Here is a 489,058-nt window from a genome sequence, read left to right as displayed (position 1 = left end):
ATTGTTGAAACAATCAGACTAACTTCTTAAAACACCTTGTAGAATTGGAACCAGAAAATGTGCGTTCATGAAAATTACACAATTGTTTTAGAATCTTGGGTAGATCGATATAGTGAAAACCGTTTTCTTGTCACCAATAGAGATTTCGAGAAAAAAATTGTTGCAACAATCAGACTCACTTTTCAAAACACCTTGTAGAATGGGAACCAGAAAATGTGCGTTCATGAAAATTACACAATATCTGGAATATCTGTCAAAAATAAGCAAAACGTTAACTTTATCCTAGTTGCATAAAATTTGGCATATGGATATGAAATTGCCTTAGACACAACTTTTTCAAGTAACTTTTTGTTAAATTCTATCTAGAAATGCACTTTTTCAATTTTTTTCAAAAAAAAAGTTGAATTTGACAAACACTGAACGTCAGTGGGTCGCAGTTGGCCGCATCATTTTGAGTTAAATTCAAAGCACAAACAAGTGCCAAAGTTAAACTTCATTGAAACTTTTCGAAAAAAAAGTTTCCCATATGGTGCGCACTTTAATGGTGACACTGTATATCTTAATCTGACGAGCTTGAGTATTTCAAAATGGCGAATTTTTTTGCACATTATAGTAATGGCCGCGAGTTTGCGTCAGATCGAAATCGTCAGATTATTGAATGAGAGCTTTTTTTTGTTGCACTCAACACCCCCTTAGAAAATCTGACACGCCCGATTTTTCTTTTCACTTAAAACTCTTACGTACAACCACCCGCATCATGCAAACGATCAGATCAACATACGAACATTATTAAAAATACGTAGGACATTGATGCTATCAATATCTGACGCGCTCGAATATGTCCATGCAACAGTATATTTCTACATATTCAAAATCTATAGCCGCTTCCCCCACCGATGAAAATGTATATATTATATAACATTTCATTCTTCTTATCATCTAAGCTTTGCAACTTAATATGTCTCAATGACGCTCGAGTAAATCCCCATTTTACATCGTGGACACCCCTGCTGAAAAGTTTGTTAAAAATTCTAATTATTTGTTTCACACACATTCTGAGCATCATTTCAAGATAACCTGTTTATGATCGAGAATGGATCTGGTCTGTCCATTCAAGTTTCTTTTGACTGTTACGGTAGACTCATATTTATTGATGTGCTTTACGAATATTATTCTCAATTTTCAACTATTTAGAAACCTTCTCTTCTTCAGAAGTGATCTATGTCCAACATTTCAATAGACAGTGAGATGATTTATTTTAATGGGGACAAGTATGTAGGTGTACATACACCTACACAATATTTTGAGTGGACTAGCGAATTGGTTGGATAATTATTTCTGAACATGTGCTCTCATTGTCCTTTTCTTGGGCTAGGTGTATTCATTCAAGTCGTGCTAGATGTCACTGGAATGATTCAGTTCGCTCATGCAGAAGTTCTAAACCAGTTTCCCACTGGAAATGGAAATATTATTAAATATACAGTGTGTAAAAGCCAATTGGAATAAATTTATTATTTCGGTTACGGTACATATTTTATCAAAATCCCGAAACACGTCAAATTCAAATTATAATTTGACTCACAGTCTATCCATTCCCAATTGGAACGGCAATAAAAATAAGAGCACTACGAGGGGTGTTCATATTCACTGCCCGGCAAATGGGAAATGTATATACTACCAGTGCTTTTATGTTCAAAGCGTCCCTGGTACAGTCATGAACATTTCTGGCCTGTGGCCTCTAGTCGCCCAGACAGTTAGTAAACGTGCTATCAAATGTAGTTGGGTAATGAAGGCTCGGCTAGCTGGACTGGCTGAATACTAATTTTTTGTCCGTTTCACAATATGTCTTTATCAGTGCCGTGTGTTCGTGGGGTTAGGTGAGGTAGTGAGTAGTTTTGCAAACCGATTTTTGAAAACTTTTTCTAGAGATCAATTACCCTAACACCAAAGTGATATTTTTACACTCGACGCGCGTTTCGCTAACAAGGTTAGCATCTTCAGGAGAAGAAAATTGATACTGAATCTAAAGACAAGGGTTAGCTGTTCATATACCTAAAGTTTTTTGGTCCAATGTGGACTGTGTTTGTTAAATGATGATTATCCTAATTGGTTTTTCGGTAATTAACTAGTGGAAACACTACCTGCAAATTAATTTGTCAACAATAGATTAAAAAGCGGACAAATTAATTTGCAGGTAGTGGTTCCACTAGTTAATTACCGAAAAACCAATTAGGATAATCATCATTTAACAAACAAAGTCCACATCGGACCAAAAAACTTTAGGTATATAAACAGCTAACCCTTGTCTTTAGATTCAGTATCAATTTGCTTCTCCTGAAGATTCTAATCTTGTTAGCGAAACGCGCGTCGAGTGCAAAAATATCAGTTTGGTGTTAGGGTAATTAATCTCTAGAAAAAGTTTTCAACTTTCACACCAAAGGTTCCAATCTCATCGTTTAAACCGATGTTTGTGAAAATCTTAGTGTTCTTGGGTACTTTCATCAATATATCTTCCTGGAGACCTTTTGAAAAAAATGATAACATTATATGTGAGGAATCTGTGTCAATCGACAAAGATTCGGAATTCGAAAATAAGGACTTACATGTTCAAGTTCAGCAAGTAATTTCGAATATTCATTAATGCTTGAAGAAGGAAAACTGTCACACTTCACAGAATGCTATTGTGAATAGAATATGTGGGTTAACGAAACTGTCTCGTTCGACAGTTCTTCGAGTCATTGAAATAGGGGATGTCATTGACCATGCAATGAAACGAAAACAAAGGAATAAAAAATTCGCATACGTTGATGGTGCTACAAAAGATGTGATTCGGCGAACAATTTATGGTTTATCCAAAAAAAATGAAGGACCAACCTTGGGAATGATTTGGTATAAATTACTCGACTATCCCGATTACAAATACAAATCTTCAGAAATTTCACGAGGTGTCTTATTGTCTTGTGGTTTCAAATATAAAAAATTGAACCATCGGATTGTCATAATGGAATCGACACGCATTGTTCAACTCCGACAAGAATATTTGAGGCGAATAAAAAGCTACCGAAAATCCAGCAGACATATAATCTACCTCGACGAAACTTGGTTTGACACCCATGATGTTGTCAAATATGGCTGGGTAGACGAAACCAAGTATTGTGCTTTGAACACACCTCAAGGGAAAAACGTGTTATAATTTTGCATACCGGGAATGAAAGTGGTTTTGTACCTAACGCTTTGCTTCTGTCTGCCAAATAAAAGATTCGTCTGCTGATTACCACGAAGATATGACTGCGGCTTTATTCGAAACCTGGTTCAGTTAGCAGCTTCTCCCAAATATTTCTCCAAACTCGGTTATTGTTATGGATAACGCTTCGTATCATTCTCGGTTATTGACTACAATACCAAACAATAACACAGAAAAAGTAGATATTGTTGATTCCATGCGAAATCATGACATGGAAATACCCGAAAAGATTCCAACGAAAAAGGTATTACTGGCGACCATTCAATAACGTAATTTCAAAAAAGAGTATATTATTGATTCGACGTGTGAAACACGTAGTCATATTCTCTTACGTTTACCTCCATACTATTGTGTGTTCAATCCAATTGAAATGGTTTGGGCTAAAAAGAAAGAAAGCTTGCGGAAGTGTAATCAGTCACCGACTTTGAATGCTGTAGTGCTTGACAATATAAGTCGAGTGGTGAATGAATTAGGTAATAGTGATGTGTGGAAGAACTGTGTGGCCCACGTTATAAAAGAAGAGAACAAATATTATGTGCAAAGTTCCATAAATCCGATCGTTATTCAACACAATGATGATTCCACCTCATCCGAAAATAGCGAAGAAGAATTTTGATTTTTCTATCAATTTTGTTGGCCTCTATTTTGTTGTAAATATATGTTTGACGAAAATTCGGTGTGATTATTTGTGTTTTCATTGTATTTTAGAGTTTTCGACTCGGAAATCAACTACCTTAAATCTCGAAGTTTTTCATAATTATCCATGGCGGAGAAATTCAGTTGAGATAACTTTTTAATGGGATGATCAATTGCTATGATTGTAAGAATAAGTAACTGAAAAGCTACCACTGAAAAATAATATGCCGACGCCTATGTCGAGGCGGGAATTCCTTCTCTGTGCTGTTCCAATTGGTATTGGAAATACTATACTTCAACGGAAAAATGCCACCTCTACCTGCAACTCCCGCCGAATGACAAGAACAACCCTCAAGTTTTTGAATGGGAAGTATAGGCTTGTGATATATCGTTTGAAAGGTCTTTTCATTTTTTATGTAAAAATGTTATCGCTTTCAAATTCATTGCAATAATTGAAATAAAATAAATTGAAATCATGTGGTTACCGAAATTCGATAAAATACACTTATTGTGCAATATATTAGTGTTGAAGTATTGACAATAAGAAAGTAAGCAAAAACAATAGCAACGATCTTTTCGGATGGTATCTTTTAAAAACCTGGTAATCATTTTCGGGGCAACGTTAGTTTGAAACGCTTTGTCAACTTGTTTTTTATGTTACAACATTACTTGTTAGTATTTCAATTCAAGTTTGAAGTTCGTTAACTTCAAGTCTGACAAATGGTAAGAATAACGCAAATGCATGAAATAACAGTTCTACAAATGATTGGTTACGGAGATTAAATCCGAACACAACAGGGAGTAACTCGCCTATTCCATGAGAAATTTTGTAATTTACCGTCCATCTCAAGGAACAATAAACGAAATAGAGAAGCAATTTCGCTAGCATGGTCATGTGGGTCAGATGAAAGAAGCAGCTGCCAATGCAATGAGTGATGAACTCAAATTAGATGTGATGCTTGAATTTGAGGAAAACTCACATACATCGGGTAAACAGGCATCCACCACATTCAATGTTAGCCATACATCGATAGCAAACATATTGAAAAACAAACAAAAAGCATCCCTATAAAATAATACCTACTTAGGAGCTCATGAAAGACGATTTTGATAGAAGAACTTTTTTTGGTAAGCAGCTGATAACAATATCATCCAATCAGAAGATGTTATGTTTTCTGATGAGTGTCCTTTGTCTCTTAACGGTCAAGCTAATCGGCAAAATCGCCACTACTGGTTAACGAAAAATTCTCATTGGATGAAAGAAAAACACACGCAATACCCTCAAACGGTTAATGTTTGAGCAGGAATTGTAGAAAACCATATCATCGGCCCTATTTCATTGACGATAATTATTTGGCACTACTTCAAAATGATGTCATTCCAAGTCAAGCAAATTTATATTCTGATCCAGGAAACCCCTCAAGTTCTGGTAAATACGATATGGTTTCAGCAGGATGGAGCACCACTACATTATCAATTTAATGTCCGGCAATATGTCGATAGAACATTTTCCAATCGGTGGATAGGGAGGCGAGGATCAATTGAATGGCCAGCGCGATCACCTGATCTTTCATCATTTGATTTCTTTTCATAGAGATATGTAAAGAGCGATGTGTACAGAACTGAACCTTCAGATTCGAATGAATCAAAAGAACGAATAACGCTTGCGATTAGGTCGGTCCCGTCTGATATATTGAATAATAACAAAATGGTTTAGATTTTCACGGCTGAGGTTTACAGTATTATTGCTTTTCTAGTTTGAAAGCTGTGGATTTTTGGAATTTCTTCCTGACGTTTCGCTAACGCGAGTGGCTAACTTCTTCAGAGGTTTAACCATCATGGCCGATGACTACAGGCAGCAAGATTGTTAATGTTCCAGGTTCAAGTGTAGGTACGAATACAGGTACAAATGCAGAGGTATAAATACAGGTACAAATACAACTGATTACCTGACAAGGCATAAATACGCTTTACGAAGCCTAAAAGGTAGTCATCGGACAGCAAGCCATGATGGTTAAACCTCTGAAGAAGCTAGCCACTTGCGCCAGCGAAACGTCAGGAAAAAAATCCAAAAATCCACGGCTTTCAAACTCGAAAAGCAATGACACTGAATATTAAATGATGTTAGAAAACAGTTTTATTTGAGATTAGGATGTTGCCAAGATGTTCGTGATAAATATTCTGAATATCTACTTCGTTAACATCCATTTCATTACGTTTTGCAATACATTTTAGTTTTTGAGTGTGTTTTATCGAATTTTGGTAACCACATGATTTCAATTTATTTTATCTTAATTGTTGCAGTAAACTTGAAAGCGATAACAATTTCGAATAGAGAATGAAGAGACCTTTGAAACCTATACTTTCTATTTGAAAAATTGGGGGTTATACTTGTCATTCAAAGGTGGCATTGGTGGCATTTTCAAGTTGAAGAATGTCAAATTATACAGGGCTATTCAAATTCGTTTCTGTACATGGGGATCTCATAAATGATAAGAGATAGAGTGCCGGTTGAATTATGGCAAAGTTGTGTATTTTAGAGACCTATTCAATGATGTAAAGAAATCGAATATAGTTCTTTTGCTGGAGATCTACAGGAAAAACAAAAAATTCCCAAATTATCTTTTTGCCTATATCTTCTTTATTCGCAGACATATTGAAAATCAGTTCACATTTTGCTATTGGCACTTGATGTGGGCTCTCAGAATATATCCATGAATCTTTTATACAGGGTGTCATCTGACTTGGGCCACCCCCCCATCTTTGAATTTTTAAATACGGACCTGTATTTTTTGTAGTTTTTGGATCGTAGACGTTCACTTCTTACTAAGAAATTGAATTCAATTTTTTATTTCGGGATTTTTCGGTAATATTCGATTATATGAATTGAACGGGTTATATTTTTAGGAGTGAATAATTTTTTTGATAACATTTTAGGTACATGGTATTTTCAAAAATATATTAAATACTCTTGAATATTCGATTTTTTCTCTTTCCTTTTGATTATTCAAACTTCTTGATGATTTGAAGTCTTGATAATTCGAATTTTTCTTGTAATCCCTTGGATTCCGAATGAAGTGTGTGTATTTTCTATAATGTTATCCAATTTGGTACTGAAGAGCCTTAGGGCAACTGTCTTAAGGCGAAACATCGGTGTATACCAGTGAGGATGACAGTGTTCCATGTAAGTGCAATTTGTTACCATTCATTTAAAGTAGAACTCATATGAATGATATCCCATTTTTATTCCACAACGAATGTTTAAAATACAAACTGAGTAGAGAAAAGTATCTTCTGTATAATTCAGTGTTCATATGGAAGTGTTTGTTTCGAAAGAATTATTTTCTTTCGTGTAATTCAATGTTTATATGAAAGTAGCTGTTTCAGGAGGACTTTCTTTCAGTTTGTGTCTGAAAGTTACTTCTTTGCATGATCTACACATTCATGTATAGAGTTTCAAATTGATCACTTCCTTCCTTTCTTTGGAAGATTCTCTCATCCCTTTTTTTTATCAGATGGAGTTGCAGAAAGCCAAAAACTTTCTTTCTCATTCGATTATAATTGTGTGAATTATTCCTTTTTAAATTACTGCCCTGGAAATTGGTTGACTGAGTTGAATAAAAACACAATAGCAACTTTCACGTCTCCCTATTTACCGTAGAGTTTTTCGAGAGTTTTTTTTCATTTTAGGTACCTATTCATATTTTTTCCATTGCTCTGAGCGTTTTCTACAATGGACTTCGAATAAGAAAACATAATAAGAAATCGACATAGCATAAATAGCGTTGGCTTCGCGATAGTTTCTACTTTAATCTTCATCTTGAAGATGATCACTTGGTGATCGAAATACGTGTCGAAGTGTTAAAAATAGCGATATGGTGTTGGGAAAAAACTCCAGTAATATTCAGTCGTATATTGTTTAGGAAAATGGCCATTGATATTTTCCGATTCCGGAGAGGGAGTCTGAAAATCAGCTACCAAGCCCAAGGCAGCAGACGCGCAAATGTGGGTTATAAATAAGGCAGCAGGCGCGAGAGTTGATTAAAAAAATACTTTTTTCAAATGAAGAAATACATGTAAAGTGAGTTCGAATTATATACAGCGTCATCTGCCGCGAAAAGATCAATCAATAATGTCGATAATTCTATCAAATACAGATCCCGAGCTTGAGAGTTACAAGCAAACAAACACACAAACATACATACATACATACAGGTGAATCTAATAAAAGCGTGTTGAAAAAATACAGTCCAAACTGTGTACTGCAAAGAGGTAACCGACTCCGACGAAAGCAAAAACAATATTTTTGGCTGGGAAAGAGATGACGACTGTTTTTAAGGAAGGTCATGGAGTTATTTCAATAGATTATTTTCAAAAAAAATGTTACAGTAGCATACTATGAATTATTACTTGACAAGCTGAAGGCAGAACTTGCAGAAAAATGGCCATATTTGCAGAAAAGGATGGTCCTGTTTCAACAAGACAACGCACCGTCTCCCTCCTCAGCGGTTGCCATGGCAAAAATCCATGATTTACGGTTTGAACTGCTTGACCATACGCCTCACTCACCAGATCTAGTCCCAAGCGACTGTTTCTGTTTCCTCATCTTAATATGGCGCTCGAAGAACAGAGATTTTCGTCAAATGAAGAGGCAATCACCTTCGTGAACAATTATTTTGGAGAGAAAAACGCTGAGTGTATGTTGAAAAAAAAAACTGAGGAAATGTCTTGTTTTCTCGTACATACGTGTAGTGGTCTTTTCAGACCACTACACGTATGTACACGTATGTACTGGTAGAATGTCGAATTGATAAAAAAGGACTAATGATTATGGCGCGGTGTTCATGATAATGGTAAAGTGAAAAATAGCATCTTCTGAGTTGAATAGTTTTCGAAATATGTATAAGAAACAAACTACGAAAGCGTTGAAGGGCCACACAAAAATATTTTTTTCGATTTGTATAATTCTGACTTTCATCTCAGAATTCTGACTTGTAAGTCAGAATTCTGACTTGTATCTCAGAATTCTGACTTGCAAGTCAAAATTCTGACTTGTATCTCAGAATTCTGACTTGCAAGTCAGAATTCTGACTTGTATTTCAGAATTATGACTTCTATCTCAGAATTCTGACTTTGTAGTCGACTAGCTTTATACCTGTATCGTTGTCCGAGTTGATCTGTTATTCAACAGATAAAACGTCCTACCATAGTGTTTATTGTAGTATATCAGTATTTATTACAGTATGTTGTTCTGGGTAGGATGCCAATCATCACTCTCAAAAAAACATTTTGTTCTGTATTTGAGTTTGAAAGTGTAGGTATAAATTAATATTTTTCATTTATACTGTAAACCATTGAATATCTTATTAACAAATGTGCTTTTCGATTATTGATTTCTTAGTGATGCCGACCTAGAAAGCGATATTTTTTGAAAATGAACCAATAAAACTACAATGGAAAATCCTCAAAACATTACGAGTGGGACATGCTGAATAGCCAGTTGAATTTTCATTTACAAGGTGATCAATGGAAAAGTTAACTGTATTCAATTTTTATCTAAGCTATCTCCTAATTTGAAAAAAATAATACAACGTTCTTTATGTTTCTCCAACACCTCAGTCAAATCTAAGTCATAATAGTCCTATTTATCGACTTTGTCGGATTGCCAGTGAATATCTTGTTACAGCAGTTTTATTTTTTGACGCAATCTCGATATTCAAAGAAGATATAAATGATTATTATACAGGGCGAGTCTCTAACATGGAACAAATTCACTAAATCAAAGGTGTTGTTTCTTTCGGAAATATGCTCGGACACGTCGATTAGTATTTTAAACTGCCCTTATTTTAATGCAACAAAAATTATACAGTGTGTCTCGAATATGAGATATAACGTCATCGATATTTTTTTTTAAATGACAACACTTTTTTTTAATGACTTCAACAAGTTGCACATGCCTGCCAAATTTCATTTTTTTACTCCTTGTCCTTTGAAAGATATTCAACAAACATTATCTATTTCAAAAAATGAATTCAAAATCAATAGTCTTTCGTTAACAAGTGTTCAAAATGTCCATTTACTAACTGACAATACCCTAAACGTAACTGAAACTCGTTTTGAACATTTCTGATTACTTCGCCAGAAATTAGCCTACACTCCTGTCTTATTCCTTCTTTTAAATCCTCAATATTTGCCGGTTTGGTTTTAAAAACTCTGCTCTTCAAGTAACCCCATAAGAAAAAGTCCAAAGGTGTTGAATCCGGAGACCTAGGTGGCCATTCATAAGGTCCTCTTCTGCCAATCCATCTGCCTGGATATACATCAAAATGAGGAGGCGCGCCGTCCTGTTGAAACCAGATGTTTCTATTTGGCACGTCAGCTTCTATAGGAACTAGGTCCATCTGCCAGAATTCTAAATATCTTGCTCCAGTAAGATTTTCTTGGAAGAAAATCGGTCCTATAACTCGATCTCCAACGATCCCTGCCCAAACATTGACTTTTTCTGGATGTTGAGTGTGGCCTTCGCTTATACAGTGTGGGTTTTTGTCTGCCCAATAACGACAATTTTGACGATTTACCACACCATTCAACAAAAAACTTTGATTCGTCAGAAAATATAAGTTTTCTTTATGTACAACATTCCTGTCTAGTAGATCCATCATTTTTTCGCAAAACTGAAGTCTTCTATCTGGATCAGTAAGTTCCTGGACGATTGTTATTTTATATGGATGGCATTTTGCAGCTACAAGAACTCTTGCCACTGAAGACTTGCTAATTTCGAGTTCCCGAGCTATCTGCCTAGTGGGGACATGGGGATTTTCTTCGACAGAGAGAAAAACATTTATTTTGATCTCTTCACTGAGCGCACTCCGACGATGTTCATTTGTTTTTCTTAAATGCCCATTTTTCCAGAATTCTGAGATACACGTCAGAATTCTGAGATACAAGTCAGAATTCTGAGATACAAGTCAGAATTCTGAGATACAAGTCAGAATTCTGAGATACAAGTCAGAATTCTGAGATACAAGTCAGAATTCTGAGATACAAGTCAGAATTCTGAGATACAAGTCAGAATTCTGACTTGCAAGTCAGAATTCTGAGATGAAAGTCAGAACTCCGACTTGCAACTCAGAATTCTGAGATGAAAGTCGGAATTATACAAATCGAAAAAAATATTTTTGTGTGGCCCTTCGACGCTTTCGTAACAAACCGATGCAATATAAAAGCAGAAAACATTTTGGAACCACTGGAAAGGATGTATTAACACATAAACACTAATATCCGGGCCCTCCTAATGTCCATTGTAAAGACCACTTTGCAAACTTCTCAGTGGCTATGTTCTCATCGGGGCTTATTGTGTCTGTTCGTTCAAAAAAGTATTAAGTGACCAGAAGAACTTGAAGACATGACGAAAGCACCAAAAAAGCTTCCTGGGAGGGCTCTCAGCATACAAGATGACTTGCTCACCGTTCAAGCCCAATATTTCCGCAAATTGGATGAGAAGAAGTTGAGCAATAGTGAACGATTTCTCAAATTTATATGGGACCCGAAGACGAAAACATGTTTTGGGAGGACCGCAACAAGTTGGTGTGAGTGTGAACCATTTAATATCAGTAACTAAGAATATCAATAATATTTTTCGTAACAATTATAACAATTAACGTTACCAGTTCAGACATGTTTAGCTGTCGATAAAGAACAGTTGGTCCTGAAACATAATTTTATACAGTGCATTTCTTTAATGCCCCCCCCCCCCATTTAATTTTTTGAACGGGTCAACTAAAAAAATTGAAATTTGGGATGATGAAATTAATGCACGAATACTTTATTTAGAAGTGAAACTGACAGATGAAACTTTCATGATGGCGACTGCGCTACATCTGAGAAAAAAAATTAAATGTAAAGTGGGGTCTTGTGACACATAATTTCGAGGCCCCTGACAAGTACTTCACAACCTCAGAATATGAACTCAATATCTTTAACCACTACAAAATGGCGAAACTTTCAATAATTGCCTACATAATATGAGGTAATGAGCTTGAGGTCAGTTCAGAAGATGCTCGAAATGGTTGCCTTGAACTTTTTGACATATGAACAGCCTATCCGATATTCCACGCTGAACATTTTCGAACACAGTAACGTCAATATCTCAATACAAATGTTAATTATTCTCTGCCGTATATCCAATATTGAAGCAGGTTCACTTACGTACATATTTTGCTTCAAGTAGCCACATAAAAAAAGTCCAAAGGTGTCAAATCTGGCGAATGGGCTGGCCATACTGTAGGACATCGACGACCAATCGAACGACCGGGAAAAGTAGTATCCAAATAGTTTCTTACTTGTCTGGAGTAATGTGGCGATGCTCTATCTTGTTGGAATACAATATCCATATAGAATTCATTAGGATTCGCTTCGACGATTTCAGTGAGAGGGTCAACAGTAGTTTCCAGCATATTCAAATACAGTTCCCCTGTTAGATTTTGATCAATAAATAGAGGTCCTACAATGTGGTTTCCCAATATTGCTATTTAATTTTTTCTTAATATTGGGTATGTGTTTCCCGGAAAACATGAGGGTTGGTGTCACTCCAATAACGGCAATTTTGTCTGTGAACATTGCCGTTTGAAAAAAATGTACATTCGTCACTAAAACAAATATTGTGGAGATAGGTAGGATGCCTTGCAATGGTTTCCGTCATGATTTCGCAGAATTCTGTTTTTCGATCAGGTTCATCTTCAGTTAATTGGTGCACCATTTTAATTTTATATAGATGATACCTATTCCTCTTCAAAAGTTTCCACACAGTAGATGGAGACACCTCACAAACATTTGCGACGGAATAAGTAGACTGTTCAGGATTTACTACCATCTCACCATTTGCACTTACTGTTCTTCCGGATGACATGGGCGCTTTTTGTTATGTACTTTACTGGTAGTTGTGGATTTGGATACAAGTTTCCTCGAATATTTTCTTTAGATAGGACGATTCGGAAAACGTTCATTGAAAATCCTTTCGGTCTCGTGAAAGTTACGCGTCGCACCGTAAATAAAAATCGCTTCAATTTTTCTTCAAATGTACGAGAATTGACCATTTTAGACATTGTTGACGTGGTACCTTTCTACTAGTAAAACCGAAAACTAAATGAGAATATTCATCGTCGTACCGATATTTTTTGTCGTTTTTATGAACAAAAAATAATCTGTATTTGTATCTGTAGAGTAGGGAGGGTGAGTGTAAGCCCACGCACTTAGGCCACATGTGACCCATTGTACATCCTCCCGAGGAGTTGTCCTCCTAGGTCATCGTCCATCCTGTCCTTTCCAGGAAGGTGGACAGGTCGCTGGGAGACATCTCCTTTATATCGGCAGGTGTAGGCCAAGACTCGCCGAACACACACTCTCTTATTGACGATAACTCCGGGCACTCGCACAGGACATGCCTGACAGTATCATCTTCCTGTTCACACATCCTGCATAGAGGTGTGTCCACTAGCCCCATATTATGTAGGTGTTTCCTCAGCTGACAGTGGCCAGTCAGAAATTCTACTGTAAGGCGTATATTTTTCCTGGTCATCGCCAGATATTTCTTCGGCGCCAGCTTCCCAGGGTCGCCCAAGGTGATCCTGGCAAAATTACATCCTTTGATTTCATCCCATCTCTTTAAAGATTGAGCATAGGTGTAACATTTGACTAGTTCCGCAATTGTCGAAGTCATCAGGCCGTGGGTGCCACTTGGTCCTAAAATTCTCAATCCAGCCGCTTCCTTGGCTAAAGAGTCGGCACTGCGATTACCTTTACTCCTGTCGTGCCCTTTAACCCACCTCAGGATAATGTTATTATCTACCGAGGCTTTGGCTGAATCTTGGTGGCACTCTAGTATTAGCGCTGAGGTAACACACTGTCTGTTCAAGGCTAATAGTGCTTGTCTGCTATCAGTGCAGATTGTTATGTTTTTGCCAGAAATTATTTTCTTGGTTATTTCTTTTGTGGCGATTGAGATACCAGCCAGTTCTGTTTGGACCACGCTGGTATTTTTTCCCCTTCCCCATTAATCCTTAGGCTTAGTGATCTGGAGTACACTCCACATCCTGAGCCTTATTTGGTTTTGGAGCAATTGTACATATGCGTATTGCATTTGTAGCATATGACTCAGTGTTCTGTTTTATTTGTATTTTGTAGGGTTTATTAAACACAAACCTGGGTTCAATTGCAACACTGGTTGCCTGCAGCAGAGGTTGCGAAGTAAGCGCTTCTTACTTCAGTCTCAGTCTCGATTGACCCATTACTACTTCGAGGTTTACACTAGCCGTGCACAATCGTAACATGGCCATTAAGGCAAACGCCTTAACGTACAGGTCCAGAGGGTTCAGACCAGTAAATAATTACATTGCCACGGTTGATGTCGTTCTCATGGCTCCTGTGATGTTTAAACAAGCCAGTCGCTGTATTTGATATAATTTTTGAATGGCCGTTGCTTGTAGAACTTTCGGTCTCCATACAATGGCTCCATACGTTAACATAGGTCTTATTATTGCAGTGTAGATCCAGGCGACTACACGGGGTGAAAGACTCCATGCGCGTCCCACTGTCCTTCGACATTGCTCATAAGCCACGTATGCTCTTTTTGCTCTACTCTGTAGATGAGAGTTCCACGTTAGCTTCTTGTCGAGGATAATACCAAGGTATTTCACCTCTTCAGAGAAGTTCAATTTGCTTTTGAAGATTTAGGGAGGTTTTAAACCGGTTAAACTTCTTTTCCTGGTGAAAAGGACCATCTCAGTCTTCTTGGGATTGATCGACAGTGACTGTTCCTTACACCATGTTTCTATTAATTTGAGCCCATCCTGCGCTCTATCGCACAGTGTGTTTACAAATTTGCCGGTCTGCAAAATAACTATGTCATCTGCGTATGCAATTGTGTAGAATCCATTTTTGTTAAGATGATTAATTTGGGTATCCAGAACTATGTTCCAGAGAAGGGGTGACAAGACCCTTCCCTGTGGACATCCCCTCATGACCAGTTCCTTTACTGTGATGTCTTCTACATTAATACTTATTGCTCTGCTAGAAAGCATCTGGAGTATCCAGTCTCCTACTATCAGGGGTACATTTCTGGAGTGTAGTTGCTGGGTAATTGTTGGAAAGGTTGTTTTATCAAACGGTCCCTCCATATCTATGAATATACCCAGGGTGGATTTTTTGTTGTCCAATGATCTCTCGATTCTGCTAACCACATGGTGAAGGGCCGAATCAGTAGACCTTCCCGGAGTATATGCATGCTGATCTGGATGAAGTGGGTTGTTAACAAGTACTTCATCTCTTATATACCGCTCATATAGCCTCTCCATGGTTTTTAAGAAAAACGATGTGAGACTAATTGGTAGGGTGTAGTCCATGCTACCTGGTTTGGGTATAAATACTACTCTTACTCCTCTCCACTTACTGGGAATATACCTCAGAGCTAGAGAGGCTCTGAATATTCCAACCAGGTGTGGCATAAGAGTGAAGGGGGAAAAGCCCGATATAGCCCATCTTATTTTGTCCTCATCAATTACTGTACTAGCATATTGCCAGTCATATTGTGAGGGTGTTATTGGTACATCCGTCCAGTTCGCCGTTCCAGGAAAGACAGAACCTGGGAAGTGAGTTTCCATAAGAATATCAGCACTTTCCTGGAGGTTGGCGGCTTTGTCGCCATTTTCCCTCGTCAGGATGCCGATAGTCTTATGGTTGTCATTTGAGAGTTCCTTCTGTAGCCTAGAAGCTAGTGGAAAGTCTTCGACTGCCTCACAATAGGCTCTCCAGGCTTCTCTTTGTTTTCGTCTGCAGACTTTTTTGAACTCTCTGAGGTTGGCTTGATATATAACCCAGTCCTCTTCGAGTCTTGTACGTTTTGCCTTGTTGAAGGTCGTTCTCGCTGTCTTCCTGAGGTGTTCCAATTCAGGGCACCACCATGTGTTGGTTGTGCCATGCGTTTGAACCATCCTCATTGGACAGGATTCCTTATAGGCAGTGTCTATTTTGTTGTGGATAGATATTGTGTACCTTTCCAGTTCTTCATTGTTGCCAGGAGTCAGGACCTCTGTTTCCCGCAGAGCTCCTCTTAAGAGTCGATTGTAGAGAGCTACATCCGTCCTCTTCGGGTCCAAGACGAGCTGAATCCAACAAAAGTTTTTCGTGGAAGAAGCACAGCGAAGCGAATGGTCGCCTGTTTCTTTGGCCGATTGGGTCGTGTGGCCACTGTTCCGCTTGAGCAACGTATAAAGGTTGATTTTGATAGGTAAACGACCATTTGTTTGTCGGAAGTCTACGGGGAAATCCATAAAACTGTTGCGAAACGTGATTTCCACAGCGCCACTTCGTTATAGAACCCACAATACATTTCTATGTGCTCTAGGCAGGGCTACGATTAGCAGCTCGAGAAGGGTTTTTCAAAGCGAGTTTTTTTAGTTCCACATAAAAACGGCAACGGCTATTTCGATCGTGGTTACTGCAAGGCCATTTAAAAGTCAGGAAAGATCGACACATTGATGAAACTGTTTTCGTGCTTTTGGTTGAATAAAACTCATAATATTATCCTTTTAATATTTGGTTGGTGCCTGCACTATTTTAGGTAGGTAAGGATATAAAATTCAAGTGTAAATCTAAACGTGCACTATTTTAGTTTTGTCAAGTCATCTGAGAATAAAGTCTACCACATTTCTGCTTTTCACTACAAAGAGCCAGGTTTGATTCACTACAATCCTGAGATACCATACTATCCATTACAAAACTAACCACCGAAGACGAATCATGAAAATGTGAGCTCTCATATATCTCGTCAAACAAGTGAATTTTTGAGCAGTTGAAACACCGAATTGATGACTCATCCTTCGTACAGTCCTGATTTGGCACCCAATGAATTCTTCTTTTTCCCGAATATCAAAGGTAAAGTTCGTGGTCAACGATTTACATACACTGAAAAAGCAGTTGAAGCGTTCAAAAACCATGTTTTGAAGTAAAAGTGCATTGATCATTTGGGGAAATATTTCAAAGAAACTGAAGCCATTTTCATTAAAAACCGTTTGTTATTATGAATATAACCAAACCGTTATTTTAACACCTCTCAGGTGGGGTGTTGTTCATTACTACACGAAAGGTTCCAAACAGTGCATTATTATATTTGTTATTCTCGTATATAGAAATCAGTTGAAAACATCCAGACAGCTTTTTTGTTGCAGATTTGTGGATCAGTAACTTAATTCGACTCACTCAATTAACAGCTTTCCAACTACTCTTTCATTCTTTATACTGATAAAAACATTTTCATATGCAATTCTCTACATAACAAGTGGTCCAACGAAAAGTATGCACCTTGCTTTTCTCCTTTTTTTGTAACGCAAAAATGCTCGGACAGGTCAATTTTGCTTTTGAGGGGGACACATTTTAGATGTATTTTTCTAACTGTGCCTTCAACCCCCTAGCGAGGGTGAGTAACAACCCTAAAATTTTAAATGGAAAGTGGGGTCGAGTGATATATCATTTGAAAGCGCACAAAATTCTCTTTCCAATGATACCTAATTTGTTGTATTTACTGGAATAGTTATAAAAAAAGCAAGAACATTTACTCGATATTTTTGGTGGTAATGAAAATGCGTTTTTTGGTTCAAATAACAACAGCAGATAAGTGTACAAAAAGAATTTAGGCAAACGTTCATTGATTCAGTTCGGTTGCTTTTGAAATTATTTCAACTTCACTGTAAAAATGGTTTATTCCATTTCTGAACGAGTTGAAATTGTTAAACTTTATTATCAACATAATAGTTGTGCTAGACTTACTGCTCGCCTCTTTAATAACAGTCATCCCGGGAAAAATGTGAATGATTCGTACGTTGCCAAGTTAGTCCAAAAGTTTATCGATACCGGATCTGTCTGTAATGTGAAACACCAGCCACGGAAACCGATCAGAAATGAAGCAGTGGAAGTCGCTGTTTTGGGACAGGTTGAATTGGATCATACTCAAAGTACCCGTCAGCTTGCTGCAGCCTCAGGTGTCTCCCGTTCGTCCATAATACGGATATTAAAAGCCTATAAATTTCATCCGTACAAAATTAAATTAGTACAGGAACTCAATGAAGATGATCCTGATAGAAGGCTGCAATTTTGTGAATAACTGAGCCAGCTACTAATTGATGATCCGCACCTATCATTCAACACGTGATTTTCCTATGAGAGTACATTTTTTTTGAATGGAGCTGTGAATAGGCATAATTGCCGTTACTAGGATGACAGTAACCCACACTTATTCCGAGAGGTCCATACCCAGTACCCTCAAAAAATCAATGTCTGGTGTGGCATATTAGGTAGTCATATCTTAGGGCCACTTTCAATTCCTGGGAATTTAACTGGTGAGGCTTGAAGATACAATTGATCTTCTCATAACAGAAATAATTGAAAATGACCAAAATCATAATGATGATCGGCTTCATTTCCAGCAAGATGGAGCACCTCCTCATCATGTTGCTCCGGTAAGAGAGTTTTTAGATGACCGGTTTCCTTGACGGTGGATTGGAAGGAGAGGCCTCATCGAATGGCCTGCCAGGTCACCTGATTTATCGCCTTTAGACTTTTTCTTCTGGGGACACTTGAAAAATAAATGTTTTGCTACGCAGCCCGAGTCCATAGAAGATCTTCGCCAACGAATTACAGCAGAGTGCAGAAGTATAACACCTGATATGCTACAGAATTTTAGGAATAGATTTGAACAAAATCTGTTTTATTGTATGTAAGCAAATGGGTCACATTTTCAGCACTTGCTGAAGTAGGATTCTACTAAGTCAATTACTCATTTCAAAGTACTGGGTTGTAGTTGTTTCTCTTCATAATACCTACATGTTTGAGTGAAATACAACAAATTAGGTATCATTGGGAAGATAATTTTGTGCCCTTTCAAATGATATATCACTCGACCCCATTTTCCATTTAAAATCTCAGGGTTATTACTCACCCTCGCTAGGGGGTTGAAGGCACAGGTAGAAAAATACATCTAAAATGTGTCCCCCTCAAAAGCAAAATTGACCTGTCCGAGCATTTTGGCGTTAAGTTACACAAAATTGCATACTATTTTGAACTCAAAATTGAAAATTATTAGTGTCTGCAAAAAAGTTATGCCCTCATGTACTTGCGAGAATTCACCTTTCCCAAGAAAATAATTAGAATGGGTCCAAGACTGAACAAGAAAATGTTTAACGTAACACAATGAAAATTTGTATTTCGATTACTAGAATCACAGTTGAATTATTTTCGGCATCATCGTCATAGAGTTATCAAGTTGTAATATCGTTGAGCTTCTAATATGCTCTCCCATAAAAATATTCAAACAAAACTTTAATGAAGGATGAGATTATTAGAAGTCATCAAGTCATAATATATATGGAAACAAACTATTTTTGTTATGTTAAGAATCATTTTTATGACTATTTTGACATCCCAAAAAGTTTGTGATAAACAATTAACAATTGTCAATGGTAGTTACACAAGGGATTTATTTTGAACCCATATTCTATATCAGTTGAGATATAAACTAATTTTATTGATTCATTGGACAACAAGCTTCTAAAATACAGGGTCTTTCACGACGAGCGTTCGTTAGGAATATATGGAGTACGATTCAAAATAAGAACTTAAATTTTGTAGTAGTGGGTTTTACAGAATGGCCTTCTCAACTGAAATATTTTCAACTTCCGGTCTCTTTCCGTTATACCGGAAGTTGAGGGCAACTTCCGCATTTCAAATGGAACACCCTGTATTTCATTACATTTTTGAATTTCTCAGCACATTTCAGGCTCACCTTGTATAACAATGCCCATACCCAAATCTGTTTTCGAAATATTAATTTTTTTCTGAAAAATTTGACACTTACAGCACCACTCCAAAAAAATCATAACTCATAGACAGTTACAGTTGAAAATATGAAATTTCACAGAATCACACCTTAAGCATCAAGTCATGAACAGGTCTATCGAATTTTCGAAAATAATTTACAGGGTGGTCGAAATTTCCACCTAAAACATAACATCGAGAAAACTGATGAAACACGAGTTTTTCAAATGGAAATCATGCACTATTCTATTATTTTTGGATACTACGAAAAAAAATATATCAAATTCATGAAAAATGTCCCATACTTTAGGTATGACCCCTGTCAAGATATATCCGATTTTGGGAAATATTTGAAATGTAAATCATTCGAAGCAATACCAAACCAAAAAAGCTTTGAAAACAAATGAAGTTACAACAAATATGTCAAAATTTGATGCGACATAATTGACGTGTATTTCGTAGTTTTCTATTCGTGTGCAAAATGTCTCGTTTGGGGTATTCTAATGAAGATTTCCTGAATTTAATAATCACCCAGATAGCACAAATACGTCTTATGGACGTTTGTAAAACGTCCCGCTTGGACATTCAGGACATCCTCAAAACGTCCATTTTACGGACGTGGACGTCTTCGTAACGTCCATTGTTAATAATCAGGATGTCTTTAGAACGTCTATAATAGGATATTACAGGTCTTCAAATGGACATTCACAGGATGTCTTTAGGACGTCCATTTGATAACATTTCATGGACATAATCAGAAGCTCAAAAAGATATTCACAGGATGTTCTATTTGTTTCTGTCATGCGTTTCTGTAGGCTAAAAATTATTTATTTTTTATTTATTAGGTCAGATTGCCTCGAGAAAATTAAGAAAATATTGAACATTTCAAAATCTTTTATTTGAAACATCCATTGAAAATGATAACATAAAATAAATGTTTTCTCCATTTGTGTCCAATTAGTCTCTGTACAATAGGGGCCCTGCATTTGTTAATAATATCGAATCGTAACTTCACTGAGGCCGACGCTGTCCATAAGTGACGACACACACTGCGATACAAACAAAACAAACGACTCTGACCACAGCGTGTCTCAAATACCTTATAGCACAGTATAGAAGCTGTCTACTTATATCCGGTCAATCTAGACATCGAAAGGTACATAAATTTACAACAAGCTGCAAACGCGTGTAATTGTTCGAAACATAGTTAAAAATAATATTTTGAAATTCCGGATGATTGCGATGCCTGAAAGAAAATTTATTCGAGTTCAAAGGTCAAAAATCTCAAAAAAATTGGGTTTTTCGCGATTTTCAAGAAAACGGTGAGTTTTATCATAAAATAACCTCAGATAAAAGTTGTAGATCATGAAATTCTCTACAAAAAATAAATCGATACTTTTTTTCTGAGATGACACCGTTTCTGAGATACGACGAGTCAAAAAGTTGTAAAAGTTGTAATCGTCATTATATGCACATGTTTCCACGCCACCTATGAGGTAATGTACTTAGCGCATTTTTTTAACGTGGTTCCCCCAGTAGGCCTATTCCACATGTCTGTTGTGATTCTGTCAAATTGAAAACTTGCATAATAAAATATATATGAAAGGGTTGAAAACTATAAAAGCGATTGAAATTAAAAAATTGTAAAAATTCATTCATCTGTCATAACCTTCAAATACTTCTTCTTGTCGTTCTTCTTCTTGGTTTTCTTCTTCTTCCTATTGATCTTCTTCTTCTTCTTGATGTTCATCCTGGGTATAGGTAAACTGCGTCAAGAGTTTGTTTGAAGGTGGTTGACAATGTTTCGTGGTGTATTTCATCAGTTCGAACTTCCATTGTCTAATATAATTTAAATTGATTTGATAACCCTGAAAAAATCAAAAAGCTTAACCGAAAATAACAATTTTATTGAACAAAAACTGAAATTACAAAGAAATAACATACAATAACCAAACGAATCAAAATTGAAATATTAATAAGAGCTGAGAAAATTGAAAAAAATAAAAATATCATTAACAAAAAATGAAAAATAAAAAATTGAAAGATTTCAAACCAAGTTTAGTCACAACGTTTCGATTGTTAGTATCCACAATCGTCTTCGGGTGATAACTGGATGATATTTCAATTTTTATTTCTGTGGTTTGGTTGTTGTATGTTATTTCTTTGTAATTTCAGTTTTTTGTTTAATAAAATTATTATTTTCGGTTAATCATTTCGATTTTTCCAGGGTTATCAAATCAATTTATATTATATTAGACAATGGAAGTCCGAACTGATGAAATGTATCAAGAGTGATGTATCGCATGTTTCATCGTTGGTATCAAATGGATCCTCGACTATTGGTGATTCAGCATCAGAACATGACTGGCCTTTACAATGTGTACATGCCAGAGAACACAACAGTCCAACTTTTTTACAACCACATTCAGCGCTGCATCCCTTTTTACAGTTGCAAAAAATTGAGTTCAGCAGTTTTTCCGGCGCAAGTGGGAGTAAAGTCTGAATAGGTTCTAATGCATTGTCGACCAACTTCAGACCCCAGTCTTTTGGGTCTAGTTGATAACCAAGCCACAGTTGAACCTGGTAATATACCCGAGAAAGATGTTGATGAGCAGCAATCGAGGTTGGAGGAAGACAAGCTACTTGCACATGTTTCTTATTTTCACTGTTTTTTACGAAACATGCATATCGATACTTATCTAAGCAGGTAGTTTTTTTCGGAGCTTTGTACATAGAAAGAAGAAGAAACTGAATCTCATTGGTGATAATTTCTTGTTGAGTCGAATTACTTTTTTTGAAAACTTCAGCACATTGAACTAAATCTTGTTTTTCAAACATTTTAAAGACTGTTGCTTTACCCCTCCTATAAAATACAGACGTCGTATCACAGCCAGTTATTGCGTGCAAAGACAGTACATGATTTTGACTCTTTGCAAAAGTAGATACACTTTTTGATGAATATATTTCGATTTGACTTTGAGCTTTTCCTGGCTTTAGAAAGAAAATAGTTTTTTCAGGTGGAGTTCGAGCAGTAAGAAGTACGAGTAAGTCTACATCTTCACCAACAACAATAGTTGTATTTGTCAAATTAAATTGATCTATAGCTGTTTCAATAATCAGTACGTCGGCATTGTTATAAGCCTGTTCAACCAATATATTTTCGCCAATAAACTTATCCTTCAACATTGAAATGAACCGAGATTTGTTGTGCGTATTTGCAAGAAATTTCTGTTGACTGGTAGGAACTGTCATAAGTTCATCAAATAGAATATCGGAAGATGAAGATGTTGCTAAAGTTCGACGACGTGGCATACTTATGCATATAATGACGATTACAACTTTTACAACTTTTTGACTCGTCGTATCTCAGAAACGGTGGCTCTAAGAAAAAAAAGGATTGATACATTTTTTGTAGAGAATTTTATGATCCACAATTTTTATCTGAAGTTATTTTATGATAAAACTCACCGTTTTCCTGAAAATTGCCAAGAACCAATTTTTTTCGAGATTTTTGACCTTTGACCTCGAATACATTTTTTTCCAGGCATCGCAATCATTCGGAATTTCAAAGTCATATTTTCAACTATGTTTTGAACAATTACACGCATTTGCAGCTTGTTGTAAATTTATGTATCTTCACTCTTATTTTTTAGTCTAATTTGACCGGACTATATGTACGGTGCTTATAGTCGTTGGTCGTTAAAATTTACGGAGAATGAATATTACGCGAGGTACGGCAACACGGTCAAGTGAAAGAATCATTGTGCCTCGCCTACCTGGCTAGTCGTTAGTAGTTTACGTTTTAGTGGAGTTATGTTATGATTTGTGAGTTCATTCTTTTGGGTATTTGTGAAAATAAACTACTTATCGACAATGTCCAGTGAATATACGTTCAGTAAGGATGCAAATAAAAGAAGGATTTTTAGTCGGAAAGACAAAACTTTTCTGGGAAGGACAAAAGAGAGTTGGGGTATGTTGATTCATTTGAATTTGAATATAGGAGTAGTTTCACTAATGCAGATTGATGAAATAAGAGTCGAAATGATTTCTTTTATTCCATAGATGAAACAGGAGTGAGAAAATTTTGTTGACAATTAGGAATTCTTTATTGGTGTAGGCAAATTGGATTTAAATTTACCGTATGATTTGGCCGATTTTTCAATCCTACAGAGAAGGTATTACGGTCTCATCGGTTATTTGAATTTTTATTCAAAGGTTATTCAATTTTTCTACGACTACAGAAAAACTGTTCTTTCTGGCGAAGAATATCATCAGAAAATCCTAAACTAGTGTAATAGGTACCTACTTACTTGAAGACTTTTAACCTAATACTTGTAATGAAACCATACAATCACAAACCGTAATTTTTTTATCAATATTTGTGAAGTTGTAGCACTTTTTCTATTTAATGAAAAGGAACAAATGCAGACGGCAGCTCTTCGTCGGTTGGCACTATGGGTTCGTTTACAAACAAAAGTATATAATTATACAGTAATTGACTGGTCAAAAATTGGAGGCGCGCCACTGCAACTTTTAAATTGTCTATGTCAAAGAGTACTTACTTGGAAAGTTGAGCGACTGAGTAATGACTAAATAAGTGTTATACCCAAAACTATAAGAGACTTTACCATATGATGTTATCAAATTGATGAGTGTTAATCAATAAATAAATAAAACATAGTAAAACATACAAACATTTACAAAATAAAACTTCACTTAGATGGTCATGATTTCAAATCCAGAACAACTTTTCTGAATAACATTTCCCGAGATTTCTCAAGATAAGAGTACTTTACTCTTATATCAAAATCAAATATTTGAAGGCTCCTCGTATATTACGTTTGTTTTACTGTATTTCGTTGGTGCATGTTCAGTTTCAGTGGATGCACAAACTTTTATCAAGAATATTATTCTGTAGAAAAACCCTTAATAAATAAGTTTCCCAAATGGTGCATACTTTGGGGATGACACTGTATATCGTTTACTTGAACTATACTAAAGATTATGTGAATCCAAGAATCATTTTTCAGTATGTTATACACCACGATAAAGCTACTGTGACAGCGAAACATATCGTGATATTATTGTAAATGAAGTTTGTGAAGATCAAATCCTTTCCGGTGTAGTTTGTAAAATTATTATTGATCTTCATAAAGTAATGCCCCAGTCAATCGAAAATTTCAAAATCATTTCCGCTTAATGACCCAAAAGACCTTTAACCTTTGACTCTTAATTAGTTGCACTGTCTTCTGAGTGGTCATTAACAAATTGAATAAACCGACGCAGTTAATGACCACAATAGCCAAGGTTTGGGTTAATTTCTATCAATTTCAAATCTGGAATTACATTTTCAGAGATTTCACGTAGGACATATTAAGAAACACAACTTCATATGAAATGTAGTAGCCATCGTTAAATATTTAGATTTATTGTGCAGATGAATGGTCAACAGAAGAGGTCAGAAGGAGTTTTTTTATAATGAAAGTGTTTATTTCGTAGATTCATACTTGTTAATATTCACAATACAGATATTTGGTATTCCACCATCCAATTTCAGTTATATAATCAATATGAAAAAAAAAATCAAAAATTTGAATATTCAATACTGATAATAATAATAATAATAAAATCTTTGACAGCCTGAGCTCAATGAACTGTGCAACCTAATAACCCCGGATGACGTTCGAAGAACCCTTGTGGGTTCCAAGACGGAGAACAGCCGATTCCGGATTGGTTTATCGAGGGGTGGACCGTTATAATCCCCGAAAGCGGAGATTTGTCGATTTCTAATAATTACAGACCGATAACATGCTTGAATTCGTGTTATAAGTTGTTTACAAGCATCTTATTTACATGAATACTCAACGCAGTTGATCGAGTGTTCGAACGGATATATGAGTAGAGAGGGTCGAAGAGAGGAGTCGCTGGATGTTCAGAGGCATTTGATACAACATCGCATGAGCTCATCTTGCATTTGCTCAGATGCCTTGCCGTACACAACAAAATAGTGACATACCTTGAACAACTGATACCACTCTGGCGAACTCGCTTCACCATAATATCTGGTCAAGCCAGAGTCACTTTCAGAAGGGGTGTATTTCAGGGCGATTCCCTCAGTTCCTTTCTCTTCTGCATCTCACTATTGCCATATTATCTGTTGCGCTCAGAAATACTGTGGCACCCATATGGATGATCTTAAACTTTATGCCTCTGGAGAGAAGGATCTCCATAAGTCCTTGAGGGTGGTGGAAAAGTAGACCTGTCGGATATAATCCAACGCCCTTCGTGGTATTAGCCAGGGGAGTAGTTGTTTTCTGATAGGTGTCAGTCCATTAACCTACTGTGTAGGGTGTTGAGACTGGCCTGAACGAATTGTTCTTTTAGATGATTTGATTTATAGCCAGTCTTCAAGTATGCCCACTGACTATACGTGAAAGATTTCTTTCCTTTTACGAGGAATTGGGCAAATTTGGATATACAGTTGGTTAACTCGTTCAAGGCAGATGGAGCAACGACAAACCTGTTGTTTGTTGTAGTCTTCAGCTTAGTTCGAGGAATGATACTCTGACGGAATTCGATTTTCAATTATCGGAAATCATCGACTTCATGTTGATGATATACACTACCTTGCACTGACGAGTGGCCAAACAGCCCGAAACCGGTCTGCAAGTGTGTTCCAATAATTGAAAATCTATTGCGGCAGTTGTATCGCCAACAGCATATGCAGGAATAACTTCAGTGAAGAATCCTGCACTGACACCTGTCGGATATAATCCAACGCCCTTCGTGGTATTAGCCAGGGGAGTAGTTGTTTTCTGATAGGTGTCAGTCCATTAACCTACTGTGTAGGGTGTTGAGACTGGCCTGAACGAATTGTTCTTTTAGATGATTTGATTTATAGCCAGTCTTCAAGTATGCCCACTGACTATACGTGAAAGATTTCTTTCCTTTTACGAGGAATTGGGCAAATTTGGATATGCAGTTGGTTACCTCGTTCACAGGCAGATGGAGCAACGACAAACCTGTTGTTTGTTGTAGTCTTCAGCTTAGTTCGAGGAATGATACTCTGACGGAATTCGATTTTCAATTATAGGAAATCATCGACTTCATGTTGATGATATACACTACCTTGCACTGACGAGTGGCCAAACAGCCCGAAACCGGTCTGCAAGTGTGTTCCAATAATTGAAAATCTATTGCGGCAGTTGTATCGCCAACAGCATATGCAGGAATAACTTCAGTGAAGAATCCTGCACTGACACCTGTCGGATATAATCCAACGCCCTTCGTGGTATTAGCCAGGGGAGTAGTTGTTTTCTGATAGGTGTCAGTCCATTAACCTACTGTGTAGGGTGTTGAGACTGGCCTGAACGAATTGTTCTTTTAGATGATTTGGTTAAACATATCAAACGTAAATATTAAGGAATGAAAAAATTCATGTAATGTTGGGATACATCAATAAACAATAATCCGCAGTCAAAAAAATTTTATCCCAATTTTAACGTTAATTATAAATTTGTTAATTAATAACTTTTTCCGAATTGAAAGTTGATATAAAAATCCCTATAATTATTGAAATAAAACCCTGGCATTTTTTCCTTTGGTGAAGTTATCCTTAATAGGCAAAAAAATAGATTACCGTTTCCAAAATAAAAAAAATATTATTTTCTATTTTTTCATTAACAATTGAAAATTATAATTTTATAAAAAATACATTACAATTTTTTTTTCAGTAATATATTTTTTCAATTTTTTACAGCTATTTTTTTTATTATTATTCTGGCATCGACTGCTGAGGTCATTACCCTTTTTTTAGTATACGATATCTGTTTATATTTTGTTAAAAATATTGCTTTCAGAAAGTTCAAAACATTTCTTATAGCTTTGGTACCGAGGCAAGTTCTGATATTATCCGGTAAGTTATATCGTTGTCGATCGGCTTCATACTGGGGCATTCTAAGAGAAGGTGTTTAACCGTCATCAAAGTTTGTCAATTTTCGCAGGATGGTTGTCTTTGCTATTGTTTTACAGCTATTGTTAATAATTTTATTAAACAAATACATTGTTTGTAAGCACTTCGTAAATTTTTTTTTGCATTATGTTAATTGAAAACAATCAAGATTTTTAGAAAACAAATGGTTTCCTAAACAAAGTTTTTTGTTGCTAAAAATGCGTTCGTTGATTAACAATCGTTTTTTGCAATCAAATATTAAAATGAAGGAACTGTTTTTTTCAATCATAAATTCTATTGTTCTTTAAGGTTTTGAAAAAACTTCTTTTTTATTCTTATTTTAATTGTTTATTAAAAAAAATTGTTATAAACAATTTTTTTTAATTTTATTTCTTTCAATACTTTGTTCTATAATAAAAGTAACTATGTGTTTTTTTTAATTCATTCTATTTTTTATAAAACTTTTAATATTGTGATACCTTGATACTTGTCTTTTTCATTCGCTCCTTCGCTTTCATAATTATATAATTATAATAACTTTTAAACTATTGCAGTTATGACAAATATGCTTTTTTGTTCATTATGAATTCAATAACAATTCAAGCATTTTACTAAAGTTGTAGTCCTATTATTTATTCAATTATTGATCGTTATTTATTAAAAAAAAAATTTCAAGTTTTCAGGGAATCTACTAAATCATTTAATTTTCTTAAACCATACAAATATGACAATAAGTGAATGTTAATGATCCTACAACTACTAAAAGTGCAAGTAATAAAATCCTTATGATTTATTGTTACATGACACGAAGTTTATGTTTTGATATATATACTTCATACGACCCTGCGATAAAAGTTTATAAACATTATTAATTTGTTAATTATGATTTTTTATAACTATTGCAAAATGAAATATCTGAAAATTGTTGATAATTTTTTTTTTCAATTGGTTTTCAGCTATGTCTGTTTTCACATTAAACAATAGCAGTTATTAACATAAGGTATTAACTTTTTACGTAATTTGTTTATCAAATTGTTTTGAACAAATAGAGAAATTCAATATTATTGAAATTTTTTTTTTTGCTATTTTGGTGTCTAGATATGATTAAAAAAAATCCTAATTTTGATTTTTAATTGTTTAAAATCCATTTTTTTATATTCCGATTATTTAAATAATCAGTTAAGAAATAATTTTGCTTTTAAAAATCATAATTTACACTTTCAAATAGTTTGGCGAAAATAAAAAAAAAAATGTATTCATCATTTAATTGTTTATTGGTTCAACAATTTCTTATAAACAAATATTGACCAACATTATATTTGATTTATGAAGCAGAAAAAAATTATAAAAACAACTATGTATAAAAGAGTGCCATAAAGAAATTATATAATCAATCAAATTATACAATTATTGTTCAAATAATAAACTAATCATTTAAACAATCGAAATATATAAAAATCAATTTTGAACAATTAAAAATTGAAATGAAAAAAATAAAAAATAATCATTATTATTTCTAGACAACGAAATAGCAAAAAATTTTTTCAAGAATTTTGAATTTCCCTATTTATTTTAAACAATTTAATGAAAAAATCACGTAAAAAATTCATATCCTATGTTAATAACTGCCATTGTTTAATGTGAAAACAGACAGCTGAATATCAATTGAAAAAAAATTTTCATCAACAATTTTTAGATATTTCATTTTGCAATAGCTATAAAAAATCATAATGAACAAATTAATAAATTTTTATGAACTTTCACCGCAGGATCGTATGAAGTATATATATCAAAAGGGCTCCACGAAGTTTAAAATTTATAGGCCAATTATTTATACATCCCAATATTTATGCCAACGGAGATTGGAAAAATATTTGTTGGTTAACAATTGAATAACTTTTTGAGAAATGGTGATTAAGCTTTTTTTTCTACGGGACACGATTCATTCAAATGTTAAGAAGATAGTAGATTTTTCAAATTTTTAAAATGACATTTTATGTTATAAAAATATTATTTCTTTTGATAAACTCTCTTTCAACGTCAAATCAACGGGACTTTTTCATCGGAAATTTCCTTCTCTTTAACGGTCTTTTTTCAAATTTGCTCAAATATTGATATTTTTTGAGTTATTAACGAAAATCTAAATACCATTTTTTTAAAATCTTATTTTGTCAATAACAATTGCAATTTTTTACCTGCACCAAAATCCTTCAAAAAAATTTTTCTAGAGGTGATTCCGAATCGAATGAGCTATCGCTCATACTTTTACGACCTTTATTTCAATTTTTCATGTTCTTGAACTTGTTGATTAGACTATCATACAGCTTCAAGAGGTTTTCGTTGCGGAGTATTATGGCGTTCCGTAGACGTACTGTTGATTAGATAAACAGCGGTAGAAACAACTCCATCCTGTCAAATAGCATTCTCATAATCGTTCATAAGATGTTTCTATTCATTCACAATCCCGCTTCATTGTGTTGAATGTAAGACTGTCACATATTGTTCAGTTCTTTACAGTCCTTGAAGATTTTCGGTTAGAGAATTGAAGCGAATTTGCACCCCTTTTTCATCGTCCAGACGTAGGATTTTGTTATTGTACAGAACTTACCCTGGTATGCTTATTCAAATTCAACTAATTTATTCAAGTAACAATTATACTCGATTCACTGCCACTGCACCCGAAATAATCTGCGCTCTCATTCAAAACTGTCTCGTATTGGTCGATAGTATAGTATACAGGGTGACCAGATGGTGTAGGATGCTTCCATCTACGAGCTGCACATCCTCTCCGTAGTCCCCGCATCGTCCTCTTTTGAGATGGACCATTGTACGTTTGTCTATCCCGAATTTAATACCGATAGCATGCGTGTACTCTTCCACCACCCTCAAGGACTGATGGAGATCCTTCTCTCCAGAGGCATAAAGTTTAAGATCATCCATATAAAACAGATGGGTGACCTTGTGCCTCCGGTTTCCGGGGGTGCCACAGTTATATCCTCGAGTCTTTCTGAGCGCAACGGATAATGGCAATAGTGAGATGCAGAATAGAAGGGGGCTGAGGGAATCACCCTGAAATACACCCCTTCTGAAAGTGACCCACCCTGTTTGAACTCTTGCTTGACCAGATGTTATGGTGAAGCGAGTTCGCCAAAGTGGTGTCAGTTGTTCAATGCATCTCACTATGTTGTCGGGTACCGCAAGGCATCTGAGCAAATGCAAGATGAGCTGATGCGAAATTGTATCAAATGCCTTACGGTAATCGATCCAGGCCATAGAGAGGTTACGCTTATATTGTATCGAGTCCTGCGTTACACATCTATCGATGAGCAGGTTCTCTTTACATCTAGCGACTCCTCTCTTCGACCCTCTCTGCTCATATATCCGTTCGAACACTCGGTCAACTGCGGTGAGTATTCGTGTGTATAAGATGCTTGTAAACAACCTATAACACGAATTCAAGCATGTTATCGGTCTGTTATTCTTAGGAATCGACAAATCTCCGCTTTTGGGGATTTTTTTTTTCACCGTAGTGTGCGCTGGTCAGGCCCTATCCCCCGAAGCCCCGATACATTCGGGAGGGCGCGCCAGCATAATCAACCAATGACCACTCCCCACACCGTCGGGTAAGTGATCATTGGGTCCGAGAATCATGTGCCCTGAGCAAACGCAGTGAGCCAAGAATGACAGCCTTCTGCATCTGTGCGGCTAAGATTTCTGCCTTAGTGCGGCAAGCCGGTATGATTTTGAGATTCGAGAGTAGAGAAGACATCATTCCACCAAGGACTCCAATAATGAGAACGACCATCTTGACAGAGTGATCTGGATAGAGTCTGCGGAGTTCGAAGAGAAAATCTCGATATTTTATCCGTTTTTCCTCCTCTTTTCTGACGATATTCGTCTCGCCAGGAGCTGAAAACTCCACGACAAATATCGTTTTGGTCTGGTGGTCGAGAAGGACTACATCAGGCTTATTAGCTTGTATGAGCCTGAGGGTGGGGAACGAATAGTTCCAATAAATTCGGCACTTCTCGTTCCCCACAACGGATTCAATTTCCCCCGGAGCGTAGGGCAACACCGGTGTCTCGTCAATACCGTAAGAGTGCCGTAGATGGTAATATAGCACTCTTAGGGCCGCGTTATGTCGATGGATATAGGCCGAGACCGCATATGCTGGACATGCTGATAGCAAGTGCATTAGGGTCTCGTATCGCCTCGCGGCAGGCCCTGCACCTTGTGTCAGGAACCTCTATACCCATCACGCGACTGCGGTAGACTAAGGTGTTGAAGACACCATCCTGGCAAGCCATGATGAACCCCTCAGTTTCCGACTTCAGTCCACTCGACCTGAGAAAAGCGAACGTCAGGCGCTTTGATAAGCCAAGGTCTTCGATGTTATTGAAGAAGACCCCATGCATCGGCTTATCCCTGTGACTCCGCAGAAGTAAGGTGATCTCTGCGGCTTTTATCTGAGCTTTTTGCTGAACGGGTTCCAACTCGGTGACAGAGTTGTAGTCATCTCGTTCAGAGTCGAAAACTATACCGAGTTCATCAGCTGCTCGAGCAGCTGCCCTAAGGAGAAATGCTCCAATTCCTGCTCTCTCATGGTCACGGACCATGCAGAGAAGGGGATCCGAACTCCTGACGACTTTACAGGCTGTATCCAGAACCATTCTGTCATGTAGACACTCCAAACTCAAAAGTCCACGACCTCCCTGTTGTCGGGGGAAGTACAACCGTGGAACGGACGATTTGGGATGCAAACTCCTATAGAGATGCATCATTTTTCGGGTCCTTACGTCGAGTTGATACAGCTCCTCCCGAGTCCACTTCACTACTCCAAAGGAGTAGAGTAAGATTGGAACGGCAAGCATATTTGTTGCAGCTACTTTGTTCTTCCCCGACAGTTCCGATGACTAGATCTGTCGAAGTTTGTGCTGATACTTGCCGCGGAGAGAGTTTTTCACTGCAGTTACCTCTTGTGAGTGGCGTTGTTCCACCCCGAGGTAAGTATACGTCTCTCCGGCATCCAGATGGTGTAGGATGCTTCCATCTACGAGCTGCACATCCTCTCCGTTGTCCCCGCATCGTCCTCTTTTGAGATGAACCATTGCACATTTGTCTATCCCGAATTTCATACCGATAGCATGCGTGTACTCTTCCACCACCCTCAAGGACTGATAGAGATCCTTCTCTCTAGAGGCATAAAGTTTAAGATCATCCATATAAAACAGATGGGTGACCTTGTGCCTCCGGTTTCCGGGTGCCACAGTTATATCCTAGAGTGTTTCTGAGCGAACGGATAATGGCAATAGTGAGATGCAGAATAAAAGGGGACTGAGGGAATCACCCTGAAATAGACCCCTTCTGAAAGTGACCCACCCTGTTTGGACTCTTGCTTGACCAGATGTTATGGTGAAGCGAGTTCGCCAAAGTGGTATCAGTTGTTCAATGCATCTCACTATGTTATCGGGTACCGCAAGGCATCTGAGCAAATGCAAGATCAGCTCATGCGAAATTGTATCAAATGCCTTACGGTAATCGATCCAGGCCATAGAGAGGTTACGCTTATATTGTATTGAGTCCTGCGTTACACATCTATCGATGAGCAGGTTCTCTTTACATCCAGCGACTCCTCTCTTCGACCCTCTCTGCTCATATATCTGTTCGAACACTCGGTCAACTGCGGTGAGTATTCGTGTGTATTAATATTATTATTATTATTATTATAGTCCCTCTAGAAATAAAAATCAACGTGTTCTTTGAAATTTTCGATTACACGTCCGTTTCTGACATACAGGGGGGTTGCGAAATGTCTATTGACATTCGTGGCTGTATATAAATAAATGTATAGTGTTCATTTTACGTAGCGGGGTTTAGCAAAGCACTTTTTTTCCACCCAACCACGTATGAAAAATAAAACATTTTGAAAAGGAGTGTGGTACTTATGAACGCACGTAAGAAGTTATACTTCGTTTTTTTGAAATCATTTCTAGGTTCCAAAATACTTAAATAAATGTTGTGAATACAGTTCCGGTTCTCATGCAAACATACGTTGTCTTTAGTTTTACTGTGATAGTAACTTTTTTTGAAAAACTAAAATAATGACTTGTTGACTTTAGGGACTTCTTCTCCGATCGCTACAGATGATGGTTGTGCCGATAACGACTGTCCTCAAAGATGCCATGTGAAATTGAGAGGACTGGCGGTCCCCTACGCCGGTAATCAGGCAGGATGTCGACGGGTCCGACGAGGTCGTCAGTGCGATAATAGATGTGTTATTTTTTGTGAAATTCATATTGAGAGGATTGGTGTACCAGCCAATGATCTATGATCCCAGTCATATTCCTGTTGCCAAATAACTTGGGGGTTGCTTGGCTGTGGCTACCACATACTTCGATATGATAACACTTTGAAGCTAATGTGACATCTGAATGAAAGTTTAAATGTATAGAGTAAATTAGTGATAATTGGACAGCGTTTATCAACGCTTATTGAAGCTCTTCGATAGCGAAACACGTGTCGCGGTCTTAGTGAAACCCTTTATAGTGAAAATCCTCCAATAAACTGTATTAATGAGTTTTAGTCTAGAATTTATATATTCCAGTCACCATAAAATATTGGGAATTGATGAGAGACTTCAAGAACAGCATGAAGGTGATTTTTGTAGAAAACATACTTCTACAATTACTGCCAAACCACGCGCATTTGTTAAATCATGTCTATCTCTTTGCTTCGCGCTTTATTTTGTATTGGAACTGAAATAGTTTTTCATTTTCAGCCAAAATTGGATTGTTCTACCTCATATTCTATGGAATGCTAGCGGCACTAGTGGCCATCTGCATGTGTGTCTTTTTCCAGACACTAGATCCACGCATTCCCAAGTGGCAGTTAGACAGATCCCTGATAGGAACTAACCCCGGCTTGGGATTCAGGCCAATGCCCACAAATAATGAAGAAAGTACGCTGATCTGGTTCCAAGGATCGAACGTTACTAGCTACAGTTACTGGGTCAATAATATTCTGGAATTCTTGGATAGTAAGATTTTTTAAATTCATTCATTTTTTAATAATCACTAACATCGTTATTATGATAGTAAAATGTCCTGAATTAGACAAATAGGTATAAGGCTTGATAGTTCGTACTGGAAAAATGAATCTATTTTTTTTCATTTGAAAATAGGAAATCCTGATATAAATACAGATCCAAAAAAGTAAAAATAGTATTCAACGAAAGTCATTTTTTGTGGAGGAAAAAATCAGTTTTTTATCGACCTTTTTTTGGGTTATTGTTACCTTCCACAATCTGAAAAAATATAAAAATTATAATGGAGAACTTTATACAAGTGTAGAAGGGCAAACTTTTTAGTTTACCCCGATAAGTTACTGCGTAAAAATCAAAAAAAAATCTTTCATTTCTCAGTAACTTGTCGTATTTAACAATTTTGCCTATCAAAAAAACTATTAAGAAATAATACTTATCGTTTACGTTTCGGAGGCCAAAATCTGCCTCCGTCTTCAGAAATGGATAAAAATCCGAATATATACGTAGTTATTCCTTTTCTGAGAGCTTATTTCTTTACTTCTTCGACAGATGTCAAAGAAGTTTTGAAATATGAAATGATGTCAATGTTGTTGATTTACAACTGAAACATTCGATGTAATACAAGGTACTCTCCGATATCAGTTTGTTGCCATGTCGCCACTATCCAAAGTTTTCTTCAAGATGGGTAGCCAAGTACGGTCTATTTCTAAGGAGCTATTCGAGATACAGTTCTCTCCAGACATGAGAATATACCCTGATTCTTTTAGCTTACGTCTCTTAGAATGAGGCTCATTGGTAATCTTTCTTGTCCTATTCCATTCCACCCGATGTTCATCGTCTGATTTTGAAATGTGTTCTGATAATTTTGATCCTGTCAATTGTCTATTTTTTATATAATCTCGATGTTCATTCTCACGCACTTTCAATGGTCTTGAGGTTTCACCAATGTAACTTTTACCACAAGAACAAGGTATTTTATAAATACAATTTTTTGTTTTTTCTTCAGTGTTGTTGGGTTTTGTATGTGTGAGTATAGATCTCAGTGTATTTTTTGTTTTGAAAGTAGTTCTAACATCATATCTATTTCCAATTCGTCTTATTTTTTTCAGATAGTCTTGGAATGTAAGGTATAACGTTAGTTGTAAAAGGTGTCGTTGGATGTTGAGTCGGTAATTGTTGAGTTGGATGTTGTTGAATTTGTGAAGCTGTTTGTATGTTCGTTTGGTTTTTAATTAACTCTTTATTTTCTATTGAATGTATCGTTGAATTTATGAAAGAATCTGGATAAGCGTTATCTTTCAAAACAGATTTAATTAATGATATTTCTTTATTGAGATTTTCAGTTGAATTGCATATCATTTTAGCTCTTTTGTAAAGGCAATTTATTATACCTTTTTTAACACTCGCATGATGATTTGATGTATAGTGGAGATATCTATTTGTATGTGTTTTCTTTCGATAAACATTTGTATCAAGTTGATCTGATGACTTCTCCAACATTACATCAAGGAAAGGGAGTCGACCATCTTGTTCAATCTCTATTGTGAATTTTATTGTCGGCTCCCGCTCGTTGATATAATTCAAAAAAGTATTCAGGTCATCGTTGTTTCTATTCCAAATAGCAAAAATATCGTCAACGTATCTCCACCAAACTTTGGGACCATTCTGATAAGTTTCAACAAAAGATCCTTCAAAATACTCCATATATATATGTTACTTACGATGGGAGATAAAGGGGAACCCATAGCCATGCCAAATTCTTGTTGATAGAAATAATCTTTATATTGAAAATAGGTTTTGTCTATACATTTTAAAAATTCTATTATAGAATTAACATCCAACTATATATATATATATATATATATATATATATATATATATATATATATATATATATATTCAGCCTATTGGGCATCGTCAGTACCGGGCAGGCGGTCCTCGATTGAAGACAAAATGGGAAAAAACCAAGAAAGTACTTGATACAAATAGCTGCGTAAACGCAAGCGAAACATAAATGGAACCACCTATTGGTGTGACACCCAAGTCAACTTGCCAAGTTGATTTTCATGGAATTATTTTTCAGCAGCTTGACTGCATTAACCTTTCTATTCTATTATATATACTTATATATAAATATATATCAGCCGCCTGCCCGGTACTGACGATGCCTGTATTTGTACTGCATCAGGTAGTCTTCTTTGTGTTAGATCTTCTCTAGGAATGTGTATGGTTTTGCTTAATATATTGAATGTGAGGTCTTGTTGTGTTTTGATTTGTACTTGTTCCTCGATAAGTGATTTATGACTGTTGAATTTATTGATGTTCAAGTTTTCCCAAATGTCCATGCGGTTTCCCTTGTTGACTTGTTTTATGAGTTATATGTTATGTTATGTATATATTATATACGTATTATATATGTATGTATTTTTTCCTTTATCAAGAATATCTACAAAAAGTATGATGCAAACATTATATAGTAATAAAATATTATAAAAGACCCACCAAAGTTAGTTTAAAATATAAATAGGCATATAAATCCAAACATAGAAAAGCCGAAAAGTCAAATGCAAATTTGACGTTGAAATTTTGTCACAGCACCAGAGAAAATGTGATTTTTAAGATATTTGCAAATACAGTGAGATTTTAATGATGTGATATATAATTTTTTATATTGAAATTATTTGTTTAATTTTATTGATCAAAGGTTAAAATATAATTGTAAATTTGACTTCAACTTTGTATTTTTAATATTTTGTTCAAGTTATTATTATTTTTACTTATGTGAATCATTTCCAGAAATACCCTTTTGACTTATTTATTTTCAACTGTTGAAATTTTTGTATTTTCATAATCCATAACATGATCAGAAGAGATAACATGTTCAGCCAGTCCACAAGAACGTTTGTTGAGTCACTTTTATGTGACTGCAGACTCAACATATTCTATATTCTAAAATTGAAACCACTCTCAGCAATGAAGAAAAATCTAATATTATATATAGTATTCCATGTTCTTCTTGTGATTCAACTTACATTGGTGAGACCAGTTGTAGTCTTCCTGAAAGAATCACGAAAAAGGTTAATATGGATACTTACAGTAAATATCAAAAATATATATGAGAACACTGTATAGAATAATTATAGAAAGTTTGTGAAAGATTTTTGTCAAAAGATTGAATTCAAATTGACTCAATAGTTGTCAAAATCGATATAACTTTGTTTAACAATTTTGAAAAAAGAAATACATCATTGGGAATTTTTCATCATGTATTTCTTTTTTCAATTTGTTAAGTCAAACACGAATTTTCTCTGACATTTTGTTGTAAATCAAATATAACTAAATATTTCCATGAACATGAACTATTTGTTTTTCAAAATTGTTAAACAAAGTTATATCAATTTTGACAACTATTAAGTCAATTTAAAATCAATTCAAAATTTTTTACAAACTTTCTACAATTACTTTATACAGTGTTCTCATATATTTTTTTTTTATATTTACTGTAAGTCAATATCAACCTTCTTCTGTTAAAATTAAACCAAATTGTATTTTAGATAGCCCTGAAGAAGCTTTGAAGTGTACTCTTATAACATTACATTTTCAATATTTCGACAATGGATATTGTCATCATCAGGGAGCTGAGATGATAGACTTTGAATTAATACAGAACTTAAGTTAATAAATGAATACTTACAATGTTAGTGAGATTGGTCGCAATTGAGTTAGAGTTAAAATTAAAATATGAACGTTGTAATCATGATGAAAACAAGTAACAACTGTACATATACAAGACATATGAATTAAATGAAAGCTACAATATATATATATATATATATATATATATATATATATATATATATATATATATATATATATATACGTTAAAAAGGAATAATCATAAAATTTTATTTGAGAATAAACGTGGTAATCTTAGGTTAGAAACACATCACTTGTCAGTTCATTAAAATTTTCAAGAAGTAGACTTGGCATTTGCCGCTGGTGCAATTAATCAAAGAGTTACAGTTGCTTTCAGAAGAAAGAGTTTTGTTACATAATTTTTGTTGATAAGTTGATAAATTAATTTAAGTAATGTCAAATGAGTTGTCTTTGAAGGAATTCCAATTTTTGACAATAAAAAGTAAATAGAAATATGTTTCACTTAAATGTTGTAAGTCAGTTTTTTTATTCAGACAATTTTGTGATTGCAAAATGTAAGTCATTTCAAGGAATAATATTTTAGAAACATTCCTCTCTTCAGTCAAGATTTTTACTGAGTTAAAATCCAATACATGTCCATTATTATAAACATGTTCACTAAGGGCACATCTTTCTGGATGAAGTCTACAATCACTTTTGTGTGCAGATATTCTGTCTTTTAATAATCTGGCAGTCTGACCAATGTATTCAGCACTGCAACTTATACAAGGGATACTATAAACCACTTGAGATTGAAATTTTTTTGGGATTTTATCTTTTAAGTTTGAAAAAAGGGAATTAATTGTTAAAATAGGTTTGTGTGCAATTTTTAAATTATCAATATTTTTGAAAATTCGTGTGAGTTTGGGTGTAATATCACTGGTATATGGTAAGGAAGTAAAAAGATAATTATTTATCTGAATGTCATTATTATTATTATTGATAAGATAAGATAAGATAAGATAATAAGATAATATTTATTGACCAAAACGCGATACACTTGGTATATGTGGTAAGTCAGGGTATATATTTAAAATATGACATTATGAGGACCCCAAGTCAAATAATCAAATGAGTACTACATTCAGTGAACTTACATCGCAGTGATAAGGCACACACAAAATAAGCAAAAATATATACATAATAACAATGTTAGACTAGGAATGCCAGACAAAACTTTAAATTAAAATATATTTGAGTTGTTTGGGAGATCGTCGTTCAAGAAGTCCTGATAACTATAATAGCATTTCTGTATTAGAAGGTTTTTAATATTGTTGTGAAATTTTAGGTTACTCTTGACCTTTTTAAATTTATCTGGTATCTTATTGAAGCAGGTGAAAGCATTGTACTGTGGAGATTTTTTGAAAAATGACATACGATGTTGAGGGATTTGCAATAGATGTCCATTTCTGGTATTGTAGTTATGGACAGTGGCGTTCTCTGTGAAGAGATTAGGGTTTTCCCTAGCAAACATTATGCATTTCAAGATAAAGATGCAAGGCGCTGTTAACATTTTTTTCTCAATAAAGATAGCACGGCAACTGTCCCTGTAGTTCATATTGAATATAAGTCTTATAATTCGTTTTTGGGCAACAAAAACTCTCATAAAATCATTTGCCCTCCCCCAGATCATAATATTAAAATTGATATGGGAGTATACCATAGCATAATAAATGCTGAGTAACGCTGATTCTCTTAATGTTGATTTCAGTTGCTTTATTGCATAGTATGCTTTATTTATTTTAGAACATGTATTGTCTACTTGTTTTTCCCAGTTTAGATTAGAATCTAAATAGGTACCAAGAAATTTCGTCACCTGTACGTTTTCAATATCATATGTAACAGGAGCATTTAGAGTATCAGTCCTAAAGTGAAACTTCATCGATACTGATTTGGAGGTATTAAGGATAAGTTTGTTTCTTTGGCACCAAGCACTGAACTGATCAACAATACTTTCAGATTTACAAATAAGTTGCTCAACGTTTTGTCCCGTTAAAGTTATGGTAGTGTCATCCGCAAACATCGTAATGTGTCCATCTTCTATATATTGAGGTAGGTCGTTTGTATATAGGAGAAACAGTAGGGGGCCTACAACCGAGCCCTGGGGCACACCGAGTGTGCAAAGTACCTTCATGTTTCTTTCGGACATGTAAGATTGTATCCAATTAATTATATTAATTGGGAGACCTAAATTGGATAGTTTAGGGAGTAGAAACTCCGGGCACACTGTATCGAAAGCCTTCGATAAATCGAAGAATAAAGAGAGGACATATTTTTTGTTTTCGATCTCAGTGTATATGTAATTCATTAGATGATAAGATGCTGTTTCAACCGATTTTTTTCGTCTAAAGCCATGTTGGGAATCGCATAAAAGATTTTCATTTTCCAAATGGTCCATTATTCTTACCGAAACTACTTTTTCAAAAAGTTTTGATATGGAGGGGAGTAAAAAAATTTGTCTGTAATTTTCAATTTCTTTGCGGCTTCCTTTTTTATGTACGGGAATAATTACCGCTCTTTTTAAAACATTTGGAAAAATACCTTGTATTAGAGATTGGCTCATAAGGTAAGTTAATGGTTTAATAATTGTTGGAATGATTTTCTTGAGAGTGATTATAGAGAGTTCATCATAGCCTGCAGATTTTTTATTTTTCATTTCAGACAGAGCGCTTAGTACCTCGTATTCCGTTAGAGGGTTGGATGAAAAAGGTAATATGGTACCAACCAATTTAGGGGTAGTACAGGGAAGGGATAAATTTTGTCCAAAGTGGTGGAATGCCGCATTTTCTGATCCCATTGAAAAATTATTAGCAAATAATTCAGATACTGCAACAGGCTCCATTATATGTTCATTATCTTGCTGGAGAGAGATCGTTAGTTTCAACCCATTTTTATTTCTCCCGAGTTCATTGTTTATAATGTTCCACTTTTCTTTTATTTTGTTTTCGGACTCACCTATTTTTTTACTAAAGAACTCTTTTTTTGCCATGTTTATTTTTTGTTTATGCTCTATCAATTTTGTTTTATAGCTTTCGAGAAATGTTGGATCAGCTTCATGACAATTGGACAGAAGCCAAAATAGATTCCTCAAGTTCTTTCCTTCCTCAATGATTTCCGGAGATATCCAACATTTATAGTTCTTTTTGCCGCATGCTCTCTTTTTTGGGCATGATATATCAAAATACCATAGAATTGTATTGATGAAATAGTTGAAAGCATCATTTAACGTCATGAGGTAAATTAGAGTCCAGTCTTCACTTAGAAGCTTTGTTCGGAACTCCTCAATATTTTCATTTCGAGTCTGACGTCTCAAAACTGGAGAGGTATTATTAGGTTTTTCAGTAATATTCCTGTGCTGGTATACCAATACATGAGCTAGATGATCGGCTATATTAGGTTGAACTAGTTTACATTCATAACTAGATTGCGGAAGACTGGTCGCCATATAATCAATACAGGTTGAACTCCTATGAGCGTTTCTATTGGTGAATACTCTGGTGGGACCTAAATAATTATTACTGAGTTGATGTGAATTAAAAATATCTAATATAAGCTTAGTATTCATATCATATTTCTGGTAATTTATGTTGAAATCTCCACAGACAATTACTAAATTAGAACGGTCAGTGGCTACATTGAGTGCTTCAGTTAACCTATTTACAAATGTATTTAAATTTCCATTGGGTGGTCTATACACAGATACAATAGCAATTTTGCAATCATTTACTGTATAGATGATAGAGGCTAATTCAATTACACATTCAATTGAAAGTAATCTAATATGACCAAGTTCAGAGAAACTATTATCGGTTTTTGAGAGTATCAAAGTACCCCCATGAATATGGCTTTTTCTAGAAAAAATTGAAGCTATTTTATAGTTACCAAAATGAACATCGTTTATTCCACAATTTTCTTGCATCCAGTGTTCAGACACACACAAAACATCAATATCGTACGTTTTCACAAACAACTCAACTAGGGAATGATTATTTAAAAAACCTTGCACATTTACATGACAAAATTTTACAGGGGAATCCCTGATTGTGCTTAGATTAACGTTTATATCAGCAGATTGATTTGTTCCTGGTTGGATAATAAAAAATCACTATTGGAATTAGTTGCTGTAATATAAGTGTCTGCTACGGTATTCTGTAGTTCTTCAGCAAGTGATATTGGTCGGTCTTCAACAGCATTAGATTTGACTGAGTATTCGGAGGTAAATGATATTTGAGACAATCGGGGGTACAGATGATCGGTTTGTTCATCGCAGGTTGTAGGGGCTGTAGGATATATTTTTTGTGATACTCGGTAACTATCAAGACCCAACTGATCTGATGCAGGATTGTGAAGTGTACTGTAATGAGTACTGATGTGGTTGAGTATAGCCTTACATAAGAACCATTTTCGCCATTACATTCAATAATATTATTTGGTAGTTTCCATTTTTGAAAGTTTATTTTGAGTGCTAAATCGCTATTGTAGATGATGTTGTTGATATTTCTACTATCGTTTCTGTAGAGCTCAGTAATGAAAATTAATTGAGGCAGACTATCATTTCCTACAAATAAGTTAGTTAAGTCTTTAATGTTTGCAGAATAATTTTTCGACCAGAGAATGATTATATCATTTTTACTGCTATTTTTAATTGCCTCGATAGTGGTGCTTATTAGCTCCTTTTCACTGCAGTTAGGTTTGAGGATAGATTGGGTTAAGAACTGGTTTCCAGCTTGTCTATTTAATATATCCGCCATATTTCTACCGTTTTGGCCTGATATTAACAAGATATTCCTTTTGTTGTTTCCCTCTAGTATCTTGGACTGACTATTCTTGAGGATCGCTTCTTTATCCTTAATTTGGGTGTCGTGTTCCTGCATCGTTTGTGTAGATATATGTCCAAGAATATATCCACCTCCACCACTGGAATAATCGTGTGATTTATCAGACGAGGTGGAAGTAGCCTTGTGCTGAGTTTCTTTACTCATTGTTTGTGTGTAAATACTTTTTGTAGGAACTTTATATCTCCCAATGTCTTTTTGTAGTTCCGTTATCTTTCCTTCAAGTTGAGCGATGATAGCTTTTTGCTGCTGTACTAGGCAATTCAATTCATGTTCAGATTTCATTACCTCCTGTAGAAATATATCGTGCTCCTCTTTCAATCTTTTTATGTAATTATCTTTGTCATAGCTATCTTTACTCAGGTCGTGGATTGTTTTTTCCAATGAGCTGATTTCCTCCTGGTCAACATCCGTGTAAGAATCTTCATTACAACAAGCTATGATATTACCGTTTAAATATCGAATTTGATTTTTCTTTTTCATTAAACAACTTTTATGATAGATGCCTGAGCAGGTTTTGCATACGTAATAACTAACTAATTTAGATTTACAACACTTAAAGGACATTTTTGTAGAGGTTTCGAAACTACGTGTTCACTCCGCGAAGTATAGTATATATATCATTGTCCTGACTTGGAGAGATTGAAGGACGAACGTTATGATCTATTTCATTTGGGGACGTGTTAAACAATATCTTGTTCAATAAGGTATTAGGACATGAATTTTGTAAGAAGAGGTTTAACAGGATTTTGAAATTTTTCAAATGAAAGGACGAGTGCCAAATAACTCCAAGGATTTGTTTGTAACTAGTCAGCAAAGACTACCTCTCTCTCTCTCTCTCTCTCTCTCTCTCTTTCTATTTATATATATATATATATATATATATATATATATATATATATATATATATATATATATATATATATATATATATACAGGGTGTCCCTGGACTTCCTCTTTTCCTCTCGGGAATGTATAGACGTAACAGTCTTCGTAACCAAGTTACGGGCCCTCGAAGTTACAAAATGAAAAATGTTTTTCTTTGATAACTTTTCAAGTGAATATTCAAAATCATCCAAATTTTGGTAATTGACTAAACAAATGAATTCCGTCGATGAGCTTTCATGCAGGAGTCAGTTGTTTTGCTACAAAGTCAGGAACGGACTACTCCCGATGGTCCACACCCCAAAACTTTGAAATGACAGATATTTTTCAACAAAATAAGGTTATTTGGACAATTTTATGAATAAAAGTACTCGTGGGAAAGTCGATCGGAGCAACGAGTCTTGATAAAAATGTAGTTTCACTCGACGACATCAAACCCGCTCGTCCACCATTATTTGAAATGAATAATTATCAAAGCAGAAATAATAATGATAACGTTAATTCAGCAACATTTATCCTGAGATGTCTACCATTATTCGAAAATATTAGTTTTTAAGGAAAATGGAAATGATAGGTAAAATGTTCATAACGAATTTTTATAATGCAAACACGAAACTCAAGAGCCTCAAGAGCAAACAGAAATGAAAAATCCGCTACAGAAACTGCTCGATATGACCACCTTCTCTCTCTATACATTTTCTTAGTCTGCGAAGACACCCTCTCTGTACTTGAAATAGCATTCCAGGGTCGTTTCGTATGGCTTCACAATGTAATGTTATTCTATTCAACAATGCATCTCTTGTGTGAATAGGTGTAGCGTAAACAAGGCTTTTTAGATGCCCCCACAGAAAGAAATCCAATGGATTCAAATCCGGAGACCGCGATGGCCATGAATATGGCCCACCTCTACCAATCCATCTATTGTGGAAAATATGGTTCAGATGGTCACGCACAATCAAACTAAAATGAGGAGGAGCGTCATCATGCATAAACCACATATCTCTTCGGGTTTGCAATGGAACATGTTCCAAAAGTCCATTCAAATCGTTCTGAATGAACTCCAAATAACGTTCTCCATTCAATCGGTCCTGTAGAACGAATGGTCCTATAAGATGGTTTCCTATGATACCAGCCCAAACATTCACGTTGAATTTTCGTTGGTGTTTGGTTTGCAATATACCATGGGGATTTTCTTCGGCCCATATATGGAGATTATGAGAGTTGATAACTCCATCTCTACTGAAACCTGCTTCATCAGTGAATGAAACTCAATTAATAAAAGTCATATCCTCTCTTTGCCTATCCATGAACCAATTGGCATATTCCAGTCGTGCTGGAAAATCTTGAGGTGTCATGGCATGTACCTTCTGGATGTGAAATGGGTGGAGCAGTTGTTCCCTAATTATTCTATGAATAGTGGACTTGGATGTATGGAACTGTTCTGATAGATTTCTGATGCTCATTGAAGGATCATCAGCGACGGCTTCCAAAATATTTTCCTCCAATACAACGGTACGTACAGTCCTAGGAGCGCCCTCACCACCTCGTTTTGGCAAAACTGTACCTACAATAATATCGAAATAAAACAACGTGTTCAAATTAATTATCAATTATTACATACCTGTCTCCCTCAAGCTGCGATCGACACGCTCGAATGTTTCTCTTGACGGTACCGTTCGATTGGGAAAATGCTCGGAATACAGACGACGAGCTTCTGCAGCATTACAAAATGCTCGTCCATAAAATACATGCATATCTGCATATTCATTGAATGTAAACTGTTCGGCCATATCAAAAAAATTCAAAATATCCTATAGAATATTGACAATACAATGATAGTCATATGACAACGCACCACTCAACAAAACAAAATCGCATTCCAGTTTTTCATTTTTTATCAAAACTTTCCAAAAGGTTTTTTTGTCAACATCTGTGAAAGAAATATTATTCCCTGGATATTTTTCACCTGATCATGTGCAGCCGTTTTTGTAGTTCATTCGTTTGCTTTTTATTAGTATAGTAAATATTTTTTCCGATGTGCGTTTTTTCAGCTAAATTTAGATTCGTGTTAAAGAATTTCTCCCATAAAATTATAATTATCAGTGAAACTCCTCAACAGTTTAGCTGTGAAGAAGAATTTGAAACATTCGAATGTTGAGTTTCATGAGATTCAGATAACTGATCAACACGAAACGTGATTATTCCACACGTATTATGTACATACAAAATATGGAATAAATTCGATATTTCATAGTAGAGTAGCTTGTTAGTTTAAAAACACCACGAATCTGCAGAACTTGATATTTGCTATCACAATTGTGACTTAAACTTCCATATAGGTACTGTACTTTTTGTTTACGACTTCATTTTAGCATACTTTGTATTATTCCTGTTATAAATGTTGTTGAATTAACGTTATCATTATTATTTCTGCTTTGATAATTATTCATTTCAAATAATGGTGGACGAGCGGGTTTGATGTCGTCGAGTAGAACTACATTTTTATCAAGACTCGTTGCTCCGATCGACTTTCCACACGAGTACTTTTATTTATAAAATGGTCCAAGTAACCTTATTTTGTTGAAAAATATTGAAAAATATCTGTCATTTCAAAGTTTTGGGGTGTGGACCATCGGGGGTAGTCCGTTCCTGACTTTGTAGCAAAACAACTGACTCCTGCATGAAAGCTCATCGACGGAATTCATTTGTTTAGTCAATTACCAAAATTTGGATGATTTTGAATATCCACTTGAAAAGTTATCAAAGAAAAACATTTTTCATTTTGTAACTTCGAGGGCCCGTAACTTGGTTACGAAAACTTTTAGGAAAAAAAATTATATGAAGTACTGGTGATATTTTGACCCCATCTATACATTCCCGAGAGGAAAAGAGGAAGTCCAGGGACACCCTGTATATATATATATATATATATATATATATATATATATATATATATATATATATATATATATATATATATATATATTCCGATTGATGCAACTAATTTTCCTTTATTTTGAGTTTTTCAATATTAAATTCTACAAAAAGGATTTGAAGCTTTATATCTTCTATAAATTATCTGCGAGCGCTTTCGACAGTTGGTAGTATTGTCATCTTCTGGCACTCCTCAAGGAGTGCCAACTGTCGAAAGCGATCGCAGATAATTAATAGAAGATATAAAGCTTCAAATCCTTTTTGTAGAATTTAATATTGAAATATATATATATATATATATATATATATATATATATATATATATATATATATATATATATATATATATATATATATATATATATATATATATATATATATGTGGCATGGTAATTGGTTGAAATCATTCAATCCTCTGAAAAACAACGATTTCATAGATTGCTTTGTTCTTGTCCTGGAAATGTGGAATTGATTGATGGTTCTTGTGTTGTAGTCATGAATTTGATTATTGTACGTAATGAAGGAATCAAAGTATTTTGGTAATAAATTTCTGGTTATTTTATAGATAAATATCATACTTGAGTAATACAGCATGCATTGAATGGAAGTGTATCTATTGAAAACACTTTCCCAAAACCAGAACAAAATTACGGTCTCTCGACGCGCGTTTCGCGTTAGCGTTAGTTGTCATGTACCGGTCTCAACAATTTTAAACATTTCTCACTTATTATGTAGTGTGTAAGAGCCTAATGAAATAAATTCATTATTTCGGTTACTGTACATATCAAAAAAAATCCCGAAACACGCCAAATTGAAATCATAATTTGACATTCTTCAACGTGAAAATGCCAACTCTACTTTTAACCCCCTTCCAATGACAGGTAAAACTCCCAATTTTCAAATGGGAAATATAGGTTTGTGGTATATCGTTTGAAAGGTCTCTTTATTCTCTATTAAAAAATGTCAAGTTTATTGCAACAATTAAGATAAAATAAATTAAAATCACGTGGTTACCGAAATTCGATAAAATACACTCAAAAACTAAAATGTACTGCAAAACGTGATTAAATGTAGAATACGAAAAATAACTATGGATGCTAACGAAGTAGATGTTCAAAATGTTCACCGCGAACGTCTTGGCAACATCCTAATCTCAAATAAAACTGTCTTCTAACATTATTTAACATATCAGGCGTGACCGACCTAATCGCAAGCGTTATTCGTTCTTTCAAGTCATTCAAATCTGAAGGTTTAGTTTTGTACACATTGCTCTTTACATATCACCATAAAAAGAAATCTAATGATGAAAGATCAGGTGATCGCGCTGGTCATTCAATCGATCCTCGCCTCCCGATACACCGATTGGGAAATGTTGTATCGAGGTATTGCCGGACATTCACTTGGTAATGTGGTGGTGCTCCACCCTGCTGAAACTATTTCGTATTCACTCGAACTTGAGGGTTTCCTGGATCAGGATATAAATCTGCTAAATTTGGAATGACATCTCTGCATATAAACTAGGATATCATATTGGTGAATATGACTATAAAATTATATTGGACATTTCCAACTAGAATACTCTGGCTCATAGAAGATCAGAATCATATCTTACACTAATGTATGGCTAACATTGAATGTGGTGGATGCCTGTCTACTCAAAGTATGTGGGTTTTCCCCAAACTCGAGCTGGTTTTTTTATCTGCCCCACATGACCAAGTTCGCGACACTGCTTCTCTGTTTTGCTTATTGTTCCTTGAGATATGGGCGGAAATTTCTCATGGAATAGGCGAGCTACTTCCTGTTGTGTTCGGGTTTTATCTCCGTAATCAATCATTTGTAAAACTGTTATTTTATGCATTTCCGTTAATCTAACCATGTTTCAGATTTGAAGTTAACAAACTTTAAACTTTATTTTAAACACTGACAATTGATGTTGCAACATACAATACAAGTTGGCAAGGCGTTTTAAACTAACGTTGCCACGAAAATTATTAACAGTTTTTCCAAAGGATATCATATGAAAAGAACACTGCTATGGTTTTTACTTACTTTCTTATTTTCAATACCTCAACATGAAATAAGTTTTGAGTATATTGCAATAAGTTTTGAGTGTATTTTATCGAATTTCGGTAACCACATAATTTTAATTTTTCTACACCCGTACTCTAACAATACACTTATATGACCATAATCCGTTTCATAATGATATCCATTATGATACAGATTTTTCATAACGATACAGATTATCAACCAATAGAAACCCATAATTTTTCAATCAAGAATCCTGTTCTTTTGTTTGTCCTAGATTCTAACCTAAGTAACTAATTGCTTTATTTGTCAAAATCAGTTTATTACCTACCTATATTATCAAAATGTCTGAAAACAGCGATATAGAAGGAATACCATCGACTCCAATATTTTTAAAAGATCAGAATAATTACAGTTGTTATATTCAATATAAATATAATTAGAATCTTCATAGTTTTCATATATCCATGATAATACCATTAAGTTGGTGTTTTTTTAAAAAAATATGAGTTAATTACTGTAAATGTGTTCAGTACAAGTATAATATTTATAGTTTTTCATTATTTATCGGGTTTAGAAAAAATAGCGTATGCAACTCTCATTTAATGGTTATTAATATACTCGCATATACCATACAAAACTCGCCTTCGGCTCGTTTCGTATCCCGGTTGATGCTCGTGTCTTAATAACCATCATTACATGATCGTTGCATAATATACTATTATTATACTTTCCATACTTCCCTTTACTTCCCATTTAAAAAATTGGAGGTTGTACCTGTCATTCAAAGGAGATTGATGGGAGGGCTAGCATTTTTACGTTGAAGTATGTCAAATTACAATTTGAATTTGACGTAATTCGGTATTTTGTTAAAATGTGTACCGTAACCGAAATAATGAATTTATTCCATTTGGCTTTCACACACTCGAAATCTAGAACCTTACCGACATTTTCAATAACTTGGGGTGGACCGAACATTCAAAAAATTGTTCATATATACTTTTTTTCTTAAAATTGTCTCAGGAATACGTCACTTGAATATTTTAACGTATTATGTTACAACCTGTATTGCTACAACTTTGAGTGTCGGGGGTTGCTCAGAGTCCTAGGAGGGAAACAGCATGTCGTGTTGGTTATAGTGACATTACATCATCGCTGCTAGCCTAAGGGTAGAGTCCTTGACGTCGTCATTTCGCAACAATATCTCTACTCGTTTTTCCGGTATAACAAGCTTGAAAAACATAATCGATATATTTGAAAATTTCCAATATAAAACTTGTGTGAGATATTACATGGCGAATCGCCTGTATTGCCAAGGTTCATTATTAATGTTTCACAGCTGTAGCTGTTGAGCAGGTGGTGGTAGAATAAGTATACATTCATATAAAAACCATTAATTAGGGTTGAACTAGTATTTTTATGGTTCTGCTATTGTTGAGTACGGAAATTCAATCTTTTGATTAATTTTTTTAATTTGAATTTCAGAGTACTATGTTCCAAGTAAAATTGCCAAAGGTAACGGTCAGATCAAGACTTGTTCTCATTCCGACTACCCTGCGATGGGTGAAGTTTGTGAAGTAGACGTACGAGACTGGGGAGATTGTAACAGAGACCAGTTCTTCAACTACCATAAGAACTCTCCGTGTATATTCCTGAAGTTGAACAAAATTTATGGATGGACCCCCGAGTATTATGACAATGCAGACCAACTCCCTGCTGATATGCCTGAGAAACTGAAGAAACACATTAGGAGCATCAACAATACTAAGGAGGTAAACTGGTACTTGTATGATAGTCTAGTTCAAAAACATGAAAAATAGAGAAAGAGGTCCTAAAAATATGAACGATAGCTCATTCGATACGCAATCACCTCTAGAAAAATGGTTTTGAAGGATTTTGGTGCAGGTTGAAAATTGCAATTGTTATTAACGAAATGAGATTTAAATAAATGTTATTTAGTTTTTCGTTGATAACTCAAAAAATATTAATATTTGAGCAAATTTGAAAAAAGCCCGTTAAAGAGGAGGAAATTTTCGATAAAAAAGTCCCGACTCCCGAAACTCTATCTCCATTATTTATAATTTTAATTTGACGTTGAAAATGGGGTTCCGCGCGGCTGTTACGGCATGCGCGCTGCCGCTAAAGAGAGTTTATCAAATGAAATAATTTTTTTGTAATTTTAAAAATTCAAAAAAATCCAGTATCTTCTTAACACTTGAATGAATCGAGCACCGCAGAAAAAAAGATTTATCACCATTTTTCAAAAAGTTATTCAATTGTTAACCAACAAATTTTTTCCGAATCTCCGTTTGCATAAATAATGGGATAAAAGGTATCAATAATTGGTCTATAAATTTTAAACTTCGTGGAGCCCTTTTGATATATATATATATATATATATACTTCATACGATCCTGCGATAAAAGTTCATAAAAATTTATTAATTCGTTAATTATGATTTTTCATAACTATTGCAAAATGAAATATCTAAAAATTGTTGATAAAATTTTTTTCAATTGATATTTCAATGTTTTCACATTAAACAATGGCAGTTATCAACATAGCATATGAATTTTTTACGTAATTTGTTCATTAAATTGTTTTGAACAAATAGAGAAATTCAGTATTTTTGTTTTTTTTTATATTTTGTTGTCTAGAGATAATTATGATTTTTTTTAAAATTCTTTCAAAATTCAATTTTTAATTGTTTAAAATCGATTCTTTTATGTTTCGATTGTTTGAATAATTAGTTAAGAAATGAGTTTGCTTTTAAAAATCATAATTTACACTTCTAAATAGTTTGGCAAAAAAAAAATTTTATTGTTCATTAGTGTAACAATTTGTTATAAACAAATATTGACCAACGTTATATTTTTTTTCTGAAGCAGAAAAAAAAATTAAAACAGCTAGGTAAAGAAATGCTATAAAAAATTTTCTTATTTATTATAATAAACATTTTTCATGGCACTTTTTTATATATAGCTGTTTTTATAATTTTCTTTGCTTCAGAAAAAAATATAACGTTGGTCAATATTTGTTCATAACAAATTGTTAAACTAATAAACAATTGGATAGTAAATAATTTTTTTCTGACAAACTATTTAAAAGTGCAAATTATGATTTTTAAAAGCAAACTTATATTTTTACTAATTATTTAAATAATCGAAACATGAAAGAATCTATTTCAAACAATTAAAAATTGAAATAAGAAAAAATTTAAAAAAAAATAATTATCTCTAGACAACAAAATATCAAAAAAAAAAATTTTCAAAAATATCGAATTCCTCTATTTGTTCAAAACAATTAAATAAACAAATTACGTGAAAAATTTATATCCCATATTAATAACTGCCATTGTTTAATGTGAAAAAATTATCAACAATTCTTAGACATTTTATTTTGCAATAGTTATAAAATATCATAATCAACAAATTAATAAATTTTTATGAACTTTTATCGCAGGATCGTATGTAGTATATACAGTGTCACCGATAAAGTCCGCATTAAATGGGAAACTTTTTTATTTATCGTTTTATGTGAAATTTGATTTTGGCAGTAGATTTTGCTTAAGAAATGATGTCAAATGGCGTCTTCAAAATAGGTCACGTGATTTCCTTAACCTGTCAAAATTGACATTTAAAAAAAGAAACATCGAAAAATGACATTATTCTTCAAAATATCCAAAAATATCAAAGGATAAAAACATTTTCTTTTGTAATTTTATACCCACACACCAAGTTTCAAACCCATAATAAGTATTTTATATTTTCACTATTTTTCCGCACTCCTGCTTTTCCTACTTATCAAAATTTAAGCACACCTGTACTAAATCATTTATTTTAACTAAACTCGTCACCGAATTTCTTTTTTTGTAATATAATAATATTTTAAGAGCCTCTTTGATGTTAAAAACAAATTTTGAAAAATAAAAGTTGTCAAACTTGATGCAAAGTTCATCTAGTTTCAGCGGGGCTTTCAAAACTATACAGTACTTGAGTTTTTTAATGAGCAAATGGCCTCACAATATGAATTAGAACAAACTAGATGAACTTTGCATCAAGTTTGACAACTTTTATTTTTCAAAATTTGTTTTTAACATCAAAGAGGCTCTTAAAATATTATTATATTACAAAAAAAGAAATTCGGTGACGAGTTTAGTTAAAATAAATGATTTAGTACAGGTGTGCTTAAATTCTGATAAGTAGAAAAAGCAGGAATGCGGAAAAATAGTGAAAATATAAAATATTTATTATGGGTTTGAAACTTGGTGTGTGGGTATAAAATTACAAAAGAAAATGTTTTTATCATTTGATATTTTTGGATATTTTGAAGAATAATGTCATTTTTTGATGTTTCTTTTTTTAAATGTCAATTTTGACAGGTTAAGGAAATCACGTGACCTATTTTGTAGACGCCATTTGACATCATTCATCAAGCAAAATCTACTGCCAAAATCAAATTTCACATAAAACGATAAATAAAAAAGTTGCCCATTTGATGCGGACTTTATCGGTGACACTGTATATATATATATATATATATATATATATATATATATATATATATATATATATATTTATATATATATATATATATATATATATAGATATATATATGTATAAATATATGTATATATTGGCCAATTGTTTGTAACGGCTAGTTTAGCGTTACAACAAAATGAGCATGACTATTCAGGAACACCCTGTACTAGCCATTGAACAAAATGAATTTGTGGTTGTCTACTGACAGTTGAAGATTGTAGGAAGTTCGGCAAGCAAAACATTCTACGCACTCCACAAAAAGTGTTAAATGCCAGGGGATTAAAAAACAACAAACAAAACGAGTTCTCGAAGTTTGAACGATAGAATAAGTCGAAAAAGTAGCGAACGGTTCACGAAGAATTTGAAGTGATTTCTTTTCATCCAAGTTTTGGGATTTTTCTTTGCTGAATCTTATGTTACACTAGTTTTCATGTTTTCTTGTGTAGATACGTTATAAACGTATTCGTGACATTTGGTTGAAAACTAGTACCTTGAGAGGGATTTACATTCGCTGCTTGTTCCTACAAAATCGCAGCACTTTCCAACAAAATCGAGAAGCTGCCGAATTTCATATATGATCGTAGACCCTCATCAAAAGAGGGTCTTACTCAAGGGTCTCACTCTAGGATCGTACTCTTACTCTTAGTATTGAGTCAGTCTCAGACAGTTGAATCCGTGACACAATTCTGATGTACCTCGATGAATTTGAATGAAATACCTTTTGTGCAGTTGGATTGGAGAGTGCAGTAATGCTGTTCACCCGCCGGTTACCAAGTTACATCTGAACCTGAATCCTGAATTATGTGACAGATAAGATGCATGATATTTGTTTGTGACTGTAGAGAAAACATATGTATTTGTGATACTTACATTTATATCTATTATATAATTCTCCATATTCAACTATACGACATCTTACCACTCATTACGAATTAGCCTTAAAGTGTAAGCTTCACGTGCGCACGTTCAGTATATATATATATATATATATATATATATATATATATATATATATATATATATATATATATATATATATATATATGTGTGTGTATATATATGTGTGTATATATATATATGTGTATATATATGTGTATATATATATATGTGTATATATATATATATATATATATTTTTTTTTTTTATAGCTACATCACTAACCCTATTTTGACTGATAGGAATTTCATATGTGGTAAACTCAGAAGTAATCTCGAGTATGATACAATGCTGTAATCAGTATTTACTCGATACTATTAGAAATTAAACTTCTTCACTCAACTCACTCATAAATTAGAACCTTGAAGAATTTCAGTGTACTTATCAATAATATTAATATACCTATTTTTTTGTCATCCAAACATATATCCTTTTTTTAATTTTTTTTTCTTAATAAATAAGTGGTTCAAGGTGAAGCTTGCTATCTGTCTCTCCCGACAAATCATCATAGTCTTTCCAAACCAAATAAGCATAATTGTACTTATATCCAAGTTTTCAAAGTATAGTACAGGACGAAATCCAAAAGAACTGAAGGTTCCCCAGTTTGAACCTGCGAAAATAAACTGGTGGCGCCCCCTAGCATTTTCTTATATTTTATTATTTTTTTTTTAAACCCAGCCTACTCTCCGACTGCGCGCCGTGCATTTTTGGTTTTGCAGCGCGTTAACGCATTTCGTCCTGGGAAAGCTGTTGAAAATTGAGCCGTTTCATGTTTATACCTTTTATCCCATTATTTATGCCAACGGAGATTGTGGAAAAATTTGTTGGTCAACAATTGAATAATTTTTTGAAAAATGGTGATAAAACTTTTTTTTGTACGGGACTCGATTCATTCAAATGAATCTAGCATTTGTGGGTCTGTATACTTTGTGGGTTAGTCTAGCACCACGATGTGGTGCTAGACTAAGGACTAAGGACTAAGGAAATGGCTCCGGTTCTGAATTTTTAAATGGAACACCCTGTATATTGTAACATTTTTGGATTTCTGAGACAATTCTGGATCAGAAACTGACATTTCCGGAAGTTTTTCAGCCTACTTGATTTTTTCAGAGTCACTTTTAAAATTGCATCTAGGTGGCCATGATCGGACGTAAACTAATCTATGGACCTCAGGTGATATCAGAAAATTGCAATAGCGGAGTTTTAGTGACTAGTGTGTTGAATATGAATGAGACAAGTTTACAAAATAACATTTTCGTGTCTAACTATTATTTTTCAAATGGCGACCATTTTTTGACAAGCAATTTCCGAAAAAAGGATTTTTGACGAATCTAACGTTACTAATTTATTTGCGATTGGATCAACAAATTTCACAAATTTAACTAATAATTTCAGCGATGCACTTAGATTTTTGCAATATCCTAAGTTCTTGAAAATTCCACTATAGTAAATTTTCAAAGTGCATCCCTCCTTGTTCAAGGCACATTTCAGCTCGTTCAATTGTTACACGTTTTGTAACATTTGAGGCGATATACTTCTAAATGCCTGTTGAATCCTTTCTTCTAAGATTTCGAGAGTGGCTGGGGCTGTTGCATAGTAGACCCTTTCTTTTACATATCCCCAAATGAAGAAATCTAACACAGTCAGATCCGGTGAGCGGGCAGGCCACCGTACTGGACCGCTGGTTGCAATAACTCTATTATTAAAATGCTCTATTAAAAAATCAAGTACGTCTCTGCTATTATGGGGTGGTGCTCCATCTTGCTGGAAGTAAATTTGCCGTAAAACTTCTAAAGGCATATCATTAAGATGATCCTCGATTTCATTTTGGAGAAAACCCAAGTATCTAACCCCTGTTAACTGACCTTGAAACAATATTGGACCAATTATTCTGTTTCCAACGATACCAGCCCAGACATTGACGCCAAACCTTTCTTGAAAATTGCCCTCTCTCATTGCATGTTGATTTTGTTGGGCCCAGTACCGACAATTCTGCTTATTAAACATGCCATTATTTGTAAACCGTGATTCGTCGGAAAATAGAATGAAGTTGATAAAATTTGGGTTAACTCTATGATTTTGAAGCAACCAATCACAAAATACTACTCTTCTATTGCCGTCGTCAGCATACAAATGTTGATGTAACTGATATTTAAATGCTCGATATCCGTGCTTTTTCAGTATTTTTCTTGCTGATTCGTGACTTATCTGCATTTCTCTACTAATTTCTCTTAAAGAAACCGTTTTGTCAACTTCTACCATAGCAAGAACGTTAATCTCAGTCTCCTCATTTATGACAAACCTCTGTTCTGCGTCTCGATTTCCCTCTTGCCTAAAACGACTCTCAACATAAGGAAAATACTGATGAGATGGGTGTTGGCGATTGGGATATCTCTGAGCATACAACTCATCAGCTTTCCTTGAATTTCTGTGGCATTCTCCAAACAATAACAACATATCCACTTTTTCACTTTGAGTATACATTATTTCGACGAAAAATTAAACTAAAATTAACGAAAATCAAGAGAAACTTCTACTTTCTGCTCATAAAGCTTATATCACTGTCATAACCTAGGTGAGCGTTTTGTTCTCCAAAGTGGACTTGATGGAAATAACCGCAAAATATTATGCATCATTCCTATCCATGGCACCCTTGACAAAAGTAAATGAATTTGTATCGAGTATTTTCCTCAGTAATATTTAATTTATGTTCTTATTTGTAATCCAATCGCAAATAAATTAGTATCGTTAGATATGTCAAAAAATCCTTTTTTCGGAAAGTGCTTGTCAAAAAATGGTCGCTATTTGAAAATTAATAGTTAGACACGAAAATGTTATTTTGTAAACTTGTCTCATTCATATTCAACACACTAGTCACTAAAACTCCGCTATTGCAATTTTCTGATATCACCTGAGGTCCATAGATTAGTTTACGTCCGATCATGGCCACCTAAATGCAATTTTAAAAGTGACTCTGAAAAAATCAAGTAGGCTGAAAAACTTCCGGAAATGTCAGTTTCTGATCCAGAATTGTCTCAGAAATCCAAAAATGTTACAATATACAGGGTGTTCCATTTAAAAATTCAGAACCGGAGCCATTTCCGCTGAAACCGGAAGTGACCGGAAAGTGAAAAATATGTGAAAACTCTCCTCTCCACATACCATTTATCTGTACCAAATCTCGTTTTGATACACCTAATAGTCTAGAAGTTATGACTTGTCTAATAGATTCGTTGACACCCGGTATGCAGTGTCGCCATTAAAGTGCGCACCATATGGGATACTTTTTTTCGAAAAGTTTCAATGAAGTTTAACTTCGGCACTTGTTTGTGCTTTAAATTTAACTTAAAATGATGCGGCCAACTGTGACCCACTGACGTTCAGTGTGTCAAATTCAACTTTTTTTTTTTTTTAATTGAAAAAGTGCATTTCTAGATCGAATTTAACAAAAAGTTACTTGAAAAAGTTGTGTCTACGGCAATTTTATATCCATATGCAAAATTTTATGCAACTAGGATGAAGTTAACGTTTCGCTTATTTTTGACAGATATCCCCTTTATTTCAAAAAACAAGTTTGGTTAATTGTCATCAATTCATGTATACATAACAAACTCATCATGAAGTTCAACTTTTCTGATAAATTTTTACTCATACGGACATTTTTAGAGAGAAATTAAAAATTTGCTATACAAATTTTTACATGACTGGTGCAAAGTTTCAATCACTTGGCTATTTTCTTAAACAAACGTCAGCACCTTCAATTTTGGAAAAGCAGACACAACTCAAAAACTGCAATAAGTATTAATAAAATTACTAGAGTTGAAATTACATTGAAATTTCGATATTCAGTATTTACAGATTATTTATAAACACTAACTAGGGCGGTAAGGATGCTCACGTTGAATAAAATTCTTAAGTAGGTCTTGACAAACAAAATGCATGCTATGGTAGTGTCAAGTTGTTGTTTTACTTGTGAAATTTTCAACAGTTATTGTTGCAATAATGTTGTCTCTTTAGGAGAGAATAGAAATAGTTTTAATATGTGGTGAGAATACACCATACCGGCAAGTAGCTAACATTTTTAATGAACGGCATCCAGGAAAAAATGTTCAACATACTACTGTGTCAAGGATAATGTCGAAATTTAGAGAAACAGGATCCATAGCAAATCAATTTAAGGAAAAGCACACTTCAAGTAAATATGATGAGGAGGCCCAACTTAACATTTGTTTAAAAGTTATTGAACACGGGCAAACGAGCATAACCGCTATTATAAAAAATACCGATTACAAGAGATAAAGTGTTAGAAACATTTTATTAAAGAATGAATTTTGGCCTTACAAGCCATAATTTATTAACACATTAAAAGAACAAGATTTTGTTGTCCGTTTGGGGTTTTCATTCTGGTTTCAAGGAGAGATATAAGGAAATGTAAAGTTTCCGTTTAAAAGTTTATGGACAGACGAGGCAACGTTCTCTTCAAATGGAACGATAAGTTCTCAAAATTGCCGATGGTGGGCCCAGGAAAATCCCAATTTCACAGTTGAATGTGGCTATCAGTATTCCTTTAAAACTAATGTAGGTATGGTGTGGGATACTTAACGACCAAATAATTGGGCCATTTTCCTTTAGGAAAAATTTATCATCCGTCGGTTATCTCAACCTTTAAAATAATGAGGTTAGTGAAGTTTTAGATAATATGCCTTTAAATATTAAATACAACCTATGGTATCAGCTTGATGGCGTACCAATACATCACACGGTTGCTGTAATACAGTCCCTCCAACAAATGTTCAAAGGCGAAGTTATTGGACGTAACTGGGAACATTATTGACCACCTAGATCACCCGACTTGACGCCTTTAGACTTTTTCTTTTGGGATTACCTGGAACAAAAAGTGTACCGAAGTAGACCATTTACTGACATACAACATCTGGAAAATACCATTCGCGAGTACTGTGCGAATATAAATCCCCGATTTATTAAAAATGCAGTTACAGATGTCAGTAGAAGGACCATAATTTGTATTGAACGTGGAGGACGACATACTGAAATGTAGGCTATAAGTGTTTGACAACCTCATTTAGATCAATAAGTAATTTTTTGTACCCATTTGTATTTTCTATAATATTATTGTTGTTAAAAATTTATAATAATAATAATAATAATAGTTCTATCGAAATTTTTATTTTCTCTCTAGAAATGTCCGTATAAGTATCAGAAATGTATCAGAAATGTTGAACTCCATGATGAGTTTGTTATGTATACATGAATTGATGACAATTAACCGAACTTGTAACTTGCAAAATGTTAACTTCATCCTAGTTGCATAAAATTTGGCATATGGATATAAAATTGCCGTAGACATAACTTTTTCAAGTAACTTTCTGTTAAATTCGATCTAGAAATGTCCTTTTTCAATTTTTTTCAAAAAAAAAGTTGAATTTGACAAACACTGAACGTCAGTGGGTCGCAGTTGGCCGCATCATTTTAAGTCAAGTTTAAAGCACAAACAAGTGCCGAACTTAAACTTCATTGAAACTTTTCGAAAAAAAAGTTTCCCATATGGTGCGCACTTTAATGGCGACACTGTATATATGGAAAACTAACTGTTTTGGTCGGTAATTCAAAAATGTATCGAAAATGTATTGTGTGGATTTCATTTTCTATTCAACGGTGTTTCAACATATCGTGGTAATAAGAAAATAATGTTGATATAGGTCTCTTTCCATCGAGTTATAAAAATGTATATATTTTCAAAATGATAGTTGAACATGTTGTCATTACAAAATAAGTTTTTGTCATTCGATTTTTTTTCCAGATGCAGAATGTTTGGTTATCATGTGATGGTGAAAATCCAGCTGATGTTGAATATTTGGGACCCATAAGTTACTACCCGAAAGGTATCCAAGGTTTCCCAGGATATTATTTCCCTTATATGAACTCGGAAGGATACTTAAGTCCTCTGGTAGCTGTCAAATTCGAGAGACCAGTTTGTGAGTTTCAGTTTGATATCGATTCCTAAATGTAAAAATGAAGTAAAACAATATCAGCCTTTTCATCATCAGAACTTTCTGTAAACGCCGTTTTCATTATACTACTATTAATGTCCACTTGCTCTAGCTATATAAACTTCATTCAGTAGAGAAATTATCCAATTTACATCTCATAACAACAACTTGCATTCTAAAAAAGACAATAACATCCCCCCCTACGGAGACATTACTTATGATATCATCGAGAAGCTAGAACCTTGAATAATAATGAAAAGAGATTGCAGAGGCGGCCGGAGACCCCAAAATGAGAATCGCTTCCTACTCGTATTTGTCACACCAATAGGTGGTACCACTTATGTCTCTCTTGCGTTTGCAGTTATCTTTATCAAATACTTTTTTTGGTTATTCACATTCTGTCTTCAATCGAGGACCGCCTGCCCGGTACTGACGATGCCCAATAAGCTGAAACAGTTGTCTACCGTTGGCTCTTACATTGAAATCAATATGTGAGTAGTCATAATAGTACTTATCTATTTATACTGGTCACTGGTCACTTCGTTGTTTGGGACCAATATTTATATTGTTGGACACAACTAACAACAAAATCTCCACTCTGTTAAGAACACCCAAGGACACGATACGCAGAGAAACACAGGGCATATACGAAATACCATGTTCTAACTGTCACAGAACTTACATCGGCCAGACCAATAGAAGAATTTCCAACAGAGCCTACGAACATGAACTAGCTGTTCGCAAATCAGACCAAGCATCATCTCTTTCCAAACACCACCAGGAAATAGACCACACAATGAGTTTCTAAAACACCAAGACCATTGCTACGGATAAAAATCTTCAGGCCAGGATAATTCGTGAAGCAACCGAAATTGAAAAATGCCCCAATTGCCTTAACAAGCAAGATGATTCGCAGAGCATGAAGGTCATTGTTGTCACGCAAGATACCTGAGAATAACTCAGGTACCTACCCGGTCCAGCAGACAAGACACCTGCCACAATATATATACCTGTTCAACAATATAAATATTGTCCCCGAAACAGCGATGTGAAATGTGTGAACTTGGAGCTGAACAAAGCAAGCATAGAGCAGTGATTTCTTTTGATACTTCAATCTGATTCATACTCGTCAAAGTTAATTTCAATAATCATGTCTTCTGCGATTTCTTCTTCGTTTTCTTCCTCATCCTCTTCTTACCGGATGTTCATTAATTGTTCAAATAATGATGTATCAGTTGTCTTTTCATCAGCATCACATGAATCATCCTCTGTTGTACTCAACTCAACATTTGAACAAGAGTGACCTTGGCAATTGGTACGCGCAGGTGAACACTGTAACCCTACTTTTCTACAGCTGCATTTGACACCACAACCTTTCTTGCAATTGCAAAAAATTATGTTAAGGAGTTTCTCAGGAGCAGGGGGGAACAGAGTTTTGATTGGTTCCAGAGTATTATTTATTAATTTCCAACCCCAGTCTTCAGGGTTAAGTTGATTTCCTTGCCATGTCTGAACTTGATAATATACCCGATACAAGACAAGATGGTTGTACTTGCTTCTTGTTTCGGGTATTTTCGACAAAGTTACTTATCAATGTACTTATCAATGCAATCTACTTTTTTTGGAGCTCTGAATATAATATACAGGGTGTAACTGAATAAGTGTAAAACATTTAAGGAGGTGATTCCTCATCGAAAAAAGATAGGTTCTTTCATATAAATAAACTTTATTGGAGCATCCCTTGTTAAGATACAGCCCCTTAAAGGGGGTACATAAAATTTGTATAACAATTTTTTTCACAAGCACTGAAAGTTACAATATTGAAATTGACCTGACGTTTTGTACTACCAAAAAGACACTTAGCCAGTAATTTATTTGGTTTACCTTGTAAGGGGTGGAAAACGCAACCCCTAAAATTAATTTCCAATGTAACTTTTTGTCTTATCATTTGTTTACCATTTAAAAATGTATTTCCGATAGCCTGTTTCATTCTAAACAAAAAATGTGTCTTGGGTTTTTTGCCCAAAATAAACCAGTTCGCAGCAAAAAATTATTTTACGAACAACTACAGAGATATATCGTCATAAATGCGAACTGGATTTATTGTTATTTTGTAGTTAGTACCTGCATTAAACGATTAACAAAACTAATTTATTATTGAAAAAACACAGAACATGTAGAAATCATAGGAAATGTTCAATATGTCTACCTTCAGACATTACGCATGCATCTAGACGTCGGCGCATTGAGTCACGTATTCGCTCAAATATTCCTGTAGTCTCTCTGATTACCCTGCACGCATCGATGATGCGGTTTCTTAAGTCCTCTATATCGCGAACAGGAGTACGATAAACCAAATGCTGTAAATGGCCCCAAATAGAGAAATCGAGAGGATTGAGATCCGGGGATCGAGTGGGCCAGTTCTTTGGTCCTCCTCGACCTATCCACTGATTTGCATATGCTTCATTTAAATGTTGACGTGCTACTTGACTAAAATGGGCGAGAGCCCCATCATGCATGAAAAACATATCCCTTCTGACGCCCAAAGGAACTTCCTCCGGCAGTACTGGATGTACTTCTCTTAAAAATTGAACGTATGCCTCACCATTTAATCGAGGAGGTAGAAAATGAGACCCAATTGAATCATCCCCAATAACTCCGAGCCACACGTTAAGAGAAAACTGTTCTTGATGGTTAGTTTCGACAATATCGTGAGGGTTTGCATCAGCCCATATGTAGTAATTATGAAAATCAATAAGCTTGTCCCGAGAAAAACTACATTCGTCTGTGAATTCTATCGTCTTCAGAAAGTCACAATTTCTTCTAATCATTTCTAACATCCAATTGCAAAATTCAAGACGGTTCGGAAAGTCTCGCGGTAACAGTGCCTGTACTCGTTGCAAATGGTGAAGGTATAAAAGTTGTTCCTTCAAAATTCGAAATACCGTCATATGATCAACATTCAGCTGGAAAGCAATCTGTTTAGTACTGGTAGTAGGTTGTTCTTCAATCAAATTAGGTACTGCTTCCTCAAGCTGTGGTGTTCGTACTTCTCGATGGCGACCACAATCCTGCGTTCTTTTGTCGAATGAACCATATTCTCGTAATCGTTGATGAAGTCGAGCAAATATTCTATGTGAAGGATGCTGCCGTCGAGGATACATTTTAGCAGATCTTTTAGAAGCTTCTAACCCATTCTCCTGCGACAGACCGTGAACGTAATGCATATCAGCCATTTTCTCATTTGTGTATGCCATTTTAATGACAAGTGAATCATTAAAGTGACAAATTAAGAACAGAACAACACACAATTAGTATCAATTCAATTTCGGAAATTCACAAACTGACAGCGTCATACCAATTCAATTGTCACTATCGCTAATAGCGACCTACTAGATATACATATTAGTTTCGTATTTTCACATTCATGACGATGTATCTCTGTAGTTGTTCGTGAAATAATTTTTTGCTGCGAACTTGTTTATTTTGGGCAAAAACCCAAGAGACATTTTTGTTTAGAATGAAACAGGCTATCGAAAATACAGTTTAGAATGGTAACCAAATAATAAGGCAAAATGTTACATTGGAAATAAATTTTAGAGGTTGCGTTTTCCACCCCTTACAATCATGAGGTAAACCAAATAAATTTCTGGCTAAGTGCCTTTTTGGTAGTACAAAACGTCAGGTCAATTTAAATATTGTAACTTTTTTAGTGCTTGTGAAAAAAATTGTTATACAAATTTTATGTACCCCCTTTAAGGGGCTGTATCTTAACAAGGGATGCTCCAATGGAATTTCTTTATATGAAAGATCCTATCTTTTTTTCGACGAGGAATCACCTCCTCAAATGTTTCACACTCATTCAGTTACACCCTGTATAGTATATACATAAAAGAGACACAGTTACCGAATGTGTATACACGTGGCTAATGTGTCCATATATATTCTATGTGTCCATAGAACGTGACTTTTACAATCGCGATATCTCAGGAACGGTGATACTTACAGAAAAATCATAAGGACCATGTTTGTAGAGAATTTTGATATCTACAACTTTGGTCTGAGTTTTTTTTTTTGATAAAACTCACGGTTTTCGAGAAAGACTCAAAAAATCTGAAATTTTCACCTTTGACCCCGGACAACTTTTGAAGCGCTCATGGGACAGATTCAGACTTTCAAATTTCCATTTTCCATGGTAAAATGAAGATATTTACCAAAATTTAGCTCTGTCGCAATTTTCGTTAATTTAATATTGTATAATGACCGGACTATAAACGAACTGTTTCTAAAATGAATCGAGCATACAGTGATAATATTTTGTTTGCTACAAACAAAGGCCTACAAGGATCTCGCCGCCTGGCTCTACAGAGTAAACTAAATGACCTTTTCTGCAGAATAAAAATCGACTCGAGACGAGGTTTCATTACTTACCTCCCCCAGAAAGGGATCCCATATCTTAGATGTGATTCTACTAATGAATAATATATAGTTTTAGCTGTGGTTAGTTCTAGTTCGTTAGAAGTTATTTTCATAGCATAACATCCAGATGAATGTTTTTTGTTAAGTGATAGTATGTAGTCCTCAAACTTCAACTTATTATCAATTTTCTTATTAGTCAATGGTTGAAGACTGGCAGTAAACAAATCTAAAGAAATGAACTTTAAACGTACAAGCCAGCCTCGAATATACCTACACAGTAGGTTGAACTGCTATCAGAAAACAACTACTCCACTGGCTAATACCACGAAGGGCGTTGAATTATTATATCCGACAGGCGTCAGTGCAGGAATCTTCATAGAAAATTTGCTGTATATGCAATTGGCAATACAACTGAAATAGTCGACCTTCAGTTTTGGAACGGGCAAACTTGCAGACCGGTTTCGGGCTCATTAGCCCGATATATACTCAGGTTAATATACTCACAGATCAAACAATCAGAAATCAAGAAATTTTTAACTTTAACATGTTTTTGTAAAAGAAAAGAGTCAATTGCGGAATTTAAAAAAAGGGGGGGTAGTGGCATTCAGGTTATCTAATTTCCTTTTTAATGCCAAAGACAAAGTGGACAAGATGGAAAAATCTAGAGTTTATAAGCTTGAGTTTTCCTATTCAAGACGCATTCGTTCAATACGTGGAAACAGTGGTGTCAGATAAATATTTGAGAATATTCGAACAGATTTTTTGAAACCATAAACAAACATTTTTTTTATGATTTTATTGAAAAATGAAAGAGTATTCAAAATTTCATACAAAAACGATGAGGGATGGTACATTGTTGTGAATCACCAATAAATTTCAATGAAAGGAAACACTGTCTTTTTCTAATTATCATTTTGAATTTTCAGCTGGAATTGTGATTAACGTGGAATGCAGAGCATGGGCAAAGAATATCCATTATTCAAGAGTGGAAAGAACGGGTTCAGTACATTTTGAATTACTGATTGACTAGTTTTCCAGAAGGCATATGAGAAGATCATTCTCAATCATAAACCAGACAACAGTGAGGGACCAAGCGGAGTTTCATATGAATTGATATTTTCTAGGCGTTTATATCCAACATTTTTGCATACCTTCATAAATTGCTTTCATAAATAAGCTGATATGCTTGTACATAAATATTCAAGTATTCAAAAAACTGCCGATAGAATCATAAGTAGGATATAAATACAAAAATACATATTTTCTGATATCCCTCTACAATAAAAGATCTTAGTCACATGTGTTTTCCATATAAATATACCTCGAGCATGTTTTTTGCTTTCGTCATAATAAATGATAATAAAAAATTAGACTGTTGATTCGACTATTTTAGACATTTTTGGGAAAGAAAGTTTTTGGCTTTCTACTACTCCATCTTGATACAAAAAAAAGGATGAGGGAATCTTCCAAAGAAAGGAAGGAAGTAATCAATTTGAAAATAAGTAACTATACATGGATGTGTAGATCATGCAAAGAAGTAACTTTCAGACACAAACTGAAAGAAAGTCCTCCTGAAACAGCTACTTTCATATAAACAATGAATTACACAAAAGAAAAAATTCTTTCGAATGAATGAATGAACTTTGTGTATTTTCTATAATGTTATCCAATTTAGTACTGAAGAGCCTTGTGGCAAGTGTCTTAAGGCGAAACATCGGTGTATACCAGTGAGGATGACTGTGTTCTATGTAAGTGCAATTTGTTACTATTCATTTAAAGTAGAACTCACGTGGATGATATCTGATTTTTATTCCACAACGAATGTTTGAAATACAAACTGAGTAGAGAAAAGTATCTTCTGTATAATTCAGTGTTCATATAGAAGTATTTGTTGTGAAAGAATTTTTACTTTCATGTAATTCAATGTTCATATGAAAGTAGCTGTTTCAGGAGGACTTTCTTTCAGTTTGTGTCTGTAAGTTACTTCTTTGCAAGATCTACACATCCATGTATAGAGTTATTTATTTTAAAATTGATTACTTCCTTTCTTCCCTTGGAAGATTCCCTCATCCTTGTTTTTTGTATCAAGATGGAGTAGTAGAAAGCCAAAAACTTTCTTTCCCAAAAATCAATCACTCCTGAAAATATAACCCCTTCAATTCAAATTTCAGACATTATATGAATATTCATCGAATGTTTTGTTCTAAATTGAAGGAAGAGCTTGAGGGGTACCAAAACCAGCCGATTTATAGTGTGAGTGCACCAGTAATTGACCGGTCAAGAGCTTTCTCTCATAAAATAGGTTATAGTTATCAAAACGTCAACATTTCATAGAAATTAAAAATACATACAAGAAGGACCAAGTTTCAGGCTTGTAAATATGATATACTTCATTTTAGAAAACGTGAGATTTTGAAATGAAATGAAATGAAACACGTTGTTATATTGAATTATTTTCATGGAGAAAGACATATTTGGTTTGAACAAACACTCAAATAGAATTTTTGACATAAAATTTAAAAAATGTTCAAATGACATCTTTGAGAAATTTATATTTGATTCGATTTCCGGTTGTAACAACACTTGGGTATTCTTATCTCTTCACAAGTTGCTTGGCATTTATATCGTTTTCAATGATTTTGAAAACATTCTTGCTTTCTTCTATCGGTGTGAAAGCATGTACTTAAACTTCACCTATGACATAAATATTTCGAACAGAGCATACATACTTATGGTAGGTTTTCTTTCCTGGAAAAGCAACTAGATAAAAGTCACCTACTGCAATATCTTTCTTCACTTTCTTCATTAAAGAGGCTAGTGGTTCATCTTCACCGTCACTGCTGAAATGTTCTGTGATATCATCTAGACTTAATCAACTCTTCTGCCATTCCTTAAATTCACTTTCCGAGCTATCTATTGCTTTATTGACTTTTTTTATATTCTTTATTTCCTTTCTTTTGAGAGGATTCTCCTTCTCGGGTTTCTTCAATTTCTCCTCTTGTTTCTTTTGTCTCAAAAGAGTCGTCTCTTGTTTTTCTCTCTCTTTTTTCATTTTGGTATTTTCTTTCTCTTCATGGTACTGCAACCACTTCAATGAAGTTGTTGCATAAGGAAGTCTTTCTTTTCTTGTGGATTCTTTCTTCTCAGGCCAAAAAATATGATCAACTTTTCTTTTTGTGACTGTGGTAGCGGTACTGGAGTAACAGGTTTCTTTATAAGTATATCACTTAAAATGATTACTTGTTTTTCTTTGTCTGGTGCATTTTCAATCGAAACTTCACATAGATTTGGTTCACATCTGTTCTATCGATCTAAAATATTTTCAGCATTGCGGCGTTGCCACTTCCATCAAAAAGTCCTAGCAACTTTATTTTTTTAAATGGAACACCCCGTATATTGATACATTTTTGGAATCGCTATGGTATTTTAATACTTTTTTGTTAATAATGTCCTATACCTATCTCTATCTGTTTTCGAGATAAAAAATAAATTTTGCTAAATATGGTCCAAAACATAGCCTTAATTCAAATTTAGTACATCAGTACTCTCAATTCGTGAAAAGTTGATATTTTGATGATAGTTTGGACAAACTCGAAATATTCAAATAACACCAAGAAATCGACTCCATATCATACAGGGCGTGCTAAAATTACTATTATTTCCATTGTGCATAAAAGTAGTCAAAAATTCATTTTTTCAAATGAAACCCCCTGTATATTACTCGGTAAATTGAAAGATGGTGGAAAAAGCTTCGAAATTATATATCATGTCCCTATACCTAAATCATCAAGTTTTCTCAATAAAGTCGCTTCTTCTAGAAACATTATTTTTTTTTTTAGAATTTGGATTCATGTAGCAGTGGAATTATCAAGCTTATAGCAGTTCGGTTACTTTTATAAGTAATGTACAAAGAGTTATAGACGGTGTTTCGAATCATCTTCCAAAATGAATGCAAATATCGATTATTCAAACGAAGTTCTTATGAAATTATTTATTATACACATGAACAAAGTGATCAAATCATTGTCAGAACGTGTAAAAAATTCAACCAAATGTACCCCGAATTAACACCAATGAACGAGAGGAAGTTTGTAAGGTTACCAAATAATTTCCTTAACTATGATTTTGTGGGCTGAAACATGTGACAGTACAAACAATAACAGAATAGGATGATTCAAAATAACAGAATTGTAAAGAAAATATCACATTTTCACAATAAATGCTGAAAATGTTGTCCATTACATTCTAAACACTTTTAAAATGTTTTTTTGTAAGCGACTTGTGGTTGCTTTTTCAATTTCCTGGGGATCCCGATCTTCAATACTCCGCACTATTCGCCGTCGCAATTCTTCTTTGGTAGGCACTGGAGTACTATATACCCTTTCTTTTAAAACACCCTATAAAAAAGTCAAGAGGCGTGAGATCGGATGATCTCGGTGGCCAATCCCACGGCCCTAAACGCCTAAACCAACGATCGTCGAAGAGTTTGTCAAGTTTCCTGGAAACTTCCTGGGTGGAATGAGCTGGCGCTCCGTCCAGTTGAAACCACAAATTCCTATCTTCATCTAAAGGCAAATTTTCAAGAAAATCGGTTACAGTCGTCCTTAATATTTGGAGATATCTCTCTGCATTCAGTGTGTCTTTATAAATAAAAAAGTTTATTTTATTGTACTTTAGAATACAGAAAACATTCAGGTAAAATTTTTCTTGAAAAACCATTTCTTTTGTAACATGACGATTGTGATCAGCCCAAAAATGTTTATTCCTTCTATTGAAAATACCATCCCTCGTAAATTTTGATTCGTCGCTCCAAATTATTTTTGACAAAAATTCCCGATCTTCCTGTGTATGAATCAAAGAGGATTCACAAAAATGCATTCTACGTTCGAAGTCTTCTGCTTTTAGAGCTTGAACTTTGGTAAATTTATACGGATGCATTCCGTGATTTTTCAAAATTCGTTGTACTGAAGCATGTGATACACCTAAATCTTTTTCTGCACTGCGAATGGAAGCTTCTGGATGTGCATAAAAATATGCCAAAACGTTAACAGTATTGTCCTCATTGGAAGTAACAGGTTTTGGTAATGTTGAAGGCGCTTTTAACATGGAGCCATAGTTAAGGAAATTATTTTGTAATCTTACAAACTTCCTCTCGTTTATTGGTGTTAATTCAGGATATATTTGGTATTAAATCCCTTTGAAGTTACTGACGATCACGAAGTAGTATTCAGTCCAACTGTAGAAAGTCCTTCATGACTAACCAATAATCCTCCTCAAAATAACGTGAGTTGGCGTATGTAGTTGTAACATATGCCTTGTAATCCAAAGATCGTGTGTTTAAATCCCAGACCCTATAATTTTTTTTATTATCAGTAGTAACGTTATACAAAAAAATTTGTATGATACATTTGTTAAAAGTGATTTTATTTTGCTCGTGAGTGAGCGAATTACGTTATGTGGTGACATCCACAAGAAAAAGGACCAATTAAACAGCAAATGAGGAACTCGCGTTCCCTGGGACTTCAGCACGTATTCTTTCTGCTCAGTCTGGACCAAAGAATCGTCGTACCTCAACTAGCAGTTGTAGTCGACGTAGAAGCCGTTGGTCAGATAGTGTACCTTGTAGGCATCTTTGCCATCGTGGTACATGACGATGAATAGCTGTACTGCTCCTCTCTTGAGAACTGTTTTCGACGATAAAAATGTCGAATCGAACAAGTCAAATATAAGCTCCAATGCCTTGATGATTTTTGTTCAACCGTCATGGCAATACCGGGAAGTTCGCAAAGCATTACTTGCTTCCACGCTTCGACCTGCTCGATAGTTTTTGACGAAATCAGCCCTTCTGATCTGTTCTTGGAGGCGAGTACCTCCAGCGCTTCCTTGACAGTCTTTACTTCCTCAATGTGTCAGTAGTGGCAGCCTGAGGAAAGGCTGGATATCCTCAGTAGTACGGTATCTGGCACAATGTTTACTCAACTTCAGTTGCTCCCCAAAGATGTCGTGATACATATCCTTTATTTATCTATCCTGAATAATGAATTTACTGAAGGTATATTATAAGCGATGGCAAAGGCATCAAATTCAATTCCACTGAGTTGCAGGCTCTGAGACTGGTCGAAAATACCATCTCGGAGCTAAACAGGAACGAAAAAGTTCACTTCGTCTCATTAGACATTTCGAAGGCCTTCTACACAAATTAATCGCGTTCGACCTGCCTCGGGGCCTGATCCGGTGGATTGGGTCTTTTCTGAAAGACAGAATATTTCAGGTTAGAGTAGAGGGCTCTCTGTCTGACGACATGACTCTCCTCTCATCTTCCATGGGTCGGGAGTTCGGGATCGTCTATATGCAACGTGCATTGGGCGACCTCGAGCGCTGGTACTACGAGTGGAAGATCCCAGTGAACCCGGAAAAAACTCAGGAAATAACCATGGGAAGAACAATAGCTTCTCCGGCTATGAAAGTAAGAATCTCTGGAAGGGAGATTAACTGGCAAACGCGGGTCAAGTACCTAGGTCTTCTTATAGACCGTAGGCTCACCTGGAACCCGCACCTGTTAAGCGTGAAGGCAAAGATCCAGGGTCGGGTGGCAAGCCTGTACCCTTTTATCAATAGAAAATCCAAGCTAAGCCTAAAGAATAAAATCAAGATCTATAACACGATGTTCAAGTCTGTCATCATGTACGCTTCAGGCGTTTGGGGACAAGCGGCCCCGACTAACATCTCCATCTTGGAGACCTTACAAAATAAAATTCTACGGATGATTGTGAATGCTCCGTGTTTCGTGCGGAATGAAGCCATCCGCAGAGATTTGAAGCTGCCTTCCATTCAGCAGTCCATCCAGTCGAGGAATCGGCGAGTTTTAGATAATGCTGAAACTCACGAAAATCCGTTAGTCAGGGAAGCTATAGATTACGCTGTAGACGACCCCTCCCGATATAGAAGGCCCCGACACTCTGTCGAATGAGGCCCCTATGTCCTCCGTTAACAGATGAATAATATCTTCATCCATCCCACCCCAGCCAGGTAGGGGTACACCGCGAAGGGCGGTATGAATGTCTGAGGACTTTCATGCCACCATCAAACATCAGTCATGACCCGTTTGCCCTCCTGGCAAACATCAGTTCAAAGGGGAAGGGAGCCAGGCTTCAACCTGACTAAAATCAAGATGGATTTCGGCATCAAATTCAGAGTATGTATAAGAGACATATGTTGCTGGGAAACGAAGTTTGCCAGATAGCATTGGTAATACCCGGTGTTGACTTCTATGTAAATATTTCACAATGATTTTATTATATTCTCAATGAACAATGATCATTTTCGAGTCATTTCATATACCATGGTGCAGCCCAATCTAAGTTAGGTTAGATTAAGTCCGAAGTGAGTGGGTCTATTCGACCCTCCATCGCAACCCGCAAGGGTTCATTGTGGCTCACACCTATTCACACTCGACCAAATAAACCAAATAAACCCAAATAAACAATCAGACCCAGGCCTGTTAGACATCGCAGTTCATCTCTATTGTAGTCCAACAACTGTTTGGAATCAAGCTTCGAAGGATGAATAAACGCCTTGGAGTGAGCCAATCCTGGAAGATTCTGCCATAAGTCCATGAATATTCTTTCCATACAGGTGTTCAATGTTTGTATTGCAAAGCCTAAAGCGATGCCTATGACAGGTTCAGGTCTGATGAAGCTGCTTGCAGCGCCCTTCTTTGCAAGGTAGTCAGCAGCCAAATTGCCTTGCAGGCCAGTATGGAATATAGTCGCATAGGTTCCTAGCAGGTTGATATCTCTGTCCTGGGTCTGTGACTGAAAACGCCTGCACCGGAAGGTGTTTTTTTATCCATCTGTGAACCAACAACTATCTGCTCTTAACATTTCCTTCTCCCGGAGAAGGCAATCCTCTGTATTCGGGAACAGTACTTTTTAAGCCAGTTCGTAGTTCCAGAATGCTGTGACTTCCAGTGTCGACCAACAGTCTGTTGTAGTCTGCATTGAATTGATTTGTGCAATTGCATTTGCAGCCAAGCATTTGCTGCTCTGAAAAGACATTTGACCAGCGCACCGGTCCTGGTATACCCGAAACAGGAGGGCTTGTTTACAGTGGACACGGATGCATCCCAACAAGGAATAGGAGTAGTACTTTTCCAGGTACAAGAGGAACAAGTCGTCATGAGCTATTTTAGTAAGTCCCTGGGAACGTCCGAAAGATATAACTTCGTTACTAGAAAATTACTCCTTGCAGTGGTCAAAGCGGTGGATCACTACCACTCCTTTTTATATGGCCGTAAATTTTTTATCAGGTCAGAACACTCAGCACTTCGATGGCTCTTCAACTTCAGAACACCAGAAGGACAAATAGCTAGGTGTATCGAAAAGTTACAAACTTACGATTTTGAAATTCAACATCGAAAAGGAAAGAGTCACGGAAGCGCAGATAGCCCCTCAAGAAGACCATGTCTGACATCCAGATGCAAATTTTGCCAACGCCAGGAGGACAAGGATACCCAGCTACCAGGGAAGAACTTCTCACCAGACGTGATGAAGTAGCGGGCAGAGACTTCTTTATGAACAGCTCTGATAGGGAGATAAGCTTCTCTACCTCCTGCCGTTTCGGGTTCCCTCTGACCCGGAGGGTAGCAACCTGTAAGGGTCCCTTGTAAAGGGATACGGATAGGCAATTTGAGGAATTACCTGACCATGATGTAGTACGGTCGTTAAGAGTCTCTGAGAGTAACACTATCTTCCTGACGAACCAAGACATCATCGTAGCGCATAAGAGGAGGATCCCGTGTAAGAAAATTTATTGCCAAAGGAGTGACGCAGGAATGGCAAGAGATTTTCAAGCACGACCAGCAGGAAAAGGGTTACTAGTTTCAATAGGACTCCATGAGCATTCACTTGGAAATGAGAAAGCCCGGATGGAAGAACCCACTGGAGGTCATTTCGGAATAAATAGAACTCTATCAAGAGTGCACGAGGGGTACAGGGGTACTATTGGGTCAATTGCCGTCGAGACGTGGAAGAGTGGTGTAAGCGCTGTGACCTGTGCTCTTTGAGAATGGGTCCGAAGACAAGGCAAAGGGGAAAGTTGAAGCAGTACCTGAGTGGGTACTGCTCCTTTCGGGATAATCCCAGTCGACATTTTGGGACCACTCCCTATGACTACATCCGGTAACAACTAACTTATGGTTGTGATGGACTGCTTTTCCAAATGGCCTGAAGTAGTAGCCTTACCCAAGCAAGAGGCTAAAACGGTAGCAGAAGCCCTGTTGCAGAACGTAATTGCCAGACACGGAGTACCCCAAGAACTACACTCGGATCAGGGCGGCAACTTCGAATTGGATTTATGGAAGGAAATGATGACTCTGTTGGCAATAAAGAAGACAAGAACAACTTCTCTTCACCCACAATCCAATGGAATGGTCGAGAGGCATAATCGCACCATCATAACTACCTCTCGATGTTGGTCTCCGAAAACCAAAGAGAATGGGATGAATTGGTTCTAAGTTTTCTGTTGGCATACAGGAGCTCCCAACATGACGCGACAGGTTATACACCATCCATGTTGTTAACTGGTAGGAAACTGAAGCTTCCGGTAGATGTATTGTATGTCAGATCTTTATTATTATATTATATTTATTACATCCTTTAAGATCACAAAAAATGATATAGGATACGTCTTATAGAAAATAAAATATATACATACAAACATAAATATAAATATACATACATATAATTATTAATATAAGTGTAAATGCAACGATAAAGATAATACATACACATAAGTATAAATGAACGCAAATAAACGTACATACATATAGGTATAGATAAACTAGGTGGCAAATAGAACTTAACATAGCATCTATTAATTATTAGTCCTCACATTGACTCAAATATTCTGCAATACTGTAAAAGCAACCGCTAATCATAAACTTTTTAAGTTTGGCTGTGAAGATAATATCGCTTTTTTCACTTCTAATTATGAGAGGTAGATTATTAAAAATTTTGCACCAGCAAAAGACGGGCAGTTTTCAAAAAACGAGGTTGAATGTTGTTGAAGTCTTATCAAATCACCATGTCTCGTTGGGTACGAATGCATTTCAGAATTTCGGTGATGATCATGTATGTATTTCTTAAAAAATAGTATGCACTTGTAGATGTATATACATGGTACACACATAATTCCATTTTCAATAAAATATGTTTTACATGACTCCTGGTAGTCTAATTTGAATATTAAGCGCATAACTCTTTTCTGGAAAACAAATATTTTATGTAGCTTGGTGGAGCAACCCCATACAGCTATATTATAGGAAATGTGGCAATATACCAGGGCAAAATAAACATTGAGCAGCTGTTTTCTGTTAAATAATGATTTTAACTGTCTAATAGCAAAGTAACCCGAATTAACTTTTTTACTCACTTGTGCTATACTTGATTCCCATGCCATATTACTATCTATCAAGGTACCAAGAAATTTGGTTTTATCTGATGACTCAATGTTCTCATTTCCTACCCTAACAACAAATTCTTCAATTTTTCTGGTTGTTCTAGAGTAAAATTGCATCAATACTGTTTTACTTGAATTAACTACTAATGAATTCTTCTTGCACCAATTCGTGAATTCAAATGACAATAAGTTCAGTTTATCTTGAAGTTCCTCGGGACTTTCAGCATTAGTTGCTAGAGTTGTATCATCCGCATATAAGACAATACAATTCGTGCTAACATAGTCTGGCATGTCATTAATGTAAAGTAAAAAAATTAAAGGTCCCAAAATAGATCCTTGAGGAACTCCTAAATCCATGCCATACGATTGAGAATGACAATTATCGATTTTAACATGTATTTTTCTTAGATTCAGGTAGGACTTAAGCCACGATAGAAAATTACCTCTGAAGCCAAGTGAATATAGTTTACTGCAAATAATAGCTGGATCAATAATGTCAAAAGCTTTCGATAAATCAAAGAAAAGGGCACCAACATATTTTCGTTTATCAAGTGAATCATAGACATACTTGAAAAAAGTGTAAAATGGACTTTCCGTTGACCTACCTGGGCAGTAACCATGTTGAAATTTGGAAATAATTCCAAATCTATCTAGAAAAGCCAGCATTTTATTATAGATACACCTTTCGAAAATTTTACACAATACTGTTGGGACTGTTACAGGCCTGTAGTTCTCAATCATAGTTGGATCCCCTTTTTTAAATATCGGCGTAACCGTTCCAATTTTCAATTTGTGAGGAAATATTCCAGTTTCTATTGAAATATTTATCATGTATGCTAGAGGTTCACAAATGCAGTTCATGATATGTTTTATAAGTTTTGTAGAAATGCAATAAATTCCCACAGCATTTGTGTTTTTCAGGCTAGATATTATTTCACAAATGTCTATTGGGTGTACAGGAGTAAAATAAAAAGTTTTAGTTACATGCATTGTTGTGTAGTCATTGAATGTTGTAAATGAAAAATGTTTCCTGATCAAATCCTTTGCTACAGTAGAAAAATACAGACCAAAACTGTTAGCAATTATACTTTTATCGCTTACAATTCTATTATTTACTGACAATTCAAGATTAAATCTCACCTTATTTTTACTTGTTTGATTTTTTACTATATTCCAGATTTTCTTTTGTTTTTCATGGTGACTCTTATTTTCAAGTGAATTCTGATAAAATGAATATTTTGTTTCATTAATTTTTTGTATATATAGTTTTTTTGAGTCTATATAATGTTTGTTAATTCTTGGATCATCTACATTTTTAGTTAACCAGAAAAGATTTTTAGGACTTTTTCCCATGAGAACTATTTCTTCGGTTACCCACTGGTTTTTAAGCGACTGTGTTTCAAGATTAACGGTCTTTTTCACAGTAGCACATGTTATATCAATCCAATATTTCAAAGTATTTACGAAAGCTTCAAAAGCGGACTGAATACAATTGGAGGTTTCATAAACTGAATAAAAGTTTTCCCTTTCCAGACAGAGTCGTAGATTTTCAAGATTTTCATTACAGATGTTCGCGAAATGAATTATTTTTCTATTATCGTATCTTTTGATTTGGGAATTCACAATCTCAAAAGAGAGGCTTAGGTGGTCTGCAAGATTCACATTTATAACTTTTTCATTATATTTTGCCTCTGAAATATTTGTGAGGAAATAATCAATTTTTGAAGTACTAGTGTTTCCATTTGAGTATGTAAAAATTCTGGTCGGTTCAAGGCTTTTGATTCCAAGATTGAAACTGTGTAATAAATCATTCAAAGATGTTTTATCGTTTGAGTCACATAAATAATTGATATTGAAATCTCCGCATATTACGATATTATTGAATTTTTTGTCACAATATTCAAGAGCATTGAACAAACTATCCACAAATATTTCCATACAACCTTTAGGAGGTCTATATAATGGAATTAGACAGTATTTTATACTACTTACACAAAAAGAAATTGCACAAGTTTCATATTCTAACTCTAAGGACATGTTATCCAGGTTTGTTTCATTCTTGTAAACTAATGAATTTTTTATCAAAATCAACACTCCACCATGAATATGGTTTCGTCGAGTGTAATGAGAAGCTATTTTATAACCTTCGAAATAAATAGTATTGATATTCAAGGTACTACACCAAGTTTCACAAACACATAAAATATCTGGGTTCTCATCTTTTAAAATAACCTCGATTTGGTTTGTCTTATTTAAAATACATTGAGAGTTTACATGCATAATTTTAAATTTTTTTAATGATGAGTCTACTAATTTGAGCATCGAATCAGAAGTCATTTGAGACATTTGACGGGCGGTGCTGTCGAAAAGATTTACGAAATTGAAATCTCTTTATTATCACTTTTTCGGGCCAATGTGATGGATTGTATAAAATATCCTGAAGTTGCATGTCTGCCCCAATTTTAAAAGATTTATATCTTCCAAGAGAACTCAGTTCGGTAACTTCAAACTCATGCCCAGGAGATCGCTCTTCTAGATATGACTTTACCTTGTCTGTTGTAGACTGTGGTTTGCAGCGTCCGGCATATAACCAAAGCCTCGGTTCACCTCCGCTAAAATCATCATCCTTATCGACAGAATGTGTTCCTACTAGATGAATCTCAAGAGGTACCTCTTTAAGAGTATGTGAATGACCTGAAGCAGAGACTGGAAATTGTACACGAATTTGCCTGGACCAAATTACAACTTTTCAGCGACAGTATGAAGATAAGATTCGACAAAAAGTCGCTGTCAGTGAGCTTTAAGGAGGGCGATGCAGTGTGGCTCTACCAACCCCAAAATCGGAAAGGTTTGTGTCACAAGTTGCAGACCATGCCAAGGACCTTACTTGGTAACCAAGAATATAAACAATTTGGTGTACAGACTCCAATTGTTACCCAGAAGCCAGCCTAAAGTTATCCACATAGAGAGGCTGTGTCCTTACATGGGTCGTGTTGTTCGGGGCACAACCTCAGGGAAAGGGGTTGTGATGTCCCCTCTAAGAATGTTGTTCGGGGCACAACCTCAAGGAAGGGGGTTGTAAATCATGCCCGAAAGAAAATAACGCCAGTGATTTCAGAATTTTGGGGTGAAAAAGTAGTCATGAAGTAATAATATATATGCTACATATTGAAATAAATAATAATAATAATAATGAATATTCTCATGCAACAGATAAATGTTAGTATAAGAATATAAAAACTATAAAGCATAAAAGACCTCTCCATTTTTTATGATATTGGAGTCGGTAAACCTATATTGAGCTTATTTCTGGTATTTCGTCGTGGTGAAGTGAAAATTTCCGTCCTGTATTTTTTTTTGTTTGAGACATATCATTTCCAATATAAGTATGGAAAGCAAGGTCAAGATATTATGCCTTCTGAATAAAGGTCGACAGGAACCCCTGAATCCAACTCTACACATATTTCTAACTCCTCTTTTTTGTAGTACAAACACCCTATCAAATATGTATTGGCAACACGTTCCCCAAAAACAGATACGTATTTCAGATGGGAATCAATGAGAGCAAAGTACACATTTTTTGCCATATTAGTGCCCAATTCATCTGTTGATACTCTAACTGCAAAGCATCCTGATGAATTTTTTTTCACATAGTTTATTCTGTGACCTTCAAAATCCAAATTTTTTTCAATTTGTAATCTCAGAAATTTTGCTGACATTTTGTTTTCTATTAATTGAGTATCCAGGTAGGTATCTAGGTAGGTAGGTAGGTCTAAAGTGAGTGGGTCTATTCGACCCTCCACCGCAACCCGCAAGGGTTCATTGTGGCTCACACCTATTCACACTCGGCCAAATAAACCCAGCTTCTTAACGACGCCGAATAGTTTGTATGGTGAGTGGTACGGATCTGCCGAACTCAAAGAACCTGATTCAGTCCCACGCGGGGCAGGCACAAAATATATACTTTGCAGTTTCATCATTTTCCAGACAGAGGCGATACACACTGTCTTCCGACAGTCCAAGTCTCTGCATGTGATGATTCAAATGACAATCCAATCCAATCCTGGAAGATTCTGCCAGAAGTCCATAACTCTTCTTGCCATCCAGGTGTTAAGTGTTTGTTTGGCAAAGCCCAAAGCGATGCCAATGACAGGTTCTGGTCCAATGAAGCCACTTGCAGCACCCTCCTTTGCAAGAGAGTTAGCAGCTTCATTGCCTTCCAGGCCAGTATGGCCAGGAATCCAGACCAGAGACAATCTGTTCAGTCTTCCTATCGAGGAGAGTCTTTTTTGACAGTTTGCTATCAATTTAGACGTTGCTCGGTAGAAGCCAAGAGCTTCCAACGCCGCTTGACTGTCCGAGAATATTTTTATTGACTTGTGAGTGAGGTTGGATTTATCCAATCTCTCCGCAAACAATTCAATCGCGTAAATTTCCTCTTGAAATACAGTCGCATAAGTTTCCAGGCAGGTAAATAACTCTGTCCTGGGTCTGCGACTGAAAACACCTGCACCAGAACCGGAAAGTGTTTTTGATCCATCTGTGAACCAACAACTATCTGCTTTGATATTTCCTTTTCTCGCAGGATCCAGTCCTCTCTACTCGGAAATAGTACTTTATGAGGCAGTTCGTAGTTGACAGTTGGAGGCATAAAGTCAGAGGTCATTTCCAGAATGCTGTGACTTCCAATAACAACCAACCCTTCCCGACGTGGACCTTACCAGGATAACAAGGTCATCTGCATAAGCTTACAGATCAATTTTTCTTCTGTCGAGGGCATCAAGCAGACTATCCACCAGGAGCGACCATAGAAGGGGAGATAGTACCCCAACTTGAGGGCAGCCTCTGGTGATCCTGAACCTGATAGCCTCGCCTTGAAGCCAGTTATGGTCGATTCTATACCCTTTCTAGCTAGAGACAATCCTATAGATTTAGGTAGTGCAGAATCCTCTCATGTCCTTTCAGCAGGAAGGATGTAAGGCTGATTGATCATACCGATTTGGAGTGTGGGTCTCTCCAGCCCACTTTAGGTATATATACCACCCTTGCTGCCAACCAACTGGGTGGTATATAGTTCCACGCCAGACTAGCCCTATACAATTTAGTGAGAATAGGTAAAATCATTTCTAGTCCGTGTTGAAAAAGAGCTGGAAATATACCATCCTCTCCGGGAGATTTGAAGGGCTGAAAAGACTTGATAGCCCATTCAACTGACGGTGCTGTGATAACCTTTCTTGCGACGTCCCAGTCGTTCTTTTTTGGCCTTCGGAGATGGGCGTTGTTATCAAAAGTCAGATTTCCAGGAAAGTGGTTTTCTATCAAAATCTCTAATGTTTCTTTACTAGAGGTCGTAAATGTTCCATCAGGTCGTTTAAGCGACCCAATTCTAGCAGTCGGCTCTCCAGAGAGAATCTTGTGAATCAGAGATACTCTCACAGAACTTTCTCGAAGACTCCCGTAGATATCTAGTGTGGAGCAAAAGATATTTTTCGATCGTGAATTGCTGAATGAACTGATTGCCTGGTTGAATTATTTCGCTCGTTGACTACCTAGAAGGGATTTTCGAATTTTCAGCCAACTGTGGTTCCTTTTTGATATTGTGAAGTTTGGAGTATTTTGGGACAGTATTGGAAACCACCGCTGCAAAAGCAGGATTTTTATAAAAAGGGCAAATAGTCAGTATTTTCTCTCAATTCTTAGAGGACGATCTTTGTCTGTTTTGTGTTGGAAACACCCTTGATTATTAGGAGGTTAGTACAGTATTTTGAAACAACCTTGTTCAACTCAGTTATGGAACTCATAATAAATTTTGTCCTTATTTTTCTTACCTTTTGATTACGATGTTGTCATGCGAATATTTTTCTTCAGGGTGTTAGAATATTCCTAAGAAAGGCGTATTTGCATCAGCTTGAATTTGGGAAATTGAAATCGATTGCCAGATCAGTCTCTTGAAGAAGTTTCCTGATCGTTACCTTTACTAATAATTACCACTGGGAATATTAACAGATTCCTACTACATCCGTATCCACCGATACTGCCGGATCAGTATTCATTCCCTGGCAGCTTACGAAAAAGGAGCGCCCGAAAAGCAGCTAAGTTTAGACTAAGTTATTTGAATAAAGAACCCGGTGTTTATTTATTTCCTATAATAAAATGTACAAGTTACCTCATTGAGAGGAGTGGTGTAAGCTTTTACGTGACGTCACATATTAGCACATATTAGCGAATGTATTATGATAGTGGTAATCTAGCAATTGAAGTGAGGAATCGGCAAACAGAGGGGTCACTGTATTTCTTTTTTTTATTATTGTAATAAACTTCCTTAGTCATTGCAAATAGAACTATTACTTTTATGAGAAGTTAAATATTTCAATTGTGGGCTTCCCCAATAACTGGGCAGTTTTCCGGTTTTTAACTGGCCAACAAAAATTGGTGGCGCTTCCCCATTTAGTTAAAAATCACTGTTTTTTTCTTAATTAGTTGCACCCACGACTTTGTGCAAACCACTGACCTAGTCGGGCATGTTAGTGGTGTTTTTGATCTTCGGCAACCCTATTGTAAATTTAATTATCTTGTTCAAAAACATCTCGTAGCAAGATATATCTCTAAAGCCACACACTTCTAGTTTTGCTGCAGAATTTCATGATCTACGCAATCGAAAGCTTCTGAAAGATCGCAAAAAACTACCGCTGCTATTTCACGATCATTCAAATTGAGATACACGTTTTCCAGTAGATGAAACATAGCATCTTCCCTGTTTTTCAAACTCTGAAACCCAAACTGACTGCTACAAATAATATTATGTTTTTTCACAAACATCATAATTCTTTGTTTGAAAAGTTTTTCTATGATTTTAGCAAGGGTAGGTAGCATAGAAATAGGGATTGGCAGGATTGTTAGTGTCGCCTCCTTTGTGCGAAGGAATAACAATTGCTGTTTTTAAACATGCCGGAAATACATTGCTTGTGGAAGCTTGTGTTTATAGCTTCCACCAAAGCGGTGATAGCGGAGTTGGGCAACTTGGTAATAGTTATTTATGTATCAAGGGAATTAGGAGGGCCTTAATTACCGATGGCAAAGTTTGCGTCCCGAGGGCCTCTGGCCCGAGGGACAGCAATTGCCTGAGGTTATTAAGGCTCATTAATTCCCGTGGTACATAGATAATTTTATTTCTGACCGATTTCAATAAAATTTTGTTCATTTTTGAAACGGAAAAATGTACCAATTCATTACCTTCCCGGTATATTTGAATCAGGTACCGTTGATTATAGTAGTTTTCTTGTTGCTAGGTTGTTGCTATGTTACTTGTTTATAAACAGAACTTTGTTATCAAGCTGTGTTTGCGGTGAAAACGTGTTTTCTACCCCAAATATAATGGAGGATATTTTGAAAAAAGCTGAACAAGCAAGAGAATCATTAATTCCATCGAAAAGTGAAGCCGTATACCAAAAAGAATACAAGATATATCTGGACTGGCTGACACGGAAAAATGTTATGCCAAAAGATGTCACTGAAACTGTATTTCTGGCATATTTTCAAGAACTGGTAAGGAATTTTCTATGTTTTTCGGTAGCTTTGGTAGTAATTGTGTTTATTCGTTTCAGTCAGAAACGTATAGTCCGAATTCTTTATGGACTAAATGGTCAATGCTAAAATCGATGGTGACTATACATGAGAAACGAGATATCACCAAGTTCAATGAACTACAGGCTTTTTTGAAACGGAAGAGTAAGAGTTATAAGCCGAAAAAGTCTGCTGTTTTATCTCCTAAAGATGTTATCAGATTCCTAAAGGACGCTCCTAATGATATTCATTTATTGCATAAGGTAATTTTTTTCTTATTTTCCTTTTTGTGTGTATTTATTTCCTTTTTTTTGTTATAGGTTGTTTTGATTATGGGTTATTTTGGAGGATGCAGAAGTCAGGAACTTTTGAATATGAAGATATCGGATATAGAGGACCGGGATTCCGTTATGGTAGTGAACGTACCGGAAAGTAAAACTGGTGTATCGAAGAAATTTACAGTTGTGGATGAAAAAGAGTTCTCCGCTTTGCCTTTATTAAGACTTTATATGTCTTTGCGTCCTAAAGGTATGGAACGATTTTTTTTGAGCTTCCGACAAAATAAAGTAGCCAATTGGAAAAAACATGTTTGGGAAAATCCCCAGCAAAATCGCAATGTATTTAGGATTGCCAAACTCATCTTCCTATGGGACATTGCCTTCGTCGCACTTCTGCTACTGCTCTAGCCAATGCAGGAGCAACTATGACTAACTTAAAAAGACACGGAGGTTGGAAAAGTTCCACGGTGGCGGAGGGGTATTTGGAGGAGAGCATCGAATTGAGAAATAAAACGGCGCGTATGTTGTCTACTTTGTCATCAGAAGAGGCAGGTACCTCGACTATAGTGAACAGAAGCTCCAGCCATACAAAAGAAGAAATTGTTTCCAGTGGCGGAAGTAATTTTCAGGGAACATTTCAAAATTGTACATTTATTATTTGTAATGACGTGAATGAATAAAATATGGTTCAGTTTTCATGTCTATTTATTTTTACTTGTGAAAGGTAGAGGGAATTATAAAATCTATAATGTCCCAAGGGAGTTATGACCCTCTTTATTGATAGCGTAACTATGACGATATAAGCTTATAATATCCCGGTCAGAAATAAATACTTTTATGCTCATGTCATCCTAACCAGCTGAGTTTGAATTTTTTATTTCTTTTATAATTTTTATAATTTCCATAACATCTGTAGGCATGAAAAAAAACGTTGCTGTAACTGATTTCATTTTGAAAGAAGTCAAGGGAATATTATTGGATTTCATATCTTTGGATAATTTATGAGCCACAGTAATATTTGTTAATATAATCAGATTTCAGGTCAGAATCACCCGGTAAATCAAATGTCTCACGGGATGATTTGAATAGACCAAAATAATGCATTTTTAATTCGACTTATTACCAAAAAATGAGCACCTAATATGGAACTGGACTTCGTTCTTAATGCGATAAATACTTAGTGATAAGCAATCATCTAATCGTTTGTTCTAATTATAACTTCGATATGTGAATCTTCTGAAATTAATTATCAATTTGTCCCAATTGAACTGCTTGAATGAATTATTTAATATTAATATATGTAACAGGGCCCGAAAGTTATAAAATATTTCATAGTTGTATTTTTGAACGAACTGTGTTTATTTTGACCCAGTTTTAATCATTTCGTCCGAGCCTTCCAACAGTCTACATCCGCTCTCAAAAGAGATGGCGTCGACGTCGTATAAGATTAAATGAATGTGCGTCGCAGTCATGGCACATCGCGATCGAACTCGCCAGTAACGCTGCGCAAGATCAATTTGCAGCCCCTCTGAATATCTCTTCTTACGTAAAGGGTAGTGAGTGAGGAGAGTCGTACACCATGGCTGATAAAAAAGGGAGTGAATTTTATACTCGACCTCCAGTTTTGGGGAAATGGGAAGGTTTCCGACAGTTTCTGTGGAATCCTGAAACCAGCCAGTTCCTTGGAAGAACTGGATCTAGCTGGGGTAAGAGAAATTGCAATTTTTTTGTTTCCTAGGAGTTGACCTAAAAACTGCTTGCAACGGTTTCCTGGTGCAACTATTCTGATTCAACATTGCTTTCTGATAAATCGATTGAAACTCAAGATACTTCTGATATTTCAGATCGCAAACATATACATTTCCTTCAGCATAGTCTAACGAATTTATACTGAATCAATAATAGTTTTTACTGAATGATGATCTTTGTTTGAACAATTGATTATAAATAATATTTTTTCAATTCTCTGCTATATGAATAGGGCGGGGTTTCGGGTGTGAATTTTTCATGATTTTCGAATTGTTCAACCCCGTATACGAGGGCGCTCCCAGAAGTACCTGGCCCAACAAAGAAAACACAAAAATTTTGGAAAACATTTTTGTTCAACTTAATCTCTATGCAGTTCTATACACTTCTCCCATCGATGTTCAATAAGTTAGATACCTTTTTTATAATAAAAACTATCTTGCTTCTCAAAATAGCCATTAATTGCCGTCATCACTTCTTTATCGTTGGAAAATCTTTCACCACTGAGCCATTTTTTCAAGTCTGGGAGCAGAAGATGAACCAAGGGGGCTGAATCTGACGAATAGGGTGCATGAGGAAGCAGTTCCAACTTTAATTCGTTGATTTTGGTCATTGCCATAATGGATTTGTGAGCTGGTGAATTGTCTTGATGAAAAAACACTTCTTTCTCAGCCAATTGTGGTCGTTTTGGCTTGATTTTTTGACTCAAACATTGCGATATATTCGCGTAATACTTACCGTTGATAGTTTTGCCCTTTTTGAGATAGTCAATGAGAATTATCCTCGGCGCATCTTTGCCTTCTTTAGAGCCGGTTCTTCCCTTCGAGTCCACTGTTTTGATTATTCTTTTGTCTCGGGTGTAATGTGATGGACCCATGTTTCGTCCACGGTTATAAAACGACGCAAGAATTCTGCTTTGTTGCTGCGAAACTTTGCTTAACACTTAATTGAAACATCTTCACGACACTGATTTTGCTCGAGTTTGAGTAAACGCGGCACCCATCTTGCACATAGCGTTCTCATTTCCAAATTTTCAAATAATATACGATGTACCGCACTTTTTGAAATGCCCACTGAGTCTGCTAGCTCGCGCACTTCCAGTTGACGATCATTTATAATCCGGTCAATCTAGACATTGGAAGGTACATGAATTTACAACAAGCTGCAAACACGTGTAATCGTTCAAAACATAGTTAAAAATAAGATTTTTAAATTCCGAATGATTGCGATGCCTGGAAAAAAAATATTCGGGGTCGAAGGTCAAAAATCTCGAAACAAATTGGTTTTTCGCGATTTTCAGGGAAACGGTAAGTTTTATCATGAAATAACTTTAGATAAAAATTGTAGATCATGAAATTCTCTACAAAAAATGCATCAATACTTTTTTTTCTTAGAGCCACTGATTCTGAGAGACGACGAGTCAAAAATTTGTAAAAGTTGTAATCGTCATTATATGCACACGTTTCCACGCCACCTATGAGATAGTGTACTTAGCGCGTTTTTTTAACGTGGTTTCCCCAGTAGGCCTATTCCACATGTCTGTTGTGATTCTGTCAAATTGAAAACTTGCATAATAAAATATATTAGGAAGGGTTGGAAATTATAAAAGCGATTGAAATTAAAAAATTGTAAAAATGAATTCATCTGAGTCATAACCTTCAAATACTTCTTCTTGTCGTTCTTCTTCTTGGTCTTCTCTTGATCTTCTTCTTCTTCTTAATTTTCATCCTGGGTGTGGGTAAACTGCGTCAACTCGTTGGTATCAAATGAATCCTCCACTATTGGTGATACAGTATTAGAACATGACTGGCCTTGACAATGTGTACATGCCAGAGAACACAACAGTCCAACTTTTTTACAACCTTATTTAGCCCTGCATCCCTTTTTACAGTTGCAAAAAATTGTGGTCAGCAGTTTTTCCGGCGCAGGTGGGGGTAAAGTCTGAATAGGTTCTAATGCATTGTCGACCAACTTCCAACCCCAGTCTTTCGGGTCTAGCTGATAACCAAGCCACACTTGAACTTGGTAATATACCCGGAAAAGATGTTGATGAGCAGCAACTGAGGTTGGAGGAAGACAAGCTAATTGCACCTGTTTCTTATTTTTAGTGTTTTTTACGAAACATGCATATCGATACTTATCTAAGCAGGTGGTTTTTTTCGGAGCTTTGTACATAAAAAGAAGAAACTGAATCCTGTTGGTGATAATTTCTTGTGGAGTCGAATTACTTTTTTTGAAAACTTCAGCACATTGAACTAAATCTTGTTTTTCAAACATTTTAAAGACTGTTGCTTTACCCCTCCTGTAAAATGCAGACGTCGTATCACAGCCAGTTATTGCCTGTAAAAATAGTACATAATTTTGACTCTTTGCAAAAGTAGATAAACTTTTTGACGAATATATTTCGGTTTGACTTTGAGCTTTTCCTGGCTTTAAAATGAAAATAGTTCTTTCAGATGGAGTTCGAGCAGTAAGAAGTACGAGTAAGTCTACATCTTCACCAACAACAATAGTTGTATTTGTCAAATTAAATTGCTCTGTAGCTGTTTCAATAATCAGTTCGTCGGCATCGTTATTAGCCTGTTCAGCCAATATATTGTCGCCAATAAACTTATCCTTCAACATTAAAATGAACCGATTACAACTTTTACAACTTTTTGACTCGTTGTATCTCAGAAACGGTGGCTCTAAGAAAAAAAGTATTAATACATTTTTTGTAGAGAATTTTGTGATCTACAATTTTTATTTGAGGTTATTTTATGATGAAACTCACCGTTTTCCTGAAAATCGCGATTTTTCACCATTGACCTCGAATAAATTTTTTTCCAGGCATCACAATCATTCGGAATTTCAAAATCTCATTTTCAACTATGTTTTGAACAATTACACGCATTTGCAGCTTGTTGTAAATTTAAGTGCCTTCACTCTTATTTTTTAGTCTAATTTGACCGGATAATTAGTGTCGCTTTGTGGATTTTCTTCACCGTTTCTAAAGTCCTCATTTCATTTGGTCGACCACTGCGACGCTCGCCTTGGCAGCTCGTACTACATCGTTTAAACTCGGCTACCCAATATTTGACTATCGTGAACGAAGGAGCAGACCACCCAGTTTTTATATTGATTAAGCTGAGGCCTTTCAAATAAAAGGATTTTACCACATAACCATAACCAATTTTCGCTATTTCCACAAATCCACTGAAAACGTTCATTATAGATGGCTGCCAAACAAATACTAAACAACGCAGCGTCTTCAATCTTGAAACATATGTTTTACAGTGATATTTTTCAAACAACTACCGCCATCTCTAGGTCAGAGATGGGAGTACCTACGTATATTACAATATTTCGAATGCAATAATTAATTTTTGTACAAATAAGAGAATTTGAATATTTCAAACTATAGCTCTAGAAGGAGACGGCTACAAATCCATTATAGAGACAGAGTTTAACATATTTTCAGCAGTCGGTAAAATGGATGAAGAAAAATGATTTTCATTTTCGATTTCGAAAAAACGATTTTATTCAAGCTATCTACACGTTATTAATCTACGAAATGCTGTCATTTTTCACATTATTGATTAGATATTTATGTCACTCCTGATTGGTATCCAATGGATATGGAAATATTACATTATATGAGTTTGTTATGTATACATGATTTGATGACAATTAACCGAACTTGTTTTTTAAAATAAAGGGGATATCTGTCAAAAATAGGCAAAACGTCAACTTTATCCTAGTTGCATAACATTTGGCATATGGATATAAAATTGCCGTAGACACAACTTTTTCAAGTAACTTTTTGTTAAATTCGATCTAGACATGCACTTTTTCAATTTTTTTCAAAAAAAAAGTTGAATTTGACAAACACTGAACGTCAGTGGGTCGCAGTTGGCCATATCATTTAAGGTTAAATTCAAAGCACAAACAAGTGCCGAAGTTAAACTTCATTGAAACTTTTCGAAAAAAAAGTTTCCCATATGGTGCGCATTTTAGTGGTGACACTGTATAATAAAAAACTCAGAGAAACTTTCTCTATTGAAGTCTTACGGTTAATTTATTTTGGATTGACGCAATCGGTGTTGCAGTATGACTTTTTATTCTGGGGCTTTTCAGCACACATTGGTAATAATCCAGTCATTTAAGCTTAAATTAGGTAAGAATCTCGGAATTCGAGATACCCAGCTGTAAGTCTGTAAATACTTGTATATTGACACCTTAAAAGTTGTCTCAAAACCTACATATGGTAGGGTGTAGGCAACTATTAAATTTCAAGGTCAAAGGTCACAAAAATCGTTTTTTTTGCGCTTTTTTTGGAAATATCTCATTTCCTATGGGTTTTTTGCTATTTGTATTTATTATCAATATTGTAGAATACAAAATTCTCTACAAATTTTGTCAAAAAACATTTTTTATGCGGTGAACCGTTTTCGAGATAGAGGACGGAGAGCGCGCGGTCACAGCATCACTTCAGGTCAACCGGTGCCTCCGGTCGGAAACGCGCCATATATAGTTGATGAACTATCGATAAATCAATGATTATAAATATTTGTCAATTTTTATTAACTATTATATTATATTTTATCATTTTCTTCATGCATTAAATCTATATCTATTCAATAATACTCATAACCGTTTACTAAAATTAAAAAATAATTGAGAGAAAAACTTAAATCATAATATAATTACATTCCCATTTACACTAATGACATTTTAAATTGAAAATAATTTAGTGCCTCTTTAAAATCTGTAAATTTTAAAATTCTTCCACTACGTCAAATCGAAATAACAAAGATAAGTTCATTAATATGTTAATTGAAAAATTACAACCTGCAAATATTACTACTAAACAAGCCAGAGATGATGCGGATGTTCTTATTGTTGAAACTGCAATTGAAGAATCAAAGTCTAAAAAAACTGCAGTTATAATAGGACAAGATATTGATTTACTTGTCATTTTAATTGGGCGTACACTGTCTTACGAACAAGAAATTTTCTTTAAAAAGGTTGGGAAAGGTAATGTAAAAACGGAGATATACTCGACTGAAAGTTTTGATAATTATCCTCATTCTAAAAAACATATTTTATTTCTGCACGCATTAAGTGGCTGTGACACAACTTCTGCGCTTTTCAAAAAGGGAAAAAAATGATTTTTAAAAGTTTTTGAGAAACTGACAAATTTGGATGAACTAGCTGCAGCATTCGAGGAAGAGAATTGTTCGGCCCAGAGATTATTAGAGAGTGGAACTCTCCGAAATCTGTGAAAAGTCTCGATCATCTTCGTTATATGCATTACGTCAAGTCTACAAAATTTAATAAACCTGTGCAGCTTTTAAATATTCCACCAACAAGTGCAGCTGCTCATCAACATTTCAACCGTGTATATTATCAAGTTCAAACTTGGTTAGGACATGATTTGGAACCCCAGGTATGGGGTTGGGTAATGCGAAACGATTTTCTGGAGCCTATCATGACAATTTTACCACCTGCTCCAGAAGATTTGCTAAATACAATTTTCTGCAACTGCAAGAGTGGTTGTGGTTCGCGATGCGGATGCAGGAAAGCGGGCTTGCAATGCTCTTTAGCTTGTGGCCAATGTAATGGGCATGCTTGTCTCAATGCTCTACCATATCAGAGCGACATTAACGAAGATGGAACCTTTGACCCCGAAATCATGGAAGAACTTGAGACAAATGTCGTTGAAGACGATAATGAAGACCAGTTTGAAATTTACCAGCAGCCAGAAGACGACGATGAAGAGGAAGAAGATGATTAAAATTTTAAATTGTAGTTTCTGTACCCTTCATTCCACTTCTTTACTTTCAATAAAAATAAATGTATTCAATGATATTTTTTAATAAAAAGATTAATTCATAGTGTATTTGTTTTTTTTTTCATCATGTAAGAAGTTATAAATATTAATTAGGTTAAAATTCAAATATAATTCCTATATTTTCATTAACAATTCTGCAATTACATGGGCAGGTAAGTGTTGTTGAATAAATTAATATTGAATAAAAAGTGGATACGTTAGGAAAAAAATTATAAAATATAATATAATAGTTAATAAAAATTGACAAATATTTATAATCATTGATTTATCGATAGTTCATCAACTATATATGGCGCGTTTTCGACCGGAGGCACCGGTTGACCTGAAGTGATGCTGTGACCGCGTGCTCTCCGCCCTCTATCTCGAAAACGGTTCACCGTATAAAAAATTTTTGTTAACAAAATTTGTAGAGAATTTTGTATTCTACAATATTGATAATAAATACAAATAGCAAAAAACCCATAGGAAAAGAGATATTTCCAAAAAAAGCGCAAAAAACCGATTTTTGTGACCTTTGACCTTGAAATTTAATAGTTGCTTACACCCTACCATATGTAGGTTTTGAGACAACTTTTAGGGTGTCAATATACAAGTATTTACAGACTTACAGCTGGGTATCTCGAATTCCGAGTGAACGTCCTATAATGACTGGACTATAAGGCATTCATTTCACAGAAAAAAGTATTGAGCGCAATTTTCAGAGCTCATCCACGAGAAACCTGTAAACCTCTATTCCACCAGATTCAAGTCCTGACACTTCCATGCCTTCACATATTCCAATTGATAATGTATGTGAGAGAAAATGAATATATGTTTTTCACGAATAGTAACATTAATGGACATAATACACGTCAAAAAGATAACATTTATGACCTATTTTGTAGATTATCGACGGGCAAAAACTCACCAAATTATATTGGCATAAAATGTTTCAATAAAATAAAAACTTTCATTTATACGAATACTAGTAAAATGTGGTTTAAATCTGATTTGCATTCGTTTCTCTACAGCAATATGTACTACACGGTGGATGAATTCCTTAAATTCTAAGATGACTTCATATTAATATAATGGCTGTGGTATACATTTTATTTACTTCATACATTCTATACATTTTAATGTGCTATGACAAAACTTTACATTTGTCTTTTGTATTACTTTTTCATGTAGCTGACTAGTCCGATATATTTTTTGCAGTATGTAAGTAATTTCTATTGTTTACATTCGTGTATGAATTTTGTGGATGAAAAAAAGATTATGATTATGATTCCATTTGAATTGACTCTCAGTTATGATTAGTTACAATTTCTATGGATGATATCTCGATTTCAATATTTTTTAAAAATGTTTTTACATTACATTCGACAAAAAATCTATAATCCTCAACTTACCTTACATATTATAATGAGTTATTAACGTTCATATTTGAAGTTGAAATGAAAATATGTTTTTCCCATTAACCAGCTGGCGCACCCCTACGAACGACAACCCTCAGAAGTCGAAACTTGTTTGAGCTAAGGACAAACGAGGTCTTACCTTTTTACGTATGATTTCTGAAGTGTTTTTCTCAGAAATGAACAAAAACTGCAGAATTTGAAATAAAATCTATTCATTTATTGAAATTAATTCGAATTCAGTTTGAAGAATACAAAAAATGATGCTGTTGAATTTCAGTGAACATTGACTTGGTAGAACAATGTATTTCAGGAAAGCTTTTGAAATAAAACAGAATCAGGTCATATCCATGTCAAGTTTCTAGGTGCATGTTTGATGAGCTATTCTAGGAAACTACATTATTAGTGGAACATTTTAATTGGATGAACCATTAACGATGTGTGATGTGAAAATTTTCATCTCCATGACTTCATGGAGGAAACAAAAGTGTATTCAAACTTGCTGAAAAATATATGCCATAGAATTGGCCGGTACCAGATGAAAATCTATTACATGTTACTTCAGTAACACGTTATGGATTTTGCAGAGTTTGAAAAAAAAATATTATTTTATTGAAATGAATTGAAATTTCGTACGATGAAAGAAAAAAATAACAGTGTTGAATTTCACTGAACATTTGCTTGGTAGAACAATGTTCAGTGTTGAATTTCACTGAGCATTTGCTTGGTAGAACAATGTTTATTATTCTTCCTCCATTCTGGCAGTTAAGAATGACATGTTTATATTGTGGCCCATTGGATGAAAAAAGAAAATTTTTGAAGCTAGAGATGGACATTGAGAAAGTTAGAGCCCAATACTCAGTTTTTCATCAAATTGAAGGGGTAAACGAAAACAAGTACACTCAGCTACACAAAAATACTATTTTTGTTCCAAGAGTTTCGATACCAAAGTGAAATACGGGCCCACGATGCAAAATGGGGATTAACTCGAGCGTCATAGAGACATATTAGGTTGCAAAGCTTAGACGATAAAAAGAAAAAAATGTTATATAATATATACCTTTTCATCGGTGGAGAAAGCGGCTATAGATTTTTAAATTTGTATAAAAATACTGTTGCATGGACATACTCGAGCGCGTCAGATATTGATAGCATCAATGTACTACGTATTTTCAATAATGTTGGTATGTTAATCTGATCGTTTGCATGATGTGAGTGGTTGTACGTAAGGGTTAAAAGTGAAAAGAAAAAAAAATTAGTCGAGCGCGTCAGATTTTCGAAGGGGGTGTTAAATGCAACAAAAAAAGCTCTCATTCAATATTCTGACGATTTCGATCTGACGCAAACTCGCGGCCATTATTATAATGTGCAAAAAAATTCGGAAATATATATATATATATATATATATATATATATATATATATATATATATATATATATATATATATATATATATATATATATATATATACAGGGTGTTCATTTGAAAACTTCCCACCACGGATTTATCGAAAACTACTGATTGAAAGAAAAAACGCCGAGACACGTCAGAAGATACATCAAAGGGGACAACTTTTTAACCAATAACTACTTCACCCCCTTTCACCCTCTGCACCCCAGGATCATTTCCTTGAAAATTTTAAATGACAAGGGGTATCGAGTGATAGCTTGTTTGAAAAGTCTTCCGAAGTCCTTCATTATGACGTTTATTTTTTTCAAATCGGTCAATTCGTTTTCCAGAAAATTAAAAAAATATTATTGATCCTAATTTGGGAATTTTCGAAACAATACATACAAAAATATTACATTTTATTTCAATAATTGTTCAAAATGTTGCCCGTTGGTGGCCAAACAATGATATAGGCGATGTTCAAATTCCTGACGGACATTTTCAAATACATGTTGTTGGATATCATGGCAGCTGTCGATAATGCGTTGACGAAGTTCATTCAAATTTGCAGGTTGGGGAGTGAACACAATGGACTTCAAATGGCCCCATAGAAAAAAGTCTAATGGCGTCAAATCCGGGGACCTAGCAGGCCATTCTATAGGCCCTCTTCGCCCTATCCATTTATCGGGAAACTCGTTGTCTAGCCATTGTCGAACCGGAAGAACATAGTGAGGAGGAGCACCGTCTTGCTGGAAATATATCTGAGCCTCATCAAGTGTAGGGTTTCCATCCTCTTCGATTTGGTTTTCAATGGTTTCAGTGATAAGCGGATTGATAGTAGTTTCCAACATATCCAAATAAATGTCTCCATTTAAATTTCTATCAATGAACAATGGCCCAAGCACTTTGTTTCCTAAAATGCCTGCCCATACATTAATTTTTTGAGGGTACTGGGTGTGCCCTTCCACAAAAGCATGCGGATTTTCATTGCTCCAATACCTACAGTTATGCTTATTAACAAATCCATTTAGATAAAATGTGCATTCATCAGTGAAGCAGACATTCTTCACACGAATGGTATTATCATTAATCGCTGCAGTCATTATTTCACAAAACTCCACTCGCCTATCAAAATCATCTTCGGTTAACTCTTGCAATATTTTCATTTTGAATGGATGAAATTTATGGAGTTTAGTAACTGTGTGTACAGAGCCTAATGAAATATGAGTCGCAGCAGCAATTTTGCGTAACGAAGTATTAGGATTTATTCCAAAATGACCTAAAACTTCAATTTGAGCGGCTTCATCCAAAACTCTTCTATTATCACGTTTTTTATTTGCAACCGATCCAGTTTGAGTAAACTAGTAACTAGGTCCAAAACATACCTATGCGAAGTTAACTTATCTGGATGTCTGGCATTAAACGTGACGGCAGTTTGCCGAGCACATTGATTTTGGGCACCATAAATCAGAATAATTTCCACTCTTTCGGCTAGTGTGTAAACCATTTTCGAAATAGATTCTGAATCAATGATTTACTTTTCACGATCTGAAAACTGTGACAGAGGTAACTGACAGGAAATTCAATTCCTTCTTTCACCTAGCAACTGAGAATAACTACACATGTAAACAATAAAAACAGTTCGCCTAGGATATCTGTGTTGATGAAAAAATCGCGAAAAAAATTGGGATTGGTATTTGGTTATTGCCACGTCTAATCATTCTAACTGCTGTTTATGTTGGTAGTTTTCGTTTTGAATTATAAACGAATTGTGGATTTGGCAAACCTCAAATGTAATTGAAATGAAAAGTGATATTTTCGTGTGTTTTTGTTTTCTATCGGAACAAATAAAAATTAATGCAGATTTTTCTAATTTTCTGGAAAACGAATCGACCGATTTGAAAAAAATAAACGTCAAAATGAAGGACTTCGGAAGACTTTTCAAACAAGCTATCACTCGACACCCCTTGTCATTTAAAATTTTCAAGGAAATGATCCTGGGGTGCAGAGGGTGAAAGGGGGTGAAGTAGTTATTGGTTAAAAAGTTGTCCCCTTTGATGTATCTTCTGACGTGTCTCGGCGTTTTTTCTTTCAATCAGTAGTTTTCGATAAATCCGTGGTGGGAAGTTTTCAAATGAACACTCCAGTATATATATATATATATATATATATATATATATATATATATATATATATATATATATATATATATATATATATATATATATATATGGTTAATTTTTATGTTTTAGACGTGCTGGCTCATAATCTGACGATTATCTGGAGGGATTCGCTCAATCTGACAAAAACAATATTTTTTTTCATTTTTTTTTTAATTCATTGAACTTAATCAATTGAAAAGCTCAGGAAATAGCATGCAATTAAATAACTGTATGTCTTTTAAGCAGAATACTTGTATTCATAAGAAAATAATTTTAAAACAATGCTCAAAAAATGTAATTTGTTATAATCTATTGATTAATTAATGAAGAAAAGAAAAATGAAACTTTCTATGTTTTTTATCACTTTTATTTTTAAGTAACGTTACTGCAGTTTCCTCCTATGAAGACATTTTCAAACTTATATATTGTATTAGTACAATATCAAGTGGTCAACCAATGACCACTCCCCACACCGTGGGGTGAGTTATAATTGGGTCATTGGGTCCAAGAATTATGTGCCCTAAGCAAGCGCAGTGAACCAAGAATGACAGACTTCTGCATCTGTGCGGCTAAGATTTCTGCCTTAGTGCGGCAAGCCGGTATGATTTTAAGATTCAAGAGTAGAGAGGACATCATTCCCCAAGGACTCCAATAATCAGAACAACCATCTTGACAGAGTGATCTGGATAGAAGGACTATATCAGGCTTATTAGCTCGTATGAGCCTGAGGGTGGAGAACGAATAGTTCCAATAAATTCGGCACTTCTCATTCCCCACAACGGATTCAATATCCCCCGGAGCGTAGGGCAACACCGGTGTCTCGTCAATACTGTAAGAGTGCCGTAGATGATAATATAGCACTCTTAGGGCCGCGTTATGTCGATGGATATATGCCGAGACTGCATATGCTGTACATGCTGATAGCAAGTGCATTGGGGACTCGGCGCCTCGCGGCAGGCCCTGCACCTTGTGTCAGAAACCTCTATACCCATCACGCGACTGCGGTAGACTAAGGTGTTGAAGACACCATCCTGGCAAGCCATTATGAACCCCTCAGTTTCTAACTTCAGCCCACTCGACCTGAGAAAAGCGAACGTCACGCGCTTTGATAAGTCAAGGTCTCCAATGTTATTGAAGAAGACCCCATGCATTGGCTTATCCTTGTGTTTCCGCAGGAGTAAGGTGATTTCTGCGGCTTTTATCTGAGCTTTTTGCTGAACGGGTTCCAACTCGGTGACAGAGTTGTGGTCACCTTGTTCAGTGTCGAAAACTATACCGAGTTCATTACCTGCTCGTGCAGCTGCTCTAAAGAGAAATGCTCCAATTCTTGCTCTCTAATGGTCACGGACCATGCAGAGGGAATCCGAACTCCTGACGACTTTACAGGCTGTATCCAGTACCATTCTCTCATGTTGACACTCCAAACTCAAAAGTCCACGGCCTCCCTGTTGCCGGCGGAAGTAAAATCGTGGAACGAACGATTTGGGATGCAAACTCCTATAGAGATGCAACATTTTTCGCGTCTTTACGTCGAGTTGATATAGCTCCTCCCGAGTCCACTTCAGTACTCCAAACGAGTAGAGTAAGATTGGAACGGCAAGCATATTTGTTGCAGCTACTTTGTTCTTCCCCGACAGTTCCGATGACCAGATCTGTCGAAGTTTGTGCTGATACTTGCCGTAGAGAGAGTTCTTCACTGCTGTTACCTCTTGTGAGTGGCGTTGTTCCACCCCGAGGTAAATACAGATCTCTTCGGCATTCAAATGATCCAGGATGCTTCCATCTACGAGCTGCACATCCTCTCCGTAGTCCCCGCATCGTCCTCTTTTGAGATGGACCATTGCACATTTGTCTATCCCGAATTTCATACCGATAGCATGCGTGTACTCTTCCACCACCCCCAAGGACTGATGGAGATCCTTCTCTCCAGAGGCATAAAGTTTACGATCATCCATATAAAACAAATGGGCGACCTTGTGCCTCCGGTTTCCGGGGTGCCACAGTTATACCCTCGAGTATTTCTGAGCGCAACGGATAATGGCAATAGTGAGATGCAGAAAAGAAGAGGACTGAGGGAATCACCCTGAAATACACCCCTTCTGAAAGTAATCCACCCTGTTTGTACTCTTGCTTTGCCAGATGTTATGGTGAAGCGAGTTCGCCAAAGTGGTATCAGTTGTTCAATGCATCTCACTATTTTGTCGGGCATCTGAGCAAATGCAAGATGAGCTCATGCGAAATTGTATCAAATGCCTTGCGGTAATCGATCCAGGCCATAGAGAGGTTGCGCTTATATTTTATAGAGTCCTGGGTTACACATCTATCGATGGGCAGGTTCTCTTTACATCCAGCGACTCCTCTCTTCGACCCTCTCTGCTCATATATCCGTTCGAACACTCGGTCAACTGCGGTGAGTATTCGTGTGTATGAGATGCTTGTAAACAACTTATAACACGAATTCAAGCATGTTATCGGTCTGTAATTCTTAGGAATCGACAAATCTCCGTTCTGAGGGATAAGAACGGTCCGCCCCTCGACAAACCAATCCGGAATCGGCTGCTCTCCGTCCAGTCATGAGTTGAAAGCTCTGGCCAGATGGCGGTGGGTGCTTGGTAGTTTTTTCCACCAATAAGTGTTCAGCCCATCTGGGCCTGGAGCAGCAAAGTTCTTGAAGCCCACAAGACCTCTTCGAACGTCATCCGGGGTTATTATTATCATTATATTATTATTTAATTCTTCTGTACTATTGTCTACACAGTAATATTATTAAATTTTCACCAGAAAAAAACCACATTCATTATAAAACGGTTATTCTATATTATTCACTTACAGTATTTTCATTGTTTCAGGAAAAATCATATTATTCTACATCCTCTTCTACATTGCGTTAATAGGATTCTTCGCTGCATTGATGGCAGTGTTTTATCAAACTTTAGACCCAACCAAACCAAAATGGGAACTTGAGAAGTCATTGATCGGCAATAATCCAGGTGAATACCTTTTGAGACGATGTATATGTATCAATGATTTTTATGCTGCTATGATAAATTGTTGTCAAGAATATTGGGATTCACATAAAATTTATTTTTGTTGAGGAAGCAATCTACAGGGTGTTTCAAATTCGAACCTCACCATTGGGATCTCGGAAACTATGAGATATACGAAGATGGTGAAATTGGGGCAAAGTTGACTAACAATATTGCCGTTGAGAAAGATATCCGTTGATGAGATATCCGAATATGCTCGGCTTCATTTTTCGAAGGATACGAAAATAAATTGCACTTCCACATTGCTACTTCTTCCTGTTACCTAAAGTTGTTTTCAGATTGTTATCCGACGTTTCGTCTTCCGGCCACCATCATCAACTTTATTTTTTCTTATGGCGCTGCATTGGATTCTTTCTGTTTTGAATATAACCAGATTTTACCTTCTCAATGATGTATCATAAGTTATCATTCTTTTTCGAAGAATTGGAGATATTGAAAACAATTATTTATCATCATGATAGGCTTTGACATTGGTGTTTCTTAATTTGACTTTCAATTTGTTAGAATAGGATAGAATATTTATTCAACTATGTTATATACAAAAGTACATTTATTGCAAGTCAGTTAGATTAAAAATACATAAAGACATATTTAAAATATATTAAAATACCTAGAAGGACATAGTAGCGACAAATAAAGATTGCCACTTTGAGTATATTTAGGATCATTCTAATCCCATCTGAATGGGATCTAAAAGGAGTGTTCAAGATGTTGCATATATTCTTTGAACTCAACTACTGAATAGAAGCAGTGCTGCTAAAGAAATCTTTTTGTCTTTTTTTGAAAGGAAATTATATTAAGTGACTTGATATCAGATGGTGATTCATTATACACATGATAGTCTGGTGAATTTCTTTGGGAAACTGTAAGCCTGTACCTGGGAGTTCTATATAATCTGATCATCTTGTATTATATCATAGAAATGTACTTGAGATTGTGTTACCAAATTTCTTGTTTGTCTATGTGTTTCTGTAAGAGTCTCATATACAGTGTGACCCATTTTTAATGGAAACACCCCTCTAAAATTTGAAGTTGTAAACCGATTTTATTAATTTTTTTTTTGGAATGTCAAGTACTGAAAGCCTAAAATATTTCAGACGAAGCGGCGTTGTCGCTTCTACTATAAAGTAGCGGCTTCTTTGGTTTTTCAAAAGGAACACCCCGTATTTAATATCATATTATGATTCATTATAACTTTGTCAACAAATTCATATACTATTTCCCTATACCTATCTATTACCGTTTCGAAGATATAAATTAATTTCGATATTTTTTTTATCAAACATGAACTTTTATCAATGCTGATAATCGTGAACTTTCTTGCACTAAAACAATCAAATTTGAAGTGGAGTGGAGTGATACTATGAGGATCTTCACTCCAAGTCAAATTTTCATTTGCCTCATACAGGGTCTTCAAAAAATGCAGATACTTTGATCTCATGAAAAAATGAGTGGAACTCAATTTTTTCAAATAGAACACCCTATATATTTCAACATTTTTGAGGTCTACATCCAATTTTAGATCAACTTTGTTCAGATAATACTATTTCTATTTTGAACAGTTTTCGAGATAAACTGTTTCAAACGGAAACTGACGTGGTTTTCTTGCTCGTTTTTTTGAATTCATCACTTATTTTGGATATTCAACATTTTTTTTATACTTAGTAATATTTCTTTTTGATCGAGTTTTTCAACTGTCTCAGATCAGTCAATTCGAAATTGGTATGTACCTACCTTAGAAAAAGTTACAATTTTTATACATTGAGGTATTGGTCTCTAACGTACAACAGTACACATTAATATTTTTTTAATAGTATGCTTTGGAAAAATAAATAAACCAATTATTTAACGTCAGACTTTCGTTGGTGGTTTTGACTGATTGTGATAGCTACCAATTATAATATAATAGTCATAGTCATTATAATGTCAAGATTAGGTTACAGTAATGAAGATTTCTTGAATTTATTAATAATTTATGGTGAGTGCAATAGAATTGCAAGTAGAACATGCCGAGTATTTCATGAAAGATATCCACAACTTCCAAAGCCGAATAATAATGTGATAAATCGACTACAAAAAAACTATAGGTTCAATGGAACCTTCCGTCCAAAAATCATTCGTAAGAAGACTAAAGTGGATGATAATGACAATGGTATAACAGTTTTGGGATACTTTCATGCATTTCCAAATGCTTCTCTGCACGAGGCTGAAAGGAAGATAGGTATACCCTACGTGACAATTTGTCGAATTCTTAATAAGCATAAATGGCATCCCTATAAGTTCTACTGTGTCCAACATTTGAAAGAGACTGATTTACCTCGTAGAGTAGAATTCTTTGAATGGTTACTTTTCAAGACTCAAGAGGAAGAACATTTCTTTGACAATATCATATGGACAGATGAGGTCAAGTTCACAAAAAATGGAGTTTTCAATAGACACAACAGTCATTATTGGGCGTCAGAAAATCCCCATGTTGTCCGCCAAAGGGGTTTTCAAGAAAGATGGCAATTCAATGTATTTTGTGTCATAAAGAATGAGTCAATTTTTTATATCGAGTTTTATGATGATAATTTTAATGCATCAAAATATGAAGTTTTACTGAGGAATGGAATTCAAATGATTTTAAATAATAGACCAGGAAGAGAACGTGTATGGTACCAAATGGATGGTGCTCCACCCCATAATTCATAAGCTTTAACCGAAATCTTCGAAGACAGATGGATTGGTAATAATGGACCTTTTCGTTGGCCTCTAGAACACCAGATCCATCAGATTATTTCGTGTGGGGTTTCATTAAAAATATGGTTTACTCTACTCCAATAACAACAATAGAAGATATGAAATCGAGACTGCTTTCAATAGTTTGACTCCAGACTTGATCAGAAGCACTACATATGACAATCTTTTGAAGAGATCACATGTTTGTTTAAGTAGAGGTGGATATGTGTTTGAACATATTCTGAAATACACTGACGATTAAATTGACTCATTAATTTATGGGTTTATTATTTTCAGTTCGTGTTTCAGCGTTAATAAAACTATTGTGTGAAGAAAAGTTTCATTCAATGGTTGAGGAGTATTTTAATAATTATCTTTTCGTCGTATTATCTGTGATTAATTGAGAAACATCAAACGAAATCTGTTTTACAAAAATGAGTGATGAGCAAGGAAACCATGTCAATTTCCGTTTGAAACAGTTTATCTCGAAAACGGTTCAAAATAGAAATAGTATTATCTGAACAAAGTTAAACAAAAATTGGATATAGAGCTCAAAAATGTTGAGATATACAAGGTGTTCCGTTTGAAAAAATTGAGTTCCACTCATTTTTTTATGAGATCAAAGTATCTAAATTTTTTGAAGACCCTGTATGAGGCAAATGAAAATATGACTCGGAGTGAAGATCCTTGTAGTATCACTCCACTCCATTTCAAATTTTATCGTTCTAGTGCAAGAGAGTTCAAGATTATCAGCATTTATAAAAGTTCATTCATATCTTCTAAACGGTAATAGATAGGTATAGGAAAATAGTATATGAATTTGTTGATGAAGTGATAATGAACCATAATATGATATTATATACAGGGTGTTCCATTTGAAAAATCAAAGAAGCCGCTACTTTTAAGTAGAAGCGACAACGCCGCTTCGTCTAAAATATTTTAGGCGTGTAGGTCATATTGACTCATGCATACTGTGTAATTTTCAGGTTGATCCGTTGAATAGTTGCCAGAAACGGCTAATTAACGCTCATCATGAAAAGCCCTGTATAAAGTATAGTCCTTTCATTGACAGACTTTGAGGCATTTTCAATAAAGAGAGGATTTAGGTTAGCACAACATTCCCGAATGGTATTCTCTGAATAATCCTTGTTTGCAAGTGATCTGTGCTCATACACTTTTTTCTTTCTGTGCGTATCCACGTTCAAATTTCCTCTAAAAAATATGGTCCAATTACTGGGTTGTGTAACACACACCACACATTTGTGAATATTGATCATCACGGCATTCTATTACAAAATTTGGGTTATTGTTGGATCACCATCGACAATTTTGGGAACTAATTGTTACCTTCGACGTGAAAGTTGCCTAGTCTGTCCATAAAATCTTATGAGGAAAGGCGATATTATTTTCTCTCTCACTTTGGAAGCAAAAGAAAATCCTACATGAATATCGAAATCTCTTGCTTTAAAATTCATGAACTTGGGGTTATAGGTATGGAATTTATTTTTGTGCAAAATTTTTCTCACAGTTTCTCTGCCAACCCCTGTATCTTCACTAATACTTCTATAATATTAGTTTTTTCGTTTTCAACAACGCTCAAACAAACATTGAGTTGTTCTTCTTCATTATACTTCAACGACTTGATTCATTAAACGCATTAACCAAAAGCCTACTAAGGGAAAATTTTATTTTAATTTGAACAGTACCTACTATTTTCTTCCCGGCATGTTGCATTAGTCTTGTAATGTGAAAAGTCACCAGATTTTATATCATGTTTAGTACAAATCGCTTGAACGAAAGTCTTTTGAATAGTTATAAAACTGTAGGTCAACGTTCATTTTACAGAAAAGTATGATATTTCGGGTTAGTTTATAAGTGAATTTTTGGTCAGAAAAACAATCAAACTGGATACATATCTATTAAAAAAGGAATACGAGTGTATTAAGAATGAAGAGAAATACGTTTATTCGATTACTGACAACTGTATCTGTAGAGTAGGGAGGGTGAGAGAAGGCCCACATCACTTAGGCCAAATGTGACCCGAGGAGTTGTCTTCCTTGGTCATCGTCCATCCTGTCCTTTCCAGGTCACTGGGAGACATCTCCTTTATATCGGCAGGTGTAGGCCAAGACTCGCCGAACACACACTCTCTCATTGACGATAACTCCGGGCACTCGCACAGGACATGCCTGGCAGTCTCACCTTCCTGACAAAATTGCTTCCTTTGATTCCATTCCATATCTTTAGGGATTGAGCATGGGTGTAACGTTTGACTAGTTCCGCATCATCAGGGTTTAGGTGTCACTGGGTCCTAAAATTCTTAGTCCAGCCGCTTTCTTGGCTAAGAAGTCGGCAATATGATTACTTTTACTCCTGTCGTGCCCTTTAACCCACCTCAGGATAATGTCTACCGAGGTTTTGAGTGAATCTTGGTGACACTTCAGTACTAGCCCTGAGGTGACACATTGTCTGTTCAAGGCTAATGGGGTTTGTCTCGTATCACTGCGGATTGTTATGTTTTTGCCAGAAATCACTTTCCTGGCTATTTCTTTTGTGGCGATTGAGATACCAGCCAGATATATTCGAACCACGCTGGTATTTCTTTCCATTCCCCATTCAAACCTCATGCTTATTGATTTGGAGTAAACTCCATATTCTGAGCCTTTTTTGGTTTTCGAGCCGTTTATACAGGGTGTAACTGGATAAGTGTAAAACATTCAAGGAGGTGATTCCTCATCGAAAAAAAGAAAGGATCTTTCATATAAAGAAATTTCATTGGAGCATCCTTTGATAAAATAAAACCCCTTAAAGGAGGTACATGAAATTTGTATAACAATTTTTTTCACAAGCACTAAAAAAGTTATAATATTGAAATTAACCTGACGTTTTGTACTATCAAAATGACACTTAGCCAGAAATTTATTTGGTTTACCCCATGGTTGTAAGGGGTGGAAAACGCAACCCCTAAAATTTATTTCCAATGTAACTTTTTGTCTTATTATTCGTTTACAATTTGGAAATTCATTTCCGATACTCTGTTTCATTTTAAACAAAAAATGTCGCAGGGGAAAGGGTTAGAAGATTCTAGAAAATATGCTGAAATGTATCCTCAACGGCATCATCCTTCACATAGAATATTTGCCCGATTTCATCAACGATTACGAAAATATGGTTCATTCGACAAAAGAACGCAGGATTGTGGTCGCCATCGAGAAGTACGAACACCACAGCTTGAGGAAGTAGTACTTAATTTGATTGAAGAACAACCTACTACTACTACTACTAGAAAGATTGTTTTCCAGCTAAATGTTGATCATATGACGGTATTTCGAATTTTAAAGAAACAACTCTTATACCCTTACCATCTGTAACGAGTACAAGCACTGTTACCGCGAGACTTTCCGAACCGTCTTGAATTATGCAATTGGATGCTGGAAATGATTAGAAGAAATTGTGACTTTCTGAAGACGATAGAATTCACAGACGAATGTAGTTTTTCTCGGGACCAGATTATTAATTTTCATAATTACCACATATGGGCTGATGAAAACCCTCACGTTATTGTCGAAACTAACCATCAAGAACAGTTTTCTCTGAACGTGTGGCTCAGAGTTATTGGGGATGATTCAATTGGGTATCATTTTCTACCTCCTCGATTGAATAGTGAGGCATACGTTCAATTCTTAAGAGAAGTGCATCCAGTACTGCTGGAGGAAGTTCCTTTGGGCGTCAGAAGGGATATGTTTATATGCATGATGGGGCTCCCGCCCATTTTAGACAAGTAGCACGTCGGCATTCACTTGAAACATATGCAAATCAGTGGATAGGTCGAGGAGGACCACAGAACTGGCCCGCTCGATCCCCGGATCTCAATCCTTTCGATTTATCTATTTGGGGCCTATTACAGCATTTGGTTCATCGTAATCCTGTTCACGATGTAGGTGACTTAAGAAACAGCATCATCGATGCGTGCAGGGTAATCAGAGAGACTCCAGGAATTTTTGAGCGAATACGTGGCTCAATGCGCCGACGTCTAGACGCATGCGTAATGTCTGAAGGTAGACATATTGAACATTTACTATGATTTCTATATGTTGTGTGTTTTGTTATTGATAAATTAGTTTTGTTCATTACCCTTTAATAGTTTAATGCAGGTACTAACTACAAAATAACAATAAATCCAGTTCGTATTTATGACGATGTATCTCTGTAGTTGTTCATATAATAATTTTTTGCTGCGAACTGGTTTATTTTGGACAACAAACCCAAGAGACATTTTGAATGGTTAACAAATAATAAGACAAAAAGTTACATTGGGAATACATTTTAGGGGTTGCGTTTTCCACCCCTTACAACCATGGGGTAAACCAAATAAATTACTGGCTAAGTGTCTTTTTGGTAGTACAAAACGTCAGGTTAATTTCAATATTGTAACTTTTTCAGTGCTTTTGAAAAAAATTGTTATAGAAATTTTATGTACCCCCTTTAAGGAGCTGTATTTCAACAAGGGGTGCTCCAATGAAGTTTCTTCACATGAAAGATCCTATCTTTTTTTTCGATGAGGAATCACCTCCTCAAATGTTTTACGCTTATTCAGTTACACCCTCTATATATGCGTATTGCATTTGTAGCATCTGCCTGTGTTCTGTTTCATTCGTATTTTGTAAGGTTTATTAAACACAAACGTTGGGTTCAATTGCATCACTGATTGTCTGCAGCAAAGGTTGCGCAGTAAGTGCTTCTCGTCAAGGGCTCAGCCACATTTGACCCATTCCTACCTCGAGGTTTCCACCAGCCTTGCGCAATCGTAATATGGCCATTAAAGCAACTTCCTCAACGTCTAAGTTCAGAGGGGTCAGACCAGTAATTAATTCCATTGCCGTGGTTGGAGTTGTTCTCATGGCTCCTTTGATGTTTAATCAAGTCAATCGCTATATTTGACATAACTTTTGGATGCCTGTTGCTTGTAGAACTTTCGGTCCCCATGCAATGGCTCCGTACGTTAACATAGGTCTCATTATTGCAGTGTAGATCCAGGTGACCACACGGGGTGAAAGACCCCATGTGCGTCTCCCCACCTCTTCAGAAAAGATTAGTTTGCTTTTGAAGATTTCGGGAGGTTTTGAGCCTGATAAACTTCTTCTTCTGGTGAAAAGGTCCATCTCAGTCTTCTTGGGATCGATCAACAGTGGGTGTTCCTTACACCATGTTTCTATTAATTTTAGCCCATTCTGCGCTCTATCACACAGTGTGTTCACAAATTTGCCGGTCTGCATAATAACTATGTCATCTGCATATGCAATTGTGTAGAATCCATTATTGTTAAGCTGATTATTCAGGGTAACTATGGATTAATGACATATTAACGTCCATACATTGAAAGTCCAAGTCAGTTTCACAATGAAATGAAAAAAGTAGATGAACTTTGCAACAACAAAGACGAATTTCTGAAGGTGTATTTATTTCTTTTTATGGTAACATGCCAATGTGGGTATTTTCTGGGCAGGATATGACATTGAAATCTCGTATTCATCAAAACTATGAAACTTGAATCATGTTTCGTTCGAATCGATAGAGCGAAAGACTCGAAAAATTAAAAAGAAATTGGAAAAAAATTGAAGTGGCTGTAGAGAGCAAGTGTATAAAAATAGAAACTGAGCAATTTTTTTTGACCTCTTTTAAAATTTTTCGAAAAGAAATTAATTTTTTGAGGATTTTCGCAAAAATAAATTTGCACGTGACGAGTATATACAAACTGCGATGTCAAATTTTCAATATATCTATTGTCGTCAACTTCATGTGTGCCACTGTACTTCACTCACAATATCCGATTTTATCGAATTTGCATTTGTTGATTTCTGCATGAGTATTCGTATGTGAGAATTTTGATAACTTGATTTTTTTCCTAGGATTGGGATTCAGGCCTATGCCACCAGAAAGTAATGTGGAAAGTACTTTGATCTGGTATAAAAGCAGTGACAAAGGAAATGTTAATTACTGGCAGGAAGAACTGCGAAAGTTTTTGAAACGTAAGCATTTTTTAGCTCCTCTGCATAACATGTGTGTCAATTGCAATTTTTCAAGGTGTCAGCTCGACATTTTTTACTGTTCCATCTCTGAAATTGGGTCTTTATTTATTGTTTTTGTTTAATAACTTATTGTAATTGTATTGTATTGTGATTTGACTTATATCCCTGTTCTGTAGCGGGGTGTAACCTGTAGAACAGTGTATGAATAAATAAATAAGTGAACAAATTATTAAAATGCAGCTCTAGACTTGTTGGAAGCAGTGACGGCTCGTGCATTGGAGAACAGGGGAGGCTAAAGTCATAAAGACTATATACACACAGAAAAGTCCGCCGGAGGCGCGAACATTTTTTGTGGTACAGCACCTATTTAAAGCAAAATACGTAATATTTACATAAATGCAAACAAAAATTGTGTAATGCCGAAAATGATACGTATAAAACTGACAATTAAGAAAACAAGGAGAAAGGGTTATCTTTGGGTTATTTAATATAAATAACTTTTAATTTTTCATTTTTGAACATCAAATTTAATGAATCTGAAGCCAAACCAGCAAAGTTGTTTTATAATTCCGTGGTGTTGCAACAGTTTTTTTTTTTGGTTTGAAAGGGTTATATTTTTAGGAGTGATTAATTTTATTTTATTAGTATTTTATTATTATTTCCAAAATGCTAATTGATTATATTAGATGATCGGTGAACACAATACAGTTGTATGCAAAAAAAGTGTTTTATATATTTGTCATAGAAACGTTTATGAAATTAAATTAAAAAACCATCATAAAATAGTCAGGAAATTATCACAGAAACGTTTTTGCAACTAACTTATAAAACTTATTTTCTTATAAAAGTAAATTGTTATGTGGCAGTTTTATAACACTTTTCTGTGAGATATTTATGATAGTTATGAAACTATTTTAAGCTTATTTCATAACTGTTTCCTGTAGCTTTAATGAAATTAATTTATTGGAATGCTTTCAGATAATATTTTATTTTCATTACCATATTGTCACTTCAATGATAATTTCCCAACTATTTTATAGTATGGTATATTAACTACAATTCAAAAACACTTATATAACTGTTATGAAATCAAATTGCTTTTGCTAATATATATTTGCTGCCACCAAGAATAAAATGCAGCATTTAAGAACAATCAGCTGACATCGATTCCTAATCACAGCTTTGAAAAATTCTTCAAAATTTTAGTTATGTTCAGTACGAATATTTTTGTTTAGTTATTGGGACACCATCGATATCGTGGTGAAAATTAATTTTCAGCAACTTCTAAATATTCGATTTTTATTAAGTATATGTACCCCATAAGTAAATTCAATATTTTTAATTCATTCTTAATTTTAGACACTGTGATATGCATATATATGTGTATATATGTTATACTTTCAATATGATAATAATTCCATTGTGTGGATACTGTAGTGGATTTTTTTGTTTGTATCCCGAATATTCAAATAAAAATGAATAATAACTCAATGGCGGCCATTTGAACATTCATTGGGGGTATATAATAGTTTTAGATTCAGTTCGAGGTGTTTCAAGTAGACGAAAAAATGACTTGGTGTTCCATGAAAAAAACTTACTGGAAGCTTTCAGTCGCCCTGTATTATGAAAATACTAAAAAAAAACACTCAAAACTATCCCACCTCACCTGGTGCTTCAATTTTTTTCGCGAAAAACAGGAAAAGGTTATTATAATAGTTAAAACCCGTCGTTTAGCCTTTATAATCGATGAAAGAAACTTTTTAGCCAAAACATCCCGACAGATAATATTTATCCAAACTGTATGTGAGAAATCCTTTATTTATACAAGCACTTTTGTAGAAACCTACAGCTTTAAAAGTGGTCCGACTCTGCCGCAATACCATCACTCCCAGAACTAAGTGTTTCTTAACAGTTTTATAGGGGTTACATATTATCTAAAATACGTTGAAATACTTGCTACTGATACCAAATTGTTTTATAGAACGACGCCATTTTAAATGATAGCAATCCGGGATACTGAAATTACATGAGTTGAAAATATGAAATACCGCATATATAGTGATATTTACAGCTGAAAAGTACATAGATATTATAACATTATAATATTCAGAACCAAGTGAGTTAAGTTTGCGACTAGAGAATCAATACGTTGACAGAGTGAATTTTTGTATAATTAATAATTTTTCCGAAAAAATTCATAGATGAGTGGCGCGCTTAAATTTTGCTAATAATTGGCTATATATTTGTCAATAAAATTTCATTTGCAGTAATAATATCAATCTTCGAAACACAAACAATATCTTTAACAGTTTTATGAGTGCAAAAGTGAAATTTCAAAGTGGCTTCAACCTTTCTATTGCTTAGTTTTCAGTTGGTGACATATCAATTATATTTTCCTAATGTCCAATACAAGATTACTTCTTGCGTCTTCAAGAAAACATTTTTAACACTTTTTCATTTTATTGTTTTCGGCTGTATTATATTTTATAACGCCTACTTGGAACTACTAAAAAACTCTAATAAAACTGTCTTCTGATTATTTTATAGGTATCGCTTAAATATGTTGCATAAGGGAAGTCTTTACAAAACTGCTTTTTGAGACTGTTAGACAAATTTTATGGTAACTGCCAAAATGTTTATAAAACTGTTTTGTAGTGTTTGTAAAAGGCCTTACAAAATATTGATAATAACTATAATGTTTCATAAAACGGTGCCAATTTCCTATTTATAGCAGTTTTATAAACGCATTGATAACATTTCTGGGAGAAATGTAGTTTTATAATTTGTTTCTCCGAAACGTTTCCGCAACTATTATAAAATACGAAATTGCTAGTTGGGAGACTTGCAATTTTGAAACATTTGAGGGTCGCTATACATTACGGTTAATTTATTTTTCAGTAGAATAATATCGAAAAATGGATATTGAGCTATGAAGTCGTTATAAAGTTTTTGGGGAAAGTCTTTGGTATAGGACGGAAATTTTTCAAACAACAACAAATCAAAGTAGTTTAATTTAAGTAAATCTTCAAATCTAACTTTGATTTGCATTAAAAAGGTGTCCAATATTTCATTATGAATATGTTTATAATTTTGTCTCAAATCGGGTAAATCTAAATCGATTTTTCTTTTTTTCGGCGTCTGCGGTTCGAGAGTTAAATCAATTGATATTAAAACATGTATCGTTATTCATAAAATTCATCAAAATTTCAGTTAAATTGTTTGACCATTGTTTTAAGTAATTAATATCTGTTGATTTATTTTGAAGAACAGAAAAAACAACAAAGGTATGTTCAAATATTAATTTAAATATTTCTAACAGGGAACAAAACTTGTGATCATTCAAAATATATCTGAAACCTCTCGCCTCCCCAAGACTTTAGTCGTCGGTTTCAAAATCGTCACTGTTTAGGATAAACTCAAAGACATCAATCAATTTGTCTTTGTTTGAATCCACTGAAATTACTGCTCTAGATGTAGAATTTCAACGCGTAGGAGCAAAAGTTGACATTCGGCTACCACATATTTCATTTAAAACATGGCTCCTTTTGGTGGATTTTGAAAAGAATACTGAAAATTCAGATAAACTTGAAAAAAATACGCGAAAATCTTTTATGTTGTTGCACACTTTGCTTAATACTAAATTTAGGGCATGGGCATGACAATGCGTAAAAAGTGCATGGACTTTATTTTAGTTTGTACACCATTTAAATGGCCGGCCATGATCGCAGCCCCACCATAGGTTTGCCCAATTAACTTTTGCCTAAAATTATAGGTGTCACACGTACGAATTAAAATATTAATCATCAGCTGTGCGCCCAGATGAAACATCATGAAAACCCATAATACGTTCCACCACATTTCATCCTTTTTCCATGCAAAAAAAGAAACACTTTCAATCTCCTTGCTTATATTTTCCTTAATAATATATGCCACACTGTCTATAAGCTCATTTGGATGGTTTCTGGGGTGCTCGAAAAACGCTACCGTTCAAAAAAGTGCCAAATTGTGAATCATATTTGCCCCTTGTAATTGCCCCAGATAATCGAATCTTCGGTTTCATCGTGTCCGCGAAAAGCTAATTCTTAGGAACCCAAATAAATCGTAATATCGATAAGTCTTTTTAAATTCGACCGATTTTCCCTAACCTGATTATTAAAAGAAATTATGGCCTCTTTTTGAGTTGTATCTGAAGGTGTTGCTATATTTTGTTTGCTAAACAATTTTAATTCACAAGACGAAAATATATGCTATTTAGATTTAAAATGTCTTTCTGTAGAACGAGGTAAATTTTTAAATCGGAGTATGCTATTTTAGACCACGTTTGGTATTCGGTTTGTACGGAAAATAAAACACAGGACCAACAAAACGTCTTTCTCGTTTAATGGAGCCGGTTAACCAATCGCATTTATCGTACCAACTAATATTAAATTCTCGATTTTGTCGATTATTTGACGATTTAATCGAAATCAAATTTGGTTGAGGCCTTCCCAGAGTTTTAATAATGTATAATTATAAAATAAAGATTTTTTAATTTCGTCCTACTTATTCATGATAAATGGAAAAAATACTTACCGAAAAGTGAAAACTTGAAAACACCTTGAAATTGGAAGAAAACACATTAGAAAAATTACCAAAAAGCACTGCTATAATATAATACTGCCTGTTTTATACACAAATAACAAATATTACCAAGAAACACTAAAATGATTTACCGAAATATTTTTCAGTCCCGGTCCGTCACGGCATCCCGTCCGAATAAATAAATAAAAAACAAAGGCAGTCGTACACTAACGGAGACCAACTGGAGGCTAGCCTCCTCTGATGCTATAATTTCTGCAACTAAAATTACAAATCGAGACGTATGTCACTGATTGGATCGGTCTCGCGGGGCTTGTGTTTTTTAAAGCGTTCGGAGACTTAGCTTCCCTGCAACGTATCAACGTATGGCATTCATTATTTCGGGTTGACGGTTTATTCGTTATTCGTTCATGGGCGGTGCGTTTGAGGTCTGTTGATGCAGGATGCAGTGTGGTACGTACTACGTAGTGAGTGATAGTGTTTTTTCGGGCATATTATGTATTTATATTGAAAATTACTGGTTAAGTAATGATGCCCAAGCATTTTTAGAAAAAAATAATCATAATTATTTGTCAATATCTTTTAATTTATTGCGATGAATAGCCTCAAAATTTTTGGGGAGGCTAAGCCTCCCTTGCCTTCTCTAACGAACCGCCGCTGGTTGGAAGGTATGATTTAAGAAACTTCTTAAGATATTATGTTATTCATTTCATTTAATTTAATTTCCCATACAGATTCAAAGCCTAATTACATAGAAATTCTTATTCCGAACTGTACAGGGTGTTTTCTAACTACGGACTGAAACTGTGTTTAGAAATGTAGATGAGCTACAAATTGAAAACCCAGGGAGCAATTAAACAAGTCCACGTATCTAAAGTCGTTTATAAAGCCAGGTGATGGTTCGTAACATTGCAATTTTTATTCTGCACAATTATATCTATGTCTAATATACTATGGTCTTAATTATACATTTAGTACAGTCATTCTCCAACTTGTGATTTTTAATTGAATTTTGTATATATTTCTCTTTTTGTTCATCTTGTTTTTTCATCAAATTATATATTTTCATTTTGGGCTGAGATAAAAAACAGAGGATGTATCTTTTGATACAATCAACTGATTTTCAGCCTTTCCCGTTTCAGTAAATGTTTACACATATTCATTGCATCATTCTAGAAATAAGGACTTATTTTTATTTATTTTTAGCCTATGAACGGGATGATACTACTACTGCAGCTCCCAATGTGATACAATGTGCAAAGCATCAAAGTCCTCCTCCCGGAAAAGTTTGTGAAGTGAGGGTTACTTCAAAATGGCATCCGTGTCTGTCAGAAGCTGGGTTTGGATTCGAAGACGAGAAGGGTGGCCCATGTATATTTCTCAAACTCAACAAGGTGAATATTGATGGTGAAAACGATATTTTTAGCGTAGATTTGATAAAAAATCAGTTGAAACTTGACATGACCTGATGAATTGGTTGAGGCTTTCAGTGTTACTATCTCCATTCGCGTTTGAAGGCAGTCGTAGTTTGGAACTGCATCCAAACGTTTTCAAATCAGCTCAGTACGTAGTTACATCTGAGGTACCACAAGGTACCTTCTTTTATTTTTTATTTTTAATAGTGTCTTGGCAACCTCTTTGAATATTCCTAGCCTACTACTTGCAGACGACCTGAAACTATACGATAGGTTGCTTTTTATGTTTCGGGATTCGACAATTCTAGTGTTGCAATCTGGCAACTGACAGCTCCATCGTAAAGTTGGACATTTGTGAGCTCATACGAACTCAGAACTTTCTGACATACGCGCGCTATTTGTTTTGTTTACAGTAACATAAAAGATTCATCTCGGACCAAAAATGGAATTAAATCGTGAACATTTTCGTGCGATTATTTTTAACTACTTTCGGCGTTGATCAAATCAGCAACCGTGTATGGAGGAACTTAAATTAATTTTTGACGATTAAGCTCCATCAAGGACCAGTGTTTATCAATGGTATGGTGGATTCAATCGTGGTCGTAGTTCACTCCGAAACGAATTTCGTGAAGGTCGTCCAAAATCAGTTGTTGTTTCGAAAACTATTGATGCTGTGCGCGAACTGATATTGCAAGATCATCATGTGACCTATCGTGAGATTGAGACAACCTTAGACATTAGTGGGACCAGCATACGTTTAATATTGCATAAACATTTGAATGTCAAAAAAATTTGTTCGCTTTGGATCCCACACAATTTATTATTTGCTCAAAAAAAGGCTCGTGTCGATTGGTCGAAGGAAATGCTCAAAAAATACGATCGCGGTGCTTCGAAACACGTCTATGACATCGTATGAGCCCGAAATTAAACAGCAGTCGACTGTAAAGATGAGCCAAATTCAACAAAAGTTGTTCGCGCACGAAGCACTCCCAAGCAAATGTTCGTGTTTTCTAGGAAAAACTGGACATGTCGTAACCGTATCAGAACAACGCAGAACAGTCAATTCTGAGTGGTTCACAACCACTTATTTGCCAGTTGTCTTCCAAAAAATCAGGAAAATCAACCGCCGAAGACGAATCACTCTTCACCACGACAATGCGAGCTCTAACACATCGCCTCAAACAACTGCATTTTTGAGTACCCAAAACATCGATTTGATGAGTCATCCGCCGTATAGTCCTGACTTGGCACCGAATGACTTCTTTTTATTCTCGCACGTAAAAAACAAACTGAATGTAAATGTAAATGTAAAATGATATCTTTCACAACAAAAAAGCGAACTTCAATGTACGATTATTCAAACTCGTTTACAATACTACAACCAACCGCGTACATGAGATAAAAGATCTTGGTATAACATACGACAGTAAATTAACATCTACAACATACAGGGTGTTAATTAAGTATGTACCATAAATTCAACAGCCGATTCTTTAGGTAATTTTAAGACGACATGTTCGTATAAAAATGGGTCCGCAAATCCTTCGTTCTCAAGATACAGGGTGTTAAAATAAAAAAAAAAGTTTTTCGTAAATATCTCAAATATCCTTTATCTAATTTCATTGTAATTTGGCAAAAGTATTTATAACATTGAAGTCGAAGGAGGCCATTTCCAACACTTAATTTAGTGCAATTCGCTAGTCTAGATGTTAACCCATTATATCCCAATGTACTCTAATGGGTACGCAAACAAAAGCCTACAGTTTTCTTCGAATTCATGAATGAAAATCATATTACAGTGAGTTACTTCTGAGTTCTGTGTAATTTTGTCAACAATGACACGCTTTTGCTAACTGATACAGTGCATACAGCTGGTTAATATTGCATAAAATCGACTTGTCGTGCGTCAGCCTCATTTACTGCATAAAAATCAATTGTGGTGTATATAGTGGTGTGAGTAAAAAGTAAATTTTGAAGAAATAGCTAGCACTTTGGAACTGGTAAGTTGAAAATTGTTCATGTACTCATTTGAGTACAATGGGTTATAGTAGTCCTTGTGAAGATTGACAGTCATATCTATAGGCTGTCATCTCACATGTCTCTTTTTTGCAGATATTCATGGAGCAGTCTGAATTCACGAAAATTCCTCCTCGTACTTTTTATGAAGGGCACAGATATCAACATTTGCAACATGCCTTAGAAAATATTGCCTCCACAAGCAGTCATAATGTTATCAATATTGTTATTATTCCGCCGGGTGCAGATCCACAGACGGATGACGAAGAATTTGATGATAATTATACCCAAGAAGATCCATATTTTGTGCCAGATGATGTAGCCGGTGGAATTGAACTTCAACACATATGCAGCGACAAATAAACGAGCGAAGAAGGATACGATTTGTCGCTGTCAGTTCTACGTCAAAAACTATCATCTTCCACAACCAAACGTCCTGGAAAAAAATTTCTGATGGATACCAAATGGACTAAGGGACATGTAGAGACACTGACATGCCAACAACGTCGGGATATGCAGATCGCCTCGATATCATTAAAAATGATTTAGAAAATCTAGAGCCTATAGCAGTTTTTGAAAAACTGTTCGACGAGGAAATATTTGATCTTTTAGTACATCAAACCAATTTATATCCATCTCAGAACAATGAACATGCCTTCTTTGTTTCAAAGGCTGAAAGGAATCTTTTTGTGGGAATTATTCTCCTTACAGGATACCACAAATTGCCAAGTGAACGAAATTACTGGAATCTTGATGAAGATTTAGGTGTATCAGTCATTCAAAATACCATGTCACGTAACAGGTTTCAAGAAATCAAGAAATAGGTTCATCTGGCAGATAATAATAATTCAGATAGGAATGACAAGATGGCTAAATAACGTCCTTTGATATCTCTCAATCAAAAATATAGGAAATGGGGCATTTTTGATGAAAATCTATCGGTAGACGAAGCTATGGTGAAGTTCTTTGGTCGCCATTCCAGTAAACAGTATATCAAAGGCAAGCCAGTTCGGTTCGGATACAAAAACTGGATGTTCTGTAGCTCTTCTGGGTATTGCTACGCATTTGACACCTACTGTGGTGCCAAGAACTACTCGCAATCTGCTGGAGCAACTGATTTGCTTTTAGGTTCTAAAGTTGTTCTGGATCTCCTGAAATCAGTTTCGATTTCCATACGCGGTAAAAAGTGGTGGTGGGTGCTTTTTACCAACATGCTAAATATGACGGTAGTCAATGCTTGGAGATTGTTTCAAGTTGCAAATAACGAATCTATGGCCTACTTGAATTTGAGAGAATGATAATCCGCCATTACTTATCTTGTCACAGAAAGTCCACTTATACTAGACTCAGACACATTGGTCAGCTACCAATAAGTGTCCGGATGAAAGGAGCTGGTCATTTTCCACAAAAGTTAAACAAACAGTTGAGGTGTACTCAATGTCATCAAAGGGCCAGGTGGAGTTGCTAGAAATGCAAAGTCACTCTCTGCAACGAACGAGACTGTTTCAGTAGTTACCACTCCTAAAACTGTGTTTCATTTATTGTGAAATGTAATATCTGTTTATTTTCGTCAAATAAAGTAATTTCAGTACTTTGCCTGTTTTAGTAGTATAACATCCCATTGTACTCATTCGAGTACATGCATTTTTTAGAAAAACAAAAAAGTTCTCAATGACTGTTACATTTACTCTTTTGCTCACAATAATGTTATTGCGATAACTCGCAAGGATAATTACACTTTTTTCAAAAAAAATGTCTTGGGATATAATGGCTTAATGTTATTTAATATATTTTGTTATTGTTACATAACTATTAATGAAAAATTGTAAAAATAATAATTTCCAAAAGAAAGATTCAATTTGGTTGCACGGGCATTACTACCGCACAAGCCTAGGGTTACAGACAGAATCGGAAAAATCTTAAGGAGGCATAAAATGAAAACATTGTTCAATCCCACCAGGAAAATTATAACCTTGGTTGTTTAAACAAATCAAAGAGAATAAAATAAAACAAGGCTACACAGTTGCAAACGGTTACTCAGTTTTTACGAGGGAGCTATGGGTCGTGAGTGGGACGAAAAATACAAAATTAACCTCTCTGGGCGCCAATCAGTTTAGTTATCAAAAGAGAATATATATATAATTATGTAACTGATAAATATAACTATAAGGATCAATGATGTCGTGGAAAAAAATATATATAAAAAGATATGCAACAGATTTCTGAACACACACTAAACATTTATTATGAAAAACATTGTAGAAATACATATATCATAAATTATGTTCAATCTCAAAAAAAATATATATTTCAGGATTTTTCTTCCTGTAGCAATATGCAATCGTATACGTATACCTTTGCCTTACACCTTGGAAATAGTAATAAAATCCTGATATTTCCTAATCTGAATTTCGGTAAAACAGAAACTGTATCGAATATTTTTTTCTTGCGAAATATTCGTTGGAGCGCAAATAAAAAATAAATAAAAAAAATATATATATAGCTTATCTGGAATTTCTTTCGAGGGCCGCCGGTTACATAGACTTCGTCCAATTTCCCAAGGATGATTACTGATGAATTTCACAAAAGAGTGATCAGAAACTACCATAGGTGACAGTTGAAATTGAAAGGATCCAAAATGCCGGTCGGTACTATTCTTCTACTTTTGTACATCGAATGATGATTTCAGGTAGAAATCAATATAATAAATAAAATTGAGGAGAAGGAAAAAGAGGCCTGAAAATGAAACAGGGCTTATTTGGGCACTTGGAACTTCAGTTTTTATTATCTTACCGTTGGTGGAATGTGGCCTCAAAGTGGAAAGGGTCCAAAAAAATATTTGCTGAGATTTTTCACTGAACAAGGCTCGTAATCTGTGATGTTTTATAGATCCATGAACTCATGATACCACCACAAAAACTTATTTTCCTTGTGTGATCTCGACAATGCTTCTCATTTGAACTCTTCAGTTTCTTGGCTAGGAATGGCAATTTTAAAGGGAACATGAAATACCGTCACGCTACGGAAATATTCACTGAGGGCAGCACCCACGGAGAGACAAAGTTTAGGATACGATAAGACAATCAGAGGTGTTCAAAATGTTAAATGATGTCTGCTATATTATTTTTCATATTCATTAAAACTGATGTTTTTAGAGTGTACATACTGACAGTATGAGCCATAGCTGATATTGGAAAATCACCAGAAATTAATTTAATCGCGAAATAAGAAACATACCATCAAATGAACTTTATTGGGTCTCCGAACATTTTGATGTTTCCTGGATGTGAAAATGAATACTCTGAATATTGGTTTGTTCGGTTTTTTTTTAATTTTTCTATACAGTGTGTTCACTCTTGAATTAGTATTAGGTAAAAGGTATCGATTATTCTGTGTTGTAGCATTTCAAATGCTACAAAATACATCAGAGCCTGGGATCTGCGAAAGACAAAAGATATTCCCTATCAACTGTAGGAGTGACCTGTATATATCGGTACGACCAAAATGTTCTTGGTTACAAGGCTGAATGAACATCGGAGAAACTCCAGATTAGGTCAAATAGAAAAATCGGCAGTAGCATAACATGCATTTAGTGAAGGAGATCATACGATACTGTTTGAAGATGTGAAACTACTTGCACCCGATCATGGGTACTACAATCGGCTTGTACGGGAAGCCATAGAAATCCATAAACATACGGAAAACTACAACAGAAAAGAGGAGGCGGAAACGCTTAACCGGATTTGGAATCCCATACTAAAAGATGCCAAAGGGGCAAGCAAAATGTTACGTCATCAACAGGTAATAACACTTCGGCCAATAGCAATGCATCAACAAGAGATGCGGATAATCTGAGCCAACCTACGAACTATAAATCACCTCCCCCGCCGACGAAGCGTTAGCCTTTGCTGACACGATGGAACGTCAGTTTCAGCCTAACGTTAACGAAGATGACGACATCGACCGCGATATGCTGTTGTAAGACCTGGTTCACCGAATCCTCAGGGAAGATGACGACGACGACATCGGTCCAGCTTCTGTGGAAGAGCTGAAGGGATACATCAGGGCCGCAAAGGCCAAGAAAGCTCTGGGGGTCGATTCAATAACCAATAAGTTAAGAGGCTCCCGGAAAACTGCGTCAAGAACCTACTGATCATCATAAATATTTCGTTGGCCCTCAGATACTTCCCCAGAAGGTGAAAGCATGCGATCGTCGTCATGATCCCAAAACAGGGTCAAAACCCGTTGTTCCCACAGAACTATCGCCCGATCAGTCTACTCTCGTCGGCGGCTAAGCTGGCTGAAAGAGTTGTTCTCCAAAGGCTCAACGAAGAAGTTGAGGACCAAAATGTTCTGCCTGATGAACAATTTGGCTCCAGGAGAGAACACTCCACTGAGTTACAGGCTCTAAGGCTGGTCGAAAATACCATCCATGAGCTAAATATAAACAAAAAAGTGCACATAGTACTACTAGACATTTCGAAGGCCTTTGACCGAGTATGACACGAAGGCCTTCTGCACGAATTAGACAAACTGCCTCGGGGCCTGATCCGGTGGATCGGGTCTTTCCTGAAAGACAGAACATTTCAGGTTAGAGTAGAGGGCTTTCTGTCTGACAACAGATAGATCCTCGCTGGAGTCTCACAGGGGGTTGTGCTCTCTCCGACGCTGTATTCTCTTCACACCAGTAACCTCCCAAGATCCGAGCGTGTGAAGATACGCCGATGACACGGCTCTTCTCTCGTCTTCCATGGGTCGAGAGCTCGGCGTCGTCTACACGCAACGTGCATTGGACGACCTCGAGCGCTGGTACCTCGATTGGAAGATCCGAGTGAATCCGGACAAGGCTCAGACGATAACCATGGGAAGATTGCTATCTTCTCCGGCCAGAAAAGTGAGAATCTCTGGAAGGGAGATTGAGTGGCAAGCGCGGGTAAAGTACCTCGGCCTTCTGATAGACCGTAGGCTCACTTGGAACCCGCACATTATGTACGTCAGATTGCAAGTCTGTACCCTATGATCAACAGAAAATGAAAAATGAGTTCGAAAAACGAGATTACCATCTACAACACGATGTTCAAGCCTGTCATCATGTATAGTTCAGGCAAAATAAGCTAATGAGGATGATTGTGAATGCTCTTTGGTTCGTGCGGAACGAAGTCATCCGCAGAGATTTGCAGCTGCCTTCCATTCGGCAGTCCATTCAGTCGAGGAATCGGCGAGTTTTTGAAGGTGCGGAAACTCACGAAAATCCATCAGTTAGGAAAGCTATAGATAGACTATGCTGTAGACGACCCCTCCTGATACAGAAAGCCCCGACACTCTGTCGAATGAGGCCCTCATGTCCCCCGTTAACGGACGAATAGCTTTTACATTCATCCCACCCCAGCCAGTTAGGGGTACCCCGTGAAGGGCGGCACTGATGTCTGGGAAAAATATTCAATTCAAATTGATATTCGAAACAATAAGACGTTTTTGAAAAATATTATTGAACTCGCAGATATTTCACTTTCACTAAAATTTTCCGTAAATACATAAATAATCCACAAGACATCAACTGATTGAGAATTTTCATTTCTAGATTTTCAAAACTCAACAAATGATTGTTAAGAATTCGTATAGAGTTTTATCTTGTGATAGAAAATTATGAAATTATTTTTTTTCTTGCAGATATACAATTGGTACCCTGAATATTACAATACCTCTAATCTTCCTGGATCGGATCAAATGAATGAATATCTCCGAAGAGATATCGAGGAAGCTCAAAATATACATCAGGTATGATTTTTCCAAATGCATTTAGGCAGGGTAATTCAAATTCGACCCCCACCATTGGGATATCCTAAACTGTAGGACACACGTCGAAGCTTAAATTAGTGCAAAGTTGTATTTTGTATATTTGACAAAATGCTGTTTTGAAACTTGTAAAATTCCAGATATTTCCAGAAATATCAGGAAAAAATTTAAAAACGGAATTTTCGTTTCAATTTTTTTCTAGCGTTATTTGACAACATAGATCGAAACCAAAAACACGTTTTCTGCTACATGTTTTCAGCTACACGTTTTCATATTCAGAATAACTATCAGACGTTTCGTTTTCAGGCAACCATCATCAACTCTTTTTTCTATTATGGGCTCCATATTATTTTTAAATACAGAAAAATAGTGCTCTTCATTCTGTTTTCATTGATGTATAATTTGCTCTTGTGAAACTACAGGTATTAAAAAAAAACAACTTCATCTGAGATGCTCATAACTCCATCGAAAAATTTTATTTAATGAATACTAAGTTTCAGAAGCATCGTAGGTTTGCACAAATACTTCAGTCGAAATGTCCCCATTCTTGAATGAAGAAAAACGAGATATGTTGAAACTTTATTATAAATTTGATAGGAATAGTTCGAAAACTACACAAATTTATTTTGAATTATTTCCGGAAAGACAAGAGCCGGATAGAACATTATTCGGTATCTTGGACAAACAGTTGGCTGCCTACGGTGCGTTTTAAAAACCAAGAATGAAATCATGAGCTTTTGTCTTGAATATACACGGCTATTCCAATTCGTTTCTGTACATGGGGATCTCGTAAACGATAAGAGATAGAGTGTCAGTTGAATCGTGGCAAAGTTGTGTATTTTAAAGACCTATTCAATGATGTGAAGAAATCGAATATAGCTCTTTTGGTTCTGGAGATATACAGGATAAACCAAAAAATCCCAAATGATTTTTTTGCCTATGTCTTCTTTATTCGCAGACATATTGAAAATCTGTCCACATTTTGCTGTTGGCACTTGATGTGAGCTATCAGAATATATCCATGAATCTTTTATACAGGGTGTCATCTGACTTGGGCCACCCCATCTTTGAATTTTTAATTATGGACCTATATTTTTTGTTGTAGTTTTTGGATCGGAGACGTTCACTTCATACTGAAAAATTAAATTCAATTTTATATTTCGGGATGTTTTGGTGATGTTCGATTATAATTATGTGAATTATTCCCTTTTAAATTACGGCCCTGGAAATTGATTGACTGAGTTGGATAAAAACATAATAGCAACTTTCACGTCTCGCTATGTACCGTAGAGTTTTTCGAGAGTTTTTTTTTTTTCATTTTTAGGTATCTATTTATATTTTTTTCATTGCTCTGAGCGTTTTCTACAGTGAACTTCGAATAAGAAAACCTTTTATGATTATTTGAAACATATCTACATCAGAAATATATTATATGTGTTTAAATGAGCAGAAAAAGAAATGATAGCAATAATAACATCGTAAACGAACACTATAATTGTAATGAAAATTGAAATGAAGTAATTTAATAGCTACCCAAAAAAATTATTGGCGCAATAAATGTTCGAATTGGAGTCCTTCCATTTCGAGACATTCTTAAACCCGATTTTTCATATTATTTATTGAACTCGATACACTTATTTTCAGATTTCAGATTCATTCATATTCAAAAACATTTACATCACAATTTCAATACAATATTACCTTTTCAAAGCAGAAATAGTCACCTAAGCGCAGTATGGCTTGTTTTGTGCTCTATTCTTACTTCGTCATGGTATACATATTAGTTTTTATATAAGTTTTCCGACAGATCACAACAATACATTTGTGTTAGTATTTAAACAATTGATGATTAGTGTCTACAGGTTGATATATATTATTGGAGATTGGATATTTCGTTAGTAGTTATTTGTTTTGAAAAACTGAAGGGAAAACAAGTATTTATATGTTTTGCAATAAGTATATCACTAAGGAACTATTTGTTTCAATAAATTTCTTGACTAGCATTTTATAATTTCTAAAAATTCGTGTTTGCTTTATATCTAAAGGTATTGCATTATATAGCTTGGGTCCAAAGTAGAAGAGTGTTCTTTGGGTATGGCTTTTTCTGAATAGAGGTATATTAATATTTTGATTCTCAAAATTTCTTGTGTTTTTTGTCTTATTGATGCTGAACGAAGACAGTTTGGAATACATCCAGATGAGGCAGTGATAGGCATATAAACTTCTGATATTCAATAATTTGGTATCATTGTACAACTGCTTTGTATCGAATCGTCTATGTTTCTTGAATATTATTTTAATAATTTCATTTTGAGTGACTTGTACGTTGCCCAATATATTAGTAAACATTCCGCCCCATGCTGCTATGCAGTATCTTATGATTGATTCTGCTAGAGATTTATATATCAGCATCAGATTTGATCTTGACAGAATAAATCTCAGGCTATATATTTTGTGAGTAAGTTGTCTAAGTCTTTTCACAACAAATGAAGCATGTACATCCCATATCAGATGCTGATCCAAGAATAAACCGAGATATTTGAATTGGGATACTTTTTCTATGGTTGGACATTTACAGAGTACTTTGTCATAATTTGACACGTGTGCTTATAAGAGAAAAAGTCATAAACTTTGTGTTCGAGATGTTTAAACTAAGAAGATTATCGCTTAACCAGGTTTGTAAACTATTTAAGCCTTCTTCTGTATCTCTGTAAACATCTTTCCATGTTTTGCCTCTATACACTATGGCTGTATCATCAGCATATGATATGAAACGACCTTTGAAATTAGTAATATCAGCAATATTATTTATATATATCAAAAAGAGTATAGGGCCCAAGACCGTTCCCTGTGGAACTCCCATTGAAACATCACGATTCACACTCTTTTCTTTACCCACTTTCACACATTGAGTTCTGTGGAACAAATAATTCTTCAGAACATCAAAGGCGGGTCCACGAATACCATAGTCATATAGTTTATCAAGAAGCTTATTACGTGAAACTATCAAAGGCTTTGGCCAAGTCCAAGAATACCGCTAAACATTTCTCCGAGTTTTCCAAGGCCTTTGTTGTTTCTTGGAATAAATCTAATATTGCTGATTCAGTGCTACTCTTATTGATGAAGCCAAATTGTCTATCAGTTATAACTTTATTTCTCTCAAAAAATTCAACCAGTCGATTTTTTTAAATATGCTCAAATATTTTGTCAAAATTGTTTATCACGGATATTAGTCGATAGTTACCTAACTCTGTTTTATCTCCAGATTTAAAAACGGGGCTCACTATGGATTCTTTCATTTGTGTTGGTAGTGTGCCTCTCTCAAATATCATATTGATTATATGAACTAATGGTTTTAATAAGTAGCGATGGTATTGCTTTATGAATTGTGTTTTTAGTCCGTCTGGTCCAGGAGCACAATTGTTTTTCAATTTAGAGATAACTGTTGTGATTTCATTTTCGTTTGTTGGTGTAAGGTAAATTGTTGTGCCAACAGATTTGTCTTTCAGAAAGCCCGGTGGTGAAGTTGATGTTTTATCGATTTTTTCAGACATTTTTAAACCAATATTCGTAAAATATTCATTGAAAGCTTCTGATTTGTCCTTGTTGTTTGTTAGTAATTTGTCATTTTTTTTATATCACCTATGTTTTTTTGTTTACTCGGTTTATTACTTACTTCATTTATTATTTCCTATGTTCTCTTATAGTTACCAGTGTTTTCAGTTAGCTTATTCTTATAAAATTCATTTTTAGTTAGTCTTATCAGCTTATTCAATTCGTTTCGGTACTGCTCAAATTCGTTTTTCAAGACGTGGCTGGAATTTTTGTTCAATTTTGATTTGGGTGTGTCTCTATGTTTTATGGATTTTATTAACCCCTGTGTGATCCAGGGTTTTATTTTATATGATTTTTTCATACTCATTTTGATTTTAGAAGTGCAGTTGTTTATGTGTTCTTTCAATTTGTTAATAAAATTATCATAGGATAGCTGGACTACATGGCTATTCAAAACATAAGGCCAGTTTTCATTATTCAGAAGGTTTTTCAGTTTTTTATTATCAGTTTTGTTCCAAAATTCTGGGTCGTTTAGCGACTCAACTTTTTGGTTAGTATCATGAGTGTTTGTTGACATTGTTAAGGTTGTAAAGAAGTGATCGGTTATGTTTGTTTTAATAACGGCGGGAAATACTTTTATGTTTTCAGCTATTTTCTGTTTTCTAAGAAATATATGGTCTATAATTGTTGTAGAATCGTCTGTAATCATCAATCTCGAGTTTTCACATTTTCTATCTCTCTGCCAGCGTAAATCCTATTTTTCAATGTTTTCCATAAAGAATTGTCCAAAATAGTAAGATCTGGTGATCTTGCAGACCATCTTATTGTCCTATTATTTGTCCCGAAATGGAAGGACTCCAATTCGAACATCTATTGCACTTTTTTTTTGTGTGTATAAATTACTTACTTCATTTCAATTTTCATTATAATTATAGTGTTCGTTTCGTTCGTTTGCCTCCATTTTTTTTCTGCTCATCGAAACACATATAATATATTTTTGTTGTGAATATGTTTCAGATATCATAAAAGGTTTTCTTATTAGAAGTTCATTGTAGAAAACGCTCAGAGCAATGGAAAAAATATTAATATGAAAATTTCGAATTTCAGTTTTTCCAAGTTTCAAAACAGTATTTTATTAAGCAACTTTGCCCCAATATAAGCTTCGATGTATCTCCCGTAGTTTAGGGGATCCCAATGGTGGAGGTCGAATTTGAATTACCCTGTATACAGTGCATTTCTTCAATGTCACCTCCCCTTTTATTTTTTCAATGGATCCACTGAATGAATTGACATTTGGGATAAGGAAATTAATGCATGAATACTTCATTTTGAAGTGAAATTCACAGATGAAACTTCCAAGATGGTGACTGGGCGTCATCTGGGAAGAAAATTGAATGTAAAAGGGAGTCTTGTGACACATCATTTCGAAGCTCCTGATGAATACTTCACAACCCTAGAATATGAAGTCAATATCTTCACCTACTACAAAATGGCGGAACATTTAATAATTTCCTGAAGACAAACACATTAATATCGATATTTCTTGAAATATTCCTTTTTATCTGCCATATGGTAATTCTAACAACCCGATAAGGTTTGTTAGGTTTGAGGAGACTTGTATCCAAATTCACAACTACCGGTAGTGTACATAACAAAAAGCCCCCAGGTCATCCGTCCATTCCGGAAGAACAGCAAGTGCAAATAATTGGTGAGATGGTAGTAATTCCTGAACAGTCTACTTATTCCGTCGCAAATGTTTGTGAGGTGTCTCCTTCCACTGTGTGGAGACTTCTGAAGAGGAATAGGTATCATCCATAGAAAATTAAAATGGTACACCAATTAACCGAAGATGACCCTGATGGAAGAACAGAATTCTGCGAAATCATGACGGAAACCATTGAAAGGCATCCTATCTATCTCCACAATATTTGTTTTAGTGAAGAATGTACATTTTTTTTAACCGGCAATATTCACAGACAGAAATGCCATTATTGGAATGACACCAACCCTCACGTTTTCCGGGAAACACATACCCAATACCAAAAAAAAATCAGCGGTTGGGCGAGGAATATTGGGAAACCATTTTGTAGGACCTCTTTGCATAACAAGGGTGATATTAACCTTCCAGATAATTATCGACCAATTTCTATCATTCCGCTAATTGGTAAAATATTTGAACTAATTCTTAAGGAAAGGTTACTCCAATTTTTCGAGTCAAATAGGCTACTGTGTAATGCGCAATTTGGCTATAGACCTAACCGGTCTACTGTATTGGCTCTTTGTGAATTTTATGAAGTTGTTGTGGATGCCTTTGAGAGTCGTCAGTTTGATACGATACGACATGATTTCTTGCTATTAAAATTGGAAAGATATGGGGTTAGAGGCGTGGCTTTGAAGCTTTTTTTTGTCATATTTGAAGGAACGAAAGTATTTTGTGAGTGTCTCCGGTCGGAGATCTGCTGAGTACCCAGTTATGTTTGGTGTCCCACAGGGCTCCGTTTTAGGACCCTTGCTATTTATTATATATTTCAATGATTTATGTATGAGTATTAACTCTGATGTGTCTTCCATTTTTTATGCAGATGACTCCACACTCGTTGTGAAAAATTTAAATAAAAGCAGTGCTTTACAGACCCTTAATTGTTCAGAACAGAATGCTAAAGTTTGGTTTCGATGTAATTTCCTTTTCTTAAATGAAAGTAAAACGCAGCATCTCAGTTTGAACCATGCGGAAAAATCTGAGGATAGAGTTAAACTCTTGGGCCTTCATATAGACTCTTAACTAAATTTTTCATTTCACATTCAGGATCTAGCAAAACGTCTGGCCAAAGCTTCTTATGCGTTGCGTCAAGTGAAATATCAGCTGTCCTTTGATTATTTAAAAATAGCGTACTTTGCTATGTTCCACGGTATAATGACTTATGGTTTGATTATTTGGGGAAGTACGACTCATGCCAATCAAATATTCATAGCACAAAAAAAGTCATTAGAATAATTTCTTCTAGTGAGTATGACGCTCATTGTAAGCCCCTTTTTAAAAAATTCAACATCATGCCGCTGCCTTGTTGTTATATATTGGAGTGCCTCCTTTATGTTGGGAGCCAAATTTTGGCGAATGAGGTAACCTCAAACTGCCATGTACATAGGTACAGTACCAGAGGTGGTAGTGATCTGCGTCTTCCACTCTTCAGACTAACCAAATCTCATAATTCTTATTTGTATTTAGGTTTTAAAATGTTTAACGCCCTTCCACAAAAACATAAAAATTTCATTACTTTAAAAACATTTAAAAATCAAATGCGCAAATATTCAGTTTATCATTGTTTCTATTCTGTGGAAGAATTTTTGCTTCATGGAAGTGCATGTGTGTGTGAGTATAGATTTTTTATTTATTTTTTTTCATAAATATTTTTTTGTTTTTTTTATAGCATTTGTTTTGTTTTGTGTTTAATGACAAATGAAGACATGTTTTTATTGTATACACGAATAAATATATCTATCCATCTATTTGAATATGCTGGAAACTACTGATGACCCTCTCATCACTGAAATCGTAGAAGCGAATCCCAATGAATTCGATATGGACATTATATTCCAAACAAGATGGAGCACCACCACATTAATACAGAGAAGTAAAAAACTATTTGGATACTACTTTTCCCGGTCGTTGGATTGGCCGTCGAGATCCTACAGAATGGCCCGCTCGCCAGATTTGACACCTTTGGACTTTTTTATGTGGCTGTTTGAAGGAAAAGGTATACGAAGCTGAACCTGCTTCAATATTGGATATACGGCAGAGAATAATGAATATTTGTAGGTAGGGGGTGAGTGGCGGGGGATCACTGTCTCTCTCTTATGGGTGTTTGACAGTCCCCCGGTGCAGACCACACGGCACTCACCCAGTAAAGTTATCGGTCAACCACCCAATCCCGCACCTGCGGGTAACAGGCGTTGGCCGGTTTCAAGCTAGATGTGTGGGAGAGGTGTCTCGCAAGAGCCCTTGGCGGTTACTCATCCAACGCTGGAAAGGTAACTTTCCTAACATGAGTGCCCCTCGGGGTAACGTAAGGGTATGCGGTGCAGACCACACGGCGTACACCCAAAAGTTGTTGATGAACCGCCCTATCCCGCACCTACACGGGTAATGGGCGCGACATCTTCGACATATGATGTGTGGTAGAGGATGCTCGAAAGAGTCCTCGACGGTTACTCATCAAACGTTGGAAAGGGAACTTTCCTAACATGAGTTCTAGGGGGGAGGTGAGTGCCCGCTCGCGGCTGGAGGCTAGCGAGCCTCATCTCCAACTGGCGTTGGCCTCTTAGGGGCAGCGGCTCCACTAGCGGGTAAAGGGATACGGGGATGCGGTAATCCATTCATGGGTGCATTGCAGCCCCATACTGAGGCACTGGACGGCTTATGCTGTTCCGTGATCCTCGCTTGCTTCTGTACGGATCCGAGCGTTCGAGGTGTCGAGGCTCGCAGTCCTTCCGGGCTCTAGTATCCGAGTCTAGTCTTGGAGGGCACCAAGGCAGACGCTTGAGGTGTCGGACCCCGGTTGGACGGAGCTACTAGTATCCGAGCTTAGGACCCCGACCGGCCACTTCCGGGACCATATTCCCAACTGATTTGGCATGGTTGGCGGGGGCAGGTGTGCGACGCGAGCACTCTCTGGCGAAAGAAGAGCTTAGTTAACTTGTACGAACGTTCGGTCGAACGCTGCCGATGGTCCTGTCTCTTGGTTAGCCACACTAAGTAGATGTAAGGAAGCAATTCCGGGTTCGGTGAGCGGGAGGAAGCCCTGCGAAATCCTGTTGGTGTAGGGTGAGGGGCGGTACCCGCAAAGATTTCCCGAAAATCCACCCCTCCACACCCGATCGCATCCAACGCCAGGGTGCGTCTGGGGGGCCTAACCGGCCCCCCAGGCCCCCCGGTCGTAACTATGACTCTCTTAATGGTATGTTCGGCGTGAAATATCGGATAGGCTGCTCATATGTCAAGGAGTTCAAGGCAACCATTTCGAGATTCTTCTGAACTGACCTCAAGCTTATTACCTCATATTATGTAATTAAATGTCAATGTATCCAGGCAATTATTGAAAGTTCCGCCGTTTTGTAGTAGTTGAAGATATTGACATTATATTCTTGGGCTGTGAAGCATTTGTCAGGAGCTTCAAAAAGATGTGTCAAAAGATCCCCCTTTCCATTCAATTTTTTCCCCAGATGACGCCCAGGCGCCATTGTGAAAGTTTCAGCTGTCAATTTCACTTCAAAATAAAGTATTCATGCATTAATTTCATTATCACAAGTTTCAATTTTTTGAGCTGACCCGTTCGAAAAATAAAAGGAGCGGAAAACTAAAGAAATGCACTGTATACAATCAAACGTTTTCAAAACATTTTCTTTTTCAGCACGAAATGGTCTGGGTTACCTGTGAAGGAGAAAATCCAGCGGATAAAGAAAATATTGGCCCGATACGATACATACCACATAAAGGATTCATGTCACAATATTTCCCATTCAAAAATCAAGAAGGTTATTTGAGTCCTTTGGTTGCCGTCCATTTTGAACAACCAAAACGTAAGTAAAAATAACCAAAAGAAAATACTTCATATAAAGAAAAGGTACACGTGAGCTGTTCAAAAGATGAGGTGAATTTAAAAACAGGTGTTCCACAAGGATCAATTCTTGGCCCTCTCCTATAAACGATATACACATATACAGTCAATTAGTGGAATTCCTCCAGTATTGAAGTATACATCTCTGTGCAGATGACACCCAAATCTATTATTCTTTTGAACCACACAGGGTAGATGACGCTAATAGGCGGATTAGTCATGATCTCGAGACATTCTCATCCCTTGCTGAAAAAATGTGCTTGATGAATAACACATCTAAGTCTGAAATACTAATATTTGGTCCAAAAAATCACAAAGGTTTTGTAAAACAACAACTCAATATTAGTATAGTCTTCAATGGACTGGAAATTGTGAAGGAAGCAAAAAATTTTGGGGTGACTGAAGACAGTGATCTCCGATTTGATTCCTGTGTGAATGAACTAATCCAGAAAGCTCTCCTCTCACTCAAGCTGATTTACGGAAATCGAAAATTCCTCCCTGAAAACACAAGAATAAATCTACCAAGCCTCACAATTAGGAATGAGAAAAGACTCCAAAAGATTCAAAACTCCTGCATTCGCCTTATTCATGGGGTACGTAGAAGGAACAGAATCTCATCAAAGCTGTCAGAAATTTGTTGGCTTGATATGGAAAACCGAAGGTCACTACACTAAGCGTGTATCTATCATAAGGTTATCTGCAATAAAATTCCACTATCATTTAAACTTCAGTGCTATGGCTTCAGAGGATTGTCATATAACTGGCTTTACAGTTATCTAACAGGCAGGAAGCAGTTAGTAAAACACCATGGATATACATCGCAATTTATGCAAAAAATAGCATCTGACTGCTATGCAGTTCGAATTGTTTCTAACGAACTCAATCAATCCTCAGCCGGAACTGTGTATTTTTCCTGGGTAGAGTCCCACTTGAGATATGGAATTGCCTTTTGGGGCTTTTGTAGTCAACAACTACTAAATTCAGTATTCGTTCTACAAAAAAGGGCCGTCAGATACATCTGTAGGGCAAAATCACAAGACCACTGCAAACCACTTTTCATCAGAAAGAAAATTCTTACTGTACCTTGTTTATTCCTTTTAGAAACCGCTTGCCTAATTCACAAAAAATACTCCAACTCAGCAGTAAATAATGACAAATGTTACCACACGAGAGGAAGTCGGAATTTACCCTTGCTAATCCCAAAATCAGTAATCAAAAAATGTTCTTTGATACATGAGACTGAGGATACAGGAGTTAAAAACTCCACGACAAATATCGTTTTGCTCTGTGGTCGAGAAGGACTACATCAGGCTTATTAGCTTGTATGAGCCTGAGGGTGGGGAACGAATAGTTCCAATAAATTCGGCACTTCTCGTTCTCCACAACGGAAACAATATCCCCCGGAGCGTAGGGCAACACTGGTGTCTCGTCAATACCGTCAGAGTGCCGTAGATGGTAATATAGCACTCTTAGGGCCGTGTTATGTCGATGGATATAGGCCGAGACCGCATATGCTGGACATGCTGATAGCAAGTCCATTGGGGTCTCGGGCACTTCGCGGCGGGCCCTGCACCTTGTGTCAGAAACCTCTATACTTATCACGCGACTGCGGTAGACTGAGTTGTTAAAGACACCAATCCGGCAAGCCATGATGAACCCCTCAGTTTCTGACTTCAGGCCACTCGACCTGAGAAAAGCGAACGTCAGGCGCTTTGATAAGCCAAGGTCTCCATTGTTATTGAAGAAGACCCCATTCTTGTGTTTCCGCAGAAGTGAGATGATCTGTGAAGCTTTTATTTGAGCTTTTTGCTGAACAGGTTCCAACTCGGTGACAAAGTTGTGGTCACCTCGTTCAGTGTCGAAAACTATACCAAATTTATCAGCTATCATTATTATAATGAGCAATTCAATTTCTGGTGATTAATGCTACTGAATTGTGATGCACTATTTGGAATCTTTGGTGTAGTACTGAATATTACTGGAGTTTTTCCCAACACTAAACCGTATCACAGCCTTTCACCTTGAATAATTTTTTTTTCAGGCATCGCAATCATTCGGAATTTCAAAATCTCATTTTTAACTATGTTTTGAACAATTACACGCATTTGCAGTTTGTTGTAAATTTATGTACCTTCACTCTTATTTTTCAGTCTAATTTGACCGAACTATCAAATATGGAATGAATTTGATTATTTGGTGGAAATTTATCTTAACTGATGCGCAACAGTTGATGACTTCTTTTTTTTTTAGGAGGAATTTTGATCAACATCGAATGCAAGGCGTGGGCAAAAAATATCATTCATGATCGTGTTGACAGACGAGGGTCTGTTCATTTTGAATTGATGATAGATTAAGTCTTAAACATCCATCGTAGTAACGAGAGAGGGCTTCAACAACTGCCAGCAAATACTTCACCATTCTACACAATGGCAACGGTCTAGATAGTTTAGTTCACATAAAACATGTCATCTTAGCAATCATTTCAGCAATCAGTTTGAAAATAATACATACATTACGAATATTCTCATCAATCAGGTTGAAATTTATTCGATAAAGAATCAGTTATGAATTTTGAACCCAAATAAGCTCTCAAATAAGTAATACTAAGTCCGTATTGCTACTAATGTTCAAATTCTCAAACAATTTTTTGGTATAATCAAACATTGATACAAATATCACTGATTTAATTTATATTACCAGTCACTTTTTTGAATAGGTCGCTTAAGTTTGACTTGCAACTGATTAGACAAGAGAGAAGCTTCAATGGTGTCAAATCAACCAATATCTCATCAAAGAAGAGTAATTTTTTGATTCAGGTACTTGACACATTACAGTAAAGGAAATTATATTACTGTTATTAATTGGACACTGAAAAATTTCGTTTGTCGTTCGTATTGTGACAGGTCAACTTATTATGTATGTACATAGTATTCAAAGTAGGTTATAGAAACAATAATTCAACAGTATTTTTGCTCATTCTATATGTGTTGGCTCTTACGTGGGTTTGAAAAGACCTCTTTAGAATGTTTATGTTGAAGCACTTGCTATGAATTGTTCAACATAACCTATTCACTTAGTGGGTCCCTGCATGACTTATATGTTAGATACTTAAATATAAACGAGAAAGTTGTGTAACATACAACTTTTAGATATATTTATAGTTTTTAGATATTTTACCAAACAGTTTCCAATGATCCACGGACTGTCAAACTGTGGATATTTAGGGCAAAGGCAATACTTTAAAAGAAATGTATTCAAAAGCGCACAGTAAATTTATCACTATTGGATATGAAATAGAATATCTAGTAATAGTGATTGCTAAAATCACTGAAAACTTTTGAAATTTGAAGCAGAATCTGCGAACGAGAGATGTAAAAATGTAAACCTAATCATGTATCTCTCACAACTTTGTACATAACGTTGAAAATATATAGTTTCAGAGATAACCTTCAGTCTTTCCTGAAATATTTTTATGACATACAAAAAATATTTCCTCAATGAATGTTCTGAAAAATATATTTCTCAACTGGTTGAAACAATGTGTGAATGAATACACTATGTTTCTACAATTTTTGCTGATTTTGTTGAACAATTTTCAGCACTTTCTATTTGTAAAATCTAAATAAATTGATGGAATGAATATTCCATGCTGAAATCGTGGTAATTCTTTGTCGCTGCACGTTGTTACTTGCAATTTTTATTGTGATATTGAAGATTGGTTTTTGTCTGAGGTGAAAGTACCTCAACAATCTGTTGCTGAAAGTTTCAAGAATCTGTCATGTATAGAACGATAATAGTATAATAATGTGAATCTGCTACATCGTTTGGAATTAGAAAAAGCAATTTATTATGCTTGAATGTACTTCTTTTCTCAAATGACTAATTAAAATAGTAGTTCTATTACAAAGAGTTTTATTGATTTGATGAATTATTTTTTCTCTCATATAGTCATTGGTCATACTTGAAGACTGGCTATAAATCAAATCATCTAAAAGAACAATTTGTTTATGCCAGTCTCAACTCCCTACAGTGAAAGTTGATGGACTGACACCAATCAGAAAATAACTACTTCCCTGGCTAATACCACGAAGAGCGTTGGAATATATCCTACAGGTATCAGTGCAGGATTCTTCACTGAAGTTATTCCTGCATATGCTATTACCCACTGACTATACAGTAGATTTCGTTAATGTCCCCCCTTTATTTTTTGAACGGGAGAACTCAAAGAATTGAAATTTGGGATGGTAAAATTTATGCATGAATACATTATTTTGAAGAGAAATTGACACATGAAACTCGACTGGGCACCATCTGTAAACATTAAATGGAAAAGGGGTCTTGTGACACATCATTTTGAAGCTCCTGACGAATACTTCACAACCCTAGAATATGAAGTCAATATCTTCACCTACTACAAAATGGCGGAACATTTGATAATTTCCTGAAAACAAACACATTAACCCTTCGGTAGACGCAGTAACATTTTACACAGCAATAGTCGCACACGGTTCTTAAGACCAGTTGGATGATATACAGCGTGACTCACGGTCGATGGTGTTCTATCGATCTAAAATATTTTCAGCATTGCGGCGTTGCCACTTCCATCATAAAGTCCTAGCAACTTTATTTTTTAAAATGGAACACCCCGTCTATTATTACATTTTTGGAATCGCTCTAGTATTTCAATACTTTTTTGTTAAATAATGTCCTATACCTATCTCTATCTGTTTTCGAGATAAAAAATAAATTGTGCTAAATATGGTCCAAAACATAGCCTTAATTGAAATTAAGTACATCAGTACTCTCAATTCATGAAAAGTTGATATTTTGATGATAGTTTGGACAAACTCGAAATATTCAAATAACATCAAGAAATCGACTCCATATCATACAAGGCGTGCTAAATTACTATTATTTCCATTGTGCATAAAAATAGTCAAAAGTTCATTTTTTTAAATGAAACCCCCTGTTTATTACTCGATGAATTGAAAGATGGTGAAAAATGCTTCAAGATGATATATCATGTCCCTATACCTAAATCATCAAGTTTTCTCAATAAAGTCGCTTCTTCTAGAAACATTATTTTTTTTAGAATTTGGATTTAGGTAGCAGCTTATAGCAGTTCGGTTACTTTTATAAGTAATTTACAAAGAGTTATCGACGGTGTTTCGAATCATCTTCCAAAATGAATGCAAATATCGATTATTCAAACGAAGTTCTCATGAAATTATTTATTATACACATGAACAAAGTGATCAAATAATTGTCAGAACATGTGAAAAATTCAATAAAATGTATCCTGAATCAACACCAATGAACGAGAGGAAGTTTGTAAGGTTACAAAATAATTTCCTTGACTATGGCTCAAAGTTTCCAGGGAACAACTGTACCAAAAATCAGTCATTTCTAGGTAAAAAGTAAGATTTTGTGGGCTAAAACATGTGAAAGTACAGACAATAACAGAATAGGATGATTCAAAATAACAAAATTGTAAATAAAATATTACATTTTCACAATAAATGCTGAAAATGTTGTCTATTACATTCTAAATACTTTAAAATGTTTTTTTGTACGCGACTTGTGGTTGCTTTTTCAATTTCCTGGGGATCCAGATTTTCAATACTCCGCATTATTCGCCGTCGCAATTCTTCTTTGGTAGGCACTGGAGTACTGTATACCCTTTCTTCTAAAACACCCCGTAAAAAAAGTCAAGTGGCGTGAGATCAGGTGATTTCGGTGGCCAATCCCACGGTCCTAAACGCCTAAACCAACGATCGTCGAAGAGTTCGTCAAGTTTCCTGGAAACTTCCTGGGTGGAATGAGCTGGCGCTCCATCCAGTTGAAACCACGAATTCCTATATTCCTCTAAAGGCAAATTTTCAAGAAAATCGGTTACAGTCGTCCTTGATATTTGGAGATAACTCTCTGCATTCAGTGTGTCTTCATAAATAAAAAAGCTAATTTTGTTGTTCTTCAGAATAGAGAAAACATTCAGGTCAAATTTTTTTTGAAAACCCATTTTTTCTGTAATATGAGGATTATGATCAGCCCAAAAATGTTTATTCCTTTTATTGAAAATACCATCCCTCGTAAATTTTGATTCGTTGCTCCAAATTATTCTTGACAAAAATTCCCGATCTTCCTGTGTATGAATCAAAAGGGATTCACAAAAATGCGATCTACGTTCGAAGTTTTCTGCTTTTAGAGCTTGAACTTTGGTGAATTTATACGGATGCATTCCGTGATTCTTCAAAATTCGTTATACTGAAAGATGTGATACACCTAAATCTTTTTCTGCACTGCGAATGGAAGCTTCTGGATATGCATAAAAATATGTCAAAACGTTAACAGTATTGTCCTCATTTGAAGTAACAGGTTTTGGTAATGTTGAAGGCGCTTTTAACATGGAGCCATAGTTAAGGAAATTATTTTGTAATCTTACAAACTTCCTCTCGTTCATTGGTGTTAATTCAGGATTCATTTGGTTGAATTTTCTACAAGTTCTGGCAATGATTTGATCACACTGTCCATGTATAATAAATAATTTCATAAGAACTTCGTTTGAATAATCAATATTTGCATTCATTTTTGGCGATTTTTTGAAACTCCGTCAATAACCGTTTATCAATTACTTATAAAAGTCACCAAACTGTCATAAGCTTGATATTTCCACGGCTACCTAGAAATTAAATTCTTCAAAAATTATTTTTTGTACAACTGTTATTGAAAATCTCTTTGATAGAAACACTTCAATCAGAACACCCACCAAAAAATCATTTAGAAAAGTTCACACATGCAGTTCGTGCTATTGGTATGACGAAGTAGTATTCAGTTCAACTGTAGAAAGTCCTTCATGACTAACAAATAATCCTCCTTAAAATAACGTGAGTTGGCGTATGTAGTTGTAACATATGCCTTGTAATCCAAAGATCGTGTGTTCAAATCCCATGGACCCTAGAATTTTTTTTATTATCAGCAGTAACGTTATACAAAAAAATATGTATGATACATTTGTTAAAAGTGATTTTATTTTGCTCGTGAGTTTGCTCCACTTGCTGACGCTCGTTTTGCAATAACCCCCACTCACTAAATAAAATGCCACTTTCAACACTTGTAGGTAAAACGTGAATAACTATTTTTCCACAAAAACGGCTTTATTAAGAAAACTTGACAATTTAGGTGTATAGGGACATGTTTATCATCTTGAAGCATTTTCCACCATCTTTCAATTTATCAAGTAATATACAGGGGGTTTCATTTGAAAAAATGAACTTTTGACTACTTTTATGCACAATGGAAATAATAGTAATTTTAGCACGCCCTGTATGATATGGAGTCGATTTCTTGGAGTTATTTGAATATTTTGAGTTTGTCCAAACTATCGTCAAAATATCAACTTTTCATGAATTGAGAGTACTGATGTACTCAATTTCAATTAAGGTTATGTTTTGGACCATATTTAGCACAATTTATTTTTTATCTCGAAAACAGATAGAGATAGGTATAGGACATTATCAACAAAAAAGTATTAAAATACTAGAGCGATTCCAAAAATGTAATAATATATGGGGTGTTCTATTAAAAAAAATATAATTGCTAGGACTTTTTGATAGAAGTGGCAACGCCGCAATGCTGAAAATATTTCAGATCGATAGAACAGGTAAGGAAATGTGAGAGGTGAAATTTTCAGAAGAATCATGCTTTGCGTTTTCCAGAAACGTCTAACCTACCATCGACCGTGAGTCACGCTGTATATTTATTGAATAATTCTTTCGAATTTTTCAATTAATATTGTTTTATCATCATTTTTTCCACAACATTTTTTGTTACTATTCAACAGTTCATTTAGATATTGATTTCCTGCAAAAGTAGAAAAATAAACGACTCTTTGATCACTATTTATTTTATTCCTACGACATAATTTTCAGAAAAAAAAACGAACATGTAATTCTGAAATATACTGAAATCGACACCAATAGAAAATGATTCAACTGCATTATACATGTAAAGCTAGAGGAAGGGTGTAAAATTACATGTTAAATTTACATATTTGTTATTTGTGGCAATCCTCACATATCGGGATGACATGTTCTGAACATAAATATTTTTTACATAACGCCCAGATATATTTTGTTTTACGGTTTTTTTCCAACTACAATAGCTACATCTTCCAATTTCTCCTGGATTTCTTTGAACGGGTACTGAATCATCGTCCAAGACAGAAAGACAACTCTGTCAGAAATTGTCTTCTTGTTTTTGTAGAGTTTGTCAGATTACTGTTATATATTACGAAAGAATTGATTCCTGTTACATTCAGTATACTATAAAAAATAACCATTGGCCATCTTCTACTACAACGTGCCACATTATACTGTGCACATAACTGATCTACAACATCGACCCCGCTTTTTGTACTATTATACGTCAAAATCATTTCCGGTTTTCCAGTTTCTGCATCAACATTGTCTTCATAATGCATAGTAGAATACAGTAAAACATTTTTGTTTTTTTGGAATATTTGATACCAAAGTTCTTCCGCAACCAAACCCAAACGTACTAGAACCAATAGGCCGTCCTGAATTTTGTGAGAAAAAAATTGGTATTTCTTTTTTTCTGCCTTTTATCGTTCCCAGAAGGGTCAAACCATTCTGTTTCAAAGTCAAACCAAGCGCAGTGCTAGTAAACCAATTGTCAGTGGTTACATTTCTATTAGATCCATAAAGATGTTGGCAGGCTCGTTCAGTCACAGCTTTGGTACTAGTATCTTGATAATAGGGGCCTTCTGCTTGATTTTTTCCGACGTATACTTCCATATTGCTGGTATAGAATAATTTTGCATAGGATAAGGCAAATATTTTTATTCCATATTTGTTAGGTTTGCTGGGAATGTACTGACGGAAGGAGCATCTACCTCTGAATGCTTCTGGTTTCTCATCCACCGTTACATATTGTGAATGGGAAAAGCATTTTTTCTGATTATCATTCCACTTTGTTACCAGACATCTCACTGGAGCTAGTTTATCTAGAATACGTCGATCGTCCCTAGTAGTGATGTCGTCAAACCTTATATATCTCAATGAATGTAATGGTAATGTTCATTGTCAAACGAAACACCTCTATACCAGTGCCATCTGTTTTCCATAAATCAAGGGTGTTCAAATGACTTGCTTTTCTCACACCTGCAAGATATAACAGGCCTACCAATGCACGAAATTTCGTCAATGTTTGTTGGATATATATCTCGTTCACGGCTAAACTTGTGCCTCTCTGCCTCAATTTTAGTGTTCGTGTTATCAATGATCATTTGTAACATGTTCGAATCGAATAAGTTATTCCAAATATCTTGGATATTGGTTATATTTCTAATACATGGTTTTGATCCTGGAAGTTGCAAAACAATATTTTCTCTTCGAGTTTTAACATTTTTAGGTCCTCTATGTTTGACCCATTTTGTTTTGTGGTCTTTTCCAATAAAGTACGGTCCACGAATGAAAAATAATTCTTTCCTAACTTCTAATTCCTCAACTTCTTCCTCTGTTTCGCTTCCCCCTAACCTTTCTTCAATGTTATCTTCCTCTTCTAATTCTAAAAATAACAATTATATTAACCAAAATAAACCTGAAATGAAATAATAGTGAAATAAAATACAAGTAAAAATAGAACAATTGAATAAATTGAAATAAAGAAATGAAAAAAGAGAATAAAAATAAAAAGTGGAGAAATTCCAAGTCACGTTAGTTCACGACGTTTCGATTGTTAGTATCTACAATCGTCTTCGGGTGATGACTGGACTGATTCCTCCGAGAGATGACTATTTATAGGTCGTTCGAGTACTTTCACTTATCCCCGCTTTCCATTTTCCGCTTTACTGGTTCCGTGGGAGATGACCGTTTTGGCGGGAGTTGGCCATTTTTCGCTTTTAGTCGATTGATGGTGGTTGGATTCGTGGTTCAGATACTGTCCCGTATGAGTGGATTTTCGGTATACAGATGTTTCCCACTTAGTGTCGGTCCTCTTCACCAAAACGTCTAAGAATGGCAATTCGTTGTGGATATCCTTCTCCATTGTGAAATTGATGGAAGGTCTCACGCTGTTGATGTGTTTCAGTGAGGCGTCTAGTTCAGTATTCCCATGGTGAAGGTGAAGGTGTCGTCAACATATCTCAACCAGACTCAAGGTTTCTTGTGAGCTTCTTCAATGGCCAGAGTTTCAAACCACTCCATATATATGTTGGCTATGACTGGTGAAAGTGGCGATCCCATTGGCAGTCCCTCATTTCGTGTAAAGAATTCGTCCTTCAGTAGGAAATAACAGTTTCGTACACAGCATCCTAGTAATTCCATGATTACTTCTATAGGTAGATTCGTTCTCTCTTTCAGGTTCCCGTCTTCGGATAGCTTTCTCTGTATGATTTGGAGTGCTTCTTCGACCGGAACGTTGGTGTAAAGGCTTTCCACGTCGAAACTAATTAGTTGATCTTCCTGTGTGACCTCAATTGACCCTAGTAGTTCGACAAAATGCCTTGAATTCTTCACAAAAAACGATGTGTTTCCTTGTAATGATTGTATCAAGGGAAGTAAAAATCTAGACACGTTTTGAGTAGCCGAATCTTTGAAGCTGATGATCGGTCTAAGCGGACCGCCTTTCTTGTGGATTTTGGGTAGTCCATACAAGTGAGGGGGCTTACTGTGGTGCGGTGTTAGCGATGATCTTTCCTTGTCCGAAAAATAGACTTGATGTTTTTTCAAAATCTGGTACAACTTCCTTTCGATTGATGCAGTAGGGTCCCATACGATCTTTGTGTATCGTCCCTTCTGAAGAACCTCTTCGATCTTCTGTTCGTAGAGAACGGTATCCATTATCACAGTAGCGTTTCCTTTATCTGCAGGTAGGATCTTGATGGTGTTGTCTCTACGTAAGCCGTTCAGAGCTCTACGTTATTTATTGCTGATGTTAGATGTTGGAACTGGTTCTCGATCCAGCTGTTCTCTAATTTTCCATCTGAACTCTTCTGCCTCGGTCTGGTCAATAAGGGAACTGGTGGATTCCACTGCAGTAATTATCTCCAAAGTGGGCACAGATGTTGGCGTAATGGCGAAATTCAGGCCTTTCCTCAACAAGGATTCCTCTATTCCCGTGAGCGGGCGGGAACTCATGTTGATGACGTTGGCGGCTTCATAGTTGTCCTGTTTTCGATCTGTATTTGGGCATTGTTTCCTCATTAACTTCCCCCACTTTCTGTTGTGGGTATTCTCCATGTCTTGGCGGATCTTCAAGCACGTGTTTTCAATCTTAGCAAAAATTGGTCCATGATAATCTTCCAACTCCCGCCAAAACGGTCATCTTCCACGGAACCAGTAAAGCGGAAAATGGAAAGCGGGGATAAGTGAAAGTACTCGAACGACCTATAAATAGTCATCTCTCGGAGGAATCAGTCCAGTCATCACCCGAAGACGATTGTAGATACTAACAATCGAAACGTCGTGAACTAACGTGACTTGGAATCTCTCCACTTTTTATTTTCATTGTCTTTTTTCATTTTTCATTCCTTTATTTTTATTTATTCAATTGTTCTATTTTTACTTGCATTTTATTTCACTATTATTTCATTTCAGGTTTATTTTGGTTAATATAATTGTTATTTTCAGCTATTCATTTTCAATTCTTCTTTTTTAGTTGTTTCAGGGATTTCAAATCATTTTATATAGTAGACAATGGAAATCCGAACTAGTGAAATTATCAAAGAATTGTGGTCAGAAAATTCAGTGAACACAGTCTCCTTAAAAAGTCAGATTCAGAGTTTTGCCCCTTGATTCATGGGCCATGCGCATCAAGACGTCCAGGAGTTCCTTCATTATCTTTAGAAGATTCACATGATGACGTTGATAGAATTATTGAGAAACCTAAACCGACCTTTACGGAGATTGACGAAAAATTGAGCGACAGCGAAAAAGCACAAAAGTCATGGCTGATTTATTTGAGTACATATAACTCTAAGATTGTAGATAATTTCGTTGGTTAATTGAAATCCACGATGGAGTGCACACATTGTGGACACTCAGCTGTAACCTTCGATCCTTTCTGGGATTTGTCACTCCCCATACCACAAAGAACTGGCCGTTTGAGTTTATCTCAATTCTTGGATTTCTTCACAAGAGAGGAAACTTTGGATGGACATGAAAAACCGACGTGTTCAAGTTGCAAAGAAAGAAGAAAATGCACAATCGATCCATCAGTTTCCCCATAAAATTAGTTATTCATTTTAAAAGATTTTCTCTAACACAAAGATTTAAAGGCAAGTTAGATGTTGCCATCGAATTTCCTCTAGATGGATTAGACATGAACAATTATGCAGCAGATAATGTGACTCCTTGTCGCTATAATCTATATGCACTTTCGAATCACAGTGGGTCTACCTACAGCGGACATTATACAGCATTCTGCAGACATCCTTTCAATGGCACGTGGCACGAATACAATGATTCACAAGTGTCACTAATTTCACCAAAATCGCTTGTGAGTGGAGATGCATACATCCTCTTTTATGAAAAGGAGGAAACGAGTTCGCACCTTTGAGCGTTTTGTAAAGTTATTTTTGAACTGTTCATTGTAATATTATGTATTATCTAGTTGAATTTTCTTGTAAATTAATTGGAAAAAATCGACAATATGTCGATTCTACATTTGAATTCAACAGAGGGCCGATGTTTCACCCTAAACGAAATGTATATCTATGTACACGTCAAATTCAAATTATAATTTGACATTCTTCAACGTGAAATTGCCACCCCTATCATCAACCCCCTTCGAATGACTGGTGCAACCCCCAATTTTTTAAATGGGAAGGTTTGTGATATATCGTTTGAAAGGTCTCTTCATTCTCTATTCAAAAATATTATCGCTTTCAAGTTTATTGAAACAATTAAGATAAAATAAATTAAAATCATGTGGTTACTGAAATTCAATAAAATACACTCAAAAACTAAAATGTAATGCAAAACGTAATGAAATGTAGAATACGAAAAAGAACTATGGATGCTAACGAAAAAGATGTTAAAAATGTTCACCGTGAATGTCTTGGCAACATCCTATTCTAAATAAAACTATCTTCTAAGATTATTCAACATATCAGACGTAATAGACCTAATCGCAAGCGTTATTCGTTTTTTTTAGTCATTCAAATCTGAAGATTTAATTTTGTACACATTGCTCTTTACATATCCTCATAAAAATAAATCTAATGATGAAAGATCAGGTGATCGCGCTGGCCATTCATTCGATCCTCGCCTCCTTATCCACCGATTGGGAACTGTTGTATCGAGGTATTGCCGGACATCTACTTGATGATGTGGTGGTGCTCCATCCTGCTGAAACCATATCATATTCACTGGAATTTGAGGGTTTTCTGGATCAGGAAATGAATTTGGTAAACTTGGAATGACATCATTTTGAAGTAGTGCCAAAAAATTACGTCTTCTGATTGGATGATATTGTTATCCAACATGTCCATCATTTACTCACAAAAATAAGTACTATCAAAATCGTGTTTCATGAGCTCCTGAGTAGGTATCATTCCATATGGATGCATTTTATTTTTTTTTAATATGTTCACTATCGATATATGGCTAACATTCAATGTATTGGAGGCCTGTCTACTCGATGTATGTGGGTTTTCGTTATATTCAAGCATCACATCAAATTTGAGTTCATCACTTATTGCATTGACAGCTGCTTTTTTCATCTGCTTCACATGACCAAGGTCGCTGAACTGCTTCTCTTTTTTGTTTATTGTTCCTTGGGTGCTAAATTACCGAATTACTCATGAAATAGGCGAGCAATTTCCTGTTGTGTTCAGGTTTTATCTCCGTAACCAATCATTTGTAAAACTGTTATTTTATGCATTTCCGCTAACCATTTGTCAGACTTGAAGTTAACGAACTTTGAACTTGAATTAAAATCCTGACAACAAAACAAGTTGACAAGGCGTTTTAATCTAACGTTGCCACGGAAATTATTTACAGTTTTTCAAAGGATAACATCTGAAAAAAACATTGCTATGGTGTTTGCTTACTTTCTTATTATCCTTACACCAAAATGGAACAAATTTTGAGTATAGTGCAATGAGTTTTGAGTGTATTTTATCGAATTTCGGTAACCACATAATTTTAACGTTTGTTTGAAAGTGGTTGACAATGTTTCGTTGTGTATTTCATCAGTTCGTACTTCCATTATCGAATATTTCAGGGATTTCAAATCAATTTATATTGATTCGAAATCCCTGGAAAAAAAATTGAAATGATTTACTGAAAATAACAATTTTTTTTAACAAAAAACTGAAATTACAAAGAAATAAATTACAAGCTAAAACCAAAATATGAAAAATTAGAATATTAATAAAAGCTGAAAGTTAAGAATATTATTACCAAAAAATAAAAAATGAAAATCAAAAGATTCCAAACCAAGTTACGACACGACGTGTCGGGTGATAACTGGACTTATTCCTCCGAGAGCTGACTATTTACAGGTCATTCGAGTGCTTTCATCTATCCCCTCTTCCCTCTCTGAAGTTGGTCGTTTTTCGCTTGATTAGAGGTTTCCATATGTTACGTATCTCTACGCTAGCTTCACTAAATGCATTGTTGGACAACATATACGCGGCTTCTTTGAATTTTCTCCTAAACCAGTGGATGATTTCAGCTTGAGCCCATTTGATATTATGTTGGAGTCCAAACATGCTCTGCTATTCCGGATTTGCTGGTTTCTTCTCGCTGTGTGCGTTTCTTGTGCTCAGCAATGCAAACTTTTACTGATTTTGATTTATTTTATCTTAATTGTGGCAATGAACTTGAAAGCGATATCGTTTTTGAATAGAGAATTAAAAGACCTTTCAAACGATGAATCACAAGCCTATACTTCCTATTTATAAAATTGGAGGCTGTACCTATCATTCGACGGGGGTTGAAGGTAGGGGAAATATGTCAAATTATAATTTAAATTTGACGTGTTTCGGAGTTTTGTTAAAATATTCACAGTAACCGAAATAATGAATTTATTCCATTTGGCTTTTACACACTGTATAGGTCCACCAAAAATGATCAATGAGAAGAAACCAATCCCAAGAATTCCACAGTTACTATTGTTTTTCAACTCGAATAATCACCAAGTAGCACTTTGAATTTGTGAGATCACAAAGTTCCACAAACCCGAGGCAACGTTTACGAATCTTCATTGTCATTTCACGAAGTTTTCTTTGGGGAATGCTGAAGAGCATGTGCATCATCGTGAATATTTCGCCACGTTAAAGTTTCAGTTGAGAGCATTTCAGTTCGCGCGCTCCTCCGTCCTGGAAAGCATCAGATCAGACTGGTCGCGGTATGAAAGTTACGAGAAGTTTCAAGCTCCTGAAGGTTTTCCCGTAATATAAAGGTTAGTCATCAGATTTTTTTAAACAGATAATGTTGGTATGGGTGAAGTAACTTGGCTTGGAAACTCTTAAGTTTTTATTTTTATTTTTTGTTCAATGGTTCTATTTTTACTTGTATTTTATTTCACTATTATTTCATTTTAGGTTTTTTTGCTTATGAATTGCTATTTTCACCTATTCATTTTTGATTCTTCTTTTTTATTAGTTCTTTCAGGGATTTCAAATCATTTTATATGAAATCAGACAATGGGAGTCTGAATGAATGAAATGTTAGTAGAAGTTAGTCACTTTTTTTATCGACCATTTTTTGGGTAATTGTTACCTTACACAATCTGAAAAAATATAAAAATTATAATGGAGAACTTTATACAAGTGTAGAAGGGCAAACTTTTTAGTTTACCCCGATAAGTTACTGCGTAAAAATCAAAGTATTTTTCACAAAGAAAAATCTTCTATTTATCAGTAACTTGTCGTATTTAACAATTTTGCCTATCAAAAAATTATCTTTTACGTTTCGGAGGCCAAAATCTGCCTCCGTCTTCAGAAATGGATAAAAATTCGAATATATACGCAGTTATTCCTTTTTTGGGAGCTTATTTCTTTACTTCTCTGACAGATGTCAAAGAAGTTTTGAGATATGAAATTATGTCAATGTTGTTGATTGACAACTGAAATATTCGATGTAATACAAGGTACTCTCCGATATCAGTTTGTTGCCATTTCGCCACTATCCAAAGTTTTCTTCAAGATGGGCGGCCAAGTACGGTCTATTTCTAAGGAGCTATTCGAGATACAGTTCTCTCCAGACATGAGAATATACGCTGATTCTTTCAGCTCACGTCTCTTAGAATGAGGCTCATTGGTAAACTTTCTTGTCCTATTCCATTCCACCCATACTTTGATTTTTACGCAGTAACTTATCGAGGTAAACTAAAAAGCCCTTCTACACTTGTATAAAGTTCTCCGTTATAATTTTTATATTTTTTCAGATTGTGAAAGGTAACAATTACTCAAAAAAAGGTCGATAAAAAACTGATTTTTTCCTCCACAAAAAATGACTTTCGTTGAATAAGTTAGTCACGTTATCTCACATTGAAACAGACAGATTTCAAACAGATAATGTTGGTATAGGTGAAGTAACTCGGCTTGGAATCTCTCAACTTTTTATTTTTTGTTTAATGGTTCTATTTTTACTTGTATTTTATTTCACTATTATTTCATTTCAAATTTTTTTGCTCAATATAATTGTTTTTTTTTCAGCTACTCATCTTTGATTCTTCTTTTTTATTAGTTTTTTCAGGGATTTCAAATCATTTTATATAATATCAGACAATGGGAGTCCGAACAAATGAAATATTATTGGAAGTTAGTCACGTTATCCCACATTGAAAATGTTGAGGTTTCTCTTGAAGAGCAAATATTTTCATTAGAGGTCGACAAAAATTTAAGGCCATTTTCTTCTGATAAGGATACTGAATCATAATTATCGGATGTATATCAAGTTGACGAGACACTTATCGAAATTTGCAAAACACTAATTAGTTGCGGAAGAAAATATTTTTTCGGTCCTTTTTTTGAAAAAATACAGGTTGTCTCGCTACCTTGATATCAAGTTAGCGATACCACTTTTTTATTATAAAGTTTTCCAGAACTTTGACTAGACCATTGGTTTAGTATATTTATTCGCTAATTAGTTGCAGAGAAAAATAATTTTCCGCTCCTTTTTTAAAAAAATTACACATGTTGACTCGCTACCTTGATATCAAGTTAGCGAAACCATTTTTTAGTTAAAAAGTTTCCAGAACTTTGACTGGACCATTGGTTTAGTATATTTATTCGCTAATTAGTTGCAGAGAAAAATAATTTTCCGCTACTTTTTGAAAAAAAATACATGTTGACTCGCTACCTTGATATCAAGTTAGCGAAACCATTTTTTAGTTAAAAAGTTTTCCAGAAATTTGACTGAACCATTGGTTTAGTATATTTATTCGCTAATTAGTTGCGGAGAAAAATATTTTTTCGCCCCTTCTTTTAAAAAAATACACGTCTCGCTACCTTAATATCAAGTTAGCGATACCACTTTTTTATTATAAAGTTTTCCAGAACTTTGACTAGACCATTGGTTTAGTATATTTATTCGCTAATTAGTTGCGGAGAAAAATATTTTTTTGCCCCTTTAAAAAAAATACCTGTTGCCTCGCTAACTTGATATCAAGTTAGCGATACCACTTTTTATTATAAAGTTTTCCAGAAATTTGACTAGACCATTGGTTTAATATATTTATTCGCTGTTTAGTTGCGAAAAAAATATTTTTTCGCTCCTTTTTCAAAAAAATTACATGTTGTCTCGCTAACTGGACGTCAAGTAGGCGATACGATTTTTTTATTACAAAGTTTTCCGGAACTTTGACTAGACCATTGGTTTAGTATATTTATTCGCTGCTTAGTTGCAGAAGAAAATATTTTTTCGCTCTTTTAAAAAAAATTACATGTTGTCTCGCTAACTTGATATCAAGTTAGAGATACCTCTTTTTTATTATAAAGTTTTCCAGAACTTTGACTGGACCATTGGTTTAGTATATTTATTCGCTAATTAGTTGCGGAGAAAAATATTTTTTCGCTCCTTATAAAAAAAAATACATGTTGTCTCGCTACCTTGATATCAAGTTAGCGATACCACTTTTTTATTATAAAGGTTTCCAGAACTTTGACTAGACCATTGGTTTAGTATATTTATTCGCTAATTAGCTGCGGAGAAAAATGTTTTTTTTGCCCTTTAAAAAAAATACCTGTTGCCTCGCTAACTTGATATAAAGTTAGCGATACCACTTTTTATTATAAAGTTTTCCAGAAATTTGACTAGAGCATTGGTTTAGTATATTTATTCGCTGTTCAGTTGCGAAAAAATATTTTTTCGCCCTTTTTTCAAAAAAATTACATGTTGTCTCGCTAACTTGACGTCAAGTAGGCGATACGACTTTTTTATTATAAAGTTTTCCGGAACTTTGACTAGACCATTGGTTTAGTATATTTATTTGCTGCTTAGTTGCAAAAGAAAATATTTTTTCGCTCTTTTAAAAAAAAAGCGAAAAAATATTTGCTAACTTGATATCAAGTTAGAGATACCACTTTTTTATTATAAAGTTTTCCAGAACTTTGACTGGACCATTGGTTTAGTATATTTATTCGCTAATTAGTTGCGAAGGAAAATATATTTTTGACCTTTTTTTAAAAAAAAATACATGTTGCCTCGCTAACTTGATATCAAGTTAGCGATACTACTTTTTTATCATAAAGATTTCCAGAACTTTGACTAGACCATTGGTTTAGTATATTTACTCGCTGATCAGTTGAGGAAGAGAATATTTTTTGCCCCTTCTTTCAAAAAATACATGTTGTCTCGCTAACTTGATATCAAGTTAGCGATACGTGTATTTTTATTATAAAGTTTTCCGGAACTTTGACTAGACCATTGGTTTAGTATATTTATTCGCTGATTAGTTGAGGAGGAAAATATTTTTTCGCCCCTTCTTTTAAAAAATTACATGTTGTCTCGCTTACTTGATATCAAGTTAGCGATACCACTTTTTTATTATAAAGTTTCCCAGAACTTTCACTAGACCATTGGTTTAGTATATGTATTCGCTAATTAGTTGCAGAGGAAAATATTTTTTCGCTCCTTTTTTTAAAAAAAATACATGTTGTCTCGCTACCTTGATGTCAAGTTAGCGAAACCACTTTTTTATTATAAAGTTTTCCAGAACTTTGACTGGACCATTGGTTTAGCATATTCATTCGCTGATCCAAGCATCCTATTTGCATCAGCAGTCATATTCTTCATATGTGTTGTAAATGTTAATTCAATGTCGTATGTTATACCAAGGCCTTTTATCTCATGTTGATTGTAGTATTGTTGATTGAGTAATCGTACATTACAGTTTGCTTTTTGGTTGTAAATTATATTATTTTACATTTGGATACACCAAAGTTTGATTACATCTAATTCATGTTGTAGACGTTGGCAGTCAGTCGATTTTATAATATAGTTTCAGATCGTCTGCAAATACTAGGCTAGGAATATTCAAAGAGGTTGCCAAGTCATTAATAAAAATAAAAAATAAAAGAGGTCCAACATTAGAACCTTGTGGTACCTCAGATGTAACTACGTACTGAGTCGATTTGAAAGATTCATATTCAATGAATTGTTTTCTGTTAACTAGATATGATTCAATTAGAGTAGGCAGTTGCTGAGAAGAACATAATGGTCTATGGTCTAAATCATTGGCTGTCCGGCCCGCGACAGCCAATGATTGACAATGATGACAAAGAAAACTTAACTTAAGTATCTAAGTTTAAGAATATTAATAACTAACAAATAATTGAAATGAATCACAGTAAAACAAAAACACTAATGAGATTTATGTAATTGTGATTTTCCACCGACAATACTTTGTAGTTGTGGATCAATTTTACTTGTACCAATTATCAAAAGATTTAAGATGCTCATCGGTTAATTGAGATCTGTTAACATTCTTTGTGTACTTCATCTTGGAAAACGTTTCCTCACACAAGTAAGTAGTACCAAAAACAGAAAACAACCCACGAGCAAATTTATGCAAATTATCAAATTGTTCCAGTGAAATTCCAACAAAGATGAATTTTGATATTTGTTTTCAAGCATATCACTGCACCGTAAATCAATAATTTCCATTTGGACTTCCGGAGCCAGGGTTTCAATGTCAAAATCAAAAGGATTTTGAAAAAGCTTAATTTCATTCGCAATGACATCAACATCTGAAAAACGAGTATCAAAATTTATCTTCGAAGCACTCAAAGTTTCGATTGCAAAATTGACGGGAAATTCAGTCTCTGTAGTGTGGCTGAATATTTCACATGCTTCAAAATGTGTGAATTAATTTTTATGTAATTGCGATTGAAATAGTATTATTTTCTGCAGGAAGGATTTGATATTGGGGTATAAATCAGAGAGAAGCTGATTTTCTCCTTGCAATCTCAAATTCAGTTCGTTCATATGATTTGTCAAATCGACATAGAAGGCTAACTTCCACATCCATTCACTATTTTCTAAATCGGCAAAAGGGCGCTGCTTCTCATTTAAAAAAAAAATCGATCTCTGCTCGAAGTTCAAAAAAGCGCTTAAGTACATTTCCGCAACTAAACCAGCGTACGGCAGTATGATATGGTAAATCATTTTCTTCAATCTGTTGAATAAACTCGCGGAATTTTCGGTGATTCAGCCCAGTGGATCTGATGAATTTAACAACTGATATGACTGGTTTTAGAACTTCAGACATCTCCAAACATTTTCCGCACAAGGACTGTTGATGAATGATAAAATGTAAGACTAATGGTTTTGAACCACCATCATTTTCTACAGCCTTTGACATAAGTGCAACCACTCCTTTATTTTTACCATACATATTTTTGCCTCCATCAGTTGTTATAGATTTCAAATTTCTCCATCAAAGGTTCTTTTTAATAATGGCATTTTCAACTCCCTTAAAAATATCTAAAAATATCTGCACCAGTTGTCGTGCCGTGAATATTTCTTCGGCTACTGCAATCAAGCATTCTTTTATCATTTCTCCATCCGTGAATGGTTTGCCACGTTTTCCGATTTCAAGAGCCACACGAAAGCTGACGCGAGTTGCAGACTCTTGTTCAGTATTCGCTTTGGTAAACAAAGATTGCTGCGATTTGAGTCCGCGTTTCAATGTTTTGAATTTTTCCTTCCGCAAACTTCCTGTATACTTGGAGTAACTTTGAAGATGGTTCGATTCATAGTGTCGTTTAATGTTATACTCTTGAGAACAGCTATGGTTTCATTACAAATTAAACATAGCGCCTTATTACTGGACTCAATCACAAAATACTGGAAGTTCTATTTTTCTTGGAACGTTCTGCATTCACTGTCGATTTTTCGCTTCTTTTCCATACTAACAAATCATACATAAAAACAATAAGTCAAATCAAAATACTTTTATTGACGGGTGTTACTATATTTCACAATAGACAGTTTCGCTTCCTTCGCCTTTCCTACGCAGACTAACTCGCAGTTGCGCCGCTAGCCATTTTATATGCAATTATTACTGCCATGTCGAGGTGATCGGAATACACTAGCTAGAACCAGAACTTCCTCGAACCAACGCGGTGATTCCAAATATTTAATTACGCCTAATGCCACCTAGCGGGTAGCTGAAAAAGATAGTACATAGTACCTCTACTCGCCACTAGATATCGTTAAGTGTAACAATACACAATAATAATTGAAATGCAAAAAAAGTGTAAGTTTGCTTAGGTCACGCACTTTGCGACTATCCTAGTCTAGAAATATAATTAAGGGCAGAAATTGGCCCTTGGAACAAACTGAAAAAATCATTATGGCCCGAAGGCTTCAAAGTTTGTAGACCCCTAGTCTATTTGATCGAAGGCTTTTTGAAAGTCTAAATAAACAACATCGACTTGTTTCTGCTTGTCCAGCTACGTACATGATCTTTGTTGTACGAATTCATGCTGAGTAGGAGAAATAACTTTTTGAATATGAGTGTACATAACATTTTGAACACAGTCCCTGTATCTCAGAAACGCAGTAACTCCGGACATATGTTCATTGGAACTTTTCTTCTCAAAAAGACCTAACGAATCACCCTCTGAAGTTTCGCACCGTAATTAGGGAACACCCTGCCTAACGATTCGAAACTTACTTTCCAATTTGTGATTGTAAAATAACGTTGGGCAATCTTTGGAAATTTTGGTTACCCAACCAATCCTTATTGATATCAATAAATAGTAATTTAGTGAAGGTGGGTAAAAACAGTAAATGAAATAGATCCCCAAAAGATCCCCAAAACTAAAACCATTTTGCTGTATCTTGTCTCTGAACGAATTTACGACTGGTTAACTTTTTCTGTGATTCCGTCAGGTCGACATTCTCCGGAGTGGACATAAAATCGTATTACTTTTATTCGAGTCGGTAAGTGAAGCAGACAAGAATTTATTCAATGGGTTCCCAATTTTGTCCTGTAGAAATCATTTTGTGCGTCAAGAATCATTCAAAAACTTTGTGGAATAACATTCATCCATCAACCTGCTGCTGAAAACTAATCCTGGAATGTTTATTTAATAGCAATAAAGAACGTCAACATGTTTAATTACAATTGTTTTTATCCTACATGTCAGCTGTGTTTATGAAGCTTTTTAGTAAACATTCGGGAAGTTGATTCGAAAGAATCAATTCCTTTAGTCTGGGTTTTGTCAAGGATGTCTACAAAGTGGAAATACTTTCAAATATTTGAAAACTCTCCGATTCAATCATATTGAAACTTTATATATACAGCGTGACTCACGGTCGATGGTAGGTTAGACGTTTCTGGAAAACGCAAAGCATGATTTTTCTGAAAATTTCACCTCTCACATTTCCTCACCTGTTCTATAGATCTGAAATATTTTTAGCATTGCGGCGTTGCCACTTCTATCAAAAAGTCCTAACAATTATTTTTTTTAATGGAATACCCCATATATTTATACATTTTTGGAATCGCTCTAGTATTTTAATACTTTTTTGTTAATAATGTCCTATACCTATCTCTATCTGTTTTCGAGATAAAAAATAAATTGTGCTAAATATGGTCCAAAACATAGCCTTAATTGAAATTAAGTACATCAGTACTCTCAATTCATGAAAAGTTAATATTTTGATTATAGTTTGGACAATCTCGAAATATTCAAATAACAACAAGAAATCGACTCCATATCATACAGGGCGTGCTAAAATTACTATTATTTCCATTATGCATAAAAGTAGTCGAAAGTTCATTTTTTCAAATGGAACCCCCTGTATATTACTCGGTAAATTGAAAGATGGTGAAAAATGCTTCAAGATGATATACATGTCCCTATACCTAAATCGTCAAGTTTTCTTAATAAAGCTGTTTTTGTGGAAAAATAGTTATTCACGTTTTACCTACAAGTGTTGAAAGTGGCATTTTATTTTGTGAGTGGGGATTATTGCAAAACGAGCGTCAGCAAGTGGAGCAAACTCACGAGCAAAATAAAATCACTTTCAACAAATGTATCATACAATTGATAATTAAAAAATTTATAGGGTCTATGGGATTTGAACACACGATCTTTGGATTACAAGGCATATGTTACAACTACATACGCCAACTCACGTTATTTTAAGGAGGATTATTGGTTAGTTATGAAGGACTTTCTACAGTTGGGCTGAATACTACTTCGTCATCGTCAGTAACTTCACAGGAATTTATTATTACCAATAGCACGAACTGCATGTGTGAACTTTTCTGAATAATTTTTTGGTAGGTGTTCTGATCAAAGTGTTTCTATCAAAGAGATTTTCAATAACAGTTGTACAAAAAATAATTTTTAAAGAATTTGATTTCTAGGTAGCCGTGGAAATTTCAAGCTTATGACAGTTTGGTGACTTTTATAATGGTTATTGACGGTGTTTCAAAAAATCGCCAAAAATGAATGCAAATATTGATTATTCAAACGAAGTTCTCATGAAATTATTTATTATACACGGACAGTGTAATCAAATCATTGCCAGAACTTGTAGAAAATTCAACCAAATGTATCCTGAATTAACACCAATGAACGAGAGAAAGTTTGTAAGATTACAAAATAATTTCCTTAACTATGGCTCCATGTTAAAAGCGCCTTCAACATTACCAAAACTTGTTACTCCAAATGAGGACAATACTGTTAACGTTTTGGCATATTTTTATGCATATCCAGAAGCTTCCATTCGCAGTGCAGAAAAAGATTTAGGTTTATCACATGCTTCAGTACAACGAATTTTGAAAAATCACGGAATCCATCCGTATAAATTTACCAAAGTTCAAGCTCTAAAAGCAGAAGACTTCGAACGTAGAATGCATTTTTGTGAATCCCTTTCGATTCATACACAGGAAGATCGGGAATTTTTGTCAAAAATAATTTGGAGCGATGAATCAAAATTTACGAGGGATGGTATTTTCAATAGAAGGAATAAACATTTTCGGGCTGATCATAATCCTCATGTTACAAAATAAATGGGTTTTCAATAAAAATTTTACCTGAATGTTTTCTATATTCTAAAGAACAATAAAATCAGCTTTTTTATTTATGGAGACACACTGAATGCAGAGAGATATCTCCAAATAATAAGGGCGACTGTAATCGATTTTCTTGAAAATTTGCCTTTAGAGGAATTTAGGAATTCGTGGTTTCAACTGGACGGAGCGCCAGCTCATTCCACCCAGGAAGTTTCCAGGAAACTTGACGAACTCTTAGACGATCGTTGGTTTAGGCGGTTAGGGCCGTGGGTTTGGCCACCCGATCACCCGATCTCACGCCACTTGACTTTTTTTATGGGGTGTTTTGAAAGAAAAGGTATACAGTACTCCAGTTCCTACCAAAGAAGAATTGCGACGGCGAATAGTGCGGAGTATTGAAGATCTGGATCCCCAGGAAAATGAAGAAGCAACCACAAGTCGCGTACAAAAAACATTTTAAAGTATTTAGAATGTAATGGACAACATTTATTGTGAAAATGTGATATTTTGTTTACAATTTTGTTATTTTGAATCATCATATTTTGTTATTGTCTGTACTTTCACATGTTTTAGCCCACAAAATCTTACTTTTTACCTAGAAATGACTGATTTTTGGTACAGTTGTTCCCTGGAAATTTTGAGCCATAGTTAAGGAAATTATTTTGTAACCTTACAAACTTCCTCTCATTTATTGGTGTTAATTCAGGATACATTTGATTGAATTTTTTACACGTTCCGACAATGGTTTGATCACTTTGTTCATGTGTATAATAAATAATCTCATAAGAACTTCATTTGAATAATCGATATTTGCATTCATTTTGGAGGATGATTCGAAACACCGTCGACAACTCTTTGTAAATTACTTATAAAAGTAACTGAACTGCTATAAGCTTGATAATTCCACTGCTACCTAAATCCAAATTCTAATAAAAAATAATGTTTGTAGAAGAAGCGACTTTATTGAGAAAACTTGACGATTTAGGTATAGGGACATGATATATCATTTTGAAGCATTTTTCACCATCTTTCTATTTGACGAGTAATACACAGGGGGTTTCTTTTGAAAAAAATGAACTTTTGACTACTTTTATGCACAATAGAAATAATAGTAATTTTAGCACGCCCTGTATGATATGGAGAGATTTCTTGGTGTTATTTGAATATTTCGAGTTTGTTCAAACTATCATCAAAATATCAATCTTTCCATGAATTGAGAGTACTGATGTACTTAATTTCAATTAAGGCTATGTTTTGGACCATATTTAGCACAATTTATTTTTTATCTGGAAAACAGATAGAGATAGGTATATGACATTATTAACAAAGAAGTATTAAAATACCAGAGCGATTCCAAAAATGTATTAATATACGGGGTGTTCTATTTAAAAAAAATAAAGTTGCTAGGACTTTTTGATGGAAATGGCAACGCCGCAATGCTAAAATATTTTAGATCGATAGAACAGGTGAGGAAATATTAAAGGTGAAATTTTCAAGAAAATCATGCTGTGCGTTTTCCAGAAACGTCTAACCTACCATCGACCGTGAGTCACGCATATATATATATATATATATATATATATATATATATATATATATATATATATATATATATATATATATATATATATATAAACTTCATTTGCAAAAAGTTGCGGAGTATTCCACACAAATTTAAAACCTTGAGAGAAATATTCTCGACCTACCACCGGAAAATCCTTTACTTCGAACTAGTAAAAAGCCATTTACGCTATGGGATAGCATGCTAGGGCGGGGCATTTAGAACACACCTTCGTCCTCTTGAAGTATTACAAAACAAATTTCTGAAACTGATACGTTCGAAAAGGTCACGCTTTCCTATAGACAATTTGCTTTGTGAAGCCGATGTTATTGACATTCGCCAACTCTTTTACTTCAATGTAATTTTAACGTACCACAAGAAGAAAAGTTATCTCTTACCGTGACACAATTACAACGCTCGAAAAAAAAGTTACTCCATTAACACAAAAATCACATTTGCAGCATACATATACTTACCTGGTTCCAAATTCATTCAATAGATAGACATATACTTTATTGTCCAAGAAAATAGAATCTTATTGACATAGCTTGTTGAAAAAAATCTGGTACGTATAGCATTTCAAAGAATAAAAGAAAAGAAACAATTCAAAAACACAAATACCCAGAAACACAATTTGAGTAAAATTAAGTTCACATGTCTAATAGATAAAATATAACAATAGAAAATAAAATTTAACAAAGTTTGTACACAGAATAGTATGTATAGTCCCTTTCAAAAGATGTAAATAACAAATATACACAATTTGAACATAAGTTCACATGTCATGGCAATAAAATTACATATATCCCAGTATAGAATATAATTTGAAGTATAGGTGTCAATATAAACAATGAAAAAACACCTATATTAAATCACAGCAAAGTTCCATTATAATATTCATCAAGATTGTAGTACGCTTTTGTTGCAAGGGCATCTTTAACAAGATTTCTGAACTTTTTATAGCTCTTTTCCATCCTAATTTCGTAAGGTATGTGATTATACAACTTTTTAATTTCATGAATTAAAGAATACTTTGTCTGGCTTGTTTTTGGAACAGGAAGATGTATTTTATTTTCAGTTACTTGCCGGGTTATGTCATTTTTCTACACTCGTACTCTAACAATACACTTATATGACCATAATCCGTTTCATAATGATATCCATTATGATTCAGATTTTTCATAACGATACAGATTATCAACCAATAGAACCCATAATTTTTCAATCAAGAATCCTGTTCCTTTGTTTGTCCTAGATTCTAACCTAAGTAACTAATTGCTTTATTTGTCAAAATCAGTTTTCATATTACCTACCTATATTATCAAAATGTCTGAAAACAGCGACATAGAAGGAATACCATCGACTCCAATATTTTTAAAAGATCAGATTAATTACAGTTGTTATATTCAATATAAATAGAATTAGAATCTTTATAGTTTTCATATATCCATGATAATACCATTAAGTTTGTGTTTTTTTAAAAAAATATGAGTTAATTACTGTAAATGTGTTCAATACAAATATAGTATTTATAGTTTTTCATTATTTATCGGGTTTAGAAAAAATAGCGTATGCAACTCTCATGTAATGGTTATTAATACACTCGCATATACCATACAAAACTCGCCTTCGGCTCGTTTCGTATCCCGGTTAATGCTCGTGTCTTAATAACCATCATTACATGATCGTTGCATACTATTGTATGTTCCGGAGTTTCAACCAATTATGTTTTTTGTAAATCAGGCAAACAGTTTCAAGTATGAAAATACAAGTAACAGTGAGAACTTTTTCTCTCAAAAATAATGGTCTGCATGACTCACGCACTCCCACCTTGCATAAGTATCTAACCGCTCGCTTTTGCAAAACAAACACTGAATGAAAAAGTTGTCGACTGCAAAATCCCCAGAAGGTAACACCATATCTCAGGTGGGACTCAATCAGGGAATGATATACCATTTTTGTTGTGGATGAATTCAGTTCATTTGAAACTATTCGAAGTGCATAACATCCTGATGCTAAGTTTTTATTCAAAGCTGAAATACAGGCTGATTCACGGTGGATGGCACATTAGACGTTTCTGGTGAACCAGACAAGGGATCACTTTGAAAATTTAATGGAGGGCATATTCGGACATTCTCTAGCCAACTAAAATATTTTCGACAATGCGGCGTTGCCGCTTCTATTAGAAAGCAGTAGCAACTTTGATTTTTCAAATGGAACACTCTGAATATAATATTATTTTTGGAATCTCCAACAATTGCCCGACAACTTTTCTTGATATTTCCCTATACCTATCTGTTACCGTTTTCGAAATAAAAATTAATTTAAATTTTTTTCTTCGAAAATCATGACTTCTAAAAATGCCGATATCTTTTAGTTAAGAAGTACTATGATATCGAAATTTGGTTTGGAGTTGGGTGATACTTGGACACTTCCCACACGTCAGCCTAATCTCCGTTACTTCAATACAGGGTGGTAAAAAAATACAGTTTTTTCGTTTGCTTGAAAAAGTTGCTGAAATTTGATTATTTCAAATGGAACACCGTGTATATTATTGAAAATTCGGAAAGCTGCTGAAATTTGCTTTCTTTCTATGTATATCATACCTATACCTAACTAGTCAAGTTTCGGACTTATGAACATTTATTTGTGAAAATGTCCCTTCAGAATGGTATTTCCATTCGGTATTTGGTAAGCAGGCCATGATTACTATTTGACAGTAGCGTTGTGACATTCTCCTAATAATATCGACATTTTCGTCACTTCAGAAGTTGCAAATACCTTCAAAACGATGGAACAAAACTATTCAAACGAAGTTCTTATGAATTTGTTTATTATTTTTGGACAGTGTGACAAAATTATCAGCAAAACATGTAGAAAGTTCAATGAAATGTATCCGAATCTACCGCCAATGAACCTCAAGAAATTTATACGAATTCAGAACAATTTCAATGCATTTGGATCAACTTTAAAAGCACCAAGAAACTTGCCTCGACCCGTAACTTTCGAAGACAACCAGATTAATGTCTTAGCATATTTTCACGCATTTCCCGAGTCATCGATAAGATGTGCTGAAGAAGATTTGGGTATAAAATATTCATCGGTTCAAAGAATCTTGCGAAGACATAAAATGCATGATTATAAATTCACCAAAATTCAAGCAATGAAGCCTCAAGATCCTCAACAGAGAGTAGAATTTTGTGAAATGTTGTTGACACGCATTCAAGAAGATCCACTTTTTTTAAATAAAATTATTTGGACTGATGAATCGAAATTTTCGAGAGAAGGGATTTTCAATAGAAAAAATCGTCATTATTGGTCCAGTGAAAATCCTCACGTCACAAAAGAAGCCGGATTTCAAGAAAAATTTTGTTTTAATGTCTTCTGCATGTTGATGGACCACAAATTGAGGTACGTGATATACGAGGAGTCATTAACATCCAGAAGCTACCTGAATATTTTGGAGAATACTGTAGACAGTTTCGTGGATAATCTGCCACTCGAAGATTATCGAAACTGTTGGTACCAACTAGACGGAGCTCCTGCACATTGCACAAGAGAAGTGAGCGCAGAACTGGATAGACTATTTGACGATCGGTGGATGAGGCGCTTGGGACCATGGAATTGGCCAGCGAGATCACCCGATCTTAATCCATTAGATTTTTATTTGTGGGGAATGTTTAAAGAAAAAGTTTACAAAATACCCGTGCGTTTGAGAGATGAATTGTTAGAAAGGATTGCCCAAACATTTGAAGATTTGGATCCCAATGAAATCAGATCTGCCACCACGAAAGCAGTCAACACCCGCATTTTAAAGTGTTTGGAAGTGAACGGCCAGCGATTCGAACATATTTTGAAATATTCCACATGATTGTTTTACTTTTTTATAATTATTCATATCAATATTTCCAATTTCTTGGTGCTTTTTTAAAGTTTATCCAAACATATTGAAATTGTTCTGAATTCGTATAAATTTCTTGAGGTTCATTGGCGGTAGATTCGGATACATTTCATTGAACTTTCTACATGTTCTGCTGATAATTTTGTCACACTGTCCAATAATAATAAACAAATTCATAAGAACTTCGTTTGAATAGTTTTGTTCCATCGTTTTGAAGGTATTTGCAACTTCTGAAGTGACGAAAATGTCGATATTATTAGGAGAATGTCACAACGCTACTGTCAAATAGTAATCATGGCCTGCTTACCAAATACCAAATGGAAATACCATTCTGAAGGGACATTTTCACAAATAAATGTTCATAAGTCCGAAACTTGACTAGTTAGGTATAGGTATGATATACATAGAAAGAAAGCAAATTTCAGCAGCTTTCCGAATTTTCAATAATAAACAGGGTGTTCCATTTAAAATAATCAAATTTCAGCAACTTTCTCAAGCAAACGAAAAAACTGTATTTTTTTACCACCCTGTATTGAAGTAACGGAGATTAGGCTGACGTGTGGGAAGTGTCCAAGTATCACGTAACTCCAAACCAAATTTCGATATCATAGTACTTCTTAGCTAAAAGATATCGGCATTTTTAGAAGTCATGATTTTCGATGAAAAAAATTGAAATTAATTTTTATTTCGAAAACGGTAACAGATAGGTATAGGGAAATATCAAGAAAAGTTGTCGGGCAATTGTTGGAGATTCCTAAAATAATATTATATACAGAGTGTTCCATTTGAAAAATCAAAGTTGCTACTGCTTTCTAATAGAAGCGGCAACACCGCATTGTCGAAAATATTTTAGTTGGCTAGAGAATGTCCGAATATACCCTCCATTAAATTTTCAAAGTGATCCGTTGTCTAGTTCACCAGAAACGTCTAATGTGCCATCCACCGTGAATCAGCCTGTATGTTGATCAAATTTTAATTTGTTATCCATGAAGATTCCCAGGAATTTTGATTGGTTTTTATTCTCAAGAATTTATCCATTCAAGTATAAATTGTTAATATTACAGCTGAAGGTGAGTAGGTTTGGTTTTTTTTATTAAAGCACAAGCAGTTAGCGGCACACCATTTTTTCACAACTTCTAAATCACTAGATATAGTTTCTTTCATATTAGAAGTAGTTTTTCCATGCCAAATGAGCGTGGTATCATCCGCAAAAATGCTAAAACTTGATTAGTTGAATTGAGACAGTGACCAGGTCATTTACATAAATAAAAAAAAGGATCGGGCCCAGTACTGTTCCTTGTGGAACGCCCCATAAGATATCCTTAGTGTGTAATAGTTTTTCGTTTGATCTCACTAACTGTTTTCTATCACTTAAGTAAGACCTGAACCGATCATTACACACTCCTCTAAAGCCATAGTAGTTCAACTTTCGCAAAAGAAGTTCATGATTTACACAGTCAAAAGCTTTGGAGAAATCGCAGAATACTGCAGCTACGACCTCACCATTGTTGAGATGTGTGTAGACATGTTCAAGAAAGGAAAAGATTGCATCATTTGTGCCTTTTGCCTTCTGAGAGCCAAACTGACTCTTACCAATACAATAAAAAACATTAATATATTCCACGGCTCTTCTGTCAATTACAGACGATATTTTTCAAGCTGCAGATGAACAAAATTTGACCTGTTCAATACTTCTAGATTACAGCAAGGCATTTGATACTACAGGTCATGAGATATTGTTTGACAAACTTGTCTACTTCGGTTTTTCTCGGAAAGCAGTGTCACTCTTAGAAAACTATTTGAAGAATCGTACTCAATGGGTTGTTGTGGATGAAGTTATTTCAGATGCTCTACCGGTATTGAAGGGAGTGCCACAAGGATATATCCTTGGGCCCTTGCTTTTTAGCTTGTATATTTGTGATTTTTATCTGTTCGTAAAAAAATGCAATATACATCACTATGCAGACGACACGCAATTATGTTTCTCTTTTTCGTCTGGCGAGTCTACATCTGCTCAGTCGTATATTAATAACGATCTCGACGCCATCTTTGACATTTCTACAGCCCATAAGCTCAAGCTCACTGTGGATACAAAAGTTTTAGATCTTTTTGTTACCTACAACTTCACCATTTAACTATTTTACATAGGAATTGTAGTTTTGCCGGAAATCGGGATAAAACATTATTTACCCTTAAAAAATCACCCTCTCCTCCTTGCCGAACTCAGATCGCTCGTAGTTAATTTTTTCTTTCATTTTTATCATATTACCCTTCTTTCCTAATGGGTTTCATTCTATTGTTATTTTTTTTTTGGTAGGAAATCATAATGAAGAAAAGAGAAATGAAACTACGGAAGCGCAGAAGGGCCACATATTTTTATTATTTGTTTCTTGGAAATTACGACTTTCAATCTCGAAATTTCGACTTTTATCTCGAAATTTCGACTTTAATCTCGAAATTTCGACTTTAAACTCGAAATTTCGACTTTAAACTCGAAATTTCGACTTTAATCTCGAAATTTCGACTTTAAACTCGAAATTTCGACTTTAATCTCGAAATTTCGACTTTAATCTCGAAATTTCGACTTTAAACTCGAAATTTCGACTTTAATCTCGAAATTTCGACTTTAATCTCGAAATTTCGACTTTAAACTCGAAATTTCGACTTTAATCTCGAAATTTCGACTTTAAACTCGAAATTTCGACTTTAATCTCGAAATTTCGACTTTAATCTCGAAATTTCGACTTTAAACTCTTAATTCCGAAATTACGACTTCAAACTCGAAATGTCGACTTTTTTTTCTGTATTGCGATGGTGAACCACCCAATAAATTTCACTAGTTCGGACTTCCATTGTCTACTATATAAAATGATTTGAAATCCCTGAAAGAAGTAAAAAAGAATAATTAAAAAAGAATAGTTGAAAATAACAATTATATTAAGCAACAATAAACCTGAAATGAAATGATAGTGAAATAACCTACAAGTAAAAATATAATTATTGAATAAATAAAAATTAAAGGAATGAAAAAAGGAAATAATAAAAAATAAAAATTGTAGAGATTCCAAGTCACGTTAGTTCACGACGTTTCGATTGTTGGTATCTACAATCGTCTTCGGGTGATGACTGGACTGATTCCTCCGAGAGATGACTATTTTATAGGTCGTTGAAATGACCAACTCCCGCCAAAACGGTCATCTCTCACGGAATCAGTGAAGCGGAAAATGGAAAGTAGAGAAAGTGAACTAACGTGACTTGGAATCTCTACACTTTTTTATTTTTTATTATTTCATTTTTTCATTCCACTAATTTTTATTTATTCAATTATTATATTTTTACTTGTAGGTTATTTCACTATCATTTCATTTCAGGTTTATTGTTGCTTAATATAATTGTTATTTTCAACTATTCTTTTTTAATTATTCTTTTTTACTTGTTTCAGGGATTTCAAATCATTTTATATAGTAGACAATGGAAGTCCGAACTAGTGAAAATTATTGGGTGGTTCACCATCGCAATACAGAAAAAAAAGTCGACATTTCGAGTTTGAAGTCGTAATTTCGGAATTACGAGTTTAAAGTCGAAATTTCGAGATTAAAGTCGAAATTTCGAGATTAAAGTCGAAATTTCGAGATTAAAGTCGAAATTTCGAGTTTAAAGTCGAAATTTCGAAATTAAAGTCGAAATTTCGAGATTAAAGTCGAAATTTCGAGATTAAAGTCGAAATTTCGAGATTAAAGTCGAAATTTCGAGTTTAAAGTCGAAATTTCGAAATTAAAGTCGAAATTTCGAGATTAAAGTCGAAATTTCGAGATTAAAGTCGAAATTTCGAGATTAAAGTCGAAATTTCGAGTTTAAAGTCGAAATTTCGAGATTAAAGTCGAAATTTCGAGATTAAAGTCGAAATTTCGAGTTTAAAGTCGAAATTTCGAGATTACAGTCGAAATTTCGAGTTTAAAGTCGAAATTTCGAGTTTAAAGTCGGAATTTCGAGATTAAAGTCGAAATTTCGAGATAAAAGTCGAAATTTCGAGATTGAAAGTCGTAATTTCCAAGAAACAAATAATAAAAATATGTGGCCCTTCTGCGCTTCCGTGTGAAACTCTCTATTTTTTTATTACTTTCATTTGTAACCAATGTTACTGTAGTTTCGCCAAACTTATACAATTGTATAAGTTTGAAAATATCCTTACAAGACGAAACTGCAGTAACGTTAGTTACAAATGAAAGTGGTAAAAAACATAGAAAGTTTCATTCCTTTTTCCTTCACTAAATTACTTCTTCATCAATGTTTTTCCATGCCCTTAAATTTCCAGTGGGTGTATTTATATTTAGTATCAGCATTGCACCCGTGCGGAGCCGGGACGGTTCACTAGTTCAGCATAGAACCAAACCCATTTATCGTAGTAGGATATGTTTCATACTCGTAGGTGTGAATATTCATCGTGCAAATTACACTGAAGTAGGCTATATGGTTCATTTAGATTATCTATGATAACACGTTTGAAGGCTCCGTTACACCCGCTATCAATGCGGTTATAGTGGTTACATATTTTTTTATCATGGCCCTTATATCAACCTCTTGAAATAATGTCAGCTGCAAGTACTGGGTGATAGTTCATTTAGTTTATTCAATTACACGAGATTGATTTTCATTTTGTTCGTTTCTCAGCAAGTAGTATCATTATGAATTCCACTATTCCGAATAATGTTTTTCAGGCTCAAGTTATTTTTTTACCAAGAACTAATGCTTTGTCAACGAACCAAATTCATTTCTATACATTTCCTCCAAACTAACGAGAGTTGCTCCACTGAAAATCTCACAAACTTGTACCGACTTGTACACGTGCCTTTTGAATATTAGACAACACTAGTAGCGTCATCTGTGCGTTACCCCACGAACTTTCCAGCCCATCTAATATACAGGGTGTTTCTTTGTTACGGTACGAAACTTCAGAGGGCGATTCGTTAGGTCGTTTTAAGAAAAAAGTCACCATAAACACATCTGCAGAGTTGCTTTGTTTCTCAGATACAGGGAGTTGAAGTTTGAAAGAAAACGGTGTTGATAAAATATCATAAATATCCCTGAATTGATTTGGTTGAAATTTGCTACGGTTATTTGAAGTATTAAGGCGCTTTTTCAGTCATAATTATATTCTGAGTCTCTATCCAATACGCTGTGTTTGTGAAAATCGGCCAAGCCGTTCTAAACTGAGGAGCGTTTTAAGTTTTCTTCAAATACAGTGTGTCTCACTTCTCATAGAAACACCCCCTTATTTTCCGTAATATTTGAGGTAGAACGATGGAACTCTCAGGACTGATGAAAATGCTCAAAATGCACCTACCACCTGAATGGGGTTGGTCAAAGTGATATACACTGTCCGCCACTCGCGACGGAACACCTCATTTTTACGGTAAAACATATTAGGGGGCAAAATAGGCTCAAAACTCCTTCAGATTCGTGATCAGGACTACCAACTTACTACGAATACACTTTACCATTTCCTGCAACAATTTCAGTCCTGAAAAATCCAAATTTGTCTCACTTCTTATGGAAACACCCCCGTATCTTCCGTAATATTCGAGGTGGAACGATGAAACTCTCAGGACTGATGGAAATGCTCAAAATGCACCTACCACCTGAATGGGGTTGGCCAAAGTGATATACACTGTCCGCCACTCGCGACGGAACACCCCATTTTTACGGTAAAACATATTAGAGGGCAAAATAGGCTTAACATTCCTTCAGATTCGTGATCAGGACTACCAACTTACTACGAATACACTTTTTTTCTGAAAAAATTTTCGGTCCTGAAAAATCCGAATTTGTCTCACTTCTTATGGAAACGCCCCCGTATCTTCCGTAATATTCGAGGTGGAACGATGAAACTCTCAGGACTGATGGAAATGCTCAAAATGCACCTACCACCTGAATGGGGTTGGCCAAAGTGATATACACTGTCCGCCACTCGCGATGGAACACCCCATTTTTACGGTAAAACATATTAAGGGGCAAAATAGGCTAAACATTCCTTCAGAGTCGTAATCAGGACTACCAACTCACTACGAATACACTTCTTTCCTGAAAAAAATTTCGGTCCTGAAAAATTCGAATTTGTCTCACTTCTTATGGAAACATCCCCGTATCTTCCGTAATATTCTAGGTGGAACGATGAAACTCTCAGGATTGATGGAAATGCTCAAAATGCACCTACAACCAGAATGGGATTGGCCAAAGTGATATACACTGTCCGCCACTTGCGATAAAACACCCCATTTGGGAAAGTTTTTGGCTTTCTATTACTCCATCTTGATACAAAAATTAATCACTCCTAAAAATTTAACCCCTTCAATTCAAAGAAGATTCCTCTTGGCTGGGATTAAATCAAAAGGTGAATGAATGTCATGACGATGTCATCGATGACATAAGCAGATCAAGCTTATTCCGTGACATTAAAAATCGTAATTCATGAATGAAGTGTGTGTATTTTCTATAATGTTATCCAATTTGGTACTGAAGAGCCTTAGGGTAAGTGTCTTAAGGCGAAACATCGGTGTATGCCAGGGAGGGTGACAGTGTTCCATGTAAGTGCAATTTGTTAGCATTCATTTAAAGTAGAACTCATGTGAATGATATCTGATTTTTATTCCACAATGAATGTTTGAAATACAAACTGAATAGAGAAAAGTATCTTTAATATAATTCAGTGTTCATATAGAAGTATTTGTTTCGAAAGAATTTTTTTCTTTCGTGTAATTCAATGTTTATATGAAAGTAGCTGTTTCAGGAGGACTTTCTGTCAGTTTGTGTCTGAAAGTTACTTCTTTGCATGATCCACACATCCATGTATAGAGTTACTTATTTTCAAATTGATTACTTCCTTCCTTTCTTTGGAAGATTCCCTCATTCTTTTTTTTTTATCAAAGTGGAGTAGTAGAATGCCAAAAACTTTTTTTCCCACAAATTAATCACTTCTAAAAATATAACCCTTTCAATTTGAATCTCGTGTACTGAAAAGTGCTACTTTTCGACAAATGTCGTTTTTCCTCCGACAAATGTCGATATGGTTATGACATCGAAATAAAAGTTTCATCGTCCCAATGGAAGACCATGTCCTCATCCACCGTATTCACCATATTTGCCCCCCTGCAACTCTTTATTCCTCCCAAGATTAAAGAGATCCATGAAAGGACGGCGTTTCGCGACGATTGAGGAGGTAAAAACCCAATAGCTAAGAGAGCTCAAACACACAAAGTGCTTATCAGAAACGCTGGCAAAAACATACTATATCTGAGGGGGTGCTACTTTGAAGGAGACTAAATAGAAATTGATGAATGAATAAATATTTTTTGAGAAGAATGAAAAGTCAGTTCATTTTTCGAACATACATTATACTTCTCAAAGTTTTGGATTGAAAACACTTGTTTCCAACACTTCATCTGCATTTATTTGATGTTTTTGAAACGGAAACACACACAATTCTTGCACAACATTGCAACTTCATGATGAGAGTTTATTTTGAACTCAGTTGCTTTTGTTCATTACTGAAAAATATCTTTCATTTCAATTCAAAGGAAGTTCCTTTGTCTGGGATTGAAATCGAACCGTACGATTGTTTCACTTACTGTCATCGTGACAGATTTGTCTCAACCGGTGACATGAAGTCGTATTGTTATATTTTCATCTGCGAAATTTGACTGATGAGGTGTTGGAAACATGTTTTCAATCTAGAACTCCAAGAAATACACCTCGAGAATGCTTTATTTCCGTGTAAGTGAAATTTTCTATCATTTATCATGTCATGTAGTTTTCCTGTTTCAATTCCATAGAGACTGTTTGGAGAAAATGAAGGAATGGAATGGAAAAATGTCATTTCATATATTTCAGTTGTATCGAAAAGACTTTCTTTCATGTAAACATCAGATTTGAAGCTGAATTGATAAACAAAATACTTTCTGCCTGAGTCTACGTAAAAGTAATTCGAGAGTTTTTAGTAACTGATAAGCTGATAATTTGAATAAACCAGATATCAAAATTGCATATAGAGCAGGTAGTATGTTGGAAAAGATATACAGTGCATTTATTCAATTCCCTCCCTTTTATTTTTTGAGCAGGTCAACTCAAAAGATTGAAATTTGGGATAATGAAATTATTCTTCTATTTATATAAGTATACATACACGCAAATATGAACAATATAAACTAAAAAACTGATGAAACAACGATAAAAATAAAAACAACAATAAAATTTATTTGGCGCTCCGGGGCGACTTCATTGATTCCGGTGGCGCATTCGCTTTTTCAGCTGCAGGAAAATCCGGAAAAACCTGCAGCACCACATCATCTGAAGATCTTGATCTACCAATGTCCTCTATCTTATAAAACAAAATGCAGGGTGTCTTCAGAACCTCCAATAGATTCAAGGCATCGCCAAAACACTTCGTGACACGACTATCGTCAAACTTAAACCAGTCCGTTTGTCTTTGACCAAGGCGTAATAATGACCAAATTCAACGCCAGAACCACAGTGAACAATGACTGCATGAATATCATAATACTGCTCTGCTAGATTGAAATGTTCTTCTTTTTCGAACCTTCGAAAGAGTTTCTTGCTTTCCTCAGAGGTTGAGTCTTGTTTGAAGATCATCAGTGTTATTATTAGATTGACTAGTGCCTCAGATATACTTGTTTTCTTGTAACAGTCAGTTGATTTGGCGCATGTTTGGCAATACAGTCGATCATCACCTGTTGAAAATTTCATTTTCAGATGATTAAACGATGAGCTTTGCACGGACTGGTTATTAGTCATATTAGGAAAAGCTAGATGAAGTCCCAGAAATTCACATAAGTTTTCGCTACCTCTTGAACATTTACTGTAAAGTAAACAAGTGAACATTTTCCAGCAAAAGATTCACAAACACAAGACGAGATGGACTGTACGGAATCATTCAATCCAGAGTGGTCTTCTTGTTGAATACTCTTCGTGGTTCTGCTCACGAAGAGTATTCAACAAGAACCCCAAGAATTCGGAACAATGCTCTTGTTATCCTAACGAGTATCTAGTGGACTTCAAAGACTCCAGGAAATCGGTTGGAGGAAAAGATGATACCTTCGTATGACACTGCAGCTGCATGAACAGGTGTTTGAGTTTGATTGAAATTCTTCGTCATGAACAACACTTGTAAAATGCTATTCATGTAGCAAGTGTTTCCTAAACTATCCAATCCAATTTTTTTCTCTAGATTTTCAGGAAAACTCTGTACTGATTCGTATGGAAGAACATGCTTCACAGAATCTTCATAAGAACCATTTCTCAAGCTGCAATCGATCATTCCAAGTGAAGAAGGGTTTCGTAGAGGGATCGATTCGGCTCTTTCTTGCTTCATGAAGCTCTTCTACTGAAAGGGAACCAGAACTACGAGGACTGCAACTCATATTTGGGGGGAAGAAGGTGGATCAATCACTTGCGAATTAACCTCGATAGGAAACTGATGAATATCCACATATCTCGGCTTGTTTCAAAGATATTTCAGTTCCGTACTGAAATTAGGGCAATGAATGATCTCATCAAAATTATGTGAAGGAGGAATAGTTCCAAGGACCGAAGCAACATTGCCACGTTGAATAGCAATACAACTCTGTCTATCAAAAAAGAAGTAGAACGGTGAACGGTTGCTTGGCTTATTCTCCTTCCGGGTTCATGAACGAATATCAGAGACTCCGGAAGTTTCAACCGCTACTGGATGGAACAGATAGTTGTTACCAAGATTTTGGTATTTTTTTCTTTTCAATTTCTCGCCAGCCAATCCTGCAGTTCCAGCAGACTTGGAACTTTCGACTGGATGGGAAGCCGCGACCGTGTCAACGTAAGTGAAGTTCCATACCAAAGATTTACCGTATTTCCATGGTATGAGAGACATTCCATCTGGTTGTTTACCACCAAACGGTTGAGGTTTTCGGCTATATGGCATAATTTAAATTTTTGTGATGTGTTGATACCATAAAAAGTTGAAAATGACATTGAATCATACTTTGATGAAAGTTCAATAGTACTTTGATAACGATCATCTGAATTACTGAATAACCAATATAGTGCACAATATGAATTTGGCTTTTTTTCTATGGACCCAGATACTATTTACCAAAATGAATTGATAGGAACCTGTTGACTACATCTACTACAAGTTTTTATGACACTTTGAGAACTTTTAGACTTCCTAACATCTATTTTGTTTATTTCATGAACTGTGATCATTGCTAATGAAATTGATGCATGAACGCTTCATTTTGAAGTGAAATTGACACATAAAACTTTCAAGATGGCGACTGGGCGACATCTGGGAAAAAAATTAAATGGAAAGGGAGGTCTTGTTACACATCTTTTTGAAGCTGCTGACAAATGCTCCATAACTCAAGGATATAATGTCAATATTCAACGAAAGTCATTTTTGAGGAGAAAAAATCAGTTTTTTATCGACCTTTTTTGGGTATTTGTTACCTTCCACAATCTGAAAAGGCCAAAAGCTGCCTCCGTCTTCAGAAATGGATAGAAAATTTGAATATATTCGCAGTTATTCCTTTTTTGATATCTCATTTCTTTACTTCTTCGACAGATGTACTCTCCGATATCAGTTTGTTGCTATTTCGCACCTACTCAAAGTTTTCTTCAAGATGGTACGGTCTATTTCTAAGGAGCTATTCGAGATACAATTCTCTCCAGACATGAGAATATACGCTGATTCTTTTAGCTTACGTCTCTTAGAATGAGGCTCATTGGTAATCTTTCTTGTCCTATTCCATTCCACCCGATGTTCACCGTCTGATTTTAAAATGTGTTCTGATAATTTTGATCCTGTCAATTGTCTATTTTTTATATAATCTCGATGTTCATTCTCACGCACGTTCAATGGTCTTGAGGTTTCACCAATGTAACTTTTACCACAACAACAAGGTATTTTATAAATACAATTTTTTGTTTTTTCTTCAGTGTTGGGTTTTGTATGTGTGAGTATAGATCTCAGTGTATTTTTTGTTTTGAAAGTAGTTCTAACATCATATCTATTTCCATTTCGTCTTATTTTTTCAGATAGTATTGAAATGTAAGGTATAACGTTAGTTGTGAAAGGTGTCGGTGGATGTTGAGTCGGTAATTGTTTAGTTGGATGTTGTTGAATTTGTGAAGTTGTTTGTAAGTTCGTTTGGTTTTTAATTGACTCTTTATTTTCTATTGCATTTATCGTTGAATTTATGAACGAATCTGGATAAGCGTTATCTTTCAAAACATATTTAATTGATGATATTTCTTTATTGAGATTTTCAGTTGAATTGCATATCGTTTTAGCTCTTTTGTAAAGGCAATTTATTATAATTTTTTTAACATTCGCATGATGATTTGATATATAGTGAAGATATCTATTTGTATGTGTTTTCTTCCAATAAACATTTGTATCAAATTGATCTGATGACTTCTCTAACATTACATCAAGGAAAGGGAGTCGACCATCTTGTTCAATTTCTATTGTGAATTTTATTGTCGGCTCCCGCTCGTTGATATAACTCAAAAAAGCATTCAGGTCATCATGGTTTCTATTCCAAACAGCAAAGATATCGTCAACGTATCTCCACCAAACTTTGGGACCATTCTGATAAGTTTCAACAAAAGATTATTCATACACTTGTATAAAGTTCTCAATTATAATTTTTATATTTTTCACATTGTGGAAGGTAACAAATACCCAAAAAAGGTCGATAAAAATAATGTCAATATCTTCAGTGCTATAAAATGTCGGAACTTTCAATAATTGCCTGACTGCATTGATATTTAACTACATAATATGAGGTAATAAGCTTGAGGACAGTTCAGAAGATACTCGGAATGGTTGCCTTGAACTTTTTGACATATGAACAGCCTATCCGATATTTCACGCCAAACATTTTCGAACACAGTTAACGTCGATATCTCTACAAATATTTATTACTCTCTGCCATATATCCAATATTGAAGCAGGCTCAGTATCGTACATCTTTTGCTTCAAATAGCCCCATAAAAAGTCCATAGGTGTCAAATCTGGCGAGCGGGCTGGCCATTCCGTAGGACCTCGACGAACAATCCAACGACTGGGAAAAGTAATATCCAAATAGTTTCATACTTGTCTGGAGTAATGTGGTGGTGCTCCATCTTGTTGGAATACAATATCCATATCGAATTAATTAGGATTCGCTTCGACGATTTCACTGATGAGAGGGTCAACAGTAGTTTCCAGCATATTTGAATACAGTTCGTCTGTTGAATTTTGATCAATAAATAGAGGTCCTACAGTATGGTTTTCCAATATTCCTGCCCAAACGTTAATTTTTTCTGAATATTGGGTATGTGTTTCCCGGAAAACGTGAGGGTTGCTGTCACTACAATAACGGCAATTTTGGTCTGTGAACATTGCGGTATAAAATGGTAGGATGCCTTGCAATGGTTTCCGTCATGATTCCGCAGAATTTTGTTCTTCGATCAGGGTCATCTTCAGTTAATTGGTGTACCCATTTTAATTTTGTATGGATGATACCAATCCCAACTAGCAATTTCGTATTTTATAATAGTTGCGGAAACGTTTCGGAGAAACAAATTATAAAACTACATTTCTCCCAGAAATGTTTTCAATGTGTTTATAAAACTGCTATAAATAGGAAATTGGCACCGTTTTATAAAACCTTATAGTTATCATCAATATTTTGTAAGGCCTTTTACAGAAACTACAAAAAAGTTTCATAAACATTTTGGCAGTTACTATAAAATTTGTCTGACACTCTTAAAAAGTAGTTTTATAAAGACTTCCCTTGCTGCACTTCTTCAACATATTCAAGCGATACCTATAAAATAATCAGAATACAGTTTTATTAGAGTTTTTTAGTAGTTCCAAGTAGGCGTTATAAAATATAATATAGCCGAAAACGATAACAATAAAATAAAAAAGTGTCAAAAATATTTTCTTGAAGACGCAAGAAGTAATTTTGTATTGGACACAAGGAAAATGTAATTGATATGTCACCAACTGAAAACTAAGAAATAGAAAGGTTGAAGCCAAATTTCACTTTTGCACTCATAAAACTGTTTCGAAGATTGATATTTTTACTGCAAATGAAATTTTATTAACAAATATATAGCCTATTATTAGCAAAATTTAAGCACGCCAGTCATTTCGGTAAAATTATTAATTATACAAAACTTCACTCTGTCGAGGTATTAATTTTCTAGTCACGAACTTAACTCACTTTATTCTAAATAATATAATGCTATAATATTTATGTATTTTTCAGCTGCAAATATCACTATATGTGCGGTATTTCCATATTTTCAACTCATCTAATTTCAGTAGCCCGGATCGCTATCATTTAAAATGGCGTCGTTCCATAAAATAAATTGGTATCAGTAGCAAGCATTTCAATGTATTTTAGCTACTATGTTACCCCTATAAAACTGTTTTAAGAAACGCTTAGTTCTGGGAGTGATGCTACTGCGGCAGAGTCGGACTACTTAGCTGTAGGTTTCTACAAAAGTGCTTGTATGAATAAAGGATTTCTCACATACAGTTTGGATAAATATTATCTGTCGGGATATTTTGGATAAAAAATTTCTTCCATCGATTATGAAGGCTAAACGACGGGTTTTAACCATTATAATAACATTTCCCTGTTTTTCGCAAAAAAAATTGAAGCACTAGGTAAGGTGGGATAGTTTTGAGTGTTTTTTTTAGTATTTCCAATATACAGGGCGACTCAAAGCTTCCAGAAAGTTTTTTTTATAGAACACCAAGTCATTTCTTCGTCTATTTGAAGCACCTCGAACTGAATCTAAAACTATTATATACCCCCCCCCCCTGAATGTTCAAAATGGCCGCCATTGAGTTATTATTTATTCTTATTTAAATATTCGGGATACATACAGAAAAATCCACTACATTATCCACACAATGGAATTATTATCAAATTAAAAGTATAACATACATATACACATATATATGCATATCGTAGTGTCTAAAATTAATGATGAATCAAAAATATTGAATTTACTTATGAGGTACCTATACTCAATAGAAATCAAATACTAAGAAGTTGCTGAAGAATTAATTTCCACCACGATATCGATGGTGTCCCACTAGAATAATTAAACAAAAATATTCTTACTAAACATAACTAAAATTTTGAAAAAATTTTCAAAGCTGTGATTAGGAATTGATGTCAGCTAATTGTTCTCAAATTCTGCATTTTATTATTGGTGGCAGCAAATATATATTAGCAAAAGCAATTTGATTTCATAACAGTTATATTAGTGTTTTTGAATTGTAGTTGATATACCATACTATAAAATAGTTAGGAAATTATCATTGAAGTGACAATATGGTCATGAAAATAAAATAGTATCTGAAAGCATTCCAATAAAATAATTTCATTAAAGCTACAGGAGACAGTTATGAAATAAGCTTGAAATAGTTTTATAACTATCATAAAAATCTCGCAGAAAAGTGTTATAAAACTGCCACATAACAATTTACTTTTATAGGAAAATAAGTTTTATAAGATAGTTGCAAAAACGTTTCTGTGATAATTTCCTGACTATTTTATAATGGTTTTTCAATTTTATTTCATAAGCGTTTCTATGACAAATTTATAAAACACTTTCATTGCCTACAACTGTATTGTGTTCACCGATCATCTAATATAATCAATTAGCATTTTGGAAGTAATCATAAAATACTAATAAAATAAAACTATTGCAACACCATGGAATTATAAAACAACTTTGCTGCGAAAGAAAAAAATTCTTTCGAAACAAATACTTCTATATGAACACTGAATTGTACAGAAGATACTTTTCTCTACTCAGTTTGTATTTCAAACATTCGTTGTGGAATAAAGATCAGATATCATTCACATGAGTTCTACTTTAAATGAATGGTAACAAATTGCACTTACATGGAACACTGTCATCCTCACTGGTATACACCGATGTTTCGCCTTAAGACACTTACCACAAGGCTCTTCAGTACCAAATTGGATAACATTATAGAAAATACACACAGTTCATTCATGAATTACGATTTTTAATGTCACGGAATAAGCTTATTTCGCGGGGCTTTTTGTCATGTACACTACCGGTAGTTGTGAATTTGGATACAAGTTCCCTGAAATATTTTCTACAGATAGGACGATTCGGAAAACGTTCATTGAAAATCCTTTCGGTCTCGTGAAAGTTACGCGTCGCACTGTAAATGAAAATCGCCTAAATTTTTTTCTTCCAATGGACGAGACTTGACCATTTTAGAGATTGTCGACGTGGTACATTTGTACTAATAAAACCGAAAACTAAATGACAATATTCTAACTGAACAATGATGTTCATTGTCGTACTGACATTTTTTGTTGTTTTTATAAACAGAAAATAACTTAACAAATCTTATCGGGTTGTTAGAATTGCCATATGGCAAATAAAAAGGAATATTTCTAGAAATATCGATAATAATGTATTTGTCTTCAGGAAATTATTAAATGTTGTACCATTTTGTAGTAAGTGAAGATATTGACTTCATATTCCAGGGTTGTGAAGTATTCGTCAGAAGCTCCAAAGTGATGTGTCACAAGACCCCCCTTTCCATTTAATTTTTTTTCGAGATGGCACTCAATCGCCATCTTGGAAGTTTCATCTGTCAATTTCACTTCAAAATAAAGTATCAATGTATTAATTTCATTCACCCCATTGACCCGTTCAAAAAATAAAAGGAGGGGCATTAAAGAAATGAACTGTATGGTTTTGGTAACACCTATTTAGAGGCACTCTGAATCCAGTGGCGTAGTGATTTTTTCAATAAAAAACTCGCTAATAGAAACTCCGATTTTCGACTAAGAAAAAATATCGTAGTATGCCCTGAAATTTTAATAAACATTCCAAATTTTGTCCCAAGGTAGACCTTTTAGTACTTGACATTTGAAAAAAAATTATTAAAATCGATTTACAACTTCAAATTTTAGGGGGGTGTTTCCATTAAAAATGGGTCACACTGTATATGCATGATTGAATTTAAATAAGCTTACCCTAATTATTGATGAGACTAAATTTGTTGCCTTCACACATTAGAAGTGACCAGTAGTGGGTCAGCGGAAGCTGACCCAATAGATTTTGAGTATTGTCAAATCAAATGCCTGCTACCCTTGAACATAATTTTCCCATCTTGAAAAGTCGTAGCAGCTCTTCTGTTTATGAGCATGGCTTGGATCCAGTTACTTATATTCGTTTCTATGCCTTTTTTAGTCGAGTCTATTCTGATAGATTTTTCATATTTCCAAATGCTCCTCGATGTTGAGAAATATAACCACCGGAATCTCTCCATTCTTGAGAGATTGGTTGACTTTCTCTGTATGGTCATGTTATGCTTAATTCACCAATTTTCTAGTCTGATGAATAGTAGAACTCTCCAACCAAACCGTCTGACCATAATTGGTCGATCTCATAGAAAATTCTCATCATAAAACTCAGCTGTAAGAAGCGTCTTCTTTAATTGATAGTATCCTCAACATTTCCACGCTCATTCTAGTTTCCATCTTACTACTGCGGCTTCCGAGGTCTTTTGCCAAAGTTGATGATAATATTCTCACTGGAGTCATGTGAAATCTCATAGATCCGATTGCCTTTAAACTTTTGCCTGATGGGGAAAAGAGAGTTTTCTTCTGTGGAAAATGACAGACGGAGAAGAAGACTTCCAAGTGGTTGGATTTTTCCCTCTCACAAGTTTGCCAGAAACTCTCCACAGAACAGTATGACGTTTTCAACTGAATTGACGCCAACATCAAAAGCATTTGTGAACGATTATCGAAATATCATCTACATTAATCTTGTTAGAGTTACACACGTATTCCATCTTCAAAGCCGAACAATAAGCGAGGAAGTAATAAAAAAATATAATGTTCCTGGTATATGAAAGGTTTCTATTGCCATGGGGATGGATGGAAATAAACTCTGCCACAAATGAAAACCATACGATTAATTTCGCGTTCTGTGTATAAGGTCCAAATATTTGAATACAAGCAATTCAATTCACAATAAAACCGGCTTAGAATATAACTGCTTTTTAACGCCGGTCGAATGATTTACTGCACGCTTGAATGCTTGTTCTAAATCACAGTGGAACATTTGTTGTTCCATTTCAGCCATTACTTTTTTATAGCATTTTCTCGTATTATGTGAAACTTGAACGATTTCTGAAAGAGATCTGATATAAATACAGATGCAGTCAAATCATTGTGCTGTTACTAGAAAGTTTCTTTTTGTACAACTGTCAAAAAGACATTTCTGCATCTTCATTGATGCGTTAATGTTCACTTTTCTTCACCGTGAAAAAAAGTAAACATCAAAACTAAACGAAAGATTTCTCATGCAGTGAGAAACATCCGCCATAACAGTGAGAAATAACTTTCCACTGTTATCACGATAACCCAAGTCAGTCATAAATTGTTACATGTCAGGTTGATATGACACGTTCTCCATGTTGACTACGCTACGCCGACAATTCGCGTGCAATATCCAAGTATCCCATTGTCGGCGTTTCCATAACAACAAAATCGAAGCACTGGTGCATATGGTGCGCACTTTAATGGTGACACTGTATATACTTATCTGAGCAGGTAGTTTTTTTAGGAGCTCCGTACATAGAAAGAAGAAAGCGAATGCCGTTAGCGATAATTTCTTGTCGAGTTGAATTACTAATTTTAAAAACTTCAGCACATTGAACTAAATTTTGTTTTTCAAACATTTTGAAAACTGTCAACTGTAAAATGCAGATGTCGTATCACAGCCAGTTATCGGCAGAGGTGATTCAAGAATTTCGGAATCGAAAACAAGCAACTACTTCCAATCAACCTGCCATAGTTTATAATAATTGCGTTTTCCATATAAACAATAATAGTCAGAATAATATGAATAATTAGATTTGTTATCACTTGTAATCATTCATATAAAATGAAAAACTATTTTATTTTTCAACTACTGGAAACCTAGCAAACTAGTACTATATTGCTGTATCGCTATTGTTCCAATCTTTTGATAGAATCAGAATCAACGAACTTAGGCGTGCGCTGCGTTATAGAACAGTGCTTTCAAAAAATTGTTCTTCAGCGCCTTCTCTATGAAAAATTACTTATACATGTCAAGTTTCATCACGATCGGTTGAGCGATGTAGAAGTTTATCACTTACCAACCAACCAACCAACCAACTAACAAACATACATTTTTATATAGTAGAGTAGTACTTTGTTGCTGTGCGCAACATATTACTTGTCATATATACATAGTATGCGCAGCGTTATAGAACAGTGCTTTCAAAAAATTGTTCTACAGCGCCATCTAGTGGCGAGTTACAGAAAAATTGATAGCCTAAAAACCTTCTCTATGAAAAATTACTTATACATGTCAAATTTCATCACGATCGGTTGAGCAATGTAGAAGTTTATCACTTACCAACCAACCAACCAACCAACCAACCAACCAACCAACAAACATCCATTTTTATATATTAGACTAGTTGTTGCCCGCGGCTTCGCCCGCGTAGAATTTGGTAGTTGTAATACTAATTAGTACTATGTTGCTGTATTGCTGATGTTCCAATGTTTTGACAGAATCAGAATCAACGAACTTAAGCGTGCGCAGCGTTATAGAACAGTGCTTTCAAAAAATTGTTCTACGGCGCCATCTAGTGGCTAGTTACAGAAAAATTGATAGCCTAAGAAACTTCTCTATGAAAAATTACTTATACATGTCAAGTTTCATCACGATCGGTTGAGCAATGTAGAAGTTTATCACTTACCAACCAACCAACCAACCAACCAACCAACCAACAAACATCCATTTTTATATATTAGAATTACATTGCGTCGAATAAGTTTCGGTATCATTCTCTTGGTATGGGTTACAGGCCTGCGATTATTTCGAAATTTTTATTCTTTGAAGTTGCATGAAAATAGCAAACTTGAACGTAAAATATTATAGTCTTCTTGAAGTTTATTGAACTTAAAGTTTAATGTACAAGTTTGAAAATGTCCTTATAGAACGAAATTGCAGTAACGTTAGTTACAAATGAAAGTGGTAAAAAACATAGAAAGTTTCAATTCTCTTTTGTTCATTATGATTTTCATACCAAGTAGTAACATTTACATCCATCAAATCATTACATTTTTTGATTTTTTTATTTACTCCGGGATATAACAAGTTGCAGAAAATGAAAAAATAGTAGTTTCATAGATACATACCTATAGGAACAGATTACATGATAATATTCAGTTTTTGAATTGAAGGGGTTATATTTTTAGGAGTGATTAATTTTTTGGGAAAGAAAGTTTTTGGCTTTCTACTACTACATCTCGATACAACAAAATGAGGGAATCTTCCAAAGAAAAGAAGGAAGTAATCAATTTAGTAATTATGATTTTAGAGGTTTTTCGGGAAGTTGCATAAACAGATTCACAGCGCGTCATAGCTTTGGCAGCAATTATTTAGGTCTTCAAATTTCTACTTCTTGTAGTTGCATGGGAATACCGTTTCAAGTAGAAAATAGTATATTCTTCTATTTTACATAAGTTTCGAGTAACTACAAGTGGTAGAAAATAGTTTTTTGCGTTTTCATTAATGCGCGCTTTAATGGTATGGAATTCATAACCAGCTTCATCAATCATAGAAGGCTGTGATCATAGTATTTTGACAGTTCAAACCATTAAACAAACTCGATTTCTGTTGCAATAAACAATATTGCACAGCCAGTAAAACCAACAAAATTTTTTGTTTGGAACATGAATCGATTTGAAAATCACAATATTAAAAGTTTTATAAAAAATAGAATAAATTAAAAAAACACACATAGTTACTTTTATTATAGAACAAAGTATTGAGAAAAAAAAATTGTTTATAACGATTTTTTTTAAATAAACAATTAAAAAAAGAATAAAAAATTTTTTCAAAACCTCAAAGAACAATAGAATTTGTGATTAAAAAAAAACGGTTCCTTAATTTTAATATTTAGTTGCAAAAAACGATTGTTAATTAACAAACGCATTTTTTAGCAACAAAGAAATTTTTTTAAGAAACCATTTTTTTTCTAAAAATTATGATTTTTTCCAACTAACATGATGCAAAAAAAATTTTCGAATTGCTTGTAAACAATGTATTTGTTTATAATAAATTTATTAACAATAGCTGTAAAAAATTTAAAAACATATTATTAATTAGTTTTCAGCCATGAGACATTGAAACAATAAAAAATGAAAAAAATATGTAATGCATTTTTTATGAAATTATAATTTTCAATTGTTAATAAAAAAATAGAAAATAACAATTTTTTTATTTTGGCAACGGTAAAATCTATTTTTTGCCTATTAAGGATAACTTCACCAAAGGAAAAAAATGTCAGGGTTTTAGTTTAATAATTATAGGGATTTTTATATTATCTTTCAATTCAGAAAAAGTTATTAATTAACAAATTTATAATTAACGTTGAAACTGGGATAAAATTTTTTTGACTGCGGATTATTGTTTATTGATGTATCCCAACATCACATGAATTTTTTCATTCCTTTATATCTACATTTAATATGTTTAAATAATTTTTTCTGTTTTTATGTCAGAGTGACGAAAGGCGCGCGGAAGCCAGACTACCCGCTTTTGGCTCTATTTTCAGGGCTCTGTAAAAATTATAAATAATCGAGATACAGTTTTGGGAGTCGAGACTTTTTTACGCAAATTCATTGATCTTTTCAAATCTTTTTTCAAATTTCCAAAATTAGAAAATTTTCCGAGATATTAAGAAAAAACTGAAGCCCCATTTTTTCTTCAGTTAATTGTTTATAACTTTTGTAATTTTTATCGGCGCGTTTTCGGACCTTTCCTTAATCGAATGACACCTTGGTCGTAATTTTTGGACAGGGCTGAAAAATGTCACCAAAAAGAGCCAAATCGAGTACATGTGAACCAGACTACATCCACTGTAAATCAGCCTGTATATGTTTTTTCAAATTCATCTACCATGAGATATTTGTTAACATTGATGCTCACAAGAGGTTATAAGGTCAATGGTGAAAATCATATAATTCAATGAATCATTGGGATAACAGAAAACTAGAGGCAAATGAAATGTTTACAGTATTTCCTGATATTTAAATTAAATGCTGCCTCACAGAAAATCGTCAGGTTTAAATTTCATCAACCGTACTTTCATGCAGTGAATCAATATGAAGAACAAAAGTCCATTAGCACCTTCCAAAGGAATGTAGCACATTTACTGACTTGCCTATCATAAAATATCAAAAACTTGTTTATCATTCAAACTTACATAACATATTGTTTCAGGCCCGAATAAAAAGAGAAATAATTGTTCAAATATTGAAATGCTTCGGAGGTATTCGATCAAGGAACAATAGGGATGTTGATATTTATTTGTCTTGCTCTGGTCTTGGCAGTTTCTACTCGAGCAGGTGAGTAAGCACATTCATTTTGTCAATTATGGTGAGTGAGTGTTTTGAGCTGTATATGGTTTGCTTCATCAGGTTCCTATAAATCAGCGGTTCCCAAACTTTTTTCACTGCCGTATCCCTTGGGATAAATTTATTTCAAATTGTACCCCCCAAGAAAAAAAAGTTGCAAGAACATTAATCATGGAAAGTAAATATTTACGCAAGAGTTTTTTTTTATCTTTTATTTGACAATAAAGTTATTGTTCCAAAATTCGGCCTATATATGTTTCTAGTAAACTTAGTAAATTCTAATTACCAACAGTAAAAAAATAATAACAAAGTAAATACAATGTTTCTTATCACGAAAACATACTAAAATTAGCAGTACGCCAGTACTGTACTGTACTTTTCAACCACCACGTACGTAACGTACGACAAATACATAAAAACACATAAAGTCCGCCATTACCAAATATTTTCGGCGTACCCCCAACCAGGTCGTTGCGTACCCCCAAGGGGTACGCGTACCCCAGGTTGGGAAACGCTGCTATAAACGAAAAAATATTTTTTATTGATTTTTTGCATCAATATCACTGAGTAATATAGGTATATTCTGAAACATGTGATGTTTTCGATAAGTCCATTGTGACAAACTTCTTCTCGTTCATTGATGTTAGCTCAGGATTCATTTGGCTGAATTCTGTTCATGTGTAATAAATAATTTCTCGAGAACTTAGTTTGAATAATCAATATTTGCACTAATTTTGAAACATGTTCTGAAACATCGTCGATAACTATTTGTAAATTCCTTATTGAACTAACTAAACTGTTATAAGTTTGATAATTATACTGCTACCTAAAATCAAATTCTTAAAAATATAATGTTTCCAGAAGTAGTGACCTTGATAAAAAAACTTTGTGATTCAGATTCAGGAACATGACATCTTGAACATTTTTCATCATCTTTCAATTTATTGAGTGATGTACAGGGGGTTTCTTTGAAAAAATAACCTTCTGACCCCACGTTTATGCATAATGGAAATTGTGTGTCATGGCTTCGACTGAGAAGGTTGTTCTAGCAGCTGAGCTCAATAAATTGACAAAAAGTGAGATTATCGATCTAGTTATATCTAAAGTTCTACCTGACAGTGATTCAGAAAATCTGATTTTGAAAAATTTTCTCAGTGACTTATCCCGTAGTGCCGAATTAGTGGAAAATCCCAGATTCGTCAACAGTAAAATAGCTAACTGTTCTGAATCTCAATGCTTATTGACCTCTAGAAAATGTCAGCATTCTGATCGTGAGTTAATACTTCTCAAGAAATTATGTGATCAAATGACAAAAAGATTTCAAGATCAAGAAGAAATAATATTTCTCGTAAAACAACAGATAGCCAATTCTGTTACCTCAATAGTCTAGTTCACATTTACTTTTTTTTGTAACTTTTTCAGCCCTGTCCAAAAATTACGACCAAGGTGTCATTCGATTCGTATTTTTGCCTAGAAAGTTTAAGGAAAGGTCCGAAAACGCGCCGATAAAAATAACAAAAGTTTAAATAACTAATAGGACTACAACTTCAGTAAAAAGCTTAAATTGTTAATAAATTCATAATGAACAAAAAAGACTTGAAGCATATTTATCATAACTGCAATAGTTTGAATGTTATTATAATTATAAAAGCGAAGGAGCGAATGAAAAAGACAAGTATCAAGATATCACAATATTGAAAGTTTTATAAAAAATAGAATAATTAAAAAAAACACATAGTTACTTTTATTATAGAACAGAGTATTGAAAAAAAAATTATTCATAACATTTTTTTAAATAAACAATTAAAAAAAGAATAAAAAAAAAGTTTTTTCAAAACCTTAAAGAACAATAGAATTTATGATTTAAAAAAACGGTTCCTTAATTTTATTATTCAGTTGCAAAAAACGATTGTTAATTAACAAACGCATTCTTTAGCAACAAAGAAATTTTTTAAAGAAACCATTTTTTTTCTAAAAATCATGATTTTTTTCAATTAACATAATGCAAAAAAAAATTCGAATTGCTTATAAACAATGTATTTGTTTATAATAAATTTATTAACAATAGCTGTAAAAAATAAAAAAAAAATATCATTAATTAGTTTTTAGCTATGAGACATTGCAACAATAAAAAATTAGAAAAAAAATTCTTGTAATGCATTTTTCATAAAATTATAATTTTCAATTGTCAATAAAAAAAAATAATAATTTTTCAATTTTGGCAACGGTAATCTATTTTTTTGCCTATTAAGGATATCTTCACCAAAGGGAAAAAATGCCAGGGTTTTAGTTTAATAATTATAGGGATTTTTATATCAACTTTCAATTCAGAAAAAGTTATTAATCAACAAATTTATAATTAACGTTAAAATTGGGATAAACATTTTTTGACTGCGGATTATTGTTTGTTGATGTTGATGTACATTACATGAATTTTTTCATTCCTTTATATTTACATTTAATATGTTTAAATAATTTTTTTTATTTTTATGTCAGAGTGACGAAAGTCGCGCGGAAGGCAGACTACCCGCTTTTGGCTATATTTTCAGGGCTCTGTGAAAATAATAAATAATCGAGATACAGTTTCGTGAGTCGGGACTTTTTTTAAGCCAATTCATTGATCTTTTCAAATCTTCTTTCAAATTTCCAAAATTTTGAAAATTTTCCGAGATATTAAGGAAAAACTAAAGCCCCTTTTTTTTCACTTAATTGTTTATAACTTTTGTGATTTTTATCGGCGCGTTTTCGGACCTTTCCTCAAACTTTCTAGGCAAAAATACGAATCGAATGACACCTTGGTCGTAATTTTTGGACAGGGCTGAAAAATGTCACCAAAAAGAGCTGAATCGAGTACATGTGAACCAGACTATAAACAGTAACCAACCAACCGTCACCCCTAGTTTATAATAATGCATGGTAAAGTAATGTAATGCAGAGAGGTAAGGTAAGGTATCCATTTTTTGATGAAGAATTGCCATAGTGATTATAGGTTTTGGTAATTTTCAGGTTGGCAGGAATGCATAAACAAATATTGACATTACATTCCATTTCCATAATCTTGACAGCAGAAATCATTCATATGAAATAAATAATAACTTTCATTTGTATAAAATTATGAAAGACGCATATTTTATATCATTAATAGAACAATAACCAATAATTTATGATAAAAAAAATTGAAACAAATTAATGAAGGAGAAGGCATGGCAGGTGATTGCAAAAATAAAAGGGCTACCAGAGGAGCAATGTCAAAGATATATTGAGGCTAAAATTTTTCACAGAACACCGTAAATTTCCTTAATGATTTTATGGATTGTGGTCTTTCCCAAATGGTATGCCCACGCCTCCGACTGTTGCGAGGTTTCTTGCGATAAATAACTGAACAATTTTGTTAGATACATATTTACAATTTCAACAATTCATTTACTGGAGTTTTATAGTCAATTTCTCTTCTGGAGATATCGGTCCATATATTTTTTTAACAATGAAGGTGCTAACAATTTCACTAAATGTTAAAAAAATATTTTGTTCATTCTTGTCTTTCTGCTTCTCAGAATGGGTCCAACATTAAACCTCCTCCTTTTTCGTTTCTTTCTCTTGAGTAAAAGATACACACTTACCATCGACACGATCACGGCAATTTTTGTATTTATATCCATCAAAAGAAAAATCAAATTTCACAATGTGACGTTTAAGTCTATCTAGTGACATTACCTTTACACCATTCGGATATATCCGTCAAAGTTCGTAGTATGGCGCTTTCTGATTGGTCGGAGGTGAGAACGCAACGCAGAAAGTTGAAAATAGTCGGCTTGTTACCTTGCGTTCCTTTGCCTCACCGACGTTACCTTACCTTACTTTTTATTTAGAACGCAAGTGTGTTTTCTCAATGCTTCAACTTTCTTACCTTACCTTACCTCGTTACCTTGCGTTTTTATAAACTAGGGGTCACTTCGTCTCGGTCTGGTAAAAAATTATCCATGACGAGTATTTCTACTGAACAAAAAATTAACGCTCCGAAATCTGATATGAATTGTCTCTCTACCAATAAAACAAATGGCACTAGAAATGTAAATGGCAATAACCGGAATCCCCCATCAGCTGTTAATAGACCAGTGAACAATGATGTAATATTACTCACTGGATCAAGCAGAAGAACGAACCATAACATACAGGGCGTTCCCAGTGACAATGATTTGGAATGATTGTACGTTGGAAAAATCAAAGGTATTATTGATATTGATGTAATGCGGTCATTTCTCAGTGAATCGTTCCCTAATCAAGATATCAAGTGCTTCAGGTTGAATGCCAAGGGAAAAACAGTTTCTTTCAAACTTGGTATCTCGAAGTCCCTGAAACAGCTAAACCTGAAGAGTGAATTATGGCCTGAAAATGTGTTAATTAAGGAATTTGTGTTTTTTCCGTGACGACTCTGAAAGCGTTATATCTCGTGAGGTGTCTCATGAATTTTCCAAATTCTACTCCTTATTTCTCAATCTATTTGACAAAGCATTTCCGCCTGTTTTACGAAAAATCAGCAACACCCACCTTCCTAAAGGCAAACGCTGGATCACCAAGTAAATCATCAATGAAGGTATATTTCTTCGTGATGTTTTCAATCTGAACAGAACTCAACGTGATGAAATCGTTATTGAGCAGTATGAAATTATGTTGAAGAATCATAGAAAAAAAAATGACCATTCAAAGAAAGAATATTTCAGTAACGAATTTCTTGAAACAATATGAGCAATTGTTTCCCGAATTATTTTGAAACTGATAGTGGAACTCGGGTTCATGGTGTTCCTGTTATTCCTCAAGTCTCTAATGATTATTTCATTGACTCTGTAAATTCTCTAATCAATGATTCTGAGCCTGCTGGTGAACATCATCACGATATAAAAACAAACTCTTTTTTTCTTCATCCTTTAGACGAAACTGAACTTCTTGATATCATCAAGTCCATATCGTCTAAGAACTCTAGTGGCATTGATGAATTACCAGGTAGAGTATTGTTGAATGTTGCTGAACTAATCATTGAACCACTTACATACCTATTTAATCTCTCTTGTTGAGGGTTCATTTCACTCGTGTCTCAAACATGTTCACAAGAAAAATGATAAGCACTTAATTTCCAACTACATAGGTATTGCATTGCTGTCTTCATTTTCAAAAATTTTTGAAAAATCCTATCTCAACAGAGTTGTATCCTTTTGTGAAAAGTATAACCTACTCGCAAAAAGTCAATATGGACTCAAATCTGTTTTATCTACCCAAGATGCTACTTTTTCTCAGGTCAATCATGTCTTATCCAAATTTGAAAATGGCGAAAAATCGATCAGTATTCTATTTGATTTGTCACGTGCATTTGATATCATGAACCATCAACTTCTCCTCGATAAACTTTGTGATACTAGAATTCGCGGCCAAAGTCTAATTCGGACCACTCCATTACTTTATTGTATACCATTTCTGATGTTATCACAAGTTCAGTAGTATCTTCACTGAGTAGATTTGTATCATCAGCATATGATTATTACTTGAACTTTAGAGATGAATATTACTGGAGTTTTTTCCCAACACCAAATCGTTATTTTAAACACCTCCACACGTGTTTTGATAACCAAAGTGATCATCTTCAAAGAGAAAGATTGAAACTAAGAACTAGTGCGAGCTAATCCTATTTATGCTATAAAGGTAACCCATACAGGTAAACCATCCAGGCGTACCAACCATACAGGTATACCAACCTAAATCAATTTTACAATTTTGCCTTATCTATTATTTTACAATATATGTTTAAATAAAACAATTTTCAGCTAAATAAAAATTCTGAGTGAAAATATTTTATATTATAAGTGAAAATTATTTTATATGTCGAAGAAATCACTTTCGGGGGCGCCAAGAGCACTCGATAACTCGATTCAAACCACTTAATTTTTGCATTAAGATTGCAGCATAACCTTCGGAACATTATTCAGCACTGAAATTATCTTTTGACGAATCTTTTCATGCATTTCGGTCCATTCAATATTTCTATTATTACCGGAGGTCAGTCGATACAAAGGTTTCATGACCTTTGAAAATTCAGGAATTCAGGGATATAGGACGAGAGACCGATAAACTGTCTCACAAGGGTTATGGTTTGGGATGAAGGTAATGATGTTAGATCTTCAATCTTTCGAGAGTTGGGTCGAACTTCTCCAGCTTTATTCTCGTAGCCTATATAATTTATTGAAGTTTTGAGAAATGAACATTTGGAAAAATTAAAAGAAAATCCGGCTTTGATTAAAACGCTGGTAACTTCTCGAATTCTTTTTAGTGCTTCTTCGATAGTAGAGGCAATTATCATAATATCGTCCATGTGAATAATAACATAAGTTTATGCGAGATTTCCAAAAGTCTTCATAACGACCCGTTTAAAAACAGATGGTGCATTTTTTAAGCCAAACGGCATGGTTAGATATTCAAATTGTCCATCAGGAGTAACGAACGCAGTACGTTCGATAGAATCCGGATAAACAGGTATTTGGTGAAACCCGCTAGTCATATCTAGGCATGTGAAATATTTTGCGTTACTCAATCGGGCTATATGATCCGAAATAAGAGGTAATGGAAATTTATCATCGATAGTATTATCATTCAATTCACCGTAATCTACACACAAACGATCAGAGCCATCTTTTTTTGACGAGTAATATAGGACTGGCAAACGGGGAACAACTAGGGCGAATAACATTTGCATTTAACAATTCGTCAACTCTATTTAGAATTACCTACCTGCCTTTCTTCGGCACTAAGACGGCACGGCACGGTCGTCTTTGTACAGTTACATCAGGGTCCTTAAACGTATTTCGAGCTGCCCGGTATTTATACGGGTACTTGGAAACCCCGGAATAAACGAATTATGAAATTCTTCCAAAACAGAAATGAGTTTCATTCTATTATCTCCAGTTACATCAGTGTCAACATTATTCAAATCAATTTTACTATTAGTTTCAGCTTCATTGCACGCATAAATTTGTTAACTCTTGAATATTTCGAGATTATCGGAAGTTATATTTACATTAAACCCTTGTCCAAGAATTCCACGACCAGTCATTATGTCGTATTTTAAAAAAATCATCAGAAATAATATGAAGAAGAGTCTCTAACATATGGCCATTAATAGTAACAACAGGTAAAATTTGTAGCGTACAATTTGCATTAACATTTCCATTCCCCTTTGAAATTATAAAATTATTGTCTCTTTTGCCCGCAAATCGGGCTGCCAAACACTCTTTAACTAATGAGCAGTCCGCTCCTGAATCAAACCAAAATGAAAACGACTCACCACGGTGGACCAAGGAGAAAATCCTGAAGGTGATCCAGATCCCACTTCTGATGTCATCACTTTCGGGGGCGCCAAGAGCACTGCCTCTGGATGAACCTATGTTTATTCTTTACCACAACAATAACCACCCCACATAGAGGCATACAACATTTTGAAGAGATCGTTATTAGGAAATACAACCAGCACTTATCACGATAGACCCGCAAGTTTGATAACGAATCCACGGTCAGCAGGATCTCGACCTTTCTCGTTCGAGGTTCAACTGGCACTCCCGGTACCTCACTTCATACCCTTCGGCATTCCCAGGTGAAAATTATCAAACATCCCAAACTGTCTACCTTATACTTTTTTTATTAAACTATCTATCCTGTGACCGTGGCTACGTTTAGTGACCAGATGTCTCATCTCGGACCCAGGTATACCGCTATTAGCCTGGCAAAACATAATCGGCTTGAGTCATAAACAACTACTCTGAATTTTATCATTTTATTACTACTGCAATGAAAGTCTAGACGAAAGGTTTTTCCAGGGAAAGTTCCAACTATTGTTTCGTCTCCGACATATATAAACATATATTGTGAAATATTAGATAAGGCAAAATTGTAAAATTAATTTAGGTTGGTATACCTGTATGGTTGGTACGCCTGGATGGTTTACCTGTATGGGTTACCTTTATAGCATAAATAGGATTAGCTCGCACTAGTTCTCAGTTTCAATCTTCCTCTTTGAAGATGATCACTTGGTGATCGAAACACGTGTCGAGGTGTTAAAAATAAAGATTTGGTGTTGGGAAAAAACTCCAGTAATATTCATTACTACACCAAAGGTTCCAAACAGTGCATCATAAGACTTTAGAGATGTCAAGAAGGAAATTAATGAGATCATTGGCATAGATTAAAAATAACTCATGTCAAGGAAATTTCTTAATTCAGATCTCTTCGACATTCAGTCTCATTCCGATAGTTTATTTTTACAATTTGCAGTAACGCTCTAGTAGGTACTCATCCCATTTTTTCCTTGAGGAATGCAATTGCCGTTGAACGTTAACTTGTAATGTTCCGAATTCCGTAATTTGAATTGAATTGTTTCATTCGAGCTAGATAAATATCAACGAAGAGTGGAGAGAAAATGGATAAAAATCCTCAATCCATTGTTTTCCTACTGGTTTTCAAGCACGAATAGGAAAGGGACATGGGTATTAGACATAGTGGAAATACGTAGTTTTATTAGAGTTTAATGGGGCTTGTCGAATGAGTTGTTTGTTTTATTTTACTATTCTCACTGCAAAATCCTTTAAGTTGTCGAGAAGATTTTCTAAAGGGCACTCTAAATGAAGTGCCAGCACATCCAGAATATAACATGGACAAGGATTATTTTCGAAAGCTAAATACAGGGTGTAACATAAGTACATTAAAATATTCAAGTGACGTATTCCTGAGACAATTTTGAGAAAAAAAGTCTATATGAACTTGTGTACGAAAATGCTTCATTTCGGAGATACGGGGTGTAGAAATTGAATTTTTTGTTCGCTTTTTGAAGATAACTCTTGCAAAAAATAAGTTATATGCACGAAATTCGGTACTCGGGTTTTTTTTGACGTGGGAAATCATAATTTCGTAATAATTTTTATGTAACATCTAGAGGGCGCTGCGTAGGCTGTCATTATTTATTTCACATTGCCTTAACTTTTTTGACAGTAAACTTTTGGTACTTTTCATGAGAAAACCTAATTCCCACACCCTTTCCAAGTAAAAAAGGTATACCTCCTGAACAACGCTGGAGGTGATCGTTTTCGAAATATATACAATTTTCTATATCGATGCATATTACTTTATAGCCAAATTTGATTTCAATAATTTTTGTCACTCTCCGCTTGCAAATTAAGTTAATCAAGTCGAGTAGACTGAATTAACACCAATGAACGAGAGGAAGTTTGTAAGAACACAAAATAATTTCCTTAACTATGGCTCCATGTTAAAAGTGCCTGCAACATTACCAAAACCTGTTACTTCAAATGAGGACAATACTCTTAACGTTTTGGCATATTTTTATGCATATCCAAAAGCTTCCATTCGCAGTGCAGAAAAAGATTTAGGTGTATCACATGTTTCAGTACAACGAATTTTGAAAAATCACGGAATGCATCCGTATAAATTTACCAAAGTTCAAGCTCTAAAAGCAGAAGACTTCGAACGTAGAATGCATTTTTGTGAATTCCATCTGATTCATACACAGGAAGATCGGGAATTTTTGTCAAAAATAATTTGGAGCGACGGATCAAAATTTATGAGGGATGGTATTTTCAATAGAAGGAATAAACATTTTTGAGCTGATCATAATCCTCATAATTTAAAAGAAATGGGTTTTCGAGAAAAATTTGACCTGAATGTTTTCTGTATTCTGAAGAACAATGAAATTAGCTTTTTTATTTATGAAGACACACTGAATATCTACAAATATTGAGGACGACTTTACCCGATTTTCTTGAAAATTTGCCTTTAGAGGAATATAGGAATTCGTGGTTTCAACTGGACGAAGCGCCAGCTCATTCCACCCAGGAAGTTTCCAGGAAACTTGACAACCTCTTTGACGATCGTTGGTTTAGGCGTTTAGGGCCGTGGTATTGACCACCGAGATCACCCGATCTCACGTCACTTCACTTTTTTATGGAGTGTTTTGAAAGAAAGGGTATACAGTACTCCAGTGCCTACCAAAGAAGAATTGCGACGGCGAATAGTGCGGAGTATTGAAGACCTGGATCCCCAGAAAATTGAAAAAGCAACCACAAGTCGCGGACAAAAAACATTTTGAAGTGTTTAGAATGTAATGGACAACATTTTCAGCATTTATTGTGGAAATTTGATATTTTGTTTACAATTTTGTTATTTTGAATCATCCTATTCTGTTATTGTCTGTACTTTCACATGTTTTAGCCCACAAAATCTTACTTTTCACCTAGAAATGACTGATTTTTGGTACAGTTGTTCCCTGGAAATTTTGAACCATAAAAAAGGAAATCATTTTGTAACCTAACAAACTTCCTCTCGTTCATTGGTGGTAATTCAGGATACATTTGGTTGAATTTTTTACACGTTCTTACAATGATTTAATCACTTTGTTCATGTGTATAATGAATAATTTCATAAGAACTACGTTTGAATAATCGATATTTGAATTCATTTTGGAAGGTGATTCAAAACATCGTCGATAACTCTTTTAAATTACTTATAAAAGTAACCGAACTGCTATAAGCTTGATAATTTCACTGCTACCTAAATTCAAAATCTAAAAAAAAATGTTTCTAGAAGAAGCGACTTTATTGAGAAAACTTGACGATTTAGGTATAGGGACATGATATATCATCTTGAAGAAGTTTTAACCATCTTTCAATTCACCTAGTAATATACAGAGGGTTTCATTTGACAAAATGAACTTTTGACTACTTTTATGCACAATGGAAATAACAATTATTTATTGTAGCACGCCCTGTATGATATGGAGTCGATTTCTTGGTGTTATTTGAATCGAGTTTGTCCAAACTATCATCAAAATATCAAGTTTTCATGAATTGAGAGTACTGATGTACTTAATTTCAATTAAGACTATGTTTTGGACCATATTCAGCACAATTTATTTTTAATCTCAAAAACAGATAGATATAGGTATAGGACATTATCAACAAAAAATTAATAAAATACCAAAGCGATTCCAAAAATGTATTAATATACGGGGTGTTCCATTCGAAAAAATAAAGTTGCTAGGACTTTTTGATGGAAGTGGCAACGCCGCAATGCAGAAAATATTTTAGATCGATAGAACAGGTAAGGAAATGTGAGAGGTGAAATTTTCAGAAAAATCGTGCTTTGCGTTTTCCAGAAACGTCTAACCCACCATCGACCGTGAGACACGCTGTATACGTAGTTCTTCAAATGAATGAGTTCTTAAACAGTGAAGTTCGAGGTACATTGAGTTGAACCTCAAAACGATGAGCAGCCATAGTCCGTCATTTCCAACCTTTCTTCGATGTTCCAGGCTATCAAAGTTGCACGTGATCTTATCGTCTCCAATCGGGCGGATGGCTCTTTTCTGGATGAAATCCAGCAACTCCAGGGTATGTTTGGGGGCAGAGCTCCATATATGAGGACAATACTTCAAAGAAGGTCTGACCTGAGCTTTATAAAGCATCATAAAGTTGCTGAGATGTGTATAGTTTTCTGATTCGCAGCCTTGGCTGCTTCTCAAAATCTTTGTGTAAAAGAACAGCCAGCTTATCTAATTTCTTGTTAATGCCAAAGATAGATGAAGTGGACCAGAGGAAGGAATCAGGAGTGTAAGAAAGTATTTATGTTGGAATTGTTGAATTGATGATGAAAATGAAATTTTCTGAAGAACCCAACGAAAAAAGAAGAGAATTATGTAACTTACACTGGCTACGGAAAAGAGGAGCAGATGTAAATTCAAAACGCCTGAAAAAAAGTGAATGAACAAATAGAATCCGAGAAAAAAAAATAACAATGATGATTTTGTTGTTTTTCTCATGCCATCATTATCAAATAGAGCTGTTGGATACGGACTCAATTCATATTGAAGATATTCTTCAAGATTACTTTCAAATTATTTGCTGACAGTAATTCTTTGGAAGAGTAATAATGGATCCACTGCAACTTTACAATCATTTATTTTTACAGATTTGTTAACACTGGAAAGCGGCATTACTTTTTCGGAGAGTTTAAACTTTATTTCATTATATGATAAGTCGGTGATCTTCTTCATAGACTCTAATCCAATTTCGTAAGCTCTGTGGCAGTTAATTTGCTCATTTCCAACAATTCCAGAAGCTATTGATATTAACTGCGTAGTATTTGGAAAAGGATCATGGAGTTTAAACCAATCAAATAGTATATTTACGTCAGCATTGTCGTTTTTCACTCTTGAGTCTCTGGAATCTACGTGTTGCTCGGTCGACTCCAAGGAGGTATTACAGAACTTCTCCATTAATTTTAGTAAACGGTTATCAGTATTATTGAATAGATGCATGAAGAAAATGATAAAATTTAATATAATAGTTAATAAAAATTGACAAATATTAATAATCATTGATTTATCGATAGTTCATCAACTATATATGGCGCGTTTTCGACCGGAGGCACCGGTTGACCTGAAGTGATGCTGTGACCGCGCGCTCTCCGCCCTCTATCTCGAAAACGGTTCACCGTATACAAAATTTTTTCAAACAAAATTTGTAGAGAATTTTGTATTCTACAATATTGATAATAAATACAAATAGCAAAAAACCCATAGGAAATGAGATATTTCCAAAAAAAGCGCAAAAAACCGATTTTTGTGACCTTTGACCTTGAAATTTAATAGTTGCTTACACCCTACCATATGTAGGTTTCGAGACAACTTTTAGGGTGTCGATATACAAGTATTTGCAGACTTACAGCTGGGTATCTCGAATTCCGAGATTCTTACCTAATTTAAGCTTAAATGACTGGATTACATCTTTTTTTGTATCGATATGAAGTAGTAGAAATCCACAAAATTTTATTTTATGTATTGTTAACTAATCCTGTTTAAGTTATTTAGTTTTTCATTATTCTCAAGGGTTTCCCAATCGGGGTTTTCCAGTTATTTTTGTATAATTCAATGGTTATATGTGAATAGTTATCCCGAAAGTATTCTTCATTTCGTGTAACTCAATTTTCACATGAAAGTAGTTATTTCGGAAGGAGTTTTTCTTTCACTTCGGTCCTGAAAGTAACTTCTATGCATAATATACACTTCTCTGAACTCAATTGCTCTTTCATTCCTTAGGAAATTTTTTCCAATTTTTTTATGTAGAGATGGGGAAGTGAGAGCTGTAAACTTTTTTCCCAAAAAATATTTTGAAATTCTGTGTTTTTACTTATTCAATAACCACTTCATATGACCTACAAATTATTCGATTTTTCTAGCTCCATTACATTTACAGTCAGCAAAGATATCGATATTAAAATTCGAGATCGTATCTAGAACGATATTGAAGTGTTAGGAGCATACAAATAAAGACCATTATAGTCGGCGAAAGCTCTTACGTTCATTCTTCTCCAACAATTTTATATGGCTGAGATCAACCTCTATTCGATATTTCATCATCATTTATATATGAAACTTTCAGCGTTTGGTTTGGGATATGACTGGAAAAAATATTGTCCACTTTGAATTATTACTTTTATTGACTTTCTTTAGGTATTTTCACCTTCTACAATATGGAAACTATGAAAATTTAAAAGAAAAATGTTTCATTTATGAGTAACTTGTCAAGGCTCTCATTATTCAACAGAACAGCTCTATGGGGAATCAAAAATTTCAGATTTAAGGCAACTGTTTTCTTAAACGATTATTACATTTCTCCTGAAAAATAGAAATTACTTGAAAAACTTACTCCACAATTGAATAACACGAGCTCAAAACTCTGCAGCAGTACACATACCAAAAGCAAATGAAACAATTACTCAAAGATGCATAACCTATATTGGAGCTGAAATTCTAAATCATGTTCGTGTCTATTTGAAACACTTAATAATATTCGTCTGATGAAGAAACGCATTAAAAAATTGGATTCTTGAACAAAGTAGACAATTTGTCATAAACATTGTAGACCCAGCAAATTCATTCATTTCCTATTTTTCCATTTCTTTTCTTCTTGGTTATTTTTAATTTCCCCTCACAAGCTTACAAGATAATTAAAACAATTATTATTTCCGCAATAATAGGCTGTAAACTGATGAACTGATGAGGTAAAAAATCATGATTCCCATAAGACGAAACAAAGAAAAACATTTGTTTCCACAGACAGGTTCCATGTGAACACAAGTGACAATCGTTTTCATTTATTCACTACATATAAATGTACTTCATGCTTTTGAATAATCAATGTAATAATTCTAAGAAGATTTGGCAAAAAAATATTATTATTATTATATTCATAAGTTTTATCATGTTGAACTCCAAATAGTTACAGTATTCTACTGAAAGTTTGAAGGTGATTGACATGATGTTTCATGATGTATTTCACTAGTTCGGACTTCCATTGTCTACTATATAAAATGATTCGAAATCCCCGAAACAACTAAAAAAGGAGAATTAAAAATGAATAGCTGAAAACAATTATATTAACCAAAATAAACCTGAAATGAAATAATAGTGAAATAAAATACAATTAAAATAGAACAATTGAATAAAAATAAATAAAAATGAATAAATGAAAAAAGAAAATAAAAATAAAAAGTTGAGAGATTCCAAGTCACGTTAGTTCACGACGTTTCGATTGTTAGTATCTACAATCGTCTTCGGATGATGACTGGACCGATTCCTCTGAGAGATGACTATTTATAGGTCGTTCGAGTACTTTCACTTTTCCCCGCTTTCCATTTTCCGCTTCACTGTTTCCGTGGGAGATGACCGTTTGGCGGGAGTTGGCTTGATGATGTGCTTGATGATGTGTTTCCATATGTTGCGTGCAAGATTTCAGCTTGGGACCACTCGATGTTGTGTTGATGGGTCCAAACATGGTCTGCTATTCCTGATATGCTAGTTTCCCTTCGCTGTGTGTGTTTCTTGTGCTCGGCAATGCGAACATTCATTGGCCTCTTAGTTTCACCAATATAGGATTTTCCGCAATCGCAGGGTATCCAGTACTTGCAATTCTTGGAATCGCAGTCCGCGTTTGGTGGCCTGGTTTTCGTGAGGCTGCTATGGATAGTATTACCAGATCTGAAGCAGGTTCTGATGTTGTACTTGAAACCAATTCTTCTCTACGATAATCCTCTGATGTAGGGAAGTGCAAGCATTGGTTGTAACGGCTTCTCTTCCTCGCTAGACACCTGCTGTCTTCTAGCCAAAGTCTTTTCTACCATCGCTTTGGAGTAGCCATTCCGTTGAAGATCATTTTTGATGATGTCTAGTTCCTTCTCGAGACCTTCCTTCGAATTATAAAGTCCAAAAGCACGGTCTAATAGAGTCTTGATGATTGATGGTGATTGGAATCGTGATTCAGATACTGTCCCGTATGAGTCGGTTTTCGGTGTACAGATGTTTCCCACTTAGTGTCGGTCCTCTTTACCAAAACGTCTAAGAATGGCAATTCGTTGTGAATCTCTTTCTCCATCGTGAAAGTGATGGGAGGTCTCACGCTGTTGATGTGTTTCAGGAAGGCATCTAGTTCAGTATTCCCATGGTTCCATATTATGAAGGTGTCGTCAACATATCTCAACCAGACTCGAGGTTTCTTGTGGGCTTCTTCAATGGTCAGAGTTTCAAACCACTCCATATACAGGGTGTCCCTGGACTTTCTCTTTTTCTCTCGGGAATGTATAGATGGAGTCAAAATATCACCTGTACTTCATATAACTTTTTTTCCTAAAATCCTTCGTTTTCCAAGTAACGGGCCCTCGAAGTTACAAAATGAAAAATGTTTTTCTTTGATAACTTTTCAAGTGAATATTCAAAATTATCCAAATTTTGGTAATTGACTAAACAAATGAATTCCTTCGATGAGCTTTCATGCATGAGTCAGTTGTTTTGCTACAAAGTCAGGAACGGACTACCCCCGATGGTCCACACCCCAAAACTTTGAAATGACAGATATTTTTCAATATTTTTCAACAAATTAAGGTTACTTGGACAATTTTATGAATAAAAGTACTCGTGTGGAAAGTCGATCGGAGCAACGAGTCTTGATAAAAATGTAGTTTCACTCGACGACATGAAACCCGCTCGTCCACCATTATTTGAAATGAATAATTATCAAAGCAGAAATAATAATGATAACGTTAATTCAGCAACATTTATCCTGAGATGTCTACCATTACGAATTTTTATAATGCAAACACGTTTAACTAACGAAACTCAAGAGCCTCAAGAGCAAACAGAAATGAAAAATCCGCTACAGAAACTGCTCGATATGACCTCCTTCTCTCTCTATACATTTTCTTAGTCTGCGAAGACACCCTCTCTGTACTTGAAATAGCATTCCAGGGTCGTTTCGTATGGCTTCACAATGTAATGTTATTCTATTCAACAATGCATCTCTTGTGTGAATAGGTGTAGCGTAAACAAGGCTTTTTAGATGCCCCCACAGAAAGAAATCCAATGGATTTAAATCCGGAGACCGCGATGGCCATGAATATGGCCCACCTCTACCAATCCATCTATTGTGGAAAATATGGTTCAGATGGTCACGCACAATCAAACTAAAATGAGGAGGAGCGCCATCATGCATAAACCACATATCTCTTCGGGTTTGCAATGGAACATGTTCCAAAAGTCCATTCAAATCATTCTGAATGAACTCCAAATAACGTTCTCCATTCAATCGGTCCTGTAGAACGAATGGTCCTATAAGATGTTTTCCTATGATATCAGCCCAAACATTCACGTTGAATTACCGTTGGTGTTTGGTATACCGAAAACCCACTCATACTGGACAGTATCTGAACCACGAATTCAACCACCATCAATAGACTAAAAGAGGAATCATCAAGACTCTATTAGACCGTGCTTTTAGGCTCTGTAATACGAAGGAAGGTCTCGAGAAGGACCTAGATATCATCAAAAATGATTTTCAACGGAATGGCTACTCCAAAGAGATGGTAGAAAAGACTTTGGCTAAAAGACGGCAGGAGCCTCGCAAGGAAGAGAAGCCGCCACCACCAGTGCTTGCTATTCCCTACATCAGAGGATCATCGGAGAGGATAAGAAGAATTGGTTCCAAGTACAACATCAGAACCTGCTTCAGATCCGGTAACACTATCCGTAGCAGCCTCACGAAAACCATCCTATATTGGTAAAACTGAGATCTTGCACAGAGAGGAACATGGGTTTAGGAGAAAATTCAAGGAAGCCAAGCCGCATACATGTTGTCCAACAACGTATTCAGCCAAGCCAGCGTAGAAATATGCGACATATGGAAACCCATTATCAAGCGAAAAATGGCCAACTCCCGCCAAACGGTCCTCTCCTACGGAACCAGTGAAGCGGGAAATGGAAAGCGGGGATTAGTAAAAATACTCGACCGACCTGTAAATAGTCATCTCTCGGAGGAATCAGTCCAGTCATCACCCGAAGACGATTGAAGATACTAACAATCGAAATGTCGTGAACTAACGTGACTTGGATTCTCTCAACTTTTTATCTTTATTTTTTTTTCATTTCTTCATTTTCATTTATTTTTGTTCAAATGTTCTATTTTTACTTGTATTTCATTTCACTATTATTTCATTTCAGGTTTATTTTGCTTAATATAATTGTTATTTTCAGCTTCTCATTTTCAAATCTTCTTTTTTAGTTGTTTCAGGGATTTCAAATCATTTTATATAATAGACAATGGAAGTTCGAACAAGTGAAATTTATTCTACTGAAACATATACGAGATCTGTAAAAAAATGAGGTGATTCTCGTAGTTCAAATTTCGGGAGATACGTATATTTGATTAGGGACTTTTTATTTCTTCATATTGGTACAATAATCTTGAACATATCTTCACAGTTTCACCTATTTATCATATTCGGTTTGTGAGTGAGAGGCAAGTATTTTCCGTGTTTGACGAATTTATGCAATACTAAGAAGATTAATCAAAAAATGTGCTTCAACTTTTGTATGAAAAATTGTTAGAAGGTGCTTAAAAGTACTTGGAGTATTGACAGTGGCATACGATGATCGTACTCTGGGTCACAAACATTTTTATAATTGGTACGAGCTTTTCATAGAAGGTCGAGAAAATGTAAATGACGACGCCTGCCCTGGACGCATATTCATAAATACCTGATGTGTTATCAGCCGAAGTAGGTTTGTATATACCAGATGTGTCAGACTAACACGTCAGTTATTTAAGGCGTTAACACTAGTAGTAAGGTATTCAATTAGTAAATTATAAAGGTATGTGTTCCAATATTTTGTTTTAAGACAATGTCTGGAAAAAATTGTGTTAATAACTATAACAATTATAGCAGAATGTTGGACAATAATCTTAGAAAGTAGAATTATAGCAGAATAATTTACAGGATTTGTCCAACAATTTTGGATTTAACAGCAAGAATTTGAGGTGAACAGCAAAATAAAAGAAAATCAATTGATGTCATGAAAGATATGTTTTTGGACGCTTTCTAAATTTACTAAATCAAAAAAATGTTATCAAACAAGATGTTTTACCCACATCGACGACGTGCCACTGACGTCGGTTGGATAGTAATGCAGTTTCCACGCCGACGACATTTGTTCATGGAATGCTGGGATACCTTTCCACTTAAAAGCAGTGCATGAACCACTCAATAGTGTAGTTTTCGAACCCACGTATGTTTTTAAATTTCCCAAATATGTATCGATCGCTGGTGCAAAGTTCTCTGGATCTTCTAAATATTTTATCATTGTATCACAATGTGCTGGGTACCTTTTTTTATGTCATCAACATTATGCATTGGTCCATGGTTTGGCAGTTTCGAAGTGTCCGTATTACTAATTTCCATTTCATTCTGTGTGTTGTTTCCTGAATACACTTGCATATTTTTTCTTCTGCTATATCGGTGTTGATCCTATTGAAGAAAGTAAGAACAGAGGGGAAAATAAATATATAAAATATATAAATAACATACCCACATTAGTTGATTGTCCTCCTTCAAAAAACTATTGACAACAAGAAAAGGTATGGAAGTGCATGATTGCCCCAATTTTAATGAAGACATCATTTATTTAAATACTGAAAGTTTTTTGCCACATAAAACTGAAATAATTGCTTATATTGTATGTTATAACCCCACAATAATAGTGCTTAGTGAATCAAGAGTTACCAAGGATGTAGAAGATTTCGAAATACAAATCAATAACTATAGTGCAGTCCGCTGTGACAGTGATAGTCGACATACAGGAGGAATTCTAATTTTTATAAGAGAGGGAGTGGACTACAGAATTCGAAAGAGCAGTATTATTCCTGGAAATTATTGGATGAGATGTATTGAAGTAAACATATCAAATAAGAGGTGGTTAATTGGAGGTCTGTATCACTCGCCCAGTTCAAGTGATGCTATATTTATTGATTGTTTGGAGGAACTATTTGAAAACTATTTTCTTAAAAATAATTTCATACTGTTGGGTGATTTCAATATTAATTATGCAGATAACAACGCTTTTTATAGTAGAAAAATAAAAAATTTGTTAAATATGTATGGTTTTGCTCAAATAGTGACGCAGTGTACTAGAATTTCAATAAACGCAAAAACCTTGATAGATTATGTGGTAACTAACTGTTGCGATGTTCAAGCATCTGTCTTTCATACGCCTAAGATAACTGACCATTCAATGATATCTGTCAGTTGTTTCAAATCTAATATAAATATTCCTGAAAAAAAGCTGATTGTTAGAAATATTACTTCCGAGACATATTCAAACATAAATATTGAACTAATTGATCAAACATGGCTATTGAATTCAATCGATGTTAACGAAATCTTAAATGAAATATTTGATAAAACTAAAATAATAATCTTGCACCTGAACACACTATCTCAATAAAAAATAACAAGTTACCTTACTATGATTTGGAATTGAAAAATAAAGCTAAGGAACGAAATACAATATATAAAACATTTAAAAATAATTACAGCTCACCTCAGCGTGAACAATTCTGGGAAAACTATAAAATTGTTAGAAATCAGTATGTTAATATGTTAAAAAAGAAAAGGATACTTTTTTATGAACAACAAATTGACGCAAATCGTAATAATCCAAGAAAGATGTGGAAACATCTCAAATCAATAATAAATCCGGTTAACAATAGTAAAATGAATAAAATCATCTTTCGTGAAAACAATTCAATAACAATTAGTGAAAATGAACATGAGATAGCTGAGAATTTCAATAATAACTTTGTTAATAGTATTTCAAATATCTCTAAGAGTATCCCTCAATCTGATGAATGGTCATCCACAAATTATTCAGTTATAAACAGTTCTTTTTCCAAATTTAAACTATTAACGATGACTCAACTGCGGAAGATTATTCATTCCTTAGACAATAAAAACAACTCTGAAGTACTGAATAGCAAATTTTTAAAAGAAACATTCGAGGTATTTGGGTATGTGATATTAAACCTGGTGAATACATCTCTGGATAAAGGAATATTTCCCGATCAACTGAAGATAACTTCTGTTATTCCTATACCAAAGGTTAGTAATACAATTGAAGCGAGCGATTTTCGCCCAATTAATACACTACCAACTTTGGAGAAAGTCCTTGAACTAGCAGTTTACGAACAATTAGTTGCATACTTGGATGACAATGAATTATTCTTAGGTAAACAGTCAGGATTCAGAAAAAATCATTCCTGTGAATCAGCTATTCAGTATACTTTCTCTAGATGGAAAAATGCGTATGATGAAAATAAATACACTGTAGGTTTGTTTGAAGGTGATTGACAATGTTTCGTGATGAATTTCACTAGTTCGGACTTCCATTGTCTACTATATACAATGATTTGAAATCCCTGAAACAAGTAAAAAAGAATAATTAAAAAAGAGAATAGTTGAAAATAACAATTATATTAAGCAACAATAAACCTGAAATGAAATGATAGTGAAATAACCTACAAGTAAAAATATAATAATTGAATAAATAAAAATTAAAGGAATGCAAAAAAGAAAATAATAAAAAATAAAGTGTCGAGATTCCAAGTCACGTTAGTTCACGACGTTTCGATTGTTGGTATCTACAATCGTCTTCGGGTGATGACTGGACTGATTCCTCCGAGAGATGACTATTTTATAGGTCGTTGAAATACTTTCACTTTCTCTACTTTCCATTTTCCGCTTCACTGATTCCGTGAGGGATGACCGTTTTGGCGGGAGTTGGTCATTTTTCGTTTGATGATGGGTTTCCATATGTTTCGTATATCTACGCTGGCCTGGCTGAATACGTTGTTGGACAACATGTATGCGGCTTCCTTAAATTTTCTCCTGAACCAATGTTCCTCTCTGTGCAAGATCTCAGCTTGGGACCACTCGATGTTGTGTTGATGGGTCCAAACATGGTCTGCTATTCCTGATTTGCTGGTTTCACCTCGCTGTGTATGCTTCTTGTGCTCGGCAATGCGAACATTCAATGGCCTGTTAGTTTCACCAATATAGGATTTTCCGCACTCACAGGGTATCCGGTAAATGCAATTCTTGGAATCGCAGTCCGCGTTTGGGGGCCTGGTTTTCGTGAGGCTGCTACGGATAGTGTTACCGGATCTGAAACAGGTTCTAATGTTGTACTTGGAACCAATTCTTCTTATCCTCTCCGATAATCCTCTGATGTAGGGAAGTGCAAGCACTGGTTGTGACGGCTTCTCTTCCTTGCGAGGCTCCTGCTGTCTTTTAGCCAAAGTCTTTTCTACCATCGCTTTGGAGTATCCATTCCGCTGAAGATCATTTTTGATGATGTCTAGTTCCTTCTCGAGACCTTCCTTTGTATTACAGAGCCCAAAAGCACGGTCTAATAGAGTCTTGATGATTCCTCTTTTTGTCGATTGATGGTGGTTGGATTCGTGGTTCAGATACTGTCCCGTATGAGTGGGTTTTCGGTATACAGATGTTTCCCACTTAGTGTCGGTCCTCTTCACCAAAACGTCTAAGAATGGCAATTCATTGTGGATCTCCTTCTCCATTGTGAAAGTGATGGAAGGTCTCACGCTGTTGATGTGTTGCAGAAAGGCGTCTAGTTCAGTATTCCCATGGTTCCATATTATGAAGGTGTCGTCAACATATCTCAACCAGACTCGAGGTTTCTTGTGGGCTTCTTCGATGGCCAGAGTTTCAAACCACTCCATATATATGTTGGCTATGACTGGTGAAAGTGGCGATCCCATTGGCAGTCCCTCATCTTGTGTAAAGAATTCGTCCTTCAGTTGGAAGTAACAGTTTCGTACACAGCATCCTAGTAATTCCATAATTACTTCTATAGGTAGATTTGTTCTCTCTTTCAGGTTCCCGTCTTCGGATAGCTTTCTCTGTATGATTTGGAGTGCTTCTTCGACCGGAACGTTGGTGTAAAGGCTTTCCACGTCGAAACTAATTAGTAGATCTTCCTGTGTCACCTCAATTGACCCAAGTAGTTCGACAAAATGCCTTGAATTCTTCACAAAAGACGATGTTTTTCCTTGTAATGGTTGTATTAAGGGAAGTAGAAATCTAGACAAGTTTTGAGTAGCCGAATCTCTGGAGCTGATGATCGGTCTAAGCGGAACGTCCTTCTTGTGGATTTTGGGTAGACCATACAAGTGAGGGGGCTTACTGTGGTGCGGTGTTAGGCATGATCTTTCCTTGTCCGAAAAATAGACTTGGTGTTTTTTCAAAATCTGGTACAACTTCCTTTCGATTGTTGCCGTAGGGTCCCGTACGATCTTTGTGTATCGTCCCTTCTGCAGAACCTCTTCGATCTTCTGTTCGTAGAGAACGGTCTCCATTACCACAGTAGCGTTTCCTTTATCTGCAGGTAGGATCTTAATGGTGTTGTCTCTACGTAGGCCGTTCAGAGCTCTACGTTCTTCCTTGCTGATGTTAGATGTTGGAACTGGTTCTCGATCCAACTGTTCTCTAATTTTCCATCTGAACTCTTCTGCCTCGGTCTGGTCAATGAGGGAACTGGTGAATTCCACTGCAGTAATTATCTCCAAAGTGGGCACAGATGTTGGCGTAATGGCAAAATTCAGGCCTTTCCTCAACAAGGATTCCTCTATTCCCGTGAGCGGGCGGGAACTCATGTTGATGACGTTGGTGGTTTCATGGTTGTCCTGATTTCGGTCTGTATTTGGGCATTGTTTCCTCACTAACTTCCCCCACTTTCTGTTGTGGGTATTCTCCATGTCTTGGCGGATCTTCAAGCACGTCCTTTCAATCTTGGCAAAGATTGGTCCATGATCATCTTCTAATGTCTCTCTTCTTATTTCTTCGAATCTTGCACAGAGAGGAACATTGGTTCAGGAGAAAATTTAAGGAAGCCGCATACATGTTGTCCAACAACGTATTCAGCCAGGCCAGCGTAGATATACGAAACATATGGAAACCCATCATCAAACGAAAAATGACCAACTCCCGCCAAAACGGTCATCCCTCACGGAATCAGTGAAGCGGAAAATGGAAAGTAGAGAAAGTGAAAGTATTTCAACGACCTATAAAATAGTCATCTCTCGGAGGAATCAGTCCAGTCATCACCCGAAGACGATTGTAGATACCAACAATCGAAACGTCGTGAACTAACGTGACTTGGAATCTCGACACTTTATTTTTTATTATTTTCTTTTTTGCATTCCTTTAATTTTTATTTATTCAATTATTATATTTTTACTTGTAGGTTATTTCACTATCATTTCATTTCAGGTTTATTGTTGCTTAATATAATTGTTATTTTCAACTATTCTCTTTTTTAATTATTCTTTTTTACTTGTTTCAGGGATTTCAAATCATTGTATATAGTAGACAATGGAAGTTCGAACTAGTGAAATACACTGTAGGTGTCTTTCTTGACTTCAAGCACGCATTTGAAACAATTGACAGAAACATTTTGATAAAAAAATTAAATTATTATGGGTTAACAGGCTCTGTGCTGGCATGGTTTCTTAGTTATCTTAGTGAAAGAAAACAGAAAACAAAAATTGATTCAAAAATATCTGATGAGATAGATATCAACATTGGTGTTCCCCAGGGAAGTGTACTTGGTCCACTTTTATTTATTATATACCTAAATGATATTTATTATGTTCCTGGGCTACATGAACTTAATCTGTTTGCAGACGATACGTTACTTTATACTTCGAATACAGAACTCAATGATGCTGTGGATACTCTCAAAGGTTCTATGAAGAACGTCGAAAAATATTTACATATGAATAAATTAAAATTAAATGCAGATAAAACAAAAGCTATGGTGATAACAACTAAATATAAACTGAACTCTATTGATTATGATGAAATAAAAATTGAAATTGGTAACACTACCTTGCAATATGTGTCTGAAATAAAGTATCTGGGAGTTATTGTAGATAACACTTTGAGTTTGAACAGTCATGCTGAATACGTTATAAAAAAAATTTCAAAAAAATTATATTTTTTTTCTAGGATAGCAAATAATTTGACTATTAACTCCAGAATATTAACATATAATTGTATAATTAAACCTCATTTTGAGTACTGTCCAACTTTAATGCATATAATAAACCAAAATAGGCTTTCCCAATTTCAAAAACTCCAAAATAGGAGCATGAGAATTATATTAAGATGCAGTCGTTATACTTCCATTGATCACATGTTAAATAAACTACAATGGCTGTCGATTTCAAATCGATTATTCTTTTTAACAATGGTTTTTATATTTAAAATAACCAAAAGTCTCCAACCAACATATTTTAATGAATTTTTGGTTTTTAATAATCAAATACATGAACATGAGACAAGATCTTATAATAATTTTCATATATATAGAACTCACACAGGTGGCGGAACTAAAAACTTATTCTACAAGGGACTACGGGGATTTAACAATTTACCAAATGCCATTAAAGAGGAAAATACTGTAAGAGGGTTTAAAAGTAAATTATTGGAATACCTAGAGCGTTAGTTAGTTGGAAAATATGTATATTATATATAGTTACTATATCAATATTGGTTTTCAACATTGGGTATATTTTGTATATTTTTTATTATTATCTTTTTATTTAGTTTATCTTCATTATTGTTATTATCTATATACATATTTGAATTTTATTATTTTGGCACTGTGGAAATTTAAATTATTAATTAGTTATTATGTCTTGTAAGATTAGGATGTATCCTATAATAATAAAGATTACATTATATATATTCTTGTTTGTTCATGTTTCATGGCATTGGACAATGTACTAAATGCTGTAAGGAAATTGTACTGTTTTAAGACTAATCCTTGGTGGTTGCAATGTTTTCCGTTAAATCCCACTGAACAGGTGCATTTGCAAGCTTGCATATCAACTAAATAAATCGTATTCTCTGAATTTTCACTTGGAACAGAAAATTCGAGAGTTTCCATATTGATACAGGTAATTGTCAATTTACTGTCAAAAGAAGTGGGTAAGTATTTATTAGCAACAGCTTTAGATGTTCTTTGGTAAAGTAAGTCTAGTACGTTGTTTGTAGTAGTTTTCGAAACAAACGACAATGTAATCGGCCAGTTGCACTAGATCAGGGGTCTCCAAACTACGGCCCGCGGGCCAAATCCGACCCGCCAGTGTCATTAATCCGGCCCGCGACAGCCAATGATTTACTGTCATCAATCTGGCTCGCGACAGCCAATGATTACCTAATTGTTGTTACTATTGCTGTGATAAGTTGAAGAAGAAAACACAGAATGATAATTACTCGGTTTTATTTACTTGCAAGGTAAAACTTAACGACAGAAATGATGACAAAGAAAACTCAACTTAGGTATCTGAGTTTAAGCATATTGATAACTAACAAATAATTGAAATAAATTACAGTAAAACAAAAACACTAATGAGATTTATGTAATTGTGATTTTCCACCGACAATGCTTTGTAGTTGTGGATCAATTTTACTTGTACCAATTATCAAAAGAGATTTAAGATGCTCATCGGTTAATTGAGATCTGTAAACATTCTTTGTGTACTTCATCTTGGAAAACGTTTTCTCACACAAGTAAGTAGTACCAAAAACAGAAAACAACCCACGAGCAAATTTATGCAAATTATCAAATTGTTCCAGTGGAAGACTCTTATAAAATTCCAACAAAGATGAATTTTGATATTTGTTCTTAAGCATATTAAATCAATAATTTCCATTTGGACTTCCGGAGCCAGGGTTTCGAAGTCAGAATCAAAAGGATTTTGAAAAAGTTCAATTTCATTCGTAATGACATCAAAATCTGAAAAACGAGTATCAAAATTTATCTTCAAAGCACTCAAAGTTTCGATTGCAAAATTGACGGGAAATTCAGTCTCTGTAGTGTGGTTGAATATTTCACATATTTCAAAATATGTAAAACATTTTTTACGTAATTGCGATTGAAATAGTATTATTTTCGGCCTGAAGGATTTGATATTGGTGTATAAATCAGGGAGAAGCTGATTTTCTCCTTGCAATCTCAAATTCAGTTTGTTCATATGATTTGTCAAATCGACATAGAAGGCTAACTTCCACATCCATTCATTATTTTCTAAATCAGCAAAAAGTCGCTGCTTCTCATTTAAAAAAAATTCGAACTCTGCTCGAAGTTCAAAAAAGTGCTCAAGGACTTTTCCGCAACTAAGCCAGCGTACGGCAGTATGATATGGTAAATCATTTTCTCCAATCTGTTGAATAAACTCGCGGAATTGTCGGTGATTCAGCCCAGTGGATCTGATGAAGTTAACAACTGATATGACTGGTTTTAGAACTTCAGACATATCCAAACATTTTCCGCACAAGGACTGTTGATGAATGATATAATCATTTTCTACAGCCTTTGACACAAGTGCAACGACTCCTTTATTTTTATCATACATATTTTTGCTTTCATCAGTTGTTATAGATTTCAAATTTCTCCATCGAAGGATTTTTTATCAATGGCATTTTCAACTCCCTTAAAAATATCTGCCCCAGTTGTCGTGCCGTGAATACTATCAATATCAAGAAGTTCTTCATACACTCCATAGCTTTTATCTACTCCGCGAATGACAACCAACACCTAAGCAGTATCTGACACATCCGTTGACTCATCTAATGCTAGAGAAAACCACTCATGATGTCATGTCACTCATATTTCTTCGGCTACTGCAATCAAGCATTCTTTTATCATTTTTCCATCGGAGAATGGTTTGCCACGTTTTCTGATTTCAAGAGCCACACGAAAGCTGGCCCGAGTTGCAGACTCTTGTTCAGTATTCGCTTTGGTAAACAAAGATTGCTGAGATTTGAGTCCGCGTTTCAAAGCTTCAAATTTTTCCTTCCGCAAACTTCCTGTATACTTGGAGTAACTTTGAAGATGTTTCGATTCATAGTGTCGTTTAATGTTATAGTCTTTGAGAACAGCTATGGTTTCATTACAAATTAAACATAGCGCCTTATTACTGGACTCAATCACAAAATATTGAAAGTTCCATTTTTCTTGGAACGTTCTGCATTCACTGTCGATTTTTCGCTTCTTTTCCTTACTAACAAATCACACATAAAAACAATAAGTCAAATCAAAATACTTTCATTGACGGGTGTTACTTTATTTCACAATAACAGTTTCGCTTCCTTAGCCTTTTTTACGCAGACTAACTCGCAGTTGCGCCGCTAGCCTTTTTATATGCAATTATTACTGTCATCTCGAAGTGATCGGAATACACTAGCTAGAACCAGAACTTTCTCGAACCAACGCGGTAATTCCAAATATTTAATTACGCCTAATGCCACCTAGCAGGTAGCTGAAAAATATAGTACATAGTATCACTACTCGCCACATTTCAATAATAATTGAAATGCAAAAAAAGCGTAAGTTTGCTTAGGTCACGCATTTTGCGACTAGCCTAGTCTAGAAATATAGTTAAGGGCAGAAATTGGCCCTTGGAACAAACTGAAAAAATCATTATGGCCCGAAGGCTTCAAAGTTTGGAGACCCCTGCACTAGATTAAACGCCTTTGCACTTTCCAGGGGTATGTCCTTCAACAAACGGAACATTACTTCGGTGTAGTTATTGGTATCACTACCTCGCAGCGGCAAATTTATTCTGTGAAAAATACACCATATTTGTTCCTGATTAAGATACGTTTGGCAAATATATTCTTCAAAACCCTCGTGCTCACAATCTTTAAAGAACTTTTCTTTCGCTGCTTTGAGTTCATTTAGTGTTGTTGCGCACAAAATAGACTTAAAAAGTTCGTAATAGTTTTGGGCATCGTTTCGGGGAACTTCATTTTTGCTAGTGAGTATCCAACGCCATATCACCTTAAGAACTCCTAGATCCTTTACTTCTTGGCAGCTCTCAAGAGCTTCTCCATTCATCATATATTCAAATTCAATGGGATTTTTTTTGCGTGATATAGTCATTGTGGTACATTTTTTAATATTGGAAAATAACGTATTTTCACAACTCCACCTATACACATTATGTATATCTTTTTGTAGCTTGACACAGTCTCTAACATTTTTTATTTCCTTGAAAATCTTCAAGTCATCTGCAAATAGCAAGCAATCTGAGTGATGTAGTACCGAAGCCAAATCATTGACAAACATGATGAAAAGGAGGGGTCCAAGATTGGAGCCCTGGGGTACTCCCGAGTTGACACAAAACTTTTCAGAGGAATAACCATTGTTTTTAACAATGAAAGACCTATGTCTTAAGTAGTTTTTTAATAATTGATAAGTCACAATTAAAAACAATGGAAATACAACACAATTATTTTTAATGTACTTTGAAATGGAACATGTTTTGTTGTGTTGTTGTGTGTATAATAAAATATTGAAGAGTATTTGAAAGTGTGATCTGAAAGTCTGGTGATCACTCATTCCAAACTGCAAGAAGGAATTTGTATTGCACTGAAGAGAGATAGATGGAAATCATATAGTGATGTATATTCTCATGAAAATTTATAATGAACAAAATGTTAGTGTGAAAATACACCGCATGGATTTCCTTGAAATAATTAGATTTCAGTGAAAGGTCTATAACAATTTCAGCACCAAGGGGAGCGCATTTATCGCATACAAATTTAAATATATTTCTCAGAAGAATAAGTTTCGATATCGTGGGTTGAGAACTGAATATATCACTAAATCAATTCTTTTCTCCAAATTCAAAATATCTTATTCCGTCAACAGACACTTATTCAATAAATCACGTTGATATTATTCCGAAACCAAGTACGTGTGCTTTGAAATCTGTATAGTGAAAGAACGAGATTAATGGCGAATAATATTTCAAAATACACCACAAGCACTCAGTTCGGTAAGTGACGAAGTGGGAATGAACTGTTTTTTTCAATTTATGGAGTTGAAAACGAGTAAATATTTTCTGATCTATCCATCATAATATCTATTTAGATGGTGAATTGAGTTGGAGAAATATTGCTGAACGCTGAAAACAATCGCTGAAATAAAAATAGGTATGGGTTGGAGTCGGCCAATACTTTATTAAAATCCATAACCTATTAAAAATACAATTCATTTTGAGATTTGCACTAAACAGTTTCACAAAAAACAACAATTGTTCCGCTATACAAAAGCTTCGTACACGTTTTTTTGAAGAAGACAACACAAGCACTATAGAAAAATCGTTGAAGCTCTCTAAGAGCGGTGCCTGTACTAGTAGCGATTCACGTTGGATTTGTATCACTGGAGATTAAATTTATTTGGGAAAAAGTTCTCAGGAAGTTTATTCCACATTAACACAGTTTTCGAAATGTTGAATTCTAAAACAATTAAGTTCGAGGTGTACTGAGTTGAACCTCAAAACCATGAGCAGCCACAGTCCGTCGCGTAGACGAAAGTGACCAAATATGGAATACCATTTCGTTTTCCATGCATAATTTGCACAAATGTTATAAATAAAATACTTTTTGTACTATTTATTAACAATTATATATTTGCCCGTGAGTTTGTGACAATTTTAGGGTTATATCGATAAGTTTGAGGTAACAAAAATGTTCAAAAACTAAATAACGATAAAGATGCCTATAAAGGGTGTAACTAAATAAGTGTAAAACATTTGAGGAGGTGATTCCTCATCAAAAAAAAAGATAGGATCTTTCATATAAAAAAAAATCATTGGAGCATCCCTTGTTAAGATACAGCCCCTTAAAGGAGGTACATAAAGCTTGTATAACAATTTTTTTCACAAGCACTAAAAAAGTTACAATACTCAAATTACCCTGACGTTTTGTACTACCAAAAAGACACTTAGCCAGAAATTTATTTGGTTTACCCCATGGTTGTAAGGGGTGGAAAACGCAACCCCTAAAATAAATATGTATTTCCGATAATCTGTTTCATTCTAAACAAAAAATGTCTCCTGGGTTTTTTACCTAAAATAAACCAGTTCGCAGCAAAAAATTACAGAGATACATCGTCATAAATGCGAAAATACGAAACTAATCTATCTAGTAGGTTGCTATTAGCCATAGTGACAATTAAATTGGTATGACGCTTTCAGTTTGTGAATTTTTGAAGTTGAATTAATACTAATTGTGTGTTGTTGTTCTGTTCTTAATTTGTTACTTTAATAATTGACTTGTTATTAAAATGGCATACACAAATGAGGAAATGGCTGATATGCATTACGTTTACGGTCTGTCGCAGGGTAATGAGTTAGAAGCTTCTAGAAGAAATGCTGAAATGTATCCTCAACGGCAGCATCCTTCACATAGAATATTTGCTCGATTTCATCAACGATTACGAGAATATGGTTCATTCGACAAAAGAACGCAGGATTGTGGTCGCCATCGAGAAGTACGAACACCACAGCTTGAGGAGGCAGTACCTAGTTTGATTGAAGAACAACCTACTACCAGTACTAGAAAGATTGCTTTCCAGCTAAATGTTGATCATATGACGGTATTTCGAATTTGAAAGGAACAACTCTTATACCCTTACCATTTGCAACGAGTACAGGCACTGTTACCGCGAGACTTTCCGAACCGTCTTGAATTTTGCAATTGGATGCTGGAAATGATTAGAAGAAATTGTGACTTTCTGAAGACGATAGAATTCACAGACGAATGTAGTTTTTCTCGGGAGAAGATTATTAATTTTCATAATTACCACATAGGGGATGATGAAAACCCTCACGTTATTGCCGAAACTAACCATCAAGAACAGTTTTCTCTTAATGTGTGGCTCGGAGTTATTGGGGATGATTTAATTGGGCCTTATTTTCTACCTCCTCGATCAAATGGTGAAGCATACGTTCAATTTTTAAGATAAGTGCATCCAGTATTGCTGGAGGAAGTTCCTTTGGGTGTCAGAAGGGATATGTTATTTATGCATGATGGGGCTGAAACATATGCAAATCAGTGGATAGGTCGAGGAGGACCACAGAACTGGCCCACCCGATCTCCGGATGTCAATCCTCTTGATTTCTCTATTTGGAGCCATTTACAGCATCTGGTTTATCGTACTCCTGTTCACGATGTAGAGGACTTGAGAAACCATATTATCGATTCGTGCAGGGTAATCAGAGAGACTTGAGGAATATTTGAGCGAATACGTGGCTCAATGCGCCGACGTCTAGACGCATGCGTAATGTCTGAAGGTAGACATATTGAATATTTGCTATGATTTCTACATGTTGTGTGTTTTGTTATTAATAAATTAGTTTTGTTTATTACCCTTCAATCGTTTAATACAGGTACTAACTACAAAATAACAATAAATACAGTTCACATTTATGACAACGTATCTCTCTAGTTGTTCGTAAAATAATTTTTTGCTGCGAACTGGTTTATTTTGGGTGAAAAACCCAAGAGACATTTTTTATTAAGAATGAAACAGGCTATCGGAAATACATTTTTTAATGGAAAACAAATAATAAGACAAAAAGTTACATTGGAAATAAGTTTTATGGGTTGCGTTTTCCACCCCTTACAACCATGGGGTAGACCAAATAAATTACTGACTAAGTGTCTATTTGGTAGTACAAAACGTCAGGTTAATTTCAATATTGTAACTTTTTCAGTGCTTGTGAAAAAAATTGTTATACACATTTTATGTATCCCCTTCAAGGAGCTGTATCTTAACAAGGGATGCTCCAATGAAGTTTCTTTATATGAAAGATCCTATCTTTTTTCGATGAGGATTCACCCCCTTAAATGTTTTACACTTATTCAGTTACACCCTGTATATATGAATCGGAAGAAATAGTAGTTTCATGAACTGTTCAAAATAATCCCAGAACGCGTAATTTAAAAATATCTACAGGAATACCAAGAAATGACGATAAGGGGATTTTGAAAAAATGGAACAATGTTCGTGGTTCTTAGAAGGTTGTAATCAGATGCATGATTATCTGTTAAATTGTATTTAGACAAACGAAGCTTAGGTGAGCAGTGCCGGCATTTTAAACCATTACAATTCTTACACTTGAGAACAACAAAACCTCCATTCTATTGTGGAGCAGAGAAGACTAGCAATCGACGGGTTTTCATAAATTTTAAGGCAAAATATTGAACCCTTTGTTGATGAATTGCCACTAAACGAACTTGGAAACATATACTTTCAACAAGACGGAGCTTCGCCTCATCACACTGCAATTGTCATCAAGTTTGTGGCTGAAATTAGATAGCCAACCAAATATCGTAGTATGCCCTGAAACTTAAATAAACATTTCAAATTGTGTCCCAAGGTAGATCTTTTAGTACTTGACATTTCAAAAAAAAATATTAAAATCGGTTCACAACTTCAAATTCTAGGGGGGTGTTTCCATTAAAAATGGGTCACACTGTATAATGGAAGGACAACGGATATTTTCTGAAAATCAGGAGAAATTCCATTGTGGAAAGATGTGTTGATTAGAGATATCAATGTTTGCAGTGCCTCAATTGGAAGATTTTGAATAATTTTTATGGAGATTCCATCATATTCAGTTGCATTTTTATTCTTCATATTCCTCAAAATTTCTAGTCAAATTGTGAAAAAGCGACGGGTGCTTGATATTCAAAAAATATGGCACAAAGCACCCATGCTTTTCAGTTCGATATTCTTCAAAAGCGTGTTTTTTAGTTTTTTAAACTATATTTATTTTCCCTTTTTCAGTTTCGTATGCTATAAAAACATAGTCTTTTCAAACTATAATTATTTTATTTAAACTTTGGGATCAATCAACCTTATATTTTTCAGAAAAATCACCATTGATATTTTCGTACAGAGCCATCTGCCCGCGAATAGATCAAGCAATAATGTCGATATATCAAGGAGGTTACGAAAAGCGCCATCTGCCCGTGAATGGATCAAGCAATAATTGCTAGGTTAAGTTGAAAAATAGCTCAAGCTGAACTTCGCCTCTCATTATTATTTTTGTTTTTGTATATTATTATGTTGATGAATAAAGCGGATTATTATTATTTTCATCATTATTATAGTTACATTCAGCGTCATCGGTCGGTATACAGATCCCGAACTTGAGAGTTACAAACATACATACAAACAGGTGAAGCTGACATGAAACGTATAAAAAGGTATCCTCATTTTACATATGAAAGATAGCGAGTAAACAATATACAGCGTTACTCACGGTCGATGGTAGGTTAGACGTTTCTGGAAAACGCAAAGCATGATTTTTCTGAAAATTTCACATCTCACATTTCCTTACCTGTTCTATCGATCTAAAATATTTTCAGCATTGCGGCGTTGCCACTTCCATCAAAAAGTACTAGCAACTTTATTTTTTTAAATGAAACACCCTGTATATTAATACACTTTTGGATTTGCTGTGGTATTTTAATACTTTTTTGTTGATGATGTCCTATACTTATCTCTATCTGTTTTCGAGATTAAAAATAAATAGTGCTAAATATGGACCAAAACAAGTTTTCTCAATAAAGTCGCTTCTTTCAGAAATATAATTTTTTTTTAGAATTTGGATTTAGATAGCAGTGGAATGAATTATCAAGTTTATAGCAGTTTGGTTACTTTTATAAGTAATTTACACCGTTATCGACGGTGTTTCGAATCATCTTCCAAAATGAAATGAAATTATTTATTATACACATGAACGAAGTCATCAAATCATTGTCAGAACGTGTAAAAATTTCAACCAAATGTATCCTGAATCAACACCAATGAACGAGAGGAAGTTTGTAAGGTTATAAAATAATTTCCTTAACTATGGCTCAAAGTTTCCAGGGAACAACTGTACCAAAAATCAGTAATTTTTAGGTGAAATATAAGATTTTGTGGGCTAAAACATGTGAAAGTACAGACATTAACAGAATAGGATGATTCAAAATAACAAAATTGTAAACAAAATATCACATTTTCACAATAAATGCTGAGAATGTTGTCCATTACATTCTGAACAATTTAGGAAAACCCATAAAAAAAAGTCAAGTGGCGTGGGATCGGATGATCTCGGTGGCCCATCCCTCGGCCCTAAACGCCTAAACCAACGTTCGTCAAGTTTCCTGGAAACTTCCTGGGTGGAATGAGCTGACGCTCCGTCCAATTGAAACCAAGAACTCCTATATTCCTCTAAAAGCAAATTTTCAAGAAAATGGTAACAGTCGTCCTTAATATTTGGAGATATATCTCTGCATTCAGTGTGTCTTCATAAATAAAAAAGCTAATTTTATTGTTCTTCAGAATACAGAAAACATTCAGGTCAAATTTTTCTTGAAAATACATTTCTTTTGTAACATGAGGATTATGATCAGCCCAAAAATGTTTATTCCTTCTATTGAAAATACCATCCCTCGTAAATTTTGATTCGTCGCTCCAAATTATTTTTGACAAAAATTCCCGATCTCCCTGTGTATGAATCAAAAGGGATTCACAAAAATGCATTCTACGTTCGAAGTCTTCTGCTTTTAGAGCTTGACCTTTGGTAAATGTATACGGATGCATTCCGTGATTTTTCAAAATTCGTTGTACTGAAGCATGTGATACACCTAAATCTTTTTCTGCACTGCGAATGGAAGCTTCTGGATATGCATAAAAATATGTCAAAACGTTAACAGTATTGTCCTCATTTGAAGTAACAGGTTTTGGTAATGTTGAAGGCGCTTTTAACATGGAGCCATAGGTAAGGAAATTATTTTGTAACCTTACAAACTTCCTCTCGTTCATTGGTGTTAATTCAGGATACATTTGGTTGAATTTTCTACAAGTTCTGGCAATGATTTGATCACACTGTCCGCGTATAATAAATAATTTCATAAGAACTTCGTTTGAATAATTAATATTTGCATTCATTTTTGGCGATTTTTCAAAACACCGTCAATAACTATCAATTACTTATAAAAGTCACCAAACTATCATAAGCTTGATATTTACACGGCTACCTAGAAATCAAATTCTTTAAAAATTATTTTTTGCACAACTGTTATTGGAAATCTCTTTGATAGAAACACTTCAATCAGAACATCTACCAAAAATCATTTAGAAAAGTTCACACATGCAGTTCGTGCTATTGGTAATATTAAATCCCTGTGAAGTTACTGACGATGACGAAGTAGTATTCAGTCTAACTGTAGAAAGTCCTTCATGACTAACCAATAATCCTCCTTAAAATAACGTGAGTTGGCGTATGCAGTTGTAACATATGCCTTGTAATCCAAAGATCGTTGTGTTAAAATCCCATGGACCCTATACTTTTTTTTATTATCAGCAGTAACGTTATAGAAAAAAATTTGTGTGATACATTTGTTGAAAGTGATTTTATTTTGCTAATGATTTTGCTCCACTTGCTGATGCTCGTTTTGCAATAATCCCCACTCACAAAATAAAATGCCACTTTCAACACTTGTAGGTAAAACGTGAATAACTATTTTTCCACAAAATCGGCTTTATTATGAAAACTTGACGATTTAGGTATAGGGACATGTATATCATCTTGAAGCATTTTTCACCATCTTTCAATTAACCGAGTAATATACAGGGGGTTCCATTTGAAAAAATGAACTTTCGAATACTTTAATGTATAATGGAAATAATAGTAATTTTAGCACGCCCTGTATGATATGGAGTCAATTTATTGGTGTTATTTGAATATTTAGAGTTTGTCCAAACTATCATCAAAATATAAACTTTTGATGAATTGAGAGTACTGATGTACTTAATTTCAATTAAGGCTATGTTTTGGACCATATTTAGCACAATTTATTTTTTATCTCGAAAATAGATGGAGATAGGTATAGGACATCATCACCAAAAAAGTATTGAAGTACTAGAGAGATTCCAAAAATGTATTAATATACGGGGTGTTCCATCTAAAAAAATATAATTGCTAGGACTTTTTGATAGAAGTGGCAACGCCGTAATGCTGAAAATATTTCAGATCGATAGAACAGGTAAGGAAATGTGAGAGGTGAAATTTTCAGAAAAATCATGCTTTGCGTTTTCCAGAAACGTCTAACCTACCATCGACCGTGAGTCACGCTGTATAAACATTGAGTACATTACACTAGTAACGAATATGAGAAAAAATGAACAATTATAAATAAAAATAGATATCACATAGTTTTTGAATCTTAGAAAAGGTAACCTCAGTTTTAGAATATCATCACAATAACTATTGGAGGATTTGACAATCCTTCATAATGGATAGTTTTTACCTGAATTGGTTTTGCTAAATGGGGTAGCAAAGAGATCCTTGTTTCGCAAGTCTCTGCAAGGTGTATTCTATGAAATTTTTGTTATCAATTTTGGACAATTGACACGATTATTGAATATTTTGTACAACATTGATTATCTGACATTTTTGTCCTATCTGTAAGAGATACAGTAACTTTTTTTTGCAATTTTTGACAGGATGACAAATATCGATATGCACTTTTCACCATTGAGTTTGTCATAAAATTTGACCTCCAGTCACAGTCATCAGTTTTCATCTATCTAGTTTGAGAACAGGAGTTACCTTTCAAAAGTGTCCAGACTACTATTGTGCTTCATAGCACAATAAACGTTGAAACTATAACTTTTTTGAAAATATCCGTAACATCAATTCTGAAAACCTGCAAATAATGGTCAACAAACTCGATATTCAACGATATTCATTTCAAATATTTTTTTCTATCGTTTCATTTGTATGTATTTTGCAACTGTTTTTCCTCTCATCAATAATTTCAATGTGAAATAAGTCAAATGAGTTATGTCTTCCCGACAATCAACGAAAAATTCATATCGAATCGATTAGAAAGACAGTATTTTTCAGAAAAGTCAGTTGGTCGTGTCATATTTCATTTGGTATCATGCAAAATCTCATTTCTGTTCCATGATCAAAATCCGAAAGTTTTTGAACTAGATTTGGGGATTTTACTAAAAAATTCGCAGTAGGATTATTTTATTGTCCAAGAATAAATTCTCATTGTCAAAGTGTGATGAAAATATAAATATATGTGTATATATATACATATAAAAATATAAATAAATAAAACAGCAAATTAAAAAGTATGTAAAACATATTTGTCAAAACAAAACAAACCTTGCATTTTCATTATAAATGCAATTGTATCACAATTCAATTTACACATACACATATTAATGTGGAATAAAACAAGACTATATGTATAATAGTAATAATGATAATGATAAAAACGTGATCGTTAATACATAATATTGTTTAGCTTATCTTGGCAGAACACTGAGAATATTTACAATTTGTCATCATAATATTCCTGCAGGCTATAATAAGCTTTCATGAGCAGTATATTTTTGACCGACTCCCTGAAACGTCTCTGCTCTACTATATCCCTAACTACCTGTGGTAAATGGTTGAACATTTTTTTCCCTTCGTACATGTTAGAGTGTTTTGTTAGAGATGAAGCAAACAGTTTTTGAGATATGGATGATGTATACGTGTATCGCCCACTATAAATTTGAGATACTGATCAATAAATCATGAACAAAAATAGAACCTGCACAGTTCATTAAGGAACAGTAACTAACCATATTCGGAATAATTACGGACAGCGGATTTTCATGTTTTTTGAACAAAAGATCCACAATTCAATTATAGCGACGTATATGAATAATGAAACAATTTGTGAGTGTTGGTTCAACTCAGCAATGATTTATTGAATATTTGATAGATACAAATGAAGTGACTGGTCGTCATTCAAAATTGTAATTCAGTACAGGTGTTATAACAAAACCTTGATATTATTAATTTTGTTCTCAATATTTCAATGAATTCGATATAAGCAAATAAATTCATTTGTATTTTGAATTACCATTGAAGTGATAAATATTCCTGAATTATTATTTTTCTATCTCAAAAATTGAATCCTAATGTTTTTTCTTTGAATCTGAATCACTTTTAGATTATTAAATTTGTACAGGAAGTTGAAACAAATTCTTGAATCCGGTACAGTTAAACTTCATGAAAGTTATCTAGAATACATTTTCATACAAGCAATATTCTGATTTCGTTTATTCAATTCAGTTATTAGCTGATTTACGGAAACAGAAATCTACTGGATGAAGTTATTAAAGCCACGCTGTGTTCTTAGTTCGTTCACAACTCATTTACAGGGCATTAGATAATCTAGTTCGCAAGTTGAAAATGCTGGGAAATAGTTTAATGTACAAGTTTTAAAAATGTCCTCGTAGGACGAAACTGCAGTAACGCAAGTTACAAATGAAAGTGGTAAAAAACATAGAAAATTTCAATTCTCTATACCCATACATTTTGTGTCACGTGATATGTTAATATATTGCCCCCCAAACTGAATTTGAAGATGTGCAAAATTTGTTGTGTTACTCTAAAAAAGTAGTCTTTTTATTATTGACGATTAGTCTGTTCTTCGAGCACCAGCTTTTGAATTCCTCAAGGATAATTAGTATTTTTTGTTTTAGTTTATTTTTGGGTATAAAAATTAATTTCACAATATTGCCTATCTAAATTTATTTTTGCAATGTGTCCTTATGTAGTAATCAGTAAACCCAACAATATTATTTTAACAAGCTATATAGTATGCTCTTTGGTATAGGTCCGTCATCGTTATTCATAATATCGCTGTGTTTACTTATTTCTACACTCTCATAGGCATCTAGTTGCCTGTTGTTGTTAACTTGTCTAACTAATCTTAAAGAACTGAAGTCTATGGAATGGTTTTGTTGCAAAATATGATGGGCGACTGCTGATTTTTCAGGTCTTCCATATTTTAAGTGTGCTATGTGTTCCTTGTATCTCACTTCGATAGATCTTTTTGTCTGTCCATAATATTTTGCATCGCAATCCTTACATTCAATTTCGTAAATTCCAGACTTTTCCGAATTCTCGACTTTGTCTTTTGGACTTCCCAAAAGGCTCTGTAGTGTATGACTTGTTTTAAAAACCACCTTCATACCTAGTTCCTTGAAAATCTTTCCAAAGTTCTTCGTATATTGGTGGAATGGAACTGAGATGTATTTATCTTGGTTTTTGTCCTTTCTGAAAGTCGAGATTTCGTTCATTATTAACCTAAACTTATTATGTCATCTACAATACCCTTCGAGAAACCGTTAGTGGCTGCTATTTCCTGTATTGTACGTCTTTTTTTTGTGAACCTATCATATGTTAGAGGAAAAGTCAAAAGACGATGCACTGAAAAATTGAACCCAGCACGTTTGTGGTGTCCAAAGTGATGTGAACTGTCAGGAATATACCTGTACGTGCTTGTTTCTTTTCTAAATATATCGTATTCTAACCCTCCATATTGGCTCATCATTACAAAAACGTCAAGAAATGGTAGTTGTCCCTTATTTTCTAACTCATACGTGCATTTTATTGATGGACATCTATTATTTAAAATGGAAACAAAGTCCTCAATATTCGATTTTTTAGTATCGAATATCGCGAAAATATCATCCACATACCTAAGCCAAATCCTAGGAAAATGCTTTTTATGCGACTTGTGGTTGCTTTTTCAATTTCCTGGGGATCCAGATTTTCAATACTCTGCACTATTCGCCGTCGCAATTATTCTTTGGTAGGCAATTGAGTACTGTATACCCGTTTTTTCAAAACACACCATAAAAAAGTCAAGTGGCGTGAGATCGGGTGATCTCGGTGGCCAATCCCACGGCCGTAAACGCCTAAACCAACGATCGTCGAAGAGTTCGTCAATTTTCCTGGAAACTTCCTGGGTGGAATGAGCTGGCGCTTCGTCCAGTTGAAACCACGAATTTTCATATTCCTCTAAAAGCAAATTTTCAAGAAAATCGGTTACAGTCGTCCTCAATATTTGGAGATATCTCTCTGCATTCAGTGTGTCTTCATAAATAAAAAAGCTAATTTTATTGTTCTTCAGAATACAGAAAACATTCAGGTCAAATTTTTCTTGAAAACCCATTTCTTTTGTTACATGAGGATCATGATCAACCCAAAAATGTTTATTCCTTCTATTGAAAATACCATCCCTCGTAAATTTTGATTCGTCGCTCCAAATTATTTTTGACAAAAATTCCCGATCTTCCTGTTTATGAATCAAAAGAGATTCACAAAAATGCATTCTACGTTCGAAGTCTTCTGCTTTTAGAGCTTGAACTTTGGTAAATTTATACGGATGCATCCCGTGATTTTTCAAAATTCGTTGTACTGAAGCATGTGATACACCTAAATCTTTTTCTGCACTGCGAATGGAAGCTTCTGGATATGCATAAAAATATGCCAAAACGTTAACAGTATTGTCCTAATTTGAAGTAACAGGTTTTGGTAATGTTGAAGGCGCTTCTAACATGGAACCATAGTTAAGGAAATTATTTTGTGATCTTACAAACTTCCTCTCGTTCATTGGTGTTAATTCAGGATACATTTGGTTGAATCTTCTTCAAGTTCTGGCAATGATTTGATCACACTGTCCGTGTATAATAAATAATTCCATAAGAACTTCGTTTGAATAATCAATATTTGCATTCATTTTTGGCGATTTTTTTAAACACCGTCAATAACCATTTATCAATTATTTATAAAAGTCACCAAACTGTCATAAGCTTGATATTTCCACGGCTACCTAGAAATCAAATTCTTTAAAAATTATTTTTTGTACAACTGTTATTGAAAATCTCTTTGATAGAAACACTTCAATCAGAACACCTACCAAAAAGTAATTTAGAAAAGTTCACACAAGCAGTTCGTGCTATTGGTAATATTAAATCCCTGTGAAGTTACTGACGATGACGAAGTAGTATTCAGTCCAACTGTAGAAAGTCCTTCATGACTAACCAATAATCCTCCTTAAAAAAAACGTGAGTTAGCGTATGTAGTTGTAACATATGTCTTGTAATCCAAAAATCGTGTGTTCAAATCCCATGGACCCTATAATTTTTTTTATTATCAGCAGTAACGTTATACATAAAAATTTGTATGATACATTTGTTACAAGTGATTTTATTCTGCTCGTGAGTTTGCTCCACTTGCTGACGCTCGTTTTGCAATAATCCCCACTCACAAAATAAAATGCCACTTTCAACACTTGTAGGTAAAACGTGAATAAGATTCCTCATGGCTGGGATTAAATCAAATAGGTGAATGAATGTCATTACGATGTCATCGATGACATAAGCAGATCAAGCTTATTCCGTGACATTCAAAATCGTAATTCATGAATGAAGTGTGTGTATTTTCTATAATGTTATCCAATTTAGTACTGAAGAGCCTTAGGGCAAGTGTCTTAAGGCGAAACACGTGTATACCAGTTAGGGTGACAGTGTTCCATGTGAGTACAATTTATTACCATTCATTCAAAGTAGAACTCATGTGAATGATATCTGATTCTTATTCCTCCACGAATGTTCGATATACAAACTGAATAGAGAAAAGTATCTTCTGTATAATTCAGTGTTCATATACATAGAAGTATTTGTTTCGAAAGAATTTTTTCTTTCGTGTAATTCAATGTTTATATGAAAGTAGCTGTTTCAGGAGGACTTTCTTTCAGTTTGTCTGAAAGTTACTTCTTTGCATGATCTACACATCCATGTATGGAGTTACTTATTTTCAAATTGAATAATCCTTCCTTTCTTTGGAAGATTCTCTCATCCATTTTTTTGTATCAGAAGGAGTAGTAGAAAGCCAAAAACTTTCTTTCCCAAAAAAGTGAATAACTATTTTTCCACAAAAAAGGCTTTATTAAGAAAACTTGACGATTCAGGTATAGGGACATGTATATCATCTTGAAGCATTTTTCAACATCTTTCAATTTACCGAGTAATATACAAGGGGTTTCATTTGAAAAAATGAACTTTCGACTACTTTTATGCACAATGGAAATAATACTAATTTTAGCACGGCCTGTATGATATGGAGTAGATTTCTTGGTGTTATTTAGATATTTCGAGTTTGTCCAAACTATCATCAAAATATCAACTTTTCATGAATTGAGAGTACTGATGTACCTCATTTCAATTAAGGCTTTGTTTTGGACCATATTTAGCACAATTTATTTTTTATCTCGAAAACAGATAGAGATAGGTATAGGACATTATCAACAAAAAAGTAATAAAATACTAGAGCGATTTCAAAAATGTATTAATATACGGGGTGTTCTATTTAAAAAATATAATTGCTAGGACTTTTTGATAGAAGTGGCAACGCCGCAATGCTGAAAATATTTTAGATCGATAGAACAGGTAAGGAAATGTGAGGTGTGAAATTTTCAGAAAAATAGTGCTTTGTGTTTTCCAGAAACGTCTAACCTACCATCGACCGTGAGTCACGCTGTATACCTTGAAGTAATACGCACGAAATTACTCCATAGATGTCATAATAAAGAATTTGATATTTTAGATTTTGAGGTAAGCAATACTGCATTAAGAAGACAACTGAATTCACTAAAAGAAAAGAAACTACCTCTACCTATTAGAAACAAATTCACGAATCATAAATTTTATGACAGGTTCATAAATTTATCGAAGGTTCAGTTCACAGATACTGAACATGTGTTGATAGAAAAAGGTTTCAAATATAACATTGGAAATGAAAATAGCAATAACAACTTTGAAATTTTGGGGATCGAAACAGAAATGGCATTAGGAGGGGCATTGAATAGCATTAATAATAAACACCAGGCGTCACATATCATAGAATCAGGATTTTTGAAAGAAGGTAGTTTTGCGAATGAATTGAAACTTGTGAAATCAATAAGCAATAAAATTAACGAAAATGATGTTATATTGACTAGAGCACACAATAAAAAGTATTTCTTTGAAAGAAGATCATACGTTGCTTTGAACTTTTTATCTTCATTGGAAAAATTATTACTTCATGCCAACATCGCCATGTTCCACCGGAAAATCATAATTTTTTCAACTAAGAAATACAATTTCTTGGCCTTTCAACGACATCATTCATTTGATTATATCATTGCGAAGATGAACTATTTTGAATCAAGAAAGTATAATATTATCTCAAAATCCACCACCTATTTGAAGGGAAAAATAAACTGTTTCGAATGGAGAGCAATATCAACTTGATCTGAACACATAGTGTTGGTTTGAATTCAATACTGTATCCCTTCAAATAACTCAATTCTTTTATAACAAGAGTTTTGTGAATCTACATACAAAACCATATTATGATCGACTGAAAATAACAGAAATTTTGTATAGAATAAACAGGATTTCTTTTAAAGAAGTATTTCATTCAATTCAGTTTGAAAAAAACTGTGGTGCTCTGGTCTTTCTATGACCCTCTTAAGTGAGAGGAGAGCGAGGAATTCCATTGTTAGCATCGCGTACGCGCCAGTATGTGTTGGAAAGTGATGTTGGTGTGTTACGATTTTGAGGAGGAAGTGTTTTATGTGTCTGTATGCAGTGCAATTTTTTTCCGATTATTTTGTATCTACCATAATGGAACAGATTTTACAAGACTGGTGTCTTGCACAGTTGAAAGATGTTTTCATGGGTAAGTATTATAAATGAATAAAACTCCGCTATATCATAGGTACCGCGTTGTATACGTAGTACCGAAGAGAAAGTGGTGAACTTTGACGGCAACTCTTAATTTTGCCCCCATTTTGCGAAAATTATACCAATGCTCCGTAATTTTTCACACATGCATTATTACATTTGCAGAGCTCTGCAAGTATATATTAATTTTAACTGAAAAATCATCCACGTTGATTCAAATTTGCCAATCTCTTGTTTTGAACATTTTATCTTGTTCCAAATAAGAGCATTTTCTCTAAATAAAATTTAGATAGAGTTACTTATAGTTTCGACAATGAATTATAATACAAAAAATACCAAAATAGGCACCAGTAGGCATAAGAAGCTTCTATATGTGACAACCATTTTCTGATTTCAACATGTAACTATTTGTTGAATTTCGAAACGTCTTTGCTTTCTGTAATCACTTCAGAAATGTTTTTATGTTATTCATTGGGAACAAATTGAGTATACCCTACTCAGCTTGAAATTATTTGATAGATTTCCTTTAGGAATGTAAGAAATAGGTAGAAATATTACCAAACTCACTGAAGATGAAATATGAATTTCCAAAAACGTGAAAATAGTGAATGCTGTTATTTAAATAGCGATTCATATTCCTTTAAGTATGTTTGTATAATCATGAGTTGAATTTTTTAATGAAACATTTTATATTTTTCGTTGATCTTCTAATAATACTCACACGACACTTTGAATTCCTATAACAGTTCCAAAATTATTATTTTGAAAGGCAATTTTCCTGTATATTTCAAAGGGATTTGGAGTACTTCTTTTGAATTGATTATTTATTTCTCATCGAATAATGTTTAAGCACCTTTTAACTTGCTAGGAATCGTATGTTAAATAATAAGACCTCAGACAAGTTTAAAATTTTGAGGGTTGTCGTTCATATGCGGACAACCATTGGGTTCGTTAATGGAATAAACCCACTCAAACAGTGTTTTATTGAAAAACATTTTTTTTCATTAAGTGGCTGCTGTTTCCAAATTTTTACCTTTCTATATGTTTGAAATAGTGGCTAAGGATGATGTGCTGATTTTTCCTTTCGTTTCAGAATCCAAGTGATGTTCCGACAATTGTGGATAAACAAAAGCAGAATACAGAACTTGATCGACGATAAAGATTTTTTAAATGTTATTTACCAGAATGGCATCTAGTTTTAAAAACTTCATTTGTGTAAAATTACTAAAAAATTAGTTAATTTTCTTGTCTGAGTTGTAATGTTGTTTATAGGCTTCGATTTTATTTTATTTGTTGATTTGCAATTTGTCAAGAATATGTCCCTTTTTTATATATGTTTTCTTATTGAATATTTATTTCTGCTATTTGTATAATTTGTATTTTTTATTCGTATATATATATATATATATATATATATATATATATATAGACAAAGAAGATTTTATCGAGTGTGTATGATATACAAATCAAAAAATAAATAATTAATGGACATAACACTCCAAAAAGGGGGGGGCAAATATATATATATATATATATATATATATATATATATATATATATATATATATATATATATATATATATATACACATCGGAAAAGTCTAGGGATATTTTTAAAAATGGCAATAATTTTTTTTAGATCGCTTTAGGGAAAAAAAGTTGACGGGTGATTATTAAACGAATGTAACTTACAACAAAATTCATTAAATGGTCAAAAATACTGAGTGCGCATATAAGCAAAACAAAAAAAAACATGGCTCTTCTTTGGCACTCCGAAAAAAAATCATAATACAGAAAAAAATTGGAATCAGTACAAAATATGGCCTCCACGCTGGTTTATTACGGCCCTACATCTATCGTGCATCGACAAAATGAGATTGTCAATGTCTTGTTGAGGTACATTTGCCCATTCAGCGATTAAAAGCTCTCTCAATTGAAACGTTGTGTGAATGTTTCCCATATGCGGAGTAATTCTTCGTTGAAGCATGTCCCACACATGCTCGATGGAATTCAGGTCCGGTGATTGTGCTGGCCATGGCAATACATCAACTCCTTCGTTGGTGAGCCAGTCAGTCACTAGACTCGCGACATGTGGACGAGCATTATCGTGCATTAGGTGGAAGTTTTCACCAACAGTACCAGCAAACGGACGGACGATAGGTAGAAGAATGGCGTCGAGGTACTGTCGAGCTGTGAGGGAGCGATTTGGAAAAACGAGATCGGTTCTGCCGCCGATCATGATTCCGCCCCATAGCATTACTGTACCACCTCTGTATGTGTGGACTTCCTGGACGTGTCTCAAACGTTCATTATTTCCAGGTCGTCTTCACAGTCTTACTCGACGAGAATCTGGATGAAATCCAAATCTGGATTCGTCTGTAAACAAAACTGTGGCCCAATCATTTGCATCCCAGTTTTGATGTTCTTGACACCACTCTAATCTTCTGCCCCGATTGCCTCTCGACAAAGGTGGACATCTAAGTGGCCTTCTGTTGTGGAGATCTGCTTCATGCAGTCGCATTTCTGACAGTATCACGACGAATGGTTACTTGGTGCGTCTGCTGCAACACGTTAACCAACTCAGGTACTGTGATTGTCGGTTGTCTTCTCGCGGTTAAGACCAAAAATCGGTCTTGAACTGCAGTTGTAGCGCGTCCTCGCCCTGGATGTTGATTGGCTGGACTGCCAGTTCCACGGAAACGCCGCCACAATCGACTGATAACACTTTGGGAGACCCCCAAACGAAGAGCTACATCATTTTGTCGCATGCCACCTTGACGAAGCCCTTCAGCTCTATTCATCTCAGCCAATGGTTCCATGTTAAAGTACAATATTTCCAGTTTAATTGCTGAGCAAGAACTGCATAGAATGTACAAACTCGACACTTTCAGATTATTCATTTTAGCCGAAAACCTACAGTTTGTAAAAAACTTGATAAAAGATTAGTTAGACAGGGTGGTCGAGTGTACCAATTTAATCGAAGTTAAACGACCTCATGCATTTATTTTTATGATATTTAGTATGTTATAAAAATATCCCTAGACTTTTCCGATATATATATATATATATATATATATATATATATATATATATATATATATATATATATATATATATATATATACATATATATATGCCCTCTCAAAAGTGTGCGGTTGGAATATGATACTTAAGCAAAGATTATCAAAGAAAATTTAGTTCTCTATTACGTTTTGTTTTTTATCACATGCTTTTTCAGGATAATATTCATCATCAAATAAACCAATCAAAATATGTAATCTATCATTTGGTTTTTTTCCTTACCACTTATAGCTGTTCATATTACAGATGAGATACTTCGGATTCAAGTAACTAAATACCAAATGAGAGGGACAGTTTTTAAAAAAATCTGTTTGAAATCTGTTTTTCCGTTAACCAGCTGTCGCACCCCTACGAACGACAACTCTCAGAAGTCGAAACTTGTGCGAGCTAAGGATTAACGAGGTCTTACCTTTTAACAAGTGATTCCTGCTTAAACAGAAACATAAGTTCATCTTCGATGAAGTAAATGAGTTCATTTGATTTATACAAATAGAAGCGTTTCAATGAAAAATGCTTCTTTTCAAAGGAAAACAATTAATTTCTCATACGGAGACATTTAAATAATGTTCCAAGTAAACATATCATTCTTTCAAAGCCCAAATCAGTTTTGCTTCGAGAATAATTTTGCTCAGACTGAAGAATGCATACTTACTTCTCTTGAGCTAATGTGATCATTTCTATTGAAATGTATGCGCAATCTTGGTGATATATTTTTTTTACTTAAAAGAAGTGTTTATTCAGTCCATTTGAATTAATGATTCAAATTCAACTTGAGAGAATATGTATCTCAGTTTAAAAACAGAAGAAAAATCGAGGGACCTAAAACTGATCTTTGAGGAACCCCTAAGTCAACATCGAAAAGTTGAGGTCTACAATCATCCACTTTTACGCAAATTTTCCGATACTCAAGATAAAATGCGAGCCACGACAAAAAATGCCCCGAAATCCCAATCCAGATAATTTGCCCAGAGCAACATTAATATTGTAAAACCAAATGCATTAGAAAGGTCAAAGAAGGGTACCTCAACAAATCTTCCGCGGTCCAATGCAGTATTGACGTAATCGAGAAAAACCACCGAGGCAGTCTCCGTCGATCTTCCAGGGCGAAATCCATGTTGATGCCTGCTTACAACATTATGTTTATCAAAACAACCAAGCATCCACTGAAAATCTGCATTACTTAGTCGATGTTGTAAGTTAAACAAATTTTGTTCAGATGAGTTCCTGTAATTAACCTCATTTTGAATACTAGAATTGAAGACATTTATTTTGATATTCCTCAAAACAAAGTCAAGACCCAAATGGTCACCAAGAAAATAATCCAGTTTGGATTTTGTCACTTTTCCATTCTCATCTCTAAAAATTCGAGTGAGTTAAAAGTTTTGATATCTCAAGCCAAAACTATCCATGAAGTCAGTTAATGAAGATTTATCACTCGAGTCAGTTAAAAAATCAATATTGATATCGCCACTAAGAATAACGTAGTCAAAACGATCTGTGCAATTGTTCAAATTGCCATCAGGTGATCTATACATATTGAAAAGGCAATATTTATTTTGTTGTGATACAAACGAGACACAACAGCACTCAGAAAATAGTTTTTCATTTAATCCATTCGCGATGGATGAAATCTTAAAACCAATGGTATTCTTAACACGAATCATCACTCCTCTTAGAGGAGTGAGAAGCGATTTTGTAGCCATCAAAATAAAGAGCACCAATACTGTATTCCTTACACTAAGTAAGTGAGTATGACCGATACAAGATGGAAATCCATGATAACATATTCAAAAGACACACTTTGACGTGAGATTTCCACGAGTTTTTGTAATTTTGTCATATTCTAAAAGCCATAATTGTTAAAATATTCCTTTCCTCACTGAAATCAAACTTTCTGTAGGCCATATTTCATGAGCAAAGAATAACTCTTATGCATTGATGGAAAACAGGTGTCAAACCATAAATTTCAATAAGTTTCACATAGAATCCATTAGCTTTCAGAGAACTCTATTCAATGTAATTTCCACATTCCAATTATGAATAAGCCGAACCCTTCCGAAAAGTTAATTAGAAGTTGAAATATGGACTGAATTCGAATTCGATCAATTCGGTAATTATTCCCTTCAAAAGAACTTTATTATTTCTCATGCTGAACTTCCACATGTTTGATGATTTGTTAACCGTTTGAGTAATTGGGTTCGTTTCTAATGAGAATCAAAACATTATCTATGATTTGTTTCAGATGTTGTTGGTATAATAATAATTTGTTTGTCTTGTGTTCATCGTGATTTTCCATCGGCTAAATATTTGTCCTCTACAAAGTTATAATTTGCCTCTGAAGAAACATTCTTCCAAATTATTGCGTTTTGTAGTGGAAAAAGTAGAAAGTTCTTCGAATGATTTTTTTTGTATTCCAATCTCAATGATTTTTGTAAATCTGAAAAAACAGTTCGGAGTATTACGTTGTTCAGGGTCACTATCTCCATTCGGGTTTGAAGGCCATCGTAGGCCACGGACTTCGAACGACGACTTGAATTCATTGCTTGTATTCAGGTAATATTACATGAAAGTCCTAACATATTCAGTCAAATTTTGTGGAGCGATGAATCGCTATTCCACAATAATGGAGTTGTGAATCGACATTACAGTCACTATTGGTCTCAAGAAAATCCCCACTGGGTCCGCGAAAGTAATTTTCAAACTACTTGGGGAATTATAGTATGGTGTGGATTGTTCAATGGCCGCATCATAGGACCTTACTTTTTCAATGAAAATCTCAATGGATTGCGATATTTACATTTTCTAGAAAATGATTTGATCCAGTTGATGGAAGATATACCCATAGCAGACCGACAAGGAATTTGGTGGCAACAAGATGGTGCTCCTCCTCACAATTCACAGGTTGTTACTGAATATCTGGATAGAACGTACCCAAATAGATCGATTGGTAATAAGGGTCCAATTCAGTGGCCGGCTCGTTCCCCAGATTTATCACCGCTTGATTTTTTCCTATGGGGTTATTTAAAAGATATTGTTTTCAATGTAGCCTGTATAATATCTAATGGGCATCACTTTGAACAATTTTTATGACTTATTTCTAGGTACCTACCATTCTTATGAAATGATTCATCAAGTTATATTATTTACATTGTTATTAATTAAAGATTTATTTTCGAATACACCTCTTTCAATTTCGCAATTGTTTCATATTCAAAATGATTCCTGACTGAATTCCACAACTCAAAATTAAAACCATTACTTCGAACACCCAAAATTTTGACTAATTTTCATGTGATCTGATGCAGAGAGAATAATTGTATGAGATATTTTTAAAAATAATAGTCGTTCTCAATTACATTTTAAGCAATAACTCAACAACGCCGTAACCGAATTTCAAAAACCAAACATGAAATGATATCAGAATTTAACGTAGCATCTGAATATGTAATGATATACAGGGCGTTCTATTTCAAAAAATGGAATTTTGGTCTGTAGCACCTACACCAAACACCCTGTATATTTAAAAATTATATCAAAATATAGCTCTCATGAACTCCTAAAACTTTTGTATGAAACATTTTTGTGTATCTCCTTCAACAAACCAGATATTGCCTGTCACATAAAATGTGGGACACCCGGTATATATATATATATATATATATATATATATATATATATATATATATATATATATATATAAAGAGAGATTTCATCGAGTGGGTATAATATAAAAATCAAAAATGAAACAAAAACAAACTAATTGTTTCATTTTTGATTTTTATATCATACCCACTAGATAGAATCTCTCTTTGTATTTATATCCTGGACCCGGATGTCACGCAGGTAGCTATAGCTGCCTACGTGGTCATGTTAGATGTAGCCTGGGAATTCTAGGTCTTCTAACTGGAACCACAAATGTGTTGACTCCGTGCGTATGTGTTGTTTCCTGCTTTCGGCAAACAAGTGTTGCCCATCTTTACATTTGGCTGCACCGCGCTGATGAGGCCAATAGCCAGAAACACGTGTCCGCGGTTTGCCCCACTTTTGGAGTGTTGTGTCCACTAATTGTTACACGTGTTTCGGGCTTTTGGCCCATCATCAGTATAGGGCAGCCAAGTGCAAAGATAGGCAACTTGGTTGTATGAATAACTACAAATGCAAGTGTTGTCTATCCTTGCACTTGGCTGCACCATAGTGATGATGGGCCAAAAGCCCGAAACACGTGTCTATATATATATATATATATATATATATATATATATATATATATATATATATATATATTATGAATATATATATTTTGAATATTTCAATAATTAATTCTACAAAAAGGATTTGAAGCTTTATATCTTCTATTAATTATCTGCGAGCGCTTTCGACAGTTGGTAGTACTGTCATCTTCTGGCACTCCTCAAACTGAACTGGTCATCCTGTTGTCTGTCTCTTTATACGGTCAGAGCGTCTTAACTCAGGTATTTCAGGTAATTTAGGTAAATTTGTCTGTATTTGTTCTGCATCAGGTACTCTTCTTCGTGTTAGATCTTCTCTAGGAATGTGTATGGTTTTGTGTAATATATTGAATGTGAGATCTTGTTGTGTTTTGATTTGTACTTGTTCCTCGATAAGTGATTTATGACTGTTGAATTTATGGATGTTCAAGTTTTCCCAAATGTCCATGCGGTTTCCCTTGTTGATTTGTTTTATTAGTTTTATGTTCTCTGGTGGGGGGAAATTATGTTTGTTTTATATGGCGTGTGTTGCAAGGTTTGATTTATATACTGTTGGATTTATGTATGCCTTTTTGTGCTCATTGTACCTTTGGATCAGTTTTTTCTTGGTTTGGCCGATATAGAATTTGTTGCAGTCCGAGCATTGTATACTATATATCCCGTTTTGGTCTTTGTCTTCTTCTTTTTCATAGTTGTTTATTTTTTGTGTTATCTTCGTGTTCGGCTTGTATGTGATGTTCAGTGGTTTGGAGATGTTTGTTAGTTGTTTGGTTTGGTGTCCTACGTACGTATTTGTTGTTCTGTATTTTTTTGTTTGATTCTGTTTTCTAGTTTATCTATTGTCTTTTGGGTGTATCCGTTTTCGTTCGCTATTTGGTATATGATTTTCCGTTCTTTGTTTCGGGCTTCATTGCTGAGTGGTATCCTTAACATTCCATATATGAATGCGTTATAGGCAGCCATTTTGTGTGATGGTGGATGGTTTGAACTTGCGGGTATGGTGGAGCTTGTTTGTGTAGGTTTCCTGTATATTGCCATTTGAAATTGTGTTTTGTTGTGGTTATATCCGAAGGTTATGTCCAGGTAGTTAAGTTTTGAGTTGTGCTCTTCCTCAATGCTGAAACATAGTTTTTGATTTATTTCGTTAATTTCTTTTATTATTTGTTCTATTCTTATTCCATTGTTTTGTGATATGTACAGTCCATCGTCAACGTATCTGAACCAATCTCCTTTTTCATCATGTGTTTTTATTATTGTTAAGATTTTCTTATCTATGGTTTGCAGGTATATTTCGGATATAATGCTAGATAGTGGGGATCCCATCGCTAGTCCATCTGTTTGTTTATACATTTTCCCTTCAGATCCGAAATGATTTTGATTAAGTATTGTATTTAGACTGTGTTCCATTTGGTTAATGTAGGTTTTGTCTATGTTTTGGTGTTTTAGTTTCTCAGATATGATGTTTATACTTTCGTTGATTGGTATGTTGGAATACATATTTTTTATGTCGAACGAAAACAGTTTAGTGTTCGGACTGACATTTGTTGTAGAGATTCTGTCTGTGAGTTCCATTGAATTTTTGATGCTGTGGTCGTTGATCCTGTTGACTGAAAAACAAAATCAACAGAAGTTGATAATCGGGCATAGCACTCAAGGGAGTGGCAAACCATGACACGTGTTTTGGACTTTTGACTCATCATCAGCATGGTGCAAGGATGGAAAACACTTGGTTATCAAAATAAAGAAATACAAATGCAAGGAGCCATCAGCAGAATCCAGTCGCACATTTGTGATTTCAGTCAATAAATCTTGTGTTCATAAAGATACTACCTCTATATTTCTCATATCTGTATGATTTCGTGGATCTGAATGTCACGCAGGTAGCTGAAGGTGCCTCCGTGGTGATTAACCTAAACCACAAATGTGCGGTTTGGTTCGGTTTGCAGGTTATTTATTTTCAAATTCCTTCCTTTGGTGGAATTTTTCATTTCATCGGTTTGTTTGTTGACTTTTTAGGGATATTCTGATTTTTCTCTCTCATTTGTGCTGATAATGGATAATAACTGATACTTTTCCATTTCATTCATATGTTGATAAATAAAGTCAATTATTGTTACAAATATTATCTGACTCAGAACATTTTCAGTGCCTCTACGAAATACTTCATCACAACAATGCCATTTTTTATCTGCCGAAAGAATACTTTGGTGGAACATTACATTCTGACGATCCCAAAAAAAAGTTGTTTCCTATTCATAACAAATTGCTCATTAATTAACATACTTGTCAGTGGAATCACCCTGCAAATCACGTCCTCCCCTAGCTTTATTCAGATCTTGAAAAGCAATCAATTTGCCCTTAATTGGTCGTATTCGTGGCATGTCGAGCTAGTTTATGTGATTTCCGTCTCACGTTCCTGAGATCTACTTCAGGCTAAGGATTTATTTCACACAAAAATCAATTAACTTTCACTTGTTCGAGCCTCCTATGGAAAACTGTTTGTTATTCTTCACCTTCTAACTGTCACTTAAATCCTGATTGGATTTATAATTTGATATCTCGGCGATTCTCTGAGTATATCCTCTGAAAATATACATTCCTATCATTATCTATATCATTGATGATATAGATACATTTTTTTATATACCTGAGGTACCTCTTCAATTATGATTATCTGCAGCATATTACCTCACTTTTACATCAATAATAATACTTCCTCAGTTTTTTTAAGAAAACAAGTTCAATAACGGTGATCTATTCAAATCTAGTTGGTCAGTCATTCGAATGTTTGAATTTTTATGTTCATTAATTTCCATTGCTTCCAAATGATTCATTAACAAACCTTTATTTTCAATGTGTAAAATTTTGAACTCTTCGTTGAAGATATGATTTTCTTCTGAAAGATGATTTGAATATGTAGAACTTGTTTTCTTATTTAGATAGCTCAAATGATGTTCCTGGATTCGACTGCTGAATGTTCTGCCAGTTTGACCAATATATAGTGAGTAAGTAAATTTATTTAATTCAGTAATAAGACAAAATACATAGTCGTCTATGACAAAAGGATAAAAAAATAAAATAAAATAAATGAATAAAGATACATGAAATGTAGAGATTATACAATTCTACCTGTTTAAAAAAAAGATAGAGGACGAGAAAGTGAGAGAGAGAAAGAGAGAAACATCTGTCTGTGATGCGCTCTGAAAGTCACCTCTAATAATAGATATTTCTTATTCAAGTATTAGAAGAAGCATATCATAATTATTGTCAACAAATTTTTTCAACTCTATTTTGAATTTGAGTTTGTTTCTCATGCCTTCCAATGATTCAGGTAGAGTGTTGTGAAGTTTGGGTACCAGATAGGTTATAAATTTTTCATTATGAGTGAGTCTGCATCGATAGTCTAGTTCACATGTACTTTTTTTGTGACATTTTTTAGCCCTGTCCAAAAATTACGACCAAGGTGTCATTCGATTCGTATTTTTGCTTAGAAAGTTTAAGGAAAGGTCCGAAAACGCGCCGATGAAAATTACAAAAGTTATAAACAATTAGGTGAAAAAAAAATGGGGCTTTAGTTTTTTCTCAATATCTCGGAAAATTTTCAAAATTTTGGAAATTTGAAAAAAGATTTGAAAAGATCAATGAATTTGCGTAAAAAAAGTCTCGACTCCCAAAACTGTATCTCGATTATTTATAATTTTTACACAGCCCTGAAAATAGAGCCATAAGCGGGTAGTCTGGCTTCCGCGCGCCTTTCGTCACTCTGACATAAAAACAAAAAAAAATATTTAAACATAATAAATGTAAATATTGAGGAATGATAAAATTCATGTGATGTTGGGATACATCAATAAACAATAATCCGCCGTCAAAAAATGTTTATCCCAATTTTAACATTAATTATAAATTTGTTAATTAATAACTTTTTCTGAATTGAAAGTTAATATAAAAATCCCTATAATTATTAAACTGAAACCCTAGCATTTTTTCCTTTGATGAAGTTATCCTTAATAGGCAAAAAAATAGATTACCGTTGCCAAAATAAAAAAATTGTTATTTTCAATTTTTTTATTGACAATTGAAAATTATAATTTTATAAAAAATATATTACAATTTTTTTTTTATTTTTCATTGTTTTAATGTCTCATGGCTAAAAACCAATCAATAATATTTTTAATAAATTTTTACAGCTATTGTTGATACATTTATTATAAACAATTCGAAATTTTTTTTGTATTATGTTAATGGAAAAAAATCATGATTTATAGAAGAAAAATGGTTTTTAAAAAAATTTCTTTGTTGCTAAAAAATGCGTTTGTTAATTAACAATCGTTTTTTGCAACTCAATATAAAAATTAAGGAACCGTTTTTTTTTAAATCATAAATTCTATTGTTCTTTAAGGTTTTGAAAAACCTTTTTTTTATTCTTTTTTCAATTGTTCATTTAAAAAAATTTGTTATAAACAAATTATTTTTTTTTATTTTTATTTTTTTTTCAATACTTTGTTCTATAATAAAAGTAACTATGTGTTTTTTTTTTATTCTATTTTTTATAAAACTTTTAATATTGTGAAGCCTTGATACTTGCCTTTTTCATTTGCTTCTTCGCTTTTATAATTATAATAACTTTCAAATTATTGCAGTTATGATAAATATGCTTCAAGTCTTTTTTGTTCATTATGAATTAACAATTCAAGCCTTTCACTAAAGTTGTAGTCCTATTATTTATTTAATTATTGATCGTTATTTATTAAAAAAAAAATTTAGTTTTTTCAACATAAACTTCGTGTTATGTAACAATAAATCATAAGGATTTTATTACTCGCACTTTCAGTAGTTGTAGAAAATTGAATGAAGCAATCAGTCATTCTGTTAATTTAATTTTAATGAGTTTACTCATTAACCTTCTTTAAATTTCCGATGCTCACAACTTTAGTAAAAGGCTTGAATTGTTAATAAATTCATAATGAACGAAAAAGTCTTGAAGCATATTTGTCATAACTGCAATAGTTTAAAAGTTATTATAACTATATAATTATCAAAACGAAGGAGCGAATGAAAAAGACAAGTATCAAGGTATCACAATATTAAAATTTTTATAAAAAATAGAATTAATTGAAAAAAAATACCTGGTTGCTTTTATTATTGAACAAAGTATTGAAAAAAAAATTTAAAAATTAATTGTTTATAACAAACATTTTTTTAAATGAACAATTGAAAAAATAATAAAAAAAAAGTTTTTCAAAACCTTAAAGAACAATAGAATTTATGATTAAAAAAAAAGGTTCCCCAATTTTAATATTTAGTTGCACAAAACGATTGTTAATTAACAAACGCATTTTTTAGCAACAGAGAAATTTTTTTAAGAAACCAATTTTTTTTTAATCATGATTTTTTTCAATTAACATAATGTAAAAAAAAATTTCGAATTGCTTATAAACAATGTATTTGTTCATAATAAATTCATTAATAGCTGTAGAAAAAAATTGTAATGTATTTTTTATAAAATTATAATTTTCAATTGTCAATAAAAAATAGAAAATAACAATTTTTTCATTTTGGTAACGGTAATATATTTTTATTGCCTGTTAAAGATAACTTTACCAAAGGAAAAAAATGCCAGGGTTTCAGTTTAATAATTATAGGAATTTTTATATTAACTTTCAATTCAGAAAAAGTTATTAATTAACAAATTCATAATTAACGTTAAAGTTGGGATAAAAATGTTTTGACTGCGGATTATTGTTTATTGATGTATCCCAATATTACATGAATTTTTTCATATCTCAATATTCACATTTAATATGTTCAAATGATTTTTTTTGTTTTTATGTCAGAGTGACGAAAAGCGCGCGGAAGCCAGACTACCCGCTTTTGGCTCTATTTTGAGGGCTCTGTAAAAATTATAAATAATCGGGATACAGTTTCAAGAGTCGGATTTTTTTTACGCAAATTCATTGATCTTTTCAAATCTTTTTTCAATTTTCCAAAATTTTGAAAATTTTCCGAGATAATTTTTATCGGCGCGTTTTCGGACCTTTCCTTAAACTTTCTAGGCAAAAATACGAATCGTAATTTTTGGACAGGGCTGAAAAATGTCACCAAAAAGAGCTAAATCGAGTACATGTGAACCAGACTACGAGGAACATTCATGGTCTTAACTGAACTGTTACGAGTATTAAAAGCATGCTGTACAAATTTGATTGAAGAATTAGGAGTCCATAATAAACTCTGAAAAATGTGAGTTTTTCTAACACCGACTATATATCAGTTTTATCATACAACGACTGGGTACAATACCTCCGATCTTTTTTTATCATGATTCTTATTAATGAATTTTGAATCACTTTTAAGTTAATTAGCGATGTCGTGAAGGTACCACCCCATACTATTATACAGTAACGTATTATGGAGTTGGCCAAGGCATCATACCATCGGTATCATTTCCCTGTTTAGTGTATTCCTGGTTTTTTCAACATTAACACTCAATAAATTAGAACTCAACCAGTTGAAAATCGTTTTGATTCCTATTTCAGACTGAGTGTATAGGTACTTCTTCTCAAGTTTTTCCAACAAAAGTGATAGCTGTATCATCAGCAAATGAAGTTATTTTACCATTGAAATCAGAAATTTTGAAGATGTTGTTTATATATACAGTGTCACCAAAGTGCGCATCATATGGGAAACTTTTTTTTCGAAAAGTTTCAATGAAGTTTAACTTCGGGACTTGTTTGTGCTTTAAATTCAACTTAAAATGATGCGGCCAACTGCGACCCACTGACGTTCAGTGTTTATCAAATTCAACTTTTTTTTTTGAAAAAAATGAAAAAGTGCATTTCTAGATCGAATTTAACAAAAAGTTACCTGAAAAAGTTGTTTCTACGGCAATTTTATATCCATATGACAAATTTTATGTATGTTAACGTTTTGCTTATTTTTGACAGATATCCCCTTTATTTTAAAAAACAAGTTCGGTTAATTGTCATCAATTCATGTATACATAACAAACTCATCATGGAGTTTACCTTTTCTTATACATTTTTACTCATACGAATATTTTTAGAGAGAAATTAAAAATTTGCTATAAAAATGTTAACATGACTGGTGCAATGTTTCAATCACTTGGCTATTTTCTTAAACAAACCTTTGATTTCGAAAAAGCAGAGGCAACTACAAAAAAAAATGCAAATAATTTCGATAGAACTATTATTATTAATTTTAAACAACAATAATATCATAGAAAATACAAATGGGAACAAAAAATTACTTATTGATCTAAATGAGGTTGTCAAATACTTATAGCCTACATTTCAGTATGTCGTCCTCCACGTTCAATACAAATTATGGTCCTTCTACTGACATCTGTAACTGCATTTTTAATAAATCGGGGATTTATATTTGCACAGCACTCGCGAATGGTATTTTCCAGATGTTGTATGTCAGTAAATGGTCTACTTCGGTACACTTTTTGTTTCAGGTAACCCCACAAGAAAAAGTCTAAAGGCATCAAGTCGGGTGATCTAGGTGGCCAATAATGTTCCCAGTTACGTCCAATAACTTTGCCTCTGAACATTTGTTGGAGGGAATGTTTTACAGCAACCGTGTGATGAATTGGTGCGACATCAAGCTGATACCATAGGTCGTATTTAATATTTAAAGACATATTATCTAAAACTTCACTAACCTCATTATTTGAAAGGTTGAGATAACCGACGGATGATGAATTTTCCCTAAAGAAAAATGGCCCAATTATTTGGTCGTTAAGTATCCCACATCATACATTAGTTTTAAATGAATACTGATCACCACATTCAACTGTGAAATTGGGATTTTCTTGGGCCCACCATCGGCAATTTTGAGAACTTACCGTTCCATTTGAAGAGAACTCTGTCCATAAAATTTTATACGGAAACTTTACATTTTATTCTCTCTCTCCTTGAAACCAGAATGAAAACCCCAAACGGACATCAAAATCTAGTTCTTTTAATGTGTACATAAATTTTGGCTTGTAAGGCCAAAATTCATTCTTTAATAAAATTTTTCACTTTCTCCCTTGTAATCGGTATATTTTATAATATCGATTATGCTCGTTTGCCCATGTTCAATAACTTTTAAACAAATGTTAAGTTGGGCCTCCTCATCATATTTACTTGGATGTGATTTTTCATATCATTTTTTCTTATCTATTATCAAGAAAACACTCGACATCATACTATACCCGTTAACCATGTTAGTAAATCTGATTATTGAAACAGGCATATTTCCGGATTCATTTAAGTTCTCCAAACTGATAAAAATATTTAAAAAAGGAGATATTTCTTCCTTGGATAATTTCCGTCCTATTTCCATTATCTCAATTTTTAGTAAAATTGTTGAAATAATTAAAAAAAAACGCCTTTATTCCTATTTTGAAATAAATATTTTTTTCTCAAACTCCCAATATGGTTTCCGCAAAGACAGATCCACTTCGCAAGCTGTTTTAGATATAGTTGGATATATCATTGATGGCCTTGAAGATGGACTGCAAACTGCCATTACACTTTTTGATTTATCTGAGGCTTTTGACTGCGTGTCACACACGCTGTTACTTGAAAAATCACAATATTATGGGGTGAGAGGAATTTCGTTAACACTTATCAAATCGTACCTCACAAATAGATATTAAGCTGTTTCTTGCAATAATACCATTTCTAGCTCCAAACCTGTAGTACATCGAGTCCCTCAAGGACCTATCCTTGGGCCCTTACTTTTTATCCTCTACGTAAATGATTTCTGCAATTTTATGACGCCAAATAAAACAATTCTTTATGCTGATGATACCACCTTAATCTATAGTGGAAATAGAATCAACAAACTAACAGAAATATCGGAAGACATTGAAAATGAAGCTAATACTTGGTTTCTAACAAATAATTTGAAATTGAATACCAATAAGACACAACGTCTTCAATTCTCCACTGTAGGCCCCTCAAATGATAGCGTGAAATTGCTTGGCGTAACACTTGACAATACTTTATCTTGGCATCAACATACAAATCAGCTTAGGAGCAAGTTATCCAGCACTATTTATGTTCTACGACAACTTAAAAATATTACCAGCTTCGATATATTAAAAATTTCTTATTATTCGCTTTTTCATTCTCACCTTGGTTATGGGATTGTTCTTTGGGGAAAGTCACCTGGTTCTCTCAATATCTTTAGGTTACAAAAGTGAGCCATTCGAATATTGGCAGATGTAGGTTTTCGGGAACCGTGTCAACCAATTTTCAAAGAACTAGGTATCACGCCTGTACCAACGTTATTCATTTTTCATGTTTTGCTAGAAATCCACAGAATTGCGAGTACCTTACCTAAACGTTCTAATATTCATCAGTACCGTACGAGAAACGCTAAAAATATCTGTACAAATCGATATCGCCTAGCTAAATCACAAAAAAATTCTTTGGATTACAACTTATACAACTGTTTACCAGTCAAGCTGAAATATCTTAGTATGAATAAATTCAAACAATCCATCAAACAACTACTATTAGAGGGCTGCTTTTAATCTGTCTCTGATTACCTGGGGTATTTTAAAAATCGCTCCTAAGTCTCAACATACAAGCAACATACTCATCTGACTACCGTAAATATGCTATATCATGTTGTTCTTTCATGTTTATAATGTTAATCTTTATGTTGCTCTACTTTTTATCTTAAATTATTTTTTATACTCATCCGATCTGAGATTACTTTTACTGTGCGTAAACATATGTAACAAATTTGTCATGACTTGCTACAAACATGTAAAGTGTATAATGTGGTTAAATAAACTTCTATTCTATTCTATTCTATCCTATTCTTAAATTAATTTGCTACGGATCCTGTTTTTCTGAATTTCGACATTATCCTTGACACAGTAGTATGTTGAACATTTTTTCCTGGATGCCGTTCATTAAAAATGTTAGCTACATGCCGGTATGGTGTATTCTCACCACATATTAAAACTATTTCTATTCTTTCCTGAAGAGACAACATTATTGCAACAATAACTGTTGAAAATTTGACAAGTAAATCAACAACTTGACACTACCATAGCATGCATTTTGTTTGTCAAGACCTTATTCAACGTGAATAAGTATCCTTACCGCCCTAGAAAGTGTTTATAAATAATCTGTAGATACTGAATATTGAAATTTTAATGTAATTTCAACTCTAGTAATTTTATTAATACTTATTGCAGTTTTTGAGTTGTGTCTGGTTTTTCAAAATTGAAGGTACTGACGTTTGTTTGAAACAGATTCAAAATATTTTTTTCCTCATCAACAAAGAAATATGGCTGCTCTACAGTCACTTCGTGATTTTTTCTGGCAAGTTCATGAAAATTAGAACCTAAATCTGAAATGATACCCCTAACTCTCAATTCAATTTTTGATAATTGCCTAACAGCTTCAATCACAATACTTTTTATATCCAGTATGTGGATTAATTGGTAAATAAGTATGCAACAGGCTGTTTCCAGTTCGAATGTATGCCTGTTGCCATGACTACTAAGGCATTTGTAGAATGAATCGTTTTTCTGAAATACTTTTTTTATATTATTGGGTTAGTTGTTGTAAATCAAAACTTCAATATAAAATACAGATTTCTTAGTTTTGGGTTGCCTAGTTTGCTAATTATGAAGTGTGTCAATCGAATGAAATTCTAATGTTTTTTGTTATTGATGACAGAATCTAAGAAAAGACATATTTGTTATTTATAGTAGATCATCTGGAACATATATATGGAAAGTAGGCTCCAAAAAAGGTTATTTGAATATATATTCGACACTTTGGTTTTGCAAAGATTTCAGTGAAAGTAATTATTTCCCTACAGATTCAAATCAAAACTTGATGTGGTTCAACAATTATTTTCCTTAGTGGTTTTCCAGTGGAACTGGAGGCATATACTATTCGTGAAGTTTAATTTTATCTAAGTGAATTCATAATAAAAAGTCTGCATTTTAATGACTTCACTATATATGGTCCATAACAATTTTTTTTATGATTTTCGTTATATGTTCAATACTTCAATCTTACATAGTAAATAATAAAAAAACATACCTTTTTTCATCAATTGGAAATCGAAAAAAATGAATGTCGACATCACCCTGCAAATTACAGCAACCCACAGCTTGATACTTGCTCATTTTGAAACTAGACACAAATTTTTCACAAATACAAAACCACCACTTACAACGACTCACTCTGTAATAATATTCCATGCCTCAGTTTGGCTCGCTTGGTAAACGCCTCAGATTCAGTCGGTTGCGCTGTAGTTCGGCCGCGCATAAAATTCGAAGTGGGGAATCTTGACCCAAATATGGCGGAGAGTGAACTTACTGGTATTTACTCCTATACTGTGGTACAGGCATGGCAATTCTATGTCTTATTATTACTCTGAGAATCGAACAAAAACATCTTCAGTATCCTGGTTGTAGTTGGACAAATGGGCGATGCTACTACCCGTCGTTTACAGGTGACGGACAGCGCCGTGCTGTGTCGGACAAGTGAGCGACAAGCTTAAACGTTTTGGACGGTGGCTATAATGAATTCGAATACAGGGTGGTACCGCGATATGAGCTTTACTGCCTGATTGGGAAAGGGTTTATCAAAAAAAAGTAACAATATGGTTATGACATCGAAACTAATCGTCCCGATGGAAGATCTCAGGAGAGCCACGACCAATAAAGCACGCCAGCTTTGATCAAATGACAAGATTCTGCCCACTGTTTTCTTAGATTACCGTGGAGTATCATCTTGAAGTTATGGCCGCTCAAGAGAAGCAATACAAAGAAAACTCAGCATTGTGGAAAAACAATGATCGTTATTGCTTGTTCGTGATTTTTTGGCCAAAAAGGATATCGTAATCATGCCTCACTCACCGTATTTACCAGATTCGGCCCCCTGCGACTTTTTCCTGTTCCCAAGAATGAAGAAGCACATGAAAGGACAGCGTTACGTTATGATTGTGGTGACCAAAACCAATTCGGTGGAGGAACTTAAGGACATACTGAAAAATGCTGGAACAAGTGTTTCATATCTAACGGGGACTATTTCGAAGGTAACAAAACAGAAATCGATGAATAAATAATTTTTTTTTGAGAAAAATGAACATTCACCCTACTTTCTGTACAGACAGCGTATACAACTGATTTCATTTCCGTCATATCTCTTTCGCTTCAGTTCATAGATAATAATGTTTTATAATCTGGACATCCAACTCCACACGTGAAAATGTTTGTTTCACATAATTTGTGTTATCGGTATCTCATAATCCTGTGTGATCATAAAAATAATCCGTAATATTATGTTTTATGTCCTCAATCAATCTTTGTCAACGTTATCGAATCCAATCATTTTTTCGAAAACATGAACTTGTTTAACTATCGAATGCGGTTCTGTCAATCGATGATAATGTTCATCTTCTATTTGAGATTATAGGTGAGGAAAATCAAGTTTCCAAAATACATCTATATGCCCCACGTTCTGAACAAAGTATTTCTATTCCTTCTCAATGATGATGACTTTTCTGAAAGATGGTACTGGTGAAGGGTTTCCTACATATCCATGAATTTAAAGTTGGAGGCCAAAGATAGCGGCCAGAAATAGTTTGAAAATGTGAAGGCCAAAATTAAATATAAGTTATTACAGAACTATTCCTAACTAATCCAGTCATCTTAGGTTTTCAAAACTCAATCTGGGTGAAAATTCCTACTGAGCTGAATTTTGGTATACACCTTCATTATGGCGTTTTAATGAAGATGTGAAAAAACGACATTGATATCGTGCCGGATGAAAAAGTTATAAGGGTCAAAAGGTCGCGAATATTTCGCGACCTATGGCGCGGAAGTCAATAAAGGTCACTATAGAAATTATTCCTTATACGATTATTTACAAAAAATGTCTCTTGCATTTTTCTGTGAAGTCAACTGTTTTCGGAGTAAGGCGCTGAGAAAACGAGTAGAATACACTCACATAGGGTATTGTATGCCGTATACATACAGGGCTTTTCATGATGAGCGTTAATTAGCCGTTTCTGACAAACTATTTAACGGATCAACGTGAAAATTTCACAGTACGCATAAATCAATATGATCTACACGCCTAAAATATTTCAGACGAAGCACCCTTGTCGCTTCTACTATAAAGTATCGGCTTCTTTGATTTTTCAAATGGAACACCCCGTATATAATATCATATTATGATTCATTATCACTTTGTCAACAAATTCATATACTATTTCCCTATACCTATCTATTACCGTTTAGAAGATATAAATTAATTTCGATATTTTTTTTACCAAAAATGAACTTTTATAAATGCTGATAATCTTGAACTCTCTAGCACTATAACGATCAAATTTGAAACGGAGTGGAGTGATACTATGAGGATCTTCACTTCAAGTCATATTTTCATTTGCCTCATACAGGGTCTTCAAAAAATGCAGATACTTTGATCTCATGAAAAAATTAATGGAACTCAATTTTTTCAAATGGAACACCCTGTACATTTCAACATTTTTGAGCTCTACATCCAATTTTAGATTAACTTTGTTCAGATAATACTATTTCTATTTTGAACCGTTTTCGAGATCAAACGAAAACTGACGTGGTTTTCTTGCTCGTTTTTTTGAATTCATCACTTATTTTGGACATTCAACATTTTTTTATACTTAGTAATATTTATTTTTGATCCAGTTTTTTAACTGTCTCAGATCAGTCATTTCGAAATTGGTGTGTACCTACCCTAGAAAAAGTTATAATTTGTATACATTGAGGTATTGGTCTCTAACATACAACAGTACACATTAATATTTTTAAATAGTTTGCTTTGGAAAAATAAATAAACCAATCATTTAATGTCAGACTTTCATTGGTGGTTTTGATTGATTGTGATAGCTACCAATTATAATAGAATAATGTCAAGATCAGGTTACAGTAATGAAGATTTCGTGAATTTATTAATAATTTATGGTGAGTGCAATAGAATTGCAAGTAGAAAATGCCGAGTATTTCACGAAAGATATCCACAACTTCAGAAGCCGAATAATAATATGATAAATCGACTACTAAAAAACTGTTGGTTGAATGGAACCTTCCGTTCAAAAATCATTCGTAAGAAGACTAAAGTGGATGATGATGACAATGGTATAACAGTTTTGGAATACTTTCATGCATTTCCAAATGCTTCTCTGTACGAGGCTGAAAGGGAGATAGGTATATCCTACGTGACAATTTGTCGAATTCCTAATAAGCATAAATGGCATCCCTATAAGTTCTACTGTGTCCAACATTTGAAAGAGACTGATTTACCTCGTAGAGTGGAATTCTTTGAATGGTTACTTGTCAAGACTCAAGGGGATGAACATTTTCTTAACAATATCATATGGACAGATGAGGCCAAGTTCACAAAAAATGGAGTTTTCAATAGACACAACAGTCACTATTGGGCGCCAGAAAATCCCCATGTTGTCCGCCAAAGGGGTTTTCAAGAAAGATGGCAATTCAATGTATTTTGTGCCATAAAGAATGACTCAATTTTTTATATCGAGTTTTATGATGATAGTTTGAATGCATCAAAATATGAAGATTCACTGAGGAATGGAATTCAAATGATTTTGAATAATAGATCAAGAAGAGAACGTGTATGGTACCAAATGGATGGTGCTCCACCCCATAATTCTCATTCAGTCAGCGAAGCTTTAACCGAAAGACAGATGGATTAGTAATAATGGACCTTTTCGTTGGCCTCCTAGAACACCAGATGGCAATCCATTAGATTATTTCGTGTGGGGTTTCATTAAAAATATGGTTTACTCTACTCCAATAACAACAATGGAAGATATGAAATCGAGAGTTACAACTGCTTTCAATAGTTTGACTCCAGACTTGATCAGAAGCGCTACACATGACAATCTTTTGAAGAGATTACATGTTTGTTTAAGTAGAGGTGGAGATGTGTTTGAACATATTCTGAAATACACTGACGATTAAATTAACTCATTAATGTATGGGTTTATTATTTTCAGTTCGTGTTTCAGCGTTAATAAAACTATTGTTTGAAGAAAAGTTTCATTCGATGGTTGAGGAGTATTTTAATAATTATCTTTTCATCAAATGAAATCTGTTTTACAAAAATGAGTGATGAACAAGGAAACCATGACAATTTCCGTTAGACACAGTTTATCTCGAAAACGGTTCAAAATAGAAATAGTATTATCTGAACAAAGTTAATCTAAAATTGGGTGTAGAGCTCGAAAATGTTGAAATATACAGGGTGTTTCATTTGAAAAAATTGAGTTCCATTCATTTTTTCATGAGATCAAAGTATCTGCATTTTTTAAAGACCCTGTATGAAGCAAATGAAAATATGACTCGGAGTGAAGATCCTCATAGTATCACGTCACTCCGTTTCAAATTTGATTATTTTAGTGCAAGAGAGTTCAAGAATATCAGCATTTATAAAAGTTCATTTTTGGTAAAAAAAATATCGAAATGAATTTATATCTTCTAAACGGTAATAGATAGGTATAGGCAAATAGCATATTAATTTGTTGACAAAGTGATAATGAATCATAATATGATATTATATACGGGGTGTTCCATTTGAAAAATCAAAGAATCCGCTACTTTATAGTAGATGCGACAACGGCGCTTCTTCTAAAATATTTTAGGCGTGTAGGTCATATTGACTTATGCATACTGTGGAAATTTCAGGTTGATCCGTTGAATAGTTTGCCAGAAACGGCTAATTAACGCTCATCATGAAAAGCCCTGGCTAGGAAAAGAAATTGATCCAGAACAGTGGGGTTGGGAGTTGAAAAATAATATATTACAACCAATAACACCTTTATTGCCACCACTAGTGAAGAAAATTATGAAGATGTTGATTTAAATACAGCAAGTCCACTCGAAGTTTTGTCAGCAACTTTTGATGAAGTTGAAATTGAGGATATCGACGACGAATGGATATAAAGGAAAATTATATACAAAAATTTGTTTTTCCCTATTTTTCAATGTACAAATAAATAATTATTGAACATAAAATTAAAACATTTTATTACAGTTCATGGATTATGCCTACGAGGGAAACCATGTAAAAAAGCGCGCCTTGCATTCTACCTCAAAGGTGGTGCGGAAACGAGTGCATCATCATAATGTACAGATGCATATTCCAGCCTAGATCAAACAAAAGTGAAACAAAGTAATTTTAATGTTGAAGCCTTTTTGAAGTCTTTCGTATTTCTAACTAAGAAACCATATATGCGATAGGCTGCTCTTAGAGTAGTGTCAATATGTTTATCGAAAGAGAGGGATGAATCAAAAGTAATACCTAGATCAGTGAGTGTGTCAGGACGCTACAGAACTTGATTGTTCATGACGAAGTTGTGTAAATTCAAGTTCGTTTTCAATGAGTGAGACATTTCATTACATTTGGATATGTTGGGAGATAGATTATTCTTCCGACACCATGTAGCAACACGATTCAAATTCAGGGCGAGACGTTCGCAATCATTAGAACATGTTATATTGTGATAGAGTTTCAAGTCATCTGCGTATAAAAGGAAATTGACATCAATTTCAGCTCCGATATCATTAAAGAACATATTAAACAGTACACTGCAAAAATTAATCTTGTGAAATCACATAATATTACGTTGGCCTTTTTGTAACCAACGTAAAATAATGTGATATCACAGGGATTTCTGTGAACGTCATATTACCAAATGAATTTGGTGAAAACTCCTTGGGAATTTACATATTGAGTCATGTGATTTTACCATACAAGTACCGTAATTTTCACAATCTCCTTTATAATTTTCGACCATAAATGCAGGAATCACATGACTCATTATGAATGTATTAAAGTATTCATAATGTAAAAATCTATATTCACTTCTAATATTCATTCGTAGTATCACATAAAATAAACTCCAATTCACGTTATTATCTATGAATTATATCGTCAGTTGTGAGAAATTATATCTATACTGTGTGATTACAGTATGCTAAATTATTTCGAAATAAAATATCATTTTCATTGTAATTATTTTACTACGTTTTCAAAACCTAGGAAGAAAATTGGTTAAAAGGGTGATTATGAATTTTACTCTGTTCAGTATTGAGAAAAATTGAGAAATTAGGATATTATGTTCTTTCATTAGATAAGTTGAGAATATTCTGTTAACATTTACTATTCCTTTTTTGACAGTATATTTGCCGTTTTCAAATTGAGGATCTTGAAAATATGGTAAAAACTGAAACCGGAGTTTGAAGAAACGATCTGAAATGAAATGAATACAGTTACACATGAAATATGTATTATATAGCATAGAAACGTTTATTAGGTTCAATGAAAACATATTCTTATCTTATTGTGATATTCATTTATTCATGAAGTTGAATACTTTTTTTTCAAACAGGACATTTTTTTTGACTTCGATTCTATATCCGGATGTATCTTCAAAATCATTCTCTGAAGAAATTCCAATGAAGTTTCTAAGGCCTTTGGGTACTTTCATAATGAAAAACAAAGAGAAAGAAAGCTACTTTGGAAGCTTCTAGAAAGCTTTTATGTCCGCCTTTAATATTTTTCTATTCAAATATGTGAATCATATTTCCTAATCGATACGCACTTGAAAGAACACACCATACATCTGTATAACTATACAGATACTAAACTTTGTTTATCTGCATTCCCAAGCACCACACTTTCTACAACGCACGCTTTGACCAAAGTTTTCAACTGATTTAGATACTTACTAGGTTTCAAAGGGATTCAAGTCAGCGCGGCGTTCTGAAAATGGAAGGTCACTGATGTACCACGTTTCTTGGAGGGGATTTCACACAAAATATCATGTAAATTGAACTTCACATGAAATCTCATGTGATTTGTTTAATTTCACAACGTATTTTCACTCGTCTTTGGTTCTCATATGATATTCTGTTAATTCCATTATCACGTTTTTTATTGTGTAAAATTGAAGTTACCCTATAAATATTGTGAAAAGTACAGTATATATCCATGTTTTTCACAATTATTTTTAACAGTGTAGGGGTCCTAGATTTGATCCTTGTGGTACACTAGATGTGGCTATACCGGGTGTCAACGAATCTTTTAGACAAGTCATAACTTCTAGACTATTAGGTGTATCAAAACGAGATTTGGTACAGATAAATGGTATGTGGAGAGGAGAGTTTTCACATATTTTTCATTTTCCGGTCACTTCCGGTTTCAGCGGAAATGGCTCCGGTTCTGAATTTTTAAATGGAACACCCTGTATATTGTAACATTTTTGGATTTCTGAGACAATTCTGGATCAGAAACTGACATTTCCGGAAGTTTTTCAGCCTACTTGATTTTTTCAGAGTCACTTTTAAAATTGCATCTAGGTGGCCATGATCGGACGTAAACTAATCTATGGACCTCAGGTGATATCAGAAAATTGCAATAGCAGAGTTTTAGTGACTAGTGTGTTGAATATGAATGAGACAAGTTTACAAAATAACATTTTCGTGTCTAACTATTATTTTTCAAATGGCGACCATTTTTGGACAAGCACTTTCCGAAAAAAGGATTTTTTGACAAATCTAACGATACTAATTTATTTGCGATTGGATTACAAATAAGAACATAAATTATATATTACTGAGGAAAATACTCGATACAAATTCATTTACTTTTGTCAAGGGTGCCATGGATAGGAATGATGCATAATATTTTGCGGTTATTTCCATCAAGTCCACTTTGGAGAACAAAACGCTCACCTAGGTTATGACAGTGACATAAGCTTCATGAGCAGAAAGTAGAAGTTTCTCCTGATTTTCGTTAATTTTAGTTTAATTTTTCGTCGAAATAATGTATACTCAAAGTGAAAAAGTGGATATGTAGTTATTGTTTGGAGAATGCCACAGAAATTCAAGGAAAGCTGCTGAGTTGTATGCTCAGAGATATCCCAATCGGCAACACCCATCTCATCAGTATTTTCCCTATGTTGAGAGTCGTTTTAGGCAAGAGGGAAATCGAGACGCAGAACAGAGGTTTGTCATAAATGAGGAGACTGAGATTAACGTTCTTGCTATGGTAGAAGTTGACAAAACGGTTTCTTTAAGAGAAATTAGTAGAGAAATGCAGATAAGTCACGAATCAGCAAGAAAAATACTGAAAAAGCACGGATATCGAACATTTAAATATCAGTTACATCAACATTTGTATGCTGACGACGGCAATAGAAGAGTAGTATTTTGTGATTGGTTGTTTCAAAATCATAGAGTTAACCCAAATTTTATCAACTTCATTCTATTTTCCGACGAATCACGGTTTACAAATAATGGCATGTTTAATAAGCAGAATTGTCGGTACTGGGCCCAACAAAATCAACATGCAATGAGAGAGGGCAATTTTCAAGAAAGGTTTGGCGTCAATGTCTGGGCTGGTATCGTTGGAAACAGAATAATTGGTCCAATATTGTTTCAAGGTCAGTTAACAGGGGTTAAATACTTGGGTTTTCTTCAAAATGAAATCGAGGATCATCTTAATGATATGCCTTTAGAAGTTTTACGGCAAATTTACTTTCAGCAAGATGGAGCACCACCCCATAATAGCAGAGACGTACTTGATTTTTTAATAGAGCATTTTAATAATAGAGTTATTGCAACCAACGGTCCAGTACGGTGACCTGCCCGCTCACCGGATCTGACTGTGTTAGATTTCTTCATTTGGGGATATGTAAAAGAAAGGGTCTACTATGCAACAGCCCCAGCCACTCTCGAAATCTTAGAAGAAAGGATTCAACAGGCATTTAGAAGTATATCGCCTCAAATGTTACAAAACGTGTTGAGAGAAACAATTGAACGAGCTGAAATGTGTCTTGAACAAGGAGGGATGCACTTTGAAAATTTACTATAGTGGAATTTTCAAGAACTTAGGATATTGCAAAAAATCTAAGTGCATCGCTGAAATTATTAGTTAAATTTGTTAAATTTGTTGATCCAATCGCAAATAAATTAGTAACGTTAGATTCGTCAAAAAATCCTTTTTTCGGAAATTGCTTGTCAAAAAATGGTCGCCATTTGAAAAATAATAGTTAGACACGAAAATGTTATTTTGTAAACTTGTCTCATTCATATTCAACACACTAGTCACTAAAACTCCGCTATTGCAATTTTCTGATATCACCTGAGGTCCATAGATTAGTTTACGTCCGATCATGGCCACCTAGATGCAATTTTAAAAGTAACTCTGAAAAAATCAAGTAGGCTGAAAAACTTCCGGAAATGTCAGTTTCTAATCCAGAATTGTCTCAGAAATCCAAAAATGTTACAATATACAGGGTGTTCCATTTAAAAATTCAGAACCGGAGCCATTTCCGCTGAAACCGGAAGTGACCGGAAAGTGAAAAATATGTGAAAACTCTCCTCTCCACATACCATTCATCTGTACCAAATCTCGTTTTGATACACCTAATAGTCTAGAAATTATGACTTGTCTAATAGATTCGTTGACACCCGGTATATTCGATAGACTTGAGGCCACTGAGTTGGATGTACTGCTTACGATTGTAGAAATACGATTTGAAGAGGGTAATTAATTCATTGGATAACCCAAAAGTCGAAAGCTTATTGAGCAGGATACTATGGTCGGGTCTGTCGAACGCTTCAGAAAAATCAGTGTAGATGACATCAGTCTGAGACTGACAATCAATATCCTACCATGTAGTATAACGACTACATTTATCAATTTAAATGATATCGTACTGGTAACCACTCATCTCTATTACAATTATCCAAAGGGCAATCCACAACAATCTACTCCATCAAATTCATGGTGGAATATTCAGTTATCTGGTTATCGGTATAAGCAGTTTAAGCTCCCAATACGCTCAAAATGTATGAGCTGATGATTTCCTGATTGACCTTGCTCGTAACAATAATATCTTTCACGATGAACTCTTGATTCATTTCTCTGACATTGTGAGATCGAACAAAGAGAGATCAAACGATGATCTCAAAATGAATAATTGTCCGTTCTGACAGTTTCATATCCCGAATATAATGATAATAAGGGTTTTGTCAGCAAGCGATCATTAAACACAATGTTCATATATATCTTCGTGATTACTCGGTGTTTCTATTCATGGAGTTCAGTGAAGAAGACGTCCGATTCCTAATTCTCACAGTGAAACTATTCTCTAGTTTGTGTTTGAGAGCATCCATTTGATGGAGGTATTTACCTGATAGGAACACAATTCGATTCAAACTCAAATTGTTTGGAAAACTACTGAATAATTATAAAAAAATAAGTAAATAAGATTGTTTAGGTCGAACGGTTTTGTTGAAAAATAATAGTGATGTAATGAGAACTAAATTATATTTCGAAAGGTCCTAGGTAGCAGTCGTCACATCACTCTCCCCAGTGATCTACGGTATTGATGAGCTGAAATAATAATAATAATAATAAATGAATTTATTGACAGCTGAAATAACATGATACAATATGGAGAAAAACAAAATACAAATTTGTCAATAGGATACAAGATTGAACAGAGTTCATTCTTCCTCTTGCACCTTACAAAAAAAAATGTTGAAAAACAAAAAAAAATAACAAAAGACCTAAAATAAAATTGGAATTGTGATAGCGGGTACAACATTTAATTCATGAGGCGGATATCGATACAAACATAAGGATACTACAAATATTTTAGCTATGGCCTACAAGAGCCAATGTGTCATAGAATATATTCGGGTATTATTGATTTTTCAGGTGTTTTTTTAGGCAGTACCTGAAACTGGAAACAGATTTCGAATAAAATCGTTTGTCGTAACATAACCTGAGTAAATATGTAACGATTTTATTATTTTTCAATCTGATCAATGCCGTAGATTACTGATGAGAGTAGTGTGATGACAGCTACCTAGGACAGTTTTTTTATCGACCTTTTTTGGGTAATTGTTACGAATTGGAAATATATATGATGTTAGAACTACTTTCAAAACAAAAAATACACTGAGATCTATACTCACACATACAAAACCCAACAACACTGAAAAAAAAACAAAAAATTGTATTTATAAAATACCTTGTTCTTGTGGTAAAAGTTACATTGGTGAAACCTCAAGACCATTGAAAGTGTGTGAGAATGAACATCGAGATTATATAAAAAATAGACAATTGACAGGATCAAAATTATCAGAACACATTTTAAAATCAGACGGTGAACATCGGGTGGAATGGAATAGGACAAGAAAGATTACCAATGAGCCTCATTCTAAGAGACGTAAGCTGAAAGAATCAGCGTATATTCTCATGTCTGGAGAGAATTGTATCTCGAATAGCTCCTTAGAAATAGACCGTACTTGGATAGTGGCGAAATGGCAACAAACTGACATCGGAGAGTACCTTGTATTACATCGAATGTTTCAGTTGTCAATCAACAACATTGACATAATTTCATATTTCAAAACTTCTTTGACATCTGTCGAAGAAGTAAAGAAATAAGCTATCAAAAAAGGAATAACTGCGAATATATTCGAATTTTTCATCCATTTCTGAAGACGGAGGCAGATTTTGGCCTCCGAAACGTAAAAGATAAGTATTATTTCTTAATAATTTTTTTTTGATACGCAAAATTGTTAAATACGACAAGTTACTGATGAATGTGAAAAATACTTTGATTTTTACGCAGTAACTTATCGGGGTAAACTAAAATGTTTTTCAGATTGTGGAAGGTAACAATTACCCAAAAAAGGTCGATAAAAAAACTGATTTTTTCCTCCACAAAAAATGACTTTCGTTGAATACTACCTAGGACCTTCTGAATATTTTTTTATTTTTCAGTGCATTATCTACTTCACTTAATTTTTTTTCAATGAAACCGTTTAACATTTTTTTGCTCTTTTCATTTTCAAATTTTCAGTTTTTTGTGGTTAATTTGTCGATTCAATCGCAAATGAATTAGTAACGATAGATTGATTCTCAGGAGTTCAACCATATTTATTTCATTATATATCGAAATTTTGTATCATTCTTTGTATTGATATTCTGAAATAAATATTATTATTATTATTATTAAATGTATTCCACATAGAAGGAGTTCTCCAAATGAGAGAGTTCGTCGCGTATTCATGATTAATGATGTGTATCGCTCTTGGTGGAATCATATGTGGCGAGTAACTTGAGAGACAAATCTCCAACCTTTCATCGATGTTTGAAGCTATCAAGATAGCATGAATGTTCACGTCTCCAATAAGGCAGATGGTTCTTTTCTGGATACAATCCAGGAGGCAGAACTCCATACGCGTGAATAATATTCCAAAGAAGGTCTGATATGAGCGTTATAAAGCATCAAAAGTTGCTGAGGCGTGTACAGTTTTGGACACTGCACTACCTACATTTATAGGATCATCTGATTGTTTCGCATCCTGAAATAATTTCAAATGTGAAAATTACTGGTATTCAAGGAATCTCAGATCATATGGCCATTTCGTGTACTATCAAAAATTTTGGCACCAAAAAGAATAATGTCAAGTGGATTTTTTATCGCGATTTTTCAAATTTTGATAAAGATTGCTTTTTGACTGATCTTACATCAATTGACTGGGATGAAATATATAGGTTGGATAACGTTGACGACATGGTGATAACATTCAACCATAATCTCATTACTCTATTTGATATCCATGCTCCTTTTCGAAATATCAGAGTTACCAAGCCACCCGCACCTTGGTTGACGTACAACATCCGTCAGATGATATCTTTAAGGGACCGCGCATTTAAAAAATATAAGCAAACTAAAACCATTGTAGCATGGGATAGCTATAAAGAACTGAGGAACTATACGACATCTGCTATTCGTCGGGAGAAAAAAGCGTATCTTCAATTTGTTCTTTTGAAGAAAGATGCCAAGGCAACGTGGAGCACATTACGTAATTTAGACATCTTGCGTCAGAAGTCAAACCCTGAACTACCACCTAGATGAAATCAATCAGTTCTTTTGCAATATTACCCTCCCTGACAAAACACAATTTTAATCATCGCTTCTAGAAAAGTACCAAACTAGGAACACTGCAAATTCTTTCAGATTCTCTCCCGTTGACGAACATACTGGACAGAAGTTTTTAAATAAAATCAGAAGCAACGCTGTAGGTTCGGACAGCATCTCACTTCGAATGATTCGTTTGGTGGAAACACATCTCTTGGAATACATCACCTTCATACTGAATTCGTGTATCATTTCCTCGTGTTTTCCTTCCCCCTGGCTAAGTGTAACTCTCCGACACATTACTCTGATCTTAGGCCCATTAGTATTTTACCCTCCCAATCTAAAACGCTTGAGCTGATTCTCAAAGATCATATCTGCATATAGACTGCATATACTGCATATAGACTTGCGTACATTGCCAATTGCCCAAATCAATCCAGTGCAAAGTGCAACAGACTGTTGGTTGACACTGGAAGTCTCAGCATTCTGGAAATGACCGCCTCCAACTGTCAACTACGAACTGTCTTATAAAGTACTGTTCCCGAGTAGGGAGGATATCAACCTGCCTAGGAACCTATGCGACCTATGCGTATGTCAAGCGGAAATTTTCGATATCGAATTGTGTGCGGAAATATTGGAAAAATCCAACCTCATACATGAGTCAATGAAAATATTTTCGGACAGTCAAGAGGCGTTGAGAGCTCTTGACCCCTATCGAGCGACGTATAAATTGGTAGCAAATGACAAAAACGACTCTCCTCAACAGGAAGACTTAACAGATTGTCTCTGGTCTGATTTCCTAGCCATATTGACAATGAGGCTGTTGACTCCTTTGCAAAAGAGGGTGCTGCGAGCAGCTTAATCGGACCAGAACCTATAATTTGCATTGCTTTAGGCTTTGCCAAACAAAAATGGAACACCTGAATTGGTTCATTCCAAGGCGTTTATTAACCCTTCGAAACTTATGATGTACTATTTGGAACATTTAGTGCAGTAATGAATATTACTGGAGTTTTTTTCCAACACCAAATCGTTATTTTCAACACCTCGACACGTGTTTCGATCACCAAGTGATCATCTTCAAGAGGAAGATAAAACTGTAAACTTTGCGAGACTAAAGCTATTTATGATATACAGATATATCATACAGGTAAACCATACAGGTATACCACACATACAGGTATACCACCTCAAATTAATTTTACAATTAGCCCTAACTATCATTTTACAATATGTCCTTGTGTAATGTTTGAATGTTATAGCTATATATAAAACAATTTTCAGCTATATAAAAATTAATTTCACAATATTGCCTATCTAAATATACACACATCGGAAAAGTCTAGGGATATTTTTATAACGTACTGAATATCATAAAAATAAATGCATGAGGTCGTTTAATTTCGATTAAAGTGGTACACTCGACCACCCTGTAGATTTCTATTGGTTGAACAAAGCCTGCAAAAACGGTAACTACTCTTTTATCAAGTTTTTTACAAACTGTAGGTTTTCGGCTAAAATGAATAATCTGAAAGTGTCGAGTTTGTACATTCTATGCAGTTCTTGCTCAGCAATTAAACTGGAAATATTGTGCTTTAACATGGAACGCCATCACTTACCATTGGCTGAGATGAATAGAGCTGTAGGGCTTCTTCAAGGTGGCATGCGACAAAATGATGTAGCTCTTCGTTTGGGGGTCTCCCAAAGTGTTATCAGTCGATTGTGGCGGCGTTTCCGTGAAACTGGCAGTCCAGCCGAACAACATCCAGGGCGAGGACGCGCTACAACTGCAGTTCAAGACCGATTTTTGGTCTTAACCGCAAGAAGACAACCGACAATCACAGCACCTGAGTTGGTTAACGTGTTGCAGCAGACGCACCAGGTAACCATTGGTCGTGATACTGTCAGAAATCGACTGTATGAAGCAGATCTCCACAACAGAAGGCCACTTAGATGTCCACCTTTGTCGAGAGGCAATCGCGGTAGAAGATTAGAGTGGTGTCAAGAACATCAAAACTGGGATGCAAATGATTGGGCCACAGTTTTGTTTACAGAGGAATCCAGATTTGGATTTCATCCAGATTCTCGTCGAGTAAGACTGTGGAGACGACCTGGAAATAATGAACGTTTGAGACACGTCCAGGAAGTCCACACATACAGAGGTGGTACAGTAATGCAGTAATGCTATGGGGCGGAATCATGATCGGCGGCAGAACCGATCTCATTTTTCCAAATCGCTCCCTCACAGCTCGACAGTAACTCGATATCATTCTTCTACCTATCTTCCGTCCGCTTGCTGGTGCTGTTGGTGAAAACTTCCACCTAATGCACGATAATGCTCGTCCACATGTCGCGCGTCTAGTGACTGACTGGCTCACCAACGAAGAAGTTGATGTATTGCCATGGCCAGCACAATCACCGGACCTGAATTCCATCGAGCATGTGTGGGACATGCTTCAACGAAGAATTACTCCGCATATGGGGAACATTCACACAACGTTTCAATTGAGAGAGCTTTTAATCGCTGAATGGGCAAATGTACCTCAACAAGACATTGACAATCTCATTTTGTCGATGCACGATAGATGTTGGGCCGACATAAACCAGCGTGGAGGCCATACTTTGTACTGATTCCAATTTTTTTTGTATTATGATTTTTTTTCGGGGTGCCAAAGAAGAGCCATATTTTTTTTTTTAGTTTTGCTTATATGCGCACTTAGTATTTTTGACCATTTAATAAATTTTGTTGTAAGTTACATTCGTTTAATAATCACCCGTCAACTTTTTTTTCCCTAAAGCGATCTAAAAAAAAATTATTGCCATTTTTAAAAATATCCCTAGACTTTTCCGATGTGTGTATTTACAATGTGTCCTTATGTAGTAATCAGTAAACCCAACAATATTATTTCAACAAGCTATATAGTATGCTATTTGGTATTGGTCTATCATCGTTATTCATTATATTATTATGTTTACTTATTTCTACACTCTCAAAGGCATCTAGTTGCCTGTTGTTGTTAACTTGTCTAACTAATCTTAATGAACTGAAGTCTATGGAATGGTTTTGTTGCAAAATATGATGGGCGACTGCTGATTTTTCAGGTCTTCCATATTTTGAGTGTGCTATGTGCTCCTTATATCTCATTTCAATATATCTTTTTGTCTGTCCATATTATTTTGCATCGCAGTCCTTACATTCAATTTCGTAAATTCCAGACTTTTCCGAAGTCTCGACTTTGTCTTTTGGACTTCCCAAAAGCCTCTGTAGTGTATGACTTGTTTTAAAAACCACCTTCATACCTAGTTCCAAAGTTCTTCATATATTGGTGGTATGGAACTGAGATGTATTTATCTTGGTTTTTGTCCTTTCTGAAAGTCGAGATTTCGTTCATTCTTAACCTAAACTTCTTCTTCCTTATTATGTCATCTACAATATCCCTCAAGAAACCGTTAGTGGCTGCTATTTCCTGTATTGTTCGTTTTTCTTTTGTGAACCTATCATGTGTTAGAGGGAAAGTCAAAGGACGATGCACCAAAAAAAATCGATGAATTCGTTTCTCTTAATAATTTGTGTATGAAACAAAATCGGTTCCAGGTATAGGTTGCTTTTATGAACAACAGGAAGGAACTGCCATGGAAAATTCCTTGTCCCCCTACCTGGCAGACCTGTTCATGAGCAGATTCGAAATGGAAACCAAAGAAAAGTCGAAGTATTTTCTTAGAATTTGGTTAAGGTATGTGGATGATATTTTCGCGATATTCGATACCAAAAAATCGAATTTTGAGGGCTTTGTTTCCTTCTTAAATAATAGATGTCCATCAATAAAATTCACGTACGAGTTAGAAAATAAGGGACAACTACCATTTCTTGACGTTTTGGTAATGAGGAGCCAATACAAAGGGATAGAATACGATATATTTCGAAAAGAAACAGGCACGTATATGTATATTCCTGGCAGTGCACATCACTGTGGACAGTACAAAGGTGCTGAGTTGAATTTTTAGTGCATCGTCTTTCTACTTTCCCTCTAACACATGATAGGGTCACAAAAAAAACGTACAATACAGGAAATAGCAGCCACTAACGGTTTCTCGAGGGGTATTGTAGATGACATAATAAGGAAGAAGAAGTTTAGGTTAAGAATGAACGAAATCTCGACTTTCAGAAAGGACAAAAACCAAGATAAATACATCTCAGCTCCATACCACCAATATACGAGGAACTTTGGAAAGATTTTCAAGGAATATATATTTTCAATATATTTTATGATAAGAACACATCGGATATCCAACTATACAATAAAGTACCACCGGTTTATTAAAGCCTGATTTTGGAAATAATACTTGAAAAAAATCAAAATCATGAAATTTATGTGTACAAGCAACCATCTGTCTACCAGAAAGAAGATGTTGCTTTACACTTGGAAATTCTTTGACGAGTTTATAAATTCCCTCTTTGAAGTGATTACAATAACTATGTCTAGGAAAACCGAGAGTAATTCATCATATAAGTGACCTACCATCTTTTCAAAAGAGTTGTTTTTTTTTCTCCTTTCTGTTTCTGATCGTATACGTAACTTTGTAAATGTTAAGAGGCAGAACCTTGCGCCTTTGTTTTGTTGATCTTCTTATGATTTTATGTAAACGTTAGAATTTCGATAGCCACTAAAATTTAATGATAAAATTAGTTCGAAACATTTTTTTTTCATTCGAGAGGTAAAATGGCGTGACTGACTTACGTATAGTTAGCTTTATTAATCCTCCTAAGAGTGCGGAAATATGGGTCATCCCTTCCAAATTCGCAACGATATATTTGGAACAATACCCAATACACACTTTCCACTTATTATTTATCCAAATAAACCTACTCCCGTCAGGATGTTTGAGAAAACATTTATGTCTATTTGGAAAATGCTAATTATCACGTACAGGAAAGGGCAACGATCTCCAAAAAGTGAGAGGACCTCGGTTTTCTTCTTTCCTCTCGATTTATCAATCTCATTAGAAAAAAAAACAATCGACTACGTTGATTAACAACTTGCTGTCACTATTTTGGACCAATAGGGTAGCAAGATAGAAAATAAGTATTTTTGATCGTAGGAAAATCTAGTAGAATAGTTGAATATCTGTACAATACACGAGATACAATAGAAATGGCGGCGAAAACACTGTTGTTTTTACAGAAAAATCACGGAAACTCTTTGAAAATGTAGGTTGGGCACACTGGCAAACCAGAAGTGTCCCTAGCTGTGACGAAAAGTTCGTCATCAATAAATGACAATTCTGTCGATTCCATAATAAATAAACGAACAATATCTACAATATTTACAAGTAAATGTAGACCGTTTACAACATAACCAGTTCTGGAATGTGCCTGAAGATGTATCAATTAAATCCACAAGACTATTTTGACTATTTTTGAAACCTAACAGGATTTATATTCTTCTCATTTGTTTTCAAAAACTTCATTGCATCAGTTTCTACAGTGAAACTTGGAAACGTACATCTGCTTGTCTTCCCCTCGACTCAGAAAGGAAATTGAAACTGAGTAGATGTTTCAATTTCCTTTCTAGTAGGTATTACGCTTTCAAGTAGATCCCCAATTTCCACGGTTCACCGATACTGATTTCTCTCCGCACAAAATTTTATTGTGTTTTCAATTGAATTATCTACGAATTCATCCACTTTACTGGTTTTGCTGTTCCATTGAGTTCTATCCCAACACATATACAAGTCGTTTTTTTTAGCTAATACCACTATTGCTATTTCGGAAACGGTAGGTCCAACAAGGACGAATAAAAGAAAAAAATGTTGCCTTATTGGGAATGCAACATGATGGTTTCATCAAATCGATAAAATCCTCAGTAGTTTCTGAGATATTTGCATCCTTCAAACTTTCGACCCATATGTGAAAAACTTGGAACATTAACTGAATAAGTAATTGATATGAACTATCATTAATGAACTGTACTAGAGAATGGTTACTTAGTTAATGAACATCTTTCTGACCTCGCAGGGTCTATTCATATGTTTGGTATGAAAAACAATATTTGAACAGTGTCAGCAATTGCTTTGTCTGGAGCACAAGTGTTCATCTTGCTGATACTGAACAATTAGCACTTTCAGCAGGAAGCTGTTATCGCTTTGTAATTTAATACGTGTGAGACGATAATTCGCATATAACAACTCCCCTTTTATACAAAAAGTTGTTGTTCTAAGAAAAGATAGCTTTCCATTAATGTTTCACATATTTCCAATGTTTTCAATTGTGCTTCATAATATGCAAGATCGTCTGAAATGTTATAGATTGATTGTTCTATTTGCTTGATATCTCGATTGAAGTTTTCTTCATCGATTTGAAGTTTTTGAATAGTTGTGTTGAAATTTCTAATTACTGATGTGGTCACCGATATTTGATTTTTCAAAAGGGTTTCTAATTGGTGTTCGTCTTGAGTGAGTTTATTAATACAGTTGGTGTAATATTCGCCATCTGATGAGTCTAGATTACCAGTATTGGCTTTCCAGAAGGTACCTATTCCATTAAATAATCCTCGTTTGGATCTTTTATAATAATTTTGGGTGTCTGCAAATATTTCTCGATATTTCAAGTCGAGTGAGTCAGATATTTGGGTCAATAAACTAATGTGTGTTTTCACTTCGGTTTTGAAGGATAACATTCTAGGGTTTGATTGGTCAAAAGTATATAGCATGTTTTCCAAAATTTTGTTGTTGTTATTTAAGGCAAATTCTATGGAGTCCAAGTCTTTGTAGATGATAAGAGTCCATTTATCATTGGGAATTTTCAAAGTACTTTCTTCGTGAAGAAAAATTCCTATTGTGTTATTAATGGGTTGAACGGAGTATTGGGAATGTGTTGTGTGTGTTGCTGAAATCAGCAGGAGAATCAGTATTTGTTTCATGGGTGATTCGTCTTGTTCTCGAAGTTTTCCACCAGGGGCTTCACTAGGTGTTCCTTCCGTGGTTTTCTTCAAGTGATGACTTCTCGGGTTCTCTTGGTTTTCGCTTTCTCGAAGGGCTCGGTTCTTTGTTTCCTCGAAGGGGTTGGTTCTTTGATTCCTTGAAGGATTGGAATCCACCGCTGCCAGTTAGAATTTTCTTGTTCTAGCAACGTTCAGGAATCTGCACGACTGCGCCAATTTGTTATATCTTATTTTTCACAATTCACTTTTTAAAAATTGGTTTATTTCTTCATGAACACTTCATTACAATATTTGAATATAATGTGAAAAACTTGGAACATTAACTGAATAAGTAATTGATATGAACTATCATTAATGAACTGTACTTGAGAATGGTTACTTAGTTAATGAACATCTTTCTGACCTCGCAGGGTCTATTTATATGTTTGGTATGAAAAACAATATTTGAACAGTGTCAGCAATTGCTTTGTCTGGAGCACAAGTGTTCATCTTGCTGATACTGAACAATTAGCACTTTCAGCAGGAAGCTGTTATCGCTTTGTAATTTAATACGTGTGAGACGATAATTCGCATATAACATAAATATTAGTGTAAGAAACAACTTCAAATCACTTGATAAAGCTAGTGTGCTAGTGAAACATGTTGTGATATATTTTTCGAATGAAGTTTGTGGAGATCAAATCGTGAAGTGTAGTTTTTGAAATTCCAACAATATGGTTTCAGAAATCAAGGCGTTAACTGGATAAAATCATATCTGAGTCAATAAGGTACCTCAAGGCTCGGTACTGGGGCCAGTATTGTTTTTGTTGTATTTTAATGATCTAGCTTATATTGATTCGGAGGGAATATTCACAAATTTTGCAAATGAAACAACCACCTACGGCATGGTATTCATGAAAATAATCTTCAAAACAAAATAGCACAAGATATTGTTGAAGTGCTGTTATCCTTGCAAGTGCTGCTATCCTTCAATATAGAAAAAAAAAACAATATTATATCATTCAATTGCAACTTATCAGGAATTCCGATGAGTAATGATATTATATCAAACAAAAAACTAAATAAATTTCTTCAGACATTAAAGTACCTATATAAAAAAATCTGAAAATAAAATATTTTATTTTTTGCTCTACCGCCTCTATTTTCAATAATATCAAAAAATGACAAGACAACTTTTTGCTTCATTCCATGTTTTCCATGATACGGTTCAACCATTTTCCAATATGAAGTTTCGTTCATTGAAATCCATCATCAATATATTTTTTTCAAATACGAAACTGTTTTTTTATACATTTTGGTGATCATTGTATTCACATATTCATTGATTCATTTCAATATTTGTATTTCTCAACGTTTCTCTCAAAAAACACTTCATTCATATTATATAATTTTTTATTAGGAGCTCGAATTTCCGTATGTTACTGAAATCCAAACACACTTCTCCCGTCGGTGATGTCGTTCATCGAAATCCTAAATATTTATATTCACTGAAATCCAGATAGATTTCTCTCAGAGAGACCAGTAGTTTTTGTATTAATACCAAGCCATTCATAAATTTCAAATTTCTCTTGAAAATTTGTGGCTACCCAAATATTTCTGTTCAGGAAATGAGAATATCAAAAAGAATTAACTGATAAAAATGATGTATCAAAAAACTCATAGATTCAGGAAAAACACTATAAGTGATAATTCATTTTTTGAAGTAAGCCATAATAGCAGGGGAGCCCACGATGCAAAATGGGGATTTACTCGAGCGTCATTGAGACATATTAGGTTACAAAGCTCAGATGAAAAGAAAAAAATGTTATATAATATATACCTTTTCATCGGTGGGGAAAGCGGCTATAGATTTTTTAATATGTAAAAAATACTGTTGCATGGACATACTCGAGCGCGTCAGATATTGATAGCATCAATGTACTACGTATTTCCAATAATGTTGGTATGTTAATCTGATCGTTTGCATGATGTGGGTGGTTGTACGTAAGGGTTAAAAGTGAACAGAACAAAAATTTAATCGAGCGCGTCAGATTTTCTAAGGGGGTGTTAAGTGCAACGAAAAAAAGCTCTCATTCAATAATCTGACGATTTCGATCTGACGCAAACTCGCGGCCATTATTATAATGTGCAAAAAAATTCGCCATTTTGAAATACGCGTCAGATTATGATATATTGATATTGATATATTGAAGTACAGTTTATATATTTACATGTAACATATCGTGTTTTTCAAAAGTCTCAGATCCAGTAACTTGGCCTAGATATGTTTATCTGTTCTGCCATGTACTAGATCTATAGACTTTCTAAAAAAGTGTACATTTTATGATTATAACTAAGCAGTGAGTAGAGAAAAAATTAAGTAGAAAAATTAACATGATAGATTCGAAGAATTTTTTTCTTTTTTTAAAAAATAACAAATAATTATATAATATAAGTTGCAAATGATGAGGATTCCAAACCGTTTCAAGCAGGGTCAGTTACAGAGGAGAACAGATAGTTTTTAAAGGTAAGGTTCATCTTAAATTATTATTCATTATATTATAAAATTTGTTTGAAAATTGTAGAATATGTTTCTTTGTTTCTTTTTTGAATTGTTCTAGTTTTCGAATACATTTCAATTCAATCGGAATGCAGTTGAAGCATTTAGGGCCGAAGAAAAAGAAAGATCTTTGCGTTAAAGATTTTCTGAAAAGTTGTATACTGAGATTCAAATTACTAGTGGATCTGGTTATTCCAGTTTTTCTTTGGTTAGATGTTTCGTGTCTGATGTACATTCTTTTTAAACACTGGTGATATATGTTTTATCTTTATGTTTTAGACGTGCTGTATCATAATCTGATGATTATTTAATTTTTTTTAAATGAATGAATGAATGAATTGATTAATTATTGAAGAAAAGAGAAATGAAACTTTCTGTGTTTTTACCACTTCTGTTTGTAACTAACTTCACTGCAGTTTCGTCCTATAAGGACATTTTCAAGCATATATATTGTATAAGTTTGAAAATGTCCTTATATATTGTATAAGTTTGGAAATGTCCCTATACGACGAAATTGCAGTAACGTTAGTTACAAATAAAAGTGGTAAAAAATGAAAAAAAATTAGCTACTCTCGAGAATGTCGAAAAGACGTTATTTTTTTACAACTTTGCTGTCCTCCCATTTCTTTACGTCACTCTCAAATTGTCAGATTACTGAAATATACACTTTTTAGCAGGTAATTAACTCACCCTACTTTAATCTGACGCGCTCGAGAATTTCTGATGATCATGTTTTTTTTTTTACTATTGTGATACTTCATCCCTCACAAGCGGCCTTTTATATGGGGCTCATATTTGGTGGAGGTACTTAACCAGGTACAAGGTATCCCCCTGTATATTAATCTGACACGCTTTAGTGAATCCCAAAATCCCTGCTTGGGCTCCCCTATTATAAAGTACATGAATTCGAATGTCGAGTTAATTGCCAAACACAAAATAAAACAGTTATCCAATTTTGTGAGCGATTTCAAGGGAAACACGTGAATTTTTCCAATGACGAAAAAAAAAGGTTGCTTTTTGTTTATTCGAGATGTTCGAGATATACTAACAAATCTCTAGCAATGTATCAGAAATTGAAAAACCTTCCAAAAGAAAATGTACGGTTACTGAATGAAGTCATCGTTTCGGGTGTGTTAAAAAAAAATTAAATAATGATAAAGTGACATTCATTTGATTTAGTTAGTATTCGTGGAAAATGAAAAATTTTGATGAGAAGATTTCCTGGGAGAGATTGCTCATAATTCGGCCATATCCACTAGCCTGTACAGAAAAATGAATTCAAGTCTTATCGAGTTAGAAAACTTCAACATTTGCGTTTGATGGACTTCAACAGGAGAAACGTTTTGGTAGATGGCTCATCCAATATATTGCTTTGCTGACGACAGCCAACTTGTCTCGTCATTCAATTCCATCGGCTATGGAGGCAAATCTTTACCGGCAGCAGGAGGTTGCATATTCTCATGAGGATCTAGGAGTGATTTCTAATTGGAATAAAAGTAACCAGGTTCAATTCAATGCTACAAAAACCCAGGCATCGGTTTTCTCCAAGGAGATAAATGTCTCACACCGAATATAATAATGTCAGGTCAGACAATTCCGCTTTCTGTCTCAATAAAATATGGAAAACCTGAAAAATAAGCAGTCGCCCATCATATTTTGCAACAAAACCATTCTATAGACTTCAGTTTATTAAGATTAGTTAGACAAGTTAACAACAACAGACAACTAGATGCCTATGAGGGTGTAGAAATAAGTAAACAATATAATATTATGAATAACGATGACGGACCTACACCAAATAGCATACTATATAGCTTGTTGAAATAAAATAAAATAATGTTGTTGGGTTAACTGATTACTGGATAAGGACACATTGCAAAAATAAATTTGGATAGGCAATATTGTGAAATTGAATTTTATATAGCTGAAAAGTGTTTTATATAAACACATATTGTACAATAATAGATAAGGCAAAATCGTTAAATTAATTTAGGTTGGTAAACCTGTATGGTTGGTACGCCTGGATGGTTTACCTGAATGGGTTACCTTTATAGTATAAATAGGATTAGCTCGCATTAGTTTCTAGTTTTAATCTTCCTCTTTGAAGATGATCACTTGGTGATCGAAACACGTGTCGAGAGGTGTTGAAAATAACGATTTGGTGTTGGGAAAAAACTCCAGTAATATTCATTACTACACCAAAGATTCCAAACAGGGCATCATAAATAACGGATGGTTCATCAGGATTATACATTATCTCAGGCGACAAGAAAATGAATATTTACACAGAGTTACCAATTTTCAAGAGAGACATGGTGTAAGCGTACGGCTTGGTGTTCTTGATAATGAAATTGTTGGCCGCCTGTCTCTATAAACATCTCTAACCGTACAGCTGGGTTCCAAAAATTCAATTATAATCTGTTTAGCCATTTATTCAATACACGTCAGTGATATGATTTCAGAACTTCACATCGTTTTGCTCCTAATTCTGTAAACTTACTTGCCGTAGTGTGGACAAATTTGTATAGTTTTCCTTTTTTTTCGTATTATTTAAGGTTAAGTGGAAGAACAGTTCAGTTGTTGAATTTATTTAGGAACTGAACTGAACTTTGCCCTTTATTTTTAAAAAATTTCTGTTGGGGTATTTCCTCAATCTTGAAAATAATAAAGTCGATTATTATCATTATTTATCCAACACGATGGAGCTCAACCATATCGCAGGAGAATGTAAAGAGATTTTCTCAATACAACTATGCGAAGGAGATGAATGGGAAATGATGGACCTGTTAAACGGCCACCACGTTCAGCGGTCCTTTCTATTTCAGGTGTTTCGTTGTTGAGCTTCATAAACGATAAAGAATTCAGAAAAAATTTTGAAAATATTGAGGAGTTGAAAGATTAAATCAGGAGAGCCTGAACGGCTATCACTACACAGATGTTAGAGAACTGTCACAAGCACACAACTTCTAGAGCAAGTATATTTGTTTCAGAAATGATGAAAGACATTTTGAACATTTAATGCGATATCGCGTGAGACGGTGACTTAAAAAATGTAACGTGAGGCATTCCATTATGATATTCATTATCTACGATTTATTATTTCGTCACATTCTCTTTCGCAACTGTTTCTGCTTTGATGAGGTGTATTATGATACAGGGTGAGTCAACAAGATTCCCTCGGTCCATTGCTATCAGGGAAAACAATTTTTTAAATTGCTCAATTTGTTTCGCAGTCATATCGATAAATACTATAATTATGCAGATGATATTTTTTTAATTTACCACCTGCATGTCCACAGCAATTGAGTGGATTTTTTAGAAATACTTAGTCAACATCAATATGATAATTTCGGAATTATCAACTTTCGGAAACAAAATATCAGGTGCCTGGTGAAGCCGGTCAAGTTTTATTCATTTTCAAACAGATATAATTCAACTTTTTCAAATGGAACACCCTGTATTCTTTCATTTGTATGAAATGTTTCGGTATTATCGCTACATTTTCTACTGGAGGTATACTATCAAAAAAACAGATATTTTACTAATTATACCCCTAGAAAGCACCAGATATTCATGAAATATTCCCTCTATTCTCTCTCTATTCCATTCCCTCTATTCTCTCGTGAATGTTCTAGGAATATTGTCGATGGAATATACCATATGTTATATTTGAGGAGGTTTAGAGCAAACCGAATAAATCCACCAAAAACGATTTTTCTGTAACGCGAAAAGTAGTAATTTTTCAATTTCTCTTGATAACACTATTATAGAAATCATGATAAAACTTTTGCTATAATATAAATTTAAAAAAGTAATTTTTAGTACAAAATAAAATAAAAACAAAAATGGATTTATTTGGTTTTGCTTGAAATAACTGGGTTCATTTGATTTTGCTCACAACTTTATTAGCAAAAATTAACGAAAGTGTTATTCTTACTACTAATACAAACAGAAACATTATGGCACTCAGTTTACTAACAGCAAAGCGAACGGTGCATTTAAAGATGAAGTGCAAACTCTTCTTCTAAACAGTCACACTCATTTCTTAGCTCTTCTTCTTCTTCCTGAGTTACATCCTCACTATGTTCAACTTGATTATTTTCACGTAACAGATTCTTGTACCACAAAAAAGTTTCGCCTCCTTTAAAAATTGCTTTTCCATAAGCTGCTGGACACTTTTTATCTTCTTTGGTGGAATGGCACTTCGCAGGTTGACCTCAGGTAGTACAAAGTTTTTTAAAGATTTTCCCCTTTTAAAAATTGGGGGCTTAACTTCGGATTGTGCTTCAAACCGATAATGCTGAAAGCATGCAAGTGAAATTTTAATTTCTTTAGTTTTTTAAATCCGAGTCTTTTCCAACGAGATTCTTTTTAGTCTGATATCCAACCATCTTGTTACTTTAATTTTGTAATTCCTTACTGTCAAAAATCTTCCAGTCTTGTCCTAAGACTTTTGCACTTCCGACTTGTGCATAATGACCAATATATTCTTCTTTAGAAACAATGGGTTGTTTCTACATATCTCTTCAACTCGCCCAAAAACTCTATGTACTGGCATAAAACTGTGGCCTCTTACTGGGTAGGTGATACAAACTTTTGTGATATTTTCAGCTATAATATCCCAAGGACATTGATAACTAACGAAATAATTTTATCACAGTTTTCGAAAGCACGTTATTTGGTAACATCCCGACGCCGAAGGCGGAGGGATGTTACCTAAAATAACGTGCTTGAGGAAGTTGTGATAAAATTATGAGTTATTTATCAATGTTCGAGGGATATTCGGTGAGAAAATTTTTTGCAATTCGAACAAAATTATTTATTGAACACACAGTTATTAAAAGAACAGTTCGTATAATGATATTCCGTTGATCTTGCTGTATTTTCCTCGGTTACTGCATAGGTGTTTCCACGCATACTATTGATTATTTGGTTATGATGTTCCTGATCAATATTCAAATAAGGTTTTATGGAATTTCCATTATTGTGCCCAGTAATTTTCAACAATTGCTGTTCTTGAACTCCACTCTTAGCTAGTTGACTGACTGCAGTTGCTCTATTAGAGTGATTGGTTATTTTCCTCTGTTTCGTATCCAAGCCAATTGCTTCAGCAGAAGATTTCGTCCATCCGTTGATTATATTTCTACCCAGAGGCATATTGTCATACCAGTTATCGCTTCCTGTCTTCCAGTGACGATTTGGCCTTAAAAATAGTCTATTTGTCTTGATATTTGTGCCTCGTTTTGATAATAATTTAATGAATAATCTGACAGGACAAGCATTGTTATCACTATTTTAAACTAACCATTTGCTAGAGGCGCAGTTCTTTGAACCCCCTTGGCAGGTTTTACTGAAAATTGGATTATATTCTATCCTATTAGTTGGAGATCCATTGTTGTCCTTTTCGATATGAAAATAATCAACTAAGCAAGCAGCACCTTCACCACCTCTCCAAGCCAATTCCACCGCTGCTATGTGATAAAATTTGCGTAGGAGTCCTATAGGGGTATTTTCATCCCAAAAGTTTATAATTTTACTCATTTCATTTGAAGTTAATAGTACTGAGCTTGTTTTGCGTTTAGTGGGATCTGTTTGTAAATTTCTTCGTGCTGCGTCGCGTGCATTCCGCGCTTGTTTGAATGCAACACTTTTAAAGGGGTCTAGCATGATATTATACTCCTTGTAATACTTTTCTTGTAATAATTTGCTTGTAATATTCCATACGGTTTTAACAGTAGCCTCCTTAAACCCTGTGCTATCCTTTTTTCTCATATTAATCGCCCAATCCTTGAGTATTAATGCAAGCTCTTCGAGAGTAAGATTTCCATCCAATTCATATTTTCTGGCGTCACAAAACTCCATAAATATTTTCCAAGTGTATTTTTTACTATTGACAGTATTTTTTGGTGTATTTTCTTCAATGATTTTGTCAATTGCCGCATCATTTTGAACACCAAAGCGAGGAAGTGACATTTTCGAAATAAATTGAATTACTGAAATGTCAAACAACTTTATTGTGTTGGTTGCTTAGCAATGTCATGACATAAGTGATAACTACCCGTGAAAACTATCCATGGGTAGTTATCAGTGAAATGATGGTTTCATTGGTTATTTCGACACACATGACTAGAAATAGACAAATTTGATAGGATAATTTTTTTGGCAAAAAATTTTCAGGAGAATTCTTTAACAGCCAAAACATTAACATATGAATCAAATGTGAATTTTTGTTCTGACCCCCACATCCATCGCAGAACAATGTAATCTGGGTTATAGTATCAAGTTCCAAGGATTTTAAGTAATCGAACGAAGCAGATGACACTTCTGCAGCGCCTCTCCCAGCCTGATCTTCAGTCCAAATATAAAACGTTGGATTTTTGGAGTTCATACCAACACAGCAAAAGGAATAGACGCTTATTTGGTGCGAATAAAATGCATCGGAAATTGGCGTGAGCGGTAAGGGTTGAACCTGCTGCAGGTCAAAGCAGAATTTCAGGGAATTTTCTGGCTCTCGCTTACAAAGCTCGTAAAAGGCTTTTGCTCTTCTTTTATGGACTTGATATTCAGTCATATACTTGGTTTTCTCTCTTTGGTCTTTTTCAGATTCAATTAAATGCTTTAGACGCGTGCATTGGGAACAGGTATCAGAAGCCGGGGACGAAAATCCAATATTGAATTTTGTTAGAAAAACCTTCCTAAACATGTGGTAGCCAACTTGATACTTACTATCAGCCTGTTAATTAAACATACGTTGTAACTTTTTAATGCTTAGATGGGCAGGTAAATAAACCCTTTGAGATTTTTTCCGATTATAATGACTTTCAGTTTCACGCAATTTTCCAATGAATTCGCGTACTCTCTCTCTCTTGTCCAAACTTTTTGTTGAAATATGGTCACCTCCTCTTCGCTCTCTACGACAGTCCCCTGATTCGACAATCTTACATACGGTAAACAACCTGTAGTTTTCAACACCTGTTGCGGCCATAAAAAAATTCCTGCACACTTTCACTGCCTCTGATTTTTTCTTTTTAATAATTGTTAAAAAGAAGTTTGCAGCCCTTGTTCTTTGTCGAGGATTATCTTTAACAGACCTCTTCCTTACGGTACCGGAAACGCTTATCATATGACAAAGTTTTACATCTTGAATATTTTTGTTTGGTACGCTATACAGCTTGCTTCTTACATTTTTTATATCTGATATTTTAACATTTTGGCATTGGTATGTGAGCATGTGAGCAAGGACGCTTGAATTTTTTTAGGTCTGGATCTGGATCTTCGTATCTAAATTAAAATAAATAAGGTTAACCAAAATGTGATTGCCTAAGAACTTAAAAATTTCAAAACTTTAAAACTTTATTGTAAATCAAGAAACAATATTTACGATAACAGTGTAGTCGAGTAATAGGTAACAAAAATGCTACAAGTACCTTTCAAGTAACTATGCCAAAATAACCTATTATACTAATCTAAAATCATACCTAATCTTACCTTTCATGTTTTTCTCTTAGCTTTTTCGAGGCTTTTTTCCTTATTCTGCTCCCTTGATTGGCTTCTTCCACAGCTACTGAATCTCCCAAAAAATCTGCTTCCATATTTTTTATTTGGTACCTATTACGGCAGCTTGTATTTTATTTTATTCAAAAACTACTAAAAGAACAGTATCAATATGCCCAAAAGAAAAAGGAGTGGTAATGAGTACTTTTCATCAACGGGAAAGCAAGTTGCTCTCCAGGTCATAAAAAGTTGTAAATGTTCATGAGGAACCTATGAGGAAAATATCTGTTTGATTTTCATTCCAATTTTGTTTTGCCACTTTCAAATAGTGATAATGGGTTCCAGGTATCAATAATGAAAGACTGGCTGATGCATTATTGGACAAAAACCAGGAAAATTCTTCTGGTGAGCAAAGTTTGGATAACTTTAAGTAAGTGAAATTCATTGAAGAGCCCATCATACCACTCATTTAAAATACTTTATTTGTGGGTTCAGTTTTTGAAGTAAGAAACCTATATCTTGCACATTTATTCATGTAATACATTTTTTCTTTTCCAATGACATCATATATTTATTATTTTTTTCAATTAGTGCTGATGAATTCACAAAATTGTTATTTCAGTATACATTTTTTTGAAAGTAGGAACATTCAAATTCAAATACATATCTAATATTTATAACATGAAAATATTCAGGAATATTTCATTCAGTGAATAAATATCTCGACTTAGATTTTTTATTTTCAATATTGGTAGTGTTTCTAGTTAAATATGTGTGTATTGTTTTTGGAATATATTTGTTTATGAATATCATGTGTCTCATAACTTGTATGGATCTCGCATCAAAATGCAACTATTTTTAGACATTCAATATATTTATATGTATATATATATATATATATATACATATAAATATATATATATATATATATATATATATATATATATATATATATATATATATATATATATATATATATATATATATATATATGTATATATATGTATATATATATATATATATACAGTGTGACCCATTTAAAATGGAACCACCCCTGTAGAATGTGCATTTTTCAATCAATCTCAATTTTTTTTATTGAAATATTAAGCATGAAAAACTGTATCTTGACACTAACTTTCACAATTTTAGTTTCATTTCCAAGGCACTCTATGGTTTTTTTTGTTTGTCAAAAACGGCAAAAGTTTATTAGGCAATTTTTGTTTTCAAATTTGACTACACCACTGGATTCGTAGTCGTTATAAATCAAAACTGTCAAATTTTCATTAAAAAATATTTGTTAACAACGAAGTTACAACAACTTCAATTTTGGAAACAAAGTATTTGTTTGTAATTTTTATTCAGATTATAGACATATTTGAGATCTGACAACACTGTCATCACCAAGTAGAACACCAGTGAATTTGTACAGTGAAAATCCGAAGTCAACAGCTCAATGCGTTCTACAGTTATAACTCCTGAAAATATGGTAATGTGAGAGATTTGTGGTGCAAGCGTTTTGTAATAAAAATTTGACTACGCCACTGGATTTGTGGATAATATTCCCTTAAAATCATTCATTTGAGTGTAGGTTACGAGAAGTGAAAATTAAAATAAAAATTGAATAATTGAATAACAGAAAATTAAAAGTTCATTTTCAAGTTACGCAGTAGTAGACCAAGTTCAGAATCTCATGTCATGGGATCTCCCAATTGCGCTTTTACCAAATCTTGATAGAATCTTGAAGTATTAATGGTCATACTTGTAAGCTTTTTGGAAGTTTCCCAATAATAAATAATAGTACTTTTGTAACAGCGCACCTGGAAAATCACATTTTATGAGATTCTGAACTTACTCTACCTTCTTCTATAGCTGATGAAAACAAAATGTATACAAACAAGTTTCAAAGTATTTATTCAACAATTAATTGCCATTAAGAAAAAACTGATACTAAAATAAACATTGATTTAAAACTAAACATTCAAATTTTTGTGGCTTCTACCAAACCTCCATTAAGTTCAATACATTTATCGTATCTCTTCCGAATATTGTTTACACTATTTCTTATTTGTTGAACTGTAATTTCGGCACAAGCTTGTCGTATCCTTTGCATGAGTTCAGCTCGATTCGTTGGTCTTGTTCTGTATACTTTTTGTGTCAGAATACCCCACAGAAAAAAGTCTAATATTGTTAGATCAGGCGATCTAGGTGGCCATTCAATTAATTCACTACCTCGTCCTATCCAATGATTTGGAAACTGGTTATTTAGCCACTCTTTAACAATCCTCGAATTGTGCACGGAACAGCCGTCGAGCTGAAAATATAAATTTACTTGTTCCGCAAGAGGCATTTCATCTATTTCGTCCGATAATTGGTTATTTAGAAATTCCAAAAAATTTTGCCCGTTTATGTTTCCATCAAAAAAATATGGACTTATTATTCTATTTTGTACTATACCACACCAAACGTTAACTTTTTCGGAATATTGACTTTTACAATTGATCCAGTGCGAATTTTCCGTAGCCCAATACCGAGCATTTTGCGATGAAACTACCCCATTGGTGCTGAAAGAAGCTTCGTCACTAAACATTATGAAGTTTAAAAAATTTCTTGTATTCAGGTACTCGCCTTGTGCCCACAAACAAAATTCCATACGTTTCACTTCATCACCTGCCTTTAAAGAGTGAAGAAATTTACGTTTAAATGCTCTCATTTTGTTTTGTTTAAGACATCGTCGAATAGTCTCTCTCGGTAAGTTTAAATCCAAACTGGCGACTCGTAAACTTCTGTTTGGGTGGTTTCTAAAATAATCTAAAACAGCACCTTCGTTTAAATTTCTTCTTCGGTGATTATTTTTTAAAATATGTTTGCTGACTGCACCGGTTTCTTTAAATGTTTTGTTAATTTTACTGACGGTGCTTCTGTCAATGGGAAGTCGATTTGGATGTCTGTGATTAAATATCCTAGCTGCTTCTCTTTCACTATGATAATTGTCCCCAGAAATTCTCACAATTTCAATTCTTTCTTCTAATGATAATTGCAAAGCCATTATTAAATGCACGTAACTAACAACTATTATTTTATTTATGATTAACTGTCAAAATCACAGCCTACTGTTGATTTATTATAAAACCTTTGCATAATGAGTTCAGCTTCCTCAAATTATTGATATCTCCTCTAAAAGATTGTTTTAGCTGAGTTATGAAGAATTTACAGGGAACAATTTTTGTCCTGCTCTCTGTTTTATTATTGAATAAATGATTTCCATGCTTTAAATCAATTTGATTTTAGCGGCTATGCGGAAGAATGTACTAAGTACTGCATAACTTGAAAATGAATTTTTAATTTTCTGTTATTCTAGAATACACTTCTCGTAACCTACACTCAAATGAATGATTTTAAGGGAATGTTATCCACAAATCCAGTGGCGTAGTCAGATTTTTATTACAAAACGCTTGCACCACAAATCTCTCACATTACCATATTTTCAGGAGTTATAACTGTAGAACGCATTGAGCTGTTGACTTCGGATTTTCACTAAACAAATTCACTGGTGTTCTACTTGGTGATGACAGTGTTGTCAGATCTCAAATATGTCTATAATCTGAATAAAAATTACAAACAAATACTTTGTTTCCAAAATTGAAGTTGTTGTAACTTCGTTGTTAACAAATATTTTTTAATGAAAATTTGACAGTTTTGATTTATAACGACTACGAATCCAGTGGTGTAGTCAAATTTGAAAACAAAAATTGCCTAATCAACTTTTGCCGTTTTTGACAAACAAAAAAAACCATAGAGTGCCTTGGAAATGAAACTAAAATTGTGAAAGTTAGTGTCAAGATACAGTTTTTTATGCTTAATATTTCAATAAAAAAAAATTGAGATTGATTGAAAAATGCACATTCTACAGGGGTGGTTCCATTTTGAATGGGTCACACTGTATATATATATATATATATATATATATATATATATATATATATATATATATATATATATATATATATATATATATATAACCGGAAACCATCAATCAACAGGAAAAGTACACTGAAAACGGTAAATAAATTAATAAAACATAATAGAATATAATGGAACAGATTTAAATTACAAATTTGTAAGAAAAAAGTTAGTTAACATTGATACAAGAATTTGTTATCTGAACAATAATTAGAACACTCAGTACATGATTTAGGTGCAACTAAAGAGTAGCCAATCAGATGAATGAATTGGAAAGGAGGTGTCAACAATTTGAACATGAAGAATTTGGAATTAAAAATTATACAAATTGAGAACAGAATATGCAGAAAGGTGATAAAAGTTAATCATTATTATTATAATTGTATATTGGGTAACATAGTTCATAAATATAAGCAGTGAAAATAGTGAAAAGTACGGAAATTCAAAAATTTCAAAAAATATTGCCATGGAAAAGGAAAGTTGTTGTGTAACAATGGGAGAATCAATAAAGGAGAAAAAAGTGTGTTTGGGAAGGAGCTACACGAAATTTTTTTGAAGAGGCCAATAAATTGAAATAACAGTCCTATTTTGCAACCAATCAACATAAATCCTTGAAAAAAAAAAGGAAAAAAAACGTACCTACATAAAAAAGGAAGGATACTTACTGGAATTTCTGAATTTTTGGAAAAATTCCATTTCCACTTCAAAAGGAGCCATCCCTGGAAGCTGAGCTTGTATAAGGTATCAATCATCCTCAATTTAAATTACAAAGCCTTAAGCGGAATCCAATATGAATTATATTTGAAGAATTCCAATCTTGAAGTCAGAAATTCATGTTTCCATTCACATCAGACTTTCAAGTGCGCGAAACGTATATCATTGAACTTTCTTGCACTCACTAAATTAATAATTTGATAAATATAAGAACTCTTACTGCTTTGAACATTGAATAATTGGAATTATTATTCATAGTTGTGAGTAAATATTGTTAGACTCCATCACTTCACGAAACACAGAGTTTTTTTTTGTGCCTATTGCTACGTATGAAGTATTATAACATCACAGAACATATTCTAAGAAAATTTACTACACCTTAGATATTTATTTGAATATTCATATAGGATAAGTTATCTGGCGCAGTTTAGGGTGAGTTTAAGTTGTCTTGTAAACCATTTACTGAATTTGTTATATTTATTATAAATTTGAAACTTTGAAGCAAAATTTTCATTTTTCATAAAAGTTAAGAGACACAAAATTCTTGAAAAACCCTTTCCAAGAATTCTACCTTGAGAGAGAGAGAGCTGCATGAGCTACCAGACTGAGCTGAGCAAACTTCGAGGATAGAGGTAGGACGTTGAAGTAAGATAAATATCTGCCGGAGCATAGAATTCTTTTCTTTCACAAAACTTTAAAGACATTGAATTGGAATCAGAACAGAAATAAATCAAATTTAAAAATAGAAAAAAAAATTTTTGAATCACAATTCCATCATCATAATTCATAGCAATATATATATATATATATATATATATATATATATATATATATATATATATATATATATACCGGGTGTCAACGAATCTATTAGACAAGTCATAATTTCTAGACTATTAGGAGAATTGAAATGAGATTTGGTATAGTTGAATAGTATGTGGAGAGGAATGTTTTCACATATTTTTCACTTTCCGGTCACTTCCGGTTTCAGCGGAAATGGCTCCGGTTCTGAATTTTTAAATGGAACACCCTATATATTGTAACATTTTTGGATTTCTGAGACAATTCTGGATCAGAAACTGACATTTCCGGAAGTTTTTCAGCCTACTTGATTTTTTTAGAGTCACTTTTAAAATTGCATCTAGGTGGCCATGATCGGACGTAAACTAATCTATGGACCTCAGGTGATATCAGAAAATTGCAATAGCGGAGTTTTAGTGACTAGTGTGTTGAATATGAATGAGACAAGTTTACAAAATAACATTTTCGTGTCTAACTATTATTTTTCAAATGGCGACCATTTTTTGACAAGCAATTTCCGAAAAAAGGATTTTTTGTCGAATCTAACGTTACTAATTTATTTGCGATTGGATCAACAAATTTAACAAATTTAACTAATAATATCAGCCATGCACTTAGATTTTTTGCAATATCCTAAGTTCTTGAAAATTCCACTATAGTAAATTTTCAAAGTGCATTTTTCCTTGTTCAAGACACATTTCAGCTCGTTCAATTGTTTCTCTCAACACGTTTTGTAACATTTGAGGCGATATACTTCTAAATGCCTGTTGAATCCTTTCTTCTAAGATTTCGAGAGTGGCTGGGGCTGTTGCATAGTAGACCCTTTCTTTTACATATCCCCAAATGAAGAAATCTAACACAGTCAGATCCGGTGAGCGGGCAGGCCACCGTACTGGACCGTTGGTTGCAATAACTCTATTATTAAAATGCTCTATTAAAAAATCAAGTACGTCTCTGCTATTATGGGGTGGTGCTCCATCTTGCTGGAAGTAAATTTGCCGTAAAACTTCTAAAGGCATATCATTAAGATGATCCTCGATTTCATTTTGAAGAAAACCCAAGTATCTAACCCCTGTTAACTGACCTTGAAACAATATTGGACCAATTATTCTGTTTCCAACGATACCAGCCCAGACATTGACGCCAAACCTTTCTTGAAAATTGCCCTCTCTCATTGCATGTTGATTTTGTTGGGCCCAGTACCGACAATTCTGCTTATTAAACATGCCATTATTTGTAAACCGTAATTCGTCGGAAAATAAAATGAAGTTGATAAAATTTGGGTTAACTCTATGATTTTGAAGCAACCAATCACAAAATACTACTCTTCTATTGCCGTCGTCAGCATACAAATGTTGATGTAACTGATATTTAAATGCTCGATATCCGTGCTTTTTCAGTATTTTTCTTGCTGATTCGTGACTTATCTGCATTTCTCTACTAATTTCTCTTAAAGAAACCGTTTTGTCAACTTCTACCATAGCAAGAACGTTAATCTCAGTCTCCTCATTTATGACAAACCTCTGTTCTGCGTCTCGATTTCCCTCTTGCCTAAAACGACTCTCAACATAGGAAAAATACTGATGAGATGGGTGTTGCCGATTGGGATATCTCTGAGCATACAACTCAGCAGCTTTCCTTGAATTTCTGTGGCATTCTCCAAACAATAACAACATATCCACTTTTTCACTTTGAGTATACATTATTTCGACGAAAAATTAAACTCAAATTAACGAAAATCAAGAGAAACTTCTACTTTCTGCTCATAAAGCTTATGTCACTGTCATAACCTAGGTAAGCGTTTTGTTCTCCAAAGTGGACTTGATGGAAATAACCGCAAAATATTATGCATCATTCCTATCCATGGCACCCTTGACAAAAGTAAATGAATTTGTATCGAGTATTTTCCTCAGTAATATTTAATTTATGTTCTTATTTGTAATCCAATCGCAAATAAATTAGTATCGTTATATTTGTCAAAAAATCCTTTTTTCGGAAAGTGCTTGTCAAAAAATGGTCGCCATTTGAAAAATAATAGTTAGACACGAAAATGTTATTTTGTAAACTTGTCTCATTCATATTCAACACACTAGTCACTAAAACTCCGCTATTGCAATTTTCTGATATCACCTGAGGTCCATAGATTAGTTTACGTCCGATCATGGCCACCTAGATGCAATTTTAAAAGTGACTCTGAAAAAATCAAGTAGGCTGAAAAACTTCCGGAAATGTCAATTTCTGATCCAGAATTGTCTCAGAAATCCAAAAATGTTACAATATACAGGGTGTTCCATTTAAAAATTCAGAACCGGAGCCATTTCCGCTGAAAGCGGAAGTGACCGGAAAGTGAAAAATATGTGAAAACTCTCCTCTCCACATACCATTTATCTGTACCAAATCTATATATATATATATATATATATATATATATATATATATATATATATATATATATATATATATATATATATATATATATATATATATTATATACAGTGTGGTACCTTTAACTGGAATAAATTGGTCAAGTCAGGTGATCCGGGTGGCCACGACACAGGCGCACCCCTACCTATTCATTTTCGATTGAAATGATCGTTGAGGTATTCCCTTACCTCAGTTTTCAAACGTGATGGTGCGCCGTCTAGTTGTAGCCACATTCTGAATCGTGTTCCCTATGAAATCATGTTAGGGTGGCTAAAAATGATATGTCATTAGCGGTGCACCACCTAAGTTAAGGTGGAAGGTTGAAACGTGCCGAGAACTGCGTGGCATTGGGGTGGATGAAAATTTGAAACTAAAAACTACATTACTGTCCATACAATATATTTAATTATCGGCTTATACAGTGTGTAACAACGAAAACTCAACAGAGCCGCTTTTGAATATAAAAAGTAAGATTTTTAAAAAAAGCTCGGACACGTCGATTTTTAATTAAAGGGGGACACCTTTCAAACTAATCAGATTTTTTGTAGTACGCACCCCCTCGGAGGGGTGCGTCCGACAACCCTTATTTAGATAGGGAAAGTAGATCGAGTGGCACCTTGTTTTAAAGGTCTTTAGAATACCTTTACAACTCTGTTGAAAGAATTTTTGTAACGATTAGTTTTCGATATAATTTGAAGTTAAAATTGCCATGTTTATAATACATTAGACAGACCACTCGGTAACTTGTGTGCCTAAATAAAAAAAAATTCGAGCAGTTCTTCTTATCAGTTTTTTGATAAATAAAATCCCTTTTTTAAAATCAATACCCACTCTTCTTCTTTCAGTTTTCATTAGTACATCGTTCGATTGTTTTGTTTAAATGGGTCGTGTATTGTTATTTGTTTAAAAATGCCTTACACTACTGCTGAAAGGGTTTCAGTTATTGCTTTTTTTTGGCAACGACCAAAATGCTAATAGAACATCAATTTTATTCAACGAGCAAAACCCTGGTAAACACCTAAGCAGAAATCACGTTCTGGATTTGGTCACAAAATTCAGGGAGACAGGTTCGGTTTTAAATAAGAAAAGAAATGTTCAGAAAAGGGTAGTGAATGACGATAATGCGATTGGAGTGATTGGTCAAGCCATCGCCAATCCCAGGTTAAGTACCAGAGGTTTATCAGCAATGGCCGAAATAAGCCATATGAGCACATGGAGAATCGTTAAAAACCACAAATTCCATCCTTATAAAATTAAACTTGTTCATGAACTCAATGACGATGATTTTGACCGAAGACAGGAGTTTTGTGAGGGCATGAGTGAGAGATTAATGCAAAATCCCGAGCTGCTTTATAACATCTGTTTTTCGGACGAAAGCTCACTTTATTTAAATGGTTGCGTGAACCGTCACAATTGCTGTTATTGGTCGGATGAAAACCCAAGACAATACGCAGAAATACATACCCAACATCCCCAAAAGTTGAATGTCTGGGCCGGAATATTAGGCAATCATATTATAGGTCCATTTTTCATTGATGGAAATTTAACCGGTGATTCTCATTTACAACTTTTTGAATAGGCAATACAACCTCGTATAGTTGAATCAATTGAACAGGATCCAAGATGTCAAGATGAATTTATCCATTTTCAACAAGACGGTGCACCAACCCATTATGCCCAGCAGGATCAGAAATTTTTGAATAATCATTTTGAAGGACAATGGATTGGCAGAAGAGGTCCAATTGATGGCCAGGACGATCACCAGATTTAACACCACTGGACTACTTTTTGTGGGGATATTTAAAGTCTGAAGTTTATGCTACACAGCCAGTCAATTTGGATGAATTACGTCGTAGAATTTATTGATGAATGCCAAGCTATAACTCCTGAGATGTTGAATAATATAAGAGCAAAATTCGAACAAAATCTTTATTGTTGCATGGAGCAAAATAGCGCACATTTTGAACATTCATTCTAAATTTCCTATGTGAGTTACCCTTATTAGGTGTTACTTTTTTTGTGTGTGCTTTAAAAAACAATTATTGGGATTTATTAACCCTAAAACAGTTTTTTAAACTTTTCTGTGTCATCAGCATTCAAGGAAATCAGCAGGTTGTATTCGTTGTGTAGGTAAGTTTTTAGTATGATTCACTTTTTTATCAGAAGCATAAAATATCCACGTCAAAAGGCAACCTTCACAAGGAGGTGCTACTCAATTTACCTGAAATGTAAAGGTGGTAACCAATCCCATTCCCCGAAAAAATATCCTCGTAATAAACAAATAATTCTTACTTTTTTACGAAATCAAATGGACACGTATCAGCAGGTTGTCATAAAAAGCAAAAATTTATTTTTTTTATGAAAGTTCTGAACGTAAATTGTACCTCAAAAACAATTTGATTTATTTTAAAAAGAGTTGAACTCAATAAAAATACCTTTAAATCTTCAAATCATTTCGGAAACTAATCGTTACAAAAATTTTCTTTCAACAGAGGTGTGAAGGTATTCGAAAGACCTTTAAAACAAGGTGCCACTCGACCTACTCTCCCTATCTAAATAAGGGTTGAAAATCTCACTTTTTATATTTAAAAATGGCTCTGTTAAGTTTACGTTGTTACAGTGTATTTAAATCAAGTACAACATCAGGAGATCAGCAATGAAATATGAAAATCATGTTGATTGGTTAAAAGAAAAGGTAATCCCAAATTTACCTGTGAATTCGCTGGTTGTGACCAATAATGGTCCATATCATAATATTCAAACTGATCCAGCCCCCAACACAAATTCTAGGAAGGTTGACATGGTGAAGTGTCTGCACGAAAAAAACATTATGTTCACCCCAAACATGCTGAAACACATAAGAATTGATCAAGGTAAATAAAAAGCATCATATTAGACACAAATTTGATGGGGTTTTGCCACTTCCACCCTACCATCCGGATTTGAATCCCATTGAACTCATTTGAATGAGGGATCTATGTGGGAAGTGAAAGTGGATTTAAAATCAAAAGTGATTCCAAGATCTGTCATCTCATTTACCCGACTAATTGGAATGTTATCAATAACATAGGGAAATTCAGTTATACTTATTCTTTTTTCTAGAACATGATAAGATGAAACATTTCGATATATTCAAACGTAAATGATCGTGGAACACCAGTCAAATTCTGAATCGATTTCATTTCGTAAATTTCATAATTTGTTTGAAGGTGATTGACAATGTTTCATGATGAATTTCACTAGTTTGGACTTCCATTGTCTAATATAATATAAATTGATTTGAAATCCCTGAAACAACTAGAAAACAATAATTGAAAATAATAAAAAAATAAGTAACAATTATGTTAAGCAAAAAAAAAACCTGAAATGGGAAAATTGTGAAATAAAATACTAGTGAAAATAAAACAATTGAACAAAAATTAAAAATAAAGAAATACAAAATGAAAATAAAAATAAAAAATGACTGTCATCACCCGAAGACGATTGTTGATACTAACAATCGAAACGTCGTGAACCAAGTTGGCTCAAAATCTCTTGACCTTTTTTATTTTTATCTTTATTTTCATTTTGTTTTTTTTTATTTTCAATTTTTGTTCAATTGTTTTATTTTTACTTGTATTTTATTCCACTATTATTTCATTTCAGGTTTTTTGCTTAAAATAATTGTTATTTACAGCTATTTATTTTTAATCCTTCTTTTTTAGTTGTTTCAGGGATTTTAAATCATTTTATATATTAGACAGTGGAAGTCCGAACTAGTGAAATTCAATCTTCATAATTGCTAATTACTCTGTATAGCTTTAGATCATCAGCGTAAAGAAGTTTTAGACAGTTTGTCATTTTCGCCAGGCCATCAATGAAAAACAGAAATAAAATAGGCACCCAAGTTCGAGCCTTGTGGCCTATGTTTTTTTTCGTAGTGGGACGATGCAGATCTTGGTCTTTCTCAATATGATGAACATTCATCTCGATTATGAAGACGGGTCGCGTTTGTTCGTGATAAGTTGACATTAACTAACATGCCAGAGAAATACATTACATCTGAATATTCAGAGATCTGCTCAGTCGGGCATGAACGATTGGGATGCTACATCGAACTCATCCAACTGCAAACTTCTAGTAATATCATCATTAACTTTGCCTCAACATCCATACGTATTTAAGTAACGGGTATAAAATTCACCCATTCAATTTGATTGCTGCTTTCAAAAAGACACTGATCACCTCATAAATCCATCGAATCGTCTCTAAATGCTATAAAGTGGCAATTGGTTATCGAAAACACATTAAATGAATGTTTCACAAACGTTTAATTGAGATCGGTTCAATGTCGTTAATTTCGATAAGGATGAAACATTCGAATTACCACTTTGGGTCAGATTGACCCAAAAAATCTATGAAGTTTTTCATTTCAGTGTCATATATTTTTCGGGTTTGAAGGCCGTCGATTTTTGTAATTTCTTCCTGACGTTTCGCCTCCGCGAGTGGCTAGCTTCTTCAAAGGTTCATACATCATTATCATCATCCATTAATCGGAGAATAACTCAGGATGTAAGATACTCTAAAGAAGTTAGCCACTGGCTCTATCAAAGCGTCAGAAAGAAATTCCAATTATCCACCGCCTTCAAACCCGAAAATAACCATTTTGTCAAGTTTTCCATTCGCCCAAATATTTCATTTGGGTCTGATGGGCCACCATCATTTTTGAAAGCAAGCCCTGAATCTTTAACTGAACCCCTTATTTGATTATTCAATCCATCAAATAACATAGAACAACATCCCCGAAAACTGAAAAAACGCGGATGTGATTCCAATTTTGAAAAATAAAAAGGAAAACTCAATACGAAATTATAGGCCTATCAGTAAACTATCTGCGATTCCAAAATAGTTCGAGAAATTGGTTTACATACTCGTAATAACAACAAACAAACTAAAATTATCAAGTACATTAATGAAAAAAAACTCAACGATACGTTCAAAAGTATAAACTGGGACCCGGTATTCTCTTCTAATGATGCAGATTCTGCGACAAATATATTTATTGATATTATTTCTGATTCGGTGAATGCATGTACTGAGGAAAGAAAATTCAATAGGAGACATAAAAAAATTGCACCTTGGGTTACTGATGGTTTATTGAACTCTATAAACAAAAAAAATAAAATGAAAAAAGCTCTCCTAAGACAACCTGATGATACTGAACTCAGAATTGAATTTAAAATGTATAGAAATAGACTAAACACTATCATAAAAAAAACTAAATCAAAATATTATAAAGATCGAATAGAACAAAACAATCATAATACAAAAAAATTATGGGAAGTAGTACAAGAAATTAGTAAAACTGAAAAAACCCACAAATATATTGACTCCGTTCTTGACGAAAGTGGGCGGGTGTTGACAGACAGAAGAGATATAGCCAACGAATTCAATTCCACATTTTCAGGTATGGGTAGAAAAATGGCCAACAGAATCAAAAAAGATCCAAATTTTGTCTTAAGACGAATAACTATGTCCAACTCGTTAGTCTTCACTCCGGTAGACTCAGCTGAACTCCAGATCATAATAGGAGAACTGAAAAATAAAAAGGCAGCTGGTACTGACAATCTCAGAGCTGAAACAATTAAAATTATATGTTATCATATTATTGACCCTTTGAAGCATATTGTAAACAAATGCATTGAACAAGGTACATTCCCGTCAGCATTTAAGAATTCAGTAGTAATTCCCGTACATAAAAAAGGAGATACTCAAGAAATAAGTAATTATCGTCCCATATCTTTAATAACCCATCTTTCGAAAATATTTGAAAAAATAATTAAAAACAGATTAGTCTCTTTCCTCAACAAATATAAAATCTTATCAGAACATCAATTTGGCTTCAGACAGAAGACATCTACTGAAGACGCAATAATTGCTTTAACAACAAAAATAACAGAAGCCCTCAATGAGAGTAGCCCTTGTCTGTGTATATTTGTAGACTTGTCGAAAGCTTTCGACACTGTTAGTCACCGTCTCCTTCTGCAGTCACTGGAAGATATTGGTGTCAGAGGAATCTGCTTGCAGCTCTTCAAGAGCTATCTAAATAATAGAACTCAGTCAGTAAATGTTGATGGTGTACTCAGTGACGTAAAGCCGATTGACTATGGAGTACCGCAAGGTACAGTCCTAGGGCCTATTCTATTTAATATATATATCAATGGATTGTTCTCATTGAGATGCTCCGGGGATATAATTGGATTTGCTGACGACACAGCTATATTTTATAAATCTGATAAGTGGGAGAATCTGAAACTTGAAACTGAACACGATTTCGAAATTATAAAAAAATGGTTCGAGCACAAACTACTCACAATCAACACAGACAAGACTCATTACTTACCGTTTAGCTGCAGCTCACCTGGACTTCCCGATTTCCAAGAATTGAAAATAGAAAGCACCACTGAAAAATTTGTCATACTACCTGTAAAAAAAATTAAATACTTGGGAATCGTCATTGACTATCGCTTAAAATGGGATCTTCACATAGCATACGTATTAAAGAAACTGAGAACCATTCTATTCAAATTCAGAAAACTCAAAGAAAACATACCTGTGGGCCTGATGAGAATGTTATACCATGCATTAGTAGAAAGCCATCTACGCTACGGAATTCTAGCATGGGGTGGAGCTTTGAGGACGCACATAAACCAATTAGAAGTGATACAGAGGAGATTCATAAGGCTGATATACTCTAAAAACCTCAGATATCCTTCTGACAAACTTTATTCTGAATCACAGATCTTAGACCTGAGGCAGTTATACTTCTTCATCACAAGTATCAAATATCATACTTCAAAACACTCCAACCAACTCCCTGTTCATAACTATAACACACGAAGTAAAAACTATTACAAACTTCCTTCTATGACTAAAACAACAACACAAAGATCGCTTTCTTACCTTGCACCAAAATGCTATAATCACATTCCGGAAGAGATTAAATCTTTGAAGAGCACTAATATGTTCAAAAAACGACTGAAATGCTTTATAAATAGCAACCCGAGAAATGTGATAAGCGAATTGTTAGATAAATAATGCTCACAGTCGATCTGAGTTTACTTAAATCATGCCTCCTACTTTTTGTATCAAAATCATCATAATCGACTCCCGGTTAATTATATATTATATTATATTGTTCATTGTCATATGTGTGTGTGTATAGATGTGTATGTGGATGTATGTATATGCGTATATATGTGTATATGTATATGTATATATATATATATATATATATATATATATATATATATATATATATATATATATATATATATATATATATATATATATGTATGTGTATATGTATGTAAGTGTATATATATATATATATATATTGTCAAGTTATTTATTCATTTTATTCGTTTATCTATCTTAATATTGTGGATTTATTTATGTATTGTGTATTTATTTATGTATTATGTATTTATTCATGTATTGTGTATTTATTCATGTTTTTACGATACTCGTGTATTTATCTATGTATTGTATATTTATTCATTCATTTATTCATATTATACTAGGCGATATCACGCACAAGAAACATTTTTTTCGAAAATGTTTCTTTTGTGATGCCTTTGTTTGTTCACCCCTATTTTATAATATTTTTGTTGTTATCATTATGGTGAATAAACTCATTATTATTATATTATTATTATTATTACATACAGTGTCACCATTGAAGTGCGCACCATATGGGAAACTTTTTCGAAAAGTTTCAATGAAGTTTAACTTCGGCACTTGTTGGTGCTTTTAATTTAATTTAAAATGATGCGGCCAACTACGACCCACTGACGTTCAGTGTTTGTCAAATTCAACTTTTTTTTTTTTTTTTAAATTGAAAAAGTGCATTGCTAGATCGAATTTAACAAAAAGGTACTTGAAAAAAGTGTGTCTACGGCAATTTTATATCCATATGCCAAATTGTATGCAACTTGGATGAAGTTAACGTTTTGCTTATTTTTGACAGATATCCCCTTCATTTTAAAAAACAAGTTCAGTTAACTGTCATCAATTCATGTATACATAACAAACTCATCATGGAGTTCAACATTTCTGATGAATTTTTACTTATACGGACATTTTTAGAGAGAAATCAAAAATGTGCTATGAAAATTTCAACATGACTGGTGCAAAGTTTCAATCACTTGGCTATTTTCTTAAACAAATGTCAGTATCCTCAATTTTGAAAAAGCAGACATAACTCAAAAACAGCAATGAGTAATAATAAAATTACTAGAGTTGAAATTACATTGAAATTTCAATATTCAGTATTTACAGATTATTTATAAACACTATCTAGGGCGGTAAGGATGCTTAATCACGTTGAATAAAATTTTTAAGCAGGTCTTGACAAACAAAATGCATGCTATGGTAGTGTCAAGTTGTTGATTCACTTGTCAAATTTTTAAAAGTTATTGTTGCAATAATGTTGTCTCTTCAGAAAAGAATAGAAATTGTTTTAATTTGTGGTGAGAATACACCATACCGGCAAATAGCTAACATTTTTAATGAACGGCATCCAGGAAAAAATGTTCAACATACCTACTACTGTGTCAAGGATAATGTCGAAATTCAGAGAAACAGGATCCGTAGCAAATCAATTTAAGAAAAACACTCCAAGTAAATATGATGAGGAGGCCCAACCTAACATTTGTTTAAAAATTATTGAACACGGACAAACGAGCATAACCGATATTATAAAAAATACCGATTACAAGAGAGAAAGTGTTAGAAAAATTTTATTCAAGAATAAATTTTGGCCTTAAAAGCCAAAATTTATTAACACATTAGAAGATAGAGATTTTGATGTCCGTTTGGGGTTTTCATTCTGGTTTCAAGGAGAGAGAGAAGAAAATGTAAAGTTTCCGTATAAAATTTTATGGACAGAGGTAACGTTCTCTTCAAATGGAACGGTAAGTTCTCAAAATTGCCGATGGTGGGCCCAAGAAAATCCCAATTTCACAGTTAAATGTGGTGATCAGTATTCCTTCAAAACTAATGTATGGGTGTGGGATACTTAACGACCAAATAATTGGACCATTTTTCTTTGGGGAAAATTTATCATCCGTCGGTTATCTCAACCTTTTAAATAATAAGGTTAGTACAGTTTTAGATAATATGCCTTCAAATATTACATACGACCTATGGTATCAGCTTGATGGCGCACCAATACAGAACACGGTTGCTGTAAAACAGTCCCCCCAACAAATGTTCAGAGGCAAAGTTATTGGACGTAACTGGGAACATAATTGGCCACCTAGATCACCCGACTTGACGCCTTTAGACTTTTTCTTGTGGGGTTACCTGAAACAAAAAGTGTACCGAAGTAGACCATTCACTGACCTACAACATCTGGAAAATACCATTCGCGAGTGCTGTGCAAATATAAATCCCCGATTTATCTAAAATGCAGTTACAGATGTCAGTAGAAGGACCATAATTTGTATTGAACGTGGAGGACGACATGCTATAAGTCCTCATTCAGATCAATAGGTAATTTTTTGTACCCATTTGTATTTTCTACAATATTATTGTTGTTTAATATTTATTAGTTACATCGAAATTATTTGCTTTTTTTCAGTTCCCTTTGCTTTTTCTAAATCAAAGGTTTGTTTAAGCAAATAGCCAAGTGATTGAAACTTCGCACCAGTCATGTTAAAATTTTTATAGCAAATTTTTAATTTCTCTCTAAAAATGTCCGTATGAGTCAAAATGTATCAGAAAAGTTAAACTCCATGATGAGTTTGTTATATGTTTGTTTGTTCATGTATACATGAATTGATGACAATTAACCTAACTTGTTTTTCAAACTAAAGGAGATATCTGTCAAAAATAAGCAAAGAATATCATTGACTTTAGGTCAATAATGGCCACTATCTTGCACTGATGAGTGGCTAATAAGCCCGAAATCGGTCTGCAGAATTGAAGGTCGACTCTTTCAGTTGTATTGCCAATTGCATATGCAGGATATTTTCTGTGAAAATTCCTGCACTGACGCCTGTCGGATATAATCCAACGCCCTTCGTGGTATTAGCCAGGGGAGTAATTGTTTTCTGTCAGTCAGTCCATTAAACCTACTGTGTAGGTATATAGAGACTGGCTTGAACGTTTGAAGTTCATTTGCTTTAGATATCAATCAACATCGAAAGATGAATTATAACTACAAATCGTATTTTGATTCAAATAGGTCGAATAAAGAAAATGGATAGTCTATAAAACGCCACCAGATGATACATATTTATTTTTATGAGCAAAATTGTATAAATTCAAGTTACTGACTGTGGCTGCTCATCGTTTTGAGGTTCAACTTAGTACACCCCGAACTGCGTTTATGTGGAATACACTTCCTGAGAACGTTTTTCCAAATGATTTCAATCTTTAGCTACTTTCGCACAGGCTCAGCTTTCAGAGCGCATTAAGGATTTTTCTGTGGTACTAGTGTTCTGTCCTTATAAAAAAGAATTTTTTTTTCAAAAATCTGTTTTTAAATGCAGTAATTTCTTGCCCTTTCTACATTAGTATTTATTTTCAAGTTTATCATTGTCATTTCTTTACAGATCTGTAGAAGATAACCTAAAAGGAGAATATTTCAAATATAAATTGTCCTTTTCAAATTTAAATATTTGAAAAAATTAGTTTTTACGAATTATATTGAAGAAGGAAGTAATACAAATCATGAATTTATGCAACAACAAAAATTAATTGGCGCTCCGGAGCAAATTCATTAATTCCACTGACGCATTTACTTTATCAGCTACAGGAAACCCCGGAGAAACATGCAGCACTACATCATCTGAAGATCTTGATTTGCCAATGTCCTCTATTTCGTAAAACAAAATGTAGGTTTTTTTCAAAAACTACATCTCACGATTTGATCTCCACAAACTTTATTTGAAAAATATATCACATGTTTCGCTAGCACAGTAGCTTTTTAAAGTGATTAATGTATTTGAAATTGTATTTTGAATGTATTTTGAAATTACTATGAATATTCATCAATGCTGGATATCATTGCAATACTTTTTCAGTACGTAACTTCAGATGTGAGTCGTAATCGAACATAACCATAATCTTGATCGCATATTGAACAAACATAAACCGAGAATCACGTCTTTGATTTGTGAACATATTCGTATGAGCTGAGAGTTTCCGCCATAAAACCTTCGGATATCACACGTACAAGTATTTTGGATTTGATTCACTGAATCGTGCTAATATAAGCTTGGAAAAATCCAACATAATTTTCCCAAGAACGTTTGAAATATTCCTACTTTAATTTAGATGCTAGTTTCACTGAAAGAATGTCTGCCAAAGTGAATAAATCAACGAAATCACTTCATAATAGTGTTTCAATCGGGAAAGAATGACATTCAAATAAGGAAAATTCATAAAACTTTTTAATTAACGTCAATTACTTCCTAAATTTGTGATCAACTTTGTCCATAATTAATTTTCCAGTTAGAGTATTGATTGAATTGACGTGATCAAATGAATTAGTTACAATCAGTGGCCATGTTTCCCAGGAAGAATTCCCCAGCGAAAATAATAGATGTTTTTATTGACTGCTTGGTGAAAATATTACCGAACTCACGTGTGAATTTTCGAGAATGCATAGTGGTGGACTGTTATTAGGTGAATGTAAAAATTTTACATTCACCTTTACATGATAATGTACATTCGATTAGCGATTTTTCTCATTTTTTCAGACTGGTACACTCATCTCGAATATACAGGGTGTTTTAAATATGCTGCAAAATATTAGGGGACTATACTTTGGACTATCTTAAGGATATGTTGTCCTTTGAAGATGTTTACTAGAGCGCTTTGTTTCAAGAATACGGGGCGGAAAAGAATTTCGACAATAACAATTTTGGTAATTTTAAAACTATTGACGTAGCCGAAATAAAAGTATAACGTACTACACTGAACCTATCAAGTATTGAAAAATCTATTCGACCCTCCACCGCAACCCGCAAGGGTTTGTTGTGGCTTACACCTATTCACACTCGACCAAATGAACCCAGCTTCTTAACGAAGCCGATTAGTTTGTATGGTGAGTGGTCTTTCAGGTCAGATGTTAGGAGTACGGCTCTGCCGAACTTTACAAACCTGTTTCGGTTCCCAGCGGGGCAGGCACAAAGTATATGCTCTGTTGTTTCATAATTTTCTAAACAGAGGCGACACACACTGTTCAACGACAGTCCCAGTCTTTGCATATGATGATTCAAATGACAGTGACCTGTAAGAAGGTGTGTTGAACATCGTAGTTCATCCCTACTGTAGTCCAACAACTATTTGGTATCAAGTTTCGAAGGATGAATAAACGCGGATGGCGTAAACACCAATCCTGAAAGATTCTGTCAGAAGTCCATAATTCTTCTTGCCATCCAGATGTTTGATATTTATTTGGAAAAGCCCAAAGTGATGCCAATGACAGGTTCTGGTCCAATGAAGCTGCTTGCAACACCCTCCTTTGCGAAGAAGTCAGCAGCCTCATCGCCTTCCACTGGCACTGGTGGTTTGATTGGTCAAACCACCAACACTGATATAAAAACTTGGCAAGTTGACTTGGGTGTCACACCAATAGGTGGTTCCACTTATGTTTCGCTTGCGTTTACGCAGCTATTTTTATCAAGTACTTTCTTGGTTTTTCTCATTTTGTCTTCAATCGAGGACCGCCTGCCCGTTGCTGACGATGCCCAATAGGCTGAAACAGCTGTATACCGGTGGCTCTTAAATTGAAATCAATATGAGAATGATGGATGGATTTCATATGATGCCCGGAAAAAATTATTTTTATTGTGAAACCTATTTTACTTGCATTCTATCTAGACCTAGATTTTTATTTATATGTTTGTTTATACTTTTGTATGTTTATATGTATGCATGTTTATAACTCAACTTCAATTATGACTCATCCCATCTGATCATTATGTAGCAAAAAGGATCAATAAAAATCTATCTATCTATCTATCTATGCTTGAATTCGTATTATAAGTTGTTTACAAGTATTCTATACACACGAATACTCACCGCAGTTGGCCGAATGTTCGAACGGATATATAAGCAGAGAGGGTCGAAGAAAGGAGTCGCTGGATGTAAAGAGAACCTGCTCATCGATAGGACTGTATCGAAAGGAGGTGTATCAACTCGACGTAAATATCCGAGAGATGATGCATCTGTTTAGGAATTTGCATCCCAAATCGTCCGTTTCATAGTTGTACTTCCCCCGACAACAGGAAAGCCCTGAACTTTTGAGTTTGGAGTGTCTACATGACAGAATGGTACTGAATGTAGCCTGTTAAGACGTCAGCAGTTCGGATACCTTTTCTGCATGGTCCGCGACCATTATATAGAATAGAAATTGGAGCATTTCTCTTTAGGGCAGCAGCCCGAGCAGCTGATGAACTCGGTATAGTTTTCGACTCTGAACGAGGTGATCACAACTCTGTCACCGAGTTGGAACCCGTTCAGCAAAAAGCTCATATAAAAGCCACAGATATCACCTCACTACTGTAGAAGCACAATTTTGTCAGTTCTGAAGTTGAAAACCTGAACGGTGGAACCACTACCTTCAAATTAATTTGTCAACAATAGATTAAAAAGCGGATCACTACCTGCAAATTAATTTATCAGCACTAGATGAAAGAGGGGACAAATTAATTTGCAGGTAGTGGTTCCACTAGTTAATTACCGAAAAAGCAATTAGCATCATTTAACAAACAAAGTCCAGATCGGACCAAAAAACTTTACGTATATAAACAGCTAACCCTTGTCTTTAGATTCAGTATCAATTTGCTTCTCCTAAAGATGCTAACCTTGTTAGCGATACGTGGTTCGAGTACAAAAATATCAGTTTGGTGTTAGGGTAATTGATCTCTAGAAAAAGTTTTCAACTTTTACACCAAAGGTTCCAATCTCATCGTTCAAACCGATTTTTGTGAAAATCTTAGTGTTTTTGGGTACTGGAGACCTTTTGAAACAAATGATAACATTATGTGTGAGGAATCTGTGTCAATCGACAGGGATCCGGAATTTGAAAATAAGGGCTTACATGTTCAAGTTCAGCGAGTAATTTTAAATATTCATGAATGCTTGAAGAAGGAAAACTGTCACACTTCACTGAATGCTATTGTGAATAGAATATGCGAGTTAACGAAACTATCTCGTTCGACAGTTCTTCGAGTTATTAAAATAAGGGATGTCATTGACCATGCAATAAAACGAAAACATAGGAATAAAAAATTCGCAAACGTTGATGGTGCTACAAAAGATTTGATTCGGCGAACAATTTATGGTATATTAAAAAAATGAAGTTCCAACCTTGGAAATGATTTGGTATAAACTACTCGACTATCCCGATTACAATTACAAATTTTTGGAAACTTCCCGAGGTGTCTTATTGTCTTGTGGTTTCAAATATATAAAATTGAACAATCGGCTGGTCAAAATGGAATCGACACGCATTGTTCAACTCCGAAGAGAATATTTGAGGCAAATGAAAAGCTACCGAGAATCCAGCAGGCATATAATCTACTTCGACGAAACTTGGTTTGACACTCATGATGTAGTCAAATGTGGCTATGTAGACGTAGCCAAGTATTGTGTTTTGAACACACCTTCTTCAAGGGGAAAACGTGTTATAATTTTGCATGCCGGGAATGAAAGTGGTTTCGTACCTAACACTTTGCTTTTGTCGACCAAAAATATAAATGATTTATCTGCTGATTACCACGAATATATGACTGCGGCTTTATTCTGAACCTGGTTCAGTGAGCAGCTTCTCCCAAATATTCCTCCAAACTCGGTTATTGTTATAGATAACGCTTCGTATCATTCTCGGTTATTGACTACAGTACCAAACAATAATACAAAAAAAGCAGATGTTGTTGATTCCAGGCGAAATCATGACATGAAAATACCCGAAAAGATTCCAACGAAAAAGGTATTACTGGCGACCATAAAATAACGTAATTTTAGAAAAGAGTATATTATTGATTCGATGTGTGAAACACGTGGTCATATTCTCTTACGTTTGCCTCCATACTATTGTGTGTTCAATCCAATTGAAATGGTTTGGGCCACAATGAAAGAAAGCTTGCGGAAATGTAATCAGTCACCGACTTTGAATGCTGTAGTACTTGACAATATGAGGCGAGTGGTGAATGAAGTGGGTAATAGTGATGTGTGGAAGAACTGTGTGGCCCACGTTATAAAAGAAGAGAACAAATATTATGTGCAAAGTTCCATAAATCCGATCGTTATTCAACCCGATGATGATTCCACCTTATCCGAATATAGCGAAGAAGAATTTTGATTTTTTTAGCAATTTTCTTGGCCTCCATTATTATATAAATATATATTTGACGAGAATTCGGTGTGATTATTTGTGTTTTCATTGTATTTTAAAGTTTTCGACTCGGAAATCAACTACCTTAAATTTCGAAGTTTTTCATAATTACCCATTGTGGAGAAATTCAGTTGAGATAACTTTTTCATGGGGTGATCAATTGCTATGATTGTAGGAATAAGTAACTGAAAAACTACCACTGAAAAATAATATGCCGACGCCTATGTCGAGGCGGGAATTCCTTCTCTGTGCTGTTTCAATTGATATTGGAAATACTATAGGACTGTTGATATTTTCAAATTTCGCGTTGACGTTTTGGGATTATTTTCAACAGCTCCTAAAACACCTATTTCTACCAACTCCTCATTTCTATTTGATTCATATTTTTTTGGGCTTTTCTTTTCAAATTGACCACCATCAATCAGGTTGTGTCGGAATCTTGCGAAATTGTCAATTGTTCATATGTTCTGACATTCTAACTCATAATTCTTCATTTCTTCCCATTTTGCTTATATCATTTCGCAAATAGATCATTCGAATGTTCAATATTTTTATCATAACTGATATTTCATTCATTTTTACTCTTTGATGATTTCAAATTCCCGACTATTTTTTCAAACAATGGAAATATTCATTACGATGGACATTGACATAAGGTAATCAAAAGAGCAAAGAGATTCATTCAAGTGAGGAAAATTCACTATCATTTTGAAATAACCTACTTGGTGATGAATTGTTTTTTACAATATTTGACCAAACAACTCACTAGTTGGGTGAGGCTCTCAACATGACAAGTGAAACCAGATTACTTTTATAGCATATAGCAATTCAGAGCTACGGAGAAAACTCTATATTTTGATGTTCTTTCCTCTTTTCAGAAAAAATATCTACAGATTCCAGAGGTATCTGCACAGAAGGCTACTTTCAATGTGCGAATGATACTTTATGTGTAGCCCAAAATCAAATTTGTGATGGCGAATCCAACTGTCCTATGGGAACTGATGAAGAAGATTGTGGTGAGTATATTAACGATTCTGGTTCCTCCCTGCTGGGTATTTCTCACATACTCTCCACATTGGAAGTCTAGTGACACTTGTGAATATATCTGGCATTTAATAGTCGAACTTTGACCTTCGATTGATGACCTATTTATTTTGTGGAAATTCATATTGAATACAGGATAAAGAAAATAACTTCGGTCGGATTTCCACAGAGTTTTTTATCCATCACGACCCATATCGGTTTCTTGAAAATCTTTTTTTTTTATCGCATTTTTTCTATGATCTATGAAAAAAACATCAATTTTGTCACCGTCACACTTTGAAGGGGACAAAAAAGAAATTGAATAGACGATTTTTTCATAATAATGAAACAAACTCTCATCTGCATTTAATGAATTCAAAATATTCACTAAGCCAGTATGGATACAAAAAAATTCAGGCACTAGTATCTCTGAGCACATTTGAAACTTTCTGGCCATGGGCCACAAATTGAGCATTGAACCCATCGTTGATGAGACATTTTCCATAAAGAACCTTTTATTTGAAGGTGGCTGACAACACCCATGATGCTATCTTTTCTTTGTTATATGCCGTTTATGGAAACAATAATAAAAAAGAGTAGTCAGTAGCAGTGTTCTGTGGCTTTGCTAAAATCTTTGACTGTGTAGATCAGGGGTCTCCAAACTACGGCCCACGGGCCAAATCCGGCCCGCCAGTGTCATCAATCCGGCCCGCGACAGCCAATGATTACCTAATTGTTGTTACTATTGCTGTGATAAGTTGAGGAAGAAAACACAGAATGATAATTACTCGGTTTTATTTACTTGCAAGGTAAAACTTAACGACAGAAATAATGACAAAGAAAACTCAACTCAAGTATCTGAGTTTAAGCATATTAATAACTAACAAATAATTGAAATGAATCACAGTAAAACAAAAACACTAATGAGATTAATGTAATTGTGATTTTCCACCGACAATACTTTGTAGTTGTGGATCAATTTTACTTGTACCAATTATCAAAAGAGATTTAAGATGCTCATCGGTTAATCGAGATGTGAAAACATTATTTGTGTACTTCATCTTGGAAAACGTTTTGTCACACAAGTAAGTAGTACCAAAAACAGAAAACAACCCACGAGCAAATTTATGCAAATTATCAAATTGTTCCAGTGAAAGACTCTTATAAAATTCCAACAAAGATGAATTTTGATATTTGTTCTTAAGCATACCACTGCACCGTTAATCAATAATTTCCATTTGGACTTCCGGAGCCAGGGTTTCAATGTCAGTATCAAAAGGATTTTGAAAAAGCTTAATTTCATTCGCAATGACATCAAAATCTGAAAAACGAGTATCAAAGTTTATCTTCAAAGCACTCAAAGTTTCGATTGCAAAATTGACGGGAAATTCAGTCTCTGTAGTGTGGCTGAATATTTCACATGTTTCAAATTGTGTAAAACATTTTTTACGTAATTGCGATTGAAATAGTATTATTTTCTCCCTGAAAGATTTGATATTGGTGTATAAATCAGGGAGAAGCTGATTTTCTCCTTGCAATCTCAAATTCAGTTCGTTCATATGATTTGTCAAATCGACATAGAAGGCTAACTTCCACATCCATTCACTATTTTCTAAATCGGCAAAAGGGCGCTGCTTCTCATTTAAAAAAAATTCGATCTCTGCTCGAAGTTCAAAAAAGCGCTTGAGGACTTTTTCGCAACTGAGCCAGCGTACGGCAGTATGATATGGAAAATCATTTTTTTTCAATCTGTTGAATGAACTCGCGGAATTGGCGATGATTCAGCCCAGTGGATCTGATGAACTTCAGACATATCCAAACATTTTCCGCACAAGGACTGTTGATGAATGTAAGACTAATGGTTTTGAACCACCATCATTTTCTACAGCCTTTGACACAAGTGCAACCACTCCTTCATTTTTACCATACATATTTTTGCCTCCATCAGTTATTATAGATTTCAAATTTCTTCATAGAAGGTTCTTTTCATTAAAAATATCTGCCCCAGTTGTCATGCCGTGAATACTATCAATATCAAGAAGTTCTTCATACACTTCATAGCTTTTATCTACTCCGCGAATAAAAATCAACACTTGAGCAGTATCTGACACATCCGTTGACTCATCCAATGCTAGAGAAAACCACTCATGATGTCTATTTTTGTCAGACAGTTGAGATGATATATTTTCTGCGATGTCTTGCACTCTCCGAGCCACGGTATTTGCTGACACTTTTAAATAAATTCACCTTTTCGGGGCATATTTCTTCGGCTACTGCAATCAAGCATTCTTTTATCATTTCTTCATCGGTGAATGGTTTGCCACGTTTTCCGATTTCAAGAGCCACACGAAAGCTGGCGCGAGTTGCAGACTCTTATTCAGTATTTGCTTTGGTAAACAAAGATTGCTGCGATTTGAATCCGCGTTTCAAAGCTTCAAATTTTTCCTTCCGCAAACTTCCTGTATACTTGGAGTAACTTTGAAGATGTTTCGATTCATAGTGTCGTTTAATGTTATAGTCTTTGAGAACAGCTATGGTTTCATTACAAATTGAGCATGGCGCCTTATTACTGGACCCAATCACAAAATACTGAAAGTTCCATTTTTCTTGGAACGTTCTGTATTCATTGTCGATTTTTCGCTTCTTTTTCATACTAACAAATCACACATAAAAACAATAAGTCAAATCAAAATACTTTCATTGACGGGTGTTACTTTATTTCACAATAGACAGTTTCGCTTCCTTCGCCTTTCCTACGCAGACTAACTCGTAGTTGCGCCGCTAGCCTTTTTATATGCAATTATTACTGCCATGTCAAGGTGATCGGAATACACTAGCTAAAACCAGAACTTTCTGGAACCAACGCGGTAATTCCAAATATTTAATTACGCCTATTGCCACCTAGCGGGTAGCTGAAAAAGATAGTACCTAGTACCACTACTCGCCACTAGATGTCGTTAAGTGTCACAATATGCAATAATAATTGAAATGCAAAAAAGTGTAAGTGTGCTTAGGTCACGCACTTTGCGACTATTCTAGTCTAGAAATATACTTAAGGGCAGAAATTGGCCCTTGGAACAAACTGAAAAAATCATTATGGCCCGAACGCTTCAAAGTTTGGAGACCCATGTTGTAGATCATGGAATACTGCTATGGCCTCACTATGGCATCCGTGGAATTACTCACAAGTGGTTCGAGAATTATCCCATAGGAAGAAGTCAGATTGTGAAAACCTCATCATCCTCATCAGAAGGCGAAATAAAATGTGGCGTACCACAAGGTTCAATACTGGGACCGATACTTTTTCTGCTATACATAAACGATTTAGCATCTATCGATATATAAGGAAAATTTACCCCAATAGCTGATAACACCACAATATTGTGGCGTGATAAAACTATGTAATCTCCACGAGAATATAAGTGCAGATAAAAAAAATAAAAAAGTGGTACGAATCTAATCTGCTGTCTTTCAATGTTTCAAACACAAATTAAATATCATGCCGCTGCTTTGTCGACAGCATTTCTTTACCAACACAGGACGCGGACAGGATGAATGAAAACAGACCTAGTACAAAATTTTTGGGGGTAATAATTGACAATAAACTCAAATTCGTTAACCACATTGTAAACCTCAATAAAAAACTAGCTTCAGAGTGTTTTGCAGTGAGAATAACATATAAGGATCTTGGTTTGTCTGTCGCTGAATCGGCTCATTTATCACTTGTTGAGTCGCATTTAAGGTATGGCATTTCTTTCTAGGGAGTATGTTGCCAAACTCAAATGCAGACGGTGTTCATTATTCAGAAAGGGGCTATAAGATTCATGTGTAATGCCAAAAGTCGAGACTCCTGCAAACTTCTATTTGGGGTTTGCAACCGTGTTAGAAATCACACGGTGAAAGGTAAGACCTCGTTAGTCCTTAGCTCGCACAAGTTACCAAACTTCTGAGAGTTTTTCCAGCAAAAGATTTACAAACACAAGACGAGATGGGCTGTACGGAATCATTCAGTCTAGAGCGGTCAGGAGTATTGATTTTGCTATTGTTTTGCTCACGAAGAGTATTCAACAAGAACCCCAAGAATTCAGAACAATCCTCTTGTTGTCCTAACGAGTATCTAATGGACTTCAAAGACTCCAGGAAATCGGTTGGAGGGAAAGATGGTACATTCTTACGAAACTGCAGCTGCATGTTCAGGTGTTTGAGTTTTATGAATAAGTAGGAAACATTCCCGTTCTCGTTGAGCTTTATATCACTTTTATGTGAAGTTACTCTATCATTCAGAATTCTAGATGTTGTTCCAATATAATTCAAGTTACAATTGTAACAAGGAATGTTAATAAAAAATCATGTGCATTAGCACAACACTCTATAGAAACAGGTCATAAACCAAATTACTCTAATATCAAAGTTTTACATACAGAAAAAAATATTTCCAAACGCCATTTTCTCGAAATGGTGGAAATTAGTAAGTCTTCTGATTGTATGAATAAGAAAACCGACATTGATAATCTCAGCAGTATATATAGTAATTTACTAGAACTACATCAAAAACATAATAATAATGGAAGACGTATCAATCAATAACTCTTTCTTTATAGTAAAAAATTATCAAATCATCATACCCATTGAAAAATGACATTTATGTGAAGGTATGACATTTGCCAAACCCACAGAAAAATCGTATACATGTTAACTTTTACGTCAATTTATATCTTCAATTCATTGTTTTTCACTCATTTTTACTGTAAGTATGATTTGTAATGTTATTCAAAGGCGAAAATATTCAAAAATCATTAAATTATAGGCCCTGAAGAAGCTTCCCATTAGAAGCGAAAGCTTCACAAAGTAAAGCAGAGTTTGATTTTTTGACTGAGAGACCCTGTTAATCCATTTTACCATACATTTCTCCAGTCGCTAACATTATCCAATTTATATACATATATATATATATATATATATATATATATATATATATATATATATATATATATATATATATATATATATATATATATATATATGTATATACATATATATATATATATGTATATGTATATATATATATATATATATATATATATATATATATATATATATATGTATATGTATATATATATATATATATATATATATATATATATATATATATATATATATGTATATATATATATATATATATATATATATATATATATATATATATATATATATATATATATATATATATATATATATATATATATATATATATATACATATATATAAATAGAGATTTTATTGAGTGGTCATGATACAAATCAAAAATGAAACAATTCGTGGACACAACACTCCAAAAAAGGGGGGCAAACCGCGGACACGTGTTTCTGGCTATTGGCCTCTTCAGCGCGGTGCAGTTGTTGTGTTGTGTCCACGAATTGTTTCATTTTTGATTTATATATATATATATCAAAAATCAAAAAATCAAAAAATCAAAAATCAAAAACTCTGCTTTACTTTGCCAAGCTTTCGCTTCTAGTAGGAAGCTTCTTCAGGGCAGTAAAAATGAATTAATTGAACATGTAAATCGACGAAAAAAGTTAAACATTAATGTTTAACTTTTTTCGTCGATTTATATGTTCAATTAATTGTTTTTTTACTCATTTTTACTGTCCTGAAGAAGCTTCCCACTAGAAGCAAAAGCTTGGGAAAGTAAAGCAGAGTTTTTGATTTTTTGACTGAGAGACCCCGTTATTCCATTCTACTGTACATTTCTCCAGCTCTCAAATTTATATAAAAGTTTTTAAAAAAATCTGTTAGTTGTCTGGTTATTATATAGCTATAAATTATTTTTGTGTTGGGTATTTGAGTCAATATCTGCGGGCTATGGAAACACTGTTTTTTGTTATTCAAGCCTTCGGAAATATATTTTTTTCCTTTATCAAGAATATCTACAAAATAAAGATCATGCGAATATTATACAGTAATAGATATGTTACAAAAACTCACCAAAGTTAGTATAAAATATAAAAAAGGCATATAAATCCAAACATAAAAACGAAAAGTCAAATGCAAAATTTGACGTTGAAAATTTTGTTACAGCACCAGAGAAAATGTGATTATTATAATATTGACACATACAGTGAGATTTAAATGTAAGTGTAAGTGAAAAATTATTAGTAATATGATATTGACATTATTTTATTTATCAAAAGCTAAAATATAATTGTAAATTTGACTTAAATTTTGTATTCCTGATTTTTTGTTTAAATTATTATTATGTTTACTCATGTGAACCATTTCTAGAAAAAGCGTTTTGAATTTATTATTTTCAACTGTTAAAATTTTAGTATTTTGATAATCCATAACATGTTATTTCTTTTTTGAATAATGCAACTAATATTCCGTTATTTTCAGTATTTTAATATTAAATTTCACAAAAAGGATTTGAAGCTTTATATCTTCTATTAATTATCTGCGAGCGCTTTCGATAGCTGGTCGTACTGTCATCTTCTGGGCACTCCTCAAACTGAACTTATCATCCTGTCGTCTGCCTCTTTATACGGTCCGAACGTCTCAACTCAAGTATTTCAGGTACTTTAGGTAAATTTGCCTGTATTTGTACTGCATCAGGTACTATTCTTTGTGTTAGATCTTCTCTAGGAATATATTAAACAAAACCATGGAAATTAATATCATACATTGGCGACATTCTTCAAACTGATCGAATATTTTACATAAGAGAGTCTTGAGTTTCTCTCTTAAAGTTACTCGTTACTACAAAAGATTATACACGTACCTTAATTAATGAATATGCGAAGAAGGTAATTCCGCTCGTTTCATATTTCACATATTCCAGAGTCCTGAGGTATCGTTCTAACGCATTTCTACCTCAATACGTAATAAGAGTTTCAGACACGAAAATATGATTCAACACACATATCGAATTTCCAACTGAGGGAAATATAATATCATTCAATTAATCCAGAAGTGTCATCTTATAATACATCATCCAGTCTCATTGGAAATATTGACAAAGAAAATTACTATCGAAGACGTAAGCTTTGCTGCGAGGGCGTGGAATAGGCAGAGTAAATTTATCTCATTCAGATCTATTCATGATGTCACTTCATTTTCTTGAGATGAGTGATTTGATGACATCAACTACTGTTTAGGTTTGACTCTATGAGGGTGAAAGTGATATACCCCTTTTTATTCATACAAGATTTCTGTCGCTGGAATTGAATTAAATCACACAGATTTCACATGTGTATAGGTTGAAAATCAACGCATTCAAGTCTGAAGTAGTGATATTTGGGAAAAACAAGCATCATATTTCAACTATTATGAGAAGAAAAATTCAAAATGAAGAGTTACTGTTTACAAGTGATGCAAGAAGCTTAGATTCACACTTAGATACTGAAATTTGATGTAGAAAACATATTGGCTCGTGTCTTCAAGAGGCTTATTGTTCATTTAATAGTATATTACGTACGAAGTAGGATAAGAAGCCTATCGCTTACGAGGCGTTAGCCGAGTGCGATAATTAGCGAATTAACGTAATTGGCCTTATCCTCGAGGTGCGTACTGTACTTTTTCGACGATTGACCGTAGAAAGAAATGATAATAATAATGAATAGGCTATATTCATTGACATTCATTGAAGTAGATACAAAAATCAATGAGAGAGCGAAGTTCAACGGAGGCTGTTTTACAACTTAACCTATGGAATATCATGTATTTTATAGAAATATAAAAATAATTACCTAGTATACATTATTAAGCAGGTAGTTCATGAATCTTTGTAAAACTAAGAAAAAATCAAAGGCTATAAATTTCAAAATAAATATTAAAAATCTATTCAGCTCAAATAAGGTAAAATATACAGTGTGTCAATTTTAAAACTAACAATGGGCTATATCTCTCCAACGAAAGCTGATATCGAAAAATGCTTGAAACCGTTTCTAGGATAGTAAGGGGGAACTGAAGTGACATGGGAGAGAATTCACCCCATCAACTCCCTAGGCCCCACCCACTAAAACTCAAAAAGTTCAAATTGCAAATCCCTACTTGTGATAAATCATTGAAAAGACTATAAAAAATGCTATCCAATGGTATAGTCTATCCATTCCCAATTGGAACGGCAATAAAAAGATGAGTACAGTCATAAACATTTCTTGCCTGTGGCCCCTAGTCGCCCAAATAGTTAGTAAACGTGCTATCAAATGTAGTTGAGGAATGAAGGCTCGGCTAGCTGGACTGGCTGAATACTAATTTTTTGTCGTTTTCTTTATCAGTGCCGTGTGTTCGTGGGTAGGTGAGGTAGTGAGTGGTTTTGCAAACCGATTTTTGAATACTTTTTCTAGAGATCAATTACCCTAACACCTAACTGATATTTTTGCACTTGACGCGCGTTTCGCTAACAAGGTTAGCATCTTCAGGAGAAGCAAATTGATACTGAATATGAAGACAAGGGTTAGCTGTTCATATACCTAAATATACAAATTAATTTGTCAACAATAGATATGGCTTCCTGGAGACCTTTTGAAACAAATGATAACTTTACGTGTGAGGAATCTGTGTCAATCTACAGGGATCCGGAATTTGAAAATAAGGGCTTACATGTTCAAGTTCAGCGAGTAATTCTAAATATTTATGAATCCTTGAAGAAGGAAAACTGTCCCACTTCACAGAATGCTATTGTGAATAGAATATGCGAGTTTACGAAACTATCTCGTTCGACAGTTCTTCGAGTCATTAAAATAGAGGATGTCATCGACCATGTAATGAAACGAAAACAAAGGAATAAAAACTTCGCAAACGTTGATGGTGCTACAAAAGATGTGATTTGGCGAACAATTTATGGTATATAACGAAACAATGAAGTACCAACCTTGGAAATGATTTGGTATAAATTACTCAACTATCCCGATTACAATTACAAATCTCTAGAAACTCTACGAGGTGTCTTATTGTTTTGTGGTTTTAAATATGAAAAATTGAACAAACCGATGGTCATAATGTAATCGACACGCATTGTTCAACTCCGACAAGAATATTTGAGGCGAATGAAAAGCTACCGAGAATCCTGCAGACATATAATCTACCTCGACGAAACTTGGTTTGACACCCATGATGTTGTCAAATATAGCTGGGTAGATGAAACCAAGTATTGTGCTTTGAACACACCTTCTTCAAGGGTAAAACGTGTTATAATTTTGCATGCCGGGAATGAAAGTGGTTTCGCATCTAACGCTTTGCTTCTGTCGGCCAAAAATATAAAAGATTCATCTGCTGATTACCACGATTACCAAATATTCCTCCAAACTCGGTTATTGTTATGGATAACGCTTCGTATCATTCTTGGTTATTGACTACAATACCAAACAATAACACAAAAAAGCAGATATTGTTGAAGTCGTGGGAAATCATGACATGGAAATACCCGAAAAGATTCCAACGAAAAAGGTATTACTGGCAACCATAAAACAACGTAATTTCAAAAAAGAGTACATTATTGATTCGATGTGTGAAACACGTGGTCATATTCTCTTACGTTTGCCTCCATACTATTGTGTGTTCAATCCAATTGGAATGGTTTGGGCCACAATGAAAGAAAGCTTGCGGAAATGTAATCAGTCACCGACTTTGAATGCTGTAGTGCATGACGATATAAGGCGAGTGGTGAATGAAGTAGGTAATAGTGATGTGTAGAAGAACTCTGTGGCCACGTTATAAAAGAAGAGAACAAATATTATGTGCAAAGTTCCATAAATCCGATCGTTATTCAACCCAATGATGATTCCACCTCATCCGAATATAGCGAAGAAAAATTTTGATTTTTATAGCAATTTTGTTGGCCTCTATTATTTTGTAAATATATATTTGACGAGGATTCGGTGTGATTATATATTTTCATTGCATTTTAGAGTTTTCGACCCGGAAATCAACTACCTTAAATTTCGAAGTTTTTCATAATTACCCATGGTGGAAAAATTCAGTAGAGATAACTTTTTCATGGGGTGATCAATTGCTATGATTGTAAGAATAAGTAACTGAAAAACTACCACTGAAAAATAATATGCCGACGCCTATGTCGGCATATTATTTTTTGCTGTTCCAATTGGTATTGGAAATACTATATAAATAATAATTACACAGGGTGAAGCAATAATTGTGAAACTTTGGCTTGAATGGAATATTCAATGAGGTTTTTGTTGAACTGCAAATTTATTAATTGTAAACAATAATACAGCCTATTGTCAAAGTCTGCACGATCTTTAATATCAGCCGGCTTACTATGACTTTTTTATTTATAATGCTACCTCCCGGACTATTATTTTAAATGATAAGTGTCTGTCGATACTTTTTTTGTTAAATAAAAACTCAGTTTGCGGTTTTTGCGAAACAAGTTGGAAATATCTGTTTTTTGGGTTCTATCGGAGTCAATAATTTTTGGTTTGTTTTAGACTTTTAAATGTCATTAGTTTTCATCATTTGTACGATCTGTACTGTAGTTGTCACGATGGTTTACAGTATACCTGAGCGCGTGGAGATAATTTTCATATTTGCCTCCCGCAGAACCAGTGTTATTTAAAAACATCTCAAATATTTCATGAAAGGCATCCGGACAAAAAGTAAGTCACGTGTACGTCCGCGATTCAGTTGAAAAGTTTAGAGAAACGGGATCAGTGCAAAATAAAAAAAGGAATGCCCCAAGATTACTGAATGAAGCAACACAAATTGAGGTCCTTGAAAATTTTGCAATGGAGCCTACTGCATCAACACGTCAAGTATATGCAGTGACAGGACTTCACATAAGTCGGTTAGAAAGTAAAAATGTGAAAAAATATTTGTTTCATTGATGAATGTGCTTTTATGCTGAATGGTAATGAAAATAAACAAAACTGTCGGTACTGGAGTGATGCGAATCCGCATCGATTCAGAGAAGGTCACACTCAATATCCAGAAAAACTGAATGTTTGGGCAGGAATATTAGGCGACGCAATTTAAGTGGCGACATTTATCTCGATATGCTGGAAAACACCATCGAACCTTTAATTGTGCATAAATTGGAGAACCAAAGGGACGACCAAGGCAACCTAGCTGTAGCTGTCGCCCCCATACGAACGACAACTCTCAGAAGTTGAGAACTTGCGCGAGCTAAGGACTAACGAGGTCTCACCTTTCAACGTGATTCAGTCAAACTATTGAAATGGTACCTGAAGGAAAGAACGCAGAGAGTGGTTCATGACCTTGAATCCTCAGAGACCCTTGCTTTGAGCCATGGTGTTCCGCAAGGATCAATATTGGGCCACCTGTTATTCTCTTTGTACATCTCAGATTTTCATTCATTCGTCAAATACTGCCGCATACACCACTTCGCGGACAATACCCAGCTGTACTTATCTCTCAATGAAGTGAAACGTGATGTTACCGCTGCTTTAAATTCGGATCTGGATTCCTTGATGAATGTATCTGCAGCACATTATCTGAAGTTGAACGCGAGTAAGTCCAGTGCTTGTTTTTCGGACCGAAGCTCAAACGTAATCTAGCCAGTACATCAATCGATATTGTTTTGGGTGGGGAAAAACTCCCATAAAAAATGAAACAAAAAAACCTCCGACTCTGGTTAGACAATAAATTGAGGTTCACAAAACATGTCAATCAACTTTGCCGAGGTTCATATAATACATTCAAACAACTTTATTCGAGTAGACAATTCATGAGTTCCGCTCTGAAAATTATTCTTGTCTATGAATCCCTTATATTATTGAAACTGGCTTACTGTGACTACATTTATGGACCCGCACTTCTGAGTGTTGACAGTAGTCGACTCCATAAAATACAGAATTCTTTCCTTCGGAATACGAAAATATGAGCGCGTAAGTCATTAATATCGGGTAATGCGAAAACTGAAATTGCTAGGTATGAGAAAATTACATTTATTGATTATGACTCATAAAGTACTGAAATATAGGACACCAACATATTTATATGACAAACTAATCAAAATAGGGAACACCCTCGGGTGACACTTCGCCACTTTATCTTTGTTGAATACTTGTTTTTGTTATCTCTTTACATACAGTGTGTAACAACGAAAACTTAACAGAGCCGTTTTTGAATATAAAAAGTAAGATTTTTAAAAAAAGCTCGGACACGTCGATTTCTGATTGGAGGGGACACCTTTCAGTAGTACGCACCCCCTCGGAGGGGTGCATCTGACGACCCTTATTTAGATAGGGAAAGTAGGTCGAGTGGCACCTTGTTTTTAAGGTATTTCGAATACTTTTACAACTGTGTTGAGAGAAAATTTTTATAACGATTAGTTTTCGAGATAATTTGAAGTTAAAATTGCCATGTTAAAAATACATTAAACAGACCACTCGGTTACTTGTATGCCTAAATAAAAAAAATTTCGAGCGGTTCTTTTTATCAGTTTTTTGTTGAATTAAATCCCTTTTTCAAAATCAATACCCACTCCTCTTCTTCCAGTTTTCATTAGTACATCTTTCGATTGTTTTGTTCAAACGGGTCGTGTATTGTTATTTGTTCAAAAATGCCTTACACTACTGCTGAAAGCGTTTCAGTTATTGCTTTATTTTTTGATAATGACCAAAATGCTGATAGAACATCAATATTATTCAACGAGCAAAACCCTGATAAACACCTAAGCAGAAATCACATTCTGGATTTGGTCAAAAAATTCAGGGAGACAGGTTCGGTTTTAAATAAAAAAATAAATGTTCAGAGAAGGGTAGTGAATAACGATAATGCGATTGGAGTGATTGGTCAAGTCATCGCCAATCCCAGGTTAAGTATACCAGAGGTTTACCACCAATGGCCGGAATAAGCCATATGAGCGCATGGAGAATCCTTAAAAACCACAAATTCCATCCTTACAAAATTAAACTTGTTCAAGAACTCAATGAGGATGATTTTGACCGAAGACAGGAGTTTTGTGAGGGCATGAGTGAGAGATTAATGCAAAATCCCGAGCTGCTTTATAAAATCTGTTTTTTGGACGAAAGCTCATTTTATTTAAACGGTTGCGTGAACCGTCACAATTGCCGTTATTGGTCGGATGAAAACCTAAGACAATATGCAGAAATACATACCCAACATCTCCAAAAGTTGAATGTCTGGGCCGGAATATTAAGCAATAATATTATAGGTCCATTTTTCATTGATGGAAATTTAACCGGTGGTTCTCATTTACAACTTCTCTGAAGAGGCAATACAACCCAGTATAGTTGAAATGATTGATCAGGATTCAAGATGCCCAGATGAATTCATCCATTTTCAACAAGACGGTGCACCACCCCATTATGCCCAGCAGGTTCGAAATTTTTTAAATAATCATTTTGAAGGACAATGGATTGGCAGAAGAGGTCCAATTGAATGGCCAGCACGATCACCAGATTTAACACCACTGGACTACTTTTTGTGGGGATATTTGAAGTCTAAAGTTTATGCTACACAGCCAGCCAATTTAGATGAATTACGTCGTAGAATTATTGATGAATGCCGAGCTATAACTCCTGAGATTTTGAATAATGTGAGAACAAAATTCGAACAAAATCTTTATTGTTGCATGGAGCAAAATGGCGCACATTTTGAACATTTATTCTAAATTTCCTATGTGAGTTACCCTTATTAGGTGTTACTTTTTTTGTGTGTGCTTTGAAAATAATTATTGGGATTTATTAACTGTAAAACAGTTTTTTAAACTTTTCTGTGTCATCAGCATTCAAGGAAGTCAGCAGGTTGTATTCGTTGTGTAGGTAAGTTTTTAGTATGATTCACTTTTTTATCAGAAGCATAAAATATCCACGTCAAAAGGCAACCTTCATAAGGAGGTGCCACTCAATTTACCTAAAATGTAAGGGTGGTAACCAACCCCATCCCCCGAAAAAATCTCCTCGTAATAAAAAAATAATTCTTACTTTTTCACGAAATCAAATGGACACGTATTAGCAGGTTGTCATAAAAAGCAAAAATTTATTTTCTTTATGAATGTTCTGAACGTAAATTGTACCTTAAAAACAATTTGATTTATTTTAAAAAGAGTTGAAGTCAATAAAAATACCTTTAAATCTTCAAATTATCTCGAAAACTAATTATAAAAATTTTCTTTTAACAGAGGTGTAAAGGTATTCGAAAGACCTTCAAAACAAGGTGCCACTCGACCTACTTTCCCTATCTAAATAAGGGTCGTCGGACCCCTCCGAGGGGGTGCGTACTACAAAAAATCTGATTAGTCTGAAAGGTGTCCCCCTGTAATTAGAATTCGACGTGTCCAAGCTTTTTTTAAAAATCTTACTTTTTATAATCAAAAACGGCTCTGTTAAGTTTTCGTTGTTACACACTGTATATGTTCAAAGATGACAAATAATCACTCACCTACAGAGTTTTGCTTTCTCACTCTCAATAAATTCCACGGAAATGTAGTAGTTTGAAACTGATAACATTTTTGGAGAAACAAAAAAGATTGATTGCCGTTCACTTCGAAACACTTCACGAGATTAAAATTACTTGTCTTGGTTGAATGAACAAAGCTTTCAATTTGACTATCACCCACCAATACCTTTTTACTCCCAAGCATGAAAATCGAAAATATGAGCCTCCTTTAAACTGTGATATCTAATACTAATGTAATTCAATCGAAATGAGCGACATTTGAATCAGTGCACTTCTGTTAACATAACAAAAGTCAATGAAATCCGTCAGCATAAAAATGGTTTGCTTGGGATTCGATGAAGTCGACAAAAACCGGTTTTGTCTGGTCCTGATTGGCGAAGGTTCTATTGAAAAAAAAGTTATCTGAGTGCTTAAGAAAATAATAATCGGTTGGCGAGAGTCATTAAAATTTTGTTAGACTGAGAATACAGTTTTATTGGTGATTTCTGAAAGGAAAAATAACCAGAGTCTTAAAATTGGTGACACCGACAAACACACGTCATGGAAAAAGATGTATCGATAAATTCACAAACATCCTTGCTGGACAGACCTAGACCAGAAACTGCAGGGATTAACAGGAATCTTGATGATGACTATATCTGGCCAAATCCTGTTTCAGTGAAATCGAAACAATCAATAGACAAAAAGAGTGAAGTTTTCAGTCTACATTCACAATTAAGCATAGACCGAAAGCGATTAGCATTTGAAAATGAGAAAAAGGAACAGGAATTAGAGAATAAGATGCGCCAATTAGAACAGGAAGGATTAGTGAAAAGTTTGAAATTGTTAGAGCTGGAGCGTCAAAATTGACGGGAAATTCAGTCTCTGTAGTGTGGCTGAATATTTGACATGTTTCAAAATGTTTGAAACATTTTTTACGTAATTGCGATTGAAATAGTATTATTTTCTGCCTGAAGGATTTGATATTGGTGTATAAATCAGGGAGAAGCTGATTTTCTTCTTGTCATCTCAAATTCAGTTCGTTCATCCATTCACTATTTTCTAGATTTCTAGATCGGCAAAAGGGCGCTGCTTCTCATTTAAAAAAATTTCGATCTCTGCTCGAAGTTCAAAAAAGCACTTAAGGACTTTTCCGCAACTAAGCCAGCGTACGGCAGTATGATATGGTAAATCATTTTCTCCAATCTGTTGAATTAACTCGCGGAATTGTCGGTGATTCAGCCCAGTGGATCTGAAGAAGTTAACAACTGATATGACTGGTTTTAGAACTTCAGACATATCCAAACATATTCCGCACAAGGACTGTTAATGAATGACACAATGTAAGACTAATGGTTTTGAACTACCATCATTTTCTACAGCCTTTGACACAAGTGCAACCACTCCTTTATTTTTACCATACATATTTTTGCCTCCATCAGTTGTTATAGATTTCAAATTTCTCCATCGAAGGTTCTTTTTATTAATGGCATTTTCAACTCCCTTAAAAATATCTGCCCCAGTTGTCGTGCCGTGAATACTATCAATATCAAGAAGTTCTTCATACACTTCATAGCTTTTATCTACTCCGCGAATAAATATCAACACCTGAGCAGTATCTGACACATCCGTTGACTCATCCAATGCTAGAGAAAACCACTCATGATGTCCATTTTTGTCAGAAAGTTGCGATGATATATTTTCTGCGATGTCTTGCACCCTCCGAGCCACGGTGTTTGCTGACAAACTGACACTTTTAAATAAATTTACCTTTTTGGGGCATATTTCTTCGGCTACTGCAATCAAGCATTCTTTTATCATTTCTCCATCGGTGAATGAATTGCCACGTTTTTCGATTTCAAGAGCCACACGAAAACTGGCGCGAGTTGCAGACTCTTGTTCAGTATTAGCTTTCGTAAACAAAGATTGCTGCGATTTGAATCCGCGTTTCAAACCTTTTAATTTTTCCTACAAATTGAACATAGCGCCTTATTACTGGACTCAATCACAAAATACTGAAAGTTCCATTTTTCTTGGAACGTTCTGCATTCACTGTCGATTTTTCGCTTCTTTTCCATACTATCAAATCACACATAAAAACAATAAGTCAAATCAAAATACTTTTATTGACGGGTGTTACTTTATTTCACAATAGACAGTTTCGCTTCCTTCGCCTTTCCTACGCAGACTAACTCGCAGTTGCGCCGCTAGCCTTTTTATATGCAATTATTACTGCCATCTCGAGGTGATCGGAATACACTAGCTAGAACCAGAACTTTCTCAAACCAACGCGTTAATTTCAAATATTTAATCACGCCTAATGCCACCTAGCGGGTAGCTGAAAAAGATAGTATATAGTACCACTACTCGCCACTAGATGTCGTTAAGTGTCACAATACACAATAATAATTGAAATGCAAAAAAAGCGTAAGTTTGCTTAGGTCACGCACTTTGCGACTATCCTAGTCTAGAAATATAGTTAAGGGCAGAAATTGGCCCTTGGAACAAACTGAAAAAATCATTATGGCCCGAAGGCTCCAAAGTTTGGAGACCCCTGTATTAGACAATGGAAGTCCGAACTGATGAAACACATGGTAAAACTAGGGTACACAACTCATATATTTTGTACAGATTCTAGTGAACATTTTGAATATCATTCTTGGAGTGGGAACTGGTCAAAAGTTGATACTAAGATGTCATTTCTTCCAAAAACGAACAAAAAATGTTGCTAGGTCGCAAATGAAATGGAAAAACTCACTTGGCAAATATAGATCAAGAGTTTCAGTATTTAAATTCAAACTTTTCGATTCATATAAATACTTCATTTCAGTGATCAAGAAATCTGTTTGAAAATATATTTCATATTATCGGGATATATTCCGTAGAAAGAAAATTTCACTTGATGGCTAGGTTGAAAAATGTTTGATATCTGAATAGGGTTTCCTGGTAACGAAGTTTGTACCAATCTATGCTATCCTTTATTCGATGTCGTTTGGGAAGCCCTGTAAGACTAATTGACTTTTCCCGGAACCTTATTCAATAACATTGCTGAGGTTTTAGTTTCATTTAGAAATCGAATATTTTGATTCTGGTAGACTAATTTGTTGAGAGATCAGTGCCTGCTTGTCTGCAAAATGATTGAAAATTCCAAGAAGATATTGGAACTGTATTTTGATTATGAACTAAAATTTCAATGAAAAGGTTTTGAATTGAACTGTTGAAACTAGATAAACTTTCCAGGAAGTTGTGAAATGATTTTCCACTCAATTCAGACTATACTGGTTACATTGTGAAGTCGTTTCTGTCAATCATAATGTTTTATTTTTTGATATAAACTTCTTTTTTAAAAATTGATATTTTTTGAAGTTACTTCATACAGGGTCTGAAACACATAAAGTTTGTAGACGTGACCAAATTTTATTGAAGATCAAACATTCAGAATGGTCCTACTTTAAAGAAAATGGGTCTGGAATGGAGCATTATCAAATTTGAATCTTTTTTTGCAAACAATGGTGGAAGTTGAAAAAAAACAAAAATTCAAAATCAAACGGACAATAATTTGCATTTTGAACAAAATTTTTGATGCATTCGTTTGAAGGTGGATGACGATTTTTCATGATGAATTTCGTTAGTTCCATTGTCTAATATGATATGATAAATCCATGGATTTTGGGTATTCCATACACGAGAAGGATGTTCCGCTCAGATCCATCATTAGCTCCAGAGATTCAGCTACTCAAAACTTGTCCAGAGTGTTTTTTCAAATAATACAAACACCACAAGAGATACCTCCACCTTTGTAGAATTCAAGGCATTTTATCAAATCACTAGGGGCAATCAAAGTCACAGAGCATTATTACTCAATCAGTTTCGACGTGAGAAACCTTCACACCAACGTTTCTGTCGAAGAAGCACTTCAAATCATACAGAGGAAGCTATCCGAAGACAAGGACCTGAAAGATAGAACGAACTTACCCATAGAAGTATTCATGGGATTACTATTTTCAACTGGAGGGCAAATTCTTTACGCAAAATGAGGGACTGTCAATGAGATCGTCACTTCCACCAGTTATAGACAACATATATATGGAGTGTTTTGAAACTTTGACCATTGAAAAAGCCCACAAGAAGCACCAAGTCTGATTGAGATACGTTGACGACACCTTCATGATATGGAACCATGAGAATACAGAACTAGACACCGTTTTGAAGCACTGCAACAGCGTAAGATCTTTTGTCACCTTGAAAATGAAAAGGAAAGTCCATAACGAACATCTGTGTGCCGAACACACGGGACAATATCTGAATCAGTATCAATCTACCAGAAGGAGAATCATCAATACCCTATTGGACCGTCTGTAATTCAAAGGAAGGTCTTGAGAAGGAACTAGTCATCATCAAAATTGATCTTCAACGGAAAAGCTACTCCAAAGTGATGGTAAAACAGACTTTGGCTAGAAGACAGCAAGAGCTTCGCAAACAAGAGAAGCCGTCACTACCAGTGCTTGTACTTCCCTACATCAGAGGATTGTTGGAAAGGAATGCGAAGAATTGGGTCCAAGTACAACATCAGAGTCTGCTTCGGATCCGGAAACACTATCCGTAGCAGCCTCACGAAAACTAGACCACCAAACGCGTACTGCGATTCCAAGAATTACATTCACCGGATAACCTGTGAGTGAAACTAAGGGGCCATTGAAAGTCTGCACACAACCAGGAGAAACCAGTTAATCGGGAATGGCAGCGTATATCTGGACTAATCAACGTAATATCAAGTGGTCCCAAGCTGAGATCATCCAAAGCGTTTAGGAGGAAGTTCAATGAAGCTGCATATATGTTGCCGAACGACGCATTCAGATAAGTTAGCGTAGAGATACGCAACATATGGAAACCCATAATCAAGCGGAAAACGGTCAACTTTCGCCAAACGATCATCTGCTGCTGAATTGGTTAAGCGGAGAGAGGGAATAGGGGATAGGTGAGATAATTCGAATGATCTATGAATAGTCATCTCTCGGAGGAATAGTTCAGTCATCACCCGAAGACGATTGTAAATACTTACAATCGAAACGTTGGGAAGTCGATGGATATCTCTCGAATAGTTTTACCATCAACGCTGGTGTTCCCCAGGGATCCATATTGTCTCCAATCCTGTTTTTATTCTGAATCAACGACTGCGGATGCACGTCTTCACCGGCAGCAGGTAGTTGCATATCTTAACAAGTATCTAGAAGTGATTACAATTGGGATGAAAATAACCAGGTTCAATTTAATGCAACAAAAACCCAGGTATCGGTTTTATCTGTCTCTTAACCGAAAATAATAACGTCAGGACAGACAATTCCGCTTTCTGCTGCGATAAGTTTGTTGGGGGTTAAAATGGACACCAACATGTCTTGACACAATCATGTCGCTGGATTTGCAAAGGCTGCTTCTCAAAAGCTTGGAATGCTGTTCCGAACCAGAAAACTGTACAAACCTCAGCAACTTTTGGTGCTTTATAATGCTCAGATCAGACATTTTTTGGAGTATTGCTCTCATGTATAACGTCTTCCTATTTCCCAAGTATGTCTGATCAATTCAACCTGATCAATTACGAATTAACATATTTCTGTGATTGTAGGATAATTAAACGATGAGTTTCATTCAAATAACATATTCAAAAAGTCTCAACTACTATCTCAAACTCTCATCATAACTATTCCTAATGAATATTATTTCGTTGAAACCCATTAAATTTTGGCAACACTTTTTATTACCTGCGGAAGCAACACCACGGTGGAGATTGACCCATCACAAACGTCAGCGGCCATGGAGATCCTTCTAGATCTATCTCCTTTCCACATTTTCCTTGTACACATTGCCGAGTGCAGAATTCAATTGGTTGCAGAGTGCAACAGACTGTTGAGTGACACTGAAAGTCACAGCATTCTGGAAGTGACCTCTGACTTTATGCCTCCAACTGTCAACTAGAACTGCCTTCTAAAGGGATTGTTTCCGAGTAGAGAGGACTAGATCGTCCGGAAGAAGGAAGTATCAAGAGCAGATAGTTGTTGGTTCCCAAATGGATCAAAAACACCTACCGCTTCTGGTGCAGGTGTTTTCAGTGGCAGACCCAGGACAAAGATATCAACCTGCCTAGGAACCTATGCGACTGTATTTCAAGCGAAAATTTACGCTATTGAATTGTGTGCGGAGAGATTGGAAGAATCCAACCTCATACACAAGTCAATAAAAATATTCTCAGACACTCATACGGCTTTGAAAGCTCTTGGCTCCTACTAAGCAACATCTAAATTGAGAGCAAATTGCCAAAAACGACTCTTCTCGTTATGAAGACTTGACAGATTATCTCTGGTCTGAATTCCTGGCCATACTGGCCTGGAAGGCAATGAGACTGCTGATTCCCTTGCAAAGGAGGGTGCTGCAAGCAGCTTCATCGGACCAGAACCTGTCATTGGCATCGCTTTGGGTTTTGCCAAAAGAAGATTGAACACCTGGATGGCAAGAAGATTTATGGACTTCTGGCAGAATCTTCCAGGATTGGCTCACTCCAAGGCGTTTATGCACCCTTCGAAGCTTGATACCAAACAGTTGTTGGAATGAAGTAGGGATGAACTACGATGTCTAACAGGCCTTTTTACATGTCACTGTCATTTGAATCATCATATGCAGAGACTCGGACTGTCCGATGGCGCATCACCGGAATGGCGCCAGATATCATGAATGGAGAGCGAATGGAAGAAGGAAGATAGAAGGTAGAGTGAAAGGTTGAAGACAAATTTTTCCCCTGGTTGCAAGGGGAGTTGCTGGAGGAGATGGAGGGAAAAGAGGTGACTGAAGTGTATGTGGACGCTGGAGCGATGATGGAGGAAGAAAGGATGGGAATCGGATGGGCGTACAAAAGGAGAAGGGATGAATGGACTACAGGGAATGAAAGGATAACCTGGCAAAGTAGCGTGAATGAAGCAGAGTCAACAGCAATAGAGCGGGTGATTGGTATGTGGAGTATGGAGGAGAATCTGAGAGTAGTGAGTGACTCGGCTATGGCGGTTGAAAGAGTGAATGCAGGAAGAGTGGGAAACAAAAGGATAGCAAGGATACAAAGGATGATTGAGGAAAGGAGATAGAGGGGAGTACGTACCCAAATCATATGGAGGAGGGGGCACGATACCGGTAATATGGGTAACGTGAAGGCTCATGAAGAGGCCTTAGGTATGAATAAGGAGCAAGTCACGCTGCATGTTAGGCAAGCATATAGCAAATTGGAGGAGAGAAAGCGAGTGAAAGAGAACATCAAGAGGGAATGGCAAAGGGAATGGGAGAGGGGTGCGACTGGACGACTGTTCTACAGATTCTGTAGAACAGTCGGGAATGAATCATTGGATTTGTCGCGAAAGGCGATCCAGCTTCTCACGGGGCATGGAAATTTTCCGGGGTACCTGGCGCGATTTAGACTGGGCCCGGAGGTTCCCTGCCCGTGTGGGTATGAGGAGCCGGAAGCGGCAGAGCACGTGATCGATATATGTTTGATAGGGGATAGGATTGGATGGAAAGAGTGGAAGGAAAGAATGAAGAGGGTGAATGGCGAAATGTGTCTAAGGGATGAAAATGGGAAAAAGAATGAATGGATACGATTTGCAAATGAATGGTCAGACAGTGTGGTGAGGGACTAAAGGGAATGATTTGGGCAAGTTACCAGCTCATTGAAGAGGAAAGGTCGCCTCTGGGAAGTGTGACTGTTATCCTGGTCAGGGCTGGGCACAAGTCTGGGAAGTGTATAGGAATCCGGCATATGATAAGAGTTTATATTGTGAGGGATAAAAGGGGAATATGGTTGGGAGAGAAATTAGATTAATTTATATTTTTGGATCATGTTGGTTAGAAGAATTGTTTTAGTTTATTTATCTGGATATAGTTAAGTTAGCGTTATTGTAATTAGGAATTTCAAATTGTTTAGAAAGAATTATATATTGTAAAATGTTTTTTTTGGAAATAAAGAGATGGGTCTTCTACCCCGCTGATTCGTCCCAGTGCATTGGCGTCGTTCTGCGGCGGTGATGCAGTGGGGGGGGGGAGTTCGGAGGAGTAGGGGTTCCTTTGATAGATGTGGCGCTAGATAAAGGGTAGATGCCAGTTGAAAGGCCTTCGGGCAAGGGCAACGGCAAAGGCATTATTCATGTCCGAAGGCAGTGTGTGTCGCCTCTGTTTGGAAAATGATGGAATGACAGAGCACATACTTTGTGCCTGTCCCGCTGGGGACCAAATCAGGTTTTTAGAGTTCGGCAGAATCGTACTCTCACCATCTGACCTGAAAAACCACTCATCATATAAACTAATCGGCTTTGTTAGGAAGCTGGGTTTATTTGGCCGAATTTGAATAGGTGTGAGCCACAATAAACCCTTGGGGGTTGCGGTCGAGGTCCAATAGACCCACTCACTTTGGATCTAACCCAACCTCCACCATGGTCTTCAAAGCCCCGTCCTGGATTACTGTAAGTGGACCACCTCGGGGTTCATCTCCAAAACAAAATTTTGCGTTTATTGCCAGGCTATTTCGGGAACGTTTTGGTTCAATTTGAATTCGTGGAGAAAAATTGACTGAAAATAATTCAACGACATCATGTAGTAATCAGCTGAAAAGAGGCAAAAAATTGAATTTTGGATATCGATCAGTATATACCACGGCACAGGGAAATGAATATTCATTGAGATATGGAACCACAAAAACATGTGACATCAAAACAGACTAAACTTTCAAAACAATCTAATAATAATCTTAGCATAACAATGTTATTTTTTGGGAAAGGAAGTTTTTGGCTTTCTACTACTCCATCTTGATACAAAAACAAGGAGGAGGGAATTTTCCAAAGAAAGGAAGAAAGTAATAAATTTGAAAATGAGTAACTTTATACATGGATGTGCAGATCATGCAAAGAAGTAACTTTCAGACACTGAAAGAAAGTCCTCCTGAAACAGCTACTTTTATATAAACATTGAAATACACAAAAAAAAATTCTTTCGAAACAAATACTTCTATATAAACACTGAATTATACAGAAGATACTTTGCTCTACTCAGTTTGTTTTTCAAACATTCGTTGTGGAATAAAAATCAGTTATCATTCACATAAGTTCTACTTTAAATGAATGGTAACAAATTGCACTTACATGAAACACTGTCATCCTCACTGGTATACATCGATGTTTCGCCGTAAGACACTTGCCCTAAGGCTCTTCAGTACCAAATTGGATAACATTATAGAAAATACGCACAATTAATTCATGAATTACGATTTTGAATGTCACGGAATAAGCTTGATCTGCTTGTGTCATCGATGATATCGTAATGACATTCATCCTTATTTGAATTGAAATTGATTACTTCCTTTCTTTCTTTGGAGATTCCCTCATCCTTGTTTTTGTATCAAGATGGAGTAGTAGAAAGCCAAAAACTTTCTTTCTCAAAAATTAATCACTCCTAAAAAATATAACCACTTCGAATCAATGTTATTTTCATTATGGAAATACGGATTTTATTCCAGCATAGGTTTCCACTCTACAAAGTCACACATTCAGTTACCTTCGAACGAAAAGATGTATAAATAAATTTGTAGGAATCTTATGATCTATCAGAGAAAAAATAACATATAAAACGACTAATATTTCATGATCAAGTATACCATCCTCGCCTGTAAAATCATTCAAAACCATATCAATTACTCTCAGCTTATTTTACTAGGAATCAGGTCTCACGATGAGGTTGTTAATAGCAGTGTTTGTCGAGAGCGAAGTCATCTGGTAAATCACTGATTATTAGCCCAGACGAATTAGCTCAAAAAAGAGGCCAGCCACGCAAAATTTTTTACTGGTAATTTTCTTTCTTTGGGGTTGGGGTCACTGGCAGTCTGAATTTGCGTTGGCGATTACTGTTTCACATTAACCACACATCTCCGTAATAATAATAATATTGATTCACTTGTTGAAGAGTATGAAAGCATTACAATGAACATTTACATACAGTAACAAGGAAGACATCTATGTACAACTAAATTATATATATATATATATATATATATATATATATATATATATATATATATATATATATATATATATATATATATATATATATATATATATATATATATATAGATAGATAGATAGATATATTTTCACCACATTACATATATAAATACATTTATGGCATGTCAATATATTAATAGATACAATATAAAGTATACAATGAATAAAATTATACAATAAAACATATGATATTTTGAAAATGTTACAAACATAATCAAGTGAGGCATAAATAAATAGCGTAAACAGAATGGAATATTTCAGAGAAGTGATGTGTTGAGTGCATGACTCAGTTGCTTTGTTGTGACGAGAAACTCGTCTGTGGAATAAAAGCAGTGTTCAAGAATATATTTTTTTGTGCTTTTTTTGAACTGATCAAAAGATAGTGATTTGATTCTCTCCGGCAAGCAGTTATATAGATTGATATTCAGAGAATTATGTTGAGATTTGGTTAATCTATACCTTGGAGTTTTTAATAACTTAGCATACCTAGTATTATGGTCATGTATATCTGACTGGGTTTGTAACTGGTTGATATTTCTGTGTATTTCTAATAAGGCATTGTAGATATATAATGAAGGTAAAGGCATGATGCCAAACTTTATAAAGTGTGGGTGACAATGTTCTCTATATCCAACTCCAGCTAAAATTCTGACTGCTTTTTTTTGTTGTCGAAAGATGGTTATTGCACGAGTGGCATTTCCCCATAAAATTATTCCATAGTTTATCTGCGAATGAAACAGAGAGAAATATGTCATTCTCAGAGTATCAGGTTGAATTGCTTTTTTTAACTGCCTCAAGAGAAATAGAGTACTTGCTAATTTGTTACAGAGCTGTTCTATGTGATTCGACCATGTGAGTTTGTCATCAATAACAATTCCGAGTAGCTTGACAGTATTTCCCATTTGTAAGTTCATATTAGAGGAGAAGGTTATTTTTTGGGATTTGCTTGCGTTCAACTTGAGTTTGTTTGCAGTAAACCAATTTTCAGCACGTTTTTCAATGTTATAAGAAGAAGAAGTGAGTTCCATAAGGTTTTTACCGGTACTCATCAAAGTAGTGTCGTCGGCGAATAGAACACTTTTATTGGGTAATAGGAAGTTGCATAGGTCATTTATATAAATTACAAATAAGAATGGCCCAAGCACTGACCCCTGTGGGACACCATGTTTTATAGGTAGAAAGTCCGAGTTTCTTTGGTTAACAGTAACACATTGTTTTCTATTTTCTAAATATGAACTGAATAACTTCAATGCCACCCCTCTAATACCGTAATATTTGAGTTTCAAAATGAGTATCTCATGAGAGACACAATCAAAGGCCTTCGACAAGTCACAGAGTGTAATATCCGTGAGTACACCTTGTTCCAGACCCTCAACTATGCCTTCCAATATATTAAGAATTGCAAGAGTTGTAGAGCGATTTTGTCGAAACCCATACTGTGCATTATTCAAAAATTGATTTTTTTCAAAATATTTCACTAGTTTATTTTTCAGAATTATTTCGATGATTTTAGCAAATATGGAAATAATGGATATTGGTCTATAATTGTCAATTTCTGTAATATCTCCCTTTTTATGAATAGGAATAACTCTGGTAAATTTGAAACTATCTGGAAAAATGCCTTCACTGAAGATCAAATTGATCATTGATGTTAATGGCGCAAGAATTAGATCTGATGTTTGTCTTATGATATGGCAATTTAAATCATGTGTATCTACTGATTTCGAATTTTTTAATGCATTAATTGCATCAAGAACCTCATAGCTTGTGACTCCCGTTAGGAAAAAATAATTGCATGGCACAGGAAAATGTTTGTATTGGATCAATTCGTCTGGTATATTGGGTAACTGGTTTATTATATTTTCAGCAACACTTGTGAAGTGAGCGTTGAAAGAGGTTTCACATATTGGAGTTTCAGGGTTACTTTTAGTTTTCCTATTTAACTCATAGTTTATAATTTGCCAACTAGCTTTTGATTTGTTTTCTGATGTACTGATATAATGTCCATATGAATTTCTTTTTGCTTCTTTCAATTCCTTCCTGTAGCTTTTCTTAAGTGAATTGTATGCCACCTTATCAGTAGGATTTTTCTTTGTATCATAGATACATTTTACTATTGAAAGTGTGTCCCTCTTCTCCTTCAAAGAATTATTGTACCATATAACTGGCGGTTTTTCTCCAATTTTATACTTTTTATATGGAAAGTGTACTCCCACATAATCAGCATAAGTATCAACCAGGAAATTTGCTAGAAAGTTGATACCTAAATTTGTATTTTCAAAAATACCCCAATCAATACTCTTGAGGGATTCTCTGAATTTTTCCATTGAGGAGTAAGATAAAGATCTTTTCATAATTATGTCGGGTTTACATTCAGTGATTTTGTTTAAGATTATATATTGTCCAATATGGTCAGACAGACATGGATCCAATACACCTGAAGTCATGTTCTGTTCCTCTATATTTGTCAATATATTATCAATGCAGCTGGATGAATATGCTGTTATCCTGGTGAATTCAGATATGATTATAGTGAGGCCAAACGAATTTAGTAAGCATTTCAATTCAGATAAGACATTCGAATTCGACTTGAAATTAATGTTAAAATCACCCAGTATTATGATTTTATTTTTACCTCTTACGTATTTATTTAATAAATTTTCCAGGTTTACCAAGAAAATTTCAGCATTTCCCAAGCAGGATCTGTAAAGTGTTATTATTAAGACTTGGTTTGATAATTCTAAGCCACAAAATTCAGAGTTTATCTCATCATTCAAATCCTTTAGTTGTAATGGTTTAGACTTTATATTATTTTTTGTAAATATAGCTACTCCTCCGTGTCTATTATGTATTCTACAGAATTCTGCTGCCAGAGAGAATCCTGAAATGTTGATACTTTCAAGATTTGTTTTTTCTTGCCAATGTTCTGATAGACATATTATATCAAAATTGAATTTGTTCAGAAAAAGATCAATTTCTTCAGTTTTATTTGATAGGCATTGTATATTTATATGAAATACACTCACCACATCGACCCCCTTCAATTCCTTAGATAAAATAAAATTTGTCAATTCTACATGAGACAATGAAACTGATGCGGTTTCCTCCTTTGTAGTGTTCGACAATTTTTTGGAATTCCCCAAATTTATCAATATTGGTGATTTGTCATTAGAATTCAATTGGAGTCTTTCCTTGCTCTTTCTAAAAAAGAGACTGGTCCCACTGTAGGTCCATCTGTTCTGAAGTCATATCTGCGATATCCCACACCTCGAGGCCAGAAGGATGGTTTGTAAAAATCTTCCTTAAATTTAAAATCCGCCGCTACCATAAAACTCTTGAATCCGTTTTGTTCTTTTAGGAGAGTTACTGTAAAATCCTGTGCGTTTTGATTAGTCTTTTCCTGTAAGTATTCTTGAATGTCTTTTTCTTCAACATCTTGATTAACCCTGTATATAAACATCCATACTCTTGGATGCCGTCCTCTGAATTTTCCATTTCCATCATCTGCTTGTCCAATGTTTTTCCGATGATATTTTTTAGGTCTCCTTTCCACTGTTTTCCACTCACTATGTTCTAATTGATGATATCATTCATCAATTTGAGCTGTTCCTTCTCAATGTTGGACATCTCATTTTGCTTTCCATCAGAGCTGGAGTTCCCATTAGTTTCGGCAGATGTTAACTCATGTTTACTTAAATTTTGATGTGACCAGTTTTTCTGAACCTCTCGTATATATATATATATATATATATATATATATATATATATATATATATATATATATATATATATATATATAAAATGAAACAATTCGTGGACACAACACTCCAAAAAAGGGGGTCAAACCGCGGACACGTGTTTCTGGCTATTGGCCTCATCAGCGCGGTGCAGCCAAGTGTAAAGATGGGCAACACTTGTTTGCCGAAAGCGGGAAACAATACATACGCACGGAGTCAACAACAGAAGCCAACCGCAAATTTGTGGTTCCAGTTAGAAGACCTAGAATTCCCAGGCTACATCTAACATGACCACGTAGGCAGCTATAGCTACCTGCGTGACATCCGGGTCCAGATTATAAATACAAATAGAGATTTTATTGAGTGGTCATGATACAAATAAAAAATGAAACAATTCGTGGACACAACACTCCAAAAAAGGGGGGCAAACCGCGGACACGTGTTTCTGGCTATTGGCCTCATCAGCGCGGTGCAGCCAAGTGTAGAGATGGGCAACACTTGTTTGCCGAAAGCGGGAAACAATACATACGCACGGAGTCAACAACAGAAGCCAACCGCACATTTGTGGTTCCAGTTAGAAGACCTAGAATTCCCAGGCTACATCTAACATCTAACATCAGTATATATATATATATATATATATATATATATATATATATATATATATATATATATATATATATATATATATATATATATATATATATATATATATATATATATACAAATAGAGATTTTATTGAGTGGTCATGATACAAACAAAAAATGAAACAATTCGTGGACACAACACTCCAAAAAAGGGGGGCAAACCGCGGACACGTGTTTCTGACTATTGGCCTCATCAGCGCGGTGCAGCTGAAGTTAGATGTTAGATGTAGCCTGGGAATTCTAGGTCTTCTAACTGGAACCACAAATGTGCGGTTGGCTTCTGTTGTTGACTCCGTGCGTATGTATTTCGTATGTATTTTCGTATGTGCGGATAGGTTTCCGCGATCAGTAAATAATTTGATATACTGTTGTCCGGGCTGAACCCCGTCTGTAATGTTTATAGTTTCGACGTTTCGGCTCCTGCTTTGGAGCCATTTTCAAGAATCACTTAGATTTGTACTTACATGAGTCGAGGACGAGGTCGTAATCTCCCTTGTCCCCAAGTCTAGTTACTAGTTCTATGCTTGCTGTGTTTCACTCTAAGTTCGCACTGGTCATTTGTTGTTTGGGGCACATATTTATATTGTTGTGGCAGGTATCCGGTCTGCTTAACCGGGTACCTGACTTATATTCAGGTATCTTGCGTGACAACAATGTCCTCCATGTAAGTTCTGGAGCAGTTAGAACTTGGTATTTCGTATATGCCCTGTGCTCCATTACGTTTCGTGTTCTTGGTTGTTCTTTACATAGTGGAGATTTGGTAGTTAGCTGTGAAGACAGTATTCACTTCATTCTTAACCTAAACTTCTGAAGAAATCTCGACTTTCACAAAGGACAAGAACCAAGATAAATATATTAGAGTTTGATACCACCAATACACGAAGAACTTTTGAAAGATTTTCAAGGAACTAGGTATGGAGGTGGTTTTTAAAATAAGGCATACACTACAGCGCCTCTTAGGAAGTCCAAAAGACGGAGTCAAAAGTTTGGAAAAGTCAGGAGATGAAAGGGACTGCGATGCAAAATATTATGGACAGACAAAAAGATCTATCAAAATCAGATATAGGAAACACTTAGCAGACTCAAATATGGAAAACCTAAAAAATCAGCAGTCGCCCATCATATTTTGCAACAAAACCATTCCATAGACTTCAGTTCTTTAAGATTAGTTAGACAAGTTAACAACAACAGGCAACTAGATGCCTATGAGAGTGTAGAAATAAGTAAACATAATCACGTTATGAATAACGATGACGGACCAATACCAAATAGCATACTATATGGCTTGTTGAAATAATATTATTAGATTTACTGACTATACAGAACGACACATTGTAAAAATAAATGTAGGACAAGTAGATAGGCAATATTGTGAAATTAATTTTTATATAGCTTGAAAATGGTTTCATATATAGCTATAACATTTATATATTAGATTAGATTAGACTAGACGTATGTAAAATTGATAGATGAAACAATTGTATACCACACCAAAGGTGTGGTATACCTGTATGTGTGGTACACCTGAATGGTATACCTGTATAGTATAAATAGGATTCGCCTTACAAGTTCTTCTAGTTTAATCTTCCTCTTGAAGATGATCACTTGGTGATCGAAACACGTGTCGAGGTATTAAAAATAACAATTTGGTGTTGAAAAACTCCAGTAATATTTGCATACAGCGTGTAAAAGCCAAGTGGAATAAATTAATTATTTCGGTTACTGTACATGTTTTGAAAAAAATCCCGAAACACGTCAAATTAAAATTATAATTTGACATTCTTCAACGCAAAAATGCCACCCCTACCTTCAACCCCCTTCGAATGACAGGTACAACCCCCAATTTTTTTAATGGAAAGTAAAGATTTGTGATATATCGTTTGAAAAGTCTCTTTATTCTATATTCAAGAATGTTATCGCTTTCGAGTTTATTGCAACAATCGAAACAAAATAAATTGAAATCATGCGGTTACTGAAATTCGATAAAATACACTTTAAAACTAAAATGTTAAACGTAATGAATTGTAGAATAGAACTATGGATCTTAACGAAGTAGATGTTCGAAATGTTCACCGTGAACGTCTTGGCAACATCCTACTTTCAAATGAAACTGTCTTGTAACATTATTTAACATCAGGCGTGACCGACCTGATCGCAAGCGTTATTCGTTCTTTTTGGTCATTCAAATCTGAAGGTTTAGTTTTGTATACCTTGCTTGTCACATATCCCCATAAAAAAATCTAATAATGAAAGATCAGGTGATCGCGCTGGCTATTCAATCGATCTTCGCCTCCCTAACCACGAATTGGGAAATGTTGTATCGAGGTATTGCCAGAAATTAACTCGGTGATGTGGCGATGCTCCATCCTGCTGATACCATATCGTATTCACTGGAATTTGTGGGTTTCCCGGATCAGGATATAAATTTGCTTAACTTTGAAGGACATCATTTTGAATTGGTGCCAAATAATTATCGCCATTCAAGTTGCCCTCAATGAAAAAGGGACCAATGATACGGTTTCCTACAATCCCTGCCCAAACATTAACCTTTTGAGGGTATTGCGTGTGTTCTTCTCTCATCCAGTGAGGATTTTCCGTTGACCAGTAGCGGTAATTTTGCCGATTAACATGACCATTAAGAGACAAAATACACTCATCAGAAAACATAACGTCTTCTGATTGGATGATATTGTTTTGCAACATGTCCATCATTTTCTCACACAAATAAGTTCTTCTATCGAAATCGTCTTCGATGAGCTCCTGAGTAGTTATGATTTTATAGGGGTGCATTTTATTTTCTTTTAATATGTTTACTAGCGATGTATGGCTGACATTGAATGTAGTGGATGTCTGTCTACTCAATGTATGTGTGTTTTCCTCAAACAAGCATCACATCTAATTTGAGTTCATCACTCATTGCATAAGCAGCTGCTTTTTATATCTGCCCCACATGACCAAGCTCGCCAAACTGCTTCCATATTTTGCTCATTGTTCCTTGAGATATGGGCGGTAAATCAGTAAATTTTTCATGAAATAGGCGAACTATTTCCTGTTGTATACAGATTTTATCTCCGTAACAAAGTGGAAGAGCGATTGAATGATGACTTGTCATCATGTAAATTGAACTTCGCCTTTTATTTTCATATAATGAATGAACTGTTTCTGGTTCATTCGCTTCAATGATAATACCTTTAAAGGTATTATTATTATTATTATTATTTTCACCGTAGTGTGCGCTGGTCAGGCCCTATTCCCCGAACCCCCAATACATTCGGGAGGGCACGCCAGCATTATAAACCAATGACCACTCCCCACACCGTGGGGTATGTGATCATTGTGTACGAGAATCATGTGCCCTGAGCAAACGCAGTGAGCCAAGAATGACAGCTTTCTGCATTTGTGCGGCTAGGATTTTAGCCTTAATGCAGGAAGCCGGTATGACTTTGAGATTCGAGATTAGAGAGAACATCATTCCACCAAGGACTCCAATAATCAGAACAATCATCTTGACAGATTGATCTGGATAGAGTCTGCGGAGTTCGAAGAGAAAATATCGATATTTTATCCCTTTTTCCTCCTCTTTTCTGACGATATTCGTCTTGCCAGGAGCTGAAAACTACAAGACAAGTATCGTTTTGCTCTGGTGGTCGAGAAGGACTACATTAGGCTTATTAGCTTGTATGAGCCTGTTCAAAATCTGTTTTCCGTTAATCGGCTGTCGCCCCCATACGAACGATAACTCTCAGAAGTTAAGAAAAGTGTGCGAGCTAAGGACAGAAGAGGTCTTACCTTTCTACGTGTGATTTATAACATGGAATATTACTGGCGTGAATATTACTGGAGTTTATTCCCAACGCCAAATCATTATTTTTAACACCTCGGCACGTGTTTCGATCACCACAAGCACACAAATGTGCGCACAAGCAAATGTGCGTGTTGATCATGTTTTGATCACGCATCTATCCTTGTTTGGGTTGCCTTGTTTGTTGGATGGATATAGTATACTTCAGTATTTTTTAAAATACATCACTTTCGTATGAAGAATGGTTTCGAAAGAATTCTTCATTATTATTGAAGGAATTAGTGAAGTTACCAGGTCATTTTTTTCAATTCGAATAACTGAATGCTCGGTACTTTACAATATTCAAAAATTAGTTTTCCGCAAGAATATTAGAGTATATTACCAGTGCTACCCTATGCATCACTGACATTCAGTTGGTCATGAAATTCTTTCGTTATGAAAAAATGTTGCTTGTGGATCAGGCGGGAAAGCGATATATGAAGGACGACCATGCAAATTCGGAAAAGCAATGTGTAATTTATGTGCAGAGTAGATCATATTGAGAGCGATTGCTGGAAGAACAATCCAGAAGTGGAAAGTTGGTGAAAGAAATATTACGGAAAATTTCGCTTATGGAAATGCATAGACTCCATAAAATCTGAGAGCGGTCTTTCATATTAACTTGAAACGAAACCATCTTAACCTCCACAAAATATCAAGATAGTAACATTTTCAACAGTTGAATGTTTCATCTGTTTCGATCAGATAAGTATATGGCAATAATAGTAATAACGTTAATGATATATGGATGCATATATTCCTTTTTCGAAGAAACTACCTTTTTACGGCAAACCTTGGTTCAACAAAAATTCGAGCAAGCTGTCGCCTCCAAAAATCTACCTACCGGCAGTGGCGCAAAATTCCCAGTGTCGAAAACCGAACTAGGTTTTTTTAATGTTTGCAACAGCTGCAAACTGAGGATAAATGAAAACAAAGAAATTCACAGTCAGAATTAGGGATGAACTGCTTGCCAATCCCAACGGGTCTAGATCTTTCTGGTTGGTAGCTAAAACTGTTAATCAAAAGTTTATAATAGGGTAGCCCAAGCGGGGATTTCGGGATTTACTAAAGCGCGACAGATTAATATACAGGAGAATACCTTCTACCCGGTTGGGTACCTCCATCAAATATGAGCCCCATATATAAGACCGCCTGTGAGGGATAAAGGATCAGATTAGTAAAAAAAAATGATCATCAGAAATTCTCGAGCGCCTCAGATTAAGGTAGGGTGAGTTAATTACCTGCTAATGAGTGTATATTCCAGTAATCTGATAATTTGAGAGTGACGTGAAGAAAGGGGAGGGCAGCAAAGTTGTAAAAAAATAACATCAGTTCGACATTTTCGAGCGTAGCTAGTTTTTTTTATTTTGAAGGAAATAATTCAAGGATAACGAAAAATATATAATCTGACGATTTCCGCAAGCCAAAATAACGAAAATTCGTCGATAAAGTTCAATGCGTGCAGCTGTGTGATACCTTTATTTCCCTCTTCGAGTCTCTATTCCTCTATTCTTTTTTTACTTTTCCTCTATCTATTACTCTCTCACTCCGTCCCCACTCTGAATTCTGTTGCCATGACGCCATCACAGCTGATCAGAGACTCGTTCGTGATGAAGATGATGATGATGATGATAATGATTAATCAATCAATTAATTGTTGGATGTAGCCGTTACTGCGTGGTAGGAAATCATAATGAAGAAAAGAGAAATTAAAACTTTCTATGTTTTTTACCACTTTTATTTGTAACTTACGTTACTGCAGTTTCGTCCTTTAAGGACATTTTCAAACTTATACAATATATAAGTTTGAAAATGTCCTTATAGCACGAAACTGCAGAAACGTTAGTTACAAATAAAAGTAGTGAACAACATAGAAAGTTCAATTTCTCTTTTCTTCATTAATCAATTAATTGATTATAGGAAATTTAATTTTTTTGAGCATTTTTTAAAAATTATTTTCTTATAAATAGAAGTATTCTACTTAAAAAACATACACCTATTTATTTGCATGCTATTTCCTGAGCTTTCCAATTGATTAAGTTCAATGGAATATTTTTTTTTTAAATATTGTTTTTGTCAGATTGAGCGAATTCCTCTAGATAATCGTCAGATTATGAGACAGCACGTCTGAAACATAAAGATGAACCATATATATTTCAATCTGACGCGCTTGAGTATTTCAAAATGGCGAATTTTTTTTGCACATTATAATAATTGCCGCGAGTTTGCGTCAGATCGAAATCGTCAGATTATTGAATGAGAGCTTTTTTTGTTGCACTTAACATCCCCTTAGAAAATCTGACGCGCTCGATTAAATTTTTTTTCCTCTCACTTTTAACCCTTACGTACAACCATCCGCTTCTTGCAAACGATCAGATTAACATACCAACATTATTAAAAATACGTAGGACATTGATGCTATTAATATCTGACGCGCTCGAGTATGTCCATGCAACAGTATTTTTTTACATGTTTAGATATCTATAGCCGCTTCCCCAACCGATGAAAAGGTATATATTATATAACATTTCTTCTTCTTATCATCTAAGCTTTGTAACCTAATATGTCTCAATGACGCTCGAGTAAATCCCTATTTTGCATCGTGGGCTTCCCTGCTATAACAAAATTCACAATTCCACCGCTAACACAAGCAGATGGTGCAATTGCAACAACAGTCATAAAAGAAGCAAATCCACTTGCTAAACAATTTGCGTCCCATTCCACAGTCAATTTTCTGGGAAATTTTCTACCCGGTTCTGTCGAAAACTAGTTTTCGACAACGTCTAGTCAGGCGAATTCTGCAACAGGTCACTATCATCTATCATCTGGTCCTGATGAAGTGCCCGTCATCGTACTTAAAGAGTGCGCAAATTAACTCGCACCAGTATTTTGCAGACTTTTCAACCTGTTTTAGGAAAATGGGGTTTTTCCTCCTGGTTGGAAGATTCCTCGCGTTCAGCCCATTCCCATAAAGGTGTAACGGAGTTAATAATTCTCCCAGTGGTACGTTAGGTATTTGACCCCGACTGAATGAGTACCTTACTAGATCAAATTACCATTCTATCGCGATAGAAATCCCAGGTCGCTAATGCGATTTGCCACTCTATAGCGATAGGAAACTGTACTATGCCAGGTCACCAATGAGATTTGAAAATCATACGTTATTTGTTAATACACCGTACCACCGATGGAGGGCACATCACCGGACACCACGTAGAACTTTATTTCAAATAATCTCGAGAGCATCTACCAAGGCAGTTATCCAGTCATCCTGATTCTGGGTGATGATCCCCCTCCACAGGACTATCGCATGAGATCATCCACGGATTGGGAAGCCTTCAAGGCTCATCTAGTGGAATCACCTACGGACCGTGAGGCGCTTCAAACTCGCAACGGCCTCGACGCGGCAGTGGCAGATTTTGAATCTGTGAACAACGCTTTCAGCGCAGCCACAACCAGGACAGAGTGTCCTCTGCGAAATTATAATGAGTTTCCTTCCAGGATAAAGAACCTTATCCGGGAGAGAAATCGACTCAGACGAGTTTATCAGTGGACTCTCCACCCTGAAGACAAGGCTGCGGCTAGCAGGATGACCAACCAAGTGAAACAGGCCATCATTGACCACAGGAAGGTGGAGTGAGTGTTTGGAATCTCTCGAACCTGGGGATGATGAGCTATGGCGAGTCACCTGCAGGCTTCCCTCCTCTCTTCACGGACAGCGCGGTATCTGCTACTTCCCCGCCGAGAAGGCGTTGGCCTTTGCAGACACAATGAACAATCAGTTCCAGCTCAACGTTGATCCAGATGATGATATTGACCGTGATATCCGGCTGTAACAACGAGTTCAGCGAATCCTCAGGGAAAATGATGACGACGTGATCCGTCCAGCTTTGGAGGAAGAACTGAGGGGGTACATTAGGGCCTCCAAACCCAAGAAGGCTCCGGGAATTGATTCAATCAACAATAGGTTGTTGAAGCAGCTCCTGGAGAACTTAATAAGATATCTATTGGATATAATAAAGAGATCAATCGCCCTCAGATACTTCCCCCGAAGATGGAAGCATGCCGTAGTTGTCATGATTCCGAAACAGGGCCAGAACCCGCTGTTTCCCCAGATCCATCGTCCGATTAGTCTGCTTTGCTCAACGGCTAAGCTGGCTGAACGTGTTGTGCGGCAAGGGCTGACCGAAGAAGTTGAAGACCCAAATGTTCTGCCTGATGAACAATTCGGCTTCAGGAGGGCACACTCCACCAAGCTGCAGGCGTTGATACTGGTCGAAAACTCCATCTCAGAGCTTAATAATAGGAAGACAGTCCATCTTGTCCTCCTGGACATTTCAAAAGCCTTCGACCGAGTATGGCACGAAGGCTTATTACATAAAATGCTCGATTTCGACCTGCCTCGGGGCCTGATCCGGTGGATTAGGTCCTTTCTGAAGGGCAGAACATTTCAGATCCGAGTTGAAGGAACCCTGTCTCCTGTCAGGGAAATTCAAGCTGGAGTACCTCAAGGTGCTGTGCTGTCTCCTCTACTATACAGCCTTTACGTGAGCAACCTTCCGAAGTTCGATCACGTGAAGGTTTCCCTATGCGCTCTCCTCGATACGGCTCTCCTCGCTTCTTCCATGGGTCGAGGGTTGGCGGTCGTCTACATGCAACGCGCATTGGACGACCTCGAACGCTGGTACCTGGAGTGGAAGATTCGGGTGAATCCAGGAAAAACTCAGGCGATAGATTTGGGGAGGCGCAACGTTTCTTCAGATACCAAAGTCACAATTTCAGGCAGGGAGATCAAATGGGAGTCAAATACCTAGGTCTTTGGATAACCGCCGACTCACCTGGGTAAATCATATCGACTATTAAGAACAGAGTACAAATGAGGATAGCTAAACTCTATCCTCTGATCAATCGAAACTCTGAGCTCAGTCTTAGAAATAAGATTTTATTATACAACACGATGTTCAAGCCTCTCATTATGTATGCTTCGGGCGCTTGGAGACAAACCGCTCCGTCAAACCTCTCCACTTTGGAAAGGTTGCAGAATAAACTTCTCAGGATGCTGGTGAATGCTCCATGGTTCGTGCGGAATGACGCCATCCGCAAAAATTTGAAGCTGTTAACTATACGGCAGTCTATTCAGTCGAGAAATCAGAGAGTTTTCGAGTTAGCGGAAACTCATGATAACCCATTAGTCAGGGAAGCTGTAGATTACACTATAGACGACCCCACTCAATTCAGAAGGCCCCGTCGCTCGGTTGAGTGAAGGCCCCACGGCGTCTATTAAAATGAATAGTTTGTTCATCAAATACCCCGGTCAGGAAGGGGTACACAAGGCCTGAGCGGCATAGATGTCATTGACCTTTATGCCGCCACCAAAACACCCCACGTCATGAACCACTGGTCCTCCTGACGAAAGACAGTTGAAAGGGTAAGGGATAAGTTTCCAACCTGATAAAAAAGAAGACGAATATCAACAACCAAGGCAGTTCAGTTGAGTTTAGTCTCAGTTCCAGTTCCAGCTCCGCTGGAGCCCGAGCTCGAATAAATAAAGGCAAACCGGTAGGCAAAACACAGCAGGTACCCAGGATTCGAACCCAGGACGACAATTAAAGCCTGCCGTACTGGCTACAATTAATTTAGTCAATATCATAAAGACCCCTAGTGTATTACCTTTTCACTGACGCTGCCCGGAGCACGTGGAGCACACCACGCCGAAAGCTGGCGCCCGAGGCAACCCGTGACCTGAACTCGGCGTCAAAATGACCCGTAACGCGTAAAGAGTGTGACAAAGGGCAAGAAAACTCTCACAAATAACTATAGACCAGCTGCTTTGCTGTCAGTGATATCAAAAATCATGTTTTCCTGACGACAGCCAACTTGTTTCGTCATTCCATTTAGATTCCAGGACATCGGCTACGGAGGCACATCTTCACCGGCAGCAGGAGGTTGCATATCCTTATGAGGATCTAGGAGTAATTTCGAATTGGAGTGAGAGTAACCAGGTTCAATTCAATGCCACAAAAACCCAGGCATCGGTTTTCTCCAAGAAGATAAATGTCTCCGAACCGAATATAATAATGTCAGATCAGACAATTCCGCCGCTGCTTCGATAAGTTTGTTGAGGGTTGAAATGGACACCAATACGATGTCTTGGCACAATCATGTTGCTGGAATTGCAAAGGCTGCTTCTCAAAAGTTTGGAACTCTGTTCCAAATCAGAGAATTACACACCTCAGCAACTTTTGATGCAGTATAAAGCTCAGATCAGACCTTGTTTTGAGTATTGTTCTCATGTATTGAGCCCTGTCTCCAAACATACCCTGAAGCTGCTGAATTTCATCCAAAAAAGAGTTATCCACCTGATTGGAGACGCGAATATCGCTTGCAACCATGATAGTCTGGAACATCGGAGAGAGATTGGAGATCTGTCTCTCTTCTATAGATACTTTTACGTGAAGTGTTAAAGAGACTTGACACATTTGATTCCACTAAGAGTGGTCATATCAGAAATATGTGACAGACTGCTGCTCTTCGTTTTGAGGTTCAATTCAGTTCATTTCGAACTTCACTGTTCAAGAACTCTTTCATCTGGAGAACGGCGCTTATATGGAATAAACTTCCTGAGAAAGTTTTTTTAAATTCAATATGCAGCGATCCAAATCCAATGTGAATCACTATTTTTGCACATGCACAGCCCTAAGAGCGCCTTAAGGATTTTCCTGTAGTGCTTGTGTTTTGTCTTGAAAAAAAATAATCAAATGCTATCGGTATGAAATTAAAGAGAATATGCAGCTTGTAGGTGGAAGCAATCTGCACCATCTGAATGCGGGAGAGACGTATTATCACATCGGGGTGGAACGACGCCACTCACAAGAGGTAACAGCAGTGAAGAACTCTCCCCGCTGCAAGTATCAGCACAAACTTCCACAGATCTGGTCATCAGAACTGTCGGGGAAGACATAAGTCGCTGCTGCTCTACTCGCTGCTCTACTCGTTTGGAGTAGTGAAACGGAACCAAGAAGAGCTGTATCAACTCGACGTAAAAACCCTAATGATGATGCATTTTTATATAGGCGTTTGCATCCCTATTTAACTTCTTCACGGTTGTAGTTTCCCTGAACACAGAGAGTTGGATTTCTGTGTTTGGAGTGTCTATCTGTAAATTCAACCATGAGAAAGCAAGAGTTGAAGCATTTCTTTTCAGGGCAGCTGCCCAAGAAGCTGGTGAACTTAGTTTGGTTTCCGAATCTGAACGAGTTGCTCTAAGGCACTCAATATCAAAAAGAAACAACACTCAACTAAAAATTTCAAAATCCCTTTCAGATAATTAACCAACGAAATAATTCAACTAAGCAAAACTTCAGTTAGGAATCAATTACTGAATTGGTTTCCGTGAATACTTTCATTTTTGAAGAAAATCTTTGATTCAATTTATAATGGGGCAGGAAAATGAAACAATGTTTCCTTCAGAAACTCAACACAATGTTTATTTTTTTGAAGGTCGAAACAAAAGGAGACGTCGCACAACTTTTTATAAAAATATAAAAAGTGTGTTGTGTTTTAGGTAGTAATGAGAACAAACTAGAATCGGACAGTACATTTCCACTACATATACAGAATGATATATTCTGCCGATATATCACAGTTTTTATATCGGAATGTTCATAGGCGGGTTGAAAGTGAATGAAAAATCACCAATATGCAGAAAAGTTATATGAAAACGGTCACAAAGTTGAAAAAATGTATTGATTGAGCTAATCGTATATCGAAAATATAAAAACGAAATTTTTAAACGATTGAAAAAATTGAACCGTAACACACTGTAGGGGTATAATTTTCATTGAATTAGTATAATTCCATTGAATTAGTTTTGTCTTTTTTCAGACGACGAACATGATGATGATTACTGGGATCATCTATACAGAAAAAGACCAGTAGCTGAACACGATGACTGGAATGGAGATAATTGTTGTAAGTAATCAGTAGCTAGTTAGTTTCAGATCGTTAAACCTATCTTGATTCGAAGAAGATAGATGGTTATACAACCGCTCAATTACTCACTTAGGTAGATACAAACGAGGGACAAATTCCAAACCAAAAATTTTTGCTAAATCTTCAATCACCAAAGCGAACTTGTCATCTCTCATATGTCTTTGAATAGGGATATGGGTATACAGGGCATTTATTAGACTTTTCTCGCAAATAAGACAACGGATCCATCGGAAAATGTTGCCTTAATTATTAATGTGATATACACGACTAAAATATTTTAGACGATGCGGCTTCCAATATAAAGTAGCTGTAATATATGCTACATTGTGAATGCACCTTAACAGGATCCTGACAATTGACAGTGCCTAGAGGGGTACTAGCAATTGAGGTTCTGTGGTTGGGGGTATTGGGAATAATAGGTTGGGTAATGGCGTGGGCCAGTACAAAGGAAGAAGAAAAAGGGTCCTTATTTATAACATTAATTGGTCCGGAGGCATACAAATTGTTGAAAAATCTCATGCGTCCTGAAAATCCGGCGACGAAAGCTTATAAAGATATGGTGAGCGTGTTAGAAAAGCATTTTACTCCAGAAGTATCAATAATTGCTGAAAGGTATAAGTTAAATAGTAGAAATCAACAACCAGATGAATCCATATCTGAATATATAGTACAACTGAAAACCCTATCAGCATCTTGCGAATATGGTAGCTTTCTAGACCAAGCTCTAAGAGATCGTTTTGTGTGTGGCTTCAGATGTGAGTCAGTTGTCCAAAGATTATTGACCAAGGACAATTCACTAAAATTTGAGCAAGCTTGTAAAGAGGCATTGAATTATGAGATGTCAACAGCACAGTCTAAATTAGTCTTTCCACACACAAACGTACACCAAGTCAAGTCACAAGGCAGGTTTATGAATAAGACAAGTCAACCAAAAATGGGTCAGTCTTCAAAACAGTCAAGGTATCAGTCAAACAGTGAAAGTCGTTCACAAAAGTCACAGTACAAGCAAGCACAAAGAGATTGTTTCCGTTGTGGAAGACAACACAATTGTGATACATGTCCTGCAAAAAACTGGGAATGTTTTGTATGCAAACGCAAGGGTCATACATCTAAAGTCTGTAGACAGTCTAGAGGAGTCAAGTATGCAGAGGGTGAAGAAAACTCAGAGTCAAAAGAGGTACATAATGAGCAGTGTTTGAACCTAGAGTGAAATTGTTATTAACAAAATTTCGAGCGAATGTCAACTCGTTCAGGTTTGTGTTGAAAACAAAAACATTGAAATGGAAGTAGATACCGGAGCTAGTGTAAGTGTAATTTCTGAACAAGATTATGTTAGATATTTTGAAAAGGAGTCATTAAATTTACCTGTAATATGTCAAGTTAGGGAAAACGATAACCCTACAACATGCAATAATCCTAGTTCCCTAAACAGTCTGAAATTGTCAACTAATAAGTCAAGTTATGTTCTGAGTCATGTTAAAGTTCAAAGTATGTTAAAAAAGTTTAAGAAGTTATATCCAAATGTTTTTAATAATGATAGGAAAACACATATTAAAGGTTTTGAAGCTAATTTAGTAGTCGAAGAAAATGCAAATAAGATTTTTCATAAAGCTTATTCCGTACCTTATTCATTAGGAGAAAAAGTAAAAGTTGAACTTGAAAGTTTAGTGTCAGAAGGTATTCTAATTCTAAGTCATGCAGATATAGCTAGTCCTATAGTGGTAGTGCCAAAGAAAAACAATACTATCAGAATGTGTGGGGATTTAAAAAAAACTGTTAACCCAATTTTGAAAATGGATCACTACCCTCTTCCAACTCTGGATGATTTGTTTTTCTCAGTATCAGGTGGAGTTATGTTTAGTGTGTTAGATATATCCAATGCTTATTTACAATTGTCAGTTAGCAAACAAAGTCAAGAGTTATTAAAAATTAATACTCACATTGGATTATTTCAATACACTAGATTACCTTATGGTATCTCAAGTAGTCCAGCTATATTTCAGTCAACGATGGAACAAATTTTGAAAGGGTTGGAATTTGTAGGTGTCTATTTAGATGATTGTGTAATTTCAGGAAAAAAATTAGAAGAATGTATTAAGAATGTTGAACTGGTATTACAACGCTTTGAAAAACATAATTTCAAATTAAATTGTGACAAAAGTATATTTTTCCAGTCAGAAATTGAGTTTTTAGGACACACTTTGAGTAAAGAAGGTATACAACCATTAAAATCCAAAGTAAAAGAAATTATGGATGCGCTTGTCCCCACTAACTTAACTCAGCTTGAAAGTTTTTTTGGGTTGTTAAATTTTTATTCTAAATTTTTACCTCATTGTTCAGATATCTTAAGTCCACTGAATGACCTACTAAGGAAAAGCCAACCTTTTAAATGGGGAAGGTCTCAACAGGCAGCTTTTGAAAAATGTAAAGGCATGATTAAGAACTGTGTTACTTTAACACACTACGACCCTAATAAGGAACTTATAGTGGCTGCAGATGCAAGTCCATATGGGTTGGGAGCAATTTTAAGCTTGGTAGAAGACGGTGTTTGTAAGCCAATCTATTATTAAATTATGCTCAAGTACAGAAAGAAGCATATGCAGTCGTGTCACCAGCCATTAAAAATCATTTTTGGAGAAAAACAGGGCTTGCCTACGTTAGCTCATGCCAGAATTCAGCGATGGGCGGTGACATTATCGGCATATAACTATGAGATTAAATACAAAAAAGCTAGTGAGATGTCAAATGTTGATTGTCTTTCGAGATTGCCGCTTTCTGAGATGTTCGAAGAAAGTAAGGTAGAGGACCAAGTTTTTGCTTTCACATATGAAGATAACTTGCCTATCACGGCAGAGCTGATTTGTGGAGAGACAAAGAAAGACAAATGTGTGAGTGAAGTCATTGAAAACATTAAACATGGTTGGTCTTACTGCAAAAATGAAGAATTGAAGCCCTATTTTCAAAGAAGAAATGAGCTGAGTGTAGAATATGATTGCCTAACTTGGGGAAATCGAGTTGTAATACCAGAATCCTTAAGAGGTGCACTGTTGGTGCACCCCGGAATTGTAAGAATGAAACTGAGAGCTAGAAGCGATTTTTGGTGGCCAAATATCAACGACCATATTGAAAAATTTGTTAGTCGATGTCAAGCATGCCAAATATTGAGTAACCGTGAAAAAAATGTCAGCACATCAACTTGGGAAAAAAGTGAGAGAAACTTTTCGAGAATTCATGTTAATTTTTTTGATTTGGAAGGCTACAAATTCTTTTTAGTGATAGATACCACGTCAAAATGGTTAGAGATTTTTTGAATGAATGGAACAAATGCTCTAAAGACAATTGTAAGACTTCGTGAAGTTTTTAGTAGATTCGTTCTACCTGAAGTTTTGGTGGCAGACAATGGACCCCCTTTCAACAGTGAGGAATTTCATCAGTTCTGTAGATCCAATGGAATACATGTAATTAACACACCACCGTATCACCCAGAATCTAATGGCAGTGCAGAGAAATACGTTTCGACAGCAAAAAAATCTTTGAAAAAAGTATTTTTACAGGATGTACAGGATGTATTTAGTGAATCAGTCAGTGATGCTATATATGACACAGCTGAAGAAGTGGGTTACAGCTAAAGTTTTAAAAGCAATTGGTATAAATTCTTACTTAGTTATGACCTCAGAAGGAAGAGTTCGGTATGTTCACGCGGATCATTTGAAACCAACTTTTCTACAATTTCCAGAAATAGATGTTTCCGTAGATGGATCAGATAAAACAAGTAAGTCGGCGGTAGAGAACTTCCTAAAGTCCGATAGGCCTGAGAGTAGTAGTCAAAACCTTCATGAGCAGAAATCTAAAGAGAATCAAGGTTTAAAAATTAATGAGGTTCCCCCCTCAGTTGAAGTAGTAGACCCAAAGAGTTCTGTTAATCCTATTACACCTATACCTAAATCTCTTGCTAAAAATGTCAGGGTTTCCTCCCCCGAGTATTCAAAGACATCTCCATCATTGGTTCGTAAATCTCAAAGAGTTAGTAAGGCTCCTGACAGGTTGGATTTGTAACCGTGACTGGGATCTTGGAAAAAAGCTAAGTGGGAAGGAGTGTAATATATGCTACATTGTGAATGCACCTTAACAGGATCCTGACAATTGACAGTGCCTAGAGGGGTACTAGCAATTGAGGTTCTGTGGTTGGGGGTATTGGGAATAATAGGTTGGGTAATGGCGTGGGCCAGATTCTGTATTGTGATGTTCTAAGTTTTGATAATAAATAATTATAGTTAAATTGGACCTTTTGTTGTGTGAATATACAATAGTAGCAGCTACTTTAATGTTTCAAAAGGAACACCCAGTATACAATATCATATGATTATCCATCACTTTGTCAACAACTACCGTTCAGAAGATATAAATTAATTTCGATTGTTTTTATCAAACATGTACATTCATAAACGCTGATAAACTTGAATACTCTGATACTAAGATGATTGAATTCAAAATGGAGTGAAGTTATACCATGAGGATCTTCATTTCGGGTCATATTTTCATTTGCTTCACACAGGGTCTTCAAAAATGCAGATACTTTCATCACATAAAAAATAAGTGAAACAGACGTGGTTTTCTTGTATTCATCACTTATTTTTTAAATTCAACAGATTCCGTTCGATGTTCCTTCATCAGTCACAGATGGATAAATGTTTATCAAAATACTCTTCAACCATCAAATGAAACTTCTCTTCAAACAATAGTTTTATTAACGCTCACACACAAACTGAAAATAATTCCAAGGATTAATAAGTAAATTCAATTGTCAGTGTATTGAAGAATATGTTCGAACACATCTTCACCTCTTTTTAAACGAATATGTGATCTCTCCAAGAGATTTTTATTTGTAGCGCTTCTGATTGAGTCTACAGTTAAACTATTGAAAGCGCTTTTCCTTCTTCAAGTCACCAGGACCTGGCGGTATAGGGCCAGTCTTACTTCAATGGGGAGTGGATATTCTTATGCCGCACCTGGTTGGAATATTCAGAGCTTCTTCAGCTCTTAAGATATATTCCCAGTAAGTGGAGAGAAGTGCGAGTGGTGTTTATACCTACACCAAGTAGGATGAACTACACCTCACCAAAAGCATTCTGATTAATTAGTCCCATATCGTTCTTTTTGAAAACTCTGGAGAGGCTATGTGAGCGGAACATAAGAGATGAGGTACTTGTTAACAACCCACTTTATCCAAATCAGCATGCTTATACTCCTGGAAGGTCTACTGATTCGGCTCTTCACCATGTGCTTGGCAGAATCGAGAGATCATTGGACAACAAAGAATCCACCCTGGGTATATCCATAGATATCGAGGGAGCGTTTGATAAAACAACCTTTCCAACAATTACCCAGCAACTACACTCCAGGAATGTACCCCTGGTAGTAGGAGAATGGATACTCCAGATGCTCTCTAGCAGAGCAATAAGTATTAATGTAGAAGACATCACAGTGAAAGGACTGGTTATGAGAGGATGTCCACAGGCCACAAGCAACGGCCATCCAAAAATCATATCCAACAGCGATTGGCTTGTTCAAACATCACAGGAGCCATGAGAACAACACCAACGGCGTTGCCTCCTGTACGTTAAGGAGGTTGCGTTAATGGCCATGTTACGATTGCGCACGGCTGGTGTAAACATCGAAGTAGGCTGCTGCAGGCAGCCAGTGATGCAGTTGAATCCAGGTTTGTGTCTAATAAACCCTACGAAATACAAATAAACCAAACCGCAGAGTCAGATGCTGTAAATGCAAATACATAACAATCTGCACCGATAGTAGATAAGTCCTATTAGCCTTGAACAGACAACGTGTTACCTCAGGCCTAGTACTAGAGTGCCACCAAGATTCAGCCAAAGCCCCGGTAGATAATAACATTATCCTGAGTTAGGTTAAAGAGCACGACGGGAGTAAAGGTAATCGCATTGTCGATTCCTCAGCCAAGGAAGCGGCTGGACTAAGAATTTTAGAACCAAGTGACACCTACGACCTGATGACTTCGACAATTGCGGAACCAGCCAAACGTCACACCCATGCTCAATTCCTAAAGAGATAGGATGGAATCAAAGAATGCAGTCTGTGTCTTCTGTGTTAGGAATCACATGTTAAAAGGTAAGACCTCGTTAGTCCTTAGCTTGCACAAGTTTCTCAACTTCTGAGAGTTGTCGTTCGTATGGGGGCGGCAGCTAATTAACGGAAATACAGATTTTTTTTAAACAGACAAGTCTTACCAGAATCACTCTGGGCGACCCTGGGAAGCTGGCGCCAAAAAAAAATTGGCGATAACTAGGAAAAACCTACGCTTAACAGTAGGATTTCTGACTGGCCATTGTCAACTAAGGAAATACCTCCATTTTACCTCAATAAGAAAGTGTGTGTTTGGCGAGTCTTGGCCTACACCTGCCGATATAAAGAAGTGACTTGTCCACCTTCCTGGAAAGGACCGGATGGACGATGACCTAGGAGGACAACCCCTCGGGAGGATGTACAATGGGTCACATGTGGCCCAAGTGCTGTGGGCCTACACCCTCCCTACTCTACAGAGATACTATTGAAAGCAGTTCTAACAGTCGATTTCGTATCCTTCATTGTTGTTACTGGGTGGTAGTGAACCATATTTCAAAGAAACCCCACACAAGTTATTCTGGATAGCCAACAGGGCGATGTACACCGGACAGCAGAGAAGGCAGAAAAAACCCTCTCGGTACTATCCAAAATAGTACCTAACATAGAAGGACCCAATGCCACTAAAAGACAGGTACTATGCAGCGTTGTCTACTTGTTATTACTGTATGCCGCGCCGATGTAAAGAACAGCGCTCACCAGGTGAAGATACTTGGCGAGACTGCACAAATTCCAAAGGACAACATCCATGAGGGTACAAAGCGCGTACAGGACCATCTCGCGAGAGGAGATGCTGGCGACTGCTGGAGTTATCCCAATTGAGAAAATGGCGAAAGAAAGGGACAGGCTATACAGGACCGCTAATGAGAAGAGGAATCCAAGGGTGGAAAGAGAGAGAACAAGAGAGCGGTGGCAAGCGGCCTGGAGTGGACCTGGAAAGGGGCAATGGACCAGGACCCTAATCAAAGATGTGGGAAAATCGGTCAATAGGAGACATGGCGGGGTGGGGTATTACACCACATAATCCCTCAGTTTTTTTTTTCATGGACAAAACACAACCACCACAGGAATATCCAGGAACATTTCCAGGAAGTTTATTCCACATGAATGCAGTTCCCCAAATGGGAGAGTTCTTGAACACTAAATTTCGAATTGTACTGAGTTGAACCTCAAAGCGATTGCATGGCGTATTTCTGATATGTACCGCTCGCGGTGGAACCAAATGTCCAAGTCACTTGAACACTTCTCGTGAAAGTATCTATAGTAGAGAGGCAAATCTCCAAACTTTCTTCGATGTTCCAGACTATCAAGGTTGCAAGTGATGTTCGCGTCTCCAATCAGGCGGATGATTCTTTTCTGTACGGAATCCAGCAGCTTCAGGGTATGCTTGTGGGCGGAGCTCCCCAAATGGGAGAGTTCTTGAACACTAAATTTCGAATTGTACTGAGTTGAACCTTGAAGCGATGAGCAGCCACATTCCATGCCGTATTTCTGATATGTACCGCTCGCGGTGGAATCAAATGTCCAAGTCACTTGAACACTTCTCGTGAAAGTATCTATAGTAGAGAGGCAAATCTCCAAACTTTCTTCGATGTTCCAGACTATCAAGGTGGCAAGTGATGTTCGCGTCTCCAATCAGGCGGGTGATTTTTTTCTGTACGGAATCCAGCAGCTTCAGGGTATGCTTGTGGGCGGAGCTCCCCAAGTGGGAGAGTTCTTGAACACTAAATTTCGAATTGTACTGAGTTGAACCTTGAAGCGATGAGCAGCCACATTCCATGCCGTATTTCTGATATGTACCGCTCGCGGTGGATTCAAATGTCCAAGTCACTTGAACACTTCTCGTGAAAGTATCTATAGTAGAGAGGCAAATCTCCAAACTTTCTTCGATGTTCCAGACTATCAAGGTTGCAAGTGATGTTCGCGTCTCCAATCAGGCGGATGATTCTTTTCTGTACGGAATCCAGCAGCTTCAGGGTATGCTTGTGGGCGGAGCTCCCCAAATGGGAGAGTTCTTGAACACTAAATTTCGAATTGTACTGAGTTGAACCTTGAAGCGATGACCAGCCACATTCCATGCCGTATTTCTGATATGTACCGCTCGTGGTGGAATCAAATGTCCAAGTCACTTGAACACTTCTCGTGAAAGTATCTATAGTAGAGAGGCAAATCTCCAAACTTTCTTCGATGTTCCAGACTATCAAGGTTGCAAGTGATGTTCGCGTCTCCAATCAGGCGGATGATTTTTTTCTGTACGGAATCCAGCAGCTTCAGGGTATGCTTGTGGGCGGAGCTCCCCAAATGGGAGAGTTCTTGAACACTAAATTTCGAATTGTACTGAGTTGAACCTTGAAGCGATGACCAGCCACATTCCATGCCGTATTTCTGATATGTACCGCTCGCGGTGGAATCAAATGTCCAAGTCACTTGAACACTTCTCGTGAAAGTATCTATAGTAGAGAGGCAAATCTCCAAACTTTCTTCGATGTTCCAGACTATCAAGGTTGCAAGTGATGTTCGCGTCTCCAATCAGGCGGATGATTCTTTTCTGTACGGAATCCAGCAGCTTCAGGGTATGCTTGTGGGCGGAGCTCCCCAAATGGGAGAGTTCTTGAACACTAAATTTCGAATTGTACTGAGTTGAACCTTGAAGCGATGACCAGCCACATTCCATGCCGTATTTCTGATATGTACCGCTCGTGGTGGAATCAAATGTCCAAGTCACTTGAACACTTCTCGTGAAAGTATCTATAGTAGAGAGGCAAATCTCCAAACTTTCTTCGATGTTCCAGACTATCAAGGTTGCAAGTGATGTTCGCGTCTCCAATCAGGCGGATGATTTTTTTCTGTACGGAATCCAGCAGCTTCAGGGTATGCTTGTGGGCGGAGCTCCCCAAATGGGAGAGTTCTTGAACACTAAATTTCGAATTGTACTGAGTTGAACCTTGAAGCGATGACCAGCCACATTCCATGCCGTATTTCTGATATGTACCGCTCGTGGTGGAATCAAATGTCCAAGTCACTTGAACACTTCTCGTGAAAGTATCTATAGTAGAGAGGCAAATCTCCAAACTTTCTTCGATGTTCCAGACTATCAAGGTGGCAAGTGATGTTCGCGTCTCCAATCAGGCGGATGATTTTTTTCTGTACGGAATCCAGCAGCTTCAGGGTATGCTTGTGGGCGGAGCTCCCCAAATGGGAGAGTTCTTGAACACTAAATTTCGAATTGTACTGAGTTGAACCTTGAAGCGATGACCAGCCACATTCCATGATGTATTTCTGATATGTACCGCTCGCGGTGGAATCAAATGTCCAAGTCACTTGAATACTTCTCGTGAAAGTATCTATAGTAGAGAGGCAAATCTCCAAACTTTCTTCGATGTTCCAGACTATCAAGGTTGCAAGTGATGTTCGCGTCTCCAATCAGGCGGATGATTCTTTTCTGTACGGAATCCAGCAGCTTCAGGGTATGCTTGTGGGCGGAGCTCCATACATGAGATCAATACTCCGAAGTTCTAATCTGAGCTTTATAAAACATGAAAAGATGATAGGGTGTGTACAGTTTTCTGGTTCTGGTTTAGTGTTCCAAGCTTTTGAGAAGCAGGCTTCGCAATTCCAGCGACATGATTGTGCCATGACATATTGGTGTCCATTTCAACCCCCAATAAACTCAACGAAGCTGAAAGCGAAATTTTCTGTCCTGGCATTATTAAATCCGGTTCGGAGACATTTATCTTTTTGGAGAAAAAGGAAGCCTGGGTGGCATTGAATTGAACCTGGTTACTTCCACACCAATTAGAAATCACTACTAAATCTTCATCAAGACATGCAACCATTTGCTGGCAGTGAAGATGCGCATCCACAGCCGATGCTCTGGTATCCAATTGGAATGACGAAACAAGTGTGCTGTTGTCAGCAAAGCAATACATTGTATTCTTGGTTTTTTTCAATAAGTCATGGTTTTACGATTAAAAGAGGGTGGGAGACAATATGAATCCCTGGGGAAAACTAGCGTTGATGGTAAAAGTGTTAGAGGTATATCCATCGACTGCTACTTACAGGGAACGTCCTTCTGTAAGCTGGAGAGCCATACACAAAAATGATCGGACGCCTGTAGATTCTGCAAGCACAGAACTGACGATGCGGAGCACGCCATTTTCAATTGCAAAAAATAGACGGCTAACATGGAATCAACGAGCAGGGTGGTAGATAGTCAAGAATAATCCAATCAACATAATGGTGGAAAGCGCAGAAAACTGGACGGTAGGAGAGAAAGTAATTACAAAGATAAAAAGTCCAGGAAAGTAGAGTAAAAAGGATAGAAGGTAGGAAGGTGAAGAGACTGCCGCTGTCTCGAAGTAACGCTCATGGCAGTTCCAAAACGGATCGTAGAAGGGGAGGGATTTTTGCAGATGAAAAATTTCACACTACTTTGCCATCCAACCAACAGGTAGGGTGACTTCTTGAAGATTTCCCCTCCTCATTGAAAAAAAAAACGGTATAGTTCATCTGTCCGATTGGATATTTACTCTGTTAGTCATATAAATATGGAGTCATATAATAATAAACGAAGAAATTTTACAGAATGTAGTGAATTTGTATATAAAGGTAATCATATCACTGAGGACCAAATTACGAGTACTTTTGCTAACTTTTTTTCGTCGGTGTATGCATCGGTAGGTGCATCATATAATTTGAATTTTGAACCGGATAATACTATGTGTAATGATGTTTTAATTGTGAATTCGATAACCGAAAGAGATTTTAAAAAAGCATTAAAAAACTAAAACCTAAGAAAGCATCTGGAAGTGATGGCATTCCACCTTATGTAATTAAAGCTTGCGGGGAATGGATGGAGACACCTCTACTACACATTTTTAATTTGATAATTTCAACTAACACCTTTCCGACTGCTTGGAAAACAGCAATCGTTACTCCAATTTTCAAATCGGGTAATAAAATGGATATAGAAAACTTTAGGTCAATATCTATAATGTGTGTACCTTCCAAGATATTTGAACAAATTATTTTTATCCATTTATATGAATATGTTGAAAAATATATTATACCCCAACAGCATGGCTTTGTAGCGAATAAATCTATCAACAAAAACTTGCTCACTTTCACAGATTACGCATATGAAACTTTGGAAGCCAAATCGCAACTTGATGTAATATATACAGATTTTCGAAAGGCATTTGACACAGTTGATCATGATGTACTTTTGTGTAAGCTGAGTAAGTTTGGGCTGTCATATAATCTTCTCAAACTGATAAGAAGTTATCTGCAACATAGATATCAAATGGTGAAATACAATGGCAATACATCTGGTAAATTTGAGGCCAACTCCGGAGTTCCCCAGGTCTCTAATTTGGGGCCCCTACTGTTCGTTCTCTTCATCAACGACTTACCATCAGTATTAAATTATACTGAGGGTGTTTTGTTCGCTGATGATTTTAAATTTTATGGGAGAATACAAACTGTTAGAGACTGTATATTATTGCAGAAAGATTTAAATAACATTTTTGAGTGGAGTATAAAAAATAAACTGTATTTTAATGTTAAAAAATGTAGTATTTTGTCTATTACGCAATTAAAAGAACTTGTTATGTTCGAGTACAGAATTAATGAAAAGGCCCTAAACCGGTGTTCTGAGGTAAAGGATTTGGGAATTACTTATGACCATCTACTGTCCTTTTCTACACATATTAAAAATATAGCTAAGTCTGCAAACCGACTGTTAGGTTATTTTATTAGACAATCATTTAATTTTACCAATATACATTCCCTCAAAATTTTGTATTATAGTTTAGTAAGGCCGAAACTAGAATTTGGTGCAATAATTTGGCATGGAGAATACCAGACTACATTATCCTTGCTAGAAAAAATTCAAAACAAGTTTCTAAGATACCTGTATTATAAAAATCATCATGTATATCCCGATTATAATATATATACAGACCAGTAGGTCTGTTTGGATACAAATAAATAAATAAATAAATAAAAATTTGTAAAATAGCACCTACCCGGTGAAGAATGAATATCGAAAAGAATACAGATGGAATAAACTATTCATAAAGACTGATAACTTTTCAAAAATGCAGAAAATATGACAATTCTTATTTCAAAATCTGACAAATCATTTTATTTATTTTTTTCATTAATCAAAACAGCCAATACTAGGTGCTCCAAACTCCGAAAGTTCATGAAGTCTCGACTATTCTCAATACACTCCCACCTTTTGCATCGAAATGAAACAAGACTCAAAACTCGAATTTGAAAATATTAATAGGTCAGTCTGTTGGGTGGATGAACTATTCTACCAGATCTTGTTTGGGTTTCTGTAGGAGTCACTTCTGAATTTGTGTTTCAAAAGCTCATCTTCTTGAATATCTAACTCCAAAGGATACAATCGTTGAATTGGTCGCATCGAGTATCCATTCGAAGTTCTTAATTTTACTAGTCTAATTTTGCCATCCTTTCCTACTAATACCTCTTTAATAATACCCAAAGGATAATCTTCGTTTTCGATGTGAACTAAATCCCCTACTTTCACTTCTCGAATTTGTTTTCAGTCATTGAATAATATTAGCTTGCTCAGATATTCGTTTCTGAATATCCTCAAAATTTCTCTCAACTTCTACAAATATTTTCAGTGTATTCTTCAGAATCAGCATTTATATTGTCCAAATCAGAAGTTCCAGTTTCTTTGATATCCTGCATGAATATCGACGGTGTTAATGGCACCAGATCATCACACAATACATAATACATAACTCGACAACTTTGGTGCCATCTACTCCTTCTCCTGATGATGCTAACTTGGTTAACAAAGATACGAAACTCCCGACATGTTGGAACGCTAGACTTCGGTTGAACCGGCATGTTTTTTCCTTAAATGATGTATTTTGAAACGCCTTATATACACCTTGATATCATATTTTAAACCGACATGTTTTTTTCTTGAATGATGTATTTTGACGCACCCTATACACTTCGACACCCCGTATACTTCGACGCTATGTTTGTTTTTAATGATGTATTTTGAGACATCACGTACACAGTCGTATTCCTAACCCTTAATTTTCAAACCGGTAACGCTACATTGCCCCATAAACAATGATTTATAGTACAACCGGCAACGCCGAACCTGCCATGCTGGTATTGGCAGCGTATAACCTCGATACCATCTCCATCTTTCTTTGCCTCGATTACGTCACACGCGTCTCTCGCTCATACACATCTTTATATGAAATATTAATTCTTTCCCAAATCTAAGTATCCGGCAAAGATTTATTTGTACAACCGGCAACACCTGCTTGCGCTAGCAACCGGTAAAACCTCGATATCATCTCCGTCTCTCTTTGCCTCGATTACGTCACACGCGTCTCTCGCTCTTACACACACATACACATCTCTATATGAAATATCAATTATTTCCCAAATATAAGTATATTTTCCTATCTTCAACATGATAATGACGATAACAACTTCCCTTACATTCAACGGAAATAAAAAAAAGCAGTCAAGTATATAAAATGAGTCAATTTCGGTCCCGACAAAACTAACGCTGTAAATACCCAACATTTGCAGTTACTTTCAATATCTTACATTGATGTAGAGGCTAAGGACAATATCTACCACGCGGACGTCCTGGGTTCGATTTTCATAACTATGAGCTTTTTTTAATTAGAATCACGTGACTGGAACGAGACAAGGGGACCGAGGGGTGAAGCGGAGTCTCAAGAGGGCCTGAGCGGTGATGTGGAGTACTAAGGAGTCCCGGGGCAAGGGGGCCCACACTCTTTGAATATCTCCGACACTCATCCCATCCTGCGTCGATGACGTTTTCCCCCACTCCCGTTTGAGTCAGAACATACATTGTTCATCTACTGGTGGTTTGAATTTCCCGTTGTATGCGCGGTAGCTTCTGATTGGTGGACTGAATGACGGTAAAAGTGGAAAAGTGGAGGTGGTCTAGAGTGGGCTTTGAAGAATAAGGCTCAGTTTACACATAATGGACGTCTGGCAGATACAAGGCGCTGAAATTTGCCCCTTCCGTGTGAAGTGGGCCTGAAGTCCAAAAAGGTCCAGAATGAACCTGCCCAAATTTGCACGTGTTTTTTTTTGCAGCAAAAGTCTTGCGTTTATCACTGCTTCACACTCGCATACAACTGAAAAAAGTTCTTCAGAAGTCAAACTTGCCTTTCCCATGCTGCTGCTGGTGGATTGAATTTCCATTTCATTCTCTGTACGGCACTAATTTCTGATATCTTATTCCAATCCAATTTTTCCAAATAATTTTCAGTGCCTATAAAATTTTTGCCATTATCAGTATAAATGGTAGATGGTCGCCCCTTCGTGCTATAAATCATCTCAGAGCAAGTATGAAAATTTCAGTTGACAATGACGTAACGATCTCTAAAAAATCAAAATCAAAATCAAAATGTTCTTTATTAACTATTCTCCATACAATTTTAAGGTATTTTTTGTGGTGTTTATAAAATATATACAATAAAAAAATATATATACAAATATAAAAAATGTACACAAGGGTTTCCCCAATGGAGTGGGACAGTAGGAAGGATTGGGATGGGTAGTGAATGGGGTAGAGGAAGTGGCAGGAAAAGACCCCGATACATATGCGCTCTCAAGAATTCCGCACGGAAGAGAAAAGCGCCTCCACACAGTCCCCCAATGGGACAGTGGGAGACGCCCCCGCTGGTGCTGGCGGTTGGCTCTTCACTCAAAAACGCCTTATATCAGCCTCATCTATAGTTTTCCGCTTCCTGCCGAGGCTTACGCGGAAGTTGTCATTCTGTCGCGTTTCGGTACTTCTCAGAGAATCATTCGTCTGTTTGTTGGTAGCAGTTGTCGATATCCCCCTGGAAAAAGTTCATTAAAAAACCAGGTAAGAGTATTTCTGCTATCACGTCATTATGTGTGCGTGAATAATCTTATCCAATTTTTCCATGAACTAAGCGCGATCGCATTCGCGCCGTTCACGGTATATCTCCAGTTCTTCATAGACTAGCCCGTGCTTACGGCGCTGTCCATGATAGCTTCTAACTGCCGTGACGTCCCTCGTCAGCGGGCTCTTCGCTAGAAAGAACTTGAAGAATTTCTGAGCCAGTCTCCTGATATGATCGGTGACTGACTCCACTTCTGCCAGATCTAACAGATTGTTCAATGAAATGTATCTGTCACTGTTAGTGCAAATACGGAGCACCTTATTCTGCATTCTCTCGAGACTCATTAAAGGGGACTTCTTGAGACTGCAGAACACAGGACTCGCGTACAACATAGCCGGCCTAATTATTTGTTTATAAATAAGCAACTTGTTGTCAACACTGAGCTTAGAGTTCCGTGCAATGAGCGGATACGTGCGTTTTATCGCCGCACCTGCTCGTTGGATCGCCATACTCAAGTGTTCCCGGAAGTTCAGGCGCTTGTCCAGGATCACTCCCAGGTATCTCGCACTCTTCTGCTCGTCAATGCACTTATCCTTAACTCGCAACTTCTTGAAGATTTTCACATTCGTGAATTTCCTCGTGAAGTTTACGAGTTCAGTTTTATCGGGATTTATTTCGATTTTATTTTGTTCGAAATACGGCACGACTAGCCTATCGAGGTGGATCTGAAGCTGCTGCTTCGCCACCTCGCTCGAGAAAGAGTGCGCGTAAATCGCGGTGTCATCCGCGAAAATACCCACCTTTGTCCTCGAGAACATAGGGAAGTCATGCGTATATAATGAATATAAGTGCGGTGACAAACAGGACCCCTGCGGGACACCTGCTTTTATTGAATAATTTGCAGGTGTGGTTTGGTCCACTCTTACACGAAAAGTTCGGTTGCTCAAGTAGGATTCTAGAATCCTAATCACGAATAAAGGCATGCCTGCCGACCACATTTTGGCGACAAACCCCTCTATCCGAACTTTATCGAATGCTTTCTTGACATCTAACAGGACCATAACTGTATTCTTCCCCTGGTTGAAGGACTCCCTCACCCCGTGAACAACCCGGACCAGTTGCGATGTCGTATTCCGACCTCGCCGGAACCCGAATTGCTCCTCGGGGATGAGTTTCATCGTATCTTCCACGATCTCTAAATGTTCTGCGCATGTGAAAAGACAAATCCAAACTTTCTCTTTAGATCGCAAGAAAAGAGGACCAGCTGAATATATCCCAACAACTTGAAAAAAAGCAGCATTTTTGACTCGATCAATAGGTAGTGCTGTACTCGAAACATTCAAAGGATGTACATTGAATCACCTACACTTCATACATCTATTAAATACTATTAAATACGATCTTCAATTCTCTCCATTGGTGAAAGCTATTATGCACCTGATCAATTCACCAAAAGCTTCATAATAACAATAATAATACTTATTTTGTGGGTACATTCATAAGATAGTCTTGTAACATGCTTCCTGCTGAAACTCCTGAGCTACAATTATGAATACGAGTCTGGTCTTTTATCTCAAAACAATTAAACTTTCACCTCAAACATATATTTGACTGAATCTCATTTCTCTCTTTCACGCCTAGCGATTCCTTGAGCGTATTTTGCTTGATTGTACCACTCAAACTTCCTTATTGATTATTTAGCTCGTTCCTAATTACAGGGGCACTTTCTGTATAACGGTGAATATTCTTCGAAGGCTTAAAGTTTGTGATCGATTACTGAAACTTGTCAGAAAAATTTTCAGTTGCTATTACTCACATTTCAGTCCGTAAAGTTATGAGGTAAACAACATCTTCATCGGCCATATTTTGATCACTCACTTGTTATATGGAATAACGGAAGAAACAAACCATGGATTTCAGGATGAATAAATATACAGAGTGGGTCATCCCATAAGACACGGTCCCTGTGAACCAAACCAATAATTTTTTCGAAAACTTCTCCATTTCATTATATGTACATTGACCAAGGCTACAGTCGGCTGGAGTCTACAGGGTGGCTCAAAAAAAAGTGTCACATCAAAGTTGTGTTTTTTAAATAGAACACCCTGTATTTCATTACACTTTTGAATATGTCGGGAAAAGAGTAAGAGTACGGCTCTACCAAACTATACCTACACAGTAAAAAGTATTTCTTTCAAAGAAGATCATAGGTTGCTTTGAAATTTCTCATCTCTATTGGAGAAACTATTACTTCATGCCGACAGCGCCATGTTCCACAAGAGAATCACACTTTTTTTTAACGAAGAAATCAAATTTCTTGGACTTTTAACGACATTCGTTTGATTATGATTATATTATTGCGAAGACGAACTATTTTGAATCAAGAAAATATAATATCATCTCAAAATCCACCACCTATTTGAAGAGAAAATTAAACTATTCCAAATGGAAAGCAATATCAACTTGATCTGAACACATATTATTTGTTTGAATTTGAAACTGTATCCCTTCAAATAACTCAATTCGATTATAACAAGAGTTTTGTGAATCTATATACAGAACTATATTATGATCGACTGAAGATAACAAGAATTTGGTATAGAATGAACAAAGTTTCTTTTAATGAAGTATTTCATCGCGTACGCGCCAGTATGTATTGGAAAGTGACTTGGTGTGTTGTGATTTTAAGGAGGGAGTGTTTTATGTGTCTGTATGCAGTGCAATTCTTTTCCGATTATTTTGTATCTACCATAATGGAACAGATTTTGCAAGACTGGGGTCTTACACAGTTGAAAGATATTTTCATGGGTAAGTATTACAATTGGATAAAATTGAGGTGTTTGGGTTACTTGAGAAAGAAACTCCGCTATATCAATAAGTACTGCGTTGTATACGTAGTATCGAAGAGAAAGTAGTAAACTTTGACAGCAACTCTTAATTTTGTCCTCATTTTGCAAAAATTATATCGATGCTTCCCAATTTTTCACACATGCATTATTACATTTGCCGAGCTCTACAAGTGTATATTAATTTGAACTGAAAAATCCTCCACGTTGATTCAAATTCGCCAATCTCTTGTTTTGAATATATCTTTGATTTTCTCTCAGATCGAATTCATTTTTCATTGAACGAGAGAGGTAGTTAAAGTTTAGACAATAAATTATAATACAAAAAATACCAAAATAGACACCAGTTGGTATAAAAAGCACCTACATATGAATGCCACTAATAATATCCACAGGACACTTTGAATTCCTATAACCTATATTAGATATATATATATATATATATATATATATATATATATATATATATATATATATATATATATATTGATTAAGTGGCAGCTGTTTTCATATTTTCACCTTTCTAGATATTTGAAATAGTGGCTAAGGATGACGTGCTGATTTCTTTTTTTGTTTCAGAATCCAAGTAATGTTCTGGTAATTGTGGATCAACAAAAGCAGAATGCAGAACTCGATGGACGATAGTAATTTTTTTTAATGTTATTTACCAGAATGGTATCTAGTTTCAAAAACTTAATTTGTGTAAAATCACTAATAAATTAATTCATTGTCTTGTCTGAGTTACAATGTTGTTTATAGGCTTCGATTTTATTTTATTTGTTAATTTACAATTTGTCAAAAATATGTCATTCTTTTTATATATATGTTTTCTGAAAATTGAGTTCACTATTATGATTTGTTTTTATCATATGCTCTTTCAGGATAATATTTATGATTTGCAAATGCTTGAAATAAACCAATCATAGTATATAATGTATTTTCTTCCCTTACCACTTGTAGTTGTTCATATCACAGATGAGATACTTTGGATTCAAGTAACTAAAGACAGTGTACACCTCAATCTGTTAGAGATATTACAAAACAGATTCATAAACTTGATCATGTCTAGAAATTCACGTTTCTCGTCAGATCTTCTGTATAAAGAGGGTGAAGTTATGGATATGAGACAATTATATTACTATTGTACAAACGTGGAGTATCATTTCAGCAAAAATAAAGCATCATCACGAAACCACGACTATAACACACGACATCGCGACCAACTAACCTATCCTACTGTTAAAAAGTCAATTTCACAAAGAGCATATTCTTTCATGGCAACTAAATTATATAACACCGTAATGCACAAAATCAAAAATTCTTATTCCAAACTAATATTCAAAAAACAAATAAGAAAACATATTCTCGAAAAAATAGACAAAAAAAAACTGTTAGATTTGAATAAGTTAGTGTTAGTCAAATTTATCCCAAAGTTGTATCATACTGTATTGTAGGTAGCATAATCTTATCCATATTGCCTAAGATTGTATCTATTTGTACAATAATATTTTATTCTTATAGAACGTATAATGTTTGTGTAAGGTTTTATTTATTTTTCTTACTTAATACTTACTTACATAATACTAGTATTTAATCGGCCTATTTCACCTCAAGCCAAAATATAATTTGCTTAACTATAACAGCAAATTCACAAAATTTAATAAAATGTTTTGTAGTCTCTACTCCATGAAGGCCAAACTTATTTTTGTACAAATATTTATGTACTTACATATTCTTTATAACTTCTTGCGAAACAAGAGCTCTACTCTTATCGCCAAACCACTATGTTCATATATTTTGTTCTAATTGTACTCTAATCTGTATACATTGTGAATGAAGTTATTATTCTTATATGAAAGGAACAGTCTTCATGAATATAGGAGAGCAAGATTTCTTTAAATCGATATAATGTTCTTCACTTTGAGATTTTTATTTTTAGTGTGTACAAACCTGATTTGGTCCCCAGAGGGGTTCTGTATGAGCTCTGCTGTTTCATCATTTTACAAACAGAGGCGACACACACTCTCTTCCGAAAGTCCGAGTTTCTGCATATGATGATTCAAATGCCAGTGACCTTTAAGAAGGCCTGTTAGACATCGTAGTTCATCCCAATTGTAGCCCAACAACTTGGTATCAAGCTTTGAAGGGTGAATAAACGCCTTGGAGTGGGCCAATCCTACAAGATTCTGCCAGAAGTCCATGAATCAATCTTCTTGCCATCCAGATGTTCAATATTTGTTCGGCAAAGCCTAAAGCGATGCCATTGACAGGTTCTGGTCCTATGAACCTTTTTGCAGCACCCTCCTCTGCAAGGGAGTCAGCAGCCTCGTTGCCTTACAGGCCAGTATGGCCAGGAATCCAGACCAGATACAATCTGTTAAGTCTTCCTATTGAGGAGAGTCGTTTTTGGCAATTTGCTACCAATTTAGACGTTGCCCGGTAGGAGCCAAGAGCTTTCAACGCCGCTTGATTGTCTGAGAATATTTTTATTAACTTGTGTATGTGTATGAGGTTGGATCCTTCCAATCTCTCCCCACACAATTCAACAGCGTTAATTTCCGCTTGAAATACAGTCGCATAGGTTCCTAGGCAGGTTTATATCTCTGTCATGAGTTTGCGATTGAAAACACCTTCACCGGAACCGGAAGGTGTTTTTGAACTATCTGTGAACTAACAACTCTCTTCTCTTGATATTTCCTTCTCCCCTCCATACAAGGTACTATGTGCCTATCTACAACCGTTCTCGACTTATTGATTATTTTAAGAATATGCCAGGTATAATTGGAAACTAAATAACATCGGAATGTAAAAGAATTATCTCTTCGAATTCTGACCGAGCTTGAAAGGGATTCTGGGCTATTGATTCCTATGAAACCTGTTCCTCAATATCATACAGAGTGTTCAAAATTTTCGTCTGAGCAATATAAAATCCAATCACACTTCCAGAAATTCTTCTTTGTTGTTGCAAAGTTCATCTAGTTTTTTCATTTCATTATTGAACTGATTCGGATTTTCAATGTATGGACGTTGATATGTCAGTAATCAAATAAACCTATTTCTCCTCTTAGCCCGGTCAAATCAGACTAAAATATTAGAGTGAAGGTACATAAAATTACAACAAGCTATAATTGCATATAATTGTTCAAAACATAGTTGAAAATAAGATTTTGAAATTCCGAATGATTGCGATACCTGGAAAAAAATGTATTCGAGGTCAAAGTTCAAAAATCTCGAAAAAAATTGTTTTTTCGACATTTTCGTTTCGGAAAACGGTGAGTTTTATCATGGAATGACTTTGTGATGTGCCTCTATGGTTTGATGTTTCGGACACTTACCATAGGTAGAGAATGAACCACGTCGCCAACCTGATTTTATACCGTTTCCCAAACCAGCCGATTTCCATACTCAGAGAACGCTCGAATTCACCCTCTCTACGTCAAGGGAGCTGTATCGCTAGAGAAAAATGTTTTGGGAAATTCAAAAACGACTTGAGTATGCCACAATAATAAACTTCCTGTTTGGAATCGAGCGGCTGTTCCCAAACAGGTAGGAAGTTTCTTTGGTTAACTAGATGTTTGTTATAAACCTACTGAATGACAAACCAACGTACATTTTAAACATTTATTGAATAAGAATTAAAAACTAATATTACAATAGCAAACACAAAAACAAAGAACATCAGGTGCATGTTATTACCTAAACGTATAATACCGGACAATTATCAATTAAAATAAAAAGCGTGTAGGCTAACGTTACCTTCAACAAATTTTACTATAAGTAGCAGGTACGCCGTCTTACTTGATTTTGATAACTCAGGGCAGAAACGATACCAATATATAATCATTACTTTTCCCACCAGTTCATGCACAAGAGAGAGTGTGACAGGTTTACAAATCATTTACAAGGGGTCATTATATTTTTCTGAAACCCTACAATGTCGAATTGAACAACAGGGAACATAATATCAATAAATCGTTAACATTCGGGCATAACAGTATTAATAAACAAATACACAATTTTAACACAATAAAAACCATGACAAGTGGTACACACATAAAATATTGGATTTTGCTATCATATCTGGGACTCTGCTCACCTGTACTAGATCCTCAATTATACAAAACCAAAATAGAAATAACTCATAGCACAATTATTTCAAAAGGTAATTAAATAAACCTAGACGACAAATAAAATATCATTATATAAAAAGTTTTACAATAAACATAGTATAGATATAACACACCACAACCATGGATTCACTAACTCTTCAAATCGCAATCAATGAAATACGGATATTTACGCAAAATGGACTTTAGAGGAGGCTGTGACAACACCTTTTCATCTTCGGAGATCGTTATTCTCGGCATAAAGACTACACTTTAGTTACCAAGGAAAGTTCAGTTTCCCTTTTAGAATGATACTCACGTAAAAATTATATATAATATTATTGTTGTTAAAAATTTATATTAATAATAATAGTTCTATCGAAATTATTTGCATTTTTTTTAGTTGCCTCTGCTTTTTCGAAATCAAAGGTTTGTTTAAGAAAATAGCCAAGTGATTGAAACTTTGCACCAGTCATGTTAAAATTTTTATAGCAAATTTTTAATTTGCTATAAAAATAAGTACAAATGTATCAAAAAAGTTAAACTCCATGATGAGTTTGTTATGTATAGATATATTGATGATAATTAACCGAACTTGTTTTTTAAAATGAAGGGGATATTTGTAAAAAATAAGCAAAACGTTAACTTTATACTAGTTGCGGGTTTTTCTTATTGTAAATGAACTTGAGTTTACTTCCAATAACATCTGTTCAAATCTGTTTGAAACAGATTTTAACAGATGTTATTGAAAGTAAACTCAAGTTTATTTACAATTAATATCAATTTACTTTCAATAACAATCTCAACTGATCTAGTATTTTCAAAACCATGTTGATGAAAGAAAATTTCCGACCAAAGGCATAAATTATTGAGAAAGATCAAACTAAAAAAACCCTAAATTTGACTCATCTCTCAGAGCATGACCGGGATAATAAAACTTAAGTATATTCATCATTGAATAAATGTTTATTTATATTCATTACTATCATTTCAGCCTTTCACTATACTGGAAAATGCATCTGTAGGAAACTGGACCTATTATGTGACTACAAAAACTTTGAAAAGGCTCCAGATGACCTGCCACATGTGAACATCAATATTTTGTGAGTATTTAAGCAGTTCTTTCAGTTCTGGAAATCTATTTATTGTGAATTGGCTATTCAAGGAAATTCATTTTTGTGGAGGAAGATCAGTTTTATATTTTCTTGGCTATTTTCATCTTCCACAATCTTAACGTTTCGGAGGCCAAAATCTGCCTCCGTCTTTAGAAATGGACAAAAAATTCTAAGTTATTCCTTATTTGATTATTTATTTCTCAACTTCTTTGACATCTGTCGAAGAAGTTGGGAAATAAATAATTAGCAAGGAAATAACTACAAATATCTTTTAAAGTTATTCTCCATTTCTGAAGACGGAGGTAGAATTTGGCTTCCGAAAAGTTAAAATTGTGGAAGGTAAAAATATCCAAAAAAAGATCGATAAAAAAAGAAGGTATTTAACAAAAATATATGTCTATTGATGACTTGTTTAATTTGTGGAAATACATGATCACTTCAATGAAATGAATAAAACCACTTTTTTTTTTTCAAAAAATACACTCCACGATTTGATCTCCACAAACTTCAGTTTGTGGAGATCAAATAATAAAAGGTGAAAATTAAAAAATATTATTAACAAAAATGAAAAATTGAAATTAAAAGATTCCAAACCAAGTTACGTCACGACGTTTCGATTGTTAGTATTCACAATCGTCTTCGGGTGATAACTGGACTTATTTCTCCGAGATCTGATTATTCATAGGTCATTCGGGTGCTTTCACCTTTCACCCATCCCCTCTTTCCTCTTTCCGCTTCATTGGTTTTAGCGGAAGATGACCGTTTTTCGCTTGTTAAGGGGTTTCCATATATTACGTATCTCTGCTAGCTTGACTAAATGCGTTGTTGGACAACATATACGTGGCTTCCTTGAATTTTCTCTTAAACCAGTGTTCCTCTTTGTGGATGATTTCAGCTTGAGCCCATTTGATATTATATTGATGAGTCCAAACATGCTCTGCTATTCCGGATTTGCTGGTTTCTCCACGCTGTGTGTGTTTCTTGTGCTCAGCAATGCGAACTTCCAATGGCCTCTTAGTTTCACCGATGTATGATTCTCCGCACTCGCAGGGTATCCGGTAAATGCAATTCTTGGAATCGCAGTCCGCGTTTGGTGGCCTGGTTTTTGTGAGGCTGCTACGGTTAATGTTCCCAGATCTGAAGAAGGTGGTTGGATTTCTGGTTCAGATACTGTCCTGTGTGAGTGGGTTTTCGATATACAGATGTTTCCCATTTAGTGTCGGTCCTCTTCACTGATACGTATAAGAAAGGCAATTCGTTGTGGACTTCCATCTCCATTGTGAAAGCGATGGAAGGACTTACGTTGTTGATGTGCTTCAGGAAAATGTCTAGTTCTGCATTCCCATGGTTCCATATTATGAAGGTGTCGTCTACGTATCTCAACCAGACTTGGGGCTTCTTGTGGGCTTCTTCAATGGCCAGAGTTTCAAACCACTCCATATATATATATTAGCTATAATCGGTGAAAGTGGCGATCCCATTGACAGTCCCTCATCTTGCGTAAAAAAATCGTCCTTCAATTGGAAGTAGCAGTTTCGTACACAGCATCCTAGTGATTTCATGATTACTTGTATCGGTAAGTTTGTTCTATCTTTCAGGTCCCCATCTTCGGATAGCTCCCTCTGTATGATTTGAAGTGCTTCTTCAACAGGAACGTTGGTGTAGAGGCTTTCCACGTCGAAAGTGATTAGTTGATCCTGCTCTGTGACTTCTTGACTTTATTTTTTTCAGAGATATCAAATCAATTTATATTATATCAGACAATGAAAGTCTTAACTGATGAAATACACCACGAAACATTGTCAACCACCTTCAAACAAACCTTTTTAATTTTTATAGATTCTTTCAGGGATTTCAAATCAATTGATATCATATTAGACAATGGCAGTCCAAACTAATGAAATACGCCACGAAACATTGTCAACCACTTTCAAACAAACAAAATTCTAGTAATAATTTCTGAAACAGAAGCGAAGAAATGTGATAGTTGATTCGAGCAATATGAACCTGCTCTTAAACTATTTCAAATGAAATTATTTGCACTTTCTAATGGTTTTACTGTTTTTGTACACGCTTCACCATCAATCAATAATCAAAAAGGTAAATGTTTCATTCATAAAAATTCATTTTGGGTATGTTATCATTGTTTGTATTTTCCTCCTTGTTTATTAAAAAAAATATGGAATGCTATACCGGTAGTAGAATTTTTTTTTCCATGTTGGCGAATTTGAATCATATGAGAAACAGTAACATACAAAAACAGATCTATATAGAAACATATATTCCTCATCAATAATTTCATGTGTAATAAATGATTGCAAGTTTCTAATTCTGTTCAGTATTACAAAAATGTATAGATTCGGTCATAACTTGAATTGAACGTTTTGAAATTCACCGATATTTCTCGGTCTCAATCAGCATTTCACATTGGATTCATATTAAATTCCTCATTTACTTCCAGGGACTTCACTGGTAACAACTTCAGGAATTTGAGTCAGGAATCTTTGATGTCAATTCCAGATTCTATAGAAAAATTGTGAGTATAACATTTTCTTCTATCTTGTTTACCATATTAGTATGACGAAACGCAAGATCTACCAAAAACATCACCGCTGTCTGTGAGAGTGTGCAGGACAATTCGAGGCAGTTGATTTAGCGTCGCTCGCAAGAATTTGGCCTTTGGCAGATCACAACTTGACAAATTTTGCGTCGTGTCTTGGGCCTGCACCCGTAAAAAATGCCACTGACTCAGGAACTGAAGGTAATCAACCATAGACGAAGACGTGTATTCGCTGAATGGGCTTTAGAGCAGTTGGCCTCTCACCCTAATTTCCAGTCAAGAAATCATCTTCAGCAATGAGGCCCATTTCTGGATGAATAGGTATGTGAACAAACAAAGTTTGATGTGAATTTTGGGCTGACGGCGTCATTGGTCCATATTTCTTTGAGAACGATGGAATTTTGTACGGATGCATGCTCAAGTTACGACGCAAAATTAGGCAAGCTGTGGTCTGCGAGAAGCTGGGTTGTTGTGAGTGACGCAAAATCGACTGCCTCGGATTGTCCTGTACGGTAGGACGATTATGGCGACCTTGAAATGGGCTAAGCGCGCGGTAGTTTGCCCGAATAGAACACCTAGTTTGATTAAACAATTTTCAATCAATCAATCAATATTTGATTCCATTTTTTGACATGGCATTGACAATTCCAATACATGGTAGATAAAGTACTACATTGAAATAAAATTCAAATTTACATAAAAAAGGTTGAAATACACTAACACTAAAATCAACATCACACATAGTTGATCACAGAGTATAATTTTTTCATAAAATCACATACATTATAAAAACATTTTTCCATTGAAAGTTCTTCAACTCCCGTTCTGTTGAATGAAGACAACTTATATATATATATATATATATATATATATATATATATATATATATATATATACTTCAATGGACAGTTGAATCTTTTAGGGCCTAAACGATTAAGATCACATGAATTAATTTTTCTTTTTTGCTAAATTCACATAAAAATGTTCTCATTGGTCAGTGGGCTATGCTTGCAGACCGACAATAAACAAATCTAAAGAAATGAACTTAAAACGTTCAAACTGGTCTCTATATACCTACGCAGTAGGTTGAATGGACTGACGCCTATCAGAAAACAACTACTACAACTACAACAAAAAATAGCACAGACATCAAAAAGTTCCGAAGTACAATAAAGATTCAAAAAAGCTTTCTATTCGATCCATGAATTCTACCATGATAACCTGTGAATTCTACTTGATTTTTCAATGTTCACCTAAATTCATCTATCTTAATGGTTTATTTGTGAAATTGCTTCCTTATTCAGAGGAATCGGGCAAATTACGAATATGCAGTTGGTTAATACTTCGTCCACTAGATGGAGTGACATTTTGTGATGTTCGCTTTAACTTCGGAAGAGGAATTTAATACTCTGTAAGAATTCCGATTTTCAATTATTGAAAATAATGAAATGGACATTAGTCCAAATGTACAGGTTGACAGTTCCTCTAAGGGTTCTGATCACACTGTTAGGATCATCTAGGACCCCCTGTCCCCCCCCCCGCCCCCACTAGGCAGAACGAACAACCCACTGCCAAAAAGGTGAAAATCCCACCAATTGTCGTTCGACAGAAGGACAAGTGGGTCAAACTAATCAAGACAGTAGTCGAGGAGAAAATCAACTTCACCAAAGCTGTAAATCTTCATGACGGCATCAAGGTTCAGCCCGTGACGCCTGACGATTATCGTCGGCTGTCAAGGCTCTTGGTGACGGAAAATATTCCTCACCACACATACTCACTTCCTGAAGACCGGCAAATCCGTGCCATCTTCAGGGGTGTCCCAGAGCACTTCACGGTTGGAGATATTCGTGAGGAGCTTGTAGCCAAAGGTTTTGACCTCACTTCGGTCACGTGTATGAAGCGTGCCGGAAAGCCAATGCCGATGGTCCTCGCTCTGGTCAACAGAGACCAGAAAAACATCTTCAAGGTAACCGATCTCTTGAGTGTGAAGGTTCAAGTCGAACCTCAGCATCTCAAAACTTCGGTGGGTCAGTGCCACCGTTGCCAGAACTGCATGGCAGTTCCAATTTGCGTAAAATGTGCAGGCAGGCCTGCAAGAAGCCCAGGTCTGATCCCCCGAAGTGCAACAATTGCGAAGGGGTCCACACCGCCAATTACAGAGGCTGTCCTGAGTTTCCAAAGACACAAAAATCTAAATCTAAAGGAAAACCCGTCAAAAAGCCACTTCAGGAAGACCTGCGGAGTCTGGACGTGTCCAGGAAGGGATCAGCTTTGCTAAAGCTGCATCCAAGGGTGCCAGCAGCACCGCAAGGCCTAGCCCCCTCAACCTGAACCCTCACCTCAGTCTCAGGGGCTTCAGACATCTGTGCTGCTTTAGACCAGATGAAGCAATTATTCATCAAACTCCCCGTGCTCGAAAAAATGTTCACAGTGAATACAAACGTGATGACTGGAACTGCCAATGTCTAGACAACCGACTCTGCCTAGATCTCTGAAGATAGTGTTTTGGAATACCAACGGCTTTCTTCTTAAAGAACTAGATTTTGAGAGTTTTCTCGTTGAGCATAACATCGATGTGGCTCTAATCCAAGAGACACATCTGAAAAACGAATCGTCATTTAAAATTACAGATTTTACCATAGAGAACGTGTTGGGCGTGCTGGTGGGGAAGTTGGCATTTTTGTCAAACGATCCCTCCAGTGTGTCCAATACGGCATTGACAGTGTTCGGTTACACGGAACTGAGGCCGTAGGGGTCGAAATTCAACTGAGTCGGGGTTGTCACAGATTAATCTCCGTCCACAACCCCCCGAGAAATCTTTTACTCCCAGAATCACTGGATGAACTGCTGATGGGTAGTGACATTCCGTCAATTGCTGCTGACGACTTCAATGCCAAGTACGAACTATGGAGCACAGCCACAGCCAAGCACTCCATACGCATGCTGACAGACATGAATATCTCGTGCTGGGACGGAATAAACCTACGTTCTATCGCGAGCAGTATAAGCCTGACGTACTGGGCATTGCGCTTCTCAGAAACGTCTCTCTGACTAGCGAAATTTACGTTCAGTCGGAACTGGATTCCGATCATAATTCAGTAATCCTGGTATTGGGTGATGATCTTCCTTCCCCTGATTATCGCATGAGATATAAGACGGATTGGAATATCTTCACAGCTCATCTCGGAGAGATGCGCGCCCCTTCTGAGGCTCTTGGCTCTCCCGACGAACTCGACGAAATGAAAAGTGGGAGGAGCTGTTGGAAACCATCGAGCCTGGAAGTGACGAGCTTTGACGAATCACTCGTAGGCTCAAGGGGAAGAAGACTGCTCCCTCACCCATTCACGGAGAGCGCGGAGTGTGCTACTCCCCCGCCGACAAAGCGTTAGCTTTTGTTGACACGAAGGAACGTCAGTTTCAGCTTAACGTTGACGACAAAGACGACATCGACCGCGATGTTCTGCTGGAGGATCGGGTTCACCGCATCCTCAGGGAGGATGATGATGATGTCATTCGTCCGGCTTCTATGAAAGAATTAAAGGGCTATATCAGGGCTGCGAAGGCCAAGAAAGCTCCGGGGGTTGACTCAATAACAAACAAATTATTGAAGAAGCTCCCGGAAAACTGCGTCGAGAGCCTCCTGTCTATCATAAACAGCTCGCTGGCTCTAAGATACTTCCCCAGAAGGTGGAAGCATGCGATCGTTGTCATGCTCCCAAAACAGAGACAGAACCGGCTTTTCCCGCAGAATTATCGCCCGATTAGTCTGCTCTCGTCGGCGGCTAAGCTGGCTGAAAGAGTCGTACTTCAAAGGCTCAACGAAGAAGTTGAGGACCGAAATGTTCTGCCTGACGAGCAATTCGGCTTCAGGAGAGAGCATTCCACTGAATTGCAGGCTCTGAGACTGGTCGAAAATGCCATCGCGGAGCTAAACTGAAATAAAAAAGTTCACCTAGTCTTATTAGACATTTCGAAGGCCTTCGACCGTGTTTGGCACGAAGGTCTTTTACACAAACTAATTGCATTCGGCCTGCCTCGGGGCCTGATCCGGTGGATTGGGTCTTTCCTGAAAGACAGAACATTTCAGGTTTAAGTAGAGGGCTCTCTGTCTGATAACAGAGAAATCCTTACTGGAGTGCCACAGGGGGGCGTGCTCTCTCCCACGCTTCATTCGCTTCACACCAGCGACCTTTCGAGGTCCGAGCATGTGATGGTATCTCTCTACTTCGACGACACGGCTCTCCTCTCGTCTTCCATGGGTCGAGAGCTCGGGATCATCTATATGCAACGTGCATTGGGCGACCTCGAGCGCTGATACCTCGAGTGGAAGATCCGAGTGAACCCGAAAAAAACTCAGGCGATAACCATGGGAAGAACGACATCTTCTGCGGCTATGAAAGTGAGAATCTCTGGAAGGGAGATTGACTGGCAGACGCGGGTCAAGTACCTCGGTCTTCTAATAGACCGTAGGCTCACCTGGAACCCGCACCTGTTAAGCGTGAAGGCAAAGATCCAGGGTCGACAGGCAAGCCTGTACCCTTTGATTAACAGAAAATCTAAGTTAAGCCTCAAGAATAAAATCACGATCTATAACACGATGTTCAAGTCTGTCATCATGTACGCTTCAGGCGTTTGGGGACAAACGGCTCCGACCAACATCTCCATCTTGGAGACTTTACAAAATGAAATTCCACGGATGACTGTGAATACTTCGTGTTTCGTGTGGAATAAAGCCATCCGCAGAGATTTGAAGCTGCCTTCCATTCAGCAGTCCATCCAGTCGAGGAATCGGCGAGTTTTAGATTGCGCTGAAACTCACGATAATCCGTTAGTCAGGGACGCTATAGATTACGCTGTAGACGACCCCTCTTGATATAGAAGGCCCCGACACTCTGTCGAATGAAGTCCCTAGGTACTCCGTTAACAGATGAATAATATCTACATCCATCTCACCCCAGCCAGGTAGAGGTACACCGCGAAGGGCGGTATCGATTTCTGAGGACTTTCATGCCACCATCACAGATCAGTCATGACCCATTCGTCCCTCTGACGGAAAACAGTCCAAAGGGTAAGGGAGCAAGGCTCCAGCCTGATAGAAACGATGGTCACTATCTTGCACTGACGAGTGAGTGAGGAGCCCAAAACCGGTCTACAAGTGTGCCTGTTCCAAAATTGAAGGTCGACTCTTTCAGTTGTATTGCCAATTGCATATGCAAGAAATTTTCTGTGAAGATTCCTGCACTGACGCCTGTCGGATATAATCCAACGCCTTTTGTGGTGTTAGCCAGGGGAGTAGTTGTTTTCTGATAGGCATCAGTCAATTCAACCTACTGTGTAAGTATATAGAGACTGACTTGAACGTTTAAAGTTCAATTCTTTAGATTCACATGAAAATGTGGGAATTTTTTTTGTTCCATAACTATCAACATTCGAATTGCGAGTAAAGTTGTTCTTATTTTCAAAAACATGAACAGACGTTTTGAAAATAAAAAGACATGGAATCGTCAAAACACGAAATGTTTTTGAAAAAAGCCCTACTCGATTATCTGTTAGAAACTTTCGTGAAATGCCTGAAAATTCGTTTTTGTGCAATGAAAATACCGTTCGCATCTGGTGCATTGCCCCAAATATGTGAGTCTCGATTCGACTTGCGCATAACGAACATTCACCATCTGCTTCACTTCTGGAACAGATCGTATATTGATAAAGAGAAATTTCAAATAATTTGGTTCATCCACCCCTCAAAAACCTCTGCTTGAATATTCTGCATAGTAATTTCACCAATTTTAACTTCAATATCATCAATGTTTCTTTGGCGACAGTAAAATCTCAACATCCGAGTTTTTTGAATATGGAAGAATAGGGTCCTATCAAAAAAAGATGAAATTACATGAACTGTTTCAATACATTTCATTCGTAGGTATTTTTTATCCGTAGATGGCAAAAACAATCAAGATAATATACATACACAATGAATAGAATTGGACCCAGGATCGATCCCTGTGGAACGCCCATTTCAATTTCCCTACTATCCGAACGTATGGTTTCAATTTGGCTATCGTGTTGAAACTGGAGCGTTGCAATTTGTTTTCTCTTTGATGAAAAGGATGAAATCCAGGTTAATGATACACCTCTTATGCCATTACTCTCCAATATCTTCATCAATTTCTGATGATTCATACAATTGAAGGCCCTACTCAAGTTACAAAATATTGCAAAAGTCATCCAACCGCATCGATCAACTATGCAATTCGTTTATGGAACGAATATATTGCCGTGGATGTATTTAAATACTCCAAAATGATACCGAAATGAGTTCAATCTCTCATTGCAACCTTGAAATACAGTTCAACAAATTCCAAAAATCTAAAAGCTGTCCACCCTATTCAGAAAGACATGTTTTATTTTCTGCAGTGGAGTCGGAAAGACCAAATTTACTCAAACTAATGAGGTGTTGAAAAGTTTCTCTATAGGTATCGTGTTGTGTACCGGATATACTGTATTTTTATATGCCAGTCAATTACTGCACCCTCTATAAGAGTTGGTTCAAGTTTCCATTATGGAAACGTCAATTAAAATCTTGAAACTATTACTGCAGAGTTTGTTTCTAAAGATAATATTTACTTAACGAGTACCCTACCCAACAGTATTACTAAGTGATTTATGAGAAAAAAAAACAAAATTTCATGGGAATTGACAGAAATATCGACATATGATGGCTGTTGTGCAGTTATATATATTTTATTCTGATGATAATCAATCGTTCAATGAGTTCTACTAATTAATTTGCTGAGATATCGCTATCTCAGAGCAACAGTGTGACATCTACAAAACATGCTACTTTCGGTAATCAGCAATTGAAGTTTTTCACTTCAGATAAATAATCATAAATTGCTTTTTAAGTATACCCTAATTAAAAATGAAAAAATACTAATATGCTGTGTGATAGTTCCTGAAACAGAGTTTTGACATATTTTCCGATTTTAGCATTAATTATAGTGTAAAAAAGTTAATAATAAGGCTTGACAGGGATATCTCACTGTACTATTGAAAAATCTAACAGCAAATAAAATATATTATAAGCCTATTCAGGTCTAACTGTGTACTGGTAAGCAACTAATGTTGAAATAAAATAATGTGGTCAATGGAACAAAAATGATACTATTTTTATTTCTATTTACAACACTTATTTTCTCAAATATGAGTAGCAGTCCTCGTATTTCTGGTTCCCTTTCAGTGGAAGAGCTTCATGAAGCAAGAGCCGAATCGATCCCTCCACGAAACCCTTCTTCACTTGGAATGATCGAATGCAGCTTGAGAAATGGTTCTTATGGAGATTCTGTGAAACGTGTTCTTCTTTACGAATCAGTAGAGAGTTGTCCTGGAAATCTAGAGAAGAGAATTGGATTGGATGATTTAGGAAACACTTGCTACATGAATAGCATTTTAGAAGTGTTGTTTATGATGAAGAATTTCAAGAACGAGGTTTTAATGATGAACGAGAACGGGAATGTTACCTACTTATTCATCAAACTCAAACACCTATTCATTCAGCTGTCAGATGGAAAGGGCAGCGTTCATTGGTGAATTCGCCTTCTTGGTACGAGTTCGGTACCAGCACAGGGTTGTAATCAGTCGTTTGCGTGTTTGTGTGGCGTGTGTTACAGTATATTGTTTAAAATTGTTTTCCAAGATGTCCAGTACAGACACTGCTGATGACACTGTGAGCTTTCCTCTGAGTCCAGCCAGGAAACTATCCAAAAAGAGACATTTGAGTGTTGAGCAGAAAGAAGTGATTTCAAATGTGTTCAAGAAAGAGATGGAAGAAACTGAGACATCGACTGTCGACGAAGTCGTATCGAAAGTTTCCGATAAAATTGGAGTGTGTTGCGCTTCTATTTAGAATGTTTTACGGGAATATAAACAAAATCATACATTTTCCAAACCGAATACAAATCAGAATCGTCAAACCATTATAAAATCAATAGATGTTGATGAACATGCAATCAGGAGGAAAGTGCTTGAGTACTTTTTCAGAAATGAAATACCCACGATAGACAAAGTACTCACAGAAATAAATGAAGATGTTTTATTGCCAAGTTTTGAGCGGTCAACATTCCATAAAGTATTAAAACATTTGAATTCTGTATCAAAAAAACGAGGGCGCAATAGTTTATTATTGGATAGAGAGGAAATTGTGTTATGGAGGAGAGAGTATTTGACCAAAATTAAATATTATAGGGAACAACAGCGAACAATTTATTGTATGGATGAAACCTGGGTTAATGCTGGTCATACTACCCCTAAAGTATGGGTCGATGAAACTGAGACCTCATCAAGGAATGCCATTCTAGATGGACTATCCACCGGATTAACTAATTCATCAGGTGAACTTATATTTATATTAGGACCTGCCTCAATCTCAATATAAAAAAGTAACCCTCGTATTTGTTTTATTTACTTACATACCTCTTCATAATTTCAGGTAAAGGAAAACGGCTTATTATTTGTCACATCGGCAATGAGAATGGGTTTGTTGCTGAAGGGCTGTGGTGTTTCGAGTCGAAGAAAACTGGAGATTATCACGAAGAAATGAACGGTGAATCTTTCGAACAGTGGTTTTCCAAAGTTCTACCCTATCTGGAGGATAATGCTATGATTGTAATGGTCAATGCACCTTTTCATTCGCAACGGTTAGAGAAGATTCCGACAACGTCTTCAAAGAAGGTTGAAATCCAAAATTGGCTGCGATCAAAGAATATTAGCTTTGAAGACTCAATGCTAAGAGTACAGCTACTAAAAATTGTCAAGGAGCCCAAGCTTGAACACCAAAAATATATAGTCGATGAGATGGCAGCAGGCCAAAACAAAATTGTCCTTCGCCTGCCTCCATACCACTGCGAGCTCAATCCCATCGAGTTAATATGGGCGGATGTGAAGAATTTTGTAGCTCAGCATAACACCACGTTCAAATTTGCAGATCTCAAAGTACTTTTTGATGAGGCTTCGAAAAGAGTCACAGGTCACAGCGGAGAAATGGTAGACGTGTGTTCGGCATGTGATATCGGAAGTCGAGACAAAGATGTGGAAGCTTGATAACATAAAAGAGGCACAAATCGAGCCACTGATAATTCAGATTGGTGAGGATGACATTACTGATGAAAATGAAAAGATAAATTTTGAGAGACAATAATGAAATACGGTCTGGAACAAATCATAAATGAACCAACAAGATGTACACCAACAAGTGAAACCCTGATCGATTGTGTAATTACCAATTACCCAAATATTTTTGCCAAAGTACACAAACTTCCAAAAATCACTGATCATGATACATTAACGATTTACGTTGGAAGTAACAACAGACCAGTAAATGTAGTTTAAAAAATGTACAGAAAATTCAATATAGATAATTTTCACATAATAAATTTGGGATTGATTGATTGCAGTTGGCCAACAAATTGCTTGGAATTAAACACTATTTTTGATGAAATGTCAAAATATTACGAAAAAGTTGTTAATGAAATTTGCCCAGTAAAACATTTGAAAATACTAGAATTATCTTACCTTGGTACAATAAAGAAATACATTTGAAGGCAAAAAATCGTGATAATGCTTATAAAAAATTTAGACAGTGTAGTAGAAACATGGAGAAAAAACAAAATCTTTGGAATACCTACAAAATATGTAGAAATGGAGTTAATAACAGTCTTAGATTGAAGAGAAAACATTATTACGAAAATGCGATTGATTCCCATTATGGAGATTGTAAACAAATGTGGAAAACGCTAAAACAGTTGATTCGAAATGAAAATCTTGCATTCACAAATACAGTCATGAAATTTCAATTTAGAGATAGAGTAGTGATTGCGAAAACAGAAAATGGTATTGCAAACTGTTTCAATGAATATTTCATATCGAGTGTAGGTGATAATTGCTACCCTGGAAAATGAAGGTAATATACATGATGTTATGAATGGTCAAATAATAAAAAAAAACCATTGACACTTGTGGTTTTCACCTATTAAATCTTATTAACGCATCCTTTTCAACAGGAATATTTCCAAATGAGGTGAAAACATTCATTATAATACCAATTCCAAAAGACATGAATTCAAATGATGCAATGAATTTCAGACCAATCAACACTTTACTAGATGTTGAGAAAGTAATTTAAAGAGCAGCATGTAACCAACTTATTTAACACATAAATATCAACAATATTTTCTTAGGGAACCAGTCAGGTTTTCGTAGTAAACATTCTTGTGAAACAGCCTTACAACTGACAATCAACTAGTTGGAACCAATTGATGGATAAAGGAAAGTATATCGTGGCAGTGCTCATTGATCTGAAACGAGCATTTGAAACAATAGATAGAGGTATTCTAGTTCAGAAATTAAAAACATATGGAATTGAATCAACTGCATTTAAATGGTTGTATAGCTATCTGAGTGATAGAAAACAGATTGTGAAATTAAATAACCATTTTTCTACAACAAGGCAGACAAATATAGGTATCCCACAAGGTAGTGTAATTGGACCTTTACCATTTATACTATACATGAATGACATCAACTGCTCTGTTAATTGTGAATTTATTATTCTTTATGCAGATGATACTCTGTTGGGAGTTCGTGGAGACCTCTGTTCAAAAAATGAATGAAGAGTTAATTAAAGTTGAAAAATTCTTGAAGGGAAATGAGTTGAAACTTGATGTACAAAAAACAAAAGCTATGATCATTTCTAATTACAATAGGACAAAAAATATAGATAAAGATAACATAACTTTAGTTATAGAAAAAACAAAAATTGAAATCGTGAAACAATTCAAATACCTTGGGGTTGTATTGGATGAAAATTCATCATACAAGGAACACTTTACATCAATACAGAAAAAAATTTCTGAGAAAAACTCTTTTTCTTCTCAAGAATAGCTGCTCACATATCGTTGAAAGCAAGATTGACAGATTTAAATAGTATCATCAAACCACATTTTGACTATTGTTCTACAATATTATTTCTATTAGAGAATAACAGGAAAGCTTCTCTACAAAAACTTCAAAATCGTGGGATGAGATTAATCCTAAAATGTAATAGATATACTACAATATACCCATATGTTAGAGACTTTACAGAGGCAATCAGTAACAAAAAGGTTGACTATCTCAGAAATGATCTTCATTTTTAAAATTGTCAAAGGTTTGATGCCAACTTATTTCGAACAATTCATCAAGCTTAATCATGAGGTTCACGAATACTGTACAAGAAGGTCAAACAATTTTCATGTGGATAGAGCTAATACCAAAAAAGGTATGAACTCACTATTCATACGAGGTTTACTTGAATATAATTCCCTTCCAAATGAAATTAAGAAATGTGATACACTTGTATAGTTTAAGAAAAAACTCTCAAAATATCTGTGATTGTTATGAATGTAGTTATATTGTATTATAGATTTTTAGCTGAATTGAGTCAGTTATTGTATAGTTTTGATATTTATATTATCTCAATCCCACTTTGTTTATTCTTAATAATGTATTTTGTTATAAATTCATACATGGATTCATAAATTGTATTATGTTTTGATATAGCATTTACTTAATAATATATAGTATGCTCTTTGGTATAGGTCCGTCATCGTTATTCAGAATATTATTGTGATTACTTATTTCTACACTCTCATAGGCATCTAGTTGCCTGTTGTCGTTAACTTGTTTAACTAATCTTAATGAACTGAAGTCTATGGAATGGTTTTGTTGCAAAATATGATGGGCGACTGCTGATTTTTCAGGTCTTCCATATTTTAAGTGTGCTATGTGTTCCTTATATCTTACTTCAATAGATCTTTTTGTCTGTCCATAATATTTTGCATCGCAGTCCTTACATTCAATTTCGTAAAATCCAGACTTTTCCTAATTCTCGAATTTTGTCTTTTGGACTTCCCAAATGGCTCTGTAGTGTATGACTTGTTTTAAAAACCACCTTCATACCTAGTTCCTTGAAAATCTTTCCAAAGTTCCTCGTATATTGGTGGTATGGAACTGAGATGTATTTATCTTGGTTTTTGTCTTTTCTGAAAGTCGAAATTTCGTTCATTCTTAACCTAAACTTCTTCTTCCTTATTATGTCATCTACAATACCCCTCGAGAAACCGTTAGTGGCTGCTATTTCCTGTATTGTACGTTTTTCTTTTGTAAACCTATCATGTGTTAGAGGGAAAGTCAAAAGACAAGGCACTAAAAAATTCAACCCAGCACGTTTGTGCTCTCCACAGTGATGTAAACTGTCAGGAATATACCTGTACTTGCTTGTTTCTTTTCTAAATATATCGAATTCTAACCCTCCATATTAGATCCTTATTACCAAAACGTCAAAAAATGGTAGTTGTCCCTTATTTTCTAACTCATACGTGAATTTTATTGATGGACATCTATTATTTAAAATGGAAACAAAATCGTCAATATTCGATTTTTTGGTTTCGAATATCGCGAAAATATCATCCACATACCTTAACTAAATCCTAGGAAAATACTTTGACTTTTCTTTGGTTTCCATTTCGAATCTGCTCATACACTACAGAGCCTTTTGGGAAGTGCAAAAGACAAAAGTCGAGAATTCGGAAAAGTCTGGAATTTACGAAATTGAATGTAAGGACTGCGATGCAAAATATTATGGACAGACAAAAAGATCTATTAAAGTAAGATATAAGGAACACATAGCACACTTAAAATATGGAAGACCTGAAAAATCAGCAATCGCCCATCATATTTTGCAACAAAACCATTCCATAGACTTCAGTTCATTAAGATTAGTTAGACAAGTTAACAACAACAGGCAACTAGATGCCTATGAGAGTGTAGAAACAAGTAAACACAATAATATCATGAATAACGATGACGGACCTATACCAAAGAGCATACTGTATAGCTTGTTAAAATAAAATAAAATAATGTTGTTGGGTTTACTGATCACTACATAAGGACACATTGTAAAAATGAATTTGGATAGGCAATATTGTGATATTAATTTTTATATAGGTGATAATTGTTTTATATAAACATATATTGTAAAATAATAGATAAGGCAAAATTGTTAAATTAATTTAGGTTGGTATACCTGTAGGGTTGGTACGCCTGGATGGTTTACCTGTATGAGTTACCTTTATAGCATAAATAGGGTTAGCTCGCATTAGTTTCTAGTTTAAATCTTCTTCTTTGAAGATGAACACTTGGTGATCGAAACACGTGTCGAAACACGAAATAACGATTTGGTTTTGGGGAAAAAACTCCAGTAATATTCAATTCATCATCTTTGTATAGGTACACATAATTTTAATATCTTCTGTTGAGTAATTTTTTACATTATTTCGTTTCAACCCCAACCACATTTTTCTCCCTGAAGATGATAATATTCACTCTCGAAATGATCGGCATTTCAGTGTTATAAACTTCTTTGCTTGCTTGTGGAATGCCCTATAAATACTTTTGTTTTTTTTTCAGAATTCTGTCACATTGCAGTATCATTGAAGTACAAGAAAAAACTTTCGTTCATTTGGGAAATATGAAAAATCTGTAAGTATTCAATGATGTATATAATATTATTCATTTCTTTATTTATTTAACGGCAAAGCCAATTCACGAAAATATATTTGATAAAGTGTAAAGAACTACAATGTATTTGAATGATCATATTTATGTAATGCCTACATTCCAATCTACAATTTTACAAAACATTTAGTGAAGTGTGAAATGCAAAATATTAATGAATCCTTATGCCTAGTGACTTCATTACTAAAAGATGAAACAAATCTGGTACTTAGTATAGTTTTCATATAAAAATGAAAGTTTGTATAATAATTCACACTAGCTAAAACATTTTTTTTTTATTAAAACAACGATAAAAATAAAAACAACAATAAAAATCAATTGGCGCTCCGGGGCGACTTCATTGATTCCAGTGGCGCATTTGCTTTTTCAGCTGCAGGAAAACCCGGAAAAACCTGCAGCACTACATCATCTGAAGATCTTGATCCACAATGTCCTCTCTCTTACAAAAAAAATTGTAGGGTGTCTCCAGAGGCTCCAATATATTAAATGCATCGCCAGAACTCTTGATGACATGACTATCGTAAAACTTGAACCAGTCCGTTTCGTCTTTAACTAAGGCGTAATCATGACCAAATTCAACGTCAGAACCACAGTGAACAATGACTGCATGAATATTATAATTGTGGTCTACTAGATTGAAATGTTCATCTATTTTGAACCTTCCAAAGAGTTTCTTGCTTCCGTCAGAGATTGAGTCTTCTTTGAAGATCATCAATGTTATTGTTAGATTGACTGGTGCCTCAGCTATACTTGTTTCTTTATAACAGTCAGTTAGTTTGGAGCATGTTTGGCAATATAGTTGATCATCACCTGTTAAAACTTCCATTTTCAGATTATTTGACAATAAGCTTTGCACTGACTGTGTTTAGTTTTACCTGTAAATACGTAGTCAGTTATCCGATCGAAAGGCCAGCACAATGTTTAGCTTTTTTCTGGTGGGGAAATTGGGAAAAAATGAAATTTTTAACTTTTTTCAAGGAACTTTCATTTTCGCTTGACACTTTCTTGTTATCAACAACTTATCTCCTTGTGAAAAATAACAAAAAACCCAAACTTGATATAAATTTCACATAACAACATAATAATATCTAATACAGAGTATTTCAAAACTTAAAAATCTGCCCCTATAATTATTCGGAAGGATGAGTCATAAATACTCTTTATAATTTTATTACATTTCTAATACATTCAAAAGACATAATTTATTTAGCTACAGGTCTGCGATAAATACTCCTCTGAACCACAACTCGTACTCTTCCGTCTCTTCCTGGATAAACTTCCACTATTTTACCTCCAGGCCAGTTATTTCCCAGAGGCTTTTCCATCACCACCACTATGCCATTTTTCTTCAGGTTCGCTTTCTCTTCAAACCATTTGGAACCCTTGATGAGAGTTGGCAGATATTCTCAAACCCATCTGCTCCAAAAACATCCGGCAATTACTGGGCAAAGTATCATTGCTTTCTCAAATTTTTGTTGGTAAAATCAACAACAATAGGTGGCTTGGCAATACTTGATGATCCTATCAGAAAATGATTAGGTGTGAGGCTTTCATCATCTTCTTGATTGGAGGAAACATATGTGAGAGGTCGACTATCGACCATCCTTCCCTTACCATCCGTTCCCAGGCTCCTCCAAAGTGAGGACTTGCTGGAGAAATAAATTTCCAATTAATTTCTTGTGCTACTAAACTTTTGTTTATTAAATCTTCATCCAAATTCTTTATAGCTTCTTTCAATTGTCACTCCATATAACTTCAGACTGTCCTCTTCTCGAAATGAATCTTCTTATTGACAAGATTGCTGAATCGGTGGATAAAGAATCTGCTAATTCGAGATGAATTGTTCGAATCGACAGGCACGTAAAAATAACCCCATATCGCTTTTCTCTTCTTCGACCAATGGTAACCATCATGAGACCAAAATAATCCATACCTATAAAACTAAATGGTCTTTGTGGTCTTGTTAATCTTATTTTTGGAATCCGTTCCATTTCCGGTATTTGAGGTTTGGCACGTTTAATTTCACACAAATTAAATAATCTTAAAATTCTTGAGTTTAATTTCCTAGCTTGCAAAATCCAAAGTTTCTGTCTTAATTTATTTAATGTAAATTGTAGTCCAGCATGACCATTTTTCCTATGATAATAGGCAACTGAAAGTTTGGTAAAATGATGGCAATTGCACAAAATTATTGGAAGTTTTGTTTCTTAAGAAAGTTCAGGTGAATAATCAATCCTACTCCTTAAGTAAATGACCTCATCTTCAATGCAAGGTGATAATTTAAATAACTTACTACTTTTGAGTACCTCGTTTGCCTTTTTTGAAGATTTCACTTCCTCTAAGAAGCAATTCTCCTGAACCTTCATGCACCAAACTCTCTCCGCTTTCTGAAGTTCTTGCCATGTGAGTTTCTGTTTCTCCAAATCTCTTCCCTTTTTCTTCATGTTTTCGATAAATCGAAACATATAGGCTGTAACTCGAAGCAACTTGTTATAATCTGAAAATTTAGTGAAATTAGGTAAATAATCAATTTTAACTTGAGAAGTCTGCAATAAAATGAAATCTTGCCTCAACTCTAATTCCTTAATATCTTCGGTAGAAATGCATGATACATTTTTTCCTGATTTTGGCCAGAGTTCTTCATTAAGATACAAGAACTTTGGACCCTGAAACCAACTATCTTCTATATTCAAATTTGTTTTCTTGGTGCTTCTGGTGGCTTCGTCTGCTACATTTATACTGGAAGGTACCCAATGCCAATCAGAGATGTTAGAATTTTCCTGAATTTCTCCCATTCTACGTGCAACGAAAGTCCTAAAACGTTTGGTCTCTGATCTCAACCAACAGAGAACTATTCTTGAATCTGACCAGAAAAATGTTTTATTGATTTCAAGTGAATGTTCCTTCTTGATGTGTCTTGCTAAATGAGAACCCATCACTGCTGCTTGAAGTTCCAGACGTGTTCCAGAAGTATTTTTGATTATTTCAAAGCTATAACATCTTGGTATTTTCAATTGTTCAATTTGTTTCAAATCACTGATCCATTGTAACCATTTTTCATTCGAATCAATAGGAATTTTTTCACCCCAATTCAAACCGCTTTTCCATACTTCTTGTATCGATATTTTCCCCTTAATTACGTAATGTCCCTCTAAACCTAGAGGATCATAAAGTGACATCACTACTTTCAACGTATCTCTTTTTGTAGGATGAATCTTACTATTCAAAATATCTTTATTAACTTTGTGGAAATTCAATGAAAAAATTGAAACATCTTCTTTGGGCATCCACTTCATTTCTAAAACTCTCTGTGAACCGTTTTCATCCAGTATTCCATCTTTCCCCCTAAGTGACTCTGAAATTTTTTCCAAAAGTTCTTTTGAATTGCAAATCCATCCTCTTAACTGAAAACCACCTGACTCATGTATTTTTATTACCTCTTCAATGAGTTTTGTTGCTTCAGCGCTTGTAGAAACACTATGTAGGTAATAATCCATATAGTGACGATTTATAATGCTATCAGCAGCTTCAGGTTATACTTCTTCAAATTCCAATGCATTTTTGTTCTTGATGTATTGTACAGAGAATAGAGATGAAATGGCACCAAAAATCATCACTTGCATTTCAAACATAGTTACATCTTCATTTGGAATTTTCCTCCATAAAAATCTCTGAGCAGGTCTATCTTCTTTTCTTACAACCAGCTGATGGAACATTTCCCTCACGTCTGCTGGAAATGCTATGGGTTTTACTCTGAATTTCCATATTATCCCTACTAGAGAGTTAAATAAATCCGGTCCTTTCAGCAGAAAATCATTTAGACTTTTACCTTCCACTTTAACGGCTGCGTCAAATACAAATATCATTTACTCTGGCTTATTTTCATCAACAACCCCAAAATGTGGTAAATACCATATCTTCTCTGAAGGATATTCTTCTATTTTCTTCGCATATCCTTTTTCAACATACTCTTCTATTTTCCTCCTATAAGCTTCTGCAAAACTGAATTCTTTTTCCATACGACGTTCAATATACTATAACCTTTCGAAAGCCATACATTTACTGTCCTCTTCTTTCCAAAGTAACCCTGTTTCCCAACGGTTCTGACCTGGAATTTTCCTTTTTACTTGCTTGATTATTTCTTCTGCTCTTAAATCTTCCTGGTTGAGTACTTTTCTATTCATAATCATAATCATAATTTATTAGCCCAAGTATGTATAAAGTACATTTAAGGTTGTCATAACAGAGGTATAAGTATATGTATAGAACGTAGATTCAGTGTAAAACATAGAAAAAGTGAACGAAATATAGTTTAGTGACAAACAGTACATGACATTTACAGTATCTGAGAAACTTTCAACAAAATTATTAACAATTTCAGTGGATTATGGTTGTATTTCATCAAAAGAGAAGTCAAAAAATTCGTCGAGATTGTAGAAAGCATTATACAGTAAAATTTCCATAACTGCAGCTTTAAATCTTTTTATCGGAGCATTTTTTAGTCCATTTGGTAATTTATTGAAAAGTTTCAGAGCAGTATAATTTGTTGGCTGCTGAGTTCTTTTCATTCTATAGTAGGGAATACTCAATAAATTTTTATTTCTGGTGTTGTAGTAGTGATATGATGAATTTAGAGATAGTGAATTCTCATTTTCTTTAATGTACATCACGCATTGTAATATAAAAACTGATGGTAGAGTTAATATATTTAATTTTTTAAATAATGGTCTGCAGTGGTCCTTGAAACCAGCTTGAGCTATTATTCGTATGACTTTTTTCTGCAATTTCTCACTATCTGAAGAGTTACCCCAAATTAAAAGGTCGTAAGAAAAGACCGAATAGAAGTTACTGTAGTAGTATGTTAGTGTCGTGTCAAAAGTGGTGAATTCTGTAAGTTTTCTGATTTGATAAACTACTCTATTCAATTTTGCTGCTAATTGCTCAATATGTTTTTTCCAATTCAAGTTAGTGTCAATATGGATGCCTAATAATTTCACGCTATTTCACTGATCAGATTTTCCGAATAGTAACTCGTTTGTTTTTTCAGTATTTAGTTTGGAATTGTTTGCTGTAAACCAATTGGTGGCTCTCGCTACTGTTTCAGATTTTTTTACAGTTAATTCCTCGACCTCTTGGGCTACATTCAGAATGGTCGTGTCATCCGCATATAAAATAGCTGCATCTGCGTTCAGGTATTTTGGTAGATCGTTTATAAAAACAATGAAAAATATTGGTCCTAGGACAGACCCTTGAGGAACTCCGATATCTAAAGGCAATAATTCTGATTATTCGCCCGAGGGTAAAACAACTCTTTGCTGACTCCGACTCAAATAAGAGGAGAAGAGCTCAAGAGCTTCACCTCTGATTCCATAAAAATCTAATTTATTCAGGAGATAATCATGTGTTACACAATCGAATGCTTTAGATAAGTCAAGCATGGTAGCAGAAAAAAGTTTATTATCGTCTATTGACGTTGTGATTTTTTCAAGAATGGATATCAGTGCTTTCGTCGTTGATTTATTTGTACGGTAACCGTACTGCTCTTTAGCAAATAGTTGTTTACTTTCGAAATAAGAAACGACTCTGTTTTTAAGCAGTTGTTCCAAGATTTTCGAAAAGACTGGTAGTACTGAAATTGGTCTGAACATATTCACATCAGTTTTATTATTGGTTTTGGGAATGGGAACCACTTTGGCAATCTTCAGTTCATCTGGGAATATTCTTTGTTCCAGACACTTATTGAAAATGTAGTATAATAAAGGTGCCAGTTCATCACCTATATTTTTAGGTACTGTAATATTTATATCATAAATATCCCTACTGTTGGAATTTTTCAAGTTTCTCACAATGCTCTTAATATCATCCTCAGTGATGGGTGTAATGAAGAAAGATTAGCATGGGGAACTATGGGTATTTTTCAGGGATTGTATAGAATCCATATCACCTTTGGGCAGTAAGTTTAGAATATTCCTTCCGACATTAACAAAAAATTTATTGAAATTATCAGCTGAAATGCTGTAATCATTCCTTTCAGATTTGCCTACTTGAGACTTTATCAGTGTCCAGATTGCTTTGGATTTATTTGTCGAGTTTTCAATAAATTCTTTATTTGCATTGCGTTTTGCTTTATCTATTTCTTTTTTATAGTTTGATTTCATTCCCTTGTAAATACCAGATATTTCTTGTGATGGATGGAATTTTTTTATAATATTTATAGCATCTAGTAAGTTTCTCATTTCTTTCAGATTTTCGTTGAACCAATTTAGGTGCTTTTTTGGTTACACTTGATCGTTTTTTCTGGAAAATAATTGTAATATTCCCTCAGGAAAACCTGAAAGAAATCAGAGAATAAAACATTTGCTTCTTCAATTGTGTATAAATACGTCCAATCGTAATTTGATAGCATTTTTTTGAAATTTACCAATTGGAGTTTGGAAATATATCTTGTTGTTTTCATGTTTGGGTTCATTTTATAATGCTTACAGTAGCTTACAGTAGCTAGAATGCCTGAGTGGTCTGATAAACAAAAGTCACGGATTTCAAATACAACATTATCTTTTATGTTAGTTATCAAATTATCAATGCATGTTCCTTTCTCTTTTGATAAACTCGTGGGTTCGGTAACAGAAAATTCAAGACCAAAACTATTCAATATATCTGTGAAATCTCTCGTTGAGGACAGTTTGGTATTAATAACATCAATATTGAAATCCCCTACTGTAATGAATTTTTCTTTAGAACTGGAAGTTAATCGTTGAAGCATTATTGAGAACTTTTCAAAAAATTGTTCAATAGATTCAGGAATAGGAGATCTGTAAATCGTAATGATCAAAATATCCAGATCTAATAGTTTAACCGCAGCAATTTCAAAAAATTTTTCTTAGTATAAGTCGTCGAATTTTTTGACTATACGTGTTTTAAAACCATTTTTGATATACAAGATCACACCACCATGTTCGAATGAGGATCGGCCTATGTCAAAGTTTGTTAAAAAAGAAAGAGAAATTTCTTGATCACGTAACCAAGTTTCTGTGAAGCACAGTACGTCGAAGTTCATGTCCTCTGCAATTGTTTCAATTTCATCAAGTTTGTTCCTAATACACTGGATGTTATTATAGAAAAGGTTTAGTTTGGAAGATTCATTTCTATTCCTGGAAAGATCTGATTCGGTTGCATCAGAAATTATGTTTTTTCGGTCATCTGCTGGCGCTTGTGTAAAAAACGTGACACAGCGGCACCACATGGCCATATATTTGGATTCATTGCTGGTTTGCAATGGTTACTACTGATTGATACTTTGAAGGATGAATAGACATCTGGTCTTTTTGACTTTCAAATTTCACATCTCACTTCCGGAAAAAGTTTTCCCAGGCGTTTTTGTAATGTTTCTGTCGTGGTTTCAGGACTGACCCTGCACACATGTAAATCAATGAATCTAGGTACCCCGAGGATATCTTCGGAGTTGTCTTTACCAATAATAACGTTTCTTTTGCGAGTTCTTCCGGGTTCTACTCTCTTCCATTTCTTTCAGCTTCATGGTCACCTTGTCTGTCTAAATTGTCTGTCTAAATTCAACATTTTTCATTTTCATTGCCGTTTCTTCTTTTAACATCGCAAATGATACATCTGTTTTCTTGAATGTATGGGAGTTCCCTGGTCTATCAGATGATGGTATTGTCTTGGCCTCAGTTTTTTCGAATGTTTGGGAATTCCCTGGTCTATCAGCTGACGATATTGTTTTGGCCTCAGTTTTTTGTCCATATCTCTCGGGATTTTTTCCATATTCAGCGAGCGAGGTTTTTCTTGATAAGTCTTTTTTTGCTGGTGTCGATAAAACAGACTTCTTCAACAGGTTATTTTCGGATATCAATTCGATTTGTTCATGAAGCAAGTCAATTTTTTCCCTTTGTTCGTTAATTATCACGTCTTTTTGCTTCAGTAGATAGTTAACAAGTTGAATATCTACCTTGTCTTTGGACGTTAAAACATCATCATCCGTAGCGCCATAGAAGAGTCCATCACTTTCGGCTTCCCGTAGTTTCGGCTCACTTTGACCTTCACAGCATATTATTTTGTCTCCCTTCGTAAGGACCACATTTTTCATCAATTTAGCACTACTGTTATGCATAACTGACTCACATTGGATACACTTTTTACCTGATAGTGCCACATTTTTGCACTTTTTACACGTAATATGTAATACTATAGTATCATCGACTCTGTTTCTAAATTGACGTAGATTCCCATGTACAACCCAACCCAATTCAGTTTTAGATAAAGCTGGAGAATTCTTAGGACCCTCAATTATTTCACGACTTGCAATTCATTCCCAGTTATCCTGACCAATAAGCAGTTTTGGCTGTACATTATGCATATTTTCAAAATCTACCCTCCTGAGGTGAGCCCATTTGTTTTTCATTTTCCTACCATCAATTGTTTGTAGAGGCAAATCCATATTTTTCAAAGTATATACATTTTCTATATTGAAAAAATTACTTTTATCCTTGTCAGAAATTTCGAAACTAACTTTCCTAGAATTAACTTTTTTGCATGATTCTATAGCTGTCCATTTTAAGCCTAAAGTTGTTCCTTCACCCTGTATATTCAAATCATTTGCTAAATCCTCATCTATCAGAGTTACTGTAGAAGCTTCATCAAATAAGGCATAAATTTTCATCTCTTTTTCTTGAGTCCTTATTATAACGGGAGCTATTCTAAGCAAAATTTCAGAATTAAATGATTGAGAGGTATGAGCTACAATTTCCTGAGAAACGATATCACTTGATTCAACATTTTTCTCCAAAGATTCATTATGAAGTATTTTATGATGCAATTTTTCGCAATTGTTGATTCTACATTTCCTTTTGAACCGACAATTTTTGATTCTGTGGTTATTTTTCAAGCAAGAAAAGCATATCCATTTTTCAGAAACTGGCAAATTCAAAAATTTCGAACACTTTTCTAATGTATGTTCTTCTTTGCAAAATAAACACTTTAATGAGGAGATTCAAGAATTCTGAGAAGTTAGTAAAGTGGATTTACATCTATCTTTATTTAGGATTTGATTGGAAGTCTTACCTACATTCACAATTGATTGAACATAGCTGGCAGCTTCTGCAAACAAGATGGACCACCACCACATTACTCCAAACAAGTAAGAAACTATTTGGATACTACTTTTCTATATCGTTGGATGGGCCCTCGAGGTCCTACAGAATGGCCAGCCCGCTCGCTATATTTGACACCTTTGGACTTTTTTTATGAGGCTATCTGAAGCAAAATGTGTACGAAACTGAACCTGCTTCAATATTGGATATACGGCAGAGAATAATAAATATTTGTAGAGATTTTGACGTTACTGTGTTCGAAAATGTTCGACGTGAAATATCGGATAGGCTGTTCATATGTCAAGAAGTTCAAGGTAACCATTTCAGCATTTTCTGAACTGACCTCAAGCTCATTACCTCATATTATGTTATTGTTGTTGTATTCATTCATGTTTCAGATCATTATGATATTAGACATGTCAATAATAAAAATAACAATAAATAACTGTATAAGGATAAATAAATAAACGTATTCCTATCAAATAAAACAGGCACTATACAGAACACTACAAGCGACATACTGATGCAAATTTTAAAATCATAGACAAAATATTATTAAACAACATAATATAATTATAAACAATTAAAGAGTTCAACATGAAAATAGGAAGGAAAATAGCAGTGAGAACAAGTTATATCAAGACATCCCTTTGCAGGAACTCATCTAAGCTATAATAACCCCCGTTGGTCAATAATTCTTTGATATGGTTTTTGAAACTTACTGAGTGTAGGTCCTTGACATCCTGTGGCAATGAATTATAAAGTATGATGCCGTTATACCTAAGAGATTCTTTGAATGTTGAAGTTTTGTGTTTTGGGATGGTCAAGTGTTCAGTTCGTGTTGCATAATTATGAGTGACTGACTCGTGATTGAATTGAACCATGTTGTATGTCATACAACATACATATCTCATACATAGATACAGGATGAAGTTAATATTTCATATTTTGAAAATAAATCTCTACAGCTAGATCTCGGTGTAATGTCAAAAATTGATCCTCATGATTTTTTTGTAGAATAAATACACGTCTTCCGCCAGTAGAAGTACCCCACATTAGTATATTTTGAGCCATGTGAAAATAGGCCAAAGAATAATAGACCATCTTGATACCATCTAAGTCAAGCAACTCTTTTGGCTGACGTATTGCAAATATTGCCTGGTTCAATGTTTTACACACATGATCAATGTGAGGCTCGCAAAACAAGGTTTTATCTATCTGTATGTAGTTAAATGTTCTGAAAATTTGCGATTGGGCAGGGTTAATCACGCATTCATTGAAAAAACTGGAATCTACAGAGGATGTTCTTATTTCAACTTGCTTCCTCGCAATATCAAATGTTCGTCCGTAATAATCTTCAAAAAAGAACTGAGAAAGATAATGAACAAAGGTTGCTTCTACAATATACAAGAATTTGAAAATTATTTAAAAACTATACATAACCAATAAATAAACCTTGTTAACATAATTAGTGGGTATAATTGTTTACCTGCACTCTAGTTTTGTGTAAGGTCAATTGGTATATTGTAATGTTATCTGGACCTGTATCTTAATTGCGATTTTCAGTTATACATAACTCACATCTGTGTATACTACTGTATACTGTGTATACACACAAATAGTGTATCGGTATACACAGTGTATTTGTATATACATGGATTTTATCTCCAGTATACTAAGTTTGTATCTGTTGTATGCTATTTTATTGTACACGATTCATATTTTATGAAATTTCCATAAGCTTACCTTGGTTTATATCCTTGTTGACGTTCACAATCCATGTCTATGGAAGATGTGTTTAGTATATATACCTTATACATTTTACATTTCATTTTATGTATTTCTGACTTACCTAATCCATGTAATGGCAATGAAGGAGAAAATAAATATCTATCTATCTATCTATCTATCAATGTAGGTATTCAGGCAATTATTGAAAGTTCCGCCATTTTGTAATAGTTGAAGATATCGACATCATATTCTAGGGTTGTGAAGTATTTGTCAGGAGCTTTAAAAATATTTATCACAAGATCCCCCTTTCCGTTTAGTTTTTTTCATAGATGCCCCCAATCGCCATCTTGAAAGTTTCATCTGTCAGTTTCACTTCAAAATAAAGTATTCATGCATTAATTTCGTTATCCCAAATTTCAATTTTGTGAGTTAACCCGATCAAAAAATAAAAGGAGGGGTACCTTAAAGAAATGCACTGTTTACGGAAAAAAACTTCACAAAATGAGTGGCCATACTTGGAAACTGGCTGTAAATCAAATTATCTGAAAGAACAATTCGTTCAGATATGTACCGGTGCATCTCATACCCACCCGTGAACTCCAGGGTTGTTTTTTTTTTTGCAGTTGCAGATGCAGTTTTGCATCTGGCTATTGATTTCAGCTATATTCGTCAAGTCTTCCTCGTAACATAATCCTCATTATGATTCATTCCATTCCGTATTCACTAGTTTATCATTTCATTTTCTCGTTTCCATGTGGATGTCTAATGCTCGATTCTCACGAAACTCGTGAGATATCTTTCAATAATCCTAATTCCACCATATTTCCACGATGCAAGGCTAGTTAAGGTGATATATGATTTGCGTATCGATGCTGCAGCATACTGATATCGCGCTCAGCAATATTCTCGCTTTACCGTTATGTTGCCAAGATATCCAATTATGGATTAAGTATGGGACACCGAATGTCAGGTCAACAGTATGGCGCAAAGGGATTAAAGACGTGTTCTAGGGTAGTCACTACTTTAGTTTATTGACAGTTCTCTATGCACTTTCAAGAACACCGTAAGAAGAGAGGCTGTAACTAAATTGCACTGGAAAAGTGGACTATGATTGCAAAAGAGTGTATAGCAGTTTCTATGCGTCAATGAAACACAAAAAAGTTTCTTAGTTTCAGAAGAACAATATCTGAAGATGAAGTTTTATTATGAGGAAACGGTTCAAATACTGATCGGGCGATTATTGAGCCCTATCAGGCTAGCAAGGCGAATCCAGCAAAATTGCAAAAAAAAATACATCAATTTGAAGCTAATTAGTTGCTAATTAGTTGCCAAAACAACGATTTCTTTGCTCGTACCGATCTCTAGTAATCGCAAATAATGCTATCGTGATGTAAAGGTAGCAAGATAACTCAATAAATTCTATACTTTTCCTTTGATATTTACAGAAGATTTCGTTGCTATTTAGTTGCTGAACCTTGGATATAGCGAAAAATTTTGTAATATTTTTTTTTATAATCCCGCTACCTTGAAACTGGTTTTCCTGGAAATAAAGATGTTCTAAATTTGTTGCTCACCAAGAGTAAACTAAAATAAACCTTGAGTATCAGCAACGAAATAGTTGAAACCAATCGGCAAATTTTCAAATTCTTTATTTATTTTCCACGTTCTTGCTATTTTGAAACTGGTTTTCCTTAGAATAAAGAGTGTTTCAAATCTTTTGCTCACCAGAAGGAGATTCAAATACACCTTGAGTATCAGCAACAAAACGGTGCAAACCGATCGGCTGATTTTCAATTTTTTTTTATTTTCCTAGGCCTTGATATCTTGATACTGGTTTTCCTGAGAATAAAAAGCGTTTCAAATTTGTTGCTCATCAGGAGGATACTCAAATACACCTTGAGTATCAGCAACAAGATAGTTGAAACCGATCGGCCGATTTTAATTTTTTCTTCATTTCCCACGTTCTTGCTATCTTGAAACTGCTTCCCCTTCTGGTGAGAAACAAATTCATGATACTCCGTATTCCAGAAAATACCGGTTTTAAAATAGCAAGAACAGGTAGAATTTAAAAAAATATTAAAAATCGGCCGATCAAGGCCAACTATTTTGTTGCTAATTCTTGGAGTGTATTTGAGTACCCTCCTGATGAGCAACAAACTTGAAAGGCTTTTCATTCACAGGAAAACCAGTATCAAGATAGCAGGATCGAGGAAAAAGAAAAAAAGAAAGAAATCGGCCGATTGGTTTCAACTATTTTGCTACTGATACTCAAGGTGTATTTGAGTATACTTCTGGTGAGCAACAAATTTGAAATACTTTTTATTCTAAGGAAAACCAGTTTCAAGATAGCAAGAACAAGGAAAATAAAGTAAAAAATTTGAAAATCGGCCGATCGGTTTCAACTATTTTGTTGCTGATACTCAAGGTGTATTTAAGTTTACTCTTGGTGAGCAACAAATTTAGAACATCTTCAATTCCAGGAAAAACCAGTTTCAAAATAGCAAGATCATCAACATCAAGGTTCAGCAACTAAATAGCAAATAAATATTCTGTAAAGATCAAAGGGAAATCATATAATTTATTGAGTTATCTTTATATCACGATAGCATTATTTGCGATTTCTAGAGATCGGCACGAGCAACAAAATCGTTGTTTTAGCAAATAATTAGCAACTATTTAGCGACAAATTGATGTATTTTTTTTGCAATTTTGCTGGATTCGCCTTGCTAGCCTGATAGGGGTCGATTATTGCGTTGAAAAATTCATATTCTATACGGTATACAACGCACATAAGCGAGTAGACATACTTTTGAATGTGAATAATGCTTCAAATTACTTGCTCTATACACAGGTTATAGCTCAATGATCGTCAGTTAGCCGTACTTTGGGAAATGATAGGATTCATATCCGAAATATTGGCAAATATAGTTATTTAATATGCTTTATTGACTTCTACTTATACAGGAAGTTGGTACCAACTTCCTTAATTCCAATGTAACACCCTGTATATTTCCACATCATTTTCGAATATCTGTTAAATTCTAATGTGAGTTTATGTAATACACCCTATACCGAAAAATGGACCGTCGTGGTCGGAGAGGAGACCAAAAGTGAGGCGGTTTTTTGAAAAATAAAATCATGTTAGAGGACCCCAGCGAAATGGCAGAAGAACTGGGAGTCAGCCCACGAGAGGTCAAAAAGCTCGAAAACTAGGAGCCTCACAATTTGAATGATCGACAGAAACTGTCACTTTTCGAGATTTGTTCCTCTTAGCTTTTGCGCAACCAAAACGACCCTTTTTATTGCTATACGATTACAGAAGACATTCAGTATAGTAATTGGACATCGTCGAGCCACCCAGGCACTTTTCAAAGGCGAAAACATACCAAAAAAGACCATGGTTTATTGTATGGTGGTCAGCAGCTGGTATGATTCACTATAACTTTCATGTGAAAGTAGTTGCTTGGAAAGGGGAAGGAAAGCGAGGAGAAACCAGCAAATCCGGAATAGCAGAGCATGTTTGGACTCATCAACATAACATCGAGTGGTTCCAAGCTGAGATCATACACAGGGAGGAACACTGGTTCAGGAGGAAATTTAAAGAAGCCAATACAGGCTGAATACATTGTTGTCCAACAATGTATTCAGCCAAGCTAGCGTAGAGATACGCAACATATGGAAACCCATAATCAAGCGAAAAATGGCAAACTAACGCCAAACAGTAATCTTCCGCTAAACCGGTGAAGCGGAAAGAGGAGATAAGTGAATGTACTGGAATAATAATAATCCTTGAGGGTGGTGGAAGAGTACACGCATGCCATCGGTATGAAATTCGGTATAGACAAATGTGCAATGGTCCATCTCAAAAGAGGACGATGCGGGGACTACGGAGAGGATGTGCAACTCGTAGATGGAAGCATCCTACACCACCTGGATGCCGGAGAGACGTATACTTACCTCGGGGTGGAACAACGCCACTCACAACAGGTAACAGCAGTGAAAAACTCTCTCCGCGACAAGTATCAGCACAAATTTTGACAGAACTGGTCATCGGAGCTGTCGGGGAAGAACAAAGTTGCTGCAACAAATATGCTTGCCGTTCCAATCTTACTCTACTCGTTTGGAGTAGTGAAGTGGACTCGGGAGGAGCTGTATCAACTCGACGTAAAGACCCTAAAAACGATGCATCTCTATAGGGGTTTGCATCCCAAATCGTCCGTTCCACGGTTGTACTTCCCCCGACAACAGGGAGGTCGTGGACTTTTGAGTTTGGAGTGTCTACATGACAGAATGGTACTGGATACAGCCTGTAAAGTTGTCAGGAGTTCGGATCCCCTTCTCTGCATGGTCCGTGACCATGAGAGAGCAGGAATTGGAGCATTTTTCTTTAGGGCAGCTGCCCAAGCAGCTGATAAACTCGGTATAGTTTTCGACACTGAACGAGGTGACCACAACTCTGTCACCGAGTTGGAACCCGTTCAGCAAAAAGCTCAGATAAAAGCCGCAGAGATCATCTTACTTCTGCGGAAACACAAGGATAAGCCAATGCATGGTGTCTTCTTCAATAACATTGGAGACCTTGGCTTATCAAAGCGCCTGACGTTCGCTATTCTCAGGTCGAGTGGGCTGAAGTCGGAAACTGAGGGGTTTATCATGGCTTGCCAGGATGGTGTCTTCAACACCTTAGTCTACCGCAGTCGCGTGATGGGTATAGAGGTTGTTGCCCTACGCTCCGGGGGTTATTGAATCCATTGTGTGGAACGAGAAGTGCCTAATTTATTGGAACTATTCGTTCCCCACCCTCAGGCTCATACAAGCTGATGTAGCCTGATGTAGTCCTTCTAGACCACCAGAGCAAAACGATATTTGTCGTGGAGTTTTCAGCTCCTGGCGAGACGAATATCATCAGAAAAGAGGAGAAAAAACGGATAAAATATCGAGATTTTCTCTTCGAACTCCGCAGACTCTATCCAGATCACTCTGTCAAGATGTTTGTTCTGATTATTGGAGTCCTTGGTGGAATGATGTCCTCTCTACTCTCAAATCTCATAATCATACCGGCTTGCCACACAAAGGAAGAAATCTTAGCCGGACAGGCTGTCATTCTTAGCTCACTGCGCTTGCTCAGGGCACATTCTCGGATCCAATGATCATTTACCACACGGTGTGGGGAGTGGTCACTGGTTGATAATGCTGGCGCGTCCACCGAATGTATCGGGGCTTCGGGGACAGGGCTTGACCAGCGCACACTTCGGGGATAATAGGTCTTTATTTTACGTGGCTGAGTTTAGCAGAGCGCTATCCTTCCACTCAACCACGTTTAAAAAAAATATTACAAAAATTAAATGGCAATTTCAGGACAATGTTTATGTTTAAATCACTGTTGACTGAGCAATTCTGTTTCAAGTTTACTTTTGAAGAGCGGTAGTGATGAATTTTTCAAAGATTTACTGAATGAATTACACATTGTTACAACATGATACGTGAAGGATCGTTCATAGATAGTGTTGTTATGATTCGGAATGTCAAAATTATTATTAAATCTAAGGTTTCTTGAAGGAATCTGTTGTCTGGGAAGGAGTTCCTTTACCAAATAAGTGGGTTGTTGTTTTTTTATCAGTTTGTGAATGAAACAGGCGAAATGCAATTCTCTTCTGAATTCTTAACCGATTTAAATGATTGATTGAAGGGGTCACATGATCTCTGTGATTCAAGCGGAATATTAGTCTAATGCAGGCGTCCTGTTTTTTCTGAATTCTTGCAGAAGTTATGGAATCGACATCACAATAATTGAACTTAGAAAGAATCAGTACGTCTGAAAGGGTAATTTTGAGAGACCTACTAATATAATGTCTGTTTGAATACAGATGTTTCAGAGTACCGTACGACCTTTGAATGAGAGTATTAACTTGAAGAACAAATCTGAGGTTGTAGTCTATATGAAGTCCAAAGCATTTTATTTTTCTCAATCAATTCCACAGAATGTCCATCAATATACAAATCGATATTATCTATGGCCCTTCCACGATCTTTGGCTTTTCCAAAAACTATTGAAGATGATTTACCCATAAATAGTTATCTCTCGGAGGAATTAGTCCAGTCATTGTTAATACTAACAATTCCATTTTTTTACTTGTATTTTATTTCACTGTAATTTCATTACAGGGTTTTTCCGCTTAATATAACTGTTATTTTCAGATATTCTTTTTAATTTTCAATTTGTATTGGTTCTTTTAGGGATTTTGAAACATTTCATATAATATTAAACAATGGAAGTCAGAACGAATGAAATTCATCACGAAACATTATGAATCACCTCCAAACAAGGACTTTTCTTTCCAGTTTTCATCTGGGAGTAACTTCAATGCAAGATTCATACATATTTGTACAGAGTTAATTTTGAACTTGATTGCTTTCTTTTTACCTTTGTTTTCCACAATTTGTTTTGAAATATAGAGATAGCCAAAAAACTTTTTCTCACAGAACTCATATAAATTTTGGAAATATATAGCTACTATGAAATATCTCTTGACTATATCACGCCAATGCTGGATATTCGTAAACAAACCGTCTTTCAGTGCAATGGAAAAATGAATAATGTATATTCTGAAACTGAAAGGCGTCTCGCAGGTGTCGATATAAATCCATATCTTATTTATATCAAACGTCAATCATCTGGAACATTTCACAGTAGTAGGACATAATATCGCTTATTTGACGACTTTTTCTTGATTATATCTGTTCCAGATACATAAAATTTGGAAAGTGATAGGCACAGCAAGTGTACGAGACGCACCCAACTGTAATTGGTTGTAATTTTGATAATTATTGTGTTTCAAGGAAAGAAATTGGCTCAAAAGATAGCTACTGTAAGTTAAGTATCTACACCAAATGTAATATTTAGTGCGCGTGACGATCCCCATGGTGTTCCTTTAATGGCCATTTAGGCCAGCTAAGGAAGGTGATAAGTCACAACCGCTCACCCTGTGTCCAGTAGAAAAGAAATTCAAAGACCCCCAGCCCTCCAAAACCCAATAACAAAAAACAAGAGTTGGTCAAGAGAGGCCTATAGAAAAATTGACAACGGTATCACTCGAAGCAAGTTGAGAGTTCCAGGCTTTGAAGACGATGTCTACCATTTTGACATTGCAACACCACACAATTCCCCTCAAGGCAGTGTTAGCTGTTTTTATTATTTTTATAACCTTTTTAAATTTGTTTTCATCCTGAGTAGTCTGGATAGAGTCTGCGAAGAGAGAATCTCGATATTTCATCCGTTTTTTCTCCTCTTTTTTGGACGATATTTTCTTCAGCAGGAGCTGAAAACTGCACAACAAATATTGTCTTGCTCTAAGGCCAAAAATACCCACATAAGGCTCATCACCTTGTATGGACCTGAGGATGGGGAATGAATAGTTGCAACAATGAATGTTGACATGCGCCAAACTAATTGACTATTATGAGAAAACAAGTATAGCTGAGGCATCAGTCATTCTAATAATAACACTGCCGCTCTTTAAACATGACTCAACCTGTGACGGAAGCACCAAACTTTTACGAAGGTTCGAAATATATCTAGCAGACCACTGTTATAGTCTTCATGCAGTCATTGTTCACTCTGTGGTTCTGGCATTGAATCTGGTTATTATTATGCATTGATCAAAGACGAAGCGGGCTGGTTTAAGTTTGACGATAGTCGTGTCACGAAGTGTTCTGGCGTTGTCTTGAATTTATTGGAGCCTCTGGAGACACCCTACATTTTGTTTTATGAGAGAGAGGATGGCAGATCAAGTTCTTCAGATGATGTGGTGCTGCAGGTTTCTCCGGGTTTTCCTGCAGCTGAAAAAGCAAATGCGCCACTGGAACCAATGAACACCCCGGAGCGCCAATGATTTTTTTTTGTTGTTTCATAATTTCATGATTTGTATCACTTTCGACTCTATTGAAAAGGTAAACAGTTGTATATGGTGTATATTTGATGTAAAAAAACATAATTTGAAAGTATCAGTTTTAAACTTTGGTCGCATTAGTGCACCTCTGAATCATACATTTACCTTATGGATATCAAAGCAAATTGTGATTTAAATGCAAGTAGGGGGGTTTTTTGGTAATAATAATTTTGTGGAAACAACAAGAAGCATGAAAAAGTCTTCTCTTCTCCATATTCATCTGTCTGAACAAGTTCATTTACGTATTCTTCGAATCTTAAATTACAGTCTATCTCCACACCAATTTTTTTTGTGTGTTCTAAAAAAGCTGATTGGTCACAATCAATATCAATTTGTTACCTTGAAAAAACGCTGAATTGTTTTCAGACCCAATAACATTATAGTATGTTTGATGGTGATTGACAATGCTTCATGATGAATTCCACTAGTTTGGACTTCCATTGTCTAATATATAAAATGATTTGAAATCCCTGAAACAACTAAAAAAGAAGAATAAAAAAAAATTGCTGAAAATAACAATTATATTAAGCAAAAAAAATCTGAAATGAAATAATAGTGATAAATATTCGATAAAACGTTTGGTGTCAACATGACCACCATTAGTTTTTCAATACAGATCTGTCTTTTTCATAACAGATATTGATAAAGCAAGCATAAATATTTACACAGTGAAAACATCTTGTTTTCAAACTTAGGATTGACCAGTTGGAAAAATTATGCTAATCAAGATTGTTCTTTACGAGAAATTGCCCACGAGATGGGGATTTCTGTAAAATCCACCATAACTATTTTGAAAAAGAACAAATATAAATGCTACAGGATACGCAAAGTTCACAACCTTAATGAGAGGGATAAAGGAAGGAAAGTACGATTTGCGAAGTGGTTAAGACGTAGAAATAGGGAAGTTTGAAATATTTGTAAAAAAATAATATGGACGGACGAATCAAAATTCACCAACAATGGTTGGTTTAACAGAAATATCCATCGTAGATGGAATAATACAAAATGAACAGTTACATAGGGAAAACAATTTCAAGGAAGGTTTGGAATAAATGTTTGGTTGGAAATCCTTGGCCCTTTCTTTTATCTTCATTTTCAATTCAATGAATTCGATAGCTACTTAGATGAATTGCCACTGAATATCCGCCATAAAATACAATATTTTCCACAGGACGGCGCTCCTCCCTATAGCACAGCAATAGTAAGGGAACTTTTAGATGCAATATTCCCAAGAAAATGGATTGGAAACAATGGACCAAATAACTGGCCAGCTCGATCTTCAGATCTCACTCCTTTATATTTTTTTGTGGATACATAAAGAATAACGTTTTTTCAACATCAAGTAGAGATATCGACCAACCCAAACAAAAAATAAGTGATGCATGTATCAGTATCATACCTATTATGCTAGAAAATTGCCACATGTATCAGTATCATACCTATTATGCTAGAAAATTGCCACAGTTGTCTGGACCGACAACTTATGTGCATTCAACAAGGAGGTCGTCAATTCGAGCATTCAATGTATTGGTTTCATTTTCCCCAAAAGTTCCTGATAAAATGAATTGATGGTGGTTTTTTCAAATGGAACGCTATAAAAATATCAAATGTGATATACCCTTGGATTGTGAATTTATCGCTTCATCAATATCTGGGATGAAAAAGACAGGTCCGTATTAAAAAAAAAGTTGATGGTGGCCATGTTGACAGGAAACATTTTATCGAATATTTATTATTACATCGTCATAGTACACTTCGAAAACAATAACATTTTATTTTTCCATTTTTTGATATTTTCCGAAATAACAATTCCATTAAAAAAAAAACAAAAAACACAATTTATGGTTTTCCCCGTATAACTCGAGAAGGGCGAGAGTCCTCGTGAATTTTCTTTGAACATTGTATTACTCTCGATGACAGTTAGTTATCTTCTTTCCCATTTAATCGTCTTCGAATATGTTGTGGTTTAGAATATAGCAATGTTAACACATGATAAAAAAACAGTCTATATTGCATATTATGTATTGTTATCTTCGATTTTATTTCTAAAGATCAGTTTCGTTTTTAGGATGGGTGTTAGTCTGGTTTTATATTTTTGAATTATTCGTGTTTATACAGTATGTCTCACTTCTCATGGAAACCACCTACCACCTGAATGGGGTTGGCCAAAGTGATATACACTGTCCGCCACTCGCGATGGAAGACCCCATTTTTAGGTAAAACATATTACGGCGCAAAATAGTTCGCTTCCAATACCTGAACCCCTTCATTCTATCTGGAGAGTACAGACACAGATGCTGTGAGATGCTATCATCCATTTTGATCATATCTGAGGAAAATGTCACAGCACCACATTCTCAGATTATCGAGATAGTGTGAAGCAGTGTATGAAACATTATCGATGTCGGCATCTATTATAACTGAAAAAGATTATTCGTAAAACTAATTCTAGTTGCTGAATATCCAAATTCTATCCCAACCAGAAGTGAGAGCTCTCAATTGATAAGCAAAAAATGGAAAAAATCTATATTCAAAGGTTTACATCTCGAAAACTGTACAATTCTGAGCTTTGGCTGTGGACACTTTCAATCAGCACATCGAAAACAACAACATATCAATATTTCGGCACAATTCAAGGCAAGCCATTTCTCATAAGAAATGTGCGGGGTCCTTTATCAAAATATTGAGAAAACATTTTACCATCCGAAACAGAATTAATCTTCATACTCATTGCAACACCGAAACAACTGTTAATTTTTAAAGAAAAAATCGCACTCGGTGAACAGGTAGAATTAAGATTATTTTACCTTCTTGCTGAATTGTTAGCTGAAATCATTTGAAGGGATTGAATTACATCAGTTTCATTGAATCATGCGGTGCCCTGAAATCACCATGGAAAACAATTCCTCATTATATATTTACTCTCAACCTGACAATATTGTTGAAAGATCTTGTTGTATTAACCCCCAGACCAGTTTTCATTGCATTTGTTGTTTCTAGTATTGTTGTTCTTTGAATCACCGTTGTTCCTGTTGTTTCTGCCGTGTTTTTGTTCCTATTGTGTTTATTGTTCCTGTATTTGTGTTGGATATTGTTCCTGTGTTCCAGTTGTTTTCTGTTCGTGAGTTCCTGTTCATATTTCAATATTTCTGAAGTTCCCATTCTAACTGATATCAGCTCATTTTGATTGACAAAGTTCAACATGGCACGTCTGTCACTTCAAGCAAAAATTGAAATTGTTTTAATTGTTGGTGAAGGGGTGGGGTCTTATCGTGAAGCGGACGCTGAATTTAATAGAAGACACCCGCTAGAGGTAGCTGTACACCCTGGAACTGTACATAAAATATATAATCTATTCGTGAGCACCGGCCAAGTAACAAAGGACAGAAAAATTGTGAAACACCATATTGATGATGATACGATATTGGCGGCTCATCAAGCTGATCCTAGAATTAGTTTGAGAAACTTATTGCTTCAACTCAATATGAGCCGCAGTAAATATGGAGGTGTTTAAAGAGGCATAAAATGCATGCGTTCAAACCCAAATTTTTACATACTTTGCACGAAGGAGATGAAATCCGCCGTATGGAGTATTGTTTATGGATGCAGGAAAATTATCTCAATGACAGGAATTTTTTAAAGTATATCTTATACAGTGTTGAGGCTACCTTTACCACGAATGGTGTTGTATCTTCCCAGAACATGAGGTTTTGGGATGCACAAAATCCAAATTGAGTGGTTAATTGTAGAGACCAAATATATCAAAAAGTTAATGTATGGTGTGGTATCCTGAACGAAAATATTATCGGGCCATTTTTCTTCGATCAAAATTTTAACGGACGACTATTCGTTGATTTTCTCGAAAATGCATTTTCCGATGTGTTGGAAGAACTACCTTTGGATATGAGACACAGCATGATTTTTCAGTTAGATGGTTCACGAGTTCACAATAGTGGCATAACAAGGGTTTGGTTGAATAGGAATCTACCTATAAAATGGAAAGGACCCAATAGCTCTCTCGTAATATGGCCACCACGATCCCCAGATTTAACTCCACTGGATTTTTATTTATGGGGAAACTTGAAAAATAAAGTTTATAAGGATAGGCCAACAAATAGGGACAATTTCCGTGCAAGAATTATGCAAACGTGTAGAGAAATCACACCTAGAGAATTGAGAACAGTTAGAGAAAATAATAGAAGTCGCATAGAAAAATGTGTTCGATTGGAAGGAAATTTCATATAAGGCACGAAAATATAAAATTGTCAACAGTTAAACAATTTGAAATTGATTGTTTCGTTTTTTAATTGAAAATGTGATTTTGAAAGTAGTACTTCGAGAGAATTTTGAACTACATAACATTTTTCGACACAAAAAATCCTTGTTTTTTTAAATAATGGCAAAATGAGAATATGAACTAACAACCATCCTAAAACCTCACTGATTACATGTTTCCGTTCCTCTTACAAAATTACCATTTTCTCTCTTATTGAGGAGGAATAACTTTCCTGACAACAAAATAAAAAATTAATTATTCATGTGAAAACAAAAGTCGAGTTTCTCTTAAACAATTTCGTTCATGTTTTGATATCAAAACCAAAAAAAATCTACTTCAATTATTACGGAAGATACGGGGGTGTTTCCATGAGAAGTGCAACAAATTCGGATTTTTCAGGACTGAAATTTTTCCATGAAAAAAGTGTAATCGTAGTAAGTTGGTAGTCATGATCACGAATCTGAAGGAATTTTGAGTCTATTTTGCCCCCTAATATGTTTTACTGTAAAAATGGGGGTTCCATCGCGAGTGACGGACAGTGTATATCACTTTGGCCAACCCCATTCAGGTGGTAGGTGCATTTTGAGCATTTCCATCAGTCCTGAGAGTTTCATCGTTACACCTCGAATATTACGGAAGATACGGGGGTGTTTCCATAAGAAGTGCAACAAATTCGGATTTTTCAGACTGAAATTTTTTCAGGAAAAAAGTGTATTCGTAATAAGTTGGTAGTCCTGATCATGAATCTGAAGGAATTTTGACCCTATTTTGCCCCCTAATATGTTTTACCGTACAAATGGGGTGTTCCATCGCGAGTGGCGGACAGTGTATATCACTTTGGCCAACCCCATTCAGGTGATAGGTGCATTCTGAGCATTTCCATCAGTCCTGAGAGTTTCATCATTCCACCTCGAATATTACATAAGATACGGGGGTGTCTCCATAAGAAGTGAGACAAATTCGAATTTTTCAGGACTTAAATTTTTTCAGGAAAAAAGTGTATTCGTAGTAAGTTGGTAGTCCTGATCACGAATCTGAAGGAATTTTGAGCCTATTTTGCCCACTAATATGTTTTAACGTAAAAATGGGGTGTTCCATCGCGAGTGGCGGACAGTGTATATCACTTTGGCCAACCCCATTCAGGTGGTAGGTGCATTCTGAGCATTTCCATATGTTCTGAGAGTTTCATCATTCCACCTCGAATATTACATAAGATACGGGGGTGTTTCCATAAGAAGTGAGACAAATTCGGATTTTTCAGGACCGAAATTTTCTCAGAAAAAAGTGTATTCGTAGTAAGTTGGTAGTCCTGATCACGAATCTGAAGGAATGTTGAGCCTATTTTGCCCCCTGATATGTTTTACCGTAAAAATGGGGTGTTCCATCGCGAGTGGCGGACAGTGTATATCACTTTGGCCAACCCCATTCAGATGGTAGGTGCAGGTTTAGCATTTCCATCAGTCCTGTGAGTTTCATCGTTCCACCTCGAATATTACAGAAGATATGGGGGTGTTTCCATGAGAAGTGAGACACACTGTATATGGTCCAATTTCTCGAATATTGTATCGTCATATTTTTCTGTAGCCATTATATGTCTTCATCGGCATTGTCACATTAGTGTTTTGAACTGAACTTATTTAAAAATGAGTTCCGTTCAAAGTTCGAGACAAAATAAAGCACTTATAATTATTTTTCTTAACGTAACTTTTGGCTTATTTTTACTGTTTATAATTGTTTCAGACATTTGGACAACAATCACGTGAAAGCCCTTCCACCAGATATGTTTCCGGAAACAAGCAGATTAAATATATTGTAAGAGAGATCGACAAGGAAATCTCACTAATCAGCTAATTCAAATTTTTCGGTTTACAGATCTTTGATGTATAATGACATCTCCAAAATCGATGCGAAAGCTTTCATGAATCTGGGATATCTGTATGAACTGTAAGTAAAAATACTCATCCGATTAAACAATGAATTTCAGAGTTGAATTGAATTGTTCCTATTGTTACGTTTTTCTCCCGTGGGTTTACCAATAATTGACTACATTGAACAATAATCAAACTCAATTTTTTCTCACTCCAAATACAAAAAACACTTCAACTTATTGTCCTAATTTGCATGAAGCAACGTAAAACATTCCACCCTACCCCACCTTTCGCTAATATTTTGGAAGAAGGCGAGATAGATAAATCACTGCATTAGTTCCAGTAGAGTAACTTGGTTCTTCGTTTGGATTTCATAGTACCTAGCATAGAGTAAATCAACTTACTTGTTTCTTGACTTGCAGAAGTATTGATTCCCCGGGAGTAACTGGTTTAGCTTTATTTATACAAAGGTGAATGAGAGGCAATAGTATAGTCTAGTTCACATGTACTTTTTTTTTGTAACATATTTCAGCCCTGTCCAAAAATTACGGCCAACGTGTCATTCGATTCGTATGTTTGCCTAGAAAGTTTCAGGAAAGGTCCGAAAACGCGCCGATAAAAATTACAAAAGTTATAAACATTTAAGTGAAAAAAAGGGGGCTTTAGTTTTTTCTTAATATCTCGGAAAATTTTCAAAATTTTGGAAATTTGACATAAGATTTGAAAAGATCAATGAATTTGCGTAAAAAAAGTCTCGACTCCCGAAACTGTATCTCGATTATTTATAATTTTTACAGAGCCCTGAAAATAGAGTCAAAAGCGGGTAGTCTGGCTTCCGCGCGCCTTTCGTCACTCTGACATAAAAACAAAAAAAAATATTTAAAAATATTAAATGTAAATATTGAGGAATGAAAAAATTCATGTGATGTTGGGATGCATCAATAATCAATAATCCGCAGTCAAACAATTTTTATCCCAATTTCAACGTTAATAATAAATTTGTTAATTAATAACTTTTTCTGAATTGAAAGTTAATATAAAAATCCCTATAATTATTAAACTAAAACCCCGGCATTTTTTTCCTTTGGTGAAGTTATCCTTAATAGGCAAAAAAATAGACTAACGTTGCCAAAATAAAAAAATTGTTATTTTCTATTTTTTTATTGACAATTGAAAATTATAATTTTATAAAAAATACATTACAAATTTTTGTTTTTCCTAATTTTTCATTGTTTCAATATCTCATGGCTAAAAACTAATCATTATTTTTTTTAAATTTTTCACAGCTATTGTAAATAAATTTATTACAAACAAATACATTGTTTATAAGCGATTCGAAATTTTTTTTTGCATTATGTTAATTGAAAAAAATCATGATTTTCAGAAAAAAAATGGTTTCTTAAAAAAAAATTTTTGTTGCTAAAAAATGCGTTTGTTAATTAACAATCGTTTTTTGCAACTAAATATTAAAATTAGGAAACCCTTTTTCTTAATCATCAATTCTATTGTTCTTTAAGGTTTCGAAACAACTTTTTATAAACAATTTTTTTATTTTATTTTTTTTCAATACTTTGTTCTATAATGAAAGTAACTATGTGTTTCTTTTTTCAATTTTTTATAAAACTTTCAATATTGTGATACCTTTTTCATTCGCTCTTTCGCATTTATAATTAAAATAACTTTCAAACTATTGCAGTTATGATAAATATGCTCCAAGTCTTTTTCATAACTGCAATAGTTTAAAAGTCATTATAATTATAAAAGCGAAGGAGCGAATGAAAAAGGTGTCAAGGTATCACAATATTAAAAGTTTTTTAAAAAATAGAATAACTAAAAAAAAACACTTTTTATTAAAGAACAAAGTATTGAAAAAAATAAAATAAAAAATAATTTGTTTATAACAATTTTTTTTAAATAAACAATTAAACAAAGAATTTAAAAAAGTTTTTTCAAAACTTTAAATAAAAATAGAATTTATGATTAAAAAAAAGGTTCCTTAATATTTAGTTGCAAAAAATGATTGTTAATTAACGAACGCTTTTCTCAGCAACAAAGAATTTTTTTTTTAAACCATTTTTGTTTCAAAAAAATCATGATTTTTTCATTTAACATAATGCAAAAAAAAAAATTTCGAATTGCTTATAAACAATGTATTTGTTTATAATAAATGTATTAACAATAGCTGTAAAAAATTCAAAAAAAAACATTATTGATTAGTTTTTAGCCTTGAGACATTGAAACAATAAAAAAAAAATTTAATGTATTTTTTATAAAATTATAATTTTCAATTGTTAATGAAAAAATAGAAAATAACAATTTTTTTATTTTGGCAACGGTATTTTTTTCCTATTAAGGATAACTTCACCAAAGAAAAAAAAAGCCAGGGTTTTAGTTTGATAATTATAGGGATTTTTATATTAACTTTCAATTAAGAAAAAGTTATTAATTAACAAATTTATAATTAACGTTAAAATTGGGATACAAATTTTTTGACTGCGGATTATTGTTTATTGATGTATCCCAACATTACATATTTTTTTTCATTCCCAAATATTTATATTTAATATGTTTAAATGATTTTTTTTGTTTTTATGTCAGAGTGACGAAAGGCGCGCGGAAGCCAAACTACCCGCTTTTGGCTTCATTTTCAGGGCTCTGTAAAAATTATAAATAATCGAGATACAGTTTCGGGAGTCGAGACTTTTTTTACGCAAATTCATTGATCTTTTCAAATCTTTTTTCAAATTTCCAAAATTTTTAAAATTTTCCGACATATTAAGAAAAAACTAAAGCCCCAATTTTTTTCACTTAATTATTTATAACTTTTGTAATTTTTATCGGCGCATTTTCGGACCTTTTCTTAAACTTTCTAGGCAAAAATACGAATCGAATGACACCTTGGTCGTAATTTTTGGACAGGGCTGAAAAATGTCACCAAAAAGAGCTAAATCGAGTACATGTGAATCAGACTAGTAGGATAATACAAAAATATGCATGTGAGAAGATTTACTGAAATAATTCTTACATAGAAGCTAGAATTTAGTTGTGAATAACTTGGTAACGTAACATCACTCAACTATCAGAATTGGTGGAGACATAAAGTACCACAAGAGAAGACCAAATATGCATAAAGAGCGAGAATCAAGTAAGTCGTGTTGCTTAATTCTGTGTTTTTGCAGTACACTTGCAAAAGAGGAAACGAAAATCTAGAAAATACTGGGTACACCCATATAATGTCTAATGTTAAACACAATTCGGCAGTGGTTTCCCGTGAGCACTGTCAACATGAACAGAAATTTAGAGAGTTTTATAGAATGAGCATCTGTCAGGAAGGCCTCTTCTTCATTCTATTGTTGACATTAAATTCTCCGATAATGATAGCATATTTACAGAGACATTCTTTTGTGAAAATGGCCTCTTCAATACGAGCTGATGTACACTAAAACAATCTGCAGTTTGTCATCTAGGAAGCTGACTGTGAAGTGTATGCATTCATTTGAATGATTGTTTATGGCTGGAGGATTTGCTCGTGTGGTTTTAGTCGAGGTGTGTTTAGACTAGGGAACTCTCTCTGGTCCGGTTATGTAATTGATCACCGTTTAGCTGTATATCTGACCAATCTCTGTATGATGTGTTTGAGTCATCTTTGATCTTTGCTTCCACAAACAATTAGCAATATATAGGTATTCTTCCGTTGTTCCATTGTTCCGTTGTTGTAAATTTGGTGTATAAATCATGTTTGTGTTAAATTCAAAATCTGCTGATTTAAGTGGGTATGAAAACTCCCTCCAATCGTACTTTGAAGACGGATTTATCACTATTCACAGTTGTAATGATATGGGTATAGTAGCAGAGTAATTTTGTGAAGCAGTGATCTCATCCTATCATGAGAACTGTCCACTGAAGAATCAAAGAGATAACCATAACTCTTCTTGGCGAGGCAAGAGCCTTGAAAAACAAAAAAGAGTTCGACGATTATTCAATCGAGCTAAATTATAAAATGATTCTTACGTCATACAACAAGGAAATTAGGAAGGCAAAACGGGAGTCGAGGAGTAAGTTCTGTGAGAGTATCTCAGATTCACCTTCCAGCACACAAAATTTTATCTAGAGAGCCGACTTCTGAAATTAGGTCGCTTAAACGACCTCTAGTAAAGAAACGTTAGAGCTTTTGATATAAAACTACTTTCCTGGAAATCTGACTCTTGATAACAACATAGCTCCCATCTTCAAAGGCGCTAAACGCCCAAAAAAGAACGATTGGGAGGTCGTCAAGAAGAATATCACAGCACCGGCAGCTGAATGGGCTACCAAGTCGTTTCAGCCCTCCTGAAGAGGACGGTATATTTCCAGCTCTTCTTTAAAACGTACTGGAAATAATTTTACCTGTTCTCATAAAATTGTATAGAGCTAGTCTGGCGTGGTACCCTAGCTTGACATCTCAGAAAAAGTTGTACACAAAGCCAAACTGTCTTTATGGACTTGTCGAAGGATTTGTGGTTAAACTTGGGGTTTAGGTTCCAAACAAATCCATTGGATTTATGTGATGATTGTCAGACCAATGATCACTTATGGTGCAACTGCCTGGTGACCGAAGGCTTTACAGAAAATTGCTCAGGCGAAGCTCTCTGGCTTACAGAGACAGGCGGCCATGAAGATCCCTCTAGATCTACCTCCTCTCCACATGTTTCTAGAGAGAGAGGCTAGATGGATTGGAATACTGTTCCCGAGCAGAGAGGACTGGATCCTCCGGGAAAAGGAATTGAGAGCAGATAGTTGTTTGTTCAACTATCTGCTCGAATGGATTAAAAACACCTTTCAATTCTGGTGTAGGTGTTTTCAGTCGCAGACCCAGGACAGAGATATCAACCTGCCTAGGAACCTATGCGACTGTATTTCAAGCGGAAATTCACGCTATCGAATTGTGTGCTGAAAGATTGAAAGAATCCAACCTCATACACAAGTCAATAAAAATATTCTCGGACAGTCAAGCGGCGTTGGAAGCTCTTACCTCCTACCGAGTGACTTCTAAATTGGTAGTAAATTGCCAAAAACGACTGTCCTCGCTAGGAAGACTTGACAGATTGTCTCTGGTCTCGATTCCTGGCCATACTGGTCTGGAAGGCAATGAGTCTGCTGACTCCCTTGCAAAGGAGGGTGCTGCAAGCAGCTGCATCGAACCATCGCTTTAGGCTCCGCCAAATAAAGATTGAACACCTGGATGGCAAGAAGTTGTAGGGACTTCTGGCAGAATCTTCCAGGATTGGCTTACTCCAAGGCGTTTGTTCGCCCTTCAATACTTGATACCGAACAGTTGTTGGACTACAGTAGGGATGAATTACGATGTCTAGCAGGCCTTCTTACAGGTCACCGTCATTTGAGTCATCATATGCAGAGACTGGGACTGTCGGAAGAAAACGATGAAACAGCAGAGCACATACTTTGTGTCTGCCCTGCTGGGGACCGAATCAGGTTTTTAGAGTTCGTCAGATCCGTACTCTTATCATTTGACCTGAAAGACCACTCACCACACAAACTAATCGGTTTCGTTTGGAAACTGGGCTTATTGGGTCGAATGTGAATAGTTGTGAGCCACAATTAACCCTTGCGGCTTGCGGTGGAGGGTCGAATAGACCCACTCACTTTGGACCTAACCAGATCTAACCTAGATTCATTTTATGCCGTTCGTTCCATTTCTAACCTTCGACATATCGCTATGTAAAAATGTCCTAACTGAAGATTTAATTCTTTGCTTCATGTTTATTGAAAAAAATAAAAAATGCATTCAATTAATATGTGTAATACCTGTTTCCCGTTTCACAGTTAGCCAATTTAATGTTTTTTTTTCAGAGATCTAAGGGGCAATAAAATATCTAGAATTGACATCACGAGTTTGGAACCGTTAAAGAACCTTGCTATTTTGTAAGTAAATTAGTCGGATGTGCAGTGTCATCATTTTTGTAAAGATTGATTACCTAAATACACATATCCTCAATTTTTTTACAGATATCTTCAAAATAATCAAATTACCCACCTGAAATCCTACAGTTTTCCGCAAATGTCTCTCCAACAGTTGTCTCTGATGGAGAACAAAATTCAGAAGATAGATATAGCTGCTTTCAGCCATTTGATCCACTTGAAGAGTTTGTGAGTAACATAAAAAATGACACTCAGTTATTTCCAAAAATTGTCCACTGTTCGGCTGTTTTATTATCTGACTCTACAGTTAGCAAATAATTAATCATAACTTTGAAGACTAGGCTGGTGATTAGGTGAATTAATTGCATTTTGATATTAAGTATCTATTTTGTTAGTTATAGCCAAAATGAAAGAATTGTTATATATTATAGAATACAGGGTGTTTCAAATTCGATTCTCTCCATTGGGATCTCGGAAACTATGAGAGATACGAAGATGATTGAATTGGGACAAAGTTGCGCATTCGCCTGACTAACAATATGCCGTTGGGAAAGTTCTAAAATTCCGAGTATACCCGGATATGTTCAGAAAAAACAGAAATTTCGGAAAATGGTTTCTATTTTTTTTGGCATTATTTTTTGAAAGATTCGAAAATGAATTGCACTTTCCCATTGCCAAAGTTTAACTTTTCAATGATGTATCATAAGTTACCATTCTTCTTCAAAAAATTGGAGATCTTGAAAAAAATTGAATGTACAATAACAAAATGTCATTGATTGTAATAAATTGAAATTCATATTTAGAAAAATCAAAGTCAAAACCTAAGGATTAATTTTTTTCAATATCTTCAATTTTTCGAAAAAGAATGATAACTTATGATACATGATTGAAAAGGTGAAATCTGGTTCTATTCAAAACAGATAGAATCCAATGTAGCGCCCATAAGAAAAAATACAGTTGATGGTGGTGGCCGTAGGACGAAACGTGGGACAGCAAATCTGAAAACACCATTATGTAGCAGGAAAAAAGTGATAATGGGAAGTGGAAATTTATTTTCGAATCCTTCGAAAAATAAAGCCAGAAAAAAATAAAAATTATTTTCCGAAATTTCTGGGTTTTCCGGATATCTCCTGATGTACTCGAAATTTCGAGACTTTCTCAACGGCATATTGTTAGTCAGGTAAATGCGCAACTTTGCCCTAATTCAACCATCTTCGTATCTCTTATAGTTTCCGAGATCCCAATGGTGAGAATCGAATTTGAAACACCCTGTATACATGAAATCAAATTTTGAAATTTGGCACATTTTTAAAGAAAATATGTACAAACGGACATAACTTTTGAATGAAAAATATCCAAAACATCATCATAGTTGTAAGCCTCGATATCGGGATAAACTTTCCGTTGTATCTTGATTTGAAGAGGGTATTTCATTCAGCGCTTCCTATCTTTAAAGTCGGAATAAACAAAGTATGTGTGAGATATCACTGAAATCTTTCATTTGTTTGAAAGACCTATTGATGTGTGGAATATAATATCGTTTCGCTACGGCTTCTTTGGGTAAAACGCATCCGAAACGTCAACTTTTCTATGACTCCGACGCATGTCAGACCTAATTTGATGATAGCATGTGTTATGTTGACTTTGAGGACCGCCGTTGTTTGTGGCTCTTTCACATACACCTGCGACTCAAGAAAACTCCACAAGAAAAAGACTAATGGGTCAAATCGCTGGCCAAAAAAGTTGGTAATCATCTACCTATAGTATTCGCCGTTGTCAGCGCCGTTCTCAGAGAAATATCAACCAAATTGTGGTCTGCGAAAGGCCAAATTCTTGTGAGCCACATGAAATCGACTGCCTTGGATTCTCCTGCACACTTTCACAGACAGCGGCGATGTTTTCGGCAGATCTTGTGTTTCGTCAAACAAGCGCGCGCTACTTTGCCCGAACAGAACACCCATTTTGATGAAAAAAATATATTATTTGCTGTTGTTGATAGTTTGGGTTACAAGATCCTTTTTTGGAAATTCTGTCGAAGGGCATCGAAAATTATGATCCAGGGCGCGTTCGATTCAGAACGACCTCTAGCAACTTTTTAAAAAATCTCAAGAGAGGCTCAAAAATATTGCAAAAGTTATAAACAATTTAGTAAAAAGGGGGGTTTGGTTTTTTGCAAATATTTCGGAAAATATCAAAGATATCCAAAATTTTAAGAAAGATCCTTAAAGAGGAGAAAATTTCCTGAAATAACACATGGTTGTTTTTGTTTTTTTGATAGTTTGGTTGTTGATATGTTTAAAACAAATTGTTTATTGAATAAATAAAGAGAATATAAATAAAAAAAGTTTTCCTTCGGAATATCAAAGAGAATAGAGCTAAAAATTATGAAAAATCATTTTGATGTAAATTTAGATGATAAAAATACGAATAAATTTGGATTTTGAGAAAAACAGTTTTTTTTTCATGACTTTGATTGAATTTTTCACTTTTTATAGTTTTGGATTATCAATAACAAAGTGCAAAATCAATTTTTTTTAATTTTTCCAACTGAAATCTTCTTTGAAGGATTTCAAAAAAAGCTTCAAGAAGTGAACGAAATTTGAGGTTTTTAGTTTAAAAATTATCTGGATTTTTTATGTAAATTTAAAACTTATAACAATTAGTGACTTAACTGGAGACACCCTACATTTTATTTCATAAGAGAGAGGACATTGTTAGATCAAGATCTTCAGATGATGTGGTGCTGCAGGTTTTTCCGGGTTTTCCTGCAGCTGAAAAAACAAATGCGCCACTGGAATCAATGAAGTCGCCCCAGAGCGCCAATTAAATTTTATTGTTGTTTTTATTTTATTTTTATCGTTGTTACTTAACTGAAGTATATCTAATGAAATAATTACGAAAAAAAAAAATTTTCCATGGATTTTTCTTTATTCAAGTGTCTATAAGGTATGAGAATTTTTGTTTCTTTCAAAGGTCAGTATCGGTCAATGCGTCCTTAAGGACTTCTTTTTAAATTTCGGACATCTTTAATATTTTCCGAGATATTTGCAGAAAACTAACCCCCCTCTCATTTTTTACTAAATTGTTTATAACTTTTGCAATATTTTTAAGCCCCTCTTGAGATTTTTTAAAAAGTTGCTGGAGGTCGTTCCGAATCGAATGGGCCCCGGATTATAATTTTCGGTGGCCTTGGACAGAAGTGCCAAAAAAGGAACTTGTGATCCAGACAACGAGTTCTTGAGATCGACGCGAAATCGACTGTCTCGGATTCTCCTGCACACTCTTACAGAAAGTGGCGATGTTTTCTGTTGATCTTGTGTTTCGTCTACGTACTGGTGACTGTCTATTGTTTAATAAACCAGTGGACACTAATAGTCTTCATGGTAGGACGATTATGGCGACCGTAAAATGGGCGAGCGCGCGGTACGTGGCACGAACAGAAAATTCATTATGATACAACAATTTCATTATTTGCATTGTCTAATATGTAAAATGATTTAAAATCCCCGAAACAACTGAAAAAGAAGAATCAAAAATAAATAGCTGAAACTAACAATTATATTAAACAAAAATAACCTGAAATGAAATAATAGTGAGATAAAATACAAGTAAAATTATAACGATTGAACAAAAAATAAAGAAATACAAAAAAATATAAATAAAAAAGTTAAGAGATTTCAAGCCAGGTTAGTTCACGACGTTTCGATTGTTAGTATCTACAATCGTCTTCGGGTGATGATTGGACTGATTCCTCAGAGAGATGACTATTTATGGGTCGTTCGAGTACTTTCACTTATCCCCACTTTCCATTTTTCCGCTTCACTGATTCAATATGAGATGACCGTTTGGCGGGAGTTGGCCATTTTTCGCTTGATGATGGGTTTCCATATGTTGCGTATCTCTACGCTTGATTGGCTGAATACGTTGTTGGACAGCATGTATGCGGCTTCCTTGAATTTTCTTCTAAACCAATGTTCCTCTCTGTGTATGATCTCAGCTTGGGACTACTCGATGTTGTGTTGATGGGTCCAAACATGGTGTACTATTCCTGATTTGCTGGTCTCCCCTCGCTGAGAATGTTTCTTGTGCTCGGCAATTCGAATATTTAATGGCCTCTCAGTTTCACCAATATAGGATTTTCCGCACTCATAGGGTATTCGGTAAATGCAATTCTTGGAATCGCAGTCCGCGTTTGGTGGCCTGGTTTTCGTGAGGCTGCTACGGATAGTGTTACCAGATCTGAAGCAGATTCTGATGTTGTACTTGGAACCAATTCTTCTTATCCTCTTCGATAATCCTCTGATGTAGGGAAGTGCAAGCACTGGTTGTGACGGCTTCTCTTCCTTGCGAGGCTCCTGCTGTCTTCTAGCCAAAGTCTTTTCTACCATCGCTTTGGAGTAGCCATTCCGTTGAAGATCATTTTTGATGATGTCTAGTTCCTTCTCGAGACCTTCCTCCGTATTACAGAGCCCAAAAGCACGGTTCAATAGAGTCTTGATGATTCCTCTTTTAGTCGATTGATGGTGGTTGGATTCGTGGTTCAGATACTGTCCCGTATGGGTGGGTTTTCGGTATACAGATGTTTCCCACTTAGTGGGAAACCACTTCACCAAAACGTCTAAGAATGGCAATTCGTTGTGGATTTCCTTCTCCATTGTGAAATTGATGGAAGGTCTCACAATATTGATGTGTTTCAGGAAGGCGTCTAGTTCAGTATTCCCATGGTTCCATATTATGAATGTGTCGTCAACATATCTCAACCAGACCCGAGGTTTCTTGTGGGCTTCTTCAATGGCCAGAGTTTCACTCCATGTATATGTTGGCTATGACTGGTGAAAGTGGCGATCCCATTGGCAGTCCCTCATCTTGTGTAAAGAATTCGTCCTTCAGTTGGAAGTAACAGTTTCGTACACAGCATCCTAATAATTCCTGCGTACGAAACTGTTCTTTCCAACTGAAGGATGAATTATTTACACAAGATGAGGGACTGCCAATGGGATCGCCACTTTCACCAGTCATAGCCAGCATATATATGGAGTGATTTGAATCTCTGGCCATTGAAGAAGCTCACAAGAAACCTCGGGTCTGGTTGAGACACCTTCATAATATGGAACCATAGGAATACTGAACTAGACGCCTTCCTGAAACACATCAACAGCGTGAGACCTTCTATCAATCTCACGATGGGGAAGGAAATCCACAACAAATTGCCATTCTTAGACGTTTTGGTGAAGAGGACCGACACTGAGTGGGAAACATCTGTATACCGAAAACCCACTCATACGGGACAGTATCTGAACCACGAATCCAACCACCATCAATCAACTGAAAGAGGAATCATCAAGACTCTATTAGACCGTGCTTTTGGGCTCTGTAATATGAAGGAAGGTCTCGAGAAGGAACTAGACATCATCAAAAATGATCTCTAACGGAATGGCTACTCCAAAGCGATGGTAGAAAAGACTTTGGCTAAAAGACAGCAGGAGCCTCGCAAGGAAGAAATGCCGTCACAACCAGTGCTTGCACTTCCCTACATCAGAGGATTATCGGAGAGGATAAAAAGAATTGGTTCCAAGTAAAACATCAGAACCTGCTTCAGATCTGGTAACACTATCCGTAGCAGCCTCACGAAAACCAGGCCACCAAACGCGGACTGCGATTCCAAGAATTGCATTTACCGAATACCTTATGAGTGCGAAAAATTCTATATTGGTGGAACTAAGAGGCCATCAAATGTTCGAATTGCCGAGCACAAGAAACATACATACCCAAAGACGATTGTAGATACTAACAATCGAAACGTCGTGAACTAACGTGGCTTGGAATCTCTCAACTCTTTTATTTATATTTATTTGTATTCTTTCATTTTTTGTTCAATCGTTTTAATTTTACTTGTATTTTATTTCACTATTATTTTATTTCAGGTTATTTTCGCTTAATATAATTGTTAATTTCAGCTATTTATTTTTAATTCTTCTTTTTCAGTTGTTTCAGGGATTTCAAATCATTTTACATATCAGACAATGGAAGTCCGAACTAGTGAAACTAATTAGACAGATGTAGCCTCAACAAGATGGCCGTTATCAATTGTCAAAGTTTGGGTGTCCCTGTTGGAAGACCCTGTATTTTATGCAAATAGGCATGCTGATCTAGTGGTTTATACTATTCTACTACTATTCAGTGATTCTGTGTGATGAAATAATATTTATATTTTACAGGTTCCTTTCCAACAACAAATTAACGATTGTGAAAAATAGCACTTTTTCAAATCTGAAAAAACTGGAAGCACTGTAAGCTATGTGAATTGATTCATTCAACAGTTGTTTTCATTACCATCATGTTTTTCAGAACACTGAACAACAACTTCATCAAAACCATCGAGCACGGAGTTTTCAAAGATGTAACCAACCTGCAATCACTGTAAGATAATATATTTTCTCAACAAATTTGTAGACTGGAAATAATCGAATTGAATGATGAATGTTGTATCTCGCTTTCAAAATATGAGTTTTTGAAAAATTATTTATTTTGAAAATGTGAAACAGTACTGTATTCTCTTGAGTTACAATTAAACGGAAACTAACTATGAACGTACTTTAATGTACTTGTAATGCACTGTTTGGAACCTTTGGTGTAGTAATGAATATTACTGGAGTTTAATCCCAACACCAAACCGTTATTTTCAACACCTTAACATGTGTTTCGATCACCAAGTGATCATCTTCAAGATGACAGTTGAACTGTTCAATCTTTCTTTCGAAGATGATCATATATTTTCTCCAACCCTTTTTGTATTGTACATCAAAGACTTATTGGAAAAAATCACGAATCCAATGTATTGCTTTGCTGACGACAGCACACTTGTCTCGTCATTCCATTTGGATTCCAGGAAATCGGTTATGGAGACACATCTTCTCCGGCAGCAGGAGGTTGCACATCTTAATGAGGATCTAGAGGTGATTTCGGATTGGTGTAAAAGTAACCAGGTTCAATTCAATGCCACAAAAATTCAGGCATCGATTTTCTCCAAGAAGATAAATGTCTACGAACCGGATATAATAATGTCAGGCCAAACAATTCCGCTTTCTGCTTCGTTGAATTTTTTGTGGTTTGAAATGGACACCAATACAGGGTTTCTCATGATGAACGTTAATTAGCCGTTTCTGACAAACTATTCAACGGATCAACCTGAAAATTTCACAGTACGCATAAATCGATATGACGTACATGCCTAAATTAATTCAGACGGAGCGGCGTTGTCGCTTCTACTATAAAGTAGCGGCTTCTTTGATTTTTCAAATGGAACACCCCGTATATATTATTATATTATGATTCATTATCGCTTTGTCAACAAATTCATATACTATTTTCCTATACCTATCTATTACCGTTTTGAAGACATAAATTAATTTCGATATCTTTTTTACCAAACATGAACTTTTATAAATGCTGATAATCTTGAACTCTCTTGCACTAAAACGATCAAATTTGAAATGAAGTGGGGTGATACTATGAGGATCTTCACTCCGAGTCATATTTTCATTTGCCTCACACAGGGTATACAAAAAAAATGCAGATACTTTGATCTCATGAAAAAATGAGTGGAACTCAATTTTTTCAAATGGAACACCCTGTATATTTCAACATTTTTGAGCTCTACATCCAATTTTAGATTAACTTTGTACAGATAATACTATTTCTATTTTGAACCGTTTTCGAGATAAACTGTTTCAAACGGAAACTGACGTGGTTTTCTTGCTCGTTTTTTGGAATTCATCACCTATTTTGGATATTTAACATTTTTTTATACTCAGTAATATTTCTTTTTGATCCAGTTTTTTAACTGTTTCAGATCAGTCAATTCAAAATTGGTATGTACCTACCTTAGAAAAAGTTACAATTTGTATACATTGAGGTATTGGTCTCTAACATAAAACAGTACACATTGATATTTTTCAATAGTGTGCTTTGGAAAAATAAATAAACCAATTATTTAACGTCAGACTTTCGTTGGTGGTTTTGACTGATTGTGATAGCTACCAATTATAATAGAATAATGTCAAGATTAGGTTACAGTAATGAAGATTTCTTGAATTTATTAATAATTTATGGTGAGTGCGATAGAATTGCAAGTAGAACATGCCGAGTATTTCATGAAAGATATCCACAACTTCCGAAGCCGAATAATAATGTGATAAATCGACTACTAAAAAACTGTAGGTTGAATGGAACCTTCCGTTCAAAAATCATTCGTAAGAAGACTAAAGTGGATGATGATGACAATGGTATAACAGTTTTGGGATACTTTCATGCATTTCCAAATGCTTCTCTGCACGAGGCTGAAAGGGAGATAGGTATACCCTACGTGACAATTTGTCGAATTCTTAATAAGCATAAATGGCATCCCTATAAGTTCTACTGTGTCCAACATTTGAAAGAGACTGATTTATCTCGTAGAGTGGAATTCTTTGAATGGTTACTTGTCAAGACTCAAGAGGATGAACATTTCCTTGACAATATCATATGGGCAGATGAGGCCAAGAAAATCCCCATGTTGTCCGCCAAAGAGGTTTTCAAGAAAGATGGCAATTCAATGTATTTTGTGCCATAAAGAATGAGTCAATTTTTTATATCGAGTTTTATGATGATAATTTGAATGCTTCAAAATATGAAGATTTACTGAGGAATGGAATTCAAATGATTCTAAATAATAGACCAGGAAGAGAACGTGTATGGTACCAAATGGATGGTCCTCCACCCCATAATTTTCATTCAGTCAGCGAAGCTTTAACCGAAATTTTCGAAGACAGATGGATTGGTAATAATGGACCTTTTTGTTGGCCTCCTAGAACACCAGATGGTAATCCATTAGATTATTTCGTGTGGGGTTTCATTAAAAATATGGTTTACTCTACTCCAATAATAACAATGGAAGATATGAAATCGAGAGTTACAACTGCTTTCAATAGTTTGACTCCAGACTTGATCAGAAGCGCTACACATGGCAATCTTTTGAAAAGATTACATGTTTGTTTAAGTATAGGTGGAGATGTGTTTGAATATATTCTGAAATACACTGACGATTGAATTAACTCATTAATTTATGGTTTTATTATTTTCAGTTCGTGTTTCAGCGTTAATAAAAATATTGTTTGAAGAGAAGTTTCATTCGATGCTTGAGGAGTATTTCAATAATTATATTTTCAGTGTATTATCTGTGACTTATTGAGAAACATCAAACGAAATCTGTTTTACAAAAATGAGTGATGAACAAGGAAACCATGTCAATTTCCGTTTGAAACAGTTTATCTCGAAAACGGTTCAAAATAGAAATATTAACTGAACAAAGTTATTCTTAAATTGGATGTAGAGCTCAAAAATGTTGAAATATACAGGGTGTTCCATTTGAAAAAATTGAGTTTCACGCATTTTTTCATGAGATCAAAGTATCTGCATTTTTTGAAGACCCTGTATGAGGCAAATGAAGATCCTCATAGTATCACTCCACTCCATTTCAAATTTGATTGTTTTAGTGCAAAAGAGTTCAAGATTATCAATATTTATAAAAGTTCATGTTTGGTAAAAAAAATATCGAAATTAATTTATATCTTCTAAACGACAATAGATAGGTATAGGGAAATAGTATATGAATTTATTGACAAAGTGATAATGAATCATAATATGATATTATATAGGGGGTGTTCCATTTGAAAAATCAAAGAAGCAGCTTCTTCATAGTAGAAGTGACAACGCCGCTTCGTCTAAAATATTTTAGGGGCGTAGGTAGGAATTTTCAGGTTGATCCGTTGAATAGTTTGCCATAAACAGCTAATTAACGCTTATCATGAAAAGCCCTGTATGTTGCTGGAATTACAAAGGCTGCTTCTCAAAAGCTTGGAATACTGTTCCGAACTGTACACACCTCAGCAAATTTTGATGCTTTATAAAGCTCAGATCAGACCTTCTTTGGAGTACTTATGATGCACTGTTTGGAACCTTTGGTGTAGTAATGAATATTACTGGAGTTTTTTCCCAACACCGCTTCTTTGGAGTATTGTTCTCATGTATGGAGCTCTGCCCCCAAACATACCCTTAAGTTGCTGGATTCCATCCAGAAAAGAGCCATTCGCCTAAATGGAGACGCGAACATCACGTACAACCTTGATAGCCTGGAACATCAAAGAAGGATTGGAGATTTTTCTCTCTTCTATAGATACTTTTACGGAAGGTGTTCAAGTGACTTGGCACATTTGATTCATATCAGAAATACGCGACGGACTGTTGCTGCTCATGGTTTTGAGGTTCAACTCAGTACACCTCGGACTTCACTGTTTGAGAACTGGTTCATCTGGAGAACTGCGCTCATGTGAAGTAAACTTCCTGAGAACGTTTCTCCAAATGAATTTAGTCTCCAGCGATTCAAATCCAATGTGAATCGCTACTTTCGCACAGGCACCGCTCTGAGAGCACCTCAAGGATTTTCCTGTAGTGCTTGTGTTTTATCTACAGAAAAAACAGTTTTTACTTTTTGGTTCAATGCTGAGTGGTTAGCTCTCAGGCTTTCTTCGAATTACTATGATCATTACTGGAGTGCAGGACAGACCACATATTTTTATCATTTGTTCCTTTGAAATTACGACTTTGAATCTTAAAATTTCAACCTCAATCTCGAAATTTCGACTTCAGTCTCGAAATTACGAAATTGAAGTAACAATTTCGAGATTGAACTCGTTATTTCAAAATAACGAGATTGAAGTCGAAATTTTGAGATTCAAAGTCGCAATTTCCAAGAAACGAATATTAAAAGTATATGACCATCCTGCGCCTTCATAGACCCTGGACTATGAGATCATTTTCTTAACAGATGTTGCTGCAGAGTGGCTAAATGAAGCGACCAATTGATAAGTGAAAGTGAAAAATTATATGTGACAAATATGAAATAATATTCAAGAAATAACATCGTGGCTCGTAACAAACTTCTTCTGACCAATATCTACAGTCAGCAAACCCTCCATTGTTTTATATCTAATTCAACATCATTCTTTTGTCTTACAGGAAAGCTTACTATTTCATTTTCGTGTCACTCGAAATGGTTCATTCTGTAATTCCTTTCTAACAAATCATTTTTAATGTCTGTTCCAAACGATTTATTCATGAAGCATCTGAAACTTCCTCTTCATTTGATGAAAACCACACTGCCTCCTCCATTTTTCATTTTTAAACGATATGTCATATATAACGACTCTCAATCGAGAAAACTGTGGTCAGATATTCCATTTGGGAAAATAAATTGAGTCCATATCAGTTCGAAAGTCGATATTTTATTTGGCGTTTTCAAACAAGTCAAAGGTTTCTTCACATTTATGATTTATATGCTTTGTAATTTCAGATGTGTTCTAACTCATGTTAGTCTGGGTCATAAAATCCTTTTTTTGGAACTTCTGTCCAAGGGCACCGAAAATTATGATCCAGGGCTCATGACCTCTAGCAACTTTTTGAAAAATTTCAAGAGGGGCTCGAGAAAATTGCAAAAGTTATAAACAGTTTAGTGAAAAAAGGGAGGTTTGGTTTTTTGCAAACATCTCGAAAAATATTAAAGATATTCAAAATTTTAAAAAAGATCCTTAAAAAGGGAAAAATTTCCTAAAAGAAAGTTCTGCTTTCTGGAAATCTATCACTGATATTCATAATTTTAATTCAGAGATAAAAATAGCGCTAAAAGCAGGCGCTGCGCGTCACACATGCGCTGAGCGATACGGACCTTTGAACAATAAAAATCATTTTAATACATTAAATATCATTATAAAAATATGTACATACCTACTAGACGATTGAATAAACAAAAATCCATTGAAAACATTCTTTTCTCGTTATTATTTTTTCAGATATACTTTGGTTAATTGACTTATTTTCACAAGTTTTAAATTTACATGAAAACCCTGATAATTTTTAAACGAAAAACCCCAAATTTCATTCATTTCTTGGAGTTTTTTTTGAAAGCCTTCAAAACAGATTCCCATTGGGAAAATGAAAAATAAAAAAATTTTAATTTTCCACTTTCTTATTAATAATCAAAGACGTTAAAAAGTGAAAAATTCAATTAAAACAATGAAAATTTTTTTTTAATATTCAAATTCATCTGCGTTCTTATTATTTGAAGTTTTATGAAAATGATTTCCATAATTTACAGCTTTATTTGTTCAAAAAAAATGTTATAAATAGAGGTATTGTTTGTAACATATTTGAATTTTTTTGGGTGATTTTTATCAGTGTGAATATTATGATTTTCAAAAATGAAATCTTTCCTTGAGAAAATGTTGTTGCTCACAAACGCATTTGTTGATTACCAATATTTTTGCTACTGAATATGAATATTAAGGAACGTTTTTTTTCCAAATCATAATTTCTATTTCTTTTTGATATTCTAAATAAACTGTTTTTGATTTATATTTTATCCATTTATTTATTTAATAAACAATTTGTGTCGAACAAATTTATTTTCACGATATATATTTTTTTAAATACTACCAAAAAAACAAAAACAATCACGTGTCACTTTTTGTGTAAAAAAAATCATCAAAAAATTTGAAAGAAATAGAGAAAAATTTTTTCACACAAAAAGTGATACATGCTTGTTTTTGTGTTTTTTTATAGTATGGAAAAAAATGTATCGTAAAAATTTATTCGTTTTAAACAAATTGTTTATTGAATGAATAAAAAATATATAAATTAAAAAAAGTTTTTTTTAGAATATCAAAGAGAAATATAAATTATGATTTTAGAAAAATCGTTTATTGATATTCATATTTAGGAGCAAAATAATTGTTAATCAACAAATGCATTTTCAAACAATAAATTTTTTTCAATTCATTTTGTTTTTGAAAATCATAATATTCATCACTGATAGAAATCCTTCCAGAGCTGAAAATAATGAAAATAATTTTTATGTAATTTCAAATAATAAAAATAAAAATGAACTTGAATATTACAAAAAAATGTTTCATTGCTTCAATTGAATTTTTCACTTTGTAACGTCTTTGATTATTAATAACAAAGTGGAAAATCAAAATTTTTCGATTTTTCCAACGGGTATAAAAGCTTCGAATGAAAGCTTCAAGAAGTGAACAAAATTTGAGGTTTTCAACTCAAAAATTATAGTATTTATTGATTCTCTTCATAACTTTTCAATACAAATTATCAAGATTTTCATGTAAATTCAAAACTTGTAAAAATGTGTTGTTAACTAAAGTATATCTAATATCTTCATCAAATATCTTCAATAAGTTACCGAAAGACATAAAGGACCTTAATGAAATCAATGAATTTACTCGAAATCTGAAAAAGTATTTAATTGATAGTTGTTTTTATAACCTAGACGAATTTTTTATATCATAAAATAGTTTTTTCTTTTGTATTGTATTTTATATTATGTGTTAATTTTAGAGTGTTTTTATATTGATACGGACACTGCATTTTCATATGTTCCTCATTGCTGGACAAATCCTATACATACTTATATGTAAAACGGATAATCAACAAATAAATAAATAAACAAATAATGAAATAATCACGGAGAACATTTTTTCCATGGATTTGCGTTCATTCAAGAAGTCTCTTGAAATTATTCAAAAAGTTGCTAGAGGTCATTTTGAATCGAATGATCGAATGATGATAATTTTCGATGCCCTTGGACAGAAGTACAAAAAAAAAGGAACTTGTGACTCAGACTACGACCAGTTGACTATGCTATACTTTGTTAAGGCAGAATCTCGCTTGAGATATGGCATTGTCTTTTGGGTAGTGTCATCAAAATTTAATAATGTTTTCAACTTCCAGAAAAAAATAGTTCGTTGTATTGCTGGTGTATTCAAAATCAAAAATTCAAAATTCAAAATCTCAACTCTGCCATGTCTGTTCATTTTTGAAGTCTGTATATTTGTATACTGCAATTCAAAACATTTTTAAACTAATGCTCAAGTGCATCCATTCGATATGAGAAAACATAATGATCTACATGTCCTTTTCAATTCTCCATCAATAAATGACCAAAGGATTTTTAATAAATTACTATAGACTATAAAATCTATTCCTGAACTAAAATTATTCATTAAATCATTATTAGCATTGAACAAAAATTCTTGAATCTAGTTTTTCATTCTGGAAATGAATATTTTTTGCATAGATTTCAGACTTTACAGATATACAGTGTGATCCACTTGAAAGCGGAACACCTCCCTGAAATTTGGTAGGTACATCATTTTCATTTGTACCTATGTTGTCTGACACTTACATTTTAACCTTTTTTTTGACATGGATAACTAATGTTTTGGCCCTGATGGTGGATTTAATAAACTCTGAAACGTTGGCATAAAACTAAATTGTTTATCTACGAATATTTTTGATCCCTTTCCCAACCAATAAACTTTATTGTATTGCTTATTGTATTAGTTTGAAAATGTCCTTGTAGGACGAACCTGTAGTCACGTTAGTTACGAATACAAGTGGTAAAAAACATAAAAAGTATTAATCCTCATTTTTTATTAAGAAGTAATTCAAAGTATAACTCGTTTTTCATCAACAAAATAAAATTTTTTAGGAGACTAGAAGGAAATCAATTGAGATATCTTGACAAGAGTGTATTGGAAGCTCTCATCAATCTGAGAACAATGTGAGTATCAATTATATTTTTTCTTATTCGACAGAGATAGTCGCCGTAAGTGGTGTCTGATTTAATATACAGCGTGTTAATCAAGGATGTAACATAAATTCAACAGACGATTCTTTAGGTAATTTTAAGACGAAATGTTCATATAAACATGGGTCCGCAAATCCTTCGTTCTCAAGTTACAGGGTGTTGAAATAAAAATAAAAAAAATCATTCGTGAATATCTTAATTATCCTTTACCTAATTTTGTTGTAATTTGGCAATGGTATCTATAACTTAAGGAGCTAATTTAGCCCGAACGTGATTCAATTTATTAAGTCCAGTGGCGTCTCGAGCCGGATTTGAACGAATATTTGTGACTTAAAAATGTACGCCACTGACTTTTGTGCAATTTTCATTATTTCTTTGGAGTGAGCAATTAGATACAACTTTTTTTTCTCTTAATTTTTTTTTCGTATCTTGCTTAGTTTTTAAGAAAAAAAAATCGACCTAATTGCATATCCCTGGACCTCACAAATAATAATATGGGAAATTGAATGTTTCTTTTGGAAATTATTAGTTTTACAATTTTTCACTACTAATTATGTAACAATAACAACAAATATTAAATAACATTAACATCTAGACCAACGAACTGCACTAAATTAAGTCTTGGAAATGGCCTCCTCCGGCTTCAATACAACCGTCTAGCCGCCGCATCATTGAATTTCGCACTCTTCTGGAAATACCTAGCATACTTTTTATTATGTCACATGAATTAACGATTTCATTCCATAAATCCTCTTCACTTTGAATAGCAGTTTTGTATACCAACGCTTCAAGGTGTCCCCAGAGAAATTAATCTAAGGGATTCATTTCGGGCGAGCGAGGGGGCCATGGGTGTGGGCCTGCTCTCCCAATCCAGCAATTATGGTAATTTTCATCCAAAAATTGCCGTGCCACTACATTAAAGTGTGGTGGAGCACCATCGTGCATGTACCACGTACGGAATCTTTCCATAGTTGGAATTTCTTCTAAAAGTCCAGATGAAACAAATTCTAAAAACCTTCGCTTAGAAAAAACTAGTCTTACAGGCAAATCTTGTGCAATGGAGCTTGCATGTGATAGGGATATAGCTGCTGGGCTCTTAAAATCTGACACACTGTGACATGGGTAATATTCAGTTCTTCAGCTATTTTCCTAGTACTGGTCTGAGGATTCACTTGAATCTCATTTAAAACAGATTCTTCAATTTGAACTGTTCGTATCGTTGCAGGCCTCCCAATGACAACCGTCGATCTTATAAAGCTGCCTGTTTCAGAAAGTCGTGCATGGAGACGTACAAAAGTTCTTCTATTAGGCACTACACGCTGAGGAAATCTTTCATGGTGAATGCGTCTTGCAGCATTCGATTTTCCGTGAGCCATTCCATAACAGAAGTACATATCTGCCATTTCAATGTAAGCAAATTGAACCATGTTTTACAAAAATGGTTCGAAAAATAACCAGTAAACACACTTTTTATAACAATTATGAATTGAAAGCTTATAAAGTTGACAACAACTGTCAATGTTCTAAATGCTAGAATGTACGATAGTCTCAGAAAGGACCTCACCCATTTATATCAGAAAGAAGTCAAGGAAACTTTCAAAAATATCCATTGTGTCATGGATGAAAATGAAAAATTCCGATCGTTAGTCATGAACCCACAACCACCGAAATTGTATTCATTGGTTAAATTACACAAAGATAACATACACAGTAACCCACTGGTAAGAAGTTTCCTGTATTGGTATAGATATGTGGATGATATTCTGGTATGTTTCACGGGAACGAACAGACAGTTGACAAACTTTTTGAAGTTCATAAATTCTCTTCACCTATCTATCACATTCATAGTGGAGATGAAACACGACGAATCTATACATTTTCTGGATTTGACAATAGCGAAAGTTAACAACAAACATGATTTTTCAATTTATTGTAAACAAGCACATACAGATATTATCATTCATAATTCGTTCACCCACCCATATCAGCATAAGGTAGCAGCTTTCAACAGTATGATCCACAGACTGATAAATGTACCCTTGTCAGAAGCGAATTTCAATAAAGAACTGAATATAATAAAGCAAATAGCCGTCAACAATGATTATGATAGTGGTATGATACATTATTTATTATCAAAGAAGTTATACAGTCAAGCTTTGAAAGAAGTTTACCCAATTCGAAGAGAAGAGGATAAAAGTTATAGAACCTTAACCTACTTAGGCCAACCCACAACAAATATTTCAGATTTTTTTACACAGCACAGGTGTAAGTAAATACTGCTTTCAAAACCAACAACAACTTGGGCATGCACATTAAAAATAACAATGATAAAAGTTCAGTTTCAGAAAAATCAGGAGTGTATAAATTATCGTATGGGTCATGTCCGATGTTTTATATAGGTCAAACTGGAAGAACGTTCAAAACCCGCATAAAGGAACACAAATATATTTTTCAGAACGGAAAAATAAATTTCACATATGCCAGTCATCTAATTTCAGAGGGACATGAGTTCGACCATGAATACAAACCCCTTCATTTCCAGAAGAAAAGCAGCCTGTAATATAAGTGAAGTAGCACAAATCGTTCACGGTGGTACCAGAAATTACCGGCCCAACGAAGAAAACACAAAAGTTTTGGAAAAAAAAGTATTCATTCTTCAACATCATCTTCTTGCAGCTCTATTCACTTTTCTCAGCGACGTTTAATAAGTTTGACACGGTTTTCATAATGAGAACTGCCTTGCTTCTCAAAATAGTCATTAACTGCCGACATCACTTCCTCATCATTGGAAAATATTTGACAACTGAGCCATTTTGTCAAGTAGGGATTAGAAAATAACCCGAGGGGGGCTAAATCTGATAAATAGGGTGTATGAGGTTGCAATTCAAACTTCAATTCTTTGATTTTGGTCATTGTGATAATGGATGAAAAAACACGTTGTCTGTTGAAGACTAATAGGGCTTATCTACTATCAGTGCAGATTGTTTTGTGTTTGCCACGTTATTTCTGTTCATTTTTTTTGGCGATTGGAATACCAGCCAGTTCTGTTTGAACCGCGCTGGAATTTTTTTCCATTCCCCACTTAATTCTTAGGCTTAGTGATCTGGAGTACACTCCACATCCTGAGCCTGCTTTGGTTTTTGAGCCGTCTGTATATATGCGTATTGCATTTGTAGCATCTGACTCTGTGTTCTTTTTTTGTAGAGTATATTGAACACAAAGCTGGGTTCTTGCGCTTCTCGCCAAAGGCTTAGCCTCAATTGACCTATTCATACTTCGAAGTTTACACCAGCTGTGCGCAATCGTAATATGTCCATTAACTCAATCTCCTCAATATACAGGTCCAGAGGGGTGAAAAACCCGATGAGCATCCCACTGTCCTCTGACATTGGTCATACACACATATGCTATACTTTGTAGGTAAAAGTTCCATGTTATCTTCGTGTTGAAGGTAGTACCAAGGTATTTCACCTCTTCAGATAAGTTTAATTTGCTTTCGAAATTTCGGGGGAGGTTTCAAGCTCGATAAACTTCTTTTCCTGATGAAAAGGACCATCTCTTTGCCAGGCTTCTCTGTGCTTTTGTCTGTAGCCTTAAGCCTAGTGGGAAGTCTTCGACTGCCTCAGAATAGGCTCTCAAAGCTTCTCTTTGCTTTTGTCTGCAGACTTTTTTGAACTCTCTGAGGTTGGCTTCATATTTACCCCAGTCCTCGACGAGTCTTGTACGTTGTGTCTTGGTAAATGTCATTCCCGCTGTCTTCCTGAGGTGTTTCAATTCAGGACACTATGTATCGGTTGTGGCATCTGTTTGAACCATCCTCATTAGACAGGATTCCTTATAGGCAATGTTTATTTTGTTTTGCATAGATACCGTGTACCTTTCCAGTTCTTCATTATTGCCAGTGGTCAGGATCTCTGTTTCCCGCAGAGCTCGTTTTGAGAGTCGATTGTAGGGATTTAACAGTGATCCTGAGATTCTGGTTTACCGTAGATGTCAACCAGCGGTGATCTGACAGAGAAATATATTCCGACACTTGCCAATCCTAAATTTTGATTGATATTTTGGCTGTCGTGAGAGTGATATCTATTAATGTTTGGCTACGGGCGTTAATAAATGCCGGCTCCGTGTCTCTGTTTGATATTGTTAGATATTTCTTAATTATATATTCATTAAAGAGCATTGGTATCCTTGCTGCCGCAGCTGAAGTTGTGGGAATTTGAGTTTCAACACTATATAAGCTCTACTCTCTGGTTCATTTAATGTTAGGAATCAACTTCTGAGAGTTGTCGTTCGTATGGGGGCAACAGCTGATTAACGGAAAAACAGATTTTAAACAGATTTGTCTCGTCGGTGGTAGGGTGGCTGCATCTGGAAGGAGGTACAACGATACGAGTATAAACGCCTTATATTTGCCTTTTCCATCTGGACATTCCACTTTGACCGCAGTAAGGTCTGAGATGCTGAATTGTGCCATCGGAAAGGCTTTGTAATTCCTAGGAATGTAAACAGCTGTCCTAGATTGCTGATTGCTTGGTAAGCTGAAAATTTGACCAGTTAGGCTACTGAAACCAGTAATTTTGGTCTTTACCATCCAGGGCTCCTGGATCAGAGCTATTGCATTCTCCAATACAACAAGGTGGCGACATAGTGTTGCCGTTGTCGTTTTTTTGTGTTGGAGGTTGCATTGTATTATATTTATTTTTTTCCAACGTCCTTGCCCATGAGACAGTTGTTGTATTTGGAGATACTTTAGAGGTCCATCTGCTCCTCCACTAGGGAGAGGGCGGCCTCCCTGTATTTAGGTGTCTCATTCGACAGGCCATCGATTGTCATCTGTCCAGATGTTTCGACTTCCTTTTCGGGACCCATAATGGTCTTGGGGTCAATATCCACTTCAGGTGGCTCGACTTCCAAGGACCTAAGTTCTCCAGAGGTACCCTCGGCTTCTTTCGTTGTTGCCCTTATAGTCAATGAGGTAAACGCGTAGCTTATCCTCATCGACTTCTTCTTGAGGACAGCCATATCATCGTATCCGATCCCGAAGACGAAGAGGTGTCCTTGTGGGTTCATCTTCACCTCATGGTGCACCATATTGCTACCATCAGGTCAGGGTTCTGCGCCTTCAGCTGACACAGCACCCTCTTCATTTCACCGGGTGTCGTCTTGTGGACGTCCTCCGGGATCCAGAGCGAGGCTTTAGTAAGCTTTGGGAGCTTATCCACACTGACGACCGCAAGTGATGCCTCCTCCCACGGCTTGGGGTTTATTGTGGCTTTCTTCAGCCACTCTAGCGTCACGTCGTTATCGCAGACCACACTGATGATTTCATCGGAGTACGTCCACGACTTGAACGTGGGCGGTTTGCTGTTGCTGCTGGGGGAGAAGAAGATAATCTTGTCCAGCTTCTCCAGCGGTTGATTTCTGATGAGACTCTTCCATACTACGGTAACCTCACCGTACGGGTTAGTCTCATTTTTGATGGCAAACTTGAGGTGTCTCACGGTGGCGCGAAGATTTTAGAAGGTGCAGCGACTTTACTGTCGTTGCGCGGCTTCTTCAACCTTCTAGGGGTTCCTTCCGTGGAGGTACATTGTCTTGATGAAACATAACTTTTTTTCTCATCTGGATGCGGCCGTTTCTGCTCGACTTTTCCACTCAAACGTTGCAATAAGTCGTCATAACACTCGCCGTTGATAGTTTTACCGTTTTTAGGATAGTCAATGAATAATATTATCTGCCGATGCCATGACCTTGCCTGCGGATGAAACAGTCTATGCCTTCTTTGGAGCCGGTTCTCCCTTTTGAGTCCACTGTTTCGAATGTTTTTTTGTCCCGGCTGTGAAGTAGCGGACCCCTGTTCCATCCATGGTTATGAAGCGACACAAGAATTCTGCTTTGTTACTGTGAAACTTCGCTAAACACCCAATTGAAACATCGTCACGACACTGTTTTGGCTTGAGTGTCAGCAAACGCGGCACCCATCTTGCACACAGTTTTCTCATGTCCAAATTTTCAGATTATACAAGGTCTTTCACGACGAGCGTTCGTTAGGAATATATGGAGAACGATTCAAAATAAAAATCTGAAATTTTGTGGTGGTGGGTTTTACAAAATAGCCTTCTCAACTAGAATATTTTCAAATTCCGGTCTCTTTCCGTTATACCGGAAGTTGAGGGCAACTTCCTTATTTCAAATGGAACACCCTATATTTTATTACATTTTTGAATTTCTCAGCACATTTTAGGCTCACTTTGTATAACAATGCCTACACCCAAATTTGTTGGTTTTCGAAATATTAATTTTTTCAGAAAAATTTGACAGTTACAGCACCACTCCGAAAAAAGCATAACTCATAGACAGTAATAGTTGAAAATGTGAAATTTCACAGAATCACACCTAAAACATCAAGTCATGAACAGGTCCATCGAATTTAAAAAAATAATTTACAGGGTGGTCGAAATTTCCACCTAAAACATAACATCCAGAAAACTGATGAAACACGATTTTTTCAATTGGAAACTATACACTATTCTATTATTTCTGGATACTACGAAAAAAAAAAGATATCAAATTCATGAAGAATGTGCTATACCTAAAATACACCCCTAGCAAGAAGATATATCCGATTTTGGAAAATATTTCAAATGTAAATCATTCGAAGCAATACCAAACCAAGAAAGCTTTGAAAACAAATGAACTAATATTAACTCTGTCGTTGGTAAAAGGTAACTCAACATAAAAATGGATGGATTGAAATGAAAAACTATCAGAGTGATGAATATTATATCTTTGTTCATTGATATCGAACACAGTAATTTTATTTTGTTTATATTTTTTAAGATTAGATTTTACTTTAATTTTAGAATTCAACTTAATTTCTTTAAATTCAAATAATATTGTGGTTCATTTCAACAAATGTTCAAAGACATTGCCATTTTGTTCTAAACAAGAATGTATTCTTTTCTGCATACCACTATTTGTAGCTTTCTGTATGGAGTCAGGAATCAATTTATCGAAAGCTCTCAGAACTCTTCGTTTCATGTTTTCTTTATCACTCATAGGATCCGCATAAACATTTTCTTTGATATATCCCCAGATGAAGAAGTCCAGTGGCGTCAGGCCTGGAGAGCGAGGAGGAAATTTTAATGGCCCATTGTAGCAAAGCCACTGATCTTCAACAACCCAGCAATGGTATCAGTACTATGTGCAGCGGCTCCATGTATCTGATACCATAAATTGAAACGGTATTGTTCAGAAACATGCCCTATGGATTCATCAACCACATTCCTAATTATATGCGAATATCTATCGCTATTAAAATTCTCTTCATAAAAATATAAACATAAAATTCGGTCTTCCTTTATAGCACAAAAAACATTAAAACTCCATGATTTCTGGAAGTTGCGCTGGCGAACGAGCTTTGGATTTTCTGCTACCCAAAAATGACTATTATGGCGGCTGTACATACCATTCTTGGCAAATTTGGCTTCATCTGTCGATATCATGTTCTTCATGAACTCAGGGTCCTCCTGTATCATGATAAGAAACCATTCTCAGAATTCCACTCGTACAGGTAAATCGTGAGGTTTTAGATTTTGAAACTGCTGATATTTAAAGGGACGCCACTTATGTTTGATTAAAATCCGGTTTATTGACGAACATGAAAATGTAAGTGACTTTTCTGCATCTTTCAACGAATTTTCTGGATAAGCTGAGAAGTAGGCCAAAACTTCAATTTTGATGTCCTCATTGTTTACGAGTGTTTTTTTTTGTTGATGACAGACGAAAAAGATTCAAAATCACGGTAGTTTAATCTTCTCAGAATATTTTTATTGGGTCTGTGTAGATTTGGAAATCTTTCTGCAAAAACACGACAAGTTCTGTCCATTATCTTATTGCATCCACCATGAATGATTATTGAATTCAGAAAATCTTCATTGGAATACCCCAAACGAGACATTTTGCACACAAATAGAAAACTACGAAATACACGTCAATTATATCGTATCAAATTTTGACATATTTGTTGTAGCTTCATTTGTTTGCAAAGCTTTCTTGGTTTGGTACTGCTTTAAATGATTTACATTTCAAGTATTTCCTAAAATCGGATATATATTGCTAGGGGTGTATTTTAGGTATAGGACATTCTTCATGAATTTGATTTTTTTTTTTCGTCGTTTCCAAAAATAATAGAATAGTGTATAGTTTCCATTTAAAAAAATCGTGTTTCATCAGTTTTCTCGAAGTTATGTTTTAGGTGGAAATTTCTACCACCCTGTAAATTATTTTCGAAAATTTGATAGACCTTTTCATGACTTGATGCTTAAGGTATGATTCTGTGAAATTTCACATTTTCAACTATCACTGTCTATGAGTTATGATTTTTTCGGAGTGGATCTATAACTGTCAAATTTTTCAGAAAAAAATTAATATCTCGAAAACTAACAAATTAGGGTATAGGCATTGTTATACAAAGTGGGCCTGAAATGTGCTGAGAAATTCAAAAATTTAATAAAATACAGGCTGTTCTATTTGAAATAAGGAAGTTGCCCTCAACTTCCGCTATAACGGAAAAAACCGGAAGTTGAAAATATTATTGTTGAGAACAAAATTTCAAGTTTTTATTTTGAATCGTTCTCCATACATTCCTAACGAACGCTCGCCCTGTATACGATGTACCGCCCTTTTTAAAATGCCTACTAAGTATGCTTGCTCACGCACCTTCAGTCGACAATCATTCAGTACCGCTTTGTGGAGTTTCTTCAAAGTTTCTGGAGTCGTCACCTCATTTGATCGACCACTGCGATCCTCGTATGGCCCCTTTTGAACTCTGCCACTCAATTTTTCACTGTTGTAAATGAAGGTTTTTTTGGTCAAAATTTAGCAACTTTGAAACGAACTATGCTGCCACACGCTTCAGGCCCAAAATTTACGAAAAAATTGCTTGGCCTGAGCCAACCTAAATGCCAACATCCTCATCAACTTCGCTAATAGTGATTCGACGATTCTCCATATCAATTTTTCATAGTTTGTTGATGTGCCTGGGCGTCCAGAGCGAGCGTCGTCATTCGCATCTTATGTGAAAAACTTGTACCCTGTAAACATTTTTCTGAGTCAGAGTACAATCACCGTATGCCACTGTCAACATCTCAAGTATTTCTGAGCATTCAATTCCACTTTTCACACAAAATTTTATGCAAATTCTTCGATCCAATATTTTCGATAGCAGAAAACACCGAACACACAAATTTACTCACCAACGTTTCTAGCACGCTCATTGGCCCGATTTTCGTTAGCAATAATAATCATGTTGTGAGATCTGGTACTTTATCATCCCAAGGCATTTCAGATCACAGGCTAGTTTACGTTGAATATTCAACAAAGAAATTCAAAATAGAACCCAAACTTGTAACATACCGCTGTTTCGACAATTTCACTTTGCATACTTTTTTATCAGATTTATACCAGTTGCCGTGGTTCGAAATTATAAGTGAAAATGATATTGATAATAAATTGTACAATTTCAATTCATTTTTAATCTCTACTTTTGACAGACACGCCCCTCTTAAAAAAGTAAGAATTACCAAACCACCCTCTCCTTGACTCACTCAAAATCTCAGACTCCTTATGAAAGAACGTGATAAAGCCTTTCAAAAATTTAAAAAAACTAAATCTGTTAATGATCGTATGAGGTATAAAGGATTGAGAAATTATACCTTGTCAAGAGTTAGAACTGAAAAAAGGACATATATCAAGTCTGTTCTGAAAAAATACCACGCAAAACCTGAAATGCTCTTTCTTACCTCAATGTTCGTTCAAAATAACAATATTCATTGCCCAATCACCTCTCGAATCCCGATGAAATAAACAACTATTTTGCCCAATTCGTACAAAATGTTTCTAATAATTGTGATGAAAATATTGAATTTTATAGCAATAATTATTTAATCAGCAAGATAACTTCTCATTTCGATTCGCTAGTGAAGAAGCTATTCATGAAATCCTGAATGATATTAAAAGTCAAGCTTCAGGGGTTGATAATATTTCAATCAGAATGTTGAAACTTTGTAGCCCGTTTATAGATAAATATATTACACATATCATCAATTGTTGTTTTGAACGTTCATATTTTCCAGACTTGTGGAAAATTGCTATTGGGAAACCCATTCCCAAGAATAATGATCCAGCTAGTTATTCTGATCTTATTGATAAGGGAATGATCAGCACTCTGGTACTACTAGATTTTTCGAAAGCATTCGATACCATCAATCATGAGCTGATTTGTATGAAACTCAAATATTACGGTTGTGATAGTGCTGCCTTATTTCTCATCTGGTCCTATTTACTTGGTAGATCTCAAAAAGTTGTTGTTGATAGTCATCACTCCTCACCTCTTGATATTCTATCAGGAGTACCACAGGGTACCATTTTGGGACCTTTATTGTTCATCATTTATACTACTGATATTATCTCGTCCATCAAGAAATGTAAAATACAGGCGTATGCTGATGACATACAATTATACATGCACTTTAAAATCGATGAGTGTACTGAGGCACAAAATCTCTTCAACACTGATCTTGATTTGATCAATGGGCTATCAAGTGAACATGATTTGAAAATAATTAATCTTAATAAAACAATGATGATGCACTTTCGATCGCAGAAGAATCGTAAATTTGCAGAAAATAATTTCCGTTTAGAACTAGGTCATATTATCTTGACTCCTGTCAATACAGATAAAAACTTAGGGGTGATGCTTGACAATGATCTTAGATTCACTAGTCATGTTAAAAATTTAATGAAAAAATCTTATATGTCATTGAAACTGTTATACTGTAATCGTTTTATTTTGAGCCAATCTCTTAAAAAAAATGCTCTGTGATAGTTTGGTGCTAAGCCATTTCAACTACTGTGACTTCATATATGGGCCATACTTATATGATTCAGTAAAAAAGAACATACAAAGTGCAAAATTCTTGTGGCCGCCTAATTTATGGACTTCGTAAGTATGATTCAATTTCTGAAGCCTTCAAAAACTCCCGCTGGCTCAATATGAAAAACCGTATGATTCATCATTTGAGTTGTTTTCTTCATAAATTGATCACCCTTCCCCATTCTCCTCTTTTAATACAAAAACTAATTCTGCGTGAAAATATTCACTCAAGAAATATTAGACATAAAAAGAAATTAACTATGCCACAACATCGCACTGCACAGTTTCAGAGATCATTTCTTTTTGGTGCTGTAAAACTCTATAATTCATTGCCCGAGCAATTGAAGAGATTCAATATCAGGAAATTCAAATACAAATATAAAAATTATATCTATGATAGTCAGTAATGTCAACATTTGCTTTTTAGACAACAGATCAATTAAATTAAATTATTTATCAACTATCTTCAGAAGGTAATCACAAATTATTATTATATTTACCGTTCTCATTTCGTGGTACCATCACTGAAAATTGCTTTTATTTTTGATTGTTTGCGTTCATTATGGAGTGGTGCTTGTTGGTTGAGTTAAGAGTAGCTTCGAGCTAGACTTCGCCAAGGAGTACCAGAATCTCCTGTAACCTATTTTCATTTTCAAATATATCTTTTTATTGTTTTTTTTGTATTATCAATAAAGCCGATTTATTATTATTATTACTTCTAACTTTTATGCCTTCCACCAACAAACTAAACGTGCTAACCAGCTGCATCTGTGAACATATGTTCGAGTTGAGTGTACCAACATAAAAAATAAAAAATAGTAATCGAATGAACAAAGCCCGCGTAATTTGAACTTAACCGAATTTTAGAAACAAAACCCAATTGAACTTCAACATATTTTTACATAGACTAGAATAGATTTGGAAATGTTTCCACCCAAAACAATTTCTTCAATTGTGGACATTTTCATTCAAAAACTCCTATTGTTTTTGTTTCAGATACTTTGACAGATTTGAAATGTGCTCATCGGCCCAACATGTACGAAATTGTTATCCCAAGGGAGATGGTATCTCTAGTCAAGAACATATGTTAGCTAATCCGATTTTAAGAACTTGGTGAGTAACATTCAAGGATAATTAATGATTATAGATTCAGTTTTAATTGAAACGTGTATATTTGTAAGATAGGTTACTTTGAAATTAATTGCTTTTTTCATTTCTTTAGAAGATTCCCAGATACTTTTTCATAAGCTCTGTCACGCTGGAACCCGCTTTGAATAAAATCTAACTTTTTTCGGGCTACTTTACCTACAAACGATACTAATAAATGTAGTAAAGTTATTTTTTTTTTAGTCTCATCGGGTACTGAGAAAGCCCTATTGATATTATTCTAACTACGAAGGACGAGTAATGATGTACCAAAAAGTTCTGAAATAGGTTCTTAATGAGTTGTAGTTTATTGTAGTAACAACAAAATATTACTATATTTTATATTCTTTTGAAGTATAGCAAGAAAGCTACGATAATAAGACTTCAAATCATGAATTGAAGGGGTTATATTTTTAGGAGTGATTAATTTTTGGGAAAGAAAGTTTTTGGCTTTCTACTACTCCATCTTGATACAAAAAATAAGGATGAGGGAATCTTCCAAAGAAAGGAAGGAAGTAATCAATTTTAAAATAAGTAACTCTATACATGGATGTGAATATCATGCATAGAAGTAACTTTCAGTCACAAACTGAAAGAAAGTGCTACTGAAACAGTTACTTTCATATAAACATTGAATTACACGAAAGAAAAAAATTCTTTCGAAACAAATACTTCATTCGTTGTGGGATACAAATCAGATATTATTCACATGAGTTCTACTTGGTGATAAATTGCACTTAACATTATAGATAACTATGTTATCCAATTTGGTACTGAAGAGCCTTGTGGCAAGTGTCTTATGGCGAAACATCGGTGTATACCAGTGAGGGTGACAGTGTTCCATGTAAGTGCAATTTATTACCATTCATTTAAAATAGAACTCATGTGAATGATATCTGATTTTCAGTCCACAACGAATGTTTGAAATACAAACTGAGTAGAGAAAAGTATCTTCTGTATAATTCAGTGTTCATATTGAAGTATTTGTTTCGAAAGAATTTTTTTTTCGTGTAATTCAATTTTTATATGAAAGTAGCTGTTTCAGGAGGACTTTTTTTCAGTTTGTGTCTGAAAGTTACTTCTTTGCATGATCTACACATCCATGTATAGAGTTACTTATTTTAAAATTGATTACTTCCTTCCTTTCCTTGAAAGATTCCCTCATCCTTGTTTTTTGTATCAAGATGGAGTAGTAGAAAGCCAAAAACTTTCTTTCCCAAAACTTCAAATCATGAAATAACAATTGTCCTCAAACTACAAACGATGGGGTTGATTGTAGCTGAAATTAGATGTTTGTAGTTACCATTAAACACATCAAAAATGACTGAAATAAAATCGACAACATATGTAACCTGAAATCTGAAGTAAAAACATTTCAACATCTAACCTGACTTCCGAATTAAAAAACGAACTCATGTTAGATGTTCAGGATTAAGAATTATTTCTAACCTCAAAGTAACAAAAGACAATAGAGAGGCATGGTCTTACATAGACCAATCCAGCGACCTGTCAAAACGAATGCAATATGGCGGCGTAGGGCAAACATTGTATTTTATGATATGCGACCATAGTAGTTTTTGTTTCTTTTTGTGATTTTCTGTGCATATTTCGGTTGTGTTTTTGAATTTTGATTAATAATTAGTGCTTTAACTAAAGGGAAATGCAAGAATACGTGCATTGTGGTTGGCTGTTGATCTCGTAACAACAGGGATAAAGTCAGGTTTTACTCTGTTCCTACAGTTTTAAAACACAAGTTTATGAGTTATCCAGAAAGCGAAGAGCCCTATGGTTAGCTGCAATCAAGCGAGATGATCTCATAGATTCGAAGATCATCAATCAAAAAGTTTGCAGCAGATATTTTATAACAAGTGAGTCTATGAATACTTCAGATTTCCTCTAAAAACTATTTTGCGATAAGTGAAAACTACTTGATAATATGCATATTATTTTCAGGCAAACCTGCTTCTTTAGAGCAGGGATCTCCAAACTGCGGCCCGCGGGCCAAATCCGGCCCGCCAGTGTCATCAATCCGGCCCGCGACAGCCAATGATTTACTGTCATCAATCTGGCTCGCGACAGCCAATGATTACCTAATTGTTGTTACTATTGCTGTGTAAGTTGAATAAAAAAACACAGAATGATAATTACTCGGGTTTATTCACTTGCAAGGTAAAACTAAACGACAGAAATGATGACAAAGGAAACTTAACTTGAGTATCTGAGTTCAAGCATATTAATAACTAACAAATAATTGAAATGAATTACAGTAAAACAAAAACACTAATGAGATTCATGTAATTGTGATTTTCCACCGACAATACTTTGTAGTTGTGGATCAATTTTACTTGTACCAATTATCAAAAGAGATTTAAGATGCTCATCGGTTAAATGAGATCTGTAAACATTCTTTGTGTACTTCATCTTGGAAAACGTTTTCTCACACAAGTAAGAAGTACCAAAAACAGAAAACAACCCACGGGCAGATTTATGCAAATTATCAAATTGTTCCAGTGGAAGACTCTTATAAAATTTCAACAAAGATGAATTTTGATATTTGTTCTTAAGCATATCACTGCACCGTAAATCAATAATTTCCATTAGGACTTCCGGAGCCAGGGTTTCAATGTCAGAATCGAAAGGATTTTGAAAAAGCTCAATTTCATTCGCAATGACATCAAAATCTGAAAACGAGTATCAAAATTCATCTTCAAAGCACTCAAAGTTTCAATTGCCAAAATTCAGGGGAAATTCAGTCTCTGTAGTGTGGCTGAATATATCACATTTGTGAAACATTTTTTACGTAATTGCGATTGAAATAGTATTATTTTCTGCCTGAAGGATTTGATATTGGTGTATAAATCAGGGAGAAGCTGATTTTCTCCTTGCAATCTCAAATTTAGTTCGTTCATATGATTTGTCAAATCGACATAGAAGGCTAAATTCCATATCCATTCACTATTTTCTAAATCGGCAAAAATGTCTCCATCGAAGGTTCTTTTTATTAATGGCATTTTCAACTCCCTTAAAAATATCTGCCCCAGTTGTCGTGCCGTGAATACCATCAATATCAAGAAGTTTCTCATACACTTCATAGTTTTTATCTACTCCGCGAATAAAAATCAACACCTGAGCAGTATCTGACACATCCGTTGACTCATCCAATGCTAGAGAAAACCACTCATGATGTCCATTTTTGTCAGACAGTTGAGATGATATATTTTCTGCGATGTCTTGCACTCTCCGAGCCACGGTGTTTGCTGACAAACTGACACTTTTAAATAAATTTACCTTTTCGGGGCATATTTCTTCGGCTACTGCAATCAAGCATTCTTTTATCATTCCTCCATCGGTGAATGGTTTGCCACGTTTTCCGATTTCAAGAGCCACACGAAAGCTGGCGCGAGTTGCAGGCTCTTGTTCAGTATTCGCTTTGGTAAACAAAGATTGCTGCGAATTGAGTCCGCGTTTCAAAGCTTCAAATTTTTCCTTTCGCAAACTTCCTGTATACTTGGAGTAACTTTGAAGATGTTTCGATTCGTAGTGTCGTTTAATGTTATAGTCTTTGAGAACGGCTATGGTTGTTTCATTACAAATTAAACATAGCGCCTTATTACTGGACTCAATCACAAAATACTGAAAGTTCCATTTTTCTTGGAACGTTCTGAATTCGCTGTCGATTTTTCGCTTCTTTTCCATACTAACAAATCACACATAAAAGCAATAAGTCAAATCAAAATACTTTTATTGACGGGTGTTACTTTATTTCACAATAGATAGTTTCGCTTCCTTCGCCTTTCCTACGCAGACTACCTCGCAGTTACGCCGCTAGTCTTTTTATATGCAATCATTACTGTCATCTTGAGGTGATCGAAATACACTAGCTAGAACCAGAACTTTCTAGAACCAACGCGGTAAATCCAAATATTTAATTACGCCTAATGCCATCTAGCAGGTAGCTGAAAAATATAGTACATAGTATCACTACTCGCCACATTTCAATAATAATCGAAATGCAAAAGAAGCGTAAGTTTGCTTAGAGCACGCACTTTGCGACTATCCTAGTCTAGAAATATAGTTAAGGGCAGAAATTGGCCCTTGGAACAAACTGAAAAAATCATTATGGCCCGAAGGCTTAAAAGTTTGGAGACCCCTGCTTTAGAGGATGAAACCAATCCTGACTGGGTTCCTTCGTAGAACATGGGACATTCAGCTCAATATGTTCGAAAAACTTATAAAGATGTTGAAAGAAAAGCGAGGTTGGATAAAAGAAAATTATCTCAAGTAAGTGGTGTTGTTTCAGGTGAAATACTTATGTATTAACATGATTTTGAAATGTTTTTGTTGACAGAATGAACTCCAGTCTTATATGGATACTGACTTTGATAATGATGAACCTAGAGATGGACAAGAAACAGGCATTTCAACACCGACTGATTTAACGATGGAAGACCTGGCTCTAAAATTTGAACAACTGACTGAAAAGACTATATCATAAATTGTATATTGAGTGTTGTAATATCAAAACTCTTATTATATTCTCAATAAATTTATTAATTAAAAGTCGATATTCGTGGTACACAGAACATTTATTATATAAAAACATAGACAATAAACAAATCTCAAGAGAACTCAAAATAGAGCTTTTCATACAAAACAAGTTCAACAATTCAAAATATTTTCAATTGACTCTGCCGTTACTTGATGAAAATCCATAGTAATTGTGAACTCACAATCCATTTCATCTACTGGTACAATTGGGAACATCTGTGTCATAGATGAGATTGGCTACACAGCTTCTATATCTGTGCATGACATTGCCGCTTTCTTGGTATTTGCATAATTAGCAGGTATTTGTAATCACGTTGGCGCCAACGTAATTACAAACTTCACTGTTTCCGGCCATAAAAGTACAGTGAGCTGTACATATGCTTCCATATTCTGCTATGACACACCAAACATCTAAAGGTTTCGCATTTGCTTTCTGTGAATTCTTGACCTGAAAATAATTTATTAAGATTAGTATCTACTGTAAGAATAACACTGGGACATTCAAATGAATATTGAATCATTCTTTTGATCAACAAAGAAGACAATAAACATAACCATTCACGGGCATAGCTGATCGTGGTTACACACAGTTTCACGTGTATTGTTTCTTTGATGAATTGACTATACCATCAGAAAGTTAGCATACTGCCAGTTTAGAAAAACTCACCTGCCAACTAAAATGTATAAATTGTTCTCAATCTTTGTATATGACTTCATCTTCACATGTGAATACAAGCTGTGGGTAAAAACCAAATACGAAGCAATATCCATAATACGTAAGGAACACCATCACTTGAATAATCCAGATCAGAAACATTCAATGAGAAAGGGTCTAAACCATCGACCAATCTCAACTTCATTATATATCAGTAATGAGCTTGTAATGAGTAATACTTATACATTTACCGATTACTGATCAGTTAAAATTCATTATTTTCTGTATAGTGTTAGATATTTATTACAACTAGTGGCAACGCTGTACGCAACGATATTTCTGTCTTTGTCACTCAACCGTAACTTCCATCTCATCGTTGCAGTCCTCACTAATGTACTTGCAGCCATGAGCGTATCATTGGTTTGGGAATTATACAGCGTGAATTGTACGTTTTACAGTTAAGTTAGTCAGCAATCGACATGTTGTGATAACAATTGGTGAAAATGATAGTGCTAATAAGTGTTTAAGCGTTACATAATTATATTTCTACACCGTTCTCAAACTACTCAAAAAATGGGAGACATGGTCGGGCCTTCCACGTCGAAAAAGGTAAAACGGTCGGAGTCTCGGTCAGTAAGAGAAAAACAAATTGTACTGCGAGTATTTCACTGTCTTGAAAGAGATCATCAGCCACCAAAAGATGACTTTGTGCATATGTGATGTAATTGTACGTGTGTACCTCCGAATAACCAACCGGGCATTTCTACATCATTAAGTTCCACAATTAAAAAAGATAAATTAGTTGATATGTGCTCTGATTATACCGGTGTACCAAAATCATCGATTTACAAAATACTAAGAGAAGCAGAAATTCATGGGGACGTACAAACGCCAAAAACTAGTAGCGGACGAAAAAAAATCACAGTTGATGAAGAAGCCAAAACCAGTATACGCAGAACTATTCACAGTTTTTTTTTCAGAAATAAGCTGCCCACACTACAAACAGTTCTGGAGGCACTTAGCGATCATGAATTGGTCCCAAAAATGGGTAAAGAAACTTTTAGGAAACTTGTACACGAAATGAAATTTACGTACGGAAAAGTTGACAGGAAAAGCATTCTCATTCAACGTCAAGAAATAATAACATGGAGAAGAAACTATCTGAGAAATATTGACGAATTTCGGAAGCTCAAAAAAAAATTGTACTTCATGGACGAGACATGGGTTAACCAAGGACATACGGTCAAAAAAGTATGGCAGGATGGTAATATAACAAGTGCACGACAAGCCTTTATTGAAGGTTTGTCAGTTGGGTTAAAACAGCCATCTGGAAAAGGTAGTCGTCTGATAGTTTCGCATATAGGAAGCGACAGTAGATTTTTACCAAATGGTGAATTAATATTTAAATCTAAGAAAACAGGCGACTATCATGAAGAAATGAATGCGGGGGTGTTTGAAAAATGTTTTGATAGCATCATTCAACTTGTGGAACCTGGGTCTGTCATCGTCATGGACAATGCCCCATGCCATAGTCGACATTTAGAACCATTACCGAAACAATCATGGAAAAAAGCAGCAATTCAAGAATGGTTAATTAATAAGAACATCCAATATAACAAAGATAGTTTAAAGGCAGAACTACTTCAGCTAACAAAATTACACACAGACAAATATAAAAAATTCGCAGTGGATGAGATGGCGTTGAGTCGTGGAATTACAGTTTTAAGGTTACCACCATACCACTGCGAATCAAGCCCAATAGAATTAATCTGGGCGCAAGTAAAAGGATATGTGGCACGAGAAAACAGAACATTCAAATTAGTGGACGTGCAACATCACCTACAAGAAGCTATTCGAACTGTTTCTGCAGAAGACTGGAAGAAATGCATGCAGCATGTTTTAAAAGAGGAGCAAAAAATGTGGGACATAGACAACCGTATTGAACACAATATTGAACCAATCATAATTCACTTTGATGATAGCGGTAGCAACAGTGACGAATCTGAGGTTGAAGATTAGACGAAAATTTGTACATTTACATTTATATTATATTCTATTATCAAAAATTTGTAATTTGTATTTTCTAGTAGCCCTGACGATGAGTTTAAGTTACCCGAAAGCTTGAGAATAGTTATAAAGAGTTCACTTATCAATTGCTGCAACCCAGTAGTGAAAAATGAAATGAATATTTGAACTAATTGTAATAAGAATTTTTCTTTCATTCTTAACCCTCTCAAAAATTAATAAGCAGGCCCCTGATTTGCTGTCAACTGGGCTTACTTCTACTCTCAATCATTATTGGTTTTAGTATACAAATATCTAATTTCAGCCACAATCAACTCCATCGTTTGTAGTTTGAGGAAAATTGTTATTTCATGATTTGAAGTTTTTTTATCGTAGTTTTTTTGCTATACTTCAAAAGAATATAAAATAAATTGTGTTGTGTTGTTACTACAATAAACTACAATCAATTAAGAACCTATTTCAAAACTTTTTAGCGCATTATTACTTGTATTTCGTAGTTTGAATAATATCAATAGTCCGCACTCAGTAACCTATAAGACTACAAAAAAAAATGAACATTACTACATTTATTAGTATCGTTTGTAGGTGAAGTAGGCTGAAACATGGTAGATTTTTTTCAAAGCGGGTTCCAGCGTGACGGAGCTTTTTTCATAGGGATGGAGAAGTAAAAAGCCAAAACCTTTTCCCAGAAAAAGATTTAGTTTTCAACTAGCTAAGTCAAATCCAAATGTGTGTGCGATTACAAACCGTAAGACCCTGTTATTTTGGAACTCATGAACCGATTTTGAAAAATAAAAATTTCAAATTATAGTACTTTTGAACAAACAATTTTGAACAAAAAAAACGCGGTTTCTCTCTTAGGCCCGGAACTTTCCAGCTCAGTCATTGAGGTACAACAAGGAAGTGAAATGAGTTTTTTGTATTTCAAATTTCGAAGAAATAAAAAGCCACGGCGGTGTATCCTTGGCATTTATACGATCTTTATCACAATTAATGAATAAGAACATATGGTGTTCACTCATATACTAACGATACCAGCTTTATTTTCCTTTTACCTCAAAGAATTAAAAAAAAACAACTGTTATATATCATTATAATTTCATAAATGAGAACAAATTGATTGTTATTGCCATTAGTCTAATGAAGAAAATTGTCACGCCTTGATAATATCAAAATTAACAACCTTAACTTGCTTCGAAAAGTTCGGGTGATTTTGAGTAATTATCTGTCTCGAGGAGTACTATTTATATTTCGGGAATAACAAATAATAAAAAACATTTTTTAATGAAAACGGCTTTATTGTTTTCCGAAATATTCCCTTTGATGATCAGTACACTTCGTTCAAACCATTCCTCTTGAGACACCTGCAAAACATGGTTTTTTGGAAACAAGAAGTCTTTGGGTACCAAATCAGGACTGTACGAAGGATGAGTCATCAATTCGATGTTGTGACTGTTAAAAATTCACACGTTTGACAAAATGTGTTAGAGCTCGCATTGTCATGATGGATAATGATTCGTCGGTTAGTTTTACGAATTTCTCCGAAGAATTTCGGAGCATGCTTGAAGAAGCTATTGTATAGCGAAACACGTGTCGCGGTTTTTGTAAAACCCTTATAGTGAAAATCATAGAATAAACTCTATTTATTAGTTTTTTTAATATGGATTTTCATCAAGTATCGGCCAGTTCTATTCAATTTTTGTCAAAGTACTTTTGAATCACCCTGTACATATACAATTTTGAATGGTTGAGACCTGGATTCAATTTTGACATCACGTTTTAATTGTTCATAAATTGGAAAGCAGCTATAATAGCTGAACCTCGCCCATTCATCATATTATGTTTCATCATATCTTTCTACTGTTTATTTTTATTACGATGAATAAAGACCTGTTATAAATTGGCAATTCTACCATTCAACCAGAAACATTACCAACCATAATCATTTTCAGTGATTTTTTTTTTCAGTGTTTGGGTAATGGGTGTGATAGGCTGTACAGGAAACATAATAGTTTTGCTGGGACGTCATTTTGCCCCTACCAACAACGTCGTGCATTCCTTGTATCTGAAGAATTTAGCTCTTTCGGATTTATTGATGGGAGTGTACTTATTCATAATAGCATCTGAAGATCAATACTACAGAGGTGTATACCTCAGTTATCAGTACATATGGAGACATAGTTATATATGCAAGTTATGTGGTGAGTATCAATAATGAAATAAATGAATGTTTAGTATTCAAGCGCCGCTTGTAGCCATAGATGATGAAACTTAACCTCTTTTACCTCATTTGATGAAACCCTCTGCCCCTTTTTACCCCCACTGGGGGTAAAGATGCAGCAAACAATTTCACAATTCCAATATGAGGTTAAACGGGTACTTGGCAGCAAAATGGCGCATTCTAAATTAATGTATAGAAATGTTACACTTGCTGATTATACAGTGCATTCTATTTAAAACGAGCCACCCTGAATAACTTTTAGTACAATGATTTTGAGGAAAAATAAAAAAACACTTCAACAATAGTATACAGGAGGACACATTTTGACATATTCACATTTGATGTTACTTCCACTATCGCACCCTCAGAGCATGTTACTAATTGTTTTAAATAGATCACCCTATATTGTTTCGCATTATCAGATGCTTCATGATGAGCAGATTTCAACAGAGTATAAGACATGTGGTCTGAAGCTTATGGTTCGAGAGCTACAAATTATTTGAGTTGAGAACGAGCCACCCTGATTACCTTTTGAAACAATGGTTTGCAGGAAAAATAAAAAAGCAGGTCAACAATTATACAGGGTGTTCCTTAAACACATGCTAATATTTGAGGAGGTAATTCTTAGACCCATTTTACGAAAAAAACTTCCTATGGACGTATGTCCTAAACGCCTTAACTTTTGAGATACAGGGTGGCAAAGTTTTCAAAAATAATCAGTTTTTTAATGATAATTGAGATAATTTTGTAGACATCTTTGGCATATTTGGTACATATGTTCCATGCCTCAAGGCGCATTTTCTGATGTACACAAATTTGTATTTTTTCAAACAGTGGCATCCCTACGGTTTACGCATTGAATATTTTTGGGGAAAAAGTACTACGCCAATGCCTTGTTTTCAAAATAAAATCATTTTTAAAATACTCATTTATTTTTGTACAACGCATGATTTTCACTCAAAAAAATAAAAATCGACAGAAAGCAAATTAAGAAATTAGATCAATTCTAAAATGAATGAAATCTGAAAATTGCTTCATAACGCATTAACAATTCCCTAATAATATTTGAAAACATAATCTGCAAAAAAATAAATTTTTCACAAAAACGAGTTTTATTTTATTTTGTGACAGTACGTCTAAACGAATAGCACAAATTTGTTAATTAGTAATAATACCAAAACTGATTATAAAAACTGTTGGAAGTGGCCACCTGCACTTAGTATGCATGCTTCCGCCCTTCTACGCATGGAATTACGCACCCGTTCAAATATTCCCGGCGTATTTCGTATAGTTTCACACGAGGCAACTATTCGCTCTCTTAAATCTTCTAAAGTATTACCGGGAGTTTTATACACAAGAGTTTTAAGGTGGCCCCATAAAAAAAATCTAAACTGTTGAGATCGGGGGATCTTGCTGGCCATTGCTGAGGTCCTCCGCGACCTATCTATCTAACGATTAGGATAAACTGTATTAAAATGGTTTCGGATAATTACACTGAAATGAGCAGGGGCGCCATCGTGCAAGTACCATATTCGATTCCTTAACGCAAGTGGCACATCTTCCAATAACCCAGGTAAGTCTTCTTAAAGAAAGTGTAAATAAGAACGACCATCAAGGCGTCCTGGTAGAAAAAATGGGCCTATTAGATGATCACCTATAATTCCTGCCCATACATTAACCGAAAATTGGTGTTGGAAATGGGTTTCGGTTATTGCATGGGGATTTTCTTCAGCCCACACATGAACAAAATTTGTGTCTCAAACTGCAGATTTAGTGCAATACTTTGTAGATACCACTGACTGAAGTTCACACGCTGTGGAAAATCTCTGGGGAGTAATGCCTGCACTCTTGAAATATGGTATGGGTATAACAAAAACTCAACCAAAATACGCCAAACAATTTGATGACAAATATCCAGAGTTCTAGCGATCTTCCTCGTACTCGTCTCAGGATGTTCCTCGTACTCGTCTCAGGATGTTCCTCAATTTCTTGCAGCACCGCTTCCTCAATTTCAGGAGTTCTTACTACACGAGGTCTACCTTCCGGAGTGCCTTTCTTGAAACTACCGGTTTCCCCAAGTCGACGATGAATATTTGAAAAGGTTCGGCTATCTGGTAAGGCACGATTAGGATCTTTCCTGATAAATGCGCCTGGCTTCTGTTGCATTACCATCGGCAAGGCCATATACGTGCATTTGCGCCATTTCCGCATTCGTATGATTTACCATAATTACTGATATTCAGAAAAACAGCGGACTACCAAAATAACTTCAATAACACTTCAAAATCAATCAAAACGCGCTGTGACAGTTTTTAACACCAACACCTTACTTTAAACCAACATCAATATTAGCTACTGACGTTTGTACATACAGAGAATTCGTTTTTTATTGCAAAGGTGGGTACGCTGTTTTTTCTGCTTTTAATCTTTAAAAGAAATCACATATCGATAAACTGCATATTTCCAAGAGGTGCAGTAAATAAATTCTGCTACACGTCATTTATTCCAGGATAACTTATTTTATGTTTTCAAAAATTATTAAGCGGTGCTGCGTTATGACGTAATTTTAATTGAGAACAGTGCATCTGACAACAAACAAATACCTTTTAGATCCTCAATTATTTTGCAACAAATCTGATCTCTTAGTTTGCTTTCAGTCGATGCACGATACCGCATCAGATTTTTAAGGAATTTATCCTTATGTAAAGCGATTTTTAATTTTTTGAGCGAAAACCATGCGTCGGACAAAGAAAACCCAGCAAATCAAATGTGCTCAAAAATGTATGGAGATTTCAAAAATAATTTTCATTCAAGATAAAGCAGTGGCGTAGTATTTCTTTCGCCAAAAATATACATTTCAAAACTCGTACGCTACTGGCAGAGAAAATTAAGAAAATTGTACATCAGAAAATGCGCCTTGAGGCATGGAACATATGTACCAAATATGCCAAAGATGTCTACAAAATTATCTCAGTTATTATTAAAAAACTGATTATTTTTGAAAACTTTGCCACCATGTTCCACGTTCTTGCCACTTTGAAACCTTGAAACTGCTTTTCTTTGGAATGAAAAGTGTTTTAAATTTGTTGCTCACCAGAAGGGTACTCAAATACATCTTAAGTATCAGCAACAAAATAGTTGAAACCGATTTGAGTCCCCTCCTGATGAGCAATAAATTTAAAATATTTTTCATTCCAAAGAAAAACAGTTTCAAGGTAACAAGAATGAGGAAACTGAAAAAAAAAATTGAAATCGGCCGATTGGTTTCAAGTATTTGTTGCTGATACTCAAGGTGTATTTGAGTGTATCTCTGGTGAGCAACAAATTTAAAACACTTTTTATTCCGAGGAAAACCAGTTTCAAGATAGCAAGATCATTAAAAAAAATTTAAAATATTATTAAAAAATTTTTCGCTGTATCCCCAAGGTGTAGCAACTGAATATTCTGTAAAGATCAAAGGGAAAGTATATAATTTATTGAGTTACGTTGCTACTTTGATATCACGATAGCATTATTTGCGATTTCTAGGGATCGGCACGAGCAACAAAACCGTTGTTTTGGCAACTAATTAGCTACAAATTGATGTATCTCATTTGCCATTTTGCTGGATTTGCCTTGCTAGCTTGATAAGGCTTCAAATTTGTACTTATGAAGGATCCTGAAAATCGAATTTTCCATTAGTCCAACGTGTCCTAAAACTGCAGTACAAATAGCTTCATCGTCGACAACTTCATTATGCTCTTCATTGTTAACAGATCCAGTTTTCATAAATTTGTTCAATAATTCCGAAACGTATTGGTGTCGTACATTTCTTCGTGAATGATTTTCATTGAACATACGGGCAGCAACTCTAGCAATATTCCATTCTGGTAGTACAAATTCGCTATTTCAATCTGTTCTGGAAGCGTATAAACCATTGCTTCTCAAGAATTCACAATAACAGAAACAGCAATTGTAACTTCACCTGGTAGGTTATCATCATTGTAGAATGAGACGAATACAAAATGAAGAGAATATCGAATCCGGAATAACAGAGCATGTTTGAACTCATCAACATAACATCAAGTGGGCTCAAGCTGAAATCATACACAAAGAGGAACACTGGTTTAGGAGAAAATTCAAAGAAGCCGCATATATGTTGTCCAACAACGCATTCAGTCAAGCTAGCGTAGAGATACGTAACATATGCAAACCTCTAATCGAGCGAAAAACGACCAATTCCCGCCAAACGGTCATCTCCCGCTAATGAAGCGGAAACAGTGAAGAGGGGATAGGTGAAAGCACTCGAAGGAACTGTGAATAGTCAGATCTTGGAGAAATAAGTTCAGTTATCACCCAAAGACGATTGTGGATACTAACAATCGAAACGTCGTAACATAACTGGGTTTGAAATCTTTTAAGTTCAGATATATGATGGAATCGGCCGATACTTGATGAAAATCCATAACTAACGTATTCCAAAAACACTTTATTGTGAGATTTTCACTAAATTGTTTTACAAAAACGCAACACGTGTTTCGCCATACAATGGCTTCATCTGGCGTGTCTTTCAACTAATTCTACACATTCAATACTAAATATATATATAGTTTATGGAGTACCTGAAATCAAAGTACCTGTAAACGAAGTACCTGAATTTTAAGTAGCTGATATTTTACCTGAGTTTCTAACGAATTAAATTACCTGCACTTATGTTCCATTTTCACATTTGAAAAAATATATTCAGTAACGGAGAGTTATTGAGTTCTAATTGATCATTCAGTAAATCACCCGAATTCCTGAATCTATTGATTTCTAAACATTCTAGATGATTAAGTTTCAAACTATTCTCTTCTAAATGTAACACCTCGTACTCATGATTGAACTCGTGTCCTTCTGCTAAAAGATGGTTTGCAAATGTGGAATTGGTCTTTCTATTTACAAAACTACTCCTATGTTCTTTAATTCGTTGGAAAAATGTTCTTCCTGTTTGCCCAATATACAGTTTTGGACAGGAGCCACAAGTCAGCTTATATACTCCTGATCTATCCGACACCAAAGTTTTGTCCTTATTGTTTTTAATAACGGTTATAAGGTAGATATTGTAAACTCCATTCTTTCCAAAAAACGACAAAAGCAAGCCATGGATCTGGTCTACCCATATTCAAGATGCGATAACGTGAGTTATAAGACATTGACATATGTGGGGGAACCAAACAGGAATATTGCCCGTTTTTTGAAGAAAGAAGGCGTAAACGTAGCTTATAGAACGAATAATAACCTAAGTAAATTTATTAAAAACAATAAAGACAAAACTTTGGTGTCGGATAGATCAGGAGTATATAAGCTGACTTGTGGCTCCTGTCCAAAACTGTATATTGGGCAAACAGGAAGAACATTTTTCCAACGAATTAAAGAACATAGGAGTAGTTTTGTAAATAGAAAGACCAATTCCACATTTGCAAACCATCTTTTAGCAGAAGGACACGAGTTCAATCATGAGTACGAGGTGTTACATTTAGAAGAGAAGAGTTTGAAACTTAATCATCTAGAATGTTTAGAAATCAATAGATTCAGGAATTCGGGTAATTTACTGAATGATCAATTAGAACTCAATAACTCTCCGTTACTGAATATATTTTTTCAAATGTGAAAATGGAACATAAGTGCAGGTAATTTAATTCGTTAGAAACTCAGGTAAAATATCAGCTACTTAAAATTCAGGTACTTCGTTTACAGGTACTTTGATTTCAGGTACTCCATAAACTATATATATATTTAGTATTGAATGTGTAGAATTAGTTGAAAGACACGCCAGATGAAGCCATTGTATGGCGAAACACGTGTTGCGTTTTTGTAAAACAATTTAGTGAAAATCTCACAATAAAGTGTTTTTGGAATACGTCTTTTAAGTTCAATTTTTTGTTTTTTGTTGATAATTTTTCCATTTTCTTGGCTGTGGTTTGTATTATATCTCTTTGTAATTTCAGTTTTTTGTTTAATAAAAATTTTTATTATCGGTTAATCTTTTTAGTTTTTTTAATTTTTTCAATTTATATTATATTAGACAATGGAACTCCGAACTGATGAAATACTCCATTTTGCAGTCATGGCAACGTAGATCCCCGTCGAGTGGTCCTTTTAGACCACTTCAAGAGTTACTGGTTCATTAGATAAAATATTCACTATCCTTATCCTTTCATCGAATTTTATTTTTGGTAGGATTCCTGAGCACGCTCTCTTGCGAATCCTCCGTACTGATTCTCTCTTTGGTCACTTGGGACAGATTCATTTCCGTCACTCAGCCACTAGCCAGGAAACAACCCTCAAGAAAAACGGCAGCTATTACTCTCATCTTGCTCTGGTGTTTTGCTACTCTAGTAGCACTGATTCCTCTCAGCAACCTTACTAGAGACTACTTTGGAGATGAGTTCTATGGAAATAACGGAGTTTGTCTATCCCTGCACATTCACGAACCGTTTTCAATGGTGAGTTATTGATATTTTTCATCAAAAACAGATTATGAATGTGACGCATATTTAAAAAACTGTTTTCTCACAAGGAAACAACAAAAATGTGAACAATATTTCAATTCGAATGTATTGAGTTTGAACAAAGATAAAACCAAAAAAATAAATGAAAATGACAATGGTGTGCGCTTACTAGGTTTTCATGTAGACGGCAATCTGAACTCGAAAACACACATCATTGACATTAATAAATACTCTCCAAATTTTGTTTCGCCCTAAGGAGAATGAGGAGTGTGTTGAGCAGAGATGTTCTCAAAATTGCATACTTTGGTATCCCTGTATCTGTAGAGTAGGGAGAATTAATGTAGACCAACAGCACTTAGGCCACATGCGACCCATTGTTTCAAATTGATTACTTCTTTCCTTTCTTTGAAAGATTCCCACATTTTTTTGTATCATAGTAGAATGATGATGGAATAGTAGAAAGCCAGAAACTTTCTTTCCCAAAAATTAATCACTCCTAAAAATATAACCCCTTCAATTCAAATAAGATTCCTTTTGGCTGAGATTTAATCAAATAGGTGAATAAATGTCATTACGATGTCATCGATGACATGAGTAGATAAAACTTATTCCGTGACATTAAAAATCGGAATTCATGAATGAAGTGTGTGTATTTTCTATAATGTTATCCAATTTTGTACTGAAGAGCCTTAGGGCAAGTGTCTTAAGGCGAAACATCGATGTATACCAGTGAGGATGACAGTGTTCCATGTAAGTGCAATTTGTTACCATTCATTTAAAGTAGAACTCCTGTGAATGATATCTGATTTTATTTCATAACGAATGTTTGGAATACAAACTGAGTAGAAAAAAGTATCTTCTGTATAATTCAGTGTTCTTATAAAAGTATTTGTTTCGAAAGTTTTTTTCTTTCGTGTAATTCAATGTTTATATAAAAGTAGCTGTTTCAGGAGGACTTTATTTCAGTTCACAGAAAGTTGCTTCTTTGCATGATCTACACATCCATGTATAGAGTTACTTATTTTCAAATTGATTACTTCCTTCCTTTCTTTGGAAGATTCCCACATTTTTTTGTATCAAGATGGAGTAGTAGAAAGCCAAAAACTTTCTTTCCCAAAAATTAATCACTCCTAAGAGGCGGGGTGAGTGGCGTGGGATCACTGTCTCTCTCTTATGGGTGTTTGACAGTCCCCCGGTGCAGACCACACGGCACTCACCCAGTAAAGTTATCGGTCAACCACCCAATCCCGCATCTGCGGGTAACAGGCGTTGGCCGGTTTCATGCTAGATGTGTGGGAGAGGTGTCTCGCAAGAGCCCTCGGCGGTTACTCATCCAACGCTGGAAAGGTAACTTTCCTAACATGAGTGCCCCTCGGGGTAACGTAAGGGTATGCGGTGCAGACCACACGGCGTACACCCAAAAGTTGTTGATGAACCGCCCTATTCCGCACCTACACAGGTAATGGGCGCGACATCTTCGACATATGATGTGTGGTAGAGGATGCTCGAAAGAGTCCTCGGCGGTTACTCATCAAACGTTGGAAAGGGAACTTTCCTAACATGAGTTCTAGGGAGGAGGTGAGTGCCCGCTCGCGGCTGGAGGCTAGCGAGCCTCATCTCCAACTAGCGTTGGCCTCTTAGGGGCAGCGGCTCCACTAGCGGGTAAAGGGATACGGGGATGCGGTAATCCATTCATGGGTGCATTGCAGCCCCATACCGAGGCACTGGACGGCTTATGCTGTTCCGTGATCCTCGCCTGCTTCTGTACGGATCCGAGCGTTCGAGGTGTCGGGGCTCGCGGTCCTTCCGGGCTCTAGTATCCGAGTCTAGTCTTGAAGGGCACCAAGGCAGACGCTTGAGGTGTCGAACCCCGGTTGGACGGAGCTACTAGTATCCGAGCTTAGGACCCCGACCGGCCACTTCCGGGACCATATTCCCAACTGATTTGGCATGGTTGGCGGGGGCAGGTGTGCGACGCGAGCACTCTCTGGCGAAAGAAGAGCTTAGTTAACTTGTACGAACGTTCGGTCGAACGCTGCCGATGGTCCTGTCTCTTGGTTAGCCACACTAAGTAGATGTAAGGAGGCAACTCCGGGTTCGGTGAGCAGGAGGAAGCCCTGCGAAACCCTGTTGGTGTGGGGTGAGGGGCGGTACCCGCAAGGATTTCCCGAAAATCCACCCCTCCACACCCGATCGCATCCAACGCCAGGGTGCATCTGGGGGGCTTAAACGGCCTCCCAGGCCCCCCGGTGCGGTCGTAACTATGACTCTCTTACTCCCTTCAATTCAAATAGTCTAATATATTATTTATTATCAAAAAAGTTATACAGTAAGGCTTTGAATGGAGTTTACCCAATTCAAAGAGAAGAGGATAAAAGTGATAGAACCTTAACCTACTTAGGCCAACCCACTACAGATATTTCAGATTTTCTGCACAGCAAAAGTGTAAATATTGCTTTCAAAACCAACAACAACTCAGGCATGCACATTGAGAATAATGAAGATAGAAGTCCAGTTTCGGAAAAATCGGGAGTATAAATTATCATGTGGTTCATATCTGATGTGTTATATAGGTCAAACTGAAAGAATGTTCAAAGCCCGCATAAAGGAACACAAACATTGTTTCCAGAATAGAAAAATAAATTCCGCATATGCTACTCACTTGATCGCAAAAGGACATGAGTTCAACCATGAATGCAACCCCTCCATTTCCAGAAGAAAGGTTTGAAACCTAACTTGTTGGAGAGTATGGAAATGAACAAATTCAAGAACTTCCAATATCTTATGAACGATCAAACTGAATTTAATAATTCGCCATTATTGAATCTTTTCATTTACATGTAACAATAGTTAGGTGTATTTACAGGTATACTTTTGAAAAAATGTATTCATATAGTTAATAAATTCATACCTGACCTTTTCAGGTAGACTCATTAGGCATACGATTAGGTAATAGGTTAGAGCAGGGGTTCCCAAACTTTTTAGACACTGTACCCCTTTTAAGATCCAAAAAATTTTGAGTTCTTCTTCTCAGTAGTAAAAAAAAACCATATCAGAAGCTTCAAGGTTTTCTATTCAGCATAGATTTATCCTGTGTAACTCAATGTTTAAATAACAAAGATATATTGCTTATATGATATATGACTATATTATCATTTATATAGAGATTTATACATAATTCAATTTTGATTGCATTAAAACAAACAAGATAAAATAAAAATATTAAGCGCTTAATCCCCAAACAAAAATTAGTGAGAAGGGTGCGCTTGTTTCTGTTTGCACAGATGTTCAATATTGGGTTGTAGCATAGATAAATACAATCTTAAGTCATCTTCAACATTTGATTTATTACTATATTTATTTTTAAGATGAGTTAAACTTGAGAACCCTTTCTCACATAAATACGTGGTGCAAAACCCATCAAGAAATTTACTAGCAGTGTGAGACAGTTCTTTGTGCTCCCTCCCAACAGAGATCAGATCCAAAAATCAGAATATTTATTTTTCAACGTGAGATCACACGAGATTTCAATAAGCTGCTCCTTTTCAACAGTCGTTATTTTTTAAACACGATTGAGTAACCACGAAATTAACAAGCAACACTGACTACCGCAAAAACACTGCTTTGGCGGTGTTTACTAGGTAAGAAGGAATTTTATTTTGACTTTGTATCCCCCACCTTTTTACCCTTACTTCTCAATGTTTTTTACCACTTTTATGGGAAAAGTGATGAAAGTGGTAAAAAACATAGAAAGTTTAATTTATCTCCTCTTCATTATTTTATTTCAATTTAGTCATCATCAATGTGGAAAACAAAAATTTGAGCAAAAACGAAAGGGATGTTATAAAACATATGCTGGAGCTTTGTCGAAGTTTTACTTTGTTGAGAGACACGTCCATCTTCCGTATACCTAAGATTTTAGAGTTTTTTCCTCTATTAAAATTTAATTGTTTGTTGGCCAGCCGCATACCCCTACTCTTGAGGAAGCTATTGTATAGCGAAAACACGTGTCGCGGTTTTTGTAAAACCCTTTATAGTGAAAGTCACACAATAAACTGTATTAATTAGTTTTAATATAGATTTTCATCAAGTATTGGCCAGTTTTATTCAATTATCGTTGGTATGTGCACATTTTTAATACAAAATTTCGGAAACAAAGTTCTGTTGTTGATTCAAACTGTTTCATCTGCAGGGTTGGCAGTACTCAGCGACAATGTTCATTCTTCTCAACACTTTGGCTTTGATATTCATCTCATACGCATATATGAGAATGATAAATGAAATTAGGGCCAGTGGAGTGGCATGTAGGTCAACTAGACAAAGTCAAGATGGAGATAAGGTTGCTAAAAGATTTGGGATCATCGTCTTCACAGATTGCCTTTGTTGGGTCCCAGTCATTCTAGTGAAATTAGTTGCATTTTCAGGTAAGTAATGTTATTGTGCAGTAGTTCGATGAATATTCTAGCCAATTAAAATAATCAAATAATAATAGTTATAATAATAATCGACCCGTTCGGAGGGGTCAGATGCAAGGTGGTGGGGCCCATAACGATGATTTGCCCACCGATGACAACCCTGGCAATGACAACGGACGCCTGCTAACGAAGTGATAAAAGTGACAGTTCTGCCACCTGTTGACACGGCTGCAGAGGAGACTCGCCAATCAGAACACGCTCCACAGAATTAGGCCGCTGAATCCACAAGAACTGGCTTGTTTGGATGCGGAGGTTCATAGTGTTATAACAGAAGAGGCTGATATCTGGCAAATCAACACCGCCGTGTTTAGCGCCGTCCAATCGCTTTCCGAATCGAAAGGACGAAATTCCGGCCTTGCGGTTCGGAAGATTGAACGGCTTGTACACAAGATGGAGGCTAAGATCACGTCGGCGAGACAACATGCGTCTCATATCCAATGTGTGATGGATTACACGGCGGCCAATAGGCCTTTCACGCCCGCAGTGCGGCGAATAGCCGCCAATCTACGACGTACTCATCACACTTCAAGCCAAGGCGTGCTGCTGACCACCAAACAACACTGCCTTGATAGGATACGAATGCTGGTGGCTGCTAAGAAGCGAGTGAGAAGTATCGTGGAAAACCTTAGGTTCCGCGAGAAACCTTCCTGCTTATTCCAAGACCCTCCACGTGTTGTGGATAATCCGCCGACCGCTGTTCAGGTGGAATCCTTCTGAAAGGATATCTATGAACACCCGCAGCCACTCAGCTTAGACACTCCAGCCCTAGCGCAGTTCGAATTTTCCAATAGAGAGCTTCGGCATCCTGAGCTCAATGAACTGCGCACCCCGATAACCCCGGATGACGTTCGAAGAGCCCTTGTGGGTTCCAAGAACTTTGCTGCTCCAGGCACAGATGGGCTGAACACTTATTGGTGGAAAAAACTACCAAGCACCCACCGCCATCTGGCCAGAGTTTTCAACTCATGGCTGGACGGAGAGCAGCCGATTCCGGATTGGTTTGTCGAGGGGCAGACCGTTCTCATCCCCAAAAGTGAAGATTTGTCGATTCCTAAGAATTACAGACCGATAAAATTCTTGAATTCGTGTTATGAGTTGTTTACATGCATCTTATACACAAGAATACTCACCGCAGTTGACCTAGTATTTGAAACGATATATGAGTAGAAAGTGTCGAAGAGAGGAGTCTCTGGAAGTAAAGAGAACCTGCACATCGCTAGATGATTAACGCAGGACTCGATACAATATGAGCGTAACCTCTCTGTGGCCTGGATTGATTACCGCAAGGCATTTGATACAATATCGCATGAGCTCATCTTGCATTTGCTCAGATGCCTTGCAGTATACGACAAAATAGTGAGATGCATTGAACAACTGATAACACTTTGGCGAGCTCGCTTCCCCACAACATCTGGTCAAGCCAGAGTCGAAACAAGGTGGGTCACTTTCAGAAGGAGTGTATTTCAGAGCGATTCCCTCAGTCCCTTTCTCATCTGCATCTCACTATGGCTATTATACGTTGCGCACAAGGTCACCAATTTTTTTTATATGGATGATCTTGAACTTTATGCCTCTGGAGAGAAGGATCCCCATCAGTCCTTGAGGGTAGTGGAATAGTACACGCATGCTATCGGTATGAAATTCGGGATAGTCAAATGTACAACAGCCCATCTTGAAAGAGGACGATGCGGGGTCTATGGAGAAGATGTGCATCTCGTAGATGGGAGCATCCTACACCATCTGGATGCCGGAGAGACGTATACTTACCTCGGGGTGGAACAACGCCACTCAGAAGAGGTAACAGCAGTGAAAAACTCACTCCGCGGCAAGTATCAACACAAACTTCGACAGATCTGGTCATCGGAACTGTCAGGGAAGAAAAAAGTTGCTGCAACAAATATGCTTGCAGTTCCACTACTCGTTTGGAATAGTGAATTGGACTCGGGTGGAGCTGTATCAACTCGACGTAAATACCTGAAAAATGATGCATCTCTATAGGAGTCTGCATCCAAAATCGTCTGTACCACGCTTGTGTTTCCCCCGGCAACAGGGAGGTCGTGGACTTTTGAGTTTGGAGTGTCTACATGACAGAACGGTACTGGATACAGCCTGTAAAGTCGTCAGGAGTTCGGATCCCCTTCTCTGCATGGTCCGTGGCATTGAGAGAGCAGAAATTAGAGCATTTCTTAGGGCAGCTGCCCAAGCAGCTGATGAACTTGGTTTAGTTTTCGACACTGAATGAGGTGATCACAACTCTGTCACCAAGTTGGAATCCATTCAGCAAAAATCTCATATAAAAGCAGCAGAGATCACCTCACTTCTGCGGCAACACGAGGATAAGACAATGCATGGGGTCTTCTTCGAAGATTTCGCTTTTCTCAGGTCGAGTGGGCTGAAGTCGGAAACTGAGGGGTTCATCATGGCTTGCTTTCCATAAGTGGAAAAACTCCTATGACAACAAATATTATATGTTATTGGACCAAATGGTGAAATAGAAACGAATCCCTTTAAATGTTGAATGCATTATTTCATTTTTCTTTTTTAAGTATTTGAATAATTTTGTAAAGAAAAATGTTGAAATGATAAATTTAAAATGCGTTGTTTTAGAGCTCTTTTATGACTATTTGATTTTCGTCTGGAGGAACATTCCCCATTCTCATACTTCATCGCGATTGTGTTTGAAAATTAAATAAGAACCACTTATTGAATAGCGTCTTTCTGCAATAATTAAAATTTGACAGCTGCCAGTGAAGATTTGCGTTGATCAAAGTGTGCGTTTCAAAGTCTTCATAAAGAAACCTAAAAGCTCTGTATTTCAAAGAATGCTCTTGCAAAACATCAAGTATGATACATTTTTGGAAAGGTAATTTTGAGGTGACCATTGAATTTTACGTGAAAATGTGTTTTGGATATGTTTTCATAGAAACAAGAAAGTTACAACAACTTTAAAAAATGCAGATTTTCGAAAAACATGCTGTAACTCTGAAACGATGATAGTTTTAAGTCAGTTTTCATCTATCTAGTTTGAAAACAGGAGTTTCCCTTGAAAAGTATCCAATTTGGCCCAGTCTGTACACATTGGAATTATATTAGCTATTATCGACGACTAATTCAACATATTTGGATCTTACAAGCTTCTCGAATAATTGGTCCAAGAAAAATTAAAAATTTCTCGCTGATCTGAATCAAGAATAAAATCGATCGTGATGATAGCTGAAAACCATTTTTTCGAAATTGTTTCAAGTTCTGCTCTGTATTGTGGAACTGAAGTTCTAAGTTATCATATAGTAGGATTCATTGACCTATTTTTAGTAATATAAGCAAGTTTTTTCCATTTGATAAAACTGTGGAGTTATAGATTTCCGAAATGAGAAAGTTTTACAAAAATATCTAATTGAGGGTTGTTTCAGTATTTCAATAAATGATTTAGATTAAACAATTTCCTTCGATTATTTTATTCAAATCACGCTTTTTCCTATTTTGATCGTTTATATAGTTCTCCAAACAATAATAAAAAAAAACAACAATTGGGTTATATGTAGAAATATTTTCAATTTGATTAGTTATTTGTTGCTTTCCTTCTCAGATTTTGCACACATTATTACATCCGTTTTTTTTTTTCAGGCAAACCCATTCCTCAAGATCTTTATGCATGGCTGGCAATTTTTGTGTTGCCAATAAACTCGGCTCTCAATCCAGTTTTATATACATTGACCACTACGATTTTCAAAAAACAGGTATGCTTTTTCATCATACCACTCTTCAGTAAACCATTGAGAATTTTGTCATAAACTTTTTGTTGAATTTTTATCAGTGGGGTGTTGGAATTGAGTGTTGAAAACAAATTTTCAAATATCTCTCAATTTTGTGAATGATGGGAATGAGTTTGAAAGTACATTTTCCTCATTTCCACCTCAACTACCTTTCAGAAAATTTGGGAGATGTGAGTGAAGAACGATTCCACCAAGATATTGAGGAGATGAAAAAAGATACCAAAAAAGCGTCTCAATGATTGCAGTCTGCTGTTGAAACTGTTAGGTAACTGGGAGTTTTATAGAACTACTCTAACGTCATACAACAAGAAAATTAGAAAGGCAAAACGGGAGTCTTGGAGGAAGTTTTGTCGGAGTATCTCTAATTTTTTTCGCAGGAAGAGAATTCACAACATTATCTCTAGAGAGCTGATTGCTGAAATTGGGTCGCTTGAAAAACCCGATAGAACATTCACGACCTTTAGTGAAGAAACGTTACAGCTTCTGATAGGAAACCACTTTCCTGGAAATCTGACTCTTTATAACAACAGACCTCCCATCTTCGAGGGCGCTTAAAGCCAAAAAAAAAGAGTGGGAAGCCATCAAGCACCGGCAGTTGAATGGGCTATCAAGTCGTTTCAGCCCTTCAAATCTCCTGGAGAGGATGGCATATTTCCAGGACTGGACTGAAAATAATTTTACCTATTCTCATACAATTGTATAGAGCTAGTCTGACGTGGAACTATATACCACCCAGTTGGTTGGCAGCAAGTGGGTTGGAGAGACCTACACCCTAAATCGGTACGACCAATCAGCCTTACATCCTTCCTGTTGAAAGGACTTGATAGGATACTGGACGGACACATCAGGAGGGTAGCATTATATGCATCCCCCCTCAAAAACCACCAGTAATAGTATCAAACCAGCAATTCGACATATTTAGCATTGAAAAACCTTCCAGAAAAATTCACCAATCTCTTGGCGATATTGACGGAGCATTTGATGATGGTCTCCCTAAATCTATCGGATCATCTCTGGCTAGAAAAGATATGGAATCGACCATAACTGGCTGGATATACGCCATACTGGTAAACAGAACTGCAACTACGACTCTTCAAGACGAGGCCGTCAGATTCAGGGTCACCAGAGACTGCCCTCAAGGTGGGGTACTATCTCCCCTTCTGTGATCGCTCCTGATGGATAGTTCGCTTGATGCCCTCGACAGAAGAAAAGTAGGTCTGCAAGTTTACGCAGATAAGCTTGTCATCGTCGGGAATGGTACCTCGTAATATCCTCCAAAGCACGATGGACGTTGTTCACAGTTGGTGCCTGAGGAAGCAGATGTCTGTCACCAGGTAGAGAATGTTGGACGATCTAACGCCACTTTCCTTCAATGGTGAAGTCATTCCATTTGGAACGGAGGTGAAATATCTTGGCATTGTCCTTGATGGAAAACTCACCTGGAACGCTCACTTGGAAAAAGTTACACACAAAGCCAGGTTGTCCCTATGGATATGTCAATGGATTTGTGGTAAAACTTGGGGTTTAAGTACCAAACAAATTCATTGGATTTATGTGATGATCAATGTGTGATCAATGATCACGTATGGTGCAATTGCCTGGTAGCTGAAAGCTTTACAGAAAACGGACCAGGTGAAGCTCTCTAGCTTACAGAGACAGCCTTGTCTAGCCATCAGTGGTGCCATCAGTTTCCCACCGTCAGCAGCCATGAAGATCCTTCTAGATCTACCTCCTCTCCACATTTTTCTGGAAAGAGAGGCTAGATGGACTGCATATAGACTTGTGCACATTGCCAATTGCAGAAATCAATTTGATGCAAAGTGCAACAGACTGTTGATTAACACTGATAGTCACAGAAATGACCTCTGACTTTATGCCGCCAATTGTCAACTATGAACCGCCTTATAAAGGACTGTTCCTAAGTAGAGAGGACTGGATCCTCCGGGAGAAGGAAATATTGAGAGCAGACAGTTATTGGTTCACAGATGGATCAAAAACCCCTTCCGGTTCTGATGCAGTTGTTGTCAGTCGCAGATCGAGGACAGATATATCAACCTGCCTAGGAATCTACGCAACTGTATTTCAAGCGGAAATTTACGCTATTGAATTGTGCACGGAGAGTTGAAAGAATCCAACCTCATACACAAGTCAATAAAAATATTATTGGACAGTAAACCCTTGCGGGTTTCGGTGGAGGCTCGAACAGACACTCTCACTTCAGACCTAACCTACCTTCACAAAACCAATTCTTGCTAGCGAAATAATGAACATTGCTGCTGTAATCAATTTTTTTTACCCTGACAAGTGGGGAAAAATTGAAAATTCGACATTTTTGGTGATCTGAAATTTAGGCTCTAAACTGAGGGGGAACATGCAATTTTGCATGTTCCCCCTCATGCAAATAACTCATTGGAAGTAAAACGTGGTCATCCACTAGTCAAATTTCTCTTTTCTCGTCCTACTTCTCGGCTCAGAATGACCTGTTGTTACAGATGAGGAAAATCTACAACTCTTGTTGGCACAAGAAGAGGTCAGAACAACATCATGCAGGATCTGAGTCTGGATTCAGTCTCAGTTTCGGAGTTTTTCCTATTGGCAGCAGTACTAGGAGATTATTCGGTAGTAGGGTAAGTACTACATTACAAACGTACCGTTATCCAAACGTACCGTTTTAGAACAACACACAACCATAGAAACATCGAATCAAAAACATATAAATACAATGTGGCTCAAATTCATTTTTGTTGTTAATCTCCAACATAGTGTGTTTTCATTTCGTTTCCACTTACCGAACTGCGCCTTTTCTATACTGGGGTAAACAAAACTCGAGATCAATTTTTTGTCACTTTTTTTTAATGGTACATAGGATTATCCCAGAATACTTAGTCCACACTAAGAGCTTTCAGAAACTGTAGGAAATATATAATAATATAAGTTTTGCTGTATCATCAGCGAAACCAATAATAAATCCATCACTTTGAAGAGAGTATAGTTCGTTCACGTATATATTGGAAAGAATGGGTCCTAAGATAGTACCTTGTGGTATTCCTTATTCAATTTTTCTCGTTTCGCTAACAACTTGGTCGAATTTCACTCGTTGATATCTATTTGAGAGGTAATTTTCGAAAAGCTTCAGGCTCTGTCCTCTTACACCTATGTTTTCAAGTGATTTCAAAAGCAAACCGTGATGAACCGAGTCGAATGCTTTGAAAAGGTCTATGAATATGCAAAGACACGGTTTGCTATCATTAAATGCTGTGGTTAACGTTACGTTAAAGTCATTATTGCGTTCTCTGTTATATTAGGGGAAGGTGGGGGAATTGGGAACACTTAACTTTAATGGCAAAAAAGTAACTTTTTTTTATTTAAAAAATATTCAACTTTTATCAAAACATAAACATTACTTATCTATCTGTTTATAACTGACAAAAAATCTCTTAATAATCAATTTTTTATTAGACATATTAATGAAAACAAAAAACCTTGCCGTTCCTTTTTGCCCGAAACCCCATGGGGTAATTGAGATCAGCGCGCGGGGCAAATGAGACCGGTATGGGGTAAATATAAGTGGCGCAGAAAACAGTTACAATTAAATTATAATTACACTCCGCGACACAAATCACACACGTAACCTTTGCTTGTCTCGCCCGTAGTGCATTGTTCGTGTGCCCAAAGCTTACAAATGGAGCACATTATCCAGTCTTCTGCCGGTGGGGACTCATATTTCTCATTGCACATTATGCAAAGAAACTTCTCACTGTTTTCATTTCCTCCTAAAGTTTTCTTTAAATTTTTAACTCCTTTACCTTTACCTTTGCCTAAGAAGTTCTTCTGTACTTGCTTTCTTTCTTTCTCGTACTTTCTCATATTTTGTCTTGTTAGTTTTTCTTCTAATTGAGTCTTGATTGGTGTGCTGGATAAAATCTGAGCATGTTTCTTATTCTGTCGCCTAGAAGTTGTGCGTGTTTGAAGTATAACAGGCACGTTAGTAACTTCAGTGAGTGGTACAGGAGTGGATGGAACAGGAGGAGTGCAGACAGTGGTAACACTCTCATATCGTTGTCATTTTTAGGAATTGAAGTGATGGTGGCATCATGTGAATGTGATATTTGCATTGGTGGTGTCTGGTTCAGTCTGGCTGTATCAATGGGCCCAGCAAAATTTTGCGCAGGTGTTGTTTCCGAATCACCGCTTGCTTGAGTCTGACTGGTGTCGGCTTGGTCATACAGTGAGCATTCAAAGCTGTCCTTAAATTTGTCAGGGTCGATAGGATAAATTCCAGCAGCTCTGAAACCACTGATAGCCTTGTTTATGTTAGCTGTTTTGTTGAAGGCCTTGGTGAAAAGTTCCCCAACCTCGTACTGGCCTATTCTTTTCCCAGGATTGTTGGCCATGTAGAGCTCACATTCTTTATTGTAAGCCATTTTCAGTGAACTGAAGATTGTAAGATCCAATGGCTGCATTTTGTGAGATACGTGGGTGGCAAAGAAAGAACGTGCAAACCGTGTTCTCGGTAAAGTTCGTATGCTCCTAAACTGATATGACTTTCATGATTGTCGAGAATTAATAGCACTGGGTCTTCTTTGGTAGGTTTGGCAAAAGAAATAAAGTGTCGCAAAAGTAGTCGATAAATATTGACTCATTGATCCAGCCAGAATCAGAAACCGTTGCGACCATGTCCCTATTACAGCCTTTAATTAGCAGTTCGTTCATTCTTTTTCTTTTAAATATAAACATGGGGGGGGATATATATGCCACTAGCGCTAACAGCACACACTACTGTTGTGGTGACACCACGTTCTCCGCTTGTTGCTTTTCCTATTTGTTTTACACCTTTTGGGGCCAAAATCTTGTAGTTTTTTTGAACAGTGCTTATTCCGATCTCGTCAACATTAAAAATGCGATGACCAGGTATATTGTGCTTGGCTTGGATAATTTTTAGTTGGTCAAAAAACAGGTTGACTTCAGTAGCGTTAAAAGCTGTTATTCTGTTAATAGAGGTAGCTTCTGGCATACGTAAGCTGATGGATGGATGTATGACCATGAATGCATAATACCAATCTTTGCCTGCTAGCTGCGTGTTTTTGTTAAAATTATGTCTCAACTTATTGGCCTCGGCAAATCGAAAAGCAATTCGGCGCAAGGAACTCGGTGTTATGCCATAAAAAGACTTGCAGCATTCAACAATGTATGTTTCGAGCTGTTGTTCTTGCTCATAATTAAACACTGCGTGCCGACCTTTTTTTGGTGTTTTGACTACGGTTTCTTTTAGTTGTTTAAACAACGTTGTTTTTGGTACTGAGAATTGAGTAGCGGCTTTGCCCAATGTGAGTCTTTGATTTTTAACTTCTTCAACTGCACGGCGAAGATCTTCGATTGCGTACCTTGTCTCGGTCTTCCGAATGTATTTTCGTGGCATCTAAAAAAAATATTGCATTAAAATAAAAATATAAAAACAATTAGCAGCACTGGATTAATTGAGAATGTGAGGGGTAATTGGGAACATTCTCAATTACCCGCCACTCACCGTTCCTAACTACCCGCAGTCGCCAATTTGAATCAAAATGGTCGCCACCTTCCATAGCATTTTTAATGAATTTTATGAAACGAGGCGTTTGAAAACAGATATTCCATACAATGAACTTACGAAATATAGTGTCATTGTACTCAGAAATATGACATTTACATCCACTGTATGAGAACACAAAAATTATAACAAAAATGCAAAAAAAATGTTTGACTCACCGTGACAAGATACGTGTGGCCTTCCTCTCTCACTGTCGCTCGTGCACTGAGGGGAGCAGGAAGCGTACCGTGAATAGGCGCGGGACGAAGTAAGAGAAGGGGAAGTGTAACTTGTTAACGTGTTCCCAATTACTCGCCGTTCTCAATTCCCCCACCTTCCCCTATATTATATTTAGTCAAGAATGAAAAACGATTTTTTAAAGCTTTTTCAAACATTTTGGAAATGTGTGTTATAAGAGAAATAGGTCGGTAGTTTGTGATTATGGTATGGCCCCCTTTTTTGTATAAAGGAATTATGAGTGACTCTTTGAAGTCTGACGGTCATATACTAGATTCGAAACAACTATTAATTAAGTATTTTAATGGTTCTAGATTATGGTTTGCTATTGATTTGATGGTTTCTGACCTGATGTTATCTTTACCAGTAGCTTTTTTGATTTTCATACTTTGGATTATGTTGTAGAGCTCATTTGAGTCTATAAGAAGAAGAACCAAGGAGTTGCATATCTACATCCTTTTCAGCTGGTGTATAGGTTGTTGTTCTGTTTATTTTGCTTGCTAATGTTTTTCCAATGGATGCAAATACTTCGTTGAATTCGTTGGTAATATTTTTTGTCGGTGATGAGGTTATCTGCACCGCGAACTAATTTTTTTGTACCCCAGACTGTCACATTTAACAATAGACCCATAACTGAAACAGCTGCTACCATTGTATCTGAAAGCTCGATAATTTTAACACCTGTCACAATTCAACTTCTATTTTATATCATAACCTGAAAGAACAAACAAATAACAATCTTCTCTCAATAATTTTACGGAATATTCAGTCGATAAGGAATAAATCTGATGAATTGTTTATTTACTTGAAAGAATTCAATTTTCCAAACATCATATTGATTAATGAACATTGACTAAAACAAGACGAATCAATTTTTGTACCCAACTACTCTGTCATATCGAATGATAGCAAATCCATTCACTCAAATGGTGATACTTTAATTCTTGTGAATGATTTTGCTTTGAAAATTTTGAAAAATTAAATTATCTATGTGAAGAAAAACTATTTGAGTTTTCAATTGTATATTCAAAGAAATTAAAAATATACATATTATGTATATATCGATCACTCTCGTCAGATATATACTCTTTTTTGACAAAATTAGAGTCACTACTGATTGAGTTACCATGTGAATCTATCATTATTTTGACTGGAGACTGGCAAACTCCTATAGAGATGCATCATTTTTCGGGTCTTTACGTCGAGTTGATACAGCTCCTCCCGAGTCCACTTCACTACTCCAAACGAGTAGAGTAAGATTGGAACGGCAAGCATATTTGTTGCAGCAACTTTGTTTTTCTCCGACGGTTCCGATGACCAGATCTGTCGAAGTTTGTGCTGATACTTCCGCGGAGAGAGTTTTTCACTGCTGTTACCTCTTGTGAGAGACGTTGTTCCACCTCGAGGTGAGTATACGTCTCTCCGGCATCCAGATAGTGTAAGATGCTTCCATCTACGAGCTGCACATCCTCTCGGTAGTCCCCACATCGTCCTCTTTTGAGATGTACCATTGCATATTTGTCTATCCCGAATTTCATACCGATAGCATGCGTGTACTCTTCCACCACCCTCAAGGACTGATGGAGATCTTCCTCTCCAGAGGCATAAAGTTTAAGATCATCCATATAAAACAAATGGGTGACCTTGTGCCTCCGGTTTCTGGGGGTGCCATAGTTATATCCTCGAGTGTTTCTGAGCGCAACGGATAATGGCAATAGTGAGATGCAGAAGAGAAGGGGACTGAGGGAATCACCCTGAAATACACCCCTTCTGAAAGTGACCCACCCTGTTTTGACTCTTGCTTGACCAGATGTTATGGTAAAGCGAGTTCGCCAAAGTGGTATCAGTTGTTCAATGCATCTCACTATTTTGTCGGGTACCGCAAGGCATCTGAGCAAATGCAAGATGAGCTCATGCGAAATTGTATCCAATGCCTTAGGGTAATCGATCCTGGCCATAGAGAGGTTACGCTTATATTGTATCGAGTCATGCGTCACACATCTATCGATGAGCAGGTTCTCTTTACATCCAGCGACTCCTCTCTGCTCATATATCCGTTCGAACACTCGGTCAACTGCGGGGAGAATTCGTGTGTATAAGATGCTTGTAAACAACTTATAACACGTTCTCATACTTTTGGGTATGAGAACGGTCCGCCCCTCGACAAACCAATCCGGAATCGGCTGCTCTCCGTCCAGCCATGAGTTGAAAACTCTGGCCGGATGGCGGTGGGTACTTGGTAGTTTTTTCCACCAATAAGAGTTCAGCCCATCTGTGCTTGGAGCAGCAAAGTTCTTGGAACCAACAAGGGCCCTTCTAAAGTCATCTGGGGTTATCGGGTTGCGCAGTTCATTGAGCTCAGGCTGTCGAAGCTCTCTGTTGAAAGCTTCGAACTGCGCTAGGGCTGGAGTGTCTAAGTTGAGTGGCTGCGGGTGTTCATAGATATCCTTCCAGAAGGATTCCACCTGATCAGCAGTCGGCGGTTTATCCACAACACGTGGAGGTACTTGGAATAAGCGAGAAGGTTTCTCGCGGAACCTAAGGTTTTCCGCGATACTTCTTGCTCGCCTCACTAGTGACTTCTTAGCAACCACTAGCATTCGTATCCTATCAAGGCAGTGCTATTTGGTGGTCAGTAACACGCCTTGGCTTAGAGTGTGATGGATATGCCGTAGATTGGCGGCTATTCGCCGCACTGCGGGCGTGAAAGGCCTATTGGCCGCCCTGTAGTCCATCACACATTGGATACGAGACGCGTGTTGTCTCGCCGACGTGATCTCAGCCTCCATCTTGTGTACACGCCGTTCAATCTTCCGAACCGCAAGGCCGGGATTTCGTCCTTCCGATTCGGAAAGCGATTGGACGACGTTATACACAGCGGTGTTGATTTACCAGATGTCAGCCTATTATTATTATTATATTTTTGGTATTTATTATTTGCCACATTTCAACCAAAAATCGAACATTTCAGGCTACGTATAACTTCATATTTGACCTGAATTGAATACTCCGCAGTTCGCAAATTCAATCTCAAAAAGTTTTCTCTAATCTTCACGAATATGAAACCTTTCTATTCCAACCCCCTCCGTTGTCACTTCATCAGATATGAAAAGTTCTCGTGATGTGAAATCTTTAAATTAAAAACTTCCAATCTAATTTGATGGGGTTTTTTCAATGGATCTTTCAGAATCTGAGGCATTCGTTGAGAGAAAATGAATCCGCAATATCGCTATTGGTGAATTTCGTATTTTTTTTAATCAAGTCTCAACATTTTTTCAATATACAGTGTTTTTCATATACATTATTGACATAACCGAATTCTTGAATTCAAAAGTGTTTCTGAAATTCGAAAACAAATCGCACAGCTTCGTGGTTCACTTAAAAAAAATACATTTGAGTAGAAATTTAAGTTTTATACAGGATGTTTCTTTTATCATGTGGTAACATTGCCATATTCTAAACCGTAACAGATTCGAAAACGATTGAATGGTAAAAAAGGTAACTGTCATCGGGACAATACAATGGGCAAAGAAAAATTACGGAGACTCTCTCCCTTCTTGAGTTATACGGAGAAAACAAAAAATGCTGTTTTTCATTTTTTTCGAATGGAATTGTTATTTCGAAGAATATCAAAAAATGGAAGTGGAAAATGTTATTGTGCTATGACGATGTAATAATATATATTCGATAAAGCGTTCAGTGTCAACATGGCCACCATCAATTTTTTTTTAAATACGGACCTGTCTTTTCAATTACAGATATTGATAAAGCAATAAATCTACAATTCAAGGGTATATCACATTTAATATTTTTATAGCGTTTCGGTTGAAATAACCAGCATCATCAGTGACAACAATTTTAAATTACCGTTCTGTCATTACCTACTTATTTTGTAAATTGTTTCGATTATAATTCAGACAAACCAATAAATTTGACAGGTAGGTACCCTGACACAATGGGAATGTTTGTAATGCCGTAATCTTTCTTTCAAGGCTTATTACTCCCTAATCAATTATAATTCCTAATATTTTTATAATTCTCAATCCTGGAAGTAATGAAAATATCAGTTTTTGATCAAAATTCGACTGTATAATTTGGTATTATCAAATAGCATCTCAATTCATTTACCATCTTAAACGCGTAGGCCTTGCTTGGTTTTTATGGCAGGAAAAATTAATGGGTTGTTGATATCTGTTGAGAACTGTCAGACGTTTATGAACAAATCAAATCATTTGTTTTGTACTCTCTCAATACGATCTATGTTTATGTGGTAGTGAGGATTCCAAACAACGGATGCAAAGCAGAGCCCACTATGTACATATGGATACTGTGCGAGTCTCTAACATGGAACAAATTCACTAAATCAAAGGTGTTGTTTCTTTCGGAAATAGACTCGAACACGTCGATTAATATTTTAAAGTGCCCTCATTTTCATGCAAAAAAATTATACAGTGTGTCCCAAATATGAGATATGACTTCATCGATGATTTTTTTAAATGACAACCCTGTTTTTTTAATGAATTTTATTAAAGGGTTCAACAAGTTGCACATGTCTGCTAAATTTAAATTTTTTACTTTTTGTCCTTCAAAAGATATTTAACAAACATTATCGAATTCAAAAAATGAATTCAATGCTTCAATTTAATAGTCTTCCTTCAATAAATGCTTAGAATGTTAGGGATAACTGACAGTGACATTGTCATAAAAAAGTAATCAAAAAAAGTAAGGAGAGTAGTATCGCATTCCAATCATATTTGTGCACAAAAACTGTTTGTCGTTTCACAGTTTGTTGTTCGCCATTATTAAAATGCCGTACCTAACTGAAACACATAAGATTAAAATTCTAATGATGATTGGCTACGGAGATAGAACAAGAACACAAAATGAAGGTACCCATTTATTCAGAGAGAAGTATCCTAATTTACCAATTAGTGTGAAGTTACCCACAACTTTTCATCCACAGTTTATGACGAAGGACAATCCTGCGTTGAACAATACCGACTGCCCAGGAAAGACTCATCAACAAAATATCAAATTTCTCACTTATCAAAAATAGTTTGTTGACGAAAATTTCAGAATAAATTGTTCGAAAGTATATCAAACAGATTTGCGTACCTTACGTTCCTTGGGCGCGAAAAAAAAATAGATTCGAAACTGAATTACTCAAATAAAGTCAAATTTCTCACTTATCAAAACTAGTTTGTCGATGAAAATTTCAGAATATATTCTTCTGAAGTATATCTATCGACGTGCCTTCGGTGCGAAAAAAAAGGTTTCGTATATTCGGAACTGAATCACCTATAAAAGTCAAATTTCTCACTTATCAAAAATAGTTTGTCGCTGAAAATTTCAGAATACATGCTTTGAAAGTATATCCATCGACGTGCCAAAACAGATTTGCATACTATACGTTCCTTCGGTGCGAAAAAAAAAGTTCCTTATATTCGGAACTGAATTACTCATAAAAGTCAAATTTCTCACTTATCAAAAATAGTTTGTCGATGAAAATTTCAGAATATATTCTCCTGAAGTATATCTATCAACGTGCTGAAACAGATTTGCGTACCATACGTTTCTTCGGTGCGAAAAAAAGTTTCGTATATTCGGAACTGAATTACTTATAAAAGTCAAATTTCTCACTTATCAAAAATAGTTTGTGGATGAAAATTTCAGAATATATTCTTCTGAAGTATATCTATCGACGTGCCTTAACAGATTTGCGAACCATACGTTTCTTCGGTGCGAAAAAAAAGTGCCGTATATTCGGAACTGAATTACTCATAAAAGTCAAATTTCTCACTTATCAAAAATAGTTTGTCAATGAAAATTTCAGAATATATGCTTTGAAAGTATATCCATCGACGTGCCAAAACAGATTTGCATACTATACGTTCCTTCGGTGCGAAAAAAAAAGTTCCGCATATTCGGAACTGAATTACTCATAAAAGTCAAATTTCTCACTTATCAAAAATAGTTTGTCGATGAAAATTTCAGAATATATTTTCCTGAAGTATATCTATCAACGTGCTGAAACAGATTTTCGTATATTCAGAACTGAATTACTCATAAAAGTCAAATTTCTCACTTATCAAAAATAATTTGTCGATGAAAATTTCAGAATATATTCTCCTGAAGTATATCTATCAACGTGCTGAAACAGATTTGCGTACCATACGTTTCTTCGGTGCGAAAAAAAAAGTTCCGTATATTCGGAACTGAATTACTCATAAAAGTCAAATTTCTCACTTATCAAAAATAGTTTTTCGATGAAAATTTCAAAATATATTCTCCTGAAGTATATCTATGGACTTGCTGAAATTTTCATCGACAAACTATTTTTGATAAGTGAGAAATTTGATATTTTGTGGATGAGTCTTTCCTGGGCATTCGGTATTGTTCAACGCAGGATATTTCAAATAACATACTTTTCACAAGTCAAAATTTTTACCGAGAAACTAATTTTCCAGTTCTCATACGCTACCTGTTTCGGTACAAATTAATTTTTCCTGAATAATATTTTACTCTTATTTTACATTTTTTTCGGTATTAATGCTTGTATACGGACAGTTGGCTGATATAATGAGTTTATGTAGAATGCTGACTCATTTATTCGACATTTTTCAATAATATATCGTATTTTTAAAATGATAACATCGAAATACAGGTAAAATTCTTAATATTTGCAATCTGGAAACACTGTTCGCAAATCTCATTCTAAACCCTGTTCGATTGTCCTTCGTCATAAACTGTGGATGAAAAGTTGTGGGTAACTCCACACTAATGATTTACCACCCATATCGCGAAGTACCGTGAGCAAGATTGAAAAACAGTTCCGAAAATTGGCATTTTAGAAAAACAAACAAGAAGAGGTCAAAATAAATGTTCTTTTCTCTGTCGAAGAAAATCCCCATGTCCCCACTAGGTAAATAGCTGGGGAACTCGAAATTAGCCAGTCTTTAGTGCCAAGAGTTCTTAAAGCTGAACAATTTCATCCATATAAAATAACAATCCTCCGAAGATGATCCAGATAGAAGACTCCAGTTTTGCGAACAAATGATGGATCTACTAGACAGGAATGTTGTACAAAAAGAAAACCTTCTATTTTCTGACGAATCAACGCTAATGTTGAATGGTGTGGTAAATCGTCAAAATTGTCGTTATTGGGCAGACAGAAACCCACACTGGATGAGCGAAGGCGACACTCAACATCCAAAAAAAATTAATGTATGGGCAGCGATTGTTGGTGATCGAGTTGTAGGACCGAATTTCTTCCAAGAAAATCCTACTGGAGTAAGATATTTAGAATTCTTGCAGGAGGACCTAGTTCCGAATTTGGCTATTTTGTTCCCTTGTCCTATAGAAGCTGACGTCCCGAATAGAAACATCTGGTTTCAACAGGACGGCGCGCCTCCTCATTTTGGAAGACCTGACCTGAATGATGTATTTCCAGGCAGATGGATTGGCAAAAGAGGACCCTATGAATGGCCACCTAGGTCTCTAGATTTAACACCTTTGGACTTTTTCTTGAGGGGTTACTTGAAGAGCAAAGTTTTTGAGACCAAACCGGCAAATATTGAGTATTTAAAAGAACGAATAAGAGAGGAGTGTAGACTAATTTCCGGCGAAGTAATCAGAAATGTTCAAAACAAGTTTCAGTTACGTTTAGGGTATTATCAGTTAGTAAATGGACAACATTTGAACACTTGTTGAAGAAAGACTATTGAATTGAATTCATTTTTTGAAATAGATAATGTTGGTTAACTATCTTTTAAAGGACAAGGAGTACAAAATTGAAATTTAGCAGGTATGTGCAACTTATTGAACCTTTTAATAAAAGTCATTAAAAAAACAGGGTTGTCATTAAGAAAAATTATCGATGACGTCATATCTCATATTTGAGACACACTGTATATTTTTTGCATTGAAATACAGGCAATTTAAAATACTAATCGACGTGTCCGAACTTATTTCCGAAAGAAACAACACCTTTGATTTAGAAAATTTGTTCCATGTTAGAGACTCGCACTGTATAAATTGAAAAGAGGTTTTGCCGTTCTGATCGTAATTAGCTAACTCTGATAACAATAGTTTCCATGGAAACTCAAATTATTCACTTTGTGGAAATAATACGTTGAACTGAAAAAGAAACATTTTTCGAAGTATTTAAAAATCATTGATGAAAATATGTTTTCTTTCTGATAGCAAACATAAACATACTTCATATGTACCCTATTATGAAGAATGTTGCGATATCGAATTATTTTTTAGATTCACGAGTTTGCCCACAATTAATTCAATTCCACACATTTCTTTTGCAGAGAACCCATAGCACTAGTCTAACGGCGAGCAGAAATAGTTGGAAAAGATCAACAGCAGTATGATAGTGAAGTGTTCGAATTCATTTTTCAATGTTTTGAAAAGACACTGAATGGGGAAATACGTTTTATTTGTACATAGTAGCATTTAGGCTCTCAATAGGAAAAAACATGTTTTCCTTTATTAAGTGTCGTGAATTTGAAACATTTTGTAAATTTAAGTATATTGCAAATTCATTCATTATGTCTATTATTATAAGAAGGTATATGAGGTATCATTTCATCAGTTTGATGATATGTCCGTGAAAAGTAGTGAAACAATGAGATTACTTTAATAAAAATATTGAAGTCATTTATTTTTCGTTTATTTATATTCAGAATAATAATATTTTGATTTGTATCGTGAATTTTTGTAAATGATACATCCATTTTATGCTGTTCGTGTTGATTCAAACACGATTCTTGTACACGATTCTTGTACACATTCAGCACCTTGAGGCACCCTTATTACAGCAGCAGGAGAAGCTGAAAACATTCAGCACTCAGAAAAGTATATCTAATAATAATATAATAATAATGTTTATTTCCAAAGAAAAAAGATACAATTATATCAATAACAAGTTGTTAGAGTTGATTTACACATAGTAAGTTGAATAACATTATTCAATACTCTACAAAAATTGCATTTTGAAATAAACAAATAAACCACGAAGGCTAAAAAGCTAACACGTGTTATGGTACTTTTTATTTTCCAACACAATTTAGTATAATTGTTTGAAAATAATATCTAGATTTAAACAAACCAATAGAATTATAATAATGATATTCTGTACTACTTTAACAAATTAATGGAATGATAATAACATACAATGAATAATTTGTTGAAAGTTGTGCACCAATGTGTATGTGCACCATTATTTGTGACAATGTAATTATACGTCATTATAGTTTTCCTACCTTTTAATGAATATTACCGCAGGGAATTCTACTGTGGCCTATCAGAATATGTATTTTTTCTTCTCTGTTTCGTGAAGGTACTGCTTGGTTCATTTTTTTAATAATTGCTGTTGAGTCTTTGATATTCCTAGGGATATTGTTAAATGTTCTCGTGCTTACATAAATATATCCTATCATATTTTTGGATGAGTACACAGTGCGCATCATGTTTCCTTTTTTTGCCCGGGTATTATAATTGTAGTCAACGTTTCTTAAGCTACTTTTGTTTTTGTATTGATCTACCGCTACATTGCTCTTGCAGAATAGAGTCAAAGATTCAAAAATTCCTAGTATCGTTCCGATATACGAATTCAAATATTGATAACACCTTCAATGAAAATTTTGATCGCTTCTCTCTGTCTGGCATACCTAGTACTAAAGAAAATTATAAGGTCCAACAGTTCATGCCAAAAAAACTGCAAAACGATTTGAATAGTATGTGGATCGGGAAATGGCGGTTCACTGTGATAGTCTGGGTCACAAAATCCATTTTTTTTTTGGAACTTCAGTCCAAGGGCCCTGAAAATTGTGATCCAGGGCTCATTCGATTCGGAATGACCTTCAGCAACTTTTTGAGAAATTTCAAAGAGGCTTGAAAAAATTGCAAAAGTTATAAATAATTCAGTTGAAAAAGGGGGGTTGGTTTTTTGAAAATATCTCGGGAAATATTCAAAAAAGATCCTTGAATACAAAGAAATTTACCCACCATCCGGAATTCTATCACCAATATTTATAATTTTAATTTAGAGGCGAAAACAGCGCTAAAAGCGGACGATGTGCGTCCCGCACGCGCTGACCGAAACGGGCCTTAAAAAAATCTGTTTAAAATCTGTTTTTTCGTTAATCAGCTGCCGCCCCATACGAACGACAACTCTCAGAAGTTGAGAAACTTGTGCGAGCTGAGGACTAACGAGGACTTACCTTTTAACGTGTGATTCCTAACACGATTACAGAATCATTCCAGCTTCAACCAGATAAATTCTCTCGAGTAAAATATATGGTCGAGGCGGGAATCGAACACACGACCTTCCGATCGTGAGTCGGACGCACTACCACCGCGGCCAATTCCACAACCTTAGAACAATAAAAATGATTTCAACCCATTGAATATCATTATAAGGAAAAAAAATTCACATACCTACCTTCTAGACACTCGAATAAATGAAAATCCCGTGATTATTTTATTAAATATACTTTAGTCAATCATCTGATTTTCACAAGTTTTAAATTCACATAAAAGCCCTGATAATTCTTAAATAAAAAACCTCAAATTTTCCATTTGAAATATAAAAATTGGATGCGCTTTCGGTCAAACCGGAAGTGTTATATTTGGCTTGATACTTGCTGAATTGTACATTCATAAAATCAAATCAAAGTACCGAATTTGAAACATCCATATAAAATAACAACGAAGATACAAGGGGATAAATTAGTTCCGGGTCACCCGGTATATGTGTGTAAAAGCCAAATGGAATGAATTCATTTTTTTCAATGGGAAGTATAGGCTTGTGATATATTGTTTGAAAGGTTTCTTCATTCTCTATTCAACAATGGTGTTGCTTTCAAGTTCATTGCAACAATAAAGATAAAATAAATTAAAATCATTGGTTACCGAAATCCAATAAAATACACATTCAAAACTTATTTTATATTTAGGTATTGATAATAAGGAAGTGAGCAATGTTGTTTTTAGATGGTATCCTTTAAAAAACTGTAAATAATTTTCGTGGCAACGTTAGTTTAAAACGCCTTGTCAACTTGTTTTGTATATTACAACATTAATTGTCAGTATTTTAATTCAAGTTTGAAGTTCGTTAACTTCAAGTCTGACAAATGGTTAGAATAACGCAAATACATGAAATAACAGTTTTACAAATGATTGGTTACGGAGATAAAACCCGAACACAACAGGAAGTAGCTCGCCTATTTCATGAGAAATTTCCTAATTTACCGCTCATATCTCAAGGAACAAAATAGAGAAGCTCGGTCATGTGGGGCAGATAAAAAAAGCAGTTGCCATACAATGAGTGATACACTCAAATTAGATGTGATGCTTGAGTTTGAGAAAAATCCACATACATCGAGTAGACAGGCATCCACTACATTCAATGTTACACATGCATCGATAGTATAGTAAACATACAGTGTGTCTCACTTCTCATGGAAACACCCCCGTATCTTCCGTAATATTCGAGGTAGAAAGATGAAACTCTCTGGACTGATGAAAATGCTCAAAATGTACCTACCACCTGAATGGGGTTGGCCAAAGTGATATACACTGTCCACCACTCGCGATGGAACACCCCATTTTTACTGTGGACAGACAGTGTATATCACTTTGGCCAACCCCATTCAGGTGGTAGGTACATTTTGGTTGGCCAACCACCTGAATGGGGCATTTTGAGCGTTTTCATCAGTCCTGAGAGTTTCATCGTTCCACCTCGAATATTATGGAAGATACGAGGGTGTTTCCATAAGAAGTGAGACAAATTCGGATTTTTCAGGACTGAAATTTTTTCAGGAAAAAAGTGTAATCGTAGTAAATTGGTAGTCCTGATCACGAATCTGAAGGAATTTTGAGCCTATTTTGCCCCCTAATATGTTTTACCGTAAAAATGGGGTGTTCCATCGCGAATGGCGGACAGTGTATATCACTTTGGCCAACCCTATTCAGGTGGTGGGTGCATTTTGGGCATTTCCATCAGTCCAGAGAGTTACATCGTTCTACCTAGAGAAGTTCCATGAGAAGTGAGACACACTGTATTAAAAGAAAATCAAATGCATCCCTATAAAATGAGACATACTCAGTAGATCGTGGAAGACGATTTTGATAGAAGAACTTATTTTCGTAACAAATCATGGACATGTTGGATAACAATATCATCCAATTGGAAGACGTTATGTTTTTGATGAGTCATGCTAATCGCCAAAATTGCCGCTACTGATCAACGGAAAATCCTCATTGGATGAGAGAAGAACACACGCAATCCCCTCAAAAGGTTAATGTTTGGGTAGGGATTGAAGGAATCCATATCATTGGTTCCTTTTTCATTGATGGCAACTTGAATGATGATAATTATTTGGCACTACTTCAAAATTATGTCATTCTAAGTTTAGCAATTTTATATCCTGATCCAGAAAACCCTCAAGTTCCAGTAAATACGATATGGTTTCAGCAGGATGGATCACCACCACATTACCAAGTTAATGTCCACCAATACCTCAATTCCGCATTTCCCAACCGGTGGATAGGGAGGCGACGATCGATTGAATGGCCAGCGCGATCACCTGATCTTACATCATTAGATTTCTTTTTATGGGTATATGTAAAGAGCAATATGTACAAAACTAAACCTTCAGATTTGAATGAGTAAAAAAAAAACGAATAACGGTTGGTCACGCCTGATATGGTAAATAAATGTTAGTACAGAGTTTTATTTGAGATTGGGATGTTGCCAAGACGTTCGCGGTGAATATTTTGAACATTTACTTCGTTAACATTCATAGTTATTTTTTTGTATTCTACAGTTCATTACGTTTTGCATTACATTTTAATTTTTGAATTAATTTTATCGAATTTCGGTAACCACATAATTTTAATATATTTTATTTCAATTTTTGCAATAAACTAGAAAGCGATAACATTTTTGAATAGAGAATGAGAAGATCTTTCAAACAACATACCACAAACCTACACTTCCCATTTAAAAAATTGGAGGTTGTACTTGTCAAATTATAATTTACATTTGACGTCTTTCGGGATTTTCTCTGATATGTACAGTAACCGAAATAATGAATGTATTCCATTTGTCTGTTACACACTGTATATAAAATTCAAGTACCTTCCTAAGCCTTTTTCAATATCAAATAGTTTAAGTAATTACTTCTGTCGGGCGTCCCCAGACGCACCTGTTTTTTATTTGTTATTGAATGGATGAAATAACAATTTTTTTGTTTGTATAGTATATTCATATCTGATAAGTTATGTGATTTACAAAAATTTGCTGTAGCTTCAGAACAGTGAATGAAAATCGAAAATATATTCGTTTGGGGAGTTTTCAATAACATTTTTTAGCCAATAACGAATCTGCGCGTTATTTTATGGACGCGCTGTAATTGTAATTGACTAAAATATCGAGAAACTTTCGATTATTCAATCAACAAATTTAATGATTTCAAAATACCTGAATGTAACTTCATTAAATATTCATTCATTCCACCACTAACCCTTAAATCGATCGACAACACCTGTCAATATGTAGTAGATAAATGATTTGCAAGCCTACTTGAACATTATGAATTCCATAATAAAAGCAGAAAACATAAATTCAAATAACCTGGATAAACAAATAATATTTACTGACAAACTGAGGGAACCGACGAAAGCATAACCTAGACGGGGGATGGTGGAAAACGAATCCAACTACACAATAATTTCCCAGTATCAGTAATGGAAGATGATTTTGTTACGTTTTCCCCGTAGGTTCGAAATTAATTGACCACGCTGTATAATCATACTCAACTTTATTCTTCTTCTATACTGACAATACAACACAAAATCTCCAACTGAACTTCAGACTAATTCTCAAATGTCTATTGCCTCATTAGCTCAATCGGCCTGCACTTCTAGAACTAGACTAGCTTCCTCTGCCTGTTGGTAATACCTATAATAATTGATTGATTGATTACTCACCCCACGGTGTGGGGAGTGGTCGATGGTTTATAATGCTGGCGCGCCCTCCCGAATGTATCGGAGTTTCGTAGAATAGGGCTCGACCAACTTTAACTAAGAATAATAATAATTATTATCATTCACCATTTGCGATACATAGCGTATATACAGAGTGGTCCTACGAAAAGTATGCACCTTGCTTTTCTCCTTTTTTTGTAACTTAACGCAAAAATGCTCGGACAAGTCAATTTTGCTTTTGAGAGGGACACATTTTAGATGTATTTTTCTACCTGTGCCTTCAACCCCCTAGCGAGGGTGAGTAACAACCCTAAAGTGGGGTCGAGTGATATATCATTTGAAAGAGCATAAAAACATCTTTCCAATGATACATAATTTGTTGTATTTCACTCAAACATTTAGGTATTGTGAAGAAAAACAACTACAACCCAGTACTTTGAAATGTGTAATTGACTTAGTAGAATCCTACTCCAGCCAGTGTTGAAAATGTGACCCATTTGCTTCCATACAATAATACAGATTTTGTTCAAATCTATTCCTAACATTCTGTAGCATATCAGGTGTTATATTTCTGCACTCTGCTGTAATTCGTTGGCAGGTCATTCGATGGGGCCTCTCCTTCCAATCTACCGTCCAGGAAACCGGTCGTCTAAAAACTCTCTTACCGGAGCAACATGTGAGGAAGTGCTCCATCTTGCTGGAAATGCAATTATATCATGAGAGGATCGATTGTATCTTCAAGCATGTTCAGGTAGATCTCACCAGTTAAATTCCCAGTAATAAAAAGTGGCCCTACGATATGACTACCTAATATGCCACACCAGACATTGATTTTTTGAGGGTACTGGGTATGGACCTCTCAGAATAAGTGTGGGTTACTGTCATCCCAGTAACGGCAATTATGCCCATTCACAGCTCCATTCAAAAAAAATGTACTCTCATCGAAAAAGCATGTGTTGGATGATAGGTGCGGATCATCAATTAGTAGCTGGCTCCGTTGTTCACAAAATTGCAGCCTTCTATCAGAATCGTCTTCATTGAGTTCCTGTACTAATTTAATTTTGTACGGATGAAATTTATAGGCTTTTAACATCCGTATTATGGACGAACGGGAGACACCTGAGGCTGCAGCAAGCTGACGGGTACTTTGAGTATGATCCAATTCAACATGTCCCAAAACAGCGACTTCATTTTTGATCGGTTTCAGTGGCTAGTGTTTCACATTACAGACAGATCCGGTATCGACAAACTTTTGGACTAACTTGGCAACGTACGAATCATTCACATTTTTCCCGGGATGACTGTTATTAAAGAGGCGAGCAGTAAGTCTAGCACAACTATTATGTTGATAATAAAGTTTAATAATTTCAACTCGTTCAGGAATGGAATAAACCATTTTTACAGTATAGTTGAAATAATTTCAAAAGCAACCGAACTGAATCAATGAACGTTTGCCTAAATTCTTCTTGTACACTTATCTGCTGTTGTTATTCGAACCAAACAACGCACGAGAGAAATTGAGGAATGCAGTAGTGATAAAAATGCCGTTTTTTCCGCATTTTCATTAACACCAAAAATATCGAGTAAATGTTCTTGCTTTTTTTATAACTATTCAAGTAAATACAACAAATCAGGTATCATTGGAAAGAGAATTTTGTGCCCTTTCAAATGATATATCACTCGACCCCACTTTCCATTCAAAATTTTAGGGTGTTACTCACCCTCCCTAGGGAATTGAAGACACAGGTAGAAAAATACATCTAAAATGTGTCCCCTTCAAAAGCAAAATTGACCTGTCCGAGCATTTTTGCGTTAAGTTACAAAAAAAGGAGAAAAGCAAGGTGCGTACTTTTCGTTGGACCACTCGATATAGTAAGTCAAAATGAATAATCAAATAAAATTAAAAGCAATCACCCGTTTTACAGTACGTCACTTAATGATATAAAAAATAAAATTGGAATAAAAATTAATATTTGGATATACAAAGGTAAGTCGGAAACTGTGGAGTTCATCGTGACCTGCGACATGGTCTGCAACACCTAGATGGATGGAAAACACGAGTAAGGATAAGCGTAACCTCGTCCAAGTCACAGTCGATCGGTGAAGGCCAGCGGCAGCCGACGTTATTTTTTTCAGGGGTTAATTCAAAACAAAGTATGTATTGTCGCACTCCAACGAGACAGTGACGTCATCACACCAGTCAAGTTGTCTCTCAGTTCGCCAGACGAAACAGACAGACCACCCAGCCAACCAGAGTGCACCAAAATGTCACGTGGTATCCTTAAACTATCATCTAGGTGGTGAGACAGCCAATCAGAGTGTACCAAATTGTCAGGTAGTGTCTGAATCTGTTTAAAATCTGTTTCTCCGTTAATCCCCTTAATAATACTTGGTTTACCATAACAAAATCAATCAGATCAGCCTCAAACTCGTTTAGATAAAGATGGTGGATTTCATGAGAATAAAAATTGTCCTGTGAAAATAGTACTGCAGAACTAGTTACAGGTCCTTGATCTGACTGTACACGTAGACAAATTGAACATTATAGGAAGCTGAAGGAGGAAATTAATGAAAAAAATGCCCAGGGTCTACAGAAGTAAATAATTTAGAATGTTAATGGTAATCCCAGAATAGTTAAAGCTTTAAATTGAATGCGTCCAGCAGTTACAGTGAACCAAATCAACGCAGCATCTTATGTTATTATCAGAATGTGAGGGATCTCAACATTGATTCAACACAGCTGTCAGTGATTGTGAATTTGATTTGATAGTGATAACTGAAACCTAACTGCGTGAGGATGTTTCGAATTGTCAACTCTTTACAAGCACTTACTGTGTACATCGAAAAGATCGCAAACTGGAAATGGTGGATAAGGTAACAGAGGGAGGTGTATTAATTGCTTTAAGGGACTTCATAGATTCAGAATTAATGTCATTTGGAGCATAAAACATTATTTGTAATAGCTTTGTATATACCTGATACGATTGGATTAGTTGAATTTGAATGTTTTTTTGGTGCCTTGGAACAGTTAGATTATTTAAATTAGGGTAATTTATTTTTTTTGTCGATTCCAATGTTCCGAAGTTCATCGAAAGGGATGTTAATGATCCAAAATCGCGTATAACCCTCAACTATTTTGACATGCTTGAGTTTAAACAATCAAACTGTGTAACTAATTACCTGAACAGAATGTTGGATCTAGTTTTTTCACCTTTTTCTTGTTATGTTACCATGAAAATTTGCCTTTTGTACCTGAAAATAACCACCATCCTGCATTAAGTATCGATATATCTAATATAAACATCTGTTATAGATTTATCATTGTTATCTGATTACACCCTGTATATCGTTTTTAGTTGACATTTGTTAGTAGTGATCAAGGTTGATGTAAAAATTTAGTTTTTGTTAAAAAAAAGTAAAGTTTTTGAAAGACGTCTGACTTTTCTAAAAGAATATAAAATTTCGTTCTTCGACCCGGAATAAATAATAATTTGCAGGTAATTCAAAAACATATGGTTCTTCGAGCCGGATTAAATAATAATTTGCAGGTAATTCAAAAACATATGGTCCTTCGAGATATGCAAAGAAACAACACCGTGGATAGCATGAGTGCAAGCAAATCTGTTCAAAACCTGAGGTACAGTCAAAGATTGAAAGAAAAGAAAGAGAAGCTAGAGGCTAAATCTGAAGTAGTCGTGACAGCAGTTGAAGGTCAAGGAGCAATCAGAAAATCTCCTTCCAAACTAAAAGGAAGCAGTAGGAGTAGTCAAGCTTCAAGACTGAAGAAATTGGAAATAGAAACGGCAATAAAGAAGAAAACATTAGAAAAAGAGCTTATAGATTTAGAACTAGCCCTGAAAGTAGCAGAAATTGAAGAGAATAGTGATAAAAGTGAGTCAATGTCAATGCATCAGTCCCAAAAGCCTAACGTGGAAGATTGGATCAACGGTAAAACTCCATGGACAAACGGGCATGACGATGAGGATAAGCATTCGATATTTATAGTTAAAGAAGATGAATTGGTAAGAGATTATCATTGTTATCTGATTACACCCTGTATATCGTTTTTAGTTGACATTTGTTAGTAGTGATCAAGGTTGATGTAAAAATATAAGTTTTTGTTAAAAAAAAAAGGAAAGTTTTTGAAAGACGTCTGACTTTTCTAAAAGAATATAAAATTTCGTTCTTCGACCCGGAATAAATAATAGTTTGCAGGTAATTCAAAAACAACATCAAAGAAAAGAAATTAAAGTTAAACCAATTGAACATCACATATAACTTTAGGAAAGCGAACTTTCCATCTTTGTTAGAGATATAGAGGAAACTGATTGGAATATTTTGGGAACGTCCATAGACGGTAATAAATTGGTCGAGAACCTATATTTAATTTTATGTAGCATTTTTGAGAAACATATACCCAAATTGAAAAATTTTAGTCATGTTTATCCTAAACGGTTTCATCCTGATATCATAAAGAAGATTAAACAGAAGGATAAATTCAGGAAATTTAGCGTGTTTTGATTAAAAGCAAAAAAAAACCGCATATGATAACTATCTTGTTAAGATACGAACGATGTTGTCTAGAGATCCTGGCAGATTCTGGTCATATCTTCACTCTAAGTTTAACAGTATGAGAATACCAGGATCAGTAACCTACTTAGGAAACAAACTCAAGAATCCTCAAGATATTTTTGATGCCTTCGGTAATTTTTTCAGTGAGGTATATTCAAAATCTGGTTCACTTTTGAACAAAGTTGGTACAGTGTACAATAATGTTCATATTCATTTTTACCCCATTCAAGAAAATGAGGTTATATCTGCAACTAAAAAACTTAAGGACAAACTGATATCAGGTAAAGATATGATTCCATTATTTTTGTTGGAGAATTGTGCAGGGGCATTAGCAAAACCTTCAACAAGAATTTTTGTTTCATGTCTGATATCTGGAACATTTCCAAATATTTGAAAATTAACTAAAGTATGTCCTGTATACAAAAGTGGTGAAAAAGCATATACAGAGAATTACAGACCCATATCTATTTTATGTATGTTTTCAACTTGAACTATCTCAACATCAACATGGATTTGTTACTAATCATTCTACTGTTACAAATCTAGTCCTTATTACTCAATTCATTTCCGAAGCATTAGATAACAATAGCCAAGTTGATATTATATACACGGATTTCTCTAAGGCATTTGATAAAATTGATCATGGTGTGTTGCTCAATAAACTAATGGGTTTCGGTTTTTCGAATACTGCCTGCTGGACAATACAGGTAATATTATCATTATTATTATTTTTTTTTCACCGTAGTGTGCGCTGGTCAGGCCCTATCCCCGAAGCCCCGATACATTCGGGAGGGCGCGCCAATGACCACTCCCCACACCGTGGGGTAAGTGATCATTGGGTCCGAGAATCATGTGCCCTGAGCAAGCGCAGTGAGCCAAGAATGACAGCCTTCTGCATCTGTGCGGCTGAGATTTCTGCCTTAGTGCGGCAAGCCGGTATGATTTTAAGATTCGAGAGTGGAGAGGACATCATTCCACCAAGGACTCCAATAATCAGAACAACCATCTTGACAGAGTGATCTGGATAGAGTCTGCGGAGTTCGAAGAGAAAGTCTCGATATTTTATCCGTTTTTCCTCCTCTTTTCTGACGATATTCGTCTCGCCAGGAGCTGAAAACTCCACGACAAATATCGTTTTTGTCTGGTGGTCGAGGAGGACTACATCAGGCTTATTAGCTTGTATGAGCCTGAGGGTGGGGTACAAATAATTCCAATAAATTCGGCACTTCTCGTTTCCCACAACGGATTCAATATCCCCGGAGCGTAGGGCAACACCGGTGTCTCGTCAATACCGTAAGAGTGCCGTTGATGGTAATATAGCACTCTTAGGGCCACATATGCTGGACATGCTGATAGCAAGTGCATTAGGGACTCGGGCGCCTCGCGGCAGGCCCTGCACCTTGTGTCAGGAACCTCTATATCCATCACGCGACTGCGGTAGACTAATGTGTTGAAGACACCATCCTGGCAAGCCATTATGAACCCCTCAGTTTCTAACTTCAGCCCACTCGACCTGAGAAAAGCCAACGTCAGGCGCTTTGATAAGCCAAGGTCTCCAATGTTATTGGAGAAGACCCCATGCATTGGCTTATCCTTGTGTTTCCGCAGAAGTAAGGTGATCCCTGTGGAGCTTTTTGCTGAACGGGTTCCAACTCGGTGACAGAGTTGTAGTCACCTCGTTCAGAGTCAAAAACTATACCGAGTTCATCAGCTACTCGGGCAGCTGCCCTAAGGAGAAATGCTCCAATTCCTGCTCTCTCATGGTCACGGACCATGCAGAGAAGGGAATCCGAACTCCTGACGACTTTACAGGCTGTATCAGTACCATTCTGACACTCCAAAGTCAAAAGTCCACGGCTTCCCTGTTGCCAGGGGAAGTACAACTATGGAACGGACGATTTGGGATGCAAACTCCTATAGAGATGCATAATTTTTCGGGTCTTTACGTCGATTTGATACAGCTCCTCCCAAGTCAACTTCACTACTCCAAACGAGTAGAGTAAGATTGGAACGGCAAGCATATTTGTTGCAGCAACTTTGTTCTTCCCCGACAGTTCCGATGACCATATCTGTCGAAGTTTGTGCTGATACCTGCCGCGGAGAGAGTTTTTCACTGCAGTTGCCTCTTGTGAGTGGCGTTGTTCCACCTCGAGGTAAGTATATGTCTCTCCGGCATTCAGATGGTGTAAGATGCTTCCATCTAGGAGCTGCACATCCTCTCCGTAGTCCTCTTTTGAGATGAACCATTGCACATTTGTCCATCCGAATTTCATACCGATAGCATGCGTGTACTCTTCCACCACCCTCAAGGACTGATGGAGATCCTTCTCTCCAGAGGCATAAAGTTTAAGATCATCCATATAAAACAGATGGGTGATCTTGTGCTTCCGGTTTCCGGGGGTGCCACAGTTATACCCTCGAGTATTTCGGAGCGCAACGGATAATGGCAATAGTGAGATGCAGAATAGAAGGGGACTGAGGGAATCACCCTGAAATACACCCCTTCTGAAAGTGACCTACCCTGTTTGGACTCTTGCTTGTTATGGTGAAGCGAGTTCGCCAAAGTGGTATCAGTTGTTCAATGCTGTCGGGTACCGCAAGGCATCTGAGCAAATGCAAGATGAGCTCATGAGAAATTGTATCAAATGCCTTAGGGTAATCGATCCAGGCCATAGAGAGGTTACGCTTATATTGTATCGAGTCCTGCGTTACACATCTATCGATGAGCAGGTTCTCTTTATATCCAGCGACTCCTCTCTTCGACCCTCTCTGCTCATATATCCGTTCGAACACTCGGTCAACTGCGGTGAGTATTCGTGTGTATAAGATGCTTGTAAACAACTTATAACACGAATTCAAGCACGTTATCAGTCTGTAATACTTAGGAATCGACAAATCTCCGCTTTTAGGGATAAGAACGGTCCGCCCCTCGACAAACCAATCCGGAATCGGTTGCTCTCCATCCAGCGATGAGTTGAAAACTCTGGTCAGATGGCGGTGGGTACTTGGTAGTTTTTTCCACCAATAAGTGTTCACCCCATCTGGGCCTGGAGCAGCAAAGTTCTTAGAACCAACAAGCGCCCTTCGAACGTCATCCGGGATTATTATTATCACAATACTTTCATTGTGATAACTTGTTTTGTACTATTTTTGTTTTATTTTGTATGTACTGTAAGATACCCAGTATCACAAGACACCCTTTATTCGTGGAAATAACGGAAAATGACTAATCCTGACTGAACCGTTGTTTTATTGAGAGGGTGGATCTGACCATTCCTATATATTTTATGTCAAAAAAAGGAAAATAAATATTATTATCACTATTAAAACTGTATAGAAATGATGATAGATTAAGTGTTGATTTTTCCCCTTATATTTCAATTAAAATTCCAGAAAGTAGGTTATATTTGTCAATAACGATCCTCGGCAAACAATTCGTTACAATATTGACGGCTACTCGTTACTCCAAATTGGGGAAATTGCCAATCAGAACTAGTTCATGTCGGTCAGAATGGTTTCTCTGCCAAATTCAGATATACGCACCATATTTCTTCAGTACGAAATCGCACAATTATTAGGCTTAACTCCAATAAAAATTCCATCAACTGGTAAATACAGAAATGTAAAAACCTTTTTCGTATTCTCACTCTTCATCGCAGTAGTGAGTTTGGCATTTTGGACATTCTGGAAAAAATCTTTAGAATACAAGAACCTTCCAATTTTCGACATTATTTTAGATTCCATCTTATGTTCTGCAGAATTTTGTTTCATTCTTGGATCTTTATTCTTCAACTGGAACAAATACGTGGAAAACTGGAAAAAGATATTCCACACAATCAGCAGGATAGAAGAAAACATGGAAAAACTGAACTACAATCCGAAAACTAACATTCCAATATTTTGGCTGAGTATATTCGTCTACCATGTAATCTTCATACTTGTAATCGGCTCCGAATTCAATGTTCATTCCAAAGCGGAATCTTTACATCTACTAGCTTCGAAGGCATCTGCTAAAGTGGCCATGTATTTCCTATTATTTGATATAATTTTCATATGTAATCTCATACAAGTGGTTAATTCGAGGTACAGATATTTGAGCAAGTTCATCAAAACCAATCTGGCAGGGCCCATCGTGATCTTCAACAGTTCGAAAAACAACACGACGGAAATGAATGTAAAAACAATATTTTCGCTTTACCAGTTACTATACATTGTGGTGGACCAGTTGAACATTATATATGGTTGGCACATATTCCTCATACTTGCATGTGAAGTCCTGTCTTTGCTGAACTTTGCGAACCACATACTTGTTGATA

The 489,058-nt window shown here is 35.3% G+C and overlaps 4 protein-coding genes and 1 long non-coding RNA gene across 9 annotated transcripts; 4 read left to right on the top strand and 1 right to left on the bottom strand.

The window, feature by feature from the left end:
* Positions 1–11,207: 11,207 nt before the first annotated feature.
* nrv2 (nervana 2) lies at positions 11,208–66,401 on the top strand. Of its 2 annotated transcripts, none has more exons than XM_023159067.2 (5): positions 11,208–11,469; positions 34,474–34,731; positions 50,601–50,887; positions 60,414–60,588; positions 65,949–66,401. In XM_023159067.2, exons 1-5 carry the CDS (start codon positions 11,286–11,288, stop codon positions 66,050–66,052), a joined length of 1,008 nt encoding a protein of 335 aa, XP_023014835.1. In that variant the 5' UTR covers positions 11,208–11,285; the 3' UTR covers positions 66,053–66,401. The 2 variants fall into 2 exon arrangements, with proteins under 2 accessions (XP_023014835.1, XP_023014836.1); XM_023159068.2 differs by lacking the exon at positions 11,208–11,469 and adding an exon at positions 23,478–23,714.
* Positions 66,402–82,509: 16,108 nt separating this feature from the next.
* Positions 82,510–84,243, top strand: LOC111504499 (uncharacterized). Its single transcript, XM_023159062.2, has 4 exons — positions 82,510–83,025; positions 83,085–83,306; positions 83,364–83,660; positions 84,238–84,243. The coding sequence occupies exons 1-4, from the start codon at positions 82,855–82,857 to the stop codon at positions 84,241–84,243; spliced, it is 696 nt and encodes a 231-aa protein (XP_023014830.2). The 5' UTR covers positions 82,510–82,854.
* Positions 84,244–84,676: 433 nt separating this feature from the next.
* Positions 84,677–134,522, top strand: LOC111504506 (sodium/potassium-transporting ATPase subunit beta-2). Its single transcript, XM_023159069.2, has 7 exons — positions 84,677–85,027; positions 98,696–98,836; positions 107,521–107,640; positions 113,425–113,612; positions 121,320–121,427; positions 130,409–130,577; positions 132,866–134,522. Exons 1-7 carry the CDS (start codon positions 84,901–84,903, stop codon positions 132,967–132,969), a joined length of 957 nt encoding a protein of 318 aa, XP_023014837.2. The 5' UTR covers positions 84,677–84,900; the 3' UTR covers positions 132,970–134,522.
* An 11,236-nt stretch (positions 134,523–145,758) lies between these two features.
* On the top strand, positions 145,759–474,838 carry Lgr4 (Leucine-rich repeat-containing G protein-coupled receptor 4). Of its 4 annotated transcripts, none has more exons than XM_074185450.1 (21): positions 145,759–146,041; positions 181,960–182,084; positions 298,437–298,574; positions 339,159–339,245; positions 362,281–362,389; positions 364,863–364,937; positions 378,462–378,533; positions 403,373–403,444; positions 403,505–403,576; positions 409,351–409,422; positions 409,507–409,647; positions 415,638–415,709; positions 415,768–415,839; positions 424,016–424,087; positions 436,047–436,163; positions 445,393–445,625; positions 451,847–452,112; positions 456,311–456,542; positions 460,218–460,330; positions 462,859–462,993; positions 474,488–474,838. In XM_074185450.1, the coding sequence occupies exons 2-21, from the start codon at positions 182,033–182,035 to the stop codon at positions 474,548–474,550; spliced, it is 2,265 nt and encodes a 754-aa protein (XP_074041551.1). In that variant the 5' UTR covers positions 145,759–146,041; positions 181,960–182,032; the 3' UTR covers positions 474,551–474,838. The 4 variants fall into 4 exon arrangements, with proteins under 4 accessions (XP_074041551.1, XP_074041552.1, XP_074041550.1 ...); XM_074185449.1 differs by lacking the exon at positions 145,759–146,041 and adding an exon at positions 274,614–274,698 and having other exon boundaries at positions 181,958–182,084; XM_074185451.1 differs by lacking the exon at positions 298,437–298,574.
* On the bottom strand, positions 463,705–466,268 carry LOC111509369 (uncharacterized). The gene is made up of 2 exons (XR_012468084.1): positions 466,112–466,268; positions 463,705–465,785 (listed from the first exon to the last, which is right to left on the bottom strand). It is a non-coding gene; the product is annotated as an uncharacterized lncRNA (long non-coding RNA).
* Positions 474,839–489,058: the final 14,220 nt, after the last annotated feature.

The sequence above is a fragment of the Leptinotarsa decemlineata genome, unplaced genomic scaffold, assembly GCF_025532065.1.
Source record: "Leptinotarsa decemlineata unplaced genomic scaffold, Ldec_3_MD MMD2_tig00026374_RagTag_RagTag, whole genome shotgun sequence".
Taxonomy (NCBI): Eukaryota; Metazoa; Arthropoda; class Insecta; order Coleoptera; family Chrysomelidae; genus Leptinotarsa; species Leptinotarsa decemlineata.
The sequence above is the reverse complement of the archived record's forward strand: the minus strand, read 5'-3'. Positions and strand labels throughout refer to the sequence as shown.

What these genes read in the sequence shown, in the direction of transcription:
- LOC111504499 (XM_023159062.2), top strand. Translation starts at nt 82,855, where the DNA reads ATGGAGGATATTTTGAAAAAAGCTGAACAAGCAAGAGAATCATTAATT. An exon ending in TGGCATATTTTCAAGAACTG is followed by an intron (nt 83,026 to 83,084) that starts GTAAGGAATTTT and finishes TATTCGTTTCAG; the next exon opens with TCAGAAACGTATAGTCCGAA. An exon ending in ATATTCATTTATTGCATAAG is followed by an intron (nt 83,307 to 83,363) that starts GTAATTTTTTTC and finishes TTTTTGTTATAG; the next exon opens with GTTGTTTTGATTATGGGTTA.
- nrv2 (XM_023159067.2), top strand. Translation starts at nt 11,286, where the DNA reads ATGACGAAAGCACCAAAAAAGCTTCCTGGGAGGGCTCTCAGCATACAA. An exon ending in GAGGACCGCAACAAGTTGGT is followed by an intron (nt 11,470 to 34,473) that starts GTGAGTGTGAAC and finishes TTTCATTTTCAG; the next exon opens with CCAAAATTGGATTGTTCTAC. An exon ending in GCATCAACAATACTAAGGAG is followed by an intron (nt 50,888 to 60,413) that starts GTAAACTGGTAC and finishes TTTTTTTTCCAG; the next exon opens with ATGCAGAATGTTTGGTTATC.
- Lgr4 (XM_074185449.1), top strand. Translation starts at nt 274,623, where the DNA reads ATGAAAGACTGGCTGATGCATTATTGGACAAAAACCAGGAAAATTCTT. An exon ending in TTGGGAAATATGAAAAATCT is followed by an intron (nt 378,534 to 403,372) that starts GTAAGTATTCAA and finishes TAATTGTTTCAG; the next exon opens with ACATTTGGACAACAATCACG. An exon ending in TTGATCCACTTGAAGAGTTT is followed by an intron (nt 409,648 to 415,637) that starts GTGAGTAACATA and finishes TATATTTTACAG; the next exon opens with GTTCCTTTCCAACAACAAAT.
- LOC111504506 (XM_023159069.2), top strand. Translation starts at nt 84,901, where the DNA reads ATGGCTGATAAAAAAGGGAGTGAATTTTATACTCGACCTCCAGTTTTG. An exon ending in ATTGATCGGCAATAATCCAG is followed by an intron (nt 98,837 to 107,520) that starts GTGAATACCTTT and finishes TTTTTTTCCTAG; the next exon opens with GATTGGGATTCAGGCCTATG. An exon ending in CCATTTTGAACAACCAAAAC is followed by an intron (nt 130,578 to 132,865) that starts GTAAGTAAAAAT and finishes TTTTTTTTTTAG; the next exon opens with GAGGAATTTTGATCAACATC.